Here is a 537,692-nt window from a genome sequence, read left to right on the forward strand (position 1 = left end):
TTCAGAGACTTACAAAGAAATTTAAAGTAGTTGAAGGCCATAATGAATGATGCAAGAGATAAAAGAGAAGGTGACTTTGAAGGACAAAGCAGTTAAGAGGTGATTGTGTGCCCTGGACCTGAAGTATTTTGAGTGAATGAAAAAGAAATGGAATAAAGAAATTGAAGACATGTTCATAAAGGCTGGTGTTTGACATTACATCACATTTAATCCTTAAGAAGAACTCATGCCTCCATTTTGTAAGTGTGAAAAGGGATAATCAGAGAATGTTTGGAAACATACAAGGGATTATAGATGCAAATTAACTCTGGATGTTAATTTTCAATATACATATTCTGAATGTGACTTTTAAGTTTTTAAAGTTAATAACACAAGAATTGAATTTGATTTATGATCTGCAGACCATTTAAAGGAAGGGAGGTGCTAAATGAAAAAAAAAACTTATCCGACTGAATAGAAGGCAGAATGGGAATGAGATAAGCAAAAGAAACTGGAACATAAGGTAAAAATGTTTTTAATGTGAAAAGTAAGTCCAAACATCAGTATTTACAATAAATATAAATGGGTTAATTTCACTCACAAATTTAAAAAGACAATTGGGATTAAAAGGAAAAATCCAGCTATAAATTGGCCATAATCAAACTCTTACAACACAGGAAGCTTGAAAATATTGGACTAAAATATTTAATCGAATGGTAGCCAAATGAAAGCAATATAGCAATATTAATATAATTAAAAGTATCAAAAGAGAAAGGATTTCATATTAAAGGATAAAGTCCATGAAGACAGTATGGTCTCATGAACTATTATGAATCTAAAAACATGGCCTATCCTAAGCTAATGCTATGAACGATGAGAAATTTTACAAATTTGACAATTTGTTATCTGAATAGAAGACAAAATTTAAAATACAAGAGAAGATATGGAGAACTTAGATAATTGTAATTAAATATTAATCTGAAAAACAAGGGAAAAATTCTACTGATCTTAGAAAAGATGGAAAGATATCCAATGCATTTTATAAAAGTCCCAAACTGTTTTATAAATTCTGAACCGGGAGAGTATAAGAAAGAAAAACTATGGTTCAATTATAGTTAGGAACATAGATGAGAAATTCTTTTATAAAATGCCAGCAAATTAAATCCAGCAGCATATCTTTTAGGTAACTGCTATGATTAATTAGTGTTATATGAATACAAAGATACTTCAAGATTAGAAAATTACTCAAATTCACCATGACAGGTTAAAAGAAAAATCATGTATTCACCTTAGTCAAGGCTAAATAGAGCATGCAGTCACATTGAACACTTGTGATCTTGAGAGTATTTTTAAGTTACATAGAAAACTAAGAATATTATAAGTTTACACTTACATTCAATATGACTCATAATTTTTTAAAATGTTTTTAAACTTTCTAAAAACCTGGGAATATCAGTTATGCACCACAGAAAAGCACCCACACACATATGAACAAGAAAACATCTACAAATAATCTAAATGTACTTCAGTTGGAGAAGGAATAAATAAAATTATTAATAATAAGTGGAATGTAATGCATATATTGGAAAGATGTAGAGGATTTGTAAAGGAGTAAAAGCAGCTAGATGATCCAATAAAAATAGTTACCAAAATACATTATGAATGAAAAAGAAATTTGCATTTGGTACTATTTCAAAATACACATACAAAAACAACAGCATATATGTTCTGTTAAATATGGTTATTCAACCTTACAGTAATGGTTACTGGGATTAGGGGGTGCACACTAGAATTAGGAGTGTTAGTCAAAGACAACACACATTATTTGTAATTCTCATTTTTTATAAGTATGTATTTTTTGTACTTTTTTTCAGATTTTTCACCTTATTTTTAATTGACAGGTAAAACTGTATATGGTGTACAATATGATGTTTTGGTATAGATAAACATTGTGGAATAGCTAAATCAAATTATTTTACATATGCATTAGCTCACATACTTATCTTTTTTTGTGTGGTGAAAACACTTAAAATCCACTCTTAGCAATTTTCAAATATACAATACATTGACATTAACTATAGTCACCATGATGTGCATTAGATTATTTGAACTTATTCTTCCTAACTGAAATTTTGTGTCCTTTGACCAACATCTCCTCAATCTCCCCACTCCCTGTAATTCTCACATTTTATAAGGTAAATATACTCGGATGTTACTTTTAAGATTTAATTTTTAAATCTCATTAATGGAATCTACTACATTAACAAAGGAGAAAATACATATGATTATCTCAATAGATACACCAAAAATTTTATATTTCATTTTCATTCATTATAAAAACTCTTAGCAAATTATAAAGAGAAGAAAACTTCTATAACTTTGTAAAGGGTATCTACCAGAAATATACTTAAACATCATACTTAATTGTAAAATTTTAGAAAAATTCCCATTAAAGTCAGGAGCAAGATAAGGATGCCCAACGCTGTCACTACTATTCAAGTTACAATAGAGGGTAATTGCTAATGTAATAAGACAAGAAAAATAATACAATGTAAACATTGGAATGGAAGAAAAAGCCCAAAACATTTGTAGATAACTGAAAAACATCAGTGACAAATTATTAGAATTAAAACAAGAGTCAAAAAGATAATGCAGTAAAAGATCAACAAATGAAAATCAAAAGAATTCCTATTCCTTAGCAAGCATCAATTAGAACATACAGTAGAAAAATAGAAACCATTAATGATAATAAAACATAATACCTAAAAATTAATACATGAACACAACCTATATGAAGAAAATTAGACTTTGCTGACATATATAAAGAAGATGAAAAATTCTATCTCCTTAGATGATCTGATAAATATGTCATTTCTCCTCTAATGAAACAACAAATAAAAACATCAAGACATAAATATATAAGTAATTAAGATAACAAAGAAACAGATACAATATATATTAAAAATTAGTTTGTGATTGACATAATATTTCTAGTGGGTGTAAAGAATAAACTATGCAATACATGCTTTGAGGTCTATTGATTATCCATTAAAAATGTATATATAAGCCAGGCGCAGTGACTTACGCCTGTAATCCCAGCACTTTGGGAGGCTGAGGTGGCAGATCACTTCAAGTCTGGAGTTTGAAACCTGCCTAGCTAACATGGTGAGACCCCATCGCTACTAAAAGTATAAAAATTAGCTGAATGTAATGGTGCACACCCGTAATCCCAGCTACTCAGGCAGCTGAGACAGAAGAATCACTTGAACCTTAAACTCAGGAAGCAGAGGTTGCAGTGAGCTGAGATCACACCACTGCACTCCAACCTGGATGACAGAGCAAGACCCTGTCTCAAAAAAAAAAAAAAAATGTATATAATGTAACTATGACAAAGATTCCTACACCAACATTCACAAAAATAAGTTCCAGGTAGATCAAAATGCTACATATTTTAAAAGCCAATAAAATATTTTTAAATTCCCTCCTCTCTACTTCTTTTTTCTCTTTCCTTTCCTCTTTGAACATTTCAGTCTTGAGGCCATTAGGAGGGGCAGAGCAAGATAGGTGTTAATAAGGAGAGGCTGTCTGCCATGGGATGTTAGAGCTCTAAAGAGTAAGGAGTAATAGCTGGGTATAGGGAGTCACAGCCCAAGTGGGGTGAGAAGGGTAGACACACAAAAGGTTAACCCAGCCTGGGGTATCTAGAGTCCAAGTGAGGTGAGGAGGGCATCCATGAATGGGGACAGCCTGGTGTGGTATGTTGGAGCCCAAACAGAGTGAAGAGACTGTTTACATGAGAAGAAGGCCTGGCATGAGTAACAAAGCCTGAGGAGGGGGAGAAGAGTGTCTGTGTAGGAGAGTGGTCTGACATGGATGTCAGAACCCAGGGAGAGTGAGGAGGGCATTCATGTAGGGACCAGCAACGGGCGCTGAAAAGACCAAGAAATCTCTTAGAAGCAGCAGGAGAACCAGGTGAGAGGTGCATTCTAGAAACAAGCCAAAAAGAATTTCAACTTGGAAGACCATGCAGTAAGGTCAAAGGATACACTGAAGTCAAGACAGATGGAGGACTGAGCATCAGGATATTGAAACTGCCAAAGAATATATTTTAGCCACTGAGTATTGCTAGAAATCACTTTCACTGGTTAGTAAAAATTATCCAAACTCCAGCATATACATTCCAGTCAAATCCTGACACTAACCTGCTATGTCAACCATAGCTTCAGAGGACATCAGAAGTTCCCAAATGCCTTAAGAAAGTTGGCAACAGAAAATTTGGAATATGCTTGACCTTGATTTCTCAATTTCAAAACAATTAGAGCACAATATTTTTGCCTAAATCTGCTTCCCTTAAATAGCACAAGAATAACTCGTGTTTTATGTGGAAATCTAAATGTCTTATGCTATTTCTGTTAATGCAAAGCACATGTGACAATTAATGAAGTCATCCCAGAGTGTCAGCGCTAAGCTCCTGCCTCTGGGTATTTTAGACTTTTTCTGTTGAGGAATAATTTATATCCAGAGAAATGCATAGATCTTAACATTTTTATCAGCTTATAAATTACATACATCCAAATAACCTACACCCCATCAAGATATGAACAGGGGTCAGCAAACTACAGCCACAGGCCAAATCTGTTCCACTGCCTAACTTGCTACAGCCTTTCAAGAGCGGTTTTTACATTCTTTAATATATGAGGGAGAAACGAGAACAATAATGTTTTGTGACCCATTAAAATTATATGAAATTCAAATTTTATATAATTGGTGACAAATTATTATATTCTTATTATATTCTTTGTGTCTACAAAGAATGTTGTTTTAATTTTTATTTTATTAATAATTTTTTTAAAAATAGAGCCTCACTATGTTGTCCAGGCTGCTGTCGAACTCCTGAGCTCAAGTGATCCACCTGCCTTGGCCTCCCAAAGTCCTAGGATTACAGGCATGAGCCACGAACTCAGCTATAAAAAAATATTTTAATAGAACATAGCCATACCCATTTGTTTATGTTTTATCCATGGCTGATTTCATGCTACAGGGGTAAACTTAAGTAGTTATAACAGAGACTGTATGTCCTTGAAAGCCGAAAATACTAATACTTTTGCTCCTTATAGAAAAGATTTGCCCAAGTCTGATACAAAACATTTCCATGACCCCTAAATATTCCCTCATGCTTTTTTTTTTACGTTAATACTCCTTCCCAGAGTAACTGTTGTTCCAGTTTCCATCATCATAAATTACCTTTGCCTGTTGTTTAATTTAAATGTAGTAATACAATATATACTCTTTTGTGCCTAGCTTCCTTTACTCAACATGTTTTTGAGATTCATCCAGGTGATCACGTCTCTAGGAAGTTTGTTCCTTTTCATTGCTGGGTAGTACCCGATGTCTGAATATGCCACAGCTTGTATGTCCACGCTATTTTTGTTTTTTGTTTTGTCTTGAGACAGCGTCTTGCTCTGTTGCCTGGGCTAGAGTACAGTGACATTAGCTCAGCTCACTGCAATCTCTGCCTCCGCGGTTCAACCAATTCTCCTCCCTCGGCCTCCCAAGTAGCTGGGACTACAGGGGCATGCCACCATGCCTGACTAGTTTTTGTAGTTTTTTAGTAGAGATGGAGTTTCACCATGTTGGCCAGGCTGGTCTCGAACTCCTAACCTCAGGTGATCCACCTGCCTCGGCCTCCCAAAGTGCCGGGATTACAGGAGTGAGCCAGTGCCTGGTCAGTATGTCCATGCTTTGTTGATGGATATCTGGACTGTTTTCAGTTCTTGGCTACAATGAATATGTTTGGATTTAGATAACATTTCTTTGTGTTTCATTTGTGTTCCTTTTCTGCTCTTTATATTTTCCAACATTTTTACTCTTTCTGCATCCCTTCCTGCAAAACCAGACTTCCATCTGATATAATTTCCCTTCAGCCTAATCAGGCTTAAGAAATAGATTCATACCTTTTTCAGTAATTTAGATATCAGTAAGGACAAATAAAGGGAATAATAACATATTTGCTTACTGTGCATTTCTGCTATTGGTAATACTAAGTCAAAAATTTGATATATATTCAGCTCTGTTGCATTACATGTTTCTATGTATATGATTTGATTAACCAAAAAATGTATTCGATGTCAAGGTTTTTACTTTTTTTGTTTTTTAAAATCAGAGCAGTTTAACAGCACTGGGAGTTGTTTAATACAATACAGAGAGCATAAGGAAAGAAGTACAAAATGGCATTTAGCAGCAATGGCAAAACATCTTATGTTTATAACTAAGGATATTATTAATTTTATGTTGTTTACGTTGTTTTAGAACATACATGAAAGCCATTGATTTGACTTTGAGGTATATACACAAGACATAACACAATTACATGAAAAATACTTTTCATAAGTAACATTATGTTTTAACATATTGGAAAGTGAATATCAATGTTGGTTTGTATTTTAGCTTAATAGACAAAAAAAGAACACAATTGAACCGGGAAGAGTTAATACTGATAGTAAAGCTCTTAAATATGTCTTCCTTTCTCTTTGTACTTACCACAGGCTATACAATGTTGTGAAAGCGTTCATTATGAAAAAAATGTCAGTCACCACATTAAGACCTTACTTTGGAAGAAACTAATGAGAAAGTCAATTGGAAGATGAGACTTCATCTTTGTTTTCAAATAAGTTGTCTTAATTTTTCTTCTTATGGAAAAAGTTTAAATAAGTTTATTATACGTAAATCTAAACCATTAAATTTTGCAGCTTTCAGGTAAAGTCTGGCTCTTATTTTATACTAATGAACTTCTTTTAGTATATCTTGAAGTTGAGACCTGCTGGAGATAAATTATTTCAGGTTTCATCTATTCAATAAGTTTTAATTTCACCTTCATTTTTTTAGAGACAGGATCTTGCTATGTTGTCCAGGCTAGTCTCAAACTCCTGGCATCAAGTGATCCTCCTACCTTGGCCTCCCAAAGCGTTGGGATTACAGATGTTAGCCACTGCATCCAACCTCACCTTCACTTTTGATTTTTGGATTTTTGTAGGTTGATTTTATATCCTCCAACTTTACTGAATTTATCAGTTCTAAGAGTTTTTTGGTGGAGTCTAGACCTTTTTTAATATATAAATCATGTCATCTGCACACAGGACAATTTGACTTCCTCTTTTCCAATTTGAATGCCCTTTCTTTCTCTTGCATAATTACTCTGGCCTGGCCTATGGCTTCCAGTACTATGTTGAATACAAGTGGTGCAAGTGGGAATGTCTGTCTTGTTCTAGTTCTTAGAGAAAAAGCTTTCAACTTTTCCTCACTCAGTATGATGTAGGCTGTGGGTTTGTTATATGTGGCCTTTATTGTTTTGAAGTATGTTCCCTCCATACCTAAGTTTTTATAGTTTTTATCATGGAGAGGTGTTGAATTTTATCAAATGCTTTTTCTGCATCTATTGAGATGATCATATGTGTTTTTCTTTCCATTCTGTTAATATGGCGTATCATATTTATTGATGTGCATATGCTGAGCCTTCCTTGTATCACTGGGATATATCTCCTACTTGACCATGGTATATAATCTTTTGGATGTGCTGTTGAATTTGGTTTGCCAGTATTTTGTTAGTGAGGTTCACATCTATGTTCATCAAGGATATTAGCCTGCAGTTTTCTTTTGTTGTTGTTGCATTCTTGCTGGTCTTGGTATCAGGGTAATGCTGGCATTGTAAAATGAGTTAGCCAGAATTTCCTTCTCTTCAATTTTTTGGAATAGTTTAAGAAGAATTGGTATTAGTTCTTTAAATATTTTATAAAATTCAGCAGTGAAGCCATCCAGTCCTGGGATTTTCTTTGTTGAGAGCTTGTTATTACTGTTTTAGTCTCATTATTCATTATTCATCTGTGCAGGTTTTCTATTTCTTCTTGGTTCAATTCTGGTAGGTTGTATATGTTCAGGAATTTATCTGCTTTCTCTTTATTTTCCAATTTGTTGGCGTATAGTTGTTCATAGTAGTCTCTAATAATCCTTTATATATCTCTGGCATCAGTTGTAATGTTCCTTTTTTATTTCTGGTTTTATTTATTTTGAGTCTTCTTTTTTCTTAGTCTAGCTAATGGTTTGTTAATTTTGTCTTTCCAAAAAGCAAACTGTTTGTTTTGTTGATCCTTTCTAGTTTTGTTTTAGTCTCTATTTCATTCATTTCTGCTCTGATCTTTATGATTTCTTTCCTTCTGTGATTTTGGGTTTCATTCTTGCTTTTCTAGTTTCTTGGAGTCCTTCATTAGATTGTTTATTTGAAACTTTTCTACTTTTTTGATGTAAGAATTTATTGCTATGAATTCCCTCTTAGTACTGTTGTTGTTGTATCCCATATGTTTTGGTATGTTGTATTTCCATTTTCATTTGTTTCAAGAAATATTTAAATTTGTTTCTTAATGTCTTCATTGATTCATTGGTTTAAGAGCATGCTGTTTAATTTCCATGCATTTGTACAGTTTTAAAAGTTCCTCTTGTCCTGGATTTCTAATTTTGTTCTATTGTGGTCAGAAAAAGATACTCGTATAATTTCAATTTTTAAAAATTGGTTGACTTGTTTCATGGTCTGACATCCGGACTATCCTGAAGAATGTTCCTTGGGTAATGAGAAGAATGTGTATTCTTCATCTTTTGAATGCGATGTTCTGTAAATAACAGTTAGGTCCATTCAGTCTATTGTGCAGTTTATTTGTTTATTTTTGGAACAGGGTCTTGCTCTGTTGCCTGGGCTGGAGTGCAGTGGCACAATCATGACTCACTGCAGCCTCAACCTCCCAGGTTCAAGTGATCCTCCCACCTCAGCCCCCCAAGTGCCTGGGACTACAGGCACATGCCACCACACCCAGCTAATTTTTGTAGTTTTTGTAGAGGTGGGGTTTCACCATGTTGCCCAGGCTGGTCTCAAACTCCTGAGCTCAAGAGATCTGCCTGCCTCAACCTCTCAAAATGCTGGCATTACAGGTGCAAGCCACCATGCCTGGCCCTATTGTGCAGTTTAAATTTGATGTTTCTTTGTTGATTTTCTGTGTAGATGATCTGTCCAATGCTGAGACTGGGATACTAAAGCCTTCAACTATTATTGCATTGGAGTCTATGTCTCCCTTTATACATAATATATAATAATATTTGCTTTATATAACTGTAAGCTCCAGTGTTGGGTGCATATATATATTTACAATTGTTATATCTTCTTTTTGAATTAGTCATTTTATCATTATAGAATGGCCTTTGTATTCTTTTGTTTTTGACTTAAAGTCTATTTTATCTGATATATGTATAGCTACTCCTGGTTCTTTTGGGTTTACATTTGTGTATAATATCTTTCTTTCATACTTTTGCTGTTAGTCTGTTTGTGTCTTTATAGGTGAAGTGAATTTCTCAAAGGCAGCTTATGTTATATAATAGTTTGGCCTTTTTAAAATCCCTTCAGCCAATCTATACCTTTTAATTAGAGAATTTAATCTATTTACATTTAAAGTTATTGATAGGTAAGAACTAATTGCTCTCATTTGGTTAATTTTTTTTGGTTGTTTTGTATATATTTTGCTTTTGGTTTTTTGTCCTCATTTTGTTTATCTTTGCAATTTGGTGGTTTTCTATAGGGATAAGGTTTTATTCTCTTTACTTTCTCATTTGTGCATCTGCTCTACCACTGAGTTTATACTTCCATGTGTTATGGTATTAATTATCATCTTTTCACTTCAAGATGTAGGACTTTCTTAAGCATTTCTTGTAAGGCCAGCTTACTGGTGATGAATTCCTTCAGATTTTGCTTGTCTGGGAAAGACTTTATTTTTCCTTCATTTCTGAAGGATGTTTGCTCTGGATATAGTATTCTTGGCTATGAGTTTGGATTTTCTCCCAGAGTATTCAATATATCTTCCCATTCTTTCCTGGTCTGTAAGGTTTCTGCAGATAAATCCGTTGTTAATCTAATAGGGATTTTTGTACATGTGACTTGACACTTTTCTCCTGCTGTTGGTAGAATTATCTCTTTGTCTTTAATTATCTCTTGACAGTTTGACTATAATGTTCCTCAGAGAGAACCTTTTGTGTTGGACTTATTAGGGACCTCTGAGCTTCATGGATCTGGATATCTATGTTTCTCCCAAGACTTGGAAAGTTTTCATAAATTTATTATTTTATTACATATGTTTTATATGACTTTTCCCATCTCTTCTCCTTCTGAAACACACAAAATGTGAAAATTTGTTCACTTATTGGTGTCGCATAACTCCTGTATCCCTTCTTTATTCTTTTTTTAATATTATTATTTTTATTATTTTTGGTCTGATGGGGTTATTTCAAAAGACTTGTCTTTGAGTCAGAAATTATTTCTTCTGCTTGATCCAATCTATTGTTGAATCTCTCATTTGTTTTTTTGTTTTTTTTTTAATTCCAATCAGTTAATTCTTTAGATCCAAGATTTATGTCTGGTCTTTTTAATGAAATGTATCTCTTTGTTGAATTTGTCTTTCAGATCATGAATAGTTTTTCTGAGTTCATTGAGTTGCCTATCTGTATTATCTTGTGTCTTGCTGAGTTTCCTTAAGGTCATTATTCTGAATTCCTTGTCTGACATTTCATAGATTTCCTTTTTGGGAGGTCTATTACTGGAGAATTATTGTGCTCCTTTGGAGATATTATGTTTCCTGGCTTTTTTTGTCTTTCTTATGTCTCTGCACTGATATTTGCACATCTGGTGGAGCAATTACCTCTTCCAGTTTTATGGAGTAGCTTTTTTGGGAAGGACTTTTTTTTTCTGTGTGTTCTATACTGTCAGTTGGATAGGGTGCTTTGGCTTTGTTTGTGCCTGGGCACAGCAATGTAGTCTCCATATGATTTCTTTGGCTATAATTAACATCAGTGGTATTTGAAAGTGCATGAGTGGCCTAGACTATGAGCATTTGTGGAGGCAACAGTGTGGCTTTTCTGGGGGCAGAAATTGCCAGGTCAGCCAGTTCTCCAGTCCTGGGAGTGGAAGAGTGTCCCATGCCACGTATGGTGGGTCTGCCAGTTTGAGGGGCAGCAGCACAAGTGGCAGTAGGTGTCAAATCAGCTGGTCCTTGGTCCCCACTCCCTGAGGTGAGCTCTGCATGTGGCACCTCCACCAGTCAAGACATCAGAGTTGCTGGCAGTGGTGGGTACTAGATAAGCTAGCTTCCATCTCCTGGGTCACGTGCTCAGCAGCTCCACTGGTCAAGAGGGTGGAGTTGCTGGCAGTGGCAGGGGCCAGGCAGGAGGTTCTCAAGCCCTGGGAAACACACATATTAGCACCCTCAGTCTTCAGGGCCACCTCCCTGCTGTGTGGGACTGCCTGTTCCTTGGGGTGTATAGTGCTATGTGGGCTTGAATTGTGCCAGTGTCATGGCTGTACTGCTGGGTAAAGGTGGGGTAGTGGCATCGCAGCCTTTTGTGTGGGCATTGTGGGATGATGTTGGGTCCCCAACAATGTAAAGATGCAACAGCTATTGAGGCCCAGAGCAGGATGTACTCTAGCAGTGGCTATGTTCTCAAAATGGCACTGTGCCTTAGTTACTTTGGTCTTAGGGAGTGGAAATTTCCTAGCATGGGTTTTTTTTTTCTTCTGGAATATTGCTGCCATGTGGACTTCAGGAAGCTCTTGGTACTGTGCTCAAAGCCCACGAGGACTGTAGGGTTCTCCTGTGGCTGGGACGGTTGGTAATGGGGGTTGCTGGGGATTTCCTGCTTGCTTTTTCCCTATAGTAGGGAGTCCCTCTTTCTTTTGAGCCAATCCTGGCTGGGTGTTGCACTTCCCTCTCTACGCTGCCATCTTGACTTTTTGTGCTTCGGAGAGTTGTTGTTTCTTCCTTCTTAGACTCCACTGTCCTCTCTTAGGCACTCAAAGTGCGTTATTTGTTGTTTTGGTCCTTTGTGGAGGAAGTGAGTGTTGGGCACCTCTAGTCAGCCATCTTGATAACTTTATAGATCAAGAGTCTGGAGTCTGGCAGCATCTTGCTGTTCTCAGATGCTTAGGGATTGGATCTATCTTAAATTTATTGGCATATACTGTGTGTCAAATAACAGAACAGCTTGTGGTAAATAATACTTACATTCAGAGAAGGTGTATCTCTTCTTCTGTCATACTGTTAATGTAGGGGGTTGGGACAATCTAGTCTGAAATTGAATGAGACTGGGCTTTGTATATGCTAATTAGACTCAGTTTATTACATACTTTGAATTATTTGAGAGCAGGTCAAGGTCAGGACTGAGATGAGGCAAGTGAGGCATTTGCTGATGTGCAAAAAGAGAGAAGATCAGTAAGGACTATGCCAAGAAATATTGAATCCTGAAGCAGAAGGAAAAATCAGTAAGACCATTTCTGTCTTTATTAAAACTTTATTTTATTTTTTTTATTTTCGTAGAGACAGGATTGTCCTATGATGCCTAGGCTGGTCTCAAACCCCTGGGCTCAAGCAATCCTCCTGCCTTGGACCCTCAAAGTGCTGGGATTATAGGCATGAACCACCACTTCAGGCCTTTTTAAAACTTTTCATATTTTTCTCTTCATGGATTTTTTGCACAAACTGAATTTTTAAAATATTGCATTAAAATATTATTTATTATGATGATTAATTGAGTGTTTTGGCCTCCCCTTTTTGTGCCCAAGGCAAGTGCCTCATCCACCTTATTTGCCTCACCTTAGTCCTGGCCCTCTAATATCAAGATGTTTCTTTTAGCAGGGCTTAGAGTCTGAGTTCCTGGAGGATTCACCTTCCTTTTTTTGATGTGTGCACAAATGTCAGCAGGTTCCATGTGACTGCTCCTCAGGGGATCTCACTGAGCTCCCCCAAGCCATAGATGGCTGCTGCCTGATTCAGGGAGGTTGTCTCTCGGCTTACCTGTCTCTTCCCCACTGGTAGGCAATTGCTCCCTCATATTCAGTATAAGGCCCAGATTGCTTCTCCATTCTCTTGCTTCACCCTCAGACTTCAACAGGTGTAGCACATCTGTCTCTCAGGTCTTTACCATAACCTGTTTTGTGAGCACTCATTGGAAAGTCCTATGGAAAAGAGTTGGCAGTTTGGTTCAGACTCCCGTGTCTTCACCATCCAGGAATTCGAAACTGTCCCACATTCCATCATTACAATTGCATTAAAGATTCAGCTGTTTTTTTCTTTTAAAATTTATTATTATTAGTAATAGAGATGATGTCTCACTATGTTGCCCAGGCTACTTTCAAACTCCTGGGCTCAAGCGATCCTTTCACTTCAGCCTCTCAAAGCGCCGGGATTATAGGCATGAGCCACTGCACCCAGCCTCAGCTGCTTTGTTATTGCCTACATCTATGGATATTTTCTTCTGCTGAAGTTGCTGCTTTACCACAGGTCCATTCTTTCCTAGGAGGGCTTGTCAATTCTTGGATTTTCATTCATTAGGTTTCTTTGCAAGCTCTCTAAAAGGCTTAAAATAGCTGTGCTTCTGTACATTCTTAACTCATTCTCATCATTACAGTTAGAACAATATTATCTTGAAGATTTCTACATCCAGAGTAGAGGCAGCAGTCTCTTGTTTACTTTTATTACTCCTCTGATAACAGCCGGGCTGACTCTGATCCACTATTTGAAACTCTTAGTCCTTAGATGAACATGATCTCCGATGAACTTGCCTTTGACTCAACTTTGACCCTAATCTTTTTGTATTCCCTGCATCTGAACTGGGCTTACCTGTCTTCTCATTCTAAGATTCTCCTTTGGCTTTTCAATCCTGTATTATTTTTCTTTGAATCTATAGTTACTAGCACACTGTTGTTGCTCAATAAATATTGTGCTGACCTTGGACAGTTTAAATCTATTGCTCACATATTCCTTCTCAATTTCTCTAACCTTCTATATTCTGAAGCAACATCCTTTTTTGCATAGTTCTTCGATTACCTGATTCCTTGCCTTTTTCTCTGTCTGTGTCGTCCAGGATCCATTTCGGCATATTAAACATGACCAGGCATGGCTAAGAGGGACAAGAAATATCAGCATATCTATGAGATCAGCAAATGTACCAGGCAGACTTAGCAGTTGAACAGAGCATAATTAGAGGAAAAACCTGGGCACATACATACACATAGCAGAAAAGAATTTTAAATGCTTGGCATTCAGAGACAGGGCACAAACACCTGAAAAGAAAAAATGGGACAAAGCAAGACAATATGCTTAAAGGAACCAGGTAGAATTCACCATTGATACCATATAGTCTTGTAGTTTTCTTTGCTGGGAGGTTTTTGATCACTGACTAAGAGATACCAGTCTCTTCACTCATAGATCTGTTCAGATATTCTATTTCTTCTTCATAAGTTTTAGTGGTTTTTATGTTTTCAGGAATTTTTCCATTTCATCTATGTTATCTAATTTGTTGGTATACAATTGTTCGTAGTATTCTTTTATAATAGTTTTATTGTTATAAAGTTCATAGTAATATCTCCACTTTCATTTCCAATTTTAGTAATTTGAGCTTTCTCTTTTTCTTGATCAGTCTAGCTAAATGTTTGTCAATTTTGTTGATACTGAAAGAATCAACTTTGGGGGTCATTGACGCTATTATTTTTCTAATCTCTGTTGCATTTATCTTCAGTTTTTATTACTTACTTCATTCTCCCAGCTTTGGACTTAGTTTGTTCTCCTTTTCCTAGTTTCTTAAGGTGTACAGTTAAATTATTGATTTAAGATATTTCTCTTTTTTTAATGTCATGTTTCAGGTATGAATTTCCCTCTGACCACTGTTTTTACTGGACCTCATAAGTTTTGTTATGTTGTGTTTTTATTTTCCTTTGTCTCAAGATACATTCTAACTTCCCTTGTGATTCTTCTTTGACTCATTGGTTAAGACTGTGTTATTTTATTTATACTTTGTGAATTTTCTAGTTTTCTTTCTGTAATGATTTCTACTTTAATTCTACTGTGGTCAAAAAGATATCTTGTATAATTTCCATCTTTTAAAATGTGTTAAGACTTGTTTAGTGGCTGCTGATGATGATCTGGAGAGTGGATTTTGTAAGTGGGTAAGTTAAAATGCTACAATGCTGCCTTACTAAAATGTAACTGCTTCTTTCTTTGTTTAGCATCCCCTGGTTGTTGTAAGTTTTTTATTATGTTCCAGATTTCTGTAAAAGTTGATTAGGACAGCTTTTGCTAACTTAATCATTGCTTTAGAAGACAGACACAGTTTTGAACTTCCGTACTCTGCCATTTTCAGTCCTTTATGATATATTTGTTTTGCATTTTACTTTCACATATGTCATAAACTCCAAAATACATTTTTATTATTTTTGTTTAAAGTTGATTGTCTATTAAAGAGAATAAGATAATAAGAAAAAGTCTGATCTATTTACCATATAGTTACCATTTGTGGTGTTTTTTGTTCCTTTACGTAGATCCAGATTTCCATCTGGTGTCCTTTTCCTTCTACCTGTAGGACTTCCTTTAGTATTTCTTGTAGTGTATGTACACTGGTGAGTTTAGGCAATTTGCTTATAATATGCCTAGAGATAGCCTTATTCATGCTTTTATCCTTGAAATTATTGATCTTCTTGGATCTGTAAGTTTTTTACTTTCAAATGATTTGAAAATCTTTGGGTTCTTTAATATTTTTTGTTTTCTCCTCTCTCATCTCCTTTTGTTACTGTTATTGGATATAGATTAGACCATTTGGATGGCCGAATAGGAACAGCTTCAGTCTCCAGCTCCCAGCGCGAGCGACACAGAAGACAGGTGATTTCTGCATTTTCAACTGAGGTACTGGGTTCATCTCACTAGAGAGTGCCAGACAATCAGTGCTGGTCAGCTGCTGCAGCCCCACCAGCGAGAGCTGAAGCAGGGCGAGGCATCGCCTCACCTGGGAAGCACAAGGGGGAAGGGAATCCCTTTTCCTAGCCAGTAGAACTGAGACACAACACCTGGAAAATCGGGTAACTCCATCCCCAATACTGCGCTGTACCAAGGGTCTTAGCAAATGGGCACACCAGGAGATTATATCCCACACCTGGCCGGGAAGGTCCCATGCCCGCCCTCAGAGACTCCCTCATTGCTAGCACAGCAGTCTGTGATCTAACTGCAAGGCAGCAGCCAGGCTGGGGGAGGGGCACCCGCCATTGCTGAGGCTTAAGTAGGCAAACAAAGCTGCTGGGAAGCTCGAACTGGGTGGAGCTCACAGCAGATCAAGGATCCCTGCCTGTCTCTGTAGACTCCACCTCTGGGGACAGGGCACAGCTAATCAACAACAACAACAACCACAAAGCAGCAGAAACCTCTGCAGACGCAAATGACTCTATCTGACAGCTTTGAAGAGAGCGGTGGATCTCCCAACACGGAGGTTGAGATCTGAGAATGGACAGACTGCCTGCTCAAGTGGGTCCCTGACCCCTGAGTAGCCTAACTGGGAGACATCCCCCACTAGGGGCAGACTGACACCCCACACCTCACAGGGTGGAGTACACCCCTGAGAGGAAGCTTCCAAAGCAAGAATCAGACAAGTACACTCGCTGTTCAGCAATATTCTATCTTCTGCAGCCTCTGCTGCTGATACCCAGGCAAACAGGGTCTGGAGTGGACCTCAAGCAATCTCCAACAGACCTACAGCTGAGGGTCCTGACTGTTAGAAGGAAAACTAACAAACAGGAAGGACACCCACACCAAAACCCCATCAGTACGTCACCATCATCAAAGACTAGAGGCAGATAAAACCACAAAGATGGGGGAAAAGCAGGGCAGAAAAGCTGGAAATTCAAAAAACAAGAGCGCATCTCCCCCTGCAAAGGAACGCAGCTCATCACCAGCAACGGATCAAAGCTGGACGGAGAGTGACTTTGACAAGATGAGAGAAGAAGGCTTCAGTCCATCAAACTTCTCAGAGCTAAAGGAGGAATTACGTACCCAGCGCAAAGAAACTAAAAATCTTGAAAAAAGAGTGGGAGAATTGATAACTAGAATAATTAATGCAGAGAAGGCCATAAACAGACAGAGATGAAAACCATGACACGAGAAATATGTGACAAATGCACAAGCTTCAGTAACCGACTCGATCAACTGGAAGAAAGAGTATCAGTGATTGAGGATCAAATGAATGAAATGAAGCAAGAAGAGAAACCTAAAGAAAAAAGAAGAAAAAGAAGTGAACAAAGCCTGCAAGAAGTATGGGATTATGTAAAAAGACCAAATCTACATCTGATTGGGGTGCCTGAAAGTGAGGGGGAAAATGGAACCAAGTTGGAAAACACTCTTCAGGATATCATCCAGGAGAACTTCCCCAACCTAGTAGGGCAGGCCAACATTCAAATTCAGGAAATACAGAGAATGCCACAAAGATACTCCTCCAGAAGAGCAACTCCAAGACACATAATTGCCAGATTCACCAAAGTTGAAATGAAGGAAAAAATCTTAAGGGCAGCCAGAGAGAAAGATTGGGTTACCCACAAAGGGAAGCCCATCAGACTAACAGCAGATCTCTCGGCAGAAACTCTACAAGCCAGAAGACAGTGGGGGTCAATATTCAACATTCTTAAAGAAAAGAATTTTAAACCCAAATTTCATATCCAGCCAAACTAAGTTTCATAAGTGAAGGAGAAATAAAATCCTTTACAGATAAGCAAATGCTTAGAGATTTTGTCACCACCAGGCCTGCCTTACAAGAGACCCTGTAGGAAGCACTAAACATGGAAAGGAACAACCGGTACCAGCCATTGCAAAAACATGCCAAAATGTAAAGCCCATCGAGGCTAGGAAGAAACTGCATCAACTAACGAGCAAAATAACCAGTTAATATCATAATGGCAGGATCAAGTTCACACATAACAATATTAACCTTAAATGTTAATGGACTAAATGCTCCAATCAAAAGACACAGACTGGCAAACTGGATAAAGAGTCAGGACCCATCAGTTTGCTGTATTTAGGAGACCCATCTCACATGCAGAGACATACATAGGCTCAAAATAAAGGGATGGAGGAAGATCTACCAAGCAAATGGAGAACAAAAAAAAGCAGGGGTTGCAATCCTAGTCTCTGACAAAACAGACTTAAACCATCAAAGATTAAAAGAGACAAAGAAGGACATCACATAATGATAAAGGGATGAATTCAACAGGAAGAGCTAACTCTCCTAAATATATATGCACCCAATACAGGAGCACCCAGATTCATAAAGCAAGTCCTTAGAGACTTACAAAGAGACTTAGACTCCCATACAATAATAATGGGAGACTTCAACACCCCACTGTCAACATTAGACAGATCAATGAGACAGAAAGTTAACAAGGATATCCAAGAATTGAATTCATCTCTACAGCAAGCAGACCTAATAGACATCTACCGAACTCTCCACCCCAAATCAACACAATATATATTCTTCTCAGCACCACATCACACTTATTCCAAAATTGACCACATAATTGGAAGTAAAGCACTCCTCAGCAAATGTAAAAGAACAGAAATTATAACAAACTGTCTCTCAGACCACAGTGCAATCAAACTAGAACTCAGGACCAAGAAACTCAATCAAAACTGCTCAACTACATGGAAACTGAACAACCTGCTCCTGAATGACTACTGGGTACATAACGAAATGAAGGCAGAAATAAAGATGTTCTTTGAAACCAATGAGAACAAAGATACAATATAGCACAATCTCTGGGACACATTTAAAGCAGTGTGTAGAGGGAAATTTATAGCACTAAATGCCCACGAGAGAAAGCTGGAAAGATCTAAAATGGACACTCTAACATCACAACTAAAAGAACTAGAGAAGCAAGAGCAAACACATTCAAAAGCTAGCAGAAGGCAAGAAATAACTAAGATCAGAGCAGAACTGAAGGAGATACAGACACAAAAAAACCCTCCAAAAAATCAATGAATACAGGAGTTGGTTTTTTGAAAAGATCAACAAAATTGATCGACCACTAACAAGACTAATAAAGAAGAAAATGAGAGAAGAATCAAATAGATGCAATAAAAAATGATAAAGGGGATATCACCACCAACCCCACAGAAATACAAACTACCATCAGAGAATACTATAAACGCCTCTACGCAAATCAACTAGAAAATCTAGAAGAAATGGATAATTTCCTGGACACTTACACTCTCCCAAGACTAAACCAGGAAGAAGCTGAATCCCTGAATAGACCAATAGCAGGCTCTGAAATTGAGGCAATAATTAATAGCCTACCAACCAAAAAAAGTCCAGGACCAGATGGATTCACAGCTGAATTCTACCAGAGGTACAAGGAGGAGCTGGTACCATTCCTTCTGAAACTATTCCAATCAATAGAAAAAGAGGGAATCCTCCCGAACTCATTTTATGAGGCCAACATCATCTTGATACCAAAGCCTGGCAGAGACACAACAAAAAAAGAGAATTTTAGACCAATATCCCTGATGAACATCCATGCAAAAATTATCAATAAAATACTGGCAAACCGGATCCAGCAGCACATCAAAAAACTTGTCCACCATGATCAAGTAGGCTTCATCCCTGGGATGCAAGGCTGGTTCAACATATGCAAATCAATAAACGTAATCCAGCATATAAACAGAACCAAAGACAAGAACCACATGATTATCTCAATAGATGTAGAAAAGGCCTTTGACAAAATTCAACAGCCCTTCATGCTAAAAACGCCCAATCAATTTGGTATTGATGGAATGTATCTCAAAATAATAAGAGCTATTTATGACAAACCCACAGCCAATATCATACTGAATGGGCAAAAACTGGAAAAATTCCCTTTGAAAACCGGCACAAGACAGGGATGCCCTCTCTCACCACTCCTATTCAACATAGTCTTGGAAGTTCTGGCTAGGGCAATCAGGCAAGAGAAAGAAATCAAGGGTATTCAGTTAGGAAAAGAAGAAGTCAAACTGTCCCTGTTTGCAGATGACATGATTGTATATTTAGAAAACCCCACTGTCTCAGCCCAAAATCTCCTTAAGCTGATAAGCAACTTCAGCAAAGTCTCAGGATACAAAATTAATGTGCAAAAATCACAAGCATTCTTATACACCAGTAACAGACAAACAGAGAGCTGAATCATGAATGAACTTCCATTCACAATTGCTTCAAAAAGAATAAAATACCTAGGAATCCAACTTACAAGGGATGTAAAGGACTTCTTCAAAGAGAACTACAAACCACTGCTCAGTGAAATAAAAGAGGAAACAAACAAATGGAAGAGCATACCATGCTCATGGATAGGAAGAATCAATATCATGAAAACGGCCATACTGCCCAAGGTCATTTATAGATTCAATGCCATCCCCATCAAGCTACCAATGAGTTTCTTCACAGAATTGGAAAAAACTGCTTTAAAGTTCATATGGAACCAAAAAAGAGCCCGCATTGCCAAGACAATACTAAGTCAAAAGAACAAAGCTGGAGGCATCACGCTACCTGACTTCAAACTATACTACAAGGCTACAGTAACCAAAACAGCATGGTACTGGTACCAAAACAGAGATATAGACCAAGGGGATAGAACAGAGTCCTCAGAAATAATAATACACATCTACAGCCATCTGATCTTTGACTAACCTGAGAGAAACAAGAAATGGGGAAAGGATTCCCTATTTAATAAATGGTGCTGGGAAAATTGGCTAGCCATAAGTAGAAAGCTGAAACTGGATCCTTTCCTTACTCTTTATACGAAAATTAATTCAAGATGGATTAGAGACTTAAATGTTAGACCTAATACCATAAAAACCCTAGAAGAAAACCTAGGGAGTACCATTCAGGACATAGGCATGGGCAAAGACTTTATGTCTAAAACACCAAAAGCAATGGCAACAAAAGCCAAAATTGACAAATGGGATCTAATTAAACTAAAGGACTTCTGCACAGCAAAAGAAACTACCATCACAGTGAACAGGCAACTTACAGAATGGGAGAAAATTTTTGCAATCTACTCATCTGACAAAAGGCTAATATCCAGAATCTACAAAGAACTCAAACAAATTTACAAGAAAAAAACAAACAACCCCATCAAAAAGTGGGGAAAGGATATGAACAGACATTTCTCAAAAGAAGACATTCATACAGCCAACAGACACATGAAAAAATGCTCATCATCACTGGCCATCAGAGAAATGCAAATCAAAACCACAATGAGATACCATCTCACACCAGTTAGAATGGCAATCATTAAGAAGTCAGGAAACAACAGGTGCTGGAGAGGATGTGGAGAAATAGGGACACTTTTACACTGTTGGTGGGACTGTAAACTAGTTCAACCATTATGGAAAACAGTATGGCGATTCCTCAAGGATCTAGAACTAGAAGTCCCATATGACCCAGCCATCCCATTACTGGGTATATACCCAAAGGATTATAAATCATGCTGCTATAAAGACACATGCACACGTATGTTCATTGCGGCACTATTCACAATAGCAAAGACTTGGAATCAACCCAAATGTCCATCCATGACAGACTGGATTAAGAAAATGTGGCACGTATACACCATGGAATACTATGCAGCCATAAGAAAGGATGCGTTTGTGTGCTTTGTAGGGACATGGATGCAGCTGGAAACCATCATTCTCAGCAAACTATCACAAGAAGAGAAAACCAAACACCGCATGTTCTCACTCATAGGTGGGAACTGCACAATGAGATCACTTGGACTTGGGAAGGGGAACATCACACACTGGGGCCTATCATGGGGAGGGGGGAGGGGGGAGGGATTGCATTGGGAGTTATACCTGATGTAAATGACGAGTTGATGGGTGCTGACGAGTTGATGGGTGCAGCACATCAACATGGCACAAGTATACATATATAACAAATCTGCATGTTATGCACATGTACCCTAGAACTTAAAGTATAATAATAATAATAAAATAAAAGATTAGACCATTTGAAGTTGTCCCACAGTTCTTTGATGTTCTGTTACATTGTCTTTCAGTGTTTTTACCATACGTGTTTTATTTTGGATTATTTTTTGTTGCTCTGGCTTCAAGTTTCCTAATTTTTTCTTCTGTAATGTCTAATCTGCTGCTAATCCCTTCCTTGGTATTTTTCATTATAGATATTGGTTTTTGTTGTCTCTAGAATTACAGTTTAGGTCATTTTCCTTGTCTCTCCTTCATATGCTCATGCTTTCCTCTATCTTCTTGATCATATGAGATAAATTTACAATAATTGTTTTTATATCCTTTTCTACTAATTCTACCCTCTATGACATTTCTGGGTCTGTTTCAATTGACTGATCTTTTTCCTCCACATTATGCATAGTATGTCTCATAATTTTTGATCAAATGCCAGATATTGTGAATTTCACTCTGCTGGATGCTGGATGTTCTTGCATTCCTTCAAATATTACTGAGGTTTGTTATGAGATGCAGCTAAGTTACATAAAAACAGTTTGATCCTTTTGAGGCTTCTTTTTGAACTTTGTTAACTGGGGTAAGCAGCTTTTACAATAGGGGTAACTTTACCATGCTATTGAGGTAATTAGTCTAGGGCTTGTTTTTCCCTTCAGAGGACTCTACCCAATGCCCCCTGAGTTATGATGTTTTTCACTCTGCCTGGTATAACCATCGACTATTCCTAGCCTTCTGTGAGCTCTGCTGACTACATTCCATTGAGACAGTTATTTCTCTAGCTTTGAGTAGTTTACTTGCATACTCTGATAAGTATTTAGCTGATGACAAGGTGAATCTTTTACAGATTCTAGAACTTTCTCTTTCTGCAACTCTTTCCCCCTGTGCCACTGTGTGTGGGAACTCAAGGTGCCTTATACTTCCCAATCTCCCAACTCTATTCAATTCAGAGACCTCCAGGTCTTACCTGAGTTCCTGCATCCTGCACTGTGGCCTGAAAACTCTCTCAAGAAAGTAAGTTGCTCCATGATGGAACTGAGGATCTGAGGAAGGGAGGGAAAAAAATAAAAAGAAAGTAAGCTGGGCCAATAATAGGGCTCAATTTATTTGCTTCACCTTTCTTAGGGATCACTGTCCTGCCCCACTTGATGTCATGTCTGAAACCCGTTGTTTCATATATTTTGTCTAGGTTTTTTGTTTCTTTGTTGTTTAAAACAGGAAGATAAATCTGGTTCCTGTTGCTATCTTTCTGAAACAGTATCAGGAACTGATAAAAGTCCACCAAAAGTGCAATTCATCTCAGTGGAGGAAAAGATAAATTGTTATAAGTGGTGTCAGTACACATATTAATAGGTTCTAATTTGCAATTACAGGATAAAATATGAGACAGTTTTAACAGAAAAGAAGTATATTAAACATTATTAATAGATTACAAATTTTCCAGATGGGCCAGAAAGTTACACTTTGAGGTGAAGCCTCTGGAAACTGAATTAACCTGTCCAACTATTCAAAGGAATGACTGCTGGTGCATGTCATTCCTTTGGATGAACATTCTGGTGCTGGCAACATACTTCACACCATAGTTGTGCTGTTGCTGTTGCTGTTGCTAACTTCTCCATATTTTTCTGCTGTGCTTCATCACCCTCTTCAGGAACTATGTTTGGTAGTACCTGCCTTCTCATGATGTTCTTTCCAAAATCAAGATTTCCTGAATGCATATCTAGTTGATGAAACCAAGTCATGCACCTTCTTCAGAGCCACAAGAGAAGCCGGGGACTTAACTTTGGATCTGCCTTACAATTTGAGAACATCCCCAAGTACAGAAATATGATTCAAATGACACTGGGTGGCTACAAATAGGTCAAATAGTCCCACAGCACAAACTGAGTAGTCATGTGAAAACAGGTGAAGTTGAATCCCTACCTCACACCTTATACCAGAAGGTCAGAGAAACCAGAAAAAAATAAAACCATAAAGGTACTAAAAAAAAATTAAGAAGAATTTTTAAATAACTCATTCTATTTTTTGTATCGCTGTCTTCTAATCAAGTATCTAAGAGCTTACAGATCTAAAATAAGAGTAAAACCGGCAATAAAGTGATGATGCCCTGTGAAATAAACATAAATCCAATATAATGGCTCTGCCTTAGGTGTAGGCTATAATAGTAGGATCTGAGAGGTGTTTCAAAGACTCTACAAAGCTTTCTCATCTGTATCTCAAAATACCCACAATCAGCTGTGCTTCTGGGTCTTGCCCCCCTCAGATCTCTACTTTTGTCATCAGGTTCATCTCCCACAGAGTCCTTTTAGCCTTTAAGATCTTTCCTGGGGCTTAGGGGTCTTTCTTTTGGTGCTATTCATGGTGTTGCTGTAGGCTCTTAATTGCACTATTAGAATAATAGACACAAGGAGAGGCAATTGTGCAATGGAAAGAAAAAGGCTTGACTCACAAGCCCTGATTTGTGGCCTAGCTTTGTCACTTACTGGATGATTGGGCACATTATCTAATTTGATTGGGGCTTGGTTTTCTCACAGATAAAATTATTCCACTAACACCTACCACATAAGGTTAGATAAAATAACATACATTAGATAGATAGGCAGATAGGGAAATATTTTAATGAAAGAAAAGAGGTTGTTTAGTTATGTGTATTTTGCCTACATATTCCATCACAGTATTTATAAAATTGATTTAAAAATAGCAAAGTATTACAGCATGTTCCTTTGAAGAATAAGAAAAATTATCCAAATATATCAAGAAAGAGATGGTTCACCTTGTGAAATATGAAACATGTATGTAAAGTACAAAGAGTCATAACTCTTAAACTATCCAGGAGCTCACAGTTGAACTGGTGAGATCAAGGGGTTAAGAAAAGTAAGATGGTGTTAGGAAAATTCATGGTGAAAACCATCAATGATTTTTTTTAAGTGTGATAGATTATTTTCGTCTAGAGTTTTTCTGAACTCTGTCTTATTTGCCTAAAGTCAGAGAGGCATTCCTCTCATTTCTTATCACAAAGCCACAATAAATTAAAACTGCTTGTATCCATTCTTTGAGTTTCATTCTTCCAGTTGCTGGTTTAACAAGACCTATAGAAAACATAACCTTGGAAAATTGGGGAAGTATCATGAAAAATGAAATAATTCAGAGATTACCTTAAATATTTTTCCAACAGAAAAAATATTGTGACTATTTTCTCACCTCCATAAAAACTTAAGCATATTACTGGCTTAATTATTGAAACTGAAAGCTTGTCTTGGCTCTTATAACCAATGATAACGAAGATTTGAGGACATAGTCACCATGTATGATGTGGCTCTAGGGAAGTGGAATTCCCTCACTGCTCCCCTGACCTGCTATGTGTCATCCTCAAAACCACCAGAATGGTTCTCCTGAAGTGTAATCTGACCATAGCAAAAACCCTTCAGTGGCTGGAAATAACAATCCAAAGACCCTTGATGGCTTCTGAGCTCCTCTGTCTCTCTCCCTACTTGTTCTCCTCTGCTCATATTAACCTTGATTAATTTGAACATAGCTTCAAATTACTTCCCCATCCCTATGCTGCTGTTTCTTGATTTCATTATTTTTCTCATGCTTTACTGAGAACCTAGAATACCCATCCATTCTCCAAAGCCTAATTCCTGCTTGCCTTTGAGACGTAGCTTCAATGCCATCTCTCACTCCCTGAGACTGGGCTGAGCACCAAGCCTTCATTATCGTTCTTGCAGGACTCACAGAATAGGGTGAGTAAGTGAGGTGGGGTGTGGGAGTAGTCAACAAAGTGGGTGGTGGATGCTGTGATAGGGAATTACAGGGTTCTGTCGAAGAAACAGCCTTCTGGAAGAAGTGACACCTAATCTGTAAACCAGGCAAAGAGGAGATGTAGAAAGTGTTTAATACCATGGGAAGAGCATGTAGGCCTACAGAAAAGAGGTTAAAGTGTTAGATGGTGCCCAGATGGAAAGGGTTTTTTAAGCCATGTTAAGGAACCTGAACCATACGCTTAAGGTAAAGGGCAACCATTGAGGGAGTTTAAGCATCTCTGTGCAGATCTGCATTCTGAAATATTCCTTTGATTAGCTATATCATAAATTATAAATTGGAAGAGGTGAGAACAGCAGGGAGATGAGTTGGGAGACTTTTCTTAATCTAGAGGGGAGATGATAGTGCCTTAATCCAGACTACTGGCAGTCGGGGTGGAAGGACACAGAAGGGACTGGAAAACAATGAGGAACAATCAGCAGGACTTGGTGATGCTTAGAGAGGAGCCGAAAGTATAGGAGGAATCCAGGATGATTCCCAGCTTTCTGGCTTGAACCATGGAGTAGATGGTGATGCTATCCATGAGACAGGAGACCAGTAGGAAAGCTGTTTTAGTTCTGATGCAAGTCCAGTCCAAGGATACTTACAGCTTAATTTTGTAGTTTTCAGATATAGTGGAGAAATAGAAATAGACTTACTGAACATCTACTATGTGCTTGGCCTTGTTTCTAGGTACTAGGTATGCCATAATTAATAAAACAGAAAAAATCTTGCCCTCCTGGAACTTAGATGCTAGTAGGGAGATGGCAAAAAGTAAATTAGTCTATTGCACAGAATGTCAGAAGGTAAAAAGTGCTATGAAGAAAAATAAAGCTAAGAACAGGCTCCTAAGTGAGAAGGTGACCTCTGGGCAGAGACCTGAGGATGTGAGAGAACAAGCCATGTGGGTAACTGTGGAAAGAGCATTCCTGGCAGAGGGGCCAGCCCATGCTCTAAGGCAAGAGTGTGCCTGGCATGCCCCATGGAGACCAGATTGGCTGCAGGAGGGTGAGTGAAGGGGAGTGAGGTCAATAGGCCACAGAAGGCCAGTGTCAGTCCTTATAGACACTGCAAGCCCTCTGGTTTCTAGTCTCAGCAAAATGGGAAGCCACTGGAAGGCTTTCAGATAATGATCTGATGTGTTTGAACAGAACCCTCTTTGGGACAAGAGCAGAAGTTGGGGGTCCAGTTAGGAGACTATTGATCCAGGTGAGAGATATTGGTAGCACTGGAGGTGGTAAGAGATGATCAGATTATAGATGCATTTTAAAGGCTTTGCCAATGGATTGGCTGTGAGGTGTGAAAAATAGGAGATTCAGGATGCAACCTATGCCAACATATCACCCCATTTTCACACAGTGGCCTTACTCACAGATGCTGTGTGGGGGACATTCCCAAAGTGGCTGTGCTCACTTCTGTGGCCCACCACAGTCTATTTCCCTGGGTATTTGAGCTTGACAGTGCCAATTACGGTATCTTTAACTCACTACAATAATAATTTATCCAAGTTCTGTATCCTCTTAGTGCGACCTTCAAGAAGCATGTGCTTTCAGTTCTTGTGTGCTGCATAATATTTTGGAATACTAAATCCTTTTATTCTTCCTGAATTTTCTGGCAAACAAATTTGTACCTGGTTGGTTTTAAAACTGATTTTCTTAGATTACAAGTAAAGCAGAATATTTCTTACCATTTTTAAAACACTTATTTATATCCTTGTCCATTGATTAGTTAGGGAGATAGCGCTGGTCTTACTGATTTATATGCCTTCTTTATAATGAAAGGTAGATTTTTTAAAGATTAATAACCTACTGGTAGCTTAGAACCTATTTAAAACATCTCACTGGAAGCCCCAGATAAATGCACACTCAAAAGGATGGCTTGTTTTGTTTGGCTTATTTGTTTTTATTGGAAGGGGGAGTGCATGTCTAGCAAATAAGCTATGTCAAAGGAATAATTTCAGGGATAAACAAAATATATTTTGTAATATGGTAAAATACCCTACTGAAAACAGAGACAGAAACCTACAAAGTGAATCTGGTGGATAAGCAGGACTCTGATAAGAGTCCTAGATCAGGTTTCAAAATCAGATTCCAGGTGCATTCCGATGGGAATTGCAAATCTATATGAGACTAGGATTTGGTGAAGCTTTTTTTGTTTGTTTTTGAGACGGAGACTTGCTCTGTTGCCCAGGCTAGAATGTGCAGCGATGCGATCTCGGCTCGCTTCAACCTCTGCCTCCCAGGTTCAAGCAATCCTCCCACTTCAGCCTCCCAAGTACCTAGGATTACAGGCATACAGCACCATGCCTAATTTTTTTTTTTTTTTTTTTCGTATTTTTAGTAGAGATAGGGTTTCACTATGTTGGCCAGGCTGGTCTCAAACTCCTGACCTCAAGTGATCCGCCCACCTTGGCCTCCCAAAATGGTGAGATTACAGGCGTGAGCCACTGCCCCTGGCCTGGATTCAATGAAGTTATAATCAGCAATACTAAGGCTAATTTCAAAGGTAAGTTAACTATGTAATATTTATTAATTCATTTAAGTCATTAACGGTACAGCAGGACTGTTTTAATGAAAAGTTGATTTGCTGGCTATTTTGTACCTGCCCCTCCAGATTGGCCCTTCTCCTTTCTCTGTACCCCAAGAGGCCGATCCTCCTGTCAGGCAGGAGATTGGAGGGCAGGAGAGAGAGGTGAATGTTTATTCCCCAGGCTCTTTCTTTCCCTGCTGGGCCTTGGGTTAACTTTATTCCTCTAGTGGAGGCCACAGCGCCTGCTAGGTGGCCCTCTGAACAACCACAGCTGCTCCTTCCAGGTTCCAGTAACCCCTCCTTCCTGAGACAAGGGATGGTAATGGTTCTAACTGGTTGCTAGCCCTGGAGTATTGCAACATCCCTATGGTTTCCCTGCCCCTGTATATAGTCCCTTCATTCCACTCTCCTCAGTTATCTCTTACCCATGCTACTACTGCCAGGATCCTGACTGATAAAGTCATGTTCCTTATTAAAAAGGAAGACGGAAAGAGGAAGGAAGGAAGGAAGGAAGGAAGGAAGGAAGGAAGGAAGGAAGGAAGGAAGGAAGGAAGGAAGGAAGGAAGGAAGGAAGGAAGGAAGGAAGGAACACCTGTTTAATATGGCACTACTACCAATTGGTGAATCATAAGTATCCAAAGAAGAAATAACCACTTAACAACCAAACTTATAAACCAAGTAATGACATACCACATGTGACATACCGCATTTTTTCCCTGCACACCTCTCCCTACTTGCATCGTGTCCTGGTACCTTTCTTTACCGTGTGTGTTGGCAGAGACAGCTAGTTGTCTCTGCCTAACCATTCTCCCTCTTCTTTAGTCATGAATCCTCAATTTTTAGCTGGACCCATAGTTGTCCAGCTTCAGATTACATTTCCAAGCCTTCCTTATAAATAGATGTGCTCATGGGACTGTTGGCTAATGAGATAAGAACAGAAGTAGTAAATATACCTCCAGGTTTTCTCTTTAAAGGGAAAATGTGACTTCTACTTCACTTTCTCTTCTCCCTCTCCAGTTAGCTGGAGTGATAGAGCTGGGTTCCTGATGCAGGACTTTCTGTGATAAAACTGGTAAAGTCTCAGGCAAACTGATGGGTTGGTCACCTTAAGTGTAGTAGAGACTGGAGGAGGCCATTTTAGGAGCTGCATGTTGAAGACAGAAGGAAGTGGCCCTTACCTCGTCACTGTTGCCTAATTGAAAGATAAACTCTTATTTTGTCCAGGCCATTGTTACTTTGGTTTCTTTTACAGCAATGGAATCTGTATCCTTATGCATGTTTTGGTTTTTTTTTTTCTTTCTCTTTTCGTTTTCTCATGGTTGCTTGAGAGCTCTTTTTTACTAATAGAATATAATAACAGTTTTTAAAAATTGTTTTATTTATGTAGTATTTTTTAAAGATGGTCAATTAAACATAGGTTTACCATATGGCCCAGCAATTCCACTTCTAGTTATATTCTCAAAAGAAATTAAAACCGGTACTCAGATGAAAAATTATACACAAATATTTATAAGCAGCACTACTCACAGTAGCCAAAAGGTAGAAATAACCCAAATGTTCATCAACGAATGAATGGATAAACAAAATGAAAAATTATACACAAATATGTATAAGCAGCACTATTCACAATAGCCAAAAGGTGGAAACAGCCCAAATGTTCATCAACTAATGAATGAATAAACAAAATTCACTATATCCATACAATGGAATATCCTTAGGCCATAAGAGGTACTAAAGTACTGATACGTGTTACATCAGGGATGGACCTTGAAAACATTAGGCTAAGTGAAAGAAATCAGACACAAAGCCACATGTTGTGTGATTCCATTTATATGAAATATTCAGAATATGACATTCCAAAGAGACAGAAGGAAGATTAATGGTGGCTAGGGGTTGGAAGGAGTGGGGAATGGGGAGTGACAGCTTAGTGGGTACAGGGCTTTTATAGGGGGTTGTGATGAAAATGTTCTGGAACTAGATAGTGGTGGTGGTTGCACAGCATTGTGAATCTACTAACAGCACTGAACTGTATACTTTAAAATAATTTGAGATGGTGAATTTGATGTTATGTAAATTTCACCATACACATACACACATGCGCACACACACACAGCCTATTCAAGTGGAGCTGAGACAGTGTAGAAAGCTGGTTATTTCTCCTTCTGATCAGTTTTACTTCCTTTTTACCTTCCTTGTGACTTCCCGATGAGCAGGGATGGTAACATATCTAGGGCACATTGTCCCCTTGGCTTTCACCACAAACCACTGGGCCTCCAGTTCTCCTCCCCCTGGCACTTTTTGAGGAAGATTCTGTTTGCCACTGGACTCAGTGCTGGTCCCCTTTTGCATAAGGATCAAGGATCTGGAGCAACAATCTTAACTACAGAGGTCTGATGCCTAGATGGTCTTCAGAGTTAGATCTGAATAATTTGCCCCTACTAAGAGTTAGGGCTTAAACCTATGCACATTTCAATGGATACTAGGCTAATCCTTTCAGGGGATGTGGTAGACAGAATAATGATACCCTAAAGATGTCTATATCCTAATCCTTGGAACCCGTGAATGTGTCACCTTACATGCAGAAGGGACTTTGCAGATGTGAATAAGTTAAGGATTTTTGAAATGGGAAGATTATCCTGGATTATCCAAGTGGGCCTAATAAAATTGCAAAAGTCTTTTTTCAGATTCAGAAAGATAGATTCAGAAGGAGATGTGATAATGGAAATGGGAGTCATGGAAGAGAAAGGGAGGGGGAGGGTTGAAGATGCTGCTGACTTTGGAGATGGGCACAAGGGGTCACAAACCGAGAGTTGCAGGTGGCCTTGAAAGCTGGAAGAGACAAGGAAATGGATTCTCCCCTTGAGTCTCCAGCAGGAATACAGCACTGCTGACACTTTGGTTTTAAAACTTCTGAGCTCCAGAACTGTAAAATAATAAATTTGTGATGTTTTAAGCCAAAAAAAAAGATGGCCCATTTGAACCTTTTCAGTTCCCCCTCAAGAAAATCCTAATACCTTAAAAATATTTTGTCTTTTTTTCTGTATAACTGTCATAAATAACTTTTTTTCTTCTAGCAAGTGAATAATATAAATAATAAAGGCTGTCATTCGTTCATGGTTTGTAACACAATTTGTAAGCTTTATCTTGCTGAGTCTTCAAAATAGCCTTATAAGATAGGTGTATTTATTCCTGTTTTTCTGATGAGAAACTTGAGGCTTCAAGAAGTTGGGAAACTTACCTCAGAGCATGAAGCTACGAAGGACGAATTAGTGTGTCTTCAAGTTGGTACATGTATTTACAGGTCCTGTACTGTTTGTGACTCTCAGAGTGAAAAGGTGCCTGTCATCCATAGAGATTATTGACTGCTGCAGCTGCTGCTGGGCACATGCAAGGGGCGAGGGGGCCTCCTGGCAGGCTCTGTTGCTTTGACAGATCTTGGCTGCCAGCTGCTTATTATTGCAGTGTGGTTCCTTTCCTGGAGACGTCTTCCAGGAGCTCCCACTCAGGGGTGGGAGCCTGGGTCCTGCTCCCTTTCTCTGCCCCCATCCTGGACCTCCTTTCAGTTCCCTATTGTGACTGCTGCAACCCTAAATTCCTTCTTAAACACTCACCCTTAACTATTTTTTCACGTGTATTTTGTACCTCATTAAGGATTTAATCTGAAGTATTTTTGCCTTTGTACCTTTGTGTTGTCTTAGTATATTTTTTATTCCAACTTACAGTATTATTTATTCACCTTTCAAGTTTTGCTATTTTCTGATTTTATCTTTCCAATCTTTTCATGTTTCTTTTTATTTTTCATGTTTTCTTCTTAAACTTTTTATTTTATATTCAATTTGAACGATGTTTTATTTTTCTAGCATTTAGTTTTATTTTTAATCTTTTTGGGGGGGCTGTTTTTCTTTCTTTAATCTTTTTCTTTTTTTACCCTGCTATACTTTAGCAATCACTATTTTATCTTCAATATTTTTGATCTTCTAGTTTTACTTGTTTCTGTCTTTTTTAAAAATTCTTTACATTTTAAATTATTTAGCTTAGTTTTTATAGACCATTTAAAGAACTTTATATTTAGCTTCTTTATTTTTTTTTTTTTTTTTTTTTTTTTTTTTTTTTTTTTTTTTTTTGAGACAGAGTCTCGCTGTGTCGCCCAGGCTGGAGTGCAATGGCCAGATCTCAGCTCACTGCAAGCTCCGCCTCCCGGGTTTACGCCATTCTCCTGCCTCAGCCTCCCGAGTAGCTGGGACTACAGGCGCCCGCCACCTCGCCCGGCTAGTTTTTTGTATTTTTTAGTAGAGACGGGGTTTCACCGTGTTAGCCAGGATGGTCTCGATCTCCTGACCTCGTGATCCGCCAGTCTCGGCCTCCCAAAGTGCTGGGATTACAGGCTTGAGCCACCGCGCCCGGCCATAGCTTCTTTATTTTTATTTATTTTATAATTTCTGCTCTTTGCCTTTTATTCCCTTTTATTAACTGAACATGGCATACTGGCTTTGGGATTTATTTAGTCATTCTTAAAGGTCATTTTAGTACTTTTTGTTGGTGTTCATTTTCATATTTTATATGATTTTAAATTATTTTAAAAATATTTTTATACTTAAACTGTGCCATTAATTTTCCCAAATGAATGATTAAGCTTCTGGTTTTTCTGTTTTGAATTTGTTTCATGCGTTTGAACCATGATTCTTTCCTTCCTCTTTTAATTTTTTTACTTTTTCCTCTTAGAAACATAGCTTTTCCTCTTAATAGTTTTATCTATTTCTTCCTATTCTTAAATTTGACTCTTTACTGTTTGTTTTCATAATGGTTGTTAGGAAGTTAGTGGGAAATTGCAAGTTTCAGGGAAAACTCACCATAAACTGGGGAGATTTATTTGCAGCTATGGCTACAGCTGTCTCGCTGGCTTCTCTTAATAGATTTCACATGCTCTTCAGCACTACGTTAAAAAACTTGAAAAGAACAATAAGAGAAATAAATCACCCGTCTTCCGGCTGTGGAGACCTCCTCTCACTTGCCAGAACTGTGCTGTCGCTGTCCTTCCACTCTCTTTCTCCACCCTCCTTGTGTTCCCACCCCTCCCTAAACCTAGGTCAGGACTAGCCCTCAGAACTCTTTATGGAACCAATGAGGTGCATCTGTGGAACTTCATTCCCTGCTAAGCCAATCTTCCTAGCCTCAACCTCTTTCATTTCTTGGCCTTAACCCTCTTCTGCTGTAGCACCTTGAGTATGGGGAGTTCATTTTCATTCTTCATCCTAGAGGAAAGGCCAGTGCTCTTTTTAACCCAAACCTTTCCACCTTTGTGTAAAAACACCTCCTCCTTAGAGACTGGTTCCACTGGCTTGTATCACCTTCCCTCCTTATTCTCACTCATCCACATTCCAGGAAGAATTTAGTTCCTGCTTGACAGTATTTCTGCAATCATCCCAGGTGATTTCATTGTTGATGTGGATGACACAATGACTCTTGATTTCCATAGTAAACTCTCAGACTGGTCAATTATCCTAAGGTTTTTCTAACCGTTAGCTCCTCTAAGGGTGGCTTTACTCAAGACGCATCTTCTTTTTGGCATCTGTGTGGGTGGAATCTTCTTGCCTTACTTTACTAGCATGGATTATTGAGCAGAAACCTTGCAACATCCCTTTGGAGTAGTTACTTTTATTAAAATGTACTTTGCAGATGAGAAAACTGAGGCTCAAACTCTAGGAAGAACCATTTGGCAACATATATCATAATGTAGTAAGCACTTACCCCTGACTCTACAATTCCATTTTAAAGACTTTGTCCTCCTGGTCTACTCAGGCTCATGTGCACATGCTCAGTAACTTAGGTAAAGATGTTCACTATAAGACTATAAGACTGGTTAAATAAAGTATGATACAACTCTGAGATACTATGCAGCAGGGAAAAAGAAAGGAAATAGCAGGGAATGATTGTCAGGCCATAGTATTAAATGGAAAAGTCAGTGTAAAACAATGTGTATCATTTACTCCAATTGTGGTTTTTTTAAAAATACATCTGTGTTTTGGCCAGTTGCAGTGGCTCACACCTGTGATCCCAACTCTTTTGGAGGCTGATGTGGGAGGATTTCTTGAGGCCAGGACCTGAGCAACATAGTGAGGCAACCCTTCCCTATAATTTTTTTTCTTTTAGGCCAGGTGCTGTGGCTCACAACTGTAATCCCAACACTTTGGGAGACCAAGGCAGGCAGATCATTTGAGGTCAGGAGTTCGAGACCAGCCTGACCAACATGGTAAAACCCCCCATCTCTACTAAAAATACAAAAAAATTACCCAGGCCTGGTGGTGGCTGTGTGTAGTCCCAGCTACTTGGGAGGCTGAGGCAGGAGAATCATTTGAACCCAGGAGGTGGAGGTTGCAGTGAGCCAAAATCGTGCCACTGCACTCCAGCCTGGATGGCAGAGTGAGACTCTATCTCAAAAAAAAAAAAAAAAATTTAATTAACTGGGCATGGTGGCACATGCTTGTAGTCCCAGCTATTTGGGAGGCTGAGGCAGGAGGATTATTTGAAACCAGGAGTTCAAGGCTGCAGTGGGCTATGATCACACTACTGTGAGAGAGAGAGAGAGAAGAAAGGGAGAAGAAGGAGGGAAGGAAGAAAAGGAAAGGAAGGAAGGAAGGAAGGAAGGAAGGAAGGAAGGAAGGAAGGAAGGAAGGAAGGAAGGAAGGAAGGAGGGAAGGAAGGAAGGAGGGAAGGAAGGAAGGGGCGAGAGAGACAGAGAAAGACAGAAAGGAGAAGGAAGGAAGGAAGGAAGGAAGGAAGGAAGGAAGGAAGGAAGGAAGGAAGGAAGGAAGGAAGGAAGGAAGGAAGGAGGGAGGGAAGGAAGGAAGGGGCGAGAGAGACAGAGAAAGACAGAAAGGAGAAGGAAGGAAGGAAGGAAGGAAGGAAGGAAGGAAGGAAGGAAGGAAGGAAGGAAGAAAAAGAAAGAAGAAAGAAAAGAAAGAAAGAAAGAAAGAAAGAAAGAAAGAAAGAAAGAAAGAAAGAAAGAAAGAAAGAAAGAAAGAAAGAAAGAAAGAAAGCTATTTTTAAAAAGAAAATACACTAACTTCAGCTGAGCCCAGCTGACCTACTAGCCCATCGCCTACCCCAGTCTATACCATGTAGAGTAGAAGAATTAGCCAGTCAACCCATGCCATGACAATCATTGGAACAGAATTCTTGATGGAATTGTCAGAAATAACAAATTATCGTTTAAGCCATTATGTTTAGGGGTGATTTGTTACATAGCAATAGATACCTGATACACTCCTGTACTCTCACATGCCAGAGAGGTGATCTGAGCCTATATATTCCATCCTAGTTCACCCCAGGTGAATGTTGTAGCAATTTCCATTCTTAGAGTCTGCTTCCTAGAACTGATTTCAATACCAATCATCTTATGTCAAGTTCCCTGGAAGTGGAACCTGAGACGGAATTATTGAGGGCATGTGATTTGTTAAGGCCATGCTGTCAGAAGAGAGGGAATGAGGAAGCTAGATAACACAGGAACAAGGAGCTAGGCAAGGATGTGGTCTCAGCCTGAGCAGCCTGACCACTCGGGAACCTCTGAAGTGTGCTGATCCTACCTTGAGTCAGGAACCTGACTTTTTTTCTTTCTTTCTTTTTTTTTTTTTTTTTTGACACAGGGTCTCACTCTGTCTCTAGGCTGGAGTCCAGTGGCATGATCTCGGCTCACTGCAACCTCCACCTCCTGGGTTCAGGCAATCCTCCTGCCTCAGCCTCCTGAGTAGCTGGGACTACAGGCATTCACCACCACATTTTTTGTATTTTTAGTTGAGATGGGATTTCACCATGTTGGCCAGGATGGTGTCAATCTCTTGACCTTGTGATCTGCCCACTTCAGCCTCCCAAAGTGCTGGGATTACAGGTGTGAGCCACCACACCTGGCTGGCTTCTTAAAGACATCTTTATTGAGATATACATATATCGTGAGATTCACCTATTTAAAGGATACACTTTAATAGTTTTAGTACATTTACAGACATATGCAACAACCACCACCATTAATCTTAGAATATTTTCATCACATCAAAAAGAAACCCATACCCTTAATTATCACCTCCCTATACTCCATCCCTTCCAGCTCTAAGCAACCACTAATCTACTTTCTGTCCCTATAAATTTCCTTACTGTGAACATTTCATGTAAATGGAGTCATACACAATATGCAGTCTTTTAAGACTGGCATCTTTCACTTAGCATAATGTTTTCAAGATTCATCCATGTTGTAGCATGTACTTCATTCCTTTTTGTGGCCAAATAATATTCCTCTGTATGGATATACCACATTTTATTTATTCATTCATCAGTTGATAGAAATTTGGGTTGTGTCTACTTTCTGACTACTACAAATAGTGCTGCTATAAAAATGTGCATGTTTGTCTAGACACAGGTTTGCATTTCTCTTGTATATATATATTTAGAAGTGAAATTTCTTAGTTATATGGTAACTCTCCATATAATTGTTTGAGAAAACTGCCAGACTGTTTTCCAAAGTGGCTATACCGTTTTACATTCCAGTGAGCAGCATTTGAGAATTCTGATTTCTCTAGATCCTCACCAATACCTGCTCTTCTCTGGACTTTTGATTCTAGACATCCTTGTGGGTGTGAAGTGGTATCTTATTGTCATTTGACTCGCATTCCCCTGCTGACTAATGATGTTGAGCATATTTCTATGTGCTCATTGGCTATTCATACAACGTCTTCGGAGAAATGTCTGTTTAGATTTATTGCCCATTTTATAATTGGAGTATCTTTTTATTATTGAACTGGAGGAATTCTTCCTACATTCTAGTACAAGTCCCTTATCAGACAGATTATTTGCAAATATGTTCCTCCATTCTGTGGGTATTTTAATTTTCTTGATGGTGTCCTTTGAAGCACAAAAGTTTTTCATTTTAATGAAGTCTAATTTAGTTTTTCTTCTGTTGGTCACACATTTGGTGCCATGTATAAGAATCCATTGTCAAATCAAAGTCATGAAGATTTACCCCTATGTTTTCTTTTGAGAGTTTTTTGTTTGTTTAACAGATGGGATCTTGCTTTTCCTTGGTTAATCTAGCTAAAGTTTGTCAGTTCAGGTCAATCTTTCAAAAAACCAAATTGTGGTTTAAGTGATTTTTCAATTTTTCTATTCTCTATTTTATTGATTTCTGGTCTAATATTCAATATTTCCTTCCTCCTGCTTTTTTGGGGTTTAGTTTGATCTTCTTTTTTCAATGTCTTAAGATGGAATGTGAGGTTACAATTTGAGATCTTTTTTTTTTTTTTTTTTTTGAGATGGAGTCTTGCTCTGTTGCCCAAGCTAGAGTGCAGTGGTGCAATCTCGGCTTACTGCAACCTCCACCTCCCGAGTTCAAGTGATTCTCCTGCCTCAGCCTCCCGAGTAGCTGGGACTACAGGCTCCTGCCACTGTGCCTGGCTAATTTTTGTATTTTTAGTAGAGATGGGGTTTCACCATCTTGGCCAGGCTGGTCTCGAACTCCTGACCTCATGATTCCCCTGCCTTGGCCTCCCAAAGTGCTGGGATTATAGGCATGAGCCACCATGCCCAGCCAAGGTCTTTCTTATTTCTTAATATAGGTATTTACAACTATAAACTTCCTTTTATGCACTATTTTAGCTGCATCTCATAAGTTTGGAAATGTTGTGTCTTCATTTTCATTCATCTCAGAGCATTGTCTAATTTCCCCTTGGATTTTTTCTTTGACCTATTGGTTATTTAGGATTGTGTTTTTTAAATTTCCACATAATTGTGAGTTTCCTGAGTTTCTGTTTTCACTTTTTAACATCATTCCATTGTGATGGGAGAACAGACTTTGTATTAGTTCTATTCTTTTAAATTTATTGAGGTTTACTTTATGGCTTAGTAGATAGTCTATCATGGAGAGGAATCCATGTACTCTTAAGAAGAATATAGGCCGGGCGCGGTGGCTCAAGCCTGTAATCCCAGCACTTTGGGAGGCCGAGACGGGCGAATCACGAGGTCAGGAGATCGAGACCATCCTGGCTAACATGGTGAAACCCCGTCTCTACTAAAAAATACAAATAAAAACTAGCCTGGGCGAGGTGGCGGGCGCCTGTAGTCCCAGCTACTCGGGAGGCTGAGGCAGGAGAATGGTGTAAACCCGGGAGGCGGAGCTTGCAGTGAGCTGAGATCCAGCCACTGCACTCCAGCCTGGGTGACAGAGCGAGACTCCGTCTCAAAAAAAAAAAAAAAAGAATATATATTCTGGTGTTCTTGAATGGAATGTTACATAAATGCCTCTTAGTTTTAGAGTGTTAAGTATTCTATTTCCTTCTCAGTCTTCTGGCTTAGTTGTTCTATTTATTATTGTAAATGGAGTACAGGAGTCTCCAAGTATTATTGAATTGCCTGTTTATCCCTTCATTTCTGTCAGTTTTTGTCACACATATTTTGGTGCTCTGTAACTAGGTACATACATGATTATAGCCGTTATATCTTCCTCATAGACTGACATTTTATAATGATTCTTTTTTAAATCTCTACTAATTTTTTTAAATTTTAAGCTCTATTTAATCTGGTAGTAGTATACCCACTCCAGTTTTCTTGTGGTTACTGCTTGCATGCTATCTATTTTCTTAATCTTTTACTTTCACTCTATTTATGTCTTTGAATCAAAATATTTCTCCTGTGGACAGAATACAGTTAGATCTTGCTTTTTTTAATCCAGTCTGATGATTTTTTCTTTTGATTGTATTGTCTAATTAATTCACATTTAATGTTTTTATTTATATAGTTGGATTTATGCATGGCATTTGACTTTTTGTTTTCTATTTATCATATGTTTTTTGTTCCTCTATTCCTCTTTTACAGCTTTAATGATTTAAATATTCATTTTATGTATTATATATTCATTAAATACTCATTTAATGCATCAAATGAATATTTTAAATGCAGCCATATAATTACTTTAATGATTTTTATTATATATTTGGAGATATTTCTTTAGTGGTTATTCTAGGGCTCATTATACACAACTTAATCTTCAGAAACAAATTTAGGTTTATATTAGCTTAATTCCAATGAGATATAGAAGCATTATTCCTATATAGCTCTATTTCCTTTCCTCTTTTTTGTGGTATTATTATTATACATATTACATTTATAAATGTTACAAACCCAAAAATATATTGTTTTAATCATTATTATATATGTTTTCATGTGTCTTATAGAAGCTGAGAGAAGCAATAAGAGTAAGGATTTATTTCATAGGTTTTGTTATATTAGTCTTCCTACTGATCACTTCTGGTTATTTTCATTTGTTTTTCTGGATTTGAGTGACTATCTAAAGTCATTTCTTTTTTACTTTATTTATTTATTTATTTATTTATTTATTTATTTAGAGACAGGGTCTCACTCTGTCACTCAAGCTGAAGTCCAATGGCATGATCTCAGCTCACTGCAATCTCTGCCCCCTGAGTCCAAGTGATTTTCCCATCTCAGCCTCCTGAGCATCTGGGATTACAGGCGCCCCCAGACCTGGCTAATTTTTGTGTTTTTAGTAGAAATGGGGTTTCACCATGTTGGCCAGGCTGGTCTCGAACTCCTGGCCTTAAGTGACCCGGCTGTCTTGGCCTCCCAAAGTGTTGGGATTACAGGTGTGAGCTATCACACCTGGCCTGGAGTAATTTCTTTAGCAAAATGCAGCTTTGCTTCCACTCACTCCTTTGTGCTGTTATTGGCAAATATATTACATTTCTCTTTTTTTGAGAAGGAATTTCACTCTTGTTGCCCAGGCTAGAGTGCAATGGCGCAATCTCGGCTCACTGCAACCTCCACCTCCTGGGTTCCAGTGATTCTCCTGCTTCAGCCTTCCGAGTACTGGGATTACAGGTGCCTGTCACCACACCCACATGATTTTTTGTGTTTTTAGTAGAGACGGGGTTTCATCATGTTGGCCAGGCTGATCTCGAACTCCTGACTTCAGGTGATCCACCCACCTCAGCCTCCCAAAGTGCTGGAATTACAGGTGTGAGCCACTGTGCTCAACTGGCAAATATATTACATTTCTATTTGTTGCATACCAAACAATACATGACGTGCATGTTGTTTTATTCAACTGGTTTTTAAATCAAATGAGGAGAAAGGAAAAAGAAAATGCATTTATACTGTCTGTTTAAATTACTTAATTACCTTTACTAGTAGTTTTTGGTTTTGTTTTGTTTGTTTTTTAGAATTCAAATTACTGTCTGGATCACTGCTTTCATCCTGAAGAATTTTCTTTAGTATTGCTTATAAGGGAGATCTGCAAGCAAAACATTCTCCCAGTTTTTGTTTATCTGGGAATGTCTTTATTTTACCTTCATTTTTGAAAGATAGCTTTGAGAATGTAAGATTCTTGGTTGACAGCTTATTTCTTTGGGCACATTGAATATGTTACTTCACTGCCTTCTGATTTCCAAGGTTTCTGCTGAGAATTTGATCTTACTGAGTTCTCTTGTGACACATCATTTTTCTCTTGCTGCTTTCAAGATTTTCTCCTTGTCTTTAGCTGTCAGAATTTTAATTATGGTGTGTCTGTTTGTGGATCTTTTTCTGTTTATCCTACTTTGGGTTTATTTAGCTTCCCAAAAGTGTTGGTGGTTGTTTTTCAATAAATTTGGGGATGTTTCAGCCATTATTTCTTCAGATTTTTTTCTGCTCCTTTCTCTCACTCTCCTTTTTCTGATAATCCCATTACATGTATGTTGGTGTGCTTACCACTGCCCCCGTATTTCTTTGAGTCTGTTAATTTTCTTCATTCTCTTTTTTCTCTGCTCTTCTGATTATATAATCCCTATCAATCTATCCTCAAGCTCTCAAATTCTTTCTTCTGCCAGTTTAAATCTGTTGTTGACATCTGCTAGCAAATTTCTCATTTCAGTTATTGTAATTTTAAACTCCAGAATTTCCATTTGTTTCTTTTAAATTTTTTATATCTTTTTGTTGATACTTTCCATTTGATACAACATTGTAATCATACCTTCCTTTATTTATTTAATCATGGTTTCCTTTATTTCTGTTTTTTGTTTTTGTTTTTGTTTTTGTTTTTTTAGACAGAGTCTTGCTCTGTCGCCCAGGCTGGAATGCAGTGGCCTGATCTCGGCTCACTGCAACCTCCGCCCTCTGAGTTCAAGCGATTCTCCTGCCTCAGCCTCCTGAGAGTAGCTGGGATTACAGGTGCCTGCCACCGCACCCAGCTAATTTTTGTATTTTTAGTAGAGACAGGGTTTCACCATCTTAGCCAGGCTGGTCTTGAACTCCTGACCTTGTGATCCACCTGCCTCGTCCTCCCAAAGTGCTGGGATTACAGGCGTGAACCACTGTGCCTGGCCGGTTTCCTTTATTTCATTGACCATATTTATAATGGCTACTTGGAAAGCTTTGTCTGTGAAATCTAACATCTAGTAGCTCTGAGGGGCAGTTTCTGTTGCTTGCTTTTTCCCAGTGTGTGGGTCACACTTTTCTATTTCTTTGGCACATCTTATAATTTTTTGTTGGAAATTGAACATTTTAGATAATATAACTATGGGTGCTAGTTCCCCCTCTGGGGCTCGTCATTATTATTTACTTCTTTATTTGTTTAATAATTAGCTGGATTATTCTAGTGGAGTCTACTCCCCTACCCTCCATAGTATTTAGCCTCTGATGTTGCTCCTTAAAGAAGGCAGCTTTGGTTATGACCATTTACTCCACATGACAGTGATTTTGGCATGTCTTTCCCTGACCACACCCAGCAGTTAAACTCTACTAATTGTCAACTGATATGTCCTGGGGCATAACTTGCTTCACAGACTAAACCAATAAAATTCAGCTGCTTTGAAGGGTTAGTTCCCAAGATCAGTGTTTGAGATTTGTCCTGATCCCAGGCAAGCTGCTCTAGCTCTTTCCTTCCCTAGTTCTTTCAGGAAAACCGAGTGGCCTCTGGTTTAGCCTGTATGTCCAATGAGCCTACCAGTTTCCTCCCAACTTTATTTCACCACAGCTTCCACTGTTTTTGAAAGTGTCCTTAGGCTTTCCACACTCCATTGCAAATACAGGTAGTTCCTTGAAAAGAGATTAGACGCTATCTACTTTATGGTCTGTTTTTCCTCCTAGGGAAAAAAAAAATTCTGAGTCACAGTCCTGGAGGTAGAAACAATGCCATTTTTTTCTTTGAGTGACAATCCATTTGGGAGCTAAATATTTGGTGACAGCGAGGCAGTAGACTTGGATATTCTTGGGTTGTCTTTCCTGGTGTGAAATCACTGCCTTATAAGCTGGAGTGAGGGAAATTGGGGTCCAGTATTCTCAGTGGGTACTACTGCCCAAGGTAGAGTCTCCACCCCATGAGTGCAAGCTGAGAGGAAGACAGGAAACCCCACTAGTCAGCCACACTTACTTGGGATACTTGGGAAAGGTAACTGAAGTCCAGGTGAGAAATACTGATGCCCTTTATCTCCAACTGGGAACTGGGGAGAGAAGGAGCCCTATGTTCTTTGCTAAACCAGTCTGGAGTGGAGTTTCCATCTCACTGAGTTGGGAAGGTGGAGGGAGGGAGCATGTCTGGGTTCAAATATAACAGACTCTTGCTTTTCATATCAAATTTTATTATGTTTTCTTTCTTTTTTTTATTTTTATTTTTGAGATGGGGTCTCGCTTTGTTGCCCACCTAGGCTGGAGTGTAGTGGTACGATCTTGGCTCACTGCAGCCTCCGCTTCCCAGGTTCAGGCAATTCTCTTGCCTCAGCCTCCCAAGTAGCTGGGATTACAGGCACGAACCACCACGCCTGGCTAATTTTTGTATTTTTAGTAGAGACGGGGATTTACCACGTTGGCCAGGTTGGTCTTGAACTCCTGACCTCGTGATCTGCCCACCTCAGCCTCCCAAAGAGCTGGGATTACAAGTGTGAGCCACTGCGTCCGGCCTATATTTTCTTAAATAAGTATTTCTTCATTTGCTATATCTCCTTGGGACCATTTCCAGATATTTAAAAAAAATTTTTTTTTAATAATTGTCACCAGTTTCACTGGGGAGTGGGCCCACAATGCCCCTGACACTGTCATGCTAGCAATTTCTCTTCTTTGGCTGTGGGCTACTCATGAATGGGGAATGGAAAGGGGAATAATGTCTGAAGTGAGACAGCTTCCATTTGGCTGAGGGCAATTCTCTGGAGAAAAAGTCAGCCACGAGCTGTTAGCAGCCAACTCCACAGCAGCTGGGGGATGGACGTCTTACTCATACAAAGGGATCTGGGCAGGCAACAACAGAGTTCCATTACATCACTCAGAGCTGGGTCTAAGGTGAGGTGATTAAGGCACCCACTCTCAGGGTCACACAAGTGCAGGCTTGATACCTGAGAGGAAGCACATCCTTAAATTGTTCCCCAGCTTCCTCACTTGCTTCACCCTGGTCCTGGCCCCAACACTGCTTTTCATCCTTTCATTCCTCCACTAATCATGGCTGTGCCTTTCACCCCACCAATGACTCCTCCTTGAGGCATAACCAATTCCTCAACCTCCTGTGCATAATATTACCCTGTAAATTCTTCTATTGCAATACATAGGGGATTATATCATTTTTGTGTATGTGTATCTTAGTTTTTCCCTCACATCTTACTCACTCACTGGATATTGCTCCACAAAGCCAGGAACAGGGTCTAATTTTTCCCAGCCTCTTTAATCCCAAAGCATACTAGGCATTCAATAAATGGTTAACCAAAAAAAAAGAAAAAAAGAATAAATGAATAGATGTTGAATGAATCTAACAAATCACCCAGTTCCTACTTGACAGTAAACCTATAAAATGCATATTAGAGCTGGATCCTTCCTTCAAGGGCATCTAATCTAGTGCTTCTCAAACTTAAATAATATTTACAATTGTTTGAAACAGAAAAAAAATTTCACAAAATCCCTGAAACTCATTTTGTGGACCCCAAGGTCCTTGTCCCCCAGTTTGAGAAAAGCTCACATATTGTCTTTAGAAATGGTTTAAACAGTTTTTGACATTATCATCAAATGAAAGCAGAAAATTAAAAATTGCTCTTGGAGCTAGGCCTCCTGCATATACCCCCCAGATCTCACCCCAACTCCTCATTTTAACTAAGTTTGCTACAGCTAGGGACTTGGAGTCTGGATTTCAGTTCTTCCAATGTTTCACTTTGGAGATTGGCAAGTTACTAATCAGAGCCTGTGTCCTCATTCATAAAGGTGCAATAATAACATTGATGTCATGGGGTTGTCACAGCCATTAAATTAGAAAATCCAGGAAAATGCTTTGGAAACCGCACTGGGCCATACACATTTATAATTATTACTCATGAGCAAAGCATGGCACAGAAAGCTCCAGACCTTTCCATTAGCACTTTGGGATGGGGCCCAATACATGAGAATGGGGGATCTTCTCTCCCTGTCTCACATTGCTGGCAAGTCAAGATTGCCTTTTTTGCTCAGCCAGGAAGGACGGAGGCTTCCCCAGGGTACTGTTCTCTACCTGGGCTGTTGTTCTGTTTCATTTACTGCCTTCTTTATTTTTTTTTTTAACATAGTTTATTTTTATTTTTGAGAAGGAGTCTCACTCTGTCGCCCAGGATGGAGTGCAATGGCGTGATCTCGGCTCACTGCAACCTCTGCCTCCCGGGTTCAAGCGATTCTCCTGCCTCAGCCTCCCGAGTCGCTGGGACACAGGCATGGGCCACTACGCCCAGCTAATTTTTGTATTTTTAGTAGAGGTGGGGTTTCACCATGTTGGCCAGGTTGGTCTCAAACTCCTGACCTCAAGCGATCCACCTATCTCAGCCTCCCAAAGTGCTGGGATTACAGGTGTGAGCTTGTAATACTATAACAACACTAAAATGGACTAAGACAACTTTGTGATGATTAATGTGTGTCAACTCAACTGGGCTAAGTGATGCCCAGATAGCTGGTAAAAACACTATTTCTGGGTATCTCTGTCAGGGGATTTCTGGTAGAGATAAGGATTTGAATCACAGACTGAGTAAAGAAGATCCAACCTCACTCAATGTGAATGGGCATTAACCTATTCATTGAGGGCTCAGGTAGAACAAAAAGTCAGAGGAAGAGGGAATTGTCTCTCTCTTCTTGAATTGGAACATCGATTGCCTTTGGACATCGGAGCTCTTAGTTCTCAGACCTTTGGACTTTGGGACTTATACCAACTGCTCCCTACTTCTTAGACCTTTGGACTTGGATTATATGTTACAACGTTGTCTCCATTGGTTCTCAGGCCTTTGGACTCAGACTGAATTACAGTACTGGTTTTCCTGGTTCTCCACCATGCAAAGAACAAATTGTGGGACTTCTTGGCTTCCATAATCATGTAAGCCAATTCTTATAATAAATTTCCACATATATATATACAGAGAGAGAGACAGAGGGAGAGAGAAAGAGTGACTGTGCCTGACTTATAATGGCTCAACTTTACAATTTTTTTACATTATGGTGGTGCAAAGTGATAGGCATTCAGTAGAAATTACACTTTGAGTACTCATACAACCATTTTCTGTTTTTCATATTCAGTATAGTATTCAATAAATTACATGAGATAGTCAACACTTTAGTATAAAGTAAGCTTGTGTTAGGTCATTTTGCCCAACTGTAGGCTAGAGTAAGTGTTCTGAGCACATGTGAGGTAGACTAGGCTAAGCTATTATATTCGTGCTTTTTTTTAAGTGCTTTTTTTTTGAGACAAAGTCTCACTTTGTCGTCCAGGGTGGAGTGCAGTGGTGCAATCTCAGCTCACTGCAACCTCCGCCTCCCAGGTTCAAGCAATTCTCCTGCCTCAGCCTCCTGAGCAGTTGGGATTACAGGCATGTGCCACCACATCTGGTTAGTTTTTGTTTTCAGTAGAGGTGGGATATCATTACGTTGACCAGGCTGGTCTCAAACTACTCACCTCAGGTAATCTGTCTGCCTTGGTTTCCCAAAGTTCTGGGATTACAGACACCATACTTGGCCCCTTAAGTGAATTTTTTTTAACTTATAATATGTTCAAATTATGCCTGGTTTATCAAGATGTGACCCCAGTGTAAGTTGAGGAGCATCTATATTCCTACTGGTTCTGTTTCTCTGGAGAACCTTGACTAATGCAAGCCCAGAGCACCCACTGCAGGGTCAGCCTGGAGCTCCCCTCCTTGGGACTTGCTGGAAATTGCACCTTATTTACCTGCTGTGCTTTTGTTGTGTTGGGGGGTTTTGAGTGGTCTGAGTTAACCAGCTTCTCCAAGAGTGATGTTTCCTCTTCAGTTAGATTTGCATCAGACATGAGTCTTAGACACTTTCTGATGCTCAAGCAGTTCATTCTAGCGGCACTTTTATAAGACAGATAGTAGGAGCAGACAGACTGGTGGCATGGGCTAGATACTGTCAGGGGATTAGATGACAAATGACAGAGAGGATCTCCATCTGGAGACTGTTCTCAGAGTTTGGGGGATCCTTCCCTCTTTCTTATACCTGCATTCAGTCCAGGTCAGTTACCTCAGTTGTCAAGTGTTTCTTTCATAAAGGGAGTTGAAGCTATTCTTGTAAGAGTAAGCTTTGTTTTATGATTTATGAAAGTTGCATCTATGCTGAGGTGGCCTTGTCTCCTGGAAATCCATGGACCAGGGTTGGAAATCTCCAGGTCAGGTTGTAGCATACTACTAAGTGACCAGTAGTATCAGCCCTGCAAGATGCATGAGTGGGCCTTAAGGCTGCCATTAATCTTATAGCCATGATATGCCTCTTCCAGTGTACACCTTTCCCTGTCCTGCTGCCCCCCACACCCTCAGGGATGTCTTCTGGAATAAGTCTACTGCACATGACCCTCTCAGGGTCTGCTTCTGAGGAATCTCTCCTAAGTGGGGGCATCCCAACCTTCTTAGTCCCTTTGGGCTGCTGTAATAAAGAGTAATAGACTGGGTGGCTTATAAATAACAGAAATTTATTTCTCACAGTTTTCTTAAATTATCTGAATCAAATTTAACAGTTCTGGAGGCCAGAAGTCAGAAAACAGGTGCCGGCATGGTTGGGTTCTGGTGAGGGTTTTTTCCAGTGACAGACAGCTGACTTCTTACATCCTCATGAGGAAAAGTGTATTAACTCTCTGACCTTTTCTTATAAGGGCACTAATCCCATTCATAAGGGTTCCACCCTCGTGACCTAATCACCTCCTAAAGGCACAAACTGCTAATATCATCACACTGGGATTAGAGCTTCAACTTAAGAATTTGTGGGGTAGGGAGACACACATTTTCAGTCCATTGCACCAACCTAGCAGAGACTTTCCAGTTTGGCCTCAGGGACTCCTTCTCAGGCTCCTCTTAACATCTGACACCATGGGCCACTCTCCTTCCAAAGCTCTTTAATGTGACATGGCATTCTCCCATTTCTGCATTCTCTCTGATGCTCCTTCTCTGCATCTTTCTCTGGCTCCAAGTACTTCCTCCATCCACTAAGGGAGTGTTCCTCAAAGTTCTTTTGTCTTCTCTTCTCTTTTCTCTCTACACTTCTTCACTTGCTGATCTTACTCACCATCATGGTTCAGCCAGAATCTGTCTTCTCTCCTGAGCTTCAATCTCGTATTACGAACAAATCTCCCATATTACCAACAAATCCTGGTAGCTCATCTTCACCGTGTCTGGAATGGACTCTTCCTCTAACCTGCTTCCCCTCCCTGTCTCCTAGTTCTGTGAGTCGCTCCTCCACCCTGCTTCAGTGTCATCTCAGGCTCCTCCCTCTACTTTGTTCACCTTTCCAAGCAGTTGCCAAGGCCTCTTGATCTTGTCTCCGCAATTCTTGACCCATTCACTCTCTCCCCATTCCACCACCACCTCAGTGAGTCAAGTCCGTAGTTAAGTCCAAGACCATCCATGTCTTCTATTTAGTCTTGCATAATTTCTGGTCCTATCCCAAGATATTACAAACGTTGGGACAGATCCTGGGATCCCAAATTTCTTTTTCTGAAAGCATTACTAATGGATTCCATGGCTGTTACATCTGTTTATATCTAGTAGATTCACATTATAGTGTTCAAGTCAGAAGATATTAATACTGGAAATTATAGGCATTAGTGGTCAAAAGAGAAAGAAGCCCTAGACATTTGTGGAATAGAGAGGAGAGATGACTTAAATTCTTTGTACCACAAACTATGACTTAATAAGTCCCTTAACAAAGGCTACTATAAAGTAAATGAGAAAATACTCATCTCATGGGCATGCATTGAACTGTAAAACCACAGCAATTTGCTGAAAATAACTGGATCAAAATACCTTTTTTATGAAACTTTGACTAAAGTGGTTCATTTATATTATCAAAAAGCAAATAGCTTGTTCTAACTGGGTAAAAGTTATATAAATATATCACTGACACCATCAAAATAGAATTTAAAAAAAACTGACTTACTGTTTCACTGACTTAATTTCCTCCACAGCAAAATTTAGCATGCATCTGTGTCGTAGGTAATTATTTATCTCATCTGCTCATAATAGCAACATCCTTCTTCCGGGAAACTGCCCCCAGCCCCCAGCCACGTGAGTCTGCCGTTTGTGATACTCTTTGTTCTGGCCGTCAGTGACTGCAGATGACACAAGTAGGGTATTAATTCCCAACAGCTTGGTTTGGGCCAGGAATTGACACATGACCTATGCCTGGCCAATCAGAGTTTTCTTGTTAGATTTTTCTCATTCCAACTTGGAAAAGAGAGCTGTGGTTGCACACGGTGTGGATTGTAATGCTGGGACTGCCCACGGCCACATCCCTTATCTTATGGAGGAGCCAGTCTAAGAAAACAAAGCTAGCAAGGAGTTAAGAAGAGAGCCCTAAGGACAGTATGAGAGTCCTGGCAGTTTAAGCCCTGGATCCAGCTGAACCTACTCTTTCTACAGTCTTTCTCCCTGAGCCAATACATTTTACCCTTGTGCCTAAGCTAATTTGAAGAGTTTTGACCAGCAAATCCTTGTAGACAGAAGATACATTTTCTATCGATCTGTGTCTCTTGGCATCTAGATCAAGTGAGGGTTTTATGAAGACCTGCCAATTAATTAAAGACTAATTTATTAGACAATTATCTGAATCAAATTTAACCAAGTCATTTCTTTGGAATCTCCAAGATAGGCATGCAAGTGTGCACAAGCATATGCACATCACATACTCACATATACACACAGACTAACTTTGGCAGCCAGGCATGGTGGCTCACGCCTGTAATCCCAGCACTTTGGGAGGCCAAGGTGGGAGGGCCACTTGAGCTCAGGAGTTTGAGATCAGCCTGGCCAACACAGCAAAACCCTGTCTCTACCAAAAAAATACAAAAATTAGCTGGGCGTGATGGTGTGCACCTGTGATCCCAGCTACTCAGTAGGCTGAGGTGGGAGAATCTCTTGAGCCCAGGAGGTAATCTTGAGATCACGCCACTGAACTCCAGCCTGGGAGACAGAGTGAGACCTCATCTCAAACAAACACAGACTAACTTTAGCATTCTCCATTTAGCAGACCTGGAGAGTGTGCACGTGTGAACGAGCGTGCGTACACATACGCACACTCATCCAACTCACACAATACTCTTTTCTAGGAACACAGAAAAGCCCCACCCATCATATTGGCAAAACCAAGTTCTTTAGGGAATGTTTTCACATTATGTATAAGATAGGGAAGAAAAACAATATTATACAGCTTTCATTTTGTTTCAGGGACTGTGCTTTGTGTTGTAATATATTTCCTCTCATTTGCTTCCTGCAAAATTCTATCAGGTACACATTATTATCCCCATTTGACAGATGAGGGAGCTCGAGAAGCGAAGCTCAAGGCCACACAGCTGCTATCTCTATGTGGAATTCAGCATGGACCCTGGCTTCTTGTGGACTATGCTGCCTCCTTGTGGACTATGCACTGCTCCTGAGGCAAAAATGGAGACTACAACAATCCACTTCTTGAAACACAGCCCAAGTTTTCCAGAGTCAAGATAGGTGCATAGCTAAAGTATTTGTCTATGCACCTTCTGGGGGGCTCATCTGTGTGGAGGGAGGTGGCCCCCCTCTTTATGGGTGGAGATCAGTGTTAGTGGCATTGTGGTTGGTTTGCTTTCCAGGGATTGAGGGAGCAGCAAAGATGGTTGAGGGAGCACAAAAAGGATGAAAGTGATGGAAACGGGCACAACGGAAAGACCAGGGTCATGAAGGGAAAGTCAGCAAAGGGCAAAGGGGGTGGGGAGCAGAGAGCCAGGAGGTTTGCTGAGGCATTAACCGAGTCCCATGGCTGGCACTGTCTCTAAACTATGAGCTCACCCATCCACAATGATCATGGAGCCTGTGCCACCTGATCCAGGGCTTGGCACAGGGTGACTTCTCAGTGTTTCTGACTGAACTGGGGGAGATTTATTGAACAGCGTGGGAAGAGTAGCAGTCCTCAAAATACCGCTTCCAGTGTTTTGTCCATGAAGATGAAGAAAATAACCAGATCTTGCAGCAGCACTGAAAACTACGACCAATCAATAGACAGATAAATTGGGATCTGATTATGAGACAGAGATAGCCATTTTGAGGAAAGCACCCAAGCTACAGCTTCTGGCACGAACTCCAGTTTTGCCTTCTGAGTGCTGGATGTAAGTTAGCAAGCTTGATTCTTCCATCTAGGTTTTGTCCTTGGGCTCAGACACTCAAAACATAGGAAGAACAAAAGCTGGCATTTAATCCACCCCTCTAAATCCCTTGGATATTTATTTATGCACATTTGTGAATCTTTTGTGGACTTCCCTTCTCTTTTATACCCTCCATTCTCACACCCCATATTTCTGGAGACAGAGGCTACCAATTCCAGGGAATGGGGCAGTAAGTGAGTCTTCTGTATGTGTATGTTGAGTGGGGGTTGGGGGAAGTGAGTGTGTGTATAGTACATCTTGAGAAGTTAGTTCTAGGAGTAAAGAATTATCGGGCCAGGTGTGGTGGCTCATGCCTGTAATCCCAGCACTTTGGGAGGCCGAGGCAGGCAGATCCCCTGAGGTCAGGAGCTCAAGACCAACATGGCCGACAAGGTGAAACCCCATCTCTACTAAAAATACAAAACTTAGCCAGGCGTGGTGGCAGGCACCTGTAATCCCAGCTACTCAGGAGGCTGAGGCAGGAGAATCGCTTGAACTCGGGAGGCAGAGGTTTCAGTGAGCCAAAACTGTGTGGGAGAGACCCAAAGGACCTTGCAGTAGTACATCTAAGAGATATTCCATTCATTTAGGGAAACAGAGGAATGCAGAGAGGCAGTATGAGAAAGCTGCCATGTGGGTAGTGCAACGCTTCCCTGGGAAACAGGGAATCAGGTAGGGAGATTTAAAAAATCAACCTACTCCAAGCTGTAGATTTGAGAAGAGAAACCAAGCACTGTGGAGACGACGACCCAGAGCCGCCCACCCGCAAATAGTCTATGTGATCACACCTTGCCTTGTTTGATGCGGAGTAAAGAGAACTGGATTTATAACAACATTTCAAGTGACATTTAAATACTTTAAAACAACATTGGATTTACAGCAAAACAATGATTTTTTTTTTTTTTTAGATTTTTTTCATTCATATAATTCTTTTTTTTTTTTTTTTATACTTTAAGTTCTAGGGTACATGTGGATAACGTGCAGGTTTGTTACATATGTATACTTATGCCATGTTGGTGTGCTGCACCCATCAACTCTTCAGCACCCATCAATTCATCATTTATATCATGTATAACTCCCCAATGCAATCCCTCCCTCCTCCCCACCCCCCCATGATAGGCCCCAGTGTGTGACGTTCCCCTTCCCGAGTCCAAGTGATCTCATTGTTCAGTTCCCAGCTATGAGTGAGAACATGCGGTGTTTGGTTTTCTCTTCTTGTGATAGTTTGCTAAGAATGATGGTTTCCAGCTGCATCCATGTCCCTACAAAGGACGCAAACTCATCCTTTTTTGTGGCTGCATAGTATTCCATGGTGTATATGTGCCACATTTTCTTAATCCAGTCTGTCACAGATGGACATTTGGGTTGATTCCAAGTCTTTGCTATTGTGAATAGTGCTGCAATAAACATACCTGTGCATGTGTCTTTGTAGTAGAATAATTTATAATCCTTTGGGTATATACCCAGTAGTGGGATGGCTGGGTCATATGGTACATCTAGTTCTAGATCCTTGAGGAATTGCCATACTGTTTTCCATAATGGTTGAACTAGTTTACAATCCCACCAACAGTGTAAAAGTGTTCCTATTTCTCCACATCCTCTCCAACACCTGTTGTTTCCTGACTTCTTAATGATTGCCATTCTAACTGGTGTGAGATGGTATCTCATTGTGGTTTTGATTTGCATTTCTCTGATGGCGAGTGATGATGAGCATTTTTTCATGTGTCTGTTGGCTGTATGAATACCTTCTTTTGAGAAATGTCTGTTCATATCCTTTCCCCACTTTTTGATGGGGTTGTATTTTTTTTCTTGTATATTTGTTTGAGTTCTTTGTAGATTCTGGATATTAGCCCTTTGTCAGATGAGTAGGTTGCAAAAATTTTCTCCCATTCTGTAGGTTGCCTGTTCACTCTGATGGTAGTTTCTTTTGCTGTGCAAAAGCTCTTTAGTTTAATTAGATCCCATTTGTCAATTTTGGCTTTTGCTGCCGTTGCTTTTGGTGTTTTAGACATGAAGTCCTTGCCCATGCCTATGTCCTGAATGGTACTACCTAGATTTTCTTCTAGGGTTTTTATGGTATTAGGTCTAACATTTAAGTCTCTAATCCATCTTGAATTAATCTTCGTATAAGGGGTAAGGAAAGGATCCAGTTTCAGCTTTCTACTTATGGCTAGCCAATTTTCCCAGCACCATTTATTAAATAGGGAATCCTTTCCCCATTTCTTGTTTCTCTCAGGTTTGTCAAAGATCAGATGGCTGTAGATGTGTGGCATTATTTCTGAGGACTCTGTTCTGTTCCATTGGTCTATATCTCTGTTTTGGCACCAGTACCATGCTGTTTTGGTTACTGTAGCCTTGTAGTATAGTTTGAAGTCAGGTAGCGTGACGCCTCCAGCTTTGTCCTTTTGACTTAGGATTGTCTTGGCAATGCGGGCTCTTTTTTGGTTCCATATGAACTTTAAAGCAGTTTTTTCCAATTCTGTGAAGAAACTCATTGGTAGCTTGATGGGGATGGCATTGAATCTATAAATAACCTTGGGCAGTAGGGCCATTTTCACGATATTGATTCTTCCTATCCATGAGCATGGTATGTTCTTCCATTTGTTTGTGTCCTCTTTTATTTCACTGAGCAGTGGTTTGTAGTTCTCCTTGAAGAGGTCCTTGACATCCCTTGTAAGTTGGATTCCTAGGTATTTTATTCTCTTTGAAGCAATTGTGAATGGAAGTTCATTCCTGATTTGGCTCTCTGCTTGTCTGTTACTGGTGTATAAGAATGCTTGTGATTTTTGCACATTAATTTTGTATCCTGAGACTTTGCTGAAGTTGCTTATCAGCTTAAGGAGATTTTGGGCTGAGACCATGGGGTTTTCTAAATATACAATCATGTCATCTGCAAACAGGGACAATTTGACTTCTTCTTTTCCTAACTGAATACCCTTGATTTCTTTCTCTTGCCTGATTGCCCTAGCCAGAACTTCCAAGACTATGTTGAATAGGAGTGGTGAGAGAGGGCATCCCTGTCTTGTGCCAGTTTTCAAAGGGAATTTTTCCAGTTTTTGCCCATTCAGAATGATATTAGCTGTCGGTTTGTCATAAATAGCTCTTATTATTTTGAGGTATGTTCCATCAATACCGAATTTATTGAGCGTTTTTAGCATGAAGGGCTGTTGAATTTTGTCAAAAGCCTTTTCTACATCTATTGAGATAATCATGTGGTTCTTGTCTTTGGTTCTGTTTATATGCTGGATTATGTTTATTGATTTGCGAATGTTGAACCAGCCTTGCATCCCAGGGATGAAGCCCACTTGATCATGGTGGATAAGCTTTTGGATGTGCTGCTGAATCCGGTTTGCCAGTATTTTATTGATAATTTTTGCATGGATGTTCATCAGGGATATTGGTCTAAAATTCTCTTTTTTTGTTGTGTCTCTGCCAGGCTTTGGTATCAGGATGATGTTGGCCTCATAAAATGAGTTAGGGAGGATTCCCTCTTTTTCTATTGATTGGAATAGTTTCAGAAGGAATGGTACCAGCTCCTCCTTGTACCTCTAGTAGAATTCAGCTGTGAATCCATCTGGTCCTGGACTTTTTTTGGTGGGTAGGCTATTAATTGTTGCCTCAATTTCAGAGCCTGCTATCGGTCTATTCAGGGATTCAACTTCTTCCTGGTTTAGTCCTGGGAGAGTGTAAGTGTCCAGGAAATTATCCATTTCTTCTAGATTTTCTAGTTGATTTGCGTAGAGGCGTTTATAGTATTCTCTGATGGTTGTTTGTATTTCTGTGGGGTCGGTGTTGATATCCCCTTTATCTTTTTTTATTGCATCTATTTGATTCCTCTCTCTTTTCTTCTTTATTAGTCTTGCTAGCAGTCTGTCAATTTTGTTGATCTTTTCAAAAAACCAACTCCTGTATTCATTGATTTTTTGGAGGGTTTTTTGTGTCTCTATCTCCTTCAGTTCTGCTCTGATCTTAGTTATTTCTTGCCTTCTGCTAGCTTTTGAATGTGTTTGCTCTTGCCTCTCTAGTTCTTTTAATTGTGATGTTAGAGTGTCAATTTTAGATCTTTCCAGCTTTCTCTTGTGGGCATTTAGTGCTATAAATTTCCCTCTACACACTGCTTTAAATGTGTCCCAGAGATTCTGGTATGTTGTATCTTTGTTCTCATTGGTTTCAAAGAACATCTTTATTTCTGCTTTCATTTCGTTATGTACCCAGTGGTCAGTCAGGAGCAGGTTGTTCAGTTTCCATGTAGTTGAGCGGTTTTGATTGAGTTTCTTAGTCCTGAGTTCTAGTTTGATTGCACTGTGGTCTGAGAGACAGTTTGTTATAATTTCTGTTCTTGTACATTTGCTGAGGAGTGCTTTACTTCCAATTATGTGGTCAATTTTGGAATAAGTGCGATGTGGTGCTGAGAAGAATGTATATTCTGTTGATTTGGGGTGGAGAGTTCTATAGATGTCTGTTAGGTCCGCTTGGTGCAGAGATGAGTTCAATTCCTGGATATCCTTGTTAACTTTCTGTCTTGTTGATCTGTCTAATATTGACAGTGGAGTGTTGAAGTCTCCCATTATTATTGTATGGGAGTCTAAGTCTCTTTGTAAGTCTCTAAGGACTTGCTTTATGAATCTGGGTGCTCCTGTATTGGGTGCATATATATTTAGGAGAGTTAGCTCTTCCTGTTGAATTGATCCCTTTACCATGATGTAATGGCCTTCTTTGTCTCTTTTGATCTTTGATGGTTTAAAGTCTCTTTTATCAGAGACTAGGATTGCAACCCCTGCTTTTTTTTTTGTTCTCCATTTGCTTGGTAGATCTTCCTCCATCCCTTTATTTTGAGCCTATGTATGTCTCTGCATGTGAGATGGGTCTCCTGAATACAGCAGACTGATGGGTCTTGACTCTTTATCCAGTTTGCCAGTCTGTGTCTTTTAATTGGAGCATTTAGTCCATTAACATTTAAGGTTAATATTGTTATGTGTGAACTTGATCCTGCCATTATGATATTAACTGGTTATTTTGCTTGTTAGTTGATGCAGTTTCTTCCTGGCCTCGATGGTCTTTACATTTTTGCATGTTTTTGCAATGGCTGGTACCGGTTGTTCCTTTCCATGTTTAGGGCTTCCTTCAGGGTCTCTTGTAAGGCAGGCCTGGTGGTGACAAAATCTCTAAGCATTTGCTTATCTGTAAAGGATTTTATTTCTCCTTCACTGATGAAACTTAGTTTGGCTGGATATGAAATTCTGGGTTTAAAATTCTTTTCTTTAAGAACGTTGAATATTGGCCCCCACTCTCTTCTGGCTTGTAGAGTTTCTGCCGAGAGATCTGCTGTTAGTCTGATGGGCTTCCCTTTGTGGGTAACCCGACCTTTCTCTCTGGCTGCCCTTAAGATTTTTTCCTTCATTTCAACTTTGGTGAATCTGGCAATGATGTGTCTTGGAGTTGCTCTTCTGGAGGAGTATCTTTGTGGCGTTCTCTGTATTTCCTGAATTTGAATGTTGGCCTGCCCTACTAGGTTGGGGAAGTTCTCCTGGATGATATCCTGAAGAGTGTTTTCCAACTTGGTTCCATTTTCCCCCTCACTTTCAGGCACCCCAATCAGACGTAGATTTGGTCTTTTTACATAATCCCATACTTCTTGCAGGCTTTGTTCATTTCTTTTTCTTCTTTTTTCTTTTGGTTTCTCTTCTCGCTTCATTTCATTCATTTGATCCTCAATCGCTGATACTCTTTCTTCCAGTTGATCGAGTCGGTTACTGAAGCTTGTGCATTTGTCACGTATTTCTCGTGTCATGGTTTTCATCTCTGTCATTTCGTTTATGATCTTCTCTGCATTAATTAGTCTAGCTGTCAATTCTTCCACTCTTTTTTCAAGATTTTTAGTTTCTTTGCGCTGGGTGCGTAATTCCTGCTTTAGCTCTGAGAAGTTTGATGGACTGAAGCCTTCTTCTCTCATCTCGTCAAAGTCATTCTCTGACCAGCTTTGATCCGTTGCTGGCGATGGGCTGCGCTCCTTTGCAGGGGGAGATGCGCTCTTATTTTTTGAATTTCCAGCTTTTCTGCCCTGCTTCTTCCCCATCTTTGTGGTTTTATCTGTCTCTGGTCTTTGATGATGGTGACGTACTGATGGGGTTTTGGTATAGGTGTCCTTCCTGTTTGATAGTTTTCCTTCTGACAGTCAGAAGGACTGTCTGTTGGTCTGTTGGAGATTGCTTGAGGTCCACTCCAGACCCTGTTTGCCTGGGTATCAGCAGCAGAGGTTGCCGAAGATAAAATATTGCTGAACAGCGAGTGTACCTGTCTGATTCTTCCTTTGGAAGTTTCCTCTCAGGGGTGTACTCCACCCTGTGAGGTGTGGGGTGTCAGACTGCCCCTAGTGGGGGATGTCTCCCAGTCAGGCTACTCAAGGGTCAGGGACCCACCTGAGCAGGCAGTCTGTCCGTTCTCAGATCTCAACCTCCACGTTGGGAGATCCACGGCTCTCCCCAAAGCTGTCAGACAGAGTCATTCGCGTCTGCACCGGCCCCCGCTGCTTCCGCTGTTGGTCTTCAGCTGTGCGCTGTCCCCAGAGGTGGAGACTACAGAGACAGGCAGGCTTCCTTGAGCTGCTGTGAGCTCCACCCAGTTCGAGCTTCCCAGCGGCTTTGTTTACCTACTTAAGCCTCAGCAATGGCAGGCGCCCCTCCCCCAGCCTCGCTGCTGCCTTGCCGATCGATCGCTGCAGACTGCTGTTTTAGCAGTGAGGGAGGCTCCGTGGGCGTGGGACCCTCCTGGCCAGGTGTGGAATATATTCTCCTGGTGTGCCTGTTTGCTTAAAGCGCAGTATTGGGGTGGGAGTTACCCGATTTTCCAGGTGTTGTGTGTCTCAGTTCCCCTGGGTAGGAAAACGGATCCCCTTCCCCCTTGCGCTTCCAGGTGAGGCGATGCCTCGCCCTGCTTCAGCTCTCGCTGGTCAGGCTGCAGCAGCTGACCAGCACCGATTGTCCGGCACTCCCTAGTGAGATGACCCCAGTACCTCAGTTGAAAATGCAGAAATCACCGGTCTTCTGTGTCGCTCGCGCTGGGAGTTGGAGACTGGAGCTGTTCCTATTCAGCCATCTTGCTCCGCCCCCTTTTTTTTTTTTTTTTTACATAGTCTTGATCTGTCACCCAGGCTGGAGTGCAGTGGCACAATCTCAGCTCACTGCAACCTCCACCTCCCAGATTCAAGCAATTCTCCTGCCTCAGCCTCCTGAGTAGCTGGGATTACAGGCACGTGCCACCATACCTGGCTAATTTTTGTATTTTTAGTAGAGATGGCGTTTCACCATGTTGGCCAGGCTGGTCTCGAACTCCTGACCTCGTAATCCACCTGCCTCGGCCTCCCAAAGTCCTGGGATTACAGGCGTGAGCCACTGCGCCCGCCCCCAGCTATCTTTCTTTTATCAATTTCTGATTTAATTCTATTTTAGTCTGAGAGCAGACATTGTGTAGTTTCTGTTGTTTTAAACTTGCTAACATATGTGCATGGCCCATAATGTGGTCTGCCATGGTGAATAGAATATATTTTTTACTTTTTAGTATGTGGAGAAACAGTATAATGAACTATATTTTCATCACTAGGCTTCAACTGTTATCACACATGGCCAATCTTATTTTATCACTGGTTTCTCTCTTCCTGGCTAATTTAAAGCAAATTTTAGAAATTATATCATTTGATCAATAATTGCTTCAGTATATATTATAATGTGGGCATCACCGTTGAGAATGTGGTTCTTAGGAATTCAACAAAACCATCCTGTACCTAGACCCACTGATATCCTTGCCTTTACCTACCCTACTCTATGCCCTATACCTTGGCCCAGGCTAGATGAATTTAATTTGTCTCTGTGCACTGAAAGGACTCTGCAGGTTGCTGATATAAATATGCCTTTAGGAAGCTACTTTGGGTGGCCAAGGGGACAGTATTGCAGTTGGCAGTCTGACTCCAGCTGTCACCACTTGTGAGCCATGTAGCCTCAGACAAGGCATTTAACCTCTAGAGCTATATCACCATTTTTCTCTTCTGATTAAATGGAGAACATAAAACCTACTTCACCAAATTGTTATGAAGCTTAACTAAATACAAGTGAAAGTCAGGTTAGTCATTATTATCACAGTTTATGCAACAACAAAATCATGTCAGGGAAGTCTTCAGTGTAGGGACTTCTTTTGCATACAGGAAGCCGTGTGCCAACTTTAGAGAGTCCAGAAAACCCCATGAAACCACAAGACCTGGGCACCAATTCCCAGAACAAGGCTGAATTTAGTCCCTGATAGAGTCTGAATCCTGATCATGGCATGCTAGGCAACCCAAACTGTCCATTGTGAACTGGGCATTATCTAATCCACTGAGTCATAAAACTGGAATGTGCAGCAGTACTCAGTATAAAATGGAAATGGTGTTTACAAGATAAGGCCCAAGCAGGTATAAAAGGCTCAAGAATATTGCATAAGCAGTTGGTTCACCCTCCCACAATTTTTGCCTCTACTGCTTTACCACCTCTCTCAGCCCACACCAATGGCCTCAAGGGGAATTGCCTAGGACTAGTTGACAGAGGAAGAAAAAGCACAGGCTTGGTTTGCAGTGGGTCTGCGTGATAGAGCTGCAAGTGAACAGCTGCTGCTTTACAGCTCCCCTGAAGAGTGAGTCTGAAAGGCAAGGGTGAAAGGAAATCCTCTTAATAGGCAGAATTTTAAGCAGTACATCTGTTGTCCACTTAGAAGGAGACAACAGATGTACTGTAGAAGGAGAGATGCCCTGGAGTATGCAACTAAACCAATTTATTATCAAGGGTTAATGGATTAGAATAGTGGTCACTGACTTCTGAGGAACAAGATTGGAAGACCAGTAACAAGAAAGTCTTCAGGAAGTATGTGAATTAACTCTTCAAAACGGGCACTAAAAATGCACATATTTGTAACCACTATGAATGCTCACCAAAGGGCATCTACTGAAGAGGCAGTTCTCTGTGGTCTAGTGGAGTGCACAGAACAACCCATGTGTGGCTGAAAGTGATTTCCTTTCCCTAAACATTTTGATGCTTACTCAATGGGCCCATAAACAAAATGTCCATGGTGGCAGGGGTAGATTTTACATGAGCTCACCAACTTGGATTCCTCTCACCAAGACTAATCTAGCTAATGTCACTGCTGAGTGCCCAATGTTCTAACAGCAGAGATAACACTGGGGCCTCATTGTGACACCTATCCTTGGGCTGCCAGCCAGCCCCAATATCTTAGGTTGATTATACTGGACATTTTCCATTGTGGAGGAGACAACAATTTGTCTTTATGGGAAAAAATACTTATTCAAGATAAGAGTTTGTCTTCTGTGCCCACGGTCCTGCTGCCAGCACCATTTGTGGGCTTAAATAATGCCTTACTCAACACCTGCAACTCACACAAAATTGCCTTTAGTAAGGAGATCATTTTATGGTGAAGGGCGTTCTAGAGACATGAGCTCATTACTTGTGTCTATAGAATTCACTGATTTTGCAGTGTGCACACATCACCCCAAATCAGCTGGCTTGATTAAACAGTGGAATGGCCTGTGGAGGGCTCAGTTACAGTGACAGCTGGGAGGCTAGGATGCTGCCCCATAGCATGCAGTATATGCCATACACCAGTAGCCAACACATGATTATGGTCAAACTCTTTCCTAAAATTTTCCTCTGGATTTTTCAGAGGCTTTTCCTGCCTTCTAATTTTTCTTAATGCTACTTCCTTTTAAAAAATTCATCATTGACTGGGTACAGTAGCTCATGCTTGTAATCCCAGCACTTTGAGAGGCCAAGGTAGGTGGATCACCTGAGGTCAGTTCCAAATTTCATGTGGAACCAAAAAAGAGCCCATATAGTCAAGACAATCCTAAGCAAAAAGAACAAAGTTGGAGGCATCATGCTACCTGACTTCAAACTATACTACAAGGCTACAGTAAGCAAAACAGCATGGTACCGGCACTGAAACAGTTGTATAGACCAATGGAACAGGACAGAGGCCTCAGAAATCACGTCACACATCTACAAGCATCTGATCTTTGATAAACCTGACAAAAACAAGACATGGGGAAAGGATTCCCTATTAAATAAATGATGTTGGGAAAATTGGCTAGCCATATGCAGAAAACTGAAACTGGACCCCTTCCTTACACCTTATACAAAAAGTAACTCAAGATGGATTAAAGACTTAAACCTATGACCTAACACCATAAAAACCCTAGAAGAAAACCTACAGTACCATTCAGGACATAGGCATGGGCAAAGACTTCATGACTAAAACACCAAAAGCAATGGCAACAAAAGCCAAAATTGACAAATGGGATCTAATTAAACTAAAGAGCTTCTGCACAGCAAAAGTAGCTATCATCAGAGTGAACAGGCAATCTACAGAATGGAAGAAAAATTTTGCAATCTATCCATCTGACAAAGGGCTAATATCCAAAATCTATAAGGAACTTAAGCAAATTCACAAGAAAATAACAACCCCATCAAAAGGTGGGCAACAGATGTGAACAGACACGTCTCAAAAGAAGACATTTATGCAGCCAACAAACATGAAAAAAAGCTCATCATCACTGGTCATTAGACAAATGCAAATCAAAATCACAATGAGATACCATCTCACACTAGTTAGAATGGCAATCATTAAAAAGTCAGGAAACAACAGATGCTAGAGAGGATGTGGAGAAACAGGAATGCTTTTACACTGTTGGTGGGAGTGTAAATTAGTTCAACCGTTGTGGAAGACAGTGTGGCGATTCCTCAAGGAGCTAGAGCCAGAAATACCATTTGACCCAGCAATCCCATTACTGGGTATATAACCAAAGGATTATAGTAGAAATTGTTTGAGTATAAAGACACATGCACACGTATGTTTATTGCAGCACTGTTCACAATAGCAAAGACTTGGAACCAACCCAAAGGCCCATCAGTGATAGACCGGATAAAGAAAATGTGTCACATATACACTATGAAATACTATGCAGTCATAAGAAGGATGAGTTTATGTCCTTTGCATGGACATGGATGAAGCTGGAAACCATCATTCTCAGCAAACTAACACAGGAACAGAAAACCAAACGCCGCATGTTCTCACTCATAGGTGGGAATTGAACAATGAGAACACATGGACACAGGGAGGGGAATATCACACACCAGGGCCTGTTTAGGGGTGAGGGGTTAGGGAAGGGATAGCATTAGGAGAAATACCTAATGTAGATGATGGGTTTATGGTGCAGCAAACCACCATGGCACGTGCATACCTACGAAACAAACCTGCACGTTCTGCACATGTATCCCAGAACTTTAAGTATAATAAATTTTAAAAAAAGAAAAGCAAAACTAAAGAGGTGGCTAACACAGTCATGTGGTTTGTTTAAAAAAAGAAAAGAAAAGAAAGATAGTTGGAAAATACCCAAATACTTGGAGATTAAACAATATGCTTCTATAGAAAACATAGGCCAAAGAAGAAATCTCAATAGAGATTTAAAGATATTTTTAACTAAATAAAAATGAAAATACAACTTATCAAAATTTGTGGTATATAGTGAAAGTAATATTAAGAGGAAAATGTATAGCAATGAATTTGTATATTAGAAAAGAAGGAAGATGTAAAATCAATCATCTAAGCTTCCACTTTTGGAAACTACAACAAAAAGAGAAAATTAAATGTAAACAGAAAAGATAAATAAAAATTAGAGCAGAAATGAATGAAATTGAAAACAGAAGAGCAATAGAGAAAATTAACAAAGCCAAAAGCTGGTTCTTTGAAAAGATGAAAAAAATTGATAAGCCTCTAGCCAAGCTAAATAAGGAAAAAAGAAAGAGAACACAAATTACCAATATAAAAAATAAAAGAGGGGACATCACTACAGATCCCATGAACACTGAAGGAATGATAAAGGAATACTTATGAGCAGCACTGTGCCCATAAATGTGTTAACCTAGATAAAATGGATCAATTCCCTGGAAGTCACATTTTGCTAAAACTCACCTAAGAATGAATAAACAATCTGAATAGGCCTATAACAATTAGAGAGATTGAATAAATAATAACTTTCCAAAACAGAAAGCACCAACTCCAGATGGCTTCACTGGTGAATTCTACCAAATATTAAAGGAAAAAAAATATACCTATTTTCTACAATCTCTTCCAGAAGACAGAAGCAGAGGGAGCACACCTTAACTCATTTTATGACGTAAACATCAATCTAATAACAAAACTAGACAAAGGCATTATAAGAAAATAAAACTACATGTATTTCATAGAAGAATTCAATTTATATTACCCTCCTTCACTATTTCAGTGCATTCACCACTTTACATAAGTGAAAAACAGGCCAGCTGGTTCCAGAAAGCATGTGGTGCTATTGCTACTTTAACAATAATGATGATGAAGAGCATTTGTTTGGGTGGTACTCCTATGCCAAACACTGTTATTTGGCCCAAAGTATTGGTTTTTAATTTTTCTCTAAATTAACTAATAAAATTCTCACCAAAGACTTGAAAAAAAAAAAAAAGAAAGAAAATAAAACTACAGACCAATATCTCTTATGAACATAGATGCAAAAACTTTCAACAAACATTAGCTAATTGAATCTAACAGTGTATAAAAAGAATCATACACCATGAACAAGTGGGACATCTACCTGGTATTCAAGGCTTGTTCAGCATTCAAAAATCAGTTAATGTTATCCAACACATCAATGAGCTACATGATCATACCAATAGATTCAGAAAAAGCATTTGACAAATTCCAGCACCCATTTATGTTAGAAACTCTCAGCAAACAGAATAGAGGGGACCTCCCCCAACTTGATAAAGGATATCTACAAAACAATATACAACTAACATCTTATTTAATGGTGAGAAACGCAAAGCTTTTTCACTAAGATCAGGAACAAGGCAAAGATGTCCAATCACACCATTCCTTTTAAACATTGTATTGGAAGTCCTAGATAATACAACAAGACAAGAAACAAACAAAAAAGGCACACAGATTGAGAGAGAAGAAACAAAACAGTCTTTGTTTGAAGAGGACCTGACTGTCTATGAAGAAAATCCAAAACAATCAACAAAAAACTCTTGGAACTAATAAATGATTGTAACGAGATTGCAGAATATAAGGTTAATATACAAAAGTCAATAACTTTCCTTTATACTAGCAACAAACAAGTAGAATTTGAAATTTAAAACATAAAACCATTTAAACACTGATGATAGAATGTGGTAAAAAAAATAAAAATAAAGGAATGAAAACACACTACTGTTTACATTAGCACCCCTCAAAATGAAATAGTTATAAATCTATCAAATATGTATATGATTCATATGAACAGAACTGTAAAACTCTGAAAGACAGCAAAGAAAAACTAAATAGTTGAAGAGATATTCCATGTTCATGGATAGGAAGACTCAATATTTTCAGATGTCAACTCTTTTCAATTTTACCTATAAATTCAATGCAATCCAACTCAAAATCTTAGTAAATTATTTTGTGGATATCTACAGACCAATTCTAAAGTTCATATGCAGAGGCAAAAGACTCAGAATAGCCAACTCAATATTGAAGGAGAGGAAGAAAATCAGAAGAGTGACACTACCTGGCTTCAAAAGTTATTACAAAGCTATGGTAATAAAGACAGTGTAATGTTAATTTATTTCTTTTAAACTTGGTGATGTTTTGTTTTGTTTGGTTTTGTTTTGTTTGTTTTGTTTTGAGACAGAGTCTCACTCTGTTGCCCAGGCTGGAGTGCAGTGGCATGATCTTGGCTCACTGCAACCTCTGCCTCCCAGGTTCGAGGGATTCTCGTGCCTCACCCTCCTGAGTAGCTGGGTTTACAGGCCCACACAAACATATGTGGCTAATTTTTGTATTTTTAGTAGAGACAGAGTTTTGTCATGAGGCCAGGCTTGAACTCCTGGCCTCAAGTGATCCACTAACATCGGCCTCCCAAAGTGCTGGGATTACAGGTGTGATCCACCATGACTGGCCAGTGTGGTATTAATTTAAAAACAGGCTGAGCATGGTGACTCACGCCTGTAATCCCAATACGTTGGGAGGCTGAGGTGGGAAGATTACTTGAGTCCAAGAGTTCAAGACCAGCCAAGGCTGTGTAGTGAGACCTCGTCTCTACAAAAAATAGAAAAATTAGCCAGATGTGGTGGGGCATGCTACTGAGGAGGCTAAGGTGAGAGGACCACTTGAGCCCAAGGATTCGATGTTGAGGCTACAGTGAGCTGTGATTGTGCCACCACACCCAGCCTGTGTGACAGAGTGAGATCCTGTCTCAAAAAAATAATAATAATTAAAAAAAGACAAATTGGGCAACGGAACAGAATAGAATAGAAAGCCCAGAAATAGACCCACATAAATATAATTATCTTTGGCAAAGGGCAAGGGTAATGCAGTGGAACAAAGATGGTCATTTCAATAAATGATGTTGGAACAACTCGACATCTACATTAAAAAAATGCATCTAAACACAGACCTTATGCTCTTCACAGGAATAAACTAAAAATAGATTATAGATCTAAATGTAATACACGAGACTGTAAGCTCCTAGAAGATAACATAGGAGAAAATCTAGGTGACCTTGGCCATGGCAATGACTTTTTCAATACAACAACGAAGACAGATAGATCTATGAACGAAAGAATCGATAAGAGGAACCTCATTAAGATTAAAAAAATTCTGCTCTGTGAAAAACAATGTCAAAAGAACAAGAAGATAAACCACAGTTTGGGAGAAAATATTTGCTAAAGACACATCTGATAAAAGACTATCATCCAAAATATACAAAGAAGTCTCAACAATAAGAAAATGAACAACCCAATTAAAAAATGGGAAAACACCACACCAAAAAATATATACAAATAAATAGTATGCATACAAAAAGATGTTCAACATCATATGTCATGAGAGAATTGCAAATTAAAACAACAATGAGACACTGCTACGCACCTGTTAGAATGATCGAAATTCAGAGCACTGACACCACCAAACGCTGGTAAGGATGTGGAGGAAAGGAACACTCATCCATTGCTGGTGAGAATGAAAAATTGTATGGCCACTTCAGAAGACAGTTTGGCAGTTTCTTGCAAATTGAAACATGCTCTTACTAGATGATCCAGCAATCACGCTACTTGGTATTTATCCAAATGAATTGAAAACATTGTCTACAAGAAAACCTGCACACGAATGTTTATAATGACTTTACTCATAATTGCCAAAACTTGGAAGCAATCAAAATGTCTCTCAGTAGGGAATGGATAAATAAACTGTGATACCTCCAGGCAATAGAGTGTTATTCACCACTAAAAAGAAATGGGCTATCAAGCCATGAAACAACATGGAGGAAACTTAACTGCATATTACTAAGTGAAAGTAGCCAGGCTGAAAAGGTTACGTACAGTATGATTCCAACTCTTGGAATTCTGGAAAAGGCAAAACTATGGAGACTGTAAAAAAGATCAGTGGTTGCCAGGGGTTGAGGGAAGGAGGGATTAAATAGGCAGAATATACAGGATTTTTTAGGACAGTGAAACTATTTTGTATGATACTGCAATGATGGATACACGTAATTGTGCATTTGTCCAAACACATAGAAAGTACAACAGCAAGAGCAGTCCCCATTGTAAACTATAAATGTAAAAGTCCTCCAATTGTTAGCTACACAGTGGTGATGTAGCAGTGTAGGTTTATGGATTGTAACAAAGGTACCACTCTGGGGCAGGATGTCAGTAGTCAGAGAGGCTGTGCACATGTGGGGCAGGGGACATATAAGAAATCTCTCTACTTTCTGCTCAATTTTGATGTGATCCTAAAACTGCTCTAAAAATTGTGTGTGTGTTTGTAAAGTAGCTTATACATATCTACTTTTAAAACAGCTTATACCTAATCTACTTTTAAGGGGGGTGAGGTAGGAAAGAGGGAGCTGTACAATCAAATAAATATAATTGGTATGAATCTCTCTCTTGCTAAATTTATTTTCCTTAAACCAACTTAAATCTGACCCCAGGACCTTGTCCTTCCTATATAATCCATGTTGGACACTATTAGGTTTTTCTTCCTGCCCGGGTGTCCAAGATGCTGCTACAGAGCCCTGAGAATCAGAGGAATGTCGCTGCTCTGCATTTCATCACAGCTGTCTCTGTCTTCCTCATTGTCTAGGCCTGTAGTATTTCCAGGTAGGGTACCTTTTTGCTTTGAGGTCACATATGGGGCCCAGGAAACTTTGGTGAGGTTGGGGATGCCCTACTGGGGTCTCAGCCTCCCTTTTCTCCATACTCACTCATCTTCCTGAGGCCTAGCTACCCTCTCATGGGACCTGATGCAGGGTAGGAGTGACCACAGCTCACATGCCTCCAGACCTCCTTCCCTTTCCATTCAGTTGTGTGTGAGTGCAGGGGGAAGGCCTGATTCTCAAAGGCCTTGCACCTACGTACACACCCATCATAATACTTTTAGTGGTGACCTGCACCATGACAGCAGACAGGCCTCTCTCTCAACACCATCCTGATATTCTGCTTCAAGAAAAGTCCAGATGGGAGGGACCACTTACCTTGGTCACCTGGGAAAACTGGGAGAGGACAAGAGAAAAGTGGAGGGGTGCACAAAGAAGAGAAAAACAATCGTTTTCTACTTTTTCAATAGATGATCGCACCAGGAAAGAATCAGGATGGGCCATGGGTGCTGTTGAATTCCACTGGCTCCTCCTCGTCTCCCTCCCCACATCTGAGTTATGTCAGCTCTGTGAGGGTCCTCAACTCATGGTGCTGCCTCCCATTTGGCTCCTCTCTGCTTGTGCCCCACAGCTCACAGCTGGGGCCTCTGTTCCTCTTCCTTCGCCTTAAGGTAAAAAACTCACTTACCTGCTGTCTCCACCACTACACCATGCATTCCCAGGGCCTCAGGGGCTTGGAGAGCTGAGTCTGGGGCTTGACATGCGGAGAGTGATGAAGACAGTTGTGTGAGAAAGGCATTCCACCTCTTTCTACCCAGCAAGCCATGAGAGCCAGGGGGGTAAACTCAATCTGCCTCTCCTCAGATTTCCTCACCTTGCAGATGCTCGAGGCCACAGGGGCAGAGGACACAGATGGGCCGTTCCCGTGGACATGGCTGCTCCCCCTCATGAAATTCCCTCTTAACCCGCTCTGTGAAATTCCCTATTTCTACTCCTCCCATGCACACCAGAGCAGCAGGAGCCAAGCGACTGCAGAAAGTGGGTATCCCCAAGCTACTAAAACTCCAGAGCCTTCCCAAGTTTTCTACAGGCCATAACTATCTGAACATGGGCTCCAGCAGGTGGCTAACCTGGGGCAGCCAGGGGAGTGTGACCCCATCAGAGCTCGGGGTGCACTGAAATCTCAAACCTCACCTGCCCCATGGTAACTAGAGTTACCATGCCTGACATTCTGAATGACCTCCTGAGTGTTCAGCCTCAGGCCAGCAGCCATGGGACACAGATAGAGAGACATACACATTCTTTCCAAAAGGAGGCTTTTACTCGAATGTTGGGGACCGGTTACGCACACACTGACTGTGTATTTATTGAATCCAGGGTCACTGGGGCAAGCTTGAACTGTTCATCCTGTCCTGCCCAACACACTTTTACAGCTGCCACAGGATGCTCTAGGGACAGCTCACCCTCTCTTTTACCTCTTCACTCTTTTTTTTATCGAGACAAAGTCTCACTCTATTGCCCAGGCTGGAGTGCAGTGGCGCGATCTCAGTTCACTGCAACCTTCACCTCCCAGGTTCAAGCAATTCTCCTGCCTCAGCCTCCCTCGGTAGCTGGGACTACAGGCACGCACCCACGCCCAGCTAATTTTTGTATTTTTAGTAGAAACAGAATTTCACTATGTTGGCCAGGCTGGTCTCAAACTCCTAACCTCGAGATCTGCCCGCCTCAGCCTTCCAAAGTGCTGGGATTATAGGCGTGAGCCACCACTCCCGGCCTATCTCTTCACTCTTACACTCACCTCCAATGATCATGCCTGCTCTCAAAATAGAAATGTGGTTGGTTATAATGCAATGTTTCTACCCTGCGCATTCACTGCCTGTATGATTTTTCCCACACATGTCTTTCTATCATCTGTTAATTTTTTCTTGGTATGATTTTTGTTTTTTACCTAAATAGATATCAAATGCCATAAACAGAAGAACTGTAAGAATAAATACGTATCTCACAGTGCTACTTTTCTCAATACAGACCTGCCAACATTACTAAGGATGGAGAAGAGAGAATTGAGATTCACATAGGTGATATTGTAGACCAGGCAGGTCTGGAAGTGGTGATGCCACTTCTCTCTATAGTCCATTGTCCAGAACTCAGTCACAAAGCCCCAACCCAAGGGCAAGTGACCTGGGACATATAGTTTAATTATGTGGCTAGGAGCAGAATGCAACTGTTTTGGTGGCCTCTTATCCAGACTCTGCTTGACTGATGCAGTGAGAAAAGCATTAGATGAGGCAATAGAGTCATTCTTTTACTATCCACAGCTCTCCAGGCCTTGGTGTATTTGATTCATGGGAAAAACAATACCAGCCTTGTCCATCTCACTGGGTATTTTCAGAAACAAGCAACACCAGGATGAAGTTTATAAATATTGTTGTTAAATTGAACTCTAAAGATGTGTGTTGGTTACGGGTGGAGTTCCTGAGGAAGGATCCAGAGCAGCAGGAATTGCTCTGCAACAAAAAATATTTTGTTGACTTTCCTTTAGGTAGAAATCAAAGTTTCAATCAACATAAGAAAGACATATAAATATATAATAAAATTTCTTGAAAACTGACACGCATTCAGTTCAAGTTTTTTGGCCTAATTTTCTTTATTTCAGTATGTTTTAATTCTTTGGAGAAAAGACACTGAAAACAAAATAAAAGAAAACATACCCTTAAGCTCGTGTCTTTTGAGTTACAAAAATATGTGAAAATCCTTGCTTCTGACTGCTCCTATTTCAGCCCCCAGAGTTAACCTTGCCTACAGTTTATAATTTATCATTTCCTAAGTTCACCACTGCTTATTAAGGCACACTGTTGTGAAAACACGATATAATGGTATATTCATGTAATGAAATACTACCTAGCTGTAAAAAGAAACAAACTTTTGATATACACAATTTGGATCTCAAGGACAATATGATGAATGAAAAAAGCCAATCTCAAAAGTCACATGCTGTATTATTCCAACTATATAACTTTTTTTTATTATTATACTTTAAGTTCTAGGGTACATGTGCACAACGTGCAGGTTTGTTACATATGTATACATGTGCCATGTTGGTGTGCTGCAACCATTAACTCGTCATTTACATTAGGTATATCTCCTAATGCTATCCCTCCCCCCTCCTCCCACCCCACAACAGGCCCCAGTGTGTGATGTTCCCCACCCTGTGTCCAAGTGTTCTCATTGTTCAATTCCCACCTATGAGTGAGAACATGCGGCGTTTGGTTTTCTGTCCTTGGGATAGTTTGCTCAGAACAATGGTTTCCTGCTTCATCCATGTCCTTACAAAGGACATGAACTCATCCTTATGGCTGCATAGTATTCCATGGTGTATATGTGACAAATTTTCTTAATCCAGTCTATCATTGATGGACATTTGGGTTGGTTCCAAGTCTTTGCTATTGTGAATAGTGCTGCAATAAACGTACATGTGCATGTGTCTTTATAGCAGCATGATTTATAATCCTTTGGGGTATACACCCAGTAATGGGATGGCTGGGTCAAATGGTATTTCTAGTTCTAGATCCTTGAGGAATTGCCACACTGTCTTTCACAATGGTTGAACTAGTTTACAGTCCCACCAACAGTGTAAAACTGTTCCTATTTCTCCACATCCTCTCCAGCATCTGTTGTTTCCTGACTTTTTAATTATCTCCATTCTAACTGGTGTGAGATGGTATCTCATTGTGGTTTTGATTTGCATTTCTCTGATGGCGAGTGATGATGAGCATTTTTTCATGTGTCTGCTGGCTGCATAAATGTCTTCTTTTGAGACATGTCTGTTTATATCCTTCACCCACTTTTTGATGGGGTTGTTTGATTTTTTCTTGTAAATTTGTTTAAGTTCTTTGTAGATTCTGGATATTAGCCCTTTGTCAGATGGGTAGGTTGTAAAAATTTTCTCCCATTCTGTAGGTTGCCTGTTCACTCTGATGGTAGTTTCTTTTGCTGTGCAGAAGCTCTTTAGTTTAATTAGATCCCATTTGTCAATCTTGGCTTTTGTTGCCATTGCTTTTGGTGTTTTAGTCATGAAGTCCTTGCCCATGCCTATGTCCTGAATGGTATTGCCTAGGTTTTCTTCTAGGGTTTTTATGGTTTTAGATCTAACATTTAACTCTTTAATCTATCTTGAATTAATTTTTGTATAAAGTGTAAGGAATGGATCCAGTTTCAGCTTTCTACACATGGCTAGCCAGTTTTCCCAGCACCATATATTAAATAGGGAATCTTTTCCCCATGTCTTGTTTTTGTCGGGTTTTTCAAAGGTCAGATGGTTGTAGATGTGTGATATTATGTCTGAGGGCTCTGTTCTGTTCCATTGGTCTATATCTCTGTTTTGGTACCAGTACCATGCTGTTTTGGTTTCTGTAGCCTTGTGGTATAGTTTGAAGTCAGGTAGTGTGATGCCTCCAGCTTTGTTCTTTTTGCTTAGGATTGTCTGGGCAATGTGGGCTCTTTTTTTGGTTCCATATGAACTTTAAAGTAGTTTCTTCCAGTTCTGTGAAGAAAGTCATTGTAGCTTGATGGGGGGGATGGCATTGAATCTATAAATTACCTTGGGCAGTATGGCCATTTTCACGATATTGATTCTTTCTATCCATATATAACATTCTTAAAATGACAAAATTATAGCTATGGAGAGAAGATAAGTGGTGCCAGGCATTAGAGAAGGGGTAGCAGGAGGTAGTTCCTTTTGGTGATGTAATATAATAGTTCTGTGTCTTAGTTATGGCCATGCTTATATAAATTTATACATGTGATAAAATTGCATAGAACCTATATATGCAAACACTCAAATGAGGTTTTTATATGCAAATTGGCATATAAAAACCCCACAAATTGGCATATAAAAACTGATGAACTCTGAATAAGCTTTATAACCTAGTTGGTATTGTACCAATGCCAATTTTCAAGTTTTGATATTTATAGTTGTGTATGACTTTATCACTGGGGAGAGTGGGGTGAAGGATACACAAGCTCCTTCTGTACTATTTTTAAAACTTCCAGAGTGGTGTCAGCAAGATGGTGAATAGACAACCCCCAGTACCACCCCTCCCCACAGAAGTACAACTAGCAGCTACTGAGAAACAACAATACCATCCTGAATTCACCAGAACTTGGGGGAGAAGTGGAGAAGCTCCCTGGGCCCACAGAAATGAGAAAAGCCACTACTAGTAAAAAAAAAAAAAAAAAAGAAAGAAAAAAAAAGATCATTTTAGACTGCACCACCCACTCCCCTAAGCTGGAATAATGCCATCCGTGGATAATTTCCATGGATGGACTTACAGTTTCTGAGCTTGGAGGAGGGAATTGGAGGTGGATATTTCATCTCCCTACTAGTCTAGAAATCTTCATGGAAAACCTGCTCTTGTCCTGTTCTACCAGAAGCATTGGGAGTAAACAGGAGGGCTGAGCCACCTGAGGTGATCTGGAGACAAAGAGTGGGAGTGCTGATCTCAGCAACTACCATGCAGATCTCAGTGACTGCTCTTCATTCTGATCAGTGGAGCACCATAGTGCTTCAGGGGTGCATGATCCACAGGAAGGCCCAAATCCCTAGCTGGATTTCCCATACAGCCCACATGCTCATATGGAATGTCTCCCTGACTCAGAAGCAACTGAAAGGTTAGCAATTAAGTTGGTCAAACAGGAAATAATCTGAGAGCTCAAAGACAGAACATTTGAAATTACCTAATCAGAAGAGCAAAAAGAAAAATGAATTTAAAAAGTGAGGAAGGCCTACAGGAATTATGAGACACTATCAAATGAAATAACATCTACATAATAGGAGTTCCCAAAGGAGATGAGAAAAAGGCCTAGAACACATATTTAAGGAGACAATAGGTGATAATTTCCCAAATATGGAAAAAGACAACACCATCCAGATACAGGAAGCTCAGAGGTCACCAATCAAATTCAACCCAAAGAGGAGTTCCCCAAGGCACATCATAATCACATTCTCAAAAATCAAAGACAAAAGCAGAATACTGAATGCAGCAAGAAAAAGAGAGAAAAATATATCACATTCAACAAAGTCCCAACATGACCTTCAGCAGATTTCTCAAGAGAAACCCTGCGGGCCCAGAGAGAGTAGGATGGTGTATTCAATGTTTTGAAGGGGGAAAAAAAACAGTCAAGAGTACTGTACCCAGAAAAGCTATCCTTCAAACATGATGGTGTGACAAAGACTTTCTCAAACAAATAAAAGCTGAGAGAATTTATCAACACTAGACCTGTCTTAACAGAAATGCTAAGGAAGTTCTTCAATCTGAAAGATAGATGCTAATATGTAACAAGAAAACATCTAAAGGTATAAAACTTATAAAACTTGCTAGTAAAAGTGAATATACAGATAAATTCAGAATACTCTAATACTGTAATTAAGGTGTTAAAACCACTTACATTTTTAGTATTAAGACTGAAATAGAACATTATTAAAGATAATAATAACTGTAATAATGGGCTAAAAGGCAATATAAAGAATGTAATTTGAAATATCAGAAAGCCAAAAAGTAGGGAAGATATTGTCAAAGTATAGAGTTTAGTTTTGTTTTTTTTTTTTCGCTTTGTTAATAAAGTTAAGTTGTTATCCGTTTAAAATAGCATGTTATAACTGTAAGAGTATTTTTATAAGCTTCATGGTAACCACAAAGCAAAAATTTATAATAGATACATTTATAATAGAAAAATAAATAGCATGCAATCAAAACATCTCTTCTAGAGAAAACCACTTAACTACAAAGGAAGACAGAAAAAAGCAAGAAAAGATCTACAAAACAATGAGAAAACAATTAACAAAATGATAGTAGTAAGTCCTTACCTTATTTACAATAATCTTCTTGAATGTAAATGAATTTAATTATCTAATTAAAAGACACAGAGTGGGAATGGATTAAAGAAAAAATAAGACCTAACTATATGTTGCTTACAAGAAACTCACTTCACCTATAAATACACACAAGACTGAAAGTGAAAAAATGGAAAAAGATATTTCATTGAAAAATGGAATAGCTATACTTATATTAGATAAAAATCAGGGCCGGGTATGGTGGCTCAAGCTTGTAATCCCAGCCATTTGGAAGGCCAAGGTGAGTGGATTACCTGAGGTCAGGAGTTTGAGACCAGTCTGGCCAACATGGTGAAATCCAGTCTCTACTAAAAACATAAAAAAATTAACCAGGCATGGTGGCACTAACCAGCCATGGTGGCATGCACCTGTAATCCCAGCTACTTGGGAGGCTGAGACAGGAGAATCACTTGAACCTGGGAAGCAGAGGCTGCAGTGAGCCAACATGGTGCCACTGCACTCCAGCCTGGGTGACAGAGCAAGACTCCATCAAAAAAATAAATAAATAAATAAACAAATAGCAGGAATAACTATATTTAATTAGATAAGAAACCAAAAATGAGCAGGATATCTATAATAAAATAGACTTTTAAGTCAAGAATGGTAAAAAAAAAAAAAAAAAAAAAAAAGAAGGCCATTATGTATTTATAAACGAGTCAATATAGCAAGATGGTATAAAAATTATAAATACATATGCACCCAACACTGGACACCTAAATATAGAAAGCAAATATATTAATAGACCTAAAGGGAGAGATTGACTGCAATGCCACAATAGTAGGATATTTCAATGGCCCACTTTCAGCAACGGAAAGATCATCCAGACAGAAAATCAACAAAGAAACATTAAACTACACTCTAGACCAAATGGATCCAATGGACATTTACAGAACATTTTATCCAACAGATGCAGAATACACATTCTTATCAGCATATGGAGCATTCTCCAGGATAGATCACAAAATATTTTTTAAAATAAAGATCATATCACGTATCTTTTCTGACCACAATGAAATAAAACTAGCTATCAATAAGAGAAGAACTTTGGAAACTGTACAAATGCTTGTACATTTTACAACACGCTCCTCAATTACCAAGGGGTCAGTGAAGAAATTGAGAAGAAAATTTAAATATTTCTTAAAACCAATGAAAATGAAAACACACCATACCAAAACATACGGGACACGACAAAAGTAGTACCAATAGGGAAGTTTATAGCAATAAACACCTACATCGAGAAAGTCAAAAAATGTCAAATAAACAAACTCATGATATACCTCAAGAAACGAGAAAAGCAAGAACAAAACAAAGCCAAAATTAATAACAGTAAAGAAATAAGAAAGATTGGAACAGAAATGAATGAAATTGAGACTAAAATAAAATAAAAGATTAACATAACAAAAGTTAGTTTTTAAAAAAAGGTAAACAAAATTGACAAGCCTTTAGCTAGACTAAGAAATATAATCTGAGATTTAGAAAATATGTTACATGTGATACCACAGAAATGCAAGGAATTAATAGAAACTAGTATGAAAAACTATGTGCCAATAAGTTGAAAAACCTAGAAGAAATGGATAAACTCTTGGACACATACAACCTGCTAATATTGAACCATGAAAAAATAGAAAACATTAACAGACCAATAATACATAATGAGATTGAATCAGTAATAAAAAGTCTCCCAATAAGAAAAGTCAAGGACTGGATGGTTTGACTGTTGAATTCTACCAAACTTACAAAGAAGAATTAATACCAATTCTTCTCAAACTATTCCAGAAAACTCAAGAGGAGGAAATTCTTTCTAACTCACTCTACAAGGCCAGCATTACCCTGATACCAAAACCAGAGAAGGACACAACAAAAAAAGAAAACTACAGACTAATCTCCCTGATGACCATAGATGCAAAAATCCTCAACAAAATACTAGCAAACTGAATGCAACAGCACATCAAAAAAATAAAACACCATGGCCAAGTAGGACTTATCTAGGGATGCAAAGATGATTCAACATACACAAATCAACAACTGTGATATGTTGCTTGAACAGAATGAAGGACAGAAACCATATGATTATCTCAATAGATGCAGAAAAAGCATTTGATAAAATTCAACATTTCTTATGATAAAAACTCTCAACAAATTAGGTATCAAAGAAATGTACTTCAATATAATAAAGGCCATATATGACAAACTCAAACCTAATGTTATACTGAACAGGGAAAATTTGAAAGCCTTTCCACTAAGATCTGGAACAAGACAAGGATGCCTATTTTCACTACTTTTATTCAACACAGCAATGAAAGTCCTAGGTCAGAGCAATTAGGCAAAAAAAAAAAAAAAAAAACAGAAGGAAAGAAAGAAAAGAAGAAAAGAAAGAAAAGAAAAGCATCTAAACTGGAAAAGAGAAAATCAAAATTTTCCTGTTTGCAAACAACTTGATCTCATATTTTAAAAATCCTACAGACTCCACTAAAAAACTGTTAGAACTGATGAATGAATTCAGTAAAGTTGGAGAATACAAAAATCAATGTACAAAAATTAGTAGCGGCTGGGAGCAGTGGCTCACGCCTGTAATCCCAGCACTTTGGGAGGCTGAGGCAGGAGGATCACCTGAGGTCAGGAGTTGGAGACCAGCGAAACCAACATAGTGAAACCCTGTCTCTACTAAAAATACAAAAACTTAACTGGGCATGGTGGTGTGGGCCTGTAGTCCCAGCTACTAGGGAGGCTGAGGCAGGAGAATTGCTTGAACCCAGGAGGTGGAGGTTGCAGTGAACTGAGATCACACCACTGCACTCCAGCCTGTGTGACAGAGTGAGACTTTGTCAAAAAAAAAAGTAGCATTTCTATACACTAATAGCAATCTTTAAAAAATCAAGAAAGCAATTTTATTTATAATAGCTATAAAAAGGCCTAGAAATAAATTTAATGAAGAAAGTAAAAGATATTTCCACTGAAAACTATAAAACACTGAAGAAATAAATTAAAGAGGACATAAAAAATGGAAAAACATACTATGTTCAGAGCTTGTAAGAAATAATATTATTAAAATGTTCACACTACCCAAAGTGATCTACAGATTAAATGCAATTCTTATTAAAATACCAGTGACATTCTTCACAGAAATAGAAAAACAATCCAAAAATGTGTATGGAACCACAAAGAGCCTGAATAACCAAAGACATCCTGAGCAAAAAGAACAAAGCTGGAAGCATCACTCTACTAGACTTCAGAATACTCTACAAGGCTATAGTAACCTAAGCAGTATGGTACTGGTATAAATACAGGCACATAGACCAGTGGAATAGAATAGAGAACCCAGAAATGAATTCACCTCTTTGCTACCTGATTTTCAACAAAAGTGCCAAGAACATGCATTAGGGAAAGGACAGTCTTTTCAATAAATGGTGCTGGGACAATTGAAGAATACATGGAAGAATAAAACTAGACCACTATCTCTCACCATATACAAAAACCAACTCAAGATAGATTAAAGACTTAAATTAAAGACCAAAAACTATGAAACTACTAGAAGTAAACAGGAGAAATGTGTTAGGATGTTAGTCTGGGCAAAGATTTTTATGGATAAGACCTTGAAAGCACAGGCAACAAAAATAAAAACAGACAAATGGGATTATATAAAATTGTAAACACTTCTGCACCGCAAAGGAGCCAATCAACAGAGTGGAGAGACAACCTACAAAGTGGGAGAAAATATTTGCAAATTATCTATCCAACAAAGGATTAATATCCTGGATATAGAGGGAACTCAAACAACTCAGCATCAAAAATAATAGTGATAGGCTGGACGCTGTGGCTCACATCTATAATCGCAACACTTTGGGAGGCCAAGGCGGGCGGATCATGTCAGGTAAGGAGTTTGAGACCAGCTGGCCAACATGGTGAAAACCTATCTCTACTAAAATTACAAAAATTAGTCTGGCATGGTGGCGGGCGCCTGTAATCCCAGCTACTCAGGAGGCTGAGGTAGGAGAATCGCTTGAACCTGGGAGACAGAGGTTGCAGTGAGCCGAGATGGCACCACTGCAGTCCAGCCTGGACAACGGAGTGAGACTTCCTCTTAAAAAATAATAATAATGATAGTGATAATTTGGTTTAAAAATGGGCACATGATCTGAATAGACATTTCTCAAAAGAAGACATACAAATGGCTGACAGGTATGTGAAAAAATGCCCAACACCACTAATTGTCAGGGAAATACTAATAAAAACCACAATGAAATATTATCTCATCCCACTTAAAGTAGCTATTATCAAACAGACAAAAAAATAACAAATGCTGGTGAGGATGTGGAGAAAGGTGAACTTTTATACACTGCTGGTGGGGATGTAAATTAGGAGAGTCAGTATGGAAAACAGTATGGAGTTTCCTTTAAAAACTAAAACTAGAAATACGATATGACCCAGCCATACCACTACTGGGTATGCAGCAAAGAAAAGAAAATTCAGTATGTGTATTAGTCTGTTTTCATACTGCTATAAAGAACTGCCTGAGACTGGGTAATTTATAAAGGAAAGAGGTTTAACTGACTCACAGCTCAGCATAGCTGGGTAGGCCTCAGGAATCTTACAATCATGACAGAAGGTGAAGGGGAGGCAAGGCACCTTCTTCACAAGGTGGCAGAAAGGAGAAATGCGGCGTGAAGAGGGGAAGAGCCCGTTATAAAACCATCAGATCTCATGAGAACCCAGTCACTACCATGAGAATAGCATGGTGGGGTGGACTGCCCCCATAATTCAATTACCTCCACTCAGTCTCTCCCTTGACACATGGGGATTATGGGGATTACAATTCAAGATGAGATTTGGGTGAGGACACAAAGCCTAATCATATCAGTATGTCAAAGAGATATCTACACTCCCATGTTTATTGCATCACTGTTCACAATAGCAAAGATACAGAATCAACTATGTATCCATTAACAGATGAATGAATAAAGATAATGTGGTATATATACATAAAGGAATATTATTCAACCTTAAAAAATAATGAAATTCTGATGGCTGACTGTGGTGGCTCACACCTGTAATCCCAGCCCTTAGGAGGTTGAGGTGGGAGGATCACTTGAGCCCAGGAGTCTGAGACCTGCCTGGGCAAAAAAGTGAGACCCCCATCTCTACAAAAAATAAAATAAAAAATTAGTGAGGCATGGTGGCACACACCTGTGGTCCCAACTACATGGGAGGCTGAGGCAGGATCGCTTGAACCCAGGGGTCAAGGCTGCAGTGTGCCATGTTTGCACCACTACATTCCGCAACACTACACTGCAGCCTGTGCAATAAGTAAGACCCTGGAGAGAGATAGAGATAGAAAGAGAGAGAGAGAGAGAGAGAGAGAGAGAGAGAGAGAGAGAGAGAGAGAGAGAGAGAGAGAGAAATGAAATCTTGTCATTTGAGGCAAAGTGGATGAGCCTGGTGCTGGGGGACATCATGTTAAATGAAATAAGCCAGACACAAAAAGACAAACATTGCATGTTCTCATTCATGTGTGAGAGCTGAAAAAGTTGGTCTCTTAGAAATATAGAGTAAAACACTAGATGTTACTACAGGCTGGGAAGGATAAAGGGAGGGAGATAGGGAGAGAATGATTGATGGTACAAAATTACAGTCACATAAGATGAATTTGTTCCAGTGTTCTATAGCACAGTAGGGTAACTATGGTTAACAATAATTTATTGTATATTTCAAAATAGCTAGAAATGATTTCAGATGTTTTTAACACAAAGAAATGATAAATGTTTGAGATGACAGATATGCCAATTACCCTGATTTGATCATTATACATTGCATGCATGTATTGAAATATCACATGTATCCCATAAATATGTACAATTTTGTGGCAGTTAAAAGTAAAAACAGGCCAGGCACGGTGGCTCAAGCCAGTAATCCCAGCACTTTGGGAGGCAGAGACGGGCCGATCACGAGGTCAGGAGATCGAGACCATACTGGCTAACCCGGTGAAACCCGATCTCTATTAAAAGATTCCAAAAAAAACTAGCCGGGCGAGGTGGCGGGCGCCTGTAGTCCCAGCTACTTGGGAGGCTGAGGCAGGAGAATGGCGTGAACCCAGGAGGCGGAGCTTGCAGTGAGCCGAGATCCGGCCACCGCACTCCAGCCTGGGCGACAGAGCAAGACTCCGTCTCAAAAAAAAAGTAAAAACATTAAAAGACAGTTTAAAAACTTTCTGTGACTCTATAATTATTCCAAAATAAAAAAGTTTAAAGCACACATACTGAGTTTTATTTTTTAACAAATTAAGTTTTATCACACAGATAGAGCTTTTTAAAAACCCAGCAGGGAACATTTCTATATTCTGCTTGGCAACTTTCTTTTTCCAGGTTAATTTCTATAGAATTACCTCATTCTTTACTTCATTCTTTTAACATCAAAATAGTACTATTCTGTATTTATGGATATATCATAATTTATTTAACTATCATCTACTGATGAGCATCTAGATTGTTTTTAAATTTTTAGTTTCAAAAAAATGCTGTAATAAACGCTGCTTCTAAATATGCCTTTCTGGACTTTTGACACTATTTCCGAAGTTTCCTAAGTGTAGTATTGTTGGCTATAAGTGTATGTATAATTTGTATTTTAACACACACAGGCAAATTATGCTCCTTCACTCTTGCACTGGTTTACATACCATTCAACATTACAAAGGAGTTCCAATTCCCCCACTCTCACTATGGATGGATGCTCTGGGTCTACTTAATCTTTGACACTCAATGGGTTAAAATCATGCCTTCCTGTTTCACTTTGTATATATTTGTTTTTGAGGTTGAGAATTTTTCATTTCTTTATAACCATTAGAATTTCTGCTCCTGTCAATTGCCTGTATATGTGCTCTTCTTCCTTGCACACCCCCACCATTACTGAATGTTAGCCTCTGGATTGCAGAGTCTTTGTTTACTTCAGCACCCTATCCCCAGCATGTAGAATGTGCTGGGCACATGCTTGGGATTCAAAAAAACCATTTGAAGGAGATGGATTGATGAATAGCTGTTTTCCTATTTCTCTGTTCATCTTTTTCTTATTGACTTGTAGAAAATATTTGCATATTGGGAATATTAATGTTGGTTTTCCCAGTCTATTGCTATCTTTTTTGAAAGACATATTTATTTATTGGTATTGTTTGCAAAGAAAAAATACAATTACTTGATACCAAAATAGAATTACTTGGATAGGGTGGTGAAGTAAACATGCAAAAAAGAAAATACTTCAAAAAGTAATATTCCTCCTCACTCTGTATTACAGCTGCCTACATCTGGTCCCAGCACATCCGTTGTCAGTTTCTTGGGTAACATTCCTGAGCTGCTCTATGCGTAGACACACTTATGGCATCTAACCTGTCTTATAGTGTCTTCCATCTTTCAAGATATTTTTACATAATCAAACAACATTATTTATCCTGTAGGATTTCTGCCAGATTGGATTTTTGCTGATTGCTTCCCCATGTTCTGTGTCAGTGCTGATCAGAACAATGTTACCTGTCCAGCACACTGAGGGGCTCTTGCCCCATGCGTATGCTCAACCAACAGTTCTAGGGTCCTCATTGCCAGCCAGCCAGCAAATGACCCATTTCCAAAATCCCTTTTTACAGTTGACTTCCTAGGACCACTCCCAGCACCAACTATATTACAAGGAATTCACATCCTGAGATGGAAAAAGGCTTACAGAGGGGTTATTGGAAAGTGTTGGCAAGATATGCATCTTACAGATGGGAATAAGGGCATAAGGAAGGCAGGACTGGAGAGAGATAGAAACCAGCCTGTAATGTGGTGACAGATCCTAGATCCCAGGAGGAGCTCTTGAGCTGGAACAATGCTTTAGAATTGCTCCAAATTGAAGCAAGACAGGCTGGCTTTTGTACCCCTACGTCAGCCAGTCACTGACTATGTGTGGGCTGCTCCCACCCAGGGGGCAATTCCCCACAGCCAGGGCAATTCCCAGTGGATACTGGTCAGCAACCAGTATTCCCAGCAGCTGAGAGATGAGTGCATCTGCCCTGGGGAAGGGATATGGGAGGAGTGTCCCAGAACCCATGATAGCGAGGCCTTCAGTCTTGGTCTGGTGTCATATGACAGCAGTCATAGAGTTCACACTTCTTTCTACCCAGTATTGCCTCATAGATCCTGGAGATTAGCATTTCTCTCCTTTTTAAAAATCTAAGTACTATATCTTTCTTGGGGAAGGGAGGCTCGGAAAAATGTGACAACTCCCTCATGCCACTTAAGAGCTGTGGGAAGACAGGTAAGACTGTCCCAGAACCCCTGTGCCCCTGGCATCCCCTTCAGTCATTGTCACGCTACAGCTCCCACTGCATAAGATCGTGAGTCACTCCTGTGAGGTACCAGAGTTCTGGAGAGGAAGAGCAAACATAGCTCCTCTGCTCTCAGATCTCCAAACTTATTCTGCCTCTGTTTATGCTGTCCAAACAGGAGCCATAGCCTCATGTGGGTATTGAAATTTCAATTAATTTGAGGTCTTGTTTCCTCTCCAGCTGTCTTCTGCCCCACAGGCCAGGGAGGATTTTCGTGTCCTTCTAGTGTGCATGTCTGTGTGACCATGTGTGTGTGAGTATAGAGGGAACATATTGGTTGATAGTTTAAACAACTCTCCTGGTAGCTGTCCCATTCAGCTTATTCTTTCATATTTCCTCAGTGATATCTGTTATTAAATTGCCGGCCTTCTATCAGACTCCTGAAAAGAGGAAGGAGTTGGTCATGCTGCGACTTATTAAAAGTGTCCTATGAAAATTCACTGCTTTTTTATTGTATAAGAAGCTATTAAAATAATATGGATTAATATATTTTATTATTTGACTTGAAAGTTAGTTTATTTTATCATTATGCAGCATGTATATCTTTACCATAACTGAGTTCTTTAAAAAAAAAAAAAAAAAAAAAAAAAAAAACAGAATTCTGGAATACTGATCTGGCAAGCGAAAATCTGAGAAAAAGGGAATCTCATCTTATCCCAGTGATTGTTTCAAAAGGAAGAGCAGATACAAATGAATTGGTAAGTATCTAGCAGAGCAGGAGGAAGGGTTGAGGAGGAGGAGTTCTGCAGTCAGTAAATACACAGTGGCTGCTGTCAGAAGCAGAGTTTTATGAAGGCCATGTTATCACACTGCTGCATATTTTTGTTCTCTCTCTCCTTCTGCACAAAGGAAGGAAAGATTCGAGAGATATAGAAAGAGGAAATGATATAGGCAGAAAGATCTCTGTCTCCACCCACACCCTAGTGGAGCTGTAAATAGGCAGTTAAAGGTCTGTGCTCCTGAAGAGAAATCAGATCTTAAATGTAAGCTTCCAGAAGGAATCGTTAAGTCAGGCTTCTCTCCTGCTACTGAATGCTGGAGATGTACATATTCCTTAAAACGTGCTCACAATTTTTTAAATTACAAAGGTAACACATGCTCAGTCTAGGAAATATGAAAAATACAGATAAGCATGGAGAAGAAAATAAAAATCACCATCCAGAGATAAACATCATTATCATTCCTTCTGTTTTATTAAACACACACACACACTCTTTTACCTTTTAACATAATTGGGAATGTACCACAGATATTATTCTTATCCTTTTTTCTTTTTACATTATATCATGAGTATATTCTCATTCCACTAAAAATTATTTTAAAATATCATTTTAATGACCCTATATTTCACCTTGTAAACACACCAGAATTTATTGAACCATTCCCCTGATATCAGACTTCTAAGCACATTTTCTGTCTTTCTAATAAATATCACAGCAATGAACAATTGTTGACCTCTGCTTGTTCCTAGAAATGGAAGTCCTAGATGAAAGGGCATCAATTTTTATAAAGTCTTTGATGCACACATGGCCAGGCACCCATCAGGCAAGCCTCTACCTGCTTAAACTCCAAACTTAGACAAGATTAAACTGTTTTCTACAGGCCATATGGAATCAAAGGATACCCTTTCTGAGTGTCCTGAACATTCTAAGATAGTTATGGAGTGTGCCAGTTACCAATTCATAGCTTTTCAACTCCAAATTCACCCTTTTTGCTTGCTCTGTGGAAATTAAGCTGGGACCTTTAAATATTTTTCCTTTTCCAAGAAAAGTTTTGTGAGCAGAGGGCACTGGAGAGACATTGCAGAAGGAAAGAGTCTTGCTTCCTGCTTCCAGTGTACTGCCTAGTTCAATAGGTTCCTGCAGCAAGCACAGCTTCTCCAGTCCCAGGCTCCTGCAATACCTGGAGGCCAGCAGCTTCCCCTGGCACTCCACCTGCGGTAGTTTTATAGTGGAGTGCCTCCACTGACACCTCCCTATTAGCAGCTTTCCGTAGCACCCGAGAAGACTGACTTCCAGCAAGTTGTGCTGACACAGCACCTAAGCAACTCTGCTATCATTTGGGCCTCAGTAGCCCCCAGCATTGCAGCTGCTCCTTATGTCTACCATTCCTTTATTCTTTAGAGTTCTCTTTTTGTTCTTTTTTTTTTTTTTTTTTTTTTTTTTTTTGAGATGGAGTCTCGCTCTGCCGCCCAGGCTGGAGTGCAGTGGCCGGATCTCAGCTCACTGCAAGCTCCGCCTCCCGGGTTTACGCCATTCTCCTGCCTCAGCCTCCCCAGTAGCTGGGACTACAGGCACCCGCCACCTCACCCGGCTAGTTTTTTGTATTTTTTAGTACAGACGGGGTTTCACCATGTTAGCCAGGATGGTCTCGATCTCCTGACCTCGTGATCCGCCCGTCTCGGCCTCCCAAAGTGCTGGGATTACAGACTTGAGCCACCATGCCCGGCCCTCTTTTTATTCTTTTAGCCAATCCCTTGTGACTCCAATTCACTATTATGATTTATTCTTTATATTGAACTTTTCCTGTTCAAATTATTGTGTGGTGTCTCTCTTCTGCTTAGACCCTGCCTGATCCAGGGGCCAGCCTGTCCTGAGTTCAGAGATGATCTCTCTAATGAGTGATGTAGTTTGACTCCTCAGGACAGTCTGGATCTCAGCTCCAAACCAACTCCAAGTGTACTGTGTTGCAGTTTTAAATAATTGAAACTCTGGCTTAAATTTCCTCTTATGCTTTCAGGTTGCAAAGCCTTATTTACATTTAATTTAGGAGGCCAAATACAGTACTACTGAATGATTGATTCTTCTTCTTTCCTGAAAGCCTCCATCAAGTTCAGTCAAATCTTCCTTCATTTCTTCTCTCCTCCTCTCTGCTGATGTCTCTTCCATCTCCCTCTCCCCATTTTGGATGCCCGGCCCTCCACACACAGCAATATATCCTTGCTGTCACCAGGTAATTCTCCTCTCTGCATATTGCTCCTCAACTCAAAACCAGTGGCGTCTGGGTTCACAGTCTCCAGTCCTAACCTTGGGTGATTAGCAACCTTATGAACTGATGAAGATCATTCATTTTTGCTTTCCCATTACCATGAGAGCCACCAGCAGATGATGCTGCCTGACTTGCCCCACAAATAAAAATATCAAGTATAACAACTATTCTGCTCTGTTTGGTCTAAAGGCAAACCCTTGGTTTAAGGACAGTCGAAATATTATTAAGTAGTAATCAATTTCTCCTTCTCTGCTTGCTAAACATAATACATGTCCTTCAAAATCCAAATCACAAATCATTGTTTCAGTGATTCTTTCTGCCGGCTTATCAGTAGAAATGAATCCCTTCTTCCTCTGCACCCTCAGTGTGTTTATCCCTTGGCTGGGGTGCACATCACAGTTGTCTGGGTTAAAATGGAGTTTCCCATCATTTTGTGAGCTCCTACTAAGAAGGTACTATGTCTTTTTCATTTTTGTGTTGGTTCCTAATAAATGCCGAATTGATAAATGCTCTATTGCTATATTAACAGCAGTAAAAATCAGTACTATGTGAGGAAAATAGAGGAAAGTAACCACCAGATTAAGATGAACTCTAGACAGTGGTTCTCAAACTTTAGCTTGCATCAGAGTCCTCAGGAGGACTTATTAAAACAGATTCCTGGGCCCTACTTATACAGTTTCTAACTCAGTAGGCCTGCGGTAGGAATCTCAAATTTGTGTTTTTACTAAGTTCCCAAGTGACGCTGAAGCCGCTGTTTGGGGGCCACACTCAGACCCACTAGGCTAGCCCACTCCATCTGCTTCAATATTCCCTCCAAATGCACTTCTGTAATCATTAGATTAACCCCAGGTGTGAGCAGGACCCCAAAGTGCATTTTTTCCTAAAGCAGCACCTGTAATAGAATCACAGACTCTTGACAGATATTTCAATCACAGAATCTCCAGAGTTTTTAAATTTTATTTTATTTCAATTTTGCACCCAAAGCAGAAATCCCTTTGACCACCAGTGCCCCCAGTTGTCCTATTCCTCTCACATCTGACACTCTCTGAGTTGGACATGAACAGTTTCCACCTCGCCCTGCTGCCTCTCATGAGCCCAGGACTGAACACGATGCCTAGATGTCAGCTCACCAGCACTAGGGACTGTCTCCCATGCTGGCTCCTGTGGGCACCTCTCTCGTTTTGAAATTCTCATCCATCTGTTACCAATTCATTCCAGACCCTCACAGGAGATAGGTGTTCGATCAGTCTGGATTGTACTTGGATTTAACTTAGAGATTTCACTGAGCTGCAGTACCTCCCGATTGGCCAAGTACCTGTTGAAAGCAAGCCCCGCCTCCTGCCCACTGTGCACTGCGGGGTTTTTTGTTGTTTTGTTTTTTATTTTTCTGGGCGTTCCCTGCTGGCTCCCCCAGAGGGCGCACCCGCCCCAGGCCAAATCCCCAAGGAGTCCCCTTCTCTGGGTTGCAGAACAGGGTCCTTCTCTGGGCCAGCGGGCTCCCTGAGGAGAGAAACTGGGTGGCCCAGACTGGCTTCTCACAGGAACAGATGGCAGGTTGCAGGCACTGAACAGGAGCCATCTGCTTGGGTTTGGTGGGTGGATACAAATCCTGCTCTGACACTAAATCCCTGTGTGACCTTGGGCAAGTTACTCACTGAGGTCTCTGAAACCACAGGAAATTGCACCATTCATTTGAAGATTTAAGGAGAAAATGCATTTAAAGCACTTTCTCCCAGCCTGGTGCATAACACTGTTATATTAGTTACTATTAAGTTTGGATCGATTGACTTCTGTTTGAGTGGAGTATTTTGTCATCTGATTGAGGGATGTTTGCAGAAAAGAGCTACAGTTGGGGCTCCGCAATTAGAGGAAAGTGGGGATAGATAAGGAAGGAGCAGAGTAGACTGGGGATGAGGAGGAACCAAAATGAATTTAGTAATACTATGTGCCATTTGTTTTGCAGACACTGTCTGATATCATCCTTGGAGTAAAGCAAAGCAAATACAAGAAGGTTTTCCATGTTTTATAGGTGAGGAATGAGGTGTAGGGAGGATAAATAAAAATTTCATCCAAGGACAGCAGGTAGCGGAGCTGGGCTTTGAACCCGGGAGTTGAAAGACTGTGCAGCTTATCAGAGTAGGTTGCTTGGAAGCCAGGGCACTGCAGAAGCTCAAGGCAAAGGGCACCTGGACAAGGGCAAAGGGGACTCAGCAAGGAGACAGGATTGACCAGTAGGCTGGGTCTTGGAGGACATTGTCCCTAGAGCTCCCCTAGAGCTAGTTACAAAGGCCAAGGCCCCAGGCCTGCCCACCCCACACAGAGCCCAGCAAACCTCCCTCTGCTCCTCAAATTATATCCCAGACCTCCTGACTTTTGTCTCTTACCGACTCTCTCTTGAGATTGGACCACAAATGGATATATCACCTGAGTGAAGCAAAGTTTAATAGTCTGGTGCCAGGCTGCCTGGGTTTGCATCCCAGCTCTGTCACTAACCAGCTCTGAGCCCTTGTGCAAATTATTTAACTGTTCTGGCCCTCAGTTTTCTTACCTGTAAAGTGAGAAAATAATAATACTCACCTCTCAGGATTGTCATGAGTTTAAAAGAATGATATTTGTGAGGCCCTTAGCAGTGTCTGGTATAGAAGAAGCACAGGTCAGGATTATGGGAGTGTTATCTGACAGGTCAAAGGTTGGTTTGGCTTGTCTTTTTTACTAGCCAGCCTGGCCACCTGCAGAAGTTGTTCCCTGTCTCTTGTCATCAGTTTCTTCTCTATAAGTGATAGCAGAATCTTTTGGCTAGTACTAGGTGTCCACACTGTTCTATGCTCTTGGCATGCATTGAATAATAGAGTGCTACTGGCCACCCTCAGAGATAGGTGCTATATTGTCCCATTTCACAATGGGGACACAGAAGCTCAGAGAGGTGAAGAGGTGAAGAGATGTCTCCAACATCACAAGGCTGCAGGGAGCAAAATTAAGCATTCCATAGACATAATCCCATAATGAAGTCATGTGGGTAAACAGCTCAGTGCTGGCCAGTTGCAGTGGTTCACACCTGTAATCCCAGCACTTTGGGAGGCCAAGGCGGGTAGATCACATGAGGCCAGGAGTTTGAGACCAGCCTGGCCAACATGGTGAAACCGCGTCTGTACGAAAATTACAAAAAATTAGCTGGGTGTCATGGTGCACTCCTGTGATCCCAGCTACTCAGGATGCTGAGACACAATAATCGCTTGGGCTGGGGTGGCGGAGGTTACAGAGCGCAGAGATCGTGCCATTGCACTCCAGCCTGAGTGACAGAATGAGACTCAAAAAAAAAAAAAAAAAAAAAGAAAGAAAAAAGAAAAAGAAAAACCCCAGCTCAGTGCAATTTGGCTCAGGGTGGGGGAGGTAGGAAAGGGCCTGGAGCTCAGTGTCACCTGATTCCTACCTATCCCTCCCACAGCAAGTCTCAGGACCCTCCAGCTCAGGAGACCACAGAGTACTTTCCCAATGTCTTTAGTGTTATTTAGCCACCCATAACTGTTTTCTTCATCTCCATGCTCAGGGTCAACACCTGACTTTAAGATAAAATATACCAAGATGGCCGAATAGGAACAGCTCCAGTCTCCAACTCCCAGCGCGAGCGACACAGAAGACCGGTGATTTCTGCATTTTCAACTGAGGTACTGGGGTCATCTCACTAGGGAGTGCCGGACAATCGGTGCTGGTCAGCTGCTGCAGCCTGACCAGCGAGAGCTGAAGCAGGGCGAGGCATCGCCTCACCTGGAAGCGCAAGGGGGAAGGGGATCCGTTTTCCTAGCCAGGGGAACTGAGACACACAACACCTGGAAAATCGGGTAACTCCCACCCCAATACTGCGCTGTAAGCATACAGGCACACCAGAATATATCCCACACCTGGCCGGGAGGGTCCCACGCCCACGAAGCCTCCCTCACTGCTAACACAGCAGTCTGCCGCGATCTATCCTCAAGGCAGCAGTGAGGCTGGGGGAGGGGCGCCCGCCATTCCTGAGGCTTAAGTAGGTAAACAAAGCCTCTGGAAAGCTCGAACTGGGTGGAGCTCACAGCAGCTCAAGGAAGCCTGCCTGTCTCTGTAGTCTCCACCTCTGGGGACAACGCACAGCTGAAGACCAACAGGGGAAGTAGCGGGAGCCGGTGCAGACGCGAACGACTCTGTCTGACAGCTTTGGGGAGAGCCGTGGATCTCCCAACGCGGAGGTTGAGATCTGAGAACGGACAGACTGCCTGCTCAGGTGTGTCCCTGACCCCTGAGTAGCCTAGCTGGGAGAAATCCCCCACTAGGGGCAGTCTGACACCCCACACCTCACAGGGTGGAGTACACCCCTGAGAGGAAACTTCCAAAGGAAGAATCAGACAGGTACACTCGCTGTTCAGCAATATTCTATCTTCGGCAACCTCTGCTGCTGATACCCAGGCAAACAGGGTCTGGAGTGGACCTCAAGCAATCTCCAACAGACCAACAGACAGTCCTTCTGACTGTCAGAAGGAAAACTATCAAACAGGAAGGACACCTATACCAAAACCCCATCAGTACGTCACCATCATCAAAGACCAGAGACAGATAAAACCACAAAGATGGGGAAGAAGCAGGGCAGAAAAGCTGGAAATTCAAAAAATAAGAGCGCATCTCCCCCTGCAAAGGAGCGCAGCCCATCGCCAGCAACGGATCAAAGCTGGTCAGAGAATGACTTGGACGAGAGGAGAGAAGAAGACTTCAGTCCATCAAACTTCTCAGAGCTAAAGGAGGAATTACGTACCCAGCGCAAAGAAACTAAAAATCTTGAAAAAACAGTGGAAGAATTGACAGCTAGACTAATTAATGCAGAGAAGATCATAAACGAAATGACAGAGATGAAAACCATGACACGAGAAATACGTGACAAATGCACAAGCTTCAGTAACCGACTCGATCAACTGGAAGAAAGAGTATCAGCGATTGAAGATCAAATGAATGAAATGAAGCGAGAAGAGAAACCAAAAGAAAAAAGAAGAAAAAGAAATGAGCAAAGCCTGCAAGAAGTATGGGATTATGTAAAAAGACCAAATCTACGCCTGATTGGAGTGCCTGAAAGTGAGGGGGAAAATGGAACCAAGTTGGAAAACACTCTTCAGGAAATCATCCAGGAGAACTTCCCCAACCTAGTAGGGCAGGCCAACATTCAAATTCAGGAAATACAGAGAACGCCACAAAGATACTCCTCCAGAAGAGCAACTCCAAGACACATAATTGCCAGATTCACCAAAGTTGAAATGAAGGAAAAAATCTTAAGGGCAGCCAGAGAGAAAGGTCGGGTTACCCACAAAGGGAAGCCCATCAAACTAACAGCAGATCTCTCGGCAGAAACTCTACAAGCCAGAAGAGAGTGGGGGCCAATATTCAACGTTCTTAAAGAAAAGAATTTTAAACCCAGAATTTCATATCCAGCCAAACTAAGTTTCATAAGTGAAGGAGAAATAAAATCCTTTACAGATAAGCAAATGCTTAGAGATTTTGTCACCACCAGGCCTGCCTTACAAGAGACCCTGAAGGAAGCCCTAAACATGGAAAGGAACAACCGGTACCAGCCATTGCAAAAACATGCCAAAATGTAAAGACCATCGAGGCTAGGAAGAAACTGCATCAACTAACGAGCAAAATAACCAGTTAATATCATAATGGCAGGATCAAGTTCACACATAACAATATTAACCTTAAATGTTAATGGACTAAATGCTCCAATTAAAAGACACAGACTGGCAAACTGGATAAAGAGTCAAGACCCATCAGTCTGCTGTATTCAGGAGACCCATCTCACATGCAGAGACATACATAGGCTCAAAATAAAGGGATGGAGGAAGATCTACCAAGCAAATGGAGAACAAAAAAAAGCAGGGGTTGCAATCCTTGTCTCTGATAAAACAGACTTTAAACCATCAAAGATCAAAAGAGACAAAGAAGGACATTACATAATGGTAAAGGGATCAATTCAACAGGAAGAGCTAACTCTCCTAAATATATATGCACCCAATACAGGAGCACCCAGATTCATAAAGCAAGTCCTTAGGGACTTACAAAGAGACTTAGACTCCCATACAATAATAATGGGAGACTTCAACACTCCGCTGTCAACATTAGACAGATCAACAAGACAGAAAGTTAACAAGGATATCCAGGAATTGAACTCATCTCTGCACCAAGCGGACCTAATAGACATCTATAGAACTCTCCACCCCAAATCAACAGAATATACATTCTTCTCAGCACCACATCGCACTTATTCCAAAATTGACCACATAATTGGAAGTAAAGCACTCCTCAGCAAATGTAAAAGAACAGAAATTATAACAAACTGTCTCTCAGACCACAGTGCAATCAAACTAGAACTCAGGACTAAGAAACTCAATCAAAACCGCTCAACTACATGGAAACTGAACAACCTGCTCCTGAATGACTACTGGGTACATAACGAAATGAAAGCGGAAATAAAGATGTTCTTTGAAACCAATGAGAACAAAGATACAACATACCAGAATCTCTGGGACACATTTAAAGCAGTGTGTAGAGGGAAATTTATAGCACTAAATGCCCACAAGAGAAAGCAGGAAAGATCTAAAATTGACACTCTAACATCACAATTAAAAGAACTAGAGAGGCAAGAGCAAACACATTCAAAAGCTAGCAGAAGGCAAGAAATAACTAAGATCAGAGCCGAACTGAAGGAGATAGAGACACAAAAAACCCTCCAAAAAATCAATGAATCCAGGAGTTGGTTTTTTGAAAAGATCAACAAAATTGACAGACCGCTAGCAAGGCTAATAAAGAAGAAAAGAGAGAGGAATCAAATAGATGCAATAAAAAATGATAAAGGGGATATCACCACTGACCCCACAGAAATACAAACTACCATCAGAGAATACTATAAACGCCTCTACGCAAATCAACTAGAAAATCTAGAAGAAATGGATAATTTCCTGGACACTTACACTCTCCCAAGGCTAAACCAGGAAGAAGTTGAATCCCTGAATAGACCAATAGCAGGCTCTGAAATTGAGGCAACAATTAATAGCCTACCCACCAAAAAAAGTCCAGGACCAGATGGATTCACAGCTGAATTCTACCAGAGGTACAAGGAGGAGCTGGTACCATTCCTTCTGAAACTATTCCAATCAATAGAAAAAGAGGGAATCCTCCCTAACTCATTTTATGAGGCCAACATCATCCTGATACCAAAGCCTGGCAGAGACACAACAAAAAAAGAGAATTTTAGACCAATATCCCTGATGAACATTGATGCAAAAATTCTCAATAAAATACTGGCAAACCGGATTCAGCAGCACATCAAAAAGCTTATCCACCATGATCAAGTGGGCTTCATCCCTGGGATGCAAGGCTGGTTCAACATTCGCAAATCATTAAACGTAATCCAGCATATAAACAGAACCAAAGACAAGAACCACACGATTGTCTCAATAGATGCAGAAAAGGCTTTTGACAAAATTCAACAGCCCTTCATGCTAAAAACGCTTAATAAATTCGGTATTGATGGAACGTATCTCAAAATAATAAGAGCCATTTATGACAAACCCACAGCTAATATCATACTGAATGGGCAAAAACTGGAAACATTCCCTTTGAAAACTGGCACAAGACAGGGATGCCCTCTCTCACCACTCCTATTCAACATAGTGTTGGAAGTTCTGGCTAGGGCAATCAGGCAAGAGAAAGAAATCAAGGGTATCCAGTTAGGAAAAGAAGAAGTCAAATTGTCCCTGTTTGCAGATGACATGATTGTATATTTAGAAAACCCCATCGTCTCAGCCCAAAATCTCCTTAAGCTGATAAGCAACTTCAGCAAAGTCTCAGGATACAAAATTAATGTGCAAAAATCACAAGCATTCTTATACACCAGTAACAGACAAGCAGAGAGCCAAATCAGGAATGAACTTCCATTCACAATTGCTTCAAAGAGAATAAAATACCTAGGAATCCAGCTTACAAGGGATGTAAAGGACCTCTTCAAGGAGAACTACAAACCACTGCTCAGTGAAATAAAAGAGGACACAAACAAATGGAAGATCATACCATGCTCATGGATAGGAAGAATCAATATCGTGAAAATGGCCATACTCCCCAAGGTTATTTATAGATTCAATGCCATCCCCATCAAGCTACCAATGAGTTTCTTCACAGAATTGGAAAAAACTGCTTTAAAGTTCATATGGAACCAAAAAAGAGCCCGCATTGCCAAGACAATCCTAAGTCAAAAGGACAAAGCTGGAGGCGTCACGCTACCTGACTTCAAACTATACTACAAGGCTACAGTAACCAAAACAGCATGGTACTGGTACCAAAACAGAGCTATAGACCAATGGAACAGAACAGAGTCCTCAGAAATAATACCGCACATCTACAGCCATCTGATCTTTGACAAACCTGAGAGAAACAAGAAATGGGTAAAGGATTCCCTATTTAATAAATGGTGCTGGGAAAATTGGCTAGCCATAAGTAGAAAGCTGAAACGGGATCCTTTCCTTACCCCTTATACGAAGATTAATTCAAGATGGATTAGAGACTTAAATGTTAGACCTAATACCATAAAAACCCTAGAAGAAAATCTAGGTAGTACCATTCAGGACATAGGCATGGGCAAGGACTTCATGTCTAAAACACCAAAAGCAACGGCAGCAAAAGCAAAAATTGACAAATGGGATCTAATTAAACTAAAGAGCTTCTGCACAGCAAAAGAAACTACCATCAGAGTGAATAGGCAACCTACAGAATGGGAGAAAATTTTTGCAACCTACTCATCTGACAAAGGGCTAATATCCAGAATCTACAAAGAACTCAAACAAATATACGAGAAAAAAAACAAACAACCCCATCAAAAAGTGGGGAAAGGATATGAACAGACATTTCTCAAAAGAAGATATTCATACAGCCAACAGACACATGAAAAAATGCTCATCGTCACTCACCATCAGAGAAATGCAAATCAAAACCACAATGAGATACCATCTCACACCAGTTAGAATGGCAATCATTAAGAAGTCAGGAAACAACAGGTGTTGGAGAGGATGTGGAGAAATAGGAACACTTTTACACTGTTGGTGGGATTGTAAACTAGTTCAACCATTATGGAAAACAGTATGGCAATTCCTCAAGGATCTAGAACTAGATGTACCATATGACCCAGCCATCCCACTACTGGGTATATACCCAAAGGATTATAAATTATTCTACTACAAAGACACAGGCACACGTATGTTTATTGCGGCACTATTCACAATAGCAAAGACTTGGAATCAACCCAAATGTCCATCTGTGACAGACTGGATTAAGAAAATGTGGCACATATACACCATGGAATACTATGCAGCCATAAAAAAGGATGAGTTTGCGTCCTTTGTAGGGACATGGATGCAGCTGGAAACCATCATTCTTAGCAAACTATCACAAGAAGAGAAAACCAAACACCGCATGTTCTCACTCATAGGTGGGAACTGAACAATGAGATCACTTGGACTCGGGAAGGGGAACATCACGCACTGGGGCCTATCATGGGGAGGGGGGAGGGGGGAGGAGGGAGGGATTGCATTGGGGAGTTATACATGATATAAATGATGAATTGATGGGTGCTGACGAGTTGATGGGTGCAGCACACCAACATGGCATAAGTATACATATGTAACAAACCTGCACGTTATGCACATGTACCCTAGAACTTAAAGTATAATAAAAAAAAAAAAAAAAAAGATAAAATATACCTCTTCTGAATCTCTACTTTTTCTCTAGACAGTCTTTCCATCTGGAAGGCTCTGGATGTCTGCCCCATGCATTTTAATAAAAATTAGCACAGCTCATGTTTATTGAGACCTTACTATATGCTAGACACCTGAGGAAAAATCCTTTGAAACATTAGCTTATTTAGGCTTCAGAACAACCCCATGAATTTGGAATTATTTTGTCTCAATTTTACAGATTTTTCTACCACCACATGTTGCTTCTCCTGCTAAATTGTATCCTACGCACATGCTATCTTCAGCTCTGTTGTTTCTTCCTTTCTTTTAATGAGCACATGTCTTATCTGCCCTCTTCTGTTACTTACTAGCTCCTTGACCTTGGGCACATTATTTACTTCAAAAGGCCTGATGGGAGGCTAAAATGACACAATGCTTATAAAGTGCTCTGTGCCCATGCTAAGTGCTCAATAAATGGCAGTTTTGTCATTACATTATTAATAAGAACTAGATTATGGCCTTCAAGTGTTTGTGGCCTCCTAGTTGTCTCCTCTGCACCCAGCCTGGCATAGTTTTAACAGAATTCTGATTCACTAATATTACCTGCATGCTCAGGGTATATAATCACCTCTATTGTAGTGGGGGTGGGGAACAGAGACGTGCAGTGCATCCTGGCTCTTAGCCAATCCCTGGACTTGGCAAAGGGTTATTTTCGAAGGGCCACCCTGTGGCTGGCTGTGACAAAGCCACAGTCCTGTATGCTGTGCTCATACAACTGAGAGTCCCCTCCTGGGCCCTGTGGGTGATGCAGGAAGAGCCCTGACCACAGAGGACATGGAGAAGCAAAGGCAGCTCCAAGGGAGCTCCCTTTACGAGTAGGGAACCTCCCTGTACGAGTCCCCTAGGGCTGCCATAGCAAATTACCATAATCTGGGGAGCTTAACACAACAGAAAGTTATTTTCTCACAGTTCTGGGGTCAGAAATACAAAATCAAGGTGTTGGCAGGGTTGGTGTCTTCTGGAGGCTCTGAGAGAGAATCTCTTCTGTGCCCCTCTCCTGGCTCCCGGCAATTGCCAGCAATCCTTGGCATTCCATGGCCTGCAGCTGCATCACTCCCATCTCTGTCTCCATCGTCACATGGTCTTCTTCCTTGGATGTGTCTCCGTGTGTCCTTTCCTGTTCTTATAAGGACCATAGATACTAGATTCAGGACCCAGCTTAACCCAGTATGACCTCATCTTAACTAATTACATCCACAAAGACACTAGTTCCAAATAAGGTCACATTCTCAGATTCTGAGTAGCTATGTGATATAGCTTAGATATTTGTCCCCGCCCAAATTTCATGTTGAATTGTAATCCCCAGTGCTGAAGGTAGGGCCTGGTGGGATGTGTTTGGGTCATGAAGGCGGATCCCTCATGTCTTGGTGCTGTCTTATTGATAGTGAGTGAGTTCTCATGAGGTCTGGTCATTTAAAAGTGTGTGGCACCGGGCTGGGCGCAGTGGCTCATGCCTGTAATCTCAGCACTTTGGGATGCCAAGGCGGGCAGATTGAGGTCAGGAGTTCGAGACCAGCCTGGCCAATGTGGTGAAATCCCATCTTTACAAAAAACAAAAACAAAAAACAAAATTAGCTGGGCATGATGGCGGGTGCCTGTAATCCCAGCTACTTGGGAGGCTGAGACAGAAGAATTGCTTGAACTTGGGAGGCGGAGGTTGCAGTGAGCCAAGATCGCGCCATTGCGCTCCAGCCTAGGTGACTGAGCGAGACACCATTCCCCGCTCCTCCCATCCCCCGGCTCCAAAAACAAGTGTGTCACACCCACCTCCCACCCCCTTGCTCATGCTCTGGCCATGTAATATGTCTGCTTCCCCCTTCACCTTCTGCCATGATTGTAAACTTTCTGAGGCCTCCCTAGAAGCTGAGCAGGTGCCAGCACCACGCTTCCTGTAAAGTCTGCAGAACTGCGAGCCAATCAAACCTCTTTTCTTTGTAAACTACCCAGTCTTTGGTATCTCTTTAGAGCAAGCAAGAATGGCATAACACCATGCATTTTTTCTTTCAATTTTTTAAATATACAAAACCATCACACAATGCAAAGAAATACAGAATGTATTATGAAACTGTTGATAATTGTCTGAAGGTAAATTAGTCATCCTGCTAATTTACCTCCAAAAGTTTGTTTAGTACATCAGAAATACCTTTTCTTTCTTTTTTTTGAGACAGAGTCTCACTCTGTTGCCCAGGCTGGAGTGCAGTGATATGATCTTGGCTCACTGCAACCTCTGCCTCCTGGGTTCAAGCGATTCTCCTGCCTCACCCTCCTGAGTAGCTGAGATGACAAGCATGCGCCACCACACCTGGCTAATTTTTCATTTTTAGTAGAGATGGGGTTTCACCATGTTGTCCAGGCTGGTTTTGAGCTCCTGACCTCAGGAGATCTGCCCACCTTGGCCTCCCAAAGTGCTGAGATTACAGGCATGAGCCACTGCTCCCAGTCAGAAATATCTTTTATTAGCTATGAATTAAGAAGGGGACACTATTCAACAGGCTCATTCTCTCACCTCCCATCCCATCAGTGGCAGTACTGCTGTTCCTCAGATCTGACCCAATGGTCCCTCACAGGGAGAGAGAGAGACATGGTCTACAAATCCATGAGACTGGACTTAGATTCAAATAAACACAGAAAGACTCTCCTCTAGTGGGGGCATCTTTACAAGGCTAGAACATGATGTTTGAATTGATCTGATGTTATCATTCACTGAGAGACTGAGAGGGAGAGTAGTAGTAGGGATAGAGTGTGGAAAAAAAATACAGTGTCACAAATTTAGCCCTGACTTCAGATCTGACAGGAAGACTTCCCAATGATTTTTGAGAAAATGATGGGTAGTGTTTGGGGATTTTTTTTTTTTTTTTTGGCAGAGTTTCTCTCTTGTGCCCCAGGCTGGAGTGCGATGGTGCAATCTCGGCTCACTGCAATCTCCACCTCTCAGGTTCAAGAGATTCTCTTGTCTCAGCCTCCCAAGTAGCTGGGATTATAGGCATGTGCCACCATGCCTGGCCAATTCTTGTATCTTTGGTAGAGATGGGGATTTCACCATGTTGGCCAGGCTGGTCTCAAATTCCTAACTTCAGGTTATCCACCCGCCTTGGCCTCCCAAAGTGCTGGGATTACAGGCATGAGCCACTGCACCCTGCCTTGTGGATATTTTTATACTTCGCTACCAAAGCCAGATACGGAAAGAACCTGTATAAATTGATTAAAGCGTAGTTATGGGCTGCTATAACAAGATATCATAAACTGGGTAGTTTATGTTGTTTACAAACAACAAAAATGTGTTTCTCACAGTTCTGGAGGCTAGAAGGTCCAAGATCAAGGCTGATTCAGTGTCTGTTGAGGGCCCGTTTCCTAGTTTCTAGATGGCGTTTTCCTGCTGCATTCTTAATGGTGGAAGGAGTGAGGGGTCTCTTTTAGAGGACACTGATCCTATTCGTGAGGGCAGAGCCTACACAACCTAATTATCAGCCAAAGGCTCCACCTCTTAATTCCATCACCTTGGGGGTTAGAATTTAAATATATAAGCCTTGGGGGAGACATAAACTTTCATATGATAGCATGCAGCATTTGGATAAAATGTAAAGATAGATGTCTTGGCTTGAAATTATACACACACATATATGTGAGTGTGTGTGTGTGTATATATATGTATATATATGTGTGTATATATGTGTATATATGTGTGTATATATATGTGTGTGTATATATATGTGTGTGTGTGTATATATATTTTAAAGACAGAGTCTCACTCTGTTGCCCAGGCTGGAGTGCAGTGGCATGATCTCGGCTCACCACAACCTCTGTCTCTCAAGTTCAAGTGATTCTATTGCCTCAGCCTCCCAAGTAGCTGGGATTACAGGCACACACCACAATGCCCAGCTAATTTTTGTATTTTTAGTACACATGGGGTTTCGCCATGTTGGCCAGGCTGATCTCGAACTCCTGACCTCAGGTGATCCAGCTGCTTTGGCCTCCCAAAGTGCTGAGATTACAGGCGTGAGACACTGCACCCAGCCAAAACGTTTTTAAATACTGGGTTTTTGAGGTGCTGCCTGAATGTTTTTGAGGTTTATAACTAAGGACTTTCTGCTTCCTGTGTTTTCTGAAACAATCCACTTGTTATCCAAAGCAGATTTGTATTTTTCTGATTGCTGTTCCAATTTGGGGGCATATACAACAAAACAATGGCCAGGCATGGTGGCTCATGCCTGTAATCCCAACACTTTGGGAGGTTGAGGCAGGAGGATCTCTTGAGGCCAGGAGTTCCAAACCAGCTTGGGCAATATATCGAGACCCAGTCTCTATAAAAATTTTTAAAAATTTAAAAAGTTTGCTCAGTGTGGTGGTGCATGCCTATAGTCCTAGCTACTCAAAAGGCTGAGGGAAAACAATCTCTTCAGCCCAGCAGTTCAAGGTTAAGGTAAGCACTCCAGCCTGGGTAACTGAGTGAGACCCTCCCTCTAAAATATGGATCAGTTACTCTGCCCTTAGCACATAGACAGTACTTCATTCAACATATAGAGCACCTACTTGCTCAATTTTCATGGCCCCTTTGTCCATAAAAATATATTAAAAAGTATATTTTACTATGCCATGGATACAAAGTACATGATCCAGGCTAGACTTATGTTCATGCTCATTTTTTCCCTTCCCTTTTTTAAAGAAATTTAAACATTTTCGTGGGTGCAAAATATATTGTGGCCCCTAGGCACGGTGACTACTGTGCCTGGTGGATATGTTAGCCCTGCCACTCCTGGACATTTGGACTAGAGGGCCTGGGGAATTTGCTTTCCAACATTTGTGATCTGACTGCACCTAGAGGAAAAAAGAGATCTGTGTCTTCAATAATGGCCCCAAATATTAAAAAACAAGATCAGGTCCCAAGAGATGGCCCTAGGGAGACCCCTCCAGGTGGTTAGGTGAGTCTTTAACCTCAGCCCACACTGCCTCCTGAATGAGGGGTTTGTGTGTGGTGAGTGGGGCATGCTATCATGAGAAGAGTTGCCAGGATGGGGAGGTGGAAGCAGAATAGAAGGTGGGAGGGGAGATTAGATACATACTTGGCAATTTCAGGACAGGGACTAGGACGAAGATTCTCAGCGTTTTTGGGGAGCGGGCCTATCAATGACATCTTTGAGAGTTGTGTGGAAGCTTTGGATCCACTCCCTGGAACAATGCATGTATGCAAACATGAACCAACATTTACACAAACTTTCCGGGACTAACAAAAGGTTCGTAGGTCCCAGGTTCACACCCTCAGGTCCAAGGCAGCTCCCTGAAGTCTGGAGAAGAGAAACAATACACGGGGATCATTTTCCTCCCACACCTCGGGCTCCCAGCTGCTGGAATCCAGAATCCGGGCTGGAATACCTGGCTACTATGTGGGTTAATCAGACATCGATGCTGGCTGGCACCTTACCACTACGGGCAGCACAGTTTCCATGGGGAAATGCATTCCTGTTTCCACAACAGACTTCTAAAGGACTCTTGCAGCACAACTGAGTTTGTTATTTGGGGGTTGGTTGTCCTGATGGTAATCCAGTTTAATGAGCTCAACGGTAAGAACAAAGCGGCCTTTTCTTGTGGCCCTGGTGCTAGGCTTAAATGCTTCCCACCTCTGAATCCAAGTGTCCTGCAAGCATGGCTCTCCTGTGCAGTGACTAACCAGCATTCACTACAATAACGTGGCTCTGGAAGGAATAATTAGACTTTATGGTGGTAATTCACCCAGCTTTCACAGAACCCTCTTCTGCGTGGAGAGAAAAAGAAAAGGCTTTAATTGATTCTGAATTGAAATAACTAGAAAAAAAATCCAGTCTACCAATCAGAGAAAGCAGACTTAAAATTAAAGCCAGAATTTCAAGTTTCACACACTAATCTGGCTCAAAGTATTAACTCTGATCTTGTTTTTGAAGTAACCATTTAAAACTAAATCAATTCAAAGATAAAAACAAAAGGTTGTTTTGTTAAGGTAGAATGTTTTGTAAAAATGAAAATAATGTAAATATGCAGTATACATATAATATTTACATATTGTTTATTTAAATATGTACTTATATAGGCCGGACATGGTGGCTCACACCTGTAGTCCCAGCATTTTGGGAGGCCAAGGCAGGTGGATCACCTGAGGTCAGGAGTTCGAGACCAGCCTGGTCAACATGGTGAAACTCCAACTCTACTAAAAGTACAAAAATTAGCTGGGCGTGGTGGTACACGCTTGTAATCCCAGCTACTCAGGAGACTGAGGCAGGAGAATCGCTTGAACCTGGGAGGTGGAGGTTACAATGAGCCGAGATTGTGTCACTGTACTCCAGCCTGGGCAATGGAGCAAGACTCCATCTCAAAAAAATTAAAATGAATATATACTTATATATGTAATATTTATATTATATGTGTATATTAAATAATTATATAAATATATTTGGGCATATAAACATTATTTATGTATACATAATAATATATTTATATTCTTTTCATTCAATAGGCAGGTGCTATTATTTTAACAAAACAATCTTGTTTCCTTGTAGTTGTGGTAGGGAAACAGCTGAAATTTAGGGAGTGATTTCTTTGTGGCTGCCCTGGTGCTACCTGCTTCGTGTGTGTTACCTTGCCCGATTTTATTTTATCTTGTAAGCAACCCTGTGCACCATTTTGTGGATAAGGAAAGTGAGATTTCCAAAAATACAGTTAATAATAAATTATTGTTGCTATTATTATTTCTACTGAGATAGACTCTTATTCCTAGAATAGCTAAAATTTTGTTTCCTGAAGGCAGGGGGATGAACGAGGTGAGTTTACATTCTAGTCAGGGAGAGAGATAGTCAATAAAATAAATTAACAAAGTACAATCTATTGTCCTTATTTCCACTTGTGCTGATCTACAAAGTCCCGACAAACACTGAATTAGCAAATACTGGACATTTTTTGCTCCTAGAGGCAATACAGGGTGAGGTTCCTATGAGACTCTGGGCATGATATTTTCATCAATCAGTCAATACATAACCTTGCTTTCTGTGTGTTTCTATCTTATGACAACTTGTTTAATGTATATTGTTGATTCATTAACATTTAACTCACTGCCACAGCACTATAACTCTTGCCTGAATGAAGCTTATCTAATGCACATTTTCTCCATGAGACACATCACAGTTTCCTGCACTTAGGAACACTAGCCAGCACTTCAGCACTATGTTTGGGGCCATTTCAGACAGCACAATCACCAACATAAAGCTCAAAAACTCAGCAAAAAAAAAAAAAAAAGAGGGCAGGAAGTAGATCATAGAAAGGACACTCGGTGACATTATGAGAACCTAAACAAGAAAGCAGAACATTGGCTTGTTCAACCGCAGCTGCTAACTTGCACATTAGACAACTCAAAATTTTCACCATTCTGCGCACATCTGTGTTCCCTCTAGCAGAACCCATGGCTGAAGTCACCCCACAAGGGGAGGTAGGGGAATTTCCACTAGAGGGTGCTTCCAAAATGTCCCAAGATAGAGTGATTGGGATTTCAAAGAAAAAAGCACTAAACCTCAGGGTGATCAATCCAAAGCATTTACTAGAGGAACTCACAGAGGAGAGCTGCTGCCAGTGCTCGGGGGGGGGGGGGGGGGGGGGTGTGGTGAAAGATGGGGGTGTTCCACCTAGGTATGTCTGCAGCAAGGGGTCAGGGTATGGAGTTTATATGAGGGTTTAAGAAATTTGGCTCAGGGCTGTGGCTACTTTCTTTCAGTGCTTTGGGCAACACCTAGATAACTTTATCAGTGCCTGAGAATGTTCAAGGCTCCAGCTTGGATTCAAACCTGCTGGGAAAAACAAGTAGCTGACTGGGTCACAGAGCAGTCAAAGCACTCTGTGTTTCTTAGACAGCACAAGAGCAAAAGCGGGGGGACCTGGGGGACCCTACAGTCTGCATGTGACTGAGAAAGCTCTGTGTGTGTCGATTGTGGGGTTACAAATAAATTTTAGCAAGTAGGCAAATTTACACACCCAGAATCTGGAAATGATGAGGATCGACTGCATGTAGCATAGGAGAAAGTCAGAAATTATGAAGGAAAATGAAACTCTCTTGAGAGGCTTCCTGAGCTGTGGTGTGGTTTGGGGTCTGGGTTGTGGATGTGGGCATCAGGGTTGCCCTCCCAGAGAACCAGCACAGAGGTTTGTTATGCCTATAGTGGCCGTTGGTGAATATCCCGTAGCATCCAGGGCTCCTCAGCGGTCAGAAAGCCTTTGATGGGAGCTGGGGCCCTTTGCACACCTTTATGTTCACATTTAAGTCTTGTTTTCCTCTCTACTCCGGGAAGGAACAAACATCTCATGAGGATAACAAGAATCATGTGGAGGACTTTACAGAGCAGTCTTATTTGAACCTCACAACAATCACATGAGGTAAGAAGGGCAAAGATCATTGTTACTTTACAGTTGGAAACGAAACCCTGAAGCTTAGAAAGTTTGTAACTAGCCATGATGACTCTGGAATATTTGGCTGATATTTAGAAGCCTAGGCTGGAGGGGGTGGGGCTGAGGCTCCCACTTCAGATTTATTGATATCTTGTTGGGTTCAACAAGATTGTGTCCAAAGCTCTCCTGTGATGGAAGGAATGTAATGTTCTGATTCCTCTAAGAGCATTTATTCATTCATTCAACAAGTATTTATTGAACACCTACTATATGCCAGTCACTATTCTGGGTTCTGGTGATACAGCAGTGACCAAAATGAACACATATCCTTGCTTTCATGGAGCTTACATTTTAGTGACAAGAGACAGACAATAAAACAGAATATTAAGAAAAAAAGATAGTGCAACATAGCAGCTGCCTTTTTAGATCACCTGTAACTCCTATTTGTTGAAGGCAGCTTGATCTAGAGCAAGCTTATCCAACCCGTGACCCATGGGCCACATGCAGCCCAGGACAGCTTTGAAAACGGCCCAATACAAATTCATAAACTTTCTTAAAACACTACGACTTTTTTCGCATTTTTTAAGCTTATCAGCTATCATCAGTGTTAGTGTATTTTATGTATGGCCCAAGACAATTATGCTTCTTCCAATGTGGCCCAGAAAAGCCAAAAAATTGGGCACCCCTGGTAGAGGAAAGAACGTGGAAGGCTGTCCTAGTGCCGCCCCTTGCTGGCTGGGTGACCCTGGGTCTGAGTTGCCGCAACTATGATTATAACTGTGTACAGGTCCTAGACATTAGGGACAGGTGTAACCAACATGTCTGCAATTCATTTTTAACTTTTATCAAACATATCAAGCATGCAAAAAAATAGGGAATTACATAATGAACACTTACATACTTACTTACCAGTTTTTAGACATGAAACTGCAAATCCAAAGTGGCTTTGTAATGGGTCCACTCGGTGGGGCTGAACTACATTTCCCAGAATCCCCTTCCCTGGATGTTTCTGCTTCAGTGGGCCACAGGAAACCATTTTTGAGATTTGGAGGACAGAGCTGAAGCAGCAACCATATTATTTTTTAAACATGGAAGGCCCAGGTGGATGCTTTTATTGCACATTGTTGCCTCTCTGCTTACCTTGTTGGTGGGGACAGCGCCCAGGCCTGCACCTGCTCCCCTTGGCCCTGCTCCTTCCTTCAGTTCCTGTGACTGCTGAGCCAGGTATGTGTCTAGATCCATGACAAAGGGTACCAGCTTCTCCTGCCAGACACCCTTCATCAAGATGGGAGGTGGTGAATGACTGACAGTTTCCTGTCCATCCTTGTGGGTTTCAGCTCATATTCCTGGGTTCCATCTTGTCCTCATTCTTCCCCAGTTTACATCCATCTTCTCTTCTTGACTGCCTGCCCTGGGAACTTTAAACTCCAGCATCAGAGAAGATAACAATTTTCCAGAAACCATTTAACCAGATCCCACAATTGCATAAGGTCAAATCTTGTAACAGAGAACACGTAGTCATGGATGGATGGGTGGGGGATGAATGGATGATAGATAGATAGATAGATAGATAGATAGATAGATAGATAGATAGATAGATAGATAGATAGATGTAGATAGATGATCTTCTGGTGTTTTTGTGTCCCTGGCTGATACATCCTGTGTACTTGTATCTGATGATACCCCCTCCATTTCCTGCCCAAAGGTAAAGGATCTCCATTTTAGTATTTTTTATTTCTATTTTTGCTCTATATGTATACGTCCATAAATAATATACAATATTGGTTATCGGATTCTCATTAAGTTTAATGTTCAATAAACAATCGCTCAAGACCCCAGTGCCTTGATTGATTCTCAGGTCCTCCTAGCGCCACAAAGTGTCATCCTCGGTTATCACAGGGGTCCCCAAGGAGCACTTCACGTGAATCTGCAAATCCTTCTGTCCACTAAGGTTCCCACGTAGCAGCTGCAATGTCCTTCCTTTCTTGTTCCCAAGACCTGAGATAATGTCAGCATGGCCACTGCCAGCAGTGCACCCTGTGTATCATGAGGACTGTGCCAAAGGAGCTGCCTCCCTGGCTTCCGGCTCCCTCATCCACATGCCAAAGCAGGTCTAGGTTCTATCTGCAGAGGTCAAGGACACCCTTTCATCTCTCCGTAATACCACACATCTTCACCCCAGTGTCCAAGCAGCCCCACCTGTGCCTCGGGCCCCATACACTCTCTCATTAAGTTAGGCGCTTCCTATCTTCCCCTCCATCCTCAGACCCAGCAAGTGACACCCCTCCCCCTACTAAATCAAACCAAAATCCACCCCCATCACCACAGCAAGAGGAAACCTCTCAAAGACACTGCCTTCTAGATTCATTCACAGCCACATAACATTTACTGACAGTTGGAAATTAAGGATATGCAGAGAGACAGAGGGAAGACTGGATATATCCCACAGCTACAGGGTGCAAGAGTGCACAACAACTTCACATTCCCAGCCAGGGCTCTTAATGCTGGCATGTAACCATACGACAGCAATGGCCTCATCTTCCCAAGAACAATGGGTGAACACTTGCTTTACCTTTTGGACACATAAAGTTTTACTGGTTTTGACCATTTTTATCAAGTCAAAGAAACAGTATGTCCCAAAGGTTCATTAATTCAATATATATTAATTGAGTTCCAGTCAAGTGTCAGGTGCTATTGGAGGTGCTTGGGATCCACTGCAGAATAAAACCAACTAAGAGCTCTACCCTTGTGCAGTTTCTATTCCAGACTAGAGCTCTAGAACAGACATCTTCTAGCAAAGATTAAATAATAGTTTATTCTTCCATCCTACCTTTTGTGTCTTCCTTTTATAACTCCAAAACACTTTGTACCCCAAAGTTTAGCCAGGGCATCACATTCCATATAGATAGAAGTTTTGAAAATCAATTTTATTGGGATGTTATTTCCATATAATAAAATCCATACCATTTCAAATGTACCTTAATTTAGTTTAATTTAATTTAATTTTTTGTGACAGTCTCGCTCTGTCACCCAGGCTGGAGTGCAGTGGTGCGATCTCGGCTCACTGCAACCTCCACCTCCGGGGTTCAAGCGATTCTCCTGCCTCAGCCTCCCGAGCAGCTGGGATTACAGGCATGTGCCACCACACCCGGCTAATTTTTGAACGTTTAGTAGAGACAGGGTTTCGCCATGTTGGCCAGGCTAGTCTCAAACTCCTGACCTCAGGTGATCCACCTGCCTCGGTCTCCCAAAGTGCTGGGGTTACAGATGTGAGCCACAATGCCCGGCATATTTATTGTATTAAAAACATGTATATACTGTGCAACTGCCACTACAGTCAGCATAGAGATTTCCATCATCTCCAGAAAGTTCCTGTGCCCTTTCCCACTCAGTCTTCTCTGTCTTCCCTATAGAAATGCTTAACTGCTTTCTGTCACTCTAGGTTGGATTTGTCTTCCCTGAAGTTTCACACAAATGGACTCATACAGTATGTACTCTTTGGCTACTGGGTTCTTTTGCTCATCAGAAAGTTTCTGAGATTCATCCATGTTGTTGCATGTATCAGTGCTCCATTCCTTTCTATTGCTAAGCAGTATTCCATTGCACACATACACAAAACCTACATTTTCTCTACCCATGCACCTGTTGAAAGCCATTTGGATTGTTTACCGTTTTAGCTGTTACGATGTTCACAGTACAATGCTACTATGAACATTCATGTACAAGTCTTTGTGTAATCATATGTTTTTATTCCTCTTGGGTGCATACCCAGTAGTAAAGTTGCTGGGCTGTGTGGTAAAAAATTATTTGTTTTGTAAAGATTTATGCCTTTTTTCATACTAATGCATTTTAAGTACGTATTTCACTTCACAGGAAAATGCCATCCTATTGTCCAAAGTGGTTGTATCCTTTCACATTCCCATCAACAACGTTCAAAAGTTGCAGTGCTCTTCAGGTATAACAGCACTGGGTACTGTCAGTCTTTTTAATTTTAGCCATTCTCATGGGTGGGTGGGATATCTCAACATGGCTTTAAATGGCCTTTCCCAGGCACTGCTTTAAGTGCTTTATTAATTTACTTCTCACAACAATCTTATGAAGTACACATTATTATTATTCCCATTTTACAGACAGGGAAACTAAGGCACACAAAGGTAGCTTGCCCAAGGGCACAACACACCTAGCACGTGGCAGAATCAGGGTTGAATCCAGGCACTCTGACTCCAGAAACAAGACTCTTAACCCCTTGGACACACTAGCCTCCCAAGAGTAAGTTCTTGGGCTCCACCGTGGGTGATCCATTATAAGCATGACTGGAAAGACTTGCCAGCCACCTGAGAAGAGGTGTTGCCTAAGATGAAGCCTTACAACCTAAAGACAGGTTAAAGCCTTTAATAATCCCATCTCCAGCATGGACATTAACCCACTTTACAGCCTAAAGACAGGTGTCTGAAGAGCCACATACGAGGAAACAGTAGAAGCCACAGCTGCCAGCCCACGTTTGAGGGCTGGACCAGGATGAGGACTAAGGGCCACTGGTCTCAATCTCTGCCTTTCATGCCAAGCGCTGGCAAGGGCCACTGTGGTAACAAAGATCTCAAACAGTGGCCAGGGATGGGTAAGGGATGACTTTGCCTTCAACAGAGAGTGCAAGGTCATCCACCATTCACTCCCATCATCCACTGTTTGAATCCTCTTGGTGCCTGGGGAAGGGCCTCATCTGACTCAGTAACTGTTACAGGAATCTGGGGTGTGTCTGGAGAAAGACTATCCTTTTTGAAAACAGGTAGGGGTATAAACTATAAATGAACACATGTGCTAATCCTGAAAGGGAATAGGGAACGTGTTAGTCAGGGTGCTCTAGAGAGACACCACCAATAGGATATACATATGTAGATGATAGACAGATGACAGGGTATTTATTAGGGGAATTGGCTCATGCAATTTTGGAGGTGGGGATTTTCCACGACAGGTTGTCTTCAAGTTGGATACCCTGGGTTGCCTGTAGCGTGGCTCAGTCCAAGTCTAAAAGCCTCAGAGTCAGGGAAGCCGATGGTGTAATTCTCAGGGTAGCAGTGGAGGGTTGCTGGCATTTAAGTCCTGGAGTCCAAAGGGCCAGAAGCCTGGAGTTCTGATGTCCCAGGGCAGGAGAGAAGAGTGTCCCAGCTCCAGGAGACAGAGGGAGGAAATCCTATTCTCTCCTTTTTTGTTCTATCTGGGGCCCCTGCTGACTGGATGGTGCCCACCTACATGGAGGGTGACTCTTCCCCACACTGACTCATGTGCCAGTCTTCTCAGGAAACATCTTCACAGACACAGCCAGAAGCAACACTTTACCAGCAATCTCCAGTCAAGCCAACACCTCAGCCATCACAGGGAACAACCAAAGAAAACACACAACCCTACAACAATGTCAAGCTTCCAATGGATCCACCTCTGATCTAGGATACCCAAGATACAGAGCAGGAGCTCCTGGACTTTTGAATGTCAAAGACCAGTGAAGCTTTAAAAAGGAAAGGTAACTGAATGGAATAACATAAGTTTCATAATTTTTTACTTTGCTGAGTAAGGATATTAATAAAATAACCACCACTAAGTGCCATCACCATTATGTCATAAAAGAAAGGACATATGGATAACTCCAAAGGTAGGAAAGCCAATCTCAGAATAATATTTGTTTTTTGTTTTTGTTTTTTTGTTTTTTGTTTTGGCTAGGCACAGTGGCTCATGCCCATAATCCCAGCACTTTGGGAGGCTGAGGTGGGAGGATTTCTTAAGCCTAGGGATTTGAGGCCAGGCTGAGAACATAGCAAGATCCTATCTCTACAAAAAGTTTTTTAAAAAAAATTAGCCAAGCATGGTGGTGCACACCTGTAGTCCCAGCTATTCGGTAGGCTGATGTGGGGGGATTGACTGAGCCCAGGAGGCCAAGGCTGCAGTGAGCTGTGATTGTGCCACTGCACTCCAGCTGGGGCAACAGAGAGAGACCCTGTCTGTCTGTCTCTCTCTCTCTCTCTTTTCAATGGAATACACTGGAAAATTTTTCAAATGGAAAATTTTTCAATGGAATACATTGGTTTTATTAAAAACTTTACTACATTTTCCTGATCTTTTTTTTTTCTCTCACTAAAATGCTATCACTGATAGGCACCGGCTTTCAGGAACCACTAGTAAAGTAGAAAGTTCACAATCTGTAGAATAAGCTAGATAAGTTCAAATCCCAACTCTGCTACTATACGTGCCCTTTACATGGCATCCTGGTTACATATCTATTTCTGTGTAACAATTTATCCCAAAATGTACTCCCACAGATACTATGGTCAGGAATACAGGCAGAGGAGACAGGGAGGTCTAGTCTCTGCTCCAAGATATATTAAGACTCAGCTGGGAAGACTCAGATGGCCAAGGGTGACTCTAATGACTGAAGTCTAGAATCATCCAAAGACTTCTTCGCTCACATGTCTGGTGCCTAGGCTGGGGTGATTTAAAGCCTGGGCTCAGCTGGGAATATCAACTAAACACCCACATGTGGCCTCTCGGTGTGCCTTGGGCTTCCTCACAGCATAGTAGCCTCAGGGAAGTCACATTCTTTTATGAGCCTGGTGGCTCAGTGCTCCAAGAATGTGTAGTACGTAAGCAGAAACTACATGGCCTTTTATGACCTAGCCTTAGAAGTCATATGAAGTCACTTCCTCTGTAAAATATTAATTGAGTCTGTCACATCCTCACCCAGATCCAATAGAATGCGAGATAGACCCCACCTCTTGATGAAAGGAGCATCAAAGAATTCACATTTTAAAAAACCACTGCATTGATGTTGTTGTTTTACATTTAGCCTTTATAACAATACAAGGTGTGTATCATTATTTCTATTTTATAGATGAAAGAAATTAGGCTCAAAAAGGCCAATAAATTCACCCCAAACCAGTAAAGTACTGAGCTAAATGTCTACCTTCCTGCATTTTCCTGTTCTCATGGCCTCTCAACCCAAACCTTTAATCCAGCTGACCATATCCCCTCACCAAGCAGGCAAAGGGACTGTAGATGCTTAACACTGCTTACAGAGAGGCCAGGGACCTGCCTACCTCCTTGGCTGATCTAGTCCCATGAACCAGCTTTTCAGGCCCCCCTTTGGCCCCCCCATTCATGGGCTCTCACAGTGCCTTTTGGGCTCTGTGTCAGGTTTTGCCTCTCTGAGTTTTAACTGTTTGCCTTCAAGGATTTTGCCCTTATTGTCCCTCTGCCATTTGCAGGCCAGCCTGACTGTATGAATCCCATCTCCAGCATGGACATTAACCCACTTATGTCTATGCTGCTCTTGCCTGGCCTATGGCCAGGAGAATATGGACAACCTGAGCTATTCAACAGCCATGATACATGTGTGGTAAGAGCAGTGCTCATCTGGGCATGGTGGCTCATGCCTGTAATCCCAGCACTTTGGGAGGCCGAGGTGGGCAGATCACCTGAGGTGAGAAGTTTGAGACCATCCCCACATGGTGAAAACCTGTCTCTACTAAAAATATAAAAATTAGCTGGGCATGGTGGTGGGCACCTGTAGTCCCAGCTACTCGGGAGGCTGAGGTAGAAGAATCCCTTGAACCCAGGAGGCGGAGGTTGCAGTGAGCTGAAATTGTGTCACTGCACTCCAGGTCGACAGAGAGAGACTCTGTCTAAAAAAAAAAAAAAAAAAAAAAAGAGTCAGCAGTGCCATCTGGGCCATCCCTCACTGAGGTCTCTGAGAAGGTGGACTGGCCAGGAGCCAACAGCCCCACTGGGAAATACATTTATTTCTCAAGACTCTTCCTTGCAAGTGCCAGGAGCTCACCCTACGCCCAAAGAGGGTATGTGTTTGGAATATTTACAAAAACGGGAAGGTCAGGGATGAAGCTGGACCCAGAGCTCTAGAACCAAAGATATTGTGCTGCTGACATCTTTCTTCCCTTCTCTTGTTTCTGTATATCAGCCTAAATTCCTCCTAATCCTGATGGTCTTCTTCCACATAAAGGGGGAAATGAGAGCAACAGCTTCTGAGCTATGCACTGTCCATCGGAGTGGGATTATTACATTTCCCTGATTCCAGCTTGAAACATCTCAGAGAAGGGCTGGCTTGAGTCAGTTACCCACCCCTGGATCAATCTATCATGGCCAGGGAGAAGGCGTCAACCCAGACTTGATCTCTCAGAACCCACCTTCCCATGTCTGAGTCTTCCACTGTGAGTCAGGCAGCCCTCCTATGTGCTAGGTATCTCAGTACAACATGACCAAAATCCACAGGTCAAGAAGCCAGGCAAATTTCTGAGATCTTGGCTAGGGTCAGGGCTCAAGTGTTTGTTCCTCCTTTCCATTCTCCACCACACTCCTCAGATTGTCCCTATCATCGATGCCTTGGTGTGGGTTTTTCTAGGTGTAGCTAGAAGCCCAATGAGTACCTGAGACCATTGTCTGAAGCCTGTTTTTCTCAGTCCCAGCTTCAACACCACTCCCTTTTCATTGTATCTTTTTTTTTTTTTTTTTTTTTTTTTGGCAGGGGGTTTGCAGGGGGTAGGGGGGTGGGGCGTGGACTGAAGCTCGCTCTGTTGACCAGGCTGGAGTGCAGTGGCATGATCTGGGCTCACTGCAACCTCCGCCTCCCTGGTTCAAGCGATTTTCTTGCCTCAGCCTCCCGAGCAGCTGGGATTACACGCACCCACCACCATGCCCGGCTAATTTTTTTGTATTTTTAATGGAGACAGGATTTCACCATGTTGGCCAGGCTGGTCTCCAACTCCCGACCTCAGATGATCCACCCACCTCAGCCTCCCAAAGTGCTGGGATTACAGGTGTGAGCCACCATTCCCAGCCCTTCCTCCTAATTTCTAAAGCTGCCAGTAAGCCCCCAAAAAGTTACTTTGTCCTTATAGGTTCTCTGAACCTGAAGGTGAGAATTGGCAGCAGGGGTGAGGCTATCTGAAGGAAGATGTCAGAGTTGCCATTGGATGGGGACATTGGCAGGAGCTAAGCCCTGTGGTTGAGAAGGTTCTTGTCCGTCTGAAGCAGCGTGAGTCAAACACTCTGGAGTGGGCTCCAGGAGAGGCTGGAGGCCGGGAGACTGGTGATAATGGAGCTTCTTTTGGGAAAGCAGGGAGAGATTTTAGGATGTGAGCCATCAAGAGGGCCATCATGTGGAGTAGGACACCTGACTGCTGTAGGTGAGGACCCTGGAAGTATGCACAGAGGGTCTGTCCCAGCCTTGGTCTCTCAGCATTGCATCAGATATTTGGATAGAGGCATGAATGATAGTTGTTGGGGGCTGAGTTGTGTCCTTCGTTAAGAAATGTTGACATCCTAACCCTCAGTACCTGTGAGTGTGACCTTATTTGGAAATAGGATCTTTGCAGATTAATTCATTAAGATGAGATCATACTGGTTCAATTCAAATTCAATCACTAAAATCAATGACTGTCCTTATAAGAAAGCCATGTGGAGATGCACAAGGAAGACGAGCATGTGAATTCAGAGGCAGAGATTGAAGTGAGCCAAGGAATGCGAAGGGCTGCCGGCAACCACCAGAAGCTGGGAGACCTAAGGAGCGATTATTCCTGGATCCTTCAGGGGTACGTGGCCCTGCCAACACCTTGGTTTCAGACTCTCAACCTCCAGAACTGAGAGAGAGTAAATTTCTGTAAATTTCTGTTGTTTTAAGCCTCCTACTTTGTGGTAATTTGTTATGGTTGTCCATTAGCAAACTAAACAGCAATTTATCCTTCTTGTAGATGAGACCCTGCTGGTTGCCTACCCAGCTGCCATTCACCCATTCTCCTTGCATCAAAACCCTGAGTTTGTTCAGCATCACACAAAAATGTGCTCAGGGAGGGTGGCCCGATACTTGAGGGAAAATGAGTGGCCCAAGTAAGTCAGAGTACATTCATTTCCCTTTGCCAGGGATTGTGGAAGGGATGGCCCTCGACTCTGCTCTGGCCTCTGAAATGTGAGGGAAAGTCTGTGGGCAGCCTCCAGGCAGCACTGAAGGAAAGCCTCCTCTGCCTTCATTCCCGCCTGAGAGATGGTCATGTGAGGATTTACTGTCTGCAGCCGCTGAAGCCCTGGCTCAGCCATGACAGAAGGTGACTCAGGGCGGTGATATTGTTGAGCTGTTAAACCCAACCTTCAAATGGACTTCTTGTCATGTGAGAAAGATGAACTTATATTATTTGGTTGGATGTGCTGTTACTCACAGCTGAAGACAATCTAACAGGCATACTGGTCATGATCATTAATACCACCAATAATGGAATCAGGGTTCAAAATAATCTAAGACCGAAAGGCTTGCCACAAATAAAACAGACAAACTGGAACAGGAATAAATGCATCGTCAGGTGGGATAATTCTTACCTGTTTCTCCTTTTGGAGGGCAGATAGAATAGGCTGATAGGAGATGCATGAAACATGGTTTCATTCTCTGTGTAATCAGGACTTGCAACACCGATTACTCCTTTCTGATTCTCCCTGAAAAAAAAAAAAGGAATAAATGTAAAAATTTTGTATTAGGGATGAAGACAAATTGTTCTATTAGGATAAAATATAAATGAATATATATTTAAAAATGCTGTATGTCAAAAATACCATGGATAAATTTAAAAGAAAAATTACATACTGGGAAAATTACAACACAATGAAATATGAAAGTTTGTTATCCTTATACAAAGAACTCCTGCAAACCAATAAGAAAATGGCAAAACAAAAACAGAAACAAAACAAAACAAAAAACCCACACATTTCAATAGAAAAACGGTAAGGAATAAGGAAAGGCAATTCCCAAAAAAAAGAAATTGAATTAATCAATTAGATGAAATTCAACTTCACTGAATGCAGTAGAGGATGCAAATTAAATACAATAAAATACACAGGGGCATATTCAGGTTTTGTGAAGCCTGAAACTTAAAAAAATGTGGGAGCTGGGTCTTCGAAACTGTGATTTCAAAACTAAGTGTGAATAAGAATTTTATTTGGAATAGGAAAATAAACCACAGCAAACTATAATGTTTCAAATGCTAAAAAAAAAAAAACCCACAAGTGTCAAAAAACAGCAAAAATAACGTATTTTTATTAACTGTCTAAGACTGGTTTATAACTTTTTTCCTATATTCTCTGGATGCCTACACTTTCATCATTTCTTCATTTGACAACAACTTTGTATTGCTATTTTATGTACAGAGGATAAAAATATAATTTGTCCTAACATAGTTTATTGAACTATATTTATTCTTATTTAGAGTTGAGATTCATAAAACATATGACTCCACACATAGATTTGCTTGCTGTTTGTAACACTGCTATAGGTTTGTGCTTTATAAAGTCAGACATCCTAATATGTTCTCTTTCACATCATGCCCACAAAAAGTTAAAAAATAGATGTAGTGCATTTGTAATGGTCTATATTGCATTATGGAGTATATTCCTAAAAGAGGAGAACCATTTTGACTGGGTGCAGATGAGAACTGAACGCTCCACTCATAATTTTCCACATCTGATGACTGGAAGAATAGATACAGACTAGATGCTGGCTCTGTACATTTCAAACTGTGTTTCTCTTCTACTCTCCAAGCAGTTCCAGGACCAAGGCTGCAGGCCACGATCATAGTATGATACAATCTTTAGCTATGCTTATGGTGTTGTGGAACTGAGTGAGTCAACACAGTGGGCAGTAGGAATGTTCTGGGGAACGATTCCTTTATGGAGGAGCAACCATAGCTAAAAGGGACATAGAAATCACTGTAGCTCCATACATATGTCCCACCAAACTTTAAATGTATTTTCAATTTCATCTTAGCCAACTTCCAAAAATGCCTCCAGTCACTTGGATAACACTCAGCACAAGGAGAAGTGTGATTGAGAATTAGAAAAAACAGCTGCCTTAACAGATTTTAATAAAAATCTTTAATTTTGCACATTTTACTAAAGACATCTAATCATATTAATACACTGCTAGGGTCATTCCCAGGGTCCTAATTAGATGTCCTAAAACATAAGCTTTATCTTCATAGTAAATCAACTCTGGGTGTAGGTACACTTGATGTTGAGTTTCCATATCAATGTAAATGTTTAAGGCAAAAATTTGATACAGTAAAAGATGATATGGCCCATAATGGTCTAACACAATGAGCTCTTCCTCAGGCTGTGGATCAGATCATTTTCCATTTTTGTTCATTTCCAGTTGAAGCAGTGGAGGTGCTTAGGATCACGTTGTACAAACAGTATGGATGTGTGAACACTAGAATCACACACTCTGTGTGTGTGATAAAGAACCGAGGTCTATGGGGGAAACAGCAGAGCCACCTCTCCAGTATCAACAGCTCAGGGCTTCTTCTCATGAAGTCATGAAGTGAAAGGACAAGCAGAATCCCTGTAATACAGGCCATTTTCCTCTTTCTCTTTCTTTCCTGACCCCTTAGTACATAGAGTTTAATTCAAGTGAGTTATTGATTGTGTGATGAGACTTTACTATAGGACATGTAATACTTATAATTTACAAAAATTAGACCAAACATTTCTGAAACTTTTTGGGAATGTAATTTAGCATTATGCATCAAAAGCCCCCCAAAAAGTTCATACCCCTAAAGATTCAATTTCTAGGAATTTATCCTAACTAAATCATTATGAACATATTAAAATATATAGCTACAAGTGTGTTCTTTGCTAAATTATTTTTAAAAGTTTTTTAATTTTTAGAGAGGGGGTCTTGCTTTGTTGCATAGGCTGGACTGAAACTCCTGAGCTCAAGCAGTCCTCCTACCTCAGCCTCCCAAGTAGCTGGGATTACAGGTGCAAGCTACCATGCCTGGCCCTAGGTTTTTAATCAGGAAAAATTGAAAATGATCTATTACTATATGGCCAATGATATGGAATTGTTTAAATCAGTTATAGCATATTTACACAGTGGAATACAACACATTGGTTCAAATGGCAATGTAAAGAAATGTGAAAGATCTACTTGAAGAAAAAATTAAATGCTATTAAGAGCATAGAAGATAATTTGTATAAATGAAAACAAATACCCTGCTCTTGGATAGGAAGACAAATACTGTCATGATTAATTATTAATCTAAAAATTAACCTCATCTCAATTAAAAATAACAATCAGAATTATCAAAAAATGAGATAATATGACTGTAAAGTCTAGTGAAATTATAAATGGCAAGAATAACCAGAAAAATTGTAAAAGAAAGTGAAGTAACTATCTCTACTGAATAGTAAAATATATTATAAAACACTGGAGTAATTAAAACTACATCCATTCATGACTGGATGCGCAGAACTGAACAGAGTCTAGAAAAACTAGACTCTGACGTAATAAGGAACAGAGTATATGATAGAGATGACCTTTCAACTTAAAGGAGAAACTGGTGGCTTGTTCAATAAATTATATTAAGACAAGTAACTAACTCATACGCTAAAATTAATTCCAGATGGGCTGTTAAATAAAAGGTATAAAATTAAAATTTAAAATGTAAAGGCAGATGCACAGAAATATTTTTTAATTTTAGATTTTTAAAAATTAAGAAAAATTTTAAAAATATGTATATTTAGTATAGCGGAGGCAAATAGTATATATAAACCAATACAAAGCTCACAAGCCATAAAATATACATAAAAATGATTACATAAAATTTTGAACATTTTAAAAAGATGTCATAAATAATATCTGAAGGGAAAATGATAACTTGAGAAAAACATTTCAATGTGGATGACAGTCAAAAGGCTTATTTCTCAATATATGAAAACTTTTAAATAATAAGTAAGAATAAGGCCAATAAAATCATGGTTATCCACAACTACAGAGCTTCACATAAGACATCATAGAAAAATATGCTTTCTATTTTTTTTTTAACTTAGCTTTACTGATGTATAATTTACATACAACAAAACCTGCCAATTCTAAATGTAAAGTGTGATGAATTTGTTTATGGTTGGTAATTACCACCACAATCAGGATATAGAATTTTTCCGTCACCCCAAACAGTTTCCTCTTGCCCTTTTACAATCAGTCTCCTTACCCAATCCCGGATATCTGGGAACCACTATGTTCTTTTGGTTACTATGGTTTTGTCATTTCTAGAATTTCATAAAAATGAAATTATATAGTATGAGTCTTTTGTATCTGGCTTTTTATACGAGAAGAATATAACGCCCCTGCACTCCAGCCTGGGGAACAGAGCAAGGCTCCATCTCAGAAAAAAAAAAAAAAAAAAAGAAATTGTCAGACCAGTTTCTAAGGTTTCTAAGGTTGGAGCATTGGGGGGAATCATTCACCAAAAAAAAAAGTAGAGCGTTCTTCCCAGAAGAAAGGGGAAGGGTGTGAGGCAAAAGTAATTTCCACTTTTTTTGAAGTATAGAAAACCATTTTTCAAAGTAGTATCATTTTACAGTCCCACCAGCAGCATATGAGAGTTCCAGTTGCTCCATATCCTTGCCAGAACATGAAATGATCAGTCTTTTTCATTGTAGCCATTCTTAAATGTGTGCAGTAATATCTTCTTATGATTTCGATGTGTATTTCCCTAATTAATGATCAATGATGTTGAACATTTTTTTCGTGTACTTTTTGTTTTGCCATTTGTATTTTTTCTTTGGTAAAATGTCCGTTCAAATATTATATAATTTAAGGTATTTATTTGCTTACTGCATTATTTCTGTCATTTCATGATCTGTTTCTACTGGTTGATTTTTCAACCTGCTTACAAGTCATGTTCTTTGTATGCCTGATAATTTTTGTTTGCATGTTGAACGTTGTGAATTTTACCTTTTTGGGTGTTGGGTTTTGTAGTTGTTTGTTTGTTTTGCAGCTAATTTTGGACTTTTTTTTCTCTGAGCACAGTTAAGTTACTTGAGATCAGTTTGATCCTTTCGAAGATTGCTTTTAAGTTTTGTTAAGGCAGGACCAGGTAAGTGTTTATTTTAGGGCTAATTTAGCCTCCCCCTGCAATTAAGATGATACCCTTCTGTGGACTGTAGCCAATGCTTTGTGTATAAAAGGTCTCTGTTTTGGCTGCTATGAAGACAAATGATTCCCAGTCCTGTGTGAGCTCCAGGAATTGTCTGGCATCCTGCTTTCTGGTAGTTCTTCCTGTGGCCTCACAGAATTTCACCCATGCGTGCTCAGGACAGTATTCAGCTAATGACTTGAAGTGACTGCTCTGCAGATCTCTACAGCTCTCTCTCTAATCATCTCCCTCCACTCTTACATTCTGCTTCGCAAATTCTAACCACTTTGGCTTCCCTGGACTCTGATCTGTGTCCTGTGTTCTGTGAAATTTCTGGGATCTGTTTGGGTTCTCCATCCCTACAGTGATGCCCGGAAACTGCTTTGAGACAGTAAGCTCGGACGTAAGACTCACTTCATTTGTTTCTGTCCTCTTAGTTATCACAGTCCTGTACTGTCTGTTGTTCAATGCTTAAAAACTGGTGCTTCTTGCTGGGTGCGGTGGATCACGCCTGTAATCCCAGCACACTGGGAGGCCGAGGAGGGTGGATCATGAGGTCAGGAGATCGAGACCATCGTGACTAACATGGTGAAACCCCGTTTCTACTAAAAATATCAAAAATTAGCCAGACATACTGGCGGCTGCCTGTAGTCCCAGCTGCTTGGGAGGAGGCTGAGGCAGGAGAATGGCGTGAACCCAGGAGGCAGAGCTTGCAGTGAGCTGAGATCACGCCACTGCACTCCAGCCTGGGCGACAGAGCGAGACTCCGTCTCAAACAAACAACAAATAAACAAAAACAGTTGCTTCTTTTTTTGATCCTGTTTTTCTAGTTGTTTGCAATGGGAGGACAATTCTCATGGCAGCCAATGCTTCATAGATGAAAGTGGAATTCTCTTTTTTCTATTTTCAACTTTAAAAATCCCAAGGGAGATCGTTGGCCCAGTTTCTGTTTGGTGATTACTCATAAGCCAATCAAGGTAGTGAGGATATCTAAGAAAATCACAGTTTCTAAGGTTGGAGTATGGGGAGACTCATTCCCCAGTGAAAAACAGAGAATTCTTCCCAGAAGAAAGGGGAAGGGCACAGGGTAAAAACAGATGAGAGGCATCTACTATCAAAGCAATTCTTACGAAAAAGAACTTGAAGTCAAGCAACTGTTAGAGCTGTAAGAGTTTTATTGTCTAGAAGGTGGAGTCCATTCCCTGGCCTCATGTTTTCCAGAGCCAAGGACAAACAAGAGGAGGTCCATGATAGAGAGATACAATAAGTGTAACAGTTACATGGAAAGAGGCAGAATGCAGTAAAAAAGCAACTTTCTTTCTTTCTTCTTTCCCCTCCTCTGCCCATCCAAGTCCGCTCTATGGACAAGTTCTTTCTCATCCCTTGTGAGAAATATGGGGTTGGTCTCACTAGTTTTCTGGTCCTCTTCAGCTAACAAAAAGACCTCAAGATATTTTAACCCCATAAATACTTTCATTTTGGTAATTTAAATGCTTAGTCCTGTGCAATAGTCAAATCTGAGAATTCTACTTATAGGGAGTAGGGAACCAGCATGTGGTTATCTTCTCCTTTATTTTCCCACCAACAGGGTCTCTTTGAACCATAGCCCATCCCCTCCACCGCTCCCCCTGCAAGATGGGTAATAGCCTTTCTGACTCAGGGAGTATAGGTGAGGGGTATGGATGGAGGGAAAGGGAGGTCTCAGGAAGGTCCTCTGTGCTGGGTGCTGTCCTGATCTAGCTTTGGTGTTCTCTCTGCCTAGTGAGTATGGAAAGCTTTTCCCTGTGGAGCATTGTTTTACCCACATAACCTTACCTTGAGTGAGATATGGTGGGGTCAGACACAGATCAAGAAGAGAAGCTGGAAAGCGTTTCAGAGCTTTTTATATCCACAGTTTCCTGGAGAGATCACAGCACACCATGCAGGGCCACTCAGGGCCAGGGTCTGTCACGGAGAGAGGGAGAGAGGGGAATTGTGGACAAACACCTTTATCATGGTTTCTGAGGGAAGGAAAGGGTGAAATAAGGCAAGCAGATATAGGACTGGCTAATTTGGATAATTTCAGTGGGTTCTGAAGCACAGGGGCTGTAACAAATCGTTTGGTGCCTAGCCCTGGGGCAATTAGGGCAGGTGTACAGTGTCCCATGTGAGAACCTGCTAACGGAAGTGGTTGGGGGTGTGGGGTTAATAGACTGCTGGAGAAGGGGAACTGACCAGCCTCCAGCCAGAGCCTCAAAACTGGGTCAAGGCAGCATGAAAAACTGCTACATTACAGCTATGTTATGGGTTCTTTGGAGACCTGAGATATGAGAGCATGTCTCATCTGCAGTCCTTTTGTTGTCCGTGAAGTGTTTCTTCTGTCTATACAGGCACACACACGCACAGATTCTGCTATACCTGAGGGTACTAAGCTGTCTCCCGCGCTTCTCACATCTGACACTGAATTACACATGACACCATCATCAGCAAAGGACAGGGCACTGAAAGCACCACGCAGAACCTGAGCTATTGGAGGGTGGGAAAAGCAGCAGCAGAGCCAAGGAGTAGAGGACAAAGCGTTTCCAGTGTAACAGAATAATGTACTATCTGGGGCCGGGTCTAGGGTGAGCAGAGTGAGGTGCTCAGTGACGGTGCAACATTTAAGAGGTGCCATAAAATTCAGCAATTAGGCCGGGCGCGGTGGCTCAAGCCTGTAATCCCAGCACTTTGGGAGGCCGAGACGGGCGGATCACGAGGTCAGGAAATCCAGACCATCCTGGCTAACACGGTGAAACCCCGTCTCTACTAAAAAACACAAAAAACTAGCCGGGCGAGGTGGCGGGTGCCTGTAGTCCCAGGTACTCGGGAGGCTGAGCCAGGAGAATGGCGTAAACCCAGGAGGAGGAGCTTGCAGTGAGCTGAGATCCGGTCACTGCACTCCAGCCTGGGCGACAGAGCGAGACTCTCTCAAAAAAAAAAAAAAAAAAAAAAAGAAATTCAGCAATTAAGATACATAATAGGGCCTGGCGCAGGGGCTCACTCCTGTAATCCCAGCACTTTGGGAAGCCGAGGCGGGCAGATCACGAGGTCAGGAGTTTGAGACCAGCTTGGCCAATATGGTGAAACCCCATCTTGTATTTTGTATTTGTAAAAATACAAAAATTAGCTGGGCGTGGTCGTGGTGGCGCGCGCCTGTAATCCCAGCTACTCATGAGGCTGAGGCAGGAGAATCACTTGAACCCGGGAGGCGGAGCTTGCAGTGAGCCGAGATTAGGCCACTGCACCCCAGAGCGAGACTCCGTCTCATAAAACAAAAAACAAAAAACAAAAAACAAAAAAACCGTAATAGTTAATATGGTATTTTAAAAAATACGTAAAAATGTTTATATAGGGTGCACAAGTTCCCTTTTGCCTAAGACTTCAACGTGGCTCAGCGGGGCACTGGTGCTATGCAATCGCGGCTTCTAGTCTCCTCCTAGGACTAGGAGCAGCCTCCAAGGAAAGGCCTTCCCTAGGAACAAGTAGCCCTTCAGCCCAGCCTTGAAGAAGGAGCTGAATCAAACCAAGGCAGGACCACGAGGCATGGCGTGTACAGACAGGGAAAAAAGAAACAGCAAATATTTGAGTCCAAGATGCCCGGAGGGAAAAGAGCTAGAAGACTATTTGGGGGAATGGTCTTGGCAACACGGTTCCAGGCAGGTACCACGATGATATAGGGACTCTGTAGAATTTTAAGTAGGGAGGCAAGCGCCCAGGTTTGTTTCTTATGCAGAAGTGCTCAGCAGGGGACAGTCTGAAGAGGTTAGGTCTGGATCCAGGTAAACCCTTTATGAGGCTAACGCACTATTTGAATGAGGGATGACAGCATCCCACCTAGACAGGTGCAGACAGATTCCCGAGGTCCAAGTTCGGACCTCAGTTTCCGTGCTGGAACGCTGAGGGTCCCTGCCCTGCAAACGGGGCCGCCGCAGGGTTCCCTTGTCTGGGCCGATGCCCTGGGGCGCGCGCAGGACCCGCCCGCCTTCAGCTGGGGGCCCGGGCTAGCGGGGCGGGGCGGGCCCGCGGGTGCCCTGACCGGCTCACCGCCCAATCGCTGCGGCCCGTCGAGCCCCGGGGGGCTGGGGCCGCAGCCGCCGCCAGAACGTGCCGCGGCTGCGCCAACGCGCGAACGCCTGGCAGGGCGGCGGGCGCGCTCAGTCTGGTGGCGGCTGCCGTGAGCGGACAGACGTGCCGGGAGCGCCGCAGCCACCCGCGCCGCCCGCAGCCTAGCCGAGCCGCGCCGCCCGGGCCTCGCCCGCCCGCCCGCCATGGTGTCATGGATCATCTCCAGGCTGGTGGTGTAAGTGGCCTTCTCCTGCGCGCCCCTCCGTCCCCTCCCTCCCCGCCCCCGGCCCCCGGCTGCGCGCGGCCCTGCAGCGCCCGGCCCCAGTGGCTCGGGCTATTAATACCCGGCGCAGCTAAATTTAGCAGGTACAGTAGCCACCGAGGACGCCTGCGAGCGGACGGGCGGCGCAGGACGCGGCTGCTGCCCAGGAGGCTGCAGGAGCTGGCGGCCGCTTGCGGGGGGCTGGGCCGGGACAGCGAGGGCTGGGGCGCGCGGGGGTTCCGTGGGGGCTGCGTCTCGCCGTGCCCCGGCCGCTTTGTTCCCCAGCTCCGTCGATTTGCAGAGGCCCCGAATGGGCGCGCCGCGGGGACACGCGTCTCTCTCCTTTGGGAGAAATGTGCGGTCGCCCGGCGCCGCGGCCCGCCGCCCAGCTTTTGTTAGGTGGAAAGGACAGCGCAGACGAGCCAGGGGCGCTGCCTGGAGGGTCAGCGCGGAAAGTGGGGAGAGACAGAGGCGGGACTCCCAGTGGGGTTGGAAAAATCCTCCTTTTTTGGTGTCTACATCGACAGCGGCAAAGGCAGGTGGGACATGGGAAGACGCATATGAATCTTGGAGTAGACGCCTGGAGCCCTCGGCTCCGACTCTTTTTGCAGGGGTTTGAGAGACAGGGGCGGGTACCTCCAGGAGTGCATGGGAAATTTTCAAGTGACAGCCACCCGGATGGTGGCGATGACACCTCTCAGGCCTTGCAGGAGAACGCAGAGTCATCTGGGGTGAGGTCTGTGTGAAGTCATTGGGGGTGGGCGTGGGGGCCGATTTTCCCTTTCAAGCCCCAGGACCCGTAGGCGTTTGAAGAGCTTCCCCGGTGGATTTATTCTCCTTTGGAGATAGACGTGGCTGTTCCAGTCCCTGTTCTTCCCTAACCGTCCTGGCCTGAGTCAGAACAGATTTGCCACCTGCTCTAGCTAGCAGGGGCTGAAATGGGTGTGGGGATTCTAAGGCAGGGAGGAGGGTGGCAAGCACCTCGGGCTTTTTCTTTGTCTAAGAACGCGGGGCTCTAGACCCCAGTGATTGTGCACCATCACTCCCCACGTTTTGAAACACCTCCCATCTCCCGTCCCTTCTTTACTGATTTTCCCTTATGAAGTGGATCTCAGCATTGTCTCCTGCCACCATTCAGGGCTTTCCTCCCAAAGCCAGTGTCTGTGTCTCTCAGTCCCCAAGTCATTTCGTGAAGGCCTCGCCACAGCTGTTCCTGACTGTGGGGGGTTTGCGCTGCATCTTGAGGTGGCACGTTAAACATTTGGAAGATTTCTGCCGGCAGAGCTGACATGAATAATACAGGGAAGTGGCTGACACACCTTGCCCTGCCTCATGCCTGACCAACATGGTCTTGCCATCAGGGTGGTGGTTCCTCTCTGGGATCGATATTGCCAGTGGCTTCTGGGGAGCCCTCAGGGTGGGGCTGGAGAGTTGCGTTTGCCTGGCTGGTGGGCTCTCTATAGGTCCTGCTGGGCTGGGAGTGAGGGCATCTGGTCCTGGGTCATGTGACTATCATTAGTTTTATTAGCACCTCCGTCCCCCCCCCCCACACTTTTTTTTTTTTTCATTTTTGTTTTTGACTGTCTCGCTTTGTCCCCCAGGCTGGAGAGTGCAGTGGCACAGTCTCGGCTCACTGCAGCCTTAGCCTCCTGGGTTCAAGCGATTCTTCTGCCTCAGCCTCCTGAATAGCTGGGATTACAGGCCCTCGCCACCATACCCAGCTAATTTTTGTATTTTTAGTAGAGATGGGGTTTCACCATATTGGCCAGGCTGGTCTTGAACTCCTGACCTAGTGATCTGCCTGCTTCGGCCTCCCAAAGTGCTGGGATTACAGGCGTGAGCCACCGTGCCCAGCCCCTCCCCCTTTTTTACAACGGGCAACTGATGAGGGTGGAGAGGAGAGGCATACATTTGGGAGGTGTCTCAGGGACCTGCTGTTGCTTTCTAAAACAACCACACTCCCCAGAACCGAGACTTCAGAGAATTTAAATTATCTGTGGCCTAAGGAGAGTTGATGGGATTTGAGACTGTTATTTCTACCATCAAGTCCAAAAGCTCAGGGATACCACTTATCCCCCAGTCCCTAATTCACTGTAGAAACCCAGCATGAGCATATTGATTATGAATTATAAACATCATTTTTAATAAGCAGTACCTGTTCCGTGAAGACAATATTTGTTCATTACGGGAAAATTAGAAAAGATAAACTGAAAAATCATCCACATTTCCACCACACAGAGATAACTAATAATAATAATGGAGGGCATATTCTTCAAGAAATTTTCCTGTATACATATACGTACATATATTTATAATTCAAGGATATTATTGATTCAGCCCAATATTCTACACTCCACATATCTTGAGGAACTTCTTATCAAGAGGAGGAATACTGTATTTGGAGTCAGAATACCCGTGGTTCAAATCCCAGTTTTGCCTCTTGCCAGAAGATCCCAGTTCACAACTCAGATCACAGCAGATGCTAATCCGCAGCTAGTTCACCTCATGTTGCTGTTGCAAAGATTTCCATGATACTTGATATATAAGTTGCCAGGCACCACGGAGAGCACTAAATCAATGATAAGTCCCTCCTTCTGTCCTCCCCAGGAACCCTATGAGAGGTTATCAGGGGCTCTCAGACTTAATTTACTCCTGCGGGTTTCAAACTGGGTTCCCTGAGGGCCACCCAGCCTGAGCAGATGGGCTCTGGGCTCCTCATCTCTGATTCAACCCAAGCAGTTCCCTTTTTGTTTGTCTTATATATTGGGGTTCTAGATAAAATACAATTCAGAAAAATGTATGTGTTTTACTGCTAATAAAAACAACTGATCTAGTCCTCCCCCTCATCTGTAAAACTGCAGAGGAAATGTGCCTTGCCCAAGGACACAAGATGAGCTGGTAAAGAAAACAGGCTCTGGATTTTTAGTCCAGTCCAGTGCTTTTTCCACCTTCACTCCCCACTGCCAATTGAAAAATTGATCTCTTTCAAGCTCCCTAGACCTCGAGCATGGGAGCATCCTATGGTTTTATCTGCAAGTCGCGTTTTGTGTAAGCAGTCTTTTTCAGTCTTTTTATGGTTTTGTAAGCCTCTGTCACATCAAGGAACATGTAAGGAAGACCTATCACTGTGTTCTGAGGATAGAGAGGGAGTGTCTTCCTGTCTTTGTGTGGTTCCAACCATCCGACCAGAGGTATCACGACAAGCTGATGGCCTCCAGGGACAGCCAACCAGTGCTTGTGAATGTTTCTGCTGCTACTGGCCATGAGCATTTTGAAGAAAGTGATTGTGGTTTGTTTCCCTTTACAACCTCTTTTCCCCTGCCATGGGTCTTTCACGAAGTACCTGGCACCTGAATGGACTGAGTGAAGGTTGGTTGTGTTGAAGGAAATCCCAGGCCCTGGGGACAAGCAGAGTGGCTGACTAGTGCTGTCCCCTGGGGATGGAGGTCAGCAGGCATCAAGATAGGCTTCTGCCCACAGACAAGGCTCTTAGAATGAGGACCAGTTTGAGATGCTTCTTTCGTGCTAGCTCTCTCCTAACTTCCTTGGCTCAGCCTATAAATAATTAAGGAAGAAATACTCAGTGCAATAGCACTCAGAACTTGGTTGATACCTTCATAGGACACAGGGACTTATTTAGGACTTGCCTGCTTGCCTCCTTTCATTTTCTTTACACACAACTCAAGGTCTAGGCATGAATGAATTTCAAACTGGGGAGAGCATATTTTTGTGCACCCTTTTGGAGGGGGACACCAACGTTGCTCTGTGACTTCTTGGAAGACTATGCCATTTTGAAGCATTATTCTAAGGAGCAGATATTGCCTTATTGTCTTGGTCAAGGCCCAGAACGTTGGCTGAATGGATCAAGAGCTTCTCACCCCTTATGGGATTAGTAGACTAAAACCCCAACTCACTACATGGGGAAAAGAGAGTTCTAAGTCCACAAAATTTTCTGAATAACTAACGGCTGTGCAGAAAACATTTTATTTCCACATAGCACATTTTAAAAAATATTAGTTTTTAGAAAATACAGTGTGATGATCCAGACAGAGTCTTAGTTTGATAGTTGAAGATCTGGCTAAGTTCTAGGACTGGGATTTGGAGCATGAAGTCTGTCCTGGGTCAGGGATATGAAAATGGATGGGGCTGGGAGGAATGTGGATTGTCCTCAAGATGTTCCCCAACTGTTGCAAAACAAATGGAAAAAAAAAAGAAAAGATCGTAAATCCTTAAATATAAGCTAGCCTTTCTTTGGGGCCTGCTTTTTAAAATGTGGCATGCAGGACACTGATTCAGTTAATGGAGGGTTCCAGTTGGTTGAGGATTGATTTCCTGGCACCGTGCTGTAGTACACTGTGGGAGCTGGGTAAATGTTTCCGTTGAACTGTGAAAGGAAAGATGTTGGGCTAGTAGGCAGCAGACATGGGTTCTAGTCCCAGTGCTGACCTGAGCCACTGCCACAGTGCTAAGGCCGACTCCCACCCACCTGGGCCAGCTCCCTGTCTAAGAGACAGGTTTTTGGCCACAGTCACCCTGCAGGTCCTTAGAGCTCCAGGAGTCAGTGTTCCTCTAGGTCCCTTCCTTCCCTAGCTGGCCTGTAGGCATCATGTTTATTTATGAACAGGAGGAGTATCCTCAAGGAAGTGAAGAATACCAGCTTAGATTTCTCTGCTGTGGAGCTGCCCGGTTTCTTTGTTTGCTAACCCTGCCTACCTGCTGAGAAGTAGCTTTCATGCACTTCTTCCCGCTGTGTCTTATTTGAGGTTAGCTGACAAGGGAGGGTCTCACTTGGTTATTACTGGGTCAGTCTCCCCGCTTCCTTCTGAAGCCAGCTATCTTTTTTGGAGGGTGTATTATGTCAGGGAAGGAGGAGCCCTGGGGAGAATGAGGGAAGTGGGAGTCAGGCCCTCTTTGGCCACTTAGTGAGGCTGCTGTTTTGTGTACATGTGAGTGTATGTGAGTGAGTGTGTGTATGTGTGTTTCCAGGGAAGTTCGGGAGGCTAGGGAAAGGAGAGACACGGCAGTGCAGCAGCCATAGCACGTGATACCTTTGGAATTTCACTGCCAGGGATGAGCCACACACATGCCCAGCTGGTTACCAGAATTCTTAGTCTGGGGGAGTTTTTCCAACCCCCAACAAGAAGTAAGAGAGGGTGCACTTGGACACTAAGGATGTTTTCCTCTCGATTCTAGGACTTGGGAAGGGAATTGGCATTCTTGAGGAACTGGAAGTTGGATCATTATATTCAGAGTATTTATTCTGAATTTTCAGATCTCATCTGTCTTTGTACGGAAGCACATTATTTTCATTTTGGGTTTTTTAAGTCACACCAGGGCTTCCCTGGGAATACAGGGAAAAAGAAAATATAGATCAAGGACCAACTTGAAATATAGATCAAGGAAATATGGATCAAGGACCCCCACACAGTAGGGATTTCAGAAGGAGTCTTGAAAGGTAATTTGGTATAGGCCTTCAAGCATGCATGGGTACCCAGACCAGGGATGGCAAGTGAGGTTCATCTCTTTTGATTAACGTGAGGCTGCCTAGGACACTGTCTTGAGGAGCAAGAAGCTGAGTTGGGCTCAGTGGGGAAGGAGTCCCAAGACTGCTTTATGCAGGGAAGATGGCGATGGGGCACACGTGTTGGTTCAGTATTTGCTCTTCCGGACTTAGCTTATTCCTGATCAGAAATGGTTTGCCCCATTGTCAGATTTACTAGATTAGTAAACAGAGAGCATCTGTTATTTGAGTTAACATCTCCTCCTGACATCCCATCTCTCCCTCTCCCTGTGGCCTTGTCAGTCACCTGGCAGTTCTAGGACAAAGGTGCCTCCTGTTGCCACTGTAGGGAGCTGTCCAGCCTAGCCGTCTTGCCCTGCTTCTCTTTCCTCTTAGGACTATCATGCATAACGTGTACTACATTCCCTCCCCATTTTTTTTTCCTTTCACTGATCACAGCTCAGTTAAAGTCTGCCTTAGACATTCTCCTGCATACTTATGTGTGTATATCCTTCCCTCCTCTTTGTATGGGACTCTGGATAGTACTTTGGGCTGCAAAACTAGTTTTCCATTCCCTTCTGGTAACATGCTCCATCCTGCCTCCCTCCACTCAGCCACAAAAGTCAGCATGTGACCCAGGGCTAGATATGCATTTCCCTGGACACGGACATTGGTCCAGAGGTGGGCAGGTGATCCAAACTGAGATCCTTCACCAGGGTTTCTTGATTTGGAGCTGAGGGAGAATAGCCTTGCCTATGGGGCCCAGAGTTGGAAAGATATGAAGTTAGGGCCGAGGCATCTAAACCCCCGACATACGTGGAGAAAGTCCATAAGCAAAAGTGGAGAATACAGCAAAGCAAAAATAAATGGAGATGAGACTTGGGTGAGAGAAAGAGGCTGGCACAAGAGAGTCTTGGTTTTGGTGGCTCAGGCCCCAGTTCCTACAGCTGTTTTTTTGATGCCATGAGCTGTCCCATATCCTAGAATGAAAACTTTAAATGGTGCTTGTAATCAATTAAATATTTGTTGTTAGGATGGACTAGAGCATGCTGCAGTAACAACTCCTAAATCCCAGTGGCTCAAGAAAACAAAGGTTTATTTCTTGCTTTCTGCAGCCTGTTCACTGTGGGTTGGCAGGGGTACTCTGCTCATCATATTCACTCAGAGTCCCAGGCTGCCTGGGTTTCCTTTGTCTTATCATCATAAGACATTAGGATTCTGGCTGGGCACAGTGGCTCACCATGTAATCCCAGCACTTTGGGAGGCAGAGGTGGACAGATCACTTGAGCCCAGGAGTTTGAGACCAGCCTGGGCAATATGGCAAAACCCATCTCTACAAAAAAAAAAAAATACAAAAATTAGCTGGGCATGGTGGTGTGCACCTGTGGTCCCAGCTACTTGGAGGATGAGGTGGGAGGATCACTTGAGCCCGGGAGCTGGAGGTTGCAGTGAGCCAAGATCACACCACTGCATTGAGCCTGAGAAACAGAGTGATACCCTGTCTCAAAACACACACACACACACACACACACACACACACACACACACCACAGTTCACTGTGGTAGGGAGAGAAAAATAGAGAGTCACATACTGGCTCATAAGTACCTGCCCCTGGAGATGATAACTTGACATTTCTGCTCACATGTCATTGGCCAAACCTGAATTCAAAGTGGGTGGGGAATTACACTCCTCACTAAAGAACAGCCCTAATGACCACCATATATGTTGAGTGAATGACTCCTAGCCAGCTTTGCAAACCTAGATATGTCCTTGGCATAATACGGTATTGTGAAACTGGGAGAATCCTGACATACTCCTTCAATCTCTACACTGGAAATATCTCTCTCACTTCCCTTTTAGTCCCTTTATTCTGTTTGTGAGTCAAGAAAGGAGGTCTTAAGTCTGAGGAGAAATTAGCAATTACAAAAAGCTGATGCCATTCCATGGCTAAAACCTTGGAAGGTGCCGTCTGGCTTTCACTACACTCTCCATATGTGTCTCTACCTTTCTCCATGAAGCCTCCCTTAGGTCCCCTAACCAAGAAAGATTTCTGTCCTATGGGTCCCCAGAGTGGCATTGTCACTTTGTTCCTGGTGCTGTGGTGGTCTGTGCATTGATATCCCCTTACAGACCACATCTGCTTTGTTTCCCTCACAGTTTCTTATATGCAGTAGGTGCCCAGCAAGTGCATGTTGGATGGTGAATGAGTCAGGACCTCACTCCTCAGAGTGTGGTCTGTGCACCAGCAGCATTGGCATTACTGGAGTAGTTAGGAATGCAGAGTCCCAGGCCTAGTGAATCTGCATTTTAACAAGATCCCCATAAAACTTGAGAAGGGCTGAGTCAGGAGACGGGGTGCCATCATGTCCCCTGTGAATTGAAAAGAGATGGACTTGCCTGAGGTTCTCATTATTGCCTGTGGACCTGGGACCCGAGATTCAATCTCAAGCCACCATTTGTGCTAAACTGTGGTTCATGCTTTCTGGTTCTGAGAGGTTCTGACCCCAACTTTTTATGATGAGTTCTAAATAGCATGCCTGGACTCTGTCAACCCAGTGCCCAACCAAGAACCTTTTGATATGGACAGAAGGCAGGGAAATACTGGGTAGAAGAGGGCAGTTCCCTGGCAAAGGCCCCGCCCTCAAGCCTGGAAACTGCAGCCCTAAGTGAGAACAGTTATCCCTGTTTTCCTGCCCAAATGTTGCTTTTTCCAAAACCACTCTGGCCCGTCACACTCCGCATCCTGTACCCATAAAAACCCCAAACTCCACTGGCAGAGAAGCAGAGTGGCGTGGCAGAGGAGAGAAGAGAAGCATTGGAACGTTGAGAGGAGTTTGGCCAGGGATGGCTGCACTCCAGGGGAAGATTATCTTCCCGCTGTATCCCCTTTCCAGCTCCCCATCTCGCTAAGAGCCACCTCCATCACTCAATAAAATCTCTGCATTCACCATCCTTCAAGTCTGTGTGACCTGATTCTTCCTGGATACTGGACAAGAACATGGGGGCCAAGAGGGCAGGGTGTAAAAGACTGTCACCGTGACTCTCCACTGAGCTGGTTAACAGCCATCTGCAGATGGCAGCTGCTAAAACAGCATTAATTGTAACACACCCCTAGATGCTGCCAGGGGACCAGAGCCCAAAAGTGCTCACCCCAGCCCTGGCACCCTCTCACCTGCATGCTTCCCCTCCTGCAAGGGGTTTGAGCACTGCAGGCCGAGTCAGCAAGCCACACCCCTGTCACAAGTCCCACAGAGGGGTCAAGGGAGTCCTCCTGTTTCACTTTCTTTTTTTTTTTTTTTTTTTTCTTTTTTAAGATGGAGTCTTACTCTATCGCCAGGCCGGAGTGCAGTGCCACCATCTCGGCTCACTGCAATCTCCGCCTCACGGGTTCAAGCAATTCCCCTGCCTCAGCCTCCCGAGCAGTTGGGACCAAGGGTGCACACCACCACACCCAGCTAATTTTTTGTATTTTAGTAGAGATGGGGTTTCACCATGTTGGCCAGGATGGTCTCGATCTCCTGACCTCATGATTCCTCACCTTGGCCTCCCAAAGTGCTGGGATTACAGGCATAAGTCACTGGGCCCAGCCTCCTGTCTTACTTTCACAGATGGGCTGCCTAATTGTGATCACTGTAAAATTTAGTTTTGTCACAACTGGGGCTTACACTGCCAAAGATATGCCTGTCAGACAGAATATTGGGCTGAATGGGTCATGCTGCTCAGAGGAGAGGGAATACAACCCGTCTTGAGAAAGAGGCTGGTGAGCCTCGCCAGCTGATGCTGGAGATTCATGTTGGATTTCCAAGAACATGCAAGGACTTTTTCTCATGAGCACGTGAGGTTGAGAACCACGAGTCCACATGTGCCCCTCCTGAGGGAGTTGCAGGATCCAGCAGGATCTGTGCACACTTCAGGCTGCATGTTGTGGAATCCAGGCTTTTTCAGCAAGTTCTCCTAGCTCTACCTTTAAAATACTCACCTGTCTACCCATGACTCCCGCCTCCACCACTGCCACCAACCAAATACTGTTGCTCTCCTGGACCATTGAAAACCCTCCTGACTGTTTTCTCTGCTTCTATTCCTGTCCCTCCAGTGATCTCATTAAAATGTTAGGTAGGGCCGGGCGCGATGGCTAACGCCTGTAAACCCAGCACTTTGGGAGGCTGAGGCGGGCGGGCAGATCACGAGATCAGGAAATTGAGACCATCCTGACTAACACAGTGAAACCCCGTCTCTACGAAAAATACAAAAAATTAGCTGGGTGTGGTGGCGGGTGCCTATAGTCCCAGCTACTTGGGAGGCTGAGCCAGGAGAATGGCGTGAACCTGGAAGGCAGAGCTTGTGGTGAGCCGAGATCATGCCACTGCACTCCAGCCTGGGTGACAGAGGGAGACTCCGTCTCCAAAAAAAAAAAAAAAAAAAAAAAAAAAAAAAAAAAAAAAAAAAGTAAGATAGGCCATCTTTCCCCTGCTGTTTAGAAACTGCTCCATCTCACTAAGAGTAAAACTCAAACTCCTTACCATTGTCAGCAACACTCAACAAAGTCTGGCTCTTGCCTACTCTCTGACCTTACCTGGCAGTGGCCTCCCCTCTCTCACTCGGCTCCAGCCTCCTCACTATTCTTAGAAGGTGACAAACTTGTCCCATCCAGCAACCTTTGCGCATACATATATTAGTATATTATTTCTGTAATAGAGCTACCAGTTAGAGACCTAGAGTAAGTTTTTTTAAATAAAAAAAAAGAAAGAAAGCAAAGAACTGAAAATAAAAGAAAACAGCATAACCTGGGGGAGGGAAATAGGCCCATGTGGAAAAGAAGCACTTCTGGAAGTAAAAAATAAAGTGTTGACATTAAAAATCCAATGAATAGGTTAAAACGGTGAAGGATTGAATACCAAGAAGGTGGTGTTTTTCACACTGCATCTTAGAGCTAGAAGGAGTCTTGGTGATGTCATGCCCTTGTTCGACAGACAAGGGAGATGGGGACCCACAGAGATAGGTGATCTGTCAAAATCACTAGCCTAATTGGCTAGGCCAAGACTTAAGGCCAGGTGTCCATGTTCTGAAAATGTTTTAATGTGGGAAAGAGAGCAAGCTTGTTTTATATGGTTAGAGAATTGGACTAGAATCAGTGGGTGGCTAGAAGACAAATTTTTGCCTTTTTGGAAGGAAAAGGTTTCCAGTAGTTGGCACTGACAGCACTGGGCTGCCTTGTGAGGCAGAGAGCTCCTGGCTTTCAACCCTAAAACTGTCCAACCCTAAAACTTGATGATTTTTTCTTTTTTTTTGAGACGGAGTTTTGCTCTTGTTGCCCAGGCTGGATTGTAATGGCATGATCTTGGCTCACTGTTACCTCTGCCTCCCAGGTTCAAGCGATTCTCCTGCCTCAGCCTCCTGAGTAGCTGGGATTAAAGGCATGCACCACCATGCCTGGCTAATTTTGTATTTTTAATAGAGATGGGGTTTCACCATTTTGGTCAGGCTGCTCTTGAACTCCTGACCTCAGGTGATCTGCCCACCTTGGCCTCCCAAGGTGCTGGGATTACAGGCGTGAGCCACCATGCCTGACCAAAATTTTATGATTTTAATCTTTTCCTTATACTGGTTGAGGAAGAGAGAGAGAAGAACTATTAAAAATAGCTTTTTCAGTGATTAGGACTTCTATCCTTGCTCAAGATTGATTGATTGATTCATTCATAGCTTGGTCGATTTATTCATTGATGTACTGCTCGTTTTTTTTGACGCACGCCAGGCACCAGGGATATAAAGATGTATAAGTTCTGATTCCATCTTTGAGAAGTTTATGAGGTCACATAGCCAGTCACTGGGAAACTGGGACTTGAGTTCAAGTGTCCGTCTGCCTGCCCAGTGCTGTTTCCATTGGGTGGATATTTTGTGCGTGTGTGTGTGAATGACTTGTCTGGCTTTGGTTGGAAATTGTAGGGATAAACCCTTTCAGCAGGGGAAGTGGTACATCTTACATATGAAGGAATTAAACCACTGCTTCGTCTTCCTACCCCGGGGACACTGTGGCATCCAATGTTGGAGAAAAGAGAAGGCAGAGGACATGTGCTAAGTGGAAAGCAATCTGAGACAGAGGTGAGTGAAGTCAAGCATCCTTTCCCACTGTATTAGTCTATGATTGCTGCTGTAACAGGTAACCATGAATTTAGTGGTTTAAAACAACAGAGGTTGTTCTCTTGCAGTTCTGAAAGTCAGAAGTCTGAAATGACTCTTTTGGAGCTAAAATCAAGATGTTGGCAAGGCTGATTCCTTGTGGAAGTCCCAGGGGACACTCCATTCCTTGCTTCTTCCAGCTTCTGGTGGCTGCCAGCATTCCTCGTGGCTACATTACTCTAGTCTCTGCTTCTGTGATCACACTGTCTTCTGTTCTGCCCTTACATCTTCCTCTTAGGACACTTGTGATTACATTTAATCACATTTAATCACAAATCAAATAGGGCCCACTTGAATAATCAAGGATAATCTCCCCATCTCAAAAGCCTTAATTTAATTCTACCTGCAAAGTCCCTTTTGCCTTATAAGGTAACAGTCACAGGTTTTAGGAATTAGGACCTGGATATCTGCAGGCCATTACTCAGCTGACCACACCCAAGATCACAGTTCTTACTGCCTCTAGACCGAGGGGAGTTCATCTAAGAAAAACCTAAAAAGGGGGAAACACACAAGGGAACACTGATGTTCTAACGTCTTTATCTTTATTTTTATTTATTTATTTAGTTTTTATATATTTTTTCCTTTTTTTTTTTTTTTTTTTTTTTTTGAGACAGAGTCTTGCTCAGTCGCCCAGGCTGGAGTGCAGTGGCACGATCTCAGCTCAACGCAAGCTCTGCCTCCTGGGTTCACGTCATTCTCCTGCCTCAGCCTCCCAAGTAGCTGGGACTACAGGTGCCCGCCACCATGCCCGGCTAATTTTTTTTATTTTTTCTTTTTAGTGGAGACGGGGTTTCACTGTGTTAGCCAGGATGATCTCCATCTCCTGACCTCGTGATCCTCCCACCTCGGCCTCTCAAAGTGCTAGGATTACAGGCGTGAGCCACTGCACCCGGCTGTTTTAATTTTTTTTTAGAAGACAGGATCTCATCCTGTTGCCCAGATTGGAGTACAGTGGTGACATCATAGCTCACTTCAGCCTTGAGCTCCTGTCTTCCAGCAATCCTCTTACCTCAGCCTCCCAGGTTGCTGGGATTATAGGTGTGAGCCACTGCACCTGGCTTCTAACATCTTATTTTGTCTCGGTTTCTGGGCTCTCCTTGATTTGCAAAAAGTAATAAATGAGTCAATAGAAAAGACTATTTATAAAGAAAAGGTGGTTAGGGGATAATGGATAATAGTACAGTGAACACTCATTTACTCATCGCCAGTTTAAGAACTAGAGCACTACCTTCATTGTATGAATATACCATAATGTAACCTATCAAGCGAACTCTTGATGAATGTTTAGGTTGTTCTAGATTTTTCTTTTGCACTCTCTCCGAAAGAGTGCTGCAGTGAGCATTCTTGTGTGTTTCCTGGTGTACCTTTGCACAGGTTTTGTTAGGGTTAGTCTGGCTGAGGCAGAAGATAATTGCATCTTCTACTTGACCAAATAACCTAAATTAAGTTTCCATAGAAAAAGGGGCCTATCCTGGGGCTTTTTATCCCGTACTGTTGATCACTTTGACCGACCCTGCACCGACACCACACTGTCGTAATTACCGTAACTTGACAAAAATTATTGATGTCGGGCTTGGCAAGTGCTCCACCATTTGTTCTTCATAAACTGTTCTCCAAAACTGTTTTCTTTCAGCAGTGGATGCTATTCCATTTGAACCATGTCTTTACCATCACTTGATATTCTCACACTTTAGAATTTTTGCCAGTCTGATGGGTACCAAATGGAATCTCTTTATGGATTTAATTTGCATTTTCCTGAACACTCCTGAGACTGAGCATCTTTTCATGTGTTTATTGGTCATTCATGTTCTCTCTTCTGTGAAGTGCCTGCTCAAGTCTTGCCAGTTTTTCTCTTGTCCTTATCTTATTGATTAGTGGGAGTTCTTTAACTCTTCTGGATGATAAACTTCTGTCATTTATGTGTTACAAATGACTTCTCCCAGTGTGTGATTTACTTTATCATCTCTTTTAGAGTCTATGTTGATAACCAGAAGTTCTTAATATTAATGCAATAGACATCATTTTTTTCACTGATAGTTTGTGCTTTTTGTGTCCTAGGGAAATAAAATTGTGAAATTATTCTTCCATATTGCTCCTAGCAGTTTTCTAGTTTTTCTGTTCACATTTAATTTCTTACTCTATCTTGAGTTGATTTTTATATAAGATGTGAAGCAGCAGTCTAATTTTTTTTTCTTTTTTTCTTTTTTTTTTTTTTCACATGAAAAGCCAGTTATCCTGGCTCTATGTATTCAAAAGTTCATGCTTTCTCTTCAGACCTGCAATGCCCAGCCCTATCATAAAGTGAGTTTCTATAATGTGCAGGCCTGTTTCTGGACTCTTCATTCTGTACCATTGAATAGTTCGTCTGCCTGCCACAGTGCCACGCTGTGTTAGTTACCAGAACTTTATGAAAAATCTTGATGTCTGGCATGGCAAGTTCCCCACCTTGTTCTCCTTCAAGAGTGCCTTAGTGCAGTAGTACCCAACATTTTTGGCACCAGGGACTGGTTTCATAGAAGACAATTTTTCCATGGATGGGCATTGGGGGGCAGTTTTAGGATGAAACTGTTCCACCTCAGATCATCAGGCATTAGTTAGATTCTCATAAGGAGGTGTGCAACCTAGGTCTCTCACATGCGCAGTTCACAATAGGATTCGTGCTCCTATGAGAATCTAATGCCGCTGCTGATCTGACGGGAGGTGGAGCTCAGGTGGTAATGCTGCTGCTCACCTCCTGCTGTGCGGCCAGGTTCCTAACAGACCACAGGCAGGTCTCCGGTCTCCATCGCTGTCTGCAGCCCAGGGGTTGGGGGCCCTGCCTTAGTGCTTTCCTCTCCCATAATACATATTTAGAATTAGCTTAGAGTTACGTGTTATAGCACATACACAAGCACACAAATCTGTTGTGATTTTGATTGGACTAGCGTTGAATGTATGAAACAATAGAATATTGATTTTCTTTATTTATTTTTAATTTTTGGAGACAGAGTCTGGTTCTGTTGCCAAGGCTGGAGTGCAGTGGCACAGTCATGGCACACTGCAGTCTTGACCTCCTGGGTGCAAGAGGTTCTCCTGCCCTGGCTCAGCTTCCCAAGTAGCTGGGACCACAGGTGTGTGCCACTGTGCCTGGCTAATTTTTGAATTTTTTGTAGAGACATTGTCTCACTATGTTCTCACTATGTTGTCCATGCTAGTCTTGAACTCCTGAGCTTAAGCAATTCTCCTACCTCCACCTGGTCTCCCAGGTGTGAGGCCTTTTATTTTTTTAAGACATCATCTCACTCTATTGCCCAGGCTGAAGTGCAGTGGTGAGTGCAGTGGTGAGTGCACTGCAGCCTCAGATTCCTGAGCTTAAGGGATCCTTCTGGTCTCAGCCTCTCAAGTAGTTATGACTATAGGTGTTCACCACCATGCCCAGATAATTTTTAAAAAAATTGGGGGCCAGGTGCAGTGGCTCATGCTTGTAATCCTAGCACTTTGGGAGGCTGAGGCAGGTGGATTCCTTGAGTCCAGAAGTTGGAGACCAGCCTGGACAACGTGCTGAAAACCTCTCTACCAAAATAAATACAAAAATTAGCCAGGCATAGTGGCGCACACCTGTGGTCCCAGTTACTTGGGAGGCTGAGCCAGGGCAGAAGAATCTCTTGCACCCTGGAGGTCAAGAGTAGCTGTGGTCCCAGCTGGTCAGGAGGCTGAAGTGGAAGGATTGCTTAAACTCAGGAAGTCAAGGCTACAGTGAGCTGTGATGGTGCCACTGCATTCCAGCCTGGGTGACAGAGCAAGACTCTGTCAAAAAACAATTTTTAATCTTTAGAGACAGGTTCTGTCTCTGTTGCCCAGGCTGGTCTCCAACTCCTGACCTCAAGCAGTCCTCCTACCTCGGCCTCCCAAAGTGCTGGGGTTACCGACATGAGCCACCATGCCTGGCTAATATTGATGTTCTTTTTTTTTTTTTGACACCGAGTCTCGCTCTGTCACCCAGGCTGGAGTGCAGTGGCACAGTCTTGGCTCACTGCAACCTCTGCCTCCAGGGTTCACGCCATTCTCCTGCCTCAGCCTCCCAAGTAGCTGGGACTACAGGCACCTGCCACCATGCCCGTCCAATTTTTTTGTATTTTTAGCAGAGACGGGGTTTCACCATGTTAGCCAGGATGGTCTTGATCTCCTGACCTCATGATCTGCCTGCCTCAACCTCCCAAAGTGCTGGGATTACAGGCGTGAGCCACCGCGCCCAGCCGATGTTCTTAATATGTTTGTTGCACTCCATAAATATGGTGTCTGCCTTTATTTATTTGGGTCTTCTTTAATGACTTTCAATAAAATTTTGTAATTTTGCTATAAATGTCATACACATCATTTGTTAGATTTATTCCAAGGTATTTGATATTTGTTGATGCCAGTGTATTTATTATCTTAATAAAATTTCATCTTCCAACTGTTGGAAGAATACAACCTTGCTTACCTGTAGATTCTTTTTGGTTTTCCAGATAACTAGTCATGTCATTTGAGAATAGTGCAGCGTTATGCCTTTCTGGTCATTATTCTTTTTTATTTCCCCATTTTGTCCTGGTTTGGATTCCCAGTGCATGATGACTAAAATTAGTGAGGCAGATACTCATCTTGTTCCCGACTTAAAAGGGAATGCTTCAACATTTTCCTAAAAAGTATCATGCTTGCTGTAGGGTTTTCAGAAATATACTTTGTTACTCTCAAGTGATAGTTCGTTAAGAGTTTTAATAATGAATGATTTATTTATTTATTTATTTGTTTATTTATTTATTTTTTGAGATGAAGTCTCGCTCTGTCACTCAGGCTGGAGTGCAGTAGTGTGGTCTCCGCTCACTGCAAGCTCCACCGCCTCCTGGCTTCACACCATTCTCCTGCCTCAGCCTCCCGAGTAGCTGGGACTACAGGTGCCCGCCACCATGCCCGGCTAATTTTTTTGTATTTTTAGTAGAGACGGGGTTTTACCGTGTTAGCCAGGATGGTCTCGATCTCCTGACCTCATGATCCTCCCGCCTTGGCCTCCCAAAGTGCTGGGATTATAGACGTGAGCCACCGTGCCCAGCCAATTAATGATATTATATTTTATCTAATGCTTTCATTGAGACGATGTTTTCTTTTTGGTCTTTAGTCTAAGTGGTAAATTGCATTAATTAATTTTACCATGAAACCAAACTCGCCTTCCTGGATAAACCCAATTTGGTCATAAAGTTGTTTTTGCTTTTTTCTAGTTAAAATGATCCTGGAGGAGATTCGCTAATATTTAGGATTTTTTTAAAGCTATGTTTGTGAGTGGTATTGGCTATGTCACTTTTGTATGGTTTGGGTATCAAGATTGTGCTAGCCTCATAAACTAAGTTGGGGGTGTCTCATCTTTTTCTACACTCTGAGATAGTGTGTGTAATATTGGATGTCTTTCTTAAAAGGTTAGTAGAATTTGCCAGTAAAATCCTCAGAGCCAGGGGCTTTTTCAACAGGAAGATTTTAAACTACTGATTCAATTTATTTAATGGTTATAGGTTTATTTGATCTTTTTGGATCAATATTATTTTAGGACTTAATTCATTTCTGTAATTTTTCAAATTTATTTACAGTTAACAATATTGCTTCTGCACCCTATTCCTTCCCTCTTCTTCTAGCACTCTCATTAGACATGTGTTAGATGTTCCTACTCTGTCTTTCAAGTCTCTTCACTTCAGCCTGGTACAGTGGCTCACAGCTGTAATCCCAGCACTTTGGGAGGCCGAGGTGGGCAGATCACCTGAGGTCAGGAGTTGGAGACCAGCCTGGTCAACATGGCAAAACCCTGTCTCTACAAAATACAAAAATTAGCCGGACTTGGTGATGGGCACCTGTAATCCCAGCTACTCAGGAGGCTGAGGCAGGAGAATCGCTTGAACCCAGGAGGCAATGGTTGCAGTGAGCCGAGATCATGCCACTGCACTCCAGCCCAGGCAACAAGAGTGAAACCATCTAAAAAACAAAAAAATGTCTCTTCATTTCTTATTCCTGATTTCTTTTTCTGTCATTGCTGCATTATGAATAATGTGCACATCTGACTCTTTAGCCATGTCTAATCAGCTGCTAAACATATTTGTTGATTTACAATTTTTTAATTATCAGATTCTAGAAATTCTATTTAGTTCTGTTTCAAAACTGGCCATATTTTATGATGTCTGTTCCTTCTACATCTTTTAAATTCCTTTTTATTCCTTTAAACATATTAAACATATCTATGCTATGTTCGGAGTCTGATAATTCTAGCATCTAAACTATTTTTCAGGGACAATTTAGATCTGTTTTTTCTGGTGGCTCCCAATCAAGGTGCGTTATGTGTTTTGTAATTTTTTCTTTCTTTTTTTTTTTTTTTCACTGTGAGCTTGTATTCCTTGGGATTTTATCTGTAGGAGTTCTTTAGGCCTGGGTCAAAGGTGAATGCTTCCAGGGAAGATTTGCATTTGCTTCGGTTAGGTGTCTAGGGAGACTACTAATATTGGACTACTGAAAAGTAATTTCTTGAGATTTTAAAATTTTGACCACGTGGGTAGTGTAAATTTGGGCTGCAAACTTATGTGAGGGTGAGGTTAATGGTTACAAGTTTTCAGGGGAAATACGGTTTCCTCCTCACCTGCTGCCATGACTAGAGAATGGGTGTTTTTACTTTAACCTTTAGCGATTGCAACAGGCTTCTCTCTCTTCACCCTTTTACTGATGACGCAGTGCTTTGGGGTCTGAATTAGTTTCCTAGTGCTGCTAGCACACAGTGCCACAAACTGCATGGCTTAAACTGACAAAAATTTATTCTCTCACAGTTCTGCAGACTGGAAGTCTTAAATCGGGGTGTACCATGCTCTCTCTGAAGGCTGTAGAGAAGAATCTGTTCCCTGCCTTTCTCCTAGCTTCTGGAGGTTGTCAGCAAGCCTCGCTCTTTTTTGGCTTGTAAATGCATCACTTTAATCTCTGCCTCGGTTGTCACATGGTGTTCTCCCTGTGTCTGTCTCTTTTCCTCTTTTAGAAGGGCACTAGTCATATTGGAGTAGGGGCTACCCTAACCTAATGATCTCACCTTAGCTTGGTTATATCTGAAAAGACCCTTTTCTTTTTCTTGTCTTTTCTTCTTTGGCAGAGTCTCACTTTGTTGCCCAGGCTGGAGTGCAGTGGCACGATCTTGGCTCACTGCAACCATTGCCTCCTGGGTTCAAGTGATTCTCATACCTCAGCCTTCCAAGTAGCTGGAACCACAGGTGCACACCACCATGCCCAGCTAATTTTTGTACTTTTAGTAGAGATGAGGTTTTGCCATGTTGGCCAGGCTGGTCTCGAATTCCTGGCCTCGAGTGACCTGTCCATCTCGGCCTCCCAAAGTGCTGGGAGTGCAGGCGTGAGCCACTGTGCCTGGCCAAGACCCTATTTTTAAGTAAGATCACATTCACAGGTATTGGGGGTTAGGACTTCAACGTATCTTTTTGAGCAACAATTTAATCCATACCACGGTCCAAGCTTTATAGAAGGATGCCCTGGGTCAGTGTTACTCAAAATGTGGTCTGGGGACCATACCATTACCTCACTTGGGAGTTTAATAGAACTATAAACTCTCAGCCTCGCCTCCTCCAGACCTACTGAATGAGAATACCTGAGGTTAGGGCCCAGGAATCTCTGTGTTAACATACTCTCCAGGCTATCTTATGTGGGCTAAAGTTTAAGAAGCATTGCCCTAGACTATGTCTCCTGTACTTGACACTCTGTCAAGCCCTGTAATTTGAAATTCAATGCTTCAGTTAGCAAGTGCTCTTAATTTACCTTTCTAGGGTTGCACTTTGACTTTGCTTTTGGCCTCTAAAACATTTTACACTGATATCGAATATCAATATGTTTACAAATGTTATTTATATTGATTACACTTTTTGTTTTGTTTGGAAACCCATATAAAAGTTGAAAGAACAGTATGATAAATACTTGCGTTATTCTTATCTTGGCACATCCACTCCATCTTTTTTTATATAAATACAAACGTTTCCCTCTTGTCTAACCATCTGAAAGGAGGCTGCAGACATCATGCTACCTCACCCCAAATACTAAAGTGTGTCACTCAAGGACAAGATTACTCTTCTATACCAGTGGTTCTCAAACTTGTAGTTCTTGGCCGGGTGCAGTGGCTCACGCCTGTAATCCCAGCACTTTGGAATGCCAAGGCAAGTGGATCACCTGAAGTCAGGAGATTGAGACCAGCCTGGCCAACATGGTGAAACCCCGTCTCTACTAAAAATACAAAAATTAGCCAGGTGTGGTGGTGGGCACCTGTAATCCCAGCTACTTGGGAGGCTAAGGCAGAAAATTGCTGAACCCAGGAGGCGGAGGTTGCAGTGAGCCGAGATCACGCCACTGCGCTCCAGCCTGGGCAACAGAGCGAGACTCCATCTTAAAAAACAAAAACAAAAACAGAAAACAACTTTTTCCAGAAAAAAGGCAAAAAGAAAAAAAAAAAGTCAAGAAGAGAGTACTGTACATTTTTATAAGTCTTTTCTGTATCAAGGTTAATTTCAGTGTGGAATCTGAAACCTTATTAGTGGGGGTTGGTCTATCTTATAGTTTGGATCTTTTCTGTATGATTTTTTAGCATTATGCATTGGTCATTTGGAAACTGTTGGTTCACCAAATAGATGCAGATCTTCAAATGTTGGCACATTTTGTTATATTATATCCAAAATCCGTATGTGTTAATATCACTGTTGATTTCATCAGAAATGCCTTCAAATATTGGGATACTGTTAAGTTAATGTAATGGTACTGGATAAAAATGTCCAAAATTCTAATTTTTGCATAAAAATCTCAAAACTTATCATTGGCAACAAATACTATTTGTTTTTTCTGATGACATCAATCATTTTTCTAGAAAAGGATTGCAAGATACCCAGGTCTGAATAACTGTTGTTCATCAGTCATTCAAATAACAGTGGTGTTCCATGAAAAAGGGGATAATTCAGCACACAACTCAATGACACAAGTGCTTTTCCTCTAGACAATCATCATACATTAGTATGCAGCAGAAACACTGTATGAGTGCTTCTTATTTCATCACAGAATGATAAGAACATCTGTACTCAAGGGTCTGGATTTAATGAAAATTATGATTTTGACTATATCATCTATGACATTCTTAAATGGAACAGGATTTTTTTTCCCTGTTATATTGTGGTGAAGAACACAGTGATGACAGGTGGAGTATGGTGCTATTGCCCTGATTCATGCAACGTACTAGCAGCAGTTTTACCTTTCATTGGATTTGCACCATAGTGAAAAGGCAAATGTCTTGGTAATATTGTTGAAATTGTTTTGACCTCATGGACTCTCTGAAGGGGTTTTAGGGATCCCCTGAAAGGGTCTTGAGATCCCCTAGGAGTCTGTAGATTATACTTTAAGAATCACTCACTGTTCTGTACCGTCAAAAACCATTACCACCCTAAGAAATTCAACTCTAATTCCACACCTTTATCCAAATGAGGCCCATACTCAGATTAACCCGAATTTGTAAAAAATCCTTTGTTGATTTGTTTTGTTTTGTTTTGTTTTGTTTTGTTTTTTTCCTGTTTCTATTTGGATGCAATTAGAGTTCATACATTGAATTTGGCTGTTATGTCTTTTGACCAACCTGGAACAGTTGCCCCGATTTATTGAAGAGTCCAGGTCGGCTGTGTGGAGAGTGTTCTGCATGTGTCAGACTTGTCCTAATGATTAGACCCAGGTCTGACAATTGTGGCAACTCCACCACGTTGATGAGGAGGTGCATCCTCAACCGCCTCCTATCAGGAGGTCAGGGTGTCAGACCGTCTCACAATTGGTGATGCCAAACTCAACCACTTGGTAAAAGATTTACAACTCCCTTGAATCCAGAATTTTTCATTGTTTTCAGTAGGACGGTAAGTCAGGGTATTTTATCTGATACTGCTGGAAACCATGGTCTCCTTTTGATTTTTTTTTTTTTTTTTTTTTTTTTTTTTTTTTTTTTTTTTTTTTTGAGATGGAGTTTCACTCTTGTCGCCCAGGCTGGAGTGCAATGGCACAATCTCGGCCCACTGCAACCTCCACCTCCTGGGTTCAAATGATTCTCCTGCCTCAGCCTCCTGAGTAGCTGGGATTACAAGCATGCACCACCACGGCCAGCTAATTTTTATATTTTTAGTAGAGACAGGGTTTCACCATGTTGGCCAGGCTGGGCTCGAACTCCTGACCTCAGGTGATCTGCTTGCATCAGCCTCCCAAAGTGCTGGAATTACAGACGTGAGCCACCATGCCTGGCCCTTTTAATTTTTTTTTTTTTTTGAGACAGAGTTTAGTTCTTGTTGCCCGGGCTGGAGTGCAATGGCGTGATCTTGATTCACTGCAACCTCCGCCTCTGCATTCAAGTGATTCTCCTACCTCAGCCTCCCAAGTAGCTGGGATTACAGGCACCCGCCACCACACCCAGCTAATTTTTTTTTTTTTTTTTTTTTTTTGTATTTTTAGTAGAGATGGAGTTTCACCATGCTGGCTAGGCTGGTCTTGAATTCCTGACCTCAGGTGATCCGCCTGCCTCAGCCTCCCAAAGTGCTGGGATTACAGGCTTAAGCCACCACACCCGGCCCTTTGATTATTTTTTGGTTTTGCAGGTATATCAGTTAAAATTCTTTTGGTTTTAGAAAAAGTAATACAACTGAGGCTGGCTCACACATCTTACAAGTCTAGAATGGTGCTGATTTCAAGTGAGGCTTGATCCTGCAGCTCAAGATTGTCACCAGAGCATCAGGTTTTCTGGTGTCTTGTCTGTACTCTTTGCTTGGTGCCTGTTTCATATTAAGCCTGGCTCCCCTGGCTGCTAGCAGCTTCTAGGGGCCTTGAAGCCCTCATTTGTGTCCAGCAGAAAAAACGCATCTCTCCCAGAGAGAGAGAATCTCCTATGGGAGACAAGGAAGCTTTTTGCCTGAAGCCCCTAGCAAGCCTTTAGCTCTCCTGATTTTGGTCACATACTTGTCATTGAACCACTCCCTATGGCAGGGGCATGGGATGTGTTTGACTGAAACCAGCCAGGACCCATCCTGGATCTGGGGATAAGATCAGTTGTCCAAGCACATGGCATTGAGATGGTGACCCAGAGAGCATCTGGGTCCTGTTACCAGTACTAAAGTCAGCCGGAACTATGGGCTATCCAAAACCACCAATATCCACCAAGGAGTTTTGGTATCCATGAGGGTATAAAACACTTTACTGAGTACCACCTGTGCAGCAGTTCTTGTGCCATGCCATTCTTTATTCATTCAGCAGGTGCACTCTATCATCTGGTCTTGAGTGAGCTGGCACTGTGAGCCAGATGTGGGTCACCACTGAGGGAAAACAGCTGGAGTTTTGCCTCACAGTATTTCTCATGTAAAGCTTCATAATTTAATTAATGCAGCAGTCATATAGGTGGACATTACTTGTCTCTTCCCCAGATGACAAAAGTGTAACCTGGGGCTAGGCAGGCTGTGCAGGTTACCCAGCAAGTCAGTGGTTGGTAGCAGACAAGCATGATGACACCATAGTGCCAGCAACACTGTCTGGCCCTAGACTGGATTTGACTTGGGGGTGTCACTCAGCTCAGCAAGAGTGTTGGCCACAGGACTGTTCTTCCCAGGGTCCTTGGAGCAGGGAGGGGCTTACCCTCCTGGCAGGCAGCTTCCCTGATTGTTCACACCATCCCATCTTCTACATCTCTAAGAGTCCTGGCTACTCTGAGCTAAATACACCCGCTTAGACCCTCCAGGGTCTCAAGGGCCCTGCAGGGTCTTTGATTTTTATGGTGAAGAGCTTGTGAGGACAGGAGACCAAGGAGAAAAGAGGCCAGAGCCTTAAGAACTGCCTCCAGGCAGGACACAGTGGCTCGTGCCTATAATCCTAGCACTTTGGGAGACAGAGGTGGGTGGATAGCTTGAGCTCAGGAGTTTGAGACCGGGCTAGGCAACATAGTGAGACCTCATCTCTAGAAAAAGTAGAAAAATTAGCTGAGTATGGTGGCACATGCCTGTAGTCCCAGCTACTCAGCAGGCTGAGGTGGGAAGATTGATTGAACATCTGCTTGCTGGGCTCAGTGAATCCTCCCATCTCAGCCTCTGAGCCAAGATTGCGCCACTGCACTCCAGCCTGGGCAGCAGAGCAAGACCCTGTCCCCGCCCAAAAAAAACCCAAAAAACTGCCTCTCCAGAAGCACACTGGGGAAGAAGAGAAGGTGAGGAGTGCAGGATTGGCTGGCTAGTTCTTGAGGCTTCTACCTGCCCAGACCTAAGAGAATACCTTTAAGGAGTGGTTGGAGAGGCTCTTGTCCATCTTCTTTTGTAACAGTCTAGCCCTGTCGCTGGGCCTCCTGTCCTGGTTGGCTCACCCCAGCCAGCCTGCTCACCCCACCTGGGCCTGCCTTACCTCAGGAGAGGCTGGGATCCAAACTCTGAGGTCAGCCCGAGCCAGCCCAGCCCTGCAGTGTCTTCCAGGGTGAGACAGAGATTCAGCGTGTTCCTGGAGGCAACTCATCCAGTTTAATGAGACTCTGGGTGGGGAGGTGGTTTCCCTATAAGGCATGGGCAAATTTCTCAGCTGACAGCCAGGCATCCAAGCTGCTGCCACTGGGCTAGCAGCAGGATGAGATCAGCTGTGGTTGTGGCCTTCCTGGCAGTAGGCAAGGAGCTGTGGGGCTGGGTGAAATCACTCAGGTGGGAGCACTGCTCCCGGGAGAATTTGCAGAAGCTTCCTGGGTAGCTAGATCATTCCGGTCACTGTGGGTCAGCCTTTCCTTCCCATCCGTCTGCTACTTGGCAGTTTGCAAATGGCTTCACATCTGTTGTTGGATGGATGCAAGGTCACAAATGTGGTGGCTCCTGGCTGAAATCAGCCTGCATATTGCTTGTTTAGCTTGTGGTGTTTTAAATTTGAATCTACTTAGTAGAGAGATGTGATACCAAAATCCAAATTTTGGGCTTCTCTTGAAGAATCAGAAGATGTGGCACTGCAGGATGATTCCATCAGGGCAGCATCAGCCAAGCTAAGGGGTGGCTGCCACCAGGGCCTGTGTTCCCTGATCTGCCTAGCCCCACTGGGCCCAGTTACTGCAGGCTGTGGTGGTTACCATGTCTCATCTCACACCTGGTCTTTTCCATCACTGGCCTGGCCATCGATTCTGTGTTTTCAGAGCAAACGGGGAGGTGGGCATTAGTATCCCTGTTTTGCCAATGAGGAAACGAGGTTCAAACTGATTTCAATATGTCATGTAGGAAAATAGTCACGGCCCAATCAATCGTGGCGCTGCCACTTAATAGCTCTGTGACATTGGGTGAGTCACTTGCCCTGTCTGGGTCCCAGCCTTCCCATTCATAAAACAGAGAGGTTGAGGGCTAGGTAGGTAGCAGACTTCTCAGCATAAGAAACAGATGGAATCCAGAGAAGCTAGGAGAGGAGAAGGAGACAAAGGAGATGTGATGGCCCAACAACCTAGCAGAAAGGCATTTTAAAAGGATCTCTAGCCTGGGTAACATAGCAAGACCTTGTCTCTACACACCAATAAAACAAACAAACAACAACAACAACAACAAAACCCAGCCAGGCATGGTGGTGCATGCCTGTAGTCCCAGCTACTCAGGGTGTAGGGAGCCTGAGGTGGGAGGATCGCTTGAGCCCAGGTGGTCAAGGCTGCAGTGAGCCGTGATTGTGCCACTGCACTCCAGGCTGGGTGACAGAGCAAGACTCTGTCTCAAAATAAAAGAAAATAAAATAATCTCTGATATTCTTTTAATCAATTTGCTTTTCTGTGATATAAACCTGCTCTGTGTCCCAGAATTTTAAGCAAAATTTGCTGTTCACACTAAAAAAGAAAAAAAAATGAAGAAGAGGAAGAAGGATAGTAGCTAAATGCTCTCTGGGGTTCTCATCTGAACTGATGTCTGTCACTCTGAGTAGTCATTGACAGTGTGCTGCTAGGTGCCAGAGGGACACAGGATCTGTGCCTTGATCCCCAGACCTAAAGGCAAAAGTTAGATCCATTTACCATAATAAAAATAAGTATGTTTATTGACACATAATTTACAAGTATGCTTTATGTCAGATGTTGCATTGAAAGTTTGCACACATTATTTCACTTAACACTGACAGTAGCCCTGTGGGATAGGTAGTATTATTTCCATTTTACAGATGAGCGATCAGAGGTTTAGAATGGGTAAGGAATTTGCCCAGCTCTTTTTTCTTTTCTTTTCTTTTCTTTTCTTTTCTTTTCTTTCTTTTTTTTTTTTTTTTTTTTGGAGACAGGGTCTTACTTTGTCACCCAGGCTGGAGTGCAGTGGCGTGATCATCACTCACTGCAACCTCAAACTCCTATTGTTCAGTTCTTAAACATTACGTATTAGAGTCAGGAATCGAATTCAAATCTGTCTGATTTTACAGCTCTTGTGTTGTGTTTGCCTAAGTGTTGCTGCAGCCCTATCTCCATGAATGTATCATTTACAGTGCAGGGCAATGACAGATTAGGGTCCAGTGCTTCTGCAAACAGGAAGAATCGTTGAAATGCAGAAGTGCTGTGGGCTGGACGGTCTGGTCCAGGGAGGGTGCACGGAAGGGGAGTAAATGGTCTTCCAAACACAGTTTGGATTCTCTTCTGCAGCCAGTATGAGGTTAGGTGTGAAGGTGAGATTGTGCCAGTTGAAGGACCAGACTGGCTTGAAAATTAGTGTCATCTTAGGAGTTCAGGTGGTAAAGGTAGATGTCGGGGTCAAGATACAGAACTTTGCTTTCAGGCAGATGTGAGCTGGTGAGGGTTTGTCGGGGGAGTGATGTGAAAGCAGTGTGTCTGTGTCAAGTTGGAAGCAACAAGGGCTGAACCCGAGTCTTGGCAGTGAGCATGAAAAGAGAGGGCTGAATTGGCACATCAGTAGAATGGGAGCAATCAGCAGGCCTTGAACACACGTGTGCAAATCAGAAGGAATTTTGGAAGTCATCTAGTCCCGTCTTGTCCCAGCACAGGGACTCCTCCTTTGGTGACCTCTGTGATAGCTGTGCATCAAGTCACTGCCAGTGCAGATGGTAGAACAGGATCTTACATGGCAGGTAGCATCACACAGGGGTGACGATACTCAGTGTCTACATTGGGTTGAATAATGTCTCCTCAAAATTCATGTCCACCTGGAACCTCAGAATGTGACCTTATTTGGAAATAGAGTCTTTGCAAATGTAATCAAGTTGGGATGAGTTCATACTGGATTAGGGTTAGTCCCAATCCAGTGACTGGTATCCTTATAAAAAGAAAATCTAGACACAGATTGAGACATGCAGAACACCGTGTGACAATTGAGCCAGATTGGAGTGATGCCTGTCCAGGTCAGGGAACTCCAGGGATTGGCAGCAGCTGTGAGAACCTAGGAAAAGTCAAGGAAAATCCTCCCCTAGAGCCTCCAGAGGGAACATGACCCTGATGATTCCTTGATTTTAGACTTCTAGACTGAAGAATGATGAGAGAATCAATTTCTATTGTTTTAAGCTACCAAATTTGTGGTACTGCAGCCCTAAGAAACGAATGTAGTGTCCACTACCTTTAAAAACCCATGGGCCCCTGCTGGCCTCCCTATTGCAGGAGCAAATAAGGGCAGCCTGACACCGTGCAGGCAGAACCTGGTAGGACTGGTGCAGGCTCCTGGTATTTGTCTCTTTCCTTTCTAGTGCTCACAATTATTTTAATAATTCCATCTAGAAGTTTGCATTGGTGTTCAGTCACCCCATAATGTAGTCCTAGGGGAAGTTCTATTCCTATGACTATTCCTGATTTCTATGAATTGGCATGATCACCACTACCCCCTCCAGAGTGCCATCTCTCCTCCCTCCCTTAGCTATATCTGTCTACTTTTTCTTCCCCAGACCCTTCTAGACTAAAATAGATTCGTTGTTCTGCCACCTCAAAGCACACACTGCTAGCACCAATTATTGCACAATGTCCTATGTAGCTGTCCAGAGGTATATCGTGTGTTTTTGTATTTCTTAACTCGTAGATTTGTTTTTTTAACTTCACCAGTGTTTATGTCTTGCCTCTTAAGTTTAAATCACAGTCCTTTGAAGGCATGCAGCCTGTCTTTTGCTTCCTTTTCTCCTCTATACACTTTGTACATTGTTATTACTGTGCGTGCGCACGCACACACACGCGCACACACACACACAGAGAGAGAGAGAGAGAGAGAGAGAGAAAGGGGAGGAGAGAGAAGTAATGATGGAGGATAATTTTCCTCATCTGGGAAAGATTAGAAAGAAGAAAGGTTGAAGGTTGACTTGAAGGGGAATCTTGATTTTTAGGGTGGAAACTATTCTCTGGCCCCTAGAAGGTAATGATATGTCTATATACAGTTATGCATTGCTTAGTAATAGGGGTATGTTCTGAGAACTGTGTCACTAGATGATTTTGTCATTGTGTGAACATCATAGAGTGTACTTACACAAACCTAGGTGGTACCGCCTGTTACCCATCTAGGCTACATGGTATGGCCTATTGCTCCCAGGCTGCAAACCTGCACAGCATGCTACTGTACTGGATACTGTAGGCAGTTGTAACACAGTGGTATTTGTGTATCTAAGCATAGAAAGTATACAGTAAAAATACAGTATTATAATTATGGGGCCACTGTCATATGTGCCGTCCATCGTTGATGGAAACATCATTATGCTCTGAGCAAGTCCAGCCTCATTTTTCTGTAAAAGGACAACAGAACCATTGAGCATTTTCCATGTGCCCAGTTCTGTGATGGACCATGGGGAGGTGATGCTGAATAAGACAGACATGACCCTTATCCAGTGCTTAGTTTCATGGGAAAAATGGGAAGTAACTACTTCTTGACCTGATTCCCTGTGGCTTTTCATTCTGGTGGCAAGGTACAGACAGACTTGGCGATTGTGGTAGGCCCCTGGCAGCCTTGTTTGTGCTGCATGATCTGCCCTCTCCACTTGGCTATGGCTGATTGGATCACACATGGACACCTGACCCAAGCTGAGCCAATTATACTTTCCCCCTCCTGGAATCACAGATGTGAGATTCAGAGGCAGCCAATTGCCCCCAAATTCATATTTTAAAGTTCTGATTCCCAATGTGATGGTATTTGGAGATGCGGTCTTCGGGAGATAGTTTAGATGGGGTCATGAGGGTAGGACTTTTATGATGGGATTAGTGTCCTTAGAGGAAGAGACACTAGAGAGCTCTCCTGCGTCTCTTTTCCCACCATGTGAGAACACAGCCAGAAGCTGGCCGTCTGCAAGTTAGAAAAAGAGCCCTCACCAGAATCTGACCATGCTGGCACCCAATCGCAGACTTCCAGCTTCCAATGCTGTGGGAAAATGGATTTCTGTTGTTTAAGCCATCCAGTCTATAGTGTTTTGTTATGGCAGCCTGAGCTGATGAAGTCAAGCGGAAGGAGCTGTAAAGAGAGAGTCAGGAGGTGTGGAGGCCGTGTTTGGCTGTGTGGATCGAAGAGCAGTTCACATGAAGAGCACGTGTGTTGTGATTTCTTTCAAAATTGATCTTCAGGTCTCTCCTGAGAGTGGCTGTAAGCCAAGACAGCCTTGACCAGGGGGAAGTTAGGTTTAGGTCTGCCAGTCAGGTGAAATACAGTGGGGAGGTGAAACCAAAATGCGTGAAAGAGAAGACATTTATTACTTACAGGTCCAGAGAGGTTAGGGGTACTGACGGGAGTCCGAGGGGAAGTCTGGAAGTGGCAGGGAGCTCACTTAGGAAGTAGCAGGAGCGGGCTGGAGAGAGAGAAATGTAATTCCCCCACAGCAAGGGGAATTTTTAACCAGGCCAAAGGTGATAGGGTGCTACTGTGTTTCAGATAACTCATGTCAGGTCTAAAAGTGGATGCCAAGGCAGCACCTATATTAAACAAATTATGACAGTGTGGGAGGTGGGTCAGTGGAGGAGGAGGAGTGATAGAGACACTGGAGAATGCTGAGGTGGCAGACACATGGCCTGGCCTTCCAGGACTCTCCAGTCCCTAGTTCTAGACTGTTACGAGGCCCAGCCGCCTTGGGGTTTGTATACTGACCCCTCCCTGCACCCGTGTCCTCCCCACACATTCTCTTTACTGCTTATGCTAGTTTGAGTCCATTTCTGTTACTTATAACCAAAATAACCTCTACCAAGATGCTTCCCACTTTACAAGTGAGGAACAGAAGAGCAGACAGGCTGAGTGACTGCCCAGGGTCCACTGGTGAGTAACAGCGCTCAAGCCACACTCCAACTCTTCAGACCAGTTCCCTACTGTGCGTGCCCTTCCAGTTGTCATGGCATACTCCTTAGGGAAGCAGACGTAGGGCGGTTCTGAAACCACAAGGAGAAATCCTAGTTGTTAATCCTCTACCATTCCCTCTGTTGCCCAGGCTGGAGTGCAGTGGTGCAACCTCAGCTCACTGCAACCTCCGCCTCCCATGCTGAAGAGATCCTCCCACCTCAGTCTCCTGAATAGCTGAGATTGCTGGGATTATAGGAATGTACTATCATGCCTGGCTAATTTTTTTTGTATTTTTAGTAGAGATAGGGTTTCACCATGTTTCCTAGTCTGGGCATCAACCTTTTAAAACATGGTCTGTGTTCTGTCATATTAAAAGTGCCATTCACACATCAAATATGCTTGCCCCCGTTTTTCTGTAATGCTGTCAGATGGAGTAGCTCAGCCTTAACCACTTGCATTATTGTCTTTGGATCTTGCATCTAAGAGATTCTTAGCAGTGTGCACTGGATGATGGCCAGGATCTTCCCATGCCTTCGTGCGTTCTTTGCATTTGTCTTCCTTTTGTTCTAGTGATCCAACCCATATTTGTATCTCAAGGACAGGTGATTTTCTCTGAGCTGTATGATAGGGAATGCCTGACAACCCCTGTTTAGTTTCTATATTTATTTTAAGATATCTTTTTTTAAATAAGCCAATTACTTGGAAAATATTTATATAGAAAGGAAATGTTGTCACTCTTTGCATCGTTCTACCATAACTGCCAATAACATTGTAGAGAATATTTCTTCTAGTTTTCTATTTGTGAACTTAATCTGTAAAAATATATCATTGTAATTATATATATTCAGAATTTTGCATTTCACTTCTTTTGGTAACATAATAGAAAGTCTTCTGTTTCAAACATTTTGTAAATGTCGTTTCTTTTCTTTTCTTTTCTTTTCTTTTTTTTGAGACAGAGTCTTGCTCTGTCGCCCAGACCTGGAGTGCAGTGGCGCCGTCATGGCTCACAGCAGCCTCGACCTCCTGCAAAGCTGGGACTACAGACGTGTGCCACCACGCCCAGCTGATTTTTACATTTTTCATAGAGACAGGGTCTCATTCTGTTGCCCAGGGTGGTCTCAAATTTCTGGGTTCAAGTGATCCTCCAGTCTTGGCCTCCCAAAGTATTGGGATTATAGGCATGAGCCACTGCACCCAGCCCTAAATATCATTCTTTTTTTTTTTTTTTTTTTTTTTATTATACTTTAAGTTCTAGGGTACATGTGCATAACGTGCAGGTTTGTTACATATGTATACTTATGCCATGTTGGTGTGCTGCACCCATCAACTCGTCAGCACCCATCAATTCATCTTTTATATCATGTATAACTCCCCAATGCAATCCCTCCCTCCTCCCCCCTCCCCCCTCCCCATGATAGGCCCCAGTGCGTGATGTTCCCCTTCCCGAGTCCAAGTGATCTCATTGTTCAGTTCCCACCTATGAGTGAGAACATGCGGTGTTTGGTTTTCTGTTCTTGTGATAGTTTGCTAAGAATGATGGTTTCCAGCTGCATCCATGTCCCTACAAAGGATGCAAACTCATCCTTTTTTATGGCTGCATAGTATTCCATGGTGTATATGTGCCACATTTTCTTAATCCAGTCTGTCACAGATGGACATTTGGGTTGATTCCAAGTCTTTGCTATTGTGAATAGTGCTGCAATAAACATACGTGTACATGTGTCTTTGTAGTAGAATAATTTATAATCCTTTGGGTATATACCCAGAAGTGGGATGGCTGGGTCATATGGTACATCTAGTTCTAGATCCTTGAGGAATTGCCATACTGTTTTCCATAATGGTTGAACTAGTTTACAATCCCACCAACAGTGTAAAAGTGTTCCTATTTCTCCACATCCTCTCCAACACCTGTTGTTTCCTGACTTCTTAATGATTGCCATTCTAACTGGTGTGAGATGGTATCTCATTGTGGTTTTGATTTGCATTTCTCTGATGGTGAGTGACGATGAGCATTTTTTCATGTGTCTGTTGGCTGTATGAATATCTTCTTTTGAGAAATGTCTGTTCATATCCTTTCCCCACTTTTTGATGGGGTTGTTTGTTTTTTTCTCGTATATTTGTTTGAGTTCTTTGTAGATTCTGGATATTAGCCCTTTGTCAGATGAGTAGGTTGCAAAAATTTTCTCCCATTCTGTAGGTTGCCTGTTCACTCTGATGGTAGTTTCTTTTGCTGTGCAAAAGCTCTTTAGTTTAATGAGATCCCATTTGTCAATTTTTGCTTTTGCTGCCGTTGCTTTTGGTGTTTTAGACATGAAGTCCTTGCCCATGCCTATGTCCTGAATGGTACTACCTAGATTTTCTTCTAGGGTTTTTATGGTATTAGGTCTAACATTTAAGTCTCTAATCCATCTTGAATTAATCTTCGTATAAGGGGTAAGGAAAGGATCCAGTTTCAGCTTTCTACTTATGGCTAGCCAATTTTCCCAGCACCATTTATTAAATAGGGAACCCTTTCCCCATTTCTTGTTTCTCTCAGGTTTGTCAAAGATCAGATGGCTGTAGATGTGCGGTATTATTTCTGAGGACTCTGTTCTGTTCCATTGGTCTATATCTCTGTTTTGGTACCAGTACCATGCTGTTTTGGTTACTGTAGCCTTGTAGTATAGTTTGAAGTCAGGTAGCGTGACGCCTCCAGCTTTGTCCTTTTGACTTAGGATTGTCTTGGCAATGCGGGCTCTTTTTTGGTTCCATATGAACTTTAAAGCAGTTTTTTCCAATTCTGTGAAGAAACTCATTGGTAGCTTGATGGGGATGGCATTGAATCTATAAATAACCTTGGGGAGTATGGCCATTTTCATGATATTGATTCTTCCTATCCATGAGCATGGTATGTTCTTCCATTTGTTTGTGTCCTCTTTTATTTCACTGAGCAGTGGTTTGTAGTTCTCCTTGAAGAGGTCCTTTACATCCCTTGTAAGCTGGATTCCTAGGTATTTTATTCTCTTTGAAACAATTGTGAATGGAAGTTCATTCCTGATTTGGCTCTCTGCTTGTCTGTTACTGGTGTATAAGAATGCTTGTGATTTTTGCAATATCATTCTTAATGGCCGTATCCATTCTAGTAAGTTGAACACAATTTACTGAAGTGTATCATAAATCCTTTTGGGCACAAATGGACAATAAATAAATATAGGAAATGTAAGAGCCATGCCTCTATTTGTTAGACATTTAGGTTGTTTCTGATTTTCGTGTGTGACTATAGATAATGGTACAGTCTACCCCTTTGTTTTTTGGGGTCTTTTCCTTATGCTAGATTCCATAAAGGAAAATCATGGATAACAGGTGTGGCTTTTTTTTTTTTTTTTTTCGACACAGTCTTGCTGTGTTGCCCAGGCTGGAGTACAATGGCATGATCTCGGCTCACTGCAACCTCTGCCTCCCGGGTTCAAGCGATTCTCCTGCCTCAGCTCCCGAGTAGCTGGGACTACAGGCAGTCACCACCATGCCCAGCTAATTTTTGTATTTTAGTAAAGATGGGGTTTTACCATGTTGACCAGGCTGGTCTCGAACTCCTGATCTCAGATGATCCGCCAGCCTCAGCCTCCCAAAGTGCTGGGATTCCAGGCGTGAGCCACTGTGTCCGGCCAGGTGTGGCTTTTCAAAAGGCTTTTTTTGTTGTTGTTCTTTTGGCTCCCAACAGGAAACTATCAAAGGACTTTTGGTACATGCCATCATGTTGCTTTTCACACAGAGTACTGATTTATTCCCTCTACCATGGGGACCAGCAGTGTGAGGCCTATAAGAATCTCTGCCCTGGCCTCTGAATAAGTAATGTGTAAGAGTAAATACATGTGTTCTATTAGGGTTCTTTGAGATCTGTTAGGAGAACTACTACCAAACACCAATTTGTAGATCAGATAACACTCATCAGAAGACAGGGAAATGCATTTTGTTCTTTCATTTGATAAGGCTATGGTAACTGCTTGTCCCCAGCCTCTGGAAAAATGTTTCTTATTGCAGTACTGTAGATAGTTTTACATAAAATCCTTCCGTTGTCTTTGTGTTTTTTCTGATGGATGAGTAAAGACTAGGTAACAGCTTGAGCACACTGGGAGTATTTTATTATGATCATACTTCTTCAAGCAAAGGGTGGGATGGAGAGCTAGATGATCTTGACTCAAATATTTTTGTGTATTCTGTGCGTCGGAAAGAGGAGCCTTTATGTTTTCAGGCTAGGGTGGTGGAGAAGGTCTCAAAGAAGAGAGACCAGATTTGGGATTTCAGAAGGGTTAAGAGAGAATGAGGACACAGCATGAACATATTGAAGACTGGGTTAGAATTTATGTGGTATGTTGCTTTTGGCTGGATCAGCAGGTATGGGCTGGATTGCAAGATATTGGAAAGTCAAGCCCCAGAATCTGGAAAAAATTTAATAGTCCATATGGAATCATTCAAAGGTTATGGGGAGGGAGGGAATGAAATGCTACAGCCACTTAAAAAAACAGTTTGGCAGTTTTAAAATTAAGTTAGATATATACTTACCCTCTTTCATAGCAAAATGAAAACATATGTCCACACAGGACTTTACTCCAATATTCTTAGCAGCCTTTTTCATAATAGCCAAAGGTTATGAGCAGGCGAGTGGCCCGAGGAGAACTGTACCTCAGGCAGAGGAATCTGGCAGTGAGGCACAAGGTGAGCCGAAAGGAGTCCTCCGGGCATGCAATGAGGAGGGCTGGAGTTGTGAGAGGACTAAGGGAAGGGCTGAGGAGAAAAGTTCCTACAGAGGAAATCTCCAAAGCCTGGAGCCTGCTGGCTGCGGGTGCCAATAGAGAGAAGGAGGAGGCAAATCTGAGTGGCAGATGGTGGTACAGAGGGCAGGAGTCTTCAATGGGTGACCCAGGGTACTTGGTAGAAGTGCAGACATTCAGGCCCTACCTCAAACCTGCTGAATCAGACATTTTGGGGGTGGGCCCAGCAATCTGTGTTTTAACACACCCACCTGGTGATTCTCATGCCTCTCAAGTTTGAGAGCTCCTGGAATAGGGAAATTGGCTTAAGGCAAGGATATATGATCCAAGAGGAAATCTCCCACAGGCTGTTAGAGACAGGAGAGCAGCTGGGCTGATTTGGATGCTGGGCCTGCTCAGCTGGTGCAGACCGGAGTGCAGGGGCTTGCCCTGAGGGAGGAAACGGGTACACAGAAAGGCAGAGGACTGGGGCCAAGCTTGGGGATGTCTCAGGGAGATCCCTTTGAATGCAAGTAACAGAAGCCTGCTTCATACCAGCTTGAGCAAGCTAGGACATTTATGGGAAGGATACTGGCCCAGCTCCTGGACTGTTAAGACTAGAGGGACCAACAGGGCCTCAGGAGAGCCCAGAACCCACACAAATTCTGTGTCTGTCTCTCTCTCCTTTCCCCCTTTTAATTTATTTAACCAGTATCTGTATATCTGTTTAACCTCTAACAAGGTACCTGTTCTAGGTACCAATGGTGAGCTTAAAAAAAATAATAATGAAGACTTGACTTTGCCCATAGAGCCTGTCTGCCTGTCTGTCTTACCATGAAGTGTCTGTGCTTCTGTGTGTTTTGATCTTCTCTCTGGAGACATCCATCTCTCTTCTGGTGAGCATTTGGCCAGATGTGGCCACCTCACAGCTGCTTAAGTGTACAGTCTTTGTTTTAAGTAACCTGCAGATATCTCAGCCCTGATTCTAAATTGCTGGGGAAAAAAAATCTGAGAGGATTTTGGGCCCAACTTTGGTCACATCACCTCTAGCTGGAGACAGAGTCCTGTGGTGGGTGCCCAGGGGTGGGGGTGAAGGTGGGTGGTCTTTATAACAAGGGATTGGGCAGCATAGCTGTGCCAAACAGGGTGTGTTTCAGGGGCATTGTTTTCATCCTTGATGATGTAAGCTGGAGCAGGGAGATGGTTTTTGTTTGCTTAACTTAACTTCTTAACAAGCACTCCAGCAATGGTATCAGCTTCTGGAGGGGAATGTGGGTTTGTGTGAGCTAAATGAAAATTAGAAACCCTTACTGTTGGGAGGAGCTTGTGGGTGCAGAGGATTGAAGCATTGCTTTTTTCTTTTAGAGGGCAGGCAGATAAGCTTCAAAGTCCTCCCCCCGCCCTGAGATTTTGCAATTGCAAATTAAAAAACAACAGAGTTTGGGCATCTGAACCTGAAGGAAGGGAATTGTGGTGGCATCCATAGTCTTTCCTCTTATCCAGAGTAGACTCGTCTTTTATCTAGTTAGTGCCATGACAAATTTGGATACATTCATCTTTCTTCACTGTGAAATCGAAGGCTTGGTTGCTAATGGTTTTACAGAAATTGTTCCTTTATTTTGCTGGAATATTGATGAGTCCTGGGAGACCATAAGAGCACATGTGCGAATGACTCTTTACCCACCTTCCTTAGTGGGGAACTTCAACTCTCTGGTTCCCTTCAAAGCCTGGGTTGTAAACTGCTACTCTAACCTCTGTTCTGTACCTTCACCACTCGTACGTTCATTCATTTAATCATTCCCATTTACTACATATATACCAAGTGTCCAGCATGGTGCTAGTAGGTTGACTTCATATTTTCAGTCACCGGCCTAGCCACCTTCCTCTTCAGTTTTTCCTCCTCCTCTCACCCTTTGGATGGATGCTGTCAGATGTGCTCTGGGGTGATTGCTCCCCTCAGCCTATCTTCTGCCTGACCCAGCTGAACTGAGCCATTTGTAGCCGCAAACCCACCATCCTCTCTCATGTTTCTGGGGTTTATTCATGCTGTTCTCCCCTCCTGAAATGCCTCCCCTACCCCACCTTCTTCCAGAATCTTCCAAATCCCTGCTGACCTTTCAAGATCTGCTGGAGCATCTCCTGCCTATAGAAATTGCTGATTGGGAGTCCAGTCTTAGGCCTGATATGGGGCTCACACTTGTAACCCTAGCACTTTGGGAGGCCAAGGCAGGAGGATCACTTGAGCCCAGGAGTTTGAGACCAGCCTGCGAAACAGCAAGACTCCATCTCTATGCATTTTTTTTTTTAATTAGCCAGGCAGCCAGGCGTGGTGGCTTATGTCTGTAATCCCAACACTTTGGGAGGCTGAACTGGGAGGATCACTTGAGGCCAGGAGTTTGAGACCAGCTTGGCCAACATGGTGAAACCCTGTCTCTACTAAAAATACAAAAAAAAATTAGCCAGACTGGTAATGCAGGCCTGTAGTCTCAGCTGCTTGGGAGGCTGAGGCAGGAGAATCACTTGAACCCGGGAGGTGGAGGTTGCAGTGAGCCGAGATCGTGCCACTGCACTCCAGCCTGGGCAACAGAGTGAGACTCTGTCCAAAAAAAAAAAAATTAGCCAGGCATCGTGGTGTACTCCTGTAGTCCTAGCTACTCAGGAGGCTGAGGTCAGAGGATCACCTGAGCCTAGGAGTTTGAGGCTACAGTGAGCTAAGAAGGTGCCACTGCACTGCAGCCTGGGTGACAGAGCAAGACCCATTTCTAAAAAATAAAAATATTTTTTAAAAAGCAATTCAGCTTCAGCCTTCAGAGCATTCATTATGGGTGTGATGATCTGCTTGAGTGGACTCCAGCTACACTTGCACTCAGTGAGATGCAGGACTGACCCACTCATCTTTGTATCATGACAGTGCAAAGGATCTGTCATGGATGAAGGGTCAAATGCTACCGTGGTCAATAGGATGGGGAAGAAAAGCAAAGGATAAAGAAGAAAATTAAAATCACTCATAATTCCATTACCCTGAGATACATTTTGGAGGGGTCCTTAAGACTTTTTGAATATAAAAAGTTTATGATTGAAGTTACTGCGTATCTTGCTTTTCCAGTTACCATTAATATATTAATATTTTCTTATTGGCCACAAGAGTCCTAAGATAAGATTTTAGTGACCTTTTAATGTTTTATAGCCAATTATTTCTTTACTGTTGGATGCTTATATCATTTTCAGCTTTGGACGTAAGAACACCATGGAACATATTTATGTATTAATCTTTGTTTGCATCTGATGATTTCTTTTGGATAGATTCCCAGGAGTGCAATTACTGGGTCAGAGGATAGCAACACTGTTAAGGTTTGAGAAATAATGCCAAAATGTCTCCCCAGACTGTGCCAGTCTCTACTCTCATCCTCAGTTTTTGATGGATGGGTTTGTGAATAAAGAGATGGAAGCAAAAAAACCGAAGCACCAATGGCCTCGTTGGCTGTTGTTTCTATTTGGAGGAAACGACAGCTTTCCTTGGGATAGGAGCCAGGGTATAGAGAAAGACCTGTCCCATTGCAGCCCTAGAGGGTGAGAGGTTGGCCCTCAGTGACAAGGGCCCATGTTCTCAGCCTCCCTGTCCTTTTCCCAGGCAGGACTCTGGGACCCCGGAGCCTCCTGGAGAGATTGCACAGCTTTCTGGAGTAGGGGAGGGAAGGAAGCTGCTTAGTGACCTTTGGGCACAAGCCGCAGGCAGCACTCCATTAGCTGCACATCCATTAATGAGGAAGTCAAGCTTCAGGAAGCTGGGCTGGCTTTATAAAGCCTCTGGGGAATTAAAGGAAAAAGGAGTGTGGATGAAGCATTTGTTGCTGTCATGGTGGGGGGAGGTCATGACTGGGCATTCATCTGCATGGGGCCTCCTGGCCAGTTAATCCCAGCAGCAAATGTGGGTTTTAAGAGGTTAGTCATCTGCCTACAGTGAATTGGACCTGCCTGGGAACCAAACTTGCAGCCTCTTGGACAGGCGCATCTGTTGAAGTATTAAGTATACTCTTGCTTATTTTTGCTGACTTTGACATTTATGGAATTGATGCAACTTAGAGGACACAGAAAAATAAAGTGAGCCCTAATCAAGTTGTTATTTTCCAACTGATCATATATAGTGAGGATGCTCTCTCACAAATGATATTTTTAAATTGACATTACATTGTCATTTAGTAAATTTTGAAAATGAAGAGTTTAATATAAACATGATGAGAGATAGGAAACTAGTATTTCTGGTATTGTCATGCTGGTCTCTTGAAAACTCTTGTTTCATTTAATCCTCAAAATAGGAATTGTTGTTACTTATTTTTGTAGATGAGGGGATTGAATCTTAGAGAAGTTCAATACCTTAATCAAAGTCATAAAGCTAATACGTGGTAGAAATGGGATAAGAATCTATGTCTGACTCCAAAGCCTATGCCCTGCCCAGTATGCAGGGAGTTGTTCTGCCCCTGACCCTGTCAGGAACTGGAAGGAAGACCTTGCAAGCTGGCTGCCATTATCTGCTCCTAGGGAATTGGGGGATGTATGCCCATGGAAAAGCCTGCTGTGGTTTCTGCTGGTGCTGTGATCTGCTCTGAGAAGCACTTAGAGCCAGCTCCAAGGAGCTTGAAAGAGAATGCAGATGAAGGAGTTGGACAGCTCCCAGCCTCTCTGGTCTCATGTCTTCACCATGGGTGCTTGTATTTAGTTGGTGTGATGTGACTTTTTACACAAACATACACGTTTGGTGGTCACCTTTTTCACATGTGGATACAGCTTAATTGGATTATTGGCTCTGACAGCTTCTGAATTGGATCCTCACCTTATGGTGCCAGCACAACCTGGATTTGTCAGTGGTACCCAGAGGAGTGAAGGGCTTTGTACGTAGAGATGCATGATCTTCCATCAGAGGGGACTTGGTCACCCCCAGTGGATGTGAGTTCAAGGTGGAGAGAAGGCTAAGGGGACCCAAGTTTTGGGGCATCCACTGTTAAAGGTTTCAAGGGCTGTATCTGAGTTGACTCTTTAAGCTTTTTAGGTTTTGGTTACATGAACCAAGACAGATAAAACCAACTGGGCTTAGCATGAGCCAAAACGGCAACTCTTTATTGTAAAGAGGCAGGAAGTTGCAGTTGACTCATGTGGCCCTGGGACCTGGAAGGCAGTTGGGAAGCCTCCGCTGGGCCCTGGTCTCACTTATCTGCTTCTTTGGCCACATCTGCTCGACTCTCTGTGTGTGTCTGGCACTCTCTCTGACTCTCTCTCTCCCTAGACTTCTACTTTTCATGGGTATATTGCCAAGCACGGCCCTGCACAGTTGCAGTCTCCACTCTTGAGTTTATAATCCTTTAGTTCAAGTATCCAGCAGAAATTACTCAAGTTTCTCAGTACCAATGCCAATTCCTGGGAGACAGAACCTGACTGTTGAAGGTCAGGAAGGGTTGTGCGGTATGAACCTGGTTTCTGGGGCCCATCCTAGTGGATGAGAGGCGCAGTTCTCAGCACAGAGAAAGGAGGGCAGGACCTGTCGATGGGAAATAGAAAGAGTGGACCCATTTGGCTGAAGAGGTAGAATTTGGACTGGACCAAGGAGTGAAATCCCGGGTAACAAATTTTAAGTCAGTAAAACAAAGAGATCCTTACGGTGGCCCAAGATGGACCAGCCTGCGTGGGATGATAACAAGTTCCTATGTGTGCAAAGGTTCAATCAGTCCAGAACAGCATTCTAAAGCAGATCCAAGCATCTGCTGGGGTGGACATGATGGCTCTCATGGTCTGGGCTGCTGCCTCTGCTGCAGATATTTTCCTTGGATTCTGCACTTACAGAAGGAAGATTGGAGGGTATTTTACTGGTATACTTGTGTTGGAGGGCCATATTCAGTCTACCAGTATTTTAACTACTGCTGCTGCTGGGTGTTGGGTTGTGGATGATTTTGATTTTTAGGGTTTTTTTTTTTTACGTATTTTAAAATTTATATGAGTTGTGTTTATGTTAACAGTAAGAACTTAAACCCTAGTTTATTAGTAGCCAATAAATAGTAGCCAATATTAATTGCTACTCTAGATGGTGTTGTGGCTTGTATAAGATGAACACAGTATTGTTCTTGCTTTTAAGGAACTTGTAGCCTAATGAGGAAGGTATAATACAACCACATAATGCAAGCTGGAAGAAGGCTAGTTAAGTGCTAATAGAACATTACCAAGTGTGTAGAAGGCACATATAACCCTCCTTCTAAAGAGATCAGGAAAAGGTTTCATAAAAAGAATAGCCCTGGATCTAGGTATAGAACAGTGGTTGTCAAGCAGGGGCTGTTTTGTTCTGAGAGGACATTCGGTGGTGTCTGGAGATGTTTTTGGTTGTCACACTTGGAGTGAGATCATCTAAGAGTTAGAGCCCAGGGATAATGCTGAGGACAGCCCCTCACAACAAAGAATTGTCTGGCCCATATGTCAGTAGTGCTGAGGCCTCTAGTCCAATGCATTAGAAGAATGCATAGGATTTTGGCAGACAGAGTTGGGGGCAGAGCCCTGCAGGCCAAGAGAATGATGACTGAGCACAGTGGCAGAAATGAGTAGACAGGAATTAGCAGAGTGCCCAAGAAGCTGGTGGAACAGCTGCAGCTAGATGGCATTGGCCCTTGATATCAACATAAACAGCTTGGACATTTTTCTTTGGGCAGTAGGGAACAATGGTATCTTTTGAGCTCTATCAAGAATAGAGTCAGTTCTTAACACCCCAGCTTTGCTTCATTGATTGCTCATCTGCACAGCCACAAAGATGAAAACACACCCGTTTTCCTGTTTTTCTCCCCAGCCTATCCACTCTTTGTTTTCCACCATCCAGAGGAAAGCTCGGTCAGCATTCTGCCTTGCTGACCCAGGATTCCCATCTGCTGGTGACAAAGGGATACAGCAAAAAGTGATCCCCTTTTGACCATTCTCCTTCCTGCTGCAATTTCCAGGAATGTACCATGGCAAGGGTGACTGTCCACGACTGTTCTGCTGGCCTCGTAGCAGCTTTGCTTTGCCCACCGTTGTTTTGAGTGTTTACTAACATCCTTACACTATCTCCGGATGCAGGGTGGAGTGTAGATGCTCCACCCAGTTCATGCTCAGAGTGTCCACACGGTGGAAACAGCCCAGCAGAGGCCAGGGCTGGACCTGGGTCAGACTGCAGGCATGGGCATAAACAGTGCTTGAGCTGCAGAAGGGGAGAGCACCCCAGAACTCAACATGGTGCTCTCTTCATGTGTTCACTCCTGCCTCACCAGCAATAGAACAGTGTTACACACCCATCATACTGGTAGGCACTAGGTGAGTGTTTTCTGAATGAAAGAACGAAGAGACTGAGATCCAGGGAGGGGGTGTGACGGCCTAAGATTGCCCAGCCTGTTGGGATCAGAGCTGAACCTGGAACCAGGATTCCTGACCCCTAGTTGGGAGCCCATCCCTGTGCCACATCTCCCCTTCTATGCCCAGAGACCTGGTGCTATCATCCTGGGTCCTGGCTAGGCATCTTTAGCCAGCACCCTGTTCTCCAAACCTCTCCCATTCCTTGAATTCCACCATTCCCCAAACCAATCAATCCATCAACCCAGGGAAACAGCCCAGCATGCCCTTCCCTACCTGCTGCCAGTGGCCACGGAGCTGTTAAACTACTCTACACTAAAATGTTGAAGACTGCTAGTTAGTTACTATAGTTATCCACTTCCCCCAGGGTGTCTCTGGCGATGCCTCAGCCCAGGCATTTCTTAATGGACCAGTTGGGGCAGGAGGTAGGGGAGGGGTCCCTATATGGTGCTGAAGTATTTGCCAAACTGTACCATTTATAGTAAGGCCTTCTTAGCTCAAACACATCTAGGGAAAGGGAACAGTGTGAACTTGTCAGTTGTTTTCTCTTTTTATTTTGAGAGGGACCCAGGCTGGACCTTAGGCATCCTCTGAGATCCCCCAGAATCTTCTGGGAAGAGGCATTTCCCTCACACCCAGAACCAGTGAATGAGGAGGCAGAATGCTATTATGATTCCACCGAGACAGTGACGCTCCTCCCCATGGCTTCAGAAAACATCCACCTTGGAAAAGTAAATGTTCCCTTCCTCCCTCCAACCCCCAGGGAGAATCTGCCTTGCAGGTAGTGGCTGTTCTTGGTCTCCCAGCTAGGTGGCATCCCTGCATCTTCTAGGTACCAGGGCTTGTACCAACTCCACCCGAGGACTGGTTAGATGACTCCCATGCTGGCTCCTATGTCAGCCCTTCCAGTGGTGGGATACCAGTCCATGGTCCTCTGGTCAGAGCTTCCCCTGTAGGAAAAATGTTTTTGCAAGTCTGTGAAGCATTTCCATTTTCAAGTATCATAATACATATTATCCCGTTTGCCACCACATTTTGCAGAGGAGATAAAGCAAGTGAGGCTTCTGGGCTCCTGTCCATGAACCCATGTCTAGTAAGTGGTATAGCACAGAGCAGCACCAAGGTCCCCAAGCTCCAAGCTCTCCTGGGTGGTCCCTCCTTCCATGGTGCAGCTCGGAGTGGCTTCACAGCCAGGCAGAACAGAGGCCACACCCCATCACTTGTGCTGGCCAGCTCTCTGGGCAGGGGAAGCCTCTAGATGTTGAGTATGGAAGGAGAACATGTGGTTGGTTGGTAGCACAGTGCCTGCCTGGAGTAGGCCCTCAGCAAGGGGCACTGGGTCTGCATGCCTGATGCGCATGATGTGGCACATGCTCTGGTGAGAGATGCTGAGGGTGGGGGTAGATCCATGACATGGAGGGAGCAACACGGTCCCTCGCTGTTTGATTGTTTTCAGCAGAACCCCAGTTGTGTTACAATTCACTTGAGGCTTGTTAAGTGAACTTATGTATTAGACAATTTAATTTTTTTCTTGTTCTTTTTCTTTTTTGAGACAGAGTTTCAGTCTTGTTGCACAGGCTGGAGTGCAGTGGCACGATCTCAGCTCACTGCAACCTCCGCCTCCCTGGTTCAAGTGATTCTCCTGCCTCAGCCTCCCGCGTAGCTGGGATTACAGGCACCTGCCACTACACCTGGCTGATTTTTGTATATTTAGTAAAGACAGGGTTTCGCCACATTGGCCAGGCTGGTCTCAAACTCCTGACCTCAGGTGATCTGCCTGCCTTGGCCTCCCAAAGCGCTGGGATTACATGCATGAGCCACTATACCCGGCCTTAGACAATCCAATTTTAAACCAATCCTCATGATGACTTAAAAAGATTTCCTCAGTAAAGCCAAGGACTTGTGGTAATACAAATATATGTGATCAAAATATTTTACTGATTTTGTGCAATCAAAAAAGTTGGGGCATCCATGGTTTAGTACTTAAGCTTTGAAATCTCACATTCTAGTTCTAGCTCTGCTATAAACTCGGTGTGTGACCTTAGTCCAACTACTTAACTTCTCTGATCTACATTTCCAGTCTGTGAAATGGAAATTATAATCATGTCTACTTCATAGAGTTTTTGTATGCGCAAATAGATATAAACTGCTAAAAGCTGTGTACAGAGCGTGTATTATATTGTAACCAGTGCTAATTACTGAGGAGTGCTATACTGGTAACTTTTTTTTCCCCAAAGTGTGAAGCTTTCCTTTTTAGTCTTGATTCCTGGAAAATAGGACATTCTTCACTTGGACTGTCCCTTATGGTCACCTATGATTGTGGTCATTTGTGGTTCACAATGGAAAGAATGTATATTGTTTTCATTCTGAAGCAAATAAAATTTATTACATCTCCATGCTCAGAACTAACTCTTTCTGTTATTGTATTGGAATGTTTTTCTCCTTAGTGACCTAGTTTTATCTCTTCTCTTCAGATCTGCAAAAGCAAGTGGCACGGTTGTTAAAGAGGAATTCTCATTCTGTGGTAATTGAGAGAAATCTTTTTTTTCTAAACAAAGCAGCTGTGGGCCGGGCACAGTGGCTCACGCCTGTAATCCCGGCGCTTTGGGAGGCCCAGGCGGGCGGATCTCGAGGTCAGGAGATCGAGACCATCCTGGCTAACACGGTGAAACCCCATCTCTACTAAAAATACAAAAAAAATTAGCTGGGCGTAGTGGCGGGCGCTTGTAGTGCCAGCTACTCTGGAGGCTGAGCCAAAGAATTGCTTGAATCCGGGAGGCGGAGCTTGCAAAGGTGGCGCTTGCAGTGAGTGGAGGTCGCGCCAAAGCACTACAACCTGTCTCAAAACAAACAAACAAACAAACAAAACCCAAAAAACAAAGCAGCTGTTTGCTGTATTTTAACTTTTTAACTGTTATGTAGTATTCCACCATACTTTTTAGAGCATTACCGAGGATTGCCCTTCAAAGCATCAAACATAAAAAATTGTTATCCAAAGAAGGACCTCACTTTCCTCACAGAGGGTCTATATTGTATGTGGTGTGCAAGCGGTTCATACAGTGGGTTCCCGCCCCAGTCTCTCTGCTTTCTTCTTCCTCAGCTTGGCCGACTCAGGAGCGAGGTCCAGAACTTCCAGCCAGAAGCGCACTTTAGCAGCTGTGAACTGCATTTGTTCCCTGACTGTCCTGACTCACTCATAATTAAAACACGTGTTGAAAATTCTCTCAGAATTTAAATTTTGCTCATTGAAGTAAAGCTGAGCTGTTTTCCAGCTTGCTTTTTTTTTTTTTTTTTTTTAAATAGGTTTGTGTTCTAATCAGGGTGGCATGCTGGACCTGAGCCAAACATCTTGTGTTTCGCACAATCCTTTTCTTCCGTGGGCAGGTGGAACATAGCCCCGCCCTTCTCTTCTAATGAGGTGACAACCGTGCTTTTGTTAGCAGTTCTGAGCCTTTCTGCTGCCAGATAAACCCAGTGGCCTGGAATCATGGTAATTTCTTATGTGCCACACAATTATTTATAATTAAGCCATCTCAGATCCTTTCTGGAACAAATCAGAAATTTATCTATCTATCTATCAGTCAATCTCAGAAACGTTTTAATAGTGTAGCTTATTAATAGAACATAATATACAGCCATGATTTTTTCCTCTACAACCAGAACCAGTAAAAAATGTATTTACTTGCATTACTTGTTAATTTTCACTCATCTTAAATGTCATTACAATGGATTGAATACAGATGTTTGAAAATTTTAGTAAATTTTTACAAAATAGCATTGCCGCATGAAACAGAATAGATACAACTTGAAAGATTATATATTCTGTTTTATAACTTTGTTAGAATTAATCTTTTATGGATTAAATGAACTAATGGCGTGTACTAAGTAAATTCTGTTTTTATAAAATTTTTAAGTATGGTTGGTTTTGAACAAATATTCATGCAGAGATTTTTTTGGTTCATAAATGTTATAAATCTATTTTATTTTAATTGTGATAAAAGCACATAACATAAAATTTACCATTTTAACCATTTTTAAGTGCACAGTTCACTAGTGTATCTTTATTGCACATTGTTGTACAACCAATCTCCAGAAGCTTTTCATCTTGCAAAACTGAAAATTTTAACTCCACATCCATTATCAACTCCCTATATCCCCCCAGCCTGTGGCAACCACCATTCTACTTTCTGTTTTTATGATTTTGACTTACCTAGTTAAGGAGTTCTCTAGAGCAGTCCACTTATAAATGTAATCACTCAGTATTTGCCTTTTTGTGATTGGCCTGTATAACTTAGCATAATATACTCATAGTTCATCCATCTTTTAGCAAGTGTCAGCTAAAATTTTCTTCCTTTGAAAGGATGAATAATATTCAGTGTTTATTAATCTGTTTATGGTCACTTGGGTTGCTTCCATCTTTTGGCTATTGTGAGTAATGCTGCTGTGAACATGGGTGTGCAAATATCTTTTTGAGACATAACCACTTTAAGACTTAGCTACATTCTACTCTGTTTACTTGGCTTATCTTAACAGATGAGGAAATCAGTAACTAAACATATAAGACCAGCCTCATTTGGCAGTGTTTGTTCACATGGTATCATGGGATTATAAGCAGAAGTGATGCAGCCTCAGTACAGCTGAGTGAGGGGGCTGGAAAAACCTGAACTTTCCTCTATAATTTGAATTCAAATCCTGATTTTCCTGATTAAATTTCCTGTATAAATTCCTGATAATTTGCACACAGTGAAATTCACCCTTTTTACAGTATAGTTTTGTGAGCTTTGACAAGTGCATACAGTCATGTAATCATGACCACAGTGTAAATATAGAACAGTTTCATCGCCTTCAAAACTTCCCCCATGCCCCTTTGTAGCCATCATCTTTTTCTCCCCCACTGCCAGACTCTGGCAGCTCATGTTTTCCATCTTTGTAGTTTTGCCCATCATCATTTGTCTTTCCTTCCATACTTAGCACACACAGCTTTGCCTGCCACCTTTCTTGTTCTGATACACCTGGCACCCCAGCCATGTTGTGACTTCCCTGAAGATAAAACCTCTGCCCTTGAGGTATCAAGTTGGATTAGAAAGAGCAAAGAGTTTTAAGCCAGGTAGAGCGTTCAAATCCAGCTCATTCAGTTAGCAGCTCTGTGACCTTGTGTTGGCCTCAGAATCTGACACAGGGTGGGGACTGAATAAATGTCTGTGGCATGAACAAACGAATGAATGAATGAATGAATTTAACCTCTTAACGTCCCAGGTCCCTCCTGTGTAAGAGGGGATGATAGTAGTCACCTCACCTGACTTCTGTGGGGATCAGTGTCTTGTACAGTGCCTGGTGGGCATTAGTAAAGGTTTGTCCTGTCCCCATGGTCTTCCCCAGGGCTTTTGATACCCTCTGCCAGACAGACACATGCACTCAAAGTTGCCTGGGACCTGGCAGAGGACATCAGTACCTGCTGTGTGAGAGCTAGGAGGGCACCAGCTGAGCAGACAAGTCCCCGGAAAACCCCGCAGATACACACTGACCACCTGCCAGTCAATCTCAAAGAACTCCTCACTCTTTCCCCTACCCCTTTTTCATGGTGCACACAGGAAGGCCCAGCAGTCCTTTTCTCAGCCTAAATATATACCATGTAGGGGGCTTTAGATGAAGCCCACCAGGAGGAGAAAACCATAACCCTTCAGGTCATAATCCTCTGGCTCTGAGGTCTGGGGAGGGGAGCATAAGCTGGGATATAGGCAACCACAGGACAGTCATTGCAAATGGATCTTCTCTCTTCTTCAAAACAGACTCAGTAGGACTCATCACAGTTATTGTGATGACAGTAATTAGTTATTTGTATAATTATCTGCTTGCTGCCTGCCTTTCCTATCAGATGGCCCAGGGCACACAGTAGGTGATCAGCACATATTTAATGATTGAATAAAAAGTATTTTGTGGTTAAAAGAATTGGCATTTGCAGTTACTGTTTCTGTAGAAGGGAGGGGAACTGATATTTGTCATTCATCTAGAGTGTCTCTGGTATGTTAAATTTGTACCTACAGTCTCCTCATTTAATCTGCTTAGTGGCTGTAGAAAGTAGTGTTCTTGGTCTCTATACTCAAGGGAACTGATTCAGAGTAGTTAAGAAGCATGTTTGCCACTCCACAGCTAGTCAGGGACGGAGCTGGATTCAAACTCAGGTCTGAAGTCAAAGCCCAGCCCCTTTCTACCACACACAATAAAGCTGGGTTTCTTAAGAATAGGAATCTCTACAATTAAGACTTAAAAACAAACAAAAACAACAGATTCAAGCAGACATTTATGGTTAAGGGATTTGTGTGGATTGGATTGTAGAGTGGAACAGTATCAACTGGAAATTTACAGAATGTTTGTTCCTGCTTGCATCAGACTTTTCTGTTTTGTGCTTTGTAAGTTGGGTTTGGGAGCATAAAAATCCAACTTAAAATGGGATTTTTGCAGCACACATTATAGACAGCTTTAAATAAGCAATGAAACCTCCTCTTCATGCTAAGAGAGGCAGTGTGGATTGGGGAATGGCCATGGACTTGGAGACAGGAGGCCTGGGTTTGCCTCTTGTTGGAAAGGAGAAGGGCTTTGGAATATCCCTCAACTATTCTGAGGCTCAGTTTTTTAAATTTCTAAACTGGGAAAGTAGCCCCATTATCTCAGAGGGGTACAGTGCAGATCAGATGAGGAAATAAGCAAATGAGATGTTTGTGAGGTGGGTTACCCAAGGAAGAGTTGTGTATGTGTTCACTCTCTCAGATCTGCAGAGAGGAGCAGGGTCTGAAGCCAACTGGGAAAGGAAAGACTACAGAGAGGCTGGCAGAATCCCATGCAAAGGTGAAAAAGAAGGACATGTCTTGTTTCTGTTTTCCCAAGATCAGCTCAGGTCGGGAGAGAACCTCGTTTATGTGAATAGTTTATGTGCTTGAAACCCTGTAATTATACTGTCACTTGTTGTCAGTAAATCTATAATTCAGGGCCAGAGTGGAATTCCATTAGGCAAGGAAGCAGGCACAGCCTTCCTCCCGCTCTTCTACTCCTCATTCATTCATTCAGAGACCAGCTGCAGACTCTCAGCCACTTACTGCAGAGTCAGGAAGGCAGTGTATCATAGCAGTGAGGAGATGGGCAGTGGAGTTAGACATGGGTTTGACTTTGGCCTCCTCCCCTGACTAATTGTGAGACTCAGTTATTTATTTTCACTAAATCTCAGTTTTCTCATTATTATGAGGAAGATGATGATACCTGTCTCACATGAAGGTTAAACGTGAGCACTCAAAAATAAATGGCTTATAAGTCACAATAATACAGTCTCTAGGGAGCCAAAATACATAGTGGGTCAGTTCTGCTGTTTTCCTATTTTCTCCCTCCAGCCTGTTAGAAAGTCACTGGGAGTAAGCAGAAGCCCAGGGGCTGGGACCCACGGCAACCAAAGCCCAGGTGGTTTGCTGTGCTATGGGAACCTGAGCTGTGTGCTCAGACAGAGGATCTCTTTCCCCAGATTAAGCTTCTAGAGAACCATCTTGAGTGAGGATGTTCCCTGGGGCAGTGTGGTAAAGGTCAGAGTTTCTCAAGCACTTAGATCCCAGGACCACAGCGTATCTGAGACGGTCCTTTCAGGGCTAGAGGATCAGTGGGTCTTGGAGATGGATTATGGTTTTGGCAAGGCTTGTTTTGCCACACATGGACCTTCTGACATCAGGAAGGTACTGGTTGTTTCAGAGCTTGGAGGCTGATGCTCAGGTCAACTTGATCCATTTTTGGAGACCCACGACATACCTGCCTTATGAGTGTGAATTCCTCTGAATGCTTTGGTTTTTTTAAAGGTCAGGTGTATAGAGGTGAAAATGGTAAAATTCACTCTTCTTAGTGTGAGTTTTCATTCTGAGTTTGGGCAAACATACACAGTTGTGTAAACAGCACCACAGTCAGTTGTGCAACAGCTCCATCCCTCCCCAAAATTCCTTCACATTCTTGGAGTCAACCCCCCACCTCCCCATCTAACCCAGGCAACCACTTATCTGGTTTTTGTCCCTATAAACTTCCCTTTTTCAGAAAAGCATATACCATCCTGGCCAACATAGTGAATCCCCATCTATACTGAAAGTACAAAAAGTAGCTGGGTGTGGTAGTGCATGCCTATAATCCCAGCTACTCAGGAGGCTGAGGCACAAAAATAGCTTGAACCCAGGAGGTGGAGATTGCAGTGAGCTGAGATTGCGCCGCTGCACTCCAGCCGGGGTGACAGTGAGACTCTGTCTCAAAAAACAAGAAAAGAAAGAAAGAGCATATAAATGGAGTCATAAAGCATGTTGCCTTTTGAGTTTGCTGCTTTCACTCACTGTAATGCATTTGAGACTCCAAATGCTTTTGACTGCAGCAAGGTTAGTGGTTCTGAGAGCAGCCTGGAAAGTCAGTAGCTTTCTTATACACCATTAATAACCAATAGAAAATCTAATTTTAAAAATTCATAATGCCGCCAAAAAACCCCGAAAACCTAAAGTGCCTAGCAGTAAGACAAAACATGTACAAGATCTTTATGGAGAAACTTACAACATGTAATAAAAAGACATTAAAGAAGACATGAGGAAATGGAAGCCACCATGTTCACAAAGAGGAAACTTGAAACCATAAAGATGGTGATTCTTCTAGTAAATTTTATGAATACAGTGAAATTCCAATCAAAATCTAAATAAGGTTTTATGTGGAACTTGACAAACTATCGTGAAATTTACATAGAAAAACAAAGGGTCAAGAATAGCCAAGATTCTACATTGAAATTTGTAATAAAAAAAATGGCCAAGACAATTTTAAGACTATTAGGATTTATTCTGTAGTCATGGTTGTTAATATTATGGTTATTATAAAGACATTGTGGTATAGGTGCATGGTTAGACAGTAGATCAGTCAGAGAGCTGAAAATAATACCTATGCATATTGGAAACTTTATATATGACAGGTAGCACTGCAAATCAGTGGGATGGGACAATTGGGATCCACATAGAAAATAATAAAATCGAATTCCTCACACCATACATAAAGATCAATTCCAAATGAATGAAAATCTAGTATTGAAAAAGCAAAAGTTTAAAACTCTTGTAAAAAAGTATACGTGACCAGGATTTTTTCAACAAGATAGAAAAAAGCTAGAAAAGACTGATATATTTGTCTATATAAAATTTAAAGCTGCAAGAAAATGCACCACAAACCAAGTTAAGAGAGCTTATATTGAGGAAAAACATGTGTAATGTATATGTCCAAGAAAGGATTTATACCCAAAATTCATGAAGAATTCCTAAAAATCACTAAGAACAAGATAAACTAATGGAGGGATATAAGCAGGGTAGTTAAGCAGCCCAAATGGCCAACAGGCATAAAAAGTTGTTTGACTTCACCTGCCACTGAGGAAACGCAAATCGAAACAAACGTGGGATACCATTTTACACCCATCACACTGACAAAAATCTAACAGTCTGACTACATAAGTTTGGCAAGAATGGGGAGTATTAAAATCTTTTACACTTGCAGGAAGGAGTATAAATTGGTATAGTCATTCTGGCAAGTGGTTTTGCATTATCTGCTGTACCTTCTGGCCCAGCAGTTCCACACTACGTAGATACACTAGAGAAGGTCTCAAATGTGCCCAAGGAGACATGTATAATAATGTTCGTCACAGCCCTGTTTGTAAAGGGGAAAAATAGGAAGGAACCTAAGTATGCATCAACAGAATAAACTATAATATGTTCATATAGTAAAGTAGTACACAGTGGTTTAAAAGAATCTAGAAAACCTGGATGCAGGTGGCACATATCTGTATTCCCAGCTACTTGGAAGGTTGAGGTGAGAAATCAGTGAACCCAGGAGTTCAGGACCAGCCTGGGCAACATAGCGAGACCCTGTCTCAATACAAACAAAAAAATAATTTTAGGCCGGGTGCTGTGGCTCACGCCTGTAATCCTAACATTTGGGAGGCCGAGGCGGGTGGATCACCTAAGGTCAGGAGTCCAAGACCAGTCTGACCAACATGGTGAAACTCTGTCTCTACTAAAAATACAAAAATTAGCTGGGCTGGGTGGCTCACGCCTGTAATCCCAGCTACTCAGGAGGTTGAGGAAGGAGAATCACTTGAACCTGGGAGGTGGAGGTTGCAGTGAGCCAAGATTGCGCCACTGCTCTCCAGCCTGCGCAATGGAAGCGAGACTCCGTTTCAAAAAATAAAATAAAATAAAATAAAATAAAATAAAACAAATAATTTTAAAAAATGATCTAGAAAGACAAGTGTCAACATGGATTGAATTTCAAAAACATAAGTTTGAATGAAAAAACATATCACAGTGTGATTCCATTTGTAGAATATGTAAACAGGTATAAACACTTTTTTTCTGTTTATGCATGGCTCATGTAGTTAATAAAAACATGGTGAGAGTGATAAACACCAAAGTCAGGATAGTGATGACTTTTGGGGAGGAGGAAAAGGATTGTTTCAGGAAAATACATATAGGGGTCTTCAAATACATCTGCTCTGTGTTACCGTTTTCTCCAGATTAAGAATTATAGCATATTTATTGGAATGCCAAAAGGAGCTGAAGAACCAAGGAGCATTCTTCTGTTACAGTAGACAGCAAAAACAGTCTTGGAGATTAATTCTCATAAAAAGTGATAAAAATGGATTTATATGTTTTTAGAAAGTATCTTCGGAGAACATAATTTGAAATTATATTTTTATTAACAAAAAGCGCAAAACATAATCAGTATAAATTTTAATACATTTTAATGCTCAGATGAAACAGTGTGCCTTCATGAATTGGAAGACTGTGCAAATTTATTTTCTTGGGTACTGTACATTGTTTTTAAAAATATGAAATAAGGCTGGGTGCAGTGGCTCACGTCTGTAATTCCAGCACTTTGAGAAGCTAAGACAGGTGAATCATTTGAGGCCAGAAGTTCAAGACCAGCCTGGGCAATGTGGAGAAACCGCAGCTCTACTAAAAATACAAAAATTAGCCAGGTGTGGTGACACACACCTGTAATCCCAGCTACTTGGGAGGCTGAGCAGGAGAATCCCTTGAACCTGGGAGGCAGAGGTTGCAGTGAGCAGAGATCATGCCACTGCACCCTAGCCTGGGCGACAGAGTGAAACTTTGTCTCAAAAAAAATTATGAAATAAGATGTGTACAGTTTTACATATATTTGTAATTATAAAGCAAGTGCTCAGGTCAAGAAATAGAGCGTTCCAGAAGCCCTTGGGTGACATACAACTTCTTCAGTGTGATTTGTTTTTTAATGCTATAAACAGCTGTATAAATAGGCTTGTTATTTCTCTTACATTTAAAAAAATTAATGTTAGAAAAATATATTGCCAGCATTGATTTTTAAATTTTTAGCACAATTTGGGATTGGGACATGTTGGTGCCACTCTAGGATGCCTGAGAAGACTGTGGAAAATACTGGTTTGTTTCATGGTTTGCCAAGAGGACTTGGCTGTGGTCAGCAACTGCAGTGCCATAGCTTGTAGCTGTGCCTTAGGTCAGCAATCTCTCTCTTCTGGCCAGAGCTCCAGGAAGTTGATAAGCAACTTCAGACCTGTATTTTCCCTGACATTGGCCAACGGGCTTGGTATGTGGTCTTTACCATTTGGGGCCATCCCCCACTATCTGAGCATTTACAGTTTTTCTTGGGACACTGGACATTTTTGAACTCTTGGGGTTCAAAAAAATGATCCTTGGGGTTCAAAAAATGACCCTTAATGGTGGTGAAGAGTCCATGGCCCAAGGACCAGGAAACAGCGCACTAGTCTAGAAACTAGGGTTTCTCAGCAGTGGCACAATTGACATTTTGGACTGGATGATTATTTGTTGAGAGGGGCCTGTCCTGTGCATGATAGGATGTTTAGCAGCATCCCTGCCTCTACTCTCACTGGCTGCCAGTAGCACCCTCTCAGACAACCAGAGTGTCTCCAGACATTGCCCAGATTTCCCTGGGAAACGAGATCACCCCAGTGGGGAGCCACTGTGTCAGAGTGTAGTATTCACATGAGACTCATGCTCCCTTCTCGATGCCACAGCTGTGGAAGAGGTGGGTGGGGAGGCAACCTGGATGAAGACACCTAACTTGGAGCAAGAGGAGGAGTGAAGTACAAAGATAAGGGAAATGCTGCAGGCGGATTCATGGAGCCTTTACACAGGGTCAGGGCTTCAGGGTAACAGTTAATGACAGTGGTGGGGAGGGAGGGTGGATGCAGAGCTGTGAGGTGCGAGCTCCATTCAGAGATAACCGAGAGGAGTGTGTTAGTGCAGAGCCTGGTCTCTCTGGAGGATGGCACTCCAGCCTTCCACCTTCCCTCTGCTTGAGCCCAACTCGAGCATTAAAGGAACTTTAGACCATCTTATTTTACCACATTTTTTCTGACTTTGTAGAAAGTTATGTGAGTCTAGCAAGTGGGCTGAGTTCCTTGGAGAGAGATTGAAATTGCTTGTTACTCAACAGACATTTCAAGCACCCACTTAAAGGGGGAGGTGCTGTGCCAGGCATGAGGGACCCTCCTGATTGCCCAGGACTATGTGATCTGACTAGGGAGACAGACTCAGCCAGCACAGGCCGCCCCGGGAGAAGGCAGGTTCTGTTGTCAGGCTGCCTGGGTTCAGATCCCAGCTTTGTACGTGGCTGTTGTGTCTCCTTGGGTGAGTGAGTAATGATGCTAAGCCTCAGTGTCCCAGTCTGTAAAATGGGGTAGTAAGAATTCTTTTTCCCTATGTATGTGAGAGGATTAATTGAAAGAATGAGTGCAGCTTGCAGAACAGTGCCTGGCATTAGTGAACACTCAATGATATAATATTATAATATTATTTTAAATGTTTTATTATTGCTGCTACTACATAAGGCCTGTCACAGGCTTAAACAGTTTCAAGAAAACTGAGGGGGCAGTAACCAAAGCCTTCACAGAAGAAGTGGCATTTCTGAGACAGGTCTTAAAGGATTAGTGGTGCTTTATCAGGAAAAACAACAGTTGTGGGATTGGGGAAGATCTTGTGCTACATTCAGACAAAAGAAAGAGCAGCCAGGAAGTCACAGATTGCAAGCAAATGTGGTTTAATCAGGGGACAGCTGCTGGCTGCTTGGCTGCTGGCTCTGCGAACCCAAGGCTGAGGGAGGGGTGGGAAGCAAGGCTGGTGGGGCCAGTGGCGAAGGGCCGTGTGGGGGTACTTGGTCTGAAGGGGCAGAAGTACCAACCCCCTTTGGCTTGAGCCTGCTTCCTTCATTATTTCTTACATTTAAAATAGGTTAAGAAGAACTGGCCATTTTCATCCCATTTCCCCTTTCCCGGGGCAGTGAGATGCTAAGTGTTACTGAGCTTTTAGAAACTGAAAAGCAAACTCATGTGTGTAGGGACCTTGTGCTGTCACACAGGAGCCAGGCAAAGGATGCTGGCAACCAGCTCACTTCAGAAGAGTCCAGCTGACCTAGCACAGGCCTTCCTGTCTTGCCTTCCTTGCTCCATGACCACTCAGAGGGTGTCATGACACACTGGGGTTCACGGGGATCCCATCAATCGGCTGCTGGGTAGTGCTGTAACTTTCCACCTGTCTCTCCTCTGCTGCTCACATGCTGCCTCAGGGCAGGGGCTGGAAACCATCCTGGCAGACATGGGTAATAACCATGGCACCTATGCCCGAGGAATGGTGTATTTATTTACCCCCAGTCCATGGTGTTGTGCCCAAGGCTTTGCTGAATCAGCCTGGTGCCGTCTGGCATCCACCTCGCTGCTGAGACCTCAGAGACAAGGTCACGAGCGTTCCCTCATTGGTGCTGGCTTTGGCTTCCCCATTCTGATACTTCACACAGTGAACACTTTCTTACTGAGTCCTTCCTGCTGTGCGGGGGACAGGGGTGTGTTATGAATGAGGGACACCATCTCTGGCTTTGTGGAACACACAGTCTTGTGGGAGAGATGCACCTTGAGCTGACCAAGTAGATACGGTGGACAAGAGCTAAGAAAGGGGCAGGTACAGGAGCTAAAAAGGGAGAGGAGCCCAATCTTCAGGGTGTGACCAGGTCAGGAAAGGCCTCCCTGAGGAAGTGAGTCTCCTGGATACCTGAGAATGCTTAGGAGGGGGCAGGCAAGGAGGCAGTGTGGAGGAGTGTGGGGACTTTCCTCACCAAGTGAGCGATGACCAAACCCAGCAGGCTTCCCCAGCCACCTCCCTCTTGGCCTGCCTGCTGTCTTTGGCACTACCCTCTCTTAAATGTTGCCCCCTCACCCCCAGTCCTACTTATTCTCCTTTCTTCCACTATTCTCTTGTACCCCCACTGGCTCATCCTGCTCTTCACACAGGTCATTTCAGACTTCCTGGAGGGTGGGCGGCTCCCCAAGGTAGTGCACAGTGGCCACAAGAAGTCAGACTTGGAGGAGGCTGGCCTGGCTGGGCTCCAGCCCCTGCCTTACGCTTCCCTGGTCACGAGGCTTTAGACAATAAGTGACTGGCTGCTCCATGCATTGGAGTCCTGTCTGTAAAAGGGGTTCCCTTGGACAAGGCAGTCTAAGTGGGATAAAGCTCTAAAGCACTTCGCACAAGGCCTGTGTGAGTCAAGAGTTAACAGCCCTCTCCCTTTCGGTGCCAGAAACAGACTTGGTTCAGTCAACTTTGTTTTCCCTGGAAACCTGATGATTGTGGAATATCAGGGTGTTCCCTGGCAACAGTGCTCATGGTAAAGCTGACCCCTGCTTGGTAAATTGCTTCCAGACTAGGAGTTCTCTGTACAGCCTCTCAATACCCAGTGAACCACAGCTTTGGGTTTCTTCAGTGTGGTGTCTTCTGTAAATAGGCTGGCTCATTGCAGGGACTCTGAAAGCTCCATCTGTGGGGTTGTCACAGGAGATGTCAGCTCATATAGTGCCTGGGCCAGGCCCACTGCTGCACCCAGTCAGTTTGGCCCTGAGTTGGCACCCTGGGGTGACCTCATCTGTCAGGTGAAAAGATTAAACCTCCAGCTCAATTCATTCATTTACAAATATCTGTTGAGGGATTACTATGGGGTAGGTTCTGGGAACACAGTGTTGAGCAAAACAGATTCATTCTCTGCCCTCAAGGCACTTATAGTGCTGTGGAAAGAGGGCTGTCAATCAAAGCATCACACAAACAACAATAAAGGAACACTCTGATGATAGGTACATTGTGCTATGAGTGTAGTGAGGAGGTTTGAGCTAGTTAGGGAGGCCAGGGAAGAAGAAGTCATACTGGAGCTGGAATATGATGGATGAACAGGCATTAACCAGAGAAAGACGGGGAAAGGAAGACTCCAGAAGGAGAGAACAGCACAGGCAGAGGCTTTCTGGGCGGGGGATAGTGCATGATGGAGAGAATGAGGGCAGGTGGAGCTCTGCCATGCAGGTCCTGAGAGGCAGGGCTGAGCACAAGATCATTTAATGACCCAACATAGCCCTGAGCGTAGATCAGTGAGAACTGCTGCTCAAACACTGTCACGGGGCTGGTATTCTTGCTTCTTCATCTTAAGAGCAATGAGAAACAGGCTAATACAAGATGGGGATGTATTGGTGGGAGGAGGGCTTGGCCTGATTGAATTTACAATATGAAATGTGAAGAGCTTATTCTGGCTGCAGGATGCTGAGATCAAGTCCAAGGGGAGTGAAATTTGAGGGGAAAGGTTTTGATGGAAAAAAAAGCCTTAGGTGTTTGCAGGCTTAATAGAGCTTCAGAGGGGGGTTAACAGCAGGAGTGGAAAGGCAGCCTTTAATTTCAGGGGTCTTTGTGCCTTCACATCCCCATTTTTGGCTGCCATGACCCCCAACCACCCTTTCATGTTGCCAAACCACAGATTGAAGGAAGGTGGGTGTGGGCTTTAACAGAAGATAGAGGTGCCCAAGGATGCCCCAGCCGCGAGCAGAACACCTTCAGGGCATTCATAAAAATAAATCAAGCCCCACAGCAGCACTTTCTATATAGCTTAGAGAGCTGCTCTTGGCATTGAAGACAGACATTTTCCATTAAATAAGATAAATGAAAAAATCATATTTCTCTTTGTCTCTCTTCCCTCCAGGCTTATATTTGGCACCCTTTACCCTGCGTATTATTCCTACAAGGCTGTGAAATCAAAGGACATTAAGGAATATGTAAGTAGCACTGTGTATTTTGGAGGGGGTTGGCTGGAGTGAGGTCGGGTGTGAAATGTTGGGGGAAGGGGATGCCCTCCTTGCTATGGGCACTGCAAGTAGGGAAAAGGAGTCCCTTCATCACAGTTCTCATGAGACGTCTCAGGAGTCCTCTTTTCTGTCTAGACCTTCCCTTGCCTAGACCTTCCCCTGCCTAGACCTAGAGCATGGAGGTGAGAAAAGCAGGGAGGTATGGCAAGAGGCGGTGGCGTCTGGAATTGGAGGTGTCTCAGCTCTGCCACAAGCCACAAGTGACTTCACCTCTCTCAGCCTTGATTTATTTGTCTGGAAAACACTCTGTAGACCTTACAGCACCATGACGGAGAGACAGTCCAGCATTGTGGGCAGGAGCCCGGGTTCTAGAGTCTGGCAGACCTGGGTTTGGTTCCTGGTTCTGCAACTCTGTCCCATTCCATTTCTTTCATTCCATCTCCACAATTCAGGTTCTGTTGCTCTGTAACCTTCTGAGGACAGGGGATTGTCATCATCGTATATCTGTTTTCTTTCCTTTTTTTTTTTTTTTTTTTTTTTTGAGCCAGAGTCTCACTCTGTCACTCAGGCTGGAGAGCAGTGGAGCAATCTTGGCTCACTGCAGCCTCCACCTCCTGGGTTCAAGAGATTCTCTAGCTTCAGTCTCCTGAGTAGCTGGGATTACAGGTGTGTGCCACCATGCCCAGATAATTTTTGTGTTTTTAGTGGAGATAGGGTTTCATCATGTTGGCCAGGCTAGTCTCGAACTCCTGACCTTGTGATCTGCCTGTCTTGGCCTCCCAAAATGCTGGGATTATAGGCGTGAGCCACAGTGCCTGGCCCCTGTATCTTCTGTAGCACATTGCAGAAGGTGAGCACACAGGAAGGGGATCTGGGAGGACTTACTGGTCAAAGGATAATATCAGTTACTGTTGGATGATCTGGGTGCTCTAATCACCACCCCTAAATGTGTCCGGCACCTTCAGGCAGGAGAACCATTAGGCCACTGCTGACTGAGAAAGACCTGCTGGGTGGGTGGTGAGGGAAGGGTGTCCTTCCCCATATAGGACACAAACTCAAAGTGCAAAAGGTGTGGATTTTGTCATCAGAACACTGAGGTCGATCAAGTCCTGGCTCTGACATTTGAATGATGCAGTGCTGGGTAAGTAGCTTAAACTTCCGAGAGCCTTAAGTGTCCTCATCTGAACAATAGGGTGGGTAATAGCCATGCCTTTGCCTCTTTTACTCAGATGTCTCTTGGCAGGTTTGGCGTAGGTAAAGAAACAATTCAAAGTGGGCTTAGAAAGTCAGTATTTTCTTTCTCAGATTTCCCAAGAAGTCTTTATGATGAAACCAGCCATCTCCAGATCGACTGCAACCAGAACTCACCCCCCACCCCGCAATCTCCCACTTTCCCAGAACAACTTGCCTGGGCTTGCACCTTGCTGTTTGTAAGCAGGGAGTTCCAGAGGGGGGCAATTTTTCTTCTGGAGACCGGGTCTGTGGTATATGTGAGGGAATCTCAGAAAGCACGCTATAAATAGCTGTTAAATTGCAAGCACAGAACCTCCTGATTCAATTGACTTGGCACAGGGCAAAGCATTAGGCAGCCTCTTCTAGCCCTCCCTTTCCCAACCCTTTCCCGCCTGCCAACTGTGCCAGGGAAGGAGGCCTTACCAGGATCACTGTGGTATAAGGTCTAATCCCTTACTTTGCAGGGGCAAAAACAACTCTGTCAGCTCTTCTGAGAGAGATCAAACCCTGGTAAATTATTTTGCTCTGACTAAACTCACAGAAGCCTGGTTTATGACTAGAATGGCAATTCATTAATTTAAAGTGAAAACCATAATTGATGAGTAGAGCAGCTGTTTGTGTTGGCTGCTGAGCACATGCTTTTCCCAGTAGGGAACGTGCGAGAGTTACGATTAGAAGGTTTCTTGGTAAAAAAGGAATCTGAAGAAAGGAGCCGGGTAGTATCAGGAGGGAACTGCCTTTCTCTGCACTCACGCTCCTGTGTTTCCTTCCTGCAGTCCTTTTGACTAATGGGCCTATTTTGTTCAAGAGAGAAACCTGCGACTTTCCTTAACATACTCACACCCACACACCCACACCCACACCCACACACCCACACACCCACACCCACACACCCACACCCACACACCCACACCCACACACCCACACCCACACACCCACACCCACACACCCACACCCACACCCACACCCACACACCCACACCCACACACCCACACCCACACCCACACCCACACCCACACACCCACACACCCACACACCCACACACCCACACACCCACACCCACACCCACACCCACACACCCACACACCCACACCCACACCCACACCCACACCCACACCCACACCCACACCACACACCCCACACCCCACACCCACACCACACCCACACCCACACCCACACCCACACCCACACACCACACCCACACACACACACACCACACACACACCACACACCACACCACACACCCACACCCACACACCCACACCCACACACCCCACACCACACCCACACCCCCACACCCACACACCCACACCCACACACCCAACCCCACCACACACACACCACCCCACACCCACACCCCACACCCACCACCACCCACACCCACACCCACACCCACCCACCCAACACCCACACACCACACCCCACCACCCACAACCCACACCCACCCACCCACACACCCACACACCCACCACACACCACCCACACACCCAACCACCCCCACACACCCACACCCACACACCCACACCCACCCACCCACCCACACCACACCCACACACCCACACACCCACACACCCACACACCCACACCCACACACCCACACCCCACACCACCACACACCCACCACCCACACCCACACACCCCACACACCCACACCCCACACCCACCCCACACACACACCACACACCCACACACACACACACCACACCCACACACCCACACCCACACCCCACACCCACACACCCACACCCACACCCCACACCCACACACCCACACCCACACACCCACACACCCACACCACCCACACACACACACCCCACACACCCACACACCCACACACCCACACCCACACACCCACACCACACCACACACCCACACACCCACACCCACACCCCACACCCACACACACCCACACCCACACACCCACACCCACACACCCACACCCACACACCCACACCCACACACCCACACACCCACACCCACCCGGTTGGTGACCATGTCCCTTCATCCCTATCTCCTGAGTAATCTTCCAAACCAGGTCTGTCTTGCTTCTCTGCTGCCACTCTCAGAAATGAGATTCTTACCCTTTTCCCTAGGAGGTTGCAATGGCCTCCTATATTAGTTTTTTATTGTCACCATTACAAATTACCATGAACTGAGTGGCTTAAAAACCTGTGTATTATTTTGTAATTCTGAAAGTCAGAAGTCCAACAAGTCCCACTAGGTTAAAATCAAGCAGGACTGTGCTCCGTTTGGTGACTCCAGGGGAGAGGTTGTGTCCTTGCTTTTTCCAGTTCCTAGAGGCCATTCCTGCATTGTTAGGCTTGTGCCCCTTCCTCCTCCTCCTTCAGAGCCAACAACATTGCATCTCTCTGGCTGTTCTTCCATAACCACATCTCCCTCAGGCTCACTGGGAAAGGTTCTCCACTTTAAGGATTCATGTGATTACATGGGGCCACCTGGGTCATCCAGGATACTCTTCCCATCTGAAAGTCCTTAATGCTACAAAGTCCCATTTGCCATATGGGGATTAGGACATGGACATCTTTGGGGGGCCATTGTTGTGCCTATCACACCTCGTAACTGGTTCTCCTACCTCCTGTCCCTGCTTTCCCACTCTGTTGTCACATGACATCCAGTGCCATTTAAAAATGGAAGTCTATTTATTTCACTCCCCCCGGGTCAATTAATGGCTGCTTATCACCTGCAAGATCAAGCACAAATTTCATTACACAGCATTTAACACCCTTCTCAATCTTGCTCCTCCCTACTTCCCAGCCGCTTCTCTACACATCTTCAGTGCTGTAATCTCAACACCCAAGGTGTGGTCAGTGGCCAGCGTTATCCGCATCACCTGGGAACTTGTTTGAATTGAAGACTCGGGTTTGTCTTTCTGTGGAAGGCACAGAAATGGTTATCATGAAGGAAGTTTTGACTCGCATTCCCCTAGAAGTAGGAGGCATGGCATGCCACATAGGGCCACACAGGGGTACCACCAGAGTTGGTCAGGAAGCAGAGGGAGCTCTCCTAAATAAAAATGGGCATTTTCCACAGGAGCTCCAATTTAGAAACATTGTTCAGGACATTTGTGGCTGCTTATGTCTTCCAACCAAACTTACTGTACCTGGATTCAAGGTTTTGGGATGAAAACTTAAACAGAAGGGAATTTACGGGAATTTGTAGAATTGGCTAGGTAGCAAGAGAAAGATACCCAGGAACTGGGGAGGATCCAAGGAGGCTGGGTGATGCTGACGGCCCAGCTCATGCTGTAGGAAAGGGTCTGATTAGGAAACCTCTGCTGAAGTCACATCTTGGACACTGGATGCTTGTGCTTTCGAAGCATCCCCTGACAGTGCAGAGTCCTGGATAGGGGCCCAAATAGCAGGACTTGCCTCCCACAAAGATGCTCATGTTGGGGGATGTCTCCCAATTTAGAAGGCTTTGGATGCTGAGTACTCATGGAAAAAAAAAAAAATAACCAATACAGCTGACTCTTAGGCTGCCCCAAAACTACATCCACATCCACATCCATTCCTTTGCCCATATTTTGGCTTTAAAAACAAGCTTCCAACAAGAATTCTATACAACTCACTCACTTGTCAAATCCAAATTCTGTAAGTTTGCTGAGTCTAGCTCCAGGCCCAGTATCCCTGGGCAAAGTCCTCTCCTCCTCTGGTTCTGACAAGACCCAACCTTAATATTCAGCATTCCAAACACTGAATTGTTAAGTTAACTGTCACCAGTGCAGCTCACATACTATTTTAGTGGGGAGAGAAAGAATTAAAATATAATTACTTAAAATATTAAAATCTATACTTAACACAGAAAGGAGGAAAATATGTATAGAAGATATAGTCCGTAACATCATGCAACTGGTCATGAGTTCATAGCTGTATTTGTGTCTTTTGTTAAAAGAAAAAAATTTTTAGAGGGTAGAATCATGACTCTTGTATGAATATAAAATGAACACATGTTGAAGATTTTGCTTAACTTACTAATGAGGCAACCAGTAAGGTGTTCAAAGGAAACCCCAAATAACAGACATATGTAGGCAATCAGAAATGTCGAAATTGATTTGTTAATAAATATTAAACTGATTACTTGGAGGGTGGGATGGGGAGATCAGTTGTATCTCTGCTGGACAAAATTTATTTGCACCTCTATGGGTGAAACCACATGCATTGCCATCAGTTTTAACTTACCAAGTTGTAAAATAGCTCAAAGACATTGAAAAGCAGGACACCTGCAGAATCAAGATAATTCAGAAGGACATGCTGGACACCTAGCATTCCACAGGACACCCATTCTGAAGTCTTTCTCGGGTTTTCCTGAGGCTTTCCTCTTCCGCTATCCAATTCATGCTCCCGTTGCCTAAAGCTAGAGCTTTAGTGGGATTGGTTCCTTATCCTGTAATGGGGCCCAAATCTTCATTCCTGAGGAATCTGAGGTCTTGGCAGTTTTGCCTCTGTAGGGCTGTAGTAATGACCCATTGACTTTTTTTTTTTTTTTTTTTTTTTTTGATACAGAGTCTCGCCCTGTCACCCAGGCTGGAGTGCAGTGGAACAATCTCGGCTCACTGCAACCTCTGCCTCCCAGGTTCAAGTGATTCTCCTGCCTCAGCCTCCCGAGTAGCAGGAATTACAGGCGTGCACCACCATGTCTGGCTAATTTTTGCATTTTTGTAGAGATGGGGGTTTCACCATGTTGGCCAGGCTGGTCTTAAACTCCTGATCTCAGGTAATCCACCTGCCTTGGCCTCCCAAATTGCTGGGATTATAGATGTGAGCCACCACGCCAGCCAAACCATTGACTTTTACCCCTGAACAAGACAGCCCTAGGAGGCCCCCCCAAGGTTGTTTGACTTCCATCTACTCTTCTTTCTGCCTCATTGTGTAGCAGCAGTCCTGGTTCCCCTTGATAATTAGGATCAGTTACCCCTTCAAAGCCCATAAGCCCCTTTATCATCTATTTCCTACTGGAGTGAGTATTGTGAAGCCACCAGGAGACAATACAAGTCTCTGCTTCCACTTCATTGAAACCATTTTGTATCCCCTGGTGGAAGCATCCATCCCTTAAGTACTAAAATCATCAAGAAGCAGAGATCAGAGGTTTGGGGATGAGAAGCAAAAATGTTGTGAATGGGTTAGAGCAATGATTCTCAACCTTTAACATGCATATGAATGAACAGGGGATCGCCTTAAAAGCAGATTATATCCAGTAGGTCTGGGGTGGGGTCTGAGATTCTGCATTTCTAACAAGCTCCCAGATGATGCCAACAGTGCTGGTCCATGGACCTCACTTTCATTGCAAGGAGCTGGCATTAGGCTTAATCATAGATTAAGGAACCCTCATTTCCTTGGTTCCTGCACCTTTAGATTATGGCTAAGAAGCAACACCATATGTTAGTCACTGGTTCAGAGGAGAAACTGCACCCTCCAGGACTGCACACCAATCTCATAAAATGCTGACTCCCAACTGGTTTGCTTTCAGAACCCTCCAATGCCAGGTAGCACCGTATAAGGCCAGCCACTGCAGGGCATTGGGTGTGTGATAAGATCAGTGACTCCCCAAAGCATCAGCCTATTGCCTTATTTCTTTTGCTATAAAGGAGGGTCCTTGATGAGAAGTAGTATTGTGTGGGATGCATCAAAAGGAAAAGGGTAATCCCTGCGTCCACAGCTTGCTGTGTGGCTGCCGGAAGCAGAGCAGTAGGAAAAGCAAGTCCACATGCAGAAAAAAATGAATATTCCAGAAAAGACCCTATGCCACCCACTCCATGAGGGAAGGGGCATGGTGGAGTGAACCTGCTTCCAGAAGACTGGCTGATGCCTTGGGATATGGTATCACCCTGGAGATGCTTGATCATTGCTGCTGGCAACATGATCTCTGAGCAGTGGTTGTGGCCAGGTCAGCCTCGCTGAGAGGGATGTCACATTGCTGAGCCCGTATCCTACCTCTTTCACTTCCACTTGGCTGCTTGGTATATGACCCCATTGAACATGCACTATCAAGCCTGAGGAAAGAGGCTGGCCGACATCCACAGACCTGACCATCTCATGCACTCGGTCACTAGGAGCCTCCTCTGCCATGGGACCTATTGGTGAGCATAAGCTTTGGGCCACCAATATATTCATTCTCTGCGCCCATTCACCTCATTTCCAGACCTCCTCAACAGGAGTCTCTCAGCCTCACTTCTTCCAAGAACCTCATCCTCTAGACAGAGCCTTAGCTGGTGTTTGAAAATGTGCCTGGGATTTGTTTTACTTAGGGATGGAAAGACACCAAGATGTGGAAATGACTGTCACGAAGGAAGAAGTCTAGAAGTGGGAGGGCCACATGCTTTGTAGGGTCACCAGGCCAGTCAGGAGGCTGATGGAGAGTAGGAAACGTGGGCAGTGGCCTTCGTTGTGGTTTCTGTGATAAAGGTAAGGCAAGACAGGGTAAACAGATTTCACATTGGCTAGGTGGAATCATTTCAGCAGGCTCCAAGGTGTGGGCGCTGCCTCTAGTTGTCTGGGACCTGGCTCTGGGGTGGTTATGGTTGGGGAATATTGCTCAACTTGTGGGAACTCCATAAAGAAAGTAATTTAGAGTATAGGCTCTGGACTGGTTAGTTTGCACATGAAGGATGTGCTGGGGCAAGGCTAGCCCTGGAAGGGCAGTCCCTCTGTAATTAGTGAGGCCCCAGATGCCAAAGCATCAAGAACACAGAAAATAAGAAAATGGAGTTCATATACCCGGTGACAGTGCGTGAACATTAACTCAGGGCATTTCTCCCTCCAGGCTAAGTGCCCTGCTCAAATTCCTGCCCGCAGGGGAATTTCACTTCCCCACTCTCCCAGGGTCACCCCTGACTATATAGCCATCCACGGTGAGCTCATACAATCAGATGGTGCAGAGTCATCTGTAAGGCAGGCTTGACTTTTTTCTTTCTGTCATTTGGCACAGGGAATTCCCTGTGAGGCTGAAGTGCAGGGCCCAGATGCATGAGGGGTGTGAAAGGCTTGAGAAATTGAGTGTGCCTGGTTAGAGGAGAGTGCAAAGGTGAGGTGAGGCTAAAGAAGTGGCTAAGCCTCCTCCTCTGCAACCCATAGGGAGGCCTTTGGCAGGCTGCCAGAAGCTCTGGCAGTGGGGTAGAATGGACCACGGAATTTCAGCCAGCTGCTGTGGCTCATGGAAAGTCTCCAGGCCACTTCCTACCCTGAGCTCTGGAGCTTCTTGCTGTGGCTGAGGGTCACAGCATCTTTCCCATCTCTTCACTCCTAGATCCTGCTCCTGACCAGTTTAGAGAGACTCCCCAGTCATGCTGTCAATGTTCCATTTGTCCAGGAGAGTTACTCCTGAATATTACCTTTCAAATTGGCCATAGCTCCCTCTCTCTATTCTGACTGAAGGCTTACCCAGGCTCCTCATCCCTATCTTGCAGGGAGGTTTGGATAGAATCTTTCAAACATGGAAAATTATATTTCAAACCTTGGGGAAAATAACTGTCATTTGATTTCCACGAGGAATGATGGAGAAAACCATTTCCTAGTAATTTTAGATGGATATGGTTTCCATCTCTGAGTCACCAGTGTTCCTTTGACCTTGTTAGCCTCAATGAATCATTCTCAGCTCCTTCTTTCTGCATGAAAGTATTTCAAAGGAGTGCATCATGGGAACTTCTTCAGGAGAATGCATTAAATCCCCTCTCAGACATGGCTGCAGCATCTCTGTCCATAGCCTCAACCTCCTTCCTGAGTTTGGTCTAGGAGTCTGTTGGGCATTTTTCTTGGCTGCCCTGAGCCACAGAAAGCTCGAACTCTTCTGCCTAAATTGGCTCTTTCTTTACTTTCTTGTTGGTGCAAGTGGCCCCATAATTATCAGTCACTGATGCCCTGACTTCACCAGGTGCCTTTCTTCCCATGTTTATGGAGTCATCTACTCAGTAGGCACTCATAGGGAGCATCTGTTGCCTCACAAACTGTCTAATTCTGTCTTTTCTTCTCAAAAAGCCATCTAGACAGTCTTTCTCAAAGTATATTCCTTCTTAACCTTTTGAAACCATTTCTTTCTGTTCCATTCACAGTGCCAGTATTCTAATCTGGTCGTTTGAAACATACTCATTCAGTACCTACTATATGTCAGGAACTGTTCTGGGTACTAGAGATATAATGATGTATAAGAAGAACTGGTCTCCACCCTCTGGGAGCTTACAGTGTATTGGGAAAAGCAAGGGAATAAACAGGTACTTTCAAAGCAGTGTGATAAATGTTACGACAGGGAATGCGTGTGGTACTATAGAGAAAGACAAGGAGAGGGTACTTACCCAAACTTTGGGTACGTCCTAGAGGAGGTCATGTTTTTGCTGAGATGAGAGAGCTGAAATCAGAGGCAAAAAAAGATGCTCTGTTGAGAATTGAAAGATTCGTTATGGTTGGAGTGGAAAATGTGAGAGGGTAGGGGTGTGGATGAGCTTTTGATGAAAATAATTAGGGGCCAGTTTGCGGGTGTGGTGGATCACACCTGTAATCCCAGCACTTTGGGAGACTGAGGCAGGTGGATTGCTTAAGCTCAAGAGTTCAAGATCAGCCTGGGCACAATGGTGAGACCCTGTCTCTACAAAAAATACAAAAAAACTAGCTAGCCTTGGTGGCATGCACCTATAGTCCCAGTTACTCAAGAGGCTGAGGTGGGAGAATCACTTGAGCCCAGCAGGTCGAGACTGCAGTGAGCTGTGTTCGCACCAGTGCACTTCAGCCTGAATAACAGAGTGAGACCCTGTCTCCCCTCAAAAAACAAAAAACAAAACAAAAAAAAACATAGGGGCCAGTTTATGCTAGGCCTCATAAGCCAATGTAAGGAATTTGGGCTTTATCTTAACAACAGTAAGGAACTATTGAAGGCTTTAAACTAGGAAAGAGAATCACCCACTTTAGGCTTAAGAATTTGTTTTTTGTTGTTGTTGTTGTTGTTGTTGTTGTTGTTGTTGTTGTTGTTGTTTTGAGACAGGGTCTTGCTCTGTTGCCAAGGCTGGACTACAGTGATATAATCACAGCTCACTGCAGCCTCGACCTGCCCAAGCTCAGGTGATCCTCCTGCCTCACCCACCCTCGTAACTGTAACTACAATTGTGCATCACCATGCCCAGCTAATTTTTCTGTTTTTTATAGAGACAGAGTTTCACCACATTGCCCAGGCTGGCCTCAAACTCCTGGGCTCAGGTGATCCACCTGCCTCAGCCTCTGAAAGTGCCTCAGTTCAGGCATGAGCCACCATGCCTGGCCTTAGGAAAATCATTTTGGCTGGAATTTGGAGGATGGATTGTGAAGGGGACAGAGGTGTAAAGGCCAGCATAAAGTTATAACTCTATTCTAAACAGGAGATGGTGGTGGTCTGAAGTAAGGAAATGGCAGAGGGGAATGGAGAAAATAAGATAGCTTCAAGAAAAAACAAGAGGGTAGAAGTGACAGAACTTGGGGACTGGTTACCTGTGTTAGGTGAGGAATGTACAGATTTCCCTAGGGACAGTGTCTAGTCTAGAGTTAGAAGCAGATGTCTAGAACAGAGCCCTAGGGAGGAAATGAAGAGACTGAGAAGAAGTGGCAAGAAAAGCAAGTGGAAAACCGGGACAACTGTAGTGTTGGGAGAGCTTTTCAGTATGTGATTGTTTCACTAACAGCTGAAAAGTCAAGCAAGTCAAGTAAAAACTGAAAAGAGGTTTCTTACCCTTCCTTGAAGTATGTTACAAAGTGGAGGCCCCAGTGAGAACAATTTTGATGTAATGGATGCACTGCAGTGAGCAAGTGAGGAATGAGAAAGTAGATCCTGCAAGTATAGATGACTCAATGGAGATGTTTGTAGCTAAGGGTTGCATCAAGGAAAGAGATTTTTAAAAAATTTTCTGAGATGGAGTTTCGCTCTTGTTGCCCAGGCTGGAGTGCAGTGGCATGATCTTGATTCACTGCAACCTCTACTTCCCGGATTCAAGCAATTCTCCTGCCTCAGCCTCCTGAGTAGCTAGGATTACAAGTGGATACCACCAAGCCTGGCTTTTTTTTTTTTTTTTTTTTTTTTTTTTTTTTTTTTTTGTATTTTTAGTAAAGACAGGGTTTCACCATGTTGATCAGGCTGGTCTCAAACTCCTGACCTCATATGATCCACCCGCCTCAGCCTCCCAAAGTGCTAGGATTACAGGCGTGACCCACCATGCCTGACCAAGGAAAGGGATTTTAAAAATTGTTATCATTGCCTTTTTGCTCTAATTGAAGACCCAAAGCATGAATTGACTACTAAAAAGAAAAAGCCTATAGAGAAGGAATTCAGGCTCCTGCCAATGTGTCTGGATACTGGTGTTGAGAATTCCCAGATCCTGAGCCCCAGCAGGCTATAGACTTTACAGTTGGACAAAACCTCATTTGCCCCCTGCTAAGGAGTCAGTCCTGCTACAGACAACCTTGGCAGTGCTGTCTCAGACAGTAGTTATTTGATGGACTAAACCTACCTTGTTTTTCTGATAGAGAAGATCTGTAAGTAATCCATTGAGAAACATGTTTTAGAGTCACAAAGACAACAGGGATTCACCAGAACAGCTTTCATTTTTGAAAGATATTTTTGCTGGGTATAGAATTCTTGGGTGATGATTTTTTTTTTCCTTTTAGCACTTTAAGATGTTGTTCCATTTTCTCTGATATTCATTGTTTCCAATGAAAAGTCAGCTATAATTCTTATTCCCATTCTCCTGTGTGTAATGTTTCTTTCCATCCTCTCTGCTTTTAAGATTTTCTACATGGTTAGGATTATTCTTTTTTTTTCTTCTTTTCTTTCTTTCTTTCTTTTTTTTTTAAAGCAGTTTTACTATGACTGGCCTAGGTACGGTTTTCTTTTTCTTTGTATTTATCTTGCTTGGGATTCACTGAGTTTCCTGGTTCTTTGGGTTTGTTTGTTTGTTTGAGACAGAATCTTGCTCTGTTGCCCAGGCTGGAGTGCAATGACATGATCTCGGCTCACTGCAAACTTTGCCTCCTGAGTTGAAGCAATTCTTGTGCCTCAGCCTCCTAAGTAACTGGGACTATAGTCACTCACCACCATGCCCAGCTAATTTTTACATTTTCAGTAGAGACAGGATTTCACCATGTTGCCCAGGCTGGTCTAGAACTCCTGGCCTCAAGTAATCCACCTACCTCAGCCTCCCAAAGTGCTCCCATCACGCCTGATCAGGGTTTGTTATTTTTTATCAAATTTTAGAACTTTGTAGCCAGTATTCTTCAAGTGTTTTTTTGGTTCCATTCTCATGTTTCTTTCCTTCTGGAATTCCTATTACATGTATGTTAGACTGCCTGATGCAGTTCAACAGATATTGAGCCTCTCAGTGTTGTTTTCCAATCTAGGCTTTAGTCTGCATGGCTTTAGTCTGGATTTATCTTCAAATACACAGATCTTTTCTTTTGTTGTATCCAATCTGCTATTAATTCTGTCATACCGTTTCATTTCAGATATTGTGCTTTGAATTCTAGGATATCATATGTTTCTTTTTTAAGAGTTTCTTTCTTTCTCTTGAAATCCCCCATCTCTCCACTCATTATATTCACATTTTCTTTTAGATTATTTAGCATAGTTAGACTTTTTAAAGAAAAATATGGCTGGGTGTGGTGGGTCACACCTACAATCCCAGCACTTTTGGAGGCCAAGGCGGGCAGATCACCTGAGGTCGGGAGTTCAAGACCAGCCTGACCAACATGGAGAAACCCTGTCTCAACTAAAAATACAAAATTAGCCAGGCATGGTGGCGCATGCCTATAATCCCAGCTACTTGGGAGGTTGAGGCAGGAGAATCACTTGAGCCTGGGAGGCAGAGGTTACAGTGAGTTGAGATTGCACCATTGCACTCCAGCCTGGGCAACAAAAGTGAAACTCCATCTCAAAAAACAAAACAAACAAACAAGAAACAAAAGAAAAATAATACTGAACACATCCTTTTCCTCCTAGGATAAGTATCTTGTTATGTGGTGACAAAACAAAAGTTAGTTTTCATAATAAAAGCTTTGTTAATAAGTTGCTGTGTATCTGCTTATCTTCTTTGTGAAGTGTCTGTTCAAATCTTTTGCCCATTTTTTAATTGGGTTGTTTTCTTATTGTTGAGTTTTAAGAGTTCTTTGTATACATTGAGTACAAGTCCTGTATCAGATATGTATCTTGCAAAATATTTTCTCCCAATCTGTGGGAGAAAATTGAGTTGTTTTCTTATTGTTGAGCTTTAAGATTTTTTTGTATATTTTAAATATAAGTGCTTTATCAGATATGTATTTTACAAATATTTTCTCCTAGTCTCCTTGTTCTCTAAATGTTATCTGTGCAGAGCAGAAGGTTTTGATTTTATTATTATTTCTTTCCTGACCACCTACTACCATCATGTCCTACACTAGTGTTTCAGGTTTATTTTTAAATGTCCTTTGCTGGGAGAAAGGGTCCATTCGTTCAGTTGGGAGCTTAGAATTTTATTTTTGGCTTACAATCCAGTATGTAGGTGGTTTGCTGGTAGCCTAAGAATCAAAAGAGCAATGCAAAATTGATACTTTGGCTTTGTTAGAATTCCTCACCTCACAGGGACTTCAGACCTCACTAGACAAATTGTAATATTGTCAAACCAAGGTAAAATATTTAGGACATTTGTCACTGAATGCCACAAAGTGTTATAATCTAGGAGTTAGCTAATTTTGCAGATGAAATGGCCTGTGACAACAAATTTAACTTAGACAATTTGGGGGACTAGTAGGATATTTTCCACAGTGGAGTCCAGGGTCAAAAGATAAAATTACAACAAATTAAGTTTAAATACCTCAGTTGGCTTTATTGTGAGCCTAGAATTGGGCAACACTTCATTCTATAAAATAGAACAAGTGTTCTAATAAGCTGAACTGAAGGGATTGGCTTTATAGAGAGAAGGGATGAAGAAAAAAGTTTTTAATTTTAATGAAGTCCAACTTAACGATTTTTTTCTTTCATAGATCATACCATTGATGTTGTATCCAAAAACTCAGTGCCAAGCCCGAGGTCTTTATATTTTCTTATATGTTGTCTTCTAGAAGTTTTTTTAGTCTTGTGTTTTGCATTTAGACCTATGATCCATTTTGAGTTAATTTTTGTGAAAGATGTAAGGTGAGTGCCTAGATCCATTTTTCATTGTTGTTATTGCATGTGAATGTCCAGTTTTCCCAGCATCATTTGTTAAAAAGACCATCTTTTCTCTACTGAATTGCTTTTGCTCCTTTGTCAAGGATCAAATGACTATACTTGTATGGGTCGATTTCTGGGATCTGTGTTCTGTTCCATTGATCTATTTGTTTATTTTTTCACCAATTCCACGTGGTCTTGATTATTTTAGCTTTATATTAGGTCTTGAAGTCTGATAGTTTTAGTCTTTCAATGTTGTTCTTCTTTGGTATTATATTAGTTGTTCTGGTCTTTTACCTTTCCATATAAACTTTAGAATCAATTTATTGATATCCATAAAAACTTGCTGGGATTGTGATTGGGGTTGCATTGAATCTATAGCTCAAGTTGGGAAGAAGTGACATCTTGACAATATTGAGTTCTCCTAAATGTGAACATGAAATATTTCTCAATTTATTTAGATATTTGATTTCTATCATTTTTATAGTTTTCTTTATATAGACTTTTTACATATTCTGTTAGATACATTTCTAAGTTATTCATTTTTAGGTGGTACTAACATAGGTAGTATTTGTGTTTTAATTTCAAGTTCCAGTTATTATGTAGGAAAGCAATGGACTTTCATGTATTCACCTTGTATCCTGCAACCTTGCTATAATCATTTATTAATTCCAGGAGGATCTTTTGGTGAGTTCCTTGGAATTTTCTACATAGACAGTTACACCATCTATGAGGAAAGATAGTTTTATTTCTTTCTTCCCAGTCCATATATGTTTTCTGTTTCTTGTCTTATTGCATTATCTGGCACTTCCATTATGATATAGGAGTGATAGAAGAGAATATCTTTGCCCTTTTTCTGATCTTAGGAGGAAATCATCTATTTTCTCACCAGTGAGTCTAATGTTAGCTGCAGGGTTTTTTTTTTTTTTTAATATGTTATTTATCAAGTTGAGGAGCTTCCCTTCTATTTTTACTTTGCTAAGGTTTTTTTTAACGTCACAAATGGGTGTTGGATTTTTTTCATTACCGATTCAGTTTCTTAAATAGACTGTGGGCCCTTTGCACATTTTTAACTAGGTTATGTACTCTTTTATTGTTGAGTTGTAAGAGTTTTTTCCGCCGGGTGCGGTGGCTCAAGCCTGTAATCCCAGCACTTTGGGAGGCCGAGGCGGGTGGATCACGAGGTCAGGAGATCAAGACCATCCTGGCTAACATGGTGAAACCCCGTCTCTACTAAAAATACAAAAAACTAGCCGGGCGTGGTGGCGGGCGCCTGTAGTCCCAGCTACTCGGAGGCTGAGGCAGGAGAATGGCGTGAACCCGGGAGGCGGAGCTTGCAGTGAGCCAAGATTGCGCCACTGCACTCCAGCCTGGGTGACACAGCAAGACTCCATCTCAAAAAAAAAAAAAAAAAAAAAAAAAGAGTTTTTTTATATATTTAGATATAAGTACCTTATCAGATGAATGATGTGCAAATGTTTTCTACCATTTTATGGATTGTCTTTTTACTTTCTTGATGGTGTCCTTTGAAGCAAAAAAGTTTTTAATTTTGAAGAAGTCTAATTTGTCTTCTTTTTGAGGTAGGATCTTGCTCTGTTGCCCTGGCTGAAGGGCAGTGACATGATCATAGCTTACTGCAGCCTTGAACTCCTGGGCTCAAGCCATCCTCCTGCCTCAGCCTCCCAAATAGCTAGCTAGGACTAGAGGTGTGTGACACCATGCCTGACTACTTTTTGAGATTTTTAGTGGAGACAGTGTGTATTAGTCTATTTTCACACTGCTATAAAGAACTTCCCTGAGGCTGGGTAATTTAGAAATGAGATTTAATTGACTCACAGTTCTGCATGGAGAGGGAGACCTCAGGGAACTTACAATCATGATGGAAGGTGAAGGGGAAGCAGGCACCTTCTTCACAAGCTGGCAGGACAGAGAGAGAGAGCAGAGGAAACTACCTCTTTTAAAACCATTAGATTTTGTGAGAACTCACTCACCATCATGAGAACCACATGGGGGAAACCGCCCCCATGATCCAATTACCTCCCACCAGGTCCATCCTCTGACATGTGGGGATTAAAATTGGATTACAATTTGAGATGAGATTTAAGTGGGGACACAGCCACACAGTCAAACCATATCATGGGGTCTCATTATGTTGCCCTGGCTGATCTCAAATTCTTGGCCTCAAGCAATTCTCTCACCTTGGCCTCCCAATAGATTGTTTTTTTTTTTTTTTTTTCCCCAAGACAGAGTCTCGCTCTGTCACCCAGGCTGGAGTGCAGTGGCCCAATCTCAGCTCACTGCAACTTCCTCCTGCCGGGTTCATGCCATTCTCCTGTGTCAGCCTCCCAAGTAACTGGGACTACAGGCACCTGCCACCATGCCCGGCTAATTTTTTGTATTTTTAGTGGAGATGGGTTTTCACCGTGTTAGCCAGGATGGTCTCGATCTCCTGACCTTGTGATTCACCTGCCTCAGCCTCCCGAAGTGCTGGGATTACAGATGTAAGCCACCGTTCCTGGCCTTTTAGTTTGTTTTTGTGTGTTTGCGTGTGCTTTTGGTGGTATATCTAAGAAAGCATTGCCTGATCCAAGGTCAGAAAAATTTAATTATACGTTTTCTTGTAAATGTTTTGTAATTTTAACTGTTACATTTAGGTCTCTGATCCGTTTGAAGTTAATTTTTGTATATGGTGTGAAGTTGTTCAACTTTATTCTTTTACATGTGGATATCTAGTTATCTCAAAACATATTGATACCTTTTAAAGCCCTTGTCTGCTAATTTTAATATTTAAGTCATCTGTGGATCTGTTTCTATTGACCAATTTTCTCCTAACCATGGATTATATTTTCCTATTCCCTCACATATATAGTATTTTATTGTATACAGAAACTTGTGTGTGATTCATTGTGGAAACCCCAGATATTTTATACATTTTTCTTATTTTTTATGTTTATAGCTTTAGGGGGTACAAGTGCAGGTTTGTTACATGGATATATTGCATAGTGATGAAGTATGGGCTTTTAGTGTAACCAACACCCAAGTAGTGTAAACTGTACCCATTAGGTAGTTTCTCATCCCTCATCCCCTCCTACTTTCCCACCTTTTCAAGTCTCCAAAGTCTATGAAGCCACTCTCCATGTCCATGTGTACACATTATTTAGCTCCTATTTATAAGTGAGAACATGCAGTATTTGACTTTCTGTTTCTGAGTTATTCTACTTATGATAATGGACTCCAGTTCCATCGATATTGCTGCAAAAGACATGATTTTTTTTTATGGTTGAGTAGTATTCCATTGTGCATATATGTATATACACCCCAATTTCTTTATTCAGTCATCCATTGATAGACACTTGAGTTGTAGATTTATTTTTGCCTTCTTGTGAAGAATGTTGAGTGTTGTTCTAGCAGGCAGTTAAATTCAGGCAGATCACCTTGACCCTGTAGCAGCTAGATAAGTTTTGTTTGGACAGGTGTATTTCAATTTTGCTCTTAGTCATAGAGTTAAGCTCTTAGTGTTAGGATGTAATTTTTACTGCTAAGATGTGGTCCTCCAGGTGTTTCACTGGAAATTCCTAATGCTTACCAAACCCCTCTAACTTTGCATGACTTGAATTCCAAACTTTGTTTCCCCAACAGTGGGCAGAAGCTGAATCTCTGCTCAACTCTGAGCTTTTCAACTTTCCAGCTGTTTATATCTACATTTATATCTATATGTATTTATATCTATATTATTATACAGACTTCTTTGTTTGGAGTCTTACCTGCTTCTGTGCATTTCAGGGACCTGCCAGGTTTTTGAAGGGAATTTATATATAGATTTTTGGGGCTGCCCCTTTATGGCTTCCCTATTTCTGAGATTTTTCTCTGTCCAATTCCAGCATCTCTGGCAGTCTCAAACTCCACTTTCCATTTCTTTGGACAAATAAGACTGTGGATTTGTGCTCGAGTTCTGTCGGCCCCATGATGTGCAGAGTGAGGACTGTCCTCAGCCACACTGACCTGTGCTAACCCAGTGTGCTTCCTGTACTCCAAAGCTTGAATCCCTTGCAATCTCTGTCTGCTTTTTATATTGCTCTCCAGTGCCTTCAAACAGTTGTTTTGAAATATTTTGTTTGGTGTTTATTATCATTATTAGTAGGAGCCTTAGTTCAATATAAGCTACCCTACTTTTGCCAGAAGCCAGAAGGAGTAGACTAAGGAATCTGGACTTGATTCTGCAGGCTGGGATATTTTAAATGGGGTGATAGTCTGATGAGTTTATACTTTCGGGAGAATAGTACAGGGGTCGCCTGGTATTAGAATGGGTTGCTGAGGGGAAGTCACGAAACAAGGGAAGTAGGAGTAGTTTAAGAGAGAGGGGGAAAAGGCCTTAGTTAGGGGAGAAAGGCAGTAGAAATTAAAAAGGATGGTCACATGGGAGAGATAAAAAGGAAGATCAGGATTCTTAGATTACTACCACGCCATCCCAGAGAGTCTGGCCCAGTTACACTTCATTCCAGGGTGTGTTTGTGTGGAGGCCTAGAGCATTTTCTCCCCTGATGTTAGTTCTGAAAAATGACCTGACTGAATCCTGGGTCACTCTTGGTCTGCAAGTCTCCCTGGCTCACTTGTGGGCCACTTGACCTTCAGCCTGAGTCAGCTGTGGAATAGCCCATTTGCTTCCACTTTCAAGATCTGGAGCAGAACTGGACATAAGCTGAGGAAGGATAAGGAGAAGGCTACAAATGCAGGCTGCGCCACCTGGATGTGCCTCTGTAACTGCCACCAGGGCCTGTTCTTCCTGGTGTTGGGCAGCATTTTTCCTAGACCTTTTCTACCAGCTGTGTTGCTTTCTGTTTCAACAGGTCAAATGGATGATGTACTGGATTATATTTGCACTTTTCACCACAGCAGAGACATTCACAGACATCTTCCTTTGTTGGTAAGTACTCCAAGAGTTGGGACGTTTCTAAGGATGATTTTGCTTAGTGTCAGTCAGGGGGATATGGGAAAGGGCTGAACCCAGCCTCAAACCTCACCTCAGACCAGAGACACAAGTGCAGGGATGTTAACTGGAGCATTTTCAATAGATTAGTCTACAAAGTTGTTCTTCAAGTAAATATTTATTGAATGACCCTATAAAGAACAGTTATTGTTCTAAGCCCTGTGAATATAGTCATGGACAAGACAGATACACATCCTCAATTAATGGAGTTGGTAAAGACGCATTCGTATGTTAAAAAAGAAAAGGAGCGAGGAGACCAAGGGCTAAAGCTGGGAACTGAAAAAATGCAGACTACCGGGGCATTACTCATTTCTCCAGCTCTGATCCGCTGTACCAGGGGTCTAACCAGGCCTGTGTCTGACTCCTTCCTGAATAGCCCAGTGAATTCATCTAAACAGCCTTCCCACAGCAGCTTCCCACTCCAGGTGGCCAGACGGGAGTTCCAGACCAGTGTTGTCTCCCGGGACATTGACACAGCAGCCAAGTTTATTGGTGCTGGGGCAGCCACAGTTGGTGTGGCTGGTTCAGGGGCTGGCATTGGAACGGTGTTTGGCAGCTTGATCATTGGCTATGTCAGGAACCCATCTCTCAAGCAGCAGCTCTTCTCCTTTGCCATTCTGGGCTTTGCCCTGTCTGAGGCCATGGGGCTCTTCTGTTTGATGGTCGCCTTCCTCATCCTCTTCGCCATGTGAGGCTCCGTGGGGGTCACCTGCCTGTTGCTGCTGCGACTCCACGCCATTCCTGGTGCTGGGGTGTACTAAGCTTTACCATTAAACACAACGTTTCTCTAAAAAAAAAAAAAAGAAAGAAAGAAAAGGAGTGAAAGAAACAATGCACAAAAATGTACAGGAAAAACTGAGTTTCCTTCTCACTCAATTCATTGTCAACGTAATCACTACTCACAGTTGTGTATCCTCTTAAAAAACTAATATATGGCCTGGGCATTGTGGCTCATGCCTGTAATCCCAGCACTTTGGGAGGCCAAGGCAGGTGGATCACCTGAGGTCAGGATTTTGAGACCAGCCGGGCTAACATGGTGAAACCCCATCTCTACTAAAAAAAATACAAAAAAATAATTAGCCAGGCATGGTGGCACACACCTGTAGTCTCAGCTACTTGGGAGGCTGAGGCAGGGGAATCACTTGAACCCGGAAGGTGGAGGTTGCAGTGAGCCAGGATTGCATCATTGCACTCCAGCCTGGGTGACAAAGCAAGACTCTGTCTCAGAAAAAAAAAAAACAAAACAAAACTAATGTGTGTGTGTATATACACACATTTTACACACACTTCTTTTTTTAAAAAGCAGTATTATAGTATACATAAGAGTTCTCACTTTGCTTATTAAATTTATTTTGGAAATACTTTTATATGAGCATAAATACATCTACCTGTTATTTTAATGGCCACATAATATTTCATGGCATAGATGGAGCATAATTTATTTAAGTCATCCTCTTTTGATGGGCATTTAAGTTGATACCCATTTTTTTGTCTTATAAGTAATGCAGCTATTTCCAGCAATGAAGCAATTAAAAACAAGCTAGATCTTTGTATTGCTGTATTGTGCCTTCTTAGGCGAAAGAAGCTGTAAATAATATATCGATTTCTGTTTGTATTTAAAGAGTTGTGTGTGTGTACATGTGAATGTGAATGTGTATTAAAAGTAGTGTGGAAAATATAGTTAACGAGGGTTATTTCTACGACTTGGGATCATGGGGTTGGGTTTGCATTTGCTGTATTGTACGAATGTTTTAACCATGGTCAAGTGTCATCAGAGAAAGTAATAAAGATATTTCCACTTTGGAGAAAACAGGTTCTTACCCAAAAAGGATCAGTATGGAATTACCCTCTGGGATGTCCTAGGCCAAGAAACAGACCTGAATAGCACTCTCTGAATCCTGTTTTGAGTCAATGGCCTTAATTATCTTAGTATGTACTTTTCCCCATAACATAGCTTTCACCTCCACTGAGAGAAATAGATGTCCCAGCCATTGTGGCCTCAAACTGTAGTGAAGGAGTCTGGATTTCCTAATTCAATATGCTTGTGCCTTTGTGCCCTGCACCACACAGAGATAATGCAGCAGACTCTGGATGGAGCTGAGTCTCCTTAAGTGGAGACACAGCCCTCTGCTGAGCCATCCCTTGTCTCCCTGAGGCCTTAAGGTTGGCACTGGAAGTCAGGCCATTTTGTGCAGAGCTACATCAGGAAGACTCCTGTCTGATTCACAAAGATGAGAGTAGAGGCCAGCCCAGTCAAGACTGTGTAGTCAATTAAATAGCAGGTCCTGCCATCCAGCCTTTCCTCCTTAACAAGGCCTCTGTCTGGTGCTAGGGTCCTCTTCTGTCTTCCCGTGTTAGTCTCACAAGCTCATTCCTGGGGATATCAGCATTTCAGCCTCACTGCTTTTTGCTGGGTGGAAATCCTATCTAATGATGGCTATGTTCCTCCTGGATAGCTGGAATATGCCCTTACCTGTGGCCCTGGAATTTCAGAGTTTCATATCTAGTAAGTGCTCAAAAACTATTTCTAGAATTGATTTCATTTTGATTTTGGGAGTCATATTAGTTTTCTATTGCTGCCTTAACAAATTACCACAAATTTAACAGCTTAAAACAGTACAAATGTTTGATTCCACAGCTTCTATAAGTCAGAAGTACAGGTGGAATCATCCTCTGCTTATAATCTCACAAGACCAGAATCAAGGTGTGGGCCAGCCTGGTCTTTTATCTGAAGGCTCTGGAGGAGATTCCCCTTCCAGGCCCATTCAGATTATTGGCAGAATTCAGTTCCTTATGATTGTAGGACTGAGGTCCCCGTTTTCTTGACACATGCCACCACCTTCATCTTCAAGCCAGCGATGGCATGTTGAGTCCTGCCCATGCTTTGAATCTCTGTCTGCTTCTGCCACCAGTTAGGGAGGGTCTTTGCTTTTGTTTTAAGGGCTCATGTGATTAGATTAGGCCTTCCCCAATAATCCCATATAATCTCCCTATTTTAAAGTCATCTGATCAGTAACCTTCATTACATCTGCAAAGTCCCATTTGCCATGTAAAGTAACGTATTCATGGGAGTTACACCAAGGAAGAAGAACTTGGCCAAAATTCTGCCGACCACAGGAGGACGTTTGATACCTGGTATATTTGGAGCAGGTATGGGTAGCATCCCCCTCTCTTCCTGACCCATGTGGAGGCCTCTTCTGTTCCCTCATTTGGTCTCTTAGCTGGGGGTGTCCAGGCAGTTTGTGGATGGGAAGTGAGGGTCCTTTGCTCTTCTCCTGGTGGCCTGAGCTCTGCTTCTTCAGGAAAGAGGCTCCTTGGGAACTTTTCTGCCTGCTTTATCCCACAGCCTGATCATGCCCTCACCCTGCTTTCTCTTTTTCTCCCAACCTCCAGGTATCATAGATCCTAGTCTTCTTCTGGGAGGGTCCTCTGTCTCCTTCCTTCCTCTCACCCTGAGAACAGGCACGGGATGGGCCCATCTGGGAATGTAGGAATTTTGCTTCACTTCCAAGGACATGGGCACCATCTCCACAGCTGTGAGCATTCTTTACTATTAAAAAAGGTTAAGGGGAGAGTTTCTGTCCTAAAATATGTCTTCTGTCTTCCTAGAAGCACCTTTAACTTCTGTTCTCTTCCAGAATTGGAGCCCCTTGTATGGACCCTCTCTTCCTCACTCTTCGCTCACCCCCATTCCCTTCTTCCCACTTCTCCTCTAGGGCAGGTCCCTTTTCATGGTTAACTTTGTAAAACTTTCTATCTTGATGAAAACAGCAATTATTTATGGTCCCAGAATAGATAAGATGGTGGTTTGTTTCACAGGTTGTAGAAGTGATTTTATTTAGTTTTTATTATTATTATTATTATAAAATAATACAGTCTGGGCATGGTGGCTCACACCTGTAATCCCAGCACTTTGGGAGGCCGAGGCAAGTAGATCACTTGAGGCCAGGAGTTCGAGACCAGCCTGGCTAACATGGTGAAACCCCATTTCTACTAAAAAATACAAAAATTAGCCAGGTGTGGTGGTGCAGCACCTGTTGTCCCAGCTATTCAGGAGGCTAAGGCAGGAGAATCGCTTGAACCCGGGAGGCAGAGGTTGCAGTGAGCCGAGATCGCACCACTGCACTCCAGCCGGGCGACAGAGCAAAACTCTATCTCAAAAAAATAAAAATAAAATAAAATAATACATACATAAGGAAAAATGAAATAGAAACAATACACTGAAGAGTAAGTGTCTCTCCTCCCCCTCTCCTCCCCAGACCCACAGTCTCCCTCGCTAGAAGTACCATTGGTTTTTTTTGTTGTTGTTGTTGGAGACGGAGTGCAGTGGCGCAATCTTGGCTCACTGCAACCTCTGCCTCCCAGGTTCAAGCGATTCTCCTGCCTCAGCCTCCTGAGTAGCTGGGACTACAGGCACATGCCACCATGCCTGGCTAATTTTTTATATTTTCACCATGTTAGCCAGGATGGTCTCTATCTCCTGACCTCGTGATCTGCCCACCTCGGCCTCCCAAAGTGCTGGGATTATAGGCGTGAGCTACCATGCCTGGCCAGTAACACTGTTAAAAGTTACTTGTGTTTTCTTTTCTTCCAGAAATGCTCTCTACACATTTATTGCATGTATTTTAGACAGTTTCATCCCCTGTCTAACCCTCTTAGAATACATCTGCCCCTCTAGAGTGTCTGGGTGTTATATGGGGAGAGTCGGGAGATGACAGCTGCCCTGTGCTCCCCAGTGCTGTGCATATGCCTTGGAAAAGATGGAGGAAATGTGGTGGGTGCATCTGGCCTTTTCAAATACATCTCAGAGGTCAGGGTTCTTCAAGGAGTTCTCATTACAAAATGAGTAGGGCCTTACTCTGCCTTTCAAGGTAGGCTGGAAGAAGACTTGGTGGTGATTGTGTTGGTAGAGTCAAGGGACCCCAGGGCCTCTAGGAAGCACAGGGTCTGAGTGGATCAGCCTAGATTATCTTGTGATGCCTGTCAAGGACCTGGTTTTGTATGTGATGATTCCAGAGGCAGCAGGACTGTTCCCCTCCAACCCATGCCCCCACACTTCAGTGACAGAGATTTTCAGGCTTTATGTGGGGAGGTCCTGGCTTTAAATCCAGAGTCAGCATACTTTTTTTTGTAAAAAGCCAGATAGTAAATGTTTTGAACTTTCAGGCCATATGATCTTTGTTGCAACTGCTCAACTCTGCTATTAGCATGAAATGAACCATAGACAATTAATAAATCATTGTGCACAACAGTGTTCCAATAAAACTTTATTTATAAAAACAGATGACAGGCTGGATTTGGCCCATGGGCCATGGGTTATTGGGACCCCTGGATCCATTCTAGCAAGTAACAGAGACCCCTCTGACAAACTCAAGGAAAAGAATATAAAACAATGACACTCTGTTGGTAGATGCTGAAGTAACTCACAGAATAAAAGGAAAAGCTGAAAAACTAAGACTCTGGAAAGGGAGGAGCCAGAGTGCCCTAGGAACCCTAGCACTGAAGCGCTGCCAGTTACTCCCCTCAGCACTGTTCACAAAGAGGTTCCCTTGTAGCTTGGCTGTAGTAGCTAAAGATCATAACCATAGTAAATATCCATTCATGGGGGCCTGAGCCAGTGCTCATACACTCATATATAGCCATTAAGATGAGTGAGATAGGCCAGGCGCAGTGGCTCATGCTTGTAATCCCAGGCGGGTGGATCACCTGAGGTCAGGAGTTCAAGATCAGCCTGACCAACATGGTGAAACCCCGTCTCTACTAAAAATACAAAAATTAGCTGGGCATTGTGGTGCACACTTGTAATCCCAGCTACTTGGGAGGCCAAGGCAAGAGAACTGGTTGAACCCAGAAGGTGGAGGTTGCAATGAGCTGAGACCGCGCCATTGCACTTGAACTAGGCATCAGAGTGAAACTGTCTAAAAAAAAAAAAAAGATGAGTGAGTGAGTGAGGTAACTCTCCCTGTACTGGTATGAGATAGTCCCCAAGGCATACTGTTGATTGTGTGTATGTGCTGTGCTGGGAGAAGCAAGATGTAGTAATGGGTATATAGAATGCTTCTGTCTGTTGGGGGCAACTCAGGAAGTCATATATACCTGCATGATGTATGCCTGGCCCTAGTCTATCTCTGGAAGGATATGCAAGTAACTGATAATATTTTTGCTTTTAGAAAAGGGACTAGGGGTCAGGCCGGGGAAGGAGACTCTTTGTTGTATATGCTTTTGGACTTTTAGAATTTTTTTAAACTATATGCATGCATGACCTATTTTTTAAAAAGACATATTTTATGTAATAAATAAAAGAGCTGCAGTGCGACAGATTATGTGTGTGTCTTGTGTTGGTGTCTGAGCTTGTTGGCTTCATTTCCTTTCCCTTTGGTGCTGGTGAATACTTGTTTTCAAAACAAAAGTTCCTCCATTATTAATCACCAGAGTGTTCAAATGTGAGAGAATCACACCTCTGTTCTTCAGTCTCTCTCTTTTCTGGCTGTGAAACATTAAACAATCTTTCCACGAAAGTGCCCACTAATTGCTGAGGGAATATTCAGGAAGCACCCACCAGAGGCAGAAGGCAGGGGCCCAGGAGACCTTGGTGAAGAAAGGAGGCGTGGGTGGGGCTGCTAACTGGGGGATGGGGTGTCTATGTGAGAGTTAAGGGCCCTCGAATGACTTGCTCTTTTTGATTTTCTGATCGCTTATCTGGGGAGGATGCCTGGAAAGGACTTCCTGATCTTTAAGACTAGGACAGGTGACTGTCTCATCTCATAGCATCAGGTTTTAAGGATACCTGGGATTTGTTTTAAGCAAGTGTGGGTAAGACACAGACATGGAAATAATTGTCGCAAAAGGAGAAGTTTCTTTACTCACAGATTCCTAGAAACAGGAGGCACAGCATACCATGCAGAGCCACATTGGGGGCCACTCAGGGTCTGTCAGGAGAAGAGGAAGGAACCAGGGTGAGGGACTTTGTCATGTTCCATGCTGAAGGAAGAAAAGGGCAAAGCAGGGTGGGCAGGCTTGGGCTTGGCTGGTTTGAATAATCTCAGTGGGCTCTAGGGTATATGGGCTGTCTCTGGTTGTCTAGCCCTGGCCCTGGGGTGATTGGGGCAGGTGGATGGTGGCCTGGAATGTGAGAGTCCATTAGAGGCCGTGGCTGGAGCCTGGGCCCATGGATTGGTTGGTTTGCATATGAAAGGTATGTTGCAGGTGAGTTCTTTACTATCTCTAGCAATTGGCTCACCTTGGGAGGGGCAGTTCCTCCAGAGTCAGCAAGGCCCCAAAGTACATCAGAATTCAGAAAATAAAAAATAAACCATAAACACATGGTTACTACACCTCTGGACTGCCAAATATGGTTGCTCAGGTTGTTCACAGCACACAATATCTAACCAAGCAGGTGAACGGGGCTGAAATCCAGACCAAGCTCTGTGGTTCATGTGGCCACAGAACTACTTCCAGTTGAAGAGGCCAGTTTTCTTCTAATCCATTCAAAGGCACCGTGTGGGCTAGCACTATGGCACATGTCTCAGGTTTCTGTTCTATATTATTTGTGATTATTTTATAAATCATTTCATTTAGGTTTTTTTAAAAAAAAATTATAAAATAATACAGTCTGGGCATGTTTCCCTGACTGGACCCTTAGTTCCAAGGATGCCAGAATCTTGTCTGTGTTTCCCACTGGACCAGAAGCTCCAAGAGGGCAGGAATCAGGTCTTTGCTCACAGTTGCCTCTCTGTACCTCCTTGTACCTGGTGCTCAGTACAAGCTTGCACGTACAGGGCCTGGGTGCCTGTGGGGGGACAAATCAATGAACAAGCTTGAGGGTATGCAGGACTGCAAACTCCAAAATTATGTGTTATCTGCACTGTGGACTCTTCTATTTCTTGGCACTGAGAAGATCAAAATCTGTTTGCCTGCCATTGACTTGAGTAGGGTGAGTAGCATTCTCCTTCCTATCAAGAGCTAGGCTCTTGTCCTTGCCTCTATTTGGGCCAAGAATTCATTCTCAGTCTAGAGATTTTTTTGTCAGCTCCTCCCTGCTGTAATTCCCTCTGGTGTTTTTGCCTTCTTGGATGTGAGTGAAGAGTGAGTGACTGGGTGTACAGCACAGAAGAGATCCCCTGAGCCTGTAGGCTGTGGCCGGAGCCCCAGCTCCAATCTAAATGAGCACAGCCTAGCAGGAAGCTCCAGCCTGTGCCAGGCAGGTCATGGGGGTGATTGCTGGAGAGAACCTGTGTTCCTGGTTTGCTTTGGTAACAAAAGAAAACACGAACTGGTTTTCAAAGAGAGACGTTGGGGTTGTACTGTGCGTGTGTGCAAGTGTGTACCCTTGCCTTCATAGGTGGAGGACAGGAATCTGGGAAACTTGCAGCAGTATGTAAGCAGGAGAGGCGTCCTTGCCACCCACCGGGTCTCCTTCAAAAGGGCAGTGTTGCTGAGAACCTAACAGAACTTGTGTTTTCCTCTGTCTCTCCAGGTTTCCATTCTATTATGAACTAAAAATAGCATTTGTAGCCTGGCTGCTGTCTCCCTACACAAAAGGCTCCAGCCTCCTGTACAGGAAGTTTGTACATCCCACTCTGTCTTCAAAAGAAAAGGTAATATGTGCTGCCATGCCTTTCATTCTTTCTAACAAGCGAGAAAATAAGTGAAATAAATAATAATAAAAGAAAATAAAGAAAATAAATAAAAAGGGATGATCTTATTGCAGGAGACTTCTCATTTGGCTCTCATTTGCCTCCAGCAAGTCATTCTTCCTAATCTTTTTTTTTTTAAGTGTATTTCTGGGATGTGTTTAAAAATAGTGGTGAAGTTCTCTAAAAGATGTTATTTGTCATTATTTACTGGAAAACATTTCCATAAATTGAAAGAAAAGAAAGAAAAAAATTCACTCACAATTTAACCACGCAAACTGAACCACGCAAACTGAATTTCCTTCCTTTTGTCATGCTTAGCCCCTGACCTTTTATAGATATGATTTTTACATAGTCTATTTTGAATCTTACCTGGAAGCCAGGTGCAGTGGTGCATTCCTGTAATCCCAGCTACTCAGGGGCATAAGGTGGGAGAATCACTTGATCCCAGAAGTTCAAAGCCAGCCTAGACAACCTAGAGAGTCTTCATCTCTAAAAAAAAAAGAAAGAAAGATTAAAATTTTATGTAGAATTTTTTAAATGACTTTTAAAACTTAAAATACATAAAATATTTGTATCCTGAGATCTTAAATGTGTTTGCACATAAATCCATTTCTACTTGGTCTTCATAATACCCATGGTGATGTTCCCTTACTGCTAGATATTTAGATTGTCTCTACTTTTTCCTGATATAGATAGTTCTGCAGTGAGCACTACTATTCCTGGTGTTTAGTTGCTTCCTTTGATTGTCTTAGAATTAATTCCCAAGAGCAGGATGATTGAGTCAAACGATTCCAACATTGTATCATTGGTTAACTATATTACTTACTAAACTGATTGTGTAGTGGGGCTTCTTAACATAAAATAGGAGCATCATAGGTGGCTTGATAGATTAATGTCTGTTGTTTCTGAAAGTTGAATTCTTTGGACTAGAAAGGGGAAGGCTTTGGGAAACATGTCAGTTGGATGAGCAGGCTACTGTAGAAGTTTCTGAAAATCTCTTTAAGAACTAGGACAGCAACACTTCCTGTCTCAGAAGGGTGGATTTTAAAGAATGGATCCCTGTCTTGACCTGGTTATCAAATCTCTACTCGTCCTACTTCCCTTTCCCCAAATGCCGGGCTTCCCCTGAAGCTGCCAGTGTAACTTGCATTGAAGTGAAGGTGACTGACTCTTAAGAGTTGCCAAGAATCACTTCCAAAGGGGGGGGTGGGGGCCGGGGGGGTCACAGTTAGGGGGCCTGCTGCTGTGACTTCCTGGGGAAGCCTTCCACAGGGAATCCAGCAGGAGGTTGCTGACCTACTTGTACACCTCAAAGCAATGGAAATACATAATGCGCAGAACTTGACTGAGGCCAAATGTCATTGTCTTACTGAACTTTGAATTTTTTTTTTTTTTTTGAGACAGAGTCTCGCTCTTTTGCCCAGGCTGGAGTGCAGTGGCATGATCTTGGCCCACTGCAACCTCCGCCTCCTGGGTTCCAGCAGTTCTTCTGCCTAAGCCTCCCGGATAGCTGGGACTATAGGCGCCCACCACCATGCCCAGCTCATTTTGTATTTTTAGTAGAGATGGGGTTTCACCATGTTGGCCAGGCTGGTCTCAAACTCCTGACCTCAGGTGATACGCCCACCTTGGCCTCCCAAACTGCTGGGGTTACAGGCGTGAGCCACCACGCCCGGCCAACAAACAGCCATTTTCTTAAAACAATGACAACAATAAAACACCCCCAAACAAACAAAAAGAATAAACCAAAGTTAATACAAACTTGAGCTAAACCAATATTGTACTTGGCTTTGGTCCCTGAAGAAGACCTCAATCCTGTTTTCCATCTCACCTTTACCTTGTTGCATGACACTGGATGACTTCTAATTTCTGATTTTATTTGAATATCGGTAAAACTATCTCCCTTATCCAGTAATACTCATTTCTTTCAGCTTTGTAATCCCTCCCATCGATATAAAAATGGGGTGATATTTGATTGTAGAATTAAATAACTATAGAATAGCAGAATTTTAGAACTGCACGGGCTCAACCCTGTCAAGATAAGGAAGATGACTTGGTTATCATTTATTGAAACCAGCCACTGTGTTAGATGTTTTACTGGAATTACCTCATTTAATCCTCACCATGCTCCGCGAATTGGGTATTATCATTTTTCTTGTTTTTCAGAAGACTAAAACTGTGCATAGAGAGGCTAAGTGCTTGCCAAGGTCTGACAGTTAGTTGGCGGCAGGTCTGAGGCTACAAGCTCAGTTCTGGGCATTCTCTCCACCTTGGGTGATTTAAGTGTCTGGTGAGTGGCTGTGTGTAGAATGGCAGGCAGGGCTGTCCATATCCAGAACTTCCTAGAGTCCCCTGGAAGGTTAGAGGGCTTTAGAAACAATCTCGGGGCATTGCTGGATCCATAAGTTGCAGTGTTTTCAGAGTTCCCTTTTCTATTCTCCTGTATCTCTGCTCTCCCCTCTGCACGCACGCCTTCAAAGTGCCTACAGCTTTTCAGGCCCAGCAAGAACCAGGGTTGGGCAAGCTGCCAAGCCCAATGCTCAGAGGAAAGGAAAGAGAACAGAGAGGTATTTGAACCTCCAACTCAGTGTGCCTCTGTTTTTCCTTTGACAGGAAATCGATGATTGCCTGGTCCAAGCAAAAGACCGAAGTTACGATGCCCTTGTGCACTTCGGGAAGCGGGGCTTGAACGTGGCCGCCACAGCGGCTGTGATGGCTGCTTCCAAGGTACTGTGCTGGAAGTACCACAACTACACGAGTCTCAGTCCCTCTAGTTTGCCCTGCTCATCACCTGTGCAACCACACAGAATAGGGCTAAGGACCAATCAGTGGTTTTCATCTTTTGGGGGTCCTTTTGAAAATCTGATGGAAAACAAATGCTGAATCTTGCCCCAGAAAATTCTTACCCCCCCACACACGCACATGCCCACACACTTGCTATATCAAGAGGTTCCCAGAGCCCCTGAAGCTCATCTGTGGGTCCCAGGTTAAGAATTTCTAACTTATCCAACCCCACTGGAAACAATAAAATAATAGAATTTCTAACTTACTTGGCACTTAGGCCTGGGAGAAACAGAGAGGGCAGAGGAGAGAAGGAGAGAGTGCTTCTCTGCAGTTTCCTAGGGTGCACTGGGAGAGTCTCCTAAATGCAGTGGACAGGTGGAGAGACTACCTGAACAAGTGGGTGGACTCACTCATACTCATGTGGCCCAGCAGATCCAGGGGAAGGAACCCAGGTCCTAGAATAAGTTGAGTGGTCCAGACATGGAGGTCAGTAACGTGCCAAGCCATAACAACTGAGGCAGAGGAGGTTTAAAATAAACACCAGTCTGTGGGATGTTGCGGTGTAAGCATTACTTCTTCCTCTGTTCTCTCCAGCCCTTTTCAAAACTGTGTTTCTTGCTAGTATCTTCTCACATCACCCTCCTGTTGTTGTCGTCAATTTCTCATTATTTATGTAGATCCTAATAGTTAAATTGGTCAGATATTTCCTCTCATGTGAAATCAGCAGATCATCCTAGTGTTCCCCAGTGACAAGCCCTTCCCCAAAAACCATATGTGGAGTAGGGACCTACATTTGGCTGGTGGTGGAGAGAAGGCAGTCATGCTGATGTTTGGAAAGACACAGTGGTTGGGAGGTGAGTTGTATTAGCATAAGGAAGTTAGTCCCTTGTGGTGATATGAGGGTTTTGGGAAAGGAGGCGAAGGGGCTGTAAAAGGTTTGCAAGAAGATGATTAGTACAGATCTTGGTGCTTTATGAGCTTTGTGCGGATGGCAGGATGGAGGGTGCTGAGAGCCAGTTTCAAAAGACTGAGCTGGGTTTTCCTTGCCCTGAACCAAAGAGAAGCACATTAGGATCTTTTCTGGAAGAGACTCAGCACACTGGGCTGGGTGGTTGCTTGAAAAGTACCTTTCAGAAAGCCAAGGAATTCTGCAGACAAAGCCTGGGCAAGAGGGAAGGGGAACCAAAAATGAATGACTCCCCTTTCAGACAAGACCAGCTCCGTCTATAACAGAATTGTAAGCAAGGCATTCTGCCACTCCATATGGCAGATATGGCAGATCTCGGGTTTGGGGGTCTAGGGGATCCAGGGGGTCCCTGCCCCCTTTACTATAATAGCTGCTGGCAAAATGAGGGATCCCAATTAGTATTTTTGGAAGGGAAATTCTGCTTTGATTTCCCAAGATCAATCAGGATTTATGAACAGCAATAAATTCCAAGAAGCTTCTATTTGAGATGCAACCATTTTATGCTTTAATCTTTAAGTTGAAACAAAAGGGAACTCAGAATTGCTAAATTCTGAATTCATCAGGCCAACCTGGCAACATAAAGCTACAGAAACCCTGTCTCAGCCTCTCTCTACCCCATCTGTTCTGCCTCTGAAGCCTAAGGAAAACAGGCTGCTGCTGCTCTTTCCTCCGTTTGTTCATGGAGTATGAACGTGCTATATCTGTCAGGGTGGTTCAGTGTGGGTCACCTGGCGGCATAGCTGCGTGTGTGTAGATTTCATTCTGACAATAACTTCCGCAGGCCATCCTTTTCTGGGTCTGCCTCAAGATGGAGCCTCCGGAGTCTTCCTATCATCCTGGCCAGTCACTGCCTGTCCTCTGACCACCCGGGAAGCCCGTGAGCCCAAGTCTTCTCCAGCCAGGCACCTTATAGCAGCTAAAACCTAAAAGAAGTGCCAGACAGTCTGAAAGTTGCCTCAGGAAATAACTGCTCATTAGTTCTTTCCAGCTGGACTAACGTAGTGAGGGACATCTGCTTTCTGTTGAATTTGGTTTCACAGGAGAAAATTTTCTGCCTTGTGGGGCTTTGCTTTTTCTCTCTAAATATAAATATCTGGAGAGAGAAAACACATATTCTCTTCTAAAAATAATGCCTTCTATTTTTGAACCAGATGTGTACTTAAAAAAAATAAAAGAAGAAGTAAAATCCAAAACTCCAATCTAGCCGAGGTGTACATCAGTGGTTTCCATAGCAACAGTGGATCACTTCAGGCCTTGGTCAAAGGATGATGACTCACCAGTGGGTCCAAATCTGGCTTGCATGCCCAAGCCACCTGGAGAGCTTTGCTTTTTGTTTTTTTTTTTTAATAGATTCTCAGATGTGCTGAATCAGAATCTCAGGCAGTGGGCCCATGAATCTCTGTTTTTAACAAGTTCCCCAGATGATTTTTAAACAACCAGCTCTGTACAAGTCACTGCCTGAGGCCCCATACAGAACCATAGGGGGCACAGGTGATTAGGGTTGAAGCAGTTAACTTCTGTAACATTCTTGGAATGCAGATTCACCTCCTTAGAAGCCTTAACCTTGAGGAAAGCAGTGGCATGTGTGGGAACTGGCGGGGGCGGGGGTGAGGGGAGGCTGGTTTTTATTTCTCCAAAACTTACTGCCAATTGAGAAATACTATGATGGGACTACAAATTCTCCCACTTTTTGTTTTTTTCTTTTTTTGAGATACAGTCTCGCTCAGTCACCTAGGCTGGAGTGCAATGGTGCAATCTCAACTCACTGCAACCTCCGCCTCCCGGGTTCAAGCAATTCTCCCTGCCTCAGCCTCCCAAGTAGCTGGGATTACAGGCACCTGCCACCATGCCTGTCTAATTTTTGCATTTTTAGTAGAAACTGGGTTTCACCATGTTGGCCAGGCTAGTCTCAAACTCCTGACCTCAGGTTACCCACCCGCCTTAGCCTCCCAAAGTGCTGGAATTACAGGTATCCCACCTCTTTTGTAGTGCTCCCAAGAGCCTAGCACAGTGCCTTGCACCTGGCTGAGCCCTTATCAACCTTGTTGATTACCCAAGGGGAATAATTAGAGCAACTGCCTGAAAAAAAAGACACCCTGCAAAGTCATCCATGGCTGGGGTGACTATATAATTTATTGTTCAAACCAGGACACATCTGAGAATGTAAAGGATGCTTATAATAATTACTCTGAAGCAACAGGTCTAAACTAGGCCTGTTTGGCCAGACATGGTGGCTCACACCTGTAATCCCAGCACTTTGGGAGGCTGAGGTGGGAGGACTGCTTGAGCACAGGAGTTAGAGACCAGCCTGGGTAACATAGTGAGACCCTGTCTCTACAAAAAATTAAAAATTAGCCAGGCATGGTGGCATATGCCTATAGTCCCAGCTACCTGGGAGGCAGAGGCAGGAGGATCATTGCTTGAGCCCAGGAGGTAGAGACTGCAGTGAGCCATGATCATGCCACTACACTCTAGCCTAGGTGACAGAGCAAGACCTTGTCTCAATAAATAAATAAATACATAAAATTAAATAAATAAATAAATAAACTAGACCTGTCCCAAGGAAACCAGGATTTATGATCAGGTGACTCCTGGCTTCATTTAAAATTTCTTGGACCTGTCTGTCTTCTCCCATGAAACACCCTCAACTTACACATCAGTTCTCACTCTCAGTATCTACTGCATTTGGTGAAAGGGATGCAAGAGAGAGTGTTGCATGTTGAGAAGACCCTTCCTTAGGATCATTCCTGGAAGAGACTCCGCACACTGGGCTGGAATTACAGGCTAGGAAACAGATCAGTTCTGACAGATTAAATGGAGGCTGGGATAAAATGATGGGATGAAAGAGTAATTCTTCCTTCTGTCTTCTTTTTTCCATACTTCAGTGACTTCCTAGGAGTAAACTATGGAGCTTAAACTGAAGAATGAAAAATCTTTTGACTACACTTTTAGTTAATCCTTTCAAAAATAATGTTGAGCCCTGTGTCCTTTCTCTAATAAAAAATTAATGTTTGCAGGAGTGTTTTTTGTATCATCATGAAGTGTGGAAAAAATTTGTAAACCACATTATTATATAAATAGAAGCCCTGGCCAGGCACAGTGGCTCATTCCTATAATCCCAGCAGTTTGAGAGGTCGAGGCAGGCAGATTACTTGAAGCCAGGAGTTCAAGACTAGCCTGGGCAACATGATGAAACCCCATCTCTACTAAAAATACAAAATTAGCCGGGCATGGTGGCGGGTGCCTGTAATCCCAGCTACTTGGGAGGCTGAAGCAGGAGAATCGCTTGAACCCAGGAGGCAGAGGTTGCGGTGAGCCAAGATCACGCCTCTGCACTCCAGTCTGGGCCACAAGAGTAAAACTCTGTCTCAAAAAAAAAAAAAAAAAAAAAAAAAAGTAAAGTAAAGTAAAAGAAAAAGAAACCATAGTGAGACGAACCACTGAACAAAAGTTTTAAAACCATAGGGTCTCCAGGCTACCTTACTTCCCTTGCAGTTTGAACCACATACTAGATTTTTTCTGCCTGCTGAATTCTCAGATGTGGTAAAACAACATTAGTGTTTTGCTTGTCTCATAACTCGAAAAATAATGTTTTAGTTCCCCCTGGAAATCTCGTCTCCAGAACATTTCCAGTAGTACCAATACTATTACTATAGTCCACCTATTGAAGAAAGCTGCTCTAAGTAAAACCAGCATTCTGTAAATTAGGGATTCTTCTCTTGCAGTTTGTTTTCAGAGTTGTGTTTGTGTGTATACGGTTCCATCCTCCACCATCCCCAAATCTGGTATTGTAAGCTTCTTGAGATGAGGGGCTCTGGCTTCTTTTCCTTCGCTTCTTGCTTAGAAAATAAACAAAAACCGAACAATGCTTTGTTGTTTAGTGCTTTGCACTCATGGCTATTCATTAAACCTTGTTGATTGATTTGAAGTATATACTTTTTTGATTCCTCCAAACCTGCCCTGTCTAATATGGTAGCCGCTTGCCACATGTAGCTGTTTAAATTTAAATTAATTAAATTGAGTATAGCGGCTGGGCACAATGGCTCATGCCTGTAATCGCAGCACTTTGGGAGGCCAAAGCAGGTGGATCACGAGGTCAGGAGATCGAGACCATCCTGGCTAACATGGTGAAACCCCATCTCTACTAAAAATACAAAAAATTAGCCAGGCATGGTGGCGGGCGCCTGTAGTCCCAGCTACTCAGGAGGCTGAGGCAGGAGAATGGCGTGAACCAGGGAGGCGGAGCTTGCAGTGAGCCAAAATCATGCCACTGCGCTCCAGCCTGGGCGACGGAGTCAGACTCTGTCTAAAAAAAAAAATTGAGTATATGTTGGGGACCAACCTCAACACCACCCATAGGGTACCTGAAGTCTGGTGGCCACAAAGGAATGAGAAGAGACAGGTTAAAAGTTCATAAAGGTAGGAGCCAGGAGGCCAGTTGCAAAATGGAGGCTGCAAAAGGCCCAGAGTTCTGGTATCCACACTATTTATTGAATACAATCACTTAGATCTAAGAAGCAGAGATATTCAGGGCAAAACAGTGAAAAGGAGACAGTACATCATAGCCATAATCTATAGCAATAGCGGTTTAAATGAATCTCCTTTGTGCTCAAACAGCATATCTTTAACTTATCAGAGAGTAGCTAGTGGGAGCAGGCTTAACTAGGAGTCTGCACATCTGTCCACATCCCGGTGTTTCAAAGGAGTGTCTTTTTCCTTGAACACAGTGTTTACAGATAAGAGAGCAGGTCTCGCTCTGAGCATGGGAACATGATGGCAATAAGGAGGCTTTCCTCCTCAGAGGCCTCCTGTGGCTTTCCACAACTTACTGTCCCATATTTTTATGGCCAGTTTATACAGGCACCCCACAAGCCCTTTTCCCAGCAGTATACCTAAAATTGAATTCTTCAGTTGTACTAGCCCCCCACCCCGTTTTTTTATTTTGTTTTGTTTTTTGTTTTTGTTTTTGTTTTTGTTTTTGAGATGGCATCTCACTCTGTTGCCCAGGCTGGAGTGGAGTGGCATGATCTCAGCTCACTGCACCCTCTGCCTCCCAGGTTCAAGCAGTTCTCCCTGCCTCAGCCTCCAGAGTAGCTGGGATTACAGGTGCCTGCCCCCATGCCTGGCTAATTTTTGTATTTTTTAGTAGAGACGGGGTTTTGCCATATTGGCGAGACTTGTCTTGAACCCCTGACCTCAGGTGATCTGTCGGCCTCAGCCTCCCAAAGTGCTGGGATAACAGGCATGAGCCACCATACCTGGCCGTACTAGCCCCATTTCAAGTCCTCATTCGCCAGTGTGGCTGATAGCACATTTCCATCATTGAAGAAAGTTATTTTGGACAGCACTGCCCCAAGCCCTCTGTTAACCCTCCAGGGTTCTCCTTTGCCTCTTTTTCACCCCTTTGCCCATAGTTGCTCTGGCTTCAACAGGACACCCACCCCTCTTTACCTACTCAGCTCCTTGAGGCCTCTGTATATAAGGTTCACCAGGAAAATAGAGAGCTGGAAACAGCCTATAGCAGCACCCATGCTGTAGCTCTTATTTCTTCTTCCTCTTCACTGGTCTGGCCCTGCTTTCACACCATGACCTCTGCTTTCCTGACTTGCCCTCTAAAACTCAGGCACTTGGCCTGCAATTATAGTCAGTGGCCAACAGGGGATAACCAAGCCTTGGTTATAGCCCTTAGCATCTGAACAGCCAGGAACAATCCACTGAGAGTTAAATCACTTTGTTTTTCCACTTAAAAAAAGAAAATTCCCACTCACTTTTTCCTTAAAAAGAAAAAGAAGCTCCACAAAACAGTTCAGCACAATAGAAAAGAAAAAAAAAAGCCTTATCTTTTATCCATCAGTGCTCTATCTAAATGTCTAGCTTGAATAAAATACTGCTTTTAAATCACCATGAAACTTTATTTTTGGAATCAAAAGCTCATTTGAGGAATTTCATAAGCCCAGTGATTTGGGGTTTCTCACCTGACTGGAGTCAGTTGCCTTGCCTTTGTTTGCTTTCTAGCAAAAAAACTACCTGTTTACAATTAGTCAGAGGGCAGGCATTGATTTTCTTTTTATAAAACTTCCCTGTCTCAGCTCATACTTAGGAGGTATTTCCAAGGACGGAGAAGAGATGTTGTCCCCTACCCAGATCCATATGTTTCACCTCTCTGGCTTTAGTCTCTACCATCTGTTGAATCAAAGAGGGTAAGGATTCCAGAAAGCCCGTGTTTGTCTCTTCAACCCTCAGAGAAGCATTTCCTGGCCACTGTGCTAGCTCACATCAAGTTAGCCTTCTTTCTTCGTTTTTTAGCCAAGTACGATGTGACATGAAATTAATATTTAGAATTCACCACGGCAACCATTTTTAAACACCAAGATTATCTAAACTGTTACGGACAAACTGCTGAAAAAGTTTGGAAGTATTCCCTACCCATCCAGTCTCCCAAATATTAGTCAACTCGTACCCAAGTTTCACTCTCAAAAAGTGTCGAAGCAGAACCAAGCAAGACTTTTTATCAGTGTGCTGGATTCCTGTTCTCCCAGTGTTTCTACCTGGAATGTTACCTCACCTCACACGGCTCCATGAATAGTGAAGTGGATTCAAATGAATGAAACACCCACATCACACTCAGCTGAGGAGGAAGGGCCAGGAATTCACATGGAGTTGGTGGTCCGACATTACTTACCTGCTGTTTTGTGACTACCTGTGGAGACTGTGCAACCTGATGCCTCAAGGGTCCAAGAGGAAAGAGGGAAGCCTGCCTGCCTGACCTCACAGGGCCCGGTGGAACCTAGAGGTCTGAGGAAACTGAGGATCATGCGTGAGCAGGAAGGGCTGTCTCTTGGCTGTGGTGACATGGCACTTCCTCGTTCTTCTCTCTGATTCCCCTCTCGTGTTTGCCTCCTCCCTCCTTTCCTCACTCCTCAGTGTTAGGTGAATTTCTCTGGGCCCCACCTTTCTCTCCTCTCTCTCCCAGCACCATCTCATCCTGTCCCTCACCTTCAACTATCACCTGATGCACCTGGTTCCCAGATGGGCTTCTCTGCTTCAATCCAAGTGTTCCTGGTTCTCTGCTGAACATCTCCCTTGTTTCTTTCGTACTTTAGTCGACAGTTCCATAACTCCAAATCTGCCCTTCCATGTGTCCCACCATTCTGATGATAATGAAATCACCATCCTGTCAGGCACCCAAGCTCCAAATCTCTGTCACCTTTGATGCCCCACCTTCCCCCCACTTACTCTTCAAGTCCTAACTATTGGACATCCCTTCTCTGCTTTTGGGCCTTCCTCCACACCCTTCCTTCTAGCTTGGACTGTTGCAGTAGCTACCCAAATGGTCAACTGCTCCTCTCCCTACTGTTTAAGGCCTGTGCAGTCCGACCCTGATCCTAGCCTTCCAGTCTTGTCTCTCCTTACTTCTCTGGCTCTTGTGACACTGCATTCACAGCACTGTCTTCTGTACTGTTCTGGAAATAGCAACTCTGAGTGCTACTTCCAGAATTTTCTCTTTCTTGCTTCTGCTCATGTTGGTGCTTCATCTGCCTCTGTTTCTACCTCTTTGAAATCCTCCCCACCCTTTCAGATTAATGCCATCTCCTCCATGAAGCCTCCTCTGGTCCCAGGTAGAACTGGCCTCTCACTCCTGGGTCCTCTGCACCACTGTTGTCATTTATATTTGTGTTTTACCTGCATCTCCATAGGTGCTCGTTAAATGTTAAAGGAATGAAAGACTGTTGTGCATATTTTTAGCTGCCATGACCAACAGAGCAATACTTAGCATTGATGATATCCAAAGTTGGGCTTTGGAGATAAGCAGGCCAGGTTTAAAAGTCTCAGCTCCCTACTTACTGCTGCACCTCTCTGAACCTCGCTTCTTTACCTGCAAACAGGGATGATCATAGTACCTGCCACAGGAGTTATGAGGCAGTGTAAAGACTTCACAGGATGCAGAGCTCATAATAAATGTTTAATAAAGGTTGTCTGTTATTTGCTCATATGTCAGTTTGATCTCAGGCTGATTATGATCTTCTCTTTCTTCACTGTTGAACAGAATAAAACAAATAAGTCGGGCCCTGGCGTTGGGATGTTATTTACAAGGCAGGCTCTTCTGCACAGGAGGCTGACTTTCCTGCCTTATCCTGGTCCACCTCGCATTTGCTCTGTCTTCCTGCGCAAGTCACACTCCCCTGAACTCAGGGTTCCCCACTGTTATGGGCCTGACTTTTCATAGGGGTGCTTCTTCCTCCTCCTCCACCCTGAGGTATGTGGGCCCCTGAGGGGCAGCTTATGACACATGAGCACCTGTCACCCGCCAAGACAGGAGGAAGGTCAAATGTGGGCTGCTGGAGCAGCTGGAACCCTTACTTCAGGGAGGAAACCAAGCAGGAGTCTGAGTGACTTGCCCAAGGCCGTGCAGCTGTTGGTTGTTGAGCCGTGATCAGCACCAGGGTCTCTAGTTCCTCCAGTGCCCTTGCATCACTCCAAGCACCCCCCACCCCAACACACACACCCTAAACTGACACTTCCTGGCCATTTTGTGCTTGGATTACACTACCAGGTCCTGGTGGCTGAGTACCTGAGAGGTGATTGTCCCTCACTGAGGATTTGAGAGTCTCTCACACCCCAGGTACTGCTCTTCGGATGATTGATCAGCTCTCTGTTGGCCTTGTGGCAAGGCTGGGGAACACTTAATGCAGGGTGAAAGAATGAGGATCACAAGTAGGTGTCACCATAAGTCACAGTTTCTGTAAAGCTCGATCACGTGCCATAGCATGGGCATGTTTGCACACCAGTATAATTAGAGCTCACTTTGCACCAGCAGCTGGGCAGATTTGTCCTGTGGGTTCCCCCTTCCCACGCTTTGTCCTTCCTCCCTTCTCATTGTCCCTTTCCAGCAGGGCCTTTGCCTCTGAAGGAGGAAGCATGGACGAAGCAAAGCTTCCAGCTGAGACTTCCATGGGCAAGGCCAGGGGCAGCAGCTGTGTGTAGAGGGTCTCTCCTGGTGGCCCTGACTCCCCATCACCGGGCAAGGGCCTGGCTCAGATAGCCAGGCTTGGTCTGGCTATAAAGACCCGACTCACCGGAGCACAGTCATTGGTCAGCACAGGCCTGTCTCACCTCCTGGGCTCCCGCTTCTCACCTCCCATCCAGCCTGCTCCGAACCAGAAGCACCAAGCCCACCTCCTCCTTCACCATTTAGTGCTTGTTCTTGCATGCTGTCTCTCCTTAAGGGCACTTCCCAGAGAGGAGACTAGAAAATACAGTCTGTATTCCAGACAACCACGTGCCTGCTGCAAAGTGAGAGAAAAGGGGAGAACAGGTACTGGGGGCAAGTTCTTGCTGTGTGCCACATGGCATATCTAGGATGTTCTCATCATTCTAACATCCCGCCTCCTTCACGCTGCTCACCTCTCAGAAACTTTCAGTGGAGTGCTCAGTTTATTGTCAAAAACCAAGTGTAGGCAGCTGAAGCCCAGTTCTCCCAGGCTGGTCTCCTTTTACTCACTAGCACCAAAGCCTCTTCTCCCCCGGTGGATTCACCCACCATTTCCCAGATGTACCTTGGGTTTTCATCCACTCTCATGCCCTGGCCCAAAGCACTTCCCCACCAGCACGCACCTTCCCCCACCCGCTTCAGAGGATGCAGCCCTCACCTCACTCCTCTCTTGGGTTTCACCCCTTGTATGACAGGATGAGGCCTCTGTGCATGCTCAGCCATGGTGAAGGTGCTGTCCCCTGCCCTGGACTCTTCCACGTTTGGTCATCTTTGTCACTTGCGCCCTTGTATACACTTTTGTGTCTTGATGCCCCAGCTAGACTGTGAGCTCCATGGGAGCAGGGACCATACCATCCTCATCTTTGTTCCTCTGCGGTGCTTCACACAGAGCTTTGTGAACACTCCAGCAGCGTCTATTGCCAGTGAGTGAATAAACGGGTGAGCGAGCGAGGGAGTGATGGGAGGAAAGAGGTGAGGACATGGCTCCCTTCAACCCCGTTTTGTTGCCTTGGTGCCCATGGCTTTTTTCTCCTTTTCCCCTTTATCAGGTGGCTCGACTCTTTCATTTTATCTTCTCTTTGGACCTGAGAGAAGGGCAGGTAACCCTGTTGAGAGGTGTGACTAACTCCAAACTGATCCAGTCGGGCAGCGAGGCCAGGCCGCCGGCTCTGCTCACCAGCACGTGGTCTGGATCAGAGGCAGGTGTCCCCGCTGCCTCAGCACCTGCGTGTGCGTGTGTGTTAATCCATGTGGGGCACACGGAGCCGGGCCCCGCTTCATCGTCTTTCCAGAGACTCTTATGGTGTGAATTTGGTAGCATCTAACATGTGATTAACTTACTTGGGCTTTTTTTCCTTTGTTTAATGCCTGGAGAATGGATTGAATTTGATGATGGATGCTATTGCAGTAGAAATTATCCTTCTCTGTTTGGTTTGTTAATCCCATTTCACGTCACAAACAAGGGCCTGGTCCTCATGCAGCATGTCATTGGGAGCCTGCTTGGCTTGGATGTGGTGCATGTATGGCTGTGGAGGCTCACTCCATCAGTGAGGCGGACACCCTGTGGAGTTTGGAAGGAATTACTAACCCCTTCTGAATTACCGGTGGGAAATGCGGTTGTGCTGGTGGCTTTGTTATCAATTTCCTGACTCACTAAAACCCTTTGTCTTTATTGTTGTCCTCAGTAGCAGGCATTAGATATTGTGTCAAGTGAGATGGGCTAAACTTTGTGCTTTGCTGGAGCCTTCCCCTGTGACTTGGTGTGTCCCTCTGGAAAAGAGGACCTCATTAAGGGCTCAAAACTCATTCAGTTTCTGGAGATACCGTGAACTCCTTCTTAGTTCTGTGTTGCTGTTATTGCTGTTTTCATTACTCCTATGTCTTTTTTTTTTTTTTTTTTGGTCTAGATGGCATTGGTCTGCATCGTGCACACTGTATATTCACAAAACGAGGTCCTCAGGGTGACCTTGAGTGAGTGCTGTTGGTGTTACCGAAAATTAAATTGTACTGATTTTTTAAAGGTAATGCATGTTCTTGGTGCAGAATTCTAAAAGGACAAAAGAGAGTGTCCAGTGAAGAGTAAGTCTTACTCTTACCCCGCCTTCCACTGGCATGGTTTTTTACAAAGAAACCACGTAGTCTTTCTGCAGGCATTTCCGCTATTCAGATACATCCCTGGCCATGAACAAGGTATAAGTGGACCCCCATCTCCTTAGCACACAAAACTGCAAAGACCTCACTCGGGGGTGGATTGAAGTGGCCACTCTCAGTGGTGATAAATACTAACACATATTCCTTCTTTTTCTACCTGGTCTCCATCTTCACCTACCCAAGTCCTCCACCCACCCAAGTTCAAGTGCAGTCTCCTCTGGTACGCCTTGCCTCTCCAATGTGTGCCCTCTGCCCTGTGCACCCACAGCCCTCTGACACTTCTTATACACTCCTCACAGACACATCTCAAGGCTTGTTCAGCAGGAGGCTCTTTCAGGTCTGGGACCCTGGCTGATGCGTCAGGCTGAGGTGGGGATCTTCCACTGTCACTCTTCACCCAGGCGGTAGGCAGCTCCATAAATGATCATACGTTCATTCATGCAACTCCTTAACCCCTAATGTGTATCAAATAGAGTGGCAGGTGCCAAGGCTGCAACAGTGAATAAAACAGACAACAGCAATACTTAAATATCATTGTGTGGAGTACAAGAGAGAAGTACAGCTCAAAAGCTGCAGTGACAGCATATTACAGAGAACTGGGATGAGTAGAGAAAGCTGCTCTGAGAAGTGCAACCGTGTTTCATTGAATCTAAAATGCTGTGGTTTCTGAGACACATCATTATCTTATGTTCCACTAAGAAAGATAATATTGCCAATTAAATTAGGACACAGTGTTTTTTCACTTAGAATGTTTATTTATTTATTTATTTATTATTACTATTTTTGAGACGGAGTTTTGCTCTTGTTGCCCAGGCTGGAGTGCAATGGCATGATCTCGGCTCACCACAACCTCCGCTTCCCAGGTTCAAGCGATTCTCCTGCCTCAGCCTCCCGAGTAGCTGGGATTACAGGCATGCACCACCATGCCTGGCTAATTTTGTATTTTTAGTAGAGATGGAGTTTCTCCCTGTTGGTCAGGCTGGTCTCAAACTCCTGACCTCAGTTGATCCACTCGCCTCAGCCTTCCAAAGTGCTGGGACTACAGGCATGAGCCACTGTGCCCAGCCAGAATGTTTATTTCATCTTATTAAAAAGACTTTTAGACATCTTCTTTTGTCACTTTTATAAATACATTAAAAAGAACACAGCTGGGCATGGTGGCTCACGCCTGTAATCCCAGCACTTTGGGAGGCCGAGGTGAGTGGATCACCTGAGGTCAGGAGTTCGAGTCCAGCCTGGCCAACATGGTGAAACCCCGTCTCTACTAAAATTACAAAAATTAGCCAGGCGTGGTGGTGGGTGCCTGTAATCCCAGCTACTCAGGAGGCTGAGACAGGAGAATCATTTGAACCTGGGAGGCAGAGGTTGCAGTGAGCCGAAATGGTGCCATTGCACTCCAGCCTGGCTCACAAGAGTGAAACTCCATCTCAAAAAAAAAGAAAGAAAGAAAGAAAAAGGAACACATTAGCACGATAAGTGGTTAAGATCTCTCTAACCTCACTTTTTCACTTTCGGAGTCTCCTGAATCACTTTTCAACTTGTATGTCAGTATCCCACCATGCCATATCTTTCTCTGTTCCTTCCAGTGTGTTGGGTGATGTTGAGCTTTTGTTTCTGGGATTTTCATTCATGCCAGTTTTGAAGCTGCCACTTTCTTGATCATACCAGAAGGTGTCAGTGAGATATGTGTTAGACAACTGAGATTCATATTCCTTTCTCAAGCAATTCTTAAATGGTTTGTTAAACACTCAGGGGCTTCAGTTGTCCAGTTATGCCAGGGAGAATAACAACCAAGTATATCTATGTGTAGGCATTGACAGTGATGTCAGGGCAGCAGCAATTGTAAGATTCAGAGACAAAAAATATGTCTTGAAATTGATAAAAATCATTTTCAAGAAGTCTAGGAGGAGGTGGGTGCTATCATTATTATTCTGGTGACTTAGTGATGTCTTTTTAAATTTTAAAAATAGAGACGGAGTCTACCTATGTTGCCCGGGCTGGTCTTGAACTCCTGGGCTCCAGCAATTCTCCCGCCTTATCCTCCAAAGTGCTGGGACTGCAGGCATGCGCCACCAGATGGGCCTTCTCAGAGCTTTTAGTATGATAATGTGGCTCATGGAATTATGGAAAATATGGTATTAACGCTTTCCAGATTTAGAAAATCCAAATTTATTTCCCCAAAGTAGGGAACCCAATTTTGTAGAATACCAATGAACAACTTGTGGTTCTTCCCAGAAGACAATAGTCTAGAATAACAAAGATTCTACAGAGCACAGCTGAACTGACAGTATGGAATGGGGTTTGTGGAAAGTGAATAGGAATGAGATTTTGTGTAGAGACTGAGAAGGGCTGAAAGGTTTACAAATGAGGGAGGCATATTGATTTTTTTTTTTTTTTGACATGAAGTTTTTGCTCTTGTTGCCCAGGCTGGAGTGCAATGGCGCGATCTTGGCTCACTGCGACCTCCGCCTCCCGGGTTCAAGAGATTCTCCTGCCTCAGCCTCCTGAGTAGCTGAGATTACAGGCGTGCACCACCACACCTGGCTAATTTTGTATTTTTAGTAGAGACAGGGTTTCACCATGTTGGTCAGACTGGTCTTAAACTCCTGGCCTGAAGTGATCCACCCACCTTGGCCTCCCAAAGTGCTGGGATTACAGGCGTGAGACACTGTACCCGGTCAGGCATATTGATTTTAACCATCTCAGAGTGTTTTGATGGGCAAGGACTAATTTGTTTTTAAGAGTCTTGTATCTATGCCACTATAATTTCCTCTGACACAGGCCTAGGTTGATACTGAGCTATTATTATCTCCCTCTCTTTCCCAACCTCTGCCACTGCCAGTGTGATATTGGAGCTAGACTGGCTGGCTTCTGGGAGTGGAATGGAGCACTTTGCTAAAATGAAGGTGTGCAATGCCTGCTGTTACTTTCTCTCACATATGTTGCCAAGTGACAATGAGCGAGAACTGGCAAACTGTTGAGGGAATTCGTCCCTGGCCGTTTATTTGGGCCTGGGGTCCCAAATAAATGAAGCTCAGGAAGTGACCTTTTCCACCTCTGCTTTCAATAGCAACCTTTGTGTCTTAGGCAGCTTTCACTAGCTTTCAATAGCAACCTTTGTGTCTTAGGCAGTAGCCGCAGCATCAACATCATTATCATCATAGTTGACATTATTGAAGACTAAATATGCAATGGGCTATGTGATGGGTATCTTAAGGATGTAATCTCATTGAATCCGCACCAGCAGCTGGCCATTTGGATGCTCTTCTGCAAATGAAGGTCTTGAGGCGGTGAGAGGTTAAGATCACTCAGCTGTTGAATGATAGGGCTGGAATTTGAATCCAGGCCTGACTCAGGAACTACTGTTCTCAATCTTCACTTTCTGTAGCTTCTGTTAGGGCACTTCTGTGTTGTATCTGTATATTTGTCGTTTTACATTTTCTCAGAAATCAAAGTGTACTTTTGGTGTTTCATGTTAACACCTAGCACCATGTTCTTGCCCATAAAAAGTTCTTGGTAATTGTTGAACAAGTAAAGTAAATGAAGAAATGAGAGGATGAATGAGTGAGTCAGTGAATAGTTGGCTTGAACACTAACCTGAGTTACTCACTTATAATTAGCAGAATATTTTCTCACTCATTTCAGAGTCAAGTTTGGTTCCTTAGTCATCAAATTTCTTCTAAATTCTAGATGCCGCCTAGAATGTTTCTGAGTAAAATAATCATGGATCATTGGCTGTTATATTTGAAGGGGTTATATAATGGGTGTCTGGCTGGTCCAGCCTACGTTGGCAAAGACCACCCAGCTGTTCCTGCCAAGGACGTGAGGCCTTGGACCCTTGCCCACCATCACTCTAGAGCAGTGTCGGAGGCAACCAAGGTGATGTCTGTCTTTTTTCATGTAATAGCCTCCAAATACTTCTTGGCCTGGATTTACAATTCTAATTGTATTTATTTGATTATTTAAATAGTTTTCTTTGTGCTATTGTTGTTGGTTTCCTGGCAACATGGTTTTTATATCTTTGGTAGGTTGGGAACAGATCTGGTTCATATTTTAGTGCATCTTGGTTTTAGTCTGGCACTTCTTTCTTTCTTTTTATTTTTTTGAGACAGGGCCTCACTCTGTTGCCCAGACTAGAGTGCAGTGGTATGATCCCGGCTCACTGCAGGCTCTACCTCTTGGGCTCAGGCTGTCCTCCCACCTCAGTGTCCTGAGTAGCTAGAACTACAGACATATACCACTATGCCCAGCTAGGTTTTTAAATTTTTTGTAGATACATGGTCTCACTACATTGCCCAGGCTGGTCTCGAACTCCTGGACTCAAGCAATCCTCCTGCCTCAGCCTCCCAAAGTACTGGGATTACAGGCATGAGCCACCAGGCCTGGTCTCTCCTGGCATTTCTTTTAAACCTGCCTGCAAGCCCCTTTTGTTTCCCCCTCCCTTTTAATGAACTCATTTTGCGTTTGCTCCTTGATCCCATCTGGATCTTTCACTTCAGCGAATTGCTGTGCTTTGTTGGTTCATTTTCATTATTTTTTTATATTAAGTAAAATGAAAAAATCTTCCAAACCCTTCTCTCACCCGTGAAAACCTCTTACTCAACTGTTTTGGCCCTTGCTTGTTTCATCATTCCCACCAACAGCCCTCTTGTCAGCGGCTTGAATTGATTTTGTGCTGATTTGTTGGTTCTGTTATGTCTGTTGTGCAGTATTGTCCTCAAGTCACCCGGATCTCTGGGAGCACTCTTTCCTTCATTGTCCAAGTGGCATAGAATACCTCTCCCATGCCACTGTCGTGCCATGCACCCGAGGGAAGCCTGCATACCCTCCAGGCTTTCTTCTTTCTGAAGATGTCTGAGTTCATTCATTTGCCTGGTAGTTACTTGCCTCTCACTTCGTGCTCCAAATTTCCCCAGACTCTTCCCACTCTCAGGTTTCTGTAGCCTCTCTCTGCAGCCCCTGAGGCACACTTAAAGCAATGCCACCATCCCTGAGCCTTCACTGTGATCATTTTCACTCTGACACATTCTCTCATCCAGACAGTGAGGAGCTGCTCTTTCCTAAGTAAAATGCATTGATCTTGCTTTCTAAACAAAAGAACAATTCCCCTCCGAGATTCTCTGTCTCCCTCAGAATGTGAAATGGTGACAGTCAGCAGGGGTTTTTTAAATCATTTTTTTCCTTCCTGATTCATTACCTTTTGGGTATTTTATGAAGCTGAAATGCACCAGCAGAAGTAAGTGTGCCTTGCAGACAGTGATATGCTATACAAATAAAAGAAATTTCTGTTGTCAAACATTTAGAAAACTATTGTCTGTATTTTGTGTCCTTTGAAAATAGTAAGAACTAAGTACATTGAATATTAGGTTTTGATTGCCTGACCAGATTCTCATGTACTGAGAAAAACGTAGATACATGTGGATTTTTATTTATGCAAAGCAAGAGAAGCAGCAGGTGGCCTGGAGGGAGTAGGAGCTGCAGGCAGTAGTCACGCTCTTGGCCCTGGGTCTGTCTGAGGCTCCTGATCAGGATCATCATCGTATCATCGTGGGAGTGTCTGAGGGTAGGGAGGGAGCCTGAAGCCAAAGGAGCAATTGCTGAGCCCCAGAGGAGCCCCTGGAAAATTCCGGGATTTGACCCTCTCTGTGTTTCCAGCAGCAGTGTCTGGGCACCTGCGCCTCAGAGTTGATCCAGGTCTTGATTTCCACCTTGCTGACCATCAGAGCTCCCTCTTGGCCTTTGTCGAGTCTGACCTGTGGAGCAGGACCTCTGACGTGTGCCCTTCCTGTGTTGTATCCAGGGACAGGGTGCCTTATCAGAGAGACTGCGGAGCTTCAGCATGCAGGACCTCACCACCATCAGGGGAGACGGCGCCCCTGCTCCCTCGGGCCCCCCACCACCGGGGCCTGGGCGGGCCAGCAGCAAACACGGCCAGCCTAAGATGTCCAGGAGTGCTTCTGAGAGCGCTAGCAGCTCAGGTAGGTGTTACTTTACTTCCCCTCTTTCCCACTCCTTGGGCCCCGCTTTCCTTAAGAGAGGCCCAGTCCGCAGTGTGGCATGCAGACTGGCCCTGGCCCCATGGACCTGCCACCAACAGAGGTGTCCATCAGATCATGCCAGGTCAGCCAAGGGGCGGAGCACCCCTCAGGCCAGGCCAGGAAACCGGCCTGGTGACTCTGATCAGGGATAGGGCTAGGTCACCTGCACCAGAGGGTCCCCCTTCCTCCATATGATTGTCTGGGGAATTGGGGGTAGTTGGGGGATAGTGCCTAGGCAAAGCCTGGAGGCAGCAGGCACAACTGGACCTGGGCCCCAGAAGCCTTCTGTGTTGTCTTCTCAGACTCCGGGGAAGCGTACCTATTGACACCTGAACGTTGTCTTCTTACCCGGGCTTACTGCTCTCACGGGCCCTCTTCCCTGCCTGAATATTGCCTGTCCTCTCTCTCATTCTGCTGTCTCCTTCTCATCTCTGACCTCTCATGTACCTCACACCATCCCCAGCCTCTGCATACCAAGGGCCATGCTAGCTCTGAGTTCTGGTTCCTGTGGTGACCGGGACCTTACAGTAACCACACCTCTGCCTCCAATGTCTGACTCTGGTGTCACACGCCCATTGTGGGATTGCCGGTATTGGGACTGACCTGGGGACCACGTTAAACATGCAAAGTCCTGGGCCCATCCACAGAGGCTTCACTAGGTCTGGGGTGAGACCCAGAAGTGTGATTTCATTGAGATGCAGTCACGTTTGGGAACCCCCTGGCATCGGATCCACCAGCGTGGGTTTCAGGCTCATGGAGGGTGGGGACACAGGCTAGGGACACACAATTTCCCAGGCTGCTCCTTGGGAGGATACCAGGGGCCTTGGCTCTCAGGGGCTGAGCACAGCAGCTGCCCAGGACTGATGGTGGGAGCGTGCAGGACGGTTCTGGATCACCTCTTCTGCCTCCCTGTGGTGAGAGGGGTGGGAATCTATGTCCACAACGTTATGTCTGGTGGCTGCCTGGCCCTTAAATCTACAAATGGAGATGTCTGGCCACCTGTGACTGACTGTGTGCTATAAGGTGCAGCCTGCAGAGGACACCTTGGCCATAAGCCCCATGTCCTGACAGACCCCATCTGATGCTTGGGGGTCTTAGCCATCGACAGGAAGGCATGAGGCCTGTGGCTGCCTGGGAATGGCGACTCATGCGCAGAGCCAAGTGCAGCTCAGGGCTCTGTCCATTTCCTCCCTCTCAGCAGTGTCCTCTTGGCCCTTCGCAGGTCTTAAGACTGTGGCTTTTCTGTTGGGAGATGTTTTAACCCTGTCACTGCTGGAAGCAGGAGAGGGTTGGGGAGGTGGAGTCTCGGCTGTGGGGGTGATGGCCACCTCAGGGAGGGGTTACCCCCTGAGGGACCCCCCCCCCACCCTGCCGCAGGAATGGAATCCCAAAAGGCCAGGCAGGAAATGACCTCAGGGATCTTTCAGTTAAATCCAATGATTTTACGGGTGAAGAGACAGAGGTCCAGGGAAGGGGACTGTGCAGAGTCACCCACGCTGGGCTGCAGTAGGGTGTGGCCTCCTGACTCCGGGGCCAGTGCCCTTGGTCACTCACTCATCAACCATCCAGGATTTGTCAAGCATCTACAGCTTCTGATCTGCTGGACACTGCCCCAGAAATAGGGATACAAAACAGAGTTAGGTCTCATCTCCACACTGTGTCAGCTCATCATCTACCAAGCCTCAGATGAAAGCTGCCCCTTAGATGGAAAAGGGACCTCAATTCAGTGAAACCCAGAGGGCAGAGAGCAAGAGCCAATGGGGTGAAGTTCCAAGGGGGTAGCCACTTGCTTGCTGCATGACCCAGGCAAGCTGTTTACCCTCTCTGCACCCCAGATTTCTTATCTACACAAGGAATGACACCCCTTTGTAGGGGTACTGTGAGGCTTCAAGTGAAACAAACTATGTAAAAGTGTTTATGGTCATGCCTGGCACCAGTGCATGGTGGCTGTTATCACTGTTCTTTTTTGTAATTTGTCTCGCCTGAGAAGGCACATGGTTATGCTGAGCATCCAGGAGCAAAATGGGCCATCTTGGGAGGTAGATCCCAAGGAGATCCCTGACATTGGAAGTACACAAGCCAAAGCTGGATGGTCAGGTTCAAGGGAGGGATTCCTGATTTGGCTAGGAAGCGGGCCTAGGTGGCCCTGGCATCCCTTTGCCTCTAAGAGTCTGTGTTGCCATTTTAGAGGTGAGCCCAGTGGAGGAAGCAGGCTCAGAGAGGTTGTGCAATGGGCTGAGGCCCCCAGGCCCAGAATCCAGGCCTCCTGCCTAGACCTCCCCTGGTGAATTATTCAAGGCAGCCACAGAACTGGGAATGCAAGAAGCTGGCAGGGTCTGCAGGGAGATAGGAGTGTCTTCTGGGCCTGGAGCATCTTCCCAGCCCAGCACCAGGTAGAAAAGCTACCTGGTGAGATGACTGCTTTGGCACTGGCTCTGCCACTCTCCATGAGCAGAGGGGATGACATCCCCTGCCATTCCCCAGGGAGGCAGTGGGGAGTGTTCCGGCTGTCCTGGGCTGAGAGGACCAGCTGTGCTGCATCATGCCCCAGCCCTCCCCACTGCTGGCCCCCTTGGCCTCAGCACCTGTGACCACAGGGGGCAAAAAGGAAAGGTGCAACCCAGTAAGGAGGCCAGGAACAGTGTGGTGCTCTTTCCAGCTGTTCTGGAGCCTAAAATAAAAGCCATCTCAAAAAGGAAGACAGGAGCCAGGCGGGCGCAGTGGTTGACGCCTGTAATCCCAGCACTTTGGGAGGCTAAGGCGAGTGGATCACTAGAGGTCGGGAGTTCAAGACCAGCCTTACCAATATGGAGAAACCCCGTCTCTACTAAAAATACAAAATCGGCCAGGCGTGGTGGCGCATGCCCGTAATCCCAGCCATTCATGGAGTAGCTGAGGCAGGAGAATTGCTTGAACCTGGGATGCAGAGGTTGCAGTGAGCTGAGATTGCGCCATTGCACTCCAGTCTGGGCAACAAGAGCAAAACTCCGTCTCAAAAAAAAAAAAGGAAGACAGGTGAAAGATGGCCTGGGGCCTGGTTATAGGGCAGAATTGCCTGGGTCAGAGGCTCTTCGGCTATCATACCCTCAAGTAAGGTCAACATGCCTTGGAGGAAGTCTGGCAGAGGAAGCCCATTTATACTGGGCTGGTGTAGCCTTCCCAGCTCAGCCCCCAGTGTGGGCCTCGGATGCCAGGCCACATCAGGTAGCAGAAAGGGCCCCAGAAGAGGGGAAGACTCTAGACTTCATCCTGGCTGGGTGATGCCGGGCCTGTGCAGACACAGCAAATGCAGCACAGCAAGGCACGCTCGTTCCTGCTGAGCTTCAATTCAGCCTCAGGACGTCTCTCAGAACAACCCGGGCAGGCGCTACCATAGGATTTGACCTTGGCACAGAGGACAGACCTGATTCCCTTAGGCTTTCTTCTTTGTAAAACAAAACGCCCAATAATCCCTATTCAGCTTATGTCTTAGGGTTGTGAGGAGAGGAAACCAGAGAATTTGCAAACCCTGGACAGGTGGCAGGAGTTGAAGACAACCTGGAGAGAGGTGGGAGCTGCGCCTCGTGGAATTCTCTGCAGCCTCTGGAAGCAACAGATTAAATGTGCACACAATGGAACTTGAAAGCATGATGCCAGCTGAAGAAAAGTGCAGAACAGAATGAGATTTTATCTAACAATTTATGTAAAATAAAAAGCTACGCCTATCATGCAAAGTAACAATACAGAGTTTATATGAAGAACATGTTCAAACAAAAAGTTGCACATTAAAATATTAGAAGTGACACTCCTTGAGGAGGAAGGAGAATGTGAGTGAGATGTGGGAATAAAAGTCATGTAAAGGCACATAATAAAGGGTTGTCAGGCACAATGGCTCCCACCTGTAATCCCAGCACTTTGGGAGGCCAAGGCAGGCGGATCACCTGAGGTTGAGAGTTCGAGACCAGCCTGACCAACATAGAGAAACCATATCTCTACTAAAAATGCAAAATTAGCCAGGCATGGAGGTGGGCACCTGTAATCCCAGCTATTCAGGAGGCTGAGGCAGGAGAATCGCTTGAACCTGGGAGGCAGAGGTTGCAGTGAGCTGAGATCACGCCATTGCACTCCAGCCTGGTCAACAAGAGTGAAACTCTGTCTCATTTAAAAAAAAAAAAAAAAAAAAATGAGGGGGATCCCATGAACCAGTATGGACCATTTGCTGTGAGCCGAGAAGGGATATCCATGCGACCTCTTGCATCTTGAGAAAAGGAAGGAAGATGCACACAAACAAGGAAGAGAGGAAGGGGCACAAAGACTGTCCCTGCACGGTCACTCAGTGCTGCAAGCTCCTGGCAGGCAGACAAGGGTTCTGTGCTTCTCTCTGTAAATGCCTACCCAACATACCCACCACATGCCTGGCACACAGAGACCTCTGCATGTGCTCTGAGGACACAGGGTCTAGGCATTGGAAAAGGGGAAGGAGAGTTCTTTCCTGCTGCTTTCAGCACCCAGAATGGGGCTGGGCAGTGTACTTGGCCTGACCTCTCTCTTGCCTGGAGTTTTCCTCTTTGCTTAAAGGGTCAGGGCAGGCAGGGATTGACAGGGCCCTCCCTGCAGAATGAGCTGGGAGGTGTGTAGTCAGATACCATATGCTGAATGCCTAGCACTGGACACCAGGAAGTGTACAAGAAATGTTGAAAGAATGACCCTGCCCTTCCATGGACTTGGAGTCATTCTGTGAGCATGTATTTAGTGAGCACCTACTCTATGCCAAGGCCCAGATGTGCACCAAGACCAATGGCGTGTACAAGGCAGCAGCCAGTTAGGCCTTTGCAAATGCCCAGATATGAAGCACTTTGGAGTTCAGAGGTAAGTCTGAGGAGGTTTCCTGGAGGACATTCTGAACTGGAAAGCGAAAAGAGGAGGCTCTGGGCAGGGGTGCTTGGAGTTATTTCCCAGAGGGAACTTTGACTGTTGCCTGCCTTGCCTAGGGCTGCAGGGTGCAAGAACTGACTTGTGTGCCAGGTGAGGGTATCTTCTGCACCTGAGTGGAAACTGAATCTGAGATGACTCTTTCCCCACTTTGGTGTCTCTACAGAGACCCACATTCCTGGGATCCCTATATTGTACACACTGGGGTCCCCACACCTCTCCGAGGCCTCCCTGTTTGCCCGGGGCTGGTTCCTGTCCAGTGGGGGATGTCACTGATGGTGCCCCCACCCCATTCCCACAGTGTGTACCTGCTGCTCCACCTGCAGGACCTGGAAAGGTGAGTAAGCAGACAGCCTCTCTGCAGTGTGCTGGACTCTCACTCGGGAAGAGCTTCTAACCAGGAGTGGGCACCTGATCTTGGGGCTCCCTTTCAGCTGCATGGTCATAGGGAGGGGTCAGGAGGTTAACCCTTTATAACAGCAAACACAGTAGCTTACAGTTTCTGTAGGCTAGAAATCTGGGAGCAGCTTAACTGGGTGGTTCTGGCTCAGGGTCTCTCAAAAGGCTGCAGTCAAGATGTCAGCCCGGGCTGAGTCATCAGAGGGCTTGACAAAACTGGAGGGTCCACTTTCAAGATGGCTGTTGACTGGAGGCTCCTTACCTCATGGGCCTCTCCGAGGCTGCTTAAGAGTCCTTACAACATGGCAGGTGGCCTGGCCTAAAGTGAGCCATTCAAGAGAGAGAGGGCAGGCAGGAAGCCAGGGTACCTTTTTTGTCCTAGGTTTTGAAGTCACACTCATCACTTCTGCCTTATTCTATTTGTTGGAAGCATGTCATTAAGACCAGTCCACATTCAAGGGGAGGAGAATTAATCTCCACCTCTTGAAGGGAGGAGCATCAAAGAATGTGTGGAGATATCTTAAAACCACCACAGGGTCACTGGGTGCGGTAGCTCATGCCTGTAATCCCAGAACTTGGGAGGCAGAAGTGGGAGGATTTCTTGAGCCCAGGAGTTCGAGATCAACCTGGGCAACATAGCAAGAATGAATCTCTACAATTAAAAAAAAAAAAAAAAAAAAAAAGACCAGGCGCGGTGGTGTGCACCTGTAGTCCCAACTACTCGAGAGGCTGAAGCAGGAGAATTGCTTGAGCCTGGGAAGTCAAGGTTGCAATGAGCCATGATCGTGCCATTGCACTCAAGCTGGGTGACACAGCAAGACCCCATCTCAAAAAAAAAAAGCCACAACAGGGTCATACTTCTTTGTGCTCCAGGTAAGGACACAGGAACTTCAGAGGACTAAGGTCCTCTGAAATGATGAAGTCCTGAAGTTCCAGGGGTTTCTGGTCCTAGGGCAGCTAAGGGAGCCCTGGTCCTGCTTTGCCACTTACTAGCTGTGCAACGTTGCATGAATCTCCTAACTGCTGTGAGCTTCAGTTCCTCCTCTTAAAACGGAGATGAGATCCTGCTTCCTGGCATCACTGTGCTGTTGTGAAAATGGCTGTGAAAGGGCCATAATAATCCTGGGAAGGATGATGATGATGGTGATGATGGTGGTGATGGTGATGATGGTGGTGATGGTGATGGTGGTGGTGGTGATGGTGATGGTGGTGGTGGTGATAGCCTGGAGCAGCCAGGAGACCCCCAGGAGAGTGGAAGTCTCCCAGTTCTGGACAGGGACTCCTGCTGCTGCCTTCCCAGTGTGTGAGTGATGGCTTGTTGGAGCCACAGCCACCTGGTGGTTGCCGTGACCTGCTTCTCCAGTTGCCTAACCTTAACTAGATACATTAGGGACTAGTGAGGGTGCTGGACTAATCCAGCGCCCCTTTCATGCTGCCTGGCTCCCCATGGAGAAGCTGCCTTAGACTCAGAAGGCAACAGGGGCCATGCCTGGCCTGCAGCCTGCTGGCTACTGTCAAGGGAGGAAGGAAGGCACGCAAGGTGCCTAATATAGCTTTTGCTCCAGCCCTGGTGCCGCGAAGACATGACATGCCCCTCCCACATCGGCAGTGAGCAAGACAGGAAACTGCATTATGTGACGTGTCCTGTTTTCCCTGCATTGCTTTATTTTTAAGGCTCTCAGTGCTCAGCTTTTTAAGTCCTTTATAGAAGAGTTGTGGATTAGGCCAGGCACGGTGGCTCACGCCTGTAATCCCAGCCCTTTGGGAGGCCGAGGTGGGTGGATCACCTGAGGTTGGGAGTTTGAGACCAGCCTGACCAACATGGAGAAACCCTGTCTCTACTAAAAATATAAAATTAGCAAGACGAGGTGGTGCATGCCTGTAATCCCAGCTACTCGAGAGGTTGAGGCAGGACAATCGCTTGAACCCTGGAGGCCGAGGTTGCGGTGAGCTGATAGGGCACCATTGCACTCCAGCCTGGGCAACAAGAGCGAAACTCCATAAAAAAAAAAAGCTGGGGATTTTGGAGGCCGTAAGGCCAAACTGAGCTGACAGACGAGTCTGAACAGGGCTGCAGGTGGAGACAAGTGTCCTGGCCCAGCTCTGACTCTAACCCTGTGTCCCTGGGGGGCCTCCTGGTCCAAGTTGGAAATGAAGGGGCTGCGTTCAGCTGTTTCTAGCACTGGGCACTAGACGCTGGCCTGGTGGACACACTAGTTCATGGGAAATGACCCTGTGGTGCCAGTGGCTCCAGGCAACTGCAGGGATTTCTGTCTTTTCACACTGTAGTTTTGAGTCTGCAAATTCTGTGAGCAATTCCAAAAGCCTCTAATTCTGGGAGACTGGCACTTGGTCGGGGAGAGTGGCTGTCCTCTCCTCCATTCTTCCCCTGGCACTGCTCTGCGCTGCTCTCAGAAGCCCTTTCCTGCCATGACACTTGGTGGTTTCATGATCAGACAGAGCGTTTCCAGTGCATTTCAATAGAGCTGTGGTTGATTGTAGGAACTAAATAGTTCTGGAAGGCTGCACATGCATAAGAGTGTGTCCAGGATTCAGTGTCCAAGTTCTGGTTCCTCATCCCCGAGCAAGTTGGGAGCTGCTGGGATGGGGGTTGCTGGACAGTGGGAAGCAGGTGAGGCCTGGTGGCGGCCTCAAGACCTGGAAGCCGTTGCCCCAGCCCTTCCTTTATTTGGCCTTTGCCTCTCCAAGGGCCTCTTAATACCTGTGTCCTGGCTCTCAGGTCTGCATGTGAGGAAACCTTTGATGATTGGCCTACACCATTCCCTCTGAGGCCTTGGGAAAACCCCTGCACTCTTCAGGCCTCGGTCTCCCCCTCCATTAGGTGTCCCTTGGTCCTCCCAACTCTGACAGTCTACTGGGTTGTGCAGTGGTGGCAGATGGTGTTGTGGGAGGTCTGTCTTGCACCTGGGGCTATAGGCTGACTCTCAAGTGGTAAGAGGATTTCACAGGTGTCGGGGACACTTTTCTCCTGGTCCCCTGAAATGTCACAGGGGGCGCTCACTTAGACCAAAGCCTGGGAAGATTCAAATTACTTCTGGGGTCATGCAGAGCCCCAGGATCCCCTAGCAGATAGGAACATTTTCTAGGAGCTGTAAATTCAGGTCTTAATTCATGATGGGGGTAGGGGAAAGGAGGCCTTTCAGAGGCTGCTAAGTGCCTTTTAGGGCAGTGACAGAGTTTGGAGGCCCCAGAGGGCAGCAGCCTCTATTCTAAGCTGCACATCTCAGATGCCAGAACATTCTCTTCCCATCTTTGCTGTGTTCCTTCCCCATTTGTCAGCTGATTCCCTATTGTTTTCTGCATGTCTTTGTCTCTCTTTTTCTGTGTGTCTATTATTATCTCTCTCTCTCCTTTTTTCTCTGCCTACCTCTATGTAATATAGAGCTGAACTCTGGATTACTGCCTGTGTGGTTAGTCATAGAGGTGCCCCTCCCTGCTTTTTAAAATCAAGCATGTAGGACATAATTTTTAAAAGCCGTCATCCTTTTTGTCCTCTGAGAGAGAGAGAGAGAATTGCATTTTGAGTGTGGCCTCTGGGCAGTGTCCTGATTACAGCAGGAGGAGTTGCCTGAGGTTTAGAGCATGGGAAGTAAGTGAGCATGTGTGTGTTTACATGTGTGCATGTGAGTGTGCATGTGTGTGTGAATGGTCATGTGTGCATGGTGCACACATGTGTGAGTTTCAGTGCCACAGACCCTTCTCTAACGGAATGTTCTTTTCTCTCTCCTCGGTGCTGTTGGGGACGCGGATGTAAGTGTTCCAGACAGGCGTGCTCTTCTGCAGACATTTGCTGCCTTCCATTAATGCTCCCACTAATGTGTGCTGTGTGGAATGTTTTTGCTAACCTAGGGGAGGTTCTACTGCACTGCAGGGGTGGGGCGGCCCTAGGCCCAGTGCAGGCTACATAGGCCTTTAAAGGGCTGAGAGGCTCTGCCAGTTTCTCCCTCCCTACCTTCCCCACAGAGAGAAGAGGTGGAGCCTGCAGCCCTGGCTGCTGTAACCCTGCTGACACATTTGCTAATACAGAAACATCAGCCAAGCCACACACCCATTCCCCTGCTATGGAAGACAGCAGAGACCCTGCCCTTTCCTAGAAGCACCCCAGCTTTGGGCATCATAGTGGCAGCTCTGCAGGCTCAAGGCCGTGGCCACCATCACCTGAGGTTTGCAAGTTGTTATGGCCATGAACTTGGGTGGGAGACCCTCCTCCCATACACGTTGTCTCTGGGAGCCAATTAGAGTCCTAAGATATGGATAGCAATACTCTTTCAGGCCTGTTGCCAGGGGTAAGGACCTGTTGGGTCACCAATCTTTAGATCTTCAGGGACAAGAACATGGAGGAGGCAGAGCATGGGATTTTCTACCCAGCTACTCACTCTCATGCTCCTCCTGGTGCCTTTCTTTTGGGACTGTGTTCTGTGGGGTTCATTTCTCCATGTATATTCCTTCCTGATATAAAAAGGAGTTAGGTCTACTTGTGGAAATATATCTAAAGTAGCAAATAAAAGTAAGAAAATTGAAGCATGGGGAAAAGGGAGTGGGCAAGTAAGATGGAATCAGTGGGGAGAAGAACATTTTAAATGCATGCCATCAAGGTGTAGACTGTTGAGACACCTGGCTTCCTTGAAACCACTGCAAAGAGGGAAATACAATTAGTTAAGAGATTCATGTCCACTGTGCAACAGCCAGCCAGAGGCGTGGAAGCTTGTCTTATTTAGAATATTTATTCTCACTGGTTCTGAGAGGAAGGCAAATATTACAAACAACTCTTAGCAGAAATGCTCAGCGGACACAGTGACTGGGAGAGGTCTTCTCTTTTTAGGAGGTTCTCTCTGTAGCTTCTTCCTGAGGCTACTTCTGGCTCCCTTACTACCCACACTGACCTTTTTTGCTCCCAGCCTCTGCTGAGCTGAGTACTTGTTTCTAATCCTGCTTGGATATCTGGGTTGTCCTTGAACCATCACTCCTACTGGGCTGGAGGATCATTTCTTTTCTACCCTGCAATCCTTGCAGTGGAGAACATGCACAAAGCCTGAGATTATAGTGATGATGGTGATTTTGGTAATGTGTGAGTTCATTGCTCAGCCTCAGTGAATCCAGACTGGATGACTGGCCTGGGTTGTTAGATGCCTGAGGATCTCACGGTGACTTTGGGTCACCTTCTGACACCCACAGCTATCAGTACAGGGAAAGCCCTGGACCTGGATGTGGAGGTTACAGCATATGCAGAGGCACAGACTCGAAATGGTACCTACCCCACTTCCACGTCATGGAGTTTGCTGCGGGGGTGGAGCTGGCCAGGCTGCTTCTGCAGTTTTTGCCTTGGTCTGAGGGCTTTTGGTCTTCTTTCCCTCCTGCCAGGCAGGAGGTATCTGTGTCCAGAAGGAATTTCCTGGTTTGGTTAATGGGAGTATCAAGCTTTGACTTGGGACAAGAGCTGAGCTCTACTGAGATGACTTCAGGATTCTACTTAGTTTAGTTGATGAGTGGCCACTGTGTGCCTAGCCCTGGGTCAGGTGCTTAGAGGGACTGAGGGAGGATCAGCCATGGCCCCCCAACCTCAGGATGCCTTCTGTTGGCTAAGGCAATGAGACTGACATGAGGACCAGGGCACCCAACACAAGCTGTGTGGCACAGCCTCCAAGCACTGTCGGGTCTCAGAGTGGGGAGGCCAGGGAGGGTCAGAGTATTCAGCAAGGGCTCCCTGGAGTCACTGGTCTTTGTGCTCAACAGGATGCAGCTGATTAGGACAGAGGAAGGGAGCAGAAGACAAACTAAACCCAGAGTAAATAAGCTGAGGGAAGTGCAGAGTAGAAATAAATAATAATAATAATAATAATAATAATAATAATAATAATAATAATAAAATCAAAGGAACATCAATGATCTCAGGACTTTACTTACTAAGGCCCAGCCTGAACCAATCACACCCCAGCCTAAAATTCAGCTTTCGGTGCTGTGCTGCCTCCTGCTGGCTGTTGGGGAGCACAGCAGTAGTAGCTGGTAAAGCTGCCCAAGATGAGGGTTCAGTTGTGTTTTACTCCACGCCTGGTGGTGGAATAGTCTAGCAAGTCCACTGTTGATGGAGAGAGAGCACATTTGGTGGCCGAATATGTTCTTAGGAGCAGGGTGTCCCAGGAAGAGCTCTGGTTTCTATTTGGAGGCCTCATGGTGATTGGACCAGATGGCTTGAGATCTCCTTAGTTCTGCATTCTGTGATTATAGGTAAAAACAATAGATGAAGCATAGAAAGATGTGTGTGTATATCAGATAGCTGGGTAGGGGCAGAAGATATTTTACATCTCAGCTAGCTAAGACAGATGACATGGAGTATGTATTAGCATTTAACATTTAAGAAATACTGTGGGTTCAATGAGATGAATTAATTCTGAAGCTTTTCCTACAGATGTATTCAAGGCAGACTAAACCAGGAATCTTGCTTTTTTTTTTTTTTCTGTCAGATTCTCCTTCCGTAGGTTTCCCTGCTTCTCTAGGACTGGGCCTTTGGGAAAAAAAAAACAAAACTATATAGCTTTGTTTAAGGTTATCCCTTAAGGCCTCCTGGCATTTTACATTCTGTCTCTTACGGAATGCTTGGAGTTGAATATGCAAGTATAATATACACTGTCAACATGGCTTGTATGTATAACATAGAAACTGCTTCCCCACCCCACCCCACATCACTGCTGCCATCTTCTCTAGAGGAGATTCTTTCCCTGAGCATTCACCTGGTGTGGGATCACAGGACTGAGCTGCAGGGATTGATGTGTCTCAGTTAAGGCCGCTTCTTTCTTCACCCAGGGAAGTGGTGCCACCTTGGTAGCTTTTCAGTAGATTCTGAGTCTGTGGTTGTTTCTGTGCACAGTGCCTGGAGATTCATACAACTTCATTTTCACAATCGCAGACCCCCTACAAGGAGGCCCCCAAAACATCAGTGCTTCCTCAGACGCAGGGGCCTCAGCTGTCCTCACAGGCCTGGCTTGCTGTGCTGTGTGCCTAACCTTGCCCTTCCCTGCTCCCTGCACTGATGCCTCCTTGCTATACTTTGTCTCCTCTGTGTAGATTGTAAATGGACATTAAGTGGTTGAGGGAGATGTGAATGAGGGTGGTGTGAAGGCATGGGAGCCCCACCAGGTCCAAAACCCATTGGCGTTTTCTGACGAGGAGGAGGAAGACCTGCTGGATTTCATGTACAAGTATAAAGCACCTCGAAGGACGGAATTGCCCGTGGAGGTACACAGTGTCTGGGGCTGTGGGTTGGAGTGTGTTTTCCAAAGGCTGTGCCCTGGAGATTGGGGGTCCTGGGAGCAGCATCTCTTGGGGCACCATCATCTCCTCAATACCTCGGGTGGAAAGATCTCCTTCCATCAGACAAGCAGAACCAGCCACTGGATAGCATGCAACTACTTGCCAAGGAGAGGAAATCCTATTAATTTCATTTAGAAATAGGAGTGTGAGCTGGGTGCAGTGGCTCATGCCTGTAATCCCAGCACTTTGGGAGGCTGAGGCAGGATCACCTGAGGTCAGGAGTTCGAGACCAGCCTGGCCAACATGGCAAAACCCCTTATCTACTGAAAATAGAAAAATTAGCCGGGCATAGTGGCGTCCACCTATAATCCCATCTACTTGGTAAGCTGAGGCAGGAGAATCGCTTGAACCCAGGAGAAGGAGGTTGCAGTGGGACTGCGCTGCTGCACTCCAGCCTGGATGACACAGCGAGACTCCTTTTCAAAAAAAAAAAAAAAAAAAAGTAATAGGAGAGTGGTAAAGTATCTAGGTCTTTATTGTTTTGTTTTGTTTTTTTCCAGGTATTAACTACTACTACTGTAAGTTGACGTACAAGTCAAAAGCAACCTAAATGGGTGTTTTGAGGGAAGAAAACTCAGAATGTGTTATTTGAAAAGTTTTCATAAGTAAGAACAAGGCTTGTTCATCGCTGTATCTCCAAGAGACAGCATAGTGCCTGGTACAAAGTGGCTATTCATGAAATGTTACTGAAAGGGTACAGCCCTTTAGAGTTACCAGAACCAATACCCTTGACATACATGCTATTGTCAGTTGTAGGATGTAGATGGAGTTCTGGCAGCAGGAGCCTCTTGGACCTTGCTCTGTGACGTGGGTAGGGAGTCACCAGTTATAAGCGCAGGTGCAGGGACCCCAGTCTTTCTCTCTGCTTCCTAAGGTCTTCTCTCTTATTCCCTATCTGCTGAGTATCACGGCCTGAGAGGCCATCTGAAGCAAACAGGAAGTCTCTGTACAGACCCTTGTGAGACTTACATGGGGAGATGCCTTGAAATATTCCCTTCCACAGACACTGAGCAGCCTAGCATTCTTATTCATTAGGACTGTAATTATGACCACCTCTATGTGCAGTTAATCAGGTTCCTTTCCAAGGTGAGGCGCACATGCATCCCTTTTAAAGTTAGAGGGTTTGGGAAAGGATGCTCTGGGCTTGGACACTGCTGGAGGAGTCCGGCCTGGGCAATCTGGCCTGGGGAGCCTCCTGATGGGGAGAGGAGCCCAGCCTAAAGAATTCTAGGGCCCAAGGGTTTGTGCTATTTTGCTTTTGTTTATTAAAGCTGCACAAAATGCTTTACTGTTTACTGTTCACCAGCCTGCCAAGAGGCAGATTACTGTAAAGGTGGGTTCCGTTGTTTCTGTTTTCAGTCTCTGTCCAGAGGTGGCTGGTAAGCATCTCGTAGTGGTAAGGCTGTAGCATGAGGATTCTATGAGAGGGCCTGAGTCTTGTTCTCTAGCTCATTCACTTCCTCCCTTCTACGTGCCTGCCCAGCACTGAGCCACTCACCAGGCAATGGTAGTGAATGTGCCACGAGCACATTCCTGCCCTCAGGAAGTCCCCAGTCTGGTGGGGAGTGAGCAGGGCCCCCACACAACCCCTTCTCACTGGGTGCAAAGTCCTCTGCTGTGGGACATGTACAAAACATGATGAGAGAACACAGGAGGTGACAACGCCTGGTTGTGTGTGGCTAGGCAGTGGCAAGAGGGGCTCCAGGAAACCTTTGCAGAAGTGACCTTTGAGCTGGGTCCTCAGGAGGCCTAGAAATATGCAAGACAGAGGAGGGAGGGAAGGGCTTCCAGTCAGAAGGAAGACAGGTATGAATGGGCACAGTGTAGAGCAAGTTCTATGTATATACAGAGAAGTGGACAGATACGGGGGCTGAGGGTAGGTTGGGGCCAGTTGTACGAACCTCTTCGAGTGCTGTGCCAGAAAAAGTCCCCTTCACTTTCATTGAAATAGGAACTCCTCCTGTGATCTGTGTATCCTATGGAAGGAGGGGTCCCTTGAGAGTCATCTGTGGGAGAGACGAGGTGGAGCCCTTTATATAAGTTGAGCATCCCTAATCGAAAAACCCTGAAATTCTTTGCGGACATGATGCACAAAGGTCATGCTCAAAGGAAGTGCTCTTAGGATCATTCTGAATCTCAGATTTTCCGATTGCAGTGCTCAATTGGAATGTATATGCAGATATTCCAAAATCTGAAAGAAAAATCTAAAATCCAAAACACTTCTGACCCTAAGCATTTCCAGATAAGGGATATTCAACCTGAACTCCAACCTGGTGTTTGCCTTTGTGGTGTGGTGTGCTGTACATTAAGAGGTTTCACATCCAGAAAGGGGACTGGAAATTTGGTGATGAAAATTTGAGGCAAGTGCCAAAAAACATTAGGCTGGTTCCCAAAGGAAATAACAAAAGCAAAGGAAGCGATGGGGAGATGTCTCCTTCTGCTGAATCATTTAAGATCATTTTGCTCCTCAGGCGGAAACAACAAAGATGTGTCATTCTGCACAACCGTTCCCTTGGGAGATCGAGGAGCCTAATTTAAGAGGGAGGCATCAGCCTCTCAAAGGGTCAGCTTCATGGGATATGTGGGATGGGACTCTGATGATTGCTTCCTGTTGCGGAGATTCAGGGAGACCCCAGCCCCAGCCAGCATTGGCCAAAGGAGCTGGAAGTCTCAACACAATGCCTTCCAGGTGCTGACCCCAAGATTCCACATTCACACCAAACTGAGGGACACCTTTCTGTTTTCTCTACCAGGCACCGCCTAGAATCCTTCGATCTCACTTCAGGAAGAAAAGTACCTCATCCTCAGCCACCGAAACCACGTGAGTGAGATGAGCCAACAGCACCGGATCCACAGAATGTTTCTTCTCTGCCTTAAAGAGCTATTCACTAATAACATAGAAATCCGCAAGCTGGGTGTGCTTTGAGTGTGCAGCCTCACAAACATGGCCTTTTCTCTCTCCCCTTCCACTTTTAAGGATTTTTTTCCCCCCTTTTCTTTATTTTGCTGGGGAGAGGCTAAAGGGAAAGGCAGTAGGGGCGGGGGTGGTGACCTTTAAGTCTTCTGAGGTTGGTAATTTTCCACAATTGGATTCTCATTATAGACAGCAGTGTGTTAATTAGAAAGATAAGAGAATCACCCCTATGCCGCTGAGATGTACATTTGTAATTTATCTGTTGCATACTTAGTTTTTAGTCCTGTAAATGCAAACAAAGCATTTTTTAAAACTTTCTTTGTTCTTGGTACTAATACTTTGAACTATGATGTACATATTTATGGCTTTTGGCTTTTAATATAATGGACTTGCAAGGGCTGCCAGAGGTTCTGACATGTAAGAAAACTGCAAAAACAAATATAGAAAAATATTTTGATTCTAGAGAACGTCTCAGATGTGCTTATAAAGCTTCCAAATACAACTCCAGTAAGACATCCCTTTCCCTGCAGGAATGTGGTCTATATTCTTTAGATAGTTGTTTAGTCAAAAGACCAGACAAGTTACAAACTAAGAGAAACAATATTTCACAACACAGTGAAGTGTGATGAGAGGTCAGGGGAACATCCTAGGATAAGAGAAAAATCACAGGAAGCTCATCTCCTCCCTGGATTCTGGATTAGGAGCTTCTGAATCTTTTCCAGGGATAGGCAGGTGGCTCACCCTTGGCGCAATTTCTTGAGGATGGGAACGGGTAGAGCTGTTAGAAGGAGTAATTCTGTGCTTGACAAAGGACGATTTCTCCTTTATCATGACCAGTGCTGCTGATTTCCCCAGACAGAGGAGCTTACACTCTGAGCACCTTGTTTTAGCGAACTCTAGCGAAACTTGTTTAGCTTAGCAAAAACAAACACACAAAAAACTGAGAACTGTGCTGTTTCAGATACGCCATAACAAACATCTGAAACACATGTGTAACCATCAAATGATGGGCTCCAGAATGGTTTTTGAGCTTGAGATCTTTATGGGTCACACTTGCTGGTCAGACCCAGGAGCACCTGTGGCTCACACCTTCTGTTCCCCTCCTGGCCTGTGCAGAATAGAAACAGCAGACTCACACTCAGTGGGCACTACAGGCCTTATCAGACGTTTTATACAAGAGTGGATTGCTTAGTAGGGGAATAAGGCACTCTCTGAGGGGGCTTTCCACTTAGATTGAGAATTTTATTTGAAAAGAATCTGGTTTAAATGGCACTGTGGTCCGAGGTAGCTGCTCTCCCTGCTGAGAGCTGAGCCGAAATGTAAGAATAATATATTTGTGCTTCGAGTTGGTGTTTTCTTTCAGTGTAATGCATGCAGTGGTCACAACCCAGTTACTCATAATATTTGGATTGTATTTGTTCGTGGATATGCCCAGAAGACTAGACAATTAGTGTTATATACCACATAGAACTGTCAATCAACTATAAACAGGCCCAATTAAAAACTGTTCCATTAGTACGCAAACACATATTAGAGGCCTTTGCTGATGATACATTAGCTGGACCTTAGCCACCCCAGAAAGGGTTTAATTTGAAGCTGATTGTTGCCAGATATGCATATTGGAATCCTGTCTACCCATAGTTCCTCTGAAGGTGATTTTGTAATTTGCAAAAGAGTATAGGAAAATATACCTAAAAGCAAATTTGTGGCTGAGAGGATAAACAGAGGCTGTTTGCTCATTTTCTGTGCCCCACACCCACTGAGACCTAAATCTGTTAAGGAAGACAGAAAATGTTTTCTTTGTGCTCAATGAGTAGTTCCAGACGGAAGAATAATACACTCTTTAAAATATATTTACCTGTTAGTTGGAAGTACCCAGAATTATCAGAAACAAGAGCAGAAAAAAAAAAAAAAAAAGCTTACACAGCTTCTTAGCATTTTTTTTTTTTTTTTGGCATAACAATAAATTGCCTTTAGCAGCAGTTTAAAATTCTATTGTGAACAAGCTATATTTTCACCATTTTACAATGGAAAGTTGTGACAAGTACAGGTTATCAAGTTTGCACTTAACTACGCCAAAAATGTTTGAAGCACTCTATTCTCAGACATGCTATATTACTTCTCATTCAAGATTGAAAAATATGAAGGTATCCAAACTGCTGTCTTAATGTAAATGTAACTATTTTTCCTTCAAGTGTTGACTAGGGAGTCGGTTTCTCTCTTAAAGACACTCACTGTACAACTGAGAGCAGCTGTCATATTTCTGGCAAAATGTGTTTACGTATCTGACAAGCTGTACATTTGTGTATGAACTGACATAAAATGTGAAAGCCTGTAAGTGTACATGTAGTGGTGTGGTGTTCTGTCTAGAGGATACAACTGAATGTTTTTAATTTGCTGACTTACAGACACAGGCTGTTTACAAAACGCTAGCTGGAAAGTCTGTAATGTTCATGTCATAACTTTTAGTTAATTGCCATTGAGCACCTGTTCTGAGGAGGTGAGATGTGGACTTGTGCTTATGAACTGGAGAGTTTACTCACAATCCCTCCTGGCTTTGTGTGAATAGCTTGCTCACTTTGCTGGCCTTTGAAATGTGTTCTCTATGATAAGCTGTCCATGTGTTTGTGATAAGAGTGCTTGTCAACCATGACCATCTTTGAGCCTTCCTAGTCTTCCACCTGGCACAGTATTTGAAATGGCAAAGGATGTGCTTCATCCTCTAACAGTGTACACTCCCAGAGCTGATATTCTGGATTATGACTGTGCACATTTCCTCTAGTTCATTTCTGTAGTCCCTATAGAACGATCTGTAATAAAATAGTATACTGGACTGTGCATCAAAGGGATGTAAAATTACAGTATTCCAAAGGTTGAAGTTCTGCTGTTTTGTTATAATGCCTGATACACATCTTGAATAAAGTCTTAACATTTTTCTTTTAAAAAACATCTTTGTAATGTTGGGCTTAAAAGGAAAAAGGAAATACTTTTTTTCAAATATGGGAGGTAGCAAGGATTAGAAGCTTAGTGCTCAGCCATGGACTGGCCTGGTAACTTGGCCCCATGCCTGCTGCATAGGATGTTGAGAGGGTAAGAAAATCAGATGATATAAGTGTTTTGAAAACCAGTTCATCACACAACTACAAACCTGAAAGTATCACTTTTATTTTACATTTAAAAAAATCATCAGCAGAAACTAGGTAGTTGTGAAAATAGAATAGTCCACTGGTAGAGTTTCAATTGTGCAAACGGACCTTTGGTCCATCATTTTTCTTCTCTGAACGTTTCTTCATCTACAAATGGGGGAGTGCCTGTGCAGGTGACAACAGGGTGGTGAAGGGCCACTGTGGGTGGAAGGGATGCCCTAAAACCTGCTGCAGCCCTTACCTTTCACATCTGAACAGGCAGACTCAAACTTCATTGGGTGGCCACAAAGACTTGGAAGCTCAAAATTTGAAATATCAAAATACAGACCCAATTTCTTTGCATTTTTAGTCCTATATTCTAGGTTTGACAAAACCACTGTAAAATAAAGCAGCAGTAAGCAAAGAAGCAGATTCAGAGGACTAAAAGCAGGAAGAGATGGGGAAAAAAAGCCTGGAAATCCATTCATTTGTTTATTTACTGAGCCTGGTCCAATGTTGACAGAACTGGGATTATCCAGGTTAAGAGTTGGCAAAGGACAGGAAAGCAAAGTAATAATTTGACCATGCTGCAAGAATTGAGGCCACATGTTTTGCTACAATTAAGGATGGAAAGAGCTTGACAAAAGATTTGGGAGGCAATGCAAAATGCTCAGACTTCACAGAGGAAATCTGTCGCCGAGTAAAAGATTTAGATTAATGCTTCTACAACTGGTATTTGCATCAGTCACTCTAAATGGACACCACATAAACCTCTATTTAGAATACCTACGTATGTATGCATTGGTTTGCTTGTTTCTTGACAGTACATTTTTAGATCTGGCCTTTTCTTAATGAAATCTGCGCAAAAGATGCAGGTGGATGTCCCTAGGTCTGTTTTCAAATAACTTTTTCCAAGTGCTTGTTTTATTTATTAAGTGTCTACCTGGTAAATGTTTTTTTTGTAAACTCTGAGTGGACTGTATCATTTGCTATTCTAAACCATTTTACACTTAAGTTAAAATAGTTTATCTTCAGATGTAAATATCAGGATACAGAATTAATAAGAGAAAATGTCTAACTTTTTAAGAAAAACCTTATTTTCTTTGGTTGTTGAAAAACATAATGGAAATAAAACAGGATATTGATGTAATAGCACAAAATGACACTCTTATAAAACTAAACGGGCACAAGAGAAATTTCCTGGGAAAGTTCACATCAAAAAGAGTGAATGTGGTATATTTCTAAATGATATGGAAAATAGAGACAGATTTGTCCTTTACAGAAATTACTGATTATGAATAAAAACTTCAGATCCGAGAAATATATAATGAGAGATATAATTTTTGTTAATGACAAAGGTAATATATTGGATGCAAAAACAAAACAAAAAAAAGCCAAATTGGTACAGTGTTATGAAGAAGTGTTTATTTAGTATTTATAGTACCAGATTACAGTCACTTGTTGATTTATATATGAATTTTCTTATGTTGTTAGAAGACTCAGGGAAATACACAGGATCCCAAGGAGTGAGACTGAAATTCTGGGTCTTATTAGCTGTACTTTGGGTAATTTATGTTGTGTGCCTGTCAGCCATCCCACTTCAGACCATCTTTGGATGCTGAGGCTCTGGTTGCCAGTCCTTATCTCTATCCTCCTGTCCCTGGTCTAGAGGAGAAACGAAGGTGCTCTGAGGCCCCTGTAACAGAGACCCTTGTCATCTATATTTGCGTTAAAGAAGTCATGGAGGCTGTGCAAAAGTCTCCTTCTCCCCAACTTCTGCAGACACCATTTCCATCCCACTACCCAGAGGTACATCAAAGGGCAGGAGCCAGGCAGGTGACAAAGATGTGGAAGCCTTCTAAATGGTTGGCTTTGCCGTCTCAGAAGTGCGAAGAAATGAAAATCCATCAAAACAGAATGCCATTCCATGTTTCAGGCTTTTACCTTACCTCAAATCAAATGTCTGTTCTTTATTTATTGGTCCCATAAATAGACACGCACTTGGACTTCTGGTTGTAGAATATTCTATTGTTATCCTTTCTCCTTTTAATAAACACACACTACTTTCAAGGAATCTCCCTAATAATCCTGGCCTGACATGCTGCAGAACTTCAATTTCATAATTTTACTAACAGAGGAATTTCATCTTATCACCAACTACTACATTAAAGTTTCTGAAACAGTAATTCATGCATAATTCTATTTAATAATGGTTTTCAAAGTACTTTGCTGTTTGAAAATGTTTCCCACATGATTCTGATGGGAGAGTTGGGAACCACTGCCCTAGACTGTAACCACTCAATTGAAGAGATGCTTCCCTGCCCACTTCAAGTAAACAATGCTTAACTCTTTCATCATTTCTAAAACAACTGAGATTACTTTCTCCCCTTAGTTTCTACAATGATTGTTGAAAATTTGTGGGAAAAGTTTATCCTTACAAATGAAAACATGAAATCTGAAATGGATAAACTAACTTTTAAGAAATACATATCCTTACCTGAGAAGCTGAGGCAGGAGGACCACCTGAGCCCAGGAGTGCGAGGCTTCAGTGAGCTATGATTGCACCACTGCACTCCAGCCGGGGCAACAGAGCAAAACTCCTGTCTCCAAAAAAAAAAAAAATACCTATCTTTCAAAACTTGCATAAAAAAGGCCCTTGTCTTCACTTGTACAGCCTCTTCTGTTTCATGAATGAGCATGCTGAAGGGCTCCTCTCCTCTCTATGAAAAAGTGTTGTTAAAATAAATGAGAAGTGTTATGAACACAATGAACCTGGTGTGTTAGACGTTAAGTGTGCTGCCACCCCATGTGAACCTCCAAGTGAAATTGCTCACATAACTCTTTTTTTGCTGTATGCAAACTTGCTAATACAAAGCGGGCTAGGGTGGGCTTCCGACTTAAGAACAGCCAATCCCTGCTCTAGACAATGACCCAACCAGACCTAGTATAAAAAGGTAGTCTGGCCCAGTTAAATTTCCTTGGCAACTGGACACTAGAGACAGGAGCTGAAGGTCACGATGTAGAAAAGAACCTCAAAGGTGCAAGTTAAAGTTATTCCAAAGGAATACAAACTGTAAGTATGCAAAAGCTGTGTAGAGAAGTTGGTGAACACAAAGAGAATGGAGTTAACAATGTAAAAAGAAGCAAGTCACATGCATGGCAGAGCCTAAGCCTAAACATCCACCTGCCCCTGCTGAGGAGCACCACCCAATTTCTGCTCTTCCTGAGGCTGGGGGGTGATTTCTGGGTGGGAGATGGAGTTGGTAAGGTGGTTCCTGAATTCCCAGGCACATATCCTTAAAATAATGTCATACTGTTTGAGCTAACTTGTGGCTTTTGAGTCTTCTTATGTTTGTCCCACTTGAGATTCCTTGCAACTAAAGGAGCCTAACTGAAACAACTAGTTAAGCCAATACCATTTGTTAAAAATAATGCACCATTCTAAATTTCTGTTTCTCTAACCAAATCTGGCAAAGTCTGATCCATTAAGTTTTACACTTTTATAAGTTTAATGTTGTCACTGTATGTTTACATATTCATTGGTACAATTTACATCAAGTTTTGTACTTATCCATTTTTGCAAAGATATCATGTACACAAAGATACATATCCAATAACTGAGAAACAAGTGAAACTTCTAATCTATACTTTCAGGTTTGTTCGATCATGATACTTCTGATAAGGATCATCGACATACCAGTTTCGCCTCTTCCAGAAGGACGTCGTCATCTTATCTAAGAGTTTACTCTGGGTTTTATTGCAGAACACAAATTCCCTCAATCGCTTTTTTCTTGCAGGTGTCTTTTTCCATAATTTTTTCTTATAGCCAGCCTGTCAGATATTACAAAGAAATGTAAAACATCATATTACGTATGAAACAATAGGTATCTTCACAACTCAAGGTTTATAGACCCAATAAGAACAAAAACCACACTTCCATAGGGGCTGGAATACTTCTTGGAAAGATGTGATTCTTTATTGAGGGGGCGGGATGGAGAAAGCATGTGTAGTTTGAAAAGAAATAGTAATAAATAATATTTTAGAAAAAAATGTTACTTAAACTCACAGAAAATAAAACTAAATGTGTGTGGCTGGGAAAGTACAAGATAATGACATAGAATTATAATCACTAAACAGGTATGATCTTACTATCTCTTCAGCAATCTTTAACAACGTACTATTATTCTTATTTTACATCTTTAAAAAAGAAACCATTGATTAGAGAAGTAGCAGACAGAGGTCTAAGGGCTAATAAGAGTTCTTTTTTTGTTTTGTTTTGAGACAGGGTCTCACGCTGTCACCCAGGCTGGAGTGCAGTGGCGTGATCACAGTCACTGCAGCCTCTACCTCCTGGGTTCAAGTGATCCTCCTGCCTCAGCCTCTCATATAGCTGGGACCACAAGTGTACACCACCATACCAAGCTAATTTTTAAAATTTTTGTAGAGATGAGGTCTCACCATCTTGCCCAGGCTAATAAGAGTTCTTAACCACTGTCTTTCCTAATGTAGAGGAGGATGCAGTGCTGGCTAGGTAACAACATTAATATTTCTTAAGCTGAGTATTATAAGAGTTGAGAAGCACAGTTCTCAAATATATTGCTTCATTTATTCTTTTCACACACAAGGGACCAATTTTTATAGGAAGTACTTTTCTAAGGAATTATGAATATGGTAAGACTATTATTAGGAGTGGTGAAGGAATGGTTAACCCACATATTTAACCCAGAACTTTCATATACACCCATACCGGTATTATTAATTTTGAATAATTAATTTTTAAAGACAGGAAAGGAAAATTAGATTGAGTATAAAAACTATAATCATAGCCTGTTTAAAGTGGAAGGGATCTTAGGTGCCACCCAGCTTAACATCTGGCTAAAACCACACAGTGAGCCCTTGGGTCCTTTCAAGCCAAGGGTTCTTCATGGCACAATACCAACTGAACAAAACCATGGCTCTTTGCTGAGAATGTGCCTTGGGTTTCTGACATGTCTTAGTATCATCACTGTGACCATCAACTTCTATAAGGACAGTGATGAAATTAGGAAAGGTTATTTAATAGTTCTGGTTTTTTAAAATGCTAGAAGTTAAATTTTTGCTACTCACTGTTTACAATTTTAAATGCAAACATTCAAAGCCAAATCTCCACATCTGTGTAATAATTTTATAGTTTGTAGGCCAAACTGGGTTACTATGGATCTCTGATGTACAAACACTTAATTTGCTGCCCTGCCCATTACCACCAGTATCCTTTAAAGATTATTCACGGAATGGAATCACTATGAAAATGCTTGAACTTTTTTTACACAGTCTCTAGATTCAAAAATGGAAGGAGGGAATAAATAAATATCAAGGACTGCTGGATGAAACCGTGTCATGGAAGATACTTTGTTTTACACGTTAGTATGAATTCATCTACCCAGATTTTTCGTTTTTCTCTGAAAATTAGATTTTGAAGAGGCAGGGCATTCTATACTGGGTATACTTTCGGGAGCCCTGAACTGAAGCTAGGTATTATGATCGGACAGTATGATCGGGTCCTTTACAGTAACACGAGGGCTCCAGAGCCCAGTGAGAGGGACATGGAAAGGAAGGCAAGGAAACCCACCCATTTCATTTTACCTAGGGCTAGAAGAGGACCTGGAAATAATCGGTATAAAAACAAAAGTCGGGGCTAGGTGCCACAGCTCATGCCTGTAATCCCAGCACTTTGGGAGGCTGAGGCACGTGGATCACTTAAGGTCAGGAGTTCAAGACCAGCCTGGCCAATATGGTGAAAACCCGTCTCTACTAAACATACAAAAATTAGCCTGGCATGGTGGTGCATGCCTGTAATCCCAGCTACTCGGAAGGCTGAGGCAGGAGAATGGCTTGAGCCCGTGAGGCACACGTCACAGTGAGCCAAGATTGTGCCACTGCACTCCAGCCTGGGCAACAGAGTGACACTCTGTCTCAAGAAAAAAGAAAAAAAAAAAAAACCACACACACACACAAAAGGGAAGAAACGTTTCCAGTGGTCTCAAATTCACAAAACTCAGAACATTAGACCTTTTAGTTTAGCTGCTTATGGATTATATGAGCTTCTGCTGACTGGTGTAGGAAACTACCCACCAGTGTTTCAACAGAGATAAGAGCTGAGAGTTCCAATCAACCCATTTATCTACAAATTTAGGATTGTTTATAAAACGGGAGAATCCTTTCCACCTTTCAAACATCAAGAAAGTTCTACCAACTATTTTATTTTTACAGGGAACCAAATTTTGATTTTTAAAGATTTAATTTCCAAGTAATAAAAGGGAATTACGATTTGGGCAGTTACTATATCTCAAAAATGGTTTTGCAAAACTGGTTGGTCTTTGGCTGCTTTCTTTCTTCTTTTTTGAGATGAAGTCTCACTCTGTCACCTAGGCTGGAGCGCAGGGGTGTGATCTTGGCTCACTGCAACCTCCGCCTTCCAGGTTTGAGCGATTCTCCTGCCTCAGTCTCCCAAGCAGCTGGGATTACAGGCACCTGCCACAACGCCTGGCTAATTTTTCTATTTTTAGTAGAGATGGCGTTTCACCATTTTGGACAGGCTGGTCTTAAACTCCTGACCTCAAGTGCCTTGGCCTCCCAAAGTGCTGGGATTACAGGCGTGAGCTACATACAGTGCCTGGCTGAATTCTGTTTCATTTTAATCTGCTCACACTCCTTTTTTGTTTGAGATGGAGTCTCGCTCTGTCACCCAGGCTGGAATGCAGTGGTTCGATCTTGACTCACAACAACCTCCACGTCCTGGGTTCAAGCAATTCTCTGCCTCAGCCTCCTGAGTAGCTGGGATTACAGGTGCCTGCCACCACGCCTGACTAATTTTTGTATTTTTAGTAGAGACGGGGTTTCACCATGTTGGCCAGGCTGGTCTTGAACTCCTGACCTCATGATCCATCTGCCTCGGCCTCCCAAAGTGCTGGGATTATAGATGTGAGCCACCACGCCCGGTCTCACACTCCTTTTTCAATTTAGTAACAGTGTGAAGACCCACCTTTCTCCTCACCCATAGGCCACAATGAAGTCGAAGAAACCTATAGATGACAGCTTTCACAGTCTTTCTCTTGCCTTTTCTTGTACTGAAGTATGTTAGAGATCTGACTGGTAGCTTCAGGACACTTGGAAGCACGGGGGCCAATCTAAAAATATATTAAAAAATGTTTAGTATATAATCAGACTGATTAAAGGATTAAAATTCATATCTATACTGAGAAATGACTGCTCCAATGGGATGGAACTAACTTTTCATACACAATATTACTTCCAATGACCCGTGATATTAAGCATAAATTAGAATAGCAACCATCACCAACTCGCAAGTCTTCTAAAACCTACCCCCTCAATTCCTGTAAAATAATTCATTCTATTATCATCGCTTGATTTCTTATCCATCTTCCCACCAGATTGCAAACTCCTTGAGGACTTCAATCTGTTTACCTTTGTGTCCTTTTTGCCAACTACAGTGCTAGGCACCCAGGTGTGTTTAACTGGATGTTTGCTGACTGAATGACCAACACACGCAGCCCATCCTTACAAACTGAGCATCTTGTGCACCCTCTACTTTGGATGACAGCTTCCATGCAGGAAAGCACACATACAACATCAGAAGCATGCTGCATTTGGCATTTTCCTGCCACAGGCGCCTAGATACGTGGATGTCAGTCAGAGTCTCCCACTCAATCAAGCAGAAGTCTACATAATTAACTGCAGGTAGGCAAAGAATACCACCTACTTCTAGGATACCTTTGCAGGCATGAATATCTTGGAAAGTTTGTCTAAGCATCATGTTTATTGAAATATACTCTACCAGTCAGGCACAGTGGCTCACGCCTGTAATCCCAGAACTTTCCAGCTACTCAGGAGGCTGAGGCAGGAGAATATATACCCACAAAGAAATATACTCTACCTATTAAGGATCTCTGAAGTATGCCCATATGTCAGGTTCCTCTCAGATGTGGTAAGTCTGGGAGTGGAGGAAACAACTGGTGTCTGAATATGACTAAAGCGTCCAGTGGACAATGCAGAAATAAGAGAGGCATTCTTGACACAGTTGCGATAGGTTGAAGATGCCAAAATATTCAGGGGCCGTAGAATTCCTGTAAAGATAGGAGCGTATATACTTAATATAATACTCCAAAGTATGCATCCAGATATTAAAAATTAAGAGATGTATCAATGCCACCAAGTATTAAACACAATTAACGTGCCCTGAGCATCAGACTCATCTGTGAAGCTTTTACCACTTTACTAAGGTATAACCATAAAATAATTACCGATTTTATGTATACAATTCAACAATTTTTGGAAAATTTAGAGAGCTGCACAATCATCGTCACAATCTAGTCAGACGTTTGCTAGCTCTATGTCCAGTACTAGGAAAAAAAGATGTGTGTAACATTTATTCCCACCTCCCAGATCTTACACTCTGGTGAGACAGAACTCCCACACACAGTACAATGGCAGGTCAGGGATGCACTCGACAAGAGTGGCGAGAGAAAGATTCTCGAAGGAAACAGAAGAGGCACTTGAGTTCTCTAGAAAGTGAAAGTGCTCTAGAAAGTGAACAGGCCCTGTAGTCCCAGCTACTGGGAGGCTGAGGCAGGAGAATGGCGTGAACCCGGGAGTCGGAGGTTGCAGTGAGCCAAGATCGCGCCACTGCACTCTAGCCTGGGCGACAAAGACTCTGTCTCAAAAAAAAAAAAACAAAAAGAAAGTGAACAGACCCTTAGAAGAGGAGGAACACATTTCAGGCAGGACGAACTTATGCAAAGGCATGGAGACTGAAACAAATACAGGTGACCCTTGAACAGCATGGGTTTTAAGTGCACAGAACCACTTACAAACAGATTTTCTTCAAAAAAAGTTATACCTAGTGTGCCTGCCTTTCCAGTCTCCCCTTCTACCTCCTCCACCTCTTCTTTCTCTGCAATCGTTTTTTTTTTTTTTTTTTTTGCGCAGAAACGGCAAAACCAACTCCTCCTCAGCCTACTCAATGTAAAGATGATGAAGACCTTTATGATGATCCACTTTCACTTAATGAACAGTACCCTATTTCTCTTTCTTATGACTTTCTTTTCTCTAGTTTGTTTCATTGTAAGAATACAGTATATAATACATATAACATGAAGGATATATGTTTTTAAAATTCTTTTTTTGAGGCAGGGTCTTACTCTGTGGCCCAGGCTGGAGTGCAGTGGTACAATCATAGCTCACTGCAGCCTTGACCTCCTGGGCTCAATTCATCCTCCCACCTCAGCCTCCCAAGTAGCTGGGACTACAGCACGTGCCACCATGCCTGACTAATTTTTGTAGAGACAGAATTTTGCCATGTTGCCCAGTCCAATCTTGAACACCTAGGCTCAAATGATCCACCTGCCTCAGCCTCCCAAAGTGTTAGGATTACAGGTGTGAGCCACCGTGCCCGGCCTCAGAATGTTAATCAATGGTTTATGCTATTGGTAAGGCTTCCGGCCAACAGTAGGCTATTAGTAATTAAGTTTTGGAGGAGCCAAAAGTTATACTCGATTTTCAACTGCTTGGGGGTTGACACCCTACCTGCTGTGTTGTTCCAGGGTCAACTGTACATGTATGGGTTGAGGACCAGACCTGCCTCAGAGGCTGAGACTGCTCGCCTGACTATCAGAGACGCCTTGGGAGAAGTAGTGGGCAGTGGGGTGGAACAGGTCAGAAGGCAGATTTCAGACAGCCTAGATGTGTGGTGTGGATGAAGTCCTCTTATCAGTCCTTCCAACTATGGCCAGACTAATAGTTCATGGCTGCAAATCAGAATCACTCGTGGAGCTCTGACTCCACCTATAAATTCTGACTGAAGTCTAGTGTGGGACTCAAAATTGTGCATTAAACAAGTTCCACAGGATGATGAAAATGTCCTCAGAACTTAAAAGTATTAAAAAAAAAATGCACTAATACAAAACTAAAAAAAAAAAAAAAAAAGTCCTACAGCTGGAATGTAGGAATGGTTGTACAGCTTGCTAAATTAATTTGAAAAATCATAAAACTGTACACATAAAATGGGTAATTTTATGGCATGTAAATTCTACCTCAATAAAGTTGGTTAATAAAAATACTGCAGCCAGGCGAGGTGGCTCATGCCTGTAATCCCAGCACTTTGGGAGGCTGAGGCAGGCGGATCACCTGAGATCAGGAGTTCGAGACCAGCCTGACCAAAATGGAGAAACCCCATCTCTAATGAAAATACAAAATTAGCTGGGCGTGGTGGTGTGCGCCTATAATTCCAGCTACTCGGGAGGCTGAGGCAGGAGGATCACTTGAACCTGGGAGGAAGAGGTTGCAGTGAGCCGAGACCGCACCACTGCACTCCAGCCTGGGCAACAAGAGTAGAACTCCATCTCAAAAAAAAAAAAAAAAAAAGAGAAAAATACTCCACCTGAGTCTGATGCTCAGCTGGGACTTAGAACTACTCTCCTATTTTCTACTGCACTGATTTCAGATAATAAATGAGGGCCCATATTGATACAGAAGTGCTAGGATTTGAATCAGATGATTTGGGCTCATATTCTAGCTCTATGACTTCCTTGCTATGTAACCAGGGGCAAGTTACTTAACCTCTCTGTGCCCCAGTTTCCTCAAATTTAAATCAAGTTAATTATGGAGAGATAATGAGACTTGAATGAGATGAAGCATGTAAAGTGCCTGGAGGAGTAGCACAGAGAAAACATTTAACGAATGCTAATGGCAGATAATAAAGAAGAGGGATACTTAGCAAAGATGATACAGGTTGAATATCTGAAACGCCTGTGGCCAGAAGTATTTTAGATTTTTTTAAATTTTGCATAAAGGAGATATCTTGGAGATGGGACTCAAGTCCAAACACGAAACTCATTTGTTTCATATACATCTTACACCTACAGCCTGAACTTAATTTTATACAATGTTTTAAATAATTTTGTGCATGAAACAAAGTTTTGACTGCCACCCATCACATGAGGTCAGGGAAAGAATTTTCCACTTGTGGGCCGGGCATGGTGGTTCACGCCTGTAATCCCAGCACTTTGGGAGGCCGAGGCAGGCAGATCACGAGGTCAGGAGATCGAGACCATCCTGGCTAACACAGTGAAACCCCGTCTCTACTAAAAATTAAAAAAAAAAATTAGCTGGGCGTGGTGTGGCGGATGCCTGTAGTCCCACATACTCGGGAGGCTGAGGCAGAATGGCATGAACCCAGGAGGCAGAGCTTGCAGTGAGCTGAGATTGTGCCACTGCACTCCAGCCTGGGCAATAGAGCGCGACTCCGTCTGAAAAATAATAATAATAATAATTTTCTACTTGTGGTGTCATGTTGGTACTCAAAAAGTTTCAGATTAGAGATGCCTAACCTGTATATTAATATGTGGCCATCAGTGATAACAGAGCCGGGTGTGGTGGCTCACCCCTGTAATCCCAACACTTTGGTAGGCCGAGGCGGGTGGATAACCTGAGGTCAGGAGCTCGAGACCAGCTTGGCCAACATGTGAAACCCCGTCTCTACTAAAATAGAAATATTAGCTGGGCAGAGTGGCACGCACCTGTAGTCCCAGCTACTCGGAGGCTGAGGTAGGAGAATTGCTTGAACTCAGGAGGCAGAGGTTGCAGTGAGCCGAGATCATGCCACTGCACTCCAGCCTGAGTGACAGAACGAGACTCTGTCTCCAAAAAAGAAAAAGTAACAATTTGCAACTGAAAAGGGTAGTATAAACATTGGTGCAGAAAACTGATCAGAGAGCCCTTACATAGGGTCTTGGAAATCAAATACATAAGTTAAAGAACTGAAAAGATGTGCAGATGTAATAAGGCAGGAGGTAATCTTTGGAAGATTAAGTGCATTGGAGAACTGTAGACAAGAAAATGTTCCAATTTTCATAGGTCATCAGATTTTGGTATCTCTTAGTTAAAAATTTTTTTTTAAAAAGTAAGAAATTCTTTTGTTCTCAATTTCTATGAAGATCCTGAGGCTGCATAAGACTATTTATCAATTTTCACAAAAAACAAGCTGAAAACGATGGCTTGTTAACGTATTTGTGAAGAGACAGAGTATCAGAACTCCAAGTGATCTCAGTAAGAGAGAAAAACAGATCAAAGCCAACAAGATGAAATCAGGAATAAATACACTGAAGTTAGAGAAAATGGTTACGGGAACAACAGGAACTGGGAACTTGGTTGAGAGCAGTTCATGGGAAAATATGTGGGGAGGCTCTATCTACTGCACCTTCTGGTGGACCAATCATGTGATTAAGCCTGTGAGGGAAACCTAACAGACTAGCTTTGTTAACAAAAGTGCAGTACATCAAGGGAAATAACTAATTTCCTTCAGTCCTCTGCCCCTGTCTGGGCATTTTCATACAGACTAATCTACTCTAAACACACTCTTGTATAGAGAACACAGATGTTTTCACCAAAGAAGTAACATAAAACCAGAGCTTTGAAAGAGTACGAAGAGACAGAGGGAATAGGATGTACAAAGGTGACGATGTACATTTGGGGAATCACATTGGCCCTATGTGGCATGAATCAAAGGAATGAATGGGGGACATGAACTGCACTGGATGGGAGTGGAGCAGAGTGTGACAGTATCGAAACCAGGAGTCTTCAAGTTTTTTTTTTTTTTTTTTTTTTTGAGGCGGAGTCTCGCTCTGTCGCTCGGACTGGAGTGCAGTGGCCGGATCTCAGCTCACTGCAAGCTCCGCCTCCCGGGTTTACGCCATTCTCCTGCCTCAGCTTCCCGAGTAGCTGGGACTACAGGCGCCCGCTACCTCGCCCGCCTAGTTTTTTTGTATTTTTAGTAGAGACGGGGTTTCACCGTGTTAGCCAAGATGGTCTCGATCTCCTGACCTCGTGATCCGCCCGTCTCGGCCTCCCAAAGTGCTGGGATTACAGGCTTGAGCCACCGCGCCCGGCCGAGTCTTCAAGATTTTTGATCCCATGTTTCCTAAAAGAATTTTGAAAAACTGGCCAGGCGCGGTGGCTCACGCCTATAATCCCAGCACTCTGGGAGGCCGAGGCGGGCAGATCATAAGGTCAGGAGATCGAGACCATCCTGGCTAACATGGTGAAACTCTGTCTCTACTAAAAATATAAAACAAAATTAGCCAGGCGTGGTGGCAGGTGCCTGTAGTGGGAGGCTGAGGCAGGAGAATGGCATAAACCCGGGAGGCGGAGCATTCAGTGAGCCAAGATCGCACCACTGCACTCCAGCCTGGGTGACAGAGCAAGACTCCATCTCAACAACAACAACAACAAAAAAGAATTTTGAAAAACTACCCTTTCACAAATACTTAATATCTAAAATATCAAATAGTTTAAATTGTTAAAAAGGCTATAATTTCCAGCATATTTAAAATACTGACATTTAAAAATAAGCTGTCACTTCACTCTTTAAATTGTTTTCAGTAGAATCTAAATTAATAGTAAGTTGATAACTACCTACATCATCTATTTAAAAATTACAAGAACTATAAATTCAAGTAGATGAAAAATAACTTTTCATCAAAGGGCACTCCAAAATAATGTAAAAGACAAGCCTGAGTGGGAGAAGATAAAGGACACACATAAATGAAAAACAAAAACAAAACAAAACAAAAACTAAATAAGACAATCCAATAGGAAAATGGGCAAAATATTTAAGTGGATATTTCATAAAGGAAATTCAAAAGGCCAGTAAACATGTGTAAACACACTACAGCTTGTTAATAATCAGAGAAATGCTTATTTAAATCTCAGTGAGATACCATTACAAAGCCACCAGATTAACAAAAATGTGTAGGTCTGACAATATCAGGTATTGGTGAGGATGTGCAGCCCCAACACTTTGGCAGTATCAGGCAATGCTGAATATATACATATTCTCTGACCAGGCAATTTCACAGCGAGTTTCACACACACCCACATCCTTAGAAACAATTAGACTCATGCGCCAGGACAAGATCAATCAGCTTTGTACATAATTGCCCCAAACTGGAAATGGAGAATTGTGGAACAGTCATACAATATTATATAGCAGGCCCGGCGCGGTGGCTCATGCCTGTAATCCGGGCACTTTGTGAGGCCGAGGCGGAGGCGGGTGGATCGCCTGAGGTCAGGAGTTCGAGACCAGCCTGACCAACATGGAGAAACCCCATCTCTACTAAAAATACAAAATTAGCTGGACGTGGTTGCGCATGCCTGTAATCCCAGCTACTCCAGGGGAATCACTTAAATCTGGGAGGCGGAGGTTGCAGTGAGCCCAGATCGTGCCACTGAACTCCAGCTTGGGCAACGAGAGAAACTCCATCCCCCCCCCCCAAAAAAATAAATAAAAATAAAAATTGTATATCAATGAGAAAGCATTACAACTACGCAAAATGAATTAATCTCACAATGTAAAAGACACTAAAGAGTATATACTGTATGAATTCATGTGAAGTTCAAAACCAGACAAAACTATGTTCTTGAGAGATGCATATATAGATGCTAAAACTACTATAGGAAAAATAGGCAATCTAATAGTAACTATAAAAATGAGAACAGTGTTTATATCTGGGGGGGAAGTAGAGAATTTTGATACACAGGGGAGAGGTGGTGCACTGTTTTGACCTGAGTGTTAAACAGGTGTTTGCTTTAGAATTGTTAAACCATTCATGCATACTATATAAAATTTTCTTCTTATGTATTATATTTTGCGAACACAAAAAATACTTCACATAAAAAAAGCTTTTCTCTAACGGGAAAATTTACATCGTTGCTTTTTCTTGACTGATCTCGTATATTCTCCCACAAAATGTTATCCTAACTTAATATATTTTGTGTGAAAGTAACTTACTGAGCATTTTATGGTATTTTTATGATTTTTAACTTTGTGCAACAAGTACTTAACGTGACGGCAACTTAATTTAGTCGCCTTTACTTCTGCTATCTCTCAGTCAAGAAGTCCTCACGCCAGCCCTTGTGCCGGGGGCTGTAGTTAAAAATTAAATTGGCCTTCAAGTTTACCATGTCAGGCACTGCCCAAGACGCTTTACGTGCATTATCTCATTTAATCCCCAGGTAGGTGGTATGACCCCCATTGTAAAGGTGTATAATCTGAAGTTAGGAGAAATTAATTCTCAAGGTTAAAGGTCCAGAATGGCGGGTCCTAGCCTCCAAATCAGAAAGTTAGGTGAGACTTTTTGGTCTCCCTCGCCCCCTCCGTTCCAGTTTCTCTGGCTTGTTTTCTAGGGAAGAAAAAGCTGGTAAGGAAGTGGAAAATGCGGGACACACAGGCCCACGTGAGTCCGAGTCAGGGAACCTGGTACAGGCTGCCGGTCACACCGCCCCAGAGAAAATTGGGCTCAACCCTCTTATCTTAAATAATGACCCTTTTTGCTTGTTAACCTCCCTCTAAACGCCCATTCTATCCCGCACCAGTTCCCCCTCCTGTGAAGGCATGCATGGAGTATGTCGCTCTCCACTGACCTGAAGCAGCTCTCACTGCACGAGCAAAAGCAAACGAAGCCATCTTGCCACCCTCGCCTACGGCGGCCGCTTTGGGTTTAAAAGCACAAGCGCAAAAGGGAATGAAGGGAAAGCAAGGAGGCGGAGTCAAGGAAAAGGAAAATAACGAAGGAGTTGTCCACTCAACCTTTATTCAATGTTATCTGCCGGGTTCCGCTCTTCGCCGCTGTAAAGAGAGTGCCTATAGAAGGTTCCACAAAATTTATTATTTAAAAAAATTCTTGGGGCTGGGCACGGTGGCTCACGCCTGTAATCCCAGCACTTTGGGAGGCCCAGGCGGGCGGATCACGAGGTCAGAAGTTCGAGACCAACCTGGCCAACATGATGAAACCCCCGTCTCTACTAAAAATACAAAAAGCAGCCGGGCGCGGTGGCAAGTGCCTGTAATCTCAGCTACTCTGGAGGCTGAGGGAGGAGAATCGCTTGAAACCGGAAGGCGGAGGTTGCAGTGAGTCGAGATCGCGCCACTGAAATCCAGTCTGGGCGAAAGAGCGAAACTCCGTCTCAAAAAAAAAAAAAAAGAGAAAGAAAAAAAAGAAAAAAAAAAATTCTTGCCGGGAGCGGTGGCTCACGCCTGTAATCCCGGCACTTTGGGCGGCCGAGGCGGGCAGATCACGAGGTCAGCACATTGAGACCATCCTGGCTAACACGGTGAAACCCCGTCTCTACTAAGGGGTACAAAAAATTAGCCGGGCGTGGTGGCACGCGCCTGTAGTCCCAGCTATTCGGGAGGCTGAGGCAGGAGTAATCGCTTGAACCCGGGAGGTAGATATTGCAGTGAGCCGAGATCGAGCCACCGCACTCCAGCCTGGGGTACAGAGCGAGATATAGGGTGTATTACCTTGGAACACTATTGTTGCCAACTTGATCTCCCACCTATGGTGGCCACTTTGAGTCCAAAAACAGGCACATACGCTGACAAGTATATTGAGACATTCATAAAAGCTCTTTGAATTGGCAATGGGAGTCATTGCACACTTTTTTTTTTTTTTTTTTTTTTTTTTGAGACGAGGTCTTGGTCTGTTGCTCAGGCTTGAGTGCAGTGGCTGCAGCGATCACAGCTCACTGCAGCCTCGACCTCCTAGGCTCAAGCAATCCTCCCACCTAAGCCTCCTGAGTAGCTGAGACTACAGGCACACACCACCACACCTGGCTAATTTTTAATTTTTTTGTAGAGACCTAGCTCTCACTACGTGAGCCCAGGGTGGTCTCAATTGTTTGGTCCTGGAATCAAATATTTCTCCCACCTCGGCCTCCCAAAGTGCTAGGATTACAGGTGTGAGCCACTGAGCCTGGCCTCACTGCACATTTTTGAACAAGTGAGTGATTTGATTTAAATTTTGCTTTTTAGAGACAGGGTCTGAGTGCAGTGGTGCAATCACCGCCCCCTGTAATTCCTGGGCTCAAGGGATCCTCCCACCACAGCCTTCCAGGTAGCTGGCACCATAGGTATGCACAATCATCCCCTGCTAATTTAAAAAAATTGTTTGTAGAGATGAGGTCTCGCTTTTTTTTTTTTTTTTTTGGAGACAGAGTCTCGCTTTGTCGCCCACGCTGGAGTGCAGTGACACAATCTCGGCTCACTGCAAGCTCCGCCTCCCAGGTTCATGCCATTCACCTGCCTCAGCCTCCCGAGTAGCTGGGACTACAGGTGCCTGCCACCACGCCCGGCTAATTTTTTGTATTTTTTTTTTTCAGTAGCGACGGGGTTTCACCGTGTTAGCCAGGATGGTCTCGACCTCCTGCACTCGTGATCCACCCCCCTCGCCCTCCCAAAGTGCTGGAAGAGGTCTCGCTCTTTTGCTCAGGCAGGTCTCAAACTTCTGGGCTCAAGTAATCCTCCCACCTCAGTCTGCCAAAATGCCGGGATATGAACAAACACATCCAGCCCCTGATAACTTTTTTTTTTTTTTTTTTTTTTTTCTGAGACGGAGTTTCGCTCTGTGCCCCAGGCTAGAGTGCAGTGGTGTGATCTCTGCTCACTGCAACCTCTTGCCTCCCGGGTTCAAGCGATTCTCCTGCTTCAGCTTCCCAAGTAGCTGGGATTACAGGCGCGCACCACCAAGCCCAGCTAATTTTTGTATTTTTAGTAGAGAGGGGTTTCACCATGTTGGCCAGGTTAGTCTCAAATTCCCGACCTCAGGTGATCCGCCCGCCTCGGCCTCCCAAAGTGCTGGGATTACAGGTGTGAGCCACAGCGCCCAGCTCCCCTGATAACATTTTAAAGCAAAAATATTGACAACTTGCATGTGGAAAGTGAGGACTCTCCACATAGGTTATGAGGGGTTGGGAGACTAATTTTGAGGTTTGAGATCTTGAAGCTAGAGAGGTTGCTAATGATGTTCAGGTGCAAGTTGTGGCTGTGATGTACATGACTGAAGTAGGATGAAAGCGTTCACTGGCATTGAGAAGTTCAAAGCCAAGGGTGTTAGAAAAGTCATCACACCGGCACCACTGGGCATGACAGCAGTGGGCAGGGAGGCAGCAATTCAATTGCTAAAATTACTAAAGAAAACAGGAGACTGCTCTGGAAGCTAAGTGAAAGAGATACGAAACTGAGTATATGTAATTACTGTAGTCCCCTAAAAACCATAGAAGATATGCAAACATAACCCTTCGATTTTAGATAATTTTCAAGTCTATCTCTCCATGTTACAAGTCATAGCGCAGCCTACCTCTAGAGAGAATACATACTATAATAAATTACCCAGTTTAGACTTGGAATACTTTGCAAACTCAGTAGAAGATAGAAAAGTTAGTTTCCACGATATTGCAATAAGATGCTAATAGTATTAATACTCACATATTAATTCTGGAGTATACATGGAGTATTAATACCACGCTTAATATTTAACATGTTTTATTTTGATTATCGAATCAATGGAATACTTTTTTTTTTTTGAGACAGAGCTTAACTCTTGTTGCCTAGGCTGGAATGCAATGGTGTGATCTCGGCTCACTGCAACCTCCGCCCCCCGCCCCGCCCCGCCCAGGGCTCAAGCAATTCTGCCTCAGCCTCAGGAGTAGCTGGGATTACAGGCAACCGCCAGCATGCCCAGCTAATTTTCTGTATTTTTAGTAAAGACGGGGTTTCACTATTTTGGCCAGGCTGATCTCGAATTCCTGACCTCAGGCGACCCACCCGCCTCGGCCTCCCAAAGCGCTGGTATTACAGGGGTGAGCCACCGCGCCCGGCCCAGTGGAATACTTTCAACGGTGCTTGTGCGCTGACTTCCCATCTTCCAACGCATCCACAAATTGCAGCCAAAATGATGTTACTACAGTAAAAACTTGGAGAACGCAGTGTGGTTTAACATGGAAGGAGCAGAACCTGTGGAGTCCAAAGGACCCGTGTTCCTATCCTTGTTGTGCCACTTGACACGTTCCACACAAGGGTCCTACAGTGTTGGTTCACCGTCTCCAGCAATCAGGATGACTCCCTGAAGGGCCGTCAGACGAAACAAACGCGCAACCTGTGACAACTGCATTGTTTACGTAACTTTCGCCAAATCGGCTCCTTCCTACGAAATATCTAGCTCACAGAGCCGGATGAGATTCTTTCTTGCTTTAATTCTCTGAAGAGCCACAGCTGTCCATTTTCCACGTGAGGCTGAAAACTGGATTTCAGAACGCTCTCCTTCCAGCCGCGTTCACCTAGTAACCCCAGCTCGGGGCCAAGGACCTGCAGCCCGGGCGCGACCCGGAAAAGGAATCCGCCCTTTTCGCCTCCTGCGCACCAATCGCCCGGAGTTGGCGTTTCCGTAGCCGGGACAGAGCCCACCCTCTAAGAGCCGCCGAGTCCGGACCGCAGAACGGGCCGCGCGTGCGCAGTGGCATCGGCAGCGCTTCCGGTGCGCCGGGCGCGGACGCGGGCACGCACACACGCAAGCACGCCTCCACTTAACTCGCGCAGCCTCGGCAGCTCCCGAGTCCAGCAACAGTGCCGTTCGCTCGACCGAGATGCTGCGGGCCTGTCAGTTATCGGGTGTGACCGCTGCCGCCCAGGTGAGCACTGGGGCTCCCGAGGGCGCGTGAGGAGGCTGACCTAGGACCGCCAGCGAAAAACGGGGGAGCCTTGGGCGCTGCCTAGCCTCCAGGACAAAGGCGAGTCTCTGGGCTACCCTTGTCGGGAGAGGCCCCGGCTGGCAGCTAGGCAGCCACCAGGGAGTTCGCCAGACTGGGATGACTTGAGGTTATTGCAGCAGCGGGGTGGGGTGTGGAGAGTAGCGGGAGGCGCGGCTTCGAGGGCGTGTAGTCCAATCAGCGCCGCGCTGCCCCCGTCCAGGACCAATCCTGGCTGCTGGCGTCTGGGTCGCCGGTTGGGCGCGCGATAGGTTTTTAGTGCTGAAGGTCGACGGGGGAGAACTACAGTTCCCGGCAGGACGAGCGGAGCCCCGGCTAGTTAATAAGGAGGTGCCTGGACTTCTAGCGAGTGTCCACATTTTAGGAGTCAAGGTTGTAATTATCTGTGAGGGACTGCCTTTCTTTTCGCAGCTGGGAACACTTCTGCACTATTCTTAATCCAAACAAAAGCGAAAGATTTTCCTTTGTGGAGCTGAAACTCCTGGTCTTCAAGGAAAGACAGGAGTCATGACCTTGTGGCTCATTTCTGAGATTAGGACAGGGATCTGTGTCTCCAGGCGCTGGGACTACTTTGACATTCAAGAAGCCTAAATACCCAGTTACTTTTAGTTTTGCGTAATTGCCAAAGTTACTTTCTAAAATTGAAAATAAAAAAGCCTGTTTCCATTGCTCACGATTATCAGAGAGTTGATATTTTGGCAAAATGTTGTAGATAGCAAAACAAGTACTGTGACTAAAGCGGTAAGGGAACAGAATCCCTAGGAAGAGTGAGTTAGAGATCATAAAAGTCAGGCTTTGTTTTTTCAAGTTCGCTTCTCTTCCTATTTGGAAGGGGTTGCTGCTAGGTAACAGAAGCAACCTCTTCCTTGGGAAAGTGGAACGAAGCTATGTTAGTTTTCTATTGCTGCGTAACAACCACAAATTTAGCAGAATCTTACGGGTTCTGTAGGATAGAAGCCTGGTCCTGGATGATCTGTGTTCTCCCCTCCAGGTCACACAAGGCTGCAAAGTATTAGCCATGCTGTGGTTCTCATTTGGAGATCTGAGTCCTCTTCCAGGCTCATGCAGTTTCTGGGCAGAATTCAGTCCCTTGCAGTTACACGACTGAAGTTCCTTTTTTCTTGCTGCCTCTTGTCAGCCACTGCTCCCAACTTCTACAGCCTGCCCACAGTTCCTTGCCTCAAGGCTTCCAGAGGCCATTCATAACATGGATGGCTGCTTTCGTGCAGGCTACCAGGAGCTTACCTCTCTAACTTCCAAATTTCTTTTATTTCGGTCTTTCCTCTCTAGACCCAGATTTAAAAGGCTTATGTGATTAGACCAGGCCCACCTGGATGACCTCCTTTTCAGTTAATGCAGAGTCAACTTTTTGGGATGCCATTTGGGAAATAAAACTAATTAAAACTTGGTAATAAAAAATGAACCCTTTTATAGCTCTGAATCCAGATGTCTAAACTTCCTGAAATTGCTATCTTGTAAAATTCTTTGGTTTATTCTCACCATCTCCTCAATCATTCTGTAGCATTTGACATCTGCTTTATGAGGCTGTTTGCACTTTTGGCTTCTCTCAAGTAATATTTTGGGTCCCATCTAGTTTTCCCTTACTGAGTCTGCTGCTTCTTCGTACCTCGAAATATACACCTTCTCAGTTCTCCGTGTCTCTTTATAGACTCTCCAATTTGAGATTACATCAACTGTCAGAACTTTAATCCCCAAGCAGATGACTCTCAAGCCTTATCGTATTTGATTGTGCCAACTTATCCAGAATATCTCACATGTCAAGATCCTTTCCACTTTATTAAACCCCATCTTTTTTTTTTTTTTTTGGATACGGAGTGTCACTTTGTCACCCAGGCTGGAGTGCAGTGGCGCAATCATGGCTCACTGCAGCCTTGACCTCCCGAGCACAAGCAGTCCTCTTACCTCAGCCTCCTGAGTAGCTGGGACCACAGGCATGTGCCGCCATCCCTGGCTAATTTTTAAAAAAATTTTTGTAGAGACAGAGTCTCTCTGTGTTGCCCAGGCTGGTCTCAATCTCCTGAGCTCAAATGATCCTCCCACTTCTGCCTCCCAAAATGCTGGGAATATAGGTGTTGAGCCACTGTGCCCAGCCAACCCCATCTTCTTAAATGTCTTACTGCTTTTACTGTTGCCTCCTAGAGTCCATTCTTTAGGAGGGAATAGTAAAAGCAGTAAGACATTTAGTAAAAGGCTTTTTAAAAGGTAAACATGCAAACATGAGGTCATGCTCTTTAGAGACATCCCATCACATTCAGAATAAAATCTAAACTGCTTACCATGGGCCCTTGATCTGATTCTTCTCGTATTTCATTTTTCTACTGCCTCACTCATATTCTCCTGGTAATCTCCAGCATGTGCCTCACTGCCTTTTCATCAGTTGCTTCTTTTGCCCTGAACTCTTCACACACGTTTGCTTAGCTTATTCCTTTCAGGTGTTTTTTCAAATGTCACCTTCCCTTCAGAGAGGGCATCCTGATCCAAAATAAAATGCTCACTACTCTGGCCTTCCTTGCATCACTGTATCTTTACCCCATCCTACTTTGTTATACTTTGTAGCTCCTAGCACTACCTGATGTTATAATGTGTATTTATTACACAGTTTCCACCTTTAAAAAGTAAGCTCCACAATGGAACTGTGTCCATATTGTTTACTGCTGTATTTCCAATATTGACAATAGTCGCTGGCTCCAAGTAGATGCTCAGTGAATGTTTTACGATATATAAATGAAAGAATGAATGTGTTCATAAATTGTTTTTTAATTTTTAAAAATATTTTAGAGATGGGGTCTCATTGTGTTTCCCAGGCTGGTCTTCAACTCCTGGGCTCAAGTGATATGCCCACCTCGGCCTCCCAAAGTGGAATTTTTCTTAAATCTGCGTAAGTGGATGTGACCTCCCTTTAAACATCCCATATATTTTCAAACCTCTGATTATATATTAAGGTTCTCCAGAGAAACAGAAACAATAGGGGTGTGTGTGTGTGTGTGTGTGTGTGTGTGTGTGTGTGTGTGTGTGTGTGTTGAGATAGGTTCTCATTCTGTTGCCCAGGCTGGAGTACAGCAGCGTGATCATAACTCATTGCAGTCTCAATCTCCTGGGCTTAAGCGATCCTCCCACCTCACCTCCTGAGCAGCTGGGACTACAGGCTTAGGCTGCCATGCCCAGCCAATGTTTTGGACTTTTAGTAGAGATGGGGTCTCGCAATGTTGTTCCAGCTCATCTTGAACTTCTGGGCTCACGCAATCTCCCGACCGTGTCCTCCCCAAAGTGCTGGGATTACAGGCATGAGTCATAGTGCTCAGCCTAGGAAGATTTTTTATTTATTTATTTGTTTGTTTGTTTATTTATTTATTTATTTATTTATTTTTGAGACAGAGTCTTGCTCTGTCACCCAGGCTGGAGTGCAGCGGCGCAGTTTTGGCTCACTGCAAGCTTCGTCTCCCGGGTTCACGCCATTCTCCTGCCTTAGCCTCCCGAGTAGCTGGGACTACAGGTGCCTGCCACCACGCCCAGCTAATTTTCTTTTTTTTTTTTGTATTTTTAGTAGAGACAGGGTTTCACTGTATTAGCCAGGATGGTCTTGATCTCCTGACCTCGTGATCCACCCACCTCGGCCTCCCAAAGTGCTGGGATTACAGGCATGAGCCACCACACCCGACTGAAAGATGCATCATAAGGACTCTACTCACACAGTTATGGAGGCTGGCAAGTCCAGAATCTGCTGTGTGGGTTGGCAGGCTGGAGACCTAGGAGAGCCAATATTGCAGTTTCAGTCTACTGGCTAGCAGCCTGGAGACCCAGGAGAGTGGATCGTGCAGTTTCAGTCTGGAGGCAGTCTGCTAGAGAACTGCCTCTTGCTTTTTGTTGTGTTTGAGCCTTCAACTGATTGAATGAAGCCCACCCATGTTATAGGGCAATTTTTTGTTGTTGTTGTTGAGACAGGGTCTTGCTCTGTCACCCAGGCTGGAGTGCATTGGTGCAATCTCAGCTCACTGCAACCTCCATCCACCAGGCTCAAGCCATCCTCCCACCTCAGCCTCCTGAGTAGCTAGGACTGCAGGCATGCACCACCACACCCAGCTAATTTTTGTATTTTTTTTTTTTTTCTGTAGAGACAGGGTTTTGCCATATTACCCAGGCTAGTCTCAAACTCCTGGGCTCAAGCAATCCACCCTCTTTGCCTCCCAAAGTGCTGGGATTATAGGAGTGAGCCACCACGCCTGGCCACTAGTTCACCAATTAAAATGTTAATCTCATCCAAAAACACAATCCAAGTTGACACACAAAATGAACCATCACAGATAATATCTACTCTTTGTTGTTGTTGTTGTTGTTGAAATGGAGTCTTGCTCTGTTGCCCAGGGTGGAATGCAGTGGTGCAATCTCGGCTCACTGCAACCTCCGCCTCCTGGGTTCAAGCAATTCTCCTGCCTCAGTCTCTCAAGTGACTGGGACTACAGGTGTGTGCCGCTGTGCCCAGCTAATATTTTGTATTTTTAGTAGAGACAGGGTTTCACCGTATTAGCCAGGATGGTCTCGATCTTCTGACCTTGTGATCTGCCTGCCTTGGCCTCACAAAGTGCTGGGATTACAGGCATAAGCCACTGCGCCCGGCCCAGTATCTACCTTATTCTTTATGTTTGGGCTCATCATCCTTGCATGCCTTAGATGTGGGTATTCAGTAAATGTGCTTTAGAACTCTGGTCCCTCCTGTTTTTGTTTTCTTTTTTTTTCCTCAGACCTAACACCATCTTTCTTCTGTTAGTCCCAGTGTTGCATCACCAGGCCCAACCTTTTTGAAGTGGTCATTGAGTTGGAGGACATGGGCTTTCCACCTAGCCTAGCCCTCTCTCAAACTACAAACCTGGAGGTGATCATTTATATATGGAGTATCTTTCCTGCTTATAACTTGAAAGAAGAAGAAGAAACATTATTATTCTGGAGGATCAACCACGCCAGCTTATTTAAGACCAAGTTTGATAACTCAGCTAGTTTAGGATTGAACTTGTGTGTGGACATGAGCTATCATCTTCTAGAATTCCTTCTTTCTGTTAGGATTATGAAACATTATGTTGCTCAGTGATAGAGATAGGCAGCCAACCGCACGTGCTAGAAAGTAGTTTAGTAGATCATGCGGCCAGGTGTTTGCTTCTGCCCTTGCTAGAATCCTCTTTATTATTCCTTTTTTCATATCTGTAGGCCAGTAGCCTTCAAACCATTTTGAAATACATCTTACGCCTTAACTTACTACACCCAAGTGATAACGTATAAAATATATTCACATATATGCAGGGAAAGCTAAAGTATCAAGTTTCTGCTTTTGTCATATTGATAAGTATCTGCCATTTCTATAACTAAAGAGCGTGTTTTTCTCCTAGAATAGAATATGTTTATACTGAAGTGTAATGCTGCTTCATTGTAAAACTGTAATGTAAAATGTAGAATTTCATGTAATGAAATTTAGTGTAATGTAAAATTTCAGTGTAAAAACTTAACTCGATTTTTTGTGGGATATACTTTTTAACCTTAATGCATGATTCGTATAAAGTATTTTAAATTAACAGTAGGAAAAGTTAATTTGTTGTATATCAGTCTATATTTCAAATGTAGAACTGTCCATTAACTTATGGGTGCCTTTTCGTTTGTGTGGGAGGAGTCCTTATGACAAAAATCCACAAAAATGTTATCAGCTGACAGCAATCAGCAGTCTGTGGAGGAAACCTGAAACCTCTAATTAGAGTTCACACGAGGCAGCTCATATTGCAGGCTCCATGTCCAGGATGTCATGCTAGATTGTGGTTTCTTTATGTCTTCACTTTGGTAGAGCTAAGGAACAGATGGTCTGTGTAACAACATTAATCATGGGGCGGGTCACTTGAGGTCAGGAGTTCAAGACCAGCCTGGCCAGTGTGGTGAAACCCCCACCTCTACTAAAAATAGAAAAATTAGCCAGGTATGGTGGCAGGTGCCTGTAATCCCAGCTGCTTGGGAGGCTGAGGCAGGAGAGTCTCTTGAACCTGGGAGGTGGAGGTTGCAGTAAGCCGAGATCACGCCATTGCACTCCAACCTGGGTGTCACAGCAAGACTCTATCTCAGAAAAAAAAATCACGTGGGAATTGTATGTTTCCTTTTTTTTTTAATATCACGTTTCTGCAGGTTAGAAGCAACAAGGCTAACCTTATATGTCTAGACAGATTGCTTGGAAACAGTGTTGTCCTTTCTATGTCATAGGTCCTTATTAATAAAAAGGAATTCCAGGGCAAAAAAATAGCCAATATTTTGTGTGTTAATATAGGATATTTAGTTTATATTGATAGTTTAGTACTTAAGAGAGCTCTGGAGACAGGCCTTATGTTTGGCAATGGTTTTTAGCTATAACACCAAAAGCACAAGCAACAAAAGAAACTAAAGATAAATTGGACTTCATTAAATCTTAAATTTTTGTGCATCAAAGGGATAGTTGAGAGTGAAAAGAATGAAAGTATTCTAGTGGATACTAGATATTTTGGATATTAGACCCTCATCATATCTGATGAGGTGTTCCTTTTTAGGTAAGGAACTCCTGCAACTCAGTAACAAAAAAGACTAGCCAAATAAAAAAATAGGCAAAGGGCCCAGGCTCTGTGGCTCATGCCTGTCATCCCAGCACTTTGGGAGGCTGAGGCAGGCAGAACGCTTGAGCACAGGAGTTCAACACTAGCCTGGACAACATGGCGAAACTCTGTCTCTACAAAAAATACAAACATAAGCTGGGTGTAGTGGCATGCACCTGTAGTCTTAGCTACTCGGGAGGCCGGGAAGTGGGAGGATTGCTTGAGCCTGCAAGGTTGAGGCGGCAGTGAACCATGATGGTGCCACAGCACTCCAGCCTGGGTGACAGAGTGAGACCCTGTCTCCAAATATATACGTGTGTGTGTGTGTGTGTGTTTGTGTGTGTGTGTGTATGCGCAAAGTACTTGAATAGCCATTCATTCAAAGCAGATATACAGATGGCCAAGAAGCACATGGAAAGATGCTCAACATCCTTTGACACTAGGGAACTGCAAATTAAAACCATGAGATTGTGAAATGCAAATTAAAACCATGAAATGCAAATTAAAACCAGTTCACAACCACTAAGATGGTTATAATAAAAATGGAAAATAGCAAATTAGCTGGGCATGGTAGTACATGCCTGTAATCCCAGCTACTTGGGAGGCTGAGGCAGGAGAATCACTTGAACTTGGGAGGCGGAGGTTGCAGGGAGCCAAGATTGCTCCATTGTACTCCAGCCTGGGGGACAAGAGCAAAACTCAGTCTCAAAAACAAAAACAAATGTTGGGGAGGGTATAGAGAAATTGGAACCCTTGTACATTGCTAGTGGGAATGTAAAAACTATTAGTAGTAGTAGTAGTAGTATTTTGGAGACAGTTTCATTCTTGTTGCCCAGACTGGAGTGCAATGGCGCAATCTCGGCTCACCGCAACCTCTGCCTCCTGGGTTCAAGGGATTCTCCTGCTTCAGCCTTCTGAGTAGCTGGGATTACAGGCATGCGCCACCACGCCCAGCTAATTTTGTATTTTTACTAGAGACAGGGTTTCTCCATGTCCTGGGTTCAAGAGATTCTCCTGCTTCAGCCTCCCGAGTAGCTGGGATTACAGGCATGCGCCACCATGCCCAGCTAATTGTGTATTTTTAGTAGAGACGGGGTTTCTCCATGTCCTGGGTTCAAGGGGTTCTCCTGCTTCAGCCTCCCAAGTAGCTGGGATTACATGCATGCGCCAGCGCACCCAGCTAATTTTGTATTTTTACTAGAGATGGGGTTTCTCCATGTTGGTCTGGCTGGTCTCGAATTCCCAACCTCAGGTGATCTGCCTCGGCCTCCCAAAGTGCTGGGATTACAGGTGTGAGCCACCGAGCCTGGCCGTGTCTCAGTAATTTAAACATAGAATTAAACATGACCCTGCCAAAAGAATAAAAAACTGATGTTCAAACAAAAACTTTTAGATGAAGATTCATAGCAACATTATTCACAATTCACAGCCAAAAGGTGTGGCAACCCAAATGTCCATTAACTGATGACTGGATAAACAAAATATGGTATGTTTATGTGATAAAATATTAGATTCAGCCATAAAAAGGAATGAAGTACAAGCTGCATATATGATACATGTTACAGTGTGGATGAATCTTGAAAACATTATACCAAGTGAAAGAAGCTGGGCAAAAAGATGTACATTGTGTGATTCATTTATGCAAAATATCTCAAATAGGCAGATTCATAGAAACAGAAAGTACATGGTGGTTGCCAGGGTCTAGAGAGAGAGGAAAAGGGGATGACTGCTTAATGGATGTAGGATTTCCTTTTGGGGTGATGAAAATGTTCTAAGATTAGATAGTGGTGATGGTTGTTGTACAACATCGTGGATGTACTAAATACCATGGAATTGTACATTTTAAAATGGTTAGAATGGTGAATTTTATGTTACGGGAATTTTGTCACATAGAGGAAAAAAAAATAACACCTGCCACCAGGTATTTGCAGATGGCCTGAAGTATAGAGGCAGAGCTAGATACACACATACACACCCTAAACTTGAAGAGGCTTCCAATGGCCCAAGATAGGAAAATTTGATCAAAAAGACAGTAATTGCAAATGGTTGAAATCCATCATAAGTGTTGAAATCCATGAATTTGAAAAGGTCTGTTCTTATCAGTTATAGCTGCATAACAAGCCAACTTGAGCTTGGGGTAAAATAACAGTATTTATTGGTTTACTCAGTTCTGGAAAATTTTGCCCAGAGACTCTCATGAAGTTGCAGTCAGATAGTTACTAGGTCTACAGTCATCCCCAAGTCGTCTTTACTCTCATATGTGGCAGTAAATAGTGGCTGCAGCTGACACCTCAGCAGGGACTGTTGGCTGGATCACCCATCTGTGGCATCTTTAAGTGTCTGGACTTCCAAACACTTTGGTGGCTGGGTTCCAAGAGCAAGTGTGTAACAAGAGACAGAGCCAGGTAGAAGCTGTATCCTTTTTATGTCTTAGTCTCAGAAGTTACAGAGCATCACTTTCACTGCCTTTTATTAGTTAATTAGTAACAAAGGCCTGCCCTGTGGGAAGTGTACATAAAACTTATTGTTGGGAGAGGGGCACGTTTCTGGAACAGCCTGTGGTACAGGAAGTATTGTTGCAGTCAATTCCGGATATTATCCTCAGCCTTCTGGACGCAACTGACATCTCTCCCACATGCAAATACACTCACAACCTTCTCCAAGACCCTCCAGAGTCTAATGCCATCAAAGCATCAGCATTAGGAATAAGATCTTGTTATCTAAATCAGATCTTACTATGGATAAGGCATCTTGAATGTGGTCCCTAGGGTATAGCTTCTTAAACACTTTTCTTGGTGATCTAAAGCCCTGTAAACTAAAGAGACAAATTATCTGCTCCCCATACACTCAGCATATGGTAGTATGACAGGCACAGGATAATCACTCTAGACACTCCTATTCAAAAAGGAAGAAACTAAGAGGCACACAGCGGTCACCATTCAATAACAAGTGTAAAATTCAGCTGGTGCTGTGTTTCTAATTCCTTGATTAGAGCTCAATGCTACTGCTTGGGAATGATTCTCTTCAGCTCTTTGTTCTACCCTTTGGACTCCTGGTTTTACACTTGAATTATTCGTCTGTTTCCAGAATATGTAGCCTGTTGCAGCTGAATTGTTTCATAGCCTACTTTCTGTCTGTAGAAGTTTAAGAGTCCAAAAGCTTCTTTTCATTTTGTCCTCTTTTTCACTTTAAATATAAGCCAGGATGTTTTTTATTAATACAATTAACAAGTTTGTGAGTTTCCCGTGAATCTTAATGGGGTCTTCTTCATTAGACGCGTGATACTCACACATCTTCTCAAGATAAGCCCTTCTCCATTTTGGGCTTCCTGTGAGGCTGCTGTAGGTAACACCTTTAATGTTCTGAGTAACCTTATTGTTTTAATAGAATCTGGGAAACACGTCCTTAGATTCTTAGAGGGCCTTTTCTCAAGGTAAAAAGACTCTATGAGGGGCATCTCCTTAGATCTTTCTGAGATCTCAGAGTGTCTTTTGGTCACACACTGGATTTGGTCTTTGGCTTGAAACCCTTCTCTATTTGAGAATCTATTTGAAAACAAGAAAGTTTTATTTTTGAACCCACCGAATCCTGACTCTTTTTTTGTTTGTTTGTTTTTTGAGACAGAGTCTTGCTGTGTTGCCAGGCTAGAGTGCAGTAGCGCAATCCTGACTCACTGCAACTCTGCCTCCTGGGTTCAAGCAATTCTCCTGCCTCAGCCTCCCGAGTAGCTGAGATTACAGGCACGTGCCACCACGCCTGGATAATATTTGTATTTTTAGTAGAGACAGGGTTTCACTATGTTGGCCAGGATGGTCTCGATCTCTTGACCTTGTGATCCGCCCGCCTTGGCCTCCCAAAGTGCTGGGATTACAGGTGTGAGCCACCATGCCCAGCCATCCTGACTCTTTTATGTTTCCTTTAAATTTTGCTTGAAAGCTAAACAGGTTTTTGTTTTGTTTTTTAATGCTCATCTCTGTCCTTATACTCAGCTAAAAGAAATCAGTTAGCACTTGTGAACACTGTACTTGGAACTCTTCAGCAAAATACATCAGTTCATTAGGTATAGCTATAATTTTCTCTTTTCCATGTCTGTCATTACAGATGACAGTTTTGATAAACTTCTGTCAGTACGTAACAAGAATATCTTTTCCTCCAGGTTCCAAAAACTTTTTTTTTTTGCTTTTCTTTAAGCGCTCACCAACAGGCTCTGCGAAGGCCATTAGGCTTCTGCTAACAGTCTCTTCAAGGTTCTTCCAGCTTCTGCCACCCCCACACCGGTCCCAGAGTCATGACCTCGTGTTTATGTTTTGTTGTAGTAGCACCCCTCTTCTAGGTATAAACATATGTTTGGTTATCTGTAGCTGTGTAACAGATCACCCTAAACTTAGTGGTATTAAATAGCAGTGTAATTATAATTGTTATCTTATATTAACAATAATAAGCGTATTAATATATAAGTTATGTAAGTGAAAATTACTCAGTGCTTTGAGAGGCCGAAGTAGGATTGCTTGAGGCCAGGAGTTCAGAATCAGCTTGGGTAACATAGCAGACCTGGCTCTATAAAAAACAAGAACAACAATATTAGCTAGGTATGGTGGGCATGTGCCTGTAGTCCCAGCTACTCAGGGGGCTGAGGCTGGAGGATCACTTGAGCCCAGGAGTTCGAGGTTACAGTGAGCTATGGTAATGCCACTGCATTCCAGCCTTGGCAACAGTCTCTTAAAAAAAAAAAAAATTATATGCTTGAAACACTCTGTTTCTACATTTTCACCCCTCAGATTGTCAATGATTAAAAAAATACAATACAGTGTGTTGGAGAAAATGTGGGAAAACATACTTGCATATTACTAGAGAGCAGTTTGGCTAATTTGGCAATATTGACATGCAAATTTTACTTTTAAGAATAGACCCAAAATTGTGGATACAGTGTTACTCAGGTAGCATTATTTATTTTAACAGTAATTTAGAAAAAACCTCAGTGTCCCTCAATAGGGGCTGGTTAACAATTAAACATTAAGTAACAATGGAATGCCAAATCATAAAATCCCATGGGAAGCTTTTCATGTATTGATATATAGTGATTTAAAATATATATCCTTGAACTTTAATAGAGAGCTGTGTGTATATTATGGTATCATTTGTGTAAAGGTGGAGAAAGTCAGGAGAATATGCATATTTGAATAAATATACATAAAATGTCTCTGGATAAATAAGAAACTGACAGTGTCAGTTGCCTATGGCAAGCATGGGGTGGCTGGGGAAAGAAGTATGAGGGAGATTTCACTCTATGTATATTTAAACTTTTAAAATTATTATTTAAAATAAGATTTTAAATTTATTTAGTATTAGGAAGTTTTAACTTATAGTCAAAATACATTCTGTCAAAGGGAGGATGGAGAGTCAAGATAAAAGAAAATAGAAGGTAGATAAAGAAACATTTAAAAATACTGATGCTGGGCATGGTTGTTCATACCTGTAATTCCAGCACTTTGGGAGGCCGCAGCAGGAGAATAGGTTGAGGCCAGGAGTTTGAGACCAGCCTGGTCAACATAGCAAGACCTGGTCTTTACAAACAAACAAGCAAAAATATTATTCAAAGAAAAACTGATGTGACTTTCGGTAGTCTCAAACTCTAGTGTTAAATTTGTCCCTGATTTCCTGGAGTCGGTTATCCATTATGCTTGCTGCTTGATACTCCAGTTAGCTACTTATCCATTGTTAACAGTGCCTTAACTTTTGACCTGAATACCTATTTATACCTAGACAGATTAAAAAATGCAACCTTAAATATAATACGACTTCAGTGGCCTCTTAATATTTTCTCCCTACGTCACAAAAATGGAGTTGTTGACATATAAAAATAGATGCATTTCTGTTTATAATTTCATACTACCTGCTTTACAGAATAGAAGGAAAACATCTTTTCTATTAAAAATGGTTAAAAAATGTTGGGAATTCTACAGGGTAGGTAATAATTGAAATACTGGGGTTTTTGTTGTTGTTGTTATTTTTTGTTTTCATTTTTTTGGGGGGAGTGGAGGGGATAGGGTCTCATTCTATTGCCCAGACTGGACTGAAGTGACACAGTCTTGGCTCCCTGCAACCTCCACCTCCCAGGCTCAAGTGATTCTCATGCCTCAGCCTCCCAAGTAGCTGGGACTATAGGTGCATGCCACCAAACCTGGCTAGTTTTTGTATTTTTAGTAGAGATGGAGTTTTGCCATGTTGCCAAGGCTGGTTTTGACATCCTGGGCTCAAGCAATCCCCCTGCCCACCCCCGCCAGCCTCTCAAAGTGCTGGGATTACAGGCATGAGCCACCATGCCAATAATTAAAATACTTTTAAATACCAGTTGTATCTGCTTTACATATTTTAAAACATCTGATTTGTTTTTTTGTTTTTCAAAATGTATTACTACATTAGTTAGCTGTTTACCTCTAGGCTTTGGCCAGTAGAGTGTAAATTATAACTATAGAGTAATTTCATGTGCCCTCTGATGATGTGATATATTTTCCTAAAACTACAGATACTTTTAAAAGGAAGTTTTTGTTATTCTGATATTCCTTAAATACAATTTCAGTAAAGAACCTAGAGAAAGCATTTTTCCCCTTGTTGCAGCTTAATTTTTCTTTGTATTTTAAAAGAAGATACTTTTATGGATTTGATAAGTGTAAATTTTCAAATTGATAGGTATGAATGGTTTAAAGTTTATGAAAACCTTCCCCAACAGTATTTAGATGCTTGTTCATTTGCTTGATTTAGGGGATCCACATATTATTAAGAAATTTTTAGGTATATTTTACTCTTATTAAAACCAATCACAAACCATATAGCCCTGATCACTTGTTTTATGTAAGAATAGACTAGTTATATGGGGACAGGTGTACTTGAGCATTTGCAACATTAATTAAAATGTTTTTCTTAAAATGGTTGGCTTTTAGACTAACAATATGCTAAGATAAACCAAAAATCAGCTTTTAAATGAATGCCTCTAGGAGTTGACCAGCTACATAGTTAGTTCAGAGATGGAAAACCTGGTTTTCTGGATCAGTTAGCTGAGGTTAGATCTGTCCCTTGAGTGTGTATCCTATAATGCCATGTTTTTGGCTAGACTTTGTGGATGATTTTTCAGATGTCTAAACTAAGCTTATAAAGTAAAAATAGATTTTTTTTTTTTTGCCAATTAAGAAAACATATAGCAAATACCAATTGTATTCAGGAAATAGCATACTTAAGACTTATTTAAAGGTGCTAATTGATCATAGTCTGATAATTCTTTTTAATATTAAAAGTAATTTTATGTGAGCCTTGGGGTATAAGAAGCATCACTGCTTTTAGGAATCTATAAATATGGGATAAATTGACTTCTGAAAAAAAGTAATTTTTTGTTTAATGAAGACATTTTTAATAAAAGTGTTTTATCTGTATTACCAACCCAAAAAGCTTACCAGTTTCCTTTAACTGTATTGGTTGTGATGTGTTTTCCTTCTTTAGAGTTGTCTCTGTGGGAAGTTTGTCCTCCGTCCATTGCGACCATGCCGCAGATACTCAACTTCAGGCAGCTCTGGGTATGTAGTGTGTCTCCCTATAACCAGGCTTTTCACTGTGTGCTGCTAAGGGAGTATGTGTGTGTTTTCCTTGAATGTGGGAATAGCTGTCTAAACCTTTTTTTTTTAAGGGATACATACACTGAAGCTTTGCTGTAACATTGTTGGGCTACCTTCTGGAGCATTGTTTGTAGGTAATAATTTGTTAATAATGCACCTTTTGGCTCTTTGGTAATTGGATGGCATCTGAAGCAGAGCTCTCCTTGCATGTGCAGTCTTCCATTCTACGGCCAATAGATTTATATCCAGAACTCAGCATGTTGTAACTTAAATAAGTGTTAAATTTATTTGGCATCTTATTATCTTTTCATGTTGTGACTTAAACAAGTGTTAAATTTATTTGGCATTTTATTATCTTCTTTTTTTTTTTTTTTTTTAAGACAGAGTCTTGCTCTGTTGCCCAGGCTGGAGTGCACTGGCTCGATCTTGGCTCAGTGCAACCTCCGCTTCCCAGGTTCAAGCGATTTTTCTGCCTCTGCCTCTGCCTCTGCCTCAGCCTCCCCCGTATCTGGGACTATAGGTGCGTGTCACCATGCCCAGCTAATTTTTGTATTTTTAGTAGAGACAGGGTTTTGCGATGTTGGCCAGGCTGGTCTCAAACTCCTGACCTCAGGTGATCCATCCGCCTCGGCCTGTCAAAGTGCTGGCATTACAGGTGTGAGCCACCATGCCTGGCTGATGTTTTATTATCTTTTGTAAAGAGTTTATTGTGTTTAGGCCAGGTGCAGTGGCTCACGCTTATAATCCCAGCACTTCAGGAGGCCGAGGCGGGCGGATCACCTGAGGTCAGGAGTTTGAGACCAGCCTGGCCATCATGGTGAAATCCCATCTCTACTAAAAATACAAAAATTAGCCGGGCATGGTGGCGCATGCCTGTAATCCCAGCTACTCGGGAGGCTGAGGCAGGAGAATCACCTGAACCCGGGAGGCGAAGGTTGCAGTGAGCTAAGATCATGCCATCACACTCCAGCCTGAGGAAGACTTTGTCTCAAGAAGAAAAAAAAAAAAAAGTTTATTGTGTTTATAGAAATGTTTGATTGAGGAAGAGGAGCCTTGAAAGTTAGTGATAGTTCTTGTTTGGATTCAGAGAGAATATCATGATTGTGGACATGTTGAATTAAATGTTAAAGGGTAGATTCCTAGATATTGTAGTTATTTTTAGTTACTCATACTTTTTTCTGTTTCTTTTTTTTTTTTTTTTTTTTTGAGACAAGGTCTTGTTCTGTTGCTCCAGGCTGGAGTGCAGTCGCATGATCACAGCTCACTGCAGCCTTGATCTCCCAGGCTTGAGCATTCCTCCTACCTCGGCCTCCTGATTAGCTGGGGCACCTGCTACTGTACTTGGCTAATTTTTTTTGGCAAGGGGCGGCAGGTAGAGATGGGATCTTACTATGGTGCCTAGGGTGGTTTTGAACTACTGGGCTCAAGCAACCCTTTAATCTAGGCCTCCCAAAATGAATAAATACTATTTTTGGTGGCAACATGTTAGAAACAAATCAGGAAAAGGTGATGTGCAGATGTGGTGGTAAACTTGGCTGCTATGATCTGAATTTGTGGTAGATAAGTAGAGGCTAGAGGTCTTTGAGATGGTTACATTGGTATAGGAAAATAGGTGTAGGAGAGCCAATAAATGTAAATGTATTTCCTATTTCTTTCACTTAGGTTGACTACTGGCAAAATTGCTGGAGCTGGCCTTTTGTTTGTTGGGGGAGGTATTGGTGGCACTATCTTATATGCCAAATGGGATTCCCATTTCCGGGAAAGTGTAGAGAAAACCGTACCTTACTCAGACAAACTCTTCGAGATGGTTCTTGGTTCTGCAGTTTATGATGTTCCATTGCCAAAGAAATCGGTAAGAGTTTTAAACAATATTTCAATTTATCCAATGAAATACTTTAAAAGCAAGTTGTTTTCATGTTGAAAATACAGTTTTCTTTTGATATTCTTGAAGGAGTGGTTCAGGACTTCCCATGGATACTCAAGTCTCAGATATAAAATGTTACAGTATTTGCATATAACCTATGTACACCCTCCCATATACTTTAAATCATCTCTAGATTAGATGTAATATCTAATACAGTGTAAATGCTGTGTAAATTTTCATTATACTTTGTTATTTAGGGAATGATGACAAGAAAAAAAAGTCTCCATGTTCAGTACAGGTGCAGTTTTTTTCTTTTATTGTTTTTTTTTGTTTGTTTGTTTTTGGTTTTTTTTTTTTTGAGATGGAGTTTCACTCTTGTTAACCAGGCTGGAGTGTAGTGGTATGATCTTGGCTTGCTGCAACCTCCGTCTCCTGGGTTCAAGCGATTCTCCTGCCTCAGCCTCCCGAGTAGCTGGGATTACAGGCACCTGCCAACATGCCAGGCTAATTGCTTGTATTTTTAGTAGAGATGGGGTTCACCATGTTGACCAGACTGGTCTCGAACTCCTGACCTCAGGTGATCCACCTGCCTCAGCCTCCCAAAGTGCTGGGATTACAGGTGTGAGCCACGGTGCCTGGCCAGTTTTCTTTAAATTGAACTAATAGTAGCTAGTACAGATGGATAATTATGCTTTTGGAGTCCCATAAGTGCTGTCAGTACATACCACATAGAAAGTAACTGTGCTGCACATAAGGGTAAATGGAGGAGATACCTTGGGCAGAGGTAACCATGGTTGCCCTGTGGACTGAGGGGGATGTCTATATGTTATCCCATGCTGTTGCAGCTATCAAGCTCTTACTTAGAACACTATAAAAACAAGTGCAGAATGGTCATGACATAAAACCATGTATTATGGTTAGTGGTTCCTTTTAGACCATAACACAAAGTCACAGAATTTTCAGCTAGATGCTGATTAGTTGACAGGATATCTTCTATTCCTGTAACTTTGGGTGTATTCCTTTTTTTCTCACCAGCCTAAAAAAAATTTTTTTTTTTTTTTGAGACAGAGTCTTGCTCTGTCACCTAGGCTTGAGTACAGTGGTGTGATCTCAGCTCATTGCAAATTCCGCCTCCTGGGTTCCAGCAATTCTCCTGCTTCAGCCTCCCAAGTAGCTGGGACTACAGGCGTGTGCCACCATGCCCAGTTAATTTTTGCATTTTTTTAATTAGAGATGGGGTTTCACCATGTTGGCCAGGCTGGTCTCAAACTCCTGACCTCAGGTGATCTGCCCACCTTGACCTCCTAAAATGCTGGGATTACAGGCATGAGCCACCACGCCCGGCCTAAAAGTTTTTTTAAACTCTAATCTTAAATGTTTCATCATTCACACACAGCTTCTTGTAAAAAACAAAAATTCTGTAAAAGAGCATGGATTTTTGACTCTTTGGTATTGGGTATTTCTTTATGCTATGAGGCTGGACATGGCTGATCAGTTTATTCTTAGAAACTGGGTGGACTTACTCTCTAGTATCTAACATGATCTAGAGACCCATCCTATAGCAAAGTTAACGTTTGGGAAAAGAACTGTCATCTAACTTCCTCCCTGTAACCCACCCCGACCATACTTTTTCAACATGTTTTTGACTAGTCTTCTACATCATTTATTCTTCTATACGGACTTTAAAATGACCATACTGACTGAGGGAGATAATTTGGCAGCTTCATAAGTTAAGGAGCAGAACCCTGTGGATTTATTCTAAAATCTTGAATCTATTTTAAGCTTCATGACCCAGGAGAAATAGCTGAAAGCTATTCCTAGAGTATGGTTGAAAAATTCAGAGCAGTGTTCTTTTCTCAGTTGACATGACTTCAAATGTCATTCTTTGTAGATGAATCCTTTATCCCTCCAAATAGCCTCTTCTCACTCCACTTTAGCTACCTTGGAGAACATTTCTACTTAATAACTCAGCATGTTTGTACTACACCACCTCCACACTTATACTACTCCTTATTTGCTTTTTTGTATTAAAGATAGTATACCAAGTTGTCAGGTGTAGCTAGGCCAGAATTCGTAGATTCTTCACAGGTTGCCCATATTTCATTAGCTGTCCTATCTTGTTTAATCTTCTTGCATTACCACTATCTGTACTCCTATTCTGACCTTTATCACTTCATATCCAAATTGTCTTCTTAACTAGACCTGTTGCTCTCCATGTGCACACAGTCTTTCCCATCTTCCTCCCAGTCTCTACCCACCTAGATCTCTCCTAACAGAATCTGGGTCATCTTTATATCAATACCAGAGAATCTTCTAAAAGAAGTGCTATGATATTTTCATGATAACACCTATTAATGTACTTCTAGATATTTCGTGTTGTTTAAAAGAAGACCACAGGATGTAATGTTTAAAAGAAGACCACAGGATGTAAAAACTAGAGAAATCTTAGAGTCTGTCTCACCTTCTGAATAAGTATGAAGCCAGTAGTGCTTAAATGTCAACCTAGGAACTGGCCATTGGACTTCTTTATTTCTGTAGTTTGTGGTCTTTGCTAACTTTTAAGTTGACATTCAGTACCCTTGGCAATCTGGCACTTGTTTACCTTTGCAGCCTTATCTCTGGGTCCTGCACATAAGCCCTTAGCTCTGCACCAGTTGCCCTTCATTACAAATATGTCTTTGCTTTCCTCATTTATTCCACCAATGTTAATCAAGTGATTAAAGTGTTCCAAGGGCCTTGCTTAAAGAGAGAACTCAGATCTAAGATCCCTTCCATTTGTCCAACTTTTTACAGGATGGTCTCCTAACCAGAATGACTTCCTTTCCTTTGCCCATTAATGTTCTCTTCAAGGGCTGCATCCTTCACTGCATAGACTTAATTTTCTCTCCTCTGAATTACAATAGCAGTTAGTGTTCCTATTTTTTACCATTTATTCAAGCACTCTCTACTGTTAAACATTGTGTCAACTTGTTGCTGTGCATTATATTTCATGGTAACCTTTTTAGTAGCAACATGATTTGTTGTAACATTGTCTCTATATTTACTGTCCATGCATAAAATCTTTTTGATGGACATGGAATAACACCTGCCTAAATGGTTACAACTGTTATATTCCTGGATAGAACTTCATATCATAAAAATGTCATTTCTCTCAAATATGTATATATGTCATTAAAGATAGTACCAAGGTAGTACCAAATATATATTGAGATAATACCATATTACATTGAGATAGTACCAAATTACATTAAGATAGTACTAAATATATATGACATACATATATATGTTTGAGAGAAATGTATATGTATATATTAGAGAGAAATGTTTTTATGGTGTGTCTATTCACACAAATCTAGTAAGAATTTGAATGAATTTTTCTAGATGGTGAGGAACCAGATAATACAGTTTTAACATTCATATGGAGGAATTAATGATGTACATGACTACTCAAGAACATTTTGAATAAGGCATGAGGAGGGGTGCTTTTCTAGATAGACTTTTTTATACTGCTACTTTAATAAAATAAGATTGTGACACAGGAAAAGAAATTAGAGGAATAGAGCAACTGAATTTGGAAATAGATCACACACACACTTTAATTGTGAGAATGTAAATCACTAGAATCTTAAGTGAAAGTGATCTGTTAACATCTGTTAAAAATATACAACCCCTTTGACCCAGCAATTCCTCTTCTGAAAACTATCCCATAGATGTCACACTATGGTGCTTTTCAGTTAAACGGACAGGGATGGATGTTCATTGCTTTATTTGTAGCAGCAAAGCAAAACAAAACAGGAAACAACTTGAATGACTATAGAGGAGAAGTTGACCAAATTATGGGAAATCGTTATATGAGGATGTTATGCAACTAAAAAGAATTTCTTGACCTGAAAGAGAATGTCCATGATATAGTGTTAAATGAAAAAAAAAAGAGCAAGTTACAAGGTAATTTGTATAATATAACCCTATTTTGGTTTGTTTAAGGAAGTGAAACATTGTTTATGTGTATATACTTGAGTTTTTGCTCAGGAGTAGAAGGATAGATTCCAGGCTATTAGCAGTGGCTACCTAAGAGAGTGGAAAGGGAAAGGAGCAGTGAAGAGGCAAGTTAAAGCCACTGGTATATCTTGGTATTGTTTTGCTTGTTACAGTAATCATTCTTCATCATTCAAAAATAATATTTTAATGAAAATGGAAATAATTCTAGTTTCTGGTGATGACTAAGTTCAGAACCATCTCTGTTGTGTTTAAGTAGTCATGTTAGGGATATCTGAGTCCTACTGCCAAGTTAGGGCAAAAAGTGGAATAACATAAGTGGAAATAAAAATAAAAGTAATTTTCCCTGGCACATATCTGGCAGCCCTCTTAAATGAACGGTGTCTTAAACTTAAGGCAGGCAATAATTGGGAAAGAGGAAGGCAAGCCTTGCTTACAAATTGATATCATATATCTTATTGTGCAATTGCATGAATCCTGGCAATCAAAGAAACAAAATTCATGTATATTTTTACTCAGAGCCTTTAATAATCATTTGCTTCTAACTGAATGTATACGGAAGACATCATAATTTGATTTAGAAAGGAAATTATAATAGTCTTCTTAATACTGTGTAAGTACAAGGAATGGTGTTTAATGAGAAGATCGTGTGTCATGGACTTTACTGGTCACCCTAATAGAAACCTTTGTTACTATTAAAATATGGGCTGGTCATTTGGAATGAAATTTCTGGACTGCACTTTTCTAGTAATGGTGGTTTCTCTCAACTATGTTTAATAAAATATATATGTTATAGAGTGTTGATAACTTTACGTTAAAAGCCTGAAAGACTTGACATTTGAAATACTGCAAATTACTGTACCTTTTTAAAAAATAGTAGTATATCTGAAATGTTAAATAAATGTTTTTTATTTCCAAGATTCAGTCTGGTCCACTAAAAATCTCTAGTGTATCAGAAGTAATGAAAGAATCTAAACAGCCTGCCTCACAACTCCAGAAACAAAAGGGAGATACTGCAGCTTCAGAAACAGGTACTTATATTTTAACCATCTTTTTAAAATTCTAGGTAAATCTCTTCACCAATTATTATTATTATTGTTATTATTATTATTATTTTTTTTCTTGAGACAGAGTTTCGCTCTTGTTGCCCAGGCTGGAGTGCAATGGCATGATCTCGGCTCACCGCAGCCTCCACCTCCTGGGTTCAAGCAATTCTCCTGCCTCAGACTTCCGAGTAGCTGGGATTACAGGCATGTGCCAGCACACTCCGCTAATTTTCTATTTTTACTAGAGGTGGGGTTTCTCCATGTTGGTCAGGCCGGTCTCAAACTCCCGCCCTCAGGTGATCCACCCGCCTCGGCCTCCCAAAGTGCTGCGATTACAGGCATGAGCCACCATGCCCAGCCTCTTCACCAATTCTCTATCCTCTCTTCTTTCTTAGTGATGAAAGTGTCTTGCTCTAGTCCCTGCAGATATTTTTTGACTTCAGAAACTACCAGTCACCTCACCCTAATTTACAGCACTTGCCTGTTGAACTCTAACATGTTCAGTATACATTTGAACTTCTTATGTTTCTCCTTTGTTGCATCTGTTCTTAATTAAATCACCCGACTTTAATTCAGCAGATATTTACTGTGTTTTCTGTGCTAGACATTCTTGTAAGCCCTGGGGAAATAGCCATGAACAAAACAGTTAAAAAAAAAATTCCAGCTAATATTTCTTGATTGGATAAGGAGAGGGAATAAACAAGTAAAATGTATAGGATGTCAGACATTGTGGGAAGGAATACTGCAGTTTTAAATGGAGTGTGTAAGGAATACCTTACCTGGAAGGGGTTATCTGAGCAAAGATTAGAAAGACATAAGGAGGGTAAGTCATGTAAAAGGGTGGTGGGGAAAAGCATCCCAGGCAGCAGGATTAGCTGGTGTAGAGGCTTGACATATTCAAGCAAAGGGCAGATGAGGCTAGAGTGAATTGAGTAAGGGGAGAACAGGAGCAAATGAGGTCAGAGAGGGAGCAAAAAGTTTATTGTGGCAGTCCTTGGAAGCCATTGTAATAATTTTATTTTAGGCCAGGTGCAGGGGCTCATGTCTGTAATCCCAGCACTTTGGGAAGCCAAGGTGGGAGGATCACCTAAGCCCAGGAGTTTGAAAGCAGCCTGGGCAACATAGCAAGATCCTGTTTCTATAAAAAATTAAAAATTAGCTAGGGATGGTGGTGCATGCCTGTAGTCCCAGCACTTGGGAGGGAGGACCACTTGAGCCCAGGAGGTTGAGGCTGCAGTGAGCTCTGATTGCACCACTACACTCCAGCCTGGGTGACAGGGCAAGACTCTGTCTCAAACAAACAAAAGAAAATGTTTCATGTTCTGGGTGGGATGGGAAGAGAATGCTGAGCCAGGGGATTGATAATTGACTGTTACTTGGTTTAAAACCAAGGCCGGGCACAGTGGCTAACACCTGTAATCCCAGCACTTTGGGAGGCCGAGGAGGGAGGATCACTTGAGCCTAGGAGTTTGAGACCAGCCTGGGCAAGAGAGGCAGACCCTATATCTACAAAAAAATTTAAAAATTAGCGAAGTGTGATGGTACACACCTGTAGTCCCAGCTATGTGCCAGATGCTGAGGTGGGGGTATTGCTTGTTCCTGGGAGGTCGAGGTTGCAGTGAGCCATGATAGTGCCACTATACTCCAGCCTGGGCAACAGAGTGAGACCTTGTCTCAAAAATAAAAATCAATCAATCAATAAATATATAAAATACTACACACAAAAATGATTGATTGATTGATAGAGATGGGGTCTTGCTATGTTGGCCATGTTGGTCTTGGCCTCAAGCAGTCCTTCCATCTTGGCCTCCCAAAGTGTGCAAAAAAAAAAAAAAAATTATATATATATATATGTATATGTATATTTTAACTCAGTTCTGTTCTTGATCACTGTGACCTTTCATCTTTGTGTTTAAAACTATAATCTTTTTCCTGCTCACACGTCTTCCACCTCTCTTCAAAGCAATTAAAAAATATTCTGTTTAGTTGCTTTCTTTTGTCTGTCTTCATCATCAACAGGCTTTTTCCTATGTTATTCTTTCTCCATGTTGTATAAACGTCCACTTCTTGTGTGTTAATATTTAATATTATTACTAGAAGCCTTGCCTGGAATAATGTTGGTTAAAATGTGGGTGGATGCAGACAAGACTTCTTTTCTTTTGTTCTTTCCCAACCATTGTCCATTTTGTGTGAGTTTATATATGCAGTGGACAGTGCTCCTGTTTGTGTGTTATTCAAACGTGGCAGTACAAATATTTGTGTCTTTAAGGAGTCAGATGTGAAGTGGGTGGTGATGGTAGTAAATTCTTGTCTGTTTCTCTGTTAATCTAGGAAAGTATAGATACCATAAGTAACATATATTTATAGCACCTACAGAAGCAGCTCAAATTATTTCTGCAGCAGGTGATACCCTGTCAGTCCCAGCCCCTGCAGTTCAGCCTGAGGAATCTTTAAAAACTGATTACCCTGAAATTGGTGAAGGAAAACCCACACCTGCGCTTTCAGGTAATTTAATTATTTCTATTTGTTCTTTTATGAATGATATGCTCATCAGAACTATTTAATGCCTAGGTAACATGTAGGCACTATGTATACATTTACACTAGGTTCAGGTCTTCAGACTTTCTTAGGAAATTTTAAAAATTTAAATGTCCAAATACATCTTTTTAAACAAGGAGATTAAAGACTGATTCCTATTTCTTCATTTTGGAATCATTAAGAGTAATGATAATGGTTTTAGAATTCTTACCACAGAAATGCCCTGTGTTGATACAACTGGCCAGTACAAATGATGCTGGTTTTTATATCCCTGTTAGCTATTAAAATTCTGTGCTGAAATTTGATTTCCTCTTATTTACTTTTGCTGCAAGAAGAAGCATCTTCATCTTCTATAAGGGAGCGACCACCTGAAGAAGTTGCAGCTCGCCTTGCACAACAGGAAAAACAAGAACAAGTTAAAATTGAGTGTATGTAAACCAGACAGCTTCTTAAGGATTTTGGGTCATCTCCCAGTTGCTCTCTTCTTAAACTATCAGCACAAGTTTGTCATCTGTCAGCTAGTTGTGGTTTCTTTTGTTGCTATTGTTGTTTTTTAGTGGCATTGCTTTATTCACCACCTTCATTTCATCCCAACTTCTTTTACCCAAGTGACAAAGGCTATTTTTAGTGTATAGTTGGTGAAAACTCTAAATAATACTAAAGATTATGTTAGCACTAAAGATTATTTATACTCTGGGTAACAGAAATTGATTATTTATGTTTTAACAGCTTGCCTAAAAGTCCTTTATTTTTTTGAGACAGGCTCTTTTTTTCTGTCACCCAGGCTGGAGTGCGGTGGCACTGTCATGGCTCACTGCAGCCTCAGCCTTCCAGGCCGAAGCCATCGAAGCCTCCTCTGTAGCTGGGACTACAGGTGCGCGTACCACCATACCCAGCTAATTTTTAAAAAAATTTTTATAGACACAGGCATCTCACTATGTTGCCTAGACTGGTCTCGTACTCCTGGGCTCAAGTGATCCTCCCACCTTGGACTCCCAAAGTGCTGGGATTACAGGCGTGAGCCCCTGTACCCAGCCCTAAGAGTCTTTTATTAATAATTGTCAATTTATAATTGTAAATAACTGTTGGTTAAGAATTGTAAATTTATTTGTTGGAGTCAGAATGGCTTACACTGCCTCATCATCTAGCCTCTGGACTCTCTAGTAGTGCTCTCGTCTGACACTGGTGGGGCATGGAATGTTCTACACATCGCTGGTTTCCAGCTAACAAGCATATTCCTTTTTAAGTTTCAATTTTATGGTTTTTTTGTTTGTTTGTTTTTAAGAGATGGGCTCTTGCTATGTTGGTCAGGGTAGTGTTGGACTCTTGGCCTCAAGAAGTCCTCCCACCTTGGCCTCCCAAAGTGCTGGGATTACAGGCATGAGCTATCACGCCTGGCCAAGTTTTTTATTATTATTTTTGCTGTCCTTGGTAGGTCAGGATTCTTAAATTTTTCAATGGTTTAAAAAAGGTAATAGATACTTATAAATTTATTTTTCTGTCTTAAAGCACTTGTAACATGATTTTTTGTACTGTGCTATAATATGTTGATGTCTCTGGAGGTCGTGGGATATAGCTTTTTGCTGGACAGAGAGTTGTTTAAGTACTCATGGCAACTCTTTATAGTTTTTTGATCTCCTCATCATTTGTTTTGTTCCTGTTTCCCTTGTAATGTGCTGGTTCTGCCCTACCCTGAGGAATCAATTTTCTTAGAATAGCATAGGTGTCATTCTGTGCCTATGGCATTAGTTTTGCTACTTGGATTTGGATTTTTGTTTTTCATTTTTTGTATTCTTCTGATTGTGTTACAAATATTTTAGAATATTTAATAAATGACTTCTAAGTGAAATGTTTCTTTTTTCCTACTCCTTTTTTCTTTTAGTCCTATTTTTTCTTCACTTTTCACTTTTCTCTCTTTATCACTTGGGCACCTTGAAATTAAGTTATAAATGTAAGATGGAGATGTCTGCTGTTTCAGCTGTTCTTTTCCTTGCCTGGTTCCTCTCATCTTTCATTTTGGGCAAAGTGAAAATTTTCAGAATTTTATCTGTCACCTCTTAATTCTCCCTCAAACTTGACTTTAAAAATATACATGCATGCATTTGCATGTGAAATATTTATCAAGGATCAAAGGACAGTGACTAGACCTCTGAAGAGGGCTGGAAGCAGCAGGTGCCTCCCAGCAGCCCACTTTCTGTGGCCTCCATAAAGTAGTTCACAACTACCTGTACTTGATGTCCACTGTTCACTCATGCATGTCATGGGATCCTTGTCCCCTTCTCTCTTTGTATCCCCTGCTCTCGTTTCACTTCTATCACTTCTGTCAATTTCTTTTTATTTTCTCCTTATTAATTTTCCTCTTTTATCTTACAGAGGTACCATTTGTAGTTCATCAGGTTCCATTTGTTCATTGCTAGTTTATGCTTCTTTTGCTCAAAATCATCTTTTTTTCTCATTTGTCAAATTTTTTTTTATTTTTTGCCATGTGATATCTTTTATTTTATTTATGTATTTATTTATTTATTTATTTAGAGACAGAGTCTCACTCTGTCACCCAGGCTGGAGTGCAGTGATGCAGTCTCGGCTCACTGCAACATCTGATTCCCAGGTTCACACGATTCTCCCACCTCAGCCTCCCGAGTAGCTGGGACTATAGGCACCCACCACCATGCCTGGATAATTTTTGCATTTTTAGTAGAGATGGGGTTTCACAGTGTTGGCAAGCCTGGTCTCGAATTCGACCTCGGGTGATCTGCCTGCCTCGGCCTTCCAAGGTGCTGGGATTACAAGTGTGAGCCACTGTACCGGCCCATTTATTATTAAATTAGTATTCTCACTAGCCTTCTTTCTTCAAATGCCTTTTTTTTTTTTTTTTTTTTTTTTTTTTTTGCATTTTAGTAAATTATCTAAAATGGTTGTTTGCTTTACTTTTTGGTATTCCTGAGACAGCATATAGAAATGTGATCTTAACAGGTGCCTCTTGAACATTGGTGTCTGCTATTTCTTGAGTCCTTTTGTGGAAGAACACTCTCCATTTCAAGTTGCCTTTGGGTTTTGTTTTGGGGTTTTTTGGCCTATTTTTTTATTTGTCTTTTTCTTTCTCCTGTCTGTTTTCTTATGTCTTGTCAATATAAGTGTTTTGCTATGAGTATTCCTTCTTGCTAAGGGGATGAAAATGGGCACTTCTTTTTCCCTTTGAGTCTGTACAATTGTTGTTTAAAATGAAGAAAGCTGATGGATTTGTTGAGTTTATAGCCACAAATATGTAAAAGGAGCTATATTGTCCTAAACCTTGTTTCTCCCATTTGAAATACATTACCCTTCTTTAAATAATTTTGAGGAAAAAAAACCACTTTTTATTTTGAAAAAGTTTAGATATACAGAAGAGAAAAAGTAGGCTGGGCATGGTGGCTCATGTCTGTAATCCCAGCACTTGGAGAGGCTGAGGTGGGCAGATCACGAGGTCAGGAGATCGAGACCATCCTGGCTCACACGGTGAAACCCCGTCTCTACTAAAAATACAAAAAAATTAGCCAAGCGTGGTGGCAGGTGCCTGTAGTCCCAGCTACTCAGGAGGCTGTGGCAGGAGAATCACATGAACTCGGGAGGCAGAGGTTGCAGTGAACTGAGATCATGCCACTGCACTCCGGCCTGAGCGGTAGAGTGAGAGTCCATCTCCAAAAAAAAAAAAAAAAAAGAAGCACGGTGGCTCACGTCTGTAATCCCAACACTTTGGGAGGCCAAGGCAGGCAGATCAGGAGGTCAGGAGATCAAGACCATCCTGGCTAACACAGTGAAACCCCGTCTCTACTAAAAAATACAAAAAAATTAGCTGGGCGTGGTGGCAGGCGCCTGTAGTCCCAGCTACTCGGGAGGCTGAGGCAGGAGAATCACATGAACCCGGCAGGTGGAGTTCACAGTGACCCGAGATCGTGCCGTTGCACTCCAGCCTGGGCGACAGAGCAAGACTCCATCTCAAAAAAAAAAAGAAGTAATAAATCTTCATACATTTATCATCCAGACTAAATTATCAGTATTTTACCATACTTTTTTTTTTTTTTAAGATGGAGTCTCACTCTGTCGCCCAGGCTGGAGTGCGGTGGCGCGATCTCGGCTCACTGCAACCTCCACCTCCCGGGTTCAAGCGGTTCTCCTGCCTCAGCCTCCCGAGTAGCTACTACAGGCACCCGCCACCATGCCCGGCTAATTTTTGTATTTTTAGTAGAGATGAGGTTTCACCACATTGGTCAGGCTGGTCTCAAACTCCTGACCTTGTGATCCACCCAGCTCGACCTCCCAAAGTGCTGGGATTATAGGCGTGAGCCACCGCACCCACCCTTTACCATACTGTTAAGTGAAACTTTGATTCCCTAAATTTGAGTCTTGTGTATTTTGTTGTTCCTTTTTAAATTTTTTGGGAAATGCAATGGAAGACTAAATAGGAGAACAGCAAAAGTTTAGTCATTTATGGGGTAGGGATTTGTTTTTTAACTGTTCTTTTTTTTTTTTTTCTTAAGCTCTAGCCAAGAGCTTAGAAGATGCTCTGAGGCAAACTGCAAGTGTCACTCTGCAGGCTATTGCAGCTCAGAATGCTGCAGTCCAGGCTGTCAATGCACACTCCAACATATTGAAAGCCGCCATGGACAATTCTGAGGTGAGCCCAGTGAATGATTAGAAGGTTTTTAGCTGTTATGACTTGGGGGTCAAAAAGAAAAATCGGGGGTGGAGAGAAGTGTAATATTTAATAGACTGCTTTCTTCCTTATGATACAGGCTTTCTCTCACTAGGGGAAGATACCTTTTTTTGTTATTGTTTTGAGACGGAGTCTTGCTCTGTCGCCTGGGCTGGAGTCCAGTGGTGCGATCTCGGCTCACTGCCACCTCCACCTACCAGGTTCAAGCGATTCTCCTGCCTCAGCTTCCCGAGTAGCTGGGATTACAGGCACCCACCACCATACCCGGCTAATTTTTGTACTTTTAGTAGATACAGGGTTTGCCATTTTGGCCAGGCTGGACTGGAACTCTTGACCTCAAGTGATCTGCCTGCCTCAGCCTCCCAAAATGTTGAGATTGCAGACATGAGCCACTGTGCTTGGCCTTAGAGTAATTATCTTTAAAAAACAAAATGAAAAAAGCCTTTAAATTTTTTAGAATGAATTTTATACATTGTGCTTTATTTTATCTTACAACACTGATGCAGTACAGTAATTCAGATTTGCTTTCATATTTTAATAGTGCTTAAATGTTTTTGTTGTTTGCTTTAAAATTGCTATTTCCATAGATAAACTTTTAAAGATACTTTTCAAACTTGACCTGCAGTGTTTTTTTTTTGTTTGTTTGTTTGTTTTGAGACGGAGTCTCGCTCTGTTCCCCAGGCTGGAGTGCAGTGGCGCGATCTCGGCTCACTGCAAGCTCCGCCCCCCGGGATCACACCATTCTCCTGCCTCAGCCTCCTGAGTAGCTGGGACTACAGGCGCCCGCCACCGTGCCCGGCTAATTTTTTTTTTGTATTTTTAGTAGCGACGAGGTTTCAACGTGGTCTCGATCTCCTGACCTTGTGATCCGCCCGCCTTGGCCTCCCATAGTGCTGGGATTACAGGCATGAGCCACCGCGCCTGGCCTTGACTTGCAGTTTTAAGAAATAATACAGAGAGATCCCATGTTCCCTGAAACACCTGCTATTTTAAATGCTTATGATTATTTAATTTATGCTAAACACTTCAAAGAATGAAGTAATAACATTGATTTTTCAAAATTTAATACTGGGACCTAATAAATTATTTTATAATTACATTAAGTTACTTACTGTGTATAAATGTATCTCTATTCCAGGTCATTTAAGGAGTAAATTAAAGTAAAATACATAAATTATTAATCTTAAGGATCAGGATCATACATGGTCAGTAAAGTTACTATGCCGTTATAACTCTAGTTTGTAAAAAAAATTTACACACACTTTACATTGTTTCAGTCCTATATACTTATATTACAAAAGAGTTTAATTAGACCTCTGATGTTAGTAGCAAGAAACTACAACCTTTGAAAACTTAAGGAAAATTCCATTTTAGTCAAAGTCCAAGAAAAATACTTAAATATCAGAGTTCAGTCAGCAAAGTGGAAACCACTCAGGAAATTTAATTTGCTTGTTACAGATATGGGAAGGCTAGAAGTTGCATGATGTCAGGGTGTTGGGTTCAAACCCAAGTAGACCAGTATCCCTCAGAAGGACACCGATTAGAAGCTTTAAATGCCATGTTACTACTTGGGTATAAGGGTACACAAGGTGGTATTTCGTCTTCCCAGTGCACATAATGTGTAGCACATGGTGATTAGACAGTGTAAAATCTATTGCAGTCAAGATTTTACAACCTAATGGTAGCAGTTAACAGATTAGAGTATTAGCTAATGTACAAAATAATTAGAAAAATGTATGGACACGTTTTGAAATGTTAAGAATGAATTCCAGCTTTCTTTTTTTCTAGTAGAAGCTACAGGTGCACATGTAATTTCTAGTATATGCTGAATAACTTTCACAAAGCAGTGTTTATGAAGAATTGGATTTGGTAATAGTGGGATTTAGTTTGATTGTAGGGGAATCTGTGTCTGTTACAGAGTAGGTTTTCCTTGGACTTCTGTAAGCAGGAGTACCTTCAACAAGGGTGATAAATGTTGGCCCCCAGATATGTCATTGACATTTACATGCTTTGTGATTCTATTTGGGTCGGTTCATGTGGCCCAAATCAGCGTCCATTCTTTTTTTTTTGTTTTTGAGACAGAGTCTCGCTCTGTCACCAGGCTGGAGTGCAGTGGCATGATCTCTGCTCACTGCAGCCTCCACCTCCCAGGTTCAAGCAATTCTCCTGCCTTAGCCTCCCAAGTAGCTGAAATTACAGGTGCCCACCACCACACCTGGCTAATTTTTGTATGTTTAGTAGAGAGAGGGTTTCACTATGTTGGCCAGGCTGGTCTCGAACTCCTGACCTTAAGTAATCCACCTGCCTCCCCCTCCCAAAGTGCTGGGATTATAGGCACAAGCCGCCATGTCTGGCACCAAATCAGTATCCATTCTTGATGTATTTTATTTTCAAGATGACTAAAGTGGGCCAGGCACAGTGGCTCATGCCTGTAATCCCAGCACTGTGGGAGGCTGAGGCAGGCAGATCATTTGAGGTCAGGAATTCAAGACCAGCCTGACCAACATGGAGAAACCCCAGTTCTACTAAAAATATATAATTAGCTGAGCATGGTGGCCCATGCCTGTAATCCCAGCTACTCGGGAGACTGACGCAAGAGAATCACTTGAACCTGGGAGGCGGAGGTTGTGGTGAGCCAAGATCGAGCCATTGCACTCCAGCCTGGGCAACAAGAGTGAAACTCCATCTCAAAAAAAAAAAAGACTACAGTGGGAACTCACTGAAACATCAACTTTATTTTTCACATCATAAGATATACTTTGTAAAATTTTACATAGAACATTCTTTTTTTTTTTTTTTTTTTTTTTTGAGATGGAGTCTTGCTCTGTCACCCAGTCTGGAGTGCAATAGCATGATCTCGGCTCACTGCAACCTCTGCCTCCCAGGTTCAAGCGATTCTCCTGCATCAGCCTCCCGAGTAGATGGGACTACAGGTGCCCGTCACCACACCCATCTTAGTAGAGATGGGGTTTCACCATATTGGCCAGGCTGGTCTCAAACTCCTGACCTCAGGTGATCTGCTCACCTCAGACTCCCAAAGTGCTGGGATTACAGTTGCGAGCCACTGCACCTGGCTACATAGAACATTTAAAAAGCAATACACGAAGAAAAGTACAAATATTTCTTCTAAATGTGTGGGTTCTTAACCTAGAGTTGAGTCTGTAGATAGAATTCAGGTGCTCATTGAACTTGAAGGAGGGAAACATCTTTATTTTCCCGAGCCTCAAATTGAAATTTAAAACCATTTTCTTCAACTATGAATACTGGCAGCAAACCACAGTAGTGTTAGCAGTACTGTGACCATGTCACCAATACAAAGCACAGATGTTTTCAGATCACATTATAGTACTTGCAGATCTCTTGAATATTATGTATGCTCATCACTAGTTCTAAATAGGATATTTATTAGTTCTACCACTAGATCTTGTTTATTATTTCACATTTTTTTTGCTTTTGAGACAGGGTCTTGCTCTGTCACCCAGGCTGGAGTGTGGTGGTGTGATTACGGCTCAGTGTGGCCTCATTGCGGGCTCAGATGATCCTCCCAGATCAGCCCCTCAAGTAGCTGGCACCACAGGCATGAGCCACTACGCCTGGCTGTTTTTTTTATTTTGTTGAAATGGGGTCTCCCTATGTTGTTCAGGCTGGTCTCAAACAACTGGGCTTAAGTGATTCTGCTAGAGTGCTGGGATTACAGGCATGAGCCACTGAACCACGTCTAGGCCCTGAGTGTTCTGGGTACCTTGCACCCCCTCATAATGTGAGCCTCTTGCTGCACTTAGTGGTATTAGTGTTAGAGGGTTTTCTTCCTAATATATTCCCTAAATATGAGCCAGCTCTGCTTCAAAAAGTGGCAATCAGTTCCATAGCTGGAGAAAAACGTGTTGGATCTGCCTAAGATTTTCAAGGAAAACTTTTTTTTTGAGAAGGAGTCTTGCTGTGTCACCAGGCTGGAGTGCAGTGGCGTGATCTCAGCTCATTGCAACCTCCACCTCCTGGGTTCAAGCGATTCTCCTGCCTCAGCCTCCCTAGTAGCTGGGATTACAGGCGCCCACCACCACGCCCAGCTAATTTTTGTATTTTTAGTAGAGACGGGGTTTCACCATGTTGGCCAGGATGATCTCGCTCTCTTGACCTCATGATCTGCCCATCTCAGCCTCCCGATGTGCTAGGATTATAGGCGTGAGCCACTGCGCCTGGCCAAAATTTTTTTTTTTTTAATACACAATTCATACACCGTAAGAGTCACCACAAGGGAGGTTTTTGAGAATAGTTGACTTATATGTAACTAATTAGGAAGAGTAATTCTTTAGAGTAACATTTAGGCGGAATAAGGATCATACAAATATGTAAACCTGCTATTTATCCTTAAACTCTGATTTATCCTTAAACTCAAAAACATCCTTTTGAGAATCTTTAAAAAAAAAAAAAAATCCCCTTAAAAAATGCTTATATGGCCGGGCAGTGGCTCATGCCTGTAATCCCAGCACTTTGAGAGGCTGACGTGGGCGGATCGTAAGCCTTAAATTAAGAACATAAGCCTTAAATTAAGAGTTCTTACTCTGGAGAAATATTGCATATAAATTTTTACCTTTGACTTCAGTGTCACATGTTTCTGTGTTTAATCTTGTTGGCCTATCATATGACAATAATAGCAATTATTTATTATATAATTAAAATGTTTTGTTTAGATTGCAGGCGAGAAGAAATCTGCTCAGTGGCGCACAGTGGAGGGTGCATTGAAGGAACGCAGAAAGGCAGTAGATGAAGCTGCCGATGCCCTTCTCAAAGCCAAGTAATTACTCATGGAGTTTAACAAGTAATTAGGGCCTCCTGGTGGCTTTCTTTGGGCTGGGTTTTTTTGTATTGTCTGTATAGAATAAAGAGGAGGTAGAGAAACCCTTCCTTCCCTTTTCCACCCGTGCTTGTTCTGAATTGGCATTAGGAACTCGTACAAAGGTGTAAAAAGAGAGAAGGAATAAAATATAATTAGTCCAGGCTGGGTACAGTGGCTCACACCTGTAATCTTAGTACTTTGGGAGGCCTAGGAGGCAGATCACCTGAGACCAAGAGTTTGAGCCATCCTATCCAGCATGGTGAGACCCTGTCTCTACTAAAAATGCAAATACCAGCCAGGCATGGTGGTGTGCGCCTGTAGTCCCCGCTACTCGGGAGGCTGAGGTAGGAGAATCACTTGAACCCAGGAGGCAGCGGTTGCAGTGAGATGAGTTTGTGCCACTGCACTCCAGCCTAGGCGACAGAGCGAGACTCCGTCTCAAAATGTATATATATAAAATTAGGCCAGAATAAATTTGGCAGAAACTTATATAAAGGATTTTTTTTTTTTTTAATTCATGGTCTTGCTCTGTCGCCCATGCAGGAGTACAGGGGCATGATCAGGGCTCATTGCAGCCTCAACCTCCCGGGCTCAAGCCATCCTCCCGCCTCAGCCCCCTGAGTAGCTGGGACTGGCATGAGCCACCATACCCAGACATATAGAGGATCTTATATAAAAGTCAGTTTTGCTTTGGATTATTGCTTAGATGATGTATCTCTTCAGATGTGCTGAGATTCTGCTGTAATTTTAAGATTTTACTGGGACAGTTTGGGTAGTTTATCAGAATGTAGAAAGTATGTCACAGTCTGTTTGCCTTAACAACCAAAATAGTGAGTATGTAATAGGTATGCCACCTTGACCTTGATTCCTGGAAGTTGGCTAAAACTAGCATGGAACAAGCATACCCAGATATAAGATCAACCTCCGTTGGTGGAAACCTCTATTTGACTAAAGATCCTCATCAGCAGTATGGAATAGTTATTTGTCACTCAAAATTTTGCTGTCTTTCTTAGGAAAATATTTATTCTTAGTAGAGAAAGAAGTCTTTGATAAAACCAGCATATCTTTTAGGAGATTTAAGGCATTATGCTCATATCACTTTGAGTTCTGTGTTTTATGGTGGGTAGACCACAGTCTGTCTGACTTACGAAATATTCTGAGTCGTGAGGGCTCCCTGAGTCCCAGTTAAGTATTTGCTCAGTGAGGTTTTTGGCCTTCTCCTGTGCCTTTGCCTTCCTTAGCTCTCTCTCATTGGTTGGTGAGTCAGGTTGATCCTTGCAAGGGCTGCTGTTTATTGCATGCTCATGATTCGGCCAGGCACTAAGTACTTCTCATAAATTAACTTCTCTTCCTTACACAAAAGCGTGTAGGAAATGAAAGGCTGATATGGGAGCTGAATCTGGGGATCTTATTCTAAAGTCTGAGTCACTCCATATACCATATTCCCTCTCTGGTTCACTCTAGTAAATCTAGCTTCTAACCAAGATGTTTTCAGTTGTTGATGAGAAAAGCCTCTCGTTTATTGACTCCAAAAAAGCACTGATGCTTGTCCAAAGGTAGTGAGTTAGCTCAGTTGATTGTTCACAGTCAGTTATGGATGGAACTCTCTCGCTTTAGTCTTTCCTCTCTTCTTACTATTGCACTTGACTAGTCTTTAAAAAAAAAAGAAAAAGCAGTTACATTTCTTTCATTGACTTTTCTTTTCGTTTTTTAAAATAAAATAGAGACATGGTTTCCCTATGTTGCCCAGGCTGGTCTTGAAGTCCTGGACTCAAGTGATCTTCCTGCCTTGGCCTCCCAAAGTGCTGGGATTACAGGCATCAGCCACTACTCCTGGCCTCTTTCATAGACTTAACAATTATATACTCTACTGACATTAAAACTCCTTAATACAGTTGACAAAATCTTTGTTTTGTTGGTTTCCAGAGAAGAGTTAGAGAAGATGAAAAGTGTGATTGAAAATGCAAAGAAAAAAGAGGTTACTGGGGCCAAGCCTCATATATCTGCTGCAGAGGGTAAACTTCACAACATGATAGTTGATCTGGATAATGTGGTCAAAAAGGTTTGTTTCCTACCTTATAATATTTTATATTTTAAAATATAATCTCTTAAAGGATTTTAAGGATTTAGGAAAACAGTAAATTCCTACCATCTCCCCCTCTTTTCTCCTGCAAAATATATTAGTTGTTACTGTTTTAAAAAATTTGCCTTGGCTGGGTGTCGTGGTTCACACCTGTAATCCCAACACTTTGGCAGGCTGAGGCGGGCAGATCACTTGAGCCCAGGAGTTTGAGACCAGCCTGGGCAACATGGTGTGAAACTCCGTTTCTACAAAAAATACAAAAAATTAAGTGGGCGTGTTGGTGTGCGCCTGTAGTCCTAGCTGCTCAGGAGACTGAGGTGAGAGGATGGCTTGGGCCCGGGAGGTTGAGGCTGCAGTGAGCTGAGATGGTGCCACTGCACTCCATCCTGGGTGACAGTGAAACCCTGTCAAAAAAAAAAAAAATTTTGCCTTGGACACCAGCCAAGTGGATTGTTCTGTATTGTTGATACTTTCTATAATTAACATTTTTGGTTATGATTTTTGTCACTTATGAAAATGTCCATTTTGTAGCAGATCTTCTGGCTGCATTTATGTGATCTGTATGGAGGGAGGGGGTCTAGTAAGATGGGAAAGGGCCTGTCCATGGTATTTGAATAGGAATTAGAAGGAAACAAATAAGGCTGTTTCATTTCTGAGCTTCAGATTTCCTTACACATTTCCAACGAAATATAAACAAAAGAAGGAATACTACTTCTGTTTCTTGGAATGTTTGTGGTACTTTTTGTTCGATTTATCATATACCCTTTGTATTTGCTCAGGTCCAGGCAGCTCAGTCTGAGGCTAAGGTTGTATCTCAGTATCATGAGCTGGTGGTCCAAGCTCGGGACGACTTTAAACGAGAGCTAGACAGTATTACTCCAGAAGTCCTTCCTGGGTGGAAAGGAATGAGTAAGTACAACTGAAGTAATGTTTTTTTTCGATGTTTTAACAACTAATCAACGAATCTAAACTTGCTTCATCTCCATCTTAGTCCAAATCCCTCTGACATGCATGCATATCTCTTTTTGTGTACAGTACACTGTTTCAGCATTTTATTTTAACCACAATCATTACAGATGACACAGCCGCGACAGTACTCTTGTAGTTTTAGCCGTGATGAACATGAGTTTCAGCTAGTGTTTAATTTCATAATCCGTGATTGGTTCTGTTCTGATCTTTGCTGCTCAAAAAAAAAAAAAGTTTGAAATTCAAGTGAACACAAGTGACATTATAACCTTGATGCTACTGAAGTGTTATTGTATATGTATAAGTATTTTTTAAAACCTTGTTACTTTAAAAGTATTTGTAGTGAATTATTTAAAGCACACTTTATGTCTGCTCTGTGACAAAACAACACTTTGTTGAAAATGTACCTAGGGACCCTGCACTGAGAAAGGAACGAGCTGTCTGGCTATCCACTTCCTCAGGCTGATACTACAGAGAACTTTGATGCTGAAGTCGTTTCATGGTGTAACTATAGTCACATTTCCTTGAAGTTCTGTGACAGTACTGAGAATCACAGAGATCACCCGTCTCAGCAAAATTAAAATACTGTTTATTTTTATTTTTATTTTTTGTTGCCCAGGCTGCAGTGCAGTCCTCCACCTCCCGGGTTCAAGCGATCCTCCTGCCTCAGCTTCCCAAATATCTGGGATTACAAGCATGCGACACCACACCAGGCTATTTTTTTGTACCTTTTCTTTTTTTCTTTTTTTTTTTTTTTGAGATGGAGTTTTACTCTTGTTGCCTAGGCTGCAGTGCAGTGGCGCTATCTTGGCTCACTGCAACCTCTGCCTCCCAGGTTCAAGCAGTTCTCCTCCCTAAGCCTCTCAAGTGCTGAGATTACAGGTGTGAGCCACTGCGCCCTACCAGTTTTTTTGTGCTTTCAGTAGAGACAGGGTTTTGCCATTTTGGCCAGGCCGGTCTTGAACTCCTGACCTAAAGTGATCACCTTGGCCTCCCAAAGTGCTGGGATTACAGGTGTGAGCCACCACACCTGGCTTAAAACACTGTTCAAATGTTAGCATTTGTTAGAAAGGAGACTTCTCATGTCGTAGGCCTCTCCAGGCTGAAGGTATCAGGGTTGCCTCAAAGAACCATGGCTGGTCTAAGGAGTGAAGTGAAACACCAGTGCAAGGATTTATAATCATTCTGCATCATGGCCATCCAGGGAGACTAAATGTCAAGAAATGGAGTTAAGGCTGTCAAAAGATAACTCAGACATTTAGCTCTTTGAATGCAGTTGACTCAGGAGGCAGATACCAGTTAGACTGTTGTCAAATAAAAAAGTGACAGTACGGCCAGGCGCGGTGGCTCAAGCCTGTAATCCCAGCACTTTGGGAGGCCGAGATGGGCAGATCACAAGGTCAGGAGATCGAGACCATCCTGGCTAACACGTTGAAACCCCATCTCTATTAAAAAAATACAAAAAACTAGCCGGGCGAGGTGGTGGGCGCCTGTAGTCCCAGCTACTCAGGAGGCTGAGGCAGGAGAATGGCGTAAACCCGGAAGGCGGAGCTTGCAGTGAGCTGAGATCCGGCCACTGCACTCCAGCCTGGGCGACAGAGCCAGACTCCGTCTCAAAAAAAAAAAGTAACAGTACGATTTATGAGAGAGAATAATGTGGAGAAATACAAAATGCAGTCTGGGACCAGTGACTCTTGTTTAGACACTGGATAGCTACCATCTAGCAAAGAGGGCATTGTGGACAGTTTGTCCTTGAGAAGGATAAACTTGAGCCACATTGACAGTGCTTCCCTCATCAGAATTTCTCAAGGGGTTGTCAGTGTTTCATTGAGGTTACAATGGAAGCAGATGTGAGCACCTCAGAGACCTTCCCTGATTATATTCCTCCACAAACCACTGTACCGTATTACTTTATTTTATCTTCTTGAAATTCTTATTCATTGGCTTGTTTGCTGTCTCTTTGCATTAGATATATGTAAGCTTCTTGGCATAAACTTGACATTGGTAGTAGTAGGGAGTCTCCAGTGGCTCAAATAAAATGAAATTAGGTTGACAGGGCAGGACAAATTTTATTTGTGGAGAGTTAGATACGAGCATCAACCCTAAGAATTTGCATTCTGTCTTTGGTCTTCCCAGTAGACTAAATCCTACTAATTTTCCCAAGCCAGCTCTGACGTTTTTAACTTTTTTCTTTTTTTCTGCTTTTGAAAGTGCCTATCACAAATCTTTTTTTTTTTTGTAAGATGGAGTCTTGCTGTGTCAACCCAGGCTGGAGTGCAGTGGTGGGATCTTGGCTCACTGCAACCTCCGCCGCATGGGTTCAAGCGATTCTCTTGCCTCAGCCTCCCGAGTAGCTGGGATTACAGGCGTGTGCCACCACACCCAGCTAATTTTTTTGTATTTTTAGTAGAGACTGGGTTTCACCATGCTGGTCAGGCTGGTCTTAAACTCCTGACCTCAAATTATCCATCTACCTCGGCCTTCCAAAGTGCTGGGATTATAGGCGTGAGACACCATGCCTGGCTGCCTATCGTAAAACATGAAAATGTTAAACAGTGGTTCTCAACCGAGGGCATTTTGTTCCTCACGTGACATTTGGCAGCACTGGGAGACATTTTTGTTTGCCACAACTGGAGGGAGCAACTGGAGGGAGCTACTAGCATGTAGTGGGTGGAGGCCAGACGTGCTGCTAAACATCCTGTAGTACACAGAATAGCCCCTTACAGCAGAGAACTGTCTGGACCGGAAGGTCAGTAGCACCAAGGTTGAGAAACCTGTGCTAAAGAAGGGTGCCATGTAGAAAGTGAATGTCCCGGCCGGGCGCGGTGGCTCAAGCCTGTAATCCCAGCACTTTGGGAGGCCGAGACGGGCGGATCACGAGGTCAGGAGATCAAGACCATCCTGGCTAACACGGTGAAACCCCGTCTCTACTAAAAATACAAAAAACTAGCCGGGCGAGGTGGCGGGCGCCTGTAGTCCCAGCTACTCGGGAGGCTGAGGCAGGAGAATGGCGTGAACCCGGGAGGCGGAGCTTGCAGTGAGCTGAGATCCGGCCACTGCACTCCAGTCTGGGCGACAGAGCGAGACTCCGTCTCAAAAAAAAAAAAAAAAGAAAGTGAATGTCCCTTGTGAAGCAATCTCTGAGTTGTTTCTCCATTTAAATCTTTATTAATTTATTAAATGGAGTATATATTCACAATACAAAATTTGAAAGGTATAAATGGCATTTGAAGTTTCCCTCTCACACGGTGTTCCTCCTCAGGGACAACCGGTATTACTGATTTCCTGTGTATTTCTAGAGACAGTAATTATTCCATGATTACCCTAGCCCTCAGTGGATGTCCTCAACTCTGAAATCAGAATGCACTAAGACCTAAACCAAATTTGTTAGTACTGGTTTGTGTTATGAGGCATTTTGCTCTTATTATCATTTTTTTTATTATACTTTAAGTTCTGGGATTGCTTTTATTATTATTTCCCTAAACAACAAATGTCCTGATGATGTTCACTACGTCCAGTACTCTTTCTGTGTTATCTGTAGCTGAGCAAGGTTCCAAACGTAATAATAGCTAGTGGTATTGGGCATTATTTTGTACCAGGCACTGAGTTCTAAGTGCGTCACATATCTTAACTTATTTGAAATTCATAACAGCCTTATAAGGCAAATTTTGTTATTATCCCAATTACGTAAATGAGAAAACTGAGGCAGAAAAATAATTTGCCCAAGGTTGGGGTAGAGCCGGGATTTCATTCTCCCTCACTAGCCTCACTATTCTCTGCCAGAATGATTTGTATCAGCAGCATGGGACTCCCTTTTAGCGTTTTGAGAAGAAGAATGATGTAACCATAATAAGGAGGAAAATTTATTTTTGTGAGATTGACGGTGTAGGAGGGAGTGATGAACATGAGTTGATGTTCAGAGCCCCTTGGATGAAAAATACCAGTCTTTGGACATGTTGAATCCAAAGGTTATTAAGAAGGTCAGGACTGGCCAGGTGCAGTGGCTCATACCTATAATCCTAGCACTTTGGGAGGCTGAGGTGGGTGGATTGCCTGAGGTTAGGAGATCAAGACCAGCCTGGCCGATATGGTGAAACCCCATCTCTACTAAAAATACAAAAATTAGTTGAGCATGGTGGCGTGCGCCTGTGGTCCCAGCTACTCGGGAGGCTGAGGCAAGAGAATCACTTGAACCCGGTAGGTGGCGGTTACAGTGAGCCAAGATCGTGCTGCTACACTCCAGCCTGGGCAACAAGGGAGACTCCATCAAAAAAAAAAAAAAAAAAAAGATGGTCAGGACATTCATACCAGGATGTTCAACAGCTCATCCTGAGAGGCAGTAGCTGCGACTGGCTGCACTCCCCTCTCCTGTCACATGTTCACACTGGGTGCTTGGGATACCTGTGATGGTGGGGGGGGACATTATTCCAGCTATACAGAATGCCATTTTTTCTTTACTCTCAAATCAGGCCACTGTAGTTCTTCGTTTAATTTGCACAGGTTAAATTAAAATTTAGTATGAATTCATTATTTTACAAATTTCAAAGAAAAACTGAATTTATTAAGTATTTGAAATGTTAAGAGAGGCCTGGAACTGAGAACAGAGAGTCAAAACTGTAACTTAGTACAATACTGTATGAACTAATAAAAATATGAGGGATAAAAGAAAATTATAGTTTCTATGAAATGCTTAAGTTGAGGCCGGGCATGGTGGCTCATGCCTGTAATCCCAGCACTTTAGGAGGCTGAGGCGGGCAGATAATTTGAGGTCAGGAGTTCAAGACTAGCCTGGCCGACATAGTGAAACCCTGTCTTTACTAAAAATACAAAAATTAGCCAGGGGTGATGGCACACGCCTGTAGTCCCAGCTGCTCGGGAGGCTGAGGCAGGAGAATCGCTTGAGCCCAAGAGGCGGGGGTTTGCAGTGAGCTGAGATTGCGCCAGTGCACTCCAGGCTGGGTGACAGAACAAGACTCTGTCTCAAAACAAAATTAAAAAAAAATGTTTAGGTTGCTGGGCACAGTGGCTCATGCCTGTAATCCCAGCACTTTGGGAGGCTGAGGCAGGCGAATCGCTTGAGCCCGGGAGTTCGAGACCAGCCTGGGCAACATGGCAAAACCCCGTCTCTACAAAAAAATACAAAAATTAGCTGGGTATGGTGGCACACACCTCTAGTCCAAGTTACTTGGGAGGCTGAGGTGGGAGGATTGCTTGAGCCCAGCACGTGGAGGTTTCAGTGATCTGCGATTGCACCACTGCACTCCAGGCTAGGCAACAGAGGAAGACTGGGTCTCAAAACAAAAAAACAAACAATTTCAAACAATTTAAGTTGATTACTGTGAAACAAAGATAAGTCCTTTAAAACCAAAACCACAATATCAATGATTCTTTTATTTTCTAAAATGTTATTTACCTTGATTTTGTCTTGTTTTACAGTTTAAATTTTAGAAAATAGCTGTATCATTTCACTTTCCAGTATTAAAATAGCTTTTCCTGGTACTAGTCTCCGATTCCTTCTTGTTTCCTTTTAGATATTTCTGTTTAATGATCAATAACTAAAGTATGTGCATTCTTTTCTTTTTTTTTCAAACTGTTCTATTTTTTCCTTTGTAGGTATTTCAGACTTAGGTGAGTGTACATTTCACATTTAAAGTCTTTTGTTTTGGATATTAAAAGACTAAAGTCTTTTTGTTGTGCCTATGATTTCTTACACAAAGCCATCTAAATAGATATAAAGTAGAATTATGTCACATGATAAATCTGAATTGGATATTTTTGGCATCCGAATGCTCTCAAGAACGAAAATGTTTCATCAAGTGATTGGAATCTATCTTATAGATGTGAAGTGTGTGTGCGTGTATGTGTTTGCACGTGCCCGGGTGTAATATGGATTGTAACTGATTACTTTGGAGAATTTCAAACATTAAAAAGTAAGAAGAAAACTAAGGAACTTCCAGGACCCATCACTCAGTTTTGTAGCCATCAGCATATGACCAGTTTCGTCTCATCTATTCCCACTCCTCCTCAGCTTATATAGAAGCAGACTCAAATATCATACTCTTTCACTTGTAAATACTGTGAGTATGTAAATACTGTGAGTATGTTTCAAAAACATCACCATACTATTATCACACCCAAAACTTCTTAATAATTCCCTAGTCACCAAATGTCCATTCAGTGTTGGTATATCCCCTATTGTTTCATAGAATGAGTTTTTACAGTTTTTTATTCGAATTGATACCCATAAGATATTCCACGTGTTGAGTTTAGTCAGTATATCTCTTGCCCCTTTTTGTTTTTTGCTTTTCAATGTATTTATTAAGAAATTGAGTCATTAGTCTTATAGATTTTCCTACATTCTATATTTTGCTGTTGGAGCCATAATTCTTCACTTCATCTTAGCCAAAAGACTAAGAAGAGATGGAGTCATAATTCTTTTTTTTTCTTTTTTTTTTTTTTTTTTGAGACAAGGTCTTGCTCTGTCACCAGGCTGGAGTGCAGTGGCACAATTTCAGTTCACTGCAATCTCTGCCTCCTGGATTCAAGCAATTCTTGTGCCTCAGCCTCCTGAGTAGCTGTGATTACAAGCATGTTCCCCCACGCCTGGCTAATTTTTGTATTTTTAGTAGAGTCAGAGTTTTACCATGATGGCCAGGCTGGTCTCAAACTCTTGGCCTATGGTGATCCAGCCATCTCGGCCTCTTAAAGTGCTGGGATTATCGGCATCAGCCACTGCATCTGGCCAGTGGAGCCATAATTCTCTCCCTCTTTTTCTTTTTTTTTTTTTTTTGAGATGGAATCTTGCTGTTTCCCAGGCTGGAGTACACTGGCGTGATTTCGGCTTGCTGCAACCTCTGTCTCCTGGGTTCAAGCAATTCTCCTACCTCAGCCTCCTGAGTAGCTGTGATTACAGGTGCTGGCCATCATGCCCAGCTAAGTTTTGCATTTTTAGTAGAGACGGGGTTTCACCAGGTTGGCCAGGCTGGTCTCGAGCTCCTGACCTCAGGTCATCTGCCCACCTCAGTTCAGCCTCCCAAAGTGCTGGGGTTATGGGCATGAGCCACCGTGCCTGGCTGGAACCATAATTCTTAATCTGTGTATGTGTTGGTACATTTTTGGATTGAGATTTAAAAGAAACACAAACATTGGTTTCAGCCTGGATGAGAATCTTTGGGCATATTTTAAAAAGCTTTGCAGTGGTTCTGATGGACAGCTCTGGTTGCTCTGTTCGGGTTTAATCTATATCATATGTGTTTAAGAAAAGTAAAAAAACTTAAGGAAAAGTCTGAGAGAATTTGAATTTGATTTTTAGTTTTAGCAGAAAAGAATCTTCAATTGGATGCCTGTTGTAACTAATCATAGTTATGGCTGAAAGAAAATATAGAAGTGATTGTATATGCAAGGTTTTTCTTTAAAGTCAAAGTAACAGTAAAGTAGAAAGTCTATAATTAGTTCAGATTAAAAGAGGGTTCCTGGAAAACAACTGATTATCTGAAGGGTACCTGAATTTTGCCAGGGGCTGAAAATATCTTATTGGGCACTAGCCAATTTCTGATTGAACTGGGGAATCTAAATCTCTTTTCATGTTAGCTAAGTTTTACGTTTGTTTACTGCTCTTAAATTATAGTCAGTTGATGCAGATTACCTTGTAATGAGGTATAATTTCAGTGACATCATTAGAATTTTAACGTGTTCTTTTGCTTAGCTGACAAGCTCTCTACTGATGATCTGAACTCCCTGATTGCTCATGCACATCGTCGAATCGATCAGCTGAACAGAGAGCTGGCAGAACAGAAGGCCACTGAAAAGCAGCACATCACGTTAGCCTTGGAGAAACAAAAGCTGGAAGAAAAGCGGGCATTTGACTCTGCAGTAGCAAAAGCATTAGAACATCACAGAAGTGAAATACAGGCTGAACAGGACAGAAAGGTAAAAGAAGTGAGAATTGTTGCCTAACATTTTAAAGTGACTCTAACTTGATTGTTTACTTCTAGAAATAATACTGGCTCAGCCGGGTGCAGTGGTTCATGCTTGTAATCCCAGCACTTTGGGAGGCCGAGGTGGGTGGATCACTTGTGGTCAGGAGTTTGAGACTGGCCTGGCCAATATGGTGAAACCCCTGTCTCTTCTAAAAATAGCAAAATTAGCTGGGCGTGGTGGCTCGCACCTGTAATCCCAGCTACTCGAAAATCTGAGGCAGGAGAACCATTTGAACTAGGGAGGTGGAGGTTGCAGTGAGCTGAGATTGTGCCACTGACTCCAGCTTGAGCGATGGAGCAAGATTGTTTCAAAAAAAAAGAAAGAAAGAAAAAAAATACAGTCATTGGCTTTAGGATATTGAATATAAGTCATGCTAACTGACCTTTAGAGTGGAGCTTAGGTCCTCATTCTCCTCATGAGAACTTCTAGGAAAGGAGTGATCAAGCAGAGTTCCTTTATGTTGAGCAGATACAGAAGTGTAAGAAGGTAATAAGCTACTGGTATCCAGGATTATCTAGCTCATCTTTCCAGTGGAGCTGGGCCTCTGTCCCTTAAAGCAGTGCTGAGTGAATCTTTGTTGGAGTCTGAGTGTATTTTTCCCTGCTAGTGTTGTTAAGTGGTTGGTGGTTAAAAATCAGGTGAAACACCTTCTTTAGCCCTCTCTCTGGGCACATCATTTATTAAATGGGTGTCCACAGGCTGATTTGGGAACCTAACTGCTCATCCCACCTTTGCGTCTTCTTAGCAGCACTATTGGCCACTCCATCCTTCTTGAAACTATTTCTTCCCTAGGCTCCCTGACGCCGTACTCTTCTGGCCTTTCTCCTGCCTTGCTGGCCACTCCTTAACCTCCTATTCTGCTCAGCCTCTCAAATAGTGGCATGCCTGGCATTAGTTCTGAAACCTTTTCTCCATCTAAACTGTCTCTAAGTGTTCTTGTTGAGTCCCGTGGCTTGGAAGTTTAAATACCATCTATACCTGATAAATTTCTATCTCCAGCTCTGACGTCTGCCTTGGCTTCAGGTTCCTATCCAGCAGCCTACCTGGTATCTCCAGTTGGATTTTCAGTAGTCATTTCATGCTTATCATGTTCCAAACAGATTTCTTTATTCTCTCCAACTTGTCTTCCAGCTCTTCAGCTTTTTTCTCTCTAAATAAACAGAGTTGAACAAACTACTCAGTTATTTAAGCCCAAATCATGCTTCGTTGTTCCTCCATCAATTCATATTCAGTCGCCCCACAGATCCTACCAGTTCTGCATCCAACATAAATCCCAAATCTGTCCACTCTGTTACTACCACCTTAGCCCAAACTGTCATCTTAATAGCTTCCACTATTTTTTTTTTTTTTTTTTTTTGGAGACAGAGTCTGTCTTTGTGGCCCAGGGTAGAGTGCTGTAGTGCAATCTTGGCTCATTGTGACTTCTGCCTCCCAGGTTCAAGCGATTCTCGTGCCTCTCAGACTCCTGAGTAGCTAGACTTACAGACGCATGCTACCACACGTGGCTAATTTTTGTATTTTTAGTAGAGACGGGCTTTTGCCATGTTGGCCAGGCTGGTCTCGAACTCCTGACCTCAAGTGATCCACCTGCCTCGGCCTCCCACGGCGCCAGGATTACAGGCATGAGGCACCATGCACGGCCTACCCCAAGGAATTTAAACACCAAAGTGCTGGGATTACAGGTGTGAGCCACCATGCCCAGCCAATTTCCCCTTTCTTCATACCCTTCTTTCTGTGTCTGTTTACGCAGGCGAATAAAACATAGTCAAATCAGACACGAACTACACTGCTGGAAATCCTCCATGGACTACCCATTTCATTTAATATAATTCCAAATTCTTAACCAAAACCCAAAAGGCTTCTTGAGCGCTGCATGCCATGAGCCGTTTCACTGCTTCAGGCACCCTGGTATTTTTTGTCTGTACTTTGACTGTATCTTTCATCTTGGGACCTTTATGTTTTCTCTGCCTGGTACATTGTTTTGTCTTCTCTGTTTAAACCTTGAGCTGTAAGCTTAAGTTTTAAGCCTAAATGTCACCTTCTTAGCAAGACTGAGATTTCCTATCCCTTCAGTCCAAAGTAGAGCCTCTGTATTACTTTCTGTTATGTTGCCCTGTTTATTTTAAATGTAAGGTGGGGGAAAAGGAGGTTGAAGGGGTGTTGATGCTTCACAACAGGTCCTTGCCTGCTCAAAGTCATACGTAGAAATATGTGTCACAATCTGACATGTCTGTTTTGTTTACTTGTTTACTGTCTGCTGCCTCCATTGAGATACACACTGTGTGAGAGCAAGAAGTTCGTCTGCCCTAAGCACCATCGGATCCATACAGATAGTAGGCACTGCCTAGAACACAGGGCTGGCGCTTCATAAATACTTACGCACTGACTGAATGGATTCATTGATTATTATATTGTTTCTGAGAAAAAATAAGTTCTGAATTTCAGGTAATCAGTGTTAAGTAATTGTAAAGTGACTTAACGGCTATTTGTTAGGCAAGGTATATTTTTTGTTTTATTTGACCCATGTTGAATTTAAATTCATTTAAAAATAAGCAGTTTTCTTTGTTTAGAAGAAACTGTGTTCAATAACTCCCAGATACTTACTTATTTTCTTAATGATTCTTCCAAGTAGGTATTATTACTCACAGATGAGAAAGCGGAGATTTGAGAAGATAAATCATTTCCCCAAGGTCACACAGATGATTGTGGTAAAGCTACACTTGATCCCAAGTATATAGTTACTTTTCTTCATATCCTGGATTTAGTTATTTCTCAGAGGAGCATGTGATTCAGGAAATGAGTGTTTTATATGAGAAGCAGCCTGGTGATGTGGAAAAAACCACAAATTTGGGGGTGATAGAGACCTTTGTTTGAAATCTGTTTTTTGCCACAGCTGTGTGATCTTGTTTGAGTCACCTTCCAGGGTTTAGCTTTCTGTTTCATATAAGAAGTAGAAGTGTACACATGCCCAGCACATTAGAGGGGTTCAGGATATGGAAGCCGCTGTTGTCATGGTTGATAGTGGGCTTTCTGTTTTCCTAAAAGTATATGTGGAGAATTGGAAACTAATAATTATTATGTTTGGTTTCACAGATAGAGGAAGTCAGAGATGCCATGGAGAATGAAATGAGAACCCAGCTTCGCCGACAGGCAGCTGCCCACACTGATCACTTGCGTGATGTCCTTAGGGTACAAGAACAGGAACTGAAGTCTGAATTTGAGCAGGTGAGGACCTGGACTCCCTTTAGCCCTACTCCCCTCTTCCTGACAGGATTAACAGACTCTCCTTTCCTTTTAATGTACTCTAAGGATGTCAAAGAATTGGAAATCTCCTTGTATGTCTACAAAACTGCTTCTTTTTACATAATGGTGTACCTGTGTGTTCATGATCAGATGTGTTTTTAAAATATATATTCTAGTCATTTGGAATCTTCAGAGCTTTAAGGAGAGTTGGTAAAGGGGATTTCAGGAATGCAGACGGTAATATTTGACATGTGCATCTTCCTCCTATAGATGGCGTGGTAGTGCTTAGATTTTTGTAACTGAGGTAATTTCCCAGAGATGTTAGGTTTTGAAATCCCAGTAAATTATAAAGATGCCCATAATTATAATTTCTGTTCAAGAAATCATTTACAGTAATATTAACTTGTTACTTTGTCTTGCAAGAAGATATTGAGGTTTTCTAAGTAAAATCTTCCAGAGAATCGCAATGTATGTCAATATGAAAAGGTATTTTAAATTCTATTTGATGGATATTTTTCTGAGAAAAATTAATGGATAAGCTCTTAAATACATGTTATTGGAATAGAATTTAATTATTACGTTTAGGTTTGCAGTACAGCTACTTTACTTTCTAAGGCTGACAATTTGTGGCTGAGCACAGTGGCTCACACCTATAATCCCAGCAATTTGGGAGGCTGAGGCAGGTGGATTGCTTGAGGCCAAGAGTTCGAGACCAGCCTGACCAACATGGCGAAACCCTGTTTCTATTAAAAATAGAAAAATTAGCTGGGCATGGTGGTGCATGCCTGTAATCCCAGCTGCTCTGGAGACTGAGACATGAGAATCGTTTGAATCTGGGAGGTGGAGGTTGCAGTGAGCTGAGGTTGTGCCACTGCGCTCCAGCCTGGGTGACAGAGCAAGATGCTGTCTCAAAAATAAAATACAGTTGGCAGTTTGTTTCTGACTTTAACAGCCTTCTCTCTTCTCTTGGTATGCTTCCTCTAATATTAGGTTCCATCCGTACATTTGTAAAGAATTATATACATCAGCTGGGCATGGTGGTTCATGCCTGTAATCCCAACTTTTTGGTAGGCCGAGGCGGGTGGATCACGAGGTCAAGAGATCGAGACCATCCTGGCCAACATGGTGAAACCCGTCTCTACTGAAAATACAAAAATTAGCTGGGCATGGTGGCACGTGCCTGTAATCCCAGCTACTTGGAAGGCTGAGGCAGCAGAATCACTTGAACCCCGGAGGTGGAGGTTGCAGCGAGTCGAGATTGCACCACTGCACTCCAGCCTGGCAATAGAGCAAGATTCTGTCTCAAAAAAAAAAAAGAAAAGAAAAAAAATATATATATGCATCAAATATGAGTCAGACATTTTTGAAACTTTCTTTACACAAAATGTAGGAATTTCGTGACAACCATAAGGCCCTCTTTGCTTCAGCAAGTAGTTGCTGGAAGATTACACAGTTACGTGACATGCATTGAGTATCACTTTTTTCTGGAACTATTTTTGTTTTATTTCAGAACCTGTCTGAGAAACTCTCTGAACAAGAATTACAGTTTCGTCGTCTCAGTCAAGAGCAAGTTGACAACTTTACTCTGGATATAAACACTGCCTATGCCAGACTCAGAGGAATCGAACAGGCTGTTCAGAGTAAGCATAAGCTATGTTATCTTACAGATAATTTCCCTCAGCATAATTTATTAAAATAATTTTATAGGGAAAATGGGGTACATGTATTGACATCAGGACATAAAAATACTAATCACTCTACTTAATTGCAGTTTTTGCCATTAAAAGTAATGGCAAAATCTATATAACTAGAAATTTTATACCTTGTATGACAAACACAAAATCACCATTTACAAGGCTATTTACCCAGTACCCTTTGGCCATGTCTCATGTGCCTGGGTGGTAAGGGCTAGGGGTCAGTGTGGTCCCATGCTTGCCTTCTGCAGGCCTGGTGGGTTATCTGGAGGAAATGATTTGCCAAGTCCAACTACCAAATGGACAGTATTTATGCTGAGGCCTCCATGTGCCACATTGAAAGAGAAATGTCCTGACAATGAGGGTGTTAATAAAATGGGTTTTTTAGGATGTTGTGGAATCTTTTTTTGTCACATAACAATAAAAATAAATTCCATACTCATGGAATTTCAAGATCCAGTAGTCTGTTAAGTTCATTTGAAGTCTCCCATTTCTTTTTTTTTTTTCTTTTTTTTTTTGAGACAGTCTTGCTCTGTTGCCCAGGGTAGAGTGCAGTGGCGTGATCTCGACTCACTGCAGCCTCAGCCTCCTGAGTAGCTGGGGATACAGGTGCGTGCCACCACACCTGGCAAGGTTTTGTACCTTTTTTTTTTTTTTTTTTTTTGAGACGGAGTCTCACTCTGTTGCCCCGGCTGGAGTGTAGTGGCCGGATCTCAGTTCACTGCAAGCTCCGCCTCCTGGGTTTACGCCATTCTCCTGCCTCAGCCTCCCGAGTAGCTGGGACTACAGGCACCTGCCACCTCACCCAGCTAATTTTTTGTTTTAGTAGAGATGGGGTTTCACCATGTTAGCCAGGATGGTCTCGATCTCCTGACCTCGTGATCTGCCCGTCTTGGCCTCCCAAAATGTTGGGACTACAGGCTTGAGCCACCGCGCCCAGCCAAGTTTTGTATTTTTAGTAGACTTGGGGTTTCACCATCTTGGCCAGGCTAGTCCTGAACTCCTGACCACAAGTGATCCACCCACCTTGGCCTCCCAAAGTGCTGGGATTACAGGCGTGAGCCGTTGTGCCTGGCCCTGAAATCTCATTTCTTTTGCAGAAAATTTCTGATGGCCTTAGCATAAGTCTTAGCATAATTTAAATAGTATGTTTCTTTCTCAACTATTAAAGGTAAAAATATGTGGATTAGATAGCATGCAGATGTGAATGACTTCTGTGTACTCTTTGACCTAGCATTGTCCTGGGTGTCACAGGAAGAGGGAAGGGAGACTTAGTTGTGCTTGTGCATGTATATCCTCCCTGTTTTCTCCATGACTTTAGTGAAAACAAGTCCCCATAAAATCATGTCATGCCTTATTGCCTGATTGATATGAAGAGGCCAGCTAGGAAAATACACCAGAAATAAGTGGTGGGGGTGGGGTTGTAAGAAACTCTTTCTGGCCTCATCTTCCACATGTGTAGACGTAGCTTGTTGAATGTGCATCAGTTTTGTGGATGTATGTCATCAGATGGAGAGAAAAATGTTTGGCTTTGCCTTTTTTTCTTTGTAGGTCATGCAGTTGCTGAAGAGGAAGCTAGAAAAGCCCACCAACTCTGGCTTTCAGTGGAGGCGTTAAAGTACAGCATGAAGACCTCATCTGCAGAAACACCTACTATCCCGCTGGGTAGTGCAGTTGAGGCCATCAAAGCCAACTGTTCTGATAACGAATTTACCCAAGCTTTAACCGCAGCTATCCCTCCAGAGTCCCTGACCCGTGGGGTGTACAGTGAAGAGACCCTTAGAGCCCGTTTCTATGCTGTTCAAAAACTGGCCCGAAGGGTAGCAATGATTGATGAAACCAGAAATAGCTTGTACCAGTACTTCCTCTCCTACCTACAGTCCCTGCTCCTATTCCCGCCTCAGCAACTGAAGCCGCCCCCGGAGCTCTGCCCTGAGGATATAAACACATTTAAATTACTGTCATATGCTTCCTATTGCATTGAGCATGGTGATCTGGAGCTAGCAGCGAAGTTTGTCAATCAGCTGAAGGGGGAATCCAGACGAGTGGCACAGGACTGGCTGAAGGAAGCCCGAATGACCCTAGAAACGAAACAGATAGTGGAAATCCTGACAGCATATGCCAGCGCCGTAGGAATAGGAACCACTCAAGTGCAGCCAGAGTAAGGTCTAGGAAGATTTTCGTAAAGTCGTATTTCATGTCAAAGGAAATCAGCAGTGATAGATGAAGGGTTCGCAACAAGGGTCCCAGAATTGTCTAGAAATGAGCAGGTTTACAAGTACTGTTGTAAATGTTAACACCTGTTGCATTTATATTCTTTCCATTTGCTATCATGTCAGTGAACTCCAGGAGTGCTTTCTTTGCAACTTGTGTAACATTTTTCTGTTTTTTCAGGTTTTACTGATGAGGCTTGTGAGGCCAATCAAAATAATGTTTGTGATCTGTACTACTGTTGATTTTGCCCTTGGAGCAAACTGAATAAAGCAACAAGATGAAAACTGAGTATCTTATCCGTTTTCAAAAAGTGCATTTCTGGCCGGGTGCAGTGGCTTACACCTGTAATCCCAGCACTTTGGGAGGCTAAGGCGGGTGGATCACCTGAGGTTGGGAGTTCGAGATCAGCCTGACCAACATGGAGAAACCCGTCTCTACTAAAAATACACAATTAAGCCGGTGTGGTGGCGCATGCCTGTTGTAATCCCAGCTACTTGGGAGACTGAGGCAGAAGAATCGCTTGAACCCGGGAGGTGGAGGTTGCAGTGAGTCAAGATTGTGCCATCACACTCCAGCCTGGGCAACAAGAGCAAAACTCTCTCTCAAAAAAAAAAAAAAAAAAAAAAATTCTAGCTTGTTGTACGTACAGAAAATTTCCTGGAGAAACAACAACAGCAGAAGTAGGAACTTCTGGCACACACAGTTTCCAGGCTGTGAATTGCGTCACCAGAAGTCCACAGCCTGCTTTTTGGCTTTGAAGGTTTTGGTGAATTGATTCCTGCTGCTCAGTCTCAAAAGAGTAATATACAAGCCAAAGTGCCAATGTATCTGTAATTGGGGATATATCGTTCTAGTGACATTAAAATGTTGGTCTGCCCACAAGTTAATTCAGCGGCCCTGTATGGGTCACAGCTCCCAGTTCTAAAACACTGGTAACGGAGCTCAGTTCTTCCTAGTACCCAGGCTCTGAATCCCTTCAAAGTGGGGATGGGGAGCCTGAAATCTTAATGAAGAGATTAAATGGTTTTGTTGTGTATTTGATGTAGATTGCTGTAAAACCCAGAGAACTTTCTCAGTTCACCTTTCTAAAGATTAGTACAATTGTCATATTGCATAAGCACTAACAAATTCTTTTACTCCATGAAGACCACCATCTCTACATAAAAATATTGTCAACTTTCTTCAGAGTTACAACTTTTTGTTGGGGATTGTGTGTTTACAAAGAAATTGAGGAGGCACTTTTTTCTGAGCAACACATCTGCAATCACAAAGGGGACAGGTTCTGCATCTGTAGGTGTATGCCAGCCCCAGCATTTGGGTAATTACATTCTAGTGTCTGTATGGCACTGGCCTTGTCCTTTGCTTTGGGGATATATTGGTCCACCTTTGGCTTGTGTTAATGTTGTCAGTAGTCCTTGTATTCCCTCCTAAGTGGATTTATTTAATTCAGCAAAATACATCTAGTTTCTGATTGGAACACATGCTTTGTATTCCTTCCTGAGATTAATGCCCTTAATCTCAAAGGCAGAGGCACTCTGTGCACACCTACCTGGGGGATACTAAGTTTTTATTAGAAGATAATAGGACTGTTCTAAATTCAGTCTTCCCTTTTGGAATGGCACAAAATTGCAAAATACATTACTTGTAAAGCTAAACTTCCCTATTTGTCATAGTAGAAATGCTTATAATTTCTATTTTACTTGTATGAGATAATGTAAAATATTATAGATTATAAGAAAATCTAAGTTTATCTTGGAACCCCGAAATAACTTCCTTCAGATGATTATCTGTTTGAACTTAGAAGAAGCGATACTGAGTGGTTTATTTTTTATTATTATTTTTTGAGACAGAGTCTCGTTCTGTCGCCCGGGCTGGAGTGCAGTGGCGTGATCTCTGCTCACTGCAACCTCTGCCTCCCAGGTTCAAGCGATTCTCCTGCCTCAGCCTCCCGAGCAACTGGGATTACAGGTGGGATTACCACCACACCCAGCTAATTTTTTTGTGCTTTTAGTAGAGATGGGGTTTCACTGTGTTGGCCAGGCTGGTCTCAAACTCCCGACTTCATGATCTGCCCACCCTGGTATCCCAAAGGGCTGGGATTATAGGTGTGAGCCACCGCGCCCAGCCGAGTGGTTTATTTTAACCTGTAAATCAAAATAATGAAGACTAAAGGCTTCTGAATCTTAGTAGTTCCTTTACCAGCCAACACACCCACCTCCTTGATTGCTTATTAGGAACCAAGATGATACTGAAAAGGGGACCCTGCTTGGCCAGACCTTTATTTTCCTTTCTCGTGCTTAAAAATCTTCCTGAGATGTAACTATGTGCAAAAAGCAGCGGAGCCTCTTCTTGGGTTCTCAGTGCTACTTCAAGGAGATGGAGTCCCAAGGGCCAGGGTTATCTGGGAGGTGGATATAGCCCTGAGCCATTAGGGCAGGTCGGCTTCACTTCAACCTTTCATTTACACTGCAAGTGAAAAGTCACACGACTGCTACTGCCACAGCAAAAATCATAAAAAGCCAAATCATCACTTCTGTCTTGGTTTCATCCTCAATCTGTTTTAGTCTGAAATTATCTTGCCTCCCTCCTCACTGATGTAGGAGTGTTCAACATTTTAAAACTCATGCATCCTGATTGAACATTTTCATGTTGTTTAATATTTCAAAATTAATAATGTAACAAACTAACACCTAATTTTAGAAAGTCTTTAAGGCACACTACCTTCGTATTCCTTTGTATTAATTTAAATCCCCTGCTCTCTTAACAGGTTCTGGATAAAAGCAGTCTCCAAGTCCCAAATGAGTTGTGCCACCAGTTTTAAAGTAACTTGCTTGGCTCAGTGCAGAACAGATCATTTGATTTAATGCAGAAGGGAAATAAAAAGGCTTATTAAATGTCAGGCAGATTCTCTTCAAGTCCAGTGGTCACCACACCCCTGTTATACTATAGGTCTATTCTCCCCTGGCTTCCTTCCCATTGATGTATCCATGGGCCCTGAGATTGGCGGGGAGCTTGAGGAAGCAAAGGATGGGGGCAGGAAGAAGGAGAGTCACCTGCCCACTGCAACTCTTACCCACGTGAGGAGTAGGTTTCACTAGTCTAACAGTTTTGTTGAAGGGCTTCTGCAGGGGTTGTGAGGCAAGAGCTTGTGAAGGGGCCATTGTTGTGGGAACAGACACCAGGGGTACTTGTGCAGAACTTAGACTGTCCTGAGAGTAAATTCTGTCATGACCTTTATTCCTCTTGGACACTCTTACTTTTCAAGCATCTTAAATCAGAGCTCTGAAAAACGTTCTTGGGCTTGATCCCCAGCAGTACTGAATCCTGAAAGTCCACAGCTGGACATTTTCTTTTTTTTGAGATGGGTTCTCACTATGTTGATCAGGCTGTTCTTGAACTCAGGCGATCCTCCAGCCTCACCCTCCCGAAGTGCTGGGATTACAGGCATGAGCCACTGTGCCTGGCCTGGACAGCATTTTTTAATAGGCTATTTTCTGGGCCAGGATGAAGACTTGTTCACTGCCTACATTTTGTGTAATCTGATTATCCCATGTCCTAGCAAATTGCCTTACAGCACCCAAACCAAATACGCTGATTTTTTTAGTAAAATGCCACTCTACCATTAATGTTGAATCTAAACGGTTCTATAAAACCTGCCTTATACATCCATGCTCCTAGTGACTCAATTTCATAGCATATCTTACTTTTTGACCATGACCAGCAGTAAAAAATTTACATCACAATTTGCTACACTGAATGCATGTATCTATGCACAGATCTATATTGCAATGCAGTTTGAAAGACAAAGGCTACCCTATCTTAGAGACTATAGGTACATAGCCAGTGACAGTACAATCTGACATCTTTTCCTCTAGGCCTAGTGCCTGGCATAGTGTTTATACAGCAGCTCACTAGGGGTTTTGTTTTTTTTTTTTTGCTTTGAGGTTGCTGAAAGGGGAGGGTCTGCTTTACTGTGGTTACGTAAGGACTTCTCGAAGTTGTTTCTTAAGAGGTCGTATGCCCTACTTGTAGTAGCAACGTGACTAAGGTCTCAAAATCAACGAATGAATACTCTGCAGAGTTGGTGGCATTCATTAAGCATTTACTAAGACCTAGGTGCTAATTTGAGTTTGATTCTAGACATGTAGCATCTTTGAGTGCCATCCAACCTCTTGAATACTTTGATGGCTATAATTTTAAGACAATCCTCAAATCCTCAAAGGTTGAACCAAACTAGAAGTCCAGTTTCTGACTTCTACACATTGGTAATGTAACTCTGTGGCAACAACACTGAGCAAGTTTATTCCACATATATTAAGACTCCCTTTCCCCTCCCCATTCCATGAGAGTCCTTAATCCCATTTGCTTTTTTTTCCTTGGAGACAAGGGTCACTCCGTCAACCAGGCTGGAATGCAGTGGTGCAATCATGGCTACTACAGCCTCAGCCTCCCAGGCTCAAACAATCCCCCCACCTCAGTCTCCAGAGAGCTGGGATTACAGGCATGCACCACTACGCCCAACTAATTGTTAAAATCTTTTGTAGGGAGGGGGGTCTCACTGTTACCCAGGCTGGTCTCAAACTCCTTGGCTCAGGCGATCCACATTGGCACCCGAAGTGCTGAGATTACAGGCATGAGCCACCACACTTGGCCCTATTTGCTCTTCCAAAATTCTGGTTTCTCTAAGACAGGGGCTTGCTCTGTTGCCCAGGCTGGAGTGCAGTGGTGCGATCACGGTTCACTGCAACCTCCCTCTCCTAGGCTCAAACAATCCTCCCATCTCACCCTCCCAATTAGCTGGGACACAGGTGCGTATTGCCAGTCTGGCTTTTTATTTTTTTTGTAGAGCTGGTGTCTCATTATGTTGCCCAGGCTGGTCTCAAACTCCTGGACCTAAGTGATCCTCCTGCCTCTGCCTCCCAAAGTGCTGATTACAGGTGTGAGTCACCACACCCAAAGAAAACATTTTACTGATAGTAGAGGCTAGACTATGATAAAATAAGCATTTACAGAGAATGGAGACTTACCCTGTGAGGCTTTAATTTTTCTCTTGAGTTCAAGGCAGTTAATTGCTCAGAGCATAGGTCTGGAGTATCTGTACCACAAACTTAAAAGTACCAAGCTAACAAATCACTCATTTTGAAAAGTCCACTACAAATTCATGGGCCATCTTCCCAGATGGGATTTTCTCCTATCAACTCTAGCTGCAGAGCAACATGGTGATTCAGAATTGGCACCTGGATAGGGAAATGCATACCATGAATCTAAGGACTGTATCGAATAGTAAGGCTAACAAGAGTCAGGCATCTGCAGGTGCTGATGAACCAGAGACAGGAAGGGACTGAGTTAACCTTTCAGGTGGCCAGGTTCTCCTTGGAAGCTGTAAACCAAGACTGGAGGCTAATTTCCTCTCTGTCCTACAAATCTAATTTGATACGGAGTAATACCCATGGATGCTTAAGTAGCTAGTTACTATATCAGCTTTTTTTTTTGCAGGGGTTAGGGGGTTTCCTTCAATTAAATGCCTTAAGACCTGACATCCTAAGAGAAAGCACAAACCATACTTTGGTTTCTAAGGATGTGTGACTGGGTCCTGGCCTTCAGAGGATGGCAGACAGATGGGAACACAAGTATTAGTAGACTAGAGCATCCCATAATTGTCAACTCTGGCAAGGTAAAGATGAAGCTGCTCATGTGGACAACTCACGGGGTACCTAAGTAAATCTGCAAGCCAGGTATGTGCAAAGTGGCTGGTGGGGGAAGCCCTCATGAAGGCAGGAATGCTGCAAACCTCCACTTACTGCCTTCCAGGACCATTTAAGTCACAGTGATAAGAGCTGCTAAAAGTAGTCGTTACCAACTTGATTACCAGCAATAACACAATGATGTCAAGAATACATTCCACATCCTTCTGTCATCACTCTCTCATTTCAACCACTAAGATAGGTACCAGCTATAGACAAAAAGAAAGGGAGACATGAAACATACATGGCTGTTCAAGTTGGAAAACTATGGCAATGGCTATATTAACAGAAATGCAAACGTGTACATTAATTACAACATTTATTTACAGTCATTTTACCAGTTGTGCAGCCTAAACTGCCATTATCTTGTTTAGTCATTCCTAAGAGGCTTATTTCTGACGTCAAAATATCCTGAAATTGGGAAACTACTGACCCAGCCCCAACTATGACAGAACTGCATGAACACCTTTCTAAGATGAAGGGCCAGCCCCACAGCAGCACATCAGGCCAACAAAGGCAGAAGTCCAGCAGCAGGGAGATGCCAATCGCACGAGGGCAGCAGCATGAGGTCAGCTCACTGACACTGCAGGTGTGCAGGCTTATCCTGACGACAAGAGCCATGGACCTCACCATGTGTCTGAAAACCGCAATGTTGCTACTTAAATGCTAAACCTTTAACAGTGCATTAATAGATGGTTATTAAGTAGCAAATTAGGAGCTTAAATCTACATAAGTCGGCTGTGTACTGACTGTGCCTCACAGTAACAAATTCACCAAATCTTTATCTTGTCTTCTTTGTAACAGTGTTAAATATCAGCATATCTTAGTTCTCAGGTGTGATTCCAGCAGCTATGGTGAGGCCACTGCTGCTCCTGAATCTCCACTTTCATTTGCCTTCATTGGTGTCACTGTCGCTGTCACTGCTGCTGTCAGTATCACTGTCACTGGTCAGTGCAGTTAGGTTACCTAGGGCTTCCCTGTTAAGAAAAGAAAATGGAGGATTACACTGCAATTCAATTGAGTGCTGGGGTTCTTGGTGTCTCTGACACCTATAGCATATCAGTTTTGAAAGCAGAAAAAGGGACCCTGCAGCTGCATTAAAGTATATTAGGAACAAAAAGATTCTAACAGTCAAATCTATAGGCCTTCCTGACTTGCATGACAAATGAAATCATCATTAAATTACTATATTCTGACCTTCTGCAAGGAAATACAGGGGATAGAAAGCTATGAACATTTTGAATGGGCAGATGGACAAAAGGTCTGCACCATTTTACAAACTTTCCTTCGTGGTGACCCACTTACTTTTGTTGCTGGTTGATTGCAAAATCAGTCATTACTCTCTGGGTGAGGCCCTCACAACTAGGTAAGCTGAAGGCACTTGCCAGCTCTACTACTTCAATGGCCTGGGAAGGGCTGTTAGATGCTTTTGCATGGTCCATAAACTCATTTAGCAACTCATTTCTGTAAAAGAAAGGCAAAGTGTGAACTTTCTCCAGCCTCTTTAGTAAAACATTTATAGGCAAGATCCAGTGTAAGTTCAGTAACAGAATTCCCAACAGTACTTCTGGAGACAAAATTAGATGAAGTCTAACATTTGTTTCCAGTGAGGTTGGAAAGTCTAAAGGGCCAAAAGGATTATCAACATTCATTCAATATGACTTCATGATGATCTGTTCTGTGTAGCTCATGGTGATCCATGAGCACAGATAAAAAACTGCTTGCCTCAGGACGCCCTGGATAGTAGGGAGTTGATGGTATGCTTGCCTAACAGAAGAGTGCCCAAATGTGGTGGCTAAGGCTGGTGAAAAAATTCCAAATGTGGCTACTTCTAGGCCGTACTCAAAGAGAGCTGGTTGATTTCAACTTACCTAGGGATCTTATTATGCTTCCTGAAAAGTCCCAACATTTTCCTGCTCAAGATAGGAAAAAGATTATGAATACTATTAGAAAAACAAGGCAATCAGATACTATAGCTGTCATCCCTCTGTAATCAGAGACTAAATGCCCTTTTCTTAACTACACTGTAAGCTCCCAAAGACACACATCTGTGGGCTCTACTAGCTCCCAGCCCTGCGTGTACATGAGAATCACCACAGGTGCTTAAACTCCCCAAACGAATCTATACTGCAATTTTCACAGGTAAATCTGATACGCTGCCAATGTCAAAGATTTGCTGGTACAGGTTGAATATTCCTAATCCAAAAATGCTCCAAAATCTAAAACCCCATACACTTCTGGTCTCAAGCATTTTGGAAAAGGGATACTCCAACTGTATTTGTCCTCTTGTAGAGGATCACCACTGTCCTAGAGAGGGAATCCATCCTGTGCACAGCTGGAAAAGAGGCATGGAACAGAACAATGCTGTTTCCCTCTCTTAAAATACGGCAGGGGTTCAGTCTGTCTTAGAATTCTGTTATGAAGAGCAGGCTCAGATTGAGGCAACAGTCTCATGTAAGTGCTCCCCATTAGCCTGCCACACGCAGGACAAAAGAGAAACACATACATTCAGCTCCCATGACTCAGCTGAGGTCCGTACCCCTGCGCCAATCATCACAGCCTGGTCGTATCAAGTGTGTGCCAAACTGCCTGAGCTAACAACCAAATGCAAATGTCATACGTCTCTGTCACTAGCAGCATAGTTGCTAGAGGGGCGTGTGTGAGCTGCACCTCAAAGACAAGCCTTCATCATCTTTTCCTGGAGATAGCTGACTGGCAATCGGATGTTCAAATACAGTTACTTTCTTGTACAAGGAGCCATGCACAAGCACCTCCCACTCATGACTCTTAGAACACACATTTATATACAAAACAAAACACAGGAAAACCACCTGTCACTATCCCTACAAAAGATCCTTTTGTTCATTTTTGGAAACATGAATATGCCTAAGGTTCCCATTCACAAACACAAAAATCAGTATATGAATGAAGTGCTGATAAAAACATAACCAGAACACAGTGGCACCAACCAAGGATGGGTTGTGGTCAAGGCCAAGTTTAGTTAATGTGTATAAACATTACTTCCAGAAGTCTAAGTACATAGCCCACATTTTAAGCTGGAGAGCGGGATGGGAAAAGCATCCAAAAATACTTCAATAACCCAAATGACCAAAACATTTTCAAAACTATGTTTCCTTGATCATGTTACTTTCATCTTTAGTCCATTTAAGTGGAGTAATGGGGTTAAGTGACTTACTTGTCCATAGATATAGAAAGTAGAAAGGGAAAGACAATTAATTCTCAGCCTATGGTTTGAGAGAACCATGCCTTATCTCAAATACATCATGCATATTGTCTTCTTCCAAAAGTTTCCTTTTTAGTTGGTATTTGCAAGTTCCCGAATCAAATACTTGTTATATGGCCAAATGAGAGAACTTCTACCAGCGTGGGTCAATGTTTTAGATCCAAATACAAAAGCTTCTAAAGTGTATACTTGTGGTACTGTACTCACCAGGCTTCCTGAGTTCTCCCAGCCCTTAAAAAGAGGACAGCTATACAGTTGAGAGAGATGGCTGGCCAATCCTGAGCAGTCTGTCTGATGGGCTGGCTTTCATATGTAGATTTGATATCAGCAGCACAGTCAGCAAATGCCACCTGAAGCTGAGAAGCTTTAGGAGTCAGCAGAACTGCCTAACTGATCTTGTGAGAATTTCAGTTCAGAATTACAGGGTCCTTAAATTCTGAGAAATGCATTTTACCATTTGAATATATTATGTGTATAGCACATGAGTAATTAAAAAAGGACCCTGTCCTAAGTATTTTGATTAGCGACAACTTTCAAATTCAGCTATGCATTTCCTTTGTAGATGGAGATTTTTTTAAAAGCAAGCTGAAGACAGAAGCTAATTTCATGTTGCTTGCTTTGGACTACAGGAAAGAGGGTTTTTAAGGACAGATTTCTGCTAAAGGCAAGATATGTTTAGATGTATCATCACTCAAATATGGGTTTGGGTGGCAGAACTCTCCAAAATGGCAGATGAAACTGGGGAAGCTAGCCTTAAGAAGACCTCAGTATGGGAGGATATACTGGCTGGTGAGTTTCAGGCCTACCTCTGGTGGGTGTTTGTCCCTTGCCATGAGCGTCAGGATCTCTTCTCTCAGGTCGTTGCGGAAAGTGAAACCATATTCTTTACTATCTTGAGACAAGAAAGGAACAAGCAGTGATCATTGTTATGTAAAACCAACACTCTCTTGTTCACTGTCAACCTATTTTTTGCTGGGTAAAAATAAGTTGCTGTTATTTATTCTAGGCTGATCCCAGGATTCCAGAAACCCACCAGGATTCAAGGTGGAACAAATGTAAAAGCCAATGCCTGGGCCTTGTTCCAGTGAAGTGTTCATCACAGCACGTGCACTACATGGGAGCGGCCACCAGCTCCACGTGGTAAGACATTGTTTTATAGCACTTGGGAATTTTTGATATACTTTTATTACTCATTAGAGCAGTCTTGTCAAGCAGGAGGGCAGGACTAGATTCTACTTACTTTTATAATACAGTAGTTACCTAGTGGAAGATACAGAGTATCTATTTCATTTTGCAGCCAAGTTATACACATAAGACAGACCAGTACACACACCCGTGATGTGTGACGCTCATGGCTATTACTTGGAACCGTAATCATCACTGACTGGTTAGCAAAGTGAGGCCATACTGGCACAGAGGAATTGCACAGGCTCTCGGATCCAAGGCCTTCATTCATTTTTAGGGTCTGCCACGTCATCAGCACTTACTTTCTTTGGGTCACATCACACAACAGGTGCACAAAACTCAGCTCATTCCTATGTCACCAAGGTACTGACTTAAGTCATTTTCAACAAATTTTTCTCCTGATAGTCAACATGCAACATGAGCACGTGACCTTGAAGTAGATCTCAACTAACACTTTCAGTTCAGTCAAAATGGAAGTTTTCATCCCCTAACAGTAATGTTAGCACATTCATTATCAAAATAGAAGATACTGAGGTGACATGCACCTGGACACATACAAAGTAAAACGGACCTTTCCAAATTTGAGGAATCATTTCTAGCCGATTGGCCACATCCAGTGCTTGGAGAAGATGTATCAATGTTTGGGAGTGGGGAAAGCAGACCTGATTAGGAGAAACACATTTTTAAAGCATTAATCTACAGAAACCCAATTAATCTAGAATGATAAATAACAAGTAATGAACCATCTTACTGAAGGTATCAGGTCCTCATACCACTTCAAGGTGACATCAATTTGTTCCATTAGACAAATCAAATCGAAGAACTTGGAACTGTGATGAAGGCAAAAAGTATGTTTAGTCTAAAGTCCCTATGTCTAACAACAGGGGAAATAATGAGTGAAATTATAGCATATTATATGTTACAAAGAATTTCAAAATACTTACAATTTCAAGTTAAACGAGCCAATACTTGGTTTAAGAGCTGCCAGTATATGCTGACTTCCCAACTAAACTCCTTACCCTCACCGGGTCATTTCTAACTGTTTCCTCTGTCTACTCTTAGGTCATGGTGAACAGATACTGAACTTCAAATTCATTTTAGAAACATTCAATGTGAAACAAGGATTTGGATACACAGAAAACGATTCTCACACATCTGTTAACATGCTGCCTTCTTAAATTCATGTTCTTATCTGCCTAAAAGCAAACCCATTCAGGGAGTATCTCTGGGTTCCGGTATCTTGATCTTTGAATACAAAAGCAAGGGAGATGAGAGGAAAACTTCAGGGCTCACCCTGCTATGACAATTTGAAAATGTAAAATGAGAGGGGGTAGAGGAAAAAGATATGTGGATTTTAATACGTTGCCAAAAAAAAAAAACAAACTCAAAGGACACAAACTAGTACAGTCTTTCAAATCTGGCAGTTTTACCACTGCTTTAATTCCTAAGTGCTCAATTAACATGTCCTATTAGATCACTGGCATGCTGCCTGAAACCAGAGGTGAGGTATGAGGGGACATCAACAGCCTCCCACTTGCAGAATATGGTAACTCATGCAAAAGGATACATTTCCAACACACTTACTAATAGAAATTACGCTGATGATCAAGTCCAATGAATTTCCGGTTGTCTCCAGTATTTAAAAGGTCATGTATTTCGTAGGCAAGTTCTAGATCTCTGAGAGATGAGCACTGAAAATTTGCAATTAGTAAGTATCACTCTGATACCCTGTCAGCCACGTGGTTCACAAATGAATAAAAACAGTAGAGCGTCTTGTGAAAATACTAAATGTTGATTAAACGTATTATTGGTTGACAGCAAATAAGTTACAAGAAATGGGGGGAGACAAATCCCAAGTCCTGTGAAATTTATTACAATATTATTTTAATTTAGCAATTACACCATTAGAAATTAATCCTATAACAACATCTGGTCAAGCGCACAAAAGACACCTGCAGTGCAGAGTCTGGACTAGTAAAAATCTCCATGAAGTAATTCCAAAATCTACCCACAGGAAAGTTAAGTTATAGTTCTTACTATGAAATAATACTGATTGCTGTCAATAAATAAAACACCCTGAAAGTATGCCTGGATATACATACGCTTAAGTACCCAGAGTAAATACCTTGATAGGATCCACACTAAATATTAGGTTGGTGCAAAAGTAATTGTGGTTTTTGCCATTGAAAGTAGCGGCTTTTATAATTGCGGTTTTTGCCACTGAAAGTAATGGCAAAAGCCACAATTACTTTTGCACCAATCTAATAGTAAAGCAATTAAATTACCCTTAGGGAACAGGGTTCATCTTAAAACTGTTTGAAATTTTTCCTATGATAAGCATGATTAAATAAAATAAAATAAAAACCATTATCAATTTTAACTTACTAATAGACAAATCCAAAATATTATGGAAGCTTATCTGTTCGAGGGCATGAAAAACATCAACGTAAACAAAACACAAAGGGTAGGGATAGTATGTGATTCAAAAGTACAGATTTTAGGCCAGGTGCGTTGGCTCACGCCTGTAATCCCAGCACTTTGGGAGGTAGTCAGGAGTTCAAGACCAGCCTGGTCAACATGGTAAAACTCCATCTCTACCAAAAAACAAATACAAAAATTAGCCAGGCGTGGTGGCGCAACACCTGCAGTCCCAGCTATTCAAGAGGCTGAGGCAAGAGAATCACTTGAACCCAGGAGGCAGAGGTTGTGGTGAGCTACTGCACTCCAGCGTGGGTGACACAGTGAACCTCTATCTCTAAGAGAAAAAAAAATTATAGATTTTAGAGAAAGAAGAAAAAACAGAAGCAAAGACATGACTGAAGAGTTAGAAAGTGAAAAGAACCAGGGAGAACCCTCCAGCTACAGATAAATTTAGGAAATGGATAGTGAATTAATAAAGAAATGATACTTACTACACTCATGGCTGACTGAAAAAACTTATCTGAAAATCAAAGTTCACAAGAGCTTTGGTTACAATGGATAAATTTTCAAGTCAGTAACATTAACAAAAATCCTGCCAACAAAACTGGTAACATGTAAAATAAAGCTACGAACATAAAAACTTGAGAGAGGCAGGAACGTGCCACAGACATTTTGGCTTTCTCAGAAAGATTATGGCAAATATTACTAAGCTATATACACCTACTATGTACTCAAATTTATTTAAAAAATAGAAAAAAAAAACTACTACTAAGCTATATAGGGATGACGAGGCCTCTAACTGGCACTCAGGGAAACCGGCCCTCTGTCTTTAGAGGAGGAAAACACAAGTGATTTCTGTACATACCATCATCCGGGTCCTTTGGAGAAAATCTCTTTCCCATTAATTCATTCATTATATCATAAATGATGAAGGATGATCTATTTGAAGGGTTTCCTGCAGAACAAGAAAGCAAATGTGTTTAATCCACTTCCTTTACCACCACCAACCTCACAGTACCTGGTACAAAGGGACACATTTCTCCTTCCTTCACCTCCAGCCTAAGTCCTCGCATAGAGCTGGGTGGAGGCCAATGCTTGCTAAAGGAACCACTACACCCTGCAGAGAGCAATTCTCTGTAAAATCTGGAATAATCACAGGTTTCTATTCATGTGCTCCACTGAGACTTTGCCCTTTTTTTTTTTTTGAGACGTAGTCTTGCTCTGTCGCCCAGGCTGGAGTGCAGTGGCCGGATCTCAGCTCACTGCAAGTTCCTCCTCCCGGGTTTACGCCTTTCTCCTGCCTCAGCCTCCCGAGTAGCTGGGACTACAGGCGCCCGCCACCTCGCACGACTAGTTTTTTGTATTTTTAAGTAGAGACGGGGTTTCACCGTGTTAGCCAGGATGGTCTTGATCTCCTGACCTTGTGATCCGCCCGTCTCGGCCTCCCAAAGTGCTGGGATTACAGGCTTGAGCCACCGCGCCCGGCCCGACTTTGCCCCTTCTTTAGGCTCTTCACATGAAGCCTGACTTACTGGAGTAGGAGGCAGACAGTAACACACACTCCCTCACCAAACCAGTGTACTTAGAAAAACTTTTTTTTTTTTTTTTTGAGATGGAGTGATGCACTGTTGCCTTGGCTGGAGTGCAATGGCACAATCTCAGCTCACTGCAACCTCCGCTTCCCAGGTTCAACCGAGTCTCCTGCCTCAGCCTCCCGAGCAGCTGGGACTACAGGCCTCCGCCACCACGCCTGGCTAATTTTTTGTAATTTTAGTAGAGACAGGGGTTTCCCCATGTTGGTCAGGCTGGTCTTGAACTCCTGACCTCATGATCTGCCCGCCTCAGCCTCCCAAAGTGCTGGGACTACAGGCACGAGCCACTGCGCCCAACCAAAAATGTTTTTTGCTAGTAATCATTTGTGTTCCCTTTAAATATAATCAGAATGAGGTCAAGAAAAAGTAAACTAGAATGGACACGGCAGTTCTTAAAAATAACGTGAGCTGAGCACTAATAGGTCAGAAAATCATCTACAATATTCACAGTCAAATATTTCTCTACACTCTGTTCCCCACCTGTTCTGTGTGTTCGTGGTAGCAGAGTTGTAATGACAGTACAGATAGTTCCACAATTTGCTCAAGCATGTTTCCCTTTGCTAACATTCTTAATTTTATCAGTTACATAATATTCTCTTTTCAATGTATTGTTTCTTGGTTAATTTAGGCTTTCTCTTTTGGGTAAATTCCTAGAAATTATTATTATTGAGACAGGGTCTTGCTCTGTCACCTAGGCTGGAGTGCAGTGGGACAAACGCAGCTTACTACAGTTTCCACCTCCTGGCCACAACCAATCCTCCTGCCTCACACTCCTGAGTAGCTGGGACTACAGGGGTGCGCCACCATGTCCAGCTACTTTTTTCATGTTTAGTAGACATGGAGGTCTCTCTATGTTGTCCAGGTTGGTTTCAAACTCCTGGGCTCAAGCAATCCTCCTGTCTCGGCTTCCTAAATTGCTGGGATTACAGGCGTAAGCCAAAATTATTATTGCAGACAGGCAATTTATATACATAAGACAAACCAACACAGCTCCCCCAGATTCCCCATCCCCCAGTCCTGGCTGTTACTTAGGAAATGTAAGTACATCTGACTTTGATTAGCAATTGAACCAGTGATGAGAGTTACAGAGGAAAGGAATATACTTTGGAGTCAGAAATACTAGCTCCATCACAATCTCACCAAGGTTGAGTAAAATTTTAGGGGACACAATTATGGAAACTTTATCTGTTTCCAAGGTATAGTCAATTAACTGTCTGGTTCCTTTTCCTAAAGATAAAATTTGCCTATACAGGTGAGGATATGGATTTTACAAAATTAGTCCTCCAAACCAGAGAGAATCAAGTTATCTTCTGTAATTTTTATAGTCTATCACAAGAAAGAATGACTAGAACTGTCAATTCTGAACTCAAGGGTTATTTCTTATGCTGGGGATAAATGGATAAGAACCAAAAGATTCCGAGTGTCTCATATGTGCCTTCCAAACACAGTAGCAGACACGATGTGGAACTCATTTAACCACCACACCCTGCTGCTATTCCTCAGGTAGGTATCCAGTCACTTTGATATAGCTGGTAAATAAATGATAGAGCCGACATCTCAGTTGAGGTGCGTCTCTCTCCAAAGTCCATCTACAGAGCAGAGCTCCCACTGGAACTGACCTAAAAGTGGACAACTGGAACTGACCTAAAAATGGAGCCTTGAGGTCCTCCCAAAAGGCTGCACAATAAGTTTACCTTTCCTCTGAGGCAGCAACGTCCACAAACTTTTGGCAAAGATGGAAATGTTCTGAACCTGCATCACTGAACAGGGTAGCCACTAGACACATGGCTACTGAGCACTAACGTGACAAAGTAATTTATTATTTTACTTAATTTTAATTAATTGGCCACATGTGGCTAGTGGCTACGGTATTAAATAGCATAGCTCCAGAGAACAAAAGGGACTTCGGCCAAAATACATTCTAACCATTCCCGTTTGTACAACATCACTGACAGTACATTCCATAACCCTCTCCCCTTCAGCTCAAGTTTCATACCATAAACAAGACTGCTAACCTCAAGAATAATTTTAGGTAGTAAGACACTGTCCAATAAAAAAAATCAGCTGGGCATGCTGGTAGGCATCTGTAATCCCAACTACTCAGGAAGCTAAGGAGGGAAGACTGCTTGAGCCCAGGAGTTCAAGGCTGCAATAAGCAAGATCCTATCTCTAAAAAAAAAGCCACAACTTTCTGCTCAGGCTGTACAGGTTAATTTACAAATTATCTTTTCTTAATTCATATGCAGAGAAGATAACCTGCAACGATTAATCACATAAATTCAAGAAAGCTGGTCAATTTTCTATATAAATTAACACAATTTAAGGCCATACATACCAGGTTGATAAAACAGCTGAATAATATGGTGATATGTTGCAAGCGAGGGTTCTTGAATTACCAGGTGGATAGAAAAAATAAACAATGAGGTAAACACACAGCAATCCAAAATATAGTTTACTGAGACACACTGAATTTAAAACATATTAATGTTAATATTTAAGCAAAAGATGCATTTCTGTTCCTTTGAACAAAGATATTTTCCAACTCATTAATGTAAAGGTGAAAAACTATCATAAAGACTTAATCACTTTTTGAAAGTCCAAATACTTATTAGTCACATTCTTCACTAAGAACAGTAAAATATATTGAAGTGAATTGATTCCCAAAGCAACTTTCAATAAAGTAACTAATGAAAAATATACAATACACTAGCACACACTTAGGTTCAAATACCTAATTATGCTGGAAAAATGTCTTGAATTTAAAACTAGCTGACTCAAAGCAATCACTTCTCCTCAGATTCAACAGAACCATAAACAAAGTACCTAAAATACTAATGAACACTAAGATGATAAAGACACTCCCACTATAAGTACAGTACATTTAATTTAATGTGCCAAACGTGGAAACAAAATTTCCAGCATATTATGTAAGCAGAAGAAGAATTTAAAGGTCTTTGCTTATGTTGCCTGAAACCTCTGGCTGGCACAGTCTCTGTCTTCAGAGGACTCAAGGGCGCATCCTCACCTATTCCAATGGCTTTCATTTCACGTAAAATCTGTAAGGCTGGCAATCTTGCAATCACATGAAATCTTCGGAGACATTTCAGAATGGTATTAAAAGTCTGCAGATTTGGTTTCACGTTCTGTGCAACCATGTGTCTTAGCAGCTCCTAGTTGAATAAAAAACAAGTATCTTTCATGCCTGGGTAATCTGTCCAATAATCTATGTTTCATACAAAATAAAGAATTTAGCTTTCTTGCTTATGTTTAAAGCAGGTTAGTAACTATATCCCTATTTTAAGAACTGTTTATTAATTAGCAGGTTCCATGATTCTGCCTTTTAAAGAAGCCTGCTAATTCAAACACCCACCCCACTTGATCGAGGTGGTCAACTGTCTTCAGTCTTCTACCAAGGAGAGTTTTCCAAGAAAAGACTCAAAAGTAATAGACCAGTATGATATAAAAAAGTGGAACTTACACCTGATAGGAATTTGACAGCAAATATGCATTACTTTGTAACAGAAAAACTATTATGAAAAATAAATGAATAAAATGGTCCAGAATTCTAGCTGTATACGCTGGGTCAAGTAACTTTTTCTTCTCATGTGCCAGACACAGCTGAGTTCCAGGGCTGCGGAAAGGGTAGTGAACAGTTAACTGCTACACAGTGACTGCCATGCACATGCTCATAAATGCTATCTCCAGCCCATATACTTCTTTTTCTTTCTTTCTTTCTTTCTTTTGAGAAGGAGTCTTGCTCTGTTGCCAAAGCTGGAGTGCAGTGGCACAATCTCTGCTCACAGCAACCTCTGCCTCCCGGGTTCAATCGATTCTCTTGCCTCAGCCTCCCAAGTAGCTGGGATTACAGGTGTGCACCACCATGCCCGGCTTTGTTTGTACTTTTAGTAGAGACAGGTTTCACCATGTTGGCCAGGCTGGTCTCGAACTCCTGGCCTTAGGTGATCTGCCCGCCTCGGCCTCCCAAAGTGCTGGTATCACAGGTTTGAGCCTCCATACCTGGCCAGCCCATCTATTTCTGGCAAAGAGTATTTAAGCCCTACTAAAAAATAAATTGATGATTCCTCCTTACCAGTATATCACTCCATTTTGCCTCAAATTTCTCATTTATCACGAATACTGTTGCTTCAATCACTGCATTAAATGTGTACACATCAGCTGTAAAATAATAAAATGATAAAATTTGGGGTTGAAGATGAATCCCTAAATGGCTGAGTTTAAGGCAAAGCAGTCATTCCTATGTGTCCCTTGGCTAATCACATGCCCACAAAACTGGAAAACCACTCTCCTTTCTGGATCTCTACTCTTGCTTCAATCACCTATGCCTCAGGAAAAGACAAAGTATAGGCCAATGACTGAGGCAAGATCCAAAGCCTTCACACAGACAATTAAGAGAAAGAAGGAAATGGAGAAAGGGATGGAGGGGAGTTCTCAAACTCACCATGGAGTCTGTTGTTTAGTAACTCAGTGTACAAGTTTAACGCCTGCTCATAAGCTCGGTGCTGGAAAAGGAAAAGGAAAAATTAAGCATCATCAAATTCATTTACTTAAGAAGTCCTTGCACATTTCTGTCTTAGAGTTTGCTAACATAGCTCAGGCTCAATAGATCAGGCTCCTGTTCTCATGAAGCTTATACTCTAGTGCAGTGGTTTTCTATCTACTGGTAATGCCTGAACATACTATTATTTGTCACAACTGAAAGTGGGGGAGGAGTGTACTACTCACATCCAGTGGGTAGAACCCAGAGAGCTACTAACATCCTACAATGCACAGGACAGACCCCACAACAAATTATCTGACCCAAAATGTTAGTGGTTCTGAGGCTGAAACACCCTGATTGGTGGAAATTAAAGATAAAAATAAATAAAACAAATGTACCTTCACCATTCCTCGGATCATTGTGCAATAGGAATGTGCGTTTTTCTCTGGCATTAGAGAAAAGATTCTCTCAGCATTGTTTTTTGCTCTAGACACAAGAGAGTAAATGTAAACCCGGGCAACAGGAAATACCAATCAGAGCTACCACCATTTACTGACGGTTTATTATGTTCCAGGCAATGTGCCAAGTACTTTACATGCATTATCTCAATTCTTACAGGGCGTTATGGTTATTATCATTTTGAAAATGGGGAAAATCAAGACTTAACAATCTTAATGTGTTGTCGGGGCTGTGTTGTCGGGGCTTTGCAGGTTAAGTGGCAGAATTAGAATTGAAAATGAAAAGTTTATAAACAAGTATATAAATATCTATGCATTAAAAACAAGAAGCAACTGTATGACAAGGTCCCTAGTAAAGTTGCCTCAACCTTCTTCAATCTTCAGCTGCTACTTCCCAGAGGCAAAATGGTTTCTTTTGGAGGATCCTTCTGGTCTTATTCCAGCATATGTACTTTCATCTCTTCTCCCATTCCATAACCTCGGCCTCCTGGGTTTAAGTGATTCTCCCGCCTCCACCTCAGGAGTAGCTGGAATTACAGGCACATGCCACCACCCCTAACTAATTGTTGTATTTTTAGTAGAGATGGGGTTTCACCATGTTGGTCAGGCTGGTCTCAAAACTCCTGACCTCAAGTGATCCACTCACCTCGGCCTCCCACGGTGCCAGGATTACAGGCGTGAGGCACCGCGTCCAGCCTACCCCAAGGAATTTAACCTTTCATCTTATCAAATTCATCACTTCAATAATGATTTTAGATAATCATGGTAGCTTTCCCTTTCCAGACATTCACATGAAATATCCTTTTAGACACCCAGCTAACTTGAATTCTCCAACATAATTATTACACCTTTCATTTAAACTGCTGTGTACGTCTACATGTTGGTCAGTGGTCTTAATTTAGCAGTACACTCTAGTGTCTATGATACTTTTAGTAAACAAAAGTATTAAATCTTTCAGAATTAGAGGTATATATTCCAAGGTAGCACTGTTAATGAAACTACCAAAGGAACCATACCATATGAAAGTTATGCTGAGTTAAACAGATGAGGGGAAAAAAAAGGGTCAACCTCTCAACAGATTCTTGTGTTGCTGAATGGACAAAGACCCTACTGAAAAACGGTCTAAATGTATAGGAATACAAATAGTGAAATTTATATTGCACAGTAAAAATCAATTATTTAAGAACATCACAAGAAAACATCTTCACGGGGTGATGGGGCATATTCCATGTACTGTAAGACACTGTAATTCAAGGTTCTAATTACGTGTGACATACCGCCATGTAACTCCAAACTGATGACCAGCTTTCCTCCTAGATTTCTTGTTATCTTCCTCTTCCTGAAATGAATCATCATCAAGAGAAATAAAAGTTAAGGCGGTGGAATGCATTTCCCAGACTACTCTAAATCAGAAAGGCAAAGGGAACTCAGAAAAATAAAGGAAACACAGATCCAGCAGATGGCAAAGAGGAAGTCCAATAACGCTTACACCTATACAGTTAATTTCTTAAGTGCAAATCAGATGAAAAGTCAAGTTGACCCTCAAAGCAACAAGTGACAGCATGGAGACAAGATGAAGCCAGTTCCCTGTATGGCCTCGTCGTCAGATAGAAAGAGGAAAACCAAACAACACAGCCTATTTGCTCAGGGACTACATCTGGCTTGATCCATACAGATAAACTGTCATAATTACGGTGAAAGCAAGATAAACAACATATAGTTAATGTCTAACACTCACCCAAGCAAACTAAGACTTCTGTTTTTTTGTTTTTTTCCTGAAACAGTCTCCCTCTGTCACCCAGGCTGCAGTGCAGTGGCGTGGTCTCGGCTCACTGCAACTTCCACCTCCTGGGTTCAAGCAATTCTCCTGCCTTAGCCTCCTGAGTAGCTGTGACTATAGGCGCCTACCACCATGCCTAGATAATTTTTTGTATTTTTTTTTAAGTAGAGACAGGGTTTCACCATGTTAGCCAGGATGGTCTTGATCTCCTGACCTCATGATCCACCCACCTTGGCATACCAAACTGCTGAGATTACAAGTGTGAGCCACTGCACCCAGCAAGACTTCTTACAAGACTAAATCTTGTCTTTATTTATAAACCAAGGTCTGGGATAAGGCTGACATAGAGCAATACAGGCTTGGTTGGCATTGCAGAGGTCAGTGCTGGCTCTGTAGCCTGCTGCCTCAAGAGGTGGGGCTAGAGAGGTAGAGGGCCAACCAAAGCAGGGCTTCAGGAAGTGATGCTCTGGAAAGTGAGGTGTAACAGCAACCTACTGCCTATGCACTTTTAAAAATGTAAGGCTCTCTACATAAACAATCCACATTTGGCCAGGTGCATTGGTCAGTAATTCCAAAACTTTGGGAGGCTTGAAGGATTGCTTGAGTCCCAGCGTTGAAGACACCATCCTGGGCAATACAGCAAGACCCTATGTCTACCCACCCTCCCCACCCAAACAAAAACTAACCAGGCATGGTGGCCCACACTTGTGGTCCCAGTTACTTGGGAGCATGAGGAAGGAGGAACACTTGAGCCTAGGAGTTAAAGGCTGCAGTAAGCTATGACAGCATCACTGCACTCCACCCTAGGTGACAGAGTGAGACCCTGTCTCTGAGGGGGGAAACAAAAATCTACATTTAGTTGGGCAAAGAGTAGGAAAGATAGAAAAGAAGAAAAACACCAATAATCCCATCACCCAGAAACACTTTTTAAATGATTTTTTTCTTATGCATTTGTAAAAACATTTTTACAAAAATGGAATATATACTGCTGATAGCCTGTTTCCCACTTATTGGATGAATCTTTCCATGCCCAAACACATCTACTCTAATGTGCTCAATGGCCACACAACTTTTATCATAATTTGATCATCTACTGTTGGACATCTAGATTGTTTTCAACATTTTTGCAAGTATAAACACCTCCTTATGAAAAATGTCACATGAGCATCTCTATTTGACTGATCCAAAGGATTTCTTGAGACCTAGTTCTAGAAGTAAAATTCACGAGTTGAGAGAGAGGCTATGACTCAATTTACAGGCACACTACTGTTCTGTCTCCAGCCTAGTGTGTTCTCTCCTCTAAGTCCATGTATGAATTTTTGAGGGGGCCCAGGCCATGGAGTCTTTACCTGGCCAGAATACATCATGTTATTACTCTAAGTGACACAGGCCAGCCCAAACATTTCGGATCAACGCTTTGCCTTAATATGAGGTAGGAGAGGACAACATATTGTTAAAAAGTAAACTAGGACAGAAGTAACTGTTTAAAATCTCTCTTCTTCCTGTACCACTTTTTAATCAAGGCTATGGTACCACACATCTCAGTACAAATCTCTTACTACTACCCTGACACATGGCAAAAGAACCCATCTTATTTTTAAAAGCGATTTCTTCAAAAAGAAGCTTAAGAAAAAAAAAAATCAAGGCCAACAGTTGTTACCAATTCTTCTGACTGCTCAGTTTGTTGAAAATGATAATCAGTTGAGGGCTCCTGGTCACCATAGTAACACAATAAATCCAAGAGACTATTTGTTGTTTCAAGAGACACAGTGGTTCCTGTGGGTAGAAACAGAAAGGGAAAGAAACCTTGAAACAATGAAAAACTAAAGCCTGTGAGGTGAAAATGCTTCATTTTTTAATATTAGCTGTGGTCTTCATGGCTACATACATAATGTTGTCCACTACTTTATGCACTCAACATCAACTTAAACACCTGGAGTGACGCAGACAGGGACATAACCCCTATTAACCATGTAATTTGATGTAAAAGACTGGAACACAAGATGAAGTTTGGGCCTGTGCTCACTTATTTTATGTACTCATTTTTCTCAAGCTACTTCATGGTTTTAATTATCATCTCCAAACTGAACACACTGGAAACTATCCCCACTTACTTCCCTCAGCTCAGGTCCATTTGAACAATGCAAGTAGCATTACTCCATTTGGATCCAGATACTCACTAAAAACTTGCTTAGAAACACTAGCAGAATTGTCTAACTATACTAGTCTCTTAAAAATTGTTCAAAACATTATGTCCCCATCTTGACACTCATTAAAAACGCTAAAAAGGGAACAGGAGGAAGAGATATAATGTATGAGATATAATCTGCTATTTTAGAAGAAAAGTAAATGTATCTTTTTGTTTGTTTTGAGATAGGGTCTCATTCTGTCGCCCAGGCTGGAGTGCAAGGACATCATAGCTTACTACAACCTTGAACTCCTGGGCTCAAGTGATCCTCCCACCTCAGCATCCCAAGCAGCTGTGACTACAGGTATGTGCCACTGAACCTGGCTAATTTTTAAATTTTTTGCAGAGATGAGGTCTCACTATGTTGCCCAGGCTAGTCTTGAACTCCTGGGCTCAAGCAATCCTCCTGTTTTGGCCTCCCAAAGTTCTGGGATTACAGGTGCGAGTCACCATGCCCAGCCAATAAATTTTCTTTCTAAACAAAATACATTGATAAATTTAAAATGAGTATTAGGAAATGTAAGAGTCCAGAAGAGAAAGCAGGGCAGAGCGAAGAGGGTACAGGCTATGGAGAAGCAACTGGTTCACACCATCTCAAAGCTATGAGACCCTGGAAAAATTACCTAATAATTACCTTCATAAGATTACTATAAAACACACCAATGAGGGCCAGGCGTGGTGGCTCACACCTGTAATCCCAGCACTTTGGGAGGCTGAGGCGGGTGGATCACCTGAGGTCGGGAGTTCGAGACCAGCCTGATTAATGTGGAGAAACCCCATCTCTACTAAAAATACAAAAAATTAGCCAGGCATGGTGGTGTATGTCTGTAATCCCAGCTACTTGGGAGACTAAGGCAGGAGAATTGCTTGAACCCAGGAGGCAGAGGTTGCAGCGAACCCAGATCACGCCACTGCACTCCAGCCAGGGCAACAAGAGTGAAACTCATCTCAAAAAAAACAAACAAAAAAAACAAAAAACACACCAATGAATAAGGTATTGTAGAATTAAGTATGTGAAATGACTAGCACAGTGTTTTGCACTTATTAGGGGCCTGATAATGAAATGTTCTAGGATCCTTTCCCTGGTATGTTAGCTCACTTAGTTACTGAGCTATGGGTCTGACACCTGTCTTTACTGAAGGACTGCACACACCTACCCAATAAAGGGGGTAAAACTAAAAAAAGACAAGCCTTAGCACTAAGAACTTTAATGCTGACTCACATCAGTTGCCGATCATATTAACAAACAGAGGGAAGCGCCTCACTAAATTATAATCTACTGCCATCACTTACCCATACATCTGATGCTGTACCAAGCCACACACCAAAATTCTCAAACATAGCTTTCTGCAAATGTTTCTTGGATTCAAGTGTATAATGATTCAGTCCAGTTTCCACCACTTCCATGTTTATTCTAAATCACCAAATAGCACTCCAGATTCTAAAAACGTAATGCCAGCTGCTTCTGATGTTGCTATATATACATTTTCATGGTGATTTACCAGCTGTGCTATTTACATGTGTAGCTCCAAAAGTTTACATCCAGCTCCAACTCAGAGAACCACACAATTTTAGAGCTAGAAGCTCTGAGAAATTAAGTAACTTTTTGAATGCTAAGAACAATTAGTGACACAGATGGCACCAGCATCAAAGCCCCTGATCCTACTGAGTGTGCTTTCCTTTTTACATATTTCCTTCTTGTGTGTTGTAGCCCAATCTTCCAAACATCCTTAAAAAGTACAGGAAACCTGGGCACGGTGGCTCACATCTGCAATCCCAGCACTTAGGGAGGCCAAGGTGGGTGGATCACGAGGTCAGGAGAGAAAGAGCATCCTAGCTAACATGGTGAAACTCCGTCTCGGCCGGGAATGGTGGCTCACACCTGTAATCCCAGCACTTTGGGAGTCCGAGGTGGGTGGATCACAAGGTCAGGAGATCGAGACCATCCTGGTTAACACGGTGAAACCCCGTCTCTACCAAAAATACAAAAAAAATTAGCTGGACGTGGTGGTAGGTGCCTGTAGTCCCAGCTACTTGGGAGGCTAAGGCAGGAGAATGGCGTGAACCTGGGAGGCGGAGCTTGCAGTGAGCCGAGATTGCGCCACTGCACTCCAAACTGGGCGACAGAGCGAGACTCCGTCTCAAAAGAAAAAAAAAAGAAAAGAAAAAGAGTACAGGAAATCTGGGAGCACTGCATACCTACCTAACGTTAAAAACAAAAGCTAAGGTAGAAGGGTGATACAATTTCTCTACTAGTGCTACAATAAAGCAACAAAGCTGCAATTCTACTTCACCTATAGTTCTTAAATAACACTAAAGCTAAAAATGAAATAAACTATTAAAAATATAAAGCACGCGGCCATAAAAGCAAAATAAGTATAGCAGGCCCTGTAACTTTTACTCAAAATATCTGAATCATGTAACTGGGGCCCACTTCAAAGCCCATGTTATTAGAGGGGCTTTAATCGAACTCAGGTCACCTGCTTGCAAAAGCTGATCAAACATGTCCACAGAGGTTTTGACTTTTCTGAGCTTGATTCGTTCCTTCAGGGCGGCTTCACTTACGTCTTCGATCTGAGGTTCAAAGTACTCAGGCATTAAACACTAGGAAAACAAGATGACTAAAGTTACTACAAACAGGTAAAGGTGAGGAAAGGATAACTGACTAGGACAAAATTTTTATCACCAACATACCAAAATAAAACTTCACTGCTCCAATTCATGTTTCCTGCACCAGACACTGTTTATCATTTTAACATGATTGTCTTCACAGGGAATTGAACTAAACCTTGCATCTCTAATGCTGTGTATCCTCTAAACATTTAATACTACCCAAGGTATGCTGATTTTACCTCATTCACTAACTTATTCAAATACTTTCTGAATGCCTACTACTTGATCCCAGACATTAAGCTCGGCACTGGGGATACAGAGACGAAAGGCATTCTCTACCTTCAGGGTGCTCAATCTAATGGAGAAAGCAGATAACCAACAAATGATTATTCCACAACTGCCACTGTCTTAGTTCAGGATTTTAATATTTTGACTTACACAATCACACTGGCTTCCTCATCTATCCACAAGTTCTACTATGAAAACGAGAAGTATTTCCCTGTGAGCTTTGGGAAGCAGAGATGTGGGGGGACGGGAGTAGTTTAGATATGATGAGTCTGAGATTAGTACTTCCACCAACAAACTCAGGAGGGCAGAGTCACATCTGTTTTGCTCACCACTGTATGGACAAGCACTAAGCACAATACCCACTACACTCCATAAATCCTCGCTCCAAACTACAGAACAAAGAGGGAGCTGGAAATACAATGTGGAGTTCAAAGTAAAGGGATCTAGGCTAGATATGCAAGAGTGCCGAATGGATTATAACAGTCACTGAAACAGAAGAGTGTACACAATAAAAAAAGAAAATGAGCATAAAAATCTAAGAAAGACACCCGTACTTAAGAAGTGGATCAAGGCCGGACACGGTAGCTCACACCTGTAATCCCAGGACTTTGGGAGGCCAAGGCGGGTGGATCACGAGGTCAGGAGTTCAAGACCAGCCCGGCCAAGATGGTAAAACCCCATCTCTACTAAAACTACAAAAAGTAGCCAGGCGTGGTGGCAGGCACCTGTAATCCCAACTACTCAGAAGGCTGAGGCAGAATTGCTTGAACCCGGGCAGCAGAGGTTGCAGTGAGACAAGACTGCACCACTGCACTCCAGCCTGGACAACAGAGTGAGACTCCATCTCAAACAAAAACAAAAAAAAGAAGCAGATCAAGGGCAAGCAGCAGCGGCTTACACCCGCAATCCCAGAGATTTCAGAGGCCGCAGAGGGATGTTTGCTTGAGCCCAGAAATTGGAGACCAGCCTGGGCAATGCGGTAAGACAAGACCCTGTTCTCTACAAAAACTAAAAATTAAAAAACATTGGCCAGGCATGGTGGCACACTCCTGTAGTCCAAGCTACTTGTGAGGCTGAGGCAAGAGGATCACTTGAGCCCAGGGGTTCCAGGGTACAGTGAGCTTCATGATTGCACCATTGCACTCCAGCCTGGGTGACAGCATGATGCACTGTTTCAAAAAAAAGGAAGAGAAAGATGTGGATAGAGAGGTAGTGAAGGAAACTTTAGTCACAGAAGTAAAGATCTAAGAGCATGGTGTCACAAAAAATCAAATGGGGAAAATATTAAGATGAAGAGCAAATAAATACAGAAAGAATTTTAAAAGGTTAGTGTTGTGATCAAAGCTAACTCCACACTTTAAAAGGCTTATCATCCAAATATTGAGGGTATTCAAATGGCTACTTAAATATTAGCTATGAAAGCCTGATTTAATTTACATTTAAAATAGTATTATGTAAATAATGTAACTACCTGTCCTTACCGGTATATGAGGTTCAGCTATGTCCTTCTGAAAATATTTGGGGTATGAATTAACAATAAACTTGGCTGCATTCTCCCCAGATTTCTTTGCCAGTAAAAATGAATGCTACATAAAGAAAAAGATTTAAATACATGTAATTTAGACTCAAACAAGATTACAGTTACACTCTCAGCAATAATTTCTCCCCCCTTAAAAAAAAAATGCAACGACAAACAGAATCCCAATTAGAAATTATAGAATATCCCACCTTTCCTACTGTGATATAATTTCAGTTAGCATCTTACACACAGATTGAAATACATAAAAAGCAAGTCATTTAAACTGAGTGGGTCACTCCAGTGTGAAAAAGCCCTAAGTATTAGAAACCAAAACCAAAAATCCTCTCCCCGTTGACTATATGTACATCTTTTTGAAAAAAGTAGTAAAGGATTCACAAAGTCTATCAATTTCTCAGCATTTGTAAACCTTTCCCAGGTTCTTACAACTAAATTATTTATGTACTGTTGTGTGCAAACCAGCAAGACAAAAGAGTAGAATATTATCTGAAAATACTCACAGATTCCAAAGAGGATGTTGGTATAAGGTAAGGATCATCTTGAAATGCATAAGGCATAGCTGTGGTATCCTGTGGAAAAGACATAATATAATTTCTGTATTTATTTTGAAGACAGCTCACTGTAACTTCTAACTCCTGGGCTCAAGGGATTCTCCTGCCTCAGCCTCCCAAGTAGCCTGGGCTACAGGTGTGTGCCACCACAGCTGGCTATTTAAAAAATTTTTTTGTAGAGAGGGTGTCTTGCTGTGTCACCCAAACTAGTCTCAAACTCCTGGTCTCAAGCAGTTCTCTCACCTCTGCCTTACAAATGGCTAGGATTATAGATGTGAGCCACTGCATCCAGCCCACAAGTCTTTTCAGCTAAACTTTTAAAAGGACCTTGTGAGTTTTGAGTAACAAAAATTCTGTAAGTTTTAATTATGTATCTAACCTACATGCGCAAATGTATGAGGGCATATACACATGTGTATATAGAGAAAAAAGACAAACACCTGCACTGTACTCCCAGCTCTACAAGACTTGCCTTTAATTACGCAAAGCAAACAATGGCTTAAGCTGTACCCACCCCCGCATGGCTGATTTTAATATTTAAGTTTGCTATCACTGGGGACTATTTCTGTTTTAAACTCTAGGTAAGAATCATCTGAATTAATTAGTCCTAACAGCAGAATCCCAGAATAGGATTTCCTCCAAAGCAAGGTCACTATCTACCCACACTCATCTTTACCAAGAGTCCCTCCTCCAAATGGAAGATACCACCGCACCCCCTCAGGAGTGAAGCAGCAGCAGCTTCTCCCACGTCTTGTTGCCCATTAAAATTGCTCCCTAAACCTGAGCGTAATCAACTCTCCAATACCACCAGGGTCTCCACTGAGAAATGCCCCAGAATTGCTTTCTCTATTCTTCTCTTCTGTGTCTGAGTGCCTTACTTGGGCCTTTATTACAAACAAAAACTTATCCTATATCCTTAACCCTGTCTTACTGACCTGGACTCCTTGGGGAGGGGGCATGGAAGCTTCCCAGCAGCTCTCAAGGGAAAGCTGCTCATACCTGGAGCCTGGAGGGAGTATGTTATTTTGGACCTAGCTTTCTGCTACCCCTTTCAAAAACCCCTTTCCCTGGAGCCTCACCTTAGCAGCCCTGTTGTGAACTTCAGTTTTTAATTATACTAACGGAAAGCCAATGTTGAATTCTTAAGAGTGATATGATCCAGGGTCACTACAACTGCTGAACTGAGTGCAGTGTGTAGGGAGTTGAAGTGGGAGACGACAGAGACTGTTGCAATTAATCCAGACTTGTAAGACAACAATCACCAAGGTGATCGGTGATGATATCAAGCATCTAAAATTTTGACACTGTACAGAAAAGAGTTAACAGGCCTGAAACCACTATCCTTAGAAAGGTCTGCTTCCAAGGCTGGCCCTTGGCTGCCATCTGGGAACCTGGATATTGGAAGGGTTCCCACCATTCCCAAACTGCTAACAATGGTTCACTGTGCCTAACCTGTTTGCACAGTGTGTTTTGTGCCAAATATCTGCTTTCCTTCTGGGAGTGTGGAAACTTAATATAATATATGCCAGCCAGTGGGTGGTCTACATGGCCAGCCTCCCCTAAAAACTCTGGCACTGGGTCTCCAATGAGCTTTGGTAGATACTTCGCATGTGTTGTCACAAGTCATTGATGGAGGAATCAAGCATGTCCTGTGTTGAATCTTCTGGAGACGTCTTTTGGAAGCTTGTGACTGATTTCTTTTGGTCTTTATCCCATGAGCCTTTCCTCTTTGCTGACTTTGCTTTGTATCTTCTTGCTGTCATAACTCTTAGTCTGGGAGTAGTCACGGAGACCTCACACATCTTTTGAAGGGATAAACAAAGGCTTTGCTAACGTGATTCCCAGGATTTTGGCCTGAGCAGCTGTAAGAATGGAGTTGCCATTAATGAGATGGCAAAGAAATGTGTGAGGAATGTTTGGAGGGAAAGGGGTTTGGTTTTGGATATGTTAAGATCTTTATCACACTCTCAAGTGGAAAGGTTTCCCATTCTCCACATTGCTGTCTTTTCTAAAATGTCTGCTTAGAATTCCTTTCCCCCCATCCTGGCTAACACAGTGAAACTCCATCTCTACTAAAAATACAAAAATTAGCCGGGCGTGATGGTGGGCGCCTGTAGTCCCAGCTACTCAGGAGGCTGAGGCAGGAGAATGACATGAACCCGGGAGGCAGAGCTTGCAGTGAGCCGAGAACACGCCACTGCACTCCAGCCTCGGCAACAGAGGGAGACTCCATCTCTTAAAAAAAAAAAAAAAAAAAAAAAAAAGAATTCCTTTCCCAGTCTCAGCGAAGTAACCCCTTTTCAGTGCTACCTCAGTCTTCCCCTCTAGAACTACACAATAACTGTGTCTAATTCTATATCAGCACAGTGCTTGATAAGCATCATAAGGGCACAATATACGGTTGCTGAGTGAATGGATAAACGAATAACTCTTGGATTTCAAGGGCCAGGTAAGTCACAATTCTACACATAATCTCTATAACTTCTTTGACTTGAAGGTGGCCCTGGACCATTCTCATTAAAATGTTGAGAATATCTCAGAGGTCCATTTCTATGTTTACATTTCAGGTGCCTATTTATGGATAAGTGAGCTACTGAAAACCTCAATGCTTTGCAAGTAGGGAGATGTAGTGAAGTACTTTTTCAGAAACTGGTAGAGTACACCAATGCGCATTAGCCCCGACACTATCTTTAGTAGCTCCATCTTTATTTTATATTTAATTTATTTTTTGTGGGGGCAAGACAGGGTCTTACTTTGTGAAGTACAGTGGTGCGATCCTGGCTCACCACAACTTCCACCTCCACCTCCCAGGATCAAGTGAGCCTCCCCTCAGCCTCCCAAGTAGCTGGGACTACAGGCGCATACTACCATGCTCAGCTAATTTTCGTGTTTTTTGTAGAGACAGGGTTTAACCACGTTGCCCAGACTGATCTCAAAGTCCCAAGCTCACAGGATCCACCCGCTTTGACTTCCCAAACTGCTGGGACTACAGGCATGAGCCACTATGCCCTGCCTAGTAGTTCCATTTTTAGATGTAGTTTAACATCTACAATAGAAGAACAATTCTGTGTACTTGTAATAATCAACTTTAGGAGGATCAATATCCATATAGATACTGTGGCAGAAAAAAAGACTTAATTATTTTAGACTTTTCCCCACAGATGAAATTAAAAGTTTTCGGTTAATAAAAACTACAACCAAGCAGAAAGTTCCATTTCTGATGCACTTACCAAAGTTTCAGTGTATCTACCAGACTACAAACTCTATTCTTGAGTTGCCAACAGAACAAACTTCATGTCAATGAAATCCACAACATAGTAGTAGTAACAAAATACCATGTACCAAGCATTTCCTTTGTCCCAGACTCTGTCCTAAATCTTATGTTTATTTAATTCATTTGTTAATAATTCCCATTGCAACCTTGAGGTTTGGTGCTATAATAAACTCCCATTTTATAAGTTAGGAAACAGAAGTTACCAAGAGGTAAAGTAATTTGCCTGAGATCATAAAGCTAGTTGCTTGGCTATTAAACCAGTAGGCTCCAGGACCCAGATTATTAATCACTGCATGATTGTCAGCATGACAGGTACATTATTTCTCCAAGTTGGTATACTACAGCCAAATCATCTCCTAAGAACATATATTTCAACAAGCCCTTCCAGGGATTAAAGATCATTGGTATGGTAGAAAAACACTGCATTTCGAGGTAAAAGATGTGGAATTAAGCCTTTAATTAAGGCTTTAACATCGTAACCAGTCACTGGCCACTTTCAAAACCTTAGCTTCCTCATTTGCCAAATGAACGGATTTGATAATTTTAATTTTTCTTTTTTTTTCTGAGACAGAGTCTCACTAACTCACCTAGGCTGGACTGCAGTGACACGACCTTGGCTCACTGCAACCTCTGCCTCCGGGGTTCAAGAGATTCTCTTGCCTCAGCCTCCTGAGAAGGTAGGACTACAGGCGCCACCATGCCTCGTAATTTTTGTTTTCGTTGTTTTGGTAGAGACAGAGTTTCACCATGTTCACTGGGCTGGTCTCCAACTCCTGACCTCAAGCAATCCGCCTACCTTGGTCTCCCAAAGTGATGGGATTAGTGATGGGATTACAGGTGTGAGCCACCGCACCCAGTCAATAATTTCACTCTTAAAAAAAAAGAAAAAGAAAAAAATTGGGCACGGTGGCTCACACATTGTAATCCCAGCACTTTGCGAGGGGAAAGAAGGTGGATCACCTGAGGTCTGGAGTTCAAGACCAGTCTGACCAACATGGAGGAACCCTGTCTCTACTAAAAATACAAAATTAGCTGGGCGTGGTGGCACATGCCTGTAAATCCCAGCTACTCAGGAGGCTGAGACAGAAGAATCGCTTAAACCCGGAAAGTGGAGGATGCGGTGAGCCGAGATCACGCCATTGCACTCCAGCATGGGCAACAAGAGCGAAACTGTCTCAAAACAAACAAACAAAAAACAGATGGGGGTCTTGCTATGCTGCCCAAACTGGTTTTGAACTCCTGATGTCAAGTGATCTTCCTGCTTTTGCCTCCAAAAGTGTTGGGATTACATTCATGAGGCACCTGGCTCAGCTGGATTAGATAATTTTAAAGAAACTTTCTAGATTCACAACAGTTTAATTCTGAATAATGAAGAGGTATGAGTATTAAATGTGTTATTAGCCAAGTTAAACAGTATGTTATTAGCCAAGTTTTAGGTTAAAAAAACACTAAAATCCTACTTACCCTGTTTACTGTGGATGCAAGTGCCTGAAGAACAGCTACTTTATCCCTAAGAATAAGAACCACAAGTTAATCCTCATCAGGGCTCTTCACAGCCACAAACTGAACAAGTGATTCTACTCTCAGTGTATTGGCCAATAACAAAGTGCACATCTCATCTGAAGCTGGTTCATATGTCACAAGGTCACTAGAATAAATTAGAAATGAAGAAAACTGCCAGTTCTTTTCCCTAGTTGGTACATGTTCCTCTCTTTGCTATGCCTGTCCTCTCTGGCCTGGTGGATAATGCCATAACCCAGGGCTAGTGATTTCCATCCTCCACTCATAAAACTATCTGGCCTACTTCCTCTATCCACTTTCCTATGGGATTCTTACTGCGGCTTTCAGGACTACTGTTGCCTTTACTAACTTAATTGGTAGCTCTTGATTCAGTTATACAAGAATAAACCACAGGCTTCATTCTGGACCTATTGCATCAAAGCCTCCCAAGATCCACGGAGGACTGTCACACACATTCTTACTGAATTCCCAGATAATTCTGATGCACCCTCCTGGTTTAGAACCTCTCAACCACATATAACCTTATGGTAAGAATTGCAGGCCAGCTGTCCACTGCACCTCTGAATAGAGACCTTCACTGAACTATTAGAAAAGGCTTCACTGAGTAAATGACAGACAAGATAATTCGATCTCAAATGTATTTTTGCTCCTATGTTAGATTTAATGTGTTTCCTTTCCAAAAGGGAATTACACCAAGAGTATTTTTCTAAATAAAGTTTAACATAACATTCTTAAGACTGTAAGTCATCTGAGAAAACCGAAAGTACAGGAAATTTTATATTTCATCAAAACTAATTCCCTGATGTATATAATATCCACAAGATTTTCTTTCCACATTTAGAAGTCACATTTATGTAACTTCAGCAAGTGTGATGACGACACATTCTCTCATCTCTCAGCATTTCCTCAGATCTTTCAATAGCCTATTTAAGTCTTAGCAAGTTAGCATACTTTCCTAACACATTGAACAAATGGCAGTGAAAAAATGATGGCAGATTACTCAATAATTCGCTTACTTAAAAGGGTTACTTAAAAAAGTTATCATATATTATCTTAAAAAAATAAACTAGAACATTACAGGTTAACCTAAAGTATCTGCTGTCATCTTGTGACCCCTCTCCACAATGAATTTGGTATTTGTATTTCCAGAACTTTTAAAGTATTTTTACACATACATCTCTGTAAAAAACGTATACACACTGTCATTCTGCATGTGTCTACGTAAGTTCGACTGCATTATCCATGTTATTAAATATAGAGCTAACTAATTCCTTTCAATGTAAAAAGTTATTATATGATAACCTTTTAAAATTATCCATTCACTTTTCAATGGGCATTCAGGCTGTTTCAACCTGTTACGATTCCCAAGTAATAAACAGTCTTGTCCATGTATATATGCAAATGTTCCTCCAAAGTGGCTAACCAGTACGGTATGCACATTTCCAATTCTGATTCTGCCAAATTTCCTGCCAAAGAGCTGTTCCAATTTACTGTCCCACGAACAAACGTATTTCTCCAAATTCCCTCTCTGCCAATCTGGTAAGTTTTAATTTGCACTTCTTTTATGATCCCAGTTACCTATGCATTGACATAACTGGGCTCCCTGGCTCCCTAAAATAATCACACAATTCAGATTAATAGTTTTTTAAAAAGGCTTTTTAATGAGTCCGAGTCTTTAGGTCACATAATTTTAAGACCTAGCTTTTCAAGGGGCCATTAAATGCGTTCAATAGTACTACATTGTAACAAGCACTTTTGTGAAGTTTTACTTCCTACATATTCAACAAATGTTGAATAAATGAGATGAGGCAATTTGTTCAAGGATACATCCACTGAATAAAAAAGCTAAATTTTGCTGTCCACACCATTTACTTTATTTTACCTCATTAGAGATAATAAAGACAGTAATTTTGTCTGCTCTTCCAACCATGTGAGAGAACTTCCTTTAAAAAAATTATAATGATGATGTTCATGTATAACCATGTATTATTAACCACATAAATACTAACCCACACTAATTCAAAATATCTTTCAATTGTTCTTTTAAGTAAATCTCATTGCTCATTCACTCACTATTCTCCACCTTTCTATTTTTTGTCCTTTAAACTCCTAGCTTCTCCCCACTCAGCTACTATCTCTTCAAGAATGCTCTCCTGCTGCTCTTCCCATCGCTGTCTCCTTACTTAACCCTTATGTTTCTCTCATAGTAAGCACTCAACCATTTGCTGAATGAACACTGATAGAATACTTACCAAGTTTTCTTTTTTGGAATTACTACTTCTTCAATCCCTAATGTAAAAAATAAAACATGAATCAGTTTCCTAGTACTACAATGGAATCCAACGTGTTGATATAAAAATAGAATTCAACATATTTTAAAATATACCTGTTATATCAGTTCCTTCAACCTTTGAGAGGGTTGCACTACCAGAATAAAATCTGCAAAAAAAAAAAGCCTTAAAGCTAATAGTCCTTAATGAAGTACCCAGCTCACCTCCACCTGTGTGTACTTTGAGCCCAAATTCTCCAATTATCATGGATTAAAGTGGATAACTCATGTCAATGAATGCTGAGAAGACAGTCTGTACAGCATGTTCGATATCATTAACGAATGGATATAAGATATAGACAAGACTGTCAAAACTGTTTTTTTTTTTTTTTAGAGACAGGGTCTTGCTCCATTGCCCAGCCTTTAGTGCAGTGGTGCAATTATAGCTCACTGAACCCTTAAACTCCTGGGCTCAAGCGACACTCCTGCTTCAGCCTCCTGAGTAACTAGGACTACAGGCATATGCCACCATGCCCAGCTAGTCAAAATTTTTGGAAGCAAGCAATCTCATTACATAAATGGTAGAGGGGGAGGAAAGTTTTTAATGGCCCTTGAACAATCTGGTTTGATATGCAAGAATTTCAACTTCAGGAACCAAAACACTATGACATTAAAAAGAACAATTTAGTGAGCTCCTGCTTCTATATAGTTACTGCCCTGATCAGAAAGGACTACCTCACTTAAAGCAATTACAACATAGGGAAGATCACCCATGGCTTTTCATTCCACTTCCTTCAACAATCAAGAACTTACCAAATACATAAAGCCTGATTCAGACTTGGAATTGCTGATATTTTCTATTTTCAGAGGTTCAATATGAAATCCTTTTTAAACCAAAATATAGAATCATTGGCCCATGACTGAGTTTTTAGGTGTTCTGATCACACTGAAAATACAGTCAACACGTCATACAGATAATGTGCACGGTTAATATTGTCTTGTGTTTCCCCTTACTAAATGACACCGGTAACATTCAGAAAGTTGTCAAGATGTGATTGCATAGAAAGATACTTCCTCCAGTAGTATCTGGTTTCAGGTATCATTTTAAAACAAGAATGCCCCTCTAAGCTAAGGACATTTCAGAAAGAGATCAACTCTTTCAAGTCACGCTATTTGTTTCTCATGACCTTAAAACAGAGATCACGGTTATTTTGAGAACGGATGCTGAGGGAGAGATTCTGCTTCAAGCAAAGAAAATGAGTAGAAAAATGCTAACGATGGCTACCAGGAAAAGAAGGACTGACATTGAATGGCAGCACAAAGGCTTCTGCAATATCAGATGGAGTGGTTTTTCTTTCTTGAGGGGAACTAAGGGAGAGTACATATTTACAAAAAATGGTAAATTACATATCTCACTTATACCTCACAAACTTTTCGGATGGTTATTACCAACTCCAGTCTGCAGAGGAGGAAATCTGTCTACTATCATCCAATTAAGTGAATGGCAAATACTAAATCTGAAATTAGGCTTTTAGCAAGTTTTCACTACAAATTACTGCCTCTCATGTTCCCACAATGCCACTGTGTGCACTGAGTGAAAAAAATATTACATAAATAGGTCATACAGGTTCCAAGTTATAACTAATCACAGATCAAAAGGACATGGTCAGATCTTTTAAACTTTTCTGATTTCATGAAAACCTGATAACTTCTTTAGCCAAAGACCCCACCGTGGCGACCAGAGATTGCCTTTTATGTGGGAAGATCTTGTACTTTCTCCGCGCTCCTCCTGACTGGGTTAAAATAAGTAAAGGCGGGTAATTTTTAATTTGGGGTAGTGTTGCTAATAGCCACACTCACTGGAACGTAAGCTTCATGAGGGCAGGGACCCAGCTTTGCGGGTGGTAACTACAGAATACTGCAAGCAATCAATAAGTATTTCTCCAATGAATAAATGCGTTGCGAACCCTATTTCAAAGGGCTACCTCCGCGTACCTGGCCTTAAGGGCACGCGGCCCCAAGGGCGCGCATGAGCAAACCACTTCACTTCATCGTGCCTACGCCCACAGCAAGCTGGGACTTGGTGACTCTGCAGTCTTCTTCGCGGATACCCCTAAGCGTCTCTTACCTGAAGCTGCGTGCCTGTTCACACAGACCCGCCCGCCGACCTGTCAGCTGCTGGCCAAGCCTGCTGCGGAGGCCCAGCCAACGAACAGCAGCTACGGCCGCCATCTTTGACTTCTCTGCAGAGCATGTTGGGAAAGCCCGCCTCGACCTTCAGGAAGAAGGGGCGAAGTGGGCGGGGAGCAGGGAACAGCTCCGCTATTGGCTGAAGCGGAAGAAGACGAAAGCAAACATAAAATGGGAGGTTGCAAGCTCATGGTTTGAAAGACTTTGTCACGGAAGCTAAAAGCTCTATAAACCTCATTTGCCTCGGAGGAATTTTCTTAAATGATTATTTTGATATCTTATATATATTTGATTGTTTTCAAAAAAAATGAGCGAGCAGAGAGTCGTACAACTATTTGTTCCCCCCCCCCATGTAGAAGTGATCTCATCCACCTAAATGTCGTTCCTGCGACCTCTTCCGCGCGCAAGCGCACTTTGAATCACGTGGTGACTCCGAGCTTGAGGCTGAATTAAGAATAGTCAGGTGGTGAGTGGACCGTCTCTCTGGGTGTTGGAATTCAAAACGGATCTGGAGGATGTTGATCTCCAAGAACATGCCCTGGCGGCGGCTGCAGGGCATTTCCTTCGGGATGTATTCGGCTGAAGAGCTCAAGTAAGGAGTTGGTCGGGTAGCGTGCTCAGCCTGGCTCTTGAGGTCTGCGCTCTAAACTACCATTCCCAGAAGCCCTTGCGCCCAGTCAATCCTCTGAGTCCAGGCTTGTCTGGCGCTTGTCCTGCTGGGAGCCGTAGTTCTGGGAATGTTCCTGGGCCGGCGTGGACTGCCTAGAGTCCGGTGGGGCTGGCGGAAAGAGTTTGCGCTGGGGGTGGGGGAGTGTAAGGGTGGGGAGGGTCCTGGGCTGCAGCGTTAGCGTCTACCAGTCTCCTCGTTAACAAGCGTTTGTAGAATTAACCATAATGCACCTGACATGGTTAATTAGGCACGTACTAAGTTTCCTCTTGTTTATAAAATGTTTGTCCTTCAAGTTAACTTCTCTTTGCTAGGACTCCGTTATATTCTCTGTCTGGTTGTTAAATCAAGGGAAATCTGTTTAGTCTTCATTTTGATCACGGTAGCATTTGACATTCTCCAATGCACTCTCTTGAAACTTTCCTTTCTTCCAGAACCTTATTTGTCTTCAAGTTCTCCTATTTTTATAACAAATATTTCTACCTCCCTCTCTTCCTCTATCAGTCTTATAACCCCACAAACATTTATTAAGCATCCAGTTGTTTCCAGGCACCAAGCTAGGCGTTAATGACACATTGGTGAGCAAGGTCCGTACCTCGTTTTACTCCTTAAATGTTGATGTTCTTCAAGATTCTGTTCTGGTAATGTTGTTTTCCTCATGGTAAATATTGCCCCTTGACAATCTCACCGCTTTCATGATTTATAGTCTCAAATTTAAATCCCCAACGCAAATTTCTTTCCCTGATTTTCAGACCCATTTGTTCAGCTGTCTGGACATCTTTACTTAAATTTCACACAGAGATCTTAAGTGCATATCAAAAGCTCAACATGGCCGGGCGCGGTGGCTCACGCCTGTAATCCCAGCACTTTGGGAGGCTGAGGCCGGCGGATCACGAGATCGGGAGAGCGAGACCATCCTGGCCAACATGGTGAACCCTCGTCTCGACTAAAAATACAAAAATTAGCCGGGCGCTGTGGCGGGCACCTGTAGTCCCAGCTACTTGGGAGGCTGAGGCAGGAGAATCGCTTGAACCCAGGAGGTGGAGGTTGCAGTGAGCCGAGATTGCGCCACTGCACTCCAGCCTGGCGACAGAGCAAGACTGTCTCAAAAAACAAAAAACAAAAAAAACAAAAAAAACCTCAACATGCACCCCTCTTCAAAGGGAGGGGTAACTTACCCCTCCAAAATGGTGTACCTAGTGCAAGACGGTCACTAGAAACTGGAAAATAATTCTAGATCTCTCTTGACATCTAACTTATTTATTGGGCTCTTACTTTGTGTCACCTACATGTCTATTTGTTCTTTACTCTCCTTTTTCTCCCAATTGCTACTGTGTTCCCTCTGGCCCTTATCTCATATTTGAATTGTCTTTTCCTTCCACCTTCCCCTTACACCTCTCAAGTGCATACTCCACACTGCTGTCAAAATTATTCTTGCAAAGTGCAAATGTGGTCATGCTACTGTCACCCTTAAAACCCTCCAAAGGTTCTCCATTTCCCTCAGATAAAGGATATTTTCTTAGCATAGCCTGTAAAGTCTCCCATGATCAGTCCAATGCTGATTTTAGCTATAACATCATCCCTTCTCCAGCCCTATTAAACTACTTGCATATTCCAGAAACTGCCATTCATATTTCAACATCTGGGTCTTTTTTAAAGCTATTCCCTCTGCCTGCAGTGTCCTTTTAGCCAAAAGGAGGTACTTCCCTCTTTCCCTTTCGCAACACACACACCTGAAAGCTCTGTTCACCTCCCTCATTTTCTGAGGTCATTTTGCACATGGTACAGTTGTCTGTTATGGTGCTTTAGTCACTTTTTGTGCTTACGTATATTTGTCTTCCTCCACTACTTTGAGCTTTTTATGTATGCCACTCTTGTCTTTTATCCTCAAGTCTGAATAAATGGATGAATAAACTCCTGAGCTCTGGTGTCATTGGTAACAGTGTGCTAGCCCAGAAATTCCAGTTATATCATCACCGCCATAAGTGGATACGATTTCATCCAAAAGCAAAAGTGTTTTAAGTTTCCTGAATTTTTAAAAAGATAATTGTGGAGTTTTCAAACTGGTTTAGGGTTGAGTTAAAAATGGCTTGGAGGGGCCATTTCAGTCTCCTGTTACCTCTCTGATCTCACCTCTTCCGGCTACCCTGACCTCCTTGTTACATCCAGAGCACCACGGGCACACATCCACCTCAGGACCGTTGCACTCCCTGCTTCTTCCTCCTTTAAAACCTTCTGCCCAGGTGACTGTTTGGCCTGCTCCCTCAACTCCTTTAGCCTTTGCCCAAGTACCTCCTTAGTGGGCTTCTAGGACCACTTAACTACTCCACTCTTCCCTATGCCTGTATTATTTTTCATCATAGCATTTCCTGCCATCTAACAGACTATACATTTATTTTGTGTCTGTTCCTCTTCCTCCAATAGAATGTAAGGCCCTTAAGCATAGCGGTTCTTGTCTGTGTCCTTGGCACTTTATGCTATCTGGCACATAGTGAGCACTCAGTGGGTATTTGTTGAGTGTATGAATAGATGGATGGAGGAGCTAGCTGCTCAGTGCTTGGCACTTTCAGTCGTTAACAACACCCATTCTCAGTTCTTAACAACACCCATTTATGGTGGCACCTCCAGTAAAAAATTCAGGCCCAGAGAACAAAATGTCTCTCTAGGAAGTGGCAAAGGTCTTCTTCAAACCTAAGTCTATTGATCTCAAACTCTGCTCTCTCCGGTGGAATCCTTGCTGGTTGCCCCTACTCTTCATCCCACTCCTGTAGTGGTGGGAGGGACTTTCTCCTCTACCCAACAGAGAGGAACTTTGTTCTAGACACTGTATTTTCTATATGTTATCTTCTAATCATCCTCATAGAGCTGCTGCAATGCCCAGACTTCAGGTGAGAAAAAAATTAGGTAGTTATCAAAGGACACAGTCAACAGAGTGAAAGGGCAACCCATGGAATGGGAGAAAATACTTGTAAATTGTGTATCTGATGAGAGATTGTTATCTAGAACATAAAAGGAACTCCTACTACTCAACAACAACAACAAATTCAATTTTAAAATGGACAAAGGACTTAAATAGACATTTTTCCAAAGAAAACATACAGATGGCCAGTGAGCATGTGAAAAGATGTTGAACATCACCAATTATTAGGGAAATGCAAATAAAAAGCTCCTCCCAATCCAGTAGGGTGCTACTATCAAAAAAACAAAGTAGTGTGTGTTGACAAGGGTGTGGAGAAAGTGGAACCTTTTCGTACACCATTAGTGGGAATGTAAAATGGTGCAACCACTATGGAAAACAGTAGGGTGGATTCTCAGAATATTAAAGACAAAATTACCATGTGATCCAGCAATTCTACCTCTGGCTACATATCCAAAGAATTGAAAGTAGGGTCTCAAAGAGATATTTGTATACCTATGTTCATAGCAGCGTTATTCACAATAGTGAAAAAGTGGATACTACCCTAGTGTCTTATCAATGGATGGGTTGATAGACAAAATGTGGTATATACATGCAATGGGATATTGTTCAGCCATAAAAAAAGGAAAAAAGTTCTGACACATCCTATAACATAGATGAACCTTGAGGGCATTGTGCTAGGTGAAATAAACCAGTCACAAAAGGACAAGTACGGTGTGATTCCACTTAATATAAGGTACTTAGAGCAGTCAAATTAATCAAAACAGAAAGTAAAATGATGGTAGCAGAGGAGATGAAGAATTATTATATAACGGGTACAGAGTTTCAGTTTTACAAGATGAAAAAGGGTTCTGCAGATGGAGAGTGGTAATGGTAGCACAATGCAAATGTACTTAATACCAGTGAACTGTACTAATTGAAACAGTTAAGATGATGAATATATATATATTATTACAGTTTCAAAAGTTAAGATTAAAGAACAAAAGGTAAGTAATTTGTTCAATGTTACCCAGTTCAAGGTTGCAGGTGGACTCCAGGTTTGTGGGAAGAGACCACACACACAACTTTTGAGTTAGATCAAGTTTCTCATGAAATTAGCTTACTGGCAGCAAGGTGACCGTATAGACAACAACCACAACAGATCTGCCACCATGTCGCCTTGACCCTTATAGTGACACTGGCCATGCAACATAGAATCTTCTAGATCTGAGCAGCTTAATTCCTGATAGACTAACATCGTTTTACACTCAGAACATGTCACCGCTCATGAAAACTTGACACTATTTTTGTGCTTTATTAAAGGGAGTGTTTACATCATTAGGGGACTCTCCTTTCAACCTTCAGATTTCCTCTAGCCTGGGAGATTGGGATAGTTTCCTTGTCTTTATTTTCTAAATCAGAAAGGAGAAAGTTGTAAAAGCAAAGTTAGCTTACTAAAAACATAGTTGTGTCCTATGGGAGCACCTTTCAAACCAAACATAAAATGTGATGAAACCTTTTTTAAGGTTTGACTGTATGTGTTTAATGTTGTCAGATTTACTGTTTCTGCATACAGGGATTGTTGCATCACATTCCCTTCATTGAACTGGGTAGGCTTTGGAGTTAAGTCTATTCCATATCCTGCCTCCCCCACATTCTGTTTGTGTCACCTGGATTCGATCACCTAAATTCCCTGAGCCTTGGTTTCGTCCCCTGAAAAGTACGTGTAGTGATGACCATTTCAGAGGATTAAGATCAAACTAAATAATGCGGCCAGGCATGGTGGCTCACTGCTGTAATCCCAGCACCTTGGGAGGCTGAGGCAGGCGGATCTGTAGAGCTCAGGAATTCAAGACCAGCCTAGGTAACATGGCGAAATCCTGTCTCTACAAAAAAATATTAATCGAAAAATTAGTTGGGCATAGTGGCACATGTCTGTGGTCCCAGCTACTCGGGAGGCTGAGGTGGGAGGATCTCTGGAGCCCAGGAGTTCGAGGCTGCAGTGAGTCAAGTTTGCACCAGTGCACTCCAGCCTGGGCAACAAGAGTGAGACCTTGTTTAAAAAAAAAAAAAGACAGAATAATGCTGCCTGTGAAGCAGGCAGTGTATAGTAGATGCTTAACTTGTTTTTATAAAGTTTACCAATATACTTAGTGCAAGTTTTGTTCTAAATCTGTTTTTAAGATGTTACCACTCATTCATTTAGCACATATGTATTTATTAACTGTTGGGTACCAACTCTGCACTTAGTATTGGGGTGCACTGGTGAGCAAGGCAGACAGAGATTGTGCCCTCCAGAGCTATCAAGCAGGCATTAAATCATCACTTAACTATAGTTTTGTGCTGGAAAGGAAATATCAGAGAGGTTGGTAACCTTAGCTTTCCTCTTGGTCTTTTTTATCCCCTTAGGAAATTAAGTGTTAAGTCCATTACGAACCCTCGGTACCTGGACAGCCTGGGGAACCCATCGGCAAATGGCCTGTACGATTTAGCTTTGGGTCCTGCAGATTCCAAAGAGGTGTGCTCCACCTGCGTGCAGGACTTCAACAACTGCTCCGGGCACCTGGGCCACATTGAGCTCCCACTCACGGTGTATAACCCTCTCCTCTTCGATGTAAGTGCTGCCTTAGTTGTGTGGGTCTCAGGGCTGCTGGTGGAATTTATGAGTTCTGCCTCTCTCCCACAAGAGTGGTCTAAGGACGTTAAGCCCCAGACACTCCAATGAAAGCATTCTGTAGAATGAGATTTTGAAGCTTTGAGCCAAATACAATAACTTCAACTTACCCTGTGGCCCTAAATAAATGAGTATCAGTTTGCTTCCAGTTGAGTAGAGCCACAGCCTGATTCCGTTCACGTGGAGGGCCAGGGAGGGTTCAGATTCATTCCCTACACCTTTTGTTTCAGGGCTTTGTGCTCTTCAGAAATCTCAGTGGCACCTGCCTGGTAATAGAGAGAGCTTCAGTGTTCTCAAGGCCTCCCTGAGCCTTTCAGGTGTCTCGATAGGCTCTTGGGTGGTGGCAGGAGAAGCAAAGCCCCAGAAAGCCCAACAGTGAGGTCAGAATTAAGCTTCTGTGTAGAGTCATGCTTGTACATTTTCAGCTTTTTATTTCAGCTAACCTCACTTGCAGGATTTTTTTTTTAAGCTACACATATGTTGGTATACATGGATATGATTTTTGTCTGTTAATCATGTTAAAGAGAAGTGTCTTTGTTTTTGTTTTTAAGACAGTTTCATTCTGTCTCCCAGGCTGGAGTGCAGTGGCACGGTCTTGGCTCACTGTAACCCCTGCCTCCTGGATCCAAGTGATTCTCCTGCCTCAGCCTCCCAAGTAGCTGGGATTACAGGCACATGCCACCATGCCAGCTAATTTTTATATTTTTACATAAATTACAAGAGACAGGTTCACCATGTTGGCCAGGCTGGTCTCAAACTCCTGGCCTCAAGCGATCGATGCGCCCGCCTTGGCCTCCCAAAATGCTGGGATTACGGGCGTGAGCCACCGCACCTGGCCGAGAAGGGTCTTAATTAAATCTTGGAATAAAATAAAGATATTTCTCTACCTCAGGTTATACGCCCAAAGTAAATTTCAAATCTAAATGGATTAAAATAAAACCTTAAAAGAAAATAGAGGGGAATATTTATCTGGTTCTTAAGATAACAAAGACCTTTCTAAGCCTGTGGGCTGAAGTAGAGTTGTTTTTTTTTTTTTTTGAGACAGAGTCTCACTCTGCCACCCAGGCTGGAGTGCAGTGGCCGGATCTCAGCTCACTGCAAGCTCCGCCTCCCGGGTTTATGCCATTCTCCTGCCTCAGCCTCCCAAGTAGCTGGGACTACAGGCGCCCGCCTCGTCGTCCGGCTAATTTTTTGTATTTTTTAGTAGAGACGGGGTTTCACCGTCTTAGCCAGGATGGTCTCGATCTCCTGACCTCTTGATCCGCCTGTCTCGGCCTCCCAAAGTGCTGGGATTATAGGCTTGAGCCACCGCGCCAGGCTGAAGTAGAGTTTTTAAAGGAATAGACTGACTAAATGAAGAAACTTGTGAGTATACTGAAAATCACCATGACTACTGTGTCTCTTTCTAATATCCTGTTCGTTTTTATTCCCTCTTCAGAAGCTGTACCTGCTGCTTCGGGGCTCTTGTTTAAACTGCCACATGCTGACTTGTCCCCGGGCCGTGATTCACCTCTTACTCTGCCAGCTAAGGGTTCTGGAAGTCGGGGCCCTTCAAGCAGTCTACGAGCTTGAGAGAATTCTGAACAGGGTAGGTGGGTAGTGGTGGTCACAAAAATCAGGAAACGCAAAGTGGTGGAGAACTAGAGATGCTTGTATATTGTCCTAGTTACCATGCCGATACTCACCAGAACGTTTGATCTTTATATAACTGGATACCAATAGCTGAGTGTGAAAACAGGAAGCTATAAGAATAATAAAAGGAATGTTAATAGAAACAATAGTGAAATACCATTTAATCCATTTATGAGCTTTTTCTGATTTTCTGGACCGAGGATTCAGTCAAGGTTTATTCAATCAAAAGACATTGCTTTTGATGGTTACATCTCTTTGACTGGTCTTAAAGTAGAACATTGTAATGTAGAGAATTCTTTTTCATGATACTGACCTTTTTGGAGGCTCAAGGCCAGTTGTCTGATAGGATTTCTTACATTTTAGATTGTCTGATTATTTCCTGTAATTAGATTCACTTTTTGGCAAGAATACAACCTACATGATACAGGGTACTTTGTATTGCATCATTTTAGGAGGCCTATGATGTCAGGTTGTTCACCTATTGGTAATGCTTACTTTGTTTACTTCTTGTGTTTGGTTTTTTGGGTCTTTTTTTTTTTATTAACACATAATATTTATACATATTTTATGGGGTACCTAATGATGGTGTGATACAGACAGTGTATAGTGATCAGATCAGGATAAATAGCATATCTATCACCTCAAACATTTATCATTTCTTTGTGTTGCGAACATACAATATTCTTCTTCTAGCTGTTTGAAACTATATTATTGTTAGCTATGGTCATCCAGTAATGGGGTACAACACTAGAATTTATTCCTCTTGTCTAATTGTAATTTTATCTCCTTTAACAAATCTCTTCCTGTTCCCCTCTTTTCCCTATCCTTCTCAGCTTCTAGTATTCTCTATTCTACTTTTACTTCTATGAGATCAACTTTTTTTTGGCTTCCACATGTGAGTAAGAACATGTAGTGTTTAACTTTCTGTTCCTGGCTTATTTCACATGATGTCCTCCAGTTCCATCTATGTTGTTGCAAATGACAGGATTTCATGCTTTATTATGGCCAAATAGTATTCCATTGTGTATACATACCACATTTGCTTTATCCCTTTATCTATTATTGGACATCTAGGTTGGTTTCATATCTTGGCTATTGTGAATAGTGCTGCAGTAAACATGGGGATACCGATACCTCTTTGATATTCTAATTTCTTTTCTTTTGGATAATTGCCCAATAGTGGGATGCTGGATCATATGGTAGTTCTATTTGTAGTTTATTGAGGAACCCTCATATGTTTCCCATAGTGGCTATACTAGTTTACATTCCCACCAACAGTGTATAAGAGTTCCCTTTTCTCCATATCCTCACCAGCATTTGTTTTGTTTTGTTTTGTTTTTGTCTTTTGGGGATAGCGATCCTAACTGGGATGAGATGAAACCTTATTGTGGTTTTGATTTGTGTTTTCCCAGTGACTAGTGACATCGAACATTTTTTCATACATTTGTTAGCCATTTGTGTGTGTTTTGAGAAACATTTGTTGAGATGATTTGCCCATTTTTTAATTGAATTGTTTGGGATTTTTTGCTGTTGAGATGTTTGAGTTCCTTATATATTCTGGATATTAAGCCTCTGCCCCTAAGATGAATAGTTTGCAAATATTTTCTCCTATTCTGTGGCTTGTCTTTTTATTGACTGACTACTTTGCTGTGCGGAAGCTTTTTAGTTTGATATAATCCCATTTGTTTATTTTGGCTTTTGTTGCTTGTGCTTCAAGGTCTGATTCATAAAATATTTTTCCAGACCTTATATTTAGGTCATTGATCAATTTTGAGTTGATTTTTGTAGAGGGAAGGGGTGGAGATCTAGTTTCATTCTTCTGCATATGGATATCCAATTTTCCCAGCATCATTTATTAAAGGCACTGTCCTTTTCCCCAATGTATATTCTTGGCACTTTTTGCAAATATCAGTTGGCTGTAGATATGTAGATTAATTTTTGGGTTCTCTGTTTTCATTGGCCTGTTTCTGTTTTCATGCCAGTACCCTACTGTTTTGGTTACTACAGCTTTGTAGTATATTTTGAATTCTGGTAGTGTGATGATGCCTCTAGCTTTGTTCTTTTTGCTCAAGATTGCTTTGGCTGTTCAGGGTCTTTTGTGGTTCCATACAAATGTTACAATTTTTTTTTTTTTCTGTTTCTGCAAAGAATGTCATTGGTATTTTGATAGGGATTGCACTGAATCTACAAACTGCTTTGTAGTAATTGTTTTTCTAGCTTTTGGTGATGGGGAAAAAATCTTTGGGTCAGTCTAGAAGACCCTTGGAATCATGAATTTCATTTGAGCCTGACCCAAAAATGTGTCTGATGAATTGTCTTTTTTTTTTTTTTTTTTTTTTGAGATGGAGTCTCGCTCTTACTGAGCAGGCTAGGCTACAGTGCAATGGCATGATCTTGGCTCACTGCAACCTCCACCTTCCAGGTTCAAGCAATTCTCTTGCCTCACCCTCCCAAGTAGCTGGAATTACAGGTGTCCAACACCATGCCCAGCTAATTTTTGTATTTTTAGTAGAGATGGGGTTTCACCATGTTGGCCAGGCTGGTCTTGAACTCCTGACCTCGGGTGATCTGCCTATCTTGGCCTCCCAAGTTGTTGGGATTACAGGCGTGAGCCACCGTACCTGGCCTGTTTCTACTTTTATTATGTTTCCAAGGGAACAGAGCTAAAAAGTTAACTCATGGTCACATTTGTCCAAAAGAGAGATGGAGAGAGAGAAAGAAAAGATTTTCTTAAACCAGTGCTAACAGTAAGTTACATGTTTCTAGGAATTCCCTCATTTCATTTAAAGTTTCAGATTTATTGGCATAAAATTATTCATGGTGCCTACTATTATACCTTAATCTTTTTTTTTGTAAAATATACACAAAAATGCTTTAATTGTATGTACAGTCCAATACAAAGTAACCATCACCTTTACAGTCTAGTTCAATATCAGCATATTGTTTATGTCCCCAAAAACCCTCCCTCCTTTCCCTGTCCCCTTGTGTATTTATTTTTGACAGTTTGTCTGTCATTGTCCTTTAAAAATTCTTTGTTGGGGCTGGACACAGTGGTTAATGCCTGTAATCCTAGCACTTTGGGAGGCTGAGGTGGGAGGATTTCTCAAGCCCAGGAGTTAAAGAGCAGCCTGGGTAACATAACAAGATGCTACCTTTAGTTTTCTAATAATTATAAAAAATAAATGTAAAAATAAAAATTATTTATAGGAATAATTTGAGGGCTAGGATGATGCTGCCTTCTCCAGAGAAGATTCTCATTGCTTCTGGTGTGTGCATGGCACCACTGCCAACTTGGGACTGTCATGATCCAGGTTCAACGCTTAAAGCTCCCTGGATGGCCTGAGTGATTGTACAAGGGCTGGTAGTTTCCTGAGAGTACAGCCCTTTGTGTTCCAGCTTACTATGTTTATGTGTCAGGGGGTGAAGAATGATGGCTTCCTGTTAGATTTCTAACCTTACACTAAAAAAGCTTTAGGTTTTTAAATTTGTTCTTTTTAAAGGCAGGATCTCACTGTGTTGCTTAGGCAAGCACTGGAGTGCAGTGGTAATTCACAGGTACAATCATAGCGCACTGCAACCTCAAACACCTGGGCTCAGGCGAGCCCCTATCTCAGCATCTGGAGTAGCTGGTACTGCAGAGGCACCACTGTACCCGGCTTAGGTTAAGACTTTCATTTCTGTTTCCTACATATTTGAGGGTTTGTGAATAAAAAGTTCAAAATTGCTGCATTGGAAAATGCACTCAAGGCCAGGGCTCCTGGGGAGCATCATGGGCTTATTCCCTGGGGCACATGAGTACCCCAAGTGATGTCCTGCCTCAGCATAGCACCAAAGCCCCACATCAGTGCACGTGGCTGCATGCTCTTTCATCTCGCTAGATTCTTTGTTCCCCTTTAGTCTGCTTTGGTTATTTATTCCTCACTGTCCTGTCAGCTCTTCAGAGCGTTAAGATTTTTAAAATATTTTAACCTATCTTGGTTCTTCGCAGTCTTAGGTTTGGTCTGGGGAATCTAGCCCACCATTATTGGAAGTAGGATGTTCTCACTGGATGGTTTTTTTTTGTTGTTTGTTTGTTTGTTTTTTTGTTTTTTTTTTTTTTGAGATGGTGTCTGGCTCTGTCAACCAGGCTGGAGTGCAGTGGTACAATCTTGGCTCACTGCAACATCCCCCTCCCAGCGATCTTCCCACATCAGCCTACCAACTAGTTGGGACCACAAGTAGATGCCACCACATCTGGCTAACTCTTTATGTTTTTGGTAGAGATGGGGTTTTAGCATGTTGCTCGGGCTGGTCTCAAATTCTGAGCTCTAGTGATCCGCCTGCCTCTGCCTCCCAAAGTGCTGGGATTACAAGTGTGAGCCACCATGCCTGACCTCATTTGATTTTTTTTTAACAGCTGTATGTTGTCTCACTCTTTTGAAAGTGCAACACAGTAGCCATGGTTTCTTTTTTTCCCTTCAAATGAATCTTTTCCACCCGTGGAGAGGCTGGTCCCAGTTGTGCTGCTCATCAGAGGTGTACATTACCGTGATAATGTGGTTTTCCTCTTTGTTTTCCAGTTTCTGGAAGAAAATGCTGATCCCTCTGCTTCTGAAATTCAGAAGGAATTAGAACAATACACAGTTGAAATTGTGCAGAACAACCTCCTGGAGTCCCAGGGTGCACATGTGAGTTAACACTGTCTTTCTCCCATGCTGTTTTTGGCGTTATTTTATCACTTTCCCTTTGTGTTGTCCTTTGCGTATACTTCTGTCTTCCCATAGTAGACCAGGGTTTGAATCTGAACTCTGTCTCTCATGAGACCTGCAACCTCACGAATTGCGCAACTGTCCCTGAGTGTCCACTAGCTAATCTCTAATGCCTGCCTGCAGGACCAATGAGAGGATTATGTGACATTAGTTGGTTTCGGTATAGCATCCAGCAAGCCTCTTCTTAAAAAATGGCATCAGGTCTTTTTTTCCTTCTCCTTGTCTCTAACCCACCGCTACCTTATTTTCCCCTCCATACACTGCCTAAGTATTAATTTGTTCAAATGAATGAATGGGTAGATAATTCACCTGTGGTAATAGTCTTGAAATCTGCTTCACTTCCTGCTTGGGTTTCACACCAGAGATTCTGATTCAATTGGTCTGGGGTAGGGTCCAAATGGAGTTACAAAAGCTCCCAGATGGTTCCCATCTGCTGCCAGGTGCAGAGCCACTCGTGGCTGGACTGTGGATGTGCCTTCCTCAGAACCCTGAGGTACTTCTGAGGCAGACCAGCTGCACCCAGAGGGCTTCCTTTTACAAGTGAAAGTAACTAGCATTTAGTAAGTACTGGCTGTATTTTAAGCCCCCACTGCATTCGTGGTTATTTATCTTAGTAAGAGCTTGCTGCGGTGGTTACTATTCTTATTCCCATATTATAATTGAGGAAACTGAAGGTTTAAAGAGGTCGCTGAATAATTGTCAGAGCTCAACTATATTAGGGTTCTATGGAAGATTTTGTTTAAGAAAGTGGTGCTAGGGGTGTTTCCTCTGGTTAAAAATAAAAGGTGAAAACCATAAAGTAAATATATTGGATTCTCTTCAAAATGGCACTCCAAGGTTCTCTGACTTTTTTAAAAAAAACAGGTAAAGAACGTGTGTGAGAGCAAGAGCAAGCTCACTGCTGTCTTCTGGAAGGCACATATGAATGCTAAGCGCTGTCCCCACTGCAAGTAAGTATCAGGGCCCTTTCCCCAGGTGAGACGTCTCTGGGCAGTCACTCATGGCTATTATTAAATATCTTACGGGTTTTTAATCTCCTCAATCACAACTGTCCTCCTGCGCAGGACTGGGCGATCTGTTGTCCGAAAGGAACACAATAGCAAGTTGACGATCACGTTTCCAGCCATGGTGCACAGGACAGCTGGCCAGAAGGACTCCGAGCCCCTGGGTGAGCAGACTGGGTCTGGAGAGGAGTTCCATGTGAGGCCAGCAGATGTGTCCTAAACCCTGGGAATACCTGGTTCTCCTCACTCCGTGTTTCTTCGCCGCGTCTGGGAGGGGCCAGCAGAGGCACAGTGTGCAGGCCTCTGAGGCCTAAGGGGACCCTGGTGAGCGCCCAGCTCAGACTTCTCACACGGGAGAGCTGATGGCAGGGGCTGCTTTATGAGGCAGTGCCCCACAGGCGCCACTGGCCTTAACTAGTCGTTTTTCTGAAAGGTTTTTCAGGAAGAAATTAAGAAATTTACCTGGCAAATATTTTGAAATATTTTACTGTAAAACAAGTGTGGATCTATTTTGGAATAAAATGTAGGTGAATAATTTTTAAGAAAAACTGCAAGAATTTAGCAAAACATTAGCGCCTCCTGCCAGGCTGCTCCTGTCTATCCACCCAGATCCCCCCTGGGTAGAGTTCTTTCCTCAGCTCTGCCCCACCCAAGCTCTGCTTGGGACAAATTTTGAGATAACTTAATACTCCCACTTTTTAATTTTTATAGTAGTAGGCTTATTTAAAAATGTTTTTTGGTTTTTATTCTGAAGTGGTCAGAAGATTAAATAGAGTATTCCAAGAGAAGCACTGAGAGCAGTACCTGCTGTGTAATATGTGCTATGTAGATGTTAACTGTTCATTTTTTATTAAGTCATCAGCTTGCCAGGATAGAAAATGCATAACCTGGCCGGGCACAGTGACTCATACCTGTAATCCCAGTACTTCAGGAGGCTGAGGCAGGCAGATCACTTGAGGTCTGGAGTTCAAGACCAGCCTGGCCAACGTGGTAAAACCCCATCTCTACTAAAAATACAAAAATTAGCCAGACTTGGTGGCAGGCACCTGTAATCCCAGCTACTCAGGAGGCTGGGACAGGAGTATTGCTTGAACCCCAGGAGGCACCGTCTTCAGTGAGCTGAGATCGTGCCACTGCACTCCAGCCTGGGTGACAGAGCAAGACTCCATCTCAAAAAAAGAAAGAAAGAAAAAGCACAACCTGCAATTGTCACTTGGCTCTGCCACTTTTTCTGAGTGGCGGATAGAAGGCTATTTTGAGGAGCTTCCATTTCCAACTCTATAATGGCATTCGTAAGGCCTCTTGCCTAGAGTTGACGAAATTACGTGCATGGAAGTTCATAGCAGATACTGTTACTAAACCTTTCACCAGAGCTTGAGAATATGGAATAAGCATGGAAATAAGATCCCCTCCTGAAGATGCATGATGTATCTTTTACATTGAACACTCTGGCATGACCTGGAGTAAATGAAAAACCTGTTTATTATTATTTTTTAAGTGTTATATTTTAGGATAATTTTTCGACTTAATAGAAGAGTAGTCAACATAGTACAGAGAATTCCTTTATACTCTTTACTTAATTTGCCCTAATGTTACATAGTAGATTACCATGGTGCATTTGTCAAAACTGAGTTTAACATTGGTGCAACACTACTGGCTAAACTACAGACTTTTAAAATTTTGCTGGTTTTCCAGTAATTTCCTTTTTATGCTCCTGGATCCAACCCAGGATACCACATTGCATTTAGAAAGCCTTTTTACTTTTGTTTCAGTGGTTGGCAGTTAACACCATAAGATTGGATTTTCCTGCACTTAACCATTAAATAGCCCTCAAAACAATTTTCTTGTAATACCAGTTGGGAATTGCTTCTGTAGCCCTTAGGATGCCTTATAAAATGTTCATAGATTGAGAACAAAGATGGTCAGAATTCTAGAAGATAGTTTTCGTGGGGCAAATGTCCAGCAGGTAAGTAGCCTTTCAATGCCTTCCGCAAACCCATTCTTCTAAAGTCATCTTCCATTGCAGCCACGCGAATATGATGGTGCAACCACAAGTCTGTGCATTAGAAATGAGCAGACCGTAGTCTTCTACAGCTCCAGGCTTGGGTATTCAGTATTTAGCACACATTTATTTGTTGGGCACTCAGCGTTATGCCAAGGACCATGTTTGTGATGAGCACGATGCCAAGATACAGACCAGACTGTGTGGTCTCTGCCTCTGAAGGGGCTGCAAGCGACATAGGTCAGTAACTCTGGGGAGCAGGTGATGTGGAGGAAGGCGAGCACCCTCAGCGTGGGTCTGACCATCTTCCTGGTATCAGAGGGACTCAAAAAGTGAGGGCTGGGCTGGGTGTGGTGGCTCACACCTGTAATCCCAGCACTTCGGGAGGCCAAGGCAGGCGGATCATCTGAGGTCAGGAGTTCAAGACCAACCTGACCAACATGGTGAAACCCTGTCTGTACTTTAAAAAAAAAAAAATTAGCCGAGCATGGTGGCACACGCCTGTAATCCCAGCTACTCAGGAGGCTAAGACAGGAGAATCGCTTGAACCCGGGAGGCGGAGGTTGCAGTGAGCCGTGATTGTACCATTGCACTCTAGCCTGGGCCACAAGAGCAGAGCCCCGTCTCGAAAAAAAAAAAAAAAATGAGGGCTGTGCCTGAGTAGTCCCCAAGGACTGGTGATCCCACAAGGAGTGCTGTCAGTTTGTGAAATGCTGCACATGCTGCTCCAGCGCACTCCCTGTGCTCCCTGTGCCCCCTGAGCCCCACAAGGCACATTAACATTTAAAATAAGAATTCATATAGCCAAGACACTTCCACCCATTGTGATCCCAGGTTATTTGACCTCCTTATCCGTTTTTCCTGTGGCACCTCTGACAGCTGAAAGAAACACACATTCAAGATGCTCTGAAATCCCAGCTAGGCAGAAGTCATTGCTGCAAGCTGCAGAAATTCTTGTTAGGAGAGGATGCAGCTCGTGTGAGGAGATGGGCTTCCACAGCTCTCCTCTGACTCTAAGATCCTGTGATTGAAGAACAGCCTCTGCTTTCACGGTGACTAAACTGCAGTGGGGACATTGCTGGGACAGGAGCTCAGGAGATTTGACTGATCTTCTTCAGCATTTCTGATGTATTTAGTAGAAGAGAAAGTTCAGACATTCATTTTCAGAAATGCCCACAAAATGCAGGTTAATGGGGTCTGTTTTCTCCCACTGAACATATGTAGCTTTCTAATGCTGTGGTTGTCCCTGAATGCCGTTCTTCATGCATACCCATGCTTCCTTCAACTGCATTAACTCATTGAAATATTCTGCTTTTATTGCCATCAAAACTTCAAACATGCAGACTCTTTGACTTAGCAATTCTGCTTCGATGACTTTATCCTAAGGAATTAGAATACTCACAGTGTTGTTTGAATGGTTGAAAACTGGACATGGGCTGGGCGTGGTGGCTCACGCCTATAATCCCAGCACTTTGGGAGGCTGAGGCGGGCGGATCACGAGGTCAGGAGATCGAGACCATCCTGGCCAACATGGTGAAACTCCATCTCTACTAAAAAACACAAAAAAATTAGCCGGGCATGCTGGCGGCACCTGGAGTCCCAGCTGCTCAGGAGACTAAGGCAGGAGAATGGTGTGAACCCGGGAGGCGAGCTTACAGTGAGCGGAGATCGTGCCACTGCACTCCAGCCTGGATGGCAGAGCGAGACACCATCTCAGAAAAACAAAAAAACAAAACAAAAAAAAAAACTGGACATAACTTAAATACCTATTAATAGAGACTAGTTAAATTATGGTGCTTTTGTTAATTGTTCTCCAAGTTAGGGATTTCTCTAAAAACCTATGATGACACATCCTCTGCAGATTTTAAAGAAACTAGCTGGGGAATTGGAGGTGGAATGAAGCTAGTTTTTAAAAATGGAGGAGGCTGGGTGCGGTAACTCATGCCTGTAATCCCAGCACTTTGGGAGGCCGAGGTGGGTGGATCATGGGGTCATTAGTTCGAGACCAGCCTGGCCAACCAGGCGAAACCCTGTCTCTACTAAAAATACATAAATTAGCAGGGAGTGGTGGCGTGTGCCTGTGATCCCAGCTACTTGAGAGGCTGAGGTAGGAGAATCATATGAACCTGGGAAGGCAGAAGTTGCAGTGAGCCAAAATCCTGCCACTGCACTCCAGCCTGGGCAACAAGAGCAAGACTCCGTCTCGAAGAAAAAAAAAATGGAGGAAAAGGCAAGAGTGGTGTTTTTAAGTGTGGACTATCTTAGGCTATTTTAAACATCTATATTTGAGCCATATACTCTTAATTTAGAATTTGCTGTGAGCTAGACACCCTGTCAAGTGTTAGGAACACAGACGAGGCGTAGTTCCTGCCCTGATACGTGAATAAAAAGGGAAAATTGAGCAACGCTTAGTTTCAGTGGGTGTATCCAGAAAAGGTTTTTTGGATTTTTGTTTTGTTCTGTTTTGTTTTAAGACAGGGTCTTACTCTGTCACCCAGGCTGGAGTGCAGTGACACGATCTCGGCTCCCTACAACCTCTGCTTCTCAGGTTCAAGCGATTCTCCTGTCTCAGCCTCCCAAGTAGCTGGGATTACAGGTGTGCACCACCACACCCAACTAATTTTTGTATTTTTCGTAGAGTCAGGGTTTCCTGTGTTGGCCAGGCTGGTCTTAAACTCCTCAGGTGATATGCCTGCCTTGGCCTCCCAAAGTGCCCAGAAAGTTTTGAACCTGAAAGACACACTACTTACTTGTCTTAGTTAATCATCTAAATGCCTGGACCCTACCTCCTGAATGGCAGCCCCAAGCCTGGTTTTCAAATGTAACCTGGGTGTTACTGGTAGACAGCATCCCAGAGTGACCTTGCTTAGTGTGAGAACCCAAGCCCAATCTATTCCTCGCACACCAGTATATTTGTAAAAAGAAGTCAGTATGTATTTACCCATAAAAATACTTATTTATCCATAATTCAACTTACGTGAACCTTTCTGGTAAAAACCAGGTAGATAAAGATATTTATTATAATGTTACTTATAATAGCAAAATATGGAAATCAATCCAGATGTCCAATTATGAAAATATGGTTAAGTGAATTAGGAATCATCCTTAATGGAATATCACATAGCCATGAAAAATGGTGATCAGGTAAAAGCTACATAGCAATGTGCAGAAATGCTGACGAGATGATACTGAAAGGGCAAAGTAGTGTTCAAAATAAATCCACACTGAAGATTACAGTTGTGTAAAATACTTGTATAGACAAAAGTGCTGGAAAACAATATATAAAAGTGATAGTTGTTAATGTGTTGGGATTATGGGTAATGTTTTCTTTGCTTTTTTTGGGGGGGGTTATACAATAGCCATATGATTTTTATTACTATAGAAATGAGATTAACGGCCAGAGGGAATCCAGGCATGAGAATATGCTACCGTAGAGATTGATTTTTGTGGTCAAGTTGCAGGGTTGTTGATAAAGAATGGATACATCCCATTGCAGAAAGAGTACCTGTTCCTGATTTATTGCACTTTGATTCTCCCTCCTTGGCTCCAGGAATTGAGGAAACTCAGATGGGAAAACGAGGATACTTAACACCCACCAGTGCCCGCGAACACCTTTTTGCCCTGTGGAAGAATGAAGGTGCTGTATCAGGCTAAAGAAATAGCCTTGATCTCCTCTAGGCTTTTATTTCCTGGACTTGTTAACCCTGCCTTATTACTTCTTTTACATTGTGATGATTGTAGCTCTGTCCTGGAACTGATCCAGAGGTTTGGGGCAGTCTTCAGGGCACATTGACATTGAGATGTCATAGAGCAGGGGAGGTCATACCCAGCACCAAAAACTTGACAATTACTGCAGCTGAGCCAGGTTATCAAATGACAACTGCAGGTAGGCCTCGCTTAATATAGGTTGGCGTATTTTTAGAAGGTTCAGTGTAACTTATTTTAAATGCCCATAAGTAAAATGCTTTGTCCTTCTGTGAATCAGAGAATGAACTCTGTCTTATTTAAATTGAGACTTTACTATAAGGGAAATCCTTCTTTCCTTCTGAATGTATAACAAAACCTATGCAGTATATTCAAGCCCTTGTGAGAGTGTGTTGTGGAACGCTAACTACAACTTCTGTGTAATAAGCACTTACAAATGAACATGTTGTTAAAGAGGTGTCAGGAAAAAAAAAAGCACTGGAGTTAGTATGATTGCTTCTGCGGCAGGCCCTAGCACATTTTAATCTTTTCTCACGTCACCAGAAACCTGAAATACAGCTTTGGTCCACAGAAGATCCTTTCTTGGCAGCACCTGTTAGGGGTAGGAGGAGACTAACTTAGAAAAAAATTTTTTTTTTTTTTTTTTTTTTTTTTGAGGCGGAGTCTCGCTCTGTCGCCCAGGCTGGAGTGCAGTGGCCGGATCTCAGCTCACTGCAAGCTCCGCCTCCCGGGTTCACGCCATTCTCCTGCCTCAGCCTCCTGAGTAGCTGGGACTACAGGCGCCCGCCACCTCGCCCGGCTAGTTTTTTGTATTTTTTTAGTAGAGACGGGGTTTCACCGTGTTAGCCAGGATGGTCTTGATCTCCTGACCTCGTGATCCGCCCGTCTCGGCCTCCCAAAGTGCTGGGATTACAGGCTTGAGCCACCGCGCCTGGCCAGAAAAAAATTTTTTATTCAACATATTTTTTTATGAAAATCAAAGTAATAATTATGTGTGTGATGTGTATGTGTTTTAATAGTCCAGGAGGGTGATTAAAAACAGTAAAGTTTCTTCCCCTTCCTTGCTCATCTCAGTTCCTGGGTTAAGAGCTATTGTCCCTGTAGTACCTGTTTTTATGCTGTCATACCCCCTGCATACAAACTGTCATGTACACAGAGGCTATTTTTTGTTTTTATAAAGAAAAATAAGGCCAGGCACATTGGCTCATGCCCCTAATCACAGCAATATGGGAGGCTGAGGCAGGTGGATCAGTTGAGCCCAGAAGTTCAAGACCAGCCTGGACAACCAAGCAAAACCTCATCTCTTTAAAAAAAAAAAAAAAAAAGAAAAGTCCAAAAATTAGCTGGGCACGATAGCATGCACCTGTAGTCCCAACTACTTGGAAGGCTGAGGTGGCAGGATTGCCTAAGCCTGGGAGGTCAAGGCTGCAGTGAGTCATGATCGCACCACTGCACTGCAGCCTGGGTGACAGGAGTGAGACCTTGTCTCAAAAAAGAAAAATGTGACCTTAACTCTACATATTATCCTGTATTCTGTTTTTTCCTCACTCAGTAATATTTTTATGGTTGTCCTCCCATGCCCTCAGTGATAGATTTAAATGGTCTCCTCGGTTGCTTTCCAACGCAGGATTCTTTCTGAACTACCTTTTTTCGGGAATGGATGATGATGGTATGGAGTCCAGATTCAATCCCAGTGTGTTCTTTCTCGATTTCTTGGTGGTGCCACCCTCAAGGTAATACCCTTTAATTAACTTATTTCACCTGTAAAAATGCTTACTAAGGAACTGAACCGTGACCTCTAGGAGAGGTGAAAGGGCCGAGGGCACTGAGACAGAGCTGCAGTTCTGCTCCAGGTGCGGGTGGTGGGAGGGCTTACTTTCCTTCCTGTTTGTTGTGAATGCGATAGGAATGTTAGTTGTTTTTGTTTGCTTGTTTGTTTGTTTTGAAATGGAGTCTTGTACTGTCTCCCAGGCTAGAGTGCAGTGGCATGATCCTGGCTCACTGCAACCTCTGCCTCCCAGGCTCAAGTGATTCTTCTGCCTAAGCCTCCCGAGTAGCTGGGATTACAGGCATGCATCACCACACCCAGCTAATTTTGGTATTTTTCATAGAGATGGGGTTTCACCATGTTGGCCAGGCTGGTCTCGAACTCCTGACCTCCAGTGATCCACCCGCCGTGGCTTCCCAAAGTGCTGGGATTACAGGCTTGAGCCACCACACCCAGCCGGAATGTTGATTGGGAAGGTTGGTTGTTTTGAGCGTGGTGGGGTGTGCTCCCTACAGTAGGCATGGGTGAGAGGCTGAAGAACATGACCCTTTCCTCACACTAAACATTCGTTTATTCTGTATGTCCCCCTGCAGGTATCGCCCAGTCAGTCGCCTAGGAGACCAGATGTTTACCAATGGCCAGACGGTGAACTTGCAGGCTGTCATGAAGGATGTAGTTCTGATTCGAAAACTTCTGGCCTTGATGGCCCAAGCACAGAAGCTGCCAGAGGAAGTGGCCGCACCCCGTCCAGATGAGGTCAGGGCTGCTCTGATGCTGATGTGATGAGCACACACGCTTGGTGCTAACTCTGTGCGGTGTGGATGCAGACACCGGGTACCAGGAGATGCTTCCTGGGATGTTCTGTGCAGCTGGCGGCAGCCTTAGTGTGAGCTGTGGGCTTAGGGGGCACCTAGGAACATTAGGGGAACGCACATGGGTCTGAGCATGGAAAGGTCTGGGTTCTGTGCCGAACGACCATGCCAGGTGACCCTAGTTGAGTCACTTTCTTATACTAGTGTCTGCTATAAAATGCATGTGATTTGTGGTGAGATTTCACACTGAGGCTGTTCCGGGCTACCAGCTCTCAGAAGCTCTAGAAAGAATACCCTGCTTCCCTCAGGCTCTAAGAGTGTCCCTTCTGGGTCACAGTACTAGAGCTCATGTTGTCAACTCTATTTTGGACACGTTAATGTCTCCAGCATTGGGGTCAGGAAAGCAGTATTGCACAGTATAAATTCCTCTCAGAATACGACAGTTTCAACTAACGTTTCCTGAGCCCCTTCTGTGTGCCGGGTTAAATAGTAGGTCTTCAGTGGGTACAAAGGTGAATTGGGCACCCAGGAAGCTTGCTGAGGTCATCAAGATCCTTCCCAGCTCTAAAGTACTCTCTGGATGCAAATAGGTAGCCTTGGGTAGACAGACAGGATTCTCAGACTCCAGCCACTGGGACGGTCCCGCTGTCTGCCGGGCCCATCACAAGGTGGCGCCACTGTCTCCTGGACACTTAAGCTGCAGGTTACACTTGGGGCTTTCTTTGGTTTTGCTTGTTTCCTGGTTGGCCAGCATTGGTGTGCTTTTAAAAACTCCTTAGTGTGAGAGAAATCGGCCATCTGCATGCCTTAGTGCAGTTTCCAAGGAAAGACCATGGGATAACTGCTCCCAGTGACTAGAGTTGAGAATCTTAGTTGGATGTCCCTTAAAACTCAGGCAGCCTGGCCAGCCATGATAGCTCACACCTCTAATCCCAGCACTTTGGGAGACCAAGGCAGGAGGTTCACTTGAGCCCAGGAGGTTTAGACCAGGTGGGCAACATGGCGAAACCCCATCTCTACCAAAAATACAAAAAATAGCTGGGTGTGGTGGCCCATGCCTATGGTGACAGCTACTCAGGAGGCTGAGGTGGGAGGATTGCTGGAGCCAGGGAAGTCAAGGCTGCAGTGAGCTATGATTGCACCAGTGCACTCCAGCTTGGGTGACAGAGTTAGACCCCATCTCAAGAATTTAAAAAAAAAAAAAAAAAATTGGTCATTCCCTTTGTCGAACAAATGCTTGGTCTCTGAGGGGCAAATAGCATCCTCTGATTCCTATGCCCCAGTGTCCTCTTTCCTTGTGATTGACAGGACGTGTATTTTCTTCCCCCTTACTCTCTGTGTTCCATCCTCATGGCAGCCCTTGCCAGGCACCGTCTAGGCACTGGGGATACGCCAGTGAGACAAGTTCTCACTCATTTCATAATCACTGGTCCTGAGCCAGGTAACCATGAGCAGTGAGTTGGGCTAACAGGACTCAGTCATCATGCAGATGACCATATCTGCCACTGGGACTCCAGCCAGAAGGGGACCCTGAGTGTTTTATGTAGGATACATCTATTTTCCCTCCAACTAAAGAAGACTCCTGTGTTCCTCAGGGTTGAGGACAAGCCCACTTCATCACTACTGGGTTTTCATGACATTCTCATTTACTGAATCTTCACCCACCATCACCCTCCCACCTCAAGACACTGACAGGTTTCTTCTCTTATCTGCCCACACTGGAAGACATGGGACCATCTGTCTCCTTGTGTCATACCCAGCCAATGGGGCCAGTAAGTGGCCAGACAGTATTAATAGGTGGTGCTCTAAACCAGCTGAAGGCAGTTGCTGTCCCCTGGGTAGGGAGTGAGAGAGAGGAGGAGATGGAGCTGGGGCAAAAATATTAAAAAAGGATTGGTTAAATATTCCAATGAGACTTGGCAATCAGCCAGTAACTTGATATAGCTCAGTTGAAGACCCACATCTTAATTGATGACATAGAATATCATATGGCAAACCTAATTCCTTTTAAGAAATTGTTCCACCTGCATGTTTGTAAGTGGTTTGGATCAAGTTTTTCAAAGTTATAACTAAAACTGAAATTGCATATGAGAATCGGTTATCTGGTGGGATAACAGAACTTCCTGAGAAATGTACTGATGTGGGAGGGACTTAGTTTTCTTTAGGAATTGCATATTAAAGAATTTCAGCAAATGCCTTAAGAAAGGAGCATGCTTACTTACTTTGAGTTCATCTTACTACTAGAAAGAGACAGACTGGTAAATATGTAATAGTGCCGATATGTCTTATCGACATGTACTTACAAGATTGATTTATCAGCACGTTTGTCTCTGATCTGTCAGGTTCAGAGGAGATAAACTCCATAGTGCATAGTCATCAGAGCCAGGGTAAGAAAGAAAAATTAAATCAAGCCACGCCTTTTGGAGCTTTTTTCCATCATTTCTATTTTCTTGGTTTTATCTTCCAGGAAAAAGAGTCTTTGATTGCTATTGACCAATCCTTTTTGAGTACACTTCCAGGCCAGTCCTTCATAGACAAACTTTACAACATTTGGATTCGCCTTCAGAGCCACGTCAATATTGTGTTTGATAGTGAGATGGACAAACTAATGATGGACAAGTACCCAGGCATTAGGCAGGTGAGCAAAAACTGGATTCCCATTGCTAGCTGCTGAGGATAAATAATAAACATCTTGTATTGAAACAAGAAACTAATAAGCCTACTGGAATTCTTGTTGAATGTTATTATGACCTTTTTTCTCCATAAAGATCCTGGAGAAGAAAGAAGGCCTGTTCCGAAAACACATGATGGGAAAGCGAGTGGACTATGCTGCGCGCTCAGTCATCTGCCCAGACATGTACATCAACACCAACGAAATTGGAATTCCCATGGTGTGTGTGGGTGGCAGACAGGAATGCCACAAAGGGCTGGGGACAGGATGTGCAGCAGATTATAGTGGCTTGGGCAGAACTAGCTTCTGCCTCTTCCTGGACAGCCCATGAGGAGGTGACTGGAAGCCACATGATGGCATTGCTCTCACTCCTTGCCAGGCTTACAGACACCTTCTACCCACAAGTCAGCACTAGGGAGCTGATTGCAGAGTATTCCACATCCCTGCCCACATAGCTTCCTCCTGCGCACCTCAGCCTAGTCTTTTGACCTTCCTCACCAAATTGAATACATGACAGGGGAGAGGAAGAGGGCATGGGGTCCAGGCGTCAGAAATGTGTACCCCAGGTTACTGGGAAGAGGAAAGGGAGTGAGTCCCGGAGAGAGGCGTGTGCATGTTGCCCATGCCCTGTTTTGCTTCTCAGGGTAAGCAGCTTACTATTCACCTGTTAGTGCTCTCCCCCAACCCCCTCTGGGAGCCAGCTTCATCTTCTCACTTCCTTAGCACTTCACGCCATGGTGCTCAGCAGCAGCAGCCTCTAATGAGCTTCCTCCTTAATGGGTCTCGAGGTCAATAATGTGAAGGTGGTTTAATTTCCCTCTGTGGAGAGCCTCATTTCCTCGCACGCCACCCACTCCACCCCTCTCTGGGGACTGGTGATGAGCAGCGCTGAAGTGTTCTTTCCGATCATCCTATGTCCCCATGGCCTCATCTCTCTGTGGGACACTTGGGCTTCCTGGACAAAGGCATGGTGCATGAGGAGACAGGAGTCTGAGAAGGCCCAGTCCTGTGCCCACTGCCTCCTGGGAACCATAGTCCTTGCATCCGAAAGCTGGATCACATGGTGAGGACCAGCTTTGTGAAGTCCAGTGGTGACATTCCCAAATCTGAGGCCCCGAGGAGACATGTAGCAACTTTTGGTTGCCCTCTCTGGACAGAAGGCAGGGACCACCCTTGTTGGCCTTGACCTCATAGTGCCTACAGCGTCCCCAGCTCTGCGAGAGACCTTCCGTGCTGCCTCTTCTGTCTTCTAAGGTACTGGGTTCTCGTTCGTGGATCTGGGTTTGTTTGGTAGTGGCTTGTCCCTGGAGGAGAGACTCCGAAGTCACTTCTCTGCCCACCTGCAGACTGCCGCGACTCTCAGGGCCATGTTGGCCTGGGGTGTAGGTATTCCTCACAGTATAGCTGAGAAGAGCAGAGCAGATAGAACTGCCTCTGGCCTCTTGGATCACATGCTTCCCATAGAGTACTGTTGACAGGTACCACAGGAGCAAGGAGCTAGAGACCAGCAGTGAAGCACAGACTAGTGTGCTCCCATATAAAGCAGTATCCAGGGGTGGAGACAGACATTAAATAGATGAACAAGTATAGATATGCTCTGTTGAACGGTGATGGGTGGTAAGTGCATCAGCAATAGTAGAGCAGGCTCAGGCTGAGGAACGCAGGGGCTGGGGTAGCCCCAGGAGCCTTCTGAGAAAGTGCTGCTGCAAGGGACCTGTACAAAGCTAGACGAGTTCCTTTATGTAGGATGTCTCAGAGCCTCTGGTGTGTTTGTGTACATTTGGAAGGTACATTAGAGATTTATAATATTCAGTAGCTCAAAAACTCATTTAAACAGGGAACTTGTTTTACTTGGAGCGTCTCCCAGGCCTAACTTTAAACACAGCACACTGCGTGTTCTTAGGTGTCAGAGGAATGTGTCAGTTTCGTCTCAAGTACCACCTTGATTATAATGGCTGCTGCAGAACTGGAGCTGAGAGATTCCAATGCCATGTGTGGGCTCAGGGACAGCGCCATGATCCGTTAGCGATGTCTGCCGGGGTGGATGAGGAATGTCGTGGTATTTGAGGACAGGTATTTGCAACCTGTCTCAAGCAAGTGCCCCATGCCACCTTTGGGAACTTTGAATTTATTGACAGATAAGAAAATGAAGTTTTAGAGTGGGTTAAAAAAATTAGCCGGGCGTGGTGGCTCACACCTGTAATCCCAGCACTTTAGGAGGCCGAGGTGGGCAGAACAACTGAGGTTGGGAGTTCGCAACCAGCCTGACCAACATGGAGAAACCCCATCTGTACTAAAAATACAAAATTAGCTGGGTGTGGTGGTGCATGCCTGTAATCCCAGCTACTCAGGAGGCTGAGGCAGGAGAATTGCTTGAACCCAGGAGGCGGAGATTGTGGTGAGCCGAGGTCACGCCACTGCACTCCAGCCTGGGCAACAAGAGCAAAACTCCATCTCAAAACAAAATTTTTTTTAAAAAATTGTAATATATAAACTGCTGCGCTTAAATTATTCTCCTCAGACTAACTGCTGGAAAAGGAGGCCTAGTCTCTATACCGTTAAGGGAGTAGCAGAAGACAGGCAGGATGTTACTTCGCTCACTGGAAGGCCTTCTTGGCCAAGTCAGACAGCTCCTCCTCATCTTGGGGGAAAAGACACAGCCTATTGAGACAGATTTGGGGTCCATGAGGCCTTTTTTTCTCCCTGCCCTGATTTGCTACCTCCATTCCTCATTTCCAGGTATTTGCCACGAAACTGACCTACCCGCAGCCAGTTACCCCGTGGAATGTTCAGGAACTTAGGCAAGCGGTCATCAACGGCCCCAATGTACACCCAGGAGCCTCCATGGTCATCAATGAGGACGGCAGCCGCACAGCCCTGAGTGCTGTGGACATGACCCAGCGAGAGGCCGTGGCCAAGCAGCTCCTGACCCCAGCCACAGGGGCACCTAAGCCCCAGGGGACAAAAATTGTGAGTATGGGCAGCTTTGGTCAGGGACCTATCTGGCTCCTGTTCAGATCTTGGTAATTGGTGGCCATCAGGTTTGGCTCCAGTGCACGCTGACACAGGAGCCCATCCCTAGGAGGAAACTCCCCCACACATGGGTGGCTTTTAAGATTCACCTTGTAGTCCCTGGGCAGAAGAATGACTGCCCTTAAACAGGCCAACTCAAAGGGTAGTCCCCGGACCAGCATCAGCAGCATCCCCGGAGCTTGTGAGCAATGCAGATCCCCTCACCCCTACTGAATTTGAATCTCTGAGAATAGAGTTCGGAATCTTTCTTTATCATGCTTTCCAGAGGGTTCTTCTGCATGCTGTTGTTTGAGAGCCACTCTTAGGAAGGCAGTGCTCTGTGCCAGTGATAACCAACAAGTGGCAGGTTATAACTAATGTTTCCATTTTGGGCAATTGCTAATGCCAGCCCATAGTGCTGTGGTAGGGAATCCTGAGGCTCTATCTGGTTCCACTGGAAGGAGCACATGATCAATTAACAATGTTGCTGAATGCATACAATCAGCAGGTGACAGCTCTGTGGCTCTGTCACGTAATAGCCATTCCTGCTGGGAGGGGAATAGCAGATGACCCCTAACTAGGCAACAGTGGCAGCAGTTGTTGGAGGGAAATGGATTCGACTTGGGTGTAACCCACAAGTGACTACCGGAGTCAATGGGTGACTGCCTGGATTTTCCTCACCCACCTGCACAGCAGGCAGGCATCTCCTTGCCCTCTGCCCACCCATACCCCATGGCTGACCTACTCTTCTTTAACACTAAGTTCAGCTCTGCAAAGTTGCATCAGCTTTGGAGAAACTTTGGAGGAACCGAGAGGAAAAGGAAATGCTCCTGGCCTTGCGGCGGTGCTCATCACTGCTCACCACAGGACTTCTTGCTTCCTCTGGTTCTCATCGCCATCCTGAGGGACAGCAGTAATACACCACCTGTTTTCTCCTTTGGTGATGGGGCACATGCAAACACAGATCAAGTCACCTCTTTTGTTCTTCTCTAGTGCACAAAGTAAGGTTTGTATTCAGGTTCAGTAGAATCAGTCTGCCTTTCCTAAGTGCCTGGTGTTTGGCTAGGCACTCTGTGAGCAATGCAAAAAGAAGCAAGGTGTATTTCACTTCACTTACATTTAACTCAGGTCAGCCATGTGAAACAGACTCACAATAGGAAAGGATGAGAGAGAGACTAGGAGAAGCGGTGAGAGATGAGGCAGTACTGATGCCCCCTGCATGCTAGCACTTTGCAGTCCCTGTGGACGGATCCTCGCCACCCTGGAGTTGACAGCATGGTCGGGGAACCACTAGGAAATGAGCATATAAATGTATTGCTGTTGCGGAGGGGTGTGGAAGATACCACAGGGAACAGCAGTGACAGACAGTGACTTTAAGCATATAATGCCGAAGAAGAAACAAGTTTGAGGGGAATGTGCAGGGCAAGTGGGCAGGGGGAGTTTGGGGTCATCAGGAGGCAGCTGTGAGCCAGGTGCTGGGGCCAGCCTCAGGGCTAAAGAGGGGACTGAAGGCAGCGAACTCTTGCTGCTCCCTCAGGCCTTAGCAAGCCCTCATTCCTCTGGGGTCAGATAGTAAATATTTCTGTGGTCCTTGGCCATGCAGGCTCTGCTGTAGCTGCTTAGCTCTGCCGCCTAATGCCAAAGCAGCCACGGATAGTACACAAATAGGCATGGCTGTGTTCCAATAAAACTTTATTTACCAGGTGGCCAGCCTGAGGACTATAGTCTGCTACCCCCAAAACTGTGATTTTTTTTTTTTTTTTTCTCTTGAGACAAGGTCTCACTCTGTCTCCCAGGCTGAAGTGCAGTGACGCAATCACAGCTTGCTGCAGCCGCCACCTCCAGGGCTCAGGTGATCCTCCTGACTCAGCCTCCCGAGTAGCTGGGACCACAGGTGTGGCTAATTTGTGTATTTTCTGTAGACATGGGGTTTCACCATGTTGCCCAGGCTGGTTTCCAACTCCTGGGCTCAAGAGATCTGCCTTCCTCAGCCTCCCGAAGCTCTGGGATTACAGGCATGAGCCACTGCTCCTGGCCTGTGATTTTTGAAGACTTTGGTTAATGTGTTGCATATGGGCCAGGGCAAGGCTGAAGGCTGTGTGAGGCTGATTGGGAAGGAAACACTGAGGTCTGAGTGAGGAGGAACCACAGGCTAGGTGAGGAGGGGAAAGGCCAAAAGGACCCATTTCCCCTGTGAGGTATGAAAGCTCTGCCCCATCCCCTGGGCCTTGTAAATAAAAGAGGAAATGGCCCAAAGATCCAAGGCTCATTGCCCTGTTCAGCAGCCTGCTAGAAGCCGGTCTTTGGCTCCGAGCCTGCCTCTTAAATCTCTGACCCTGGGGGCACTGGGGCACGTTAATTTTCACTGCAGTATTTATTTAGAGACAAGAGAAAGGAAAGGCCTCGGGTTTGGGTTGGCAAGGGGAATACCCTGTGCTCCAGGGCTTCTGTTTGGATTGGCCAGTGCCTACCAGACTGGCCTGTGTACCTTCCCAGCTGTGGTAAGTTTGCTTACGCTGGAGGATGTCTCGAATTTGCAAGACTCAAATCCTAGGCCCAGCCTGGCTCTTTGGGCTTGGGCCACAGATCTAGGCAGTTCCTCCCTTGAGAGGCTAAAGAAAGAAGACCTCAGTTTGTATGACGCAGTCAGACGGCAGCCAGTGCCCTGGGCAGATGCTCATGGGAACCCTCAGAGTTTAGGTCTCCTTGGAAACATGGGACTTGGCAATGGGGAGGGGAAGGTTTGAATTCCTTGGGGAGCAAAATGATGGACTCCATGCTAGGTACTTTTAGGACTGCTTTGTAGCACATGAGTTTGCTCCCTGCTTCCCTGAGCTAGAGAGAGAGAACTTTTAACCTCACTGAACAGGAACTGGGGAGAGAGTTTTGGGGAGCATCTCTTAATTACTTCTAGCCTCTCTCTTTAGTGAACTTTCTCATGCAGTTTCATAAATGTAGGCAACATAAGAAGAAACTAGACTTCCAATAATTTGTTGTTTTCTCCTACCTGCTATCTGTTGTGATTTAGAGGAGATTTGGGGTGGCAGAGATTTCACCAAGTCTCCATAATTCCTTTGTACTACTAAGAGGATCCCCTTAAAATGCATGGGGTGGCAGTTACCTTCATGCATTTGTCTTTTAAGGTGTCACTTTATGTTCAATGTTTAGGAGGCCCATTGGTTAATATAATTAAAGATAAGGGTGGTAAGGGTCTTAATAGGTGCTACGGGAAAGTCAGCTTTGTGAGAGAGATGTCTGTCAGAAGGACATGACCAGCCAGGTATTTATAAGGGGGAGAAAGTATGAGCAGTGGCTGTCTTAGAGGGGTACAATTACTTGTGATTTTTAAATCCTTATTTTTAAAATTGTCTGTATTTTCTGTTTTCCCTCCCGCAATAAGCATAACACTTGTTCAATATTTTTTTCTTTCTTTAAAAATAAGTGAAGATCTTTTTTACAATTTACAGAAGCATCACATATTCATTATAGGAAGAACAATGCTAAGATGTAGGAAAGTAGCTCAGTGTGGTGGCTCGTGCCTGTAATTCCAGTACTTTGGGAGGCCAAGCCAGGAACATCGTTTGAGGCTAGAAGGTTGAAGCTGCAGTGAGCCATGATTATACCGCTGTACTCCAGCCTGGCAACAGAGAGAGACCCTGTCTCAGAAAAATAGTAACAGCCTAGAGAGGATCCAACCACCCCTTTCCCATATAGACACACACACACACACACACACACACACAGAAGCTGGGTTGGTTTTTAAATTGCTTTTTTTTATCACGTCACATGCCACCTGGGTTTTTTTTCCTTTGCTGTAATACATTATTGCCATCACTTCAGACCTTGTATATATTTACCTTATCCTTGTTCATCACTGCATAATATTCCATAGTGTGGATACACTATTGTCGCTTCTATGGGGCAGTCAGGTTATTTCTAGTTTTTGCCGCTGTAAATGCTGCTGCATGGACATACATACTCATCTAACCTGTGTGGGTGCTTTTTTTTTCCCTGAAGAGCCAACAGGAAATGTGTTTTAAGTGTTCTAATAGCTATTTTCAAACTCCGTTCCCAAAAGACGATGACCATGTACAGTTCTTAATTTTTGAAGTGCAATAAAGTGTCCTCTGAGGGCATTGAACTAACTAAGAACCCTGTTCTGGCTCTGCTGTATGAAGCTGGGCAAATTTTTTGTGAAATGCAGAATTTCTGTTTAGAATAATGTACTCACATGTGATCATGGGGGGATTTGAGAGTCTGCCAATGCCTTTCAAACCCAGTGGTTTTATGGTTATGTCTTCATTTTGTTATGGTTATGTCTTCAGGAGTTGTATCCATTTCTTTCTTCAGATTAGTTTTCAGAGGAATCCAGGAACCTGGGAGGGCTATGCCTCTCTGAAGAAGACAAAGACCTGTGGTCTTATTTGTTCCTTATACTTCTGAGCCTAGAGCCAAGATCAGGGTTGTAAAGGGCCAGGACCAGAAGGGCCTAGGAGGTATTTCTCAGAGATTTCTAGGGTTTTGCTCCAGATTAAAAATTCCGCTTGCATTTAGCTGACTACAACGTGAGACAGAAGCCACACCTTGGCCAAGTTGAGGTGAGCACTTGGAAAGAGCAGTGGTGATACTGATGTTTGCACTGATCACCTACCTGTCTATTCTGTTCCCAGGTGTGCCGGCATGTGAAGAATGGGGACATTCTGCTACTAAACCGACAGCCCACCCTGCACAGACCCTCCATCCAGGCCCACCACGCCCGCATCCTGCCTGAAGAGAAAGTGCTCCGACTCCACTATGCCAACTGCAAGGCCTATAATGCCGACTTTGATGGAGATGAGATGAATGCCCATTTCCCCCAGAGTGAGCTGGGCCGGGCGGAGGCCTACGTCCTGGCCTGCACTGATCAGCAGTACCTTGTTCCCAAGGTAAGTCTGACCTTGAGGCCGTTCCGTGGTCATCGTCAGCATGACTTAGCACTTTTAACTTGGGCCCTGCCAGCCCCTGGGGTCACTGGGCAGTTCCGGGACGGGCACCTGGAATGGAGGGTCCTGGTTTCTCCCAGGCGGGGCTTTTAGCCCATCTAGTTGCTTAGAGGCTGGGAAATATTTCTGTCTTGCTACGTTGTAAAATGTAAATCAGGACAGAAATTGTGATAGCCATCCCAGAAAGCCTACCTTAGTAGCTATATAATAGATCTTGTATTCAACACTTAAGTTTGGATTCTGCAACTTAGTAGCCCCTGGCTAGCGTTAGCATCCCAACACTGTAATGGTTCTCATGGTCCACAGATGACTTTGATCCTTTGTTCTGACAAACATGAGTTTTAAGAAGCAGCCTAACCCCAAGGGCCCAGAAGAAATCCCCCATCAGCCTGTGAAGGCATCTTCTCTCCTCTTTGAATCCCTTCCTTCTTTCTCCAAGTTCAGTCCTCAAGGGCAACCCCATGTGGTCACAGCTATCCAGAGGGACATGTGGGAAGGATAGAACTTCTTCCCCCATCTCCTGAGCAGCTGACTCGTGACCAGGAGTGGCAGGGGCCTGAGTTAGCATGTGCTCATGGGAGGGACAGAGCAGGGAAAGAGGCAGGCTGCAGGGAAGAAGACACAGTGTGTTCCAGTACCTGCTTCACCCTCACCACCCACCCAAAGGTCCGAGGCCTCCTAAATTATAAGCTGTTTGCACCACAGTGATTCACAGTTATACATCATTCATTTGGATTGTGGTGGAGTATGAAGAATAATCGTTTAATGTCAAACCAAGGCTCCCATTTCCCAAGTACTTTTTCAGTGCCATGCACTGTGCAGAGAGCACTTTAGAGGCTCCTCATTTCACCCTCCCCACAGTCCTTGGAGGTAGGTGCTATTCATGTCCACATTTTACACTTGAAGCATTTGTGTAACTTATCTAGGGACGCTCAGCTGAGAAGCAGGAGGAAGGACAAGGAGCTCCCAGATCTTCCTGGGGTTTGTGCTGCCGCAGGGATGGAGAGCTCTGTGCACAGGGAGTGCCAGGGGCTGCTCAGAGATGCCTGGCGTCGATCGGCATCCTCTGCTCCCTGGAGCTTCTCTATTCCCATCAGCTGTCAGCCACTAGGGAATCAAGCAGGTGGCCAGGAGCCCGGCTTCCCAGACCCTTTTCCCACCAGATGCACCACTGTGGCTTTACAAGGATCCCAGTTGTTTAAGTTGGCCTTTCCCTTCTCTGCCCACCTTTGTTGGCTGTGGATTAGCGAAGGAACTAGATGTAGGAAGAGGTGGTGAAGGGCCTACCCAGATTACTTGGAAATTAAAAAAAAAAAAATACATTTGCTAATTTGAAAAGTAGCTTTTTATGTTTTCATATAAATAATAATGTGGCTCTCGTGGTGGGGGCAGTAAAAGCTGCCATTTATTAAGTGGGCCACGGGCCTTAGACACTGCTATAAGCAGTTTGCAGACATTCCGTTCCTTATGAGGTTCGTGTGATTTTCAGACAAGGAAACACCAAGTGAGTAATATGTCAGCCAGCAATGAGGCCAAGACTCGAACCCAGCAGCTTTGGACAACATCCCCCGCGCCCCCCGTCCATGTGCTTGCCTGTGCGTATTCTTAGCATGTTCTTAGCCCCACTCGACAGGCGAGGCTGGGATTAAGGGAAGGCAGGTGACAGGAAGTGGCTCCCAGGACTGTGTGGGTCTCTGACTCTATAGCAGCCGAGTCATATTTCACCAGAGGGGATGCTACCAGGGAGCAGCAGATGGTTTTTTGCTGGCAGAGTGACCTGAGGCATTAGCTACGTGGGGAGTTGAGGTGCTGTAAAGTTCTCAGGCCAATGACCTTGAATGTGCTGTGTTTGATTTTGATTGAATAAGGTGCAAAAGCCTTACGAGACTTCATGCTTACATTGTGTCCTGCAGTGGACTGACTTATGTAAATCCACGTGGGCCTCATCACATGCTCATATGCCTATGAGTTTTAGGTTGGGCGTACACTTAAGGGAGGCAGGAGAACACAGGTAAATAAGCTTAAGGTCAATAAATTAATTTATTGAAAAAAGCTTGTGGGAGATAGCTTTGAAGATTCACTGTACTTTCATTCACTTTCTTTTGTCAGAGGTAAAGAGCTTTTGATTCTTGATAAATTTTATTTAGTCCTTGGTGTAAATGCCAAGAAGTGGAATCCTTATATTTGCTAATGGTTATAAAAATGCAACATGTCTTTATTGGCAGAGTCCTAAAAGGACAAGAGCTGATTTGGTTAAACTAGGAAACAGTATTTTGGGGTCATTTTTCTTAGTGTGTCTTTATTTCCCTTAGTTTCCATATTTATTTATTTATAATTCCATTTCTTCTGTATTACCAGCTTCTTTCCCTTAACTAACCATGATACCAAATTAAAGTACGTTTTGTCATTAGTTTTATGTACTTAGTAGAGTTTTGTGGCATCTTTTTACTTAAAGTAGGAGTTGAGTGGAACTCTATTTCTTTTCCATGAAAACAGTTAAACTTTTCATTTATGTGTTACTTTTTGGACTAATTTTTTTTTCCTTCTGTTTATTTATTGAGGGCCCATGCTTTGTGGAAAGTTTTTAAGCAAAGCTTGAGATATGTTTCCTGACTTCTACCTAGTCAGCTAGAAAATTCAAATTACAGAATACCCTATTCCCAAAGCATCCTGACCAGAGACATTAATTGTAATGTCATTTTGCTGTGCTATTAAGGAGAATAGTAAAGATGACAATTTTCTGGGATTTTGATTCAGAGATGTTCTTTCTGATTCTCAGCAGGATTTAGTAAATTTAGAATTATAAGTAGACCTTTCGTAATTTGCTTTAATCAGCATTCTGCCATGTAATTTGTGATGATTGCATTGAAAGCGATTTAGCCATCAAAGTAATTGTCTAGTCACGGAAAAATCTGGACAGAGAGAGGAAAAGGCACTGAATGGATCGCAGAACCTGTAATTATGTTCTTTAAGGAAGAAAACAAAAGGAAAAATCAGTGTCTGCCCGCCAAAGACTGTGAGATGAGTCAAATGCATAATACTGGTTTGGCTTTTTCCCCCAAGCAAAATAAGACCCTCTAGGCAACAAGAGGTAGAGTGTAATTTTTTATGTACGTTATTAAGTCAAAGCCTTCATAAGAGGGGCTGTGTGCTCCATCTGATCTTGCCTTAGGTCTGTGCCACCTTTCCAGCCCATCTGTAATCATTATCTTTGAGTTTACATAGAGCCTATCACTGTAGTGTTTAGACCATTTGACCAGGATCCTGTTTTAGCCTTTGAGTTAGTACATGTGGTTAAATTTCTGGTGCTTCTCCCAGGCTGCATTTGTGAGTTCCCTTTGCCTTAATTATAAAACATGACCATACTGTTGGCTAGTATTTACCAAATAATCAAATGATTAACAATCTTTATATCCAAGGCACAGGTTTTTCTCAAATTCCTATAAACATTGAAAAGTTTACAAAAGCTACATCTTAAAGAACGTCAGTGAGCGTAGCTATTCTTACTTTAGTGTGCGTTATGTTGCCATGAACACAGACCCGACAGATAAGGTTCAGGAGACTGGGAATCAGAATGGCTGTGAAAGTGTCAGACGAAATTAATGCACTCACCAAATCTCAGGCTTTTCATAAAAGCCCTTGTTTTTGGCATCTGGTAGATAACAGCCTTTATTAAGGGCCCACCATGAACCCTGTGCTGTGTTGTGAAGAGATAACTAATAATGGCTCTTCTCCCTTCTGCAATCATGTACGTCAGTCTGGCCCACTGACAGTTCTCTTGAGGAATCTGCCGGAACCCCTTCCTCCCAACACTGGCCAACTCATCCCTCAGGCCTCAGCTGTAAAACTGCCCTTCAGAGAGGCTATTTCTGACCATCCTCTTCACCTAAAATCTATATTATGACCTACCCTGTTATTTTCCTCTTTAGCATTTAAAACAGTTTGTGATACTGTATTTGTTTACTGTCTAATTCTTCTTCATCATAAGGGACCACGTCTGTTTGGTCCACTGGAGTACGGAAAAGCCTACCCAGGGCCTAGGCATTCAGGAGGCTCCTGATAAATATTTGTTGAGTGCATGACTGATTTACAGAAGAGCCAGGCCAGAAATGTGTGAAAAATACTAAAGCATAAAACCAAAGTATAAAAACAAGAACACAGCTGACAGCAGCCAGACCAAATTTAGGCATAAATGCCAAAAATATGCTGGAGTAACTAGAACCAGATGGGATTAAACAGAGAAGGCTTGGGGAACTGGATGAGTTTGAAACAGTTTTGATACAGGATAGTGGGCAAATGGCAAATGTAGAAGCCAGTGCTAAACCCTGGTCATGTGCTTTGTGAAGCAGTTTGCTCCCAAGCAAGAACATAGTGAGGACGTGGGCCAGACAAGACAGGGATATAAGAAGGGCTCTTGCTAGAAAGTGGCTTCTAGGCAGGTGATTAGGGATTAGAGTTTGACTTAAGATTTGTTTTCATTCTTCTTGTGTTGTCTGTTTTGGCTTATAGGATGGCCAACCATTGGCGGGACTGATCCAGGATCACATGGTTTCAGGTGCAAGCATGACTACTCGGGGTTGCTTTTTCACCCGGGAGCAGTATATGGAGCTAGTGTACCGAGGACTCACAGACAAAGTGGGGCGCGTGAAGCTCTTTCCTCCTTCCATCCTGAAGCCCTTTCCGCTGTGGACAGGAAAACAGGTAATTGGGAGAGAACAACCAATGTATGTTACAAAAGGAAATAGGCCACTCATGTAAAACGTTTTATTCTCAGAAGAGCCTAGACCAGAGACAGAGAAATGGCTAAGCCACCAATAGTCTGACTTTCTTTCCCCTTGGTTTGGAGAAAGAGTCTGAGTGGCTTCCTGAGTCTGAGTGGCTTCAAGGGAGTGTCTAGCAAGAGTAGACTGCATAGTAGCCAGGCACCGTGGCTCACGCCTGTAATCCCAACATTTTAGGAGGCCGAGGTGGGCGGATCACCTGAGGTCGGGAGTTCGAGACCAGCCTGGCTAACATGGTGAAACCCCATCTCTACTAAAAATACAAAATTAGCTGGGCGTGGAAGTGCACACCTGTAATCCCAGCTACTCTGGAGGCCGAAGCAAGAGAATCGCTTTAACCTGGGAGGTGAAGGTTGCAGTGAGCCAAGATCACGCCGCTGCACTCCTGCCTGGGCAACAGAGTGAGACTCCGTCTCCAAAAAAAAAAAAACTAGACTGCATAGTTTCTGTCCTTCGCTTCTAACTTAAATTTGGCGTCCTCATAAGACAAATATGGTGGTAATAGGCAGTGGTGCTGGTGGAATAATAGTCATATTTTTTGGGAAGTTCCATGTGTTTGCTGAGTGCTGTAGGCACATTATCTGATTTAATCCTCACAACTAATCTGCAATGCAGAGACCATTATTATCCCCTTTAGGAGATGATAAATTACGTGCCCAAGACTACAGGAGGCAGATCAAACCCAGGACTTTTCAACCCTCGAAACATCATACCATACTTCTTCTCAAAGTAACAAAATTACATGATATGTGGTGACCAAATGATGAAAAACAGTAAAATATGTTCTTCTACTATTGCCTGAGTCTCCAAGATCAGCCGTAAGGATCAACTTCTAGTTGGCTATGTGATCTTAGCCCTGCGGGTCTCAGTTCCTCATCATTTCCTGGGACAGTAGAAGTTAACTTTCTAAGCTAAGTTCTGATTCTAAACATGGTTTTTCTCTTTGAAACCAGACTGAGCCACAAACAAATTCTTGTGTAGTGTAGTCACTCTTGCCCTTTTTACCTATTTGCAAAAAAAATAGCCTGTACCAACCTTTAGAGACACACTAAAAAATCTCACCTATGACAGAAGCAAAACCTGGACCTATTTCCTAATTTTATTTGGTACAAAGGATTTTAAAAGGATTCAAGGTGTGGCCCCTGGGCATAATGAAATTACATTGGAAATCAGCAAACAAGATGTTTGGAAAAGCCCTCAATATTTGTACTTCTAAATAATGTACTTCTTAAATAGCTCATGGGTCAAAATAATCTAAAGGAAAATTAGAAATCATTCAGAAGTAGATGAAATGAAAGCACAACTTATAATTTGTGGGATGCCACTTAAGCAGAACTTAAGGGGGAAATTTATACATAAAATGCCTAGGCTGAAAAGAAGAAAAAGGGTCCCAAATCAATGACTTCAGCTTCAAGTTGATTATCTCTAAGGTCTCTTCCTGCTCTCCAGCTCTTAGTTTGTGGACCTGCAACTTGATTTTCCTTTTTAAGCCAACCTTGCATTCCTGGATAAACCTTCCTTGGTCATGAGGTATTATCCTTTTTATATATTATTGAATTCAATTTGCTAATATTTTGTTTAGAATTTTTTTACTTCTGTGTTTGTGATAGATACTGGTCTGTAGTTTTATTTTCTTATAATACGTTTGTTTGGTTTTGGTATCAGGGTAATGCTGGCCTCATAGAATGAAGTGTTAGGAGGTATTTCCTCTGATTTTCTTTAAGAGTTAGTATAGTACTACATTATATTATTTATTCCTTAAATGTGTTGTAGAATTCACCAGTGAAGGCATCTGGGCCTAGAGTTTCTTTGTGAGAAGGTTTTCTTTCTTTCTTTCTTTTCTTTCTTTCTTGCTTTCTTGCTTTCTTGCTTTCTTTTTTTTTTTTTTTTTTTTTTTTTTTTTTTTTTGAGACGGAGTCTCGCTTTGTCGCCCAGGCTGGAATGCAGTGACGTGATCTCGGCTCACTACAAGCTCCGCTTCCCAGGTTCGTGCCATTCTCCTGCCTCACCCTCCCAAGTAGCTGGGACTACAGGCGCCTGCCACCATACCTGGCTAATTTTTTATATTTTAGTAGAGATGGGGTTTCACCGTGTGAGCCTGGATGGTCTCGAGCTCCTGACCTCATGATCCACCTGCCTCAGCCTCCCAGAGTGCTGGGATTACAGGTGTGAGCCACCACACCTGGCCTAGGTTTTCCTTCTTTCTTTCTTTCTTTCTTTCTTTCTTTCTTTCTCTTTCTTTCTTTCTCTCTCTCTCTTTCTTTCTTTCTTTCTTTTCTTTCTTCTTTCCTTTCTTTCTTTCTTTCCTTTCTTTCTTTCTTTCCTTTCCTTTTTTTTTTTTTTTGAGACGGAATTTTGCTCTTGTTGCTCAGGCTGGAGTGCAATGGTGCGATCCTGGCTCACTGCAACCTCCGCCTCCCAGATTCAAGCAATTCTCCTGTCTCAGCCTCCCAAGTAGCTGGGATTACAGGCATGCGCCACCATGCCCGGCTAATTTTGTATTTTTAGTACAGCCGGGGTTTCTCCATGTTGGTCAGGCTGGTCTCGAACTCCCTTGGCCTACCAAAATGCTGGGACTACAGGCATGAGCCACCACACCCAACCTGTGGGAAGATTTTCAATCAAAATTTCTGTTTCTTTAGTAGACATAGTGCTGTTTTTGGTTATCTGTTTCTTGAATGAGCTTTAATAGTTTGTGTTTTTCAGGGAATTTGTCCATTTCGTCTAAGTTACTGAATTTATAGGCACAAAGTTGTTCATAATGTTCCTTTGTTGACCTTTTCTATCTGTAATGCCTATCGTGGTATCACTTCTCTCATTCCTGACATTGATAATTTGTGGTGTCTTCTCTTTTTTCCTGATCAGTTTGCCTAGAGGTTTATCAGTTTTATTCTCCAAAAAAAAAAAAGTTTTTGGTTTTATTGACTTTATTTTACTGTTTTCTGTTTCGTTGATTTGATCTTTATCACTCCCTTTCTTCTGTTTACTTCAGTTTAATTTGCTCTTTTTTTCCTAGTTCTTTAAGTTTGAAGCTGAAGTCAATTTGAGACCCCTTTTCTTCTTTTCAATCTAGACATTTTATGTATAAATTTCCCCCTTAAGTTCTGCTTAAGTAGCGTCCCACAAATTAATATGTCATGCTTTCATTTCATCTACTTCAGAATACTTTCTCATTTCCCTTTTGATTTTTTTTTTTTTTTTTTTGATCCATGAGTTATTTTGAAGTATGTTGTTTAGTTATATAGAAGTACAAATATTGAGGGCTTTTCCAAATATCTTGGTTGTTGATTTCCAGTTTAATTTCATTGTGCCTAGAGACTACACCTTGGATCCTTTTAAAATCCTTTGTGCCAAATAAAATCAGGAAATAGGCCCAGGTTTTGCTTCTGTCATGGGTGAAGTTTTTCAGTGTATCTCTGAAGGTTGGTACAGGCTTTTTTATTTTGCAAATAGGTGAAAAGGGCAAGAGTGACTACACTACACAAGAATTTGTTCATGGTTCAGCCTGGTGCTACAGAGAAAAACCATGCTTAGAATCAGAAGATAAGGAACTTAGCTTAGGAGGTTTATTTCTACTGCCCTGGGAAATGAAGTCTTAGAGTGTTTCTCCAGGACATTTCATACAGCCTCTTGATTGATTTTCTATTTACAAACCGAAGGTCTGTCATTATTTGTTCAAAGAGCATGCAAAAAAAGATATTTGCCTGTCATTGCAAATCTCGAGTTTATAGCTCAGTGCACATTCATAAAGTGAATGCATCTTTGCAAACTCTCACCCAGATCAGAAAGTAGCATATCACCAGCACCCCCAGAAGACCTCTCCATGGCCCCTCCCCAGTTTTTACCTCTCGTCAAAGGTAATTACTAATTTGACTTCCAACACTATAAACAAGTTTTGTCTTTCCTTGAAGTTTATTGAAATGAAATCTTTGTGTGTTACCCATATTATTGTACATAGTAGCAGTTTATTTTTTATTGCTTTATAATATTCTATTATGTGACTATGCCATCATATATTTATCCATTTTTCTATTGATACACATTTGAGTTGTCTCACTTACCTTCATTTGGCTGTTACAAATGGGGCTACTGTGAACACTGTCGTGTGTATCTTTTGTTGAGCACATATATACATTTCAATGGGTAACTATTGAGGCATGGAATTAACTAGGTCATAAGATATGTGTTCAACTTTAATAGATAGTTTCCTAAAGTTTTCCAAAATGCTTGTAATAATACACACTTCTACCAGGATAGAGTGCAGTTGTGCCATCTCGGCTCACTGCAACCTCTGCCTTCCAGGTTCAAGTCATTCTCTTGCCTCAGCCTTCTGAGTAACTGGGATTACAGGCGTGCTCCACCACCCCTAGCAAATTTTTGTATTTTTAGTAGAGACAGGGTTTTTCCATGTTAGCCAGGCTGGTTAACTCCTGACCTCAGGTGATCTACTCGCCTCAGCCTCCCAAAGTGCTGGGATTACAAGCATGAGCCACCTCACCCAGCTGTTGTTGCTGTTTTCTTTCTGGCTTGTTTAATTTTAGCCGTTCAGGTGAGTATGTAGTGGTATCTTACTGTTTTAATTGTCATTTCCTTAATGACAGAGAGGTCGAGCACCTGTTCATATGCTTATTGGCTACTTGGATATCATCTTTTGTGATGTGCCTGTTCAAATCTTTTGCCTATTTTCTATGTCATTTTCTTATTGACAGATGAGAAGTTTTTAAAAATATAATTTGGTGTAAGTCCATTACCAGATATATATATATTGCAAATACCTTCTACTTGGTGGCTAGCCTTTTCGCCTAATGCTATTTTCTAATGATCAGAAGTTTCTAATTTATAGCTCCCTAATCTCGGTTTTTTGTGACTAGTCCTAATAGGAGCTCTTTGCCTGCGCTGACGTCTTGTAGGTATTCTCCTCTGTTATCATTTGTAGCTGTTTTACCTTTCACACTTAGGTCTACTGTCTGCCTAGGGATGATTTTTGTGGATGTGCATGAAGTGAGGTAGGGGTCAAGAGTCACATTTTCCCATGTGGATTTCCTATCCAGTGATTGCAACATCATTTGTTGGAAAGGTCCACTTCTCTACTGCTAGTACTCCTGTGTCACAAACCAAGTACTAATATATGAGTGGGTCTGTTTCTGGACCCAGTTTGTTTCCATTGCACCAACAGCACACTGGTAATTACTGTGAGTTTATACTAAATCTTGACTTCTGATAGTAAAAGTCTCCAGCTGTGTTCAAGACGATCTTGATAGACTTTAAAGAAAAAAAGACTGTATTGAATATTTTGGGGTGTTTGTATTTCCATATAAATTTTAAAGTCAGCTTGTAAGCATTCACACTGTGCACACAAATACCTGCTAGGATTTTTCATTGGGATTGCATTGCCTCTGTAGGTCACTTTAGGGAGAATCAACATATTTACACTACTGAGTCATCTAAATTGTGAACATAGCATGCCCTTCAATTATGTAAAAGCCATATACATCTTTTCATTAGATTCATTCCTGGGTATTGCTACAGTAGATGATATTGTTTATTAAATTTTCTAATTTTTTATGGTTATCTAGAAATACAATTAATTTTGTATATTGTCCTTATATTCAACAAGCTTTATGAATTCAGTTATTAGATCTCTGTCCTTCAAGTTCTTTTAAACTATAAAAGTAAGCAAGTTTATTGATAAAGATAAACATAAAAGGAAAAACTCCGTCCCTCCCCAGCCCCACTCTCCACTCTCCGTATACACACATACTCTCATAGAGAATAAATAAGAATGAGGCCGGGCATGGTGGTTTATGCCTGTAATCCCAGCACTTTGGGAGGCCAAGGTGGGTGGATCACATGAGGCTAGAAGTTTGACACCAGCCTGCCCAATATGGCAAAACCCTGTCTCTACTGAAAATACAAAAATTAGCCAGGGTTGGTGGCGAACATTTGTAATCCCAGCTACTTAGAAGGCTGAGGCACGAAAATCACTTGAACCTGGGAGGCAGAGGTTGCATTGAGCTGAGATTGCGCCTCTGCCCTCCAGCCTGGGCAACAGAATGAGACTTTGTTTCAAAAAAAATAAAAGAAATGAGAATAAGATCATATCATACCATCCCTGGGACTGTTCAGGAGAACTATGAACCACAATTAAATCTGCCAACCTGGGGTGTCCCAAAACAACAACAGGAACATCAGAACTCACTGATCAGAGATCATCATAACAGATACAGTAATAAAGAAAAAGTTTGAAATATGGTGAGAATTACCAAAATGTGATACAGAGACACAAAGTGAGCACTTTCTGTTGGAAAAATGGTGTTGGACTGCTCCACACAGGGTTGCCGTAAACCTTCCATTTGTAAAAAACCATGTTATCTGCAAAGGAGAACGAAATGAGATATGCCTGTGTTTAGATCTTCTTTCTTTCAAGTATGTTAGACTTTTTGATGTACAAGTTTTACACTTCTTTGCCTAAATTTATTCTTGAGTATTTTTTTATGTTAATGTAAATGGAACTCTTTTTTTTTGGAAACGGAGCTTCCCTCTTTATTGCCCAGGCTGGAGTATAGTGGCGCGATCTCGGCTGACTGCAACCTCTGCCTCCCCAGTTCAAGCAATTCTCCTGTCTTAGCCTCCTGAATAGCTGGGATTACAGGCACCCGCCACCATGCCCAGCTAATTTTTGTATTTTTAGTAGAGACGGGATTTCACCATGTTGGCCAGGTTGGTCTCGAACTCCTGACCTTAGGTGATCCGCCTACCTTGGCCTCCCAAAGTGCTGAGATTGCAGGCATGAGCCACCACACCTGGCCGGAACTTTTTCTTAATTTCATTTTCAGATTGTTCATTGCTAATATATAAAAAGAGAACTAATTTTTATATGTTGATCTTGTATCCTTCAGCTTTGAAGAAGTCATTTACAAGCTCTAATAATTTGTTTTGTTGGCACTTAAGGGTTTTCTCTATATAACATCATGTCATCTGCAAATGTAGTTGTACTTCTTTCTCTCTAATCTGGATGTCTTTTATTTCTTTTCTTGACTAATTGCCCTGGCTAGAACCTCTTAGTACATTGTTGAATAGAAATGGCAAGCGTAGACATCCTTGTCTTGGTCCTGACTTTAGGCAGAAGGCATCTAGTCTTCCATCACTGAGCATGTTAGTAGTAGGTTTTTCATAGGAGCCTCCCTTTATTAGGTTGGTGACGTCTCCTTCTGTTCCTAGTCTGTTGAGTATTTTTATCCTGAAAGGGTGTTAGAGTTTATCAGATGCTCTTCTGCCCCCTTGATTTCATAGATGAAGTGCCAGGTCATATTTCCCTGCCCTTGGATGGGTGCGTTTCACACTAAGTTCCAGTCTTGACTATGCCTAGCCTGGGGGGGGTCCCCACTATGCATGTGGCACCTTGGTTGAGGTGCAGCTTGAAGTAGGCACCCCAGGGAAGTGTCACCCTCCTGCCTTTACTCCCTCACCCTACTCACCGCACGGTGCTGGCCTTCTATGGAGCTGAGGCATGGAGAGTGTGAGTCATGACCTTTCTGGTCATCTTCTGCTGAGAAAACGGAATATTTTCTGCTCTCTTTAATAATGCTGTTGTCCATTGTCCCCTGCTCCTGGTGCACGTGGGTGAAAAGGCAGCTGCTCTCATAACTGCCCTGTCCCGTTGCACTTTCTTTTTTTTTTTTGAGACAGAGTCCCACTCTCTCACCCAGGCTGGAGTGCAGTGACGTGATCTTGGCTAGCTACAATCTCTGCCTTCTGGATTCAATTGATTATCATGCCTCAGCCTCCTGAGGAGCTGGAAGTATAGGTGTATGCCACCATGCCCGGCTAAATTTTGTATTTTTAGTAGAGATGGGGTTTCACCATGTTGGCCACGATGGTCTCGAACTCCTGACCTCAAGGAATCCACCCACCTCGGCCTCCCAAAGTGCTGGGATTACAGGCATGAGCCACCACGCCCTTGTTGCACACATCTAAAGATACTGCTTTGTGGGGCCTGCTGCAGGCACACTAAGTGCTGTTGATGGCAGTTAGTCTCCCAGCCCTGGAACCTGTGACACCTGCCAGTCTGCCCCTGCCCTGCTTCATCTCTGGGAATGTGTGCACCTGCATTCAGCCCCTCTGGAACCAACTCTGGTTATCTGCAGATAAAGCTGCCTCCCTTTGAGCTCTCTGCAGAGCAGCTGCTTGAGAAAGTGCTTCTCTTGGCTTCCTGTTAGCAACTGCTTGTTGGGTAGATGACCCCTCTGAGGGGTCCAGCTGGGGCCGGGGAACGATTCCTTGGCCTTTCAGTAGCTATAATTAATTCCAGTCATAGTAAAGAAATATCCGAGTATGTGGCATAAAATGAAAACAATTTACTTTTTCCTCTCCTTCCTTTGGTCTATTTAGTAATTTAATTCAAGTCTAGGGTATTATTCACTTTAAGAACTATTTTAGGGAGTAAAAATCCCAGTGAAGTTCTTTCTCGTGTATTTTTGTTTTCACTCCTCATTGGTTTAAATAAAAACTGAGATCACCTTGTCCTATGGAGGTGGACCTGTCTGTTTTTCTTGCCATACCTGAGATCATCAGAAATGGCAATCCAAGGGCAGGAGGTCCTAAAAGGGAAATTCTCAACTTTTCTTTCTGCCATCAGTTTGTCCTCTTTTTCTTTGCAGATTTTGTCAACGCTGCTCATAAATATAATCCCAGAGGATCACATCCCGCTGAACTTATCTGGAAAGGCAAAAATCACCGGGAAAGCCTGGGTGAAGGAAACTCCTCGATCTGTTCCTGGCTTTAACCCTGACTCGATGTGCGAGTCCCAGGTATGGCTGTCCAGCTGTGTGGAGTGGAGACTTCTAGTCCCAGGGTTAGACAGATTGGTTTAAAACGGAGACAGAAATGGAGGCACATTCACAGAAGCAGGTGCTGTACATCAGAAGAGAAGGCGTTGTGCCTGAGTTGGTGTCAGCTTTTGTTTTGGAAAGGTTCAGGGTTGATCTCCAGCATTTGACCCTCAGTATAAAACTCACAAGCCGGGCGCGGTGGCTCAAGCCTGTAATCCCAGCACTTTGGGAGGCCGAGACGGGTGGATCACGAGGTCAGGAGATCGAGACCATCCTGGCTAACACCGTGAAACCCCATCTCTACTAAACAAATACAAAAAACTAGCCGTGCGAGGTGGCGGGCGCCTGTAGTCCCAGCTACTCGGGAGGCTGAGGCAGGAGAATGGCGTAAACCCGGGAGGTGGAGCTTGCAGTGAGCTGAGATCCGGCCACTGCACTCCAGCCTGGGCGATAGAGCGAGACTCCGTCTCAAAAAAAAAAAAAAAAAAAAAAAAACTCACAAGCAGTTTAGGAAGGCTTCTCCTGCAAGAAGGCTGAAATTGATTATGCAAAACTTGGCAACACAGAGTCCTGTTTTCCCGCAAGACTGCTGAGTGGCTTGAGATAATCAAACTGGTGTAAGGTTCCATACCCCAACTTCTGAGCCTTAGGAACCAGGCCACAAGAGGGCAGGCCCAGGGCAGAGAGAGCCGTCCACACTGAAGATTTCCAAGGCCTCTGTGTGTTCCCAGTGGAGAAGTCTTTCCAGGTCCCCAGTGCACAGTGCTTTATCACAGGGTCTTAATGGACAGTCCATTCACCCCTGAAACTGCCAGGTTTCTTTTCCTTTATAGACCGTATCCTTCATGGGTGCTACATTACGCATCTAGAAATGCTTTTCTGTTCAGCTTCCAATGCTTTAACCCAGCTTTGAGAAAGTACACATTCAGGCCTTACAGGATGTTAGGAAGATTTTGTTGTTACTCCCAGGGCTCAAGGCAGAAAGTACCTAGGCCAGAGGCACAGTTATGAGGTTGAAGCTCACCACTTCAGGAAGACCTTGTGGCTAGAAGCTCCCATATCTGGTCACAGTTCTTTGTCAAGGATACTTGACCTCAAGTCAGCATGGGTGGGTGTGGGGAGTAGGGGATATAAAACTTGGAGAGAGAGAGAGTGTGCGTGTGTGTGTGTGTGTGTATATGTGGTATAGTCCCTGAAGGGAAGAAAAAAAACCTGGTCTGTATATGCTTGCCTCTGTTATAATAAAAAAAAATAATAATAATATAGAGAGAGAGAAAATACTAGTTTCACAAATGCCCTACTTTTTTCCATGAAGGATTCTAGGCAGGTATTGTAGAGGGATTTGCACAACGAGGGTCATACACAGAGTAGAGTGTGGGTGGCTCCCATAGGAGCCATCCCCCACCACCCAGCATTGGTGGCCTTGCCCTCCACAGGTAGTCATCAGGGAAGGGGAGCTGCTCTGCGGAGTGCTGGACAAGGCGCACTATGGGAGCTCCGCCTATGGCCTGGTCCACTGCTGCTATGAGATCTATGGGGGCGAGACCAGCGGCAGGGTTCTAACCTGCCTGGCCCGCCTCTTCACCGCCTACCTGCAGCTCTACAGAGGCTTCACCTTGGGTAAGTGCCAGGCTCACTGCCCTGGAACAGTGACCTGGCCCCTTTTAGGGTCAGTGCAGCCGCCTGGCCATCTCCCGCGCCCAGGGCAGAGAGAGCCGTCCACACTGAAGATTTCCAAGGCCTCTGCGTGTTCCCAGTGGAGAAGCCTTTCCAGGTCCCCAGTGCACAGTGCTTTATCACAGGGTCTTAACGGACAGTCCATTCACCGCCGAAACTGCCAGTTTTATTTTCCTTTATAGACCATATGCTTCATGGGTGCTACATTATGCAGCTAGAAATTCTTTTCTGTGTCCTCTCAGGGGAAGGAGCGGGGAAGCAACCAGGCTCCTGCAACAAAGGCACCCTCACTTGGCCACCCCTCTCCTCCATAGCCAGTGCTTATTCCCCTTCACAGTGCAGAATGGCACCCTCATGCCCATTTCCATTCTGTTCCTTTCCTAACCCCTCCCTTTACGAGTTTCTGTCCTCAGACTGATTTCTCATACTCATACAACCCCATTCCCTGCTCACAAGTGCGCTTTCAGAATTATCAGGGCCCATCGCACTCCACAGAGGGGCTTCCCTGTTGTCAGAACTGCCCACTGCCGGCCGGATGCGTGTGGCTCACACCTGTAATCTCAGCACTTTGGGAGGCCAAGGCGGGCAGATCACTTGAGCCCAGGAGTTCGAGACCAGGCTGGCCAACATGAAGAAACCCCATCTCTACTAAAAGTAAAAAAATTAGCCAGGTGTGATGGTGTACACCTATAATCCCAGCTACTCAGGAGGCTGAGGCGGGAGAATTGCTTGATCCCAGGAGGTAGAGGTTGCGCTGAGCCGAGATTGCACCATAGCACTCCAGCCTGGGTGATGGAGCAAAAGAACTGCCCACGCCTTCCCAATGCAGTGGGGCCATCAGCGCTCTTGGAAACACTATGCTGGGCAAACCTGTTGGGGTGATCCTAAGACAGGAAGGGGAACTACCTTGTTTGCACCCTAGAAATGAGAGCACGCTGCTTTAGGAAAGTGGCTTTGATAAAGAGGCTTCACCTTGGGTAAGTGCTGGGCTCACTGCCCTGGGGCTCCCCTGGAGCAGTCACTGGGCCCCTTTTAGTGTGGGCTTGAGATCAGATCTATCCAAAGGCTCAGCCTCTGGCCAGGCTTGTGGAGGACACTGCGTCTCCATGTACACAGAGCAGGGTCCAGCCCTTCCACACTGTTCCCATTAGGGGGATGCGAGATGCTGCATGTCAGACATGCACCGCAGTGTGCATAGGTGTTGTCTGGTTCATGGTGGAAGTAAAGCTCCTCTGCTTCACAGATTTACTCATGTGCAGACAGAGTGGGAGTCTCAGCATAGGGCCTGTGGACCTGCGCCTGCTGCAGCTGGAGTTTGTTCATTGGCCCACGCTGGGTCCTGCATTATACGTTTTATCACATATTTAATTATGGAAAGGTTAAAAAAAAGAAAAAAGCATACATGAAGATAATTTAAAATCACCCAATATGCGTTTGTCAGAGATAACCACTAATAGTAATTTGATGTTTGTTTTTCTAGACTTTTCTAGTACAAATACATTTGGAAAAAGTGGGATCCTATGCTACATACTCTACTTCCCTTACCCACCCACCAAACGTCCAAATGTATTTATAAATGTCCTTTGGGATCAGCTAATACAAATCTACATCCTCATGTCTGGTAACTACAGATTATTCCATTCTTATGGATATATCATAGTTTATTTAACCAGTTCCTATAATTAAACATTTAGGCTGCATCCAGATTTTCACATTATTGCTGAGATGAGCATCCTTGAACAAACATCTTGGTTTGTATGTCCCATTATTTTACCAGGATAAGGATTATAAGTTAAGTCTTGTTTGGCAGCTGAAACTCACCTTCCCCCATCTTAATTCCACTAAGAGACCTGAGCCACTGCTGGAGACATCTGTGTCCAAGGTCACCCACTTCCAGTTGGGAACCAGACTAGAGTCCCTTCCAGGATAACCAAAGAAAGTGAAGCATGATTACTACACCTCATGAAATGTATATTTCAATTTCAGATGTTGACCTAGAATAAGCACAAGGATTTCTGCTAGCTAGAAAGAAATCAGAGTGCTTTTGAAATGAAAATAGAGGAGGATCCCACACCCAGCTCATGATGAGGAGCAAACTTAACATAGGTGCCAGGCTTTAGCTCTGCTTAGTGCATGGTACAAAGAGCAGTTGGTCCCTTGAGAATGAAGATGATCCAGAGGCTCAGGGCTGAGAAAGGAAGCAGGGCCAAGCTGGGAGTGGGGCTACGAGAGGGAACAGGCGAGAGATTGACTTCACTCCAGCCCGTCTCAGCTAGCGGGGTCTGTAAAGGGCACAGCTAGATGGCCTGGAGCTGACCCCATGGGAAGGCCTACTTTCATGGTGTGGCCTGCTTACAGAGGAACTGTTTCTTTCCCCTTCTGTTCACACATTTTCTTAGAAGCCCTCCAGGACCTTGCATTGGGAATTCCAAATATTTCAGCCTGTTCATCCAACACATGCCTATAGAATGGTGATAGTATAGCTGGTGGCTAAGAACATGAATTTGGGACCCAGGCCTGGGTTTATTTTCTACCTGTGTGACCCAATTTTGAGCCTGAGTTTTGTCATTTGTAAAATGGGGATTATAAGGTTTGGGCTCTGGTAGGCACCTAAGAGATGGTGACAATCTGTTAATGATGTTAATATAATCTTCATTACTCAGGTATTTCCTGTATCTGTGACACTGGGCTCTGTGCTCTGACCTTACTGAGTTTAGTCTGGTGGGAGAAATCAGGCCTGAGGTCCCCTACAAGCTTGTCTGTTTCACTTCACAGGCGTGGAAGACATTTTGGTGAAGCCAAAGGCAGATGTCAAGAGGCAACGTATCATTGAAGAATCCACCCACTGTGGGCCCCGGGTACGGACGGACTTCGAGGCCGTGGCCTGCCCTAGAGGGGTGAAGTGTGTGCCGAGTCAAAACCCACAACCCTCCTCGTTTGACCTCAGCCTCCAATGTATTTCTGTTCTCATTCTAGGCTGTCAGGGCTGCATTAAACCTGCCAGAAGCCACATCGTATGATGAGATCCGAGGAAAATGGCAGGATGCCCATCTGGGCAAGGACCAGAGGGATTTTAACATGATTGATCTGAAGTTCAAGGAGGAAGTGAACCATTACAGCAATGAGATTAACAAGGTTAGCCCAGCATTGCATGCATTTATCCCCACCACTATGAATGCTGATTTTTTTTTTTTTTTTTTTTTTTTTTGAGACGGAGTCTGGCTCTGTCGCCAGGGCTGGAGTGCAGTGGCGGATCTCAGCTCACTGCAAGCTCCGCCTCCCGGCTTCCCGCCATTCTCCTGCCTCAGCCTCCCCAGTAGCTGGGACTACAGGTGCCCGCCACCTCGCCCGGCTAGATTTTTGTATTTTTTTGGTAGAGACGGGGTTTCACCGTGTTAGCCAGGATGGTCTCGATCTCCTGACCTCATGATCCGCCCGTCTCGACCTCCCAAAGTGCTGGGATTACAGGCTTGAGCCACCGCGCCCAGCCTGAATGCTGATTTTTAAAGAAATTACATTTTGATTCTCACCCGGGCCCTACGGAGCACTTCGGCTGTTTAACAGCTGACTAGGTGAGATGTGAGGTGGGATGGGTAGAACTCGTTGTTTTGAAGGGCCCAGGGCTTTGTTCCCTTCCCCAGTTAGGGTCTAGACAGGCCTCGGAATAGTGGCGAGAGAGAATGCTTTGTGCTGTTTTTCTTTTTAAATGTTTTTATTTTGGGGTGACTGTATTCAAGGGGCTGAATAAGCAGGGTGAGGGACCCAGATCGCCCCTGCTGCTTGTGCAGCAGAGCCAGCAGTGAAGATTCAGGTTCCAGTCCTGGCTCTGCCTTGAACTTGCTGTGTGACCTTGGGCAAGTGAGATAACCAGTCCCTGCCTTGGTTTCCTCACCTGGAAGTGGGGCTATGAGGGGCACTACCTCACAGGGCTGCAGAGAGGCTTCAGGAGCTACTATTACACAATGCCAAGCCAGTTCCTGGGCAGTTGAGAAAGGAGAGGGAAATCTCTGCATGAGCTGAAACCACAGACTGCTTTTCTCTGCCTTTCTGCCCCAGAGCCAGGGCTGTCCATCCTGCTGCTTGGAGGAGCTGGCTTGGCCCTCACCCTGCCTCCTAGGCCCTCAGGGCCCAGCCTGAGGAGTGGTGAGGAGGAGGCAATGCTAATGCTCATCAAAAGACAAAGTTTGTCTGTGGTGCTCTCTTGCCTGGCTTTTAGCATCCCTTAGGCCGCCGAGAAGACTGACCTCTCATGGGGACAGGTTCCATCCTTGAGGGGCTTTGTTGACAGGAGCTTTCCTAGCACCTCCCTGAGATTCAGGAGGCTCAGCTTCTAGGGCTGACTAGGCATGCTGGGAGTAGGGAAGTTGTCTTCAGATGCATCTCAGAATGGTTTCTTGTCCCTCCAGTTGCCATCTTCCCATCACCTCTGCCCACCCAGCCTCTGCCTCTCCTGTGTTGGGCTGAGTCTGTGGAATTCCAGGCACAGGCTAAAAGCCCCAGACTCACAGCCCCCTTCCCAGCATCTCCCCAGGCTCCCCGTGAAGAGGCATGCTTGGTTCTGCTGGCCCTTGAGCCAAGGCAGAGCTTCCTACTTGGGGCTCGGGTGGCATGTTCATAAATATGACATGATGCGGACGTTGGTATTCATGCTGGGAGAGGACCCAGGCCAGGCTCTGCTGGGCTAATCAAGAGCATCACCTTAAATTTTATTCTTCTCCAGCTTCTTTTTAGAATCACGAACTGGATCTGCCAGCCCCTCTGCTTCTCCTTTTCCTTCTCCCTTTTTGCTGCTCTTTGGCCAATGAATGGAACCTCAGGGATCCTGGCAGAGGAAGTCCAGCGAGTGCAGGACAGGGAGCACCTATTTGACCTCTTAGGGGTTCCAGGGAAGGATTAATGCCAAATGAGGCTTTCCCTTAGCTCGAGTGGGATTTGGCAGTTAGGTCTGAATAAATATTCTGGCTGTATTGCTTCTGCCTCCTGGATTTACATCCTGATTCTGGGATTTTTAAAGGGGGTGAAGTCACTGACCACTGTGTGCTGATTTAATCTGCAGGCATGCATGCCTTTTGGCCTACACAGACAGTTCCCAGAGAACAGCCTGCAGATGATGGTGCAGTCGGGAGCCAAAGGTTCAACTGTGAACACGATGCAGGTGTGGGCAGAGGCGGGTTGGCAGCTTTACAGGTGTCACCAAAGGCGGGTGGGGGATAGCAGGAGGTGGTTTCAATTTGTTCCCTATAAAACGTGGCAAATACTGAAAAAGAGAAAAGCATACAGAAATCACTACAGGAGCTAAACACTGTTAACATGCCAATGTTAAAGGCAGATGTAGCTATGACTATGCAGATGGGATATATATAATGTAGTTATATATTATAAATTTACAAACTACTATTGCATATATTCATGTTATATAGATACATTATGTATACTCACACAATTTTGATGTACTTTTGCATGATCTTTTCTTTCTTTCTTTTTTTTTTTGAGATGGAGTCTCGCTCTGTCACTGGGCTGGAGTGCAATGGCGCCATCTCGGCTCACTGCAACCTCCGCCTTCTGGGTTCAAGAGATTCTCCTGCCTCAGCCTCCCTAGTAACTGGGACTGTCGGCATGTGCCACCATGCCCAGCTAATTTTTGTATTTTTAGTAGAGACAGGGTTTCACCATGTTGGCCAGGATGGTCTCAATCTCTTGACCTCGTGATCTGCCCGCCTCGACCTCCCAAAGTGTTGGGATTACAGGCATGAGCCACCGCGCCTGGCCGTTCTTTTCTTAATATTAAATTATAAACATTGTCCTAGAGATTTCTTAACCTTAAACCTTAATGACCTTGAGAGGGTCTAAAGGCCCACCCCATTGTCTGTTGAGTGTGACAACAGAAAGGCCGAAAGCCATTAGAAATCCCCTGACTAAATCGAAACCTAGATATACTGCTGTCCTCCATCACTCCAAGAGTATTAACAGGCAACTTTCTAAGCAAACAGCTCAATAGCTTGAGTTCCCGTTTTTGTTGTTGTTTTTGTTTTAATGAAAATAAGACAGAGTCTCCCTGTATTGCTCAGGGTGGTCTCAAACTTCTGGCCTCAAGGGATTCTCCTACCTCAGCCTTACAAAGTGCTAAGATTATAGATGTGAGCCACCACATCCGGCCCCGAATTCCCTTTTGGCTCTAGAATGTGAGGATTGCAGTAAATGGCTGTTTCCTGCAGGCCTCTCTTTCCCCATCAGGACCCTCCAGTCCCTTACAGGTATAACATGAGATGGTTCTGAGTCATGGCTCCTTTTCTAGACAGCACCCATTTTCAACCTACCCCAAATGTGAAAATCCAGATCAGTCAACAAAAGGAAGATGCAGGTATTTTTTTTTTCTTAAAATGAAAGCTTCCTGGTTTGTTTAGAAATGTAGGTGAGCCTTCAAGAACTCAATTTCCATGCAGCTTTTCTTCAAGGTCAGATTATACTTTCCCTGCTGGGACAAAGCACTGTTAAAAACACATGTGGATCTTCAGTTTCCTTTGGGTTTCCTGTCCTCTAGATCTCGTGCCTCCTGGGCCAGATTGAATTGGAAGGTCGGAGACCCCCGCTGATGGCGTCTGGCAAGTCACTGCCCTGCTTTGAGCCTTATGAGTTCACCCCCAGGGCTGGTGGCTTTGTCACTGGCAGATTTCTCACTGGCATCAAACCTCCTGTATGTATTTTGGTTTTTCTGTAGTTTTTCCCTTATTTCTAGGCTTAATTGTAAGTGAACTATGACTGCCCTACAGAGTAGGGCAGAAGACACTGGGGGCTGTTGTAGCTGTCGAGGTCAAAAAGTCCTAGGAGATCAGGGAAGGGAGTGGCCTGTCTGGTCAGGAAGGGCTGCTGGAGGTGTTGGCCTGAGCCCTTTGGGAAGCACACTGTCCTCACTGTCACCTTTGGGACCTGGGTCCCATTCTCTGCAGGAGTTCTTCTTCCACTGCATGGCAGGACGAGAGGGCCTGGTCGACACTGCTGTGAAAACCAGCCGCTCAGGCTATCTCCAAAGGTAAAATGTGTCTGCCGTGCCCCTTGAGGTAGGGTGCCAGGACCCTTCATCCCATCATCTTTCACATTATATCAACAGCTCGTTTAAGATTCCTTGGATGAAAAAACTTTTGAAGAGTTTCCATGAATGGCCTGAGGCAGAAAGCAGCAAACACTCTTCCCCTTCGCAGGATCGGTAGAGCATGAGCTCAGAGGCTTATACAAAGGGCTCTGTGTTCTGAGGGTCTGCCATTCCCTGGGGGAAGCGATGGCTGTGGGAGAAGGTCTTGGGCAGTGGCAAGCTTGTCTTGCTTCCTGGAAGGCTCAGCTGCCAAGACAGTAGTGACTAACATTGAGCTCTGTCCTCACAGCTTGGGGTAGGGGGACAGTGACTCCTGGGAAGCCCCCTGTTAGGGTGGCAGGAGGGGAAACCTAGGCAGAGTGTCCAGAGAGGTGAGCAAAGGAGCTAGGACCAGGGCAGAGAGCAGGAGACGTTGAGATAAAACCGAGGAGAAAGGCCGCCAGCGGAGGGATTCACATCAGTAGTTAGTTCCTAATTCCCCTTAGTGTCCTTGGCGATCCCTGGGTTGACCAAGTTTGAGAATCCTTGACAGCTCCCCTGGTTCGCCCGCCTCGTGATTCTAAGGACACTGGTCTCTGGGGAGTTCTGCACTGCAGGAGAGTGCAGGGGCAGGCAGTTATCCTCAGCAGCTGGGGCTAGATGGGAGCCCAGCTCTAGGGGTGGCAGCCAAGCCTATCACATGGCTGCAGCCTCCTCCTCCTAGAAAACCATCAGGAAATGCAGCCACTGGCTGGGGGACGCTGGAGCCAACCCAGACCCCGGGGCATTGGATCCAGCCTGGGTTCCAAAGTCTTGCTTGCCTGCAGAACAGCAGCCCCCCTTTCCCTCCCCTCCACCACCCCTAACCCTCATCAGAGGCCGCCCTGGAAAGTGATGAGCCAGCGGGGACTGAGCCAATGGTGTCCTTACAGGTGCATCATCAAGCACCTGGAGGGGCTGGTCGTGCAGTATGATCTCACGGTCCGTGACAGCGACGGCAGTGTGGTACAGTTCCTGTATGGGGAGGATGGCCTGGACATCCCCAAGACACAGTTTCTGCAGCCCAAGCAGTTCCCCTTCCTGGCCAGCAACTACGAGGTAGTGTGCTAGACCCCAGAGCAGTGGGCCTCCCCCACTGAGGTTAGAGAACTGGAATGCGCTGAGCTTCGCAACCCAGTCCAAGTGGCCACTGGAAAGTAGAGTGGGAAGAGTTTATAAGACATCAGTCTATGCCCTGAAACACTTGACAGTTTCAAAGCCTGTGAACTTTAATCACCTGAGGTGGCTGGAGGGCATGAGCACCTCTGGAATAATACCTACTCTTTGGGGCCATTTGCCACGTGCTGGGCCCTCAGCTAAAGCACACTATCAATACTATCCATTTTCCTCCTCACTGCAACCCAGGGAAGTAAGCATTACTCTGTCCATGTTGCAGCTGAGGCAACTGAGGATCAAAGCGTAAGTAAACAGTCAGTGAGTGGCGGAGCCAGCATTTGAGCATGGGCCCGTCAGACACAAACTCATGATTTTTCATTCTGTACCTTAATGCCCTTGTAGTGACCATCACTGTTGACTGGAGAGTCACCCCATTTGGCAGATAGGGAAACTGAAACTGATATGACCTGTCCAAGGTCATCAAGCTGATGGTAGAATTGAGGGTTGTGCTCTGGTGCTGAGTCCTTTCCATCCCGGTTCCTATCCCTGAACTTGGCCATCACTCTTCCCCTCTTCTTTTCTTCCCAGAAACTCGCTTGTGTTCCTGGAGGGGCTCTGAGTGTGCTGCTTTCTTTCCTGTGTCTCCCTCTGCTCCCAAGACCATTGGTTCCCAAATCTGGTTTGCACAAAGTGAGGGCCCTGATTAGCAATGGATGCTCAGCCTCTCAGAGTGGGTGTTTGGCCTCATCATGAGGGCTCCACACCAGCCACCTGGGTCCCCTGAATTTGTGCTCCATGGCCCTCTGTCACACCCTCATCTCTTTGATCTCATGTGTGATTTGTTTGTTTGTTTGTTTAGGTGATAATGAAATCGCAGCATCTCCATGAAGTTTTATCCAGAGCAGATCCCAAAAAAGCTCTCCGCCACTTCAGAGCTATCAAAAAATGGCAAAGCAAGCACCCTAACACGCTGCTGAGAAGAGGCGCCTTCTTGAGTTATTCCCAGAAAATTCAGGCGGCTGTGAAAGCCCTGAACCTTGAGAGTGAAAACCGGAATGGCCGCAGCCCCGGGACTCAGGAGGTGACTCAGGGAGATGATGTCCTTAACATCCAGCACATCCAGGCTTAGTCAGTGGGTGACGGATGAGGGGCTGTTTTCCTAAGGGAAGGTAGAATCATGAATTCCAGCCTTGTTCATCATCAGTCAGAACAGAATGGCTCTCAAATGGGAGTGTAAGGCAGGGACTCTTAACAAGGGTGTAGTCAGGGTTTGGGGGAACTAACTGGGGCCTGTGACTTTGGGGTTCCCCACGATCCCAGGTGTGAAGGAATGGGGAGCAGTCATGAGAAATGGAGAGGATGGCTATGTGCTAGGGCCACTGGACAGAGCCCTGGGTAGAGACCCACTAGAGGGGGGTTGGGGATAAATACCAGGATCCCCTTCCTCCTGCTTTTCCCTCTGCTACTGGTGCCTCCCATCAGCCAAGCACACCTGGGAGCCGGAAGCAGGAGATCTCTTTGAAGCAGTCACTTTGGGACTGCGTTGAGGGTCACAGAGCATGTGAAAGAGCCTGGATCCAGAAATAAGCGTGGATCCAGCACAGTGACTGTGTCCTAGCTGGCCTGAGACAGTCGTGGCTTTGCCTCTTGTCCTAGCCTAATCATAACAGTCTCCTGTTTTACTCTAAAAGAATCCCAGTTTGCTCAGTAAATTACATGCTCGCCCTCTCTGGGCTTGAATGGGCCAGGATGAAGAGCTGCTAGGCTTGTAGTCAAGCAGGGTGAACTAGGACAGACTGAAGTCTTTCCCCATTTTAAATGGGGAGATGGTTTCTCATTGCAATCAGGTTTCTGTCTGTCTCCCTTTATTATTGGAAGCCAATGCTTTTGATCCCTCTTATGCTACTGGGTATCCCTCCCACATAGCTGAGACCCATCCTTCCATTCAGATGCTGAGGATGTGGTATGAGTTGGATGAGGAAAGCCGAAGGAAATACCAGAAGAAGGCGGCCACTTGTCCTGACCCCAGTCTGTCTGTCTGGCGTCCTGATATTTACTTTGCATCAGTTTCCGAAACGTTTGAAACAAAGGTTGATGACTATAGTCAAGAGTGGGCAGCTCAAACAGAGAAGAGTTATGAGAAATCAGAGCTTTCTCTCGACAGGTAATGACAGTGATTTGTTGCACAACATGTGCAGGAGAATCTGCCTCCTAGCCCCTGCCCTACCCACTCTGGGAGAAGAGGGCTGCCTCCTGGGTTTGAGACTCCAGGTAGAGGGAGGGCAGTAAGACAGCCAGGGGCACCGCACAAGCCCGGAGGGCCCAGGAGTGAACAAGTGCAGGAAGGCAGGAGTGGACACCCCACTCCTGGCCAAGATAGGGATGGTGGTCTGCTGGGACAGAGGCTTGCAGGAATGTCTGCTCTCTTGGGTTTGGTGTGGTAGGTGGGGCTGATTGAGAGTCAGGGAATCCACTGTTCAGCTGCTGCCAACCATGTGACCCAGGACAGGTCATTCATGCCCAGGGACACAAGGTCTTAACTTTTCATGAGGTCTTGGATCTGATTACTCCAGTGATCCTTTGAACTTTGGGTTCCCATTTGAAGGCCTCAGCTTGGACTAGTACAGACACACACACACACATACACACACACACACACACAGTGTAGCTCAGTGCTCCTTGTGGCTGTTCTTACAGGGTCAGGCTTCATAGGAAAAATGGTTAGTAAATTACAGAATTGTGCAGCATGAATACTTCTGATGGGGGCTGCAGCCACTGGCATTAACTAAAAATATAAACACTCATCACCCCCATCCCCATAATGGCCTAGCAGGAGGTTTAAGCTGTCTCCAAATTGTCATAATTGAGAAAAAAGAATGAATAAAGGAAAAAGTGAATAATGAACCCAGAAATTCTCCTGCTTGGGGGGCTTGTGGTAACAGGCCCAGAGTGGGCATGTGACATTCTGGAGGCAAACATGAAGAGTCCAAGCATGAACGTCTAGAGCTTCAGCCGCCCAGCTGGGGATCTGTGCTGTGTAATTTCAGGACATCTCAGGGTCACTGGTGGGAATTTGAAGATTAGAGGGATCTTTTGCCTAGGAAAAACGAGTCCAGAAAGAAGTAGAGGTTTCAGGTTTCTGGTTTCGGGCAGCACTGACAGTCTGTGGTGTCTGCTTCTGACCCTGCCACTCCCCCCCCACCCCCCCCACTGCCTTCTCTAGGTTGAGGACCTTGCTGCAGCTGAAGTGGCAGCGCTCACTGTGTGAGCCGGGTGAGGCTGTGGGCCTGCTAGCTGCCCAGAGCATCGGAGAGCCCTCCACCCAGATGACCCTCAACACCTTCCACTTTGCAGGCAGAGGCGAGATGAACGTCACCCTGGGCATTCCAAGGTGTGGAGCACAAGGGAGCACGGGGTGGGGTCTGTCCTAGCCTCTCCTGGAGAAGGAGTAATTTAATGAGAGGGAGGGAGGGAGTGTGTGTGTGTGTGTGTGAGAGAGAAAGAGAGAGAGAGAGAGAGAGAGAGTCAGTCTCATTAAAGTGGGGATCAGGGTTAGAATTTCCAGAGCCCAGCTGGTTTCTTTGGTGCCCAGGCCTGGTAGGATCTCCATTTATCCCTCTGCCAACTCCTGCCTCCAAGTTCCTGGGGATGCCTGTGAGACTGCACACTGCTGGGGGAGGGACTCAGGAACGTACATTGTTAACAAGCCCCACACAGGGTGCCTGGTTGCCCAACTCCAGGGGAACCATTCACATAGAACGTGCCTCCACGTGACCCTGGGCCCTGGCCCTTCAGGTGAATATATGTGCTGGGCAAGGGGAACGAGTGTGGGGTCAGACCCATCTGCATTCAGTCCCTGGCTCTGCCTTTGTCTAGCAGATGGACTCTGGACAGGTACCTCACTTTCCAAACCTCAAGGGGTCCTTCTGTGGAATGCCAGAGGCTGGGACTCACTGTACATTCGGGCAGTGAGGGCTGACTGAGCTCAGCAGGAGCACTGTGGGTGTTAGTTGCCTTCCCTGCATTGCTTGTTCATTCAGTAAGCATCAGCAGGCACCTGCTGTTTGCAAGGCACAGGTGATAGGAAACAAGAATCAGACAAAGCCCTGAGCTCAAGGAGTGGGCACTCCAGGGAGGAAACAGGGAGGGACAGGGGAGTCCCTTACTGTTGCACACAGGGCCAAAGCTGGGATTCTCTGATCCAGCATATTATCCCTGTGAGATCCCCAGACCTCTCTCAGATCCCAGAAGACCTCTGACATCCTTAGGAGAAGCTGCACCCAAACAGAGGGTCTGGTTGCCTCTCATTATTGGATGTGTCCTTATTCTGTGACAGGTTGCGGGAGATTCTCATGGTGGCCAGCGCCAACATCAAGACGCCCATGATGAGCGTGCCCGTGCTCAACACCAAGAAAGCCCTGAAGAGAGTGAAAAGCCTGAAGAAACAACTCACCAGGGTGTGCTTAGGGGAGGTAATGTCTTCTTCCCGGGCTGTAGATGGGGTGAAGGCACGTTTCTAATATCCTCCCCATGTATGAAGAACAGGCTTTGCTTACTGCACCGACCCTAGGCTCAGATTCCCACCAATGAGAAATAAGCTGTCTCTGCCAGGTGCTGAGCAGAGATGGATCAGGAAGCTTTTAAGAGAGTCATTAGTTCCACAGCATCCTCCTGTGCCTGAAAAATAAACCATTTCCTGAGTTTGCCTACCAGCTCTGCTGAGGCCACTCCTAGGAGGTTCAGGCCACTCTCTGGAGGTGACTGCAGGCTGTGGGCCCCCAGCAGATCCACACCAGTATAGCTTGCCAGGGTTTCTTTGGAGTTTGGCCTGTGTTCTCAGCTGCTATCTCTGTAAACCCTTGGGTCTCGTAACCCACTCACGTTGCACAGTCACCGAGGACCTGAACAAGTCATGTTCTCTGTGTCCGTCTGGTTCCAGGTGTTGCAGAAAATTGACATCCAGGAGTCCTTCTGTATGGAAGAAAAACAGAACAAATTCCAGGTGTACCAGCTGCGGTTTCACTTCCTGCCACATGCATATTACCAGCAGGAGAAGTGCCTGAGACCCGAGGACATCCTACGCTTCATGGAAACAAGGTCAGGGCTCAGGCTGTGATTGTCATTGACCTTGACCCAGAGAATGCTCATGAACTGGGGCAGGAAGCACCTAGCCACAAGGCTCCTAGAGATTGAGTGCCTTTTCCCAAATGAGCCCTTCAAGGGAAGTGTTTAGGAAAACAGAAGGCCTTGCAGCCTGATCTGGAAACCTGACCCCCAGTCTGGCTTGTGGGTGTGACTTTGTTAGCCACATGTCACTCCCTGATCCCATTTCTTCTCTTGGGTTGACGTCAGGATTGTTGTCTTCTGGGGCTTGCAGGCATTAAGACATGGAAATGTGGGTGTGGTAAAGAGAAGGGAGCAGTGTCAAGTGGTGCCTCTGTGGTGTCAGAGCAGCACATGCTGTTAATGTTTGCTAGGGTGTTACTCCAGGCAGTATAATGTGGTTCCTGATGCATTTAGATTCTGTGAATAATGAACAATGTGTGGGTGGCGTGCTGCTCTTAGATCTCCATTCTATAACCAGGATTGCCTCCAGAGAAATTTGAGTTCCTGTCTGCTAGGGAAAAGGAACTTTTGTCTCAAATTCAAGTTACTGTTAGATATTTGAAAAGCAGAGGCCGCAATGCTGAGTTCAGGGGAGCAGGAGGATGGGCTTTTGGAGGACTGGGGCAAGCCTGGAAGAGCCCACGAAGCACTTTTGACTCACCAGCTAACCCTAGACGGCGAAGTGTGAACACAAACAGGCTGCATAGCCCAGCAGGTGACAGGCCAGTGAAGCAGGCTAGGGGGCCCCTGGCAGACTGAAGAGTGTGGAACCTGTGTCAAGGGGCATCGGTTACCATGCAGGAATGGGGGTCAGGGGGCCACATCTTTTGATTTTAAAAGAAAGAAAGAAAGCTTCCCACCCTCTACTTTTTTTTTCTTTTTTTTTTTTTTTTTCTTTTTTTTTTGAGACAGAGTCTCGCTCTGTCGCCCAGGCTGGAGTGCAGTGGCCGGATCCTGGCTCACTGCAAGCTCCGTCTCCCGGGTTCACGCCATTCTCCTGCCTCAGCCTCCCGAGTAGCTGGGACTACAGGCGCCCGCCACCTCGCCCGGCTAGTTTTTTGTATTTTTTAGTAGAGACGGGGTTTCACCGTGTTAGCCAGGATGGTCTCAATCTCCTGACTTCGTGATCCGCCCGTCTCGACCTCCCAAAGTGCTGGGATTACAGGCTTGAGCCACCGCGCCCGGCCGTTTTTTTTCTTTCTTGGGTTACTTGGTTACTTGCCTTTGCTTTTATATAATTGAGGTCTCCTGACTTTTAAACATCAGCAACTAATTCCTGTGTTTTTAAAAGCCCAGTAAGGCCCAGATGGATCTCATCTGTTGCAGGATCTGGCCATAGGCCACTGACCACTGTCTCTAATCTAGACCAGTTCTCGGGTCTTCTGGGAGCTGCTCAGATAGAGAAACAATGACAGAGCAGAAGCAGAAAGCTCCCTCCACAAACACATACTGAGCCATGCCCATTCGTCGCCGAGTCACAGGGACAGGCGTGGGCAACATGGTACGACTTTTCTGCCCTCAGCCCTCTGCCCTCTCACCTTATGGGGCCTGGCCTCGAACCAGCCCTCTGTGCAGGTGGCGTTTGGGATGGTGGGTCTTGGGGTGGACGAGCTTGGATGTGAACTCAGTCCTTTGGACAGGGGTCACTGGCCGGGTGCTTCCTGCCCCAGTTCATGAGCCATGGGTGAAGTTGTTGTTGGCTGGCCCTTGGGAGCAGCTGCGTTGGTGCCAGCCTGGGCTGAGAACGTTCTTTCTGTCGAGTGGTCCTCCGTGCTATCTGGGCACTGGGCAGAGTGGCAGGGGAGTGCTGTGTGCACCCACCTGCCGGCTCCTTAAATAACAGCAAGGAACATAACTACCAAGTGCGGGGGACATTTGTGCTGGCCTGGCAGCAGTTTTCTGAGAAATGGGAATTCAGATTTCATGGCCTCTTGAGAATAACCAAGGGTGGGCGGCGTTAGATGTTCTGCCCCAGTTCTGTTCACAGGAGGCCCAGGCCTGCCCAGCAGATAGGTTGGCACAAGGCCGGCGCCAGCCCGTCCTGGGGTTCTTTTTACTTATATTACCTCATGGAATTGAAAATAGGAAATCACTTTTTAAGACTTCTTCCTGATGAGAGACAGCCCTGGCTTGTTCCCAGCCATGAAGTACTTTTTCACCTCCTCCCTGTGTTTTGCTTGTGTGCTTGAAAAGCCATGATAAATAAAGCCATGCGTGGTGGCTTTCGGTGGAAGTGGCCTCAAGGACTGAGCAGAATGGGGCTGAGGGGTTAGGGAGAGCTAAAAGATAGGGCAGTGGATGAGCTGGGTATGGTCTGGACTCCCTGTGTCAGGCCCCAGGCAGCAGCGCAGCTGCGTTCAGGCCTCTGGCTGCCCACAGGAAATGGGAGGAAGTGTGAGTGCACTTTCAAAAGAGCAGCCAACCCCGAAGAAGCTTTTTCTCCTTCCTTTTTCCCTTCCCTCCCCTTTCCTTCCTCTCTACTACCCTCCTTTTCTTTCTCTTTGCCCCCACCCTCCCTTCTCCCAGCTGTGGGGTCATGAGACTCTTGACAGAGCCTGGAGAAAAAAAACACGAGACCGATGGTTCCCTAGGTAGAGATATACAAGCATAGAAGGCCCCCCAGATCTCTGCACTGGCACCTGTCACGTTGGCTGTTTGTGTAAATTGTCTGGCAGGTGGCCGGGGAGGTGAAGTGGGAAGAGCACTGAGCTAGGAGTTAGGGGCTGTAAGTTTTGGCCTCCGGTCCCTAGCCATGAAAAGACCAAGCTGCGGGTCTGTAATTGTAGCTGCTGTGAATCTGACTTTCCAAACAGCAGGTGGTGGAGCTGTTGCCAGGCGCATTCAGAAACCGCCAGGGGTCATGTGCTCTGTTTGTAATTATTTACGTGGGATGGGAGGCTTCTCTGCCCCTGCCCTTCCTGATGGGAGGCTTCTCTGCCCCTGCCCTTCCTGTTCCCTTTCGGTTGCTACATTCTGATGAACAGCACAACCTTGAGAAGGCAGTCAGTGTGGACCATTAGTTCCCCTGATCTTGGCAAAATCACAGAAGGGCAAATTGCACCTCCAGGAAAACTGGCACACTGGTCGCATGCCTACCACTTACTCACCAGGCGTTCATTCTGCCTCCTCACCTCCTATGTTCTCCACAAGTCCTGGTCACCAAAAGAGGCAGGGAAGGCAGAAAGCATTCCCAACTGGGGAAGTCAGGGAGGGCTTCTTGGAGGAGTTACAGCTGCTGAGACCTAGCCTTGAAGGATGGGTACAGCTTCAGTAAGTAGATATTGGCCAGGGAAGTTGCTGGCAGAGTGAGCAGCTCAAGCAAAGGCCCAAAGGGTGCACAGAGTGGAGGGAGCAGATGGGCAGTTAGAGTTGAGGCCGGATGTGAAATGCTGAGAGCAAAAGCATCAAAGCCGTGACATTGCCACAAGTTGAGACAGGCTTGGGTGCCCAGCTGTGGGAAGCAGCCCTGTGTGTGGCAGCAGCTGAGCCCCGCACCCCCACTCCGCCTCATTCCATCTCCTCCACTCTGCACAGTAGCCTCGGGCACGGAGTGAGAGCGATCCATGTTGCAGATGAGATCAAGGCCCTCCTCTCCAGTCTGTGGCAGGATGAGGACTTTAACCTGAACCTGTCCTTACAGAAACATCTCTCCCGCCTTCTCTTTCCAGTGGAATTGTATCTTTCTAAAGTCAAGCCCGGCCTCCTCTCATCTGGCCATCCTATTCCTGTCCCCAGTGCCTGGTAAACAAGCTCTTGTCTAGATTAATGGATGAGGGGCTTTTTTTCTGCCAAGAGCAAACCATGTACACCTTTAAAAAGTTCAAAAATAATATTGGGGTCCAGGTGCGGTGGCTCACGCCTGTGATCCCAGCACTTTGGGAGGCGAGGCAGGTGGATCACGTGAGTCAGGAGTTCAAGATCAACCTGGACAACATGGTGAAATCCCGTCTCTACTAAAAATAGAAAAATTAGCTGGGCGTGGTGGCGCCTGCCTGTAATCCCAACTACTCAGGAGGCTGAGGCATGAGAATCGTTTGAACCCGGGAGACGGAGGTTGCAGTGAGCCGAGATCGCGCCAGTGCATTCCAGCCCTGGGGGATAGAGGGAGACTCCATCTCAAAACAAACAAACAAACAAACAAATAATAATAATAATATTGGTTAAGATGAGTGGCATTCTTTTGTTTTTAATGAGCAAAATAGTATATATTTGACCTGCCTGCTTTTCAAATGAAGACTGTAAGCTCCTTGAGGGCCTGGAGCCTGTCTTTTCCTCCTTGCTTTGCTGCCAGGGCTGGCACATGCTGGGCACAGTATAGGCGCTCAGAGAAAATGGGGTGGCTGGCTGGATGCGTGAGGACCTGATTCTCACAGTCACAAGCAGCCCTTTTTGGTGTGCTATTCTGGCCTGTTGGAAAAGACGGGCAAGGGGTTACATGAGGAAAGAAGTGGTATGGAGGGGACAGGATGGATCTTAAGAGGCCCTAAAAATAGATGATGGCTCCAGAGGAAGGGGCAGGGGGCCAGGTTCTGAGCTTCAGGTTGGTTATCTTTTAAATTGGTGTGGTTCTAACTTGTTGACACAATTCATTGCCACAAGCTAAGTTATCCCTGCCCTTCGAAATTCTGATGAGCCCTTCCGAAGTCGTCGTCGTTTCATCACATTGCTGGGGCTCCCACACCAAGGAGATGGGAGTTCTCTGGCCAGAGCAACACCACCTTCTGGAGATGCTACAGGTGGTGGGCAGCGGAAGGTCCTAGTCCTGGGTGGGGTTCCCCTCTCCTACAGTAGACTCTGCCTTCCTTGTTAGAGGACGACCACAGCAGCACCTACAACTGTCCTTCACCAAGCACCCACTCTGCCAGGCCCTATGAGAGGAATCAGACATAGGGTTGTTTCTCATCGTTAGCAAAGAAGATTGCAGAATATGTAGTAATTACCATATTTTCTAGACAAGGGGCTTGAAGCTGAGGAAGGTGCCTGTCGTACTCATACCCCGGGAATGGCAGTGCACATATTGAGACCAGGCCTATCGGGCTGTGGAACCAGTGTTCCTGACACGCCAGAGATGGTTCCAAAACAGTGGGTAGGGAAAAGTGAGCAGCTAGGAGAGTCTGGGCCTCCATCTCATGCACTAATCCCCTGTGGGAATCCCTCAGCGTCCTATCCCCGCAATGAGGGCAGGGCTGGGACATGCTGGTACTGCACAGGGCTTTGTGGTTTTATTCTCATTTTAGATTCTTTAAACTTCTGATGGAATCCATCAAAAAGAAGAATAATAAAGCATCAGCCTTCAGGAATGTAAATACTCGAAGAGCTACACAGCGGGATCTGGACAACGCTGGAGAGTCAGGGAGAAGTCAGGTGAGTGAGTCCCTGGGGATCACTAGGGGTGGCACAGGGAGAGCCCCCAGACTGGGCAGGCACTATGCCTGTTCTCTGTGCTCCTCCAGCCCTGTCCTGGTGCTGGCCCATCTCCTACCTATCTCAGCTTTTGCCTGCTGTTTTGAGACAGCCCAGAAGCAGCATTCACTTCTTGGCCTGATGGGCCAGGCAGGTGAGGCTGCCAGGCAGCATGGTGTGGCCAGCCCCGGGGCGGGCCTCTGCATCATCACTCTGCTCTCTAAGACCCCGCCGTAAGTGGTCTTCATCCTGAGGAGGGACTCAAGGTCATGGCGTGCACTGAGCCTTTGAAAGTTCTTCTTCTGGTTTCCCTTGGCTCTGCCTTTGACTTGCCTGGGCAAGATGAACTGAGGCCCACCAGGGCACTGGCAGGGACCAGAGAGATATCTGGAAGCAGGGAAGTTGGGCTGCAGTGATAAAAAGGGGAAGAAGAGGGAAAAACCAGTAGGAGCAAAATAGTCCAGGAATAACTATTCGGACATCTGCCAGGAGACCCAGTAGCAGACCAGACCTGAGGGTGGTACAGGTAGCCAGCAGCGAGCCTGCTCGGGTTGGGAATGACATGGACTGGGACTGCCCCCAGCCAGCTCTGTGGTCTCAGTCGTGTCACCCTTCTCTGGGTCTGTCTCCTCACCCCTAAAATGAGGTGCTGGCCTACACCAGGGAAAATGCTAGGTCTCTCCTGTTTGGTGAATTCACCTGCTAGCTCGCTCAAGCCCAAGTGGGCATGGACTATCTTTAGAATGCTGCCTGGTCTTAATTCTTAATTCAACCAGAAGGAAAGTATAAAAAACTAGGAGCCAAGTTCAGGAGGAGAAAGGAAGAGATATTCAGTATTCCACAAGATAACCCTTCCTCCTCATCCCCACCTACAACTGGGTTGATCAAAAATATTTGGAACAATATTTTACACTATCTTCTTCTAAGAAAGCAAGTCCTGGCACTTTTTTTTTAATTCTTAGGCATGAAATTTTGGAAGTAAGTAGTGTATGTAAAGATGAAGACTGAAGGGAAGGAGGCCTGGGATCCAGGGCTGGACAGAGTAGATGCCGGTGGACGGTTTGGGTTGAGTGGCAGTGGACGGAGCGTGGTGGCTGGATGGGGGAAGGGGTTAGAAGGGTGGGGCATGGATGGATGGATGGATGGGTTGGTGAGTGGATGGATGGATTCACTGAGCACTAGATATTGGAGTTAATCTTTTTCTTCCTTGCCCACAAACCACAGGGAGAGCAGGAGGGCGATGAGGAAGAAGAGGGGCACATTGTGGATGCTGAAGCTGAGGAGGGGGACGCTGATGCCTCTGATGCCAAACGCAAGGAGAAGCAGGAGGAGGAGGTGAGAGACCCTGTGTGGGGTGAAGGGGCTGTGGTCCCGGCCCCCTTCCCTGTTAACCTGGAGGGATTATCTCCCGGCACCCAGGCCACACCTCTGTGTCATGCCATGAACCCACAAGGAACCCTGAAGCTGCATCTGCCTGCCCAGCCACCTCTCTCTTGAGAAGATGGGGTTCATAGGGTGGGAATTTGGCACAGGTCCACTCCAGGACTGCCATTTAGATCTGGCCATCCCTAGACTTGAATCAGACTCAAGGACCCAGACAGGCTTCTGGCGAGAAAAAGTCAGGCTGCCTCTGGTTTTTACGATGAAAATACACCTCTCTCACCTCCCGCAAACCAGTCCCCTGCTGTCATTATGGCCGAGGGAACTTACTGGTGAGTGGGTGCACCAGCGAGGGCCAAGTGAGGGTGAGCTCCACCTCTGTGGGGGGCTCAGTGGGACAGAGAGGTGGCATTCTCAAGGTAAAAGGAAGAGGAAAGACCAACCAGGTCGGAGCAGAGGAGCCGGGAGTGTGGAGTAGGTGGGGCCTAGGTAGCCCAGGCCAGCCAAGGCTTTGCAGGGGTCTTTGTTCCACAGTCAGAGTCCAGGTAGATGATAGAGCCCCAGGTGACACAACCTGTGCTCCCTTTTCTGCCAGGTTGATTATGAGAGTGAGGAAGAGGAGGAGAGGGAGGGTGAGGAGAACGACGATGAAAACACGCAGGAGGAACGAAATCCCCACAGGGAAGGTGCTCGAGAGACCCAAGAGCGAGACGAAGAGGTGGGCTCAGGCGCCGAAGAGGACCCGGCCCTTCCCACCCTCCTGACTCAGCCCCGGAAACCCACCCACGGCCAGGAGCCCCAGGGGCCCGAGGCCATGGAGCGCCGGGTCCAGGCTGTGCGTGAGATCCACTCGTTCATAGATGACTACCAGTACGACACTGAGGAGAGTCTGTGGTGCCAGGTCAGTGTGGCTGTGCAGGCCAGGGCTTGGGTGGTTGGTCCAGCTGGCCAAGTGCCTGTGTGGAAGGGGCCTGCTGAGCTCCCCTGCACAGCTGGGCGGGGGACAGCCAGCACTCCCCATCGTCTCCCACTCAGAGCATACCCAGGCCTCCTGTTTGGGGCCTGTAAGAGTCATTTGTTCTTTTTAATCCCAGATCCCTTCAGGAATCTGGTGATGGCTATAAACCCCTTTGCCCCAAAAAAGGGCCCACACGTGTCATTTTCAAACCCCTGGTAAGCCAGTTCTCCAGATCTTTCAAGACACAATGGACTGATCTACCAGGCCCTTTAGGTACACCACCTCCTTTAATCTTCAGTACAACAGACATGTTAACATGGACCACACATGTTATAGAGACACTGTTCATGCCCTCAGGCAGGGACACTTCAGTTCCCCCCACACACAGCCCCTGCCACCATCTTTTTAGGGATTTCATGGTTCCCTTAAAGCCTGGATGGTCTGGATGCCTAGACATGTGCACACATTTAATGCTTTGTCTTTCCTTTGATCCAGTTCAGTGGTTCCCAAGTGATGGGGTAATAACAAGATTCACTGATGGGATTGCACGCGTGAAACAACATGTACCGTGCTTTGTGGTCTTTAAGGACATTAAGGGCAGCGCTGAGTGGATGTGAATCTCAGCATTGTCACCGACAGCTGTGAAAACAACCCCACTGTTTCTCCCTTAAATCTGGGGGACTGGAGATGGCTGACCTGTACGCAGTTGAGCCATCTTCAGTGTTCAGACTACCTGCCGGCTTTTCCAGCAGGATCTCCTTCCCCCCGCCAGGGAGTTCCTGAAAAGACTTGGAAGGAGTCTCGCCCCAGTCCTGTTTGTGGGCACTGGGGTGGCTGTCTCCCTACCCAGTTCTCCCTCATTTTGCAGGTGACCATGAAGCTCCCTCTGATGAAGATCAACTTTGACATGGGCTCCCTGGTAGTATCTTTGGCCCATGGCGCCGTCATCTATGCGACCAAGGGCATCACTCGGTGCCTCCTGAATGAAACAACCAACAATAAGAACGAGAAGGAACTTGTGCTAAACACAGAAGGAATCAATCTCCCAGAGCTGTTCAAGTATGCAGAGGTAAGTGTCCCCTCCGACAGGCTGTCTGCTGGCCTGGGACAAAGCAGTAGCCCTCACCCCACATTGTCTCAGGACCCGGCCGCTGGGACGCTCGCTCCAGCCGATTTACTCTGGCCCTTCCTGAGCCGTTCATGCTTCCAGGCCACATTCCGCACACCAAGTGTGTGTGCCCTCATCCACCTCCCAGGAATTCCCGGCATGTTAGCCTCATTCAGGGCCCCAGTAAAGCACCCTGCTGAACTTATCCCACCCAGAGTCGCCTGGGCTAATTTGAGTCGTTTTTTCCTTGAAATTAAGACCCTCCCGAAGTAGAGTTGTAAGAAATCCTTGCTGCATCGCCTGCCTAGATGTTGCTCACTTTATCTGGTAAAGGGGGTCCCAGGGGTAGAGGTGCCCTGGCATTCCTGTCCCACCTGCTCACCAGCTCATCTGTTCTTTCTTCTGAACTGTGTCTCCAAGTTCTCCCACTTCACTGACTCTCCCAGAACCTTCTAGGTTTCCCCCACAGAACACTGAGGAACTGGGGCCCTCTAGCCTAACTCCCCAACAAGTCTACAGTAGGCTGGTAAAGCTCCCCCTGCCATGTACACTTCTGCCTCCACCAATGACCACCCTGTAAAGTCTCCTGCTCCCCTGAACTCTTTTACCAAACGCTTCCGAGAGGGTGAGCAGGGAGGATTGGCACCTGCCGAGAGTGCAGGGTGAGAGGCTTCTCCAAGACAGCTCAGCCGCAGCCTTGGCCGCTTGGTGAGGCCCAGCAGATGCCTGTGTGTCTGACCACACATGCACTCCATGCACCCTGGAGGGTGTGTAATGTGTCACTGCTGGGGGAACTTTCCTCGCTTCCCAAGGGAAGCCTTAATCCTAGTAAATAGGTCTGTCAGTTTAAAAATAAGAAGAAAAAATCCGTTTCTTCCTATTGAATCTAAAGCGTGTCTGAAGTTATCCCTGGATTCTTGTAATGACAATACAGACCTTGGGCCCCGGCCAGCGAGCCGTCAGCAGCTCTGCCTAGCCATTTCCTTCTGTTAATCCTGGGCCACCTCTTGACCACTTTGTCATCAACTGTACCAAGCTGCCAGACACAAGGAGAGAGAGAGCGGCCATGGGGAGATACGCAGGCAGAAGGGAGCAGAAGGCCAGGCCCTCTAAATAAATCCCTTCCTTCCTCTCTCCAGGTCCTGGATCTGCGCCGCCTCTACTCCAATGACATCCACGCCATGGCCAACACGTATGGCATCGAGGCCGCACTGCGGGTGATCGAGAAGGAGATCAAGGATGTGTTTGCCGTGTATGGTAAGAGGAGCTTGCAGATAATACCCTGAGGTCTGGACACCAGTCAGGACACCAGAAGGCTCAGGGCAGGAGGGCCAGGACCATGTCAGCCCAGCACCAAGTCAGTCCAGCACCAAGGCGAACACTGCAGCACGGGTGCAGTGAGTGCACCTGTAGGAGACTGCAGATCTGTGAAGAGGTGACATCTCCCATCATTGGGGCCGCTTCAGTGCTGTCTCATCTGCTGGTCCCTTAGAGGAAGCTCCTGATTGATAACTTGGCCCCATCCTGCCTTTGGGGTTTCAGTTCCCAAGTGAAAACAGTGCGGTTAGATCCTCATTTCCTGTGCTGCTGGAGGAAAGCGGGAAGCAGGATGCAGGGGTCAGGGAAAGATGCCCCAGACCGTGGGGAAGGGTTAAGTAGCGTGAGCAGGTGGCGGAGCTGCAGGGGAGCCCGAGTCTGACTCCCGAGCCATGTGCTGATGTGGAGGCAGCCTGGCTTGTGTCTGCTGACTGTTCCCATGGTCACTGCTTAATCGCTTCTGATTTTACCTCCCATGTGACAGGCATCACGGTCGACCCTCGCCATCTCTCCCTGGTTGCTGATTATATGTGCTTTGAGGGTGTTTACAAACCACTGAATCGCTTTGGGATCCGGTCAAACTCTTCCCCGCTACAGCAGATGACGTTTGAAACCAGCTTCCAGTTTCTGAAGCAAGCCACCATGCTGGGTTAGTGTGTGGGCAGGAACCCTGACCTCCCCTCTCCTGACCACCCTGGGCACACTGGCCTGCCCATGGTCATCTTTCCATGGTTCCTTGCATACCAGTGGGATCTTGGGATCTGAGGGGAGCAGGGGCAGCTGGAGGGGGCTGAATAGCAGAACAACAGCTGCCTCTACGCTTTGAAGGAACAGGAAGAGGGCCTTCCCCTCTCAAGTGCTAGAGCGGGGTTGCCTCGTGATCCCATCAGCTTCAGAGACTCAGGACCCACCTGCGTCCTGAGGTTTCAGTGTTTAGCCCCACAGTCCCCTCCCAGCATTCCCGACTTCCACCTCAACACCCTAACAGGTGCTCTTGTGTCTCTGCCAGGATCCCACGATGAGCTGAGGTCTCCTTCTGCCTGCCTTGTGGTCGGGAAGGTCGTCAAGGGCGGGACAGGTCTGTTCGAGCTCAAGCAGCCGCTGAGATAGCGGCACCATCTGCCCAGCTCCAAGGACCCTCAGGGAGGGCGTGGCCCAGCCCGCCTTCTGCATGAGAGGACCAGGAGACTGGAATCCAGGGCAGTTCCAAGTGACAGTACAGAGCACAGCAGCGACCTTGGGCCTGAAAACAATGGGTCTCTGAGCTGGCCCAGTTTCACCTGGAAAGTGACAAAGTTGCTCATCCTTGCCCCTCCCTGTCTCTGCATTTGTATCAAGGTTTACCAAGTCTTCTGAGTCCCCCTGAGATGGCTGGGGCCTCACCTGTGCCGCAGGAGGCCTCTGTGGCATAACCGCTAAGGAGAAGCTCTGATTCACTGAGAAGACCAAGGGGAGGCAATGCTTTGCTGCTGGGAACCCCAGGCACCTCCAGAGTAGGGAAGCGGGATTCTTTTGCTATGAGTGGCCAGGGACAACAGACAAGATTCCTGGGGGCTCCCGATGAGCAGGAACATGGAGCCTGCTGCCCAAGGCCTGCTCCTTCCAGCTGCTCCAGTCCCTGGGGGCAGAGTCCACAGAGAGTCCCCATCAAGACTTCTTCCCTGAGTCAAGTACAGGGTAGCACAGTCCTCCACCCACCCATCCTCTCTGCCCAGCCAGGGTGGCAAGGTGTCCTTCTAGACCACATCAGCCCCAAGGCTGGGGACAGTCGCTCCAGGGCGGCAGCAGTTCACTCCCGCACGTAGAACCCAGGTCACTGCTGGGGCGATTGAACAGTTTGCCTGACTTTTCTCTGCTGTCAGTTTGGTGTGGAGGCCTATGTTCTGCCCCATATGCCCCATAGGCCCTGCTTATGGGAAGGAACACAGGCCTCCACCCAGAGGACTGTGCCGCCCTGTACTTGGTCGTCCACATTCTGTCTCCCTCTACCACCAGCAACACATTTCCCTGGCATGGACAGAAAAGACAGAGAGGACTTGTGCAAAGGCTTTGTAAAACCAGAGGCTGCTGTTTTTGTCTACTGTTATTTCAGCTCAGGGCGGGTAATAAACATCATTGGAACTAGCTATTAGGAAAGAAAAAAACTTGGGTTTTTTTAAAACAATTTTTTCCCTTGATTTGCAGTTTCTGCATTTGGATTTGAGAACCCAGGACAGGGATTTTCTTGGCACAGTCAGATCTTGGATCCCTCTTCCTGTTCTTTCTTGTGTGAGGCCTTAGCAGGAAGAGCTCAGCCTCTGCAGCCTCCTGCACCTCTGCCCCTGGCCTGCCTCTGCAGTGACCCCCTTCCAGAGCTAGCTGCTGGCCCTGTGGCCAGGAGAATCACAGGGCAGAAGCCTTTATGCAGAAGCTGTGCTTTGCCTTGGTCTGGTTTGGGGAGGCTGCTGCTGTGACCTCGAGGGTAGGGTTGGGGATCAAGGGAGGCCTTGTTAAGGGAAAGTGACCATGTTGCTCCCTACAGACACACAATAGGACCCAGCCTGCACTTCCTACACCTACACTGGGGAAAGCCCAACAGAAATCAGTACATCCTAACAGGGTCTGCCAGGTTCACCAAGGCACGGCACAGAGGAATATGACAGTTTTGAGGCAGGCAGGAAAGGCCCAGCCTGCAGGGTAAGGCATTCATTCTTTGATTTAAAGGGCATATTCACTTGATGATTTCTACACACGCTGGAATTATGACAGATTGTCCTTAAAGGAGATCACAAAGTAACCTGGTGACTATGACACATGGTGAATGGATAAGTATTTGGTTCTGTGGGTTCCATCTCCCAGGCACTGAGGGCACAGAGGCGAAGGAGCGAGCCCTGCATATTGGCAGGGCTGTGACCCTCACGCTTGGATCAGACCTGCGACCTGTGTTGGGATGTGAGGGATGCCCTCCTGCCCCACCCATCCACATGGTTCCTGGGCAGCTCTGTTTTGTTCCTGTTTGTTTCCTGATGGATGTGTATTAAGACAGCATGTCTGATTTTTAAACAGACATTTGGGAGCTTGCACATCCTGATGAGCGAGGACTCTCACTGTGGTCACTTTAGGGGATTACACGCTCACTTTCGTGGTTCTCTATGCCCAGAAGCCTCTGAGAGTGGCCTTGGCAGTTTAAGGTGGCAGAGGCTTTGGAGTCTTCTCAGCACTGAAAGTGCCCATTGAGGATGCATTTGAGTTTTGGAAAGCAGGCCCAAGTCAAATCTGATGGATGGATTCAAGAACATGGATTAAGCTGCATTGTCATTTTTAATCAAAATGTAATGGAGATTGATCATCTAGTGGGGTTCACAAACTTTTCATGAGAGCTGTGAGTTCTTTTTTGAGACGGACTTTTGCTCTTGTTACCCAAGCTAAGTGCAATGGCACGATCTCGACTCCACTGCAGCCTCCACCTCCCGGGTTCAAGCAATTCTGCCTCAGCCTCCCGATTACCTGGGATTACAGGCATGCACCACCACCACGCCTGGCTAATTTTTGTATTTTTGTTAGAGATAGGATTTCACCATGTTGGCCAGGCTGGTCTCGAACTCCTAATCTCAGGTGATCTGCCCGCTTCAGCCTCTCAAAGTGCTGGGATTACAGGCCTGAGCCACCGTGCCCGGCTGGAGCTATGAGTTCTTTCAGAATCCTGAGATGCCATTAGCTAGCCACTGTTTGGCCATCCTTCTCACAGTTGCCCTTTGGGGTGATATCCTTACCTACTTGCTTGCTTCTAACAGATTTTTTATTTGTTTTGTAGAGACGGGTTTTGGTTTATTGCTCAGGCTAGTTTCAAACTCCTGGGCTCAAGCGGTCCTGCCGTTGTGGCCTCCCAAAGTGTTGGGTGGTGTGAGCCACCGTGCCTGGCCAGTTAATTTTTTTTAGTGTCTCTTTTCTGGGTTCTCACCAGAAACGCTGTCAGCATTCCCACAGATATTCCTGTGAGTCTTTGAAACATTTTCTATCCTGCATTCAGTAAGAATAAAACCGAGGAATGGATGAAGCACCTTGTGTCATCCCCAGTCTGGAACTTGAACCTTCCTTTCTCTCCACTTTGCCCTACCCCAAATAATATGTACAAATGTCTGTACCCACTGAGCACGAACTCCCCATTCCTTTCACTGCCCCAGCCCCTGGCAACTACTGTTCTACGTTCTGTCTCTGTGAACTTGACTTCTCTAGGTCCCTCATACACGTGGAAAAGTACAGCATGTCTTTTTGTGACCGGCTTATTTCACTTAGCATAATGTCCTCAAGGTTTATCCATGCTGTAGCATGTGTCAGAATTCTTGCTTGAGGCTGCTGATACCTTATCATGTGTATATACCATATTTTGTTTAATCACTCATCTGTTGGTGAACACTTGGGTTGCCTCCACCTCTTGGCTGTTGCAAATAATGCTGTGAACATGGATATACAGATATCTGAGACCAGGACGGACGTTCACACCTGTAATCCCAGCACGTTGGGAGGCCGAGGCAGGTGGATCATCTGAGGTCAGGAGTTTGAGACCACCCTGGCCAACATGGCAAAACCCCGTCTCTACTAAAAATACAAAAATTAGCTGGGCGTGGTGGCGTGTGCCTATAATCCCAGCTACTCAGGAGGCTGAGACAGAAGAATCACTTGAACTCAGGAGGTGGACGTTGCAGTGAGCTGAGATTGCGCCACTGCACTCGTCTGGGTGACAGAGTGAGACTCTGTCTCAAAAAAAAAAAAAAAAAAAATCTCAGACCCTGCTTTCCTTTGAATATATACCTAGAAGTGGAATTGCTGGATCACATGGTAATTATTTAATATTTCTGGGGGAACTGCCGTCCCATTTTCCACAGCAGCTACACCATTTTATGTTCCCACCAACGGTGTACAGCAATTTCAATTTCTCCACATCCTTGTCCTTGGTATAGTAGCCACCCTAATGAATGTGAGATGCCGTCTCGTGGTTTGGTATGGACTGTGTTTCAATCAGATGTTGGGAGCCTTAAGTGTTCTGCACCTGCGGAGAGTTAGGAATCACGTAAGGAGTGTCTGTTGCTTGCCAGTCTTAAAATTTTTAGTTTGCACTTGAATCAGGGGCTATAGGAGTCCAGACTGCTCTTGAAATAGGACAGACTGGTCCTTAAAGGCTGGTTTTGTTGAGTCTTTCATCATTGAGTGATACCACCTCTGCAGATGGCTCAATGGGGCAGCCCCATACCACAGCCTGCCCTTAAGATGGTGTAGTTTAGACAGGTCACAGAGTTGCTGGGCCTACCGCAGGTCTCCTGACCCTGGTGCAGTTTCACTTCAATCACAACCACCAAAATAGTCAAAAATTCCAAAGTTCCTACACCATCAACCTCCACCCCACTTCTGTCCAGAGTCCACTTAGAGGCTCTCAGTTTTATACCTTGGAAACACTTAGGAAGCTTTTTAAAAAGATTGATTCTGTATTTTTAGTAGAGACAGGGTTTCACCCAGCTACTCAGGAGGCTGAGGCAGGAGAATCGCTTGACCTGGGGAGGTGGAGGTTGCAGTGACCCGAGATTGCGCCACTCCAGCCTGGGCGACAGAGTGAGACTCGGTCTCAGAAAAAAAAAAAGAAGATTGATTCTGGCCAGTCACAGTGGCTTATACTTACAATCCCAGCACTTTAAGAGACCCAGGCAGGAGGATCACTTGAGCTTAGGAGTTTGAGACTAGCCTGGGCAACATAGACCCCGTATCTAGAAAAGTTAGCCAGGTGTTATGACATGTGCCTGTGGTCCCAGCTATTCAGGAGGCTGAGGTAAGAGGAGCAAGTGAGCCCAGGAGTTCAAGGTCACAGTGAGCTATGATCGCACCACTGCACTCCAGCCTGGGTGACAAGAGTGAGACCCTGTCTGAAAAAAAGATTGATCCCAAGGCCTTGCCCAGAGATTCTGATTTTATTAGCCTGGAGTGTGACCTAGGCATTAGAAGATCTTCAAGAGAGTCTAAGGTGCAGCAGAATTGAGAGCCACGGACTTAGAAAAAGCCCTAAATTGTGGAAATGCATGGCCACCGTCACCACCTATCAATACGATGACATCTCAAGGAGTGAGTCATTGGCCCTAGGTTTCTGCAGTAAGATCTTAAGATCTGATCTCTGCCCTCAAGTGAGTACATGTGTGGTAAAGCTGTCATAGTGCCATGACAGATGTCTGCAAGGACTTTACAGTGCAGTCCAAAGATGCCACCATCAGCTCCACCTGGGGCTCAACAAAGCCTGAAAGAAGAAAGGGATGATGCTTCCAGAAAACTGGAGGCCTGCAGCTCTGCCAGCCCAGCACAGACAGGCCATTTGTCCAACTTAAAAGTCCCTGCCAGTGGGGGCAGAAGGAGGGAACTCAGCCAGCCAGCATTTCCTACAAACAGCTCCATGAGAGGTTTCCACTTAAAATGCTAAATCATAATTATTTAATAAGATTTGTACCTTAAGTTCTTTAAGCAGCATCGCTGTCCTACCACAAGTGGTCATCAAAGAGCAGGGTTTAACTCAACTCTGAGTTACCCAGCAGGGTACCTGGGTAACCACTTGGGTTAAGGTACCCAGCAGGCTTGATGTGCATGTGCACCCTGCCCCCTGATAGGACCTGGTTTATTCACGGGCTCAGGTGTCACTGCAGCTCCTCAGTGACTATCTTCGCGCAAGTTGGACTCAGTGGCCTGGGAGGTTTGTTCCAACCCACAGATGCCTGACCATTCCCATCCTGACCATTCCCATCCTAACCATTCCCTCCCCCATGCTGCATCCATCCAACCTTGATCTCCACTGTGTCCCAGGAACCCTAAGATGCACAAGCTATGTGGGTCCTGCCCTCACAGAACTTGTAGTCTTCTGCCCCAAACAAGACGGTTCCCCCTCATCATGATCAGGCCAAAAGTTAAGGTACCCAGCAGGCTTCATTTACATGCACACTGCCCCCTGATAGGATCATGCCTTGCACTGCTGGCTGCACTCTAGAGGGTGCTTTGTAGGAAGGACAGAGTGGAGAGGACAGTGGGGAGGTACTTAGCTGTTCAGCGGCCAGACGGGAGGGAAATTGAAAAAGAATCAAGAGTCCAGCCATCCCCTCCACACCTTCTGCCCCCACTTCCACCCTGGCTGCTGGCTCTTTGCCCTTGAATATAGGTGATATAGGTGTGGGTGTGCGGTTCCAGTCACAGTGCTGCCTCTACGTATTTTGCAAGTTGGGGTCTTCCTTGCTCAGAAGGCCTGGAGGTCCTGCCAGATGCTGCCTTCCAGACTGGCTGCCTGCTGCAGTGTTCTCACGGGAGCCAAGGCAGCCCCGGACCTGTAGCCTCCCATGTGACAGTTTCAGACACCACAGTCCTCAGCTGGACCACAGTAAACACTTGCCTTCCCCAACCCATGATTCTTGCTTGGAAACATGAACCTGATGTTCCACGTGCATTCAGCCAATCAAACCTCAAGAATGTGATTGAGCAGTGAGGCTGCGTTCTGGGCAAGACACTGAGCTCTGAGATAAGACTTTTCTTGGAACCTCAGGCCCTCAACTTACAGTGGGACCCTAAGAAATGCACTTCAGTTTCCTTTTATGTAAAATGGTGATACAATTAATTGTGTTCATTAAATCGCACACAACTATACGTGTGTACCTGTATACTAAGTGGTTCTCAACTTGGGGCAGTTTTGCCCCCCAGGGGGTATTTGGCAGTGTCTCAAAGTTTTGGTTGCTACTGGACGGAGGTGCTACTGGCATCTAGGGAGTGGAGGCTAGAAATGCTGCTAAACTACAGTCCACAGGACAGTCTCCACAACAAAGAACTGTCCAGCCCCACATATCAATAATGATGAGTTTGAGGAAACCCTGCCACATACACATAGATAGCAGGTTAACATTGTTTATGTTACAAAGTGGAATCATTTACATTTTAGCCACTCTGATAGATGAAACAGTGGCTTTTTTGGCGGGGGGGGGGGGGGGGGGGGGGGGGAACGGGGTCTCACTGTGTTACCCAGGCTGGAGTACAGTGTCGCAATCACGGCTCATAGCAGCCTTGAAGTCCCAGGACCAAGAAACCCTCCAAGTAGCTGAGACTACAGGTGCACAACATCATGCCCAGCTAATTTTTAAATTTTTTGTAGAGTCAGGGTTTCACCATGTTGCCCAGGCTCAAACTCCTGAGCTCACATGATCTGCTGCCTTCACCTCCCATAGTAAGCCACTATGCCCAGCCTCATTTGTACCTCAGTTTGCAATTCACTATTAATAAATCTAAGCATCTTTTCACATGTTTACTGGTTATTCTGATTTGCACTTCTGAGAACTGCCTATTTGTATCCTTTGCCCATTTTTCTGTTGGGTTATTGGTATTGCTTTTGTCAATTTTAAAGAATTGTGTTTACTATAGATATAGATAACCTTTTGTCACTGTGCTAAACATTTTTCTCCCAAGCCAGGTGACGAATTTAGTGCAGTCCCTGCATTGTGTAAAACCTTGAGTAAAGATGTTAGCTTTTGGCCACCCGGGCCAGTGGCCACCTTTAGACTTTGGCTAGGGCTTCTAGAGCAGTTTTTTTGTTTGTTTGTTTGTTTTTGTTTTGTTTTGTTTTGTTTTGTTTTTTGAAATGGAGTCTCTCTCTGTTACCCAGGCTGGAGTGCAGTGGCACGATCTCGGCTCACCGCAACCTTTTGGAGCATTTTCTAAGGTACATAGATTGATCGAAAAAGCACGGCTGGGCATGGTGACTCACGCCTGTAATCTCAGCACTTTGGGAGGCTGAGGCAGGAGGATCACTTGAGGCCAGGAGTTTGAGACCAGGCTGGCCATTATGGCGAAACCCCGTCTCTACTAAAAATACAAAAAATTAGCCAGGCATGGTGGCACACGCCTGTGGTCCCAGCTACTCAGGAAGCTGAGACACGAGAATCACTTGAACCTGGGAGCTGGAGGTTGCACTGAGCCAAAATTGTGCCATTGCACTCCAGCCTGGGCAACAGAGCCAGACTCTGTCTCAAAAATAAAAATTTTTTAAAAGGCAAATTACCCATTGTGACGGATAAGAAGACTACACTTACAGCAGCATGTCCAGTTGTGCTGGAGGGGACTGTGGTAAGAGCAGAAAATTACCAGAAGTCAGGAGCAACATGAAGCAGCCCTGCCGTCATTCATGGCTTCTGCTCGGCTCACTTGCAAATGTAGGGGCTCACCTTGACCTGGAGCTCACCAGGTGCAGGCTGGCCCCAGTCTTTTATACCTGTTCATCCATCCACTCCTCACAACCACCCAGTGAGGGAGTACAGTGACTCTCCTCATCTTAGAGTAACTCACCCAAAGACATAGTCATCAAGTCGTGGAACAGGGATTTGAAGCCAAGCAGGTGTCTCCAGAGTCCGCATCATTAATCTCCTCCCTGCGTCCACCCCCTTTGCTTGGACAAACCCTGATGCCAGGACTTTGTTAGAGCCTGCCCTGCATGTGGTACGGCAGGTAGATGTGAAGGCACCAAATGCCTCCCCAGGTCCTGGAACACCTCTTCTAAGGTATGTCTCTAGGAGGTACAGATGAGACTACTAGGAGGTGGGGTCTGCACTTTGTCAAGTTGGGGAGCTGGCAGCTCACAAGAGGTTAAATTAGAGCAAATGAATAACAAGCAGTCACCTTAAAGAACTGAGACTCCCAAGTGATGGCCCAAATCAAAGCATAAGTCAATATTGAAGAGTTTGAGGAAATAGTGCTGGGCTAACCCAAAGGGATCTTCCAGCCTTGGGGCTTTCCTGCAGAGAGGACCCAGCTATGGACTGTACCAGTTATGAAGAACCTTCATGATATCATCTCATCAAATCCCCACAGCCCTGTGACACATGTCCTGTTGGCCCCATTTCACAGTTGAAGAAACGGATCTAGCGGTGAAGGGGAGGCCAGGTCTCCTGCCCTTCTGGGAGCTGTGCCTTTGCATGGGGCACCTGTGGCATTGTCCTCGGGTTCTGACTGGTGCAGGGTGACAGCTCCTAGGTCGTGCTGATCAAAGTAGCTAGTTCTCTCCTTTGAAAATAGGAGGCCCCTGAGGAATGAAAGCCAGGTCGGTGAAGGAGGGAAGGGAAGGGCATAGAAGCCTGGAGGGTGGGTGCTTGGGAAGGTGGCCTGCAGGGCTCAGCATAGGAGGCAGAGTATTGAAAAGGGGAAATGGAACAACTTGACCAGCCAAGGCCAAAGTCACTCCGCTGCCCACAGGACGTCTGCTCTGCTCACTGTACTTCTCATCTGTCTTCCATCCCTGCCTCTGAAGACCTGGCCTGGGCGGGCACCTTGTGTTAGGCTGGCCGTGCCTGCCACAGCCCTGTTGCAGATGCTCTCCCACAGACCGGCTCCTCACCCAGCATCTTGCCGCCTGGGGACCACCCAATCCCAAGGACAGGGCTGCCTGGGCTCTCACAGGACCCGGCAAGCCGCCCTGGCCCCTGGCCTGGGACACGGTGTTTCCCTTCCACCCGCAGGCTGACTCGCTGGGATTCCTCCACATCCGGTCACACCACAGGCTGGGCCCCTGGGCAGCCGGCAACCATCTGGCCAGCCCAGCTCTAGACTCTCTATTCTAGGCCAAGACTCTGTCTTTTTTTTTTTTCCTCTGTAGTCCCAATTTTAATGCGCAATTAAATATTGGACAGAAAAGGAAGAAAAGGGAAAAAAGGGAAGGAGGAGGGAATCCGTATGTCCACGGTCTTCAAAAATGAACATCTTTTTCTCCTTCATTTTCTAGAGCAGTGGTTCTCACAGTGAAGTCCCCAGGTCAGCAGCAACAGCAGCCCCTAAGAACGTGTTAGAATGCAACCCGAGCATGGTGGCTAACACCTGTTATCCCAGCACTTTGGGAGGCCAAGGCGGGCAGATCACTTGAGGTCAGGAGTTCGAGACCAGAAGGCCAATATGATGAAACCCTGTCTCTACTAAACATACAAAAATTAGCTGGGCGTGTTGGTGTGTGCCAGTAATCCCAGCTACTTGGGAGGCTGAGGCAGAAAAATTGCTTGAACGCAAGAGGCAGAGGTTGTGGTGAGCTGAGATGATGAGATCGCGACACTGCACTCCAGCCTGGGTGACAGAGCGAGAGTCTGTCTCAAGAAGAAGAAGGATTAGGAGAAGGCGGTAGGGGGTGGGAGAGGGGGAGGAAAGGAAGAAGTTGTTACAATGCAAATTATCAGGCCACACCCCAGACTCCTGAGTCAGAAACTGCAGGTTGGAGCCTGTTATCTGAATTTGAACACTATCTGGGGGATTTTCACTCATGCTCCAGTTTGAGAACCACTGCCCTAGAACTGTCATGAGGAAGCCATCTTACCTCTGGCCTGGCCTCTTTTTAGCTGTTTCAGCCCCAGAACTCTCCTGGGTTTGTGGAAATAGCTCCAGAGACCCTCAGCCTCTGCAGACCACAGCTCCTGTCAGCGCCCCAGTTTGACCCGAAGCGGGCTAGGCATGGCAGGTCTACAGCAGCAGCAGGTGCAGAGTGAGCCGCCGGCTTCTCTCTGCATTAGTTCATTTAAACTTCAAAACTGTCTGTGAGGTGTCAGGCGGGCTACACCAGCACCTCTGTTTTATACATGAAGGAAAGGAAGACTCGGGTGTGTTATCGACTGTTTTCCCGTGAGAACATTCCGACTCCTTGGGGACAAGGTCTGTGTCTGTGAAGCAGTTAAACAACTGGCAGAGAAGCTTTGTGTATCTTGGATGGGATGTGGGGCTCCCACAGATCCTCCTCCCCAGAGCCAGCTGAAGGGAGATCCTAGGACATCCAAGGGCCTGGCATCCTCCTGCAGCACTTCTGAGCAGCATTTTCCCAGACCCAACAAAGCCCACCGGCACCTTTGTCTTGTATGTTTAAAACTCCTGCCAGGCATGGTAGCTCACACCTGTAATCCCAGCACTTTGGGAGGCCGAGGCGGGTGGATCACGAGGTCAGGAGTTTGAGACCAGCCTGGCCAACATGGTGAAACCCCATTTCTACTAAAAATAAAAAAATTAGCCGGACATGGTAACAGGCACCTGTAATCCGTGCTACTTGGGAGGCTGAGGCGGGAGAATCACTTGAACCTGAGAGGCGGAGGTAGCAGTGAGCAGAGATGGTGCAATCGCACTCCAGCCTGGGCAACAGAGTGAGACTTTGTCTAAAAAAACAAAACAAAACAAAAATAACAGAAAATCTCCTCTAGAACCAGGAATCCCATTTTTGGGTCTATACACAAAATAACCCAAAGCAGGGACTCAGAGACAGATTTGCTCACTCATAGCAGCACTATTGACAATAGCCAAAAGGTAGAAACAACCTAAGTATCCATGGACCGATGCATAAATAAACAAAATGTTGTGGACACATCCAACGCAACCTTGTTCAGCCACAAAAAGGAATGAAAATCTGACACACACTACAACATGGATAAACCTTGAGGACGTTACTCTAAGAGAAAAAGCCAGACACAAAAGGACAAATACTATATGATTCCATGTATATAAGGTACTTAGAACACTCCAGTTCTTAAAGATAGAAAGTAGAATGGTGGTTGCCAGGGACTGGGGTGAGGAAGGAATAGGCAACTAATGTTTAATGGAGGCAGTTTCAATTATGAAAGATGAAAAAGTTCTGGAGATGGATGGTGATGATGGTTGTACAACAATGTGAATGTACTGAATGCCACTGAACTGTACACTTAAAAATGATGAAAATGATAACTTTTACATTATGCGTATTTTGCCACAATAAAAAATTATTGCAACCCCTTAATAATTCCCCCATCCACCCCAAAAAAAATCCTCCGGGTGTTGGGGCCATTTCCAGAAAAAGAGCAGCACGCAGATTATTCTGCAAACACTCTACACAGTCACGAGGCTCCATGACTCCACTGTGGCAGGAGAAGGAAGGGCCGGGACACTGGGTTTGATTTCCTGGGCCCCACTTTCTGGCCCTGTGACCTTCAGCAAGTGGTCAGCTGATCTCAGACCCCCAGCCTCCTCTTCTATAAAATGGACTGATAATATCTCAGAGTTCTCATGAAGACCAGGCAGGAAATGATTTGATTGCTTCTGGCACATGACAGGTGTTCAATATTGTTATAGTTATTTATGATGTTCCCTCAGCCTAGAATGTTCTGGCCCCTTCTCTACAGAGTAAGCTCCTGTTTATCCTTCAGAGACCCCTCTGCTTAAATCCCACCTCTTCTGTGAAGCTGTCATAGTCTGCAGTATCGTTCACCAGTACCGGCTTCCCCTCCCTGCCAGATGTTGGCATGGCCATTCGACTTGAATGACTTCTTTTTTTTTTTTTTTTTTTTTTTTTTTTGAGGCGGAGTCTCGCTCTGTCGCCCGGACTGGAGTGCGGTGGCCAGATCTCAGCTCACTGCAAGCTCCGCCTCCCGGGTTTACGCCATTCTCCTGCCTCAGCCTCCCGAGTAGCTGGGACTACAGGCGCCCGCCACCTCGCCCAGCTAGTTTTTGTATTTTTAGTAGAGACGGGGTTTCACCGTGTTAGCCAGGATGGTCTCGATCTCCTGACCTCGTGATTCGCCCGTGTCGGCCTCCCAAAGTGCTGGGATTACAGGCTTGAGCCACCGCGCCCGGCCAATGACTTGAATGACTTCTAAGAGTTGTTTAATTCTTTGCCGTGAATGACTTCTTTCCCTCTGGCCTGGTCACCAGTGCTGCTCCAGATGGTAGATGCTCTGGTTGCCTGGTTCCCAGGAGCAAAGCCCCAGCCAACTCACAGTGCACAGGCTGCATGAGTAAGGAACAAATCTCAGTGATTTAAGCCTCTGACATGCGGCTCTGACATGTGGGATTGCTTGTGACCCCAGTGTAACCCAGTTTAGGGCCACTCCAAGTGTGGTCTTCCTACTGCCAGCATCAGCAGGCCTTGGAGCATGTTGGAGATGCACACATTGGACCCCACCCCAGACCTAATGAACCAGCCTCTCCATTTTCTCATCAGGTGGTGCATGCTGAGCATGACTTCTCTCCCACAAAAGCACTTAGTGGTGGTGATTTCCCCCAACTCCTCCATGGCCTCTGCAGCAGGCCCTCCTAGTTGCTTCCTCAAGATCTAGCCTCTCCTTCTTCCTTACTGAGAATTCAGATTTTATTGGTGATGTCAGTGTGCTCAGGTTAAAATATTGTTGCCCAGACTCCTTGGCAGCTAGGGGTAGTCATGTGACCCATTTCTTTCTCTGGACCAGAGGAAGGCACTGAATGAGACTTCGGGGAAAGGTTGTTCAAAAGGATAGGCTTAGGTGGCAGGTGCTTCTGGCCTTTGACTTTGTTTTTCCCTTTCTTCCTGTCTGGAACTTGGATGTGGTGGTGGGGTGTTATGAAATGATCCCAACGACTTAAGCCTCCTTGTATTCACACTGTCAGGTAGGCCCCACCAGCATTGAATCTGGGCTGGCCTGTGACTTGCTTTGACCAACTGAATGTGGTAGAAATAAGATTCGGGGACTTTTGTTCTGTTTGGAACCTGGGACCTTCCCAGGCTTGGGAGTCAATCACATCTCTGTCAAGGGGAGAACCATTCATCCAACTCATCATCATCTGGGCCAGAAACTGGGGAGTAATTCACCTCTGCCTCTTCATCTGCAGCCAGTTGGTGACCAGGTCCATCCCTTCCCATGGCCCACATCTACCCTAGGGTTGATCCATGGAACAGCTGCCTCTTGATCTCTTGCATATTCATCACCCTTCCTACTGCTCCTCCCCACTTCTACTGATCAAGCCTGCACAGAGCAGTCAGGTAGCTCTTTCTAAATGCAAATCTGAAGATCATTCCTCAATGCTCTTAGGGTAAGTCCCAAGGCCCTGGCATGGCCTATATGGCCATAAATGATACAGAGGCTATTGCTCTCTGATTCCATCTCTAGATACACCCCTCTCTAAATACCATGGCCTCTGGACACACCATGCTACTCCCTGTTTCTGATACAAGCTATGCCTGTTAATACTCCCATGCCTTTGCCCCATGGCTTCATGATGATTCAATGTCTCAGCCTGTTTGGGTTGCTGTAACAAAATACCACAGACTGGGTGGCTTAAACAACAGAAATTTATTTCTCACCATCTGCAACCAGAAGTCTAAGATAAAAATACCCGCAAGGTAGGTTTTATTCTGAGGTCTCTTTCTTTGGCTTATAGGCAGCTGCCATCTTGCTGTGTGTTCACATGGCCCTTCCTCATTCCTCCACAAGAAGACAGAGGCAGAGAGAGAAGAAAGGAGAGGGAGCACAAGCATGTGCTGGCACACTCTGGTATTTCTTCTTAGAAGGACATTAATCTTACTGGATCAAGGCCCTACTCTAGGACTTCATTTAACCTTAATTACTTCCTTAGAGGCCCCATCTCCAAATACATCCACACTGAGTGTCAGGGCTTCAACATATGAATTTGAGGGGGGGACGCAGACATTCAGTCCATTATATTCAATTAGGGATGGCTGCCAGGGAACTCTAAGCATCACAGCAGGCTGTGAGGTAGGGATGAACCATCAGAGACAGTTGAAAGTCTCTCGTGAAGGGTTCACCCTTCTCCTTCCTCCCACTGTACAGGATATGCTGCATCTGTCTTAGAGATGCTGTGCAGATGCCTATACTGGGGTCTGTCTGGATTACAGGTAGCTCTTCCTGCCACTGTCCCCTAGAACAACTGAGACTTCTGCCCTTCCTGCCATCTCCACTGCCTGCACCCCACCCATCCCAGCACTGCCACATCACCCTCTGGCTGCCATCACTTTGAATGAGAAGCAAATAGATTCAGTGACTTCCAATCCTGCTAGAGCAGGGGAGGGATTGATTTGCCTTCTGACTGGAGACAAGGGGGCCCATGTTAACCACTGCAATGTCACAGGCAAATCAAGAGCAGGCAAAGGTGTCTGCAACTGGGGAGCGAGGTGCTGTGGGGAATAGAGAAAGGTATTCAAGACTCAAGTACTTAGCATCATCAAAACCATAGAGATGGAAAGCAGAATGGTTGCCAGAGCCTGGGGGAAGGGGAAATGGGGAGTTAGTATTTCATGGGTACAGAGTTTCAGTTTTACAAGAGGAAAAGGGTTATGGAGATGGATGATGGTGAGAGTTGCACAGCAATGTGAATGTACTTAATGCTACTGAACTGTACAGCTAAAAATAGTTAAGAAGGTCATTTTTATATTATGTGTATTAACTACAGTAAAACAAATTTTTTGAGAATAAAAAAGACATGCGCTAGCTGTTAGAATGCAGCTCACATGATTGTAAACGTGCGTCTGAGTGTGTGGGGGGGCCTGTTCCCCTGCCCCCATGCTCAGTCAAGCTTCTTCCACCAGCAGCGCATGGCCAAGCCCCCTGGGGACAGCTGCAGGTGGGCATCCTGCCCTGGACGTGCTCCTGCTCTGGTTCTGCTGCAGCCTCTCCCCATTGGACACTAATTCTCAGCCAGTGACCCCTACCTAGCCCTGTGAGATGTACTCCTCGAGGCCAGTGTGGGCTGCAGGACCATCCTGGGTTAGCTGCGTGTTGGGAGGGCCAGAGGGGGGCAACTCTGTCTAGGTGGAAGATCAAAGGCAGGCCTTCCAGGTGAGGGTGCAGGTAATAGGCAAAATAATGTGTGAGCATGTGCAGGACAGCACATTCTCTCCTTTGCTTGAAGTGGAAGGTGGGAGCACAGGGCAGAGGGTAGGGGGTGGGGAGACCCAAGCAGGAGTAGGTTGTTAGGGCTGGACCGGATAGTGAAGAGACAGCCCCAGAAGCCTGCTCTCTTTGGCTCGCAGCCTTGAGAAAGGAGCAAGGGCTTCCTGCAGCCCATTCACACAGGGCTCCATCTCCTCACTTGGGGGCAGTGTCTTATGGTCACTGCTGGGAGAGAAAGGAACAGGGCCTAGCTCTGCTCAGGACCCAAGAGGGCCTAGAGCCCCGCACTCAACAGGGGACTGGCCTTCAGCAAATTTCCCAAGGATGAAGAAAGTCTGGGAAAAGCCTGTGATCATTTCCCAGGCCCCTCACAGGCCTCCCAGGAGACCCATGCAGAGGGCGCTGGCCTCTGCACGTCTCCAGCATTTTCCTGGAGTTCACACTTTCCCAGCCAAGAAGGACGTCAAGTGCCTGGGAGCAGAGTCACAGAGGTGAGGACTTCCTTGGCCCTGCCCAGATGCCAGTGCCCTGGGGGAACAGCTCCCTGCCCAGGAGCTGGTGCCATCAGAGGTGCACTAAGAGGCAGCCAGGTCTACCTACACTCAAAGCCTGCCCTTTGGCGTGCCCCAGTCCTGTGAGAAGGATCCTGGGTGACTCACTTTATGAGGCTCCTTGCTCTCCAACAAAGCTGTTTAACATTTATTGCATTGTAAAAATTGAGCTTTTTCACATCTGTTTCCTGGCCTCCTACTGTGTCTTCTACAGTGGGCTCCCAGAGTGGGGACTAGGGGGAGGCAGCAACAGCAGTTGTGTGACATCTCCCTCCCTACTTTGCAGCCCCTATGCTTGCTCTGCCTCCCTTACTGACAAAACCCCAGTTTCAATCAGGATGTAATATGTTCAGCTATAACTGGCCTAAACCAATCATAGCAACCCCAGCCCCTGTGCTCTTGACTGGCCAGACCCTGATCAATGGCATGTAAGTCGCTTCTGGGAAAATACCTAGTTACATCCATAGGGAGAGGTTCATCCCCTCCTTCCCTTGCCTCTGTGCACCGTCCTGTGCAGGTGTGGAGCTGGGGCAGTCACCTTGCTGCCACTGGAATGCCTAGAGATTGGCAGAGGCTTTGCTGACCTAGGGCCCTGTCATGGTTGAGTCGTTGTGACCCATTTTTATTCTGCATTTTTTTTTTGGGGGGGGGACGGAATCTCACTCTGTTGCCCAGGCTGGAGTACAGTGGTGTGATCTCGGCTCACTGCAACCGCTGCCTCCTGAGTTCAAGTGAATCTCCTTGACTGAGCCTCCTGAGTAACTGGGATTACAGGCACCTGCCACCATGCCCGGCAAGTTTTTTGTAGTTTTAGTAGAGATGGGGGTTTCACTGTGTTAGGCAGAATGGTCTCGATCTCCTGACCTTGTGATCTGCCCACCTTGGCCTCCCAAAGTGCTGGGATTACAGGTGTGAGCCACCAGCCTCACCTCTGCATTGTATTTTAAAGTTAATTTGCTGTCACCACTCTTACATTTTACGAGGAAGACTATGCCTTTCACCATGTTCCTAAATTTAAGAAAACCTTTACAGTCCTCTTTTATGAGATGGTTAAATTTATTCCTAAGTATGTAGAAGACCTTAAACCTATAGCATTGTGTATAAGTTTCCTGTTGCTACATATCAAATTGCCACAAATGTAGTAACTTAAAAGAACACACATGTATAATCCCAGTTTCTGTAAGTCAAGAGTTTTGGCACAGTTAAACTGGGTCTTCTGGCCAGGATCCCGCAAGGCTGCAGTCAAGGTGTTGACGGGGACCATGATCTTATCTGAGACTTGCTCATTTTCGGCAGGTCCCTTGCAGCTATAGGTCTGACACTCAGCCTCTAAAGACTGCTTGATGTTCCCTAACACATGGTCCTCTCCACAATATGGCAATTTGCTCCCTCAAGGCCAAGGAGAAAACATCTCTGCTGGTTCTTCTGACTCTGACATCTAGACCCTTTTTTAAAAAAATTGTGGCATAATGCACATAACAGAAAATTGACCATCTTAATCATTTTTAAGTGTACAGTTCAGTGGCATTAAGTACTTTCACATTGTTGTCTCTGTAATTTTAACTACTTTAGGTACCTCATATAAATGGAGTCATACGGTATTTGCCTATTTGTAACTGGCTTATAGGCCTTCTATTAAATGGCTCACATAAACTGACCTAATGGTCATCCACCCAAGAAGATAATGTTCCAGGCTGGGCACAGTGGCTCACCCCAGCACTTTGGGAGGCTGAGGCAGGTGGATCATCTGAGGTCAAGAGTTCAAGACCAGCCCAGCCAACATGGTGAAACCCCATCTCTACTAAAAATACAAAAATTAGCTGGGCATGGTCGCACATGCCTGTAATCCCAGCTGCTCGGGAGGCTGAGACAGGAGAATCACTTGAACCCAGGAGGTGAAGGTTGCAGTGAGCTGAGACTGCACCATTGCACTCCAGCCTGGGCAATAAGAGCGAAACTCCGACTCAAAAAAAAAAAAAAGAAAAGAAAAGATAATGTTCCTTTTTATCAATTAAAGTCAATTGATTAGGAATCTTAATCACATCTGCAAAATCTCTCTACTTTTGCCATATAATGTAACCTATTTACAGGAGTGACATCCCATTATATTCACAGGTCCAGCCTGCACTCAAGGGGAAGGGATGATACAGGGTGTGTACACAGGGGGCAGGAATCTTGGAGCTCATCTTAGCAGCCTGCCTACCACAGTGGCCTCTGAGGCCTTGCATGGTCTGGCCCATATGTCTGTCTCCCTCTGATGTGATCCAAGCCATTGTCCTCATTGTCTGCCCTCCTTTGGCCACACTAGCCTTCCTTTGCCCGAAGTATCAACCTCTGGAAAGAAATAAGTTGTTCCCATTTCTAGAACACTTCCCCTAACTCTTCACCTGGTTAATTCCTACTCATTTTTTAAGTCTCAACATAGAAAGTCCTCTAGATGTTCTCAAAACTAAATGAAGACCCTACTATATCCTTTCAAGATATCCTGTACTTTTTTTTTCTTTTCTTTTAGACGGAGTCTCCCTCTGTCACCCAGGCTGGAGTGCAATGGTGCAATCTCGGCTCACTGCAACCTCTGCCTCCTGGGTTCAAGCAATTCTCCTGCCTCAGCCTCCCACATCCTATACTTTTAATTCAAACACATATCACAGTCTGTAATTCAACATTTATCGGTGGGATTATGTCTTTCATGTGAGTCTCCCTACTAGATGGAAATCTCTATTACAGTAGAACCCATGTTTGTTTTGTTTGCCATTGTATCTCCAGCCCCTTGCATAGCACCTGGCACTTGAGAGGATCTCATTAAACATTGGTGGACTGACTGACAGGCTGAATGAATGGAAAAAAATATACCAAGGCAGTCACAACCACAAATTGCTTCCCCATTAATCCTTAGAAGCAGGAAGCTGAACAATGTTCTTGGTAGTAGAATTCACCACTCCTTATATTAGTGAAGACACAAGTAAGGTGACAGACATCTTGAAATACAGTGACTACAAAGGCTCAAATAAGACAGAAATCTATGCCTTGCCTATGAAATTGGTCAGAAGTAGACTGGCAGTACAAGGTGGGACGGCCATTTGGTTTAATGAGGTTGTCCACATCACCAAAGCTGCTCTCTCACCAGCACCATGTCCACAATGCAGTCCACAGGACAGAAGAAAAGGGGAGGATGAGCCATTTACTGATAATAGTGTGAGTTGCACACATCACTTCTGCTCACATCCCATTGGCTCAGACTTAGCCACATGATCACATCTTGTGGAGGATGAGCCATTTACTGATAATAGTGTAAGTTGCACACATCACTTCTGCTCACATCCCATTGGCTCAGACTTAGCCACATGATCACATCTTGCTGCAAGCGAGGCTGGGAAATGAAGTCTTTACTTGTGCAGCCATAAGCCCAGCTTAATCTCAAGACTAAATCTATTAGTACAAAGAAGGAAGGGAGAATCCGTGTTAGTTCCTGCTGTCCTCATGCCTGTGTAACTCTTCTTTTCAAATACACTTTCTTGTCTATTATCTCACTTAATCCTACAGGTTAAATGTGTGCTGGTCTTAGGAAATGCATATTCACATAATAGCTGTGACTCACTTTGCAAGCTTAAAAAAAGTATCTGTTGCGTTTTCCCCATTAGTTGCCTGAGCACCCATTTGCATATATTAATAGGGAGGTCTGGCATCTCTTATTTTTTTTTAAGATAGAGTCTCGCTCCACGCCCAGGCTGGAGGGCAGTGGCACGATCTTCGCTCATTGCAACCTCTGCCTCCCATGTACTTACACCTCATCGAGCCCCCAGTCACATATGGGAGGGAGGCAGTGGCTCAAAGGTATGAACTGGCCAAGGTCACAGAGCCAGCCACCAGACAGACCGTGGTGTCATGCCTCCCGGCTCTGACCACCCTGATTCTGATGTGTCTATGCTTGGTCCCCACGTCTCACCCAGAAGGCTGACTTTGGTCACCTTAAGCACTTTCTTCTGATTAACACCTCTTTGCTTCCAAAGTCATTGCCATTATTTACTGTGAAAGGTCCTTCTCTCTTTAGCCTGTCCTTTGGAGGGACTGACAATGCTGTCCGGGCATGGCTTCATTTATTGTCTGTGAGTGTTCATCCAAGAACTACCTGGTACGTTGATTCATTCATCATGGGGCGTCCTTCCACTCACATTTCATTGGCCAAAGCAGTTTACATGATAGCATCTAACTTCAAAGAAGGCAAGAAAATACAACCTTACTATGGGGATGAGAGGAGGAAAAACTGATTATCTATGCACCACACTAATGACTATCACGGCTTTTATGAGAGGATTCCTATGTGCTTTGTGGAAACCAATGTATTTCACCTAAAATTCTTCAAATCTGTGTCTATAGTAAATCTCTAACGGATCAACTTGTTGACTCTGCGAGAAAAGAAAATGAGATTAATTTGACATGATATATTCTTGGTAAATTTATATTGGCTTCCAATGATATATATTTTTTCTTTTAACTTAAAAATGCTCCAATTTAAATTATTTTTATTTCTAATTTATATTCTGTGTAGTCACAACCTAATGTTTAATGAACCATTCTAGAATTTTCCCAGGGAGAGACAGAAATCTACAAGTCTGTGGTTTCTTAATGCATGTGTAATTAATTGCCGCAAAAAATTAATTGCATTATATTCACTGTTAAAGTGTTGTAAAGGCCTTTGTTACAGAGGACTCTGTTGCTATGGTCAAAGTAATTGCAACTCAAGATTGAATGAGCAAAAGAATTATGAATCCTCAAAGCCCTGTGTGTGTATGCGTGGGTGTGTGTGTAGCCAAAGATAGTTGAAACCAACTGACGCTTAACCTCAAAAGCAGCAAAGACTTGGACTTTCTATATGGGCAAAAGGAGACCTGGGATCCCACAGCATTCACAAGGTCAGGTCAGGACTCCCCATTTGAAGACAGGCTGATTGTTCTGTGAAGGCACCTCCCAGGGGAAGTTCTTCCTGATGCTTGCTTAAGGTCCCCAGTCTTAGCCTTTGATCCAAGCACTCAGATGACACAACCTGGGGCCCCAGATTTTTCTGTCAAGAGAGAGTGACCGGCACCATCATGTGATGAAACCAGAGGCCAAAACCAGGTAATCAAGAGGCCTGAAGAGAAGGTGACGCTGCTTGGAGCCACAGGGTCTCCCTTTAGCTCCTCTGGGATGAAGTTGGCTATGCATCTGTGCAGTGAGGCACACAGAGGGTCCTCTGTGTGTCCCTGAATGATATTGAAACAGGACAGCGCAGAGGCTGTAACTGGAATAGGAACACTGGTTCTCCTTCCATCAGCTCTTCCTCCTTGATCTCGGAGCACTCCCACTTCAAAATGGCAGGGGTTCACCTTGAGGAGTCACCTCCGGCTGAGTGGGCAGGGAAGGCCTTAGCTGGGTTGTGGGATTTGGACGGCATGTTGAAGAACAGATGGAGAGAGTGGGAGCAGGGGTTGCAAGGTCAGTGAGGAAGATCTGATTTGTCAGGTGTGGGAAGTTCCTGAAATAGGAGGCAGACCAGAAAGTTGAGAACTGCTGCAGAAGCCTTGAATGTCAGACTGAAGTGTTCAGACACTTCAACAGGAAGCCATAAAACGCTTTGATCTGGGGCTTGACATGTGTAGATCTGGGTCAAACCAAGACAAACTTGACAGAGGGCTGTGGAACAGACAGGGAAAAAAGAGAACAGAGACAGGGCCATAGGCTATTGTTGTAGTCAAAGCCAAAAGTGAGGTATCCATGAGCCAAACTGCCAAAGGAAAGGAAAAGACAGGGATTCCAGTGACTAATCCTATGAATTTGAGAGTGAAAAATACTTAGAAGTTGGCAATTTAAAAATATCATCTGTCCACAACCTGTATGATGCTGAAATTTTAGGCATCTGTGTCCCCAGAAAAAGAGAGAGCCCTGACCAAATTGATAGCATATTTCCACCTCTTTCCCATGGTCACATTCTCCCAGGAAAATGAAGTTTCTTACAAAAGAAGTAACTCCACCCAGTGCACGTGCATTCTTTTTCACTCTAGCAGAACGAGTATCTTCTCAGTTCTATCTTATTGCTAATGTTTATCTCAAACCTAGAGCTCTTCATCCACTTCCTACGGGAGCCACAGTGGGAGGTGGGGCAAAGAGACAAAGCTGACTCCCCCTTGATCTTATTGCATCAGTCAGAGTCCCAGCAGGAGACAGATGCCAATTCAAAGTTACAGTTCAGTCGCTGGAGAGAACACAGTGAGCAGACGCTTTACAAAGACATGAGCAAGATGGAAAACAATGAACAAGGGTGGTGCGGCACCTCTGGGATAGTAACAGTGGGGAGCTATCACCACCCTAAGCGTGAAGGACCAAAGTGGGAATGTGGCATTAAGAATGCACACAGATAGCACTTTCGGAGGTCGAGGTGGGCGGGTCACTTGAGGTCAGGAGTTTAAGACCAGCCTGGTCAACATGGTGAAACCCTGTCTCTACTAAAAGTACAAAAATTAGCTGGATGTGGTGGCGGGTGCCTGTAATCCCAACTACTCAGAAGGTGGAGGCAGGAGAATCACTTGAACCTGGGAGGCGGAGGTTGCACTGAACCGAGATAATGCCACTGCATTCCAGCCTGGGCAACAGAGTGAGACTTTGTCTCAAAAAAAAAAAAAAAAAAAGAACAACAACAACAACAAAAGAAAGCAGAGAGAGCTACAGCCAAAGGAGGGGCTTGCTGGAAAGGGTGCCATGGCCTTCAGTAGAGGAACCAGACACTTCACCACCAAGCCACCCCCCATGGCAAAGAGGGAAAACAATAAGTACCGGGGTGGCTCTTTCCTCCTGCCCTCCTATTCCCTGCTGCTGGCCACGATGGGCTGAACTCAACCAGAACCCAGAAGGTATGGGAGCTCAGTTGACATGGTTCCTACAGGCCAGTCCCAGGATCAGGGCAAGGTGGAGAAGAAAGGAGAGCAAGTGGGTCTGGAGGGACAAACGAAATCTTCAGCATGCTAATATTGATGTGCGAAACCAAGCAGCACAACAGAAACCTGCTATCTTTCACTGAGCTCTAACCATGGACCCAGTGTGAGGAAATGATGTCAGGCGAAAGCTGGGGCTCTGAGTAAATGGTTTGTATAGACAGGAGCCTACCATTGAGGCCCTGAGGGAAGCAAATACCCGAGAACAGGCAGAGACAGAGGGAGAGAAACTGCAAATCCCTTTTCTAATTCGTGATTCCAGTTCTCTGAGAGGTTTTGCGGCCTGTTTCCGTGAAAGTCTCCTGATTTCAGAAAAAAAAAAATGTCCATTTTACACAAGGCAGAAATAGAAACTTCCTCAAGTTTGTAGTATACCCAAAGTTTCCAGTTTCAAGTACACCCAAAATTCTTTGGTTATAAGAAATAGAAACTTCCTCAAGTTTTAGATGAAGTATACCCAAAATTCTTTGGTTATATTCTTTGGTTAAATTCTTGGTTATAACCAAAGAATTTTCGGTATACTTCATCTAAAACAAGAACCTCAAGCATGCTTAATTTCATCTAACCCATGACCCTGAAAAGGAGACATCCTTCCCCTTGTTAAAGAAGAGGGAATTTAGGATCTGAGTAAGATAAGGTGAACCTTATCCTGGGAGGCGGGACTCACACTCGGGTCTACCCAACTGCAGCACTGTGGAATTTTCTAGGACTCCACAGGCAGGCAAAGCTGGCCAAAAGCAACATCCAAAGCCAGGAGAGAACTCCACCCCCAACCAAAACCACTCTGTGAGGAAACTGGTGTCTCCATCTGGTTTCAAGCAAGAACATCCTGGAGTTCTGAAGAGCTCGCAGGCGCGGCCACCCAGCACCTAAGTAAACGTGGGACAGGGAGCAAGAAAGGGACTGACCTTGGACCCGTGAAACCGCAGCCCAGTTTCCCCAAGTGCTCCTAGGAAAGCAGTGTATTTGAAAGTGCCGTCATTCCTTTGCTAAATGCCAAGGACAGAGTGGGCTGTGCGTGGGTGCTCCCCTTCCCCACACAGCCACTGCTCCCAGCCCCAGTGAGAGCCTGAGCTCTTGGAGTGAGGGACCCCTCGCCCCCCTGGGTGGGCTCTCCAGCCTCCCTCTCTTGTCCCCACCCCCAGACCCACACCCTGTCGGCCTCCCACCTCAGAGTGGAAGGTGAGGTGAGGTAATGTCTCCGCTAACCCGCAGTGGCAAGGAGATGAAAAGAATCTCAGAAATGCTATGTTTAATTTAAAGCAGACCCAGTCTGCCTTAGCCAGGCTGTAATTTCACTCAGAATAACCAGATTGTTTTTCTTGGACATTCCGGGCCACCCCCTGTTAAAGCCCAACTGGAAAGTTAGGGGGGCCCCTCACTGGGGGCCACATGGCTGTCCAAAACTCATTCTCCCTTGGGCCAAGGACTCCTACTTTGGGGAAGGTCAGGGCCTCTCTGAGGGTCACTTAAAGGCCTCCCCTTGGCTCCCTGGCACTCCTCCCCACCCCGGCACCCCACCTCTAACTTGGTGCCCAGAGTTCTAAGGGTTAAAGTTTGCCACAGATGAGAACAGCAACACCATCTGTTCACCCTGTGTTCTCTGTGCCCAGTGTTGTGTCAAACTTTCTATTCAGTATCTTGCCAAATCCTTACAGCAACCCTATAAGGTAGGTAGAATTTTTTGTGATTCTCCTTCTACAGAGGGTGAAAGGGAGGCTGCATAAACTGTCCCAGTAGGTCAGGTTGGGATTTGAGCTCGCCCAGTTTTGGGTGCAAAGCCCAGGCTCTCTGGACTGCCCATCCCAATGGCCTCTCCCTCCTGGGGCTGAGGAGTTCGGGGGATATTTGTTTCAAGGGAGCTGCCCTTGTTGGCCATCTGGGTATCTGTGGAGGGAGTCGTTATGGGGACACCTGGGTGACAGCTGGAGGGAGGAGGTGCTGTAATCAATCGTGAGCCCTTCTTCCTTCTAGTTGCTGACACCCCCACTTTGGGTAGAGTTGGGTTGGGGCCTTCCAATCTCTATGGGTTTTACTGCTTCCAAAGACCTGGCAGACTCCTGGTTTGTGATGATCAAGTCCCGGGTCAGAGCAGGGAGAATAGCCCATGAGGTCGGTGAAATGGTGCCCATTGGAGGGGAAGGCCCTGGCTTGTGATCTTGGGCAAGTCCCTCCTCATAGCCAGCTTCGGCTTCTCCTCTATAAAATGGTAAGTGGGGATGGAATGGGAGAGGGATGCGGGCCTTGATTTCTCAGGCCTCTTCTGGCCCTGACATTCTCTGACTTTATTCTGCCATGATCTACTGCTGATGGGCCTTGGCCCAAGGAGACATGGGAGATAGAAGGAAGGCAGGCACTGGCAGGGGAGGGACTTTTGGGGAAGTTTCCAGGACTTGGGGGAGGAGAAAAGAATGAGTGGAGCCTGTAGCCAGAACCAGGCATGGGGTGGCCCAGATGGATTTATTCCAGAGCCGTTTCCCAGAGCCTGGCCTTCTTCCTGCAGGCCTGAGGGACACTGTGGCTGGCTCAGGGCATGAGGCTGCCCCAAACAGAGGGAGGGGCCTCTCTTTTCCTGGTGCCCCCTCCACTCTCAAGGCTCAGAGCAACTAAGAAATGAGCTCTCTTTCCTCACTACTGGGGCTGCCTTTGATTTCACAGGAAATAAGGAATGGGCCCAGGAGGGCAGGATCCCAGGTGTGGTGGTGGGTTATGTGGCTGATGAGACCCCTCTGGCTCCCCAGGCCTGGCCCGCAAGAGGAAAGCTCGTGTTGCTGATGGGGTGGAAGCCAGGAGCTGCAGGCCTGAGAAGGGGCTGATAAGGGGCTGCTCTCACTGCTCAGGGGACAATGAGCTTAGTGTGGGAGGGCTGGGCTGTTGCTTTCCCTCAGGGCTCCCGGGAGAGGTTTCCATGGCACCCAGAAGCTGATTTGGCCATAAGTGACAATGGAGACATTGTGTGGGGGTTCTTGAGCCCCACCTCTCCCCTGGGGTGGGGAGGAGGGGGTGCGAGGCAGGGGAGCTGTCCCTCTGGCCCTGCAGATACCCCTGTGCACTGCGCTATGAGATGGGACCAGGGCCTCCGAAGCTGCCCACCTCCTTCCTCTTCTTCAGGAAAGGGTGGAGCTGTTGGGGGCCTTCCCAGAGCAGACACTATATGAGATCCTAAATCCAGGCATGTGTTCCTCAGGAGTTGCTCACCCGGGAAGGGAGGCAGACAGGTGACACATGCCCTCTTTGTGCCTTTTTCCCACACTGAATCAATAGGTTGTCTCTCTCCTCTTCCAATTAACATGTAGGAGTGACAAGACTCAGCCGGGGTGACAGAGTGAGACCTTGTCTCTAAATTAATTAATAAATTTAGCTTGGAGACTCCTGCATGCCTCACCTAAACACTGGTCAATCCATGGGTTGGCCAGTGCCCGTTGACCTGGGTAGCTTGGGTCAGACGAGTGAGTGGGGTCATGATACTCTCCCTCTCAAGAATGTGGCCTTCAAGACTCAGAGGAAAATTGCCTCTGGTGGAGACACTGGTTCCACTTGGACTGGGCATGGTGCTACCCAGACTCCTCCAGGACTGAAGGGCCTGCAGCCCAGTGGTCGTCCCTCAGTTCAGCCCTCTTTGGAAGAAATTCAACCCAAATCCAATGAATGGTTAATACAGAGCATAAAGGCCGGGTACGCTTGTCCCAACTCACGGCAGCTCTCAGCGTCCAGCCCAGCTCCAGAGCTCCTCCAGGGTTTGGCCAAGGTCTTTGTTGGGACTGTATCACAGCCCAGTTTCTCCCACCGCCACTCCCTCCTTCTCCTTGTGTGTCCTGACTCTGGGGCACACAATGAACTCTCTACCCACCTATGTCCATCTTAGAGTGTTTCCCCGGAGACAGGAAAGATGCCACAGGGAGGGCAGGAAAGAGGATGCATAATTAGGCCTCTCACTGGTCTGCCCCTTCTGTCCCAGCTGAGTCCTGCCTCTTCTGCAGGGGGTGGGGTGGAAGCAACTCCTCTGACCTTCCTGCATGTCTGTCCTAGAGAACGGTTGCCCGGCTCTCAGGGTCTCTAAATGAAGAAGTCAAATAAGTCACAGAGAAGCAAGGTCAGATATATTGCCTCTCTGGGCCTTAGTTTCTTCATCTATAAAATGGATCACTGCCACATCCTTCGTAGAATTTAGGGGAAGATCCAGAAAAAGAACATTAAGCTACTAGTTTAAGGCTTTCTTATTCTGCTGGGTCTGAAGTCAGTCATCGATGGGCTAGAAAAACAAAAGAGCCCCAATGATCGTCATGTATAGTCCCAAAGATTCCCAGGACAATAGCCATCCACTTCACCATTTCCCCTGGAGTGAGTGTGCTTAAGGACCCAAACACTACCAGTGACTCTCCTTGACAGATGGTATCATCCATGCCAGGTGGCGCCCCGAGCCCTCTTCATCCTCCTTGTGCCCACTCATGTTGCAGAGAAAGAACTAGAGGTCAGGGATACTCGGCCTGGGTCACACAGCTGGTACACTGTGGAGCCAGTCCCACCCAGGGTGTGTGACCCCCAAGCTTTGGTTTGGGTAGAGCCCAAGCTTTGGTTTGGGTAGAGCCATTGCAAAAGGGACTCAAGGTGGGAATCAGGGTCAGCTGCACCCTGAGAGGATCTTACCCGATTTGCAGCCAGGGATGCTCCTCTCATCTTTTGGGGAACTATTGGGAAAGGAACTATTGCCCAATTTCCCAGGATTTCTCTGAATTCCTGGATATTAACTCCTCAGATTCCACATCTGGGGGATGCAGTGATGTGCTGAAGCTAGCTCATACCAGCTCAGAAAAGCTGACCATGCTCCTCCCTTCACAGTTCCACACCCACACCTTCATGTTAGTCACCACAGTGGACTGGCAATTCAACCCATGGAGGGCTTTTGTTTTCAGAAAGCTGTGGTTACACACTGCCCAGAACACCCCTGGGTGGGTTCCCCAGGACCCCTAGGGAAGTAGTCCCAGCCACTCGGGAGGCTGAGGTGGGAGGATCGATTGAGCCTGGGAGGTTGAGGCTGCAGTGAGCTGTGATTGTGCCACTGCATGCTAGTCTGGGCAACAGAGCAAGACCCTGTCTCAAAAAAAAAAACATATTCTTTTTACTATACATGTTACACTTTAAGTTTTTTGAAGGAAGGAAAAAAAGAGCATCTTCTCCTGAAGTTACTCACATTTTAGTGGGGGACAGAGGCCAATAATGCCACTGGCTCCAAAGATAAGAATTTTATTAGTTTTTCTAGTTTTTTGCTAGTTTTTCTAGAGAGCCCAGGGGAGCCTGGGAGACACCCTTTGGGCTGTGGGGTTTTCATTTTGGTCACGTGTCTCATTTCTGCCTCTGATTCTCCTAGTTCTCAGAACCACTAATATTCTGCCCCACATGCTAGGGTCTATTTTTAGAACTTCCTCTTGACAGCACCACTCCTATCTTGTGTCCACAGAAGGGGATCCTGACTCAGCACAGGGTTCCCGGGTGTGCTGATCCCAGGCTGGGCCTCTTGAAGACCTGTGAGGCCCTTTAGCCCTTGGCTTACTTTTTTTTTTTTTTTTTTTTTGCTGGCGTGCAGTGGTGCAATTTGGGCTCACTGCAACCTCTGTCTCCCGGGTCCAAGTGATTCTCCTGCCTTAGCCTCCCGATATCTGGGATTACAGGCACCCCCCACCACGCCCAGCTAATATTTGTATTTTTAGTACAGATAGGATTTCACCTTGTTAGCCAGGATGGTCTCGATCGCCTGACCTTGTGATCTGCCCGGTTCGGCCTCCCAAAGTGCCCCTCAGCTTTTTTTTTTTTTTTTTTGAGGCGGAGTCTCGCTCTGTTGCCCAGACTGGAGTGCAGTGGCTCAATCTCGGCTCACTGCAAGCTCCGCCTCCCGGGTTCACGCCATTCTCCTGCCTCAGCCTCCTGAGTAGCTGGGACTACAGGCGCCCGCCACCTCGCCCGGCTAGTTTTTTTGTATTTTTAGTAGAGACGGGGTTTCACCATGTTAGCCAGGATGGTCTCGATCTCCTGACCTCGTGATCCGCCCTTCTTGGCCTCCCAAAGTGCTGGGATTACAGGCTTGAGCCACCGCGCCCGGCCCCCTCAGCTTACTTTTAAAGACCTTGTTCCAATAACACATCAAGCACAGCCCACACTGAGTATATGTATGTATATACACATATATGTACACATATGTGTATTATTCATTTGTTTATTTTTAATTGACACATAATAATTGCACATATTTTTGGAATACATAGTGATGATTTGATACATTTAATGTATAGTGATCAGATCAGGATCATGTGTATTTTTAATATTGCAAAATGTCTTTAAAGGTTTTTTTTTGTTTTTTTTTTTTTTTTTTTTTTTTTTTTTTTGAGGCGGAGTCTCGCTCTGTCACCCAGGCTGGAGTGCAGTGGCCGGATCTCAGCTCACTGCAAGCTCTGCCTCCCGGATTTACGCCATTCTCCTGCCTCAGCCTCCCGAGTAGCTGGGACTACAGGCGCCCGCCACCTCGCCCGGCTAGTTTTTGTATTTTTAGTAGAAACGGGGTTTTACCCTGTTAGCCAGGATGGTCTCGATCTCCTGACCTCGTGATCCGCCCGTCTTGGCCTCCCAAAGTGCTGGGATTACAGGCTTGAGCCACCGCGCCCGGTCTTTAAATGGTTTTAATAATTTTTCTTTTTAAAATAATAGGACATGAGCAACTTGTTATTTCTTGGCAATCCCCACACACTCCTCAAGAATTCTTGCAAAGGAGGAAATGTTACTTTCAATTTGTTTTGCAAATGTAATGAAATTTTTAAAAATACTGAATGTATCAATTAAGGAAGCTGACATGGTGTTCCACCTCACAGGCATTTAATTAAACATTTATTCACTTTGATCATACAGTTTTCTTTTTATATTTTGGAAGAAATTAGTTTTTTTTTTCTCATAGCTCAGACTTTTCCTGTGAGGATAGTGGCCAATCAACTAAGTCTGACTGTGAAGTCAACTTTTTGGCCAAGTGGGTGGGTCTGGCCAGGACATTTGGGATGAATAGCAGAGCTGCAGCTGGGGTATGCAGGAGAGGTTGTGAGCAGAGAGTAGATGGTCTCAGAAGAGTCAGCTGTTCCCTCAAAAATTAATGACTATCAGATTGTTCTTCCAGCTTTTGGTGATGGGGAGAAAATCTTTGGGTCAGTCTAGAAGACCCTTGGAATCATGAATTTCATTTGAGCCTGACCCAAAAATGTGTCTGATGAGTTGTTTTTTTTGTTTGTTTGTTTTTGTTTTTTTTGTTTGTTTGGTTTTTTCTTAGATGGAGTCTCGCTCTTGTTGAGCAGGCTAGGCTAGAGTGCAATGGCACGATCTTGGCTCACTGCAACCTCCACCTTCCAGGTTCAAGCAATTCTCTTGCCTCACCCTCCCAAGTAGCTGGGATTACAGGTGTCCAACACCATGCCCAGCTAATTTTTGTATTTTTAGTAGAGATGGGGTTTCCCCATGTTGGCCAGGCTGGTCTTGAACTCCGTATCTCAGGTGATCCACCCGCCTCGGTCTCACAAAGTAATGGGATTATAGGCATGAACCACCACCTATATATTTTAAAGGAATTCATTTCTTTAATCATTTTTTCTAAAATGTGTATAAATTAACCTTGAGTGAACTGGTTAATCAGAAACAGTCCTACTTAATAAAATTTAGAAGGAAAAGCTCAGGCTCCTGGGTGTCCACATTTTCATTTGTTGATTTGTTCATTTAGTCACTCAGCTTTGGCTCATTACTGACTGTTATCCTGGGGAGGTGTAGAAGGCAAAATGGCACATAAGTCAAGGCCCAAGTCACCGGCACATACCTCATCCTCCCATCAACTCACAAAACACAAACTCAAAAAGAAAATCATTAAAAATTTCAAGATAAGCCGGGCACGGTGGCTCACGCCCGTAATCCCAGCACTGTGGGAGGCCAAGGCGGGTGGATCACCTGAAGTCAGGAGTTTGAGACCAGCCTAGCCAATATGTGAAACACTGTCTCTACTGAAAATACAAAAATACAAAAAGACAAAAAATACTGAAAATACAAAAATACCTGGCATGGTGGCAGGTGCCTGTAATCCCAGCTACTTGGGAGGCTGAGGCAGGAGAATCGCTTGAACCCGGGAGGCGGAGGTGGCAGTGAACCGAGACTTCGCCATTCCCCTCTAGCCTGGGTGACAAGAGCGAAACTCCATTTCGGGGGAAAAAAATTTCAAGATAATCAACTCAGAACATTAAACCCCAAATGTGAGGCCTTTTAAGTGAGGGCCTCACACTGGTCTCAAACATGACCAGCCCTGCTTTGGGTTATAATTATTCTTGCACGTTGTGTAAGTCAAACCTCCTCAATATAATCAGCGTTTCCCCGAAGGCAGCTCATTCCAGGGCTAGCCCACAAGATGCCATTTGGTGATACGTGAACAGGCATTTTAAACATTTTAATAGTTTAGTATTGATTTTGATGTGCATTAGAAAAAATGTGATTATTACATTCCATCTATTAATATAATTTCACAGGGGTACATAGACTCCCTTAGAGGCAAACTTATTGCAGGTAAAATAATTAGTTACTCTAAAGAAAAATATTAAGTGGCTCACGCCTGTCATCCCAGCACTTTGGGAGGCTGAGGAAGGAGGATTTGTTGAAGCCAGGAGTTTGAGGCCAGCCTGGCCTCAACTCAACAAAGCAAGGTCCTGTCTCTACAAAATATTTAATAATTAGCCAGACATGGTGACACATGCCTGTCGTCCCAGCTACTCTGGAGGCTGAGGTGGGAGGATCGTCTAAGCCCCGGAGGCTGAGGCTGCACTGAGCTATGATGGCACCATTGCACACTAGCCTGGGTGACAGAGTGAGACCCCTTCTAAAAAATAAAAGTATTAAGTAAATGATAGTGCCTGTAGCAAAATATGGGAAGACGGTACTCAGAGTTTGGGAACTACTACCCAAGACTGTGAGTTCTTTAAGGCATGGAAGGCATGGGGGCAGCTTAACACTATGCTTGGTGGGTCACTCAGCAGAGGTAGACCTCTTGCCCACCCCTGATCCCGCATGCCAGTGCAGAAATGGTGATATCCCTGGAGGTCTCCCGTCCACTGTGGGTTGGGGCAGCTGGCCCATGGAATAGGGAGATGCCCGGCTCAGCACACTGACTCAGCAGTTATAGCTCAACATGCTGACTCAGCAGCTATAGTGGGAGGGGATCAGGGCAGCCAGTGGTCTGTGAGCTCTGGGGTAGAGGGTGGGAGCACGGGTGCCTGTGAGGGTCTGCACTCACATCGGTATCCCCGTGCCTGATGGAACATGGCCGTAAATAGAGAACAAAAAACGGGATGATATATCGAAAGACAGAGACTGTGGGGGAAAGGAGAAAGCTTTACATTTTAGCACTTTAGCAACACTTTTTTCTCCCCTTTTGAACAGGGTGCCCATGTTTTCATTCTGCGCTGAGCCCCACAAATTATGTAGCATGTCCTCACCCAAAGCAGCACGTGTCAGGTCTCACTGGGCACATTCAGGCATAGTGTCCAGGAAGCACTAGAGGATGTGTCTCCTGGTGGTTTCAGGATCCAGAGAAGCTTTGTGGTAGATGTGGCTTCTGTGTTGGGCTTTGGAGCCAGGGGCGATTAAGACCTGCAGGGCTGGGGGAAGACACACCTTGAGGAAATGCCTGGGGTGGGACACTCAGGCTCTGCCTAAGGGATTGCCAAGGTGTGGTCTGGCTGGAGCACAGGTGGGAGATGGGTCAGGAGGTGGGGATGGGAGAGAGGCCCAGAAAAAATAATCCAAGGCTGGGAAGGGGCACGATTTGGCTTCTCATGGTGTTCATACAAGTAACATGTAACAGATTCCTTTATAAACTTTTAGATCCCAGGGACTGAATTTTAGCAAGACGTAATTTATGAGAAGAGAGTGAGACAAGCAGAGCAGGGCGTGGGGAGAGTTAAGAGCAAGCAAGGCCAGATATGTTATCCAGGCCAAGAAAGGAGGATCAATTCGAATTGTCTCCAAAGTTTTTTGGTTACGCATTCATAAAATATTTTTGAGCACACACCCTAATATGTGTATCTGCTTATGCATCAATTGCATACTTGTACAACATTATTATTTCTGATGGATGTTGTAAAACAAAAGCAAAACCAAAACTTTTATAAAAGGTTATTACAAATGAGCATAAAAAGGCAGTACAACCATCCTCCCTCTGCCCGGCAGTGGACCACTAACTCCCGCCTGTTGGGGATCTCTAGGCTGGCGTTGTGTCTGGAGGCAATTTGGCTGTTTTTATGTCCCCAGTGGCAGCTCAGGACTCTGCTCCCAGATCTTCTCAAGTAGATAGAGGCTGGGTCTCTGGGCAATTTATGTTTTATATGTGTGTGCAGAGCCAGGTAGATGCAAGATGGGGGTGGGGGAGGCAGATGCTGAGTTAGTTAGAGTGTCAGGGAAGTATCTCAGAAGGGAGTATCGGGGGACCCTCACAACAACCCAAATGGCAGGAATTGTTGCCTCTAGGTTGTTAGGGGATGCTGAGAAGTCCAGTAATTTGCCAAAGTCACACAGCTGGAGCCAGGATTTGAACCTAGGTTTGGCCAACTCCAGAATCTTCCCTTGTGAACTTTGGGTTCAGTGACACTGGTACTGGGGCTTCTGGAGTTGGCACCCTGTCCAGGCATGCACAAGGGTGTCCGCCACAGCCACCAAGACCTCCAACTCAGGGCTCACTGTGGGGTGGGCTGACAGGCTGGGGAGCATGGCAGGATAAATTGTCCCTCCCCCTTCCCCTCTGGTGGATAACTCCAAGGCACATTCCCTGTCCTAGTCCCAGAGGTTCCCCCAGGCGGGCCTCTGTAACTTAGTGGGAACCCACTTATTAGCACCCCTGTATAGGCTTCTGTCTCTTGTCTTCTATCCCTTCCTTGTCCCACACCCCACTCCTGATATCCCATCTTTAAAAACTACTTGCACACAAATCCTTGTCCTGGCGTCACCTTCTGGGGAGCCCAATGTGAGCAGCCTGCCTGGGAAGGAGCCCTGGGTCAGGGATTCGACCATGGAGCTTGTGTGCCCTGCTCTTTTCTCCTAGGCCACGGCAGACATTACCAATCAATCGCAGCATTGTTTTCTAGAAGCCCAGAGTTCTCAACAGGGTACTTCAAACCAGTATACATACATATATACATAAACACATACATATACATACATATTATATATATATATGGTTAAATGGTTAAATCAGACTATCTATCTATCTATCTATAGATGGAGTTTAGCTCTTGTTGCCCAGTCTGGAGTGCAATGTCGCTGTCTCAGCTCACTGCAACCTCCGCCTCCCAGGTACAAGAAATTCTCCTGTCTCGGCCTCCCAAGCAGCTCAGATTACAGGCATGCATCACCATGTCCAGCTAATTTTTTTGTGTTTAATAGAGTCGGGGTTTCACCATGTTTGTCAGGCTGGTCGCGAACTCCTGACCTCAGGTGATTCACCCACCTTGGCCTCCCAAAGTGCTGGGATTACAGGTGTGAGCTACTATGCCGCACCCAAACCAGTATTAAACAACTGGTTGGAGGTGACAAGTGAGTTGAAACCTATTTGCCAGGGACAGTCTAACTGGGATCCCTGCAGAGGAATATGCCCCTGGATTCCAGCACTTAGTGTGAAGTGAACTGATGCCCAGGTTAGCAGAACAGGATGAGGTGAAGAGGAAAGAGGAGGGTTTTCCTCAAGCACAGAGCACCCCTCCCAAGACAGCTTTGGTGACAATTCCCAGCAGGCCACAGGAATGGAGAATGGCAGTTAGAGGTGAAATTAATACCATTCATTAAGTGCCTGATGAGCGAGGCCTTGGGCTGAGGCCCCTTACGTCATCATCACCAATCCTCTTGCCAACGACTCACCTGGGGCCTCAGGAGGAGGGGACAGTATCAGATGCCAATGGAGGGCTGTCTGAAGTGAAGCGTCTGTTCTCCCCACTGCACCGCGCTGGGCCTTGAAATTCAGCCCCCAAATTGACCAAACTTCTTATTATTCAACATCACACCTTCGGTGACCATACATCCCAGTCTATCCGTGGTGGTGTGACTCTCACAGAATTTCCTACTTTTCAGTCCAGCATTAGGGTAAGAAGTATATACAGCCAGCAGCATTTGCTAGATTTTCAATATGAATACAATTGCAAACCAGAGAGACATCATTTGTCAGACTATGTGTCTGATTCTTTTTTTAATTGACAAATGACAAATGATATTTATGCTTTCCAACATGAAGTTTTGATATAAGTGTATATTGTGGAATGGTTAAATCAAGCTAATTAATATATTTATCACCTCACCTACTTAATGTTATGATGAGAACATTTAGCATCTACTGTCTTGGCAATTTTCAGTCATACTGTATGTTACTATTAACTATGGTCACTATGCTATACAACAGATCTCTTGAACTTGTTTCTCCTAACTGAACTTTTGTGTCCTTTGACTAATGTCTCCTCAATACCATCCTACCCCATCCCACTATTCTACTCCTGATTTCTATTAAATTATTTTTTTAGATTCCACAAAGTGAGAATATGCTGTCTGTTTCTCTGTTCCTGGCTTACTTCACTTAACATCATGTCCTCCAGGTTCACCCCTGTTGTCACAAATGACAGGATTTCCGTCTCTTTAAAGGCTGCATAGCATTCTATTATAAACACATATCACTGGCCGGGCGCAGTGGCTCATGCCTGTAATCCCAGCACTTTGGGAGGCCGAGGCAGGCAGATCATGAGGTCAGGAGATCAAGACCATCCTCACTAACATGGTGAAACCCCATCTCTACTAAAAATACAAAAAAATTAGCTGGGCATGGTGGCAGGCGCCTGCAATCCCAGCTACTCGGGAGGCTGAGGCAGGAGAATGGTGTGAATCTGGGAGGAGGAGCTTGCAATAAGCTAAGATTGCACCACTGCACTCCAGCCTGGGTGGCACAGCGAGACTCCACCTCAAAAAAAAAAATTACCTTTTTAAAAAATTCATTCATTAATGGTGTGTCCTGGTTTTTAAACTTAGAGACTGCAATCATCCTTAAGTCTGGGCTTCTGTAGGCCTTTCTGGTGGGGTCTCCTTCTTGGAGAGGTGAGATAGCTAGGCCTTGGGAGTATAGAACTGCTTCCTATTTGGAAGGTGAGATATACAAACTCAGCACATTTGCATGTGTTCTCGCTGCATCTAAAGCATTTCTGGTAAGTGCTAAAATCTTTTTTTTTTTTTAAGTGTTTCTGCATTTCCATACAATTTGAATTTATTTTCGCTCAGCCCAGCTTGTAAGCATCTCTGTTTCCTCTGCCTGGGGATGTTGCATCCTAGGCAAGAGAGGCTCCTGGGAGAAGCCGCAGGCACCCACCAGAAACCATGGCTCACTGTGGAAGCCTTGCCCAGCCTCCCCTCCACTCTCCCAGGTGGCAATTCCCAAAAACCCAGCTCTATGTAGACATGGCTTTTGCCTTTGTTTGTGTGTTTGTTTTTGAAATGGAGTCTTGCTCTGTAGTCCAGGCTGGAGTGCAGTGAATCGATCTCGGCTCACTGCAAGCTCCGCCTCCCAGATTCACGCCATTCTCCAGCCTCAGCCTCCCGAGTAGTTGGGACTACAGGTGCCCACCACCACATCCAGCTAATTTTTTTTTTTTTTTTTTTTTTTTGTATTTTTAGTAGAGATGGGGTTTCACCGTGTTAGCCAGGATGATCTCAATCTCCTGACCTTGTGATCCACCCGCCTCAGCCTCCCAAAGTGCTGGGATTACAGGCGTGAGCCACCACGCCTGGCCGACTTCTGCCTTTGTAAGGACAGGGAATCTTTCCAGCATTCCAGACTAAAGGCACACCCTTGAACGCCCCCTGGAACGATGACTAAAAGATCAAACTGGATGCCCCCCAGGACTAAGAGAGAGGACAGCCAGAGGCTCCTGGAACACAGTTCCTTGTGTTTGGTACACACAGATCACTGCAGCCACAGCCTCCCGGACTCAGCCCCCTACGCAAGTATCTGGGACTATAGGTACATGTCGCCATGCCCGGCTAATTTTTTAATTTTTTTCCTTGTGTTTGGCTCTGCTGGCTCCGCTAGATACTGTTCTCCCTTGGGTATCACTTCACACCTCTCTGGTCTTCCATCCTGCTCCCAGCCCGAGATGGCCATATTTGAAGTTCTGGTTTGCCATTAGAGTTCTTGGCAACTTAGAACTTGGCAAATTAGTTCTGGTTTGCCATTAGAGTTCTTGGTTTGCCATTAGAGTTCAAACTTGGCCATTTGAAGTTCTTGGTTTACCTCATCTGTAAAGTGGGGATTCAGGCACCTCCTTCTTAGAGATGGTGTGAGATTTAATGAAATAGGAGAACCTGGGCAAGCTCTCCCAGTGAGGCCTGCCCTCGTGCCCTCAGGGTGGGGGAACAGGCTGCCCCAGGTGCGGGGGGGCAGAGGCTGATGGCATGTGTTAACTGCCTCAGCGTTAACTGTGAATGGGAAAGGTTGTATCTCCTTCACAAGGTATTCTCATAAAATGCAAATAAAACCAGCCTGACCAACATGGAGAAAACCCATCTCTACCAAAAATACAAAATTAGCTGGGTGTGGTGGCAGGTGCCTTTAATCTCAGCTACTCGGGAGGCTGAGGCAGGAGAATCACTTGAACCCAGGAGGTGGAGGTTGCAGTGAGCTGAAATCGCGCCATTGCACTCCAGCCTGGGCAACAAGGGTGAAACTCCATCTCAAAAAAAAGTAAAATAATGCAAATAAAATACTCTATGTAGAAGACTCTGCCCAATAAATAGAGGCAATTAGTTCTCCATTGCTGACAATTGCTCTCTGTCATCCATTCATTCACTCAGTGACATTTATTGATCTCTTACTATGTGCCCCGTATCTGTTCTAGGCTCTAGGATGCAGCAGTGAATGAAACAGACAAGTCTGCAGAGTTGACATGACATGCAGGGGCCATGGAGAAGGCGAGAACTGTGGAAACATCATTGTTGAGTATGTCAAATAGTGATGTGTACTGTAAAGGAAGAGTGAAGCTGGACTTAGAGCGGCCAGGAAGACAGGGGTAGGGGTAGGTCTGGGCTTTTGCACAGGGTAATCTGAGAAGGCCACTTTGACAAGGTAATATGTAAAGTGAGGACACAAGCCCTGTGACTATGTGGTCACAACTGTCCTAGGAAAAGGGAGCAGCAAAGTGCATGGACTGCAAAGCAGGAATGAATGTGCTCAGTGCATCCAAGGAAGAGCCGGGGCCAGCAGAGCTCAAGTGGAGTGAGTGTGGGGAAAGAGTGGACCTGGTCAGAGGGGTGCTAGGGACTAGACAATGTCAGGCCTTGTGGCCATTGCTAAGGATTTGGGGTTTTACTTTGCATGAGATGAAAAGTCACAGAAGGGTTTTGAATAGAGGAGTAGAATGATTTGACTTGAGTTTTTAAAAGGTTTACTCCAGCTGCTTGGTGGAGACTGGATGGTGGAGGTGAGGGCAGAGGCAGGGAGACCAGTTAGGAGGCTGCTGCAGTGACGTGGGAGAGGACTGTGTGTGGTTTGCGCCGTATTAGAAGCAGTGATAAGAAACACTGAGCTCTGGATGTGTTTTGAAGGTATGCCAATGTGATTTACTAACCGATCCATGAAGGGCATGAGAGGAAGAGAGCAATCAAAAATGACCCGCAGAGTTTTTGTCTGAGCAACTGGAGTTGCCCTTATTTGAGAGTTAGAAGACCAAGAGGACCAGGCGCGGTGGCTCACACCTGTAATCCCGGCACTTTGGGAGGCCGAGGCAGGTGGATCACTTGAGGTCAGGAGTTGGAAACCAGCCTGGCCAACATGGTGAAATCCGTCTCTACTAAAAATACAAAAAATAGCCAGGCATGGTGGTGAGCACCTATAGTCCCAGCTACTCGGGAGGCTGAGGCAGGAGAATCCTTGAACCTGGGAGGCATGGGTTGCAGCAAGCCAAGATCATGCCACTGCACTCCAGCCTGGGTGGCAGAGCAAGACTCTGTCTCAAACAAACAAACAAAAAAACAAAAACAAAAACAAAAACAAAAAACAAGAGGAACACATTAGAGGGATAGGAGATGTCATCTGGGGTGCGGCCCGGCTGGGTGGCTCACGACTATAATCCCAGCACTTTGGGAGGCCCAGATGGGAGGATTGTTTGAGCCCAGGAGCTCGAGACCAGCCTGGCTAACATAACAAGACTCCATCCCTACAAAAAAATTAAAAAATTAGCCGGGCATGGTGGCATGTGCCTGTAGTCCCAGCTACTTGGGTGGGAGGCTGAGTCCAGAAGGTTGTGGCTGCAGTGAGCTGTGATCACAGCACTGCACTCCAGCCTGGGCGTCAGAGCAAGATCTTGTCTTAAAACAAAAAGTTTGAATTGCCCATTAGACATCCAAGTAGAAAGGCCAAGTTGTAAGTTGCATATAGAAGTCTGGAGTTTGGGGTAAAAGTCTGGGCTGGAGATCTAGCTTTAGGAGTCCTTCAGTCCTAGAGAGAGGGCGAGGTCAGGAAGGAGTGACAGAGGAAACACCCAGGCCTGGACCTTGGGACCCTCCAATGTTCATGGGCAGAGAGAAGTGGGGAGTGGCCAGTGAGGGAGGGGAGATCCCTGGAGTGAGTGTCAGGAGAATGGAGAGAGTTACTCTGTCAAAGGCTGCTGCTCATGGGCCAAGTAAAATGAGGTCTGAGAATAGCCCATTGCATTTGGCAGCTGGAGGTCCTCCGAGGTCTTGACATGAGCTGTTTCAGTGGAGCCAGGTAATAAAAGTCAACAGGCAGGAGTTAAAGCAACAAATTTCTTTGACTTTTGTCGCCTGGCTCCACTGAAACAGCTCATGTCAAATCTCTGAGGAAGGGAATTGAGACAGGAACTGGAACACTCTTAAGATTCTTTAGGCCAGGGACAGTGGCTCACGTCTGTGATCCCAACACTTTGGGAGGCCGAGGTCGGTGAATTGCTTGAGTCCAGGAGTTCGAGACCGCTCTGGACAATATGGCAAAACTCCATTTCTACTGAAAATACAAAAAAATTAGCCAGGTGTGGTGGCCTGCGCCTGTGGTCCTACCTACTGGGGAGGCTGAGGTGGAAGGATCACCTGAGCCCGGGAGGTGGAAGTTGCAGTGAGTCCTGATTGCATCACTATACTCCAGCCTAGGAAACCAGGGTGAGATCCTGTCTCAGAAAAAAAAAAAAAAAAAAGTAATCTAGGCTGGGCAACAAAGTGAGACCCTGTCTCTACAGAAAACAAAAACAAAACAAAACAAAAAAAATCAAAAAATTAGCTGGGTGTGGTGATGCACAACTGTGGATCCAGCTACTTGGGAAGCTGAGGTGGAAGGATCACTTGAGCCTGGGAGGTGGCGGCTGCAGTGAGCTGTGATTGCATCACTGCACTACAGCTGAGTGAGAGTGAAACCTTGTTTCAAAAAAAAAAAAAGTCCAGTTTTGTCTATAGGGGAACAGAGCAGGGAGCAATGGCTAAAGTAGGATGAGAGACAAAGGAAGAGAACTAAGTTGTTCTGCTTCCCATATTGTTATTCCAGGTCAGACATGGTGAGGTTCACCAATGCAAATCCAATAGTGGGAGTTGGAATGTGAGCAAGGAAGTTCTGTCATGATCAACTGTGAAATCTACATTGGGTAAGGAGTGAAATAAGGCAATTAAGGGGCTAATAATTCATGAAGAAGTGGTTGGATCATAGATTCTCAGTCTCAGTTGGTAGAAGGATTATTGGAGTCTGAATAAGAAAAGGAGTGAGCTGGAAACCCAGGGCACAGTGGTTGGAGAGTGGGACATAGAAACTTAGACGACAGACAACTGCAGCCAGCAAGGATGACAGTTCCAGGGTGCAACTGTGGGAGTGAGAGGTTAGGGTAGAGGTGACCAGGTCACTGGTGGACAGTAGGACACAGAACTGAGAGGCACAGAAGGATCTTCTGTGTGGATATTGAAATCACCTTGAGATAAATGTAGTGCTGCAGAGAGGGAGAATGAACTCAAAGTCCTCAAGGATCAAGACGAGAAGTGACCTGGGGTCAGCAGGTGCCTTCAAGAAGGAGGGGGTAGGCCGGGCATAGTGGCTCACGCCTGTAATCCCAGCACTTTGGGAGGCCGAGGTGGGCAGATCACCTGAGGTAGGAGTTAGAGACCAGTCTGGCCAACATGGTGAAACCCCATCTCTACTAAAAATACAAAAGTTAGCTGGGTGTGGTGGCAGGCGCCTGTAATCCTAGCTACTCAGGAGGCTGAGGCAGGAGAATCGCTTGAACCCAGGAGGCAGAGGTTGCAGTGAGCCAAGATCGTGCCACTGCACTGCAGCCTGGGGAACAAGAGTGAGACTTGGTCTCAAGAAAAAAAAAAAGAGAAGAAGGAGGGGACTAGTGGCATAGTTTGATGAGATTCGAAGGGAGATTCAACCCAGTGGTTGTTTAGGAAGGAAAGAGAGAATGGTTTGGAATCAGCAATCAGTACTGAAGAGGATATTGACCCCACCCCAGGGCCAAGGTATGAGGGCAGGAGGGAGAACAGCCACCACTTGAACACCTGAGCTCAGGTGATCCGCCCACCTTAGCCTCCCAGGTAGCTGGGACCACAGTCTGGAAAGGGGATGTAATAGCTTCACTAGCACAATTTTTGAGTCTTGAACTCAGTTTCTCAGAATACATAATTTCACTTCCACCTAAGTTGTTTGATAGGCACCATTTTCTGAACCTGCATCTGATGCTGACATTGGGAATTTTAACCCAAACCACAATTACACATTCAAATAACATACAGACAGTTTTTATCCCATTTGCCCCATAGATATATATTTATAGTCTTCAAGCTTGCATTTTAAAATGATTTTAAAAAGCCTTGTTTACAAAAACATACAGCTTTTTTCATTGTGAGGTCATATCCCTAGGGAGACTTACTAAATCTGTGTTCAAATTTCTCTGCCTATTTTTTTTCACCATCAGGTGAAATGACTGAGGTCATTTCAGGTGAAGGCGTCTCAGACAGCTGTCATTACTTCAAAAGATGAATAAAGAAAAAAAGCGGAGGGAGGAAAGGAGAAAGAGAAATGCAGAAAGAGAAAAAAGAAAATAAAAATAGAGGAAGAGAGAGAGAAGGAGAGAGAGAAAGAGAAGGAAGGAAGAGGAAAGAGGAGAAGGAAGGGAGGGAGGAAAGAAGGAAGGAAGGGAGAAAGGAAGAGAAGAATGGAGGGAGTGAGGGAGGGAGGGAGGAGGCTAAGGTTTCCAATATAAGACTATATGGAATTAGTCTTTTCTGAGGGATAATTTTCAGAAAAACAAACAAACAAAAACCCTTGGCTCATATTTAGTCATCTCTGGTGCCATTTTTTCAGTTGTACTGTCTAGAACAGTGCCATTGAGTGTTTCTGGAATGAATTAACTGATTGCTATTGCCTTGTAGCCCTAACAAAGATTCCTCCATGACCCTTAGATCCTTGGACCCCTGGTCCTAAGAGAAATATCACCCACCTCATGCCCCCATGCCTGGCTTTTGCTTGGCTGCTAAGCTCCAACTTGCTTCTTTTTTCTTCCAACACATGTATTCAGAAGCTCTTGGCTTTTGTTAAATGCAACTCTGCTGCTAATACATTACAGAATTTAATCTTGTGCCAGCCACACCCTGGCACTGAACCCAGCTGGGCAGGGGGCCAGATTTGAAGTGAGGTTCTCCCTGCCAGTGATTAAGTTTGGTTAAGAGGTGAGATAGTCACTGCCAGATGCAAAAACTCCAGGAGGCATTTCCAGCTGCATTTAGAACTCTGTAGTTTCTGCCTCTGGTGATGGAGTTTGGGGGTCATCTGAACTGGGAGTGATGAGAGGTAGGAGCTGAAATAGAAACATGCGGCTGGGCGGGTGGCTCACTCCTGCAATCCCAGCACTTTGGGAGGCCAAGGTAGGCATATCACAAGGTCAGGAGTTTGAGACCAACCTGACCAACATGGTGAAACCCCGCCTCTACTACAACGTGGTGAAACCCCGCCTCTACTAAAAAGACAAAAATTAGCCAGGCATGGTGGTGCGTGCCTGTAATCCCAGCTACTCTGGAGGCTGAGGCAGGAGAATCGCTTGAACCCAGGAGGCAGAGGTTGCGATGAGCCAAGATCATGCCACTGCACTCCAACCTGGGTGACAGAGGGAGACTCTGTCTCAAAAAAAAAAAAAAAAAAAAAAAAAAGAAAAGAAAAAGAAAACAGAAAGATACAAATAAAACAGAGGTGAGGACAGCAGCAAGCGAGGGGTGGATCTTCGTAGGAAGCTAAGAACATAAACTGTGTTGTTAGAAACTTCTCTAATCTTTTACACCTCTAACTCTACCTCCCTCCTGAAAGCCCTCATCTGGCCTGGAATTGGCTTTGAGGATTGTAACAGCATGCATTTTGATAACACATGATGAGTTTTTAGACCAAAGCACACTAGGGTAGTTGTTGTTGAATAAATGCATGACTAACTGCAGCCTCCTGTGGGGTCAGGTTACCCCAAGCCCTGTGCCTCAGACACAGGGCGATGGTTGTGGATGGATCTTCATGCACCATTCCCTTAGCTCTTCAGTACATAATAGAATTCTTATTTGAGAACCCAGGTCCCTATCAGTACAAGTAAAAGGAAAAGAAAAAACACCCAGAGTGAGATTCTTCAGGTAGCTTTGAGGATGCCCAAGGTGAAACATTAATTAATCAATAACAACATGATGGAGAGGCAGGTGTTCCCTCTTCTGTACCCCCTTTCCTGGAGTGTGGGAACTACTGAGGCTCTCACAAAGCAACTCAAGGCTAGGGAGGAGATAGCTACCATTTTGTTTTTGTTTTTGTTTTTGTTTTGAGATGGAGTCTCACTCTGTTGCTCAGGCTAGAGTGCAGTGGCATGATCTCGGCTCACTGCAACCTCCACCTCCCAGGTTCAAGCAATTCTCCTGCCTCAGCCTCCCAAGTAGCTGGGACTACAGGTGCCCGGCCACCACTCCCGGCTGAGTTTTGTAGTTTTACAGAATTTTTTTCGTAGCGATAGGATTTCACCATGTTGGCCAGGCTGGTCTCAAACTCCTGACCTCTGGTGATCCACCAACCTCGGCCTCTCAAAGTGCTGGGATTACAGGTGTGAATCACTGCACCTGACCTAGACATATACCATTTTTGAATAACAAGATATAGTAGAAATGCCAACAGTAAGTTTACTCTTCATAGGTTGAACATGTGATGTTGCAGATGCATTACCTCAATGCTGATCACTATGAGGGTTAATGAAATCCGAACGAACTTTCTGCCAGCCCACTCGTCACCCCACCCCCCCGCCCACCAACCAGCCATGCAGACAGAAATGGCTAAAAAGGCCCCAACATCCACATCGAAGACTGGGCACAGGGGCTAGTACTTGAAAAGGACCAAAGGGCAGAGGTGCAGAGAGAGTGGGAAGGAGAGAACCTGGCAGAGGGAGGGTGATCTTTGCTAGTCAAGGTGGCCACACACTCAGTCTTCCAGATGGGGACACGGTCACGGAGACACATTCAACAGGGCAGAGGAGCCACAGCAAACCCTGACTCTATGGGTTTTCTATAGAGAGGGCTTGAAGCGAGGCGTCGGGGGGTCCCCTGTGTGACCAAAAGACCAGCTACCAGAAAGGCTGCTTGGCGTGGGTCTGGCACTGCCTCCCCTTCCCAACAAGGGTCAAAGGAGGGGCTACTCCAGGTGCCAGGTGCTCGAACACACATAATCCTCTTGGCAGAGAGAGCCCAGTCACCACCCAAGGTCCCAGGGATTAGACGCCAGGCCTGTCAGACTTGGATCTGTGGTCTTCCTACAACACAGGAAAATGGCAGCAGCTGACAGGCTTCTTGTTCTAAGCACTGGCCGGCGTCCGCCTCTCATCTGAGGCTGCATCACACCCTGCCAGGTCCTCCCAACAGAGCTTGGTCATGCCACGTATGAATTCGTTTCACACCCCTCTGATCTCTTCCATGCTGCCAAACACACTGCATCCCTCATTTTCACTTAGGCATTCTGTCGAAGGCGAAAACAACATGTTGGAAGAGGGCTGTGAGAGGAATGAGGGAACACTATTTAAAAATGAGATTTACCCTGTTCAACCCTACTCAGTCCTTGGAAATGACCTTCAGCACAGATTAGAGGTCTCTTTTTGGAAAATGGCAAAATTACAGAGACTGGTCCACTCCTGTGTCCTCTTACTGGTCCCTTGGAATAGTACTTTTCAAACTTTACCGTGCCGAAGCATCCCCTACAGATCAAACCTTACCGTGCCAAAGCATCCCCTACAGAGCTTCTTAAAACTGATATTCTTGGGCCCCATCCCCAGAGACCCTGATTCAGTGGGTCTGGGTGGGGCAGGGGCAGAATTGTCATTTTTGACAAACTCCCAAATGATACAGATGCGAATGGTCAGCGAAGTGTGTGTAAAGTGACCCTGCCTTGTGGATGTCACAAATGAACCCTTTCTAGGCACTGGCTGGATTTGTCTGCTAGTGCTGGAAGAGTGGAGAGCTTTCTAGATTGCCCTGAGGGCCCCTGGGAAGTGTGGCTCCCTCAAGTGTTACTGTCACCCAGGAACATCAGACGGTCCCCAACTTTCTCTTCTTCCCGCTTACTTGGTGGGGAGAGGAGGATGGAAGATTGGAAAGAGATGAAGGAAGCACTAAAATAAACTTTGCCTACTGGTGATTGTGCTGAGGCCATTCCTGCCAAGAGAATGACTAGAAATAACATTTGCATTTGATCCAGATTTGAAGATTTGAGGTTGGACATGCATACCAGTTTCCTTATTTGTAAAACCTGGAAAAAAACTACTACCTTGAAGATTCTTGTGAGGAGTAGAGTCACAGCTGTTGAGGGTAGCACCAGAGCCAAAATCTGGTTTCTCAGAATCTCAGGTCAGTGTTCTCATGAGTACACCAATGACAGTGGTGCCCATGGAGTGAGCATCCGCCAGGTCTAGGCATTGCATAAATGGCTCCACAGATGATGTTCCAGTGAAACCTCACAGTACCCTGACAAAAAAGATATTGTTCTTCTCATATTACTCCTGAAGAAACCCAGTATTAGAGATTAAATAACTTGTCCAAGGTCACAGGGCTAGAGGTGGAATCCAGATCTCACTCACACTGTGGCTGTTACCACCTCACAAACCCCAGGAATCCTCCCACCAGTGCCCTCAAGAAACCGTCAGGTTGGCTGCAGCCCAAATAAGGTTGAGAGTAGGGAGAGCTGGGGTGTAGAACCTACTATCATGGAGCTTTGTGGGCTGGGGCAAGCCACTTTCCCTGTCTGGACCTCAGTTTCCTTATCTGTAAAATGGTGTCTAAGTGCTCTTCCAGTGCTAACATATAAGGACTCCACTACTTTTCCACTAGGGCATTGGTACCAAGTTGAGTTCCATAAATTTCTCTCATTGCCAGCATGCCATCTCCAGGGTTCCAGCAGTAAACCAGGTCCCAGGGAACCGCTTAAACTCCTGTACTCCCTCAGGCTTAGAGAGAAGGGCCCCCTGTAGATCATCAACAAACACAGCTGCATGTCAGCAAACAGGAAGGTCCAGGTGAGCTACTGGCTCGAACTAGGCAAGTACATGGATCCTGTCATGTCTTTTCCTTGGCACTTAAAGAAGGCAATATGAGCACAGTAAGATACGTACTCTGCATAAAAATATTTCAACACTATTTCTTTATAGATGAGATAGTTAAAGAGACTGGATCCAGGTGCCAGGCTGAGTGCATACAACCATTCAATATCAACACAACCTTCTTACAAGGCAGAACAAAGATTTTATTTTAATTTTACAGAGAACACCCACCATTAGCATGACATTTGCCACTAACACTTTACTTGCTTTATCACATATCTATTCATCTAGCCATTCAGTAATCCATCTTATTTTTTATAGATTTCAAGGTAAATTGTGACTTCAGTACATTTCTCCCTAAATATTCAAGTATACAGATCATTAACTAGAATTCAATATTTGATATATTCTCTTTGATGTAAAATTTATATACAATGAAATGTACCAATCTTGCATATGTGTTAGCTGAATTTTGTCAAATGCATCAAACCTGCACAATGCAAACGCCCATGAAGACACGAAGCATTGCCATCACCTCGGAGAGTTCTCTCAAGCCCCTTCCTGTCATAGATTCTTCCCACTCTTCACTAAAGAGTCATTTTACCCAGGACAGGTTTTTAAATTTAGTTTTATTGAGTTATAATTTACATACAATAAGATTCATCGATTTTGTTTTTCTGGACGAGTTTTAACAAAGTTGTGACACAGTTGTGCAACCACCACCAGAGCCATGACATAACATATTCACATCACCCCAAAACTTTCCCTCATGCTCCTCTGCAGCCAATCACCTCTCCCCAACTCCTGGCCCCTGGAAAACGCTGATCTGCTCTCTGTCACTATAATTTCGCCTTCTCTAGAATGTCATATTAATGTTACAATATGGTATGTAACCTTCCGCATTTAGCTTCTTTCACTCAGCCACATGCTTTTCAGAGTTACCCACGTTGTTTATGTATCAATAGTTCATTCTTTTCTTACTGAAAAGTAGCATTCCATTGTGCTCGATGTACATAATTTGCTTATCCATTCACCTGTTGATGAACATTTGGATTATTTTCTGTTTCTGGAACTCAAATCCCAAATGAATACAATATAGAAATGATATGGAGTGAGTCTTGGATGGAAATAATTAATCTCCGTATTAATTCTCATTTTGTATGGGGATTGGGGATAAACGTCTAGATCAAGGATCAGCAAACTTATTCAGTAAAGGGCCAGATTGCAAATACCTTAGGCTTCGTGGGCCATACAGTCTTTGTCTAAACCACTCAATTCTCCCATGATAGCACAAAAGCAGCTACATATAAACAAATATATATACCTAAAGACAATATAGAAACAAATAAGTGTGGCTGTGTTCCAATGAAACTTTGCTTACGGACACTGAAATCTGAATGCTATATACGTTTCATGTGTCATAAAATATTATTTGTCTTTTGATTATTTTTAGCCACTTAAAAATATAAAGGCTGAATGCAGTGGTTCATTCCTGGAATCCCAGCACTTTGGAAGAACAAAGCGGGAGGATCACTTGAGTTCAGGAGTTCAAGACCAGCCTGGGTAACATAGAAAAACACTGTCTCTACCCCCTAAAAAGAAACAAAAATAAAAATTAACTGGGCATGGTGGTGTGTGCCCATAGTCCCAGCTACTCGGGAGGCTGAGGTGGGAGGATCTCTTGAGCGTCAGAGGTCAAGGCTGCAGTAAGCCTTGATTGTGCCATTGCATTCTAGCCTGGGTGACAGAGTGAGACCCCGTCTCAATAAAAAATAAGTACAAATACAAAAAAAAAAAATTCTTAGCTTATAGGCTGTGCAAAAATGTGGGACAGGTGGGATTTTGTTACCAAAATACTAGGGGTTCAGTCTAGGTCCTGCTGCTCACAGCACAGAAAGCCAGTCACTGAGACAACACACACTGCCAAAGAAGAAGGCTTTAATCGGGTGCCAAGGAGATGGGAGCTCAGTCTCAAATCCATCTCCCTGACCAACTAAAACCTGGGGTTTATATAGCAGGGAAGAAATGTAATGATGTGTAAAGAAACAGGAACCAGGGAGGGGCAAGGAAGCAATCATGATGAATGAGGGGTCAGGCATGTCATTGTCTGAATGTAATGATCTGGGGAGTTTCAATTCTTTGCTACTTTCTTGAGAGGCTTGAAGGTCTTTTCCTGAGGAAGGCACTCAGATAAAACAAATGTAAACTTCAAGCTTTAAGATCAGAAAGGTCAATTTCTGTGTTTATCCAAAAGAACAGTCTATGGGACTATTCGGTTTGTTTCAATTTGGCCCGTAGTATAGTTTAATAGTCTAGATTACTTCAAAACATTTTAGAAAATTATGTTTAAGTACATGTCATCAAAATTTAATTGTAACCACAAGATGAATAGAAATAGGATATGCAACTGCCAATCAACAAAAGGAAAAACAATGGAATAAAAAAAAAAGATCATCTGAAGAAAAGATTAAAAAGTAAAAGAAACAAAGAAAATAAGAAAGCATGATAAATAGGAGACATAAAATAACATGACAGGAATAAATCTAATCATATATGTAATAACAGTACCCATGAATAGGTTAAATTAGCCTATTGCAAGACACAGAGTTTCAGTTTAGGTAAAACAAATTTAAAAAATGAGCCACTGCCATTGCCAAAAGTCATATCTAAAATGAAATTATGCAGGATATTTGAAAACAAAGATATAGAACTATATATGCTACCTAAATGGGTATCAAATATTATGTAATTGCTTCAAGAACAGATAAATTGTTGTTTATTACATAATAAGCAGCAAACACTAGGTAAATTGCTATAAAAACAGATATATCAATATGAACACCAGAAACAACAATTTGAAATAAAAAGCATCAAGGCCAACAGGGAGAGTTCATATTGATAAAAGTTATAGTCCACCAAAAAGATACACTAATCATATGCTTCAGTATACCTCAAAATAGAATTCTGAAATCTATTTAATATATACATATCAATAGAATATTGTACTGAATAAATAGAAAGTACCCATTCTTTCAAACATCTACAGTGCTTTTACAAAATGAATCATGTATTTGACCACAAGGAGAATTCCAATACATTTCAAAAAGCATAAGTTATACAAACTTATATAAGTTGTTTGGCCACTGCACAATAAAATTAAAAATTAAAAAGCAGCAACCAGGCGTGGTAGATCATGCTTGCAATCCCAGCATTTTGGGAGGCTGAGGTGGGTAGATAGCTCAAAGCCAGGAGTTCGAGACCAGCCTGGGCAACATGGAAAAACCCCATCTCTACCAAAAATACAAAAACTAGCCAGCCTCATGACCTGGTCTCAAAATAAATAAATAAATAAATAAAAAGCAAAATGAAACATACAAGATAACAAATATATATATAGATACATTATATATATACTTTTTCCACCAACTGGAAGTTCTAAAGCAACCTCTAAGGCAGTAGTCCCCAACATTTTTGGCACCAGGGATCAGTTTCATGGAAGAAAATTTTTCCACATATGCAGTGGGAGAGCTGGTTTCAGGATGAAACTGTTCTACCCCAGATCATCAGGCATTAGATTCTCATAAGGAGCACACAACCTGGATCCCTTGCATGTGAAGTTCACAATAGGGTTTGCACTCCTATGAGAATCTAATGCTGCTGCTGATCCGACAGTAGGTGGAGCTCAGGTGGTAATGCTCACTCTCAGGCTGCTTGCCTCCTGCTGTGTGGCCCAGTTCCTAACAGGTCACAGACTGCTCCAGTCTGTGGCCTGGGGGTTGGGGACTCCTGCTCTAACATTACTCTTAAGTTAACATTACTCTTAAGTTAAAGAGGAAACTGTAAACTAGAAAAAGTGACAATCAGAAACTCTGTTTAAGGGGCTATGGGACATGGCCCAAGTGGGACTCAGGATAAGTTTATTAGAAGCAAGTAGGGCTAACACTAAATGAAAGAGCATGAAATCAACAGTCTAGAATGAAAAGGCAGCAAAATAAACTCAAAGAAAGTAAAGGGATGGAGTATAAAATCAGCAGGATTTAACGAGGTAGAACACTCACACAAAAATATGAACTTAATAAAACAAAATCTTGATCTTTGAAAAAACCATTGCTATTTACAAATCTAGTTAAAACTCATTTTAAAAGACATTTAATGTTTGAAATGAGCAAGAAAATACAACTATGGAGATTTTAAAAATATTTCCAGAGATGACCAAAAAGAAATTGTTAATTTAAAAAATTGAAAACCTAGATTGAAATATAAAATTTTCTAGGAAAGTGTAAATTACCTTTTTTTTTTTTTTTTGTAGGGACTACTGCAATGAGATTTTGTAGCAGGGAAGAGAGATTGGATTCAACTCTCAAAATTACCAAAATTAACACAGGAAGAGACAGAAAATCTATATAGGTCAATAAACACATAAGAAATTAGAACAATTGTCAAAGTTCTTTTTTTAAAAAACACCCAAACAGACTCAGATGGTTTTATTTGTGAATTACATCTAATTTTCAAGGGTCTAATACTTTCTATGATATATGAATTCTTCCAGAGTAAAGGAAATAATCAGAAATCTACAAGAATAGATACCAAACTAGAAAGTGTAGCATATGTGCCAGCTGGGTGCCATGAGAGGCAACTGTTGACTTGAAGTTAGGAATGCAAACAGTTTGTCACACCTGCAAAAGAGAAAAGGCAGGCTCAGGATTGGGTCAGAGAAGCTGTCAGACCAGGATACATATCTGACCAAGTATTTATCAGCCCAACAAGAAACTCCAGAGTTCTAGAAGCCATGCAATAAAATTATAAATTAAATTAGAGGCTGGGTATGGTGGCTCACGCCTGTAATCCCAGCAATTTGGTAGGCAGAAGTGGTGAATCACCTGAGGTCAGGAGTTCAAGACCAGCCTGACCAACATGGTGAAACCCCATCTCTACTAAAAACACAAAAAATTAGCTGGGCGTGGTGGCAGGTGCCTGTAATTCCAGCTACTTGGAAGACTGAGGCAGGAGAATCGCTTGAACCCTGGAAGAAGAAGTTGCAGTGAGCCCAGATCATGCCACTGCACTCTACCCTGGGTGTGAAAAAGCAAGACTGCATCTCAAAATAAATAAACAAACTAATAAGCCGAGGCTTGTGTTCAAGGAAAATGCCTGGCTGGGCCCTTGTTTCTTCCTCACTCTAGCTTAGTCATAACCTGAAAGCATTCTGAGAAAAGCATGACCTTGTGTCACCACAAAATAATAAAAACAAAAAAAGAAGAAGAAAGAAAAGAAAACTTGGCTGGGCATGGTGGCTCACGTCTGTAATCTCAGCACTTTTGGAGTCTAAGGCACAAAGATTGCTTGAGCCTGGGCAATGTGGCGAGAACCCCGTTCTACAAAAAAATGCAAAAAAAAAAACTAGCTGGGCATGGGGGCATGCACCTGTAGTCCCAGCTACTTGCAGAGCTGAGGTTGGGGGAGGATCACCTGAGCCCAGGAGGTCAAGGCTGCAGTGAGCCATGATTGTGCCACTACACTCCAGCCTGAGTAACAGAGCAAGACCCTGTAAAAAAGAAGAGACAGAGAGAGAGAAAGAAAGAGAGAGAGAGAGAGAGAGAGAGAGAGAGAGAGAGAGAGAGAGAAAGAAAGAAAGAGAAAGAAAGAAAAGAAAGAGAGAGAGAAAGAAAGGAAGAAAGAACGAGAGAAAGAAAGAGAAAGAAAGAAAACTATGGGCTAATCACACTAAAAACTTAAAGGCAAAAAATAATAATAATAAGCCTATTAGCAACTTGACTCCAACGGTGTTTTAAAAGGATTATACATAAAGAATATAAAGATAGCTTTAAGCAGAGAATCTATTAAGATAATTTGCTACAGGAGTATATGAAGGGCAGAAAAGATATTCCCATCACAATAAATGCTTTCATGAATAGATATGATAAAATGTATGCCTATTTCTGAATTAGAACCTAAAAATCTTAGCAATCTAAAGGTAGGTGGAAATTTTCCTTACTAAGGGCTAACTAACAAAAACTTGTAGCAAACATCCTATTCAGTGGCAAAAAATTAGACATTCCCAGAAAAGTCAAGAGCAAGACAAGATGGCCCACTGCCACCATTACTACTTTATTTAATAGTCTACTGGTGATCCTAACCAATTCAATAAGAAATAAAAATAGAAAGGAGAAGAAAAATTATGAATTTAAAAGTTGCCATTCCTTGTAAAATGGATTGTGGTTATGGTTGCCCAACTCTGAACATACTAAAAATCATTAAATTATATCCTTTAAAAGGGTGAATCCTATGGTATTGATGGCAGTGACAGGCCATCTGGAGCAGCTGCTGTCATCACACTGGCTTCAGCAGTGAGGCATGGCTGGGGCTGCACTCTATTGAGCCAGCAGGAGCTAGGGACAAGCGGGAGACCCTCTCCTTCTGTGTTGAGGCAGGAGCTACCTGGATGCTGCTGCAGCTGCCCAATCCATGGCTGTGGACCTGGGCATCCCTGTACTCTCGGGGCTGGGAGCAGGCAGGAGACGCACTCTCCTGGGTGTAGCTGCAGCTGCCAAAGTTGTCCCTGCAGACCCAGGCCTCTGGCTCCACAGAGCAGAAAGGAGACCCGCTCCCCAGGCGCAGTTGCAGCTGCCCCAACTGCAACTGCAGACCCAGGCATCTCTGCACTCTTGGGAGCCCAGGAAGGCACACCCTGCCCTCACAGGCTCAGAAGTGCCTGCTCCCACTGCCTGGCTTCTCTCTGGCTGCAGAGATGATGGGATGACCTGCCTGCAGAGAGAAGCTTCCCACTCCAGGGTCTCCTCTCTGCAAAAAGCTGAACACTCGTCAGGACACCCTGGCTGCAGAGAGGAGCTACCCACTGCGGGTCTCCTCAAAGCTGTTCTATCACTCAAATCTCCCCTTTGTCTTGTTCACTCTCCACTTTTCTGTGTACCTCATTCTTCCTGGTCGCAGGACAAGAACTTGGGACCCATCAAATGGTGGGGCTAAAACAGCTGTAACACAAACAGGACTGAGATACCCATCTTGCTCACCACGTTGCAGGTGAAGAGGAGAGAGAGCTGTGGCCCTTCGGGGAGCCCAGACCTGGGAGCTCCCCAAGTCAGGGCTGTGACTCCCTCTTTGGGGGCCTGTGGTTCTTGGCATCTCCAAGCTTCCAGGCACCCCACGTTCCCTGGTGCCAACTGTGGAAACTGTTTGCAGTGTGCCTGGTCCAGCCATAGCCTCGCAGAGAGCCCACACTGGCACCTGGAACGCCCACCCTCTGCAGCAGCTGGCGTGTCTGACTGATCAGTAGCCAGACCCCATGCTTGCTCACACACCCCTCGCCACTCCATGCCTGACTTGCCCTTGGCAGGTGTGGGATCCAGGCTGGTAGCATGAGCTGAGCGCAGTGTGCCAGGCCGAGTGAGCAGAACGAGCCCAGCAGGCCTGAGCAAAAGTTAGGCAAAGACAGCACCAGCCACAGAGGTTTCTGGCAAGAAAAATGACACTCCAAGGATCCCGTAACAGTATGTGAATTGTATCTTAATATAGCTCTTAAAAAATTATCATTATCAGCTACATGATTATCTACTAAGAAAATCAAAGAGAATAAATTTTAAAATGGATTAAAAGTGAGAGCATAGAAAGTTGCCAAGTAAAAAATCAACATACAAAATCATTTTCCAATACATCAGCAATAGCCAATTTCAAACCATCCCAGAAAAGAAATCCCATTTACTGTACACAGAAAGATCAAACATCTACAAATAGGTCCAATAAGAAATATGGAAGGCTTCAATTGTAAAAACAATACAACTTTACTGATTGATATGAGCTGAGGCAAAAAACTGGACTGCCAAGTATTTCCGGCCCCTTGCCTCCCTTCAGGAATGGTCAGGGGGTCAGGGGGATTCCTTTTAGAACAGCCTTGGGGACATCACAGGAACTGTGGAGAAGGTGACTAATGAGCTATTTTAAATGCTTTGCACCAAGTCTGGCACGTAGTGAGCAGTCAACAAATATTAATCCATTTTCCATGTATATTCCATGCGCAGCCAGAACTTGGGGTCACAGACATTGAAAATCAGACTTGATCCTGTGGTGTTAGCTGGTTGATTGGGATGGCAGGAAAGCTTAGGGAAGAGCATGACAGTTCCTGAAATTATAATATGCCACTTAGAGGTAAGGGGATCTGAATGAACATAGGAGCTCACAGGAAAGCAAGTTGTTACAGTTCAGAGATAAAACACACTCAGTGTGTGTGTTTGGGAGCAAGGGGGAAGCTGTCTCACTTGGGGTGACCAGATCGTGAGATATGGAGCTCCCTCACGTTCATCCCCGAACACCCCAATTCGGGGATCTGCTAGAGGTCCCTGTGTGGGGTGTATTAAGCTCAAGCTCCTCTCTAGCCATTCAAGGCTTCCACGGTCTGGTCCCACTGGTGCACAATGCTGGTGCTCAGCTTGGACCTCCATCCTTTTTAAAAACTATTTTTGTCCTCCTCCCACCCACCCATAACAGCCAGCAACTGCAGCTCATTCTCAAAGGACTATCCTCAGACTACATGGTATTGGAAGTGCCTGAGAATGTACTTTCCCCAACAATTACAGTAAGTCCTCACCTAATGTCTAAGGAAAACGATGTAAAAAGAAACCAATTTTCTCAGAGGCTAATTGATTAAACAGAAGTTAAGTTCCTACAGCCTACTTCCGGTTGTAAAAACATCACTAAACTTCTAAATAGAGACCAAAAATACTTCTAATATTAACCATTGAAATAAATGTGAGCTATACATACATTTTAAAAAGATTAATAAAAACAAGCAAGATAATGATTTACCAGCTTATTCCATTCAAGGTGGGGTGGGTCAGAGCCCATCCCAGCAGCTCAGAGCTCCCAGTGTGGATCTGCCCTGGACAGGACGCCAGCCAATCTCAGGACACACTCACACAATCCACACTTACTTAGACTGAGACAAGGTAGACACCTCAATTCACTCAATGTGCACGTCTCTGGGATGTGGGAGGAAACTGGAGTACCCAGGGAAAACTCATGCAGACATAAGGAGAATCTGCAGGCTACACACAGACAAGGCTTGGCTGGGGATCGATTTTTTTCTCATCAGTGTTAGAACGAAACCACATTGAACTGAATGACATTATTCCAGGAACTGCTGTCCTAGGGTGGCGCAGGCACTGCAGGGGTCTCCAGGCTTCTGCTTCCACGCACCAGATGACCTCGGTTCTAATAGTGGGGGTCTGTATTAGTTATGGTAAAGCTGGCTGCCATAACGAAAACGTACCGTGATTCAAGGGTAAAAGCAGCTGGTTTTTCAGATAAAGTCTAAAATGGGTATTCCTAATTTGTGGGTGGATCTCCTCTAAGAGGGAACTTGGGGCCTAAGTTCCTTCCCTCTTACGTTCTGTCAACTGCAACACATGTCTTTCCAGAAAGTTTGAGGCTGGCCTGAAAGTGGCAGGCATCACTTCTAACAGTAAGGAGGCTGGAAAGTTGTCAACCCAAGGAGAAGAGGAAATGGGTTTGGTGGGCCGCTAACCAGTCTCTGTGTTGTACCTGTGCCATATTAGTTGTTAAATATTTTGAATACCATCCCTTGTCAGAGACATGGATTTGAGGCTTGACTCTGCCTTTTTTTTTTTTTTTTTTCTCTCCCCAATCAATGGTTGCCTAGGCTCTGCCTCTTTTTCCTTTTTTTTTTTTTTTTTGAGATGGAGTCTCGCTCTGTCACCCAGGCTGGAGTACAGTGGCACGATCTTGGCTCACTGCAACCTCCACCTCCCAGGTTCAATCGATTCTCCTGCTTCGGCCTCCCAAGAGCTGTGATTACAGGCACGCACCACTACGGCCAGCTAATGTTTTTATTTTTAGTAGAGACGGGGTTTCACCATGTTGGCCAGTCTGGTCTCGAGCTCCTGACGTCACGATCCTCCTACCTCAGCCTACCAAAGTGCTGGGATGCCTCTTAATAGTTGAGAGGGGATAGACATGGTGGCTCACACCTGTAATCCCAGTACTTTGGGAGGCCAAAGCAGGAGGATTGCGTGAGGCGAGCAGTTCAAGACCAACCTGGGCAACATAGCAAGACCTGTCTCTACAAAAAAAAAAAAAAATCTAAAAACTAGCTAGGCATGGTGATGAGTGCCTGTAGTCCCAGCCACTTCGGAGGCTGAGGTGGGAGGATCACCTGAGCCCAGGAAGTCAAGGCTGCAGTGAGTTATGATCATTCCACTGCACTCCAGGCTAGGCAACAGGTCTCAACTCTGTCTCAAAAAATAATAATAATAATAATTGAGAGAATTTGAACAAGTTGTTTAACCTCTCTAAGCCTCAGTTTTTCCATATGAAAATAGAAATGCTAATAATTATAATAAATAATACCTTCAGGGTTCCTTGGAATTATAAAAAAGATTATGTTTGTCAAGGGACCTTATAAACTATTAAGTCTCATGGAAATGCACTTCTTCATTCACCCTGCCTGGAATGAACTTTCTTTTCCCTTCCTTTATATAATTTCTACAATTCCCTGTTAAGAGGGCCAGAATGCTCTATTCTATTAAATAGCAACTGTGACCTTTTGGGATCCTGACACCACTAAAAAGAAGAAAAAAAATTGGTTTGAAATAGCTTGGCAATTTTACTACGCTGGGGGAGCCTAAGAGCAATTCCCACAACTGTAGCACTTCCCCTAACTCAGAAATATTTGTTTCACCTCCTGGTGAGCTTGTAGCAAGTTGTGACATTCGTCCTCAAAACACTAGGAATCAGGACCTTCCTCTTGGACCATCGGTATCCAAACCCAACAACTAAAAAGATTAAAAACTCAACTTGAGGGACATGGAAATTAGAGGCGTATAACATTGCTTCATACCACACCAGCTATGATATCAGACCCCATAAACGTAACTGGCAGAGCCCAGAACACCTGACTAATCCTCATAAAAATCCCCTTAACAATTGCCTCTTTTAGAAAATATTCTCAAGCATTTCCAGTCCAAGATATGTTCTATTTTCCCCAAAGGATTGCATTTCATAAATGCCACCTGATACAAATGCCACTTAAAATCCTTCTTTTGTTAGTTTTGCCTCTCACACAGATGTTTAGTCACTTGAGATCAGGGACTGGGTCCTTTGACCCCACACTAGAGACATGGCACACCATCACTAAAGATTTGTTAACCAAGGACTTCCCGTGGGAAGTGTCGTTTCCTGGAATGGGATAGTCATGCTCCATTATCAAGTTAAGCATCCAATATAACCATTAAAATGTTGGGATTCTTGAAATCTGGTGTTCTTGGGCATTCATCTACCCAGGTTAGCACTGACCCAACCACATGGTACCACTCAGTGATAGGAAATGGGTGAGAATCACAGAGGAGTTTCCATTCATTCATCTGACAAATAATTATTAGTTTCCAAAACCATTCTTAGCACCTGCCAGGAGTTTCAAGAAAAAAGGCATATATATATATGATAAAGACCCACTTTCTAGTCTAGTACAGTGACACCAGGTGATAAGCAGACCATTAAAGCCAGATAAAGAAGCAGGCAAGAGATTTAGAAGCAAGGCCCAGGGAAGCAACATTAGGGACAGGCATGTGGGAACATGACCCAAGGGAGGCCCAGAATTGAGAACAGGTTTCAACAGCTGTCTCCACTTACCAGACTGGCAAATGTTAAAGACTGACAACACCAGGTGTTGCTAGGGTGTGCAAAGCAGACTCCCACATATTGCTGGAATGGTGTAAATTTGCACCAACCTATCTGTGCGGCGATCTCACAAAATGTACCAACATTTAAAGCGTATATACGTATAACTCGGCAATTACAGACCAGACATTTATCTGGTGGGAATAACTGGGCAAATGAAAACTGACATTGGTACCACTGTAGCCTATTCATTGTGTCACTGCTTGGAGAGGGTAAAATTGTAATCACTTGGCCACGAACTTGTCCCTGAACCAATCACAATGGCCAGAAGGATCAGATCTTCTGATTGGTCAGGCCTCAGTCACACATCTCTCCTCTGCTGCCAGGGGACAGAGGAAGACTGTGATTGACAGTTGAGCCATATGGATTAGGATAAGAGAAAAGACAATTCCCTAAAGGAAAAAAAAAGGAAGAACACTGTTACTAGCGGACTGAAAATGGGAAAGCCAAACAAAATCTGTAATTAGGGCTGGGCGCAGTGGCTCACACCTATAATCCCAGCACTTTAGGAGGCTGAGGCAGGTGGAGCACTTGAGGTCAGGAATTTGAGACCAGAGCCAGGCGCGGTGGCTCACGCCTGTAATCCCAGCACTTTGGGAGGCCGAGGCAGGCGGATCACGAGGTCAGGAGATCGAGACCATCCTGGCTAACACAGTGAAACCTCGTCTCTACTAAAAATACAAAAAATTAGCCGGGCACAGTGGCGGGCGCCTATAGTCCCAGCTACTCGGGAGGCTGAGGCAGGAGAATGGCGTGAACCCGGGAGGTGGAGCTTGCAGTGAGCCGAGATCGCGCCACTGTACTCCAGCCTGGGCAACAGAGCTAGACTCTGTCTCAAAAAAAAAAAAAAAAAAAAAAAAAAAGGAATTTGAGACCAGCCTGACCAACAAGGTGAAACCCCATCTCTACTAAAAATACAAAAATTAGCCGGGAGTGGTGACATGTGCCTATAATCCCAGCTACTCGGGAGGCTGAGACAAGAGAATTGCTTGAATCCAGAAGGCGGAGGTTGCAGTGAGCTGAGATGGTGCCACTGTACTTTAGCCTGGGTGACAGAGCAAGACTCTGTCTCAGAAAAACAAAAACAAAAACAAACAAAAAAAAACCCTGTAACTACCCCAGTCTACCATAGCAGGAGTCACTGGTGCACAGGGAGAACTGCTTCAGGCAGACGGAAGAGATCAGTTTTTACAGAGCCTTTACAGTCTGTGATGAAACCACCTCCAGAGAGGAGGAGGAGGAGGAGGAGGAGAAGGCCACCCCTGACGAAGGAGACCCAGACTTGTAAATCCACCTCTATGAATAATTGAATAATTTTAAAGACATGGTTGAGGCTGTGAGGTAGTTGTAAGAAAAATATAAGCAAACAAGACAAATAAGGATACTATGGGCAGAGCCAGGAAAGGTCCCTGACCATGCATGGGCCCACATGGTGTCCACACATGTCAGTGAGACATTGGCTAGCACTGTGGGTACCACTTGCAGCCAAGTGAACTTGATCAAATGGCTGGACCACTTAAGACCTCAGCTTCCTTATCTCTAAGACTGAGAGAAGAAACCAATCTATGGGCTGACGGTGAGCATGTCTTGAGCCTGTGCAAGTAAAAACACCTGTGTGCCAGACATTGTGTACAGAACCTCAGCAAGGGGAAGGGTAGGCCAGAAATGGCGCTCCAATTTAAACAGAAGAGAAAAAAGTAAACAGAAGAGATGAAGGATGGTGGCTCCAGGAAGTCTGAAACTTAGGGGTTTATTCTAGGGCAAACGGAGACCTCAAATTTAAGCTGGTGGTCATAAGGAGGGTTACAATAGCACTTTCAATTAGAAACTATGTTGAAAAACTGGAACTTGCCCCCCTCCCACAAGTCCTTAACTGTGTATAAGTGGAACGACTGTTTACTTGTACATTTTTATTTTCATGGCTCATTCTCACTGGCTATTGAAACACTTCAGAACAGAAACTCCTTAAACGCCCCAAGACCAGGTTAGGGCACCCCGCCACCACCACCCTATTCCTCCATTTCGCCCTGTGCCAAGAGCACCACAGGCCTGCTCCTGCCTCAAGTGTCCTTCCCTGGGTCCAACGGGGGACAACGTGTACCGTGGTTGCCTTGAATTTCCTCACCTCAAATTCAGATCGAGTGACATTTGCACCATCAAGGTGGCAAGCACGTGTTGCTCTGTCTGGGAGGCAAGGGGAGATCGACAACATGCGAAGGTATGAGCGCGGAGAGAGCACGAGGTGGTCCCACTGCTCCTGACCCCCATGAGGTCCAGTCTGTGTGAAAAACAGCCTTGACCCAGAAACACAAAGGCACCCCTGTTTGTGTGGTATTGGGCAAGCCTCTGGCCTCTCCAAGCCTGTTTCTTTATCCTTAAAATTGTGGCAATTCTATCCTCTGAGGGCAGCCATGAAAAGTGGGGAAAAGCTTGCAGCAAGAGCCTCATAGCCTCCTAAGCAGCCATGCCCTGAGATGTCTGTGTCTTTTTTTTTCCGCCCCCTCCCCCCAGCCCCCGCCAAGATGGAGTTTTCACTCTTTCGCCAGGCTGGAGTGCAGTGGCACAATCTCAGCTCACTGCAACCTCTGTCCCCCTGGCTCAAGCGATTCTCCTGTCTCAACCTCCGGAGTAGCTGGGATTACAGGTGCCCACTACCACACCTGGCTAATTTTTGTATTTTTAGTAGAGACGGGGTTTCACCATGTTGGCCAGGCTTGTCTCACACTCCTGATCTCAGGTGATCCACCCACCTCGGCCTCCCAAAGTGCTAGGATTACAGGCGTAAGCCACTGTGCCTGGCCGGTGTGTGTCATTTTTACTTTTCCCCATCCCACAGGGTTTTACGGAATGTCACAGCCGTGGTCTGTGCCCTGAGGTAAGAAGTAAATGGATCAGATAACAAGGCATGAAAATGAAGCCAAAATGAAACAGGTATTTCACAGAGGCTTGTCTTAGGGTTTTCCATCAGGAATCCAAAGTGTTGCTGCTACTGCAGACATCTGGTGTTGCTTGGCTGTGGCCACAGGGAGATGTGATGTGTCAGCCAGGAAATCTCAGAGGTGCCTGTGAGCAGGAGGGAGGCCACTCAGAAGCAGTGTCCATGGGGCTGTGAAAGGGCAGGAAGAGAACGAGGAAGCAAGGAAGCAGGCAGAAGGTGCTTTCCTTCCCTTCCCTGGTTCCTCATCACATGCCCGGGGGCCCAACCAGCTCCGGTATCAGAGAATAGCCACCCTCAAATGGCTTCATGTCACCCTCCATCCCCAACTGTGGGATCTCCCTAGACATGAAGCAGAGACTCTAGCAAAAGGATGGTAGTGCTCTGTGGCAAACACAGCCGTTCCAAATGGCATTCATGAGACAATTCCTTCATTCTCTGCTCTGTGCTTGGTGCTTTGGAAAGAAACAAAAGACATTGGAACTACAAGCTGCTCACAATAAAGAGCTGTATTTGCACAGCCAACCCCGTAGAGGGGCTTCCCCAGGTCTAAGCCACCTAGGACCATAGATGCCACTATGGCTCTTCTGTAAGCACATCACTGGTCACTGATGTCCAGAGGAATGACTGGAGTGACAGGAAGGTAGGGGTACCTGGGGGTGTGGTATAGACCCCAGTCAATGTGGAGGGGCACTCTGGAGCCTGGGTCAGGTTACCCTACCAGAGAGAAAATACCAGATCAGGATGGCAGATTCAGCAAGGGAAAGTCTGTGTCATAACCTAGGTGTGCCCATGGAGAGTAGCAAAGGTTGTGCCATCAGCATACGCTGTCAGGTCTGGGCAGACAGGGACGCTCCCTGACCAAGTTCAGACTGCAGGTATGGTTAGGACGATAAGGAGAGGCAGCTCACTTAAGGGGACTCCTGAACATGAAGCCTCCTTCTTTCCCTCCCCTTTTCCTCCTTCCCTTCCTCCCTCCCTCCCTCCCTCTCTCCTCCTTCCTGCCTTTCTTCCCTTGACTTAGCAACTTTACACGGGATTATTTCCAAATAGCAGGGGTTCTTGGGACTTTTACTACTCTAATGTGCATTATGAGTCTAAAAACGACCTGACTGCTCTTGCTCACCCATATTTCTTGGTTCTCACAAACACATTTCTTCCTAGGGAACAGAGCAGCTGTATAGTCCAAGATTAGCTAGTCTCTGGTTAGAAAACGTCTCTCCAGCATCAGGTGAACTTTGGGTACACACCTCCTTGTGCAATTAGGGTGACTCCCTGGCCTTATCAGCTGCATGGTGGCCATCTCTTGGGTGGACTGTTTCTTCAGAAGGGTCACATGCTTCATCCAACTCTCTGTATTGTTCCAGAGCTCAGGGACACATGATTTGATCTTTCCCTCATGCAGGCCACAGACCTCACTTAGCCTATAGGCCCTCTAGAGGCATTGCCCCCAAAGGTAAACAGTCAGGCAGAGACCTCGTGAACATTGGACTCTGGACCAAAGATTGCTCAGAGCTTTTGCCTTACCAGGGTGGAAACTTCCCTCTTCTCACTTCAGCCTGGGACACTCAGCCCATTTGAGTTCTCACGAGACGCTGGTGTCTAGGCACGAGATCTGAATGAAATCTTTCTAGACAACAGGCACCTAACAACCTAACAACAGTCTCCTTAATCCCACCAACCACCCTCCCTGTGATGCTGGCCAGAACATTTTAAACACCGGCGTGAGCCCTCCCTGCAGGTAAAAATCATGTCTAATCTCGCCATCACCTCCCCAGCCCCCAGATACTCTTTGCTCTCCTCCACCTCTCCTGCTGCCCATGACACACCACCAGTCCCTGAGGACTCTATACTTGTAAATAGCATACCTCTCCTGGAAAATCATTACTCACTCTCCTAGAGCTGGAGAAAATGTCACTGCTCCGTGTACCTTCTCCTCTAGGCAGTTTGCTACTCTGGTCTCTGAAGCCTGTTGCTCCACCTTGTGTAATAGGGTTACTGCCGTTTGGTTGTTGACACTTGTGTCTCTCCCACCTCTCCTAGAGCAGCTTGAAGTCAGGGGAGGGACGCAGTGTCTGGCAGGTGCTTCCTACAGATCTATTGATGAAGACCAGACAGACACAAGAAGCTCTAGTTCAGGAAGAAAAATAATGCACTGCGTATGTATTGCAAGCCAGACACTGTTCTAAGTTCATTTAATACTCGCAACAACCCTGTGAGGCAAGTGCTATTGCCACCCTCAGTTTACAGCTAAGGAAACTGAAGAACAGAGTGGTTAAGTAACTTACACGAGGCCTCTCAGCTATGAAATAGTAAAGCCAGGATGGATTTGAACCTGGAGCCTCTGCTCTTAACCGGTATACCTATTGCCTTTCAAACTAACAGAAATGAGACCAAGAGCTAAATTTCAAGGTTAGAGGCATCAGCATCAAACAGACTGGATGCAAACATTGGCTCTGACCTTGACCTTACTCAACTAAGCTGAGCCTCAATTTTTTCAAATGTGAAATGGACATTATAATAATATTTGCCTCATCTTTCGTATGGTTGATTTTAAACCTCTATGGATCTGTTGTAATCATAATGGCAATGTCTGTGTGCCGTGACCTTGTGAATCTTTCAGATTTGAACTGCTGCTGCCAACCCTAATCTCAACCCTGTGAGAAATGACATTCACAGAGGATTGCCTGGAGTGTATTTAATGTATCTCTTCCTATAGATTTTTGACGGAACCAGACCATCAACGCCTGTGCTCTTGGAACTCTGACCTTCCCTGCAAGTATCACGTTTGCTTTCATTGCCCTTGGGTATTGGGACCTCGCTGTATGCTTGAGCTGAGTGGGTTTATGGTGGGCATATTGGGGTGGATGTGACTCAGTTTCCTTTACACAGGATCGCGGGGGTGAAAGGGCACTGGAATTGTCTTCATCCCTAGAAAAATGACATAATAAAAGGGAAATTGTATTATTTCAATTGCTGGGAGTAGAATTTTTCTTAGGCAGCAAATGGCTTTTGTTTGGGAAAACATTTCCATAAGCTGTGAGTGGTGGGAGTAGGAGCCCAAAGTACTGGATGTTTCTACAAGTAACTCAAGGTAAGAGATAGTCTATTCTACCTGAGACAAAGAGGGGAATTTGGCCTCTAAGAGGCTGGAGAGAAAATTCAGAGAAGCCAGGAAAGAAAGGGAAGAGACGCCTATAAGATAGTGTGTGAAGTGAAGGCCAGTGGCAGAGGGTCAAAGGCCGTGTCCTCCATCTCCCTAACCTTAACTTTCTGTAAACATCTTCACTATTTTGTGTGAGTAGAGTCTTTTGTAGAAGTCAAAGAAAAGGCTAAGCTTCACATCTGCAAGCCATGTGGTGTGGAAAGAGGTAGCCTTTGTAAGATCAAGAGCTCAGAGAAACTTGGCCTCCAGGGGAACAGAAGAAAACTTAAGTCATGCTCTGCACCTCCCCTGGGCCTGGGGATCCCAGCCAGCACCTGGCTTACATGACTGATTGTGTTTTCTTATTGGCTTTCGTCACTGGAAACTCACTGGGTCATTGTGTATATTGGGGTCCCTTATAATCAACGTTCAGGAACTTATTGGCTTTCGTCGTTGGGAAACTTAGGGTATATCGGGGGTCCCTTATAATAAATGTTCAGGAACTTATGCAGAGTTGCTTCCCGCCTCTTATCCTACTATTTGGCCTTCATTTCTCTTACTTGTCCAGAATGAACCTTGTTTTCGTCTGCCTGACATCCCTTCCTGTGACACATATTGTCCCACTCCATATGGTCCCTACAGAGCTGCCAATCAGAGTGCCCAGCCCCACCTCCATCACAGGCGTGGGTACCTGACTGCTGGCAAAAATGCCCCACTCGCCTGGCCACAAGGGTGGCCACAGAACTCAAGGTGGGTCAATCAGAGAATCGCCTAAGGTTGATATGGGGAGAGAATGTTCTCTCAGCTGCTTGCTAATATGAATGAGTATGAATTTGAGGAGCTCCCTTGTCCATCATATGAACACAGCATCATTTAGCCTGGTGCCAAGCGGAGGCAAGCAGATCTGAGAGACGGAAGAAGAAACAGAGCACTGACGGTATCATTTGGGCCCCAAGATCTAGCTATACCTCCAGCTGGAGCCATCCCTGGATCTACCTGTAAATTGAGCTAACAAATTCTCTCTTTTTTTCACCATGCACTGGGATACAGGCTGGAGGCAGAGGTCAGATTAGCTTTGTTCCCCATTTCAAGTCCAGAGGAAGCCCTCAATTTGGGCATAAGGTCAAAGGGGCTGTGCTTATTGTTAAGTGTCAGAAACTACAAGGGAAAATTCAGTTCAAGAACCATAACCAGGAATAAATTTCTGAAGTTAGTTAATAGTTAATAAAAGATCAAATGGAACAACTTCCCAGTAGGATTGTGGGGAAATAAAATTTCCAGAGAACTCCAAACTTGGCAAATGGTGATCTGTGATTGCTCAAATGCAAGGGCAAGTTCCAGACCCTGCAATTATGATGAGAGGAGGCCCCCAGTGGGAAGTCTTTCCCTATGCCCTTCTCGGAAGTGGCCATCGAAAACCCTAGACAGGGGGTGTCCTTGAAATAGGAAGGGAGTTGGGGTCACTTGGGTTGGCTGACCAAGTAAGTGAGTGCCCTGCCTGGGGCTGTCGCAGTTCTTTCCCTGTAAAGCATGCAGTATACAAATGGGAGATTTTATTGCAGTGTTTGTTTTCCCTTTATCATTGGGGCCTCCCTATGTTGGGCATGGTGGTGATGACGGTTAAACTTCTTTTAAAGCTATAGTCTACCAAATCCACAGAAGGTTGTTTCAAAACCTAATGAAGAAGGAAAATATATCACCCAGAAGCTCTGGGCCTGGGACTGAATCTGGCAACTAGATATTAATTGGTTTTTAAGTTTTTGTTTATATACTCATTGTATTATGCTAGGTGGGGGCATTCAGAGAATTGCATTTATGGAAGAAGGGTGATTTTCTTGCTCTAGCTTTCCTCCCAGAAGGGACCTCTTCTCTGGCCCTATGTAGTTTTGGAGTTTCTGGGAGTCCAAATACCCCCACCCCTATTCCATCTCCACAGAAGTGGGAGCTAGCCCACAATAGCCAGACAGAGGACTCCGTCTTTCCATCCACTTTGTTCAGTTGTGGGCATGTGACCTAAACACAGTCAATCAGGATTGACAACAAGCACTAAGGCCTTCTTTACCCAAAACATGCTAAAGAAGTCAATGCAGCTTCAAGTTCAACATTCCGTTCTCTTTGCTTAAAGATTCTTCCTTCATCCCAACATTGAGATTTTCCACTGTTTTACCTCATGAAAGTTTAGAGCCTCAGATCATCAGTTTTCCTTTGACCTATGGCATGAGTTATTTAGACAATATGTTTTAATTTTCAAACCTATAGATTTTTTGTTTTTACTGGTTAACTTTATTATTTTATTTAGAGAAAGTGATTTATATAAATGCCAATTCTTTGAACTTTATTTAGACTTGCTTTCTGTACTAGCATGTGTCAGTTGTTATAAAACATATCTTGGGTGCTTGAAAATAATGTTTTCCTAAATTAATTGGTGAAAAGTTCTATGTAAGTCACTAATTATTGTGATGTTCAAATCATTAATATTTTTATGAATTTTTTTGTTTTCTATCTACTTGGTCTATAAATCTCCCACTATAATGATGGATAAGTCAATTTCTCCTTGTTATTCTAATTTTTGCTATCTTTTGAAGGCATGTTAGTAGGTATTTGCAAGTCTGGAACTGTTAAATCTTCCCGTGAAATTAATTTTGTAGCGATATGTGTAACTCTCTTTATGATTAGTATAATTTTTAAACTTAAAGCCTATTTCATCTGTTATCAGTCTGTCTGCACCAGCTTTCTTTCAATAAAATTTGCTTAGGGTATCATTTTTTCATGCTTTTATTTTCAAATTTTCAATGTTCTTATGTTTTATCTTTGTGTCACATAGGCAACATGTAGTTGAGGTTTTTTTTTGATCCAATCTGGTAATCTGTCTTTTAACTGGAGATTTTGGTCCACTTACATTTATTACAGATGTTCAAAGTTAATGTCTTAATTTGGATTGCCTCAGAAGCAGACCGTGAGGTAAGAATTTGAATGAAAAGGTTTATTTGAGAGGTAGCTTGAGAGAACCCTGATAAGGGAGTAGAGAGGTGAGACAGGGCAGGGAAGGAAGCCGATAAAGTATGTCTCATTTGGTTACCAGTGTGGCCAGCTAGGGCTAAATCCCAATAGGTAACTCTAGGAGACAGTGCAGAACAAACCAAGGAATGAGGGTGAGGGAGCTGGAGTGTTTATCCATTAAGTCCAACCCATTATTAGTTGAGGCCTGCTTCTGGGGACATTAATTCCTCAGCACTTCCAGCTTATCCTGCACACATGCAGGGGAGACACAGTGGTCAGAGGGAGCCCTCATGCAAAGAGCCCCAAATACTGCCAGTTAAAAGTTAGGAGAGAGGCCAGAAATGCTAAAATCCAAGGCTGTATGGGCAGGGCACTGATAGCATCTGCTAGCAGTTAATATCTTTACTCTCCTGCAAAATACAAAAACCTTAACTCAAGCTACCATCATCCAATTTATATGGCATTGTGTAGAATTTTAGTTCTTTTTAAGCACACAAATCATTATTTTATATAGTCAGTGTTTGCTTAATTTCACCAGACGTCCACATTTTTTTCTTGCTCACTTTTTCTTTATACATCTTAGATTGCTTTTCTGGAATCAGTTTTATTCTTCCCGAAATAAATCCTTTGGAGTTCTACAGTAGGAGTATGTTGGACTTACCAGTCTTGCCTGAAAATGTCTTTATTTTATTCTTTGTTCTTGAATGAGAATTTCCTGGATTAAAAATTCTACACTGACAGTTATTTTCTCTATTTTGAAGATATCATTAAGCTGTTTTTTGACTTCTGTTTCGTTGATAAGTCAACTACCAGTTTGTCATTCTTTGGTAGGTAATTTGTCTTTTCTGTCTGCCTGCCCTTAAGATCTCTGTCTCGAGTGTTCTGCAATTTTGCCATGACTGTTTAGTTAAAATTTCCTTTTTTTTTTAATTTTAATTTTTTTTTTTTTTGAGACAGACTCTTGCTCTGTCACCCAGGCTGGAGCACAGTGGCACAATCTCAGCTCATTGTAACCTCCGCCTCCCCTCCCGGGTTCAAGCGATTCTCGTGCCTCAGCCTCCTGAGTGGCTGAGATTACAGGCATCTGCCAACACATCCAGCTAATTTTTTATATTTTTAGTAGAAACAAGGTTTCACCATGTTGGCCAGGCTGTTCTCAAACTCCTGGCCTCAAGTGATCCACCCACCTTGACCTCACAAAGTGCTGGGATTATAGGTGTTAGCCGCTTCACTTGGCCTTTCTTTTATTTTTATTGCATTGAATTTGTTGGGCTTTCTGAATCTGTCGATTTATGTCTACACCATTTAGAACTAAGTTAAACACATGTGACAGAAAACTCAAAATAATGGTGGTTTGTAAAGGACAGAAGATTATTTCTCTCTTGCATGCAAGTAGTCAGATGTTGGACAATCCTGGGTTGTTAAGGGTCTTCTAGCTCACTGTTCCACTGCCCTATAATGGCTTCCTTTCTCAGGGTCTAAGTTGGCTTCTGGAGCTCCCACCCTCATACCTGTGTCCCAGCCAGTAGGATGGCACAAGAGAAGGAGGGCTTGCCCCTTTTTCTCTGAAGAGATTTCCCAGAAGTCTTAAAGACTTTTACTTATACTTCAATGCCAGAATGCAGTCACATGACCATGCCTAGCTAAAAGGGAGGCTAGAAATCATAGAACTTTAGCAGGTTGCATTGCTACTATACTTTGGACATTTGGTCCTCCAAACCTCATGTTGAAACTTGGTTCCCAGTGCTGGAGGTGGGGCCTAATGGAAGATGTTTGGGTCACAGGGGCAGGTCCTCTATGAATAGCTTGGTGTCATCTTCATGGTAATGAGTGAGTTCTGGCTGTATTAATTCCTGCAAAAGCTGATTGTTGAAAAGAGCCTGGCACCTTACCCATTTCTCTCTTGCTTCCTCTCTTGCCGTCTGATCTCTGCACAGGCCAGCTTTGCTCTGACTTCCACCATGAATGGAAGTAGCCTGACACCCTCACCAGAAGCAGATACTGTCACAATGCTTCTTGTACAGCCTGCAGAACCATGAGTCAAATAAACCTCTTTTCTTAATAAATTGACCATCCTCGGGTATTCTTTATAGCAACACAAATGAACTGAGACAATTACCATTCCAAATGAATTTGTGGTTCTGACATCTGAAGAGGAGGATGAGTGCTATTAGAATAGGCAACTACCAATCTTTACCACAGTCTGCCTTTTGGCTATCAGACATTCATTTTGCACTCCACTCCCACATTTGGAACATGTTCAACCTCCAAAAGAGAAACCTTGAAATTCCCATCCAGTTACTACATCTAGGTCAAAGTTCAGTATCTTTGGGTGACACAGAGGTCTTCCCATCAGGTCTAGATGTAGCTCTTTATGTTCTAGTGACTTATAAAACAAAAGACAATCCATCTAATAAACAATGACTGAATAGGTTGACACAATTATAGCTCTTGTTCAGCAAAGGGGAAAATGAGAAGCATGCAGTCATCACTGGTCCATAGTGATTACCAAGTCCAGTTGGGGAGGAGGAGTGGAGGCTTCCAGCCCTAGCAGTGGGGTAAGCTGCCTGGTTAGTGCATCTGGCAGCCCCAGGTTCTTCCATTTGGGAGGAACATCCTAATCTATTGTCCTTTGTGACCATCACTTTGCCTTCTCTGAGTCTCCTCCCCATCCCCTGTCCCCCATGGTCACGTCTGAATGGGCATAAAAATATGCTTCTTGGAGCTGCATAGCATTTACACTCTGTTTCCTGCTGATACTGATTTAGATCCTGGGGTGTGCCTTAGGGAGTTTAACTGTCACAGATCCAATATTCCATTGTGTTAATATTACCACAAAGCATTTATCCATCCCACTCTTTGATGAGTGTTTTGGGGTAGTTACCAGTTTGGGGTTAGTACAAATAGTGCTGCTATGAGTATTTTCAGGTTTGTCTTTTGATGAATTTACATTTCTGTTGAGTATTGTTCCAGCTACCTATTACTGCATGACAAAGTGTCCCAAATGTAATGGTGTCAAACAACACTCATTTTATTATACCCATGGGCTCTGTGGGTGAGGAACTTGAATGGGGGCATGGAAGGTGTGGTTTGCTCTGCTCCACCTTGTGTGGGGTCTCAGTTGGGAAATCCAGATGGTTGGGAGTGATTTGAATGCCAGGGCAGGAGTCATGTGGAGACTTCTTGCTCACAGATCTGGTGTCTGAGCTGGAATAAGTTGAAACCTGCTCTTACCTGGGACTAAACCTCAGGATCCCTCTCCATAGTCTGCTCCTGTGACTTAGGATTCCTCACAGCAGGAAGGTCTTGATATGGTGAAACTCCCTGCCTGGAGGCTCAGGAATCTAAGAGTAATCATTCTAGAAAGGAAAATTGAAGCTGGAAGGCATCTTATGACCTTTTTCTCTCTGCAGAGTCTCATAGTGTCACAAACACCACATTCTATTGGTTGAACTGTCACGCTCTCCATAATTCAAAGGCATTTGATGTAGATTCTGCCTCTTGAGGAAAGGTGTGTCAAAGAATTAGACGCATCCCCAGGAGTGGAATTTCTGGGCCACAGGGTATGCATATACTCAGTGTTGGTGCTGCCAATCAATTTGACAAAGGAATTACATTGGCATAACCCCCATGAGCAGTGTATGAGAGCTCTGCTTGGTCCTGACTTTTTCATTTTAGCTATTCTGGTGGGTGTGAAGTAGCAGCACATTGTGACCTTAATTTGCATTTCCTTTGGATTTTCCTGATGCCTAATAATACAAGCTGTAGTGGGCTGAGTGGTGTCCCCCAAAAATATCAGATGCTTTAATTCCTGAAAGCTGTGAATGTTGCTTTACATGGTAAAGTTTTTGCAAGTGTCATTAAGTTAAGCATTTTGAGATAAGTAGATTGTTCTCGATTATCTGGTGGGCACTAAAAGCCATTACAAATTGATGTGGTTTTGCTGTGTCCCCATCCAAATCTCATCTTGAATTGTAACTCCCATAATCCCCATATGCCAGGGGAGGAATCCAGTGGGAAGTAATTGAATCATGGGGGCAGATCTTTCCCATGCTGTTCTCCTGGTAGCGAATAAGTCTCACCAGATCTGATGGTTTTATAAAGGGAGGTTCCCTTGCACATGTGCTCTTGCCTACCACCATGTAAGATGTGCCTTTCTCCTCCTTTGCCTTCTGCCATGATTGTGAGGCCTCCCCAGCCATGTGGAACTGTGAGTACATTAAATCTCTTTTCTTTATAAATTACCCAGTCTTGAGTATGTCTTTATACAGTAAAGACAGTATGCAGTCTATACTGTATACTAATACAGTAAATTGATACTGGTAGAGTGGGGTGCTGCTGTTAAGATACCCAAAAATGTGGAAACGACTTTGCAACTGGTTAACAGACAGAGGTTGGAACAGTTTGGAGGGCTTAGAAAAATACAGGAAGATGTGGGAAACTTTGGAACTTCCTAGAGACCTGTTGAATGGCTTTGCCCAAAATGCTGCTAGTGATATGAACAATAAGGTCCAGAATGAATGAGGTGGTCTCAAATGGAGATGAGAAACTTGTTGGGAACTGGAGTAAAAGTCAGTCTTGATATGCATTTTACTTGACTGATGTCATTTTACCCCTGCCCTAGAGATCTGTGGAACTTTGAACTTGAGAGAGATGATTTAGGATATTTGGCAAAAGAAATTTCTAAGCAGCAAAGCATTCAATAGGAAGCAGAGCATAAAAGTTTGGAAAATTTTCAGCCTGGCAGTGCAATAGAAAGGAAAAATCTATTTTCTGGGAAGAAATACAAGCCTGCTGCAGAAATCTGCATAAGTAACAAAGAGCCCAATGTTAATCACCAGGACAATGGGGAAAATACCTCCAGGGCATGTCAGAGACCTTTGCAGCAGCCACCCCCCATCACAGGTCTAGAGGCCTAGGAGGAAAAAATGGCTTCCTGGGCTGGGCCCAGGGTCCCACTGCTATGTGCAGCCTGTGGTCTTGGTGCCCTGCATCCCAGCCACTCCAGTTGTAGCTAAAAGGTGCCAAGGTACAGCTCAGGTTATGGCTTCAGAGGGTGCAAACCCTAAGCCTGGCAGCTTCCACATGGTGTTAAGCCTGCAGGTGCATAGAAGTCAATAATTGAGGTTTAGGAATCTCCACCTAGATTTCAGGGGACTTAGGGAAATGCCTGGATGTCCAGGCAGCAGTTTGCTGCAGGGGTGGGGCCCTTATGGCGAGTCTCTGCTAGGGCAATGTGGAAGGGAAATGTGGGGTTGGAGCCCCTGCAAAGAGTCCCCACTGGGGCACTGCCTAGTGGAGCTGTGAAAAGAGGGCCACCATCCTCCAGACTCCAGAATGGTAGATGAACCGACAGCTTATACTATGCATCTAGAAAAGTCACAGACTCTCAACACCAGCCCCTGAAAGTGGCCAGGAGCAGGACTGTACCCTGCAAAGCCACAGGGGTGGAGTTACACAAAGTCTGGGAGCCCATCTCTTGCATCAGTGTGGCCTGGATATGAGACATGGAGTCGAAGGAGATCATTTTGGAGCTTTAAGATTTGGCTGTCCCGCTGGATTTTGGGCTTCCATGGGGGCTTGTAGCCCCTTTGTTTTGGCCAATTTCTCCCATTTGAAATGGGTCTATTTACCCAATGCCTGTATCCAGGAAGAAACTAACTTGCTTATGATTTTACAGGCTCATAGGTGGAGGGGACTTGCCTTGTTTCAGACAAGACTTTGAACTGTGGTCTTCTGAGTTAATGCTGAAATGAGTTAAGACTTTGGGGGACTATTGAGATGGCATGATTGGTTTTGAAATGTGAGGACATGAAATTTGGGAGGGGTCAGGGCAGGATAATATGGTTTGGCTGTGTCACCACCCAAATCTCATATTGAATTGTAGTTCCTGTAATTCCCATGTGACATGGGAGGGGCCCAGTGGAAGGCAATTGAATCACGGGGGTAGGTCATTCCCATGCTGTTCTCGTGATAGTGAATAAGTCTCATGAGATCTGACAGTTTTATAAAGGGCAGTACCCCTGAACATGCCCTCTTGCCTGCCCACCATATAAGACGTGACTTTGCTCCTCCTTTGCCTTCCACCATGATTGTGAGGCTTCCCCAGCCATGCAGAACTGTGAGACCATTAAATATCTTTCCTTTATAAATTACCCAGTCTCAGGTATGTCTTTATTAGCCAGCACGAGAACAGACTAATACACTAACACAGACTAATAATTTATAAGAATACACTAGTGTTCTTTTAAACGAGAGGCAGAGGGAAATTAGACATTCATATAGGAGAAGGTGAGGGCAAGATGGAGGTAGAGATTGGAGTGATGCAGTCACAAGCCAAAGGAAGCCAGGAACTGCCAGCAGCCCCCCGAAGTGAGAAAAGCCAAGGAATGGATCTTCCTCAGAGCCTCCAGAGGGAGCATGGCCTTGCCAATACCTTGATTTTGGACTTCTTACCTCCAGAACTTTGAGAATACATATCTGTTGTGTTAAGCTGCCATGATTATGGGAATTTGTTACAGCAGTCCCCAGGAAATTAACACAAACATATTTTTATTTGTTTATCGGCCATTTGCATATCTTCTTTTATAAAGTAGTCATTCAGGTATATTGCCCATTTTCTATTGGGTTGTCTACTGATTTGTTTATTGATTTTAGGAGTTCTTTTTATATATGCTGGTTCTTTTTCCTTTTTTTAAAAATATATTCTATATAAGTTGAACTGGTTTGTGTTCCCTGGGAAGCAGAGACTGAGGTGGTGTTAGAAGTGTAAAAGGCTGGGCCAGGCGTGGTGACTCATGCCTGTAATCCTAGCACTCTGGGAGGCCAAGACGGGTGGATCACGAGGTTGGGAGATTGAGACCACCCTGGCTAACATGGTGAAACCCCATCTCTACTAAAACTACAAAAAAAATTAGTTGGACATAGTGGCGGGTGCCCGTAGTCCCAGCTACTTGGGAGGCTGAGGCAGGAGAATGGCATGAACCTGGGAGGCGGGGCTTGCAGTGAGCCGAGATCGTGCCACTGCACTCCAGCCTGGGCCACTGAGCGAGACTCCATCTCAAAAAAAAAAAAAAAAAAAAAAGAAGTGTAAAAGGCTTATTGTGGAGTACACTACAAAAGAAAAGGAAAGAAGGTGGGATTGGGTAACAGGAGCCATTGAACTGCAATACAGCCCTGGTGGCCTCTGACAGCCCAATAGGGAGCTCTGAAACCAAGACTGCCCATCAGAGGAGCCCTGATTCAGGTGGAAATAGCTAGGCCTTTGTACCACTGCCTTCTTCAGTCATTGGCTGGAGCATACTCTGCAAAGAGCATGGTTGGTTACCTTTGCCTTTCTGAATTATTGGCCACGGATGGCCTCCAAGAAGAGCACAACCTTGGCTCAAAAGCTGATGTGGACCTGAAGGCAGGCACCAACAGCAGGAGGTTGTGAGTTCATCACATTCCTCATAGCTTCACAGGGGGTCTTTTCTTAAAGGAGGACCTGAATAGTGCATTCACATCACCATGAGTCCAATATTGTAAATATCTTCTCCCAATCTATGCTTATCTTTCATGCTTTTAATGATGTCTTTTGATGAACAGCAGTTCTTGATCTTAATGTAGTCCAATTTTTCTTTTTTTCCTTTATAATAAGTTATTTCTAAGAAACATTTGCCTACCCCAGTTTTCTTCTAAAAGATTTATTTTTTGGCCTGGCGCAGTGGCTCATGCCTGTAATCCCAGCACTTTGGGAGGCTGAGGCAGGCGGATCATGAGGTCAGGAGATCGAGACCATCCTGGCAAACACGGTGAAACCCCATCTCTACTAAAAATACAAAAAAAAATTAGCCGGGCGTGGTGGCGGGTTCCTGTAGTCCCAGCTTCTCGGGAGGCTGAGGCAGGAGAATGGTGTGAACCCAGGAGGTGATGGAGCTTGCAGTGAGCAGAGATCGTGCCACTGCACTCCAGCCTGGGCGACAGAGCAAGACTCCATCTCAAAAAAAAAAAAAAAAAAAAAAAAAAAAGATTTATTTTTAAATCTCTCACATTTAGACCTACAATCCATCTGGAATTTTTATGAACAATATGTGAAGTAGGGGTCACAATTTATTTTGTCCATTTGACTATTCAATTGCCCTTCAAAAGACCATCTTTGCCCCTCTGCCCCACCATACTGTAGGTGTCACCTTTGCCATCAATCAGGTGAACATATATATTTTGATTGGCGGTTCCTCGATGGCTAATGATGTTGAGTATCTTTTCATCTGCTTATTGGCCATTTGTATATCTTCTTTGAAGAAATGTCTATTAATACTCTTTGTTCATTTTAAAATTAGGTTATTTATCTTTTTATCATTGACTTGTAGGATTCTTTACATAGTCTAGGTAAAAGACCTTTATCAAATATATGGTTTGTGAAAATTTCCTCCCATTCTGTGGGTTGTCTTTTCACTTTCTTGATTATATTCTTTGAGGTACAAATAGTAAATTTTGAGTAAGTCTAATTTGTTTCTTTTTTTCTTTTGTCACATGTTTTTAGTGTCATATATAATCCAAGGTCATGAAGATGTATGCCTATGTTTTCTTCTAATAGCTTTATAATTTTTTAGCTCTGACATTTAGGTTTTTGATCCATTTTGAGTTAATTTTCGTATATGGTATAAGACAGAGGTCCAACTTCATTCTTTTGCATGTGGATATGCAGTTGTTCTAGTACCATTTGCTGAAAATACTATTATTTTCCTCATTGAATTGTTTTGACACGCTTGTTGAAAATCAGTTGATTATAAATGTGAAGATTTGTTTCTGGATTGTCAATTCTGTTCCATTGATCTATGTCTGTCCTTATGCCAGTACCACCCTGTCTTGATTACTGTAGCTTTTTAGTAAGTTTTGAAATTTGAATTGTGTCCTGCAACCTTGTTCTCTTATCTCAACATTGTTTTGGCTACATTGGATCCAAGATGAACAAAGTGTCCTATTGCATAACATACACCCTTCTTTATAAGCCAGTTGTGGTTGCACACAGATTTTGTTGCCTTCTGTTAGCCTTAAAACAGGTGATTTGACAATGATTAGTTATTCTCAGCTGGGGACAATTTTGTGCCTCCCTTCCCTCCAGGGGACATTTGACAATGTGTGCAGAGATTTGTGGTTATTACAATTGAGAAGAGGGTGCTACCCATCTAGTGGGGAGACACTACGGATGTTGCTAAATATCCTACGGTACACACAATAGGCCCCCACATCAAAGATTATCTGGCCCAAAATGCCAATCGTGACAAGATTCAGAAACCCTAGACAATAATTACCATGTCTTTTTTTTAACGCTTTCTACAGAAGTCCCGAGTACATGTGTGGCTGCTATTTTGTTGAACTCCTTTAGCTTAGAAATGCATTTGAAAATGTTTATTTGTCAAAAATTAATGAAGAAGAATGAACATTGCTACCATTTATTGAAGACCCTTTCTGCCTCAGGCGCAGTGCTTAATGTATTAATGAAGCCACCAACACTCATTTCATTATTTTCTCCAGAACTTTTCTGCTTTGGGTCAAAGGTTGACATAAAACTTCCAAAACAAATGATGGGTACACTGCAATTTTCAAGCAAATCACATAATTCAAGCAGAAACTATTAAGATTGAGTCTCTAGGCATGAAAATATGTAACATTTCAAAGCTGGATTGTACTCAGATGAACATGTCACATTGTGCTTGATAGGAGTACAGTAATTTTTCCACCCACTTTTGAAAAAGCTGGAGTCCCAAACGCAAGCCTGATATTCATCTTCCAGCATCTAGACTCAGGCTGCCAGTAAGAACATTCCCACGATCTCTCCCTGGGACCCCAGTACAGACTCCACCTGTCTCAACTTGTGCTATCTTCCCTGCAGGGCTAGGGATTGAACAATGACTTGAAATTTTACAAAATAGCATCAAGCTCACTTGCCCAGCTACAGAAAGAAAACAAAGATAATAAAAATCCTCATAAATTTATAGGGTCATTTGACTCAAGAGGTCCGATAGCATTGTCCGGGGATCGGAGCAGTAGATAGGGATGAAATAAGCAGCTATAAAGCAGAGATGGAATAAGGGTTTTGTATTGTTAGCAAGGTCAGTGTAGGGTGCTGAGCATGAGTCTGAGGCAGTGTCCGTATCCAATGGGAGAAAGCACAGTTATCAATTGAGAACTGGCAAATGCCATATTTGCTACGCTTGCTTGAATGTCTTGATTTCTTTCTTTTTTTTTTTTTTTTTTTTTGAGATCGAGTCTTGCTCTGTCTCCCAGGCTGGAGTGTAGTGGCACGATTTCGCCTTGTTTTGGCTCATTGCAACCTCTGCCTACCAGGCTCAAGCGATTCTCCTGTCTTAGCCTCCCGAATAACTAGGATTACAGGTGTCTGCCACCATGCCCAGCTAATTTTTTGTATTTTCAGTAGAGTTTCAACAGGTTGGCCAGGCTGGTCTCGAACTCCTGGCCTCAAGTGATCCACCTGCCTCAGCCTCCCAAAGTGCTGGGATTACAGGCGTAAGCCACTGCACCCAGTCAAATGTCTTGCTTTCATTGAGAAAGGCATATTAATGGGGGAAAGTTACTGGCTGTAGTTTATGTCATTTACACAGGGTTAGGAGAAAGGTCATCTTATCTTTATTGTCACACACAGTAGGAAAGGGTGCACATCCAGGTGCATGTTGGCCTATGTCATCAGATTTCCACCACACCCACCTCCCCATTGTCCCGTAACACTTGGCTACTGTCTCAGCTTTCCCAGTTCTCCCATCCTGGTTGGCTCAGTAGGTGAGTTAATTCTCTTTTCAGGTGCCTTCTTTGTATTTTCCACACTCTTGGTGCGTGCACCTCAGCTCCTTGGACATCACCCTGACGTTGAGCCCCTGGTGCTGTGCTTGGGACTGAGAGTAAATGACACAGTCAGTGTCCCCAACCCCACCACATAGCAAAACAAATACTGACACTTCTAATTGCCTTTTATCAGCTGGGGAAGTTTGTGTTGAATATTATCAGGATTTCAGGCAAAATGACTGGGTAAGAGATGACTTGATACCTGACTTAGAAGAGGACACCCTGATGGGCACAGTCCCACCTCTGACTTTGCTCCGGTTTGAGACAGTCCTCAGACAGTTCCCTTGGGTGAGGCTGCCAGATAAAACACAGGATGCCTAGTTAAATTTTCATTTCAAATAAACACGGATTAATTTCTTTGTTAGTATAAGCAGGCCCCATTTAGCACAAGTATGTCCTATATTTTTATTTGCTAAATCTAGCAACCCTACTCCTGAGACAATATTGGGTCGGTCACCAAGTGTACCTGACACCCTGCTGTGGGCCAGGGCTGGGCCAGGGCTGGGCAAGAGTCAGCTCCCACCTCCCAGTGCCCCACTACCAGCCCAGACCAGAGCTGACTGCACATGCGCAGTGAGCAGTACAGGCGTGTGTTGCGGTCCCACCATCGGATACCGGGACAATGGGCGCTGTTCTCTGGCCTCTGCATGGGGAGGGCCTCCACCTCTGTCAAGGTCCTTGTGGTGGGACTTTCCACAACTGGGTTTGTGGTACAGCCAGGCAGCTAAAGAGAGTGACCAGCAGACACAGGTTTGAACATCACCCCAAAGGCATTGTGCAAGGTCCGGCCTGGTACACCAGAACAGGGCAGGAACTGGGGCAGCCAGGCCCCAAGCAGGGACCTCCCACTCCTGCCCCTTCCCGCGTGCTCTGAGTGACCCTGGGAGAGAGAGAGAGGGAGAGGAGAGCCCTTGCCTCTTCCCCACCCCCAGCCCACTGGCCACTCAGGAGGAGCCCTGAGATGGGGTCAGAACAGGTCTAAGTGGACTCTCTTTGTTTTGCAAGTCTCCTGTGACGGAGCCCCAGCCACACCCTTCTCCCAGGGACAGTGTCTCGTCCCGCCTGTCTTCCTAACAGGGACCCTTTTTCTGCCACTGGCCTTCCCTGTCTGCCTACCTGGCTGATGATTTTCATTTCTACAAAGCTGGCTTTGTTAACTTATTTGTAATGTGCACGCTTAATGTATAGATTCTTATAATGACATCCTCTAATAAAAGAAGCCAGGGCTTCTTGGAAATGGCCACTAAAGGAAAAACAACAACAACAACAACAACAACAACAACAAAAACAAGCTTTTAGACAATTAAAGTTAGTATTACTCAGAGTCTTACAGAGGAGTCCAACCCCAGAGGGGTCTTTCAGAGAGTTTCTGTTAGACTGCTCCAAAGCAGTATTTCAGCCCACAGCTCACATACAGGTGACAGAGGTTCTCTGCTTGCGTTCAGAAGTCCCATTACAGCAAAATCTCATCAAAGTTTGGGCACGCGAGTCCATCTGGTTGTAGATTACAGAGGCACAATCATTAATCTTGTCAGATGTTATCAGACTCATTCCCAGGAAGTCACCTCTCTTGGCAGGCGGAAAGAACCTTCTTATTGCAGGCAGGCCAGATTGCTAGCAGCATGGAGTAGGTCATGACACAAGGTTGCATGCCATTCTCCTGAATAATGATTCATCTCTTGTCAGTGGGTGACCAGTACTTTGGCCTTAGCCATTGAAGAATAGTTGTCCAATTTTGAAGAATTTAGGTAGAGAGAAAGGTAAATGTTTTAATTTTGTTTACAAAAGTAAACTTTATCCAATTGTTGTAAAATAGCTCAAAAGAAAAGAAGCATTCTTCACTTTGGAAAACAAAATATAAATAGAATCAGCAATGTTTCAAACAGAAGTCATAAGAATCACTGTAACCCTCCGTCAGTTCAGCCCCGTGAAAATTGCTTTAGTTCTCCATAGTTCAGTCCCATGTAATTCTTGTTCTGATTGATGTTTGGCAATCTTCATAAATGCTGTCATTAGAGTTCTGGAATTTTTTATTTAGTCCATTGATCTTAAAGTTACTAGACATCTATGTTCAAGAGTACTTGTTAAGACCAGTCGCAGTGGCTCATGCCTGTAATTCCAGGACTTTAGGAGGCCAAAGTGGGCAGATCACTTGAGACCAGGAGTTTGAGACCAGCCTGGTGAAATCCCGTCTCTACTAAAAATACAAAAAAATTAGCCAGGCATGGCGGTGCATGCCTGTAATCCTAGCTACTTGGGAGGCTGATGCATGAGAATTGTTTGAACTGGGGAGGTGGAGGTTGCAGTGAGCTGAGATCTCACCACTGCACTCCAGCCTGGGTAACAGAGCAAAAAAAAAGAGTACTTAGAGAAGAATTCAAAACAATAACTGTGGATGACAGAAACTTATAATAGCCATGGTTAAAATCTGATGAAAGTTCTCAATTGAAGAAAATTTAGTTATTTCTATTACATACAGTATTTTAAGATAACGACCAGAATGATGACAGACAGTGACCCATCAGGACCATCAGTCTTTTATAAATTTTGTATACTCTTTAGAATGCTCACATTAATAACATCCATACAAATATAACTTTGGAAAACATTTAACATTACAATCAAAATTATTTGATAGATAACATATTAGAATTTTTTGGATTTATGTAATTTTGGAACATTTATATCAATAACATACCCATAAATGTAACTGGAAGATCTAGTGTCATTTATGATTTGATAATGCTTTCCTTATAATTTACCAAATAAGCCTAATCATTTAACATCTATGCAAGATGAGAGATGCTTTTTTTTTTTTTAGGTTTTTCAGCAACCCAACTGGAAAATTTCAAAGTTACGTGAAGCCAAAAAAAGAATAAAAACACTTAATTTAGTATTTTGATCCTGGGGAAACCTGCCAAAGATGTCAAAAGGTTAAAAACATATAATTGAAACAGAATTACAGGTCATTGTTAAGTAATAGTTATTTAGAAGTTACATTCGGGCAAAATCTCATCAAAGTTTGGGTGTAAGATATATCTGGTAATAGATTACGGAAGTATAATTCTTCATCCTGTCATTGTCTTATGTACAGGAAAAGGCAAAGGCTAGAATCATTGAACTTATCTTTTCTAAAAATGTGGTAATCAGGCAAGAGATGTGGGAACATATTCTCTATCCTGCTTATCATCTTCAAAGCATTCTTCCGGAGGGCTGTGCTCAGTCACTGAGTCAGAGGTTTCTGAATGAGCAGAAGGAGCAAACGTGGCTTTTTTTTTTTTTTTAATGACAGGGTCTTACTCTGTGGCCCAGGCTGAAGTGCAGTGGTGTGATCATGGCTCACTGCCGCCTCGAACTCTGGGATCAAGTGATCCTTTAACCTCAGCCTCCCGAGTAGCTGGGACTACAGGTGCATGCCACCAAGACTGGCTAATTTTTTGTTTTTTTTTTTTAAGTTTTTGTACAGAGCAGTGGTTTCACCACATAACCCAGGCTGGTTTGGAACTCCTGGACTCAAGTGATCCTCCCTCTTTACAGTAAGGGCCAACTATGTGACTAGTAGAGGCAGATGTTCGCTATTTTGTCTCATAAAGGAAAGACTGATTTTAGGACAGGCAGGAAATGTACAAGATGAGATGAGGCTGGAGCATCATGTAGTGCCAGAAAGCAAGGAAGTGTTTTACACACACACACACACACACACCCCAACTCACATTGATGGGAAGAGGTCAAAGGGGCACAGGAGCCAACTGAAAGAGTTCCCAAAGGCCAAAGCTGAAACAATTTGAGCAACAAAATAAAGTAATATAGGACTATAATCCAAAGTGTGAGATAAATATTTATGAGTCATACTAATAAAAGTAAATGATTGAATTTTAAAATGGAGAAGAGACGGATCTCCCAGCAGAAAAGTCTAAATAACTTATGTAGATAGTTCACCCTCAAGAAGGCAGAGGATAACTCTCCCCTCTTCCATGTGGGCTGTGCATAGTAACTTCCTTCCAAAGCATACATGCATGTGAAAGAGGAAAACAAGAATAACTACAGTGGAGAAACTTCACAAACACTACTTCAGCCAGGTGATCAAGGTTAACATCAAGTGATAAGTAATGCTAATAGTATGCACTCTTGATATGATGTGAAGAGAATGACCCTTTACCTCTATGGTCTTCCTCCCAATAACACATAACCCCAGTCTAATCATGAGAAAAACATCAGACAAATTCCAACGGAGGGGTAATCTACAATATACCTGAAAACTACTCCTCAAACTGTTGGCTGGGAGTGGTGGCTTATGCCTATAATCTCAACATTTTGGGAGGCCGAGGCAGGTGGATCACTTGAGGCCAGGAGTTCAAGACCAGCCTGGCCAACATGGTGAAACCCCATCTCTACAAAAAATACAAAAATTAGCCAGGTGTGGTGGCATGTGCCTGTAATCCCAGCTACTTGGGAGGCCAAGGCATGAGAATTGCTTGAACCCAGAAGTAGAGGTTGCAGTAAGCCGAAATCACTCCATTGCACTCTAGCGTGGATGACAGAGTGAGACTGTCTCAAAATAATAATAATAATAATAAATAAAAATTAAAAAAAAATTTAAACTGTCAACATCATCAAAAACAAGAAAAAGACAAGGAACGCCTAAAGAAACATGACAACTAAATGTATCTGATATTCTGGATGGAATCTTAGTACAGAAAAGGGACATTAGGTAATAACTAAAGGAAATCTGAGGCTGGGGGCAGGGGCTCATGCCTGTGATCTCAGCATTTGGGAGGCTAAGGTGGGTGAATCTCTTGAGCCCAGGAGTTTGAGACCAGCCTGGACAATATGGTGAAACCCTGTCTCTACAAAAACTACAATAATTAGCAGGATGTGGTGATGTGTGCCTGTAGTCTCAGCTACACAGGAGGCTAAGGTGAGAGGATCGCTTGAGCCCAGGAAATTGAGGCTGCAGTTACCTGTGGTCGCACAACTGCATTTGGGTGACAGCAAGACCCTGTCTCAAAAACAACAATGATAAAACTGAATAAAGCATGTACCTTAATTAATAATGCATCAATATTGGTTTGTTAATTGTGACAAATGTATCATGTTAATATGTTAATAATACGGAAAACTGGGAGTGGAGCATATAGGAAGTTTTCACCTTCTTTTCAAGTTTTCTGTAAATATAAAACTATTCTAAAATGAAAGTGTTCTTTTTAAAAAAAAAAAAAGACAAAAGTGGGGAAGCTAGCTTTATTGAGTTTTCTGATTATGAAAACAAATATACAAATTCAAGCAATACAGAAAATACAAAGGCAAAAGTAGCAATTACTTGAAATTTTAGCCTGCCTTTAACATTTTGGTAACTCCTCCCAGTCTGTGCCTAATGTCCACAGAGCTGAAGGTGAACATTTTTCTGTAAATCAGATCCTACATGAGTTGCTATCCTCTCGCCTGCTTTTTTCTCCGTGCGACAATACATTTGTGTGTATTTAAAGGTTATCTTTAAATGCTAGTATAGAGCTACCTCATTATTTTAATAGTTTATAGTATTCTATAGTATTATAATCCACCTGAGCAAGCTTATTTGCCACTTAAGTGTGTTTATTTTCTCCTCTGAACAGCACTGCATTCACATGCATATACAAACATCCTTGAACCTGTCCTTTGGTATTCATGGGGGACCTCTTGAATCCAGGACCTCTCACGGATACCAATATTCCTGGATCTTCAAGTCCCTGATATAGAGTGGCAAAGTATTTGCATATAACCTATGCACATCCTCCAGTGTACTTTAAATCATCTCTAGATTGCTTATAATACCTAGTACAATGTAAATTTTATGTAAATTGTTGTTATACTATATTGTTTAGGAAATTACAAGAAAAGAAGTCTGAATATGTTCAGAACAGACACAGTTTTGTTTTGTTTTGTTTTGTTTTGTTTTTGAGACAGAGTCTCACTCTGTCACCCAGGCTGGAATGCAGTGGTGCAATTTCAGCTCACTGCAACTCACACCTCCTCAGTTCAAGCAATTCTCTTGCCTAAGCCTCTCGAGTAGCTGGGACTACAGGCGCGTGCCACCATGCCCGGCTAATTCTTTGCTTTTTTTTTTTTTTTTCAGTAGAGACAAAGTTTCACCATGTTAGCCGGATGGTCTTGATTTCTTGACCTTGTGATTTGCACATCTCGGCCTCCAAAAGTGCTGTGATTACAGGCGTGAGCCACTGTGCCCAGCCACAGTTTTTTTTTTTTTTTTAAGTGAATATTTTTGATCTGAGATTGGCTGAATCTACGGATGCAGAACCCATGGATCTGGAGAGCTGACTGTACTTACATAAACTCCTGGATCTGGAGAGCCCACTGAACTTACATAAATTCCTGGATCAGGGAATGAACATTTACTATCTTGGCAGAGATTGCCAGGCAGCCTACAGCAGCATTGCTTCATTTTTCACTCCCATCAGCAGTGCATGACAGTACCTGTTTCCTCACGCCTCACCAATATTGCGTGTTGTCGTTCTTCTTAATATTTGTCAATCTGATAGTCGAAGATAGCTGCTGATTTCCATCTACTGTTGTTGGCCTATCTTTCAAGCCTGTGTTCCCACATTTCTGTTGTGAAATTACCACACTTACTCCATGTTCTAGCCTTTAACTGGCCCGTCAGTCCAATGGTTGAGTCCCCACCACTAGAAAAAGATCTTGGAAGTCAGGGCCATCATATTTCAAGATTTTCTTTCCCTTTCCAGGGCCTCAAGTATTCTGGGAAGGTACAGGGCAGCCAAAAAAATTCTTGTTGAAACGAATGGCCCTAAGCCAATGACTGCATGGAGGGTGAGTGTGTTGTTGGGGAATTGAGTGTGTTCAGCAGGGTGGCCCTCTATAGACCAGGCTCCTTACTTGGGAGGGGCTCCACAGCCCCCAGGAAGATGCTGCTGCCTGAATGGCCATGTTTTCCTGGGGGACCCATTCCCTGGTCACAACTGATTGAACCAGAGGAGGGAACTGATCCAAGCTGAGCGTTCGGATTCTCTGGAATTTGAAATAAGAGATACAGAAACCAGTTGAGCGTTCGGATTCTCTGGAATTTGAAATAAGAGATACAGAAACCAGTTAAGTAATGTGGGCCATTGGAGTTGTAAGATCAGGGAGAGTTGAGGCCATTTTTGGTACCATGGTAACCTAAAACAATGAGTTATTGCAGATTAGGAGCTTGTCAAGGCCTACAAAACAAGCTAAGAGAGGCAGAGATGAGGAACACAGGGAGGGAGGGATTGAGAGATAGAAAGAATCAGAGAATAAAAAACTGTGACTTCCCCAGGTCCTGTGGGCCCTGGCTGTATTTCTTGCAGGTGTGCTCCGCGGGGTTACCTTGTGTGCATCTTCACAGTAAATTATTTCAGAAACTCATCTTTAACCAAGACCAAAATAATTGCTCAAGTCCAACAACTCTTTTTGCTTATTCTTCACAGTTTCCAAACAACTTTCATATAAATGAACTAGTTATTAGGAAATAAACTAATATTATAGGGATATGTATCTGTAAGTGTATATTTATCCATTGTAAATGCATGGTTAGCAAGTAGTTACTGATTAACCATAGTGTGTCTGGCACTGAGCTGGGAACCACAGACACACTAGAAGAGTAAAGACACAATTCCTCACCCCAAGGAGCATCGGTGGGAGATAAGCTAACAGATGAAAGAATTTACAAAACAATTAAGCGACATCATGTGGTAATTACTAAATGCAAGAGCCTTGGGAAACGTCAGAATTACTGTGGGACAAAAAAGTCAGAAAACTTAACTTATAAGTAGAGAAACTTGAACTGGGATTTGAGTGGGCAAATGTTGAATAAAAAGAAGAAAAAAATGAGGACACTCCTGGAGCGGTAGAAGAAGAAACAAACAGTCCTCTAACATGTCGCCATTTGTAATTGCTTTTCCTTGCATTCTTTCCCTTTTTTTTTGAGACAGAGTCTCGCTCTGTCGCCCAGGCTGGAGTGCAGTGGTATGGTGTCAGCTCATTGCAACCTCCACCTCCCAGGTTCAAGTGATTCCCTGCCTCGGCCTCCCGAGTAGCTTGGACTACAGGTGTGTGCCACCACACCTGGCCAATTTTTGTATTTTTAGTAGAAACGAGGTTTCACCATGTTGGCCAGGCTGGTCTTGAACTCCTGGCCTCAGGTGATCCACCCACTTCTGCCTACTGCATTATTTCCTTTAACTCTTTAAACAATGTTAAACGTATTACTATTATTATTATTATCAACAATAGCCTGGTTTATAGCTGAGAAAATGGAAGCTCAGAGAAGTGACCACGACATGTCCAAAGACACTCAAGTCAGTAAGTGGCAGAGCACACACAGATAAACCAAAGGTAATGCCAACCCCTGAAGGAGAAACAGCAGCTCCACTTTTTCCTCCTTGGGGAATCTTACTTCCCTAACCCCACCTTCACGGGTCTGACTCTGCTAATCTTTTCACTCCATGCCTTCACTCTCCAGTTTCTAAATCAGCTCTAAGGCTACAATGTTAAGGTCTCTGGTCATTGGGTTTCCTACAAGCTTCCTTGGTTGACCTGCAGGAAGGCTTGGCTGGGACAGAAGCCTGTGGTCAGTTGGAGCTTGCCGGGAGCCCTGTGTCTATGTGGTCTCTGACACAGTGGTCACAGGTGTGGGCCTGTCCATCCTCACACTTGCTACAACCACGAATCCTACATATGGGGAAGAAGAGCAGGGCGGGCTGGAAAAGGGAGCTCCTCATTGCCCAAGAGCTACTTACAATTTAGATAAGCCTGTCCAGCGTGTGTCTCCAAACCTGATTCCTGCACTCACCTGAACTGATGTGTGGACTCTGTGGAAAGATTGGGGCCTCCCCACGCACCCCCATTTATTAGTCCAGCATGATAAGAGCTGAGCCGAGATTATTGCTTCTTAAGAAGACTGCTGAGATCAGAGTGACAAGCCCCATGCATAGACGGGGTAGGTGCTGGGAGGCCCAGTGGCCAGCTGCTATGTCAGGGGCACCCCTGCAGAGGAGATGTTGAGTTGTTGTTGGAGAAGCCATCCCACACAGCCTTGTCCTGGCAACTGGGGACCTCCCAGGAGGCCAATGAGTACTCCAGGCAGCAGACCTGAGGGCCAGGGAGTGTGCCCATGGTGGAGTTGCCCAGGAAGCCATCCTGCTGGGCTTGGCACCGTGGGGGAGGGGTGGGAGTGGGAATGGGGAGGAGTTGAGCCTTCCAGCTTATGTGGGACTGAGGGGCCAGAGGACCTGGCCTATTCCAGGGACTACACTTCCCCGGCAGAAGCCTTTGTTTCATTTTAGTGAAAAGGAGGATACTCTGTTTCCTTCTCAGGGGTAAGTTTTAAGACATTGACAAACAAGCGTGTCATAACCATGTTGCAACTTTTAAAATGCTACTCCAAAGAGGACTGTGGTTATCCTGGTGATTAGAATGAGGAATATAGTTTTCCATTTGACACTGAGTATTTCTTTTAAGGGTAACAGCCAGTGGGCTAGCTTTCATTGCACCGACCTGCAGCCCCCAGGACTGTGCCCTGCTCTGGGACCATCCCTGACTTGCTGGAGGGATTTAGGTTCTCAAGAATACTGAAATGAATTGACAGGTATCACACGCCAGGTAATTCCAGGTGCATTACGTGTATTACCTGTCTCCATCCTCCCTGGGAGAAAAGCACTACAATGATTCCCCTGAAGTAGAAAAAGCTGAGTGACTTTCCCAAGGGTCACGTGGCCAGGAAGTGGTGAGCCAAGAGTCACCCTGGGCAGTCTTATCTCAGAGCCTTTGTTCTGGACTTACCTATTCTGTTGCCTTAGGAAACATGCTTGCCTCTGGGCTTCCCTGCCCCTACCCATGCCAATCTCGCTTTACCCCTTCCCTCTAATGCTCCAAGCATCCAGATATGGATCAATTCTTTTCTGCTTTTCGAATGAATAGGGTTCTCTCTTGCCTCTGGGCCTTTGCACATGCTGCTCCTTCCTCTAGGACACCTGTCTCCCCATCCTTTTTTTTTTTTTAATTTGAGATAGAGTTTCAGTCTTGTTGCCCAAGCTGGGGTGCAATGGCGAAATCTCGGCTCACTGCAACCTCCGCCTCCCAGGTTCAAGCGAAGAATTGCTGCCTCAGCCTCTCAAGCAGCTGGGATTACAAGCATGTACCACCAGTCCTGGCTAATTTTGTATTTTTAGTAGAGACCGGGTTTCACCGTGTTGACCAGGCTGGTCTCGAACACCTGACCTCAGGTGATCCACCGCCTCGGCCTCCCAAAGTGCTGGGATTATGGCCACTGCGCCCCACCCTTCTTTACTTGAACAACCTTGACTTGTTTAGGTGTCAGCTTGACCACTTGCCTTGTGAGAAGCATTTTTGGAGCCCTCCAAATCTGCCCCTGCTCTCTGCTCCTGCAGCAGGTGTACACTGCCCCATTGCAGAATTCATCACTCTGTACTCTAACTGCCTTCTCACTTTATGCTGCTGAATCCTGAGAGGTCAGCAGTGTCTGCACATGGATGCCCCACACATACTTGTTGGAGGAGGAATTAATGAATGACTGCTCAACATGGCCTCTTTCACTGTTAGTCCACCCCGCCCTGTCTCCACCTTGTATTATCTACATCTTGTACCAGGCACATTAACACTTTATTTGGTGAACCCTAGCAAGGCCTAGAAGAGAGGCCAAAGCAACAGAGGATAGGACCTTCAGGGGGTCGGAGACAACAAGTGTTTATTAACTGGTACAGAAGTATTTAAATTTATTTTATTTTATTTATTTAATTTATTTATTTACTTTTTTTGAGATGCAGTCTCGCTCTGTCGCCCAGCTGGAGTGCAATGGCGCAATCTCGGCTCACTGCAAGCTCCGCCTCCCGGGTTCACGCCATTCTCCTGCTTCAGCCTCCTGAGTAGCTGGGACTACAGGCGCCCGCCACCATGCCCGGCTAATTTTTTGTGTTTTTTTTTAATAGAGATGGGATTTCACCATGTTAGCCAGGATGGTCTTGATCTCCTGACCTTGTGATCCGCCCGCCTCAGCCTCCCAGAGCATTGGGATTACAGGCGTGAGCCACCGCGCCCGGCCATATTTCAATATTTTCGCAACCAATAACACAACTATTGTGTGTCTTACCTGTGTGCATTGTTTATTCCACCAGTGACTTCCCTGAAGTGACTGGCAACCACGGTCACTGGCAGGATTGTGCAGAGTGGAGTGGGCTGAGAGCTTGGAAGAACAGCTCTCCTTACGGTTGCCCAAAGCAACATCGCTGATGTGTATAAGCCAATTATTCATGGTTGAGATAGGGAGACAATAAGCCTCTGTGACATTTCCCTGAGACCTGGGGTTTGAGAAGCACTCCAGGATAGGGAAGGACAGAAGCTGGTACTGATTTAGCTCCTGCACCAAACACTAGCTTTGTGTGTGTGTGTGTGTGTGTGTGTGTGTGTGTGTGAGAGAGTGTTTGTGTTTGGTGTCCCATTATGCATGGTATGCATTTGCATGTGTGTGATGGGTATTTATATGTGGTCTGTAAGTGTATTTGCAGTGTGAGGGGTGGTTTGGTGTGTATTTGTGTTGTATGCCATGGATATGGTATGTAGATATGGTTGTGGTTGTGTACATGTGCCTATGTGTGTGCATGTATGTGTGGCGTGTATTATGAAGGTACTGAGGCAAGTGTTCTGGATGAGACTGAGGAGATGGTGACAGAGAGAGAAAAGAATGGAGGGGAACCTCCCTTAGCCAAGTCCTGGAAGTTCATTGTATGTGGTCATCCAAGCGGGCAGAGTGGACAGGAGACCTGACTGGGACCACCAGCGGCCAGCAGGACAGAAACACAGAGGAGGAAGAGAGAGCCCCAACGATCATCTTGCCTGATCGGGAGGGTGTCTTCCCTCTGCTGGGTGGGAAGAAAGCATGTTCTAACGACAGAAAGTTTAGCAAAAAAGGGAGAAAGGGCTCCCCAGGTTCCTTTGCAACTTCTGCACTGTTTTTGTTTTGTTTTTGTTTTTGGTATAGCTCTGTGCCAGAAAGAGCTTGCCCAATCGAGCATGTGAGGGAAAACTCATGGCCTGGGTCAGTCCCAGGCCACATCAAACAAAGCAAGGCCTTCAGCACAAGAGAGATTTTTGCCCTTCTTGGCAGGGATGGCAGCCTGGAGATTATAAAGGATTTGGGTCAGGGAGAGTCATCATGCACATCCTGTTCCAGGAGCCCTGAGGCCCCGAGGCCCAGAATGGAGGACAGGTGACAAACACATTGCCCAGGGTCACATCACTGTTTCTCTCTGGTGGCTGAGTGTTAGCAGAGCCCCAGATTGATTTATTGATCAGGTTATTGGAAGGGCAAAGTCTCCTCCAGGCTTCCTGATTATCAGTCTGGAGCTCTTTCCACCTCCTCAGCTAACAGGAGACCCATGGTCTCCTCCAACCCTTTGGCACCTTCTTTTTTTTTTTTTTTTGAGACGGAGTCTCACTCTGTCACCAGGCTGGAGTATAGTGAGGCAATCTCGGCTCACTGCAACCTCCGCCTCCCAGGTTCAAGCAATTCTCCTGCCTCAGCCTCCCGAGTAGCTGGGACGACAAGCACGTACCACCACGCCCAGCTAATTTTTGTATTTTTAGTAGAGACAGGGTTTCACCATGTTGGCCTGGATGATCGCAATCTCTTGACCTCGTGATCCGCCTGCCTTGGCCTCCCAAATTGCTGGGATTACAGGCATGAGCCACAGCACCTGGCCATTTTCAGAAAATTCTTTCACAAATGATTAACTGATGACACAAAATGAAAATGTTGCCAGCTGGCTGTTGACCACATATGACAATCCACCTCTCCACCACTAAAGTCACCAGGGCCCCATTAACTCTCGGGACACGGATCTCCTCAGTTTGTTGTTGGAACATTTGAGGAAATAGCCCAACTTAAAAAATAAAGTTTTAAAAAAGAGGCATAATTTCTATACAGTGAAATGCTCAGATCTAACCTCCAGGGTTTGATGATTACTGGCAAACACATTTGCTGTGTAGCCATTACCCCAATTAAGATAGAAAGCATTTCATCGCTTAGAAAGTTCCCTCTTGCCCTTTTCCAGTCAACCCCAAATGTTCTGATTTCTATCACCATATATTGTTCAATGTCATATAAATGTGATCATACAGTCTTCTATGTCTGGCTTCCTTCATGCAGCATATCTGTGAGATTCATCTACATTGTTGTGTATATTAGCAGTCCCTTCCTTTTTATTGTGGAATACTTTTCCATTGCATGTATATTCCACAATTTGTTTATCCATTTATCTGTTGATGGATGCTACATTTGGATTTTTCCAGTTTCTGGCTACTAAGAATAAAGCTGCTGTGGACATTTACATACCGGATTTTGTGTAGGGTGGATGGACATAAGGTTTCATTTGTCTAAGGTAAAAATACCTAGAAGTGGAATTTCTGGGTCACGAGATACATGTACGTTTAACTGTATTAAAAAAAAAAAAAAGCCAGGCATGGTGGCTCATGCCTGTAATCCCAGCACTTTGGGAGCCCGAGGCAGCTAGATCACCTGAAGTCAGGAGTTTGAGACCAGCCTGGCCAACATAGTGAAGCCCCATCTCTACTATAAATACAAAAAATTAGCTGGACATGGTGGTGGGCACCTGTAATCCCAGCTACTCAGGAAGCTGAGGCAGGAGAATCACTTGATCCTGGGAGGTAGACGTTGCAGTGAACCAAGATCGTGCCATTGCACTCCAGCCTGGGCAACAAGAGCAAAACTCCATCTCAAAAAAAAAAAAGTGTGGCTTGTTTTCTATGTCACTTTCCTGAACGGTTGTTTAGAAATCAGCTTGAATTTCTAAGCTGTTCAAAGACTACATTAAAATAACCTCTTGGCCAGACGCGGTAGCTCACACCTATAATCCTGGCACTTTGGGAGGCCGAGGCAGGTGGATCATGAGGTCAAGAGATCGAGACCATCCTGGCTAACATGGTGAAATCCCGTCTCTACTAACAATACAAAAAAATTAAGTGGGTGTGGTGGTGGGCTCCTGTAGTCCCGGCTACTCAGGAGGCTGAGGCAGGAGAATCACTTGGACCCGGGAGGCGGAGGTTGCAGTGAGTCGAGATTGTGACACTTCACTCCAGCCTGGCAACAGAGTGAGACTCTGTCTCAAACAAACAAGCAAACACACCAACCTCCATGAGGAGGGGGTGGCCACAACTGTTATTGAAAGTAACCATGTTGGCTCGGTGTAGTGGCTTATGCCTGTAATCCCAACACTTTGGGAGGCTGAAGCAGGTGAATCACTTGAGGCCAGGAGTTTGAGACCAACCTGGGCAACATGGAGAAACCCCATTTCTACAAAAAAAAAAAAAAAATTAGCGGGGTGTGGTGGCATGTGCCTATGGTCCCTGCTACTGGGAAGGCTGAGGTGGGAAGATCGCTTGAGCTCAGGAGGCAGAGGTTGCAGTGAGCTGAGATGGCACCATTCCTCTCTAGCCTGGGCTACAGAACAAGACCCTGTCTCAAAAAACAACAACAAAAGTAACTGTTTAATTTGCTGAACTAACCTATAGATTTGATAATTAGTGCTAACTTTGGGAAATGCTTCTTTATGTTACTAATGGAAGTGGACTAAGTAAAGTTGAAATAGATACACTGAAGATTATTTACACCAAAAGTTTGACCAAATCTCTTGGAAATTTGTCTTAAGCTCCACTGATTACAATTGAGCAGGGTGATTCATTAAGAATGTAAATTATGGAAAGGTCGGCCTTTGAAAACCTAATCTAAGTTCTGAATTTTTACTGCTGTAGACTTAGTCTTACCCCAGGAAAGATAAACAGAATTCTTTGTAACTCAAGGGCCAAGTTGCCTGGGCTTTCACTCTCCTGTAGATGAACCTTCAAGCCCAACTGTAATAGAAAGTGGCATGATGAAGCTTTTGTGTTTGGGGAATTTGAACAGGAAAAACGGGTCTGACTCTGGCTGGTCCCCAGGGAACTGGGGCAGAGGAAAATGGCTGCTGGCCCTACATAGAGGTGTTGCAGTCTCACCAATGCACCTTAATGTAGCAGTTTCTCTTTGTCTTAACTAGTACCCCAGGTTCTTTGTCCTATGTCCAAGAAAATTAAGGAACGCAGACACAAAGGTGGGTTTGGACGGAAAGTTTATTAAGTGAAAGAAATAAAACTCTCTGCAGCAGAAAGAGGAGTCCGAGTGGCTTGCCAGGTTACAGCTGAGAAACCCCTCTCATCTCTGTAGCAGTTTGAGTAACTTCTCTTATCAGTAAAACTGTCTGTGCGACGCCCCTTATCTCATACAGCTGTGGGTATGTTTTTAGGTAAGCACAAAGTACAGCTTCTCTTGTTTGTATACTGTGAGTTTGTTTTAGGTAAGCCCCCCTCCTACCTGTGCAAGTTCTCACCATGTATCTGACTGAAAAGCAGAGAAAACTTTTTCCTGGGAGCTTGCTAATTAGACAAAGAACAAAGAACTCCTGTGCAGGACCCTGTTTGTTTATCTGTCCAGGTTCAGCCTGAGTTTTGTTTTGTTTTATTTTCCCTAGGTTGTTTTATTTTTGTCTGTTCCAGCAACTTTTTAGGCAGGCTGCTTCTGCACTCTGAATTTTTCCCAATTGATTTTTCCCACTTTCCTTCTCTCTTAGAGGCATCCTGAACTACTCTGTTTGTCTTGGCAAAATCTCAGAGAAAAGGCTGCAGGTGTCTGGTTAGGCTGAAACTAGGGACTGTGGCCTAAAAAGCTTATGTGAGAGGCTGGACTAGCTTAATCTGTAAGCAGGAAAGTGGGATCATCAGAACTGGAAGCTACACTGGGAGCTGAATTGTAGGACAGCAGCAGCAGCAAGTTTCTGAAAGGTCTCCAGGGACCAAGACTGCAGACATTGAATTTCCTGGCAATCTTGGTTGTTCTCTGTATAAATGAATCATTGTTTATCATTCTGCAGGCACTTCCGGTGTTAGAATTTTACACTCACATCCTTTCCTATGTGATTTTTGTAGTGCTCTCCATTAGTGTGAGGGCAGTATACCTCCACCATTGATGTTAGCTTGGCCATGTGATTTCCTTTGGTCAATGGAGTGTGAAAAAGAGTGACTCAAGAAGCCTGAAAAGGCATCATGTGTTTCTGCTCAACTTCCTGGGTTCTTGCCATTTGCCATGAAGAGAACATGCTCTGTGTGGTGGCTCATGCCTCTAATCTCAGCACTTTGGGAGGCTGAGATGGAAAGATTCCTTGAGGCCAGGAGTTCAAGACCAGCCTGGTCAACATGGCAAGATGCCATCTCTACAAAAAAATAAAAATTAGCTGGGCATGTTGTTATACACCTGTAGTTCCAGCTACTCAGGAGGTTAAGGTATGAGGATTTCTTGAGTTCAAGGAGGTTAAGGCTGCAGTGAGCCATGACTGCACCACTGCACCCCAGCCTGGGTGACTGAGTGAGACCCTGTCTCAAACAAACAAACAAACGGAAAACATGACCTAGTAGTGCTGGTCCAAGGAAAACATGGAGACAGATAGACATGAGCCAGCTTGGCACCTAAATCCAAGCCCAGCAGCCCTGTAGCCTGATTCAGAGCCTCCCAGTCAACCCACAGCCCTGAGAGCAAGGAAAACAAAAGCTCATTGTTGTATGCTCATGGTTTGTTATGCAGAATTATTATAGCATTTGCTGACTGATACAGCTACCAAATACCTGGTCTTTTCTTTCATAATAATGCAAACCCCAATTTTTAACTGGCTGCTTGGAATAAGACTAGATGTGACCATACTAGTGAGTTCTGGTCAATCAGATGTTAGTAGAAGTGGTTGGGCATGGTGGCTCACGCCTGTAATTCTAACACTTTGGGAAGCTTAGGTGGGCAGATATTTGAGGTCAGGAGTTTGAAACCAGCCTGGCCAACATGGTGAAACACCGTCTCTACTAAAAAATACAAAAAAAATTAGCCCGGCGTAGTGGCGGGTGCCTGTAATCCCAGATACTCGGGAGATTGAGGCAGGAGAATTGCTTGACCCCAGGAGGCGAAGGTTGCAGTGAGCCGAGATCACGCCACTGCACTCCAGCCTAGGTGACAGAGTGAGACTCTGTCTCAAAAAAAAAAGGTAGAAATGCTTGTGGCAACTTCTGAGAGCTTTCCTTAAAAGCCAATGGCATGCAATATTCATCTCTTTCTTCATTCTGCTGTCTGGAACAGAGATATAATAACTGGAGCTCTAGCTGACATTTTCTATCATGAGAATGTTGCTTGTGCCATAGGGAAGATGAGCTGTGAGCTACCTGGAGCTACCTGGACTATTCTATGAGAGAGAAATAAACTGTTCTTTAAGCCTCTTTATCTCTACCATTTCCCTGCCAAACTTACTCCTGACCCAGTTCTCAAGCCAGCTTTTACTAAGTCTGAAGAATAATTGTGATATTACTTATGAGCAGACTACTGACTATTGTGTAGCAATAATCAACTGTTATCTATACAAAGCAAAATGGGTACAGCACCAAACAGTTTAAAGTCAGTCTCTCAGGAGGGAGAATAGAGAGTGATTGATAACAGTATTGGTTCTATTAGGAGTAATAAAAATGTTCTGATATGAAATAGTGCTGATGGTTGCACAACTCTGTGAATACACTAAAAAAAAAAAAAAAGAACTGCATATTTTAAAAGGGTGAATTTTGGCCCAGTGTGGTGGCTCGTGTCTATAATCCCAGCACTTTGGAATGCCGAGGCAGGAAGATTGCTCAAGCTCAGGGGTTCGTGATCAGCTTGGGCAACATAATGAGATCCCGTCTCTACAACAAAATTTTAAAATTAGCTGAGTGTGGTGGTGTGCACCTATAGTCCCAGCTATTTGGAAGACAAAGGTGGGAGGATCCCTTGAACCTAAGAGGTCGAGGCTGAAGTGAGCAGTGATCATGCCACTGCACTCCAGCCTGGGTAACAGAGTGAGACCCTGTTTCAAAAAAAAAAGCGGGTATGGTGAATTTTATGGTACTTGAATTATATTGCAATAAAGCTGCTACAAAAGAAAATCAATCTCTTGTTCATTGTTTATGCCTTTGTTTTGTTTTTGTTTGTTTGTTTGTTTGTTTTGAGATGGAGTCTTACTCTGTCACCCAGGCTGGAGTACAGTGGCATGATCTCGGCTCACTGCAACCTCCACCTTCCAGGTTCAAGCAATTCTCCTGAGTAGTCAGCCTCCCGAGTAGTTGGGATTACAGGTGCCTGTCACCATGCTTGGATAATTTTTGTATTTTTAGTAGAGATGGGGGTTTTGTACTTTTAGTAGAGATAGGGTTTCACCATGTTAGCCAGGCTGGTCTCGAACTCCTGACCTCAGGTGATCCATCTGCTTTGGCCTCCCAAACTGCTGGGATTACAGGCGTGAGCCACCGCACCTGGCCTGTTTATGCCTTTGTGAGGGAGGTATTATTTCTCCTACTTTACAATACATAAAACTAAGGCTCAGAGAGCTGACGTGACCCTCCCAGTTTATACACCTCATAAATGTCAAAGACAAGACTGGAACTCAGGTCTCCTGACACCAGCATTGTGATGCTTCCTTCCCAACCCCCGAGCGTGTTTGGTCCTCCTAGGGCCATGAGGCGTCTGGATTCAAGGACTGTTAGACAACTTTGAGGGATGGGTCAAGCTTATTTTCAGCTCTTCCTTTTAGCACCTTCTCTTCTGGCTTCCCCATCCTCTGCTCACCTGCTTTTTATGCCAACAGTCCTGGTTGCTCAGGGTCCCTGCATGCTCTATTTGACAAGCAGTCTTGCCAAGAAATAGAAAAAGATACTTGACTGATCTAAACCAACATAACACAATCGCAAATAGGTTTTCCTATGTTACCACGTACCCCATCTCTCACATGTCCCTATCGCCAGTAGCTGGAGGTGTAGGGCATCATCCACTTGGACCCTACCATCTGGGGGACTTTTAATTGACAGCAACACACGTTTATGGGAGGGTTCTTTGAACCAGCCACTTTGATGGATGCTTTTAGATGCATTGCTACTGAAACTTCCCCACAATCCATGGAATAGGAGTATTGCTGAGCCCATTTTACAGATAAGGAAACTGAAGCTTAGGAAAGGTTAGATAACCTATCCAAGTTTTTGCAGATAGTAAGTGATCAAGCCAGCGTTCCAACCCAGGTATCCTAATTTGAAATTCATCATTCTTTCCCTTATTTTGTATGTGCGTTTGTCAGTGTTCCCCATGAGGTCTAACACATTTCTGGAGCAAGGTAGGAGATATCAAGGAGGTGACAAAAACAAATAAATGAAAGCCAGCCTTCACCAGCTTGCCCAGAGGCCTTTGTTTCTTAAGGAAGATTTATGAATCAACCTTCGACCCAATTACACACATATGTGGCAGCAAGACTCACTCTAAGTTTTTCGTTTTCAGCAGAAGACAGCCAACTGCCTGGCATTGGCATGGTTTGTGCATAAAATGGGCAGGAAAATAATGGGAGGAAGGGAAGCAGGACAGGTTTTGCTTTATCTTCTTAGAGGCAACAGGGGCTGCTGAGGGGATGGAAGCCAAACCTCCTGAGAGGGGAGTCGCTTGAGAGAGCTTGAAGGTGATTAACTTTCAAGGGAACTCACAAACTACAAAAGGAAAGGGAATGTTGGTAAAGTCATGGGCTGGTGAGATGTAGAAACTCTTCCCAAGTTAATGCCATATGGTTTTATTTACAAGACCTTACCTCTTTCCAAAATGGATTGTAGGTAGGTGAACACTGGGCCTTTTGCTGGCATTGTGGTCACTGCTTGGCCTGGGACACTACTCTACTGGCCCCAGTGCCACCAACGCTTTGCCATCAACCCCAGAAGGAACTCCAAATACTTTGTTCAGTCTAGATTTATTTATTTATTTATTTATTTATTTATTTATTTATTTAGAGATGGAGTTTCACTCTTGTTGCCCAGGCTGGAGTGCAATGGCGTGATCTCAGCTCACTGCAACCTCCACCTCCTGGGTTCAGCCTCAGCCTCCTGAGTAGCTGGGATTACAGGCATGCATCACCGCACCCAGCTAATTTTTTTTGTATTTTTAGTAGAGACGGGGTTTCACCATGCTGGCCAGGCTGGTCTCGAATTCCTGACCTCAAGTGATCCACCCGCCTCAGACTCCCAAAGTGCTGGAATTACAGGTGTGAGCCACCACACCCGGCCCAGTCTAGATTTAAAAGTCCCAGGTGGCCAGGCACGGTGGCTCACACCTGTAATCCCAGCACTTTGGGAGGCCGAGGCAGGCGGATCATGAGTTCAGGGGATCGAGACCATCCTGGCTAACACAGTGAAACCCCATCTCTACTAAAAATACAAAAAATTAGCCAGGCATGGTGGCAGGTGCCTGTAGTCCCAGCTACTCAGGAGGCTAAGGCAGAAGAATGGCGTGAACCCAGGAGGCAGAGCTTGCAGTGAGCCAGATCGCGCGACTGCACTCCAGCCTGGGCGACACAGGGAGACTCCATCTCAAAATAAATAAATAAAAATAAAAATAAAGTCCCAGGTGAAGATCTGATTAGCTGTACTTGGTTCGTATATCTGTGTTCCTGCTACCAGAGGTCCAGGGCAGTTTTTCACTTTCTCAGTATCCAAGATGAGACCCTCACACAAGGGCAGATTCCCCAAAATCAGGAAGTAGTCTCAGGTGTCAACAATAATAACAAAAAGAAAGTCTACTGTAATTGAGATGATGATGCCTACTTCTTAGGGTTGCTGGGAGCATTGGATAAGATCATTCATTTATTCTGCCATCATTTATTGAGTTATTTCCAATACCCTAAGCACTGTGCTAGGTGTTGGGTAGTGCCTGTAAGTCCTGGCACATAATAAGCACTCGATAAATAACAACTATCTTAAAAGATGCCATAAGTAGAAGTGGAAAGGAAGTAAATGATACCTAGGAGTTATTTATTTATTTGAGATGGAGTTTCACTCTCGTTGCCCAGGCTGGAGTGCAGTGGTGCGATCTTGGCTCACCGCAATCTCCACCTCCCGGGTTTAAGCAATTCTCCCACTTCAGCCTCCTGAGTAGCTGGGATTGTAGGCATGTGCCACCACACCCAGCTAATTTTTTGTATTTTTAGTAGAGATGGGGTTTCACCATGTTAGCTAGGATGGTCTCGATCTCCCAACCTCAGGTGATCCGCCTGCCTTGGCCTCCCAAAGTGCTGGGATTACAGATGTGAGCCACCGTGCCCAGCAAGAGGATTTTTTAGTTGAATATTCAACTGAACTCTGATGTCTGAGCTTCCTGGAAGCCAATGGGAATAGTAATTCTAATGACAATAGCATCAAATAGCTGATTTATTGGGTATTTTCGATGTGCCAGGCACTGTGCTAAACATTGTGCATGTTTTAACTCACTCTCAGTCCTCATGATAACTCAATTAAATAGATATGGTGATGATGATGATTTTACAGTCCAGCACATCTAACCAAGATCACCCAGTTAGTAAATGGTAGCACAAGGATTTGAACCCATATCTGTCTGGCCCCAGAGCCCAGACTATTAACCACTGCTCTGTAATTCTCTCTAACACCAAACATCTGTGATGAACTACAGAGGGCTGCCAGCTTCCATTGCCATAAGTCAAGCCTTTGCAAAGCTCCCAAGGTCTGTTTGTAAAGGGCTGCAAAGGCACACGATTTATCCCTTGCCATCTTTTCCACATTTTTGTTTACTAGGCTGGTTTGCATTTTATGCAATGGATTTAAAATTTCCCTTTCTTTTCCTTGCTTAGAAATAGTGGCAGAAGCAAGTGAGAAGGAAGTGAGAAGGTGCTGAGGATGGAGATGAAGCAAAACCTTTTACCCAGTCATGGTAGATTTGACATGGCAGAGAGCCTGGCAGGAGATGGGCCTTTAATCATCCGTTTTCCATTAATTCTTGGAACCAGTGCTTCCTTGGCACAATGGTGAAGAAAACAAGGTTGGTTTTATGCTCAAAAATGTAGGGGCTGGAAGGGACCTTAGATCTTCTAGTCCAGTTGTTTCCAAGCATTTTTAAAGCAGTGGAACCCATTCCTTAAAGGAAATCTTCACAAAAGCTCACATTCTAAAATAGATCAAACAGGAGCTACTATGGCTGAAGTAAGACTGGGGGCCCAGAGCAGCTTGAGAATCACTGAGTCCAGCCCCTGTGATACAGGTGAGGAAATAGAGGCCTAAAAATGAGAGTGACTTGTCCATGGTCTCGTGGCCTTTTAGTGGCAGAGTCAGCTCCCAGGCCCAGCACCTGTACCCAAGGCAGTGCCCTCTCTGCTAGAGCATGGCTCTTGGCTCCTTCCAACTCAGCACCTCCCCACTCAGGACTCCTCCTCCAGCCTCATGCAGGTAAAAGAGAAGGAGCCATTTCACTAAAAACCCTAGAAGACATTGGAACACAAGCAGTTCATCCCCTTAGAGTCCTCTAACAGAGTGATGCTGAGTGGGGAGAGCTGTTCCTTTCCTTGTTGCCACAGTTGGCTGTGCAGCAGGAATGCCATGTCAGATGTGCTTCCAGAGGACATGAAGAATTATTGGTGATGCCTGGGGGAGGTGCAGTGGCCTGAGGACATATGCTAGGATGGAAATAGCAATGGTGTCTGTGTGGTCAAGTTTCCATCAGGAAGCAAACAGCATCTCAAAGTGGGTGTGTGAGGAGCATGTAGTGAAGGATCGCTTACAGGGATGTGGGCAGGATTAAGGGGTGATGAAGCATGACAGAGCTAGCAACAGCAGGAAGCCTTTACCTCTCCTGGATCTGAGGGGCAAGGGCAGGTGTGTTTAGAATATCGGCCACTTAATAAGAGTTGCAGCCTTTCTTATGGGAATACCAATTTGTTATGGGAATACCAATTCACTGCAGGGACAGAGCAGGATAGAAATACTCTGACCTCATTCTCCTCTGGTCCCTGCCTCCAGTGCCTTTCATTGGCTGAACCTGACCAGAAGCTAGGGTAAAGTAGCCTGGATAATGCAATTCATAAAGGTCAGCATTTCAGGACACCAAGCATGGCAGAGGAGGGTGGAGAGGAGGGTCTGGAGGGATACTATGGCTTAAATATGTTCTCCAAAGTTCATATGTTGGAAACTTAATCCCCAGTGAAACAGTGTTAAGAGGTGGGACCTTTGAGAGGTGAATAGGTCATAAGGGCTTCACCCACATGAATGGATTAATGCTATGATTGTGGGAGTGGGTTCATTATCATGGAGTTGGGAGTGAGCTCCTAATGGAAAAATGAGTTTGGCCCCCTTTGGCTCTTGCTGTCTCTTGCATGTGCTCTCTTACCCTTCCACCTTCCACTGTGGGATGACACAGCAAGAAGGCCTTTACCAGATACCGACTCCCTAATCTTGGACTTTCCAGCCTCCAGAACTGTGAGAAATAAGTTTCTGTTCATTATAAATTATCCAGTCTATGGTATTATGTTATAGCAGCACAAAATTGACTAAAACAAGGGGCACACAGAATATAGCCAATGCAGTATTATCCAGTAGAAGCAGCAGTGTCCAATAGGCCTCAGAAAGACCTGGCTTCATGAGCACATATGAGTCACTCCCAGAAATTCTCATGGGGCACAGGAACTTTGTAGAGCTGACGTAAGGAAGAACTTGAGAAATAAGGTCATAACTATGACCTCATTTATACCTACTGAGGCCTGGGGAAACTTAGTACACTTTATTACTAAAGCCTAGCTCCCCTGAGATTGGCAGTGGTGGGATAATGTCTGGGTTAAAGGGGTAAGTGAGGTCCCCAAAGGTTTTCTTTGTCCCTGGAGACATTTTCATCCCCAGCATTCTTGCTACCATGGCAGCTGCAGGGAAGTGTGGCTTTCTCCTTGCCTTTGATATCTACAATATTGCAATGCAATTCTGACACTAGCTATCCATGGTGGACCAGACTCCACAAGTTAAGAACACAGTCCTCAACAAAACTGCCCTCACTTCAGATGTCAGTCACAAGTTTGGGGTCCCCTGGCCCCTTTCAGTTTTAATCAACTGGCTATAAATTCAGGGGTTCCTAGCATCCTCTCATATTTGATAATTTGCTAGAATGATTTGCATAACTCAGGAAAGCACTATACTTATGATTTCAGTTGTATTATAAAGTGTAAAAATCAGAACCAGTCAAATGAAGAGACTCACAGGGCGAGGTCTGGGAAGGTCTCAAACATGGAGCTACTGTGTCCTCCCAACATGAAACCAGGGCACATCACCCTCCCAGCATATCAATGTATTCACCAGTCAGGAGGTTTGCCTGAGCCTCAATGTCTAGAGTTTTATTTGTTTGTTTTTTGTTTTGCTTTTTTGAGACAAAGTATTCCTCTGTCGCCAAGGCTGGAATGCAGTGGCGTGATCTCAGCTCACTGCAACCTCCGCCTCCTGGGTTCAAGTGATACTCCTGTCTCAGCCTCCCAAGTAGCTGGGATTACAGGCATGCACCACCATGCCTGGCTAATTTTTGTATTTTTAGTAGAGACAGAGTTCCACCATGTTGGCCAGGCTGGTCTCGAACTCCTGACCTCAGGTGATCCGCCTGCCTTGGCCTCCCAAAGTGCTGGGATTACAGGCATGAACCACCATGCCCAACCAGTATCTAGAGTTTTTTATTGGGGTTTCATTACATAGGCATCACTGAGTGACTCTTTGGTCACATGATCAAACTCACTCTCCAGCTTCCTACCCATCTAGGCTCAAATTCCAACCCTCTAATCACATAGTTGGTCTTTCCAGCCTGGTCAGCCTCCATGGGCCTGCTGTGAGTCACCTTGTTAGCATAAACTCAGGAGTGATCCCAGGGCTCACCACGAATAACAGATATTCTTCTACCACTCAGAAAATTCCAAGGGTTTAGAAACTCTGTCCATGAAGCCAAAAACAAAGACCAGACAAACTCTTTATGACACAATATATGTAGCACGGCTGTCACAAGGCAGAAACACTTCACCAGGATCTGACTAAGGCTGGCACTGAGAAGGCAGGGGTTTTCCTTGGTCCCAGCCTGCTATGTTCTTAGCGACTGACTGGAGTGTTGTGTAGAGGCTTCTGTGGCTACATCCAGGACCAACTGGAAGGAGTAATATGGTTAACTAGTCATGACAGCCCTTGCAAAGAAGAGGATAAGAAGGTGAAAGCAGGAGCATGCATGTTGGGTACTTGCTGATCCTGGGCTAAGGGATTTTTTTCTTTTTCTTTTTTTTTTAAAGAGAACAACTGCAGAGTAATAAAAACAATAATGCTGTTTGCAAACAAAAGTTTTTCCTCATGAAATGACAATAAAAACCTGGGACTCCAATTCACTAGGTCAAAAGGAAAAAATTAAGCTGAAAACTGAGTCATTCAAGAAACTGCCTTTCCTTTTGTTCCTAAGCAGATAGCTACAGAAAAAAAAGAGCATGGTGGTGTACGCCCAGCTATTTGGGAGGCTAAGGTGTGAGGATCACTTGAGCCTGCTGCAGTCCACTCTGGGTGACACAGGAAGACCCTGTCTCAAAAAAAAAAAAAATCACATTTACCCCAAATGATTGTCTTAATGAATGTGGGCCTCTTCCAGGAGCTATCATGTCAACCCACCCATGTGGAGAGCTGATGTTCAGTTGATACGTACTGGTTTTCAGACCAATTGTTAAATGATTGAAACACTTTCAGCTGGTTGGTAAATCATTGCTACTCCTCTCTCCCAGAGTGCTATAATTCTGGCTTTCCTGGCCCCTCCCCTGGGACCACGATGGCTACATATAGTCATTTGCAGAGTGCAGTGCAAAATGAAAATGCAGAGCTCTTGTTCAAAACATAGTGGCATATCCCTATAGTCTCAGCTATTCCGAAGGCTGAGGCAGGAGGATTGCCTGAGCCCAAGAGTTCAGGGCTGTAGTGCACCATGATCACACAGAGCCACTGCACTTCAGCCTGGGCAACATAGTGAGACTCCATTTAAAAAATATATATATAAATGCCCATAAAGCCAGCCCTGCCCACATCCCTCTCCAGACCTCTAATCTAATTGAAGGCTAGCTTTGTGGCCAACGTCTTTCTGTTTAATAGTAGTTGGCAGAACACTCCAACTGTTCACCTCCATTACCCCTGTAAATGCAGGAGGAGCATGTAATGTGACCAAGAAATCAATGTTTTCAGACACTAACCTTTGGGGGTTGTTACTGCAGCATAACTCATTTGCATCCTGACTAACAGTCACCAACACCCTTGAAGTTCCTAAATATTTGATTATCATTTTGCCCACATGGTTTTGTCTTTGCATCACAAACAGGACAACCAAGAGTTGTTTTTTGGCAGGAATATGGTTTGACTGTTACTGGAAACTCTTTCTCAGGATTACACAAGGCAAAATAGGATTCCCAAACCCTTTTTTTGTTTTTGTTTTTGTTTTTTGTTTTGAGACGGAGTCTGCTCTGTCCCCCAGGCTGGAGTGCAGTGGCACAATCTCCACTGACTGCAACCTCCGCCTCCCAGGTTCAAGAGATTCTCCTGCCTCAGCTTCCTGAGTAGTTGGGATTACAGGTGCCTGCCACCACGCCCAGCTAATTTTTTGTATTTTTAGTAGACAGGGTTTCACCATGTTAGCCAGGATGGTCTCGATCTCCTGACCTCGTGATCCGCCCTCCTCGGCCTCCCAAAGTACTGGGATTACAGGCGTGAGCCACCATGCCTGGCCTCCAAACCCTTCTTTTTTTTTCTTTTTTTTTTTTTTTTTTTGAGATGTAGTCTCGCTCTGTCGCCCAGGCTGGAGTGCAGTGGTGCGATCTTGGCTCACTGCAAGCTCCGCCTCTCAGGTTCACGCCATTCTCCTGCCTCAGCCTCCCTAGTAGCTGGGACTAGAGGCGCCCACCACCACGCCCCGCTAATTTTTTGTACCAAACCCTATTTTTAACCAGTGTCCTTTGCCAATACAATGAAGCAGATGCATTCTACCAATGTTCAGATAAAACAGTAAAATGTGTATTTATAAACGCTTTAATAAGTCACAAGATTAAAAGACTTATGTTTTCATTGGATGCTTTTCTTTTTATTTATTTATTTTGAGACAGAGTCTTGATCTTATTGCCCAGGCTGGAGTATGGTGGCACAATCTCAGCTCACTGTAACCTCTGCCTCCCAGGTTCAAGCAATTCTCTTGCCTCAACCTCCCGAGTAGCTGGGATTACAGGCATGCACCACTATGCACGGCTAATGTTTGTATTTTTAGTAGAGACAGGGTTTCACCATGTTGGCCAGGTTGGTCTCAAACTCCTGACCTCGTGATCCACCCGCCTCAGCCTCCCAAAGTGCTGTGATGACAGACGTGAGCTACCGAGCCCGGCCATTATTTTATTTTTATTATTTGAGACAGAGTCTCACTCTGTCACCCAGGTTGGAGTATAGTGGCATGATCTTGGCCCACTGCAGCATCTACCTCCGGCTCAAGCAATCCTCCCACCTCAGCCTCCAGAATAGCTGGGACTACAGGCATGTACCATCATGCCCAGCTAATTTTGTTTATTTTTTATAGAGATGGGGTCTCACTGTGTTACCCAGGCTGGTCTCAAACTCCTAGGCTCTGGCGATCCTTGCACCTGGGACTGCCAAGGTGCTAAGATTACAAGTGTGAGCCATTGCCTGGCCTTGGATTCTTTTCTTAAGTGAGTGCCAGCTCCTCTCACTTCTGATTTGATGTGGCTGCCCGAGGAGGAGGAAGGGGAAGAAAGCAGTCGTTTTAGCATTTCTTGGTTTGTGCAGTTGATCTCCTTCCTAGAGGGAAATTGGGTGAGCAGAGAAAAGAACAAAAGACTAAGGAGAGCTGGCATCCAAGGAGAGCTCCCAGCCCCTCTCCTCTCCTCCCTCTCCTACTCTATCCCATAGAGGAAGGGAATGGAGTTGGGGTCTGAATCGTCAGTGCTGATAAGGAGTAGGGAATGTAGGATTAAAAAAATAATGTAGTGAGGAGTTCCAGGCAAGGGAGGGTGGGGCAAGGGATTGTTAGGGCAGTGAAATTACTCTGTATGATACTACAGTGGTGGATCCATGTCATCATACATGTGTCAGAACATACAGAATGTGCAATGCTAACAGTGAATGCTAATGTAAACCATGGACTTCAATTAACATTAATATAACAATATTGGCTCATCAGTTGTAACTAATGTACTATAAGATGTTAATAACAGGGACAACTTGATGGTGGTGAGGGAGTATATGGGAACTCTGTATTTTCTGCTCAATTTTTCTACAAACCTAACACTGACCCCAAAACCAAAGTCTATTAGTTTAAAAATAATAAAATAGACATATATTGGATGTCTAGTTATAGATTTCAGTTTTATTATAACTGAAACAACATTCTTGCTTCTCATTGCCTGTTATGACTCTTTTTCCACCAGGCCTCTCCTAAGCAACAGGATGGAAAGAAAGGTAATATTGGCTGTGAGCTGAGAAGAAAGACCAAAAGAGGCCACTTGGCCTGCTGTGACTTTGGACTCAAGGCCATTGTGTACAGTTGCCCAGGTGGGGCACTGCACAAGGACACCACAGCAAAGAGGATACATTCTCCTTATAATCATTAGAGATTTGTGTATTGATTATGCAAATTCCAATAAGCACTTTTTTCTAATTTGCTCAAAGGCTAGTGGTGACCCTGTCTAGGCCCTAAGCCTTCTCAAGGGTGGGAGACCTCCATGGGGCCCAGCCTCGCTTACCTAGAGGCAGTTTTGAGTCTTAGGGTAAAACCCCTGCACATTTTCTCTCCGGAACCTTGAGGTGTGGCAGGTTATGACAAGACCTGTGCATGGGAAGCCCAGAAAGGTACATAAATGGAAAACTGTGAAACCTTGTCACCCAGGTGCAGAAAAGAAGAGACTGGCAAGAACTTGGGCTGGCTCAGACACAAGTTCAGGCATCAGAACCCACACATGCTTCTGGTTTCTAGAAGAACCGGCATGGTTTCTAGAAGGGGAGATTAATGTCATGTATGAGAGTGTCAGCAGGTTCAGGATGCTGGTGCTTTGCGGTGGAAATGGCTGACGGCCTGCAGTTCTTCTCCTCCATCCAAACTGCCAAGACTACTGAACTTTGGGCATGCCCACATGAGACACAAGGGTGAGCTGCATCTGCCCTTCCGCCCCCGTCTTTACACTGTGGACTTGCCGCTTTGAGAACAAGCCCATATAAGACCAAGCATACGCTGAACCTACACCAGCCTGTCTTCCCATCTGGACATGGCTCTGGGTGTGGCCTTGCATGGGGGAAGCCTGGGGAGTTGGCTGTGGCGGGACGTGCAGGTGGACAACTCTCTATGTAAACCTCCATGAGTCTGCTACCATAGCTTACAGAGATGTTATATGTTGAAGGATTTTGTGGGGAGATAACAACAGTAACATTTTGGAAACAGGAAAGCAAACAAATGAGGAATATTTGACTGATAGCCAAGTCTCAAGCTTGACTTGGAGAAGGCCAGAACCACTGTTTGACACCACAGCCTCCTCAAAAGACAGACCTGGGGCCGGGCGCAGTGGCTCACTGCCGAGGCGGGTGGATCACCACAGGTCAGGAGTTCGAGACCAGCCTGGCCAACATGGTGAAACCCCATCTGTACTAAAAATGCAAAAAATTAGCCAGGCGTGATAGTGGGTGCCTGTAATCCCAGCTACTTGGGAGGCTGAGGCAGGAGAATCACTTGAGCTGGGAAGGTGGAGGTTGTAGTGAGCCGAGATCATTGCAACCAGCCCAGGTAATAAGAGCAAAACTCTGTCCCCCACCCCCCGCCAAAAAAAAGAAAAGACAGACTTGGAAGTCCCAGGAACATGGGGACCTGGCAGGCAGTTCACGGCTTGTTAAAATGGAGGAGACTAGGAGGAGAGCTACATGAGAGGTAGTTCCAGTTAATGCATGTAAATTACTTAGTAAGCCATATTTACGCTTGGTGAGCAATCTGTGGGGGTCTTTCTAGGTCTTTCTAATGCTCCTTAATGCCCTCCTCAACTCCATTCTGCTGGTCACCTGCCCTTCTCTCCCCTCAATGGGTGTCTGGAGCTTTACTCTCTGGAAAGGGTGACAGAGGCAGGTCTCTGGACT

At 43.8% G+C, this 537,692-nt stretch overlaps 5 protein-coding genes, 1 long non-coding RNA gene, 2 other non-coding genes and 1 pseudogene across 21 annotated transcripts; 5 read left to right on the forward strand and 4 right to left on the reverse strand.

Annotated features, from left to right (window-relative positions):
- The first annotated feature begins 113,757 nt into the window (after positions 1-113,757).
- Positions 113,758-113,889, forward strand: LOC115894430. The gene has a single exon (XR_004054550.1). It is a non-coding gene; the product is annotated as a U8 small nucleolar RNA (small nucleolar RNA).
- Positions 113,890-122,507: 8,618 nt separating this feature from the next.
- Positions 122,508-248,343, forward strand: REEP1 (receptor accessory protein 1). 3 transcript variants are annotated; one of them, XM_030921235.1, is made up of 9 exons: positions 122,508-122,687; positions 180,804-180,876; positions 200,136-200,212; positions 208,752-208,872; positions 211,525-211,638; positions 229,606-229,783; positions 235,056-235,091; positions 242,256-242,407; positions 245,236-248,336. In XM_030921235.1, exons 1-9 carry the CDS (start codon positions 122,656-122,658, stop codon positions 245,305-245,307), a joined length of 855 nt encoding a protein of 284 aa, XP_030777095.1. In that variant the 5' UTR covers positions 122,508-122,655; the 3' UTR covers positions 245,308-248,336. The 3 variants fall into 3 exon arrangements, with proteins under 3 accessions (XP_030777095.1, XP_030777097.1, XP_030777096.1); XM_030921237.1 differs by lacking the exons at positions 235,056-235,091; positions 242,256-242,407 and having other exon boundaries at positions 122,516-122,687; positions 245,236-248,343; XM_030921236.1 differs by lacking the exons at positions 235,056-235,091; positions 242,256-242,407; positions 245,236-248,336 and adding an exon at positions 233,360-233,440 and having other exon boundaries at positions 122,516-122,687.
- On the forward strand, positions 200,523-201,078 carry LOC104677066 (annotated as a pseudogene). The gene has a single exon (XR_750001.2). The product of XR_750001.2 is annotated as an ATP synthase F(0) complex subunit C1, mitochondrial pseudogene (transcript).
- LOC115894278 lies at positions 241,089-244,437 on the reverse strand. Its single transcript, XR_004054361.1, has 3 exons — positions 244,384-244,437; positions 241,903-242,042; positions 241,089-241,387 (listed from the first exon to the last, which is right to left on the reverse strand). It is a non-coding gene; the product is annotated as an uncharacterized LOC115894278 (long non-coding RNA).
- A 1,582-nt stretch (positions 248,344-249,925) lies between the features above and the next one.
- On the reverse strand, positions 249,926-264,174 carry MRPL35 (mitochondrial ribosomal protein L35). Its single transcript, XM_010382008.2, has 4 exons — positions 263,996-264,174; positions 256,455-256,644; positions 255,543-255,687; positions 249,926-252,352 (listed from the first exon to the last, which is right to left on the reverse strand). The coding sequence occupies exons 1-4, from the start codon at positions 264,036-264,038 to the stop codon at positions 252,164-252,166; spliced, it is 567 nt and encodes a 188-aa protein (XP_010380310.1). The 5' UTR covers positions 264,039-264,174; the 3' UTR covers positions 249,926-252,163.
- A 3,157-nt stretch (positions 264,175-267,331) lies between these two features.
- IMMT (inner membrane mitochondrial protein) lies at positions 267,332-319,780 on the forward strand. 9 transcript variants are annotated; one of them, XM_010382002.2, is made up of 15 exons: positions 267,332-268,039; positions 282,226-282,299; positions 284,001-284,190; positions 289,118-289,229; positions 291,612-291,749; positions 292,115-292,210; positions 296,300-296,436; positions 301,167-301,270; positions 303,239-303,374; positions 304,175-304,304; positions 309,975-309,989; positions 312,067-312,290; positions 315,435-315,566; positions 317,095-317,224; positions 318,830-319,780. In XM_010382002.2, the coding sequence occupies exons 1-15, from the start codon at positions 267,995-267,997 to the stop codon at positions 319,441-319,443; spliced, it is 2,277 nt and encodes a 758-aa protein (XP_010380304.1). In that variant the 5' UTR covers positions 267,332-267,994; the 3' UTR covers positions 319,444-319,780. The 9 variants fall into 9 exon arrangements, with proteins under 9 accessions (XP_010380304.1, XP_010380305.1, XP_010380306.1 ...); XM_010382003.2 differs by having other exon boundaries at positions 292,118-292,210; XM_010382004.2 differs by having other exon boundaries at positions 291,645-291,749.
- A 5,701-nt stretch (positions 319,781-325,481) lies between these two features.
- Positions 325,482-356,953, reverse strand: PTCD3 (pentatricopeptide repeat domain 3). 2 transcript variants are annotated; one of them, XM_010382000.2, is made up of 24 exons: positions 356,784-356,953; positions 354,773-354,825; positions 354,639-354,675; positions 352,330-352,375; positions 347,541-347,609; positions 346,985-347,089; positions 345,083-345,206; positions 342,075-342,190; positions 339,912-339,973; positions 338,575-338,662; positions 338,138-338,198; positions 337,769-337,854; positions 336,704-336,848; positions 336,014-336,064; positions 332,952-333,041; positions 332,578-332,606; positions 331,250-331,356; positions 330,417-330,495; positions 330,237-330,327; positions 329,287-329,372; positions 328,688-328,836; positions 327,108-327,149; positions 326,542-326,700; positions 325,482-326,213 (listed from the first exon to the last, which is right to left on the reverse strand). In XM_010382000.2, the coding sequence occupies exons 1-24, from the start codon at positions 356,885-356,887 to the stop codon at positions 326,123-326,125; spliced, it is 2,070 nt and encodes a 689-aa protein (XP_010380302.2). In that variant the 5' UTR covers positions 356,888-356,953; the 3' UTR covers positions 325,482-326,122. The 2 variants fall into 2 exon arrangements, with proteins under 2 accessions (XP_010380302.2, XP_010380303.2); XM_010382001.2 differs by lacking the exon at positions 354,773-354,825 and having other exon boundaries at positions 356,784-356,903.
- On the reverse strand, positions 327,663-327,799 carry LOC115894454. Its single transcript, XR_004054572.1, has one exon. It is a non-coding gene; the product is annotated as a small nucleolar RNA SNORD94 (small nucleolar RNA).
- A 286-nt stretch (positions 356,954-357,239) lies between the features above and the next one.
- Positions 357,240-435,845, forward strand: POLR1A (RNA polymerase I subunit A). 2 transcript variants are annotated; one of them, XM_010381996.2, is made up of 34 exons: positions 357,240-357,437; positions 362,818-363,022; positions 364,521-364,670; positions 369,274-369,381; positions 370,327-370,412; positions 370,527-370,630; positions 376,019-376,105; positions 377,801-377,906; positions 378,535-378,697; positions 381,221-381,391; positions 381,522-381,644; positions 384,164-384,394; positions 389,107-389,361; positions 393,928-394,119; positions 402,860-403,009; positions 404,467-404,650; positions 407,483-407,565; positions 407,684-407,842; positions 409,764-409,862; positions 411,249-411,401; positions 411,655-411,737; positions 412,709-412,874; positions 413,791-414,012; positions 414,881-415,095; positions 416,155-416,322; positions 417,268-417,403; positions 417,871-418,028; positions 423,275-423,401; positions 424,665-424,775; positions 425,416-425,721; positions 426,647-426,847; positions 428,026-428,143; positions 428,688-428,852; positions 429,213-435,845. In XM_010381996.2, exons 1-34 carry the CDS (start codon positions 357,361-357,363, stop codon positions 429,311-429,313), a joined length of 5,163 nt encoding a protein of 1,720 aa, XP_010380298.1. In that variant the 5' UTR covers positions 357,240-357,360; the 3' UTR covers positions 429,314-435,845. The 2 variants fall into 2 exon arrangements, with proteins under 2 accessions (XP_010380298.1, XP_030777249.1); XM_030921389.1 differs by lacking the exon at positions 362,818-363,022 and having other exon boundaries at positions 357,327-357,437; positions 429,213-432,442.
- The last annotated feature ends 101,847 nt before the right edge of the window (positions 435,846-537,692 follow it).

The sequence above is a fragment of the Rhinopithecus roxellana genome, chromosome 17 (genome assembly GCF_007565055.1).
Source record: "Rhinopithecus roxellana isolate Shanxi Qingling chromosome 17, ASM756505v1, whole genome shotgun sequence".
Lineage (NCBI taxonomy): Eukaryota > Metazoa > Chordata > Mammalia > Primates > Cercopithecidae > Rhinopithecus > Rhinopithecus roxellana.

Coding starts and splice junctions, on each gene's coding strand:
- REEP1 (XM_030921235.1), top strand. CDS start 122,656: ATGGTGTCATGGATCATCTCCAGGCTGGTGGT. Junction 180,877..200,135: donor CAAAGGACATTAAGGAATAT/GTAAGTAGCACT, acceptor CTGTTTCAACAG/GTCAAATGGATGATGTACTG. Junction 200,213..208,751: donor ACAGACATCTTCCTTTGTTG/GTAAGTACTCCA, acceptor CTGTCTCTCCAG/GTTTCCATTCTATTATGAAC.
- MRPL35 (XM_010382008.2), bottom strand. CDS start 264,038: ATGGCTTCGTTTGCTTTTGCTCGTGCAGTGAGAGCTGCTTCAG. Junction 255,688..256,454: donor ACTTCAGAGATCCTTAATAG/GTAGAGTATATT, acceptor ATATATTTTTAG/ATTGGCCCCCGTGCTTCCAA. Junction 252,353..255,542: donor GCCTATGGGTGAGGAGAAAG/GTGGGTCTTCAC, acceptor AATATCTGACAG/GCTGGCTATAAGAAAAAATT.
- IMMT (XM_010382002.2), top strand. CDS start 267,995: ATGCTGCGGGCCTGTCAGTTATCGGGTGTGACCGCTGCCGCCCAG. Junction 303,375..304,174: donor TGGATAATGTGGTCAAAAAG/GTTTGTTTCCTA, acceptor GTATTTGCTCAG/GTCCAGGCAGCTCAGTCTGA. Junction 312,291..315,434: donor AGGCTGAACAGGACAGAAAG/GTAAAAGAAGTG, acceptor TTGGTTTCACAG/ATAGAGGAAGTCAGAGATGC.
- PTCD3 (XM_010382000.2), bottom strand. CDS start 356,887: ATGGCGGCCGTAGCTGCTGTTCGTTGGCTGGGCCTCCGCAGCAGGCTT. Junction 347,610..352,329: donor TTGCATCCACAGTAAACAGG/GTAAGTAGGATT, acceptor TCTTTTCCACAG/GATACCACAGCTATGCCTTA. Junction 326,701..327,107: donor AAGCATAATAAGATCCCTAG/GTAAGTTGAAAT, acceptor TTTCTTTTACAG/AAATGAGTTGCTAAATGAGT.
- POLR1A (XM_010381996.2), top strand. CDS start 357,361: ATGTTGATCTCCAAGAACATGCCCTGGCGGCGGCTGCAGGGCATTTCC. Junction 381,645..384,163: donor ACGAAATTGGAATTCCCATG/GTGTGTGTGGGT, acceptor CCTCATTTCCAG/GTATTTGCCACGAAACTGAC. Junction 426,848..428,025: donor AGCTGTTCAAGTATGCAGAG/GTAAGTGTCCCC, acceptor TCCTCTCTCCAG/GTCCTGGATCTGCGCCGCCT.